At 36.5% G+C, this 576716-nt stretch overlaps 3 protein-coding genes and 2 long non-coding RNA genes across 9 annotated transcripts; 2 read left to right on the forward strand and 3 right to left on the reverse strand.

Moving 5' to 3' along the window:
- Positions 1 to 58797: 58797 nt before the first annotated feature.
- LOC149774835 (immunoglobulin superfamily member 10-like) lies at positions 58798 to 169935 on the forward strand. 2 transcript variants are annotated; one of them, XM_089944685.1, is made up of 9 exons: positions 58798 to 59022; positions 115843 to 116157; positions 125840 to 125976; positions 128732 to 128960; positions 143573 to 143902; positions 156846 to 157127; positions 165287 to 165541; positions 166893 to 167192; positions 169111 to 169935. In XM_089944685.1, the coding sequence occupies exons 1-9, from the start codon at positions 58995 to 58997 to the stop codon at positions 169506 to 169508; spliced, it is 2274 nt and encodes a 757-aa protein (XP_089800811.1). In that variant the 5' UTR covers positions 58798 to 58994; the 3' UTR covers positions 169509 to 169935. The 2 variants fall into 2 exon arrangements, with proteins under 2 accessions (XP_089800811.1, XP_089800812.1); XM_089944686.1 differs by having other exon boundaries at positions 115846 to 116157.
- LOC149774836 (uncharacterized) lies at positions 169814 to 225024 on the forward strand. The gene is made up of 8 exons (XM_089944652.1): positions 169814 to 169835; positions 171724 to 172035; positions 179788 to 179928; positions 180528 to 180558; positions 187435 to 187574; positions 220108 to 220144; positions 220565 to 220659; positions 223191 to 225024. The coding sequence occupies exons 1-8, from the start codon at positions 169814 to 169816 to the stop codon at positions 223226 to 223228; spliced, it is 816 nt and encodes a 271-aa protein (XP_089800778.1). The 3' UTR covers positions 223229 to 225024.
- An 8521-nt stretch (positions 225025 to 233545) lies between these two features.
- Positions 233546 to 236062, reverse strand: LOC149774837 (uncharacterized). The gene is made up of 2 exons (XR_016416706.1): positions 236029 to 236062; positions 233546 to 234564 (listed from the first exon to the last, which is right to left on the reverse strand). It is a non-coding gene; the product is annotated as an uncharacterized LOC149774837 (long non-coding RNA).
- A 1775-nt stretch (positions 236063 to 237837) lies between these two features.
- Positions 237838 to 243744, reverse strand: LOC149774838 (uncharacterized). Of its 2 annotated transcripts, none has more exons than XR_016416708.1 (3): positions 243655 to 243744; positions 242927 to 242957; positions 237838 to 238147 (listed from the first exon to the last, which is right to left on the reverse strand). It is a non-coding gene; the product is annotated as an uncharacterized LOC149774838 (long non-coding RNA). The 2 variants fall into 2 exon arrangements; XR_016416709.1 differs by having other exon boundaries at positions 237838 to 238144; positions 243655 to 243700.
- Positions 243745 to 269158: 25414 nt separating this feature from the next.
- On the reverse strand, positions 269159 to 430182 carry LOC149774839 (uncharacterized). 3 transcript variants are annotated; one of them, XM_089944687.1, is made up of 15 exons: positions 430102 to 430182; positions 418655 to 418754; positions 413821 to 414153; positions 395321 to 395451; positions 390815 to 391046; positions 370011 to 370325; positions 364530 to 364829; positions 348574 to 348903; positions 345878 to 346204; positions 291472 to 291612; positions 287636 to 287666; positions 277910 to 278025; positions 274445 to 274481; positions 273782 to 273876; positions 269159 to 272271 (listed from the first exon to the last, which is right to left on the reverse strand). In XM_089944687.1, exons 2-15 carry the CDS (start codon positions 418710 to 418712, stop codon positions 272231 to 272233), a joined length of 2487 nt encoding a protein of 828 aa, XP_089800813.1. In that variant the 5' UTR covers positions 418713 to 418754; positions 430102 to 430182; the 3' UTR covers positions 269159 to 272230. The 3 variants fall into 3 exon arrangements, with proteins under 3 accessions (XP_089800813.1, XP_089800814.1, XP_089800815.1); XM_089944688.1 differs by lacking the exon at positions 430102 to 430182 and adding an exon at positions 429101 to 429340; XM_089944689.1 differs by lacking the exons at positions 269159 to 272271; positions 273782 to 273876; positions 274445 to 274481; ... (1 more) ...; positions 287636 to 287666; positions 291472 to 291612 and having other exon boundaries at positions 343793 to 346204.
- Between the last annotated feature and the right edge of the window lie 146534 nt (positions 430183 to 576716).

Raw genomic sequence — 576716 nt, forward strand, 5'->3', positions numbered from 1 at the left:
CAACAGTTTGAGAAAAGTCATTCTAGATTACTAGAAGCTATGGAAGACTGTTATCCCTCTTTACCTAGTGGAGAAGCTTTGAAGATGGAATGTGAGGAGACCGTGGAAGGAGAATCTCAACACAAAGACGAAAAGGACATCGTGATCAAGCCGAGATGTCCAGAACAAGAACAGCAATTGGTCTCCTACTGTGCTACATACCTGGCAGACACAATTACGACATGGATGAAGCATGATTACTATGGATGTCAAAACATCAGTCAAGAAGAAAAATTCAACGAATATCTGGACCAAGCTTGGAGTCTGTTTAAAAAAGACGTGTTACGTTGGTGGTATAAAAACTTGCGTGAGCATTTCTGTCCTCCATTAACGACTCGAGACATCCATTACATCAAAACCCTCTTTGACAAATTCAAAGAGAAAGTCGAGATCGAAATTGATCACTTATTATCAGCAAAAGAACATTTAGTGACTTATTTTGATCGTGATTTTTCTAGAAACGATGAGAAAGTAAATCGTTGATTTTGTGACTAGTATGCTTATTTTGTTGTCTTAAGCTAGGAAACGTAGTGTCCATTCATGACTCAATGACTTGCAACAATGGAAATCACAATTTCATTCACAACGTTGCCAGCCCTGTTTACAGTAGAGTGTAAATTGAAAAAAATGTTTGATGTTATATTGTTGGATTATTGTTAAAAATGTTAGAGTTGTTGGTTAGTGTTAAGTGATTTTGAATAATAAAAAAAATGTTGTGTTTTGAAAAAAATGCCTTTGTGGTTTGTTTGGCTACAAGAATTTTGATTCAAGCTCTTTGACTTCTTACTATCCCTCTCATGACACTCATTGAACGTTCCGGCTCGAAAACCGTAGAGGGATGGTTTCCTTCACGTCCGCGCTTTGACTTTAAGAACCGGGGTAGTTTCCAGTCTAACCATCCATTGTCGACTCATCCTCCTACGAAGATGTGCTCCAAACTAGCTAAGCTAAACGAAGCCTACGTGAATTTGCATAGGGTCAGACACAGTCTGATACCGAAGCCAGAAGAGATAGAGAATGTGAGAATGTTAAAAGTCACTGAAACCTGATAGTAGAGCTCTTCAGAGAAGAAGTGAACAGGGAGAAAGAAGAATGGACATAGAAGTACAGACTTCAGAGACAGCAGCAACAGCAACAACAACAACAGCAGCAGCAGCAGCAGCAGCAGCAGCAGCAGCAGTAATCTGAACCTGACAGAGGCTTTGTCGATTGTCGTATCGACACCAAAGAGTTCTTCTTCTCTTTCCGAAGAAGCAGACCAATCGTCAGAAAGTCTGTCCTCAGAGGACGTCGCATTCTTAGAAACTAAAAGATTGTCATAGCAAACAAAAAAAAACAGCCCTTTTCAGGGCAACCCAATAGTCTAGAAAAGAAATAACAATCGATTTGCCAATGTGTGTGTGTAGGTAGAGTAGTGTGAATATAAACACTGACTCTTTTGTGGTGTGAGTGTATGTGTTTGTGTAGATAGTAGATGATGATCATATTTTTTTTGCTGTTTGACGTGCGTGGAGAGCAGATTTGGGGTTTGACTGAATTGCTTTTGCGTATGTGAATAGTATATTGAAGTGATCAATGAAAATTTTTAAATTAGTAATGGGTAGTATAAAAAAGTGAGCGAGTGTTTCTTTTAGGTCCGCGCGTTGTTTGGTCATGATCTAGGTAATATCAATTTTGTTTTAGGGGATGTTTTCCTTCACGTCCGCGCTTTCACTATAAATTGAAAATCGCTTGTCAGTCTAGCTACCCTGTTCATTCGTTAACAAGACAATGAATACCAGAATTGTAAAGCTTCTAGAACTCCAGATGCACCTGGAATATGCCAGGCGCATACTAAATGAACTAGCCGCGGAGGCCATTGTCGAAGAGGGAAGGATGAAAGAGGAGGAAAGAAGAAAAAAAGAAGAGGTGGAAAAGGAGAGAGGAAATTTCAGAATCCCAGAGACAGAAAATTGGGATTCTGAAGCCACTTAGCCCGCCTCTGCACCCCCAAGAATAAAGGTAAAAGGAGACTGGGGAAGAAGATGTGTGAGTGGTGCCAGGCCTGGAAGGTGCCATCATTAACCAGGTGTCACTGGAGTTCAAAAAACAAACAACCCTTTTCAGGGCTACCCAAACCTTTAGAAAAGAAACAACAATCGATTTGCCAATGTGTGTATGTAGAGTAGTGTGAATATAAACACTGACTCTCTTTTTATAGTGTTTGTGTTTGTAAGCGCTCACGTACGTTTGTGTAAATAGTAGATTTGGGGTTTAATTTTAATGCTTTGCGTGTGTGAATAGTAGATTTTGGGTTTGTTTATTGCTGCTTCACGTATGTGAATAGTAGATCATATGAAATGAGAAAAGTAGGGGATGTTTTCCTTCACGTCTGCGCGTTTTAAGTGATAATCTAGGTAACATCAATTTTGTTTTAGGGGATGTTTTCCATCACGTCCGCGCTTTTCTTATAAGAACCCACAGTGTTCGTCGTTCGCACCATTCTAAGGAATAAAGAAAGAAGATGGAGGTGACAAAATTATTTAACGATTTGAGACATAGCTATTTTTGGATCATGGATGGGACTTATGTAGTAGAAAGATTGAATAAGGAAGGAAGATTTGAAGGTAGCCTGAACAATGTGAAGAGTCTTGGAGTAGCAAAAGATCTAATAGGGGGAATGATTGAGGAAGAAGTAGAAAGAATCAGAGGATTCATTGACCCACCTTACGTGAGAGTAGGTACTTTAAAGGAAGCCTTGGATCATGTCATAGAAGTCAGGAGCTTCCTAGAAAATAGCTTTTATTGGACTGACTGGTGGTACATAAAGTGGGGTTTTAACCAGTTGATAAAAGCAGAAGAACTAATTAGAGATGTAATGAAAGTAGAAGTGATGAAGATAAAAGAAAATGGAGCAAAGAGAGAAAGGAAGAAGAGAATAAGAAGAATAAATTAGAGTTTGAAAGATTGAATAACAACTGGATGAAGATCCAACAGAAATTTAGAGAGATGGGTCATCCTGACTGGATAACAGAAACTGAAAAGAGGGAGAAGAAAGGAATAAAGGAAAAAGTGAGAAGATGGTGGAAGAAGTGGAGGTGTTAGAAGAAGAAGAAGAAAACCAAAGGCCCTTTTCAGGGCCACCCACATCTCTCGAAAAGAGATCGACTTTCAATTGCCTACCCCCATTTTTTATTTTTTTTATTTGTTAAAAAAATAGAGACCCATCAGGTCGGGACCCTATTAAAATAGGGTCCCGACCCTGTTCCATTTCCCCTAGTCCCTAGACAGACCCAAACTCTATTCCCATGTTCAATTCCCCTTGTCCCTAGAATTGCTTTTTTCTCCCATGTTAAATTTCCCTTGTCCCTAGACAGTCCCACGATTTATTCCCCATGTTAATACCCTTTGTCCCTATATTGTCCCACGATTTTTCCCCATGTTAAATTTACATAGTCCCTATATTGTCCCAGGGGTGTTTTTAATGATAAGTCCCATTGTCCCTATAGTATCCCCCTTAACTACTCTCCCAACTGAAATAGCTGCAGCTCAACCTCCACCTGCCCATGAAGAAATACTTGAAGGTATTGGAAAAATTCGTGCTGAAGTCGCCGACGTGAAAAAAGAACTTGCACCTAAACCCAAACCAGTAAAAGAAAATATTTAACTGATTGCAAAATGAAACGAAGGTGTTATTGAACAGCTTAAAGAAATTAAAGAAGGGTATTTACCCGCTGTAACATTAAAAAGACAAAATTTTAAAACCAAAATATGTTATCGTAAACGATGATACTTTCATCAGATGGATGTATCGTGTGTATTTCAACAAAAAACAGGCTAGAAATGATAATCCAAAATTTACGAATTTTGTAAAGAAAATACAAAGACTTTATAATGAATTAAAACAATAAAAAACACAACCTCAACAGCCACCACCTCCTTATTCACCACGCGAGCAAGAGTCTTCTTATCAACTTCCTCCACCTCTGCAACAAATAAAACAATCCAAATATCAACCAAAATCTTCTAAATCGCCGTTTTGACCTACAGTAATGTTTACCGACGAAGCTCTTGATACTTTTACTGACTGAGATAAATAATTAATAGTGCTGCGCATCAGTATGATTCTAGAGAAAATTATCTGAAACCTGAATATTTTTAAAAAAATACATCCTAGAAATTGGCTTATTGTATTATATTTTGCCTCTAAAAATTCGAGTATTAATATAGTAGATTCAGATTTAAAATTTAAACAGGATGTAAACAAAGCGAAGAAACAACAAACTCCAGAAGAAGAATTTTATGATGCACCGGGTGCTACTGGTAGTGGTTTGGGAAATAAGTTTGCTTGTCCTGATTGTATTCTTAATGACTAGAAGTTCTCATGCGGGGAAACGTGCCGGAAATAACTCACCAGAAATAATTAATGAAGCAGCTGATATTTGTCAACGATTATTTCACGGTGGTCATGGATATCGGAGTTAACCGAGAACTTATCGATGAACTTGTTGAAGGCTAGTTGTCACAGTGATTAGTCGTCACCATGAATAGATAAATAACAAATAAAATAAGATGATCATACACAATGGTCAGCGTAGACCCGTAATGGTCAGAGTAGTAAACTCACGACTACCAACCTACAGAGCGATTCACGGAGATGGACTTGGTGATGTTGTTCAGGGATTATTTACAAGGACAGCTCCAAAAGCAGCACCTGTTGAACAACAATTATCAATGAAAGCTATTGATGTTGCTCGTGAAAAAGTTCCTGGTGCAATCGTCAATGTTGCTGGTAATGCGTTTTCGGCAATCAATGAAAGACTAGCACGATTAATACGACGAAAATAACCAACAATAAAATTACCAAGAACTGAAAATATGCCTGCAGACATCAGCAAAGTAATAAATCAAGCCACAAATAAAAAACTAGCATCCTTGATGGATCAAGGATCTGATGAAGTACAAAGAAATATTACTGCAAATTTGATAGCAGGAAGTAGACTTCGTACTCGTTGATAGTTGATTTAAATCGAAAGTATATAATAAAATGTTTAAACGCGCATCTGACACAGCATTTGACATGGACGCACCGGTCCTCAGAGATGAATCAGTGCGTGATTATCAATTTTATTCCTATGACGCAAGACAACCAAATCAGCGGGCGAGAATCGAATTACAAGTTCAAGATACAAGCATATATTTCTTGCCCGCTGAGGCGTTTATTGAAGTAGAAGGTGAACTTGTAACAATGGATGATACGCCATATGATGCCAATTTGCGAGTTGGTTTTGTCAACAATTGGATTATAGCACTGTTTGATAGCTCTATATATATGATTGATGGAAAAAAATATCGAATCAATTCAGAAGGATTTCGATGTTGCTACAACAATAATTGGTCTAGCAAGATATTCTGATGGTTACACAAGATCAGACGGTCCATCAATGATGTTTGCTAAAGATGTTACCGACAACGCCGATCATATTCAGTATACTAAAAAGCGGACCCCACAAAATACTGCAGCCGATCCACAACCAGTTGATTTTCAACATGAAGCTAGACCAGCTGCTGCTTTTTATATTATGGGAAAAGTTAAACAACTAACAACTTAGGATTTGCAACACGCCGAGCAATGTTGTCAGGAAACAATTGAAATTTTTCATGTGCAATTCCAATGTGTCACATCCTTGGATTTTGCAGAAATGTTAGAAAGGTCATCTTTGGAGCTAAACACACAGTTGTGCTCGTAAGAAAAGGTGATGATAATGATGCAATCTGGCGAGGTGCTGTTGATGCTGATGCTGGCAAAGTAAACATAACAAAACTCTCGTTGTGGATGCTGTAATGACTCCATCAATCGCAAAAGAACAGGAATTATTGTCATTTATGGATCAAGGCGGTAAATCATTGCTATCATGGTTAACAGTAGCCACATATGCTACTCAAAGTATTCTTCGAGATGTATTTACTTGGCATATAGCATCACAACAGGGTGTTTCTGCGCCACGACATATTTTTGTTGCGCTGCAAAATAATAATCGGACGGGTAGTCAGGAACGTTCACATATGATATTTGACAACTTCGGCGTTACCGAGGTTTCGTTGAGAATAAACGGACAACAAGAACCATCAGAAAATATATTATTAAATTACACACATAATAGTGTAGCACGCCCATATCATCATTTGATGACATTTATGGGACGTGATCAAAACATAGATACTGGTTTGCAAATATCACAGATTTTACAAATCTGTATCCCATTTATTACTTTTCTCTGGAGCATCTTGATTTATCCAAGCAATTTGTCGTTGATATACACTTCCGAACTCATGTTAATAATCCGCCAGGTGGTGGTGACGCCTACAGAGCAATCGCGATTATACTCAGTGACAAAACAATGTTACTTGAAGGTGGTAGTTGTCGAATGAGAATCGTTGATGCACCAGTGGAAAATCTTTAATCGTGTTATTTAAAAACACAATTATTATCATAAACAGGCATATCATCACGTTAGTGTTAGCCTGCCTCCTGGTCAGATTAAAAAACTTATATTCAGCAAAGAATTGTGGAACAAAATTATCACTAAAATATGATAAGATCAAAATAAACTGTCGTTGACAGAACGGCATCTTAAACATTTCAACAGCCCTAAACAATCAAAAATAGGCGTCAAACTTAATCTCTCTGCGGGTGCGAATATAGACTTAATTAGAACAGGTGGTATTTTTCCACTTCTCGCGGATATTCCAGCATTAATTGCCGCAGCCGCACCTGCCGTAGTGAAAGCAGCCGCATTAGGTGCTGTTGGAACCGCTGATGGAATGGCATTAAAGAAAGCAACAGGAAAATTATTTTAAAAAAGAGGATTGGGTCTAAGGTTACCAAGATCGCATCGAGGAAGAGGTCTGGGGCTTCCAGGAACACTTCATTGATTATTCCAGCATCAAATTTTGCTTTACTTGATGCTGCTAAACAACTTAAAAATAAAAAAAAAAACACTTCAGAGGTGTTTTTTTATGCGTGATCAATTACCACAACGACCAAACAATATTGAAACCATTATTATTAATCTTGATGATAATTCAGGACCCGGTACTCATTGGGTATCATAAGCAATTGATCCACGTGGAATCGTTTATTTCAATTCGTACGGGTTAGCTCCACCTCGTGAGTTTATCAAGTATGTCGCTCCGCTTCAAGAAAAAGTTTGGTATTCAACGCTACCAACACAAACAATGACAGATCCGCCAATATGCGGCTGTGAAGCAATTAATATACTTAACGCTATATCAAAGTCTTCTAATGCACCTCATAAAGTCGTGCATGATTATACAAGTAACCGCTTCGTTTTAAACAGATCTTAAATTATAATGGTTGATATTTACGGAAGATCTTCTTCTACCAGTGTTAAGAAAAAATCCGACGATACTGATCTGTCGAAGTACGCGACTAAAGATGAACTTACTGATATTATCAACCTTTCTGGAGTTGACCGAGATGAGGCTGTTGTTTTTTTTCAGGATAAATACGGTGTTTTAAAAACGAGCAACATCAAATGGAACGATATAATTCGACGAGTGCTCGGTGCGGTCACGGATATCATCCCTGTATTTACCGACAGCGGAAAAATCAGAGACTCAAGTATATCATTTACAACCATTAGAGATGAAATTGCAAGAATTGTTGCTAATCGTTAAAATAATACCGGTGACACGATAATAGGCGAACTTAGCATGAACGGAAACAAAATAGTGGTTTTAAGAGATCCAACATCTGACGAAGACGCGGAAACAAACAAATATGTTGACGTTAACTACAGCACCGTTGATAGTAAATTATCCACGTTGCGGGCCGAGTATGACGTTCACTTAAACGCGTTTACGAATCTCCGTAGAAACTTTAGAAAAATTAATGAAACCGCCCACCGATGACATGAAACTCTCTGATATCAAAACTAACATTGATACAATTAAAAAAAACACAAGAATATGTCGTAAGTGGAATTCCTGAGATCGTTAACAAAATTATTCTGATTAAAATCCCACCCGGAGTAACTCCCGGGTATATTACTAACATAGTATACACAGTATCGTCTGGATTTGCAACATGGTCACAGCAAAATAAAACACTCAAACATACCGCAACAGTCACTGGTTTGTACAGGCTGTCTGTGCTCAGTGCTGTAAAATTCGAGATATTTACAACGTATCCATGGCGTCATTCAACCGATAAGTTTTCTGGAGTTGTGTCTTTCATATTAAACAAGGGAAACGAAGAAATATTTATTCTGGAAGCAGCTGATTAGAAATTAACAGCAACATATGTCTGGTGGCGTCTAGAATTTGTAGCTGAAACACCTCAATTGGTCACTGTATAAAATATAATTAGTAACTCAATCGACGTTCAAAATGATGTTGTGTCGCAACATTACAGGTACAATCAAGCATGTGTATGACTAACAAAATTAAAAGATCGAGTCCAACAATTCACAATAAAAGTAAAGAAATATCGTAGACGATTAGGTATCGTCGACGTAATCGTTTATTCAGCATCCACTTTTTTGCTGGAACCGGCGTATTATTATCAACGATAACAATGATGGCGCCAGTAGCTGTAACAATCTGTATTTCAGCTACAACAATAATTGCAGGTGTTCTTAATATCATTGTAAAAACAAATATGCACCTGCACGAATGAAAAATTGCATGAATATATGATAAAGATGCACACAGCGACAACAGCATACTCCAAATTAATTTCGTTGTTGTCAGCAAGTCTTAATGATGGAAAGATTTCTGATTTTGAGTTTTCAGAAATGATTAAAATATATCACGATGGTGCTGGTATTAAAGGTACAAATATATTAAATAATGACAATGTCAGGAGAGCTACTTCAACAAATTGTAACGAACACAACTCCGTTGAAAACCACGATGATCTCAGTAAGTTCGACTAATCCTGAATTTAGTGTCAACTTTTCAACTGCGATTCCAGTAAAAGAAATCGCGCTAGCACAATTACGAGTATATTACAGTTGGACAAACATCAGATCGAAATCATTTAATGGATTGAGAGCAAATAATTCGCTTGTATTTGTTAATAAGAACAAACTGGATGGAACACCTGACAGGCAAGTTGTTGGGATACCCACTGGCAGTTATGAGATTGAACAAATCAAAGATCAATTTCAGCGCAGAATAAAATCAATAACCGGAAAAGGAGCAAAAATATCAATTAAAGTTCATGAGCCGACTTTATCTTCTACGGTTGAGATACATTCTCCTGATTATGCCGTTGATATTTATAATTCTTCAATCAGAACTGTTTTAGGTTGGCCTGATATTGCGCCAGAATATCATGGACCACCAGAACCGAAGTTAAATGAATTTCTCTCGGACAAAAAGAAATTCATGACGGATCCAGAATATCGAAAAACTCATCCGTGGAACATAACTAATATCACTTATTACATTACTAAGTTTGATAACATAAACCATTCTGGATTATTAGCTGTCACCGATTTAACGGATATAAGCGATAAGGCTGGACATTTCATCGATGAAAAAAGCAATCAGATCATTTTCCGACATCATTAAATCTGAACATACAAAAATAATCATTAAATTACAAAATGTATTTTTCAGTGTTATTCACAATATTACAACAATGATACAAAGCTACAGATTATTGAACCAATACAACATCTAAACCAGGTTGCATCAGACCTCGAGTCTATCAATAAACAGATCATTGTGTATGTATTTCATTTTGGTAATGATATAACGTATCATTTTCCTCCATACCCAGACACAAAGACATTTAAACAGCTGTTTCTAAGACACTACGCGATCGCAGAAAAATAATTACCAACATTTGTAATACCAGAATTTTCCACCGAAGACTTGGTAAAATCACTCAATGATCTTATCAACGAAAACTTTCCTAAAATATCGAATCATGGAAAAAAATAGCTCTACTTCAGCTATCCTTGGATACAATAACGATCCATACGGCGGCGGCACACATATTTCACAAGGAATCGTCAATATAACATCAACGATCGCGGTTAATCTTGTATGTGATGTGATTGATGGCAGCTATCAAAAAGATCTTGGAAAGTCAAATCAGGCTCAACAAGAATACATTTTATATACGATCACTCCGCAAGTATCTCCCGGAAATTTGACCGTGCAAGAACCAACCAATCATGTTTATCTACGGTGTCATAAAAATATATTATCACGAATAAATTTCAAACTCACTGATCAGCTGGGACGTATTAGTGACCTGCATGGAGAGGAACTGATTATAAATCTGTATGTGAAATCGTAAGCTTTTTATCATCAGAAATATTTTATTGTCATTCAGAATATTTTATTATCAATCAGAAATATTCTGAAATATTTTTTACTGTTTATTCTGAAAATCATGAAATTTAGTCAAATTTGTCATTTTTTCGGTTATTTTCGTCGATTTTGTCAAAGAAAACTCATCAGATTTCCAAACTTATAAGGGTCAAACCTCAAGCGATTCTCTAATTAATTTATCGATAAATCCCTAAAATTCAGTAAAATTAGCTCAAAAAACGAAGATTTTTATGCGATTTTTGTTAATTTTTCTGGTGATTTTCGAAAAAAGGGAGATTTTAGCGATTTATCGATAAATCAATTAGAGAATCACTTGAGGTTTGACCCAACGAAAATCTCTAATTTGATGAATTTTTTGTGACAAAATCGACTAAAATAACCGAAAAATGACTAAAAATATAGGATTATCGAAGAAAATTCACATTTTAAGAAAAAATTCTGATAATAAAATAAATCTGATGATAAATATTACAGAATATCTCTACTCAGCGCTGACAAGAGACAAACATTCATTTCCACTTTCACCAGGGTTACTTGGTACCGATTCATGATTTGACATAATTTTTCTTAATTATCTTATAGGAGTATTAATTGTTTTATTTGCTTCGTATTCACGGGATAACTGTGATCTAATTTATTCTACTGCGGTAGAGAGAGGAACGAATTTCTTTACTTGATCATCTTTTACTGTAGCTAGTGACTGAAACATTGCCGTCTGAATTCGTTTTATGAACTTGTATTCAGATGGTAGTTTGTACCCAGATAATTTGTACATTCTTCTAAAATTTCAAAATCAAAAATAATTTTTTCAGGATTCAGTTCATCAGATATATCAATTCCGTTTTTTTTCTAGTTTTTTAATAGCACAAATAATATCATTCATATTTTCATGGTTCATTATACAGTATATATATATATATATATATATATATATATATATATATATATATATATATATATATATATATATATATATATATATATATATATATATATATATATATATGGGGTCATTGTTGACCCTTTTTGTTTTGAAACATATTTACAGCATTGTTTTTACAATATTTACAGCACATACAAACATCACATACAAACATAATTCTAAGGACAGCACAACATATAAATCTTAATTAACTTCATTCTAGGGTTCTTAATTAACTTAATTCTAACGACGACACAGTACATATAGCATTGTATTTACAATATTTACAGTATAAACAAACTTAATTCTATAGATGGCACAACATACAATCTTAATTAACTTAATTCTATGGACGCCACAGTACATATAGTATTCACAGCATCTACAAACTTCATTCTATGGAGGGCTACATACAATCTTAGTTAACTTAATTATATGGACGGCACAGTACATATACGGGGCCATTCTCTACGCTCAACAGATTTGTTCACACCACCCATAATCAACCCGCAGGTGATGCAAAAACGAGCACCCACCAAGTGGTGAGTGTGAGGAAGGTGTTTTTTATATTGAGCTTCGAGGCTAGAAGGAGCCCCAATTATATATATATATATATATATATATATATATATATATCGCAAAATATGCGCATCCACCGACAGTTGTCAGTCATGGGACTCGATCGCAAGACCTCCAGTATCATAGTTCTATGCTTTAGCAATGAGCTACTGAAGCATCTGAGAGATATACGTTTTAGAAATCATTATAAAGTTAGCTGTGTATTTCACACACTGTTTTCACTGAAGACATCATTATAAATATATTTTTACCAGTTGGATCGCAAGATACAACATGAATTTAATTCAGATATGAACGTATTTCTACTTAACATGTCAGACTTGGATAATATACGTGCCTGAAAATAATTTGGGAAACAATGTGGTTACTAGTTGTTTTTGGTTTGTTAATTATAATCACAGAAAAAATACAGATGAACCAGGAAATCGAACGGATTTAATAAAACAAAAATAATGTTTCTTAAAATCATCTTTTTTGCCCTTAATAAACGATTACACGTACCGTACTAACATTTCTTGATATATGTGATGTGATGTGATTTTGATTTTTGACGTAGCTTTAACAATTTTTCAGTCATATCGCTACAATGTCTGCAATGTGGCAGTTTATAGTGACGTCTAACACTGGGGCATCATGCCGCAGACATGTAGCATGATGTCCCACCCAGTCACATTATCCTGACACCAGGCCGACCAGTCCTAACACTAACCTCTTAATGCTGAACGCCAAGCGAGGCAGCTCTTAGTACCATTTTTTAAGTCTCTGGTATGACTCGGCCGGGGATCGAACCCACGACCTCCCGCATCCGAGGCGGACGCTCTAACCACTTAGGCCACCGGAGTGGTCTTTCTTGATATAAGTACAAGGGAAATAACTGATACTCTTCCCGCAAGCCACTATCGACAAACACAGAATCAATGTCGAATTAACGTTATAATATTACGGAATCTTTTTTTTCTCAACTGACCGACAAGAGAGAATAAACCACAAAAAAATATTTATTTACGAGTCTGTACTATTGTAAAATACTCGTAAACTCCTACAAGTCTGTATTAGTATTTCTGACATGGTCAAAGGGAGGTAACTGATCGCATGACGTAACCTCAACGGAGTAATCTCCCTTCAATAACGCTGAAATTTATTTAGCGATGTAGAATACAAAACAAAAAAAAAAGAAATTAAATTAATATAAGCGGCATACTTATTTATTATAAGTATTATACCCACCGAGATAATTATCTCTAACAATAATGGAATGTAATTTTTTTATTTAATTTTTGAAAGAGCGGATTTGTATATATTTTCTGCAACTTTTCGTACTGAAGGCATGCAGATATCAAACTATTGTGCAACAGCATTCATTGATTGAAAAATTCTCTCTTCACCAGTCTCTCAGTTAATGGATACAACTGCTTTGGCACTCTTATCATTACTACCAGTGTTTCCAAATCTACAATTCTGACTTTGTGTGACAACTCTCAGATTGGATAAAGAATTATCGGTTTTTATGCCGTTGGTGTGATCGATTGTGCATCCTCGGGAATCACCTGTAATTGTTCACGTGTAAATCCACGTTGAGGAGCAGTTGAATTCAGTCTGTAGATTGCGGGTCAACCAGTAGATCTTGTTATACTAGATATCTTGTGCGTCGTAATACTCCAGATAGGATCAGTCGCTCTTCTTTTACCACCTTCAAGCTCACTAGGTTCATATTACTGTTTTACAGTAACATTACCCAGTGCTGGCTGCGCTGAAAAATCACGTCGTTGTATGGGTATATGTTTGTTTTTTTGTTTTTTTTTGTAATTACATTGATGTGTTTCATGACAGTTGTTCGAGTTATTTCGTTATTTAATGCAGCTATCACACTTGGTAATCTTGCAACCCATTTGCGAGATCTCGTATTTTGGATAAATTCCTTCGCGTATTGATTTTTTAAATAACCGCTCAGCAAGTGTTCGATTGAATCGTTCAACAATTTCCTGATCACGATGAATTGCAGTGTCCTCGTCTGATTTTAACATTATGTCGCTTCATCAACGGTGATACTGGACCAAGAAATTCTTTGCCAGGGTCATCTTGTAACAGCTGTGGCCATCGTAGACCACCTCGTTGATAAATTCGTTCAAAAATAGAAGCTACTTCAGATGATGTTTTAGTTGATAATGGTTCTGCCTCTTTATATCTACTTGCAACGTCAATGACAGTTAACGTGTATTTGTACGTTATTTGATGTCTTCGTATTTTGATATTGTCGTGTCGTAAAAACAAAATAACTGCTTGAAAAACTTCATTAGGAACACTAAGATCGAAATGTGCGTACTGAATTCGTGTCGGTGGTGGTAGATACATTTGCCATATTGCCTGTTTGGTTAACCACGCTTCAGCAGTAGAACGCGTGATATTTGCTGCATCAGCGAGCATACTAATTGCTGCTTTACCCCTCCAGTATCCTTTGGACTATACTAAACTGATTCAATTTTAATAAATGATTAATTAATTACCAGCACCTAACGCCAGTTTACATTTCATCTCGGATCATACCAACCAGTTGGCGAGTGATTCTCTGATATTTTTATTTTTTATGGAACTTAACGAATGAATCAACTTCACAGCTGCAATATGTCTACGCTGTAGGTTTTTATTTTTATAAGCCACATCATGAACGTGACATGTCTTATCAATATCATTTATGGGATATTCACCTGGTTTTGGTTGATCTTGATTGTCAAGCCTGATAACAAGTCGAGTACCAGGACCACAATAATTATATCCCGGTAAATGTTTTTCTCCAGGGTATTTAGCTCAGGGAGTGCCCGGGAATTTTGACATTAATGTAGCAATATCACCACCGTCTTTACGTTGAGTTAAACCGAAAACTTCTTCCTGTTACATATTGTACCGTATGCTATTTATACATACATAGCTAATCACAATCATTCCACATTGTTGCATGTCAATCATTACCACGTAAGTTTTTAAGTTTAACCTATCCTCGCAATTACTCTGACCTATATCCGATAACAATAACAAGTCGATGTCTAGTCATAGGTGCTAGACGCGAGTTTAATGTTACAACAAACTAATAACCTGAAGGAAAAAATTGTAATCACACCTAGTGACAAAATTACCTCAGATAACCCTGTGACAAGTGACTCTATTTTCAAAATGGGTAAATGATGCGGCAGGCACGTCATCACCAAAATGCGATTCAGTTTTGCAGTCTTTTTATGGCGTTCATATAGAAGAGTTTATTTTATAATTCTTACTTGTGTACTCGCAGACCTTGGAGTAGTTTTCTTTTTGAATGCTGCATAAATCTACATGTTTCTTTATTAAAGTTAAACATATAAAGGCGGTTAGAGTGACATTGGTATTTTTTATACCAGTAAGTAAAAACAGCTGCTTAATTAGTTATTTTGAGCAAAACCACTGCCATGAAAGACCAGATGTTATGACAGACCATATCTGCAATGAAATATTAATCAATTATATTGTGTTCTGGCCTGCAGTGAAACTCCACCTGCCATGAGGGATATCTTTTTGTTGGCAGAAGTGTGGCCTGTTGACATGGTCTACTGTTAAAGTACTATGGATTTGTCACAATTACTGAAGACATTATGTTTCAATATAATTGATGGCTAACAACTCTTTGAACTTTAACAAGTTAAATTGATTTCAGTTCCTATAGAGGGCACAAATTTTTACTGCAAATTTTGTAAATCATCAATCCCCTTGTTCAGCTTATGGTAATTATGAAAACAATCACACAGGTACTGCTTTATAAATTTCACCAGCAATTCATTACCAAGCCAGCATGAGAAAGGAGCAGCTTATCATTATTCATGAAGTACTGGTGAGCACTAATTTCAGGAAACAAATTAAATATGGATAACATATATAGTACTGTTCCCAAGTCATAGGTAATATGCATCGTGTTATGCACATAATTGTTATCATTTGATCCAATCAAGCAGATAATCTTCATAAGGATCTACTAATGGAGACAGCGAGTAGAGTATGACTAATTTATAATTTTCTGTCAAGAACATCAGAGTGCTGGAAAGCTCAAGCTTTCGTTCAGGCAAATGCGAAAACAACTTTTAGCATACAGGCCCAGTGGGTAATTCACTTATAACACGGATGGGTCCCCAGTCTAGATTTAGAGGAGATTTGGACTTTGGGATATCTGATATTTTGAGTTCTGCTCAGCTTTATGAGTGATAGCTGGTCATGCAAGTATCTGGAAATGTGACCAAATTTTGTTGTGCCTTAATGAATTTAGCTTAGTGTTTATTAACAAACAGAGCAAAAGTCATTCAGCACATCATGAAGAGAGTGGTTTGTTTATATGTGATCCACCATCTTGATCCTTGAGTTACAAGAGAGTCCATTTCTGACACAGGACTAAGCAGTTATCTGAGGTGCAATTGTGCACCACAGGCAAACAAACATCTTCTCATTAAACAAATCGGACATGAATTAGAAATTAATTTAATGTTATATATAGAATTCATCACAACGCTTTTCTTTCATATTTGTTTCTTCTGATTGTGTCTTTTGACCTTTATTTCTTGTCATTTTGCAAATTGAATAAGATCATTGTTTTCTACCTGCAACGTGTTTGGTTCGTGCTAAACCCATGCATTGGAGTGACCTTAGTTAGACTAACTGCAAAATGTAACAAATAATGATTTTCCCTAGAATACAAAGTGAAAAAAAATGAGAAGAAAGAACATACGATATTGCCAATTAAATCCAAATTCAGTTCAAGTCCCGATTAAAATTGAAGATGATGTGTATGTTATGGCCTGCGAAGTGCTGATGTGTCAACAGTCTCTTGTTGAATCACAGAAATATTATTCTAGGATTAAATTCAGTATACATTCGAATGAATGTCTTTATCTTAGAATTTTATCAGAGCACTTTTGTATTTCCAGAGAAATAATCACTTGAATTCAATAATATAAAGAAAATAAAATTCAGTCCAAACTGGTCACAGCATAATACAACTTAAAATGCTAGGTGTTAAAGCATGACTGATCAAATCTTCAGAAAGTTATAACTCAAAGAAAAAATAGTGTTGTTACAGAATAACCTCTGGTCTAGAGGCAGTTCCTGATCAAACTTTCTGTGAATTGCTTGTACTTAATAGGATAGCAAAGGAACCTATAGATTGTCTAAAGGTCAGATTTCAAGCTCACGGTGAGTTTAATAGAAAATAATGGATTATGCACATACATTTAATTCAAGAGTGCATATGTTGACACAAGGTTGCAATCGTCGGCATTAATCTCCTGAGTCAACTATTCCATATTAGTGCCTTTTAAAAGGACAATTAAACATGCGTGGGCATATACGTCATTTACAACTAAAGAGGCGTCCATTTTTGTTACAGAGGTCTCTAATTCTATTACAGACATCTTTAAGGCCAAACAATTCAATTGGCCGACCATCCATGTATCTTATTGCCAAGTTGTTTTCCCCATGGTTAAAAAATCACAATAAAATGACCTGTCAAGAATAATTTGAAAACCAGTCCAACAGGAATCTTGTATGTTTTCTTTTTGGCCTACTTATTTAATATCAGTCTACACATCTGAAAAAAATATTGTGTGATTTAATTGAATTAGAGGGGTGTCTAATTGATATAGAGTGGTCTCTGGATTATATTGGAGATCTCTAATTTGGTTGTAGAGCTCTCTAATTCAGGTGTAGAGCTCTTTAATTTATTTGGAACGTTCAAAACCATCAGAGAGCTCCATGTTGAATTGAATATAATGTATAAAGGCAGCCATTTTAACATATATTAAATGTAATGTAACTAAAACCCACAACATTTTTTCCTTCTCGTTTATGGATTGATATAATTGAATTAGAGACCTCTGCAACTGGAATGGAGCTGCATAGCTCTTACTTGACATAGTAATTTGGCAATCAGTGTTTTTGGTGTATGACAGTTTCTTTCTCACCATCACCAGAAAATTACCAATCTTCAAACTGATGTTACAACTGTCATTAAATGGATTTGGATGAGATATTAATTTCATTTCTAGTTGAAATATAGACTTTTACTTAGATAAACATTCTATTTATAAATGTACATGGCCTTGTCGTTAGAGCGTCTACCTCAGAAGCTGGAGATCGTGGGTTCGAACCCGGCCGAGTCATACCAAAGACTTACAAAAATGGTACTAACAGCTGCCTCATTTGGCGCTCAGCATTACGAAGTTAGTGTTAGGACTGGTCGGCCTGATGTCAGGATAACGTGACTGGGTGGGACATCATGCTACATGTCTGCGGCATGATGCCCCATTGCTAGACATCACTATAAACTGCCACACTGCAGACATCGTAGCGATATGACTGAAACATTGTTAAAGCTACGTTACAAATCCTAATCACACACAGACACAAAATTATGCATAGAATCAAATATGATATAGTCACATACTAAAATTCAATTTTCCTGACTTTGATGATTTGCTAGTTATCTGGACTGAAACACTGACCAAACCCAACAGTCTTGATTAATATGAAATAACATTTACTAAATATATATTAATTTGGTCATTTATTTTCAGTACTGGTAATTACTGCCCTTAGATGATCGATAGACACATTGCTGCAACACATGGCATGACTTTCATTCTTCATTATATTCTTGTCTCTTAGTGTTCTTGACGAGTACGTACTACACAAATGGATTACAGTTATATAAAAATTTGCTTTAGATGTGCACGGTTACATGTAATTCACCAGTCACAGCTACATGTAACTCATCAGTCACAGCTACATGTAACTAACTAGGCAAAACTACATGTAACTCACCAGGCACAGCTACTTGTAACTAACCAGGCTAAACTACAAGTTAGTCACAGCTACATGTTGCTAGTCACATGTAACTCACCAGGAACAGCTACATGTAACTGACCAGGCACAGGTACATGCTAATCACCAGGTACAGCTACATGTAGCAGGCACAGCTATATGAAACTCACTAGGCACCGCTACATGTAACTACATGTTACCAGTCACAGCTACATGTAACTCACATTTTATATCAACCTTTGCTGCTGTCAAGCATATTCTGTGAAGTATTCTAATGTTTTGTTGCCACATGGATGATTCCAGCAGTACATTTTTCTGTTCTTCATCTAAAAAACCAAACCTTTTTGGTGAAATAACTTTATTAGAGTCTGTCTTTTCAAATTAAAGGTGAAGCTCACTTTGCCTAACATTGATTTTAAAAACATTTTTTTAAAACTTTGTTTATACAGAATTTTTTTTCTTTAAACTGAGCTCCCCCTCTCTCTCTTGGCTTTAGCATAGGATGATAAAACAAATGGGTGTGATTTGTCCTGTTCCGGAAAGATCACTTGCATTAAGACTTCCCGTCATTTAATTCATTTTTGTAACTATTTCTGCAAATATAATCTAATATATGCTGATTTTGTGTCCACAATATTGCCAAACAAATGTAAGATAGTCTTGGTGCATATTAGCTTTTAATTCAACTGATTAATCAAAAAAGGGAAAAAGAAGGAAATATATCAGCCACTTACTTAGTGCAGTTAAATCCATGGCTAGCGCATTTTCTTTCATTAGTAAGCAGCCTATGTACCTTTATGGTGAATCGTTTTCAGAATGTAATGGAATTAAGCAGACAAATCAATGAATTTTGGTTGCATAGAGTGTGACCCTGCTATAGTATGCTTCGTTATAAAACAAATTCGGATATAACATGGTCGTGGCGTGGCTCCCAAAATTTCATGTACACACATATTCTCGTACACAAAAAAAAAAAAATTCTTTCTTAAAAGTACGAGAAAACGGTAAAAAGTTTATTATCATCTTGGGGAAGAGGTCGCATATGAATAATACAAGACGATTATGGCATGGCTCCTGAAATTTTATTTGTGTTTTTCTCGTACATGAAAAAGTAGTTTTTTCTTCTTAAAAGTACGAAAAATAACATATAAAACATTTATTCTGGGATCGCCATGGGCTTTGCCAATGTCGCAAACTTGGATTATTTTCCTTTTTTTTAAACTGGGGACATTGTTGGCTGTTTTATTTTGTATATGTATATACACCCACTGGCTTGGAGTGGAGAAATTCAGATGCCCCATAAAAATGAAGCCGCAAACTGGATATAAAACTGGACACACTCAGACTAATTAGTAATACAATTATTAATGTTGTCCAAAGTTTTAGTCATACTGCCATGAGAAGAGGACTCGTGGAAGATATTGCTGATTTTCGACCGTAAGCTACATGTATCTTCGAGGTTGTTATGCAACCGATATCGTGAAGCAAAACATCAGTACCTCATTTACTAATTCCATTTGTGTCACTAGTGCTTGTATTATATAGTGTGTACTTGACTTTTGTTTATTCTGCTGCATATATTATAGACCTTTAACTTTGCAGATACTTTATGTTTATAGAAAGCTAGAATTTTTTTCGCAGTGTCCACCTTGCTAAGTTATGTTCGACATTGAAAATATATCTCCTTTATAAACTTCAGCTTGTGTTAGGATACATACGGGTATGTTTTCTATAGATGGTGTATATTCAAACAGCATCCATTTCAATAGTTATACTAGTCAAGTGACTTTATATATACAGGTCATCACTTGGGCTTTGCATTATTAGTATTGTTGATAAAATTCAATAGTTACAGTCCAGTAGCTTCATTTAGAAAGCATTATTGTTCATTTCGCAGAGTAAGCTACTTGCATATAATCTGATTGTGAAACAAATTTAATTCTGACTACATTTATCTTGCCACGGGAGGATCAATAATCTTGTATGTTACATTTTATTCCCAACAGTAATTTTAACAAGTGTGAAGAAGGTTAATGATAGGGATCCATTTTCTAGACTGTCCTGCATACTGATATTCCCCTCCAATTCCAAAGCTAGTTTGACTATTCAGTCAACTTGAACCTCAAGCAGATCTCCCTAGTGGCCAGAATCAGATGCAAAAGATCACTCTTGATGAAAAGATTCCTTTGCTGAATCAATGGTTTTTAATACATGAGATAAGTCACAGACAGTGAGTCTAGAAACATTTTTTTATGCAATCAGTTATACAAAATTACATTTGGATCTTATATTTGACAAAAGAATAACTTTAATAATGAGTTCATATTTTGTTAATTTTCAGAAGTGACATGTACATATAATTTTACATTACTAAATTCACAGAATGGGACCAAGGATGATACATTATTATTTATTTACATTAAAATATTTAAGGAAAGTTTTATGCATTATATTGTATTGATGGTGACCACCTGACCTGAGAGGTCCAGTTTTCCTTGAAGCACAAAATAGGTATAATCAGCAAGAATGATTTGTATTACGTGAAGGCTTGTTTGTACAAGGTCAAGGCTTGCAAGATCTGTCTGTCAAAACTAACTTATAGGCAGCCATTGGTCAATCTGTCCAAACTAACGTATAATAATAATAATAATAATGACCTTATTTAAAGAGGGTAACACAATTAGCTAAAAACTAATCTACCTTGAGGCCCTCATACAAAGGAATTTATTTATTTAAGCTGCATCTCTGAAGCCACTGGATATATTGGGTTTGGAAGAAGGAAATAGAGTGGGCATTTCTAATCTCAGCTGGAATACTATTCCAGAGCAGAGTTCCAGAGTATTGGAAACTTTTTTTAAATAACTCCTTATTTGGTTTGGGAATTTTATACTGTTTGGTAGACATGGATCGCAGGTGGGGAGTATTACCAGGTAGCCTATACTGGAATAGTGATTGTAAATATTCAGGAGCACTATTCTGAGATATCCTGTACATTAATTTGGCTTTTCTCAAACAGATTCGGTCTTTAATAGGTAATATTTTTAACCTACCAGCTAAACTTTCCTTGCTTTCTTTCTGGATTGATATTAGCCCAAATGCTCTTTTTTGAAGATGTGCCAGCTTTGCTATGTTTTTATCATTTGAATTACCCCATACTGTACTACAGTAGTCCAAATAGGGTTGTATGTAACTGTTATAAAATAGTTTCCTGTGCATTTCAGGGAGAAAATGTCTTATCCTACTGAGAAGCCATAAACTTGAATTGACTTTTTTACTGGTATGTTTGATATGTTCAGTCCATGATAGGTTATTATCTACCAGAACACCAAGTAGCCTATCATGACAGACTAGTTGCAGATTTGTATCCCTCCATGTCAGACATAGTTCATCACTATCAAGATTTGTCCTTCTTTGCCATGTTGAGATAAGTAATATTTTAGTTTTACCAGTATTTACCACCATGCCATTACATGTGCACCAGTTTTCCAGTTTGTTTAGGGCATTCTGTAAAGAAATTTCGAGCTCATGCTTTGTGTTTTGGATGTCTGACAATGTTGTGTCATCTACATAGAGATCTGTAGATGATATTGAGTCTTTTAGTAAAAGTGGTAGGTCATTAATAAATAAAATGAATAGTAGTGGACCTAGAATTGAGCCTTGTGGTACTCCATATCTAATTGTTTCAGGTTCAGACAGAACATTATTTATGTAAACATGTTGTGTTCTCTCATTTAAGTATGAAGTAAACCATCTAATTGTTCTTTCATCACACTGGTAGATTTTCAGTTTCTTCAAAAGGATTTCATGATCCACCATGTCAAAAGCTTTCTTGAAATCTACAAATACAGTTCCTATTATTCTACCTTGGTCAAGTGCTTGAAGCCATTTATCAGTTAGGGAGATCAGGGCAGTCTCACAGGAATGGTTCTGTCTAAAGCCTGATTGATTAGGGTGTAACAGCAAGTGTTTGGTTAAATATGACATGAATGAGTCATGGACATGTTTTTCAATCAATTTTGACAAGTTTGGTAGTATTGAAATTGGTCGGTAGTTATCAGCATCATCCTTAGAACCAGATTTGTGAATAGGAGTTACTTTTGCAGTTTTCCATATTTTGGGGACAGATGAGGTTGCAATACTTAAATTAATTATGAATGTTATGCTATCTACAATAGCAAAGGCAGAAGATTTAATGAGTCGTGGACCAATCTGATCAAGTAGATATATGATAGTCTGTCAAAACGTACTTATGTGCAGCCATATGATGATCTGTCAAACACCAGGCATGCATTGGAATCTGTCTCATGAATGGCACAAGTTTGTTTGCATAGTATCAACGAACAGGCTAGCCAATGCCATTCTCCCATGATATAAGGTCATATTTCAGTTAGGGGGAGCCTAGCCTTGCGTACACCATATATTGTCTTGCAGCTAATACTAAAATCATTTCATTGGTGAAAGGAGAAGTTTTATGGAAAGGGCATGTTCATTATATCTAACACTTCTACTGTAGTTTTTTATTTCTTCAGTTGGCAAGGGCGAACCAATACCCAAGACCTCACAATTGCCATTATGGATTTTCTAGGGCATAATGATGGACCTACACACGCTTCCAATAATTCCAGTATGGTGAATCATCTCCGAAGGCATGGGAAAACTAAACTGCTAGACCATGCATGGCTTTCAGGGATTCCATACGTTGGTTTCATTAGTGACAAATCCATATGGAAATTCAGTATATTCCAGGCTGACTAAATTTATTAACAAAGGAAGAAAGCTGTTTATATTAGGATAAAGAGTTTTAAAAAAGTCATCGTAAGTGTAACTGAAAGAAGACAAATATGTTTTTGCATATAATTATAGACCATATACCTTGACCAAAGTTTATGGATGGCTTGTATGATATGTCCTAAAGCATGTTTTTTGATCAAATATTGTGTTTGGCTTTTATTTAAGATAATAACAAAATGTATAAATATCTGTGGTGGAAAGGGCAGGTTTGGTCATATTTCATAACTTCAAGCTAACATTGATGAGTTGATTATGTCTGTTGCCCCCCACCCCCCCACATGTACCTTGACAAAAAAACCTTCCGCTACAGTGTCTTCATCAAGTATTTGTCAACTAAACATTTGTATGGTATTTTATAAGTACTATGTGTGATTTTGTTTACTATACACACCACAATAAGAATTATTCTTAAGTTTATAAACGGTTAATTATAGTAATGAAGGATAAAGTTTTGTCCTTGAAAAGCCATTTAAATGTTTTTGAATTTTCAGATGAAATGTGTTTATGAAATATGTTGAGCTTGGGTTACATTAAAATTAATTTGCTGAAAAAACATCATGGAGTTGAATTAAATATGATAGCAACAAGAGTATCTTATGCAAATAAGTATAGGTAAGGCGATAAGTAAATATTCGAATCATTAGTTGTTTGGATTTCACATGGGTCAGGCTATGGGTAAATATTGGTACCATTAGTTGTTGGAATTTCACATAGGTCATTAAATCCATTAGTTGTTTCCTAACTGCCATTTGTTTGGATTTCACATTTGGTTATTACTGCATTTGTATACTATCAAAACAACAGTGTATGTTGCATTGTTTCAGATGCACATCCAGTGATATTTGAAAAGAACAGCACAGTACCTGTGAAAGGTTCAAGCCTGGCCTTATCTTGCAGATCATCTGTACCATTTACAAATTCAGTGATTGGATTAAAGATCAAAGACAGCTATGTCTCATGTGCTGCTTATAATTACAGGCATGATTTTTACAATTTTGGATACAATTTTAAATTCAACATGACAGGTGCATTTGCCATCATCAGCAGCCTGAATAGGGCATCAGATGAATCGACATGGGCATATGAATATGACAGTCAGCCATCAACCAGGAGATTATTAAATATTACTGTCTACAGTAAGTTGTTTCTTCTTGTCATTTTAATTATTTTTGTTTTTGTTTGTGTACATTAGCATAGACAAGAGGATGCTATCACTCCATACAGCATCAAGCTTATCTTTATTCATACAAGTCAAGTCCTCTGGGACCAGATGAGAGAGATCAGTGTTCACAAAGAGGGAGATTTGGTCCCAATCAGGGTGATTAGGATAATGACAGTTTTTGTCTTACATTTAAGCGTGAAAATGAACATCATACCAAAACATAGTAAATTAACTAGAGTGAACAATAATTACAACTATATTTTATTAATCCCACAAAATTAATTTAAGAACCTTCACAAGAATCACTGTGTATTTGTTTTTCAACATGTGATTCTTTCAGCATTGTAGTGCGGTTACTTGTTGCTGCAGTACACAATTCATCTGAAGGTCTGAGTTGTAAACAGACACACTTTGCCTTATCTTACATGCTGTTAAAGATGACAGAATATTTCCACATAAATTCCCATGGTGGTCTGTCTCAGTCTTCCTCAACTTACTGAACCAGCACTCAGGGTCTACATTACATTGTTGCAGTCTGAGTACAGCCAAGGAGAGTTTTGCTAGATGTGGAAATCTGGGTTTCTTCACTGGTGTGAACATTCTACTCATGTCGTACCCAGAAAACATCCAATGGTGCTTCTCCCTGAGTGAAACTTTGCAGGTCTGAGGTAAGGGAGATATGTCCATGAACTCATCCTTAAGTCAACACTGTTTCTCAGTTGCCATACCATGTGTGTCACTCAGTTGAATTACAGAATCTATAGAAATCTCAGATCTCCTCTCAGAATTCAGGTAGGCAATTGCTCTTATGGTCTAGTCATAAAAGTGAAACATGGCTATCAGCTTTGATGTAATTCCACACAGAAAGAATTCACACTCCTGATGAAGCAGCTCAGCTGGGTTGGAGAAATGTCTCAGTTCCTGTCAGTGAAACATATGGCTTATATACCTATTGCAGCAAAAAGAAGTGTCATGCTGGTTTTCTGGTGACATAAAGTTGTCCTTCGCAATGCTGGCTGATACAGTGATAACACTAGTCTTCATGAACTTTCCCATGAATTTTCGTAGAATTTGTTACATCTCCACATTAAGGTATCCCACCATTGCATCACAAGCCTGGAACTTGTTGTTAAAGTCATTCAGTGGTTTCATGGTTCATAGAAAAAACTGGTGCAACAGTTTCATCTCTGGGCTTTTAGGTTCACAGAGCATCTGTTCACTCAGCCACATGTCTTCTCAGCATATTCTTGACTTTAGAAATATGACTGAAGTGCTGGCCACTGTTAAATGAATCCATTTCTGGAGTGACAGACACCTTGTGCTACAATACTTAACCAGCTAGTACTTCTCGGTATGGTAAGCTCCGTGAATTCCTTATACAACTTGCAACACTTGGAAGTGTAATTGAAGAGATAGTAGGTGTCTACCAGAATTTCCTATGCCAATTTCTTAAAACAATACTGCATGCAGTTAATAGCCAAATGGCACATACACACAAGGTTAATTACATTAGGTTGCTGTTCACGAACTCGGGAGATAATGGAATTTTTCTTGACAGCCATTACATTTGCATTGTCACTGCTAAGCACAAGGTTCTTTCATGGCACCTATCTGTTTCTTAAGACTTCCTGAAGATAGCTGAAAAAGTTTTCACCTTTACCAATACTGCAAATGGGCATAGTCAGGAATTTGGTTATTACCCTGCCAATGTAAGTCAGAACACCCTTACAAGAATTGCTACACACTTTTCATAAACACTGTCATTAGTCTCATCTTTCATCATTGAGAGAGGATTTTCTGTGCATTTTTCCCCTGCATGCAATATTCAGATGTGTCTTGCAAGTTGTGCATTATAAGAAGCTTTCCCCCTTTTCATTATGCTTCATGTTTGAATTCCTCTATCCATACAGTTATGCTTGCAACCACATTTTTTGAAAGCATATTTCCATAGATTCCAGTACCAAACATTTCATTTCCAAATAGCTGACTGTAATCAGTTATACACAACACATAGCATAATATGAAATGGTTGTTGATTGGGGTTTAATGACAATTTTCTACAAATGATTGGCAATACATGGTGACCAGTTTAGCTGGTGCAGGAAAAACCCATCATAACCAACTATTCAAGCAGCAGAGGGGCTGTACAGACCGAAACTTTTTGCACAATAAACCCCTCCAGGAAACTATTCCTCGATAGAGGGCTTATTTCGACGAAATAAACCCTTCTATTCAGAATACAGGACAAAAAAAAATGTCCCCCGAAAACTCGAAGAGTTTCCAGGGACAAACTCGTTGAGTTTGCACTGACAACTTGGGTTACTTCAATAAATCTGAAACAGTTTCCGTGGCGGGGTCGTTATTGAAAAATCCATGGGTCGGGTCCATCCCCTCTGCTGCTCTGGGAAATGAGTTTCCAAGGAAAAACATTTTTATGTTAGCGGAATTAAATCATTGACAAATAAATAATGGCAAATATTGGAGAAGCACATACGACTAGATTAGCTCGAGAACGTCTCGAAGCAATTCAGAAATTTCTTCCTGTCCGTGATAGTGTCAGACAAAAATTACAACTAAGACAGCAAGCACGGGAAGGCTTTGCAGAGACTACGGAGGAATTATTTAAACCCGTGACCAAAGCTACTGAAAAATCCGCAGCTGTTACCAAAGAGGCTTTAATAGAGCAAAGGAAAATTTTACAGGATATTTCAGCTGGACTTAAACCCCCGCCTCCACCCGATGAAGTTGTTGTGTCAGTACCTGCTGGTAAGCGAGTAACAGGGAGAATTACTGACCCCGCCAAAAGATTTACGCCGGATTATATTGAACTTCTTAAAAATGTACCAGAAGAGAAATTACCTGAGACAATACTGTTAGGATTGATTAGAAGAGATGTGTCTTTAAACCCAGAACACGGTTCTATGACAGATGATAATTTTATCAAATATTCGTATCGTATACGTGAAAATAAAAAACAAATCAGCAGGGACGATACAAAATACGATAGACTTGTAGATGCTATACGTAAACTTGAAATTCCACCATCGCAACCTCAAGAAGAAAAATCACCGTTGCAACACACAGAACGACAACAATATCCTTCACGGCGAAGAGCAATAGATCCTGACCTAACTCCGTTAAGTGAATACGAGGCTGCATCTGAAGGAAGTCCGCGGGGCCAAAAATTCAAACAAACTAGGTCGCCGATAATTAGCTTAACAACATCTTCTGAAAGTTTGCCTCAAGACATTTTATCCCCAAGAATTGTACCATCAACAGGGGAGGGTTTAGGATCCGGTTTTATTGTCTGCCCTAATAATATCATCGATGATGTATCACGGTTGGAAGTTCTCATCGGAGGAAGACGTGCCGGAAACAATTCTCCGGAAATTATAAATGAAGCCGCAGATATCTGTCAGAGACTATTTCAGCGTGGCATCATGGATATCAGCATCTACCGGGGGCTCATTGATGAACTCGCAGACGGTTACCACAGCGACTAATAATTAAATTTGCTAGCAAATTCAGTTAGATAAACAATAATTAAATAAAATGATACTACACGATTCTTTTCGCAGACCAAGAAGTGTCAGAGTAGTAAACTCACGATTACCAGTATACGAGGTTGTTTACGGAGATGGAGTCGGTGATGTTGTTAGGGATTTAGTCACAAGAATCGCTCCGAAAGCTGGACCGTTAGCAAAACAATTCGCGATGAAAGCCGCTGATGTTGTCAAGGATAAAGCCATTGGCACTGTTGGTAGTCTTGCCGGGAAAGCATTTCAATCAATCAAGGATCGACTAGCACAGCTGATACGAAAAAAAAACCCAGTCGAGAGGTTGGTGCCAGTAAAACTACCATCCACTGAAGCTATGCCGGCAAATGTTAGTAGCGTAGTAAATAAGGCCGTAAATCAGAAATTAGCTGAGATCGCAACAGCAGGAATTACCTCCAAAGCGTTGTAAGATAGTGTAACTGCTAATTTGATAGCTGGTAGTGGTTTCCGGTGACGATAACATTTTAATTAGATCATCACAAATAATAATAATGTTTGCACGAAAATCCAATGACGCGTTTGATATGTCCAAACCAGTACTTAAAGATGATTCTGTACGTGATTTTCAATATTATTCTTATGAAGCACGTGATCCTAACCAACGCGGAAGAATTGAACTACAGGTCCAGGATACAAGTAGATACTTCTTGCCCGCTGAGGCCTTCATCGAAGTTGAAGGTAGGCTTTTAAAGAATGATAACACTAACTACGGAATCGGCGACCGAGTTGGATTTGTTAACAACGGCATCATGGCGTTATTTAAATCCGCTATTTACATGATAGATGGAAAAGAAATTGAAACAATTCATGATAACGTCGACGTTGCCACAACAATTCTCGGGTTGGCGAGATACTCGGATGATTACACCAGATCAGCCGGACCATCAATGATGTTTGCAAAGGATATAACCGACAGCCCCGAGAACAGGAATGTAACAATGAATAATGCCGGTGACGCAGTTGCATCGATGAACGAAAATTTTAATTTGGGTTTTGCAACACGTAGATCGATGTTAAGTGGAGATGAAGAGTTCTCAGGTGTGATTCCATTGTCTCACATCTTTGGATTCTGCAGAGATGTCCACAAGGTCATATTCGGTGCCAAACACACAGTTGTACTTGTGCGAAAACCTGATGATAATGACGCTATCTGGCGAGATGCTGCTGTTGCCCCTGGTCAGGTAATACTAACTAAACTGTGGTTGTGGATGCCAGTGTTGTCTCCGTCAATCACCGAAGAACAACGACTGTTGTCTTTCATGGACACGGGCGGTAAATCACTGCTATCCTGGAAAACAACAACCACAGACGTTATTCAGGGTGATAATGGTGGGTTGTTTACATGGCATATATCATCGCAACAAGGAGTATCAGCACCACGACATATTTTCATTGCATTTCAATACCGTGCTAGAACAGATAGCCAGGAAAGAAATCCAATGGTATTTGATACACTTGGAGTTTCTGAAGTTTCGTTGAGAATAAATGGGCATCAGGAGCCATCTGAGGATATATTAATAGATTTCGAACATCATCGTGTCGCACGCGCGTATCATCGTCTGATGTCATTTATGGGGCGCGACCTTAATGTAGACACTGGCCTGCAAATATCACAGCGAGACTTTATGAGTTTATATCCGATTTATTACTTTTCGCTGGAACATCTTGATCTGGTTAAACAATCTGTTGTCGACCTACATTTCCGAGCTCGTGTAGGTGTTCCTGCTGGTGGTTACAGAGCGATTGCTGTCATACTCTCCGATAAAGCAATGCTGCTTGAAGGTGTTGGCGGACGAATGAGGGTCATCGACGCTCCAATCGAGAATATGTAACGCAATTAAAATCAAACTTAGGATATAATGTCATACAGTCATGTTAATGTCACCTTGACTTCCGGTCAAACGAAGAAATTGCAATCAAAGAACGCAAGCACGTGCGGGACATCAATAACACTAAAACGAGATCAGATTACTGGTGGTCCAAACAAATTGTCGTTGACTAATACTCAGCTTAAACATTTTAATAAGGCACTAACAGCAAAAACCGGTGTCCGACTTGATTTCTCTGCTGCAGCTATCAAGGACATGACTAAAACCGGTGGAATATTTCCTCTTCTCGCAGCAATACCGGCGTTGATTGCCGCGGCAGCACCAGCCGTAGCAAAAGCCGCAGCACTCGGTGCAGTTGGAACTGCAGCTGGAATGGCACTAAAAAAGGCAACGGGAAAAGGATACAAGAAAAAAAAGGGACGCGGTCTAAGACTACCAGGAACTCCACCATCATGGTATCCAAAAAAATTCTAACGCCGTTGAGCAATTTTGATTTACTCGATGCTGTTAAAAAATTGCGTGTAAAACATTTCAGAGGCGTATTTATGCGAGATCAATTACCGCAACGACCGAATAATCCAGAAACTGGCATTATCAATCTCGACAACAAAGATGGTCCGGGAACTCACTGGGTTGCTTACGCGATCGATCCACGTGGAATTATCTATTTTGATTCGTACGGTTTAGCACCGCCAGTTGAGTTTCTCAAGTATGTCAGCAGATTTTCTAATGTTCCAGTGTGGCAGTCGACGTTACCAACACAAACATTAATTGATCCGCCCATTTGTGGGAGGGAGGTTTTAAATGTTCTTGATGCAATCTCAAGAAATCCAGCAACTCCTCCTCATAAAGTAGTGTATGAATATACCGCATCGAGAAATGCTAGCATTTGAAAAACAGCAATAAGAATAATGGTGGATATTTACGGAAGACCTTTCACACGAGGAGGTAAACCAAGCACAGATGCTGATCTCTCAAAATATGCGACCAAAGATGAAGTCGATAATCTTTTGAATATAGCTGGAGTTGACCCAGATGAAGTTGCTATTTTCCAAGACAGGCAAGGAAAACTAAGAACGAGCAACATTAAGTGGAATGATATAATTCGCAGAGTTCTTGGAGCTACCAAGGATAACTTCGTTGCATTTAGTGATGGCGGCCGGATCAAGGACTCGAATATATCAATCGCAAGCATCAAAGACAGTATTGATAAAGGTGTTGATAAATGTGTGAAAAAAGCCGGTGACACGATGACAGGCGAACTCAGCATGAGCGGCAACAAAATAACCGCGTTAGCGAATCCCGAATCCGACCAGGATGCGTCAAACAAACAATACGTGGACATCGTCAACGGTAAACTAAATACGCTGCGTGCAGAGCATGATGTTCACGTGGGCGCGTTTACAAGATTTCGAAGAAACTTCGTAAAAACTGATGAGGTCGTGGATAAGTTCTTTGGGACTCCTCCAGTCGTCGATGTAAAACTCGCTGATGTAAAGACCGACATTAACACGATCAAACAAACACAGCAGGATATCGTATCGGGTATTCCTGATATCGTTAACAAAACCAGTTTGATTAAAGTTCCCACTGGAGTTACTCCGGGGCATATCACCAACATTGTATTCACGGTATCATCGGGATTCGCAACATGGTCACGACAAAATAACACTATCAAATATACAGCAACAGCCACCGGTGTTTACAGGTTGTCTGTGTTTTCAGCCGCTAAATTTGAAATCTTCACAACATATCCTTGGAGACATTCCACCGATAAGTATTCCGGGGTTTGCACTGTAATACTAAACAGCGGAACCGAGGAAACATTTATGCTTGAAGCCGAGGACGATAGTTTAACAGCAACATCTTACTGGTTTTGTTTGGAATTCGTCGCTGCAACGCCTCAATTGGTTACCGCGTAATTGAATAATGTCAACGACGCCAGATGCTCAACAATATCGATACAATCAAGTCCGTGAGTGGCAATCTGAGTTAAAAACTGTCATCGAAGTAACTAGTCAAAAAGTAAAAAAATACAAGCGCCGCATAACAGTGCTGGATATTATGGTTTATTCAGTATCTGCCGTTGTTGCATCTGCCGGAGCAATACTATCAGCGGTCACTCCGGTAACTGCAGCAGTCGCCGCCACGATCTGTGTTTCCGCGGCCACAACAACAGCTGGAGTTTTCGGCATCATAGCAAAAAAAATATCATCATGTGCTAACACAAAATTACACGATTACACGACAAAATTAAATACAGCCACGACCGCATATCAGAAATTATCATCGCTGATATCATCATCGTTAGACGTGCAAAGTAGCGACGCTACGATATCAGATTCTGAATTCAAACTAATGTCAGATGCGTACAATGACTATTTGAAAACTAAACAAATAAATAATGTCAATAGAACTGCTTCAACAAATAGTCACAAACACAACACCGGTAAGGACCACAATGATCTCAGTGTCCTCGACGACACCAGAATTCGGTATTAATTTTCGAACTCCAATTCCAGTGAGTGAAATCGCGTTAGCAAAGCTCAGTGTGTATCACAGCTGGCCCAATGTTAGGTCGGCATCATTTGGTGGTCTGCAGCCAAATAATTCATTCGTGTTCGGGAAAAGCAAAGCCGACTCCGGCGAACAGGGTGAACTTGACTGGAATACAATTACACTTCCCACTGGGAGTTATCAGATCGAAGAAATCAATAATGAGATACAACGCCAAATAAAACGAATCACCGGCAAGGAAGCCAAAATATCTATAACAGCTCATGAACCAACGCTGTCTGCGGTCATTGAAATCTCAACGCCAGGATACGCCGTGGATATTTATAACAGCTCAATCCGAACATTATTAGGATGGCCAAAGGCCCCCGAGGTTAAACCTCGTCCACCAAAACCTGAAAAATCGGATTTTATGACCTATAAAGAAGCACTACACGACCTCGAGTACAATTATTATTTACTCCTTGCAGATCAATTACTAGCAAGAAAAAGTACTTTAATGCCCGATACTTGGAGTATAGAAGCTCCACGTGTTAAGGGGGGGCAGGAGCTCCGTGTTTACCGTCTAGATGATATAGAATCTGAATTATTTATTCCGATCAATCTAGTACATAAACAACAGCTACAACTCCTGCGAGTATATTTCCAAGATTATATTTCTGATTTAACAAGTCCGCGTGATAATATTATCACAACCATAGAAAAACTAAACAAACTCGCATCGGCCATGGAAACTATAAATCTAAGAATAATTCAGGCTTTACTGGATCTTAAAGACTATATCGATGATAATTATAGACAGATAGCCAGAGCAGATTTTGCAATTAAATATGGTATTCAAGTGAATGATATTTCAGATTTTAAATTTCCTGGATATAACGTGCCCGAGCTGAGAAAATCAGTCTCTGATCTCATCGATCAATCTTTCGAAGATATTCTTGCCGCGTACGAACGAATAAAACCACAACCTGTTATTCTCAAGCACGACAACAGTACAGCATCCGATGGCAGACACATCTCACCCGGGATCGTAAATATCACAGATGTTATTGCGGTCAATCTTGTATGTGACGTCATCGATGGCAGTTACAGCGCATCAGATACTACGACGGCACAACAGGGGTTTATCCTGTATACGTTCACACCAAGAGACCCCCCTGGTTTTCTGATTGTGCAAGAACCAATCAATCCGGTCTATCTACGGTGTCATAACCCGTGGTTGTCAACGATAAATTTCAAACTCACCGACCAGAGGGGGAATTTGTTGGACCTGCGTGACGAGACTGTTAGTATAAACTTACTGGTGAAGTCCTAAGTCAAGGGATCCATAATATTTATAATAGTTTTTTTTTCTGCACTGATCCATTTTCGTCATTTTATCGTGCAAATACCCTATCAAAACCAGCATAAGTTATCGTTGAAAGTGCTAGCACGCATTTAAAAAAAAACGGTTGTGTATAATGTATCAACCCGAGTACATTCATGCACGAGTTCATATTCATGATAAGCAAATTCTTTACGAGGCAATAAAAACCGCATTTCAAATACAGACATTCCCAGAACAGTATTTCCCCGTTAAAATAGTTATTGACGTGTATGGTGACGAAGACTTCTTGTTAACTCCGTCACAATTAACAGAGCTACAGCAAAATCATATGATCATAGTTTGGTGTCAACGAGAACAGATTATGAACTATTCTCATTCCTGTATTGATGTTGAAACGCTTAAGCAAATCCTGAAAATCTGAAAGCGCCCTTCACTTGAAAAACTCTTTGAGTTTCCAAGGGCAAAAAAAATAATACACTTTTTTTTTTACCCGTGGAAATGTGCTTTACACTCCAAGCGGGGGGGGGGGGGGGCGCTAGCGTTCTCAGGTTCTACTTTCACTTTGTGCTGTGAGTCACACGCTATGCGGTTTATACTTCCTTGTCGGCCTCGTAGTCAGAAACACTAGTATTTTTGTCAGAAATGCAAGGCATTTCCGTGTCTAGATTCTTTATATAACCTTTTAACCGTCTCACCCTGGTGCTAATTAATTTTCGAGTCTCATACTCTTGTGACAATCCAAGACGAATCTTCTCAACTGCACGGCACAGTGGAATAAATTCAGATACCTGATTTTCAGTTATCCCGGCAAGTGATCTGTAAACACGATCTTGCAAACCCTTAATGAACCTATAACGAGCAGGGAGATTGTTCTTCCCCAAGCGTGATAGCTCATTCAAGGATTCAAAATCTGACATAATTGTTTCAGTGTCTAGTAAAATATTAAAACCTCGCTGTTGTAATTCTTTAATTTCAACAAGTATGGTATTTATATTTTCGTGATTCATATTATTATATATTTTTATATTTTTAATAGAAACACTTTGCATGAGAAACGCTAGCTTTCCAAAACAAAACGAGACAGTCGGAAACATTTATCCCCTGCAAGGGCCTAGATCGTCAAATAACGTTCTAGAACCCCACGAGGACTGCTTCCGACATGACAATACAACATGTAACACGAAACACTTTATCCCCTGCAAGAGCCTCTAGATCGTCAAATAACGTTCTATAGGCTCAAGAGGACGTGTTTAGTGAATTGACAAGGACAAACATATAACACGTAACTTATCCTAAGGACGGACCCCTCTGACTGCCAAGTGACTCAGAGGCACATTTATTTACAAGACGAGACAGCCCTGGCTTCTAGGATCGAGTTCTCTAGCAGGCCCGGCAAACATTTATTTGACAACACAAACAACCTTTACCTCTGATTCGAGTATCACAGCAAGCAAAGGTACAATGAACATGTAATCTTATCCTAAGAGACGGTACAGAACAGACAACCTTTACCTCTGATTCGAGTATCACAGCAAGCAAAGGTACAATGAACATGTAATCTTATCCTAAGAGACGGTACAGAACAGACAACCTTTAACCTCTGATTCGAGTATGACAGCAAGTAAAGGCACAATGAACATGTAATCTTATCCTAACTTATCCTAAGACCTTATCCTATGACGACACAAACATACACAGGTGGGTCATTTTCTACGGTCAGCAGCAGAGCAAAACCATCCATTGAATCGACCATTGGATGGTGCACAAAAGACACCCGCCATTGGCGGATTAAATTTATGGTTTTGCTTGCGCGTGCTGACTTTCGATCGACCCAAAGGTCTTAGGGAGCGATTTCGTATATAACCCAACTGTTACTTGCGAGTTGGAAATTCGCTCTAGCAGTGGGCGGGACTTGTTTAAAATATTTTAATTGTATGTTTTCTTAAGCGCGGTCATATAACAAGCACAGAAGAGCAAAACAGTCGGATATATTCAGTAAAACGAGGATATTGTTTGTAAAAAAATATATATTCTACGGTAAATAAATGATTACATGTTATGAACTCGATAAAATATTTTATCAAGGTGGCTTTCTTAGGGGGAGCAAATCCTCTGACCAGCAACGACAACTCTGCAAAGCGTTACACACTCTCGGAGGAGTTATCGTCGTTTGTGTCAACGATAAGAGTTATATAACAGAATGAAATCTTCTGTTTGAGCTTCTTTGAAAATGCTGTTTTGTAGATCCCATCTGCGACATGCTGTACAGAAGGTGGACAAATACCGAAATACCTACCGGCTGCGCTCATTGATTGAAATATTATTTCTTCACGAGTCTCAACATTCACAGATTTCACTGCTCTTCTTATAGCTGTTTTACATTTAACTCTTCCTCGTATGGTATTCTTGCTCTGAGTGATCGCTTGAAGGTTTTCAATACTGTTATCAAGTCTGTTCCCGTTAATATGATCAATGACAAGGCCTTTAGGGATCTCTCCGTTAAAAACCTCATAGACGAAACGATGACATAAATACCTCCCTTTCCTAACAGTAAATCTTAAATAACCAGCATTATCAACTGTACCAACTTGTTTCCTCAGCCTGTAGTTTCTCACTATGCCATCTCGGTTTGCCTCATAATTTGGAATAGTTGGATGTCGGACGAATTCTTGATTCATTATACTATAAGCAAATCATTGTCTAATTCATAATTTGTCTGAAAACTTATTTATGTAATCACGCTCGCATTTGAGAGCGTTATCACAGTCTGGATTTTTTTTATCATAATACCGTTTTAGTTCTCGATAGCGTTTTCCACCACACGCTGAACATAATTGCGTTTTTCCTCGTACTCCAATGCCGCATCTGATACACGGTATCGGTCCTAGACTCCCACCGCGGACCTGTTGAGCATGTTGTCCACAGTATTCGCCTCTGCAGGGTTTGCTACACGGCGCTGATGAATTTAGTTTGATCCACTTGCATTGGTTCATCATATAATATATTTGTCTATTTAAATATTTGTCTTAATTATAATAATGGGTTTTGAAAGACTATCCAGAATAAAACCCATATCAGGTTCTAGATTCGATCTTGACCGGTTAACCGCTGATCCACGACGAAGAGAGTTAGCAGAGGTAATTGGTGTTATCAAGAATGCCAAAGAAGAGTTTCGTCGTGATGGTGCCGCACACACGTGGTCTTCGTATAAAATTATCCTCGGAAACGCGAGCGTTTCTCGGGAAATGCAAAGCATTTCTCGTGACCGTATCATTGATGCTACCATGAACGATACAATCGCGCGTAACATAATTGGGTATCTCGACGATAGAAGATATTTCGTACAGATAAAATTTATTGTTGGAGTCGGCGAGGGAACGTGGATTATCAGAGACAAACTAGACCCTGTTCTTGATGCCAGAGGCGTTCGTGGAAAAACCGTTCTGTTAAGTAAAGACTCAAAACCGGGAGTACTTGTTGGGATTGATATACCATATTATGCCAGAGCGTATCCTGTGACCGCAGTTGTTTATGGAATTTATCCGATGAAGAAACCACGCGTTGATAAACTCAAACCGATGAAGGTGTCGGTGTTGAATTGTGTAGCTGAGCGAGTAATGGAACATTTTAAAAATGCAATGCGAGGAAACGGCCTAACACCGCTAAGACAAACTAAAATAACAGCGTGGGCGACACGAGTAGCGGATAAAGGAGCGTCAATAAATGATGTTGCTGAGCTAGAGCGATTACTAAAATTTCCTATAACGGTTTCATCGTTAACCGGTGAGGTATTGTATGAGTGTAAATACAATTCCCGTGGAACACTAATAACTATTATCGATCATAACAGTCACGCCTGGACTGACTCGGTTAGGATATTTCCGCAAGACCGTGTTGTGAAGTATTATCCGGAATTGCAAAGCAATTCTGGGAGCATGTTTGATTTTATTTATCAGATAAGTAAAACCGATCCAGTGTCTGTGTGGTTATTCAGAAGTAGCGAAGATGGAGAATATGATCAGTTTGTGAGACCCAACGGGGAAATATACAGAACAATGGCGTTACAGCAGGAAATGAAAAAACTCGCAGAAAAATATCATGCTGGCAACACTGATACGTTACTGACACACTGTTTTACTGTCCCGGGTGTTGTCGCGCATGTAGCCCGGGAACGAAATTCATGGAGACCAACTCCGAAAAGTTTTCTTGCTGATATCCAGCAGAGCTGTGTCGAATACGGACACGGCGGTTTGTGGAATACTCAGTATGATCACCGCGGTATGATATCCGTGGACATGACGGCGTGTTATCCAGGAAGTTTCCTTGGGCGTGGAGAATGCAGCGAATATTTTAAACGGTTTGGCCACGCTGGCAATACCATGACAAGAGTAGCTGTCAACGGTGTTTTACCCGATTTTGACTTGACCGGATTTGCTTGTGTGTCGTCGTTTAAATTCGCTAAGGATTTACATCCTGTGTGTTATGTTTGGTTTGGCAGACATTTCGTTGAGAAGCGATGGGCACCGATAGTGTTATTGCGATACATGCTTGACAGTCGAATACTGTTGTCGCTGACGGTCAGCGAAGCGATTATATGTTATTGTCGTCAAACCGAAGTTTGGTTGCCAACTCCAACGCCGGTTACGTTAGAAGAAGTCATCGAAGATTGGTCACGAGAATATCCAGAAACTTCTATCGACGCTATCATCAAGAAAGCTCCTGAAGTACTTAAAAGCAAACTCAGAAATGATGAAAGCACAGCAAAAGATCTAGGACGAAGAATAATAAGGAAATTCACTCAAGGTGGAGCGTATGATCATAAACAACATCACAGTCGATTAATCATGGACAAGACTGAATTGGATCTTATTGTCGCTGATGCAGCCACGAACAACATGTTCTGTAACCGCAAAGATGTGTTTCTGTCAAACGGGGAAAAACTAGGGACTGTTTTTAGTTATATTGACGGAGAATCATCTCAGTACATACATTTGAGATCTTCGATGCTGGCTTATGTATCCATAAATTTGTTGTCGATGATCAATAGATTCCCTGTTGCCGCAGTGAGAGTTGCAACGGATTCATTTTATATTGATAAAAAACACTCAGCGCTGTTGGATAATGTTATATCGGATGATCCATCGTGGGGCTCGTGGAGAATAAAGAATGAAATGTTACACGGATATTGTAAATCGGCTGATGTTGAAATCGAGGATGAGTATCGCAGCGCAGAAATATCTTCGATGGTTTCGTCCGGGGCAACTTCGTTGTTGCCGCCGGTGCACGATCCTGTTACAAGACACAAAACAGTTTATCTGAACGGTCCTGGTGGTTCTGGTAAAACAACTCGAGCGATTGAATTATTTAGAAACTCTGACATGATTGTGCTAACACCCACACACAGACTTGCCAGGGAGATGAGACAACGGGATGTTAACGCGTGCACGTATCACAGTTTTTTCAAATACAGCGGCGGCACGTGGACACCTGAACGAATGGGAACGAAATATATTCCCGAGAAAATCATCTGGGATGAGATAGACACTGTGCCGTTGGATACATTAAAACAGTTTCTGGATTGGCTGCTAAAGAAAAATACCGCAGTGGTGATGTGCGGCGATCATGGTCAACCACCCCCATTTACAGGTGAATCTCCACACGAGTGGCTGAAAACTTTTGTAGATTATTATGAGGAAATAACTAACGATGTTAGAGCACTCGATGAAACGCTGAAAGAGTTTAAGGCACTGATCAGGCTACAAACCAATAAAGTCCAGTGTGAGATAATGCGTGAAATAATTCCAGAGACTTCGCTGAGCGACTTTTGGGAAACGTGGAAACCAGGTGATTTAATTGTGGCAAGTAGAAAGATAGTCAGGGACACACTTCAGCAGCGGTTATTTCAGTTACATCAGAAGAAATTTCCCATGTTGCCAGTGCCGTTGTGTTATAGACCAGCTGATACGCGATTGCAGAATATTGATGTTGATATTCCAGGGCGCCTGACTGCGTCGGGTCCGGAGAAACAGAATTTAGTATTAAATGATATTGTCACAGTTGATGTTGATGCTGTTGAACAGGCACTGAAAATGAGCAAATCCCCGTGGACGCTAGGATACGCTATGACCATCCACAGTTCGCAGGGACTAACTATTTCAGATACAACAGTTTGGATTGTTGATGATCGCATCGAGTGGTCAAATTTAGTTTATTTAGCCGTGTCAAGAGTAAGAAGGATAGGTCAGTTACGAAGAATTGTATTAGATGATGTTGTCAACGACAGCTCAATCGCTGATGACACAATAAGAAAGAAATTAGCCGGTTACAAACAGAGCGACAAAAAAAATGGTAGAGAGTTTGATCCCAAACAAAGTTTGGATGTTGAATTTGTAATACAATTACAACAACAGCAGAATAATCACTGTGCGAGTTGTAATTGTTTATTGCTGTGGCAGTATTCGAAAAACGACCCAAGGCAATTCACCGTAGATAGAATAGATAGCAGTCGCGGTCATACACGTGAAAATGTGATGTTGACCTGTCTTGAGTGTAACCGACGCAGAGGTGTTGCTGCAGTTATTTAAATGATTGAATCACTTCAGTGCGGATCACTTTAGTGATCGGGGTGGTAATTGTGTATCCTCGGGAATCACCTGAAGTTGCTCGCGTTTAAATCCGCGTTGAGGAGCAGTCGAATCTAATCTGTAGATTGTGTTTCTCCCAGTTGATCTGGTTATGCTGGATATCTTATGTGTAGTAACACTCCATGTGGGATCGGTTGCTCTTTTTTTTCCTCCTTCTAGTTCGCCTGGTTCGTATAAATACCTAACGGTGACATTACCCAGCAGTGGGGACGCTAGCGTCCCTGGCTGCGTTGAAACATTTTGTTGCTGTTGTCCGCGTTCACTGACGCGGGGTATATATTTTTTTGTGATTGCATTTACAGGTCTCATGTTTGTTGTTCTGGTAATTTCATTATTCAGTGCGGCTATCACGTTTGGCAGTCTTGCAACCCATTCACGAGATCTCGTATCGTAAATGAATTCCCTCGCGTACTGGTATCCGAATAATCTCTCAGCGAGTGTTCTATTAAATCGCTCAACAATTGCCTGATCCCGATGAATTTCAGTATGTCCTCGTCGTATGGTAACGTTATGCTGCTTTGTCAGTGATGACACCGCGCCCTGAAATTCCTTGCCAGGATCAACTTGTAATAATCGTGGCCAGTTTAGAGGTCCTCGTTGATAAATTCGTTTAAACGCAGAGGCGACTTCGGACGCTGTTTTAGTCGCTAACGGTTCTGCTTCTTTGTATCTACTGGCAACATCAACTACTGTTAGCGCGTATTTGTATATTTTTCTACGGACAGTATCATGAGGCAGGAATAGTATGTCAGCCTGATGAACTTCATTGGGCACACTAACATCAAAATGTGCAAAGTTGATTTGTCGAGGTGGTGGTAAGTAGATTTGCCATATTGCTTGTTTTGATAGCCAATTTTTGGCAACCTCGCGTGTTACTGATGCCGCGTTGGCGAGTTTATTAATTGCTGAGTTACCTCTCCAGTATCCGATTGGGGAATAATAAATCGCTTGCATTTTTATTTAATTATCCAGCGCCTAATACTAATTTAGATTTCATCGCTGATCTTACTAACCAATTAGCGAGTGACTCCTTAAATGATTTATTTTTTATGGCGCTTAGTGCATGAATTAATTTCACATCCGCGATATGCCTGTCTTGTAGATCTTTACTTCGATAAGCAACATCATGTATGTGACACGCTGCGTCGATAGCGTTTATCGGATACTCTCCCGGTTTTGGTTTAGATTGTTCATCAAGTCTGATATCTAGTCGGGTCCCTGGACCGCAGTAATTGTATCCTGGGAGATGTTTTTCTCCGGGATACTTTGCCCAGGGAGTTCCGGGGAGCTTTCCAAGTTTGGCTGCAATGTCACCTCCGCTAAATTCTCGCTTTTTTTTTGAAATCTAAATTTTTTTGTGCCACATCGCGTACACGTACCAGAAAGTGCTTGTCTGTTATTTTTTGTTGTAATGGTTGTTAGATCATTCGTAGGGGTTCGTGCCTTACACTTCACACAATATAGATCCATAATTATTATTCTTTATATACAAATGGAAATTACAGATTTTTCTGCGACAAAAAAGAAAGAGCCAGTTAAGCATAATTCAGTGCTACCAAACTCTATCCGCGCGATTATAATTGGGCCATCCGGTTCAGGTAAAACACAGCTGTTGCTGAACTTGATAATGAAGTGGATGAAATGGGATAAACTGTATTTGATAGCTCCATCTGTAGATGATCAACGATGCTATAACGTTATAAAATATTTTAATGAGAGTGCAAGCGCGCTGAGTAAAGACGGTGAGGATGTTGTTGAATTTATCACTGATATCGAAGAAGCCCCCAGCGTCGAGGATCTTGATGAATCAATTAACAACCTAGTAGTGTATGATGATGTTATGTTGGACAAGCAAAAAAATCCCGCAAGAATATTTTCCCGGGGACGTCACAAAAACACTGATGTGATTTATGTTACTCAGCGTTATACACAAATTCCTAAAGTAATCAGGGATAATTGTAATCTTCTTGCGATATTCAATGGAGTTGATACACATACACTGAGAAATATTCATCAAACCTGGTGTGGTGGCGATATGGATTTAAATAAATTTAAAAATTTCTTCAGTCATGCTCAAAGAAAACCTCACGGATTTGTGACAATAAATTTACACGATCCCAGAACAAGATACCGTATTGGACTTGATACACTATTTGCAACATAAAAATGTTTTTCCTTGGAAACTCATTTCCCAGAGCAGCAGAGGGGATGGACCCGACCCATGGATTTTTCAATAACGACCCCGCCACGGAAACTGTTTCAGATTTATTGAAGTAACCCAAGTTGTCAGTGCAAACTCAACGAGTTTGTCCCTGGAAACTCTTCGAGTTTTCGGGGGACATTTTTTTTTGTCCTGTATTCTGAATAGAAGGGTTTATTTCGTCGAAATAAGCCCTCTATCGAGGAATAGTTTCCTGGAGGGGTTTATTGTGCAAAAAGTTTCGGTCTGTACAGCCCCTCTGCTGCTATTCATGAGAAGTCACTGGCAAGCCATAGATGGTACTGAATGTTTACTTGTTGTTGTTGTTGTTCTAGGGTTTAACGCCATTTTTCAGCACATTTACATGGCGGCCAGTATCAATGGTGGAGGAAGAACCCTGGAAAACCCAGGGAAGAACCACCAACCAACGAGAAGCTACTGGCAGGCTTTCCCACGTACCCATGCTAGCCGAGCCTTGGACTCGAACCCACGCAGACAGAGGTGAGATGGCAGTGATCTGTAACGGTGAGCGCTTTGGACCACTCGGCCACTCGGGGCCCCCCTGAATGTTTACTAATGACCTCTGTGACTTGTAGTAAAGTTGTTACTAAATGTAAATGGTTTTCATCTTACAACCAATCATGGCTTAATCAACATGGCAGTTTTCACTAAATGTCTCCTTATCATGTATTGTTGGTCCTCATTGAAAATGGTACCAATATAACTTTTAACAGTATCTTGGTATTGGTCCTCAATAAAAATGGCATAACTTCAAAGAGTATCTTGGTATTGGTCCTCAGTGAAAGTAGTGTACCTTCTAACAGTATCTTGGCATTAGTCATCAATGAAAATGGTGCCAATGTAACTTCAAACAGTATCTTGGCATTAGACCTCAGTGAAAATGTTGTAACTTCAAACAATGTTGGTATTGGTCCTCAATTAAAATGGTGTAACTTCAAATGGTATCTTGGTATTGGTCCTCAATGAAAATAGTGTAACTTCAAATAGTATGTTGGTATTGGTCCTCAGTGAAAATGGTGTAACTTCAAATAGTATCATGGTATTGCTTTCACCTATAGAACTCACAAAAAAGAGAAAAACTTACTATCATGACTTACTGGTGTTAGTTAAAATGTCCCCTATAACATCAAACATGGCCAGTATTGTTGTTCTTCTAAAAACTTATGGTTGTGTTAATCACATTTTCAAAAGTGACTTGTGATATCTAGTTGTTGTTGAATGAAAATGGTGTCATATAATTACCAAGTCTTGCAATAGCTATTTTATCTAACGAGATCACTATAGACTCATGGGATGTTTACAAAAATATCTGTCGTTCAAGATGTCCATCATGATATCCATCTTATATATTTAGTTATGGAAGTTTCTAAATGGATGTCCATAGCCACATGTGTTTTTTGTTGAAAGGCTTCTTATGATGTCTATTTAATGCTAAATGAAACTGTGTCCCACATATATCCAGTATTAGACTGCTTCAGTTGTCATCTTGAAGTTCTTGTTTCTACTGCTCATGAATGTATGGTTGTATAAACGTGGGGTTCGAATTTTCATACTCTTTATTATACATGTATATAGCTGATCATTACTGAAAATGGAACCAATGAAACAACCAAAATGGCTGCTATGGTTGCCTATTTAGAAAATCATGTTTTGAACAATAGTTAGTCTATATTTGTCCTGGCTATTAACAGTCTTTTGTACACACCAACCATCATAAATACAACATGATAAATATACACTTTTAATGTGCACACACCAACCATCATAAACACTAAATGATAAATATACACTTTTAATATACACACACTGACCATCATAAACACAACATGAAAAATATACACTTTTAATGTGCACACACCAACCATCATAAACACAGCATGAATAATATACAATTTTAATGTGCACACACCAACTATCATAAACCCAACATAAATGTACACTTTTAATGTGCACACACCAACCATCATACACACTAAATGATAAATATACACTTTTAATGTGCACACACCAACCATCATAAACACTAAATGATAAATATACACTTTTAATGTGCGCACACCAACCATCATAAACACAGCATGAATAATATACAATTTTAATGTGCACACACCAACTATCATAAACCCAACATAAATGTACACTTTTAATGTGCAAACACCAACCATCATAAACACTAAATGATAAATATACACTTTTAATGTGCACACACCAACCATCATAAACACTAAATGATAAATATACACTTTTAATATACACACACTAACCATCATAAACACAACATGAAAAATATACACTTTTAATGCGCACACATCAACCATCATAAACACAGCATGAATAATATACAATTTTAATGTGCACACACCAACTATCATAAACCCAACATAAATGTACACTTTTAATGTGCACACACCAACCATCATACACACTAAATGATAAATATACACTTTTAATGTGCACACACCAACCATCATAAACACTAAATGATAAATATACACTTTTAATGTGCGCACACCAACCATCATAAACACAGCATGAATAATATACAATTTTAATGTGCACACACCAACTATCATAAACCCAACATAAATGTACACTTTTAATGTGCACACACCAACCATCATAAACACTAAATGATAAATATACACTTTTAATATACACACACTAACCATCATAAACACAACATGAAAAATATACACTTTTAATGTGCACACACCAACCATCATAAACACAGCATGAATAATATACAATTTTAATGTGCACACACCAACTATCATAAACCCAACATAAATGTACACTTTTAATGTGCACACACCAACCATCATACACACTAAATGATAAATATACACTTTTAATGTGCACACACCAACCATCATAAACACTAAATGATAAATATACACTTTTAATGTGCGCACACCAACCATCATAAACACAGCATGAATAATATACAATTTTAATGTGCACACACCAACTATCATAAACCCAACATAAATGTACACTTTTAATGTGCAAACACCAACCATCATAAACACTAAATGATAAATATACACTTTTAATGTGCACACACCAACCATCATAAACACTGAATGATAAATATACACTTTTAATGTGCACACACCAACCATCATAAACACTAAATGATAAATATACACTTTTAACGTGCACACACCAACCATCATAAACACAACATGATAAATATACAATCTTAATGTGCAGACACCAAACATCATAAATCCAACATGATAAATATACGCTGTTAAGGTGCACACACCAAGCATAATAAACCTGACATGATAAATATACACTTTTAATGTGCACACACCAACCATCATCAACACAACATGATTAATATACACTTTTAATGTGCACACACCAACCATCATAAACACAACATGATAAATATACACCTTTAATGTGCACACACCAACCATCATAAACCAAGCGTGATAAATATACACTTTTAATGTGCACACACCAACCATCATAAACCCAACATGATAAATATACACTTTTAATGTGCACACACCAACCATCATAAACACAACATGATAAATATACACTTTTAATGTGCACACACCAACCATCATAAACCCAACATGATTAATATACACTTTTAATGTGCACACACCAACCATCATAAACACAACATGATTAATATACACTTTTAATGTCACACACTAACCATCATAAACCCAACATGATAAATATACACTTTTAGTGTGCAGACACCAATCTTCATAAACACAACATGATAAATATACACTTTTAATGTGCACACACCAAAACCATCATTATGCACAACATGATAAATATACACTTTTAATGTGCACACACCAAAACCATCATTATGCACAACATGATAAATATACACTTTTAATGTACACACACCAAAACCATCATTATGTACAGCATGATAAATATACACTTTTAATGTACACACACCAAAACCATCATTATGTACAGCATGATAAATATACACTTTTAATGTGCACACATCAACCTCTAAAGGATTTAATGTGAAATATTCAAAAACATTTTTGGAACTTATAATTTAATGAATCTACTAAGAAACATTTATTTAAAGATACCTTTGGAATTTTAAAATATAGTGATTACTTGTGTAATTTTGGTACATAAGCAATACTGACCATAGTTGTCATTCGAAATACCTTTGTATGTATCCGGATACCTTGAAAATAAAAGACCAGTTTAGGATTCATGGATTTCATTAACCACTTTAAGTTATAATTTTAATTATTTGTCTTGTTGTATTTTAGAGATATACATTTATATTTTACATTATAGAATACCTGGTGGTTTTGCTCTTTCCTGTTACATAATTTAAGCTCCTTAGGATATAAGAACACACACACACACACACACACACACACACATCTATATGAGAAATATGATTTTCTTTAGGAAAATGTGATTTGAAAGAAATGATTCTAACTCTGCTTTGTACCCTGAAACAGTATGTAAAATCCATGAAACCAGTCCATATAGCTTTAACTTCCAAATAGAGCTTGTCCTCAAATGGTTTTAAAGTGAAGTATTGTTGGTGTGCTGACATTGTCTTTCTTCTCCCTATTATAGAATTCTGATACTTTGATACATTCTGGTGCTTCAACACTGTAACTGCTTTGGGTATTGCAGGGTTGAGGGTTGATACCTTGCTTTCTGGTTGGAACCTTCATCATCCATACGCCCACTGTCCCTAGCACAAACAGCTTCTACCAAAACCCATTTATAACTGGCCTTTCTTTCTTTTGCAAGAGTAAAACTAGTCTCACATCTTTTAACTTCTCTAGCTACATAATCTCATAAAGTATATGTGATATGGGATATTTATATTGCAAAGATTATGATAGTTCTGTTAAAAGTGTAGATGAATCATTTACCTACTTCTAAGAGACAAATATTATTGCAACGGTCCCATTCAAGTAAATGAAGCTTTCTCTCTGCAGCAATTTATGACTGTAATAATTGGCATAATGCCAGCAACCACAATACATATGTGCCGTATTCTCAGCGTTCTGTTAAAAGTGCAGATGAATCATTTACCTCCTTCTAAGGGACAGATAGCATTGTAATAGCCCCATGAAAGTATATTAAGCTTTCTTTCCTATCATTTGCAGCAATTCATGACTTTAAAATGTCCACCCATTTAATAATGGCATAATTCTAGCAACCACAAGATATACGTGCCATATTCCCAGTGTAATGAAGCCAAGCTTGTAGCACTTTGAACAGAAATAGGTTCAAAGAAAAACACAACACCTGTATATTCAATTATGTGAAATGTATTAAAGTCTACGTGTCTATTCTCTCATTCTGACACCATTGACAATGAATGATTTGAGCACACCAGTGAAATATTCAATGTGATACGTAACAGTCAGTACTACAATGATTTTTGCTTCTGTAATCATATATTACTGTGTCAAATTGTAGTAGTCACATACTACCGAGTAGTCAGCTACTACCATGATAAATTAGCATGTAGTCAAACACTTCTGTACTAAACTCCAGTAGTCAAACATAATCTTTGCTATTTTCCATATCACTAAGTATCACATAAAATTCACTATTAATGTTGTTATGTTGCCATGAAGATAAGGGTCCATTGCCAGGGTCCAGCTGGTGATGCATATCTCTCTTTTACAACAGTACTGCTGCCAAAAAAGCTGGATGGTAAAACTGGTAACCACACACTCATCTTAACCTCAAGACCATATAGCTACATCGCCAGCTTTAGTGCAAATTATTGCACTCCTTGACATTCCTATTAGCTCCTCATTGCTGCTCTCAGCTTAGATACTCCTGGTCCAATCTAGTTAGTAAACATAAAAATACTTGACAAATAATCCCTGTTTCACAACTACTACTTAAATTAGTAAATACATATGCATTCTATTACATACTACAAGTACTTCCACACACATGTAAATTTCAATAATGTATGAATAACACAGATCTGCTATTGATAAAGCCTAAAACATGCTATGTCAAAATCTAATAACAATATCCCATTAATTATTAGTTAAGATTACAACAAACAAAACTATATTCAGCTGCATGGCTTATGTGCACATATCCATATTTAAGATTAATAGAATTATACATATCACCGATAACCACGCTACATAAACCATATATACTCAGTGAACTATGTTAAAAATATGTAATGCTGTTGAGAATAAAACACCAGTGCAAACCTACAGTACAACTTTGCTGCATAGCATGAAACGGAACACGCATATTCCAATTTATAATATAATATGAAACATAACTCACAAACTTGTTGGCTTGAACTAGAAAAAAGTCTTCCACCCCAATGACAACCACACTCTGATAGCTTGGTGGAGAAATGACCCTTAACTATATCTGCAGCAGTTATACTTTTGCCTAAACGTGAAGCCGGGTACTTTACTTCGCTCATGCTACACAGATGACGCAAGCATCTTCATTCCATGTGCGCATCATTCGAAAAGTAAACTTAAGAAATAAAATCCTATGGCTTACCAAATGTGTCACCTTGATTATATTGTAGTCTACGGCATATCAGATGCATCATATTAGGTATTTCATAACGCCCAGACAGTGTTAGGGGAAATACATGATATAGTTCAACAAGATACGTTTGCGTGACAAACTATAATTAAGATTTAAGGATTTGGTTTGTTGATCAAGATATATGACATAATGGATGATGGACCAATTTTATAAAAGTCCTATTTAGTTCTGTTCAGTAACATAATAAAAAATATTTCAATCATTTTACAGAAGCTGATTATTACACTGACTAAGAGCATTGGAAATATTTGAAACAGAAAAAAATGATGTGCTAGCTGAATATCTTGAGCAGGATGGCACAGATATCATCGATGTTCTGCCATGGCCGTATCATAAAGAATTTACTTATGAGGAAACAAAAGCTGTTAAAATAAAACCAAATTATCTACTGTTCTGGATAAATGAAACAAAAGTTTTAAAAAATTATCAATTCAGTGAGTAAAAGATTTAATGTTGAACACAGCGTCCATGTAGCTGATGAGAAACTCTTTGCTCGAATAGTTGCTGATGAAGAGCCCATTAATGATAGTAAAATAGATGAATATGGCTGACCACTAACTGCAGAATCAGCATCATTTGCTGGTGCTTTCATTATTGTCATCAGACATATAAACGTTATGCCAGTCGTTTATTTTATTGTAAAATTTGCAGTCAGTTTAATTTATAAACATATTAACACACCAGTCATAGCTCGAATGTCAGACAAAACTGAGCAAATAAATCAACATGATTTAAATTTTGATGTTGTTTACTAAGAAGAAGAAAATTTAGCTAATCCAAAATCATCACAATTTGATACATTTAAAGCATTTTTGAACAAACACCTTGAGTTTAGAGCACTCCTACACATTTATGATTTGACAAAAATGATGAGATAAAAAGAAATGGAGATACATGTATTATTCAAGAAGGTTTTAAATATGATTCTGATGTGTACGCCACATTTTTAATGCATACCCACTTTTGTATCATTATTATCTTATTGATTGTAGGCCACTTGCAACATCTGGGATACAAAATAATTGAAATGATTAAAAATATAAAGACTATCATAAAATAGAAAATGCAAGGTCATATATCGGGTCAAAAATATTTGGAGTTAAATACCGTTACCAAGAATAATTGGTATCAAGTGTGATACTCAGAGATAATCCATTGTTTGATGAGTTTAAGATTTTTCTCAATGATCCTTAAAATGCTAATTCTATTAATGCTTTAAAGTGTTGTTGATGATCCAAATGTCATTGATTACAGCCGAAAATACGCAACAGCTTATGTCGTTTTAGAAAAGTACTTTACAATAAGAACTCAATATTTTATATTACAGAGGCAATCAGTTTGATTGATAGTGTAGAAGCACTTTAACTTATAAATGACATCACAAAGGAAGAAATAGTTCCTAATTTGGGTAACGCTGTTCCGCTAAAGTTTACAGCTGATGAAGAAGAGCAGATGAAGGATAAAAACTCAGCGCTATTTGACAAGTACAAATCATTTTTCAATCAACCTGAGAACGTTGAGTTTGCTGAGAGAGGCTGCCCCAGGATTTGTTATTTGGCTTAGAGAACAGTAATGTTGTTGACAACGGTTAATAATGAAAAAGCTTTTAGATTTAAATCACATATCAGAGCACATTCCATTTGAGGACAAAAACAGGTGATTGCCTATTATTAACGCTATCATAAAAAATGTTATTGTGCAAAAAAAATCATCTGCTAATTATGGCAGAATAATAAAGGTAAGTGATTATTTAACAGTAGTAACAACAACAACAACAACTGCATTAGCAGCAACTGGAGCATTGATTAACCTATTTTTGTTAATTGTGTCTATAGTTGGCGTTGCATTGGACATGGTAGGAGCAAAGGTTAATCCAATGATCAGATAAAAAAAAATCATCGTGCAAAATAGCTTTTATTGTTTTCAATAGAGTGTTAAATTAGATCAAATCTTATTTGAGAGGTGTTAGCTAAAACTTAGGCGACTTGATCAAAGAGTTTAAAACAACAGATAATTTGCTGGATGAAATTCTTCCTTGTTGAATAATGAATTATGAGAAGATGCATGAAAAGGAATATGAAACGAATTTTATCTAAACTTAAGTATAATGAACGTGAGAGATATGCTAGATGAAATATTCAACAAGGCTTGTACGATAGTTTGTTATCATTGACGAGAAAAACTACAGTACAGTGGTAAACCTTTTGTTGTTTACATCAGCAATGAAGTAACAGGTCTAAATTTAAAAAAAAAAGACGCGAGCAAAGTAAAATTGACTCTGGTTAATGTTAATAGTAGTAGTCTTTACTTTTATTTGCTTGATACACTTGATTGTGTGATACTTGATGAGATAAGTTCATTTTACTGGGGGGAGGGGCGAGGGAGAAGCATTTGGATATTTTAAAATTTATTTAATACTAATCGATTTTTTAAAACCATATAATAGGTTTAAGATACAACTACAACATCAACAATGCCTTAATACATTACATATGTATGCCCCGTAACCAAGACATTTACCTTACTGTGGCGACCGGCAATTGCAACGCTGCGTCATTGATAATATAAACACTTCAGATAACTTCCAAGGGGAGTGTACACATGCCGTTATGATGAATGATATTCTTGTACAATTGTAAACTTAGTACAATTTCAATGGGGTTTTTTCTTCTTTTTTTATCCAGCCCAATTTATGTTTCTCTCTCTCGGGATTGTGATCGTCTTTTTAGATGAAATATCTTCTTTTTTCTTTTTCTCAAGATAAGTATTGTATTTTTTTCTCCAAATAATAGCAAGGATATAATATTTTGTTTTGGTGTACCTATTTACAAAGGTTTTGGCGGTTAGCACCTCTAATTATAATCGCGTTGATTCTTGGACTACTAGCAGTGTCGCCCCCAATAAATTTCGTCTCCAAGTCGTATCGGTCCTACTAAACACATCAAAAACGCGCAAAGACATATAACACTATCGTGAATTACGTGAAATATTAAATCATGCATTTTCTCAAACATTTTTTCTTATCATTATTTGTACAATATTGTAATATTCTAAAATATTTAATCACCGTTAGTGTAACTTTAAACAATTATCTTCCCATATGGAGGTCGAATTTTCTTATTTGTTAATTCTACTATTTATCCTTTTGTTTGACAGTGAAACATCATCGTGTCAATTTAAAAAAGAAATATTTAATTATCTTAAGTGTTGGAAAAAAAACAAATGAAAGGATCACAACGGGCAGATACCTAGCAATTACTTACAATATTCGAAATTATTAAGTTTTGATCAATAAATTTAATAAAATTAGAAAATGTCTGTTTTGTCTATGATCATCATTTTAAAAAAAATATATTTAGCTCAGTACAAGGATGGAAACGTTTTTTAAACTTACAAAACTGGAAATTATTTATTATTGATATAAAATTTACGGCATATGGTAGTGAAGTTCAACTGTATTTCATTAACACGCGTCAACGCCTGTTACAATTACAGGTAGGTGAGTAGGACCGTGCTACCCGTAACTCATTTAACACATTTATATTATGCCATGTTATGACATTGTATTCCTGTGTGACGAATAACAATTTCTGTCGATGGTTTATCATATGCAGACATTTTAAAATAATAAACTTCCAGTTAAGACTTTTTCAGGCTATGTATGCCTATTTTTGAAATGCTGTGAATTTGGAATTTGTCTCCCAGTTACCAATCATTCATTATGGTGTGCGTAGTAAATCCAATATTTTTCTCTTGTAATTTATGCGGCACAAACACCATACAACAACAGGACACATTTGTATTATCACTTTGTATGACTTTATCAGGCTGTGTATGCCTTCTTATGAAACATCGAAAGGTTTGAGTTTGTCAACCTATGTTTCGATAATCAGTCAAATGAACAGTTTATAAAATAACAAACATTTCAAATATTATTTTCTCAGACTTTATTAGTGCTTTATCATTATTTATAATATGTTGAACTTAGTCCTTCCGTTTGGTAAATTTATTCGTCAATATAATTTACAAAATACATTTGTTTAATATGACTTTACACGACTCTCAGGCTTTGTGAGGTGGTGTGGGGCTTTGTCGGGATTTGTATGACTTTGTCAGACTTTGTATAATTAGGACATATCTAAATATTGCATTTCCTTTTGATAATCATTCAAATGAACAACATATCAATTAATAACCATTTTACATACGATTTTCTTATTATTCCAATTTAGAACTTTGCCGCCAAATTTTATTCGGTTATTTAATTCGACATACTTCTGTTGAAAACTAATCCTTCAATTTGGTTAATTTACTCGTCAATATAATTTACAATGTAAACACAATTGTCTAATATGACTTTTATGTCTCTCTCGGGCTTTGTGAGGTTTTGTTAGAATTTTGTCAGGCTTTGTGTGACTTTTCCTCTTTTTGTGTGATTAGGATATATTGAAAAATTGTATTTTCTTTCAATATTAAGTTAAATGAACAATTTATAAAGTAAAAAACAGTTTATATATGATTTTGTCAACTTTGTTGTTACTTTGTCATTATTCTATTTCGAGTTTGAACTCTGTCGCCCAATTTTCGGTCATTTAGTTCTTCATAGTTCTATTAAAAACTGTGTCTTTCGATTTTGTTCATTTATTCATCGATATAATTAACAATATAAATACACGTTTTTAATTTAACTTGCATGGCTTTGTAAGACTTTGTCGGGCTTTGTCAGACTTACCAGTATTTAGTAGGAACCGACTATCTAGCAAGCCCGATACGTATAGTATCAACATCAACGTTATCGAGGCATGCCTCCATTTATCTCCCATCATTGATATATCTGGCACTGTTAAGCAATGCCATAAAACCATTGTTAACGAATACACGTTGATCATCTGCTGCATGTGCGGTATCATCATTTATCAAAGTTTACCTTGTACTTCTATGAATGCGTCAGCGGGCAAGAAATACCTGGATGTCTCATGAACTTGCATCGATTCGTCCACGCTGGTTTGATTTTTGTGCTTCATAAGAATAATAGTGATAATCATGCACTGACTCATCTTGGAGCATTGGTACGTCCATGTCGAATGCAGGATCAGATACACGCTTGATCATTTTATTTATATTCGTTGTTGTCTAATACGATGTTCTATCAATAAGTGGTTGATCAGCGACGACGTCGTGCCGGACCACTACCCGCGATTACGTGTGCGGTTGTTTTTACAATATCTGCATGAGTCATATCGTATATACAAGATAATAACCTAATTTAATTGTCGATTAGGATATTTACTTAAGCGAATTGATACATGGATTATAATTGAAATTATGCGCCCCTATATCACGAAAATAAAACTAAAACTGTAAGTTACCTGGCTTATATCGAGACGGAAGATTGAAGTTCAAAACTGGAATCAAGCATAGTGCTATCAAATATAAATGCAGTTATTTTGAATACAAACAAAACTGTCTTTTAAAAAAATATTTTTTGTGATGTCCCTAGGCTTGTCACCTTAAAAGAGTATTTCTGGACAATGATCTTCGGGATACAATAACAGTTACGGAATTAAAGTTGCATATCATATGTATTATGCAAGAATTGTTATGTACAAATGCTTTTCGCAAACACGTGCATGTTCCAAAGACAGCTGTCAAACCAGTTTTAATAAGTAGGGTCAGATATTGTATTTGTGGTGGAGATTATGGACGTAGGATGGATGATATTAAATATAAGCGATAACCGTTCAAAGAAATGTTGTCTTCAGTGTATTAAAACGAAACATTTGCCTAACGGATCATGAATGTAATGTTATATTATATCATTGCGCACAAAATGAGACATGGCTTCATAATTATGTGGGATGAACAATGTTGTGAGGTGCCGGTTTGTATTGCTATAGAATTACAATAGCGGATATGGAAGTGCACACGTGTTGTGACGTCACGTGAAAACAACTGACAGTAATACGGTTAAGGCGGACGGACACACTTTCAAAACCTTGCGGACATATCCTTCAAGTTCGAGTTCAGTACGCGATAGATAATACTTGTCGGCGTTAGTTTTAAAACAATATTATAAGTTGGGGGACGGCCACGAGTGACTGAAAAAGATAGTTAGGTATCAATTAACGGGTAATTGTAAAACTTGACCCAGGTGCACTTGCCCCCGCCCCCAACCCATTAAGGGTGTTGTTTTTTATTTACCCGGGGTGGGTGGGTGTGTACTTGATTACAAATTAACAAATTAAAATTCAGCCTGAACAGACCCCTGAATCTCTAAAATTTCGTTTCGCACTTAGCAATTCACCAGCCAGAGGGTGTGTTCAAGCACAATAAAAAAAAAAAAAAAAATAAAAAAAAAAAAAGATGAAAAAATTGCAAACTTAATAATTACCCGTTCATTGATACTTAAACATCACTCACTTGGGCCTGGTCATCTCCTTTTGCTATTTTGTTTTCGTTGCTCCAATCAGGCATACATGCAAGGCTCGGATTTTAAAATGGGGCCTTGATGGGGGTCGGTTGTTGTCGACCCCCAAAAAGAAAAAGGCCGATCCCACTCCCCCCTTGCTGCTACAGTCCAGCCTCTCAAAGAAATGTCGATGAACCTATGGCAAAAGCTTCACTGTAAGTTCACCTTTGAAGGTACTTTAGAATGAGCTATGGTTTATTATCATTTGGGCACAACGGAAAGTTTAGTACTTAGAACACAAATGCAGAGAATATATAGTAAAATTAATTGTGTTCTGATTCCAAATGGACCAACTATCGTTGTGGCTGTCAGGTAATTGAAACGCTACCGGTTCCGGAACCAGGGTTTATATAGAAGAAGCTTCAACTAATCGAACCGTCCATATTGTGGGGTACTTTCGATACTGCAGGTTGATTAAATATAATATCGACACAGCATATCAGCGGAAGAAGATGATTGTTCTAGTTATATTATTCATATTAGCGTTTTTATGTCAATTTCTAGATGGTAAGTGATCAATATATATATATATATATATATATATATATATATATATATATATATATATATATATGTTTTTACCTTTATCACATGAATCGGTAACAAGCTGATTCGAATCAGTTTATTAGGCGCAGATTACGGGCTGATTCGGCCAAAAGGCCGGGCTGATTCGTACCATGTGAAATATTATTAAGTTTTGTCCTGGATTTAAATGGGACATTTACATATTTTAAAATATTAAATTTCTCATTATTTTCCATGTACGTTGACAGGGGCTTGTATCATTGCTTACAATTTACCTGTCATACATGTACTATATAATAACTACAGTACATGTATGACAGGTAAGTAAGCAAAGATACGATCCCTTGTGTGTACGTTGAGTAGTTCAGATATGCATTCAAGGAAACAAAACCCCGAGAAAGGGGTTGTAATATATAATGAAATGAAATAACGTAACACATGTTAAATTTATCTCAGAGGTTTTTCTCTTGGGTGTTTTGCACAAGGAATGTCCCCATTAAATTTCAAGGGGAGGGGGGGGGGTTAGAACTATAAATTTCCAGCTTTCTAATAGTTTTTAAAGTACTTGCTCTAATTTGTGGATAAAAGAACATATTATATCCAGTTATATTGAAAATAATTAACTATAATGAGATAATACAGAAATAATATTTCGGGCTTGAAAACAACTCTAAGGATCCCTCTCACCCTCTGACAATATAAAATGGGCAGACCGTTTTTTTTTAAATGGCTTTTTCTTATAAATGAACATTTAATGTAAATAAGTAGTATATGAAGGTATTTTTTTCAGAAAGGCGTGAACTTTAATTTTAAAAAGTAGTTTAATAGAACCAAGAACTAAATAACTAGTAAATAGGTTTGCTTCATGTAGAAATGTTCATTGTATTAAATTGATAGTGCTTAGACCAAAGCACAGGCCAGAGAGCCCATGTACATACTTGAATAAATGTTTTGTACCCATACAATATATTTTTCTTTTTCGAGTCTCTATTGTATCTGTGAGTCTTTCTTTAGAACATTTCTGTCCTCTTTTCTGTGTGTTTGGATGTGTATTTGTTTGTTTCTGTATGTCTATGTTTGTCCATAGCAACCCTTTGTCCCAGCAAATACGTTTCACCCTATAAAGAGTGTTGACCCTATTAACCCCATAACGCCACCCAATGTTCAGTTTCCATTGATCTCCAGGTGACATTCCCATGTTAAATTCCCACTGACGTCAAAGTGCAAACAACCTCTTTTATCATGGAAGTCTACGTGAGGCTATACATTTTGAGGCTATAATGCAAACGACCAAATTTAACCTCGAAGTCTACGTGAGGCTATAAATCTTGAGGCTATAGTGCCGGGACCCTTTTTAACATAGTCTACGGGAGGCCATATCGCCCCCATATACTACTAAACAATATATATATTGCTTACAGTTTGTGAGAACGTGGTTATTTATGCACATATACTAAATTTAAATTAAATATTGTTATTCTAAATTTTAATTCTAATAAAGTCTAGCCTACGTCTATTAAATCCTGATTGTTAAATATTTTGCACCTTAAATGTCATTAAAATAAAACTTCCAGACGAAAATTATCCGTCGCTATGGTGTTTAACAATGGTGCCTAGCTACTAAACTGGGTCTAGAAAAGAGGATATCGGATCTATCATACTAAATGGCAAGCTCGTACTAAATTTGGTCAGCACGCACAGCTTTCCAAACTGTGACATCACAGCGCGCGAGATTCAATCCAGTTTATTCTGGATCACACATTTAGGTTGCTGTCGTCCTAAAATATCTACGTAGTTTATTTATAACCACGGTTTTTTACTGTATGCATTTCTCAGAGTGTGTAAATAATAACCTTACAAAATGAATATTCCTGTATGACGATCTAAATAAAGTGAATGATCGATACTTCAAAGTAGCTTGAATCAAATTCTGAAGAATGACACCCATTAATTAATGTATTTGTAGTGAAAACCTACCTTATCTACATGACTTGTATTGGCACAGTGGAATGTTAATCTAATGTTGGGGTGAATTTTATAACTTTGCAGTATGTATTGCTGAGTAGCGGGTTGTCGTTTGATTCTTGTTACGGATAATTTATTGGATGTTGGTTATTATAATATTCAGACTGCAGAAGAAAGCAAATTTGGCGTTGACCGTTATTAAAACCTACCATATAATGTTTTTATGTAAGTGAGAATCGTACTGCTGGCTATTTAATATTATTTTTTTTAAATATGTCAATCCCTGTGAAAGAGCCGAGACTGTAATAGAATGCAGAAACCGTTATTCGAACCATTTTATTGAATTATTATATTCTATTAAATATAGAGAAATAATAACCTCACTTGCGAAGGACGTCATCTTTATTACTTCTGGAACAAAACATTCCAACAGGATTCAGCCTGTATGATGTGTCTCGTGAATCAAGTGCGTATTGAACATTGTATAGAAATTCTCCAATGGCATTGTCAACAAACCAAAAGAACATGACACTTTTGTGGTGACGGGATGGGAACCATCCCAGGCTTCTGGGTGGAGATAGGGACGGAGAAATTATGTGTCGTGAACTGTGAATAAAGTATACGTATCTACATCGGCTGGGCATATAGTTGGCGTCCTACATATGTGAGTTGGAACACTTTAACACTGTCATCTTGATGTTTTCACTATTATCCATAGAAAGTGGTGAGTTTTATTTCAGGTTAATCAGTAACAACAAAGATTGGGGGGGGGGGGGCTGATTTATCTGACTAGGCTAATTACATATTGATGTTGAATGGGTAAATAGTACATCAAGCTTTCGATCCTTAACTTCACTTTGAAGATTCATTTAATATTAGTGGTTACCAATTCCAATCTTTGATTTCTCCACCATGTTTATAAGATTTATGACACTGTAGCAGGGCATGTTTGCTTTTATTTTTAAATGTTTATAGAAGGTATTAATGGTTTTTCCTTCATTTTAATAGTTTCCAAAGAGAACTTAGTAAACACTGAAGTCATACTTCTTCCCAGGTAATCCTAAAGCAGGTAGCATTCGGAACATTCAGTAAACTAGTACGAAATCACATTGTCTGTACTGTAAACAGTAAATAGCACAGATAGTGTGTTTTATTTTGCCAGAGATTTCGTTGTACTTTATTGATAACACGTCAGACTCTTGTGACTATTGTACCCCTCCTGTTCGTGGATGGGTTTAGGATGCGACATCGTAGCTATTAGTAAACCTATAAATGATTTTCCATATTGACCTGCCTCGGTGCTGATGGTTAGTGAAATAAATATACTTTCATTGATACTTCAGCTTGTGTGCCACACGCTGTCATGGAGAGCAATGGTAGATTGTCAGATTAACAAGGACAGAACCAGATACGCCATTGTGTTAAAGAGAGATAACTCTGCTGGAACTAAACCGGGATAAGAGTTATCTAGTCAGAATAGGTACATTTTTTATGACGAGTATCACTTAAAAAATAACCTAAAAAACATAAAAAATAAAAATAAAACAAAACTTCCAGCCAACCAAACAAAACAGCAAATCACAACACTACAAAATATTTATCTAGATTTAAATTATCATGATCTCACATTTTGCCAAGAGAATCAACTTCTTTCAAGCCTGATAGAAACCACAATTCTTGCCTAATTGTTAGGAGATAGTGATTGTTGTTATATAATGATTTGTGATTTTTGTATTATAATCACTATGCTTAATGTGAAACTTTCTCACACCATGTGATATTGTGTATATTTGAGAGAGGTATGGGATTGAATGTTATAATCGTGAAAATATGCATCAGGAACACCATCTTTACATCACTGAAGACTCTTTCTCACAAGAGATGATTTGATAGCATACTTCAGTTAACGTTGACTTGATACCGAATCACTAGTTCATGATACTGTATTTCTGGTGATGTTCAGACTGGAGATTAGCAAGTCTTTGGGTAATAACAAATAATGAGCATTGACTTCTTGCTAGAAATTAGTGCCTTGCAGTGCAGTTTTCACTGACTGCTTACATACTACTTTTTCACAGTTTCTCCGACTCACACACACAGACATTGCAAGAATGCTTATACATCTATCTAGTCTCACATCAGAATTGTGTAATAAGTCTGCAGTTTTTCAAATATGGGTTATGCCAGCTTTTGCATGTAAAGATTTTTTGAAACATATAATTTAATTATTTGCATTTTAATAATCAGAGAATTGTGTTTATAACTTGTAATTATTGATCATAAACATTGTTTATTATTCCAAGATTGAAAAAAAAAACCACCTGAAATTTGGATGGTTTAGAGAATGTATAATATTAATATAATTTGCTTCAAATGCATTATCTTAATATTATCAAAACATGGATAAGGATGAATAAAAAAACACTGATTTACAAGGGCAATGAGGTAGATAACTTAGGTAGCAAAAATCAGCTCTTGCTTGCTGGTCCAAAAATAGTAAACCATTTCCATTGTTTGACACCTAACCAACTCCAGTCTGATTGATGGATGTGACTTCATGAGAAAGCTTGGATATTCTGAATGTAAAGCTGTGGCATCTCTGTTACAACATGAGGAGATCGGTTGGAAAGACTCATTCCTGTGTTCTCAAGATTCATGGAAAAATGAAAAATTGCTCTGAGCTGTATTGTATTAGCATTAACTGGGTATTGAAATATATTAGATCTGAGGTCATGTCATGCAGGAATTGCCCAAGTTTGTGAGGACATTGTATCCTACATAAATAACGGTCCAATATTTTTCAAACAAACATAGTAATCATTCTGTTATGTTATAGGAAAAACACAGTTGAAACAACAAATCTTTTAAATATTTCATTAAACATTTTACATGTTGCTCATTTAATGAATGAAACCTAACTTATAATTTGTGATACATCAAGACTATTTAAAAATTAGCATATTCAAGGCTACTGACACATCAGCACATTCCATACTGGAATTCATTTGGAATGCTCTGTAAGATTTTTCTTGTGATAGAACTTTCAGGATCATTTGGGATTTATTTCATAATACACTGTTCTGTAAGTTACTTTTAAATTTTCACTTTGCATTTCTATTCTAGGGAAATACATTATTTGTTGAATTTTACAAAACTTGTTGGTAAAGCATTTTTCTTGTTACTTAGTTTAGGACCACATCATCTTAACATGTTAAAGGGGATGGAATTTAATGTAGCCAATGAAACACAATGAAATATCGATAGTCAGAAAAATTATGCTATATGTGAATGAAAATAGAAGATATCAATAATATGCATGAAGGATTCAGTTTAATGTTATTTTTGGGATTGTCTCAATACTGCCCTGGTGGCAGGTAAATTTGAAAGTGCAGTTTGCACCATGATTGTTGTGAGGGTATCAATTTGTTCTTCGATAATACATGTACATCAAAGGATAAAAAAATCAATAAAAGTGTATTGTCTGTCTGAAAGATAATTAGTTGAGTGATATATAGTGTATCACAAGTCAATCGGCCAATGTCATTCTCTCTGTCATACTAATAGAAACAACTAGCCATCATTAGCCATCCAATTTCATTGTTTGTATTAGCAATTTATCTCTCCATGCAATAAAACTGTTTTTGGATTTGTGCAGATTCTTTTTAATTTTATGACAGTTTTATTTGGATGAGAGGTAGATCTACTGATTATCCAGTACTGCATGGTGTCAGGTTGAAAGGGTTCCAGTCATTGCTGGCATCTGGTGGCCATCAAATTTATGACATCTGTGTTGGTATTTTTATTTAGCTCTAGCCAGAAGTTTACCAATAAGGAAGCATTGTATATGTTTACTTATCTATGGTCAATACAACTTGATATTGACTGGTGGCAACAACATTAAACTAACGCAGATATGCCACTAGGGTACAAAAATTTTACCAATACTTTGTACCATCATGGACAGAATGAGTCAGTACAGTACTTTGTACCATCATGGATATAACAAGTCAGTACATTACTTTGTACCAGCATGGATAGAACAAGTCAGTACAATACTTTGTGCCATCATGGATAGAACAAGTCAGTACAATACTTTGTACCATCATGGATAGAACAAGTCAGTACAATACTTTGTACCATCATGGATAGAACAAGTCAGTACAGTACTTTGTACCATCATGGATAGAAAAAGTCAGTACAATACTTTGTACCATCATGGATATAACAAGTCAGTACAACACTTTGTACCCTCATGGATAGAACAAGGCAGTACAGTACTTTTACCAGTATCGATAAAATAAGTCAGTACAATACTTTGTACCCTCATGGATAGAACAAGTCAGTACAATACTTTTACCAGTATCGATAAAACAAGTCAGTACAATACTTTGTACCAGCATGGATAGAACAAGTCAGTACAATACTTTGTACCATCATGGATAGAACAAGTCAGTACAATACTTTGTACCCTCATGGATAGAACAAGGCAGTACAATACTTTTACCAGTATCGATAAAACAAGTCAGTACAATACTTTGTACCCTCATGGATAGAACAAGTCAGTACAATACTTTTACCAGTATCGATAAAACAAGTCAGTACAATACTTTGTACCAGCATGGATAGAACAAGTCAGTACAGTACTTTGTACCATCATGGATATAACAAGTCAGTACAATACTTTGTACCATCATGGATAGAACAAGTCAGTACAGTACTTTGTACCAGCATGGATAGAACAAGTCAGTACAATACTTTGTACCATCATGGATAGAAAAAGTCAGTACAATACTTTGTACCATCATGGATATAACAAGTCAGTACAACACTTTGTACCCTCATGGATAGAACAAGGCAGTACAATACTTTTACCAGTATCGATAAAATAAGTCAGTACAATACTTTGTACCCTCATGGATAGAACAAGTCAGTACAATACTTTTACCAGTATCGATAAAACAAGTCAGTACAATACTTTGTACCAGCATGGATAGAACAAGTCAGTACAATACTTTGTACCATCATGGATAGAACAAGTCAGTACAATACTTTGTACCCTCATGGATAGAACAAGGCAGTACAATACTTTTACCAGTATCGATAAAACAAGTCAGTACAATACTTTGTACCCTCATGGATAGAACAAGTCAGTACAATACTTTTACCAGTATCGATAAAACAAGTCAGTACAATACTTTGTACCAGCATGGATAGAACAAGTCAGTACAGTACTTTGTACCATCATGGATAGAAAAAGTCAGTATAATACTTTGTACCATCATGGATATAACAAGTCAGTACAATACTTTGTACCATCATGGATAGAACAAGTCAGTACAATACTTTGTACCCTCATGGATAGAACAAGTCAGTACAATACTTTTACCAGTATCGATGAAACAAGTCAGTACAATACTTTGTACCAGCATCGATAGAACAAGTCAGTACAATACTTTGTAACAGCATGGATAGAACAAGTCAGTACAAGGCCAAATTTTAGTAGTACAGATGCTAATCAAACAATATCATCAGTGCATATTTTATCATATGATGGTACACTAGTGGAAATAATGTTGTAAGCGTTACTTTAGAGAAAGAAAATGAAAGGGATGCATTTCTGACCTTTACATGAGTATCAGTGATAATATACATCACAAGCAGCGGGGTGGGGGAGGTCGGTGGGGGGGGTCAATCAACCAGGGGTTGACCAGACACTGGTGAAAAAATGATGCAGACAGAATTACATGGAACTGTTGGAGTGACCAACAAACAGACACATAACTACACGTGACACATCATGATGTTTTTTATGTGCTATAAAATGTGAATACTTTTATTTGATATGAACAACATAGGAATTGGTGAAAATAATGCAAAGGGTTTATTTTATTAACCAATCATTGAATATAGTTAATTATTATAGTATTTTAAGCAGCAAAAAGCAAAAATAGATTAGATGATGAGCTTTTTGTCTGTGCCAGTTTGGTTGCCAATTCATTGCCAGTTACTTTTGTCTGTGCCAGCTTAGTTGCCAATTCATTGCCAGTTACTTTTGTCTGTGCCAGTTTATATAAATTCATGGGGTACACTTCACTGAGGTTCTCTCACTTTTCCAAATTCTGCCTCATGGGGTTCCTCCGTGGGGTATCCTTCATTGAGGTCTATTTTTACTTTTGATTTTTCATATGTATTTCTGACTATATGTTTAATTTATTTCTGGCTATATCATTCATGTATTTCTGGCTATATTTATTTCTGGTTATTTTTGGGAAATTTACCTCTATGGTCTGTTTTTACCATAAAGGGTGGGAGGAAGGTGTTACTTCTTTATGGTCACATGGACATCCCCCCCCCCCAGTGAATTCCTAGATACAAAACAAAATAAAAAAAGTTCAGAAGGTTGTCCACAAAATTTGTGCAGGCTATGGTGGAATTATCAGCAGGATATGCACTGATTTCTAACAATTAATTTGCATACCCACCCCCAGGTGAACCTGAGGTGGTGCAAAAGCTCACCACCACCAGTTTTGACTGGTGTTGGATATGTACAAATTGTCATCTGTCAGTATGTTTTCCGGTTGACTTTCGAATGCTTAACTTGTGGCCCCCACTAAATAACTTCAGTTTAAAACCCACCAGCAATACGCCGATTCTGGGGCTCGACCCCACAAATATACCAGTAATGGTTTGGAAATCCAATGACATTACTACTAAATTACAGCAGATTCGAAAGATATCTGTTAAAACCCAATATAAAATCCTGCTGTTGACAATAAATCAAAAACATTTCAGATAATTTATAATTATCCCATGCTGCAGAATATTCAGTTGAAATAAAATACATAGTGTTATTTATAATATATAAATAATATATCTAAATTCATACAATGTACATTGCTGAGTGGGGAGAAATCCGTTTATGTATATTGATAATGGGCAATGTAATAAATCAAATACAATGACAGTCCACAGGTAGAGTACTGTCAAGCGAAACAGGTCTACTATCACAATACTCAATAATGTTTCTAAACAACCTGTAGGTGGTTTTCACAGAGAAATATATCAATATGAACATGAATGGTCTTATTTTTCAAAAATAAATAAGGGGCCCAGAGTGGCCGAGTGGTCTAAAATGCTCACCGTTCCGGATCCCTGCCATCTCACCTGTCTGCATGGGTTCAAGTCCAAGGCTCATCTAGCGTGGGTATGAGGGAAAGCCTGCCAGTAGCTTCTCATGGGTCGGTGGTTCTTCCCTGGGTTTTCCAAGGTTCTTCCTCCACCAGTTATACTGGCCACCATATTTAGCATATCCTGTGCTGAAAAATGACGTTAAAGCCTAGAACAACAACAACAACAAAAATAAATAATGTATCAAAATTCTCTATCTGTAGTCCACAGGTAGTGTTAGTCAAGCGAAACAGGTCTGCTATCAACATATTAGTGAATGTCCTAAATAGCCTGTGGCAAAATAGGTCTCTACAGAGTGTACAATAATCAATTTTTCCTGTAAATTCCAGCCAGTTAGTGTATTGAACCTCAATTTGGAATTGCAGCAAGTTATTAACATGACTACGCCAATGTCAAATCTGAGATTATAATTGTGATTTTGGTAAATTATTGTTTTATTGTATTTAAAAAAAATATATTACATTGCTGTAATACTGTAAGTAAACCCTTGTATATCTGCTGATTTAGTGATCCATAATTAAATCGTTGTAATAATAATAATGAGTGATTCTGTGCTTACTGTGGAATCTCCTATGGCAAAACTAGCTCGGCAATGACTAGATGCAATCAAGAGGTATCTTTCAGTCCATGAGTCTGTAAAACAACAGCTGCAACAATGCCAGGATGCTCAAGTGGAATTTACAGAGGGAACAGAACAGTTATCTAAACCAGTCACAAAAGTCACTAAACATCTTCCATCAGTGGAACAAACTGCTAAATCAACCCTAACAATAGCAAAAGGAACCAAAAACAGTCGTATAGGGCTTCAGCTGAAATAGATGCAGCTCTCTCTCTGATGTGCGCTCTGAAGCATCTGTTGCGAAGGAACAGTTCGATAGTCTCAACTATCCAGCACTGCAATACTCTGGAAATTTTCAAAAACAGCCCTGCATGCTAGACCGTGTCATATGCCACTGTTAGATCCAGAAAAACAACTCAAGTTTTAAGGTTGCTCTGAAACCCATTTTCAGCAAATGTAGTCAGGGCAAGGATTTGATCGCAAGTGCTATGGCCATGCCTAAAGCCTGCCTGCTCAACAGTTATGATATTCACTTATAAAATGATCAGTGGAGATGGACTTGGCAATATTGTTTAAAGTATATTTAGAAGGATAACCCCAAAAGCTATTCTGATTGTAAAACAATTAGGTATGAAAGCCATTGAAGTTGTTCGGGATAAGGTTATTGACACTATTGGCAATCTTGCTGGTACGGCGTTCTCGGCAGTCAAAGACAGATTTGCACAATTAGTATGAGCAAAACCACAGCAGAATGTGGAGCAAGCAGCAACAAATATGTGGACAACAGTAAAGTCATGATAAGGACCTTGTTAGCAGGTGATAGACTAACTGTATTTCAGTCTTAGTATGAATTTCATGCAACTACATTGACAATACATCTCAGAAACTATCAGATTCTTCTTCAGGTCGCTTGTGATTCTTTTGCAAACCCAATAGTTCTCAGCACTAAAACCTCAATCAAATTGATTTTCATATCTCTCTCAAATATCAAAATTAGTTAGAGAACTTCGAAAACAGATCACAAGGATAAATGATAATATTACGAATACAGGTACTGATATTGATAACCTGAACACAAAAATGAATGATGTACAAGACATTATGAAGATACCAATTGTACATGATTCATTTACCGTCTTTCCCAGGGAGAGCAACATTAATTTGAGAAACCCATACGCTGGGAATTTGCTGTCAAAAGAATATTTCATAATATCTGTTGCACATATTTCTCGCAAAGAAGATGATGGCATTAGTGTTAATAGAGCAGATATAAACGTCATTGAAGTAAATTTTAGAGAGGGTAATCATGGAGTGATTATTTCATCACCAAAAGACTTGATCATTTTCAAGACATTACCAGAATTTACAAAGGGATCTGAGACTGTTAAATCATTGCTTTTGCTGAGAAACTGTTATTGATTTTGACACAGTAGGTCACACACAACAGTCATTTTAAAGAGGTTAATGGTTTAAAATTTTTCATATATATGGAAGATCTGCGATGTACAAAGGTCCCAGTGTATGCCAGTGTAATGCATCTCGCCGATATTGACCCAAATTAGGTTGTTGTTTTTCAGGATCAGCATTAATGGTTAAAGATTAGCATTATCCCGTGAACAGATATGATTCCGCGAGTTCCAGGCATGACCGAAGACAAAACCAGGAAAATAAAAAACTCAGAGGAATCAATTCTAACAATCATAGGAGAGATTGCTAGACGTATTTGAAGAATCGGAGACATTATGTATGGCGTTCTCAACATGAGCAGAAATACAATTATCAGTGTGAGAGAACCTATATCAGACGATGATGTGGCAAAAAAAACCAAACATACTTGGACAACAACTCCACAATTAGAACTGAGATCACTAAATTATGTTGCAAAACTGGCAATGCAATGACTGGTGATCTCAACATGAGCGGAGGTAGCATTGCTAATTTTTATTGAACCAACATCAAACAACGACGCTGCAGTGAAAACATACATGACAACAGCAACATCCCAATGATGACCTCGTTAATGACAAACAATGATGAATTGACCACATTTAGATCTGAATACACTAATCATGTAACCGCGTTTGCAAATTTGCGTAAACGGAACCCTAGACAATTTCTTTGGAAATCCAATGGTCATTGATATTAAGTTCGTTAAAATTCACATATGCCTAGTTGACAGTGCTGAAAAAAATCAAAGCAAATCAAGATCGCGTTGTTCATACAACTCTGCTCGTAAGCTCGGTATGCACATTATCGTCTTGATCAGCAATGTGGTCAATAGAAAATAATTTCATCAAACATACCGCTCAGGTTACTGGGGTGTACAGTCTCTCCCTGTTTAGTGCCACTAAATTTAGGATATTACAACATATCTATGGCATCATTCCACAGACAGATTTTCCGGAACCGTCTCAGTCATGTTAAAACAAAATGAAGAGGAAATATTCATACTGGATCCAGAAGACAAAACCCTAAATGCAACAACATATTGGTGGTGTCTGGAATTTGTTGTGGCATTGCACATCAGTTGGCAACTTAGTATAAGACATAATGAATCCCAGCCAATCTTTTTGGTATAATTAAGCAATTTATGGAAGGCAGCGCTGGAAGAAAGTATCGATTAGCACATGATAAAGCAAAAAGAATATCACAAACAAATCTTCGTCATCAACAATATTGTAAATGCAGTTTCCATGCTGGTCGCTGGAACAATGACATTAATCAGTACGTTATCAGCGATGTGTGTGATACCACCAGTTGTTGGATTTGGCATCGTTGTTGTTGATGCAGCTGGTGTACTCAATATTATTGCAAAAAAATATCTACATGTACCAGCAAAAACATTGCACGATCACACAGAAATGACTTACGCTGTGACGTGTGTATAAATATATCATCGATACTGTCAGCAGGGTTAAATGATGGTGCTATATCAGACAATGAATTTTACACAATTAGGGATATATTTTATTGGTATCACAAGAATGCCATCACACAGTTGCCAATGCCACATTTAGAATCTGCCATATAGATAATAGTTACAGCGGAAATAACCACATGACCGGAACAGTTCATTGCTAACACAACACCTCTGACTACCACAATGATATCAGCAACGTCAGCACAGCCAGAATTCGATATTGGTTTTCCAACTCCGATAAAAGCTCATAATGTTCGGTCACTTGAAATCCCACTGGCACAATTACGACTTTATTATAGTTGGCCAATTATCAAAGAAAAATCATTAGGTGGATTAGATGCTGAAAACTCACTGGTATTTTCACATAAAACCACCACTGAAGGAACTGCGAAGCCAGTCCCAATCTGGGAGGTCATTACCATCCCAACAGGATCATATCAAATCAATGATGAACTTCAACACAGAATCAAATCAATAACAGGAAAATAATCAGAAATTTCGTAGGGGGATTTTGTGGCAACCAGTTGCACTGTTGAAATATATAAGTTGTGGATCAGAACCATGTTGGGATGGCTGCTGCCAGCGCTGATTTGTAATGGACCACCACAACTAATGCAATCTGATTATTCAGTGAAAGCGTTTAGTTTTATGAGAGAACCAGATTGTCAGTTCTAGATAGCAGCACATCAGTTCCTCAAGTAGAAGAAATCACCAGCGTATTTGCGAAAGAACATGAAAATACACAATATAATCTATGAGCGCTACTTGTGCAGAATGTGATTTAATATCCAAATAATGATCTTAACCAAAACATTATTAGTGCAATATTACATCTAACCATGTAATGCAGATGCCTTAAATTTAACAGGAAAATTATCAGAACAGTCCATAACGAACCCAATTATAAACAGAAATTTCTTGATCATTATAGGATAACTGAAGATCAATTACATGCATTCAAACTACCCGGGTTAGAAATAGATAAAATGAGGAAGGGTCATGATGACATAATTGACTAAAGTAGTGAATGGGGGCACTTTACGGACAATGGGAATTAGCATTAAAAACACCCCTGGGTCAGATTACGGACAATGGAAATTTAACATGGCGAAAAATCGTGGGTCAGATTACGGACAAGGGGAATTAACATGGCAAAAAATCGTGGGTTACTTTACGGACAAGGGGAATTAACATGGCAAAAAATCGTGGGTCACTTTACGGACAAGGGGAATTTAACATGGCGATAAATCGTGGGTCACTCTACGGACAAGGGGAATTTAACATGGGATTTTTTTTTTTAAATTTTAAAAAAATTTTTTTTAAAAAAAGGGGTAGGCAATGGAAAGGCTATCTCTTTTCGAGAAATATGGCTGGCCCTGAAAAGGGCCTTTGGGTTTTCTTCTTCTTCTTCTAATTTCTTCTTTTCCTCCACCAACTTCTTATTTTATCTCCAACACTCTTTCTCTTCTTTTTTTCTCCTTCTCTTCCTCCTCTTCTTCTTTCTTCCTCTTCTCATTTTCCTCTTCTTTTTCAATTTTTTCGTTCCATGTTCTTATTCTTATCTTTTCCTCTTCATCCTCCTTCTCCTCCTTTATTTCCTTCGTCACACCACTAATCTTGTCCTTTGCTTTTCTTAAATTGTTAATTTCCATCTTTACACGATGGGGACTATAGGAATAATGGTCTTCAACGAGTCTTATTAGCATCTGTTCCATTATTCCTAAGTTGTCTAAAACGTCTTGCAAGGTTTGTATTTTGTCCATTTGGTTTGACGCCATCTTCTTTTTATTCTTTGCAGAATGGTTTGAACGACGAACACTGTGGGTTCTTATACGAAAAGCGCGTACGTGAAGGAAAACATCCCCCTAATAACATTAATTTGATCTTACCTAGATCATGACTAACATCGCGCGAACGTGAAGGAAAACATCCCCCTACTTTCTCATTTCATATAATATAACCCTAACTATACTCTCTACATACGCTAAGAATCAATAAAGAAACCCATAATCTACTATTCACGCAAACTTACTTTATTAGTTACTAACACAAACACACAATCACATACACTTCCACTATTAATAAAGAGTTAGTGTTTATATTCACACTACTCTACCTACACACATTGGCTAATCGATCGTTATTTCTTTTCTTGAGTATTGGGTAGCCCTGAAAAGGGCTGTTTTTTAACTTCAGAGGCCCTGGTTAATGGTGGCACCTTCCGGGTCTGGCACCACAGACACAACGTCTACTCCAATCATTAGTCCAATTCACATGACTTGTTTGAAGAGCAGACGGTGGGTGAGTGGCTTCACTATCCCACTCCTCCGTTTGCGGAATAGTGAACACTTCTTCTTCCCTCTGTCTTCTTTGTCTTTGTCTTCGTTGTGATTGTGGTTCAGCTACAGGCTGGCAAGATGTCCTTGCCTCAGGTATCACCTTGCACACAGGGTTCATCATAGGGTGACACCTGATCTCTCTCTTTCTTTCATTCTCTTCTTTCATTTTTCTCTCCTCCTCCTCCTGTTCTATTCTCACTTCTTCCACAAGGGCCTCCGCAGTCAGCTCGTTCAGTAGGTATCTGGCATACTCCAGATGCATCTGAAGTTCCATCAATTTAGTCAGTCTGTTGCTCATTTTTTACTGCTGATCAATCAACAAGGGTAGCTAGACTGCCCAGCGAGTTTCAATTTATAGTGAAAGCGCGGACGTGATGGAAAACATCCCCCTAATAACATAAAATTGATCTTACCTAGATCATGACCAAAATCAACAACAACGCGCGGACCTAAAAGAAACACTCACTCACTTTTTTATGTTACCCATCACTTCAATAGACTATCCACATACGCAAGGCAATCCAATCTAACCCCAAATATACACCTCAAACACCAAAAAAACAAACATCATTTTAATCTACTATCCATACCAACTTACTTAACCACTTACAAACACACAAACACATACCCTCTCATTTTTTAAAAAGACTTAGTGTTTATTTTCACACTACTCTACCTACACACATTGGCAAATCGATCGTTATTTCTTTTCTAGAGTATTGGGTAGCCCTGAAAAGGGCTGTTTTTTTTTGTTTTGCTATGGCATTCTTTTTTAGTTTCTAAGAATGCGATGTCCTCTGAGGATAGACTTTCTGGCAATAGGTCTGCTTCTTTGGAAAGAGAAGAAGAATTCTTTGGTGTCGATACGACAATCGACAAAGCCTCTGTCAGCTTCAGGTTGCTGCTGCTGCTGTTGCTGTTGTTGCTGCTGTTGCTGCTGTCTCTGAAGTCTGTACTTCTCTGTCCATTCTTCTTTCTCCCTGTTCATTTCTTCTCTGAAGAGCTCTTCTATCAGGTCTTCAGTGATTTTTAACATTCTCACATTCTCTATTTCTTCTGGCTTCGGTATCAGACTGTGTCTGACCCTATGCAAATTCACGTAGGCTTCGTTGAGCTTAGCTAGTTTGGAGCACATCTTCTTAGGAGGATGAGTCGACAATGGATGGCTAGACTGGGAACAACCTGGTTCTTAAAGTTAAAGCGCGGACGTGAAGGAAAACATCCCCCACACGGTTTTCGAGCCGCAACGTTCATGAGAGGGATAGTAAGAAATGAAAGAGCATCAATCCAACATTCTTCTAGCTAAACAAAAGACAAAGGCATTTTTTTCTAAACACAACATTTTTTTTTCAAAAATCACTTAACACTAAACAACAACTCTAACATTTTTAACAATAATCCAACACTATAACATCAAACATTTTTTTCTTCAGATACAATCTACTTTAAACAAGGCTGACAACGTTGTGAATGAAATTGTGATTTCCACTGTTGGAAATCATTAGGCCATTGATGGACACTACGTTTCCTAGCTTGAGACAAAAGATAAGCATAATGGTCACAAAACCATCGATCTACTTTCACATCATTTCTAGCAGAAGAACGAGGATCAAAATGAGTCACTAAATGTTCTAAGGAATAGCCCAGGCTGCGATGATGCAGAAAATACACACAGTACTGTCCACACACCAAGGAATCTGTGCCTTGTAATTTCACATTATTGAATCGGGTGGTTTGAGCATTTCTTCTCATAAAGTCGATGATATCGTCTTCCAAAGGGGGCAATCCATACGAATCGAAATATTCCACACAGCCTTCTTGAGGAAAGTAGACGGCTACCCAGTGGGTTCCTGGGAGATGACTGTCGTCCGTGTTGATCACGTAAGCTTGATGGTCTTTAGGTTTGCGATGAGGGAGTTCATCTTTAGCACAGACGACGGGATTCCAAGAAGACGTATACGAACTGTGGTTCAAAAGGTAATAAAGTTCCCAGGTATCCATTTGTGTTTGTTTTCTTCTTCACAGGTAATAATAAGTCGTCAATTCGATCCTGACTTTTTGCTTGAAAATGTCTGACGAATAAACGGTTATTCGTTCTGTTTCCTCACTCTGATTCAGGAGAGCTTCGATACGATGGATCTCTTGAGTGGTTAATGGTGGACAAGAATGTTCACGCAAGTCTTTATACCACTGGTGCAACACGTCTTTGTTCGAGATGAGACTCCAAGCTTCGTCCAGATACTCGTCCAATTTTTCTTCTTGACTTAACATCAGGCATTTATCGTGTTGAATTTGACTGGGATGATCGTTTTGACATCCATAACAATTTTTCTTGATCAATTCCGTCATTTTCTCGACCAAGTGTTTGGCAAAACAGCAGACTAAATGGGCTTCTTGTTCTGGCCATCTCGACTTCATCATGATATCTTCTCCTTCCACGGTCTCCTCACATTTCATCTCCAAAGTTTCTCCACTAGGTAAAGAGGGATAACAGTCTTCCATGGTTTCTAGTAATCTAGGATGACTTCTCTCAAACTGTTGATTTCTATGGTATTATCGAATTCTGCATACAGGATGACGTTCACCGTGTCTGGTAGACTAGCCGCAAACTGAAGTTCCACACGAATCTGGCCGGATTTTATAGGGTGGAAATGTCCCTCGTCGCTGCCCTGGTCAGGAGTGAAATCAAAAGCCCACAAAGCATAGCCTCCGTCATATTCGTCGTACGTAATGCCGTGACTGGTGTTGGTTCCTAACTGTCCGGTGGCTTCGTACAGGGACAAGTACGATCTCAAGTAATTCGACTTAGTCCTATCGACGATATTAAAGACTGGTTCGAAAGGTCGGGTACACAAGGTCTTGCCATCGCGACTGACTTCGATCTTGGACACTCTGTAATGTTGAAACTCAAAAGGATTTTCTTTATAGTCACCATTGAAAGCTGAATTCTTGACGATGCCAACAATCAAACGTTTGGGTAACTGTCCTTGGAAAAGATGATCTTCGATCTTGGATCGGAGTCCAGAGGCAATGGTGAACGTTTTCACTTCTACGCGTCGTATGGGATACTTGGCGGTTGTTCTGCTCAATGTCTGACTGATGTCGTTACCTACTTTAGGTAACACTTCCACACGACGCACGTAAAGTTTGGCTTCTTCGATGAAGGTTTTGTAAGTGGCATCAGCAGTACTAGTCATCAAATGGAAAGCGGCACTGCTACGATTCAGTCTCAGGCGGACATCCACCCCGTTCAGCAAATACTTTTCTTGTAACCACATGTCCAAATGCAAGCGATCCATCAGTTCTAAACTACGACTTAGATGAATTTTCTTTCGTCGTTCTACAAATCCCGTTGTATTTGGATCCTCCCCAGCAACAATTGTATTTTTGTTGAACCTAGTCGCTTGGTCAGGTTTCCATACCACGCAAGCATCCAGATGAGTGTTCTTGGCTTCTTTTCCGTACGTCAAGAGATTCTCCAGGTAGGCTCGGTAAGGGTAAGTATCCATGCTGCTGCTGACCAGTTTGTTATTCAAGTACAAGTCCACTTCGCTAAACAAGGAATGCATGAAATTGTTGACTGGAGCTACTACATCATCATTGTCTATGGCACCGTTGTTCGCTTCGGTTACTTTTACTTTCAAGTACAGGTAACTGCTATTCAGATCGATGTAATCTTCGGGCTGTCCTTTGATTTCAAACTCGATGGGAGCGGAATCCGTCAAAGAGGAGATGGGATTAAATTCCACCCACTGGGATTCTTGCATGGTCATCATGGTGGGGGGCATGGCAAACAGATCCAGTTCCGTCTTGGAACAGGCGCAAGACTCTCGGTGCATCATTTTTTCTGTGTTTCAATAATCGAAAACGTCTAAGTCTCGAACGGTTTTTCTTTTCTTGGCCTTTCTAGCTTGAAGTCTGGTGAAAGGGTGTTTTCTTCGTCGTCTCTTTCTGCCTTGTCCTTGCTGAATGCCTGACTCGGTAGCGTGCAGGGCATTTATAGGTGTGTCTCGTCGGCCCAAAATGTCTTTGCCCGTTTGCAGCAAGACATTTTTGCCAGCCCTCATGAAGGCTTCTTTAGGGTTTTGTTTGTCGATGATGACATTTTGGAGAAATTCTTTGCCTTGCGTCAGTGCCGCATCTTTCAAGGCGTGCAATCCGCGTGTCACCATCGGTTTCAACACCGGAGCCACCGAACGAAAGGCCGATTTTAACATGTCTCCTAAACCGTGTCCTCGCTGTCGAGCAACCCCTCGGTACACTGGATACATGACTTACTTACTTACGAGTCGTGAGAGAACCGTTTTCGAAAATGGAGTTTCACCGTGACTTTTCCTTTGGTGAATGGAATATTTTGTCCCAAATCTCCTTTTATAGTAATGTTGACCGTGTCCAAATACGACTTGCTGACCGGCAAATAGTGAGGATGGACAAATTCGCGGTGGACGTGGTAAGTGTTTCCACCTTCCTCGTCAGCGATTGTGGCAGAATCCACTTTGAAAGGAATGACACGCAGTAACGGCACGGAGGTGTGTCCCACCACGTTGTATTCCACCACATCGGATTTCGCAAAGATCAAATTCAGTCCTTGGTTCAGTTCTACCGGGGTATGAAAATACTGGCCAAAAGTCTCGTTGCTGTAAATGACGGTTTTTTCTTTTAGTGTTTGTTCTACTTTCTTCCTCATCTTTACGTTACCACCCAACATGTCAAACAATTCATCACAGAAATAGAAACCCAAGATTTTTTCATCAGGAAATTTCATCAGGAAGCGACGAGCTGTTTTGTGGTATTCCAGGGTGACAGCTTTGGATTTGAAAGTCTTAAAAGCTTCCCCAAACACGCCATTAAACTTGGAGGCTATGGCGCTGACCAAATGTTGACCACTAAAATAATAGCCTGAGGGAATGAACAACTCATAGTCGGTCCACTTTGGATTGACTTTGTTTTGTTTTTTATGGGGATATTTGTTATTCTCATTCATCCACTTTTGCAATGGTTCGTCATAAACTTCCACCGTAAATTTACTTTGATCGTCAGTGACATTCAGGACTTGGGTTGGGTGAATCATTTCCACTAAAGCCACTTCCCAATGGGCTTCGTGATCTAAGGGGATGGCCTCAGGTAATTTGGCCGTGTAACAGCACAACGTGTTGTTGGGAAACACCTCCATGGAACTGTCACTGGGTAAGGTTAAGTAAAATTGGTTTTGGTGACTCATAATTCCAGAGTTCTGTGGCTGTCCGAGGGGATATTACTGGACGTCAGAGGCGTGTCTCCGCCCAAAATGGGGTTCTGGTTGTGGTTGTTGGAGTGGTAACTGGCACTGGCACTGGACACAACGTTCCCGTTCGAGGAGAATTTCAGGGAGGGATTGGGAAGCAGGTAACCGATGCAACTGCTCAATAAAATGGTCCACAATTGTTTGTCTCCTTGTTGCAAACTCAAATTGGCGATGGCTGCCCCGATGACACAATACACCACGAAGATTTGGCAGAAAAAGACGATTTGCGTTTTAGGCACACGTTCTCCACACCACACCCACAAGGGTTGTTTTTGTAAATCTTGCACAGAAGAACTAGGGGAAGAAGGACTGGTCGACGTAGCTGCGTCTGATGTGTGAAAGGGCATGATGGTCACTTCTTCTTTTTATAGTCGATGACTTGCGAAGCGTCGATCCAAGAATCGAAACTGGGTGGATATCCTTTCCAACGTACTTTGACTTCTTTGACACGTCGTTTGCCCACTTTACGGGTTCTGCGTTCGAGAATGCTTTCGATGTCGTACACGTCGTCTTCTTTTTTGGTGACACGTTGTAACTCGGGCAAATAAAACGTTCCTTTGAGTACTTCTCCGTTCATGTCTTCCAATTTATAGACGGCAGGATGACGGCCATGCACTCGTCCAGTGACGCGAAACAATTCGGTCGTCCAGTTAGGTAAGTAACCTTTGTCGAAAGTGCGTTTGGTTTTGCCAATGCGCACCCAATCTCCTACGGCCAACTCTCCACTTTTCTTGGGGACAGCCCTCGTCGGGGACGTACCGAACAGGCGCTCAAACACCAGCACTTCGTTGTCGGGAGTCACGTCTTGCGGGGCACGTCCGATGCTTCGATGGTAAGATTGGTTGTACGCTTGCACCAGGTGCGGTAAGATGTCGATGTACTTCAGAGTGTGGTGATGCGTAAAATATTTCCACATGCGTTCTTTCAAAGTGCGTTAAAAACGTTCCACGATGCTGGCTTTGGTTTCGGGATTCTCGGTGTTAAAAAAATGAATGTCACGTTTCTTTAATTCTTTTTGGAAAGCTTGGTTCAGAAATTCGGTGCCTTTGTCCGTTTGCCATCGAAGAGGGTGACGACCGCTTTGTTTCAACACCCGTTGCAGGGCTCGTACTAACTCGCTGCTCGATTTGGAAGTCAAGGGCACGACCCAGGCAAATTTGGAAAAGACGTCGATGACACAAAACAAATATTTGTAGCCACGATTGTAGCTGGCCAAATGAGAGACATCGGCTAAATCGGCTTGCCATTGATGATCGATGCCTTCCACTCGGGTGCGACTTCTGGCAAACTTGCGTCGAATGGGTTTGTGTAAAGTGTAGGTAGCTTGTTCTTGTAACCATCGTTGCACTTGAGGTAAACGGAGACTTTTCAGTCGCGTTTTGGCAGCACGATACAATTTTTGAACTCCTGCGTAACCTGCAGGATGCGAGGGATCGTAGTAAATGCTGGCTAAGACTTTTTCCATTTTTTTTGTGTTGATTGGTGTGTTAATAAGTCACCCACTCTTCGGTGATGCTACTTTGGGTGGGACGAAAGGGTGGTTTGGAAACAGATTTACGTGTCCGATGGGCTACGGGAGTAGAAGTCGAAGGTAGTGGTGGAGGTGGAGGTGGTAATGGAATGGCTTTGGTTTTCTTTTCTTTTTTCGCTTCTGGTTTCCCTTCTTTCTTTTTCACTTCTGTCGAAGGAGGCGTGGACATCATCTTTTTAACCCAAGCTTTCATTTCTTCTCGTTGGGGTGTGGGGGACGGGGTCAATAAGGATGCTGCAATCTTACTCGAAATGGGAGCTGCTGACGGTGTTTGAAACACTTCGCGCGTCTCTTCTTCCTCAGGTCTTTGTGGGGTAGCATCTCTGGTGACGGTTGGGGATGACAGTAGTGGTGCTGGTGGTGGTAATGATGATGATGGTGCTGGACTTTTAATCAAGGTCTTAAAATCTTTCAGAGTGGGTAAAGCTGTTTCGTCTAAAGCTTTCTGGTGAAAGAGTTGCAGTCTTTGCAAGAGTTGACCGTACTTTTGCGATTTTTCTGTTTCGGACAAATCTTGGCGATCCATCAAGGATTGCAATTCGTGTTGTAACTGGGACATCTCGCTCAAATTGGGATTGGGAGGTAAATGCGGGGTGCGTTGTTCTTGCCACCGATGGTATTCCATCCATCGTTTGTAAGGCACTAAAGCTAGTTTTCGTCCTTCCATGGGGTTGTCAGGGGTGAATTCTGAGATCTTGGGACTTCCGAAGGCCTTTTTATCTTGCTCCCATCAGTCCTCCCAACATGGTTCCCAAGACTCCTTTTAGTATGGGGCCTAACAAGAGAGGTAAAATGCCTCCACGTTGGACCAACATCTTCTTTTTTTGACGAATGGGAATTTTCTTTTGAACCATTTTCCGAAGAACGTGACGATGTTTGCCTAAGCATTGTTTCTGGTGTTTGGACAAAGGGATCGTGCCTTTCAAAACGTTCAAACAACATTCGCACACGGTATCGATGACCTCTTTGGAGGCCGTTTGAATGAGTTTTTTTCGTAGGGGTGGAGAAGCTTTGGACAGGACAGATAACATGTCCCCATGTTTGGCTAAACGTGGTGGCAGTCCTTTCCTTTTTTTTCCTTGGGGTTTTCTGGAGGGTGACATTTTTGCTTGTGGGTTCCGGGACATTCACCGAACAGACACTAACGTCGATGACTTAACGCACACCCTTTTATCTTTTTTTGGGACTATCGCTTTGTCATAAAGGTGACAATGTTTTTCCGAAAATCGCCAAGGAATCCTCCCCTTTGTTGGCGCCTCTTTTTCTTGGAACGACTGTGTCTTTTTTTAGGGTAACGTCGATGCTTGGCTAAGCGCTTTGTCGGATGACGCGTCTGCCTTTGTCTCTTTCTTTTGTGGCTTCTTGGAGGTGACATCTTTTACAAGTTCACTGATACCCCCGACTTGGTCACAGGTCTTTTTATACTGGAACGCGTCGCCACTGATTGTCTTTACGTTTTATCAGTTTGAGGACAGGCATGACACGTCGTGCAGGGGTACGTAACGGACTAAATCGAGCCAGTTCTTGTTTGGACAAATCCAGTAAACTTTGTAACATGCCCGATCTTTCTTGGACTTTGATTTTGGGAGAAGGTACTTTGTGAGCAGCAGCCACTGCCGCTAAATTGGAAGGTCCTGCCACTGGGGAAGTTCTTTTGGGGGTCATCAACGGAGAAGTTCTTGGTGTAATCAACGTCTCCAAGTACTCTTCAGTTCCTGGTGACATCAACGGAGAAGTGGACAAACGTGAGGCTGCCGGAGACGCTGTGGCAGGTCGTGGCTTGCGAGTGTAAGGTTGCGTCCTGGCCGAAGTGCCTCTCTTGCGACTAGTTTTCTTCTTCTTCTGTGGACTTTTCTTTTTCTGGGGACTTTTTCTCTGTTTCTTTTTCTGGGGGCTTCTTTTCTTTTTCCGGGGTGATGGTGGTGGTGTCTGGTAAGAGGAGGGTCCCGCCACTGGAGAAGTTATTCTTCTTGGGGACCTGGTCTTTTTCTTTTTCTTCTTGGGGCTTCGTTGGACTTTTGTCTTGGGGATAACTTTGGGGGCATTAGGATCCCATCTTAAGAGTGAGCGAATGATGACCCCTCCTAGAGTACCGCTCCCTCCAGGTTTCAAAATGATTTGTTTTTTGGTTTGAGTGTCGATGCGGGGATCGGCCAGTTGGACCAAAGCGACTTTGTTTCGATCGAAAAAGCGTTGGGTTTGATGAGGAATCTGAATGATTCCTTGGAGTAATTGACGTGCCGTCACCGTGAACCATCGTAAGACTTCTTTGAGACTAGCTTCTAAGACACGGGCTCGTGTTTGTGGATCTTTTTCTCGACTGATGCCATACAAGGCACGAATCAATTTGACGGGAAGATGCGACTGAAGGGACGTCATGTTCGCACTGTGTGAGACAGACGAAAAAGGGTCTGAGGTTTTTATAGATTTTTTTCATGGGGAGTGAAATGAAGTCGAGGACGGAGACGTGTACAGGACAGGCCCTCCGTCTTGGCACCAGTGGTGAAACAAGTGGGTACGAAATCGCAAATCCTCGGGGGTCGTAGGTTTCAAATCGACGAGTAAATAGGCGTGTGGCGTTTGAGTGGCATCGTCGTACGCCTGAGTCAGCCAAGGCGTTCCTAACTGTTTGGCTAAGACTTGCACTTGCGATTTATCTCGAGGGCTTTTAAACAAGACCACGTAATGCGCATTGAGACTGATGGTGTGATGGGCTTTACTTTGTTGAAACAAATTTTGGGTGATGTAAACGACACTGGCATTACGGTGATGCCCTTTGCGCGTGAACCACAGTTTAATTTCTTCTTCGTCTTCTCCTAACATGTCGTCGAAAATGACCAAATGGGTTAGACGGGAGTCAGAGACGATGCCGTCGTCTTCTTTAGGAATGCCTTCCACAAACACGATGGAATCGCCTTGACTTTCTCGCAAGAGGCTGTACGCCGATTGCCACTCTTTGTAACACCACACGATCCGTTGAGGGGGCCGATCGATCAAATGATGTTTATGTTCGATCAAACGTTTGACGAATTCGGTTTTGCCAGAACCGCTAGGTCCAGCAATGAGCATGTTAAAGGGATGGCGAAGATACAAAGCCTCCCAACTGGCACGATCTAAGTGTTCGTCGATGACTTTGACAGTAGAGGAAGAGGGAGCAGAGACAGCAGAGGTAGCCATGGTGTGAGAAATGTCACTTGTGACACGAAAACAAACAAGACAAGAGTTTATATACTTTTTTTCAGAACACGTTTATTGAGTGTTTCAAATATGAACACGAAAGAGAAAAATACATACAACCCAAATAGTGATGTACAGGAATAAAAAACACATCATAACAATCAAAGTGGAATATAAACAAGTGTCTGTACAACATGTTTTGGGTAACGAAGATGCCCTAGGGACAGTGTGTAATGTTCTTACAGTCTCTACATGAGGTATTGTCACACAAGTGTTCTCCTGGAATGACCTTTCAGGCATGTCCATGACAGTCCTGTCCTGAAGCGAGTGGTTGTTCTCGGTGACGGGTTCTTCTGGCACTGTCACTAACACAGGTTGAAAAGTAACTTTTTTCCTTGAACAACTCTTGTGCATACTGGGCCACTTCTTGGGTCCAAGCTTCAAAACCCCCTTTTTTCCAATCACGAACATCTGTCCAATGTGGATGTAAGTCACAAGCTACACACACATCGTCATACACGTCTTGGGTAGCTAAAAGTTGACGAATCTTTTTTTCCTGTTGAGGTCGAGAAGTATCCAAATGAAAACGCAAGGCTTTGAGCAAAAGGAGTCTTTCGTGACCATTTAAGGCCATGGAGGTGGTAAGTACTGATCGTAAAGAGTCCACAAAGAATCGGCTGGTAAACGAAATCCCAGAAAACAAGTCACTAAGACACACACCACTTGTCGTCCCAAATTGAATGGATACAGTTCTTGTAATAATCGATGGTAATGATCCACGGTTTGAATATGGTCATTGAGTTCCTTCCACGGAATCTGTTGGATGACATGTGACATAAACCGTGGCATGGCAGCCTGTTTTTATATTCTCTTTTTTTCGGATGCAATAGACGTACTTTCTAGCCAGAGATCTTCGTTCTCCAGTAGGGAATCTAAATCTTGCATACTGTAACCGAAACGTCAGAGTTCGTTTAGGTGTTTCCTCTTCCTCTAAGTAGATTCCACGTAAAATATGTTGGTAATCCTTTAACTTGTCTTCCTCAATGTATTGCTGTAGGTGAATCTCGAAGTAACCATAATCATGAACATGTCGATCATTAGCGACCTCAAAGTTTTGAACAAGGTCTGACCATTGAAAGAATTTCTGACGAATCAGTTCTCTTATACCATTCAGGTACCAGTGGTTAAAGATCTGGTGACGTATCGGATGCAATTGTTCTTTACGTTTCACTTGTATTTTCACCAGCTCTCGGTAAATGCGTTCTCTCAACTCCACAGGCAAGCCCAAAATGTACTCTTGTAAAGTATCCATAAGTATATACACTGTTTTTGGAATCGTTGGGTGGTAGCCAATAGCCTCGTTTAACTTTGTGCCTAATGTAATATCCACTCATAATCAGTCTTCTTGTACTTTGGAACAGAGCATAATTTAAAAACGGATGAATCACTTTGAGTTTACGTTTCACTTGTATTTTGACCAACTCTCGGTAAATGCGTTCTCTCAACTCCACAGGCAAAGCACGAATGTTCTCTTGTAAAGTATCCATGAATAGGTCATACTAAATCCTCTTTGGTCTGACACAAGAAATGTACTCTTTGCACAAACATGGTTTCACTTCAGTGTCGAATTTAAATCGTTGAGTCACTAATCTACACATTACAATTCGTTCAGAAGTTTCCTCTTTCACCAAGTTGACATTGTGTGAAAGATGTTGGTAATTCGTTAACTCTTCCTCTGGAATTCGATGCAGTACGTTTACAATGATGTAACTACAATCGTCCATACCAAACCAATCCTTTTTAAAACTAGAGGATCGTTGATCAATGTCTGTCCAATGGAACACTTTCAATTGAATCAGTCCTTGTATAGCCTTCAGGTACCAGTGGTTCAAACACCGGTGACGTAACGGATGCAATTGTTCTTTACGTTTCACTTGTATTTTGACCAGCTCTCGATAAATGCGTTCTCTCAACTCCACAGGCAAAGCACGAATGTTCTCTTGTAAAGTATCCATGAACAGATTATTATGGTAAAAAAGTTACTTCAATGTCTCGGTCCCACTAAAGGTAAGTAATGACAATTCGGTGACCATCGAGCATGTTCAACGTAGGCCGAATCTTGCGGTTCCCAGTGGTGAAGTGACACACCACAACTGAAGCACTTGACTTTATCTCCTTCGCCCAAGTAGAAAAATCCGGCTCTGGCTAATTCTTCGGGGGTCGGTCCTCCCAGATACTTTGGCCATTTTCCTTTGGACGATTGAAGACGATTTTCAAAGTCGCAGTATTCCGACAAACGCACAGGGAACGAATATTCGTTTTTCACAGGTTCGTTTCGATGAGGGTTGGGTGACAGGAACAGGAGTTTGCTCAGGGCTGGATGACATCCGTAGGGGGGTAGACGTGAAGGTGAACATTCCCCTTTAAACCCGGTAAAATGTCTAAAAGGACGAGCGGCATCGCTTTCGCATCCCTCAGGTTTGACACGCACAGCATCACTTTCCATGACAGGGGCAGTGAGAACAAAGTTCCCATGATGCTTTACGACGTCGCTCAGGTCACAAGGTACAGCATCGTATCCATCGCAAGGCTCACAATCGCACTCATCTGCAAACTCCGTTACGCAATTACAATGGTAACCACATGGACAATCGCAGTTTCCTTCCGGACATTTTCCGTCGCAATGCATGGGTCTTATCCATCCAGTATTAGTCACACTAGAGGAAGATACAACTTTTTTACAATCCCCAAACTGGAACGATGTCTCTTTCAAAGTATTCATCTTGTTCGCTCGGTCTTGGTAGTCACAATGAACTATCGATCTTGCCTAGGGTTCCTTTTTTATATACAGACCAATACCGACGTGACCGTACGGTAAGGTGAAATGATTGGGAAGTCTCACTCGCTTCTGGTACACGATTTGATAGACTTTTTCCAAGGGTCGACTGACGATGTGGTGAGTGGGTAAACGTACAATCTTGTTCGGTTGATAGGTGGTCACTTTAAAGTTTCCATCCTCTCCCGATTGCAAGGCTTCTTTCAATACCCCAAAGTTGACCACACGACTGGTACGATAATTCAGAGTCAGTCCTTTCACTTTGCACTTCGTGTGCACTTCTCCTTGTTTGTCACGGTATTCGTAGCCGTAATTTTTGGGACCGCCACTGACGAAACTTAGAATCTTGTCGTCGGGATGCTCGTCTGTCCAGGCTCCTAAACGGTCTCCTTCGATGTTAGGGTGATGTTGAATCGGGTGATGGATGTAAATGCAACTGTCCGTGTCAAAGTACAGGACGCGTTCTTCTAACAGTTCTAAAGCTTCGTACAATTTTAAGCGAGCATGGGCTGTCACGTAAGCCGCAATGATGACATTTCCAAAAGGGTCGTCTTGTACAAAGTCCAGATCTTCTTCGTAATTGACCAAGATCAAATTCTCTCGAACGACGTCCACGTGTTTCATGTATTTGGTTTTGTCGTGAATCATTTGGAAGTAGCGGGAAGGTTCTGTCAAATATTCCGTCTTGGGTAAACACGGTCGTTGTGCCATTTTACCCCACAAGCAATTTAACATCACTTTGGCAAACGATCGCCTGCCTTCGTTTTTCTCGATGTGGTCTAAAGTGATGCCTTCTTGTTCGTAGTATTTCTCTTTGAATTGTATTTGGTCTTCGGGAGTGTGACACCAGGAAGGATAGCCGCTGGCTTCTTGCTTCAGTTTCAAAAAGGCGTCCACGTAGTCGGCGAAAATGCCTTTCTGCGTGGGGTCACCCTTGCGGTATTGTTGTGTCTTGGGAAAGTGGCAAATTTCGTACACTTCTAACAGTTGGTATCCCATGTCCAGAGCTTTGAACAATTCTACGCTGACCCAGGTTCCCGTCAAGGCCCGTTCTTCCTGGCTGTGATGACAAGGCTGGTCTTGGTTGCACGTTTCGGCACAAGTACGGCACAAGGGAAACATCAGTTTGCCTTGACAATGGTGAGGTAAGACGGGATGGTATAGGTTCGTGGGAGGCAAAACTTTGCACTTGATCAAGCCTTCGTATTGTCGAATGTTGACCAGGTCGATGTGTTCCGTCAGCAATTGCGGGTGCCCTACAGGAAAGCGACAATATTTGCACACGTAAGGATACAGCGAACACACGTCCAAGTATTTGATTTCTTCTCCTTTCTCTTCGTCGGCTTGGTACAGCAAACAGGTGGCATTGGTCCTTCCTCCGTACAAACTATCCCTCGGGTTCAGCGGGTCCATGAACTGGTAACTTTCCACGAGGCGTTTAAACTCGGGATCGGTTTTCATACGGTGATCGTATTCGTGTTCCCACATTTCCACCACTTGGTATCCTTGCTGTTCTAACTTTAGGCGTCGCTGACAAGTGTCCTGGTACAAGTCTTCCATGGTTCGTTGCAAAAACTGATTTTTAGTGTCACGGTCAGGGTAACAGACGGGACATCCGTGAAATAAGCAACCGTTAAACTCGTACACGATCTTGGGGTTTTCTAAGTCCCAGCCATCGACCGAATACGTTCCGATGGTCTTTTCGCCCCCTCCGTTGCGAGCATGCTGAATCCACTTGTCTTCCTTGTCGCACAAGTAATGTAACCAACGTAGGGCTTTGACCGAGTATTGACGTTTGACAAAGTGGGTCGTTTGAGGACTGATGACAGCCACGGTGTTTTCAGGCATGAATCGTTGTCGATACACTAAGGAACACGCTTTGGCAATGGTGCAAGCTTCTTTCAAAGGATCGACCCCTCCGTGTTCCATGAACAGTTCTCGAAATTTTCCACAGCAACGTCGTAAAATGTCCACGTCGGAACGACAATACTTTAGCATTTCTTCCTGAAAGTCGAAGGGGTCCGAGGCGTGAGCCTGGTACCAAGCGTAGAAAGCTTCTCGTTGTTCGGTACGCATGTTGTCGGGGTCGTAATAGTGAGCCTCAGGTAAATGGGGTAGAACGACGTGTTGATTGGCTTCCGTATTGAAAAAGTGTGGAAAGTACCCTTTAGCCATTTCTGTCATTCCAAACGTTTTAGGCATTCGACTCAAAGGCATGGCCAAGTAACTCATCGAATCTTTAAACTGTACTTGTCCCACTTGCATGAAAATGATTTTGGCTCCGTTCAAAGTCACTTTAGGACGCTCGGTGCCTTGTTCCGTATAGTACCTCAAAAGAAACTGTCCATCGTATCCGGAGAAATTGTGAGCCATCACCGTGGCATGACGATGACAATCTCCGTAACGTTCGATGTCCTCTTGGCTCCACGTCTTGTCGACGGGGTCTAAGACCCATTGGGCAAATCGGCTAACGTGTTGGGTCCCCGAAAGATTTTTTCACGCCCTCCGGGAATCTTGCTGCAGTGAGGGCAATGACTGAAGATAGGTTCTTGAATGCACTTCTCGCACGCTCGATGAGCCACGCAGAAATTAGGAATGTGAATGCCGGTCTCTTGCATGCATTCGAAATCGAAAAAGATGAAATTGCCTTTCTTCTTGTGACCATCCTCTTTCTCTGGTGGGGGTTGGTATTTTTGCACGTAACATTCGTGTTTCAAGTCCACGATGTGATGACAAATGTGACATTTCTTTTTTCCTGAACATACGTGTGCCTTGGCACTATTGGTACGTATGCCTTGTCCACACGTAGGGCACAATCTCAGGAGTTGACAAGCGCATTTCTTCTGTGAACCTTGCGTCTTCAAATGTTGTTGGTAACAGGTAGGGCTGACAAACGTGCGCAGACAAGTGGAACAAGGCACTGGTTCTTCGCTCAGACAGGGTGGAGAGGCCAAACATCCTGAGCATTTCCATCCACAATGTTTGTGTTGCTCTCGATTATTATAACCATAGTCACATTTCTCACAATAATAAACATATCCCAGGAATCCAGTGATACTGGTAATGGTATCGAAATGGTCATCGTGATGATAAAGGTGAATGTATTTTCCGTCCTTAAAGTCTTGGCCTCGAAACAACAGAGGTCCGCGCACTTCTTGAGGGTGCACTTTCAAGGTGTAGCGTGGAGCTAGGGCATCTTGCAATTTTTGCATCTCAGGAATGCCACAGGGTGTGTCTTTGGGCAGTCCGGCTTGTTGCAACAGGAGTTCTGCTTCGTTTCGTTGTTTGGCTCGGTCGGAACGTTGAATAGTGTCCCAGGTTCTTTTCCATTCTACCGTGTCGTTCTTGTTGGCATAGGTTCGTCCCACCACGATGGCACGGGCTAAACACATCTGGTCATGAGGGTTGTTAATTCGGACGAGACTCTTTTTGGTGTTGCGAAGGTCGTCCACCAATAACATCTTTTTGCGTCCTGTCCCTTGAGGAGGAGAGACGTGGGTCATGTCCAGTGTGGCTTTACCATCGGTGATGTCAAACTGATCATTAGATTGTTGTACGTGTTGAATCTTGTCCATGACTTTGGAAGCAGTTAATTCTGCAGGGGTGCTAAACTCGATCCAAACAGGGGATTTCAAACCGTCGTGTTGTATGGAAAGTCTCAAGCGATCGTCTTCTTTGGGTTGACATTGTCGCTTGAGTGCAGTGAGCAAAGAATCCCACACCTCAGTGATGAACCCTTCTGCTTTCTCTAACGGCACTTCAGCCTTGAAATCTTTAAACTTCACCGTGTATTTGTAAGCCGTGGTTCTAAATTTTCTAGAGGAGCGCTTTTCCGTCTCTCGAATGGAATAGTACTTTTCAGGGTTGACTAAGGGTGGTGAACTTGGTTTAGAGGGTTCGGATTCTGGTTCACTCATGTCCTCTTCAAAATCACTGGCATGAATTTGTGCCAAGATTTCAGCCCTGGTACGAGGCGATAGATCACGTTTCTGCCTCTTACTTCTTTCTTCTTCTTTCTTCTCGAATGAATGGGATCGTTTCATCTTGAAAGCAAAAAGTCAAATGACTCAAGTTCAAACACCATAAACTACTTTATAGTCATAGCAGACCAGCGTATATAAAAGGGTGTGTGTCTTGTCCTTTCACTATTCATTTCACTCTCAAGCCGAGCACAACGATGGAAGAGACTAACCAGATGGAACGTTTCGTCAGAGCTTTGCGAGGGGTCATTAGAAAATTCTCTTCAGACCAGCCTACGGACTACTCTCCTTCCTTTAGAGATAAAAGTCAAGATACTTGCTATATCTGTCAGAAGAAAGGGCATTGGTCTTCAGAGTGTCCAGACCGTCAAAAAAGAAAAAAAACAGGGGATAAAAAAGACAAAAGTCAAGATACCTGTTATTATTGTAAAGAAAAAGGACATTGGTCTCCAGATTGCCCAAAAAAGAAACAAGAGGAGTCAGAAGAAAAGAGGAATTCTTCAGAAGAAGAGAGGGATTCTTCAGAGGAAGAGAGGGATTCTTCTGAGGAAGAAAGAAGACAGGTGAAGAAAAAGAAACAGGAGAAAAAAAGAAGAAGGGAAGAAAGCGAGGAGGAAGAAGAAGAGGAAAAGAGTGTGACGGTGAAGAAATTCAAAAAACAGAGAGACTAAACAAGGAGAAAAGAAGAAATCAATGAACTTTTTATTAAAGTGTTGTGTTGTGAATTGTGAATTGGATTGTAAAAAATGGAGAAAAGAATACATGAATGATATAAGGTAAGAGTCTTTGAGTTTTGATTTTAAAATAAGAAGCTACACTCACGCACTCATACACAGACACGTAATATAAGGGTAAAATGGGTGAGTTTTTTTGAGTTATTGGCAAATTGAAATTGTATTTCTTTTCGAGAAATGTGAGTGGCCCTGAAAAGGGCCTTTTTTGGTGTAGGGGTGAGTTTAACCAATCAATTTTAACTGCCTTAAGCCTTTGCCACGGCCAAGGCCTACTTCTGGACTGCGTAATGATGATAATGATTGGGTTGAAATCACTAAGGGTGGTACGGTAGGCTTAGTCACAGGGTTGACATGTTTGGCTCGGGAAGGTCGTATTCTCTTCGGTCGTGATAAAGAAGTCTGATACATTTGTTTCAGACTTCTTAACTCCGCTAAAATGTCCAACAGTACCGTGACCGTTTGATTTTCACCCTCTTGTTTCTTTGCTGCTACTTCTTCTTGCTGTTGTTTTTTTCTTACCTCTTCTTCTTGTTGCTGTTGCTGTAGGAGAAAAGCCTGTTCCGCTTCCTTTTGTCGTTGTATAAATTTCTCCAATTCTTCTTTCTGTCTCTGTCTAAAATTCTCCACTTGCGGTAATGAAGAAGGTAACGAAGGTTCCGGAACAAATTCTTGCGAGGAGAGAAAATCCACAAAATCCCAATTCACCTCTTCTGAAAGTAAGTCCGGGTTCCCTTGGGCGGTCTCCCCTGCTGGTGCACCCCACTGGATCGTTTTCTGAGTTTCCGTCATGTTGAATCACTATCGCATAGATTGACTGCACACAAGCGCTAGCGAATCTATATTGACTACGTGACGTCACAGACTGCTGTCTTCGGATTGGATGCGGGCTAACTGAATTCTGTAACGCGTGTTCGGATTGGTGAATGAACTCAATCCGTTTCAATCCTTTCTGTCCCTATAAATAAGCGCAGTTCACTGCATTGATTCACCTATTCTCGGAGCCTCAACATGTGGACCGACGTTGAATCTTCAACCCTTGTGTCAACAATGATGTTCAGGACGGACATGCTCATGTATGTCCGATCCAAGTGGACCGTTGTCTACAGGACCAACAGCAGTCTGTGGATAAGAAGAGTCTATATAGAGAGACAAGGCTGCCTCAAGAGGACTCTGATGTATGGCCCTGCTGTAAGACGAAGTTTGAGGAAAAGAAGATGTCGCAAATGCCCTTTATGTTAAGGGCATATTAACATAAACCAAAGGCCCTTTTCAGGGCCAGCCATATTTCTCGAAAAGAGATAGCCTTTCCATTGCCTACCCCTTTTGTTAAAAATTTTTTTTTTAAAATTTAAAAAAAAAAAATCCCATGTTAAATTCCCCTTGTCCGTAGAGTGACCCACGATTTATCGCCATGTTAAATTCCCCTTGTCCGTAAAGTGACCCACGATTTTTTGCCATGTTAATTCCCCTTGTCAGTAAAGTAACCCACGATTTTTTGCCATGTTAATTCCCCTTGTCCGTAATCTGACCCACGATTTTTCGCCATGTTAAATTTCCATTGTCCGTAATCTGACCCAGGGGTGTTTTTAATGCTAATTCCCATTGTCCGTAAAGTGCCCCCATTCACTACTGACTAATATTTTCCAAAGATCTGTGCTGCATGGGGGAAGTTACAACCCCCTCCAAGTATTCTCCGACGTAACAATGCTCCAGCAGATGGTGGTTGTCATGTATCTTCGGGTGTTGTCAATATCATGTCAATGATTTCTGTAAATCTAGTATTAGACACAGTCGATGGTAGCTATATTGCATCTGGGCAAGCATTCGGGCAGGCCTAGCAGAGATTTGTTCTTTACACTTTTCTCCGGATGTCCTGGTGGGTAATTTGGTTGTGTTGGTGCCAACTAATCATGTTTATTTACGGTGTCATAATCCATTGCTGTCACAAATATGTTTTCGTCTAACCAACCAAGATAAACCCCTTTCCATGTTGCTTTACACAAAATAAGAAAATGTTAACTGAAAATCACATAATGTTTGTAAATAGAAATAATGCATATTTAACTCTCAGCATACTTATTCTAAGAAACGAGCCACTGTTGCAGCAACCTTGAGAAAACCAGATTGATTAATCAGAGAGCACAATGCTAGTACGGTGGTAAATTATACCAAGACAAATATTGCTGACAGTTGCTTTATGCTTTATGAATCCAGCTTTCTCCAGGTGGTGGCAAATTCCAACTTTCTGATAGCTAACTGCGTTTGAGTCTACACCCCAACATAGATGTCAAAAATGTATAAAATTGGTCAGAGATAGGCATAAGAAAATCAGGCTACATAATCCCATTCCACTATTGCTATCTCCAAGGCAAAAACATAACTTGGTCATACCTTGAATGATTCTGTGTAATTGATTTTGTTGACATGTTACCAAGAGTAGTTTTCTTTTTTTGTAATTTTTTTTCTTATGCTGACTACGTAATAAATGCATCTTATTGTAGGTCACTTGCAGTGAGATGCCCCTATATCATGATGTTCATGGGTACTTGACCCCTGGTTCTTGCCTATGTCTTTTTCAAAGTATTTATATTAGGCATATTGCTATATGCAGCATGGTGATTGCATAGGTCTTGTTAGGGAGCGTCTATAATAGATGACTTAAGCAGCAGAGAGGGTGAACAGACCATAGAATTCCGACAAAACAAATAAAACAAACAAATAAAATCATCTCGTAGAAAGGTCAAGATTTTTACAAATGAACTTTTCCTTGAGATGTTTTATTTCTGTAATGACCGATTGTACTAATAAAACCTCAGTTCGAAATAGTAGCTGAAAAAATAAAGTACTCTACGTGTTTATTTATTTTTGTTTATTTTTTTGACGACCAACTTTGGTAGGTACCCTCTCTGCTGCTATTAATTTACCACCATACCAAGTTTGATGAATATTTCTCAACTCGTTCTCGCTGTCGTTTTTCCTCATCTGTTTCATCTTTATTTGTTTCATCTTTATTTGTTCTATGTTTCAAGTAATATTCAAGTTCTGATGGTGGTTTTTCTATTTTTGAATTTATGTTCTTTCTGTGTTTATAATATATCATCAAACTTCTGTATCGATCTCCACCGCAATTTTTGCAAATCTGATATAATCCTCTAACGCCGTTGTTACATCCAACACAACTTCGTGGACCAGCATGAAGGTTTTTCTTTATAAGATAATTATGTTTCTTGCAATATTCTCCACGGCATTTTTTATTACATTTGTTAGTGGTTCCTTGACGCAGCCACGCACAGTTGTTCATTATCTGTTTAATTAAATTTAATTTTATCATCATCCCTGTTACCCAGATATTTTATCAAGACCCACACGATATCTTGTTCTTGGATCATGTAAATTTATTGTTATAAATCCATGCGGAGTAGCTTGCGCTCGTGAGAAGAAATTTTTGAATTTAATTATATCCATGTCACCACCACACCAAGTTTGATGAATATTTCTAAGTGTGTGTGTGTCTACGCCATTAAACACAACTAAAATGTTGCAGTTGTCTCTGATCACCTTCGGAATTTGTGTATATCGTTGAGTAACATAGATCACATCTGTATTTTTATGTCTACCTCGGGAAAATATTCTGGCTGGATTTGATTGTTTATCTAGCATCACATCGTCGTATACAACTAAATTATTAATAAATCCGTCTATGGAATCTACGGATGGTGCTTCATCAATATCGGTTATAAACTCTATAACATCATTACCTTCATCCAGTAGTCGCGGGAAAATATTCTGGCTGGATTTGATTGTTTATCTAGCATCACATCGTCGTATACAACTAAATTATTAATAAATCCGTCTATGGAATCTACGGATGGTGCTTCATCAATATCGGTTATAAACTCTATAACATCATTACCTTCATCCAGTAGTCGCGCGTTTTCATTGAAATCTTTAAGTACATCATAACATCGCTGATCATCAGCGGATGGTGCTACTAAATACAATTTATCCCATTTCAACCATCTCATTATCAGATTAAGTAATAATTGCGTCTTACCCGATCCAGATGGTCCTATGATAATCATTCTGATGGAGTTCGGTAGCGCAGGATGGTGTTTAACTGGCTCTCGCTGCCGAGTTGCTGAGAAATCAATTATATCCATATATTTTATAACATGAATTTATATTGCTTACGCTGTAAAGTTAAAACTCCAACTACTGATTTAGCTACGGTTACAACGAAAAATAAAAAAATAGCGTACGGTGGAAAATGTTCTATATGCGGTAGAAAGAAATTTTCGTTTTTACCTAATAAGCGCGGTGGTGATATTGCTAATTTGATGTCAAAGTTTCCAGGTACTCCATGGGCTAAATACAGTGGAGAAAAACATCTACCGGGATATAATTATTGCGGTCCTGGTACCAGACTTGATATCAGGCTCGATAATCAGGATCAACCAAAACCAGGCGAGGAACCAATAAATGCTATTGATCGAGCTTGTCTTGTTCATGATGTAGCTTATAAAAGTCAAAATCTACAAGATAGGCATATTGCAGATGTGAAATTAATTCATGCATTAAATTCTATAAAAAATAAAAATATTAGAGAATCATTAGCTAATTGGTTAGTAAGATCCTCGATGAAAGGTAAATTAGCGCTTGGGGCTGGTAATTAATAAGGGAATTAATTTATTATTCACCAAGAGGATACTGGAGAGGCAAAGCAGCAATTGGTAAACTCGCTGATGCAGCAGCGGTTAAACATTCTACTGCTAAAGCGTGGTTATCCAAACAAGCAATATGGCAAATTTATCTACCATCACCGAAACGAATTCAATACGTGTATTTCGATGTCAGTGTTCCTAATGAAGTTCATCAAGCTGATATTCTGTTTTTACCGCATGATATTGTGCGTAGGAAAACGTACAAATACGCGTTAACCGTAGTTGATGTTGCAAGTAGATATAAAGAAGCAGAGCCGCTATCAGCGAAAACATCATCTGAAGTAGCCGATGCGTTTGAACGAATTTATCAACGAGGACACGGACCACAAGGTGGTCTGCGATGGCCACAGCTACTACAGGTTGATCCTGGTAAGGAATTTCTTGGTCCAGTATCATCGCTGATGAAACAACATAATACCAAAATACGACGAGGTCATACTGCAATTCATCGTGATCAAGCAATTGTTGAGCGATTTAATCGAACACTTGCTGAGCAGTTATTTGGATATCAATACGCGAGGGAATTTATTCAGGATAAAAGATCTCGCGAATGGGTTGCAAGATTACCAAGCGTGATAGCTGCATTAAATAATGAGATTACACGAACAACCAACATGAAACCCATTTGCAATTACAAAAAAAAATATACCAACACAACGAAAAGATGTTAAAAAACAAAAAATATTAGGTGATGTTACAGTTAGATATTTATATGAGCCTGGTGAACTTGAAGGTGGTAAACGAAGAGCAACTGATCCTATTTGGAGTGTTACCACACACAAAATATCTACCGTGACAAGATCCACTGGGAGAAACGCAGGCGTTTCCAGACCTGCAATCTACAGATTAGATTCAGCTGCTCCTCAGCGTGGATTTACACGTGAACAACTACAAATAATTCTCGCGGATACACAACTACCACCGCGATCACTTCAGTGATTTCGATCACTTAACTAGCACCCAAGGCGCTAGCGCCTCTACGTCGATTACACTCAAGACAGGTTAACATGGTATTTTCTCGTGTATGACCGCGACTATTATCTTTTCTATCTACGGTAAATTGTCTTCAATCATTACTCGAATATCGCCATAACATTATACAATTGCAACTTGTGCAATGATTATTCTGCTGCTGTTTTAACTCAATAATAAATTCAACATCAAGATCAAAGTCGCGTTTATTTTTTTTTATCAGATTGTTTGTATCCGATTAATTTTTTTCTTATTATATCATCATCAATGATGTTAAATTTATCAACGATTTCAGGAATTATAATTCTACGTAATTGAGATATCTTTCTCACCCTCGATACAGCTAAATAAACTAAATTTGACCACTCGATGCAATCGTCTACAATCCAGACTCGTGTATCAGAAATAGTTAATCCCTGAGACGAGTGGATTGTCATAGCGTATCCCAACACCCATGGAGATTTGTCAGCGTGTATTGCATCTTCGACCACACTGATATCAACAGCGACAATATCATTTAATACGAGATTCTGTTTCCTTGACTCTGTCAAGGGTCCTGGAATATCAACATTAATATTCTGTTTTCGTGTATCTGATGGTCTATAACACAACGGTACGGGTAATTCTGAATATTTTTCTTTATGCAGCTGAAATAACTGCTGTTGTAAAGCGTCTCTGATTATTTTTCTACTTGCTACTATCAAATCGGTGGGTCTCCATAATTTCAAAAAATCACTCATTGAGGTCTCTGAGATCACTCCACGTATTATTTCACACTGAATTTTGTTTGATTGTAATCTGATTAATTTTTTAAACTCCCTCAAATTTGCATCAAGAGCTCTATGATCATCATCTATTTCTTCGTAATAATCAACGAAATTTTTTAACCAATCATGTGGAGATGGTCCAACAAAAGGCGGCGGTTGACCATGATCGCCACACATTATTATAGCGGTATTTTTCGTCAACAACCAATCAAGAAACTTTTTTAATGTATCTAATGACACCGTGCATATCTCATCCCAAATAATTATTTTAGGTATATATTTTTCTCCCATCCGTTCAGGAGTCCATGTATCTCCGCGCCACCGAAAGAAACTATGATACGTACACGATTGTACTTGCCGCTGTTTCATCTCACGTGCAAGTCTATGTGTGGGTGTCAGCACGATTATATCTGAATTTCTAAAAACATTAATCGTTCGAGTTGTTTTGCCGCATCCACCAGGTCCATTGAGATATACTGTCTTATATCTGGTTATTGGATCACTGAACGATGGTGCTTTCGACATTTCTGATATTTTATTACCCTTACGATAAAAATCTCTCATTGGAACATCTGCTGATTCTGCATAATTGTGTAATAGTTCCTTTTTTATTCTCCACGAACCCCATCGTTCATCATTACTTGTAAATTTCATAACAAGTTCTAAATATTTACTTGAAATATAAAACGAATCTGTTGCGACTCTGACTGCGGTCTCAGGAAATCTATTAATCATCGATAATAAATTTATAGAAACATAAGCCAACATGGAAGATCTTAGATGAGTATATTGTGGGGAGACGTCATTTATGTAACTAACGATCGTACCTAATTTTGTTCCGTTGGATAAATAAACACTTTCTCGATTTACAAATATATTTTTCGTTGTTGTGTCAGCGATTCTAAAATCGTACTCGGCATCATCTAGAATTAATCGTGCGTGATGTCTTTTATAATCATATGCACCACCTTGAGTAAATTTACCTATAATTTTTCTACCGAGATCTTTTGCGGTTTTGAGTTTATTAGGAATATCATCTTCGGAAACATCAGGATATTTTTCCTTAAACTCGCTAATAACTTCAGAATCTGACATGGGCAACCAAACTTTGGTCTGTGCATGATATGATATAATTGCCTCACTGACCACCAACGATGTCAGTATCGCACAATCTAGCATATATCGTAACAAAACTATAGGTGCCCAACGTTTTTCACAAAAATGTCTACCAAACCAAACATAACAAATCTTGTGAAGATTTTCGTTAAACTCGAATGATTCAATACAGGCGAATCCAGTCAGATCAAAATCAGGTAATGGTCCATTAATTGCCACTCGCGTCATCTCGTTTGTAGGGTGACCAAATCTTTCAAAGTATGCAGAACAATCTCCGTATCCCAGAAAACTTCCTGGATAACATGCAACCATATCAACCGAAATAACATCATTGTAATTATATTTGGTATTCCATAATCCGCCATGTCCATATTCGACGCAACTTGCGCGTACGTCCTCGAGTAAATCAAATCGTGTTGGTTTCCATGAATTTCGTTCTCTAGCGAAATGAGCCGCAACAGATGGAACGGTAAAACAATTAGTTAGTAATTTTTCAGCATTTTCCGCGAAAAACTTGTCCGCGAGATTTTTCATCTCGTCATGGAGAGATTCTGTTCGATATATTTCACCGTTTGGTCTAACAAACAGCAGCAGAGAGGGTGAACAGACCATAAAATTCCAACAAAACAAATAAAACAAACAAATAAAATCATCTCGTAGAAAGGTCCAAATTTTTACAAATGAACTTTTCCTTGAGATGTTTTATTTCTGTAATGGCTGATTATACTAACTAAACCTCAGTTCGAAATAGTAGCTGAAAAAATAAAGTACTCTACGTGTTTATTTATTTCTTGTTTATTTTTTTGACGACCAACGTTGGTAGGTACCCTCTCTGCTGCTATTAATTTACCACCATACCAAGTTTGATGAATATTTTTCAACGCGTTCTCGCTGTCGTTTTTCCTCATCTGTTTCATCTTTATTTGTTTCATCTTTATTTGTTCTATGTTTCAAGTAATATTCAAGTTCTGATGGTGGTTTTTCTATTTTTGGATTTATGTTCTTTCTTTTTCTGTAATATATCATCAAACTTCTGTATCGATCTACACCGCAATTTTTACAAATCTGATATAATCCTCTAACGCCGTTGTTACAACCAACACAACCTCGTGGACCAGCATGAGGGTTTTTCTTTATAAGATAATTATGTTTCTTGCAATATTCTCCACGGCATTTTTTATTACAATTGTTAGTGGTTCCTTGACGTAACCACGCACAGTTGTTCATTATATTAATGATATCTGTTTAATTCAATTTAATTTTATCATCACCCCTGTTACCCAAATATTTTATCAATACCCACACGATATCTTGTTCTTGGATCATGTAAATTTATTGTTATAAATCCATGCGGGGTAGCTTACGCTCGTGAGAAGAAATTTTTGAATTTAATTATATCCATGTCACCACCACACCAAGTTTGATGAATATTTCGCAACGTGTGTGTGTCTACGCCATTAAACACAACTAAAATGTTGCAGTTGTCTCTGATCACCTTCGGAATTTGTGTATATCGTTGAGTAACATAGATCACGTCTGTATTTTTATGTCTCCCTCGGGAAAATATTCTGGCTGGATTTGATTGTTTATCTAGCATCACATCGTCGTATACAACTAAATTATTAATAAATCCGTCTATGGAATCTACGGATGGTGCTTCATCAATATCGGTTATAAACTCTATAACATCATTATCTTCATCCAGTAATCGCGCGTTTTCATTGAAATCTTTAAGTACATCATAACATCGTTGATCATCAACGGATGGTGCTACTAAATACAATTTATCCCATTTCAACCATCTCATTATCAGATTAAGTAATAATTGCGTCTTACCCGATCCAGATGGTCCTATGATAATCATTCTGATGGAGTTCGGTAGCGCAGGATGATGCTTAACTGGCTCTCGTTGCCGAGTTGCTGAGAAATCAATTATATCCATATATATTATAACATGAATTTATATTGTTTACGCTGTAGAGTTAAAACTCCAACTACTGATTTAGCCACAGTTATAACAAAAAATAAAAAAATAGCGTACGGTGGAAAATGTTCTGTGTGCGGTAGAAAGAAACTTTCATTTTTACCTAATAAGCGCGGTGGTGATATTGCTAATTTGATGTCAAAGTTTCCAGGTGCTCCATGGGCTAAATACAGTGGAGAAAAACATCTACCGGGATATAATTATTGCGGTCCTGGTACCAGACTTGATATCAGGCTCGATAATCAGGATCAACCAAAACCAGGCGAGGAACCAATAAATGCTATTGATCGAGCTTGTCATGCTCATGATGTAGCTTATAAAAGTCAAAATCTACAAGATAGGCATATTGCAGATGTAAAATTAATTCATTCATTAAATTCTATAAAAAATAAAAATATTAGAGAATCATTAGCTAATTGGTTAGTAAGATCCTCGATGAAAGGTAAATTAGCGCTTGGGGCTGGTAATTAATAATGGAATCAATTTATTATTCACCGAGGGGATACTGGAGAGGCAAAGCAGCAATTGGTAAACTCGCTGATACAGCGGCGGTTAAACATTCTACTGCTAAAACGTGGTTATCTAAACAAGCAATATGGCAAATTTATCTACCACGTCCTAAACAAATTCAGTACGCGTATTTCGATGTCAGTGTTCCTAATGAAGTTCATCAAGCTGATATTCTGTTTTTACCGCATGATACTGTGCGTGGAAAAACGTACAAATACGCGCTAACCGTAGTTGATGTTGCAAGTAGATATAAAGAAGCAGAGCCGCTATCAGCGAAAACATCATCTGAAGTAGCCGATGCGTTTGAACGAATTTATCAACGAGGTGGTGGACCACAAGGTGGTCTGCGATGGCCACAGCTACTACAGGTTGATCCTGGCAAGGAATTTCTTGGTCCAGTATCATCGCTGATGAAACGACATAATACCAAAATACGACGAGGTCATACTGCAATTCATCGTGATCAAGCAATTGTTGAGCGATTTAATCGAACACTTGCTGAACGGTTATTTGGATATCAATACGCGAGGGAATTTATTCAGGATAAAAGATCTCGCGAATGGGTTGCAAGATTACCAAGCGTGATACCTGCATTAAATAATGAGATCACACGAACAACCAACATGAAACCCATTAGCGCGGTCACAAAAAAAAATATACCAACACAACGAAAAGATGCTGGAAAACAAAAAATATTAGGTGATGTCACAGTCAGATATTTATATGAGCCTGGTGAACTTGAAGGTGGTAAACGAAGAGCAACTGATCCTATTTGGAGTGTTACCACACACAAAATATCTACCGTGACAAGATCCACTGGAAGAAACGTAGGCGTTTCCAGACCCGCAATCTACAGATTAGATTCGGCCGCTCCTCAACGTGGATTTACACGTGAACAACTACAAATAATTCTCGCGGATACACAACTACCACCGCGATCACTTCAGTGATTTCGATCACTTAACTAGCGCCTCTACGTCGATTACACTCAAGACAGGTTAACATGGTATTTTCTCGTGTATGACCGCGACTATTATCTTTTCTATCTACGGTAAATTGTCTTGAATCATTACTCGAATACCGCCATAACATTATACAATTACAACTGGTGCAATGATTATTCTGCTGCTGTTTTAACACAATAATAAATTCAACATCAAGATCAAAGTCACGTTTATTTTTTTTATCAGATTGTTTGTATCCGATTAATTTTTTTCTTATTATATCATCATCAATGACGTTAAATTTATTAACGATTTCAGGAATTATAATTCTACGTAATTGAGATATATTTCTCACCCTCGATACCGCTAAATAAACTAAATTTGACCACTCGATGTGATCGTCTACAATCCAGACTCGTGTATCAGACATAGTTAATCCCTGAGACGAGTGGATTGTCATAGCGTATCCCAACACCCATGGAGATTTGTCAGCGTGTAATGCATCTTCGACTACACTGATATCAACGGCGACAATATCATTTAATACGAGATTCTGTTTCCTTGACTCTGTCAAGGGTCCTGGAATATCAACATTAATATTCTGTTTTCGTGTATCTGATGGTCTATAACATAACGGAACGGGTAGTTCTGAATATTGTTCTTTATGTAGTTGAAATAACTGTTGTTGTAAAGCGTCTCTGATTATTTTTCTACTTGCTACGATCAAATCGTTGGGTCTCCATGAGTTCAAAAAATCACTCATTGATGTCTCTGAGATCACTCCACGTATTATTTCACACTGAATTTTGTTTGATTGTAATCTGATTAATTTTTTAAACTCCCTCAAATTTGCATCAAGAGCTCTATGATCATCATCTATTTCTTCATAATAATCAACGAAATTTTTTAACCAATCATGTGGAGATGGTCCAACAAGGGGCGGCGGTTGACCATGATCGCCACACATTATTATGGCGGTATTTTTTGTCAACAACCAATCAAGAAACATTTTTAATGTATCCAATGACACCGTGCATATCTCATCCCAAATAATTATTTTAGGTATATATTTTTCTCCCATCCGTTCAGGAGTCCATGTATCCCCGCGCCACCGAAAGAAACTATGATACGTGCACGATTGTACTTGCCGCTGTTTCATCTCACGTGCAAGTCTATGTGTGGGTGTCAGCACGACTATATCTGAATTTTTAAAAACATTAATCGTTCGAGTTGTTTTGCCGCATCCACCAGGTCCATTGAGATATACTGTCTTATATCTGGTTATTGGATCACTCAACGATGGTGCCTTCGACATTTCTGATATTTTATTACCCTCACGATTAAAATCTCTCATTGGAACATCTGCTGATTCTGTGTAATTGTGTAATAGTTCCTTTTTTATTCTCCACGAACCCCATCGTTCATCATTACTTGTAAATTTCATAACAGGTTCTAAATATTTACTTGAAATATAAAACGAATCTGTTGCGACTCTGACTGCGGTCTCAGGAAATCTATTAATCATCGATAATAAATTTATAGAAACATAAGCCAACATGGAAGATCTTAGATGAGTATATTGCGGGGATACGTCATTTATGTAACTAACGATCGTACCTAATTTTGTTCCGTCGGATAAATAAACACTCTCTCGATTTACAAACGTATTTTTCGCTGTTGTATCAGCGATTATAAAATCGTACTCGGCATCATCTAGAATTAATCGTGCGTGATGTCTTTTATAATCATATGCACCACCTTGAGTAAATTTACCTATAATTTTTCTACCGAGATCTTTTGCGGTTTTGAGTTTATTAGGAATATCATCTTCGGAAATATCAGGATATTTTTCCTTAAACTCGCTAATAACTTCAGAATCTGACATGGGCAACCAAACTTTGGTCTGTGCATGATATGATATAATTGCCTCACTGACCACCAACGATGTCAGTATCGCACAATCTAGCATATATCGCAACAAAACTATAGGTGCCCAACGTTTTTCACAAAAATGTCTGCCAAACCAAACATAACAAATCTTGTGAAGATTTTCGTTAAGCTCGAATGATTCAATACAGGCGAATCCAGTCAGATCAAAATCAGGTAATGGTCCATTAATTGCCACTCGCGTCATCTCGTTTGTAGGGTGACCAAATCTTTCAAAGTACGTAGAACAATCTCCGTATCCCAGAAAACTTCCTGGATAACATGCAACCATATCAACCGAAATAACATCATTGTAATTGTATTTGGTATTCCATAATCCGCCATGTCCATATTCGACGCAACTTGCGCGTACGTCCTCGAGTAAATCAAATCGTGTTGGTTTCCATGAATTTCGTTCTCTGGCGAAATGAGCCGCAACAGATGGAACGGTAAAACAATTAGTTAGTAATTTGTCAGTATTTTCCGCGTGCTTGTACTTGAAAAACGTCGCAAGATTTTTCATCTCGTCATGGAGGGATTCTGTGCGATATATTTCACCGTTCGGTTTGATAAACTGATCAAATTCACCCTCCTCATTACTTTTAAATAACCATACCGATACAGGATCGGTTTTACTTATTTCGTTGATAAAATCAAACATACTATCTGCCCCAGAATTATCTGTGGGGTAAAATCTAACAGTTCGATCACGTGGAAATATTGTTACCGCGTTAGTCCATGCGTGCGCGTTATGATCGATACTATTTATTGGAGCTCCTTTCGATTTATATTTCGACTGGTACAGTACTTCTCCCGTTATTGTCGCTACGGTTATTGGAAATTTTAATATTTTTCCTAACTCAGCAACATCTTTTATTGTAGCACCAGTATCCTTAACTGAATCGGCCCACGAGTTTATTTTTTCACGCCTTAAATCAGTTAATCCATTTCCACGCATCGCGTTTGTAAAGTGTTCTATTACTCGCTCGGCTACACAATTTAACCTTGAAAATTTCATCGGCGCTAGTTTATCAACGTTGGGTTTTTTATTTATCTCATAGATTCCATAAATAACCGCTGTTACAGGATATGCTCGCTCATAATACGGTTTGTCAATACCCGTCAGTAGACCCGGTCTGGAATTTTTACTTAATATGATAGTTTTATTATTACCAAGGACAGGATCATATTTGTCACGGATAATCCAACTATCTGTTTCTGTTAATACAATAAATTTTACTCTGAAGAAATATTTTTGATTGCCCTCGTATTCAGCGATGTAGTTAATGATAGTTGCCGCTCGCTTGTCGTTCATTGTGGCGTCCGTGACAGCTTCCTTGACTTTGTCGACACTGACTTTGCCAGTGTTGCGTATAATCTTGAACGTTGACCATGTATGAGATGCACCATCCGTGTAAAATTCTTTCTTGGCGTCGTGAATTTTCGAGATCAAACTTTTATTTTTCGGATCAACCAGATCTCGCACTGGCAAGTCAGAAGATAATCTGTCAAGGTTGAATTTATATTTAACAGGCCTAGTTTGGGATAATCTCTCAAACTCGTTCATATAATTAAAACAAATATTTAAATAAAGAAAATTATATATATATATATACAATGTCCCAATGCAGATGGTTGATGATCGGCTCGGTAAATCGATGCAACAAATCCTGTAGAAAGGAATTTTGTTGGATGCACTCACAAAACATACGACGAGGAAGTCTAGGACCAATACCATGTCTACGGTGTGGTATTGGAGTGCGAGGAAAGACAGAATTATGTGGAAAGTGCGGCGGGAAACGGTTCAGAGAACTTAAAAGATATTATGACAAAAGAAATAATAGCGGTGAAAACGCTATAAAATCCGTGAGGGATTATATATCAAGATTTCAGACAAACAATGATTTAAACGTATAATATTATTATAATCGAGCAAAATATATTTGTCCCACATCCTGTCATAACAAACTATGAATCAAATATTAATGGTATCATCAGACACTGCAAGTTGAAGAGACCAGTTGGCGTTGTTTCTAATACTGGCTATCTAATGTTTACTGTTGGGAAGAAACATTATCTGTGTCATAGATTTACCTATGAGTGTCATAATGGGATGATCAATGACGGTCTTGTTATTGATCATATTGATGGAAATCCTCAAAACAATAATTTATCCAACCTTCGTGTTGTCACACGAAGCGTGAACTCTGCATGTGGTAATACGGGAAGATGTAAGACAGTTTCTAGAAGGGCGGTAATTTCCACAAACATAGAAACCGGCAAAGAAATTATGTTTCAGTCTATGAACGCGGCTGCGACATATTTTGATATTGACTCGCGTGTGTTAAAATACGTCGCAGAAAATATAACCAGATCTACTTTATCGAAAAAATATAAACAGAAAATTATCTTTAAGTATCAATAACTATCATCACCACATTATTAACTATCATCACCACATTGAATTAATTTTTTTAATTTATGTCACAGTAGGTCCTCCATACACTACTGAATTTTTGATTATATAAAAGGGAGATTACTTTGTAATATATAGTTTTCTTCGTAGATTTTTGATTTTTTATGATCGTAATTAGTCAGTTTAACTAATTACATCATAATTAATTACTCGTAGAAGTATTATTTATGGTTTTTAAATATTTCCCATCATACAACATTACGAGAAATCATGATAATGTTATTGATCCGCAAGGAAGCTGTAATACAGGTACAGAACAGAAACCGTTGTCATGGTAATCGATCTGCAGGTGTGTTCATGCCACTTATTATTGATTCGCAGTCTGCTTAGGAAAAACGCTGTTTTATATTCAGAAACTGTTGTTATAAATACAGAAACTGTTATTATTCAGAAACTGTTGTTATAAATACAGAAACTGTTATTATTCAGAAACCGCTGTTTTATATTCAGAAACTGTTGTTATAAATACAGAAACTGTTATTATTCAGAAACCGCTGTTTTAGTGTAAATATTGGTTCCTTAGCTATATAGCTTAGCTATATATTAACTTCCGAAACATATGTTCGTAACAAGGTTTGATAGCTCAATCAGTATGGTATTGGACTGTGACGCTCGCGGTCCAGGATCGAATCCCCATGACTGACAATTTGTCGGTGGTGTGCGCATAATTGCGATTTTTATAATAATGGGGGAACCGCAAAACCCCTCGCTCAGCAAAATTCAACCACAATATTGACTTGTGGTTGATACATATTTTCGTATCACCCACTGGATTAATTATTGTGGGTGGGATTTTTGCTGAGCGTATATGTTTGTACTGTCCTTAGTTATATGTTATGTGTATATCCTCTAAACTTGGTAGATTGCGGTGGCAAGCTACGAGTTTAATGAGGATTGTACTGTCCTTAGTTATATGTTATGTGTATATCCTCTAAACTTGGTAGATTGCGGTGGCAAGCTACGAGTTTAATGAGGATTGTGCCGTCCTTAGTTAAGTTATATGTTATGTGTATATCCTCTAAACTTGGTAGATTGCGGTGGCAAGCTACGAGTTTAATGAGGATTGTGCCGTCCTCCAACTTGGGCCTTCTAGACCGTTGTTTGGCGGGTTAGGGGCTCTCGTAGAGGGAATATTTGCCTAATGAACTTGGTAGATTGCGGTGGCAAGCTACGAGTTCTTGATTGTGCTGTCCTTGAAACATCCCGACGAACTCGCTAATACACTCGATAGGGGTTCTAGGGATATTTTTTTTTATTTTAAAGATTTATATATTATATAATGAACCATGAAAATATCAATGATGTAATTGTTGCTATTAAAAAATTGAAAAAAGATGGAATTAATATATCTGATGAACTAAATCCTGAAAAAGTAGTTTCTGACTTTGAGATTTTACAAGAACGTAAAAACCAGGGAACACACACACTATCATCTGAATACAAGCTCATGAAACGGATTCAGGCGGCAATGTTTCAGTCGCTAGCTACCATAGAAGATGATCATGTGAAGGAGTTCGTTCCTCTCTCTGCCGCCGTAGAAAGAATTAAATCGTTATTATCCCACGAGTATGAGGCAAAGAAAACGATTAGTACTCGCATAAGACAATTAAGAAAAATTATGTCAGAAAGTAACTTCGTTACTGGTGAAACGATCCAGAGTAACCACGTCCAAAGTAGTAATTCCGATGAAGATGACTGAGATCTTTGATCAGAAATATTATTTCTGAATTTGATGGGTTAGTTGGTACTTAGATTTATGCAATTTATAACTCAGATTGGCTAGTTGGTACTCAGATTTATTTATTCATAATTTTGATGGGCTACTTGGTACTCAGATTTATTATTTATTTATTTATTTATTTATTTACTGAATTAATTTGTTTTTTTTTTTACTGAAATTTAACAAAATTGTACAAATTTCTTAATTTTGACTACCATTTACCCTATCAAAAACATAAAATTGTACAAATTTCTTAATTTGAGTACCATTTACCCCATCAAAAACATAAAATTGTACAAATTTCTTAATTTGAGTACCATTTACCCCATCAAAAACATAAATTGTACAAATTTCTTAATTTTACAAATTATTTATTTCTGAAGTAATTTATTTATTTACTGAATTAATTTATTTATTTACTGAATTAATTTGTTTTTTTTACTGAAATTTAACAAAATTGTACAAATTTCTTAATTTTGACTACCATTTACCGCATCAAATTTACAAAATTATACAAATTTCTTAATTTTGACTACCATTTACCCCATCAAATTTACAACATTGTACAAATTTCTTAATTTTGACTACCATTTACCCCATCAAATTTACAAAATTGTACAAATTTCTTAATTTTACAAATTATTTATTTCTGAATTATTATTTTATTTCTGAATTATTATTTATTTATAACTCTGATGGGTGAGTTGGTACTTAGATTTATGCAATTAATAACTCTGATTGGCTAGTTGGTACTCAGATTTATTTATTCATAATTTTGATGGGTGAGTTGGTACTCAGATTTATGTAAAATGATCAAATTTTCAGAAAAAAATAAAACATTTTAAAAAAGATGAATTACCTCATCAGATATATTTATTCGACTTTGATGCATGAGTGTACCGGAGTTCATCTAACTGTTCTTGTGTTAATAAGAAATCCTTTTCTCCGTGTTCATCAATGGCTAAATTGTTCTGTTTTGTGAAAACGCGCGTTTTCAAGTGTATAAAAACCCTCACGTGCTGGTACATTACTGGATCTTTAAAATCAAAGATCTACGATAAAAGTCTTACGACTTTACATACAGATTTATCACAAGTTCTTCTTCACGTATGTCAATTAAGCGATTAAGGTGGTCTGTGAGCTTAAAATTTATTCGTGTTAACATATTATTGTGACACCGCAAATACACAGGATTAGTTGGTTCTTGCACGATTAAACTTCCAGGGGGAACTTGTGGTGTGAACGTGTATAGGATGTATCCTTGTTGAGCCTGATTTGATCTTCCGAGATCTATTTGATAGCTGCCATCGACTACGTCACAAACCAGATTGATCGCGAGCGTCGGTGTTATATTAACGATTCCCGGAGATACGTGTCTTCCGCCGCCATGTGGATCATTATCATATCTGAGAACAAACTCCGGTGGAGTTATTTTTTCCATGCATCGGTTATTTTAGGAAAGTTTTCATTGATAAGATCCTTGAGTGATTTTGTCAAGTCGTTGGTGGCAAATCCTGGTAGTATAAAATCTAATAAATCCGCTTCAGTTATTTTATAATGATCAAGATAGGTTTGTCTAGTACTTTTACCCGTCTTAAGCGGAAGAACACCTTCATTTATGACATCAATAAAATATCGATTAACGTATTTAAGATCTAATATAATTTGATTCAGATGTTGTATTGTTTCAATAATTTTTTCTTTCAGATTGTTATTAGGATACTCCAGGATATAATTTTTAAACAACTGTGTTAATGTCGTTAATGTATTTGTAAACTCGGCCTTAATTTCCTCGGATATAATCCTGATATATTCCTCACCAACAGATGTGGTTGAAGCTGTCACATCAACAACAACAAAATGAGGAAATACTGGTGTGATAAGTTTTCCACCAGCAGCAGCAACAGAATCTCTCCATGCTGGATACTGGCGAGAAAATCGATATCCTGGAACTGTTATAAGTTTTGCTTCATCTGTGAGAAATTCACCTAACTTCGGTTCTGATGGTCCATGATATTCTGGCATGATATCAGGCCAGCCTAGTACGGATCTTATCGTGGACTGATAAATATCAACGACGTAATCGGGAGAATGTATTTCAACCGTCGAGGACAGGGTGGGTTCATGAACATTAATTGATATTTTTGCTTCTTTTCCCGTTATTGATTTTATTCTACGTTGAAATTCCTCATTAATTTGTTTGACCTCATAACTGCCAGTTGGTATTCCAACAACAACCCAGTTAGGTGTTCCATCGGGTTTGTTCTTGTTAGCAAATACAAGCGAATTATTTGCTGGTGTACCATTAAATGATTTTGATCTGATATTTGGCCAGCTGTAATATACCCGTAATTGCGCTAGTGCAATTTCTTTTACTGGAATTGCAGTTGGAAAATTGATATTAAATTCAGGATTAATTGAACTTACCGAGATCATCGTTATCTTGGGCGGAGTTGTGTTGGTCACAATCTGCTGGAGTAATTCTGTCATTATTGATACTTGTATCTTTAATACCGATACATTCGTCGTATATTTTAGTTATCATTGAAAATTCGAAATCAGATATAATTCCATCACTGAGACTCGCTGATAACAACGAGGATAATTTCGAGTATGCTACCGTCGCTGTATGTAATTTTATTATGTAATCGGATAATTTTTCGTTCGTGCAAGTACATATTTTTTTTTGTGATGATATTAAGCACACCTGCAATAGTTGTTGCTGCTGAAATACAAATAGTTACAGCTACTGGTGCCATCGTTGTCAACGCTGATAATATTACACCGGTTCCAGCAACAACAGCGGATACTAAATAAACAATCACATCAACGATCATACCAATCGTCGTCGATATTTTTTTACTTTTACTGTATATTGATCAACTTGATCTTTTAGCGCCACCTGCCATTCACGCGCTTGATTGTATCTGTATTGTGCACCGTCCATATATATTTTTATGCAGTAACCAATTGAGGTGTTTCAGCTACAAATTCCAAACACCACCAGTAAGATGTTGTGATTAATTTCTCATCAGCTGCTTCCAGGATAAATATTTCTTCGGTTCCGTTATTTAATACAACAGATACAACCCTGGAAAACCTGTCGGTGGAATGACGCCATGGAAACGTTGTAAATATTTCAAATTTTGCAGCACTAAACACAGACAGCCTGTACACGCCAGTGACTGTTGCGGTATATTTGATAGTATTATTTTGCTGCGACCATGTTGCAAATCCCGATGATACCGTGCATACGATGTTTGTGATGTGCCCGGGAGTTATTCCAGCTGGAATTTTAATCAAATTGGTTTTATTGATAATCTCAGGAATTCCCGCTACGATGTCTTGCTGTGTTCGTTTGATCGTGTCAATGTTGGTCTTGATATCCTGCTGTGTTTGTTTGATCGTGTCAATGTTGGTTTTGATATCAACGAGTTTTATGTTGACGACAAGCGGAGTGCCGAAGAATTCTTCTGTGGTTTTTTGATGGTTTCTGCGAAATCTTGCAAAAGCGCCCGCGTGAACGTCATACTCAGCCCGTAACGTGGATAATTTACCATCTACGGTGTCGACGTATTTTTTTGTTGTTGCGTCTTCGTCAGATGTTGGATCTCTTAAAACTACTATTTTATTTCCGTTCATGCTGAGTTCACCAGTCATTGTGTCGCCGGTGTTTTTCACGCGATTAGCAACGCTTCTTGCAATTTCATCTCTAATTGTTGCAAACGATATACTTGAATCTCTGATTTTGCCGCTGTCAGTAAATACGGGAATATTATCCCTAACTGCACCAAGTACTCGCCGAACTATATCATCCCATTTGATATTGCTGGTTTTTAGTTTACCATGTTGTTCCTGAAAAATAACAACCTCATCTTGGTCAACTCCAGCCAGGTTCATAATATCAGCGAGGTCATCTTTAGTCGCATACTTCGACAGATCAACGTCGCCGGATGCTCTCTTAACACGTGAAGAAGATCTTCCGTAAATATCAACCATTATATAAAAATCTAAGATCTGTTTAAAACGCTTTACGCGCAACATATCGGTTGCTTGTATAATCGTGCACGACTTTATGTGGCGGCCTGGATGATTTTGATATAGCGTCGAGTACATTAATTACTTCACGGCCGCATATTGGCGGATCTGTCATTGTTTGTGTGGGTAGCGTTGAATACCAAACTCTACAACCAGAGGTTGTTGCGTGAAGTGGTGTGATATACTTGATAAATTCAACAGGTGGAGCTAACCCGTACGAATCAAAATAAATGATTCCACGTGGATCAACCGCGTATGATACCCAATGAGTACCGGGTCTGGAACGTTCGTCGAAATTAATAATACCTGTTTCAACACTGTTTGGTTGTTTCGGTAATTGATCTCGCATAAAAACACCTCTAAAGGCTTTTATTTTTAATTTTTTAGCAGCATCAAGTAAATCAAAATTTGATGCTGGAACGTCTAACGAAGTGATCCTGGAAGCCTTAGGCCTCTCCCCCAACGAGATCCTGGCAATCTTAAGCAGCGTCCCTTTTTTTTGTATCCTTGCCCTGTTGCTTTCTTTAGTGCCATTCCAGCAGCTGTTTCAACAGCACCTAACGCGGCTGCTTTTGCTACGGCTGGAGCAGCTGCAGCTATTAATGCCGGAATGGCCGCGAGAAGTGGAAATATACCACCTGCTTTAAACATGTCTTTGATGGCGCTCGGGGAGAGATGAAATTGAACTCCAGTTTTTGATTCCAGGGCTTTATTGAAATGTTTAATCTGATTATTTGTCAACGATAATTTGTTTGGACCACCACTAATCTGATCTCGTTTTAGTGATATTTTAGTTCCGCATTTGTTGGCGGTTTTTGATTGAAGATTTTTTACCTGACCGGGAGTCAGAGTAACATTAACATGACTGTACGACATTTTTATATAAATAATATTTGTTCTGAATAATTAAAGATTTTCCACTGGTGCATCAACAACTCTCATTCGACCACTACCACCTTCAAGTAACATGGCTTTATCGCTAAGTATGACCGCGATCGCTCTGTAGAAGGCACCAGCACCTGGTGGGTTAGTAACATGAGCTCGAAAGTGTATATCAACAACAGATTGTTTGGATAAATCAAGATGTTCTAGTGAAAAATAATAAATCGGATATAGACCTGTAAAATCTAATTGTGATATTAGCAAACCGGTATCTATATTTTGATCACGTCCTATAAATGACATTAAACGATGATATGCGCGCGCTACATGATTTTGATCAAAATTTAACAATATATCCTCGGCTGGTTCTTGATGTCCATTTATCCGTAAGGAAACTTCATTAACTCCAAGGTTATCAAATATCATATGTGAAAGTTCTTGATCATTTATCCGGTTAATATTTTGCATTGCAATAAAAATATGTCGTGGTGCAGAAACACCCTGTTGTGATGCTATATGCCATGTAAATAAACCATTAATATTGCTTTGAGCAGCATCTGTGGTTACTGTTAACCATGATAGCAATGATTTACCGCCTTGATCCATAAAAGATAGTAATTTTTGTTCCTCAGTAATAGATGGAGTCATTACTGGCATCCACAGTGAAAGTTTTGATATATTTACTTTACCATCAGCAACACCAGCACCTCGCCAGATTGCATCATTATCATCACCTTTTCTTACGAGCACAATTGTGTGTTTAGCTCCAAAGATTACCTTTCTAACATTTCTGCAAAATCCAAAGATGTGAGATAATGGAATTGCACATGAAAAATTTCTATTATCTTCTGACAGCGCTGCTTGGCGTGTTGCAAATCCTAAGTTGAAAGTCGCGCTATCACCTTTTACAATATCAAAAGCAGCGGCTGGTCTGGCTGCGTATTCAGGACCATCAGCAACCGGTTGTGGATCAGATGCAGTATTTTGTGGTGTCCGTATTTTAGCATACCTGATATGATCAGCGTTGTTGGTAATATCCTTAGCAAACATCATTGTTGGACCAGCTGATCTTGTAAAGTCGTCAGAATATCTCGCTAGACCAATTATTGTTGTAGCAACATCAACATCCTTCTGAACTGATTCAATATTTTTTCCATCAATCATGTATGTGGCACTATCAAACAACGCCATAATCCCGTTGTTGACAAAACCAACACGTAAATTAGCAGCATATGGCGTATTAGCTACAACGTTCGTTACAAGTCTACCTTCTACTTCAATAAATGCCTCAGCGGGTAAAAAATATCTACTTGTATCCTGAACCTGTAATTCGATTCTCCCCCGCTGATTTGGTTGTCTTGCGTCATAAGAATAAAACTGATAATCACGTATAGATTCATACTTAAGGACAGGTGCCTCCATATCAAATGCTGGGTCTGATTCGCGCCTGAACATTTTTTATTATAGTTACCATTTTTCAAATGATGATCATCGTCGACGAAGACCGCTTCCTGCTATTAAATTTGCTGTTATATTTTTTTCTGCTTCTTCAGATATCGCCGCTAGTTTTTGATTTGCAGCTTGATTTATTATTTTACTAACATCTGCAGGCATCACCTCAGTACTTGCCAGTTTCACAGGTTGTTGTTTTCGTCGCAATAATCGTGCTAATCTTTCTTTGATCGCCGAGAACGCCTTACCAGCAACATTGACAATTTCTCCAGGAGCTTTATCACGAACAATATCAATAGCTTTCATCGATAATTGTTTTGCAACAGGTGCTACTTTGGGAGCTATCCTCGTGAATAATCCCCGAATGACATCACCAAGTCCATCTCCGTAAATAACACTATAGATTGGTAATCGTGAGTTTACCACTCTGACCTGTACAGGTTTGCGATGATTATTATGTATTATCATCTTATTTTTATTTACCATTTATCTAACAACTAGTCATCAGCAAGTTCATCGATAAGTTCTCGGTAAACGCCGATATCCATGATGCCGCCGCGAAATAATCGCTGGCAAATATCAGCTGCTTCATTGGTTATTTCTGGTGAATTATTTCCGGCACGTTTTCCTCCCATGAGAACTTCTAACCGTGACACGTCATTGATGATATTATCAGGACAAACAAAATTATTTCCCAGACCACTTCCCGTTGCTCCTTCTTCTTCTTCTTCACTTATTGTTCTGAGAGATTGTGATACTTTTGGTTCTTTTTGTGCAAGATACATGTCTATTTTTCTGCGATAATCATTATATACCTCATCATTGTAATATATACGATATATCCATTTATACCAGGTTTCAGTACTAATACTAGTGGAACTATGTTCAGGTCTTAAAAGTTTTTTTTTTATATTTAAACTGTCTATTGCAAGTTTTGATAACGTATCAATATCCTCAATTTCTCTTATGAATTTGATACCCGCACTAGTAAATTTATTGCTCAGCGTAATCGTTTCCCCCTCATCATCTTTCATATCACCTATTTCAGCACGAAGTTGTCCAATTTCTTCAAGTATTTCCTCACCAACAGATGGAGGTTGAGCTGCAGCTATTTCCCTGGCTATGCCAGGTGGAAGATCTCGTAAAATCTTCTTTGCCTGTTTAGTTCTTCTTGCTATTTTTTCAGTCTGCGCCACAGTTTGTTTTGATACCGGAAGAAGATCTTCTTTGATGACTGTCGTAACTTTCTCAGTAGCTGCAGTGACGGGCTTAAATAGTTTTTTAGTTTCTTCTTCGTACTCAACTTGTGCTTCTTGCTGCGCTTGCAGATTTTTTCTGAATGAGTCTCTGACAGGAAGAAATTTTTTAATTGCTTCTAATCGTTCTCGAGCTGTTCTTGCAGTATGAGATTCTGGATGTATCATTTTATTATAACATAATGATTTAATTAATATCAGCAGAAGGGCTGTAAATTAAATTAAAAAAATAATGAACAACTGTGCGTGGCTGCGTCAAGGAACCACTAACAAATGTAATAAAAAATGCCGTGTAGAATATTGCAAGAAACATAATTATCTTATAAAGAAAAACCTTCATGCTGGTCCACGAAGTTGTGTTGGATGTAACAACGGCGTTAGAGGATTATATCAGATTTGCAAAAATTGCGGTGGAGATTGATACAGAAGTTTGATGATATATTATAAACACTGAAAGAACATAAATTCAAAAATAGAAAAACCACCATCAGAACTTGAATATTACTTGAAACATAGAACAAATAAAGATGAAACAAATAAAGATGAAACAGATGAGGAAAAACGACAGCGAGAACGAGTTGAGAAATATTCATCAAACTTGGTATGGTGGTAAATTAATAGCAGCAGAGAGGGTACCTACCAATGTTGGTCGTCAAAAAAATAAACAAAAATAAATAAACACGTAGAGTACTTTATTTTTTCAGCTACTATTTCGAACTGAGGTTTTATTAGTACAATCGGTCATTACAGAAATAAAACATCTCAAGGAAAAGTTCATTTGTAAAAATCTTGACCTTTCTACGAGATGATTTTATTTGTTTGTTTTATTTGTTTTGTCGGAATTCTATGGTCTGTTCACCCTCTCTGCTGCTACTTATCTACACACATTTGTATCTGTATTTTAAATGTGTTGCAATTCTATGCTCTTAAAAAAGATAACAGAAAAGAGTGAAGACAAGAATCTTTGTAAAATTTAACAAATAACTTGTTTTCCTAGACTGCAAGGTGAAAAATGAGAAAAAAGAACTTACAGTTTTATGAATTAAATCCAAAAGTAATCCAAGAATTAAGCACAAGTCCTATCAATGAAAAGTCCTAATTGAATAACAGTTCAAATCCTAATGAAATTCAAGATGGAAGGCAATGTCTGTAATAGTCAGCATTGTACTGATGTGTCAACAGTCTCTTGTTGAATCACAGAAAATATTTCTTCCAGTTTTTAAATTCCCTATAAATTCCAGTAAATATCTTTGTTCAAGAATTATTAGAGCACTTTTGTAATTCCATGGAAAATAATCACTTAAAATTCATTAATTTGAAGAAAATAAAAACTCAGCCCAGATTGGACACAACATAAAACAACTTGACGTCTCAGGTGTTAAAGCATGACTGATAGAATTCTTATCATAACATCAGTTATGAGACTAACTAAAATGCAAAACAGATTCCTAGATGATGGTCAAGAGTTGATCCTTCAAGTAAAAATAGAAGTTTGTTTATCAGTTGAAATGTGCTTGATGTCACATAGTCCAAGTATGACCTTGACTCAATTTAATGATTCTTACTTTGAGACAGATAACTATATAAAATAAACGAAAGTTATTTACTAAAACTGTCACTGATTTGGAAACAATGTCAGCAACTAGATACAATGTTTCTGTATTGAGTTATTTAGATCGAAAATTAAAAAAGGAAAAAGACATCAGTCAGGTCAAACAGAACTGAACCCTCTTTTTGACAATATCAAATCCAGTAAGAAATAATACATTACAACAGCAGGTAATGGAATAATTTTTTTAAAAAACTTACAAACAAACAATTATATTACATATACATATCAAATGCCTTATATCAATATACCCTTTTGATCATGCATCTTTTTGGTTTAAAATTCTAGAAAGTTATACATTTTTTGGGTATACAGATTTTTGGGTTTGATATAATTCACCATTGAGGTCTTTATATTAACATATAATTTTGATGGTATTATGTATTTTACGGCAGGGGTGGGTTTGCTTTAGTATATTTCTATATGAACGTTATGATTTGGGATATATATATATATATATATATATATATGTATTGTAAATAACATTTATTCAATTCCTTTAAAGGCTTTTGTATTTTTTTAAGACTATTTCGACTTGTGAACCAGTTGAGTAATTCCAAACATTCTAAGGCCTTTTCTTTGAATATGATGTTTTTCAGTTCATGTTCTCTTTTCTGTTTCAGCAGTGGTCATCCCAATATTGGAAACTAATAAGCCATTTCCAGTTGGAGAAGAAAGCCTGATACTCTCATGTTTCCCAGCCACAGTATTTAACACTAATAGCATCCGATGGTATCATCCCATTGGTACAGAACTTTCCCGATGTTATCCTATTGGAGGGGGAATTTGTAATTTAAATTCCACCAGTTATGCATTTACAGCCAACAGTACTGGATCATATGCTTTCATACACAGGTTGAACAGGACAAGGGACAGTGGAGTATGGCAATGTGCAAATCCATATATAGGATGGTTAAATCAAACCGTTGTTGTTTTTGGTAAGTTCAGTAGATTAAGACTGATTTCATCTGAACATTTTTATTCTCAACCATCTGACCATTTTACAAGTTTATGATTGCTTTTTGCCGAAACAAATCTTCAGAGCTTTCAGATTCTTTTCTTAATTTGCTGTCATCATAAATGTGCATGAAATACTGGCAGGGGTAGGGAGTGTAATGAGAGAAATTAGATTAATTTGTTAGATTGACTGAAAAAATGGTCTGACATGTTGATCATATTCATTTTAAATAATCCAAATTAGGAATATGGAGTTCATGTTTAAATAGATTTATCAGAATTGATGTTATAAAAAATAAGCAGATAAGGCAGAAATAAATTTGCAACAAATACCTGAAAAAAAATGATCTGTCACACAAAAATACATTGTTGAAGTGTGGTCTCAGATGTTGCTGCCAAATTATTTATGTAGGCCAGGACACAATAGACTATGAGACCTATTGCTTCCCTCAGTTGTATGATGAGGAGGAAGTCTGGTTCTTTGAAAAGCATTAAACAAGTAAAATCAGTGCATTCCTCATATGGACATATGCCCGATATCATATGGTGCTCAGTCCTAGAAGATCCTTTCCATTTTGGAATAGATTACAGGGGCCCAAATCTAACCAGGGCTTGTGTTTTTCCCCCATTTCTCCATGACTGAGGAAAATTCTGAGGTTTTCTACAGACAAGAGATCACTCACTAGCATAACGGGTAGTCTGTTCCTCCCTCTACCATGAAACATATGATCGCTGCTTCAAGTTACAAGGTATATACTTAAAGTGACCTATTAAACATCTCTATTTTGACACAGGGTTCTACCAAGTGCATATCTGAACAGAAGCCCTGGCATGCTTTCAAAGAGAGTAACTATAAGGCTGTTAAACAGAGAGCCCAATTATTAGTCATCGTCTCTGCTATTTCATTTAGTATGCTGAAGGTGGCCGCAATGATTCTCTTCTCCTTCCACTGGAAACTGTAAAGGGATCCTCTGAATACTGGTGCTCAGATTTCTTTGGATCTGGTTTTCCAGTTTTGATGAACCTATTTCTGCAAATAGTCACTATGCCTGCCTCTAATTCTTACTCCTGTTTGTTTGCTATCTGGAGTTGGAACAACTTATTTTTGTGGTTTTGTGGTCCTGGGTTGAATCTGTACTCCACATCCACAGTTTGGAAATTAGGGCATTCATCATAGTATATTAAGGTTATGTCAGCAAAATGAGAGTTTACTGCATGATGGTCTCCTCTGACAGCACATCACTGGTAGTGTACCTAAAGAGATAAGGAGACCTGCATGTAACTTTTCCCTGTTTGTAGGTTTGTAACCTCCATCTTTGGGCAACATAGGAAGGTATTACTCTCCAAGTTTCTTGGCATATGGGATATGGGTTTTCATAATTCTCAGAGGTTATGCCCTCATAGTCCAGTACCTTTTTGTTTATTAAGTTAAACTGGATTTTTCCAGGCAAATTCAGGCGATGCTCTGTTTAATTTCGTGCCCTCTGCCCTCATGTGTCTGTAACTATTATCATGTTTTATTAAATGATTAAACATTTTCATTACTTTCAGTTATAAATTTAGTATCTTACATTTCACATTTCTAAACCACCAGTGAGATTTGGAGCTGTTAAGAAAGAGATGCAGTAGCATGTGTTTAGTATTATTCTTCTTCTGCTTTGGTTGTCCATTGTGCCCAATGATGATGCTGGTTGTGTTGACCATGGTGTCTTTGCATATACCTCCTGAGTCAAATATGAAAGAACACAGGATGATACAGGTCGGGCCTGCAATGTCTGCAGGGGTAATTGTCTGGGATGCTGCGATGTGCCATTTTTCTCTCATGGCTGTGAGTCATTGGTGATGGTCTCCTCCACTACTTTAACAGCCTTTGTGATGGGTATGTGTCATGTAGACCTTTTGCTGTCTGAGGCTTCCAGCTGGCTGAATTATATTCCACACCATTTCAGGTTACACTTAAGGTTGTCATTGTACCTTTTCGTGGGGCACCCTCGTTTCCACTTTCCCTGCTTGAGCTCACCATAGAAGAGCTGTCTCATTATTCTGGTCTTCATCTGAATGACTTGACCAGACCATCAGAGCTGGGTTTTCAGCAGCAGGACGTCTTAGTTGGATACCCTGTCTTGCCATCAAATGTACTTGATTGACCATAGTGGGTGCATGTGGAATTGCTTGAGCATCATGTGCCTGCAATATAAAGTCCAGGTTTCACAGCCAAAGTAAATTTCCTTTATAATATATGTAATATGCAGGTTGCAGATATATACATTGCTAGTAATACAGTACGTTTGTTTTATATGATATGTAATATGCAGGTTATATTAACATACTAGTAGGTGAGGACAACAGCTTTAAAGACCTTAATCTTGGTGTGTATCCGAATGTGTTTTTACTGCAGGAACCTGACATGAAGGGCTTGGTTTGCTTTCTGGATATAATTTTATTGTCCGGTATCCGATCTGAGGACATTGTGTTTCTCAGGTATGTAAAACTCTCCACTCTCTTCAACTGTCTCCCCTCAATTTTGATAGTGGGTTTGTCGTGGTTTTGTGTAAGAAGCTGTATAAGAAGCTGGCTGAAGGAGATTTATCTAGGTTTATCGTCAGACTTACAGCCTGGATGCCTCCGAGAACTTATTTCCAATGATTTGTAGGTGGTTTTCCTAGTGTGCCTCAAGTCATTTGCAAAAAAGAGCTTTGAGAAGTAGTTTTTCCAGTGACTTTGTCCTTGCAGAGAACCAACACAAATCAAATGGGGATCCATCAAAGGGATACTTGATGTAGACTCCAATATCTAGGTCCTTCATTGCATGAAGTTGGATTTGGGTGAAGAAGAGGTTGAACAGCACAGGTGTGGGTGCAAAGCCCAGCTTCAAACCTTTGGAGACATCAGAGTGCTCTGTGTACTCCCCATTGGCAAAAACTTCTCCTGTCATACCATCATGGAACAACTTGACAAGGATGGTGAGCTTTCTTATAAATAATATATCTACAGTCAATCCAGACAAATATCTTTTAGTCTGGTTTCGCAGATATGGGAATATAAGTCACATGTACATTTGATACAGAAGTGCTCTGCAGACGCAGGGTTAAAACATGGACATGGTATGTGTAAAGTCTGGATGAACATGTTAAGCAAACAAGTGGCTGATTGAATGATACAGAGATCACCATATTTGCATATTGTTTCTTTAATTGAATATCTCATTTTTGTTCTCATATCATCCCGCTATTATTTGTCATTCATATTCTGTTTAAAGGCAGAATCTCCCTCTTTATTAAAATCATTGTACCATTAAATAATTTATATTTTGTGCAGGACCTAATTTTTTTTAATGATACTTTGTATTTTACATTTCAAGCAATTCTACATGTCCATTGAATGTTAATGTGTTTTGGCGGATAAGTCTTTGGTACAGCTTTAAAAGAGCATTCTGCGCTCTCTGCTTTAGCAAAGTAGACAGGTAAGTTCCATATGATGCAGTGGACATTCATTGTTAGATAATTATATTTCTGTAATATTTCAGTGGTGGCAATACTGTACACTTAATTCTTTCACTCTGAACCATGACATTGACATCCCTGATGACCCTTAAAGTAAGTCCATGATGGTGAACAGTATAGATAGATTAATTTCCATTATGGAAACATGGATTTACCACAATCTATGATATTTGTTCTATAGAAAAACTTTGCAATATTGGTTTATCTCAACAATTTTTTTTAAAACTAGCTCTGAGATCTTCTCTACATGATAAACTTATTAGGTTAAGTGCAAAGGTCATGACACTTTTTTTTTTATTGGACTTGTATGGTGAATATGATATGGAACTATGTTGTTGCAAATTTGGTAAATTTGAGTTTCTCCCTAATATATGAGAAAGCTTCAGAACTCAGCTGTTAAAAAGAAAGGGACAGAAGAAAATGAATTAATCATTGTTATGCATATTTCTGTTGAGCGGGGCCTCGAGTGGCCGAGTGGTCTAAAGCGCTCACCGTTACGGATCACTGCCATCTCACCTCTGTCTGCGTCGGTTCGAGTCTTGGATTCGGCTAATGTGGTTATGTGAGAAAGCTTGCCAGTAGCTTCTCGTGGGTCAGTGGTTCTTTCCGGGGCTTTTCTGGGTTCTTCCTCCACCATTAATACTGGCCGCCATGTATAGCCTATCTTGTGCTGAAAAATGGTGTTAAGCCCTACAACAACAACAACATTTCTGTTGAGTGCTTAATTTTTGTCCATGCTTGTGGATTATACTCTCTGAGCTAATGCTCCTTTGTGGATAACATGTTTATAAAGTAAACTTTCATCCATGATTGTAAGTTGTAAAAATAAATATTGATATGACTATTTGAGTTTAGAATATTCTACAAACAATTTGATTGAATTTTCCAATTAGTAATGACTATCGAGGGAATTCAATAACATTTTCTTGTTTCTGTATATTGACAGAGTCTTTCTAAACACCTATTCATTCATGTTTCATTCCTATTTTATATAATTCATTGTTGATCTTTCACATGAGTTTTTGCTGTTTTGTTCAGATTTGATTTGAGAGGAATTATTTATTTAAATATTAACTTGAATTATTTAAGTGCTCATTTACTACTTAGATTTATACACTACTAAATATGTTTATTGAGGACTCATTCGAAGACATTTTGGATCACTATTACATCAGTATGGCACATTAGGACAATCAGAACTACTGAAATACATTTGGAACATTCTGTGCTTTTGAGGTTTGTACATTTAGGGTTTTTTGCGAATTTAATTCACATTGCTTTTAAGTTTTTCATAAAGTATACTTTTAACTAAAAATAAATAGCTTTGTCACAAATTGATAGTAAAGTTCATATTTGTTAAACTCCATCTACCTAAAATGCTTATCAAACAGTATAGCTGGCAGATGAATGCACATTTGTATAGGTATCATAGTTAAATTATGCAGTATAGATAATGTCCTGTAAATAGTTGTCAAATTACTCAGGTACACAGTACGTGATACGTTGTGCTGCACATGTTGCATGAACGAGCGTTAGCACAAACTTCTCATATAAAGATCTTAATTTGTACAACCAGGCATTTTGCTGCAGAATTGCCAGTGGTAAAAGCATAGGCATTTACCAGATTTTCTAAACATGTAACGATGAACAATGGGCAAACTGTGGCTTCCTTGCTTGGTTAACCAGGTACCAGGATGCCACTCATGTAAACCCGGACAGCCTAGCTGTTATGCTACACCATGTTAAACTGGATTAGCAAGTAAGATGAATGACCTAGTCCTGTGTGGACAAGTATTTATTTTTCATGTGTGCAAGTCTATGTTGTGTGGGCAGGCATATTCCTTACTTGAGTGGACATGCATTTGTTCCTTGTGTGGGCACAGATATTTAATCTCGTTTTGGCTCGCATAATTTTGTTCTGTGTGGACCAGTAATGTTCTGTGTGAGAACATACATCCCTCCAGTGTAGACCTGTCATATTCCCTGTCTGTGTGAAGACTAGAATCTGTGATAAATGTTTATGAGCATAGGACTCCCATCATATTTTCATATTAATTTAGCTTAAATCTAGTGATGGTTTCATGTCCTATTTATTGAATGAAATGTTAATTGTGAATTCAAATGTTTTGATATAGATTAAATGATAGTTTTAATATCATGTATCCTAGACCTCCAAATGCTGAAAGGAAGAGGGAATAATGTCATTGGACTGGGGGATAGTGAAATTCATTTAATGTTTCGGATATCAAAGAGATACATAATGAAGAAGAAAAAAATACTCATTGTTACCTTAAATAACATGGCACACTCAAAATAGTAAATGAAGTGTTTCCATTGAGATTTGCCACTCAACTTTCAATATGTTCTATTCATGTTCTACTCTGCCTCACTCCGCTATGTCATCGCTTCCTCAGTTGTACTTCCCAGTCCCACCTTATATTTTCTATTGGATAGTCCCTGGAGGGACCATCCAATAGAAAATAACGGCGGGACTGGTCCGCAAATTTTGTATGCTCTTCCTCGCTACGCTCGTCCGTTTCGCACACTCTTGTCACATATTGAAAGTATGCCACTTATAGTTGATTAAAAATTCTGTCCCGCCAGCAAAAACAAAATTTATAGTTTATGACTCACTTAAGCAGGAACTTGGTCAACTTAAGAATCATACTTTCAAATATGTCTATACTCACGAACAATTGATTAGTCTATTCTATAAAAAATACATACTTACATAAATATCTATACATAATAATAATATATTCTACTCTATATTTATACCTATATATTTCTTATAAAATACTAGCCAATGGGCTGCGCCCATCGGGCTCATCTTATAATATATATATATAAATAACTCTATATCATATAAATATTTGGGTCTTCGGCCCCATATACACTATATACATATATAAACCATTATAATACTAGCCAAGGGGCTATGCCCCTTGGGCTTTATTATAAATTTTATTAAAATTTACAAGTCTCACTTTACTAACATTGCGCATGCCTTAAAATGAATGGTAGCTTTATTTGGTCAATAATGCCTTGCTTGCAATGCATTTTGGGTACCAAGTACGTACAGTAATATTTAAGGCTTTGCGCATATCAAATCTTTATTTAATTCTATTCTTTTATATACATATAAAAAAAATTAATACTAAATTATCTCCCTTTAAATCTACTTCGTCTTTTATAGTCATAAAAAACTCATTCTAAAATCGTCAAGCATCATAACTGTGTTTAATTTTTTCATTGTTATTTCAAAAATATATCCAGAGTTATTGCCCTTTCCTTCATCCCCAGCTTCTGCAAGTTAGGCTTTTAAAATTCCAACTTGCAATTTCTGTCATAACCTCTAGTGCGGGAAATCTCATCCCCGCATCCGTGGGGCGGGATTTACGAGTAATAAAAAGGATTGTAACCATTACAGGTAAATCTAATGTAAATCTATTCTATTCTATTCTATGCTATAAGTAGCAAAGTCTAATTTCATAGTTAGCCATTATAAAAATCTAATAGGCTTGGTTAACGGGTAGGTGTACATACGGATTATAAGAGGTAACATAGTTGTAAACTTTACCCTTAATAATCAAACTGTACACCACTCCGTTAAACAAAACTCCGTTAAACTTTAATAACTAACAAACTCTTATTTCAAGTTCAAAACATTTATTCAATATGTACATAAGGCCACTGGTCTGTGGCGCGTGCCAATCGAGCCGCCTACTTAATTATATTTGTTCTTTAACTCTAAGTAAAAATATAAAGTTCTATACATTAATTCTTCATCTTCACAGTCGCCATATTGCTCCAATACGAATTCTCTTACTTCATCTGTACTGCATTGTCCCAGCAATACTTTCATTACAATCTTCCTTAATGGCAAATCTCTATAAAATCCAAGGCCATCCAACTCTGTTGTCATTGTTAGTCTTACTTCCTTTGGCACTTTAGTTTTCCATTCTCCATCTTTATCGGCCATCTTTAATGCCACATCTAACATGGTCACGTGTTGTTCCACTTTATCCACGTACCCCGTAGCTCAGCAGTCGCAATCGGTCCCCTTAGAAACCATCTTCGTAAGTCTCCGCACAGCCTTTAATTTCTTTCTTACAGGCTCTTCTTCATTAGTTTCCGTCTGCGTACTCATTTCCGCAAAAGTTCGCTTTCTGCTCTCTGTTACCGGTGCTACATCAGTTATCTCTTTTCTAGTATCCGCCAGGGTAGTATCTTCCATAATCTTCTGAAGTATAACTTCATCCCTGTCTTCAAAGGCCTTTAGCACCGTCTCGGGTACCTCCATCAAGTACAATTCAATGTTACGTTCTAAAATCTTCTCGTAGGTACTTTGTAGCTGGACTCGTGCTAATTCTTCCAAATGTCCCATCGGCAATTCTTGCAGCTTGTATAAAGTATCCAGTATCAAATATTGTCGAATCAATACGTTCTGGTCCACTTGTGGCGTCATCGCTTTAAGCGTATTTAGCTGCTCTGTAAATCTTAGTGCCACATATCTCCTTAGCAGCGGTGCTCGTGTAGTCTCCCAATCCAAACTGCACATATCTTTTACGTCTTCTCGTTCTGTAACGACGTCAGCAGGATTCTCGCATGTCCAATAAGGCTGCTCGTTCATGGTAGTTAGGAAATAGGCTCTAGCACTCAGAGTGCCTCCAAAAAGTCTTAGTCTCGAATCTTCCGCCATGTGCACCCTGTCGGAATACTGCCTGGTTAGTTTTCTTCATAAGATCGTCGTTCTTCCAATCGCTGCATAATTTCAGCGTTTCTCTATCTCTGGGTGCAAATCGGCACACTCCATTCGCATCGTTAACCACCATTTTTACTCGGTTGTTCAAGTCCGCAAAACAACTTTTTCCTGTATTGGCTTTTCCCCAAAATACAAGTTCCGGGTAGTTATCCACGTACTTCCGTTCATGAATGAATGGCAAGTTCTGTAGCACCCTTATAAAGGTCGCTCTTTGTTTCTTGTCCAAACTTCGGAATAGCCGTTGGTAGTAGTCACATTATCTTCCATACGGCATACTGTCTTAATCTTCTTAGTCTCATTGTTACAAATCTCTACAAAAGTCTTGAAGTCTCGCTCCGGTCCTTCTTTCTGTTCTCGTTGAAGTATCTCCATGTACATGCGTACTAAATGCATCTCGTCTTTCATAGGCTTAATGTCTTTCCTATCGTCAAAGCCCAGTTCTTTAGCTTCACTCATCAAGTTCTCCAAGGTTACTGGCAGCGTCTTCTTCCATAGGCTAGTAATCAGCGTCCTGTACATACTATCCTTACTTATCTCCTTGTGCAGGCCAGTCTTGGGATCGGCTTTAAAGCAGTAGGCAATGGCGTTCTTCTTCGTAGAAACCATAGGTTGTACATAGCTCAATACTTTCTCTATCTCATCATCTTTAAGCCTCAATGTCTCTGCTATAAGCTTCCGGGCACGGCTGCGCACAATAGGAGTTCCTCTCTTCTCTTCTGCAGTCTCAATAAATAATGCTCCATGTCGATGTACGTAACAAACTTGCTCGTCGGCCACTTCTTGATAGCCCAAGTAAAGATGAAATACCATACGGTCGTTGTCTTTCTCTGTAGCTCTCAATGGCAAATTCTTGTTATTCCAACTAGAACCCATAGCTAATTCCACTTCTTCCATAGTGCTGCATAGCTCTTGCACAAAGGTAAAGCAGTAATTCCTGCTAAGTTTCCTCTTAGTCTCGGACATCATAGAATTCTCCATCTTCTGTAGCTTAGATCTGTTAGGCACAACAGTCAGGCATAGAATGCTGTTACTTTCAAAATCTGCCTTATATAGGCCTGGCGGCCATCTTGAAAACCAGCCAAAACCTTCTAAAAAATTCGAAGCGGGGTGGGATAGCTGAGGCTGATGGCTGATGTAATCAGCGGGAGAGGGAAGCGGGAATAAAAAATCGGATCGGCTCGGCTGGCTGAAACGGGAATGCTAAAACGGGAATAATGGCTGAAGCTGATAAAAAAGTGCACTGTAAAAGTGCATAAGGTAGTGCATAAAATAGTGCAATCTAGAAAGAAGTTTTATTGCAATGTGACAGACACACAGTATCAGAGATTACATTTAATTCAGTGGCATTAAGGAGAGTATAATAAAAAATTCTTTATGTTTTCCTTTATATTTCAGCATCACCGGTTGGTGTGAAGTTGGTTCCTTCATCACCACCTGTCACAGATCTTGGCATAGAATCTCTCACCCTGAAGTGTCAGACATTTAACTGCACCTTTCCAGCTCCCAATATAACATGGTACATATACAACATGGTAAGCTGTCATAGAGTTTGCAAGAAACAAAGGTCAGTTTCAGGAGTAATAGATTTCAAAATAACATGAATCTTGTATGAAGAAATTTGACAGTGCATAGAAGCTTGAAACCTTTTCATAAAATTCCAACAATGACAACGGTTATTATTTTTAAGTTTGTAAATTTTTAAAATTTTACCAGATTGTATTTTGCTAAATATATGATATTCAGCAGTACCTTACTTAGAAAAGAGGCAACTGTTGGCTTTCCTCTGCCTTTGGCATCATTTTTGAAACTCTTTAGATACCCCTCTTTTTTCCATTGACACTCATAGATATGATCAGTTCAGAAAACAAAAGAACAAAACAAATGATTTCCTTCAACCATTGAGTAGATTGGTCTAAATAGCAGAATCTAGCTATTCAGGTGTGCTTTATTTTTGGACCTGTCACAGAGTTCAATGTGCCGTACAGCTTTCCTTTACATGCTTGTTTGTGGTATACTCTGTATCATGATGTAATGTGTCCAATACAGTTTGTAACAGCGATATGTATCAAGCAGTTAGGTGGAATAAAGGACTAAAGAAACAGTTTTATCTTGGATTCTTAAATACATTTTGGTCATAAGAGCACCAGTCCCTTCTAGGGACTTTTGTTATTGTATATGGTGGTGCTGTCTGCTTCTCAAGATGTTTCCTCATATCCAATTTGATGATATTACAAGCAGAAGGGTTCAAGAAAGTGACATGCATGTTTCAGACTTATGCTAGTTGGCATTTATATCCAATTTTGTTGAGTTTATATATCGATCTCTCAACTGTTTTGCATTGAAGTGCTAATACTATCAAGATTGTGATGTGCATGGTATTGAATAAGACATTGATTGCATGCAAGAGTAAAGATTATATCTGTCGTACTACGACACAAACTGTTCTTCATCCAGTAACTTTAATGTTTAGCTATTAATCCAGGATATTTATGTATTTAGATATTGTTTTGTATAATAATCAAAATAAACATTATGTTTACATGTTTGATTGTACTGGTAAGCAGATACATGTAACTCGGTGAATTTCAAAATGAAGACCTAACGAGTGTGAATCAGAATATGTTGACAAAGGCAGAGGTACACATTTTAATTTGACAATCCACCATAAAATCGGCAACATGAGAGAGATTTGTGGGCATATTATAGGAAACAAACAAGACTATCTTTACATTATTTGAGGTATCAAAGAAACCAGTTATCGATACTTTGGTTTTTATTTATTTTTGTGGGTTTTGGTTTTTTCATGGATTTGCTTCTGTCAGTTTCTGCATATATGTGAATATATATATATAATTTCATGGAACATCTGCTAGAAAAAATACCTATTATATAAGATGCAAAAAATATGTTAACAGCAGACAATGGTCACTTAATTGGTTTAAAAAATATTGTAACCAGTATGATTGCTATTAAAGCACCTTTCAAAATCAGTTTCTAACACAATATTTTTGTCCGAGTTCTCAACACCAAACTAATCTGGTACAGCATAGCAACACTACATCAGCCTGTAATTGAATCACGTCTTTATGATCTTTTACTTAAACCACAATCCATAATGTTACACCATTAGTGTTATTTGACATCATGCTATGTGGTAATGTCATTATCCCATATGTACACCAAATAAGAGACCTTAATCAATGCAGTGAGAAGACCGTGGAATCCTTCGATGTGTCATGAACGAAAGCAGTAGCTCAGGATAATATGTATAAGAGATTTGTCCTAATTATCTGTTGCTCTGAGAAAGCCAGACCTGTGATGTAATTTTGAAATTTTGTGATTATTTACATTACAAACATTTGTTTTTTCCAGAATTGATTGACACAATATATATTCATAATTTTGTCAGAAAGTCAGTCATATGTGAGCTTAACTATTGTCCTGTATTTAGTGTATGTGTGCTACTGTATATATTAATTTGGATTTGTGATTCAAGCAATATTTGAATATTCTATTGTTCCTTTTCTATTGAAATGCATCAATTAAATATCATGTTTTCAGCTGTTCAGGAGGATTTGAATTTTAAAATTTATTGCCTGCAGTTATAAATATATGCTTTGTATAGATCATTCATTCCGATGTCTCATGATTGTTCAGGTTTGTAATTACTGCTTGTACTTGCAGTATTGTTTAGATTAAAATTTATTGCCTGCAGTTATAAATATATGCTTTGTATAGATCATTCATTCCAATGTCTCATGATTGTTCAGGTTTGTAATTACTGCTTGTACTTGCAGTATTGTTTAGATTAGTTTCAGATAAAAAAGGATTACAACTTTTCATTATTCTCTCTTTCCTCATCAATAATACTAGTAATAATTAGTTCATGAGTGTCCTTTTTTTTCTCTATCCATACTGATCTAATAACATTAATTTAAGGCAGTGAATGGAAAAGACTGCTGCTAGATACTGTATACATGCATGTTTATTGAAATGATGTAGACTGCTTTTAAATTAAAGGATTTTTTTGTGGTATTAAATTAGGTTCAAATTAAACATGTAAAGTATAGAATTTGATAACAGTAATGAAGTTGAATTATTAAATAGCTGAATTTTGTTCATTTCATTAACAAAACAGCAGTGGAATATTAGCACCATATTTGTTCTTGCGTCTTTAGTTATACAGGTTGCTGCAATCACAAATTCCATAATAAATGTTACCCCCAAAAATAATGAAACCAAAGTAGTTCATATTGCATGCTCTAATCACATGTTGTGTTTATGCAGACGTCTACACAGATATCTCCTTATACTGGGTCATCCAGCACCTTGGAGTCCGATACCAGTCTATGTACTGAACAGGAAGCTGTCTACACCAGCATTCTACAGCTGCCACGTGGAACAACCTTTCAGGGAAACTTTCCTGTAACTACAAACTTACTTTGTGGTTTGGAACATCCTACACTACGACAGAAAGTCGAGTACTCTCAACATTCCAATAATGTTACATTTGCAGGTATTGGGAAAATATATGTATGTATGTGGTAAGATAAAGACAAATTAAATTGTGTTAATATTCTATAAGAAACCATCATTCATTTTGGGTGGCATGTGGATTATTTAAATGTTTTTTAAAATATATATTTGTCTTTTTATTTGTGATTCTTGCCTGTGCAATTTAACAAATAGTAGATACATTGTGATTGCCCTCTTCCATCAGTCTGTCAATCCCAGTCTCTCTCTCTGACAGGGTATATCATAGCTTTGTCAAACGTTGTGTCTGTTTCTGACAGGATATGTCATAGCTTTGTCCATCTGTGTGTCTCTCTCTGACAGGGTATGTCATAGCTTTGTCCATCTGTGTGTCTCACTCTGACAGGGTATGTCATAGCTTTGTCAGTCTGTGTGTCTCTCTTTGACATGGTATGTCATAGCTTTGTCCATCTGTGTGTCTGTGTCTGACAGGGTATGTCATCCCTTTGTCAATCTGTGTGTCTCTATCTGACAGGGTATGTCATAGCGTTGTCAATATATGTGTCTCTGACAGGGTATGTTATCCCTTTGTCAATCTGTGTGTCTCTATCTGACAGGGTATGTCATAGCTTTGTCAATATGTGTGTCTCTATCTGACAGGGTATGTCATTGCTTTGTCAATCTATGTCTCTCTCTGACATAGTATATCATAGCTTTGTCTATCTGTGTGTCTCTATCTGACAGGGCATGCCATAGCTTTGTCTGTCTGTGTGTCTCTCTCTGACAGGTATGTCATCGCTTTACCAATCAGTGTGTCTCTCTCTGACAGGGTATATCATCACTTTGTCAGTCTGTGTGTCTACCTGACAGGGTTTGTCATAGCTTTGTCAGTCAGTGTGTCGCTCACTGACAGGGTGTCATAGTTTGTATATATGTGTTCTCTTTCTGACAGAGTATATCATCGCTTTGTCAATCTGTGTGTCTCTCTCTGACAGGGTATGTCATCGCTTTGTCAATTTGTGTGTCTCTTTCTGACAAGGTATGTCATAGCTTTGTCAATCCTTGTGTCTATCTGACAGGGTATGTCATAGCTTTGTCTATCTGTGTGTCTCTCTCTGACAGGGTATGTCATAGCATTGTCAATATGTGTCTCTCTCTCTCTGTCAGTGTATATCATTGGTTTGTCAATCTGTGTGTCTCTATCTGACAGGGTGTGTCATAGCTTTGCCAAAATAGTTTGCAGGATATTATTAAAACTTTGTACTGTAGGTCTGGTATATTGATGGGTAAGATGTACAGCAAATTGTAATCATTTTTCCTCGTTTCCATTTTTTGAAGAATTTTTAAAAAATTATTATTAACATAAAAAATTGATCATTGAGATTGCTATTTCTAAACTGCTAGAAGGGTTTTATTAAAACGTTTTAACCTAGATAAGTATTTGACACAATAAAGTTTAGCTTATTTTCCTCTGCTTCATTCTTAACTCTCATGACCATAAAGTAAAAGCAAATGTTTAATGAAAATTAGCATACTGATATATATTGTAATTATTCTGGAAACTCTAAATTTTGGGGCTGAAATTTTTAAATTGTTATGTATATTTTATTTAATTGTGTCTTTGTTAGTTATGAAATAATTGCATTTCATTATGTGCTATTGTAATGTAACATTGTATGCTAGACTTGACCATGTCGAAAATTGAGTTCATTTCTGCATGACCTGATTGACTTTTTAAAAACTTTTTGTTTCAATTTATGTAAATAACTAATGCGTAGCTAAATTATTCTTTATGTTTATGAGCTTAATATCAGAATTATTATTAATAGAAGAAGTATATATGTTTATTTTAGTTAGATTTTTAAATTTTCCTAAGCAAATTTTTCAGGTTATGGTTTTTATTTTTTCTAAACATCAGGATCGTTCTAGAAGGTTATTTTTAATTAGGTAATGTTTTTTGTTAGAAAATGTTATTGTGACCTGAGGTCAAGTAGAGTACTATAAAATCTTGTAATTGTGAGGACTTGGTTATTCGCACTTTAACATCTAGCACTTTTAAGTTGTATTATACGTTGGGACCAGGAGTTTGGGGATGGAATCTTTTTTGTTCAGTTATTGAATTCAAGTGATTATTTTCTCTGGAAATACAAAAGTGCTCTGATAAATTTCTTGGATATGAACATTCACTGGAATTTATAGTATATTCAAACCTGGAATTATATTACTGTGATTCAACAAAAGACTGTTGACAAATCAGCATTCCATAAGCTATACCAGACACATCATCTTCTTCAGTTTTGGATCTCTTCAGGACTTGTACTAAGTTTTATTCAGGACTTTAAATTACTAGGACTTGTATCTGTAATTATTGGATTATTTTGTGATTTAATCCCAATACCATAAGTTCTTATTTCTCATTTTCAATTTGTATTCTAGGGAAATACATTATTTGTTAAATTTTACAAGCTTGTTGTCTTTCACTCTTTTCTGTTACTTATTTTAAAAGCATAGACTCGTAACATAATTTCAGTTTTCCATGCATATAGGAAGACAGATTCTCAAGCACTCATATGATTGACTGGTGTATATAATGCAGTTTCTCAGTGTGCAGAAAACAGTATTATATACCAAGAAACCAGGCTAAATAGGTGCAAAATGTAACAGAAATGAAGACAAACTGAAGATGAAGATAATTTAGAGGATAATTTATTGATTTGGACCAGAAATTTGGAAGATTTTTCATTGAACCTCAATTATCACTGACAATAAAATAGTTCTTATACGTTCATAGGAATATGGTTTGATTTTATACTTTGTTACTTTTAAATGAATTTGCTATCCATTCTGAATTCCAAAACAGTTGATGCTAGGATTCCTGATAGACATACACATAGGTTAACATTTCAGAAATTAATTTTTTTAAAAAGTGACTTGCTTTCATCAATTGCAGAACTGAATTTGACCAAATTTGAAAGAAAGCATCCAGACATGGAAGCCTTTCAATTTTTATAGATGTTGCTGATCTTCAGTTAAATATAGTCACCTTTACAACAAGGAGAAAGCATTTAACAGTTTTTTTTAAATACAAAGCTACATAAGAAAATTTAATCAAAGGAGGATTTTGAATAAGGGTCAGTTTCTGCCCCAACTCCAGTTTTCTTCCTTTGATGTATATTACAAGTACACCTCTCTCTCAATAACTTGCGCACATCAGGGTCCACAAACATATAATGCACTATAAGCGAGAGTGTAAGTTACCGAGGGACCTCCAAAAAGTGAAAAAAATCCACTTATACATAGAGATAAACATGGAGGGGTAGGGAACTGGACCGTTTAATGACTTGTTTAACAATCATGTCGATAATAGTTGTTAATAACATGATTTTTCTAATGAAGTTGTTTGTTATTCTGTGTAAATAACATTTATTTTCAAAATGTCCAACATGTGAATGATTGTTCCAACTGGTTTCAACAACCATCATGTGTGAGTGAAAACATCTCTGTATTACATCACTGCATTTTGTTTTCTTGATTAGTCTGGTTACAGGAGTGGTATTTAATAGTATACTAGTTACTACCAAGTCGGGAGTCCAAGTAGCTGGGACCTAGAATATCTGTTGATAAACCAAACAAATAAGATTTCTTTTTTCAAAAACTAGCGACATTTAGTTTGTGACATTTTTTATTGTTCAGTTAGTACAATATTGATGTCATGATTTCATTAAAGTAATAGTGAAACTTCTTATCATCTTGAGGATATCTCTAAGCGCCATTTCAGGAATTCTCTGAAAATCGCTTGCCCACAATGGTCCATATCTGTGAAACCAAGCGCTTTATTTTATGAAGTATTCATTTTGCTTGGTTGCCTTGCTATCTTTGATGACAATTATGAATTTGTTAGTTCATTTAAGGTAGTTTATGTTGCAAAAACAATGACATTTGTAACAGTGTTTGAGTGATCAACCGAAGTGAGTTCACCTGACATACGACAGGGGTCACTAGATTTTTAGTGTAGGCTTTGTGTGCCTTTTAACTTTTCTTTATTCCACCTCCTTTATTTGATTCAAAAGACATAATGAACCTGATAATACAAAAGAGACCAGCTTTTAATTCAGTATAACAATAAAACAAAACTTCCATAAGTTAATTATCAAAACACGGTCGACACTTAATTAGGTTCTCAGAGAAATGCTTGTGGACATAGCTGTTAAGGTAAATTGACACATTTTACGTTTAAATACTCATTGCCTTTATGATGATTACACTCAAAGAGGAACTAAAAGATAGAATTAAAACACAAATTTCACTTAATAAAGATTATTTAATTGGCATTTAAATATTAATGGATTGCCTACACTAGGCGTAAGTGACATTTTCATTGTTCAAAATTTCGTTGAATGAATATCTTTAATTACACTGTACTAAGAATGTCATTTCAAAAGAGAATGTAACCAATTATGACTGCTTATTAAAAGTTGATAATTTCAAAATGTTTATTAAAATTTTCTTGTCATATCTACCACTTTCAACCATAAAATGAACAACATATCAATGTTTCAGTTACCAATTTTGATTGCGATTTTTTTCAAGCTTAGGAAATAGGGATCAATTTTTGGGGGATATTTTCTGGTTTAAAAAAATTGGATCCACACCTGATCCCGCATTATAAGTGGGTTTGCTGAGTTGTCAGGGCACAAGTTATCAAGGGAGTGGTGTATTAGGTAATTTGCTGGTTGCAGTGATGACAATATAAAAAAGTACAGGGACATGTTTCATCTTTTCCACGTATTTCACCTCGATAATGTACTGTCTATCAAAACCCATTCACCAAATTTAAATTGAAACTATGCATTTTATTATTTTTCTTGTATAAAGTTGCACCAGGTTTGAATTTAAGAGAAATGATCTGAAATATGTTAATTATCCAAAATGAAACTTTTTAAGACAGTCACTGCGACACTGATAAAAGCAACAATTGTGTGTGTGTGAAATATTATTAATATTGCTTGGTCATATAAATGAATATGAGGCCTTTCTAGGGACTTTGGAGTTCTCTCTTGTTCACTGAGCATATTGGTAATTGTCCCCTTGCTCTGGGAGATGAAAGATAATTCTTTTATACTATTTTTAATACATATTTTTCATAACACACACACACACATGTATGTGTACATTTATGAAAAATATTCATTGATGCCAAGTCTCCTCGATCTTGAAAGTGAATGCCAGTCTTAGTGTGATTTAAAAAGTCCCCTGGCTGGTCTCGAGTTTTAAACAAGTTTTTCTAAAGTTTCAAGAAAGTATTTTCAGTCAGTACATGAATGTCATACCAAACCAGATGTAATGGCACATGAGTCACAAAATTATTAGTAAAATGCATATAAAGGAAATGTCAAGGTCAAGATTTAAATTACCCAAGCCATAATGTTTGTTAGCTTTATAAAGTAATTGAACAAAACTAAATTCATGGAAATAGCCTGTCACTGGTATATGAACCTTCAGAGTCTGTACACTTGATTAAAACAATTCCTTTCATAATTCATCCACATAGTTTATATATCACAAGTTAGTTTTTTATCTATATTTATTCGGTGTTCAGTTTCTTTTGTATTCAACTTTTTTGTTCTTGTCTTTTTGTAAATGGTTCTGTCATGTATGTTATCACCACATTTACTCAGCTGTTGCTATGATCACACATACACAGATGCACTTGCCGTTGCAAATGTAATGCCACATCTGACAAATATACATATGCCACTGAAATGGTGTATGTACTTTAAAACTCCATATTTATGTCAAAGTAATACTCACTCTGATTGGAGATACATAATACCACAGCAAAACATTTAATAACACTTTCAAAAGCTACAACATCTATGTGAACTTTAAAACATCTAAATTATGTGAACTTACAAATCTTAAATTTTCGTTAGCTTAGTGAATTCACATCTTCTGGCTGATGATTCTCTACAGTTTTTTCCATATATATTTGATATTGAACTTTATGTACATTGAGAAACTTAAACAGTTCAATTTAGTTCGTAATCTGTAAAAAATTTAGTTGTTCCTGCAGTTAGATATGGTTGTAAGATTGTTTCAGTACTCTGCAGTTAAAATTAAGGTATGAAGTTATCTTCCATTCCCTTACATTCTTTTTAACCAGTTGAGCATCAGTACATTCATGGGACTCTTGTTCAAAGTATATAATTTGCCAGAGGTTTTCAAAAGAAACATTAACTAAAGATGGTGTTCACAAAGGCTTTGCATTACAATGTAATTACTTCCAGTATATCTGTTGCCCAAAAATTACCATCTTAAAACCTAATTCAGTGAAAAATGTATATTCTGCAACTGGATAAAAGAAGAAATATTTTAATAATCTAGTTTGACCAAATACTAACAAAACAGGATGGCATTATGACAGGCCAGGAGATACATGATCATGTTGGTCAGATAATCATGTTTTGACTAGTCTCTACTGTATGCAGAGCAGGATGTCCTGTTTCAGGGTTTGTCCACAGTGTTTGTTTGTGTCTGAATCCTCAATCATGTTCCAAGTTTGCAATTTATACACATACAAATACAAGTGTCTTTATTCTAGCTTTGATACTTGATGTCCAGTCGAATAAAACATGCTGAATTCATTTTTTTATATGATTCTAATTGAAATTGAGAAGAAAAAAAATTCATAGTAGAAGCTGTTTTTTTTACTTGCAGTAAACTTTGGACATGAGACTATGTTTTATGGTAAATAGTTGAGTTCACTTGTTTGCCACTGATGAATGACTTGTATGATACATGTAGTATTTATTTCCCTTGTTTGCCACTGATGAATGACTTGTATGATACATGTAGTATTTATTTCCCTTGTATGCCACTGATGGATGACTTGTATGATACATGTAGTTTTTATTTCCCTTGTATGCCACTGATGAATGACTTGTATGATACATGTAGTATTTATTTTCCTTGTATGCCACTGATGGATGACTTGTATGATACATGTAGTATTTATTTCCCTTGTATGCCACTGATGAATGACTTGTATGATACATGTAGTATTTATTTCCCTTGTATGCCACTGATGAATGACTTGTATGATACATGTAGTATTTATTTCCCTTGTATGCCACTGATGAATGACTTGTATGATACATGTAGTATTTATTTCCCTTGTTTGCCACTGATGGATGACTTGTATGATACATGTAGTATTTATTTCCCTTGTATGCCACTGACGAATGACTTGTATGATACATGTAGTATTTATTTTCCTTGTATGCCACTGATGAATGACTTGTATGATACATGTAGTTTTTATTTCCCTTGTATGCCACTGATGAATGACTTGTGATACTTGTTTTTATTTCACTTGTATGTTACCAATGAATGACTTGTATGATGCATGCAGTATTTTTTACACTTGTATGCCACTGATGAATGATTTGTATGATACATGTAGTATTTTTTTCACTTTCAAAAATCTGACATTTCACTTCATTACATATGCAGATTAGAAGTAACTTACAACTGACCTATAAATCCCCTATTGGTTAAACATATATGACTTGTAAGTTAGTAAATGGTTTTTGGTTCCTGTCTGCTTAAAAGGATTGATATTTGTTCTTAAATAATGTAATACATGTACTTACAAATTGGTCCATTCAGTCTGCACTAACTTTAACACAGACATAGTATGGATCTGATATAAGACACAGAAAACTGAATGGATGACAAGCATGTTAATCACAGATTTGATTTATAAATTCTCTTAAACTGTGCCTTTGGTACATTCACAAAATCAAGCAGGAAACACTGAGCAAGTTAAAATTGTGTACTGTTTTATAAGGTAAGAGAAATTACCGATTTGTTTGAACTTTAAATTGATGTACTTATGCATACCATCCAATTAGTCGCTTGATCATAAAATTCTTTCTAAGATATGTTTTTTGTTTTCATTTATTCCTTTTATTACTTTGAATAGGTTTGGTTTGGCAGTAGGTCAGAAAATGGATAAGTATTATATATAATAGCAATAATACATTACCTGATAAAATTGTATTGCCTTTAATGGCACTCGCCCCCAGTCCAATGACATTATTCCCTCTTCCTATTGGTATTTGGAGGTCTAGGATCAAAACAAAATGATCCCAGTCTGATATCTTAATCCACTTATGTACATGTAATTGGAATATCTTTCTTGAAAGTCATGCATTTATACAAATTTTGGTCACTTATCGCTCCATCAGTTTAGTCATCTGTTGGATTTCTTCTTTCAGTTGTATCCTTTTCTTGTGTTGCATTTGTTATTTTATATCAGTTTTCATTGATATTGATGACTTTAAGTAAGTCACCTGCAAGTGTGGCTTCTTGTGTATCATCTCTCTAAAATGAATTGTTGTCAGAGTTTTTCCTATCCTTTTCTTGTATTTGTATATTTTCTTTCAGCCTTAAATGATGCTTTGAGATGTTGACAAATATTGGCATAACAAGATAACATGGGACACATCACTTATCTTAGCCCATACATGCATAACATGTGTATGTACTGTCTGTTCAGTTTATTTTATGTGACTTGATGAAGTTTGAGACTTGGTGAAAAGTCGTTAAGCCTATAGGGCAGGAAGATGTGTCTTGCCTCGTAGTATTCTTTTCTGGAAGACCTGTTCCATTCCCAGGAGCTACAACACTTCACTTTGTATCAAAGCCACCTGTTTGAATGTGAGATTGCCCAAAGTTATGAAGTCACCTACTTCCAGTAAAAAGGTGTATCCGATCAGTGATTCGAAATTAAATTTGAAGATCAGCACCATACACCATACAGAACAATGCCATCTGAGCAGTTCCTCATTATCGCTGCATAGTATCCTTTGACAAAACCATGATGAATGCCACATGGTACAGGTATCCATTGTTCAAATCCCTGAGCTTGGTAATCAGTAACAAACCTTTTATGTCTGTTCCTAGATGCATCATATCTGGCAATCATATCCTGGTGCTTGGTACCCTGTTGAAGGAAAAACATTTGTCTCCAGTGGTCTTGCAGGGACTGTTACAGACTATGGTAAATATGTTGAGACAGGAGACCACATTGTATGTAGTGCTCACTGCAGAGATTATTTTTTTTGCCTATGGATGTGGCCATGAAGACTTTTAAGGTTTTTGCTGGCTCAAAGTAAAAGCATTTTATGAGCTGACCATCTTAATGCATAGATGCTGTTCAAAGATCTAATCCCTACAGTGGCATCTCAGATTTGAAGAAATCAGCAACACTGGTCCCTGACCATGATACCAGGTCTGACCGGTGTTTTAAATAGGGAAACAATTAAAACCAATAAAGTCCCATTGTACAATATCATTTGATTGCTCTTATGACATGGTTGGTGGAGGGTTCAGGTGAAGAATAATTGGAAACTGAGCCACTTCTCTAAAGAGGAAGGCAATTGTCCCAAGGAAGTACACCCTCTCCTCTAATGTTCTTCTCTTTCTAATGTCCCAGTTGGTAACATATAAGGCCTTTCTTTTGAGGCATGGTCAGATATCACAGACAAGGAGTGTTACTGGCTTCACTAATGGGACTATCCACTTCTTTCAAAGACCCCTATTTGTTCATCAGTTTAAACTGGTATCTCTGCAGGAAGAGTTGTACACCCTTATAAGAAGGGTATAAGAAGTCCTGCATTTTATTTCCAGAGCGAGGTCTTGGGTCATCATCAGTATTTTTCCTTTGAACAAATTCCTTCTGGAACTGTGGTTCCTGATTGGAGACAATTACCTCAACTATCTTAAACTAAGCAGTCTCTATAAATCTCCAGAATACTTATCTTCACATCCCCAGCTTCCCAGCCCAGGTAAGTTTTGCAATAGTTTCTGGGACAGGAAAACTTTCTTGTTTTGCTCTTCTTTTGTCCTAACATATGCTCCCAGGACCTACCTGGTTGATGGGTGTAATAATTACTTATTTAACGTCATTAGGGGTTTCCATTCTTTGGCACTTTGATGAAAGGATGATACATGACATACTCAAATCTTAGGGATCTGTCTCTTTGTTGGGAGGCAGTGACTCATGCAAGTAGGCCTGATCCCAATCGAGAGAATTTGGATCTTAAACCTTCTTAGAAGTTAGTTTTGCTCTTTTCACAACACTGGATAAGAAAACATTGTTTGTTTGTCTTTGTCTCTCTCTTAACTGTGGATTCTGAATGCAGCAGCAGACTAGTTCCCCAAGGCAGCCTGTACATGCAGTCCACATATTCCCTGCTTCTAGCAAACTGGAGATTTCACAAGAACCCCATGTATGCCTGGATTCTATTAGGATCCAAGTTCCCCATGGCAGCCTGTACATGCAGTCCACATATTCCCTGCTTCTAGCAAACTGGAGATTTCACAAGAACCCCATGTATGCCTGGATTCTATTAGGATCCAAGTTCCCCAAGGCAGCCTTTACATGCAGTCCACATATTCCCTGCTTCTAGCAAACTGGAGATCTCACAAGAACCCCATGTATACCTGGATTCCATAAGGATCCAAGTTCCCCATGGCAGCCTGTACATGCAGTCCACATATTCCCTGCTTCTAGCAAACTGGAGATTTCACAAGAACCCCATGTATGCCTGGATTCTATTAGGATCCAAGTTCCCCAAGGCAGCCAGTACATGCAGTCCACATATTCCCTGCTTCTAGCAAACTGGAGATTTCACAAGAACCCCATGTATGCCTGGATTCTATTAGGATCCAAGTTCCCCATGGCAGCCTGTACATGCAGTCCACATATTCCTTGCTTCTAGCAAACTGGAGATTTCACAAGAACCCCATGTATACCTGGATTCTATTAGGATCCAAGTTCCCCATGGCAGCCTTTACATGCAGTCCACGTATTCCCTGCTTCTAGAAAACTGGAGATCTCACAAGAACCCCATGTATACCTGGATTCCATAAGGATCCAAGTTCCCCATGGCAGCCTGTACATGCAGTCCACATATTCCCTGTTTCTAGCAAACTGGAGATTTCACAAGAACCCCATGTATACCTGGATTCTATTAGGATCCAAGTTCCCCATGGCAGCCTGTACATGCAGTCCACATATTCCCTGCTTCTAGCAAACTGGAGATTTCACAAGAACCCCATGTATGCCTGGATTCTATTAGGATCCAAGTTCCCCAAGGCAGCCTGTACATGCAGTCCACATATTCCTTGCTTCTAGCAAACTGGAGATTTCACAAGAACCCCATGTATACCTGGATTCTATTAGGATCCAAGTTCCCCATGGCAGCCTTTACATGCAGTCCACGTATTCCCTGCTTCTAGAAAACTGGAGATCTCACAAGAACCCCATGTATACCTGGATTCCATAAGGATCCAAGTTCCCCATGGCAGCCTGTACATGCAGTCCACATATTCCCTGCTTCTAGCAAACTGGAGATTTCACAAGAACCCCATGTATGCCTGGATTCTATTAGGATCCAAGTTCCCCATGGCAGCCTTTACATGCAGTCCACATATTCCCTGCTTCTAGCAAACTGGAGATCTCACAAGAACCCCATGTATACCTGGATTTCATTAGGTTCCAAGTTATATCACCATCCGAGTTGTTGAAAAATAAGGACAGGTTTCTAACTGAAGTTCCAATTTATACTCACTCCTTCCATTACACTGATGCCTGAGATTCAGTCGATGAGACTAACATGATGGAGTAATCCTGCATGATCTTGAGAAGAAGCTCCCTCCAAATAGAATATCTAGAAATCCATGCTATTTTTGTCACACTTCTTTCCTGCATCACCTGTAGAAACCATTGCTTCATCACTAGATACAAGTTATATATCGTATGCCAATGGGACACTCATGCCCCTTTTCTGTTTGAAAGTATGGTACCTCCACCACTGGGCAGCCTCTGAGGAAATCACTCTTAGACCTCCACATTCCAGGCAAGAGGATTGCTCTGGCAGATAGTTTGTCCACAAAAGGGTTAGCTGTCCTCAAAGAATGGTTCCCACACCAGTTGTCAGCAGGGACAAAATTTTATCTGAGGGAAAAGCCATTGGTAGACATGTTTGCAATAGACATGAACAGCCAATTTCCTCTTTATATCTCTTCAGTGCCAGACCAGTAGGCATGTGTGGTGGATGCATTGAATCTGAAGTAGAATCATTTGCAATCTACACATTTCCACCTTTCAGAATAATCTCTCAAGTTGATGATCCTTGGGAATTTCCACTGAGGAAGGATGTGCTGTCACAGCATATTGTCATGCATGCACAGCACTTTTAAAATCTTCCACCTTCGTCCCTATCTTTTTATCAAACAATGTGTCTGCTAGCACCAGTTTTCAAGCAAGCAAGTTTGTGGGATGCATTGGCTAAAACACCATTAACTTAAAGTCTATGATGCCATGTTGAGAATTTTACATAATTGGTGCTGTAGGAAATGCACTGAGTATATCTGTGCCTACCTTAACTGTGTTGCAGATTGTCTTCTTTTCTCTTTGAAGTAAAATATTGCTTAGTATCGACCATAAATGGTTATAGCACAGCTTTCTCTAACAACATTAAGTTCCCTGTACCATATTTGACCTTAGGATTGGACCTGTATTTTGTAGAAATTGTCAGTTAATGTGAGCACAAAAGACCAGTCTCTCACATGTTAATGCAGAGGTGGAATTGATCTTGTGTTCTTTGGACACTAGCTAAACCTTCATATGAACCTTTAACTGAAGTTTCCCTGAAGAATGTTACCCATAAAATTGTCTTTCTCATCAGCAGCCTCATTCCTTGCTTATATCAAATGATCTATCTGCCAAGAACAGTTCTTTTTAGCAAGGTTGCCAGATGCATTGCATAGACTAGAAGGCATTTGATATCCAATGTCTAAGATGTCAGGTTCAGCTTAGGCTGTAACTATTGCAGTAGGAAATGTGTTGAACCTACCCCCCCACCCCATAAAACTGCAGTTGCAGATTTTCTTCCTTTTGTCTCAATATCCACTATTAAGGGCTATAGGCAAGCCACTCTGTTATACACTCATAAGATTTCCATGGCCTCCACTGGAATCTAAACCTCCTTATAAACGTTTGAATGAAGCTTCCTTCAAGAACCCAACCTTTTAAAAACTCTTGTCATCCTAGCATTATCAAGGAGGAGTGAAATTCATGAATTGTTAGTGGAAAATAGTTATTTACATTTAAAAGGCAACAATGCTTCTGTCTGTCTTTGCCAACATAGGTTTAGAATCAGTTACCTTCTATACATCCCATTCATATTGCATCACCAGTGTCTGTTGCATCTGAGCTGCAGATGATCATGATAAATTTCTTTGCCCATTTAGAGATTTAAAGTGATCTGTCTGTATCAGTGAAGAGGAAAAAGAAAGGGCCATAACCATTTTTTTTATCTCCCTTTAAAAGGCACTTCTGATATGAAACTATTATTGCTATTACTGCTGTAAGATATTGTGATATAGGATTTGCACTAGAAGACTTTTTATAATTTTTAGTTAGTCCTAGACAAAAATGGTGTCTTTAAGTCATAAAATATGTCCAAAATGGTGACCATGTTGAAAATCTTGTTATTGTAATCATCTTGTGACATCATATCAGCATGAGGTTTTCACCAAAAGGCTTTATACAATATCTACTTTGTCCTAAATGAAATCTGAGTTGCTCTGTATGACCACCATGGTAACCTTATTGAAAAGCTTGTTATTGCTGCCTGTGTATGGAAAGTCATATGAACAAAGCAGTTGAAACAACATGAGTATTTTTGAAATGAATAATAGTTTTATCTTCATTACTTGTAATTGTTGTAGGCAATAGTCCCATTGCTGACAAGCATTACATTATTAAATTTAGTTTTATCCTCCAAAACAACACATATTACAGTAGTTTTATCATTTTCATCTATCAATACTTTTACTGTTAATGACCATTTTCCCATTCATCTATCCATTATCTACATGTCATTTCTTGGTCATGTCAAAATCTTTAAATACATCTCTTTGAAATTTGGTACACTTATATGACTTGTGATTTATGCCTGTCTTTTTGCTGTTACAGGTGATCAGTTTAAGTATTTTTTATGTTGTTTTATTTGCTTTTTTTTGTTTGTCTTTTCCTTGCCATTTTGTTTCTTAAGCAAAACTCACAATATCCTGAATTATAATGTTACAAATTAATTGCAGCATCTACACTGAAAGGAATGCATCTCTACAGGCATCCCAGTTGCTATATAAATGATGCCCTAACTGACACAATGTTTGATCACATGCTTCAACTCAGTCATCTGATTGGTTCCACATGACAGTGTATCTAAATTTAGTTACTAGCTGATTAACATATACTGGCTGCAGTTACATCTTGTCTGGGCAGAGAAACCATGGTAGACAAAGAAGGGCTCAGCAAGGGGCCAGAGAAGGATGCACTGTGTATTACTTAAACTACACTAAGTGCTCAATTAAATTATAATTTATATATACATTTATACACTCTCATACACACACACGTACACACATACATATCTATCAACACACATGCGCACATTAATTTAATTAAATTAATTTATTAATTTAGACCAATATCCTAGTAATCTGCGATTGCATATCTGCTATATCATAATTATTGTTTCTGAATGCGCCTTGCTGGTTTACATCTATTTCCTATAGTTTCAGTGACAGCAATTACCCTTGAAAATTCAACAACCGGGACATTTGTGTTCTATGATGGATTTTCACAAAAGTTGAAATGTACTAGTAGTCCATCACATCCATTGCCTACAGTTAGATGGATGCTAGAATCACAAACAGGAAGTGTCCAACTTGCAGGCAACATCACTAATACTGATGTCACTGATGTTGATAGCCTGTATGTACGGACTAGTGAGATAACCCTCATCCTAAAAAGAGAAAACAGAAATCAGAAAATATTCTGCAGTGGAAATATTGATGCTCAGCAGATTGCTGCTGTGTCCAGCAAAGTTACAATAGATGTATGGTGTAAGTAATCATGACATTTTAGTTAATTGCAAAGTTACAATAGATGTCTGGTGTAAGTAATCATTACATTGTAGTTAATTGCAAAGTTACAATAGATGTATGGTGTAAGTAATCATGACATTGAGGTTAATTGCAAAGTTACAATAGATGTATGGTGTAAGTAATCATGGGTAAAGAAAAGGGCTTTTTGATGTATGATTCCTTTCTCTATTAGGGTATGGGATATGTGATCAAAACAGAAAAATTTGAACAAAACTTTAACCAAAGCTGATGCCACCACCTTTTTTTGAATGAGTAATTCCTACGTTTTGCCAAAGTTAAATTAGTTAAAACAAAAACTTCTATCTTTAACACTGCTTTCAAGAGGATTAGGTGAATTGTGCTCTGTTCATTTCTAACCATAATTTTCCTTTTCCAAATGTACATGTTAAAAATACAGATTTAACTTCAGTTTGTATAACCTTCTGACCCACATCTTGTTACCTTATCAAAGTCTGTCAGCAGTAATCCAAATCATCATTGCTGTGTAATCTCACCAGTCTTCAAAAACAAGCCTGATGACATGAATTCAACAAATTTCTTGTAAAATCTTATTGTCTGTTGAAATCATTATGTGTCATATATTTCTTCTTCAATTCCAAAACTAATGAAACAGAAATAGAGTATTGATCCATATTGATGTGTTATTTGGTTTTACAATAATTTGTTTTCTTTGGAATATGAAGTTTGTTACTGTAGAGTATATAATTTATGAAATGTTTCTTTTTTCGATGCATTGCCTGCTCATAATACACTACCTAACAACAAATCGAGCCCTTCTTCATTGTTGGTTGTTATTTGCACACACTTGCCTATATTTTTTCAGTAACAAGTATTATTATTGTTAGTTGCAAACAAATATATGTTGTTTTCTTCTGTAATTTTGGTTAATTTTCTCATTTTTCAGTGAAATGATGACAAAGAAATGTACAAGGTTGAAGTGATCTAAATTCATTGAGGATGCACAAAATATGTCCTGCCAACTTTTAGTGTTTATCTTCTTCATGCCAACTCTTAGTGTTTATATTCTTCTTGCCAACTCTTCATGTTTATCTTCTTCATGTCAACTCTTAGCGTTTATCTTCTCCATGTCAACTCTTAGTGTTTATCTTCTTCATGCCAACTCTTAGTGTTTATTTTCTTCATGTTTATCTTCTTCATGCCAACTCTTAGTGTATATATTCTTCCTGCCAACTCTTCATGTTTATCTTCTTCATGTCAACTCTTAGCATTTATCTTCTCCATGTCAACTTTTAGTGTTTATCTTCTTCTTGCCAACTCTTAGTGTTTATCTTCTTCTTGCCAACTCTTAGTATTTATCTTCTTCTTGCCAACTCTTAGTGTTATCTTCTCCATGTCAACTCTTAGTGTTTATCTTCTTCATGCCAACTTCTAGTCTTTATCTTCTTCATGCCAACTCTTAGTGTTTATCTTCTTCTTGCCAACTCTTAGTGTTTATCTTCTTCATGTCAACTCTTAGTGTTTATCTTCTTCTTGCCAGCTCTTAGTGTTTATCTTCTTCATGTCAACTCTTCATATTTATCTTCTTCATGTCAACTCTTAGCGTTTATCTTCTCCATGTCAACTCTTAGTGTTTATCGTCTTCTTGCCAACTCTTAGTGTTTATCTTCTTCATGCCAACTCTTAGTGTTTATCTTCTTCTTGCCAACTCTTAGTGTTATCTTCTCCATGTCAACTCTTAGTGTTTATCTTCTTCTTGCCAACTCTTAGTGTTTATCTTCTCCATGTCAACTCTTAGTGTTTATCTTCTTCTTGCCAACTCTTAGTGTTATCTTCTCCATGTCAACTCTTAGTGTTTATCTTCTTGCCAACTCTTAGTGTTTATCTTCTTCATGTCAACTCTTCGTGTTTATCTTCTTCTTGCCAACTCTTAGTGTTATCTTCTCCATGTCAACTCTTAGTGTTTATCTTCTCCATGTCAACTCTTAGTGTTTATCTTCTCCATGTCAACTCTTAGTGTTTATCTTCTTCATGCCAACTCTTAGTGTTTATTTTCTTCATGTTTATCTTCTTCATGCCAACTCTTAGTGTTTATATTCTTCTTGCCAACTCTTCATGTTTATCTTCTTCATGTCAGCTCTTAGCATTTATCTTCTCCATGTCAACTCTTAGTGTTTATCTTCTTCTTGCCAACTCTTAGTGTTTATATTCTTCATGTCAACTCTTAGTGTTTATCTTCTTCTTGCCAACTCTTAGTGTTTATCTTCTTCTTGCCAGCTCTTAGTGTTTATCTTCTTCATGTCAACTCTTCATATTTATCTTCTTCATGTCAACTCTTAGCGTTTATCTTCTCCATGTCAACTCTTAGTGTTTATTGTCTTCTTGCCAACTCTTAGTGTTTATCTTCTTCATGCCAACTCTTAGTGTTTATCTTCTTCTTGCCAGCTCTTAGTGTTTATCTTCTTCATGTCAACTCTTCATATTTATCTTCTTCATGTCAACTCTTAGCGTTTATCTTCTCCATGTCAACTCTTAGTGTTTATCGTCTTCTTGCCAACTCTTAGTGTTTATCTTCTTCATGCCAACTCTTAGTGTTTATCTTCTTCTTGCCAACTCTTAGTGTTATCTTCTCCATGTCAACTCTTAGTGTTTATCTTCTTCTTGCCAACTCTTAGTGTTTATCTTCTCCATGTCAACTCTTAGTGTTTATCTTCTTCTTGCCAACTCTTAGTGTTATCTTCTCCATGTCAACTCTTAGTGTTTATCTTCTTGCCAACTCTTAGTGTTTATCTTCTTCATGTCAACTCTTAGTGTTTATCTTCTTCTTGCCAACTCTTAGTGTTATCTTCTCCATGTCAACTCTTAGTGTTTATCTTCTCCATGTCAACTCTTAGTGTTTATCTTCTCCATGTCAACTCTTAGTGTTTATCTTCTTCATGCCAACTCTTAGTGTTTATTTTCTTCATGTTTATCTTCTTCATGCCAACTCTTAGTGTTTATATTCTTCTTGCCAACTCTTCATCTTTATCTTCTTCATGTCAGCTCTTAGCATTTATCTTCTCCATGTCAACTCTTAGTGTTTATCTTCTTCTTGCCAACTCTTAGTGTTTATATTCTTCATGTCAACTCTTAGTGTTTATCTTCTTCTTGCCAACTCTTAGTGTTATCTTCTCCATGTCAACTCTTAGTGTTTATCTTCTTCATGCCAACTTCTAGTGTTTATCTTCTTCATGCCAACTCTTAGTGTTTATCTTCTTCTTGCCAACTCTTAGTGTTTATCTTCTTCATGTCAACTCTTAGTGTTTATCTTCTTCTTGCCAACTCTTAGTGTTATCTTCTCCATGTCAACTCTTAGTGTTTATCTTCTTCTTGCCAACTCTTAGTGTTTATCTTCTCCATGTCAACTCTTAGTGTTTATCTTCTTCTTGCCAACTCTTAGTGTTATCTTCTCCATGTCAACTCCTAGTGTTTATCTTCTTGCCAACTCTTAGTGTTTATCTTCTTCATGTCAACTCTTAGTGTTTATCTTCTTCTTGCCAACTCTTAGTGTTTATCTTCTTCTTGCCAACTCTTAGTGTTTATCTTCTTCATGTTTATCTTCTTCATGCCAACTCTTAGTGTTTATATTCTTCTTGCCAACTCTTCATGTTTATCTTCTTCATGTCAACTCTTAGCGTTTATCTTCTCCATGTCAACTCTTAGTGTTTATCTTCTTCTTGCCAACTCTTAGTGTTTATCTTCTTCATGTCAACTCTTAGTGTTTATCTTCTTCTTGCCAACTCTTAGTGTTATCTTCTCCATGTCAACTCTTAGTGTTTATCTTCTCCATGTCAACTCTTAGTGTTTATCTTCTCCATGTCAACTCTTAGTGTTTATCTTCTTCTTGCCAACTCTTAGTGTTTATTTTCTTCATGTTTATCTTCTTCATGCCAACTCTTAGTGTTTATATTCTTCTTGCCAACTGTTCATGTTTATCTTCTTCATGTCAACTCTTAGCGTTTATCTTCTCCATGTCAACTCTTAGTGTTTATCTTCTTCTTGCCAACTCTTAGTGTTTATCTTCTTCATGTCAACTCTTAGTGTTTATGTTCTTCTTGCCAACTCTTAGTGTTATCTTCTCCATGTCAACTCTTAGTGTTTATCTTCTTCATGCCAACTTCTAGTGTTTATCTTCTTCATGCCAACTCTTAGTGTTTATCTTCTTCTTGCCAACTCTTAGTGTTTATCTTCTTCATGTCAACTCTTAGTGTTTATCTTCTTCTTGCCAACTCTTAGGGTTATCTTCTCCATGTCAACTCTTAGTGTTTATCTTCTTCTTGCCAACTCTTAGTGTTTATCTTCTCCATGTCAACTCTTAGTGTTTATCTTCTTCTTGCCAACTCTTAGTGTTATCTTCTCCATGTCAACTCTTAGTGTTTATCTTCTTCTTGCCAACTCTTAGTGTTTATCTTCTTCATGTCAACTCTTAGTGTTTATCTTCTTCTTGCCAACTCTTAGTGTTATCTTCTCCATGTCAACTCTTAGTGTTTATCCTCTTCATGCCAACTTCTAGTGTTTATCTTCTTCATGCCAACTCTTAGTGTTTATCTTCTTCTTGCCAACTCTTAGTGTTTATCTTCTTCATGTCAACTCTTAGTGTTTATCTTCTTCTTGCCAACTCTTAGTGTTATCTTCTCCATGTCAACTCTTAGTCTTTATCTTCTTCTTGCCAACTCTTAGTGTTTATCTTCTTCATGCCAACTCTTAGTGTTTATCTTGTTCTTGCCAACTCTTAGTGTTATCTTCTCCATGTCAACTCTTAGTGTTTATCTTCTTCTTGCCAACTCTTAGTGTTTATCTTCTCCATGTCAACTCTTAGTGTTTATCTTCTTCTTGCCAACTCTTAGTGTTATCTTCTCCATGTCAACTCTTAGTGTTTATCTTCTCCATGTCAATTCTTAGTGTTATCTTCTCCATGTCAACTCTTAGTGTTTATCTTCTTGCCAACTCTTAGTGTTTATCTTCTTCATGTCAACTCTTAGTGTTTATCTTCTTCTTGCCAACTCTTAGTGTTATCTTCTCCATGTCAACTCTTAGTGTTTATCTCCTCCATGTCAACTCTTAGTGTTTATCTTCTCCATGTCAACTCTTAGTGTTTATCTTCTTCTTGCCAACTCTTAGTGTTTATTTTCTTCATGTTTATCTTCTTCATGTCAACTCTTCGTGTTTATATTCTTCTTGCCAACTCTTCATGTTTATCTTCTTCATGTCAACTCTTAGCATTTATCTTCTCCATGTCAACTCTTAGTGTTTATCTTCTTCTTGCCAACTCTTAGTGTTTATCTTCTTCATGTCAACTCTTAGTGTTTATGTTCTTCTTGCCAACTCTTAGTGTTATATTCTCCATGTCAACTCTTAGTGTTTATCTTCTTGCCAACTCTTAGTGTTTATCTTCTCCATGTCAACTCTTAGTGTTTATCTTCTTCTTGCCAACTCTTAGTGTTATCTTCTCCATGTCAACTCTTAGTGTTTATCTTCTTCTTGTCAACTCTTAGGGTTATCTTCTTCATGCCAACTTCTAGTGTTTATCTTCTTCATGCCAACTCTTAGTGTTTATCTTCTTCATGTCAACTCTTAGTGTTTATCTTCTTCTTGCCAACTCTTAGGGTTATCTTCTCCATGTCAACTCTTAGTGTTTATCTTCTTCTTGCCAACTCTTAGTGTTTATCTTCTTCATGCCAACTCTTAGTGTTTATCTTCTTCTTGCCAACTCTTAGTGTTATCTTCTCCATGTCAACTCTTAGTGTTTATCTTCTTGCCAACTCTTAGTGTTTATCTTCTCCATGTCAACTCTTAGTGTTTATCTTCTTCTTGCCAACTCTTAGTGTTATCTTCTCCATGTCAACTCTTAGTGTTTATCTTCTTCTTGCCAACTCTTAGTGTTTATCTTCTTCATGTCAACTCTTAGTGTTTATCTTCTTCTTGCCAACTCTTAGTGTTATCTTCTCCATGTCAACTCTTAGTGTTTATCTTCTTCTTGCCAACTCTTAGTGTTATCTTCTCCATGTCAACTCTTAGTGTTTATCTTCTTCATGCCACCTTCTAGTGTTTATCTTCTTCATGCCAACTCTTAGTGTTTATCTTCTTCTTGCCAACTCTTAGTGTTTATCTTCTTCATGTCAGCTCTTAGTGTTTATCTTCTTCTTGCCAACTCTTAGGGTTATCTTCTCCATGTCAACTCTTAGTGTTTATCTTCTTCTTGCCAACTCCTAGTGTTTATCTTCTTCATGCCAACTCTTAGTGTTTATCTTCTTCTTGCCAACTCTTAGTGTTATCTTCTCCATGTCAACTCTTAGTGTTTATCTTCTTGCCAACTCTTAGTGTTTATCTTCTCCATGTCAACTCTTAGTGTTTATCTTCTTCTTGCCAACTCTTAGTGTTATCTTCTCCATGTCAACTCTTAGTGTTTATCTTCTTCTTGCCAATTTTAGTGTTTATCTTCTTCATGTCAACTCTTAGTGTTTATCTTCTTCTTGCCAACTCTTAGTGTTATCTTCTCCATGTCAACTCTTAGTGTTTATCTTCTTCTTGCCAACTCTTAGTGTTATCTTCTCCATGTCAACTCTTAGTGTTTATCTTCTTCATGCCACCTTCTAGTGTTTATCTTCTTCATGCCAACTCTTAGTGTTTATCTTCTTCTTGCCAACTCTTAGTGTTATCTTCTCCATGTCAACTCTTAGTGTTTATCTTCTTCTTGCCAACTCTTAGTGTTTATCTTCTTCATGTCAACTCTTAGTGTTTATCTTCTTCTTGCCAACTCTTAGTGTTATCTTCTCCATGTCAACTCTTATTGTTTATCTTCTTCTTGCCAACTCTTAGTGTTATCTTCTCCATGTCAACTCTTAGTGTTTATCTTCTTCTTGCCAACTCTTAGTGTTTATCTTCTTCATGCCAACTCTTAGTGTTTATCTTCTTCTTGCCAACTCTTAGTGTTTATCTTCTTCATGTCAACTCTTGGTGTTTATCTTCTTCTTGCCAACTCTTAGTGTTATCTTCTCCATGTCAACTCTTAGTGTTTATCTTCTTGCCAACTCTTAGTGTTTATCTTCTTCATGCCAACTCTTAGTGTTTATCTTCTTCTTGCCAACTCTTAGTGTTATCTTCTCCATGTCAACTCTTAGTGTTTATCTTCTTGCCAACTCTTAGTGTTTATCTTCTCCATGTCAACTCTTAGTGTTTATCTTCTTCTTGCCAACTCTTAGTGTTATCTTCTCCATGTCAACTCTTAGTGTTTTTCTTCTTCTTGCCAACTCTTAGTGTTTATCTTCTTCATGCCAACTCTTAGTGTTTATCTTCTTCTTGCCAACTCTTAGTGTTATCTTCTCCATGTCAACTCTTAGTGTTTGTCTTCTTCTTGCCAACTCTTAGTGTTTATCTTCTTCATGTCAACTCTTGGTGTTTATCTTCTTCTTGCCAACTCTTAGTGTTTATCTTCTCCATGTCAACTCTTAGTGTTTATCTTCTTCTTGCCAACTCTTAGTGTTATCTTCTCCATGTCAACTCTTAGTGTTTATCTTCTTCTTGCCAGCTCTTAGTGTTTATCTTCTTCATGTCAACTCTTAGTGTTTATCTTCTTCTTGCCAACTATTAGTGTTTTTCTTCTTTATCATGCAGTGACTGTAAAGAGTGTTCTGAAGTTGACTGGTCAACAATTCTTGAAAACAACTTAAAAAGTAGAGTTAGGTTACATTGAAATCAGCAGAAAGTCACATTATGACTGTCTTCACCCAAAGACATTATCAGTAGCCAGCATAATGAGAGATGCCATGATGAGTCCCCCACCACAGTGAAGATAATGCATGCAGTACCTACTGCAACTGTTGTATCAGGCCAGATCTGAAAGAACAGTGCACTTCAGAGTTGCCAGTGTCGCAAATGCACAAGCTTGTGCAAGAAGTGACAATGTAATTGGTGGCTTTGGTGGAGATTTTTTATTTTCTTTCATATCATCAGTACTGATTTGGAGTGGTTAGTATAGTGTCCCTCAGCAGCTCAGTGGGAGTATAGATCCCCACATTTCCGATCAAATCTAGGTGACCTGAATAATCTGTACTTGCAGCTAGCCATACTATATTCTGCTATTCCAGCTGCTGAGCTACTAGGCCAGCTACACCTTTTGAATGAGAAAACCACAGTCTTTTATGTGGCGTCTTCAGTCTGTCCATTTTGCCACCCATTCCATGTGGAAAATTGTGCTATCCAGTCAGCCAGCACACTTTCTAGTTGCCTTTGTTTAATGAATTTAATTTGAAGACTCTCATCAGTAATGTAGAATGTACCCTACTGTCTCTGATTTCATGGCTAAGAGCTCTTGCATTGGCTATTAGTCAAATGTGAACTAGATGACCCGTTACAGGTCCACTTATGCCTCTTGTTTAAGAAACCTAAAATTATCTGTCTTATTACAGAAGTGTTGGCATGGCTAATAGATAGTTAAGTAGTTAGATAATTTTTAAATAGATTGTATTACAAGGATGTAATTTTGTTGTGTTCATTTTTGTTACAAGGCTTTTCCATATAAGAATATTTTTGCCTGCATAGACATGTGAATCAAACTACTTCTAAACTATTTCAAAGAATGTCATGAAACTTTGCACAGTAATTTATATCATGGTCTGCTTGATTCTAGCTTGGCCTCCACAGCCCCATCTTGAATACAAGAAAGTCTTTTCAGTTGGTTTTCAATGTAAATTGTGCTGATCTTGTGTCAAATATGGCCACCATCTTGAACATTTTGGGACATAAATTAAATTTTCTTAAATCCTTAATCAGTATGATGTCATCTTAAGAATCTTATTATTGCTACTAATCCTGAATGAATCATCATAGCAACATCAGCTATACATACAGTCTTCTTATGATATGTCTGGTTGGTTTTAAATGATTATGATGCTTCTCATTCTGTGTCACCACCACAGTGGCCATCTTGACAGTCTTGTTAGAACTTCTCCTAAATGAATGATCATATTTGCATGAGGTTTTCAATTAAAGACTTCTTATAATGTCTAGTGGATCATAATTGAAAATGATGCCAAACCAACCTTCAATATGGCAAACAAAAATACCAGCTGGAAAATCTTACAATTGCTACTTCTAGATAGCTGATCGTACTGACAGTGTCCTTTCACAAGAACTTTTTTATGTATAGTTGATTATGAATGAAATAGTCCAAATGTGCTATCCATGATAACTACAATGGCATTCACCACTAGAATCTTGTTACAGTTATGTCTCCAAAATAGAGTCTTATCAACATGGAGTTTTCTCCAGAAGAAATTCAGTGTTTTGTTTGTCCTAAATGAAAATAGTTACAGTTTGATATCCAGTGTGGCAAACACAGAAGCATATTTGAAAATCATACCAATGCTGAAGAATATAAGTGATGATTTCAACTCTCTGCATTAAAATGAAATGATCTTACTTTCAGTAATTCTTTGATATTCATTTTGCCCAGTATAACATCAGTTTCTTCAGTGGATATTTGTTGATTTTTTGTTGTGTTTTATTAATTTGGTAATTTTTTTAAGCCTTTTAGCATGCCACAAGATACTGGCAAATGTAAACCTCAACAGACTTATTTGATACCCATTATACCTATTTAGTGTGTGCTAATTGTATATAGACAATGTCAGATATTCTTGCTGCACATTGCTGACAGAAGAGGTGTTTGACCTACCAGGGAGCTGATGCTTTTAAAGTAATAAGTCATCTCCTCCTCTTCTCCAGTTGACCACCTCAATTCCAGGGAGGAAAGGACAGATGACATGTTTTGGTGTAAGCTATCACCAAAAAGTTGATCCTGGGAGGGTGCAGTGGCACTTTCCCAGTTCAAGAAAGTTAACAGATTGTTGATCCAGGAATGTATTACTGGAATTTGCTAGTTCAAGGTTTTACCAACATGCCAATCCCAAGAGTTGTCATGGGCACTTTCTGATGAGTTATCATGGGCACTTTCTGAAGAGTTATCATGGGTACTTTCTGCAGTGAGGAAGTTGCTGGCACCTCCAAGCCAATCTGAACATTCCCATATCAGAAAACATGATCTTTCCTTACTCTCTGATATCTAGCATGAATCACGGAGCAGGACAATAAATACCAGTCCATGGGCATTTGTTACCATTCTTGGTCGATCTTTCTCCCCAACCAGTACTAAGAATCAGCTTGCCCCTAGATGGGTAGTCTGGGTTTATATCCTTGCTTTTCTGTTTCTGTTAAGTTCCTACAGTGCTTAGGACTCCCACCACCAGGTAGAGTGTCTGAAATCTTTCCTTTGTGTCCAGTGGTGATGATCTTACATCTAATATTTCCACCATGGTGGAAATCTTGAAAATGTTTCCAGTATGGATGGTAATTGCCACATAGGATTTTCATTAGAAGATTTCCTATAATGTCATTACTATTATGTTGGCCACCATGGAGTTTGTTTATCTCAATTGATGGTCATATTGACATCAGGTTTTCACTGAAAGACTTCTTTGAATGTCTACTTGATTTAAATGGAATGGCGCTAATAAGACTTCTTTGAATGTCTACTTGATTTAAATGGAATGGCGCTAATCTGACGTCCAGCTTCATGGTTATGGTGACCAGCTTATTACTTTTGAATTGATTACACCAAAAACTTTGGACATCTTGTTGGCCCTGAAATAAAGTAAGAGTTTACCAATGCTAATCACTATCAGCCATGTTGAACATTTTGTTTTTGTCAATACTCCTACTGACCGTTCTGGTGGCCTAGTAGTTAGAGTGTCTGCCTCGGATGCAGGAGGTTGTGGGTTCGATCCTCAGCCAAGTCATACCAAAGAGTTACAAAAATGGTACTAACAGCTACCTCGCTTGGCTCTCAGCATTAAGAGTTAGTGTTAGGACTGGTCAACTTGGTGTCAGAATAATGTGACTGGGTGGGACATCATGCTACATGTCTGCAGCATGATGCCACAGTGCTAGACATCACTATAAACTGCCACACTGCAGACATCATAGCAATATGACTGAAATTTTTTTAAAGCTACATTAAAAAATCCAAATCACACACACACACACACATACACACTCAATACTCTTATTGAAGGGATGGTCATATCAATATAAAGTATCTTCTAAAACATTTATCAGTATGTCTAGATGGTTCTAAATGAAAATGATGCCAACATAAACTCTCATGATGTGAAAAATCTTGTATCTGCTACTTCACTAATAGGATGGTCATGTTGGCCTATACAGTAGTTTATAAAAATGCAGTATTCATACCGTGTATCGTTGTTTAATTGGATGGTCATGTTGGCCTATACAATAGTTTATAAAGGATGCAGTATTCATACCGTGTATCATTGTTTAATTGGATGGTCATGTTGGATTATACAATAGTTTATAACAATGCAGTATTCATACCGTGTATCGTTGTTTAATTGGATGGTCATGTTGGCCTATACAATAGTTTATAAAGGATGCAGTATTCATACCGTGTATCATTGTTTAATTGGATGGTCATGTTGGCCTATACAATAGTTTATAAAAATGCAGTATTCATACCGTGTATCGTTGTTTAATTGGATGGTCATGTTGGCCTATACAATAGTTTATAAAAATGCAGTATTCATACCGTGTATCGTTGTTTAATTGGATGGTCATGTTGGCTTATACAATAGTTTATAAAGGATGCAGTAATCATACCGTGTATCATTGTTTAATTGGATGGTCATGTTGGCCTATACAATAGTTTATAAAAATGCAGTATTCATACCGTGTATCGTTGTTTAATTGGATGGTCATGTTGGCCTATACAATAGTTTATAAAAATGCAGTATTCATACCGTGTATCGTTGTTTAATTGGATGGTCATGTTGGCCTATACAATAGTTTATAAAGGATGCAGTATTCATACTGTGTATATTCATACAGTGTATAGTTGTTTAATAGGATGGTCATGTTGATCTATACAATAGTTTATAAAGGATGCAGTATTCATACAGTGTATATTCATACAGTGTATAGTTGTTTAATAGGATGGTCATGTTGACCTTTACAATAGTTTATAAAAAATGCAGTATTCATACAATGTATATTCATACAGCGTATAGTCATTTTGATAGATTTGAAGAATACCTTGAATTATGCTATTTAAAAAAGTTATTTTCCCCAAACACAATTAAAGATTTATCCAAACTTTATAGTTTATAAAAATGCAGTATTCATACAGCGTATAGTTGTTTAATAGGATGGTCATGTTGATCTATACAATAGTTTATAAAGGATGCAGTATTCATACAGTGTATATTCATACAGTGTATAGTTGTTTAATAGGATGGTCATGTTGACCTATACAATAGTTTAAAAAAAAATGCAGTATTCATACAGTGTATAGTTTAATTGGATGGTCATGTTAGCCTATACAATAGTTTATAAAAATGCAGTATTCATACAGTGTATAGTTGTTTTGATAGATTTGAAGAATACCTTGAATTCTGCGATTTAAAAAAAGTTATTTTCCCCCCAATACTATTACAGATTTATCCAAACTTAGTATAATGATATTTTTTATTGACATTGTCTGAGACAAGTTCAAATGCTATGACAAAGAATTTTGTAGTGCACTTAGAGGTATGTTTCAAGCATGCACCCTTAGACATTTTATAAGAACAATATTTTTGTTGTTATATTTGGTACGTTGAAGTTTGTCAAGAATAATTACAGTTCTGAGTAGGTAAAAAGAATTACAAATGGAGAAACTGACTTGTGTTCCTGGAAATTCTTCTTGGCCCATAAAGCATCAATCCTGTGAAAACAGCTATAATTTACAGATAATAATTGATAGATAATAGAAACGACAATTAGATGGATGTAAAAAATGTGATGAATAAAGTATGATGATTTTATATTATGTTGATTGTTTAATCTTTGTCAGACCAGCCAACCATGCCAGAAGTCCAGGAATATGGAGTTTATTTTCCATGGCTTGAGAATGAGAATGGAACATTGAAATGTATCAGCAGTGACTATGGTAATCCAACTTCTAATGTCAACTGGATCAGTGACAGAGGAATCACAGATGCCAATGGATATCTAGTTATAATGGGACTTATATGGAGTGACAATAGAAAAATGATATCCTGTGAGCTGGTCAACAGGTACACCATAGACAAGGATTTGCATGCTGTGTCAGTGCCAATCAATCTTAATGTTGAATGTAAGTCCATAAAGGTCTGTAGAGTAAACAATGAACTCACTTTGGAAGTCTGCAGTTCCCATTAGCTTCAAGACCACATAACAAATAGCTAATTGTAATGAATTCTTTAATTATAATTTGGCATGAGATATGCATCATCAAAGTTGCCTTTGGACATTCTTCATCTTGAAAGTGAATAGCATAACATAGGTGTTGCATTTCTAACCAGCGATTATTAGCAGTTTATTTTCAATATTTGTATTAACAGAGTTGTTTTGTTCTTGCAGCTTAATGTTTTTGGACGTATTTATATTTACTTAATTTGGATGATAGCTGTTTATTTTCTTAAATATGGATGAGACTTAAATCTGTTGTATATAAAGTGTAATAGCAAAATCACTTGACCTGATTTTCATATGGCCATGATAGTGCACAAAATTCACCAAAAAGTCCTGCAAATTGACAAAACCACTAACCTGAAAGTGTTGCTGGTCCTGTCAATAATTAACTGGTCCTACCTTTTATCATCCTAGAATACATGAATGTCAATGACTTAATGGTAAATTCATTAACTAGTCCTACTTGTATCATCCTAGAAGACATGAATGTCAATGACTTAATGGTAAATTCATTAACTAGTCCTACTTTGTATTATTTAAGAAGACATGAATGTCAATGACTTACTGGTAAATTCATTAACTGGTCCTACTTTTTATCATCCTAGAAGACATGAATGTCAATGACTTAATGGTAAATTCATTAACTAGTCCTACTTTTTATCATCCTAGAAGACATGAATGTCAATGACTTAATGGTAAATTCATTAACTGGTCCTACTTTTTATCATCCTAGAAGACATGAATGTCAGTGACTTACTGGTAAATTCATTAACTAGTCCTACTTTTTATCATCCTAGAAGACATGAATGTCAGTGACTTAATGGTAAATTCATTAACTAGTCCTACTTTTTATCATCCTAGAAGACATGAATGTCAATGACTTAATGGTAAATTCATTAACTGGTCCTACTTTTTATCATCCTGGAAGACATGAATGTCAATGACTTAATGGTAAATTCATTAACTGGTCCTACTTTTTATCATCCTAGAAGACATGAATGTCAATGACTTAATGGTAAATTCATTAACTAGTCCTACTTTGTATTATTTAAGATGACATGAATGTCAATGACTTAATGGTAAATTCATTAACTAGTCCTACTTTTTGTCATCCTAGAAGACATGAATGTCAAAGACTTAATGGTAAATTCAGATAGACATATATATCACCCCTTAGTAAGGTTATTTATACAATGAAAATGGAACATACATTAAAACACAAAAAAGATATTTGTATGATATGTAAAATTTATGAAACTGTATTAAATTGAGCATAAATGGCTACTATTTACGGAAAGTGATGCTCACTGTCCAGCTGATCCAGATCCAGACGTAACTCATACAGAGGCTGGACATCATAATCCAACCATTGATGACTAGTCTGAATTATTGTCTGAATAGTCATAATCCAACCATTGATAACCAGTCTGAATTATAGTCTGAATAATCATAATCCAACCATTGATGACCCGTCTGAATTACAGTCTGAATAGTCATAATCCAACCACTGATGACCAGTCTGAATTATAGTCTGAATAGTCATAATCCAACCATTGATGACCTGTCTGAATTACAGTCTGAATAATCATAATCCAGCCATTGATGACCCGTCTGAATTATAGTCTGAATAGTCATAATCCAACCATTGATGACCAGTCTGAATTATATTCTGAATAGTCATAATCCAACCACTGATGACCAGTCTGAATTATAGTCTGAATAGTCATAATCCAACCACTGATGACCAGTCTAAATTATAGTCTGAATAGTCATAATCCAACCATTGATGACCAGTCTGAATAATCATGATCCAACCATTGATGACCAGTCTGAATTATAGTCTGAATAGTCATAATCCAACCATTGATGACCAGTCTGAATTATAGTCAGAATAGTCATAATCCAACCATTGATGACCCGTCTGAATTACAGTCTGAATAATTATAATCCAACCATTGATGACCAGTCTGAATTATAGTCTGAATAATCATAATCCAACCACTGATGACCAGTCTGAATTATAGTCTGAATAGTCATAATCCAACCATTGATGACCCATCTGAATTACAGTCTGAATAATCATAATCCAACCACTGATGACCAGTCTGAATTATAGTCTGAATAGTCATAATCCAACCACTGATGACCAGTCTAAATTATAGTCTGAATAGTCATAATCCAACCATTGACGACCAGTCTGAATAATCATGATCCAACCATTGATGACCAGTCTGAATTATAGTCTGAATAGTCATAATCCAACCATTGATGACCAGTCTGAATTATAGTCAGAAATAGTCATAATCCAACCATTGATGACCCGTCTGAATTACAGTCTGAATAATTATAATCCAACCATTGATGACCAGTCTGAATTATAGTCTGAATAATCATAATCCAACCACTGATGACCAGTCTGAATTATAGTCTGAATAGTCATAATCCAACCATTGATGACCCATCTGAATTGCAGTCTGAATAATCATAATCCAACCACTGATGACCAGTCTGAATTATAGTCTGAATAGTCATAATCCAGCCACTGATGACCAGTCTGAATTATAGTTTGAATAGTCATAATCCAACCATTGATGACCAGTCTGAATAATCATAATCCAACCATTGATGACCAGTCTGAATTATAGTCTGAATAATCATAATCCAACTATTGATGACGAGTCTGAATTAATGTCTGAATAATCATATTCCAGCCATTGATGACCCATCTGAATTACAATCTGAATTACAGTCTGAATAATCATAATCCAACCATTGATGACCAGTCTGAATAACAGTCTGAATTACAGTCTGAATAATTATAATCCAACTATTGATGACCAGTCTGAATAACAGTCTGAATAATCATAATCCAACCATTGATGACCAGTCTGAATTACAGTCTGAATAATCCTAATCCAACCATTGATGACCAGTCTGAATAATCATTATCCAACCATTGATGACCCATCTGAATTACAGTCTGAATAATCATTATCCAACCATTGATGACCCATCTGAATTGCAGTCTGAATAATCATAATCCAACCATTGATGATCCGTCTGAATTATAGTCTGAATAATCATAATCTGACCATTGATAGCCAGTCTGAATTACAGTCTGACTAGTCATAATCCAACCATTGATGACCAGTCTGAATTACAGTCTGAATACTCAGAATCCAGCCACTGATAACCAGTCTAAATTATAGTCTGAATAATCATAATCCAACCACTGATAACCAGTCTGAATTATAGTCTGAATAAGAATCAGGATCCTCATCCATTGACTTTCATCAATGACAGTATCAGAACTAGACCAAACCTCGGAATATGTGTCTGTGGTATCCAACACTGTAATTGAGTCTGTGGAAACATGAATTCGCAGTGGATTGCCACCACTGGATCAGATACATTCATATCAGCAGAATAAAGCTGAACAGTTACAATTCATTCAGCTCAGTTCATGTCTGTAGCTTAGAAAATTTTCACCTGAGCATCTTGAAGTGTGATGTATTAATCTAGTTACAACATCTGCATCTTGTGGTTTTCCTTAAACTGATTTACAGTTTTAGTTATTGTATTTTTGTGATATGATTTTTCTAACGACTTGACCATGTTTGTTTACTTGTGGCATATAACTGCTTTCTCATGTATCACAAATGAAATATTCCACAACTTCGGGCTACCATGTTTGAAAGTTAAAAAAGTGGATACTTTGGAGTGTGGGTGTGTCAGTGTCTAGCAGTTCATACTATATCACATTAATCCATCATCAGCATATACAACTTAAGTATTTATTACATAATATACTGTGACCTGTGTACTACACAATGCCTATCTCATGGGCCTGTACAATGTCTACCTGACATTGACCTGTACAATGCCTACATCATGGGCCTGTACAATGTCTATCTGACATTGACCTGTACAATGCCTATCTCATGGGCCTGTACAATCTCTGACATTGACTTGTACAAAGCCTATCTCATGGGTCTGTACAATGTCTACCTGACATTGACCTGTACAATGCCTACATCATGGGCATGTACAATGTCTATCTGACATTGACCTGTACAATGCCTATATCATGGGCCTGTACAATGTCTATCTGAGATTGACCTGTACAATGCCTATCTCATGGGCCTGTACAATGTCTATCTGAGATTGACCTGTACAATGCCTATCTCATGGGCCTGTACAATGTCTCTCTGACATTGACCTGTACAATGCCTATCTCATGGGCCTGTACAATGTCTGACATTGACCTGTACAATGCCTATTTCATGGGCCTGTACAATGTCTATATGACATTGACCTGTACAATGCCTATGTCATGGGCCTGTACAATGTCTGACATTGATCTGTACAATGCCTATCTCATGGGCCTGTACAATGTCTATCTGACATTGACCTGTACAATGCCTATATCATGGGCCTGTACAATGTCTATCTGAGATTGACCTGTACAATGCCTATCTTATGGGCCTGTACAATGTCTAAATGACATTGACCTGTACCATGCCTATCTCTTGGGCCTGTACAATGTCTGACATTGACCTGTACAATGCCTATGTCATGGACCTGTACAATGTCTATCTGATATTGACCTGTACAATGCCTATCTCATGGCCTGTACAATGTCTATCTGACATTGACCTGTACAATGCCTATTTCATGGGCCTGTACAATGTCTATATGACATTGACCTGTACAATGCCTATCTCATGGGCCTGTACAATGTCTCTCTGACATTGACCTGTACAATGCCTATCTTATAGCTTGTATATTAGCAACCATGTCTGTCTAATGAGATTGTTTGTATTGCATGCAATGATTCATGATACTGTATGCACTACATTCCTGAGTGCATATTGAATGTTACATCATACACACTACATTTCTTATCAGCAACTTAATTCTTTTATCACATTGTATCACCTTGATTAGCATATATAGAATTGGACACACTGTATAGTCATCCAGTATTGGTTTGTTATTTAGTAATTTATTACTCTCTTCTTCAGATATGTTACCCAATCAAAATGTATTAGGATTATTACCATTACCTTATAAATTCAGCCCTCCTAACATAAACTTTAGTTATAAAATGTTAAATTGTCAACTCCCAAAGGTTTGAACCAGACAAGAGTGATCTCCACTTGGATACTCTATTTTTCTAGTGATTTCTTGCTCTTTCTCTCCAGGTCAGAGTTTTCTAACATAATTTGAAGAAAAAAATACATGTCAGCACCATTTAGTCCTACCTGTCCTGGTCACTAATATGTGTACTCAGTGTGTACATGACCTATTATATGTTTCTTGTCCCTTGCTGTATTCTATTACAGAACAGAAAGGTCACACAGATATTTATTTCGTTCACTAGCTTCCACTTAATGGTAAGTTCTTGTGATACTTGATGATTTCATCTGTATGTACTAGCTATTAGCTGTAGTTACACTTGACAACACCATGGGCAGGACATTTATTTGTTCACTAATCTCCACTTCTGGCAGGTTTATACAATGCATTTCAGTAACTAAGTACTTAATATTATAGACCAGGAGAGTCATGCAGGTAATTTCTACAGACATTCATATTTTTCACTAGCAACCACTTCCTGATAAGCTTATGTAATGCTTGACTGATTTCACTCTGGTAGCTGTGTTACACACTAGAAAACATGACATGCAGTCTTTTCTGGCATTTACATAATTCATTTTTGTTCACATTTCAACAAGTTTATATGTAGTGTACCTGGCTGATTTCAACTTTACAGATTATCATTTTGCTATGCTGACCATTTGCTTTTACTGACCTGGGTCAGTCCTGGCTATGAATTAGTCCATGTTTGTTACATAATTATCTCAGTCCAGTACCATCACTGATCATCTGTTCCGTTCAGTTGCCATCATGGATCACTTTTGAATAGTTATATGACCTGTGTTGCATGCTAACTTAGTACCAGCTTTAGTGACATTGCAATCCAATACTCCTACATCATACCTGGATTATTCAGTGTACTGTCTACAGTCACAGTATACAATGCCTCTAGTGACATTGTAATCCCATATTCCAAATCATACCTGGATTATTCAGTGTACTGTCTACAGTCACAGTATACAATGCCTCTAGTGACATTGCAATCCCATATTCCAACATCATACCTGGATTATTAAGTGTACTGTCTACAGTCACAGTATACAATGCCTCTAGTGACATTGCAATCCCATATTCCTACATCATACCTGGATTATTCAGTGTACTTTCTACAGTCACAGTATACAATGCCTCTAGTGACATTGCAATCCCATATTCCAACACCATACCTGGATTATTCAGTGTACTGTCTACAGTCACAGTATACAATGCCTCTAGTGACATTGCAATTCCATGTTCCAACATCATACCTGGATTATTCAGTGTACTGTCTACAGTCACAGTATATAGTGCCTCTAGTGATATTGCAATCCCATATTCCTACATCATAACTGGATTATTCAGTGTACTGTCTACAGTCACAGTATGCAATGCCTCTAGTGACATTGCAATTCCATGTTCCAACATATACCTGGATTATTCAGGGTACTGTCTACAGTCACAGTATGCAGTGCCTCTAGTGACATTACAATCCCATATTCCAACATCATACCTGGATTATTCAGTGTAATGTCTACAGTCACAGTATGCAATGCCTTGCATTCTCAAGCACCATTGTCACACCTTGACTCATTGACACCAGGGGAAGAATCAGAGTATGATGGAGTTGCAGACCTATGTTATGACACCAGATCTTAAAATATGTAACAGAAAGGAAGTAAAACTAACAATTTATTTAACATCTATAAGCATTTTATTTCCCTACAATACAAATTAAGAATTCAAAAGAAATATAATCCTGTGAATTAAATTTTAAATAATCCTATGTGTAATATCTCAAGTTCAAAATTATAGAATGTTCTTAATCAATTCCAAAAGTCTTGAATGTCCTAATATAACACAATTATGCAATCAACAATGCCTTTTAAAGAGTTCACAAAAATCCAAAATAATGTATTAATCCAAAAGTCAATGAGCACTTTAGTAATTTTAATGAATATTTTAAGTAGATGAGTCACCATGAATTATATGTGATATAAAAAATACAGCTGTAAACTCTGATCAAAGGTCAATTCCCACATATTGATCTTAAGCAGGAATACTTTGTTTGTTTATCAAATCCCTATTTATACACATTTTCAATTGTCTTTCCTATTGATCCAGCATGTATGAAGAAGAGTAATTAAAAAATTATAATATTTATCTGATGATAACACAGATGACCCTCCCAACATGTTGTAATCTACTGGCATTCTGCTCCAGTAGTAACTGATGTATGGACATGTTGTGGTACCAATCACTTGTGTCTGACATATATGGGCAGAGAGTGTTGCTTTTTTTATAGCTAAGATTTAACTTGGGACAGGTGATTGTGTGAGATATTGGTCATATTTCCAAGTTTGTGAGATAGTGGTCGCATTAATGAGTTTTTGAGATCATGGTCATTTTAGCATGTTTGTGAGATCGTGGTCATTTTACCATGTTTGTGAGAGGTAAAGAATAGTTATAAATGATATATAACCTGAAAAATATCATTTGAAGTGGTGCAAAAAGGCATTTCACAAACTCCTGAATAATTTGGGGGTTTTGATTTTGAAAATAGCACATAAAGAGTTGTTAACATTGAGATCATCATCATTGTTGTTATTTTTGTTGTAGGGTTTAGCACCATTTTTCAGCACACAATAGGCTATACATGGCAGCCAGTATTAATGGTGGAAGAAGAACCTGAGAAAACCCTGGAAAGAACCACCAACATCATCTGTGATTATCAAATCCCTATTTATACACATTTTCACTTGTTTTTCTTATTGATCCAGCATGTTTGAAGAAGAGTAATTAAAAAATAATAATATTTATCTTATGATAAAACATTATTGGCATATAAGTTTATGTTAATGGCCCTTGAGTATGATATGCAGATCGTTGGTATTCTGATACAATTCTTTTTTAATTTCATCACAGATTTACCTCGAATCCAATTCAACACACAGACTCCTCTGACAGTGAATGAGACTCAGTTCCTGAGTGTGTCATGCAATGCAACGGGGAACCCAAACCCTGACCAGATCTTTTGGTCAGAGAGACCAAATGGTAGCTTGCTGAGATTTCAAAACATCAGCAGAAATGACAATGGCACATACACCTGCAAGGCCACAGCCAATTCATCCAAGTACGGGTCACTGAGGAACCAGATGGAATTTAATATTATTGTCCAGTGTAGGTTGTATTTTAGCCTGAGATGTACACCGCACATAGATTGCAACTGGCCACTGCTTTTATTATAAGGTGTGGCTGTCTTTTCAGGAAAAATGTAGTTACATATGTGGGGAATAGCCAGTCTGTGCTTTCATGTAGACAAAATGAACAACTGAAATGTTTTTGAGAAAATAAGGTGGTAATGACTTAAATGCCTATAAACACACATGCAACATAAAATATTTTGATGTGCAATAACAATTGAAACAGAAAAGTGACTAAACTTTAGTTCTAAGATATGCAGATTGAATGCAATACTTTAGTTTATTTAATTTACTTTCCAAATGTTTTAAAATTTCAATTTTGATATCATATGGTTGATTGGATACTATTTCAGTATACATACATAAACTGTAATCAACTATGCCTAATAATTAGGATATGAAAGCCTTTAAAATGGAAGAATATGCATACTTACCTCACAATACTGTTGATTATCTGCTTAAACGTTAATTAATATTATGCTGAAAACTGTAAGTTAATAGCAAGGTATATTTTTGCATATTTTTAAGATAGATAAGTCCAGATGTCAGAGCTTAGTCAACAAGGGTTGTGACAAACACATAGTAGAGAGATGAGTGCATTATGACTATCAGATGGCTTGTGTTCTAATTAGTTATTTAGTTACTGTGATCCCAAATAAAGTGTAATTAATTAATGGATGTCAGTAGGTAATTTATTCTGACAGAATTATAGTCTTCTGGTGAACAGGAAATAGATGATCTCCATTTCCAGATACCCCAGATGTGAGTGTGACAGTCAGTGGTCCATCCCTTCAGAATATCATCTCTTTTTCCAGATGCAACAGATGTGAGTGTGACAGTCAATGGTCCAACCCTTCAGAATATGATCTCTTTTTCCAGATGCCCCAGGTGTGAGTGTGACAGTCAATGGTCCAACCCTTCAGAATATGATCTCTTTTTCCAGATGTCCCATATGTGAGTGTGACAGTCAATGGTCCAACCCTTCAGAATATGATCTCTTTTTTCCAGAAGTCCCATATGTGAGTGTGATGGTCAATGGTCCAACCCTTCAGAATATGATCTCTGTTTCCAGATGCCCCAGATGTGAGTGTGACAGTCAATGGTCCAACCCTTCAGAATATGATCTCTGTTTCCAGATGCCCCAGATGTGAGTGTGACAGTCAAATGTCCAACCCTTCAAAATATGATCTCTTTTTCCAGATGCCCCAGATGTGAGTGTGACAGTCAATGGTCCACCCCTTCAGAATATGATCTCTTTTTCCAGATGCCCCAGATGTGAGTGTGACAGTCAGTGGTCCAATCCTTCAGAATATGATCTCTTTTTCCAGATGCCCCAGATGTGAGTGTGACAGTCAGTGGTCCAACCCTTCAGAATATGACTCAGACAGTCTTATGTGAAGCAAGAGGACATCCAGCTGAGTATATGTTTCATCCCTGGAAGCAGAGGTGGGGAGATAAGATTATCAGGTTGGATCTTCAGGGAACTCCAAACTCAAATCACAATACATTGAAATTAGAGAGGTTATCCCTTCAGGATATGGGGACTTACATCTGCTCCGTTGACAATAATATTACAGGAATTGATGGGAAGCTTGAACAGACTGGTGCTGTAGACATCAAGGTCACAGGTAAACAAGCATGTATATTTAGAGATCAAGGAATCATGGGAAGTTTGCTTGATGGGATGAATTACCTTCATAACAGCTTGCTTGATAATAGTCATTGGATCCCTTTTTCATTATGCTCTCTTTATTATTTCTCACGAAATAATATATTTTCATCTTTATTTTTATGCTGTTATTTGTATGATTTCAAGGTTAAATGGTCATGGTCTAGGTCAACATTTTCCTTAATTGGATATATTGTAGGTATATTCTATACTTAGTCCAAATTTTTATTTCTGATGATATTGTTTACCTGAATGCCTGATGTAAATGTATGTATGTATGTATGTATGTATGTATGTATGTATGTATATCTGTATGTATGTATGTATGAGTGTGTGAGTGTGTGTGTGCATGTGTGTGTGCATGCATGCATGTATGCATGTATGTATGTATGTATGTATGTATGCATGCATGTATTTATGTATGTATGTATGCTCATAAATTTTGGACATCATAATGTGCATACAAGGTGATATTCAAGTTATTCAGCATGATGTCCGTCAATACTTCCCAGTCAACATCCATATATACTGTATCAGGTTCAGATAGGAACCATTTCATGAAAGATACAGGTTCAATAAAAAATTATACATTTTTCTACCATTAATACGAGGGGCCCGAGGGGCCAGGTGGTCTAAAGTGCTCTCCATTACGGATCACTGCCGTCTCACCTCTGTCTGCGTGGGTTCGAGTCTCAGATTCAGCCAATGTGGGTATGTGAGAAAGCTTGACAGTAGCTTCTCGTGGGTTGGTGGTTCTTCCCGGGTTTTTCTCAGGTTCTTCTCCACCAATAATACTGGCCACCATGTATTGCCTATCGAGTGCTGAAAATTGGCGTTAAACCCCACATCAACAACAACAACAACAACAACCATTAATACGACAGCTGCTGCTGTTGTTACTAAATATCTACCAACCCTTCACACATTGGAGGGAGAGTTTTGAGACTAAAAGCGAGTTTGGGGTTCTAAAAGGGGTCATTGTACATGATCAAATTAAGAAATGTTGTACAGATGATATTAAATTGTATAGTTCTACAAGCTCATAGAAAAAACTCTACTTTTCAAACTTTACAGCTTCATAAATAAATATATAACCCAAAAAATAAAATAAAAATAGTCATACATACAACATTAAGACAATAGTGAGCACTAGTCTGACAAAAAATGTATGTCTGCAACAAAATGGCTATAAATAGTATCACAAGAGTCTGATAGGAAAATTACATTCCAGGATGTAGTTTAGCAGTTGTGTCAGTATACCTCCATTTTTGGGGAAGGCAGTAACAAGAAATATGCAATAATATGTTACCACATCACAAGTCTGTCAATAAAATGGCATGGGAAAACTTGAAAATTGTATAACTTGACAATAAATTTATGCAGCTGACATTACACTGATTTCATTTATTTTGAAAATTTATATTTGTAACAACTAAGCATAGACTGGCGGCCATGAATTTTAGCAGTTTGAGTCATTTTCTTTATTCAGGGCCTTAAAACCTACTAACAGTGATCAAATTCTATTTTTATTTGTCAATGGGTGCATTAGCTGAACATAAACTGTTTGCATTGTATAGAGATATGGTTACGTATGATAAGTCACTGAGCAGTTGATCCTGGGAGTGGGGAAAGCAGTGATTTTTTTTGAGCTGGGATATTGTTTCCTCTTTGCCTTAAACCAATTAAATTTGTTGAACTAATATAATGTGATATTAATAGGTTCTTTTCCCAGAATTAGAGGAATATTTTTTTCCAGCTATTAATAAGCCAAAAATATGTTTTTAAAGAAGTCGCAGGCCCCTACCAGAAAATTAAATGGTCTTTCCCTAAACTGTATAAACTGTTCACAGTAGTCTTTTTTTCTCTTTTTCATGTAGGAACACCAGTTGTATTGAAAGAAGAGGAATTTCATTTTGCTGAGTTAACTGGCCATTCTGTCAACATATCCATACCCTTTTATAGCAACCCAGCAATTGGGAGTTTCATCTTTCAGAAAAATGGGACTGGACTACAAAACAGTAGCAGGATCACTATGAGTCTCTCAACTAGAGTTACTGATTCAAAATTTTATGGCATACCAGTTAAACTTGAGGCTGCAATGGCAAATCTTTTCATTCAGAATCTAACAGAGGATGATTTTGATAACTACACCCTGGTGTTGAGGAATTTCCTGGGAACAAAGGAGTTCATATTGCAGCTGGATGCAGCAGGCAAGCCTCCTCCCTACAGTGTATTTTTTTGTAAAGGAGTCCAATTAACTTTTCTTAATATATAAAGTTTATGATAGTTCATTTTCATACCTTCCAGTTGATTTTTCATTACAAACTTGTATTCATAGCCTGTGTATTCTACAATCAATAACATAAAGAACTGGCATATATGGCATGCACACAAGCTAACATTGTACGATAAATACAGGTTGGAACACTGTATGTTAAATAGTGGGGGTTTATTTTACATGTATGAAAAAGAAATGTAGAAGCTAGTGAATAGTAATGCAACTGTTACATTTGGGTGGAAGCTACAATGGTTTCCAGGGAGGGTTTTTATCATCTTGTAAATGTGGCAGTACATTCAACAATGGTGGCCATTTTAAGGAGATGTAGTGACTCCATGGTTAGCATGCAAGATTTGTGACCAAAAATGTGCTGTTTCATGTCCTAGAATTGGATCAGCCTGGTTGTCTACAGTTATGTGTCCTTGGCAAGGCACTTGAGTACTAAACAATCTATGATGGTTATGGTTATAATTTTTTCTTCATCAGGCCATGGGCCAATTAAGCTAATTATGATATCGTTCTACATCAGGCCATGGGTCAATTAAGCTAATTATGATATTGTCCTACATCAGGCCATGGGCCAGTTAAGCTATGATATTATCCTACATCAGGCCATGGACCAATTAAGCTAATTATGATATTGTCCTACATCAGGTCATGGGCCACTTAAGCTAATTATGATATTGTCCTACATCAGGTCATGGGCCAATTAAGCTAATTATGATATTGTCCTACATTAGGTCATGGGCCAATTAAGCTAATTATGATATTGTCCTACATCAGGCCATGATACAATTAAGCTAATTATGATATTGTCCTACATTAGGCCATGATCCAATTAAGCTAATTATGATATTGTCCTACATCAGGCCATGGGCCAATTAAGCTAATTATTTATTGTCCCTCATATGTTGTGCATTGCATGTCCTCTCTTGCTATTTTCTGTTTTGTGATTACCAATGAACTAATTTCAACTAAAATAGGTAATATTCTGGTGTAGAGACCATCATCCTTTGTACTATGTGCCGTCAGATATGACCCTCATAGTTTAAAATACAGAAATCTATGCAATACTTCTCACAGGCTGCTGAACAGACTTCAACAACGTTTGACAGGACATCATGAAATCAACTTACACTGTCTCAGTATCACAACTTGGAAACTATTGACATCCCCATCTTGCCGCAGACATGTAGCATCATGTCCCACTGAGTCACATCATGCTGACAGCAGACCAACCAATCCTAGCACTAACCTCTTAATGCTGAGTGCCAAGCAAGGCAGCTGCTAGTACCATTTTTTATAAGTCTTTGGTATGACTCACCTGGGGTTTGAACCCTCGACCTTCCACATCCAAAGCAGATGCTCTAACCACACCAGTAAAATGAAGTGTATGTTCTTTTGATCTGTGATTCAAAGATTGAGTCTCTGTCAAGTATACTCTGATAAATAACTACATTTCTTACTGAAGCCTTACTTATCTGATGGACTTATTTCATAATAAATTAAATTGTAAGTTACAGACCCATCTTGGACTTTGCTTGACTGCCCCTAGTTAGATTATAGTGGTCACTTGTGATCACCCCCACTGTCTAGTTCATAATTCCCTTGTTCATACATCCATTATTGCTGCTCTGTCTATACATTCATTCATTCTTCCCTGTTTATACATCCATTCATCCTTGTGGTCTTCCATCAGTTATTGATTGTAGTACAATACATTATGGTACATTATTGGGAAATAATAGTCTATATTGTTTGCAGTTGGTTTTGACTTAGGCAGGAATTATTATTATATTTCTACCACACTATGGTTGCCGCTTGATATTAGCTAGATCTCAACTGAGTTCTGTTGCTGTCAGTCTGTGTCATTATTTACAGGTGTTATGACTGGTTCGCAATTTAAGATACACTTTAATTAATTATTTTCCTGCAAAATGGATAAAGTTACATTATGCAAATGAGTATCTGGATAGAGATATTATCTAGAAGTAATATATGCTAAAGTTGACAGACATGACCATGTTATAATTTACATACAGGCTGCATTGATTCTGAAAAAGGTTGAAGCTAGGACTGAGGGGTTGGCATGCCAGCATTTGCATTAACAACTTTAGAGAGAGAGACAGACAGACAGTCTATTCCTAGATATTATAAACATTCATTCAAATTTTATGAAGCAATTTTAAACTTAATTTTCTAATTTTTGCAGGTCCTCCCTGGATAGTTGACGAATTTCACTTCAACAGATTTTTAGAGAAAGAGGTTGAATTTAACTTTAAGCCAGGGTTTAATGGTGGTCGTAACCAGACATTTACCATAGAATACAGGTCCACAGCCAGCCCTGACTCGTTCTGGATGAACTCAAGTATTACAGATCTAAAAGAAACACAAACCTATAATGGAACTTATTTTGTTAATGTCACTCAGCCTCCCCCAGGAACTTATGAGTATAGGATGTACTCCTGGAATGAGATTGGCAGAAGTCCCTACTCATTTATAATTACAATATTCATTCCTGAAGGTAATACACCTATTATTCATTTATGTATGGAATATTTTACTTTGTCTCCAAAACACCATACCAATTTTTAAATTTTGATCAGATTTGGTATGAGACTTCCTGTGTCATTGATTAATTTGCAATCTGTAACAAGGTCATATATGTTGGCATGAGACTTCCTGTGTCATTGATTAATTTGCAATCTGTAACAAGGTCATATATGTTGGCATGAGACTTCCTGTGTCATTGATTAATTTGCAATCTGTAACAAGGTCATATATGTTGGCATGAGACTTCCTATGTCAGGGATTAATTTGCAATCTGTAACAAGGTCATATATGTTGAAAATGTCTGTAAGGACTGACATTTGACTGACTTTAAAGTTTCTTACTTTCAGATTATTATCTGATAAGATATAGTTACCTGATCTCTTATATAGGTAGTGAACTCATTATGTGCATTAAAATTATAAGACAATTCATGTCAAGCATTACACTGTAATCAGGAACTAGTTATCTGCTTTGACGAAGTTTGTGAGTAGAGCATTTGATTTGATAGGTATAGATGACAGTTATACTATTTTAAACAATATGTACAGTGGATTCAAATGATAGTGTAGTTTGATAACTATTACTTTATACTTTTTTTTTCCTTTTCCACATTTTCCTGTCATGAAAGATAAATCACATACTTGTACACATATTGATTAAAAATTGGTCCAGTTGTATAACGTTTTTATCACCCAAGGCATTGAAGCTAGAGAAACAATGTATATTAACATTAAATAATGTATAAATTTCCCATAACTATCACTACTTATATACAGTTTGAGTGAATTTGCTCATGCTCATTTTGATGGCACACTGTTGTAAATTTGACTGAATATTTGCCAGTCAGAAAAATACAAAATAGTCACTTTAATCACAAGCTACGAATATATGAGGAATAGAAGCAAGATGGGGAAAAAAATGAGTGTGAAATAAATGTACTGTCCACAATGAATAAGACATGATGTTTGCATAGATTGTGTTGACTACATACCATTTCATTCCATCAGACTAAATAAAGGACTATTTCACTATTCATTAAGTTATTGAATATATATTTTGTCACACAAAAGGTTGTTATGATTCATTGGCTGGTACATGTATATCTATGTTGACACTTTCATTGGACAGTAAAACTTATTGCTTTATCTTTTTTTTTCATGTTAAGATGTATTTATCCGTATGTATCTTGTTTGAAAATTATGTTCCCATTACATTCAAGTTCTAAGTGTGCCAGTATAAATTGTTTACTATATGTCCAACGTTGTCAACATGGAGGAGTACATAAGCATTTTTGAAAATTAATTAAGAAATCTGGATCTAACTTTTCTCAGTTAAAACATGAAAATCCCAGTCCCCTGTGAAACATTAGAAAAAATATTTAAAAGTAGTTTATGTTTCTGGTTCATATCTACTAAGGCACAATACTTTATGACTTACAATTCTGGTGAAATTTTGATGAAATAAATAAAGTGATTTGCTTATGATGTTCCTTTTGATTGAATTTATGTGGCATTCAGCACATTCTTGAAAATTCAGGGAACTTGTTTGCTTGAGTAATGTTAATCATGTTTTTCTTGGGACAGTCACGGAAGTCATTGAGACTTTATGCCATCTTTCATCATATAGACTTTATGCCATCCTTCAAGTCATTGAGACTTTATGTCATCCATCAAATTATCGAGACTTTATGCCATCCTTCAAGTCATTGAGACTTTATGCCATCCTTCAGGTCATTGACTTTATACCATCCTTCAAGTCATTGACTTTATACCATCCTTCAGGTCATTGATTTTATACCATCCTTCAAGTCATTGAGACTTTATGTCATCCTTCAAGTCATTGAGACTTTATACCATCCTTCAAGTCATTGAGACTTTATACCATCCTTCAAGTCATAGAGACTTTTGTTTCTTGGGTTTTTATTTAATCTTGTTTACTAGAAAAATTATTTATTCTTGCAATATCACTACTCCGGTGGCCTAGTGGTTAGAGCGTCTGCCTCGGATGCGGGAGGTCGTGGGTCCGATCCCTGGCTGAGTCATACCAAAGACTTACAAAAAAAGTACTAACAGCTGCCTCACTTGGCGCTCAGCATTAAGAAGTTAGTGTTAGGACTGGTCAGCCCGGTGTCAGGATAATGTGACTGGGTGGGACATCATGCTACATGTCTGCGGCATGATGCCTCAGTGCTAGACATCACTATAAACTGCCACATTGCAGACATCATAGTGATATGACTGAAAAATTGTTAAAGCTACATTAAAAATCCAAATCACATCACATCACACATTCTTGCAATATCATTTGAAGCAGGATAATTTGTATTGTTGTGTTCTGCTTTTGAGTTTGATTTATTCAAAATGTTATTTACTAACACTACTGGAATTTAATTAGAACTTTATTGATTAGGACTCTTGATATAACTTTTTGGAATATATGGGACTTAATTCACAATACTTTAGGTTCTTTTTTAATCTTCACTTTTAATTTTATGGAAATCAATTATTGAATTTACAAAATTTTCTGATACACTGTTTTCTATTACTTTAAGATCAAAGTGTTGTAACAAGTTAAAGGCTTAGTGTGTGACAGAGAAGATCAAAGAGTTGTAACAAGTTAAAGATATAGTGTGTGACAGAGAAGATCAAAGAGTTGTAACAAGTTAAAGATATAGTGTGTGACAGAGAAGATCAAAGTGTTGTAACAAGTTAAAGGCTTAGTGTGTGACAGAGAAGATCAAAGTGTTGTAACAAGTTAAAGGCTTAGTGTGTGACAGAGAAGATTAAAGTGTTGTAACAAGATAAAGGCTTAGTGTGTGACAGAGAAGATCAAAGTGTTGTAACAAGTTAAAGGCTTAGTGTGTGACAGAGAAGATCAAAGAGTTGTAACAAGTTAAAGGCTTAGTGTGTGACATAAAAGCTCATGTATTATACTTTCTTAGATCATGATCAATAATAGAAATTCTTACAGAATATACATATTTAACCATTTACAGCATCAAAACTATTTGATTCCAGGGCCACTTGACCACTGGTTCTGATCCTTTTATTGTTGACCTCAGTTGTAGTCCACTGGTTCTAACAGATTTGGTATGGCACCTAGACTTCTGGTCTCAGCAGTTTTATTCAAAGCTGAGCTCATCTATTTACAAAATAGTTCCTGCAACTTTACAAGTGTATTTGATAAAATGGATTTTTGTGAATGTCAAAACATTGTTTTTTCCCATTGCAGCATGTGTGCCTGGAAAATCAGTAAAAGTTTAGTTGATCATAAAGCATAAGCTTTGAGTTCATCTATTATATCCTTTACACTGTGTGGTGAGGCTGAAATCAATTTCCTTTTGTTGTATTTTGATAAATACAGTTAGACAAGTCAATACTGCATGCTAATGTTGATGTACTTCAAGAAATTAGCTTGAAGGAGTCCAGCCAATTCCATGGGAATAAACCTATCCAACCCAGATGGTCCAAAATGAACCTTTTGTTAAATTAGAATTTTATGCCAAACAAAAGGTACTTGCCTTTAATATCAGCTTTGAATGACCCTTAGAGGAAGAAAACTATGATGCATATCAAAAGCTATATACAGAAATTAGATGGCAAGGTTTTACACTAAACTGAGACAAAGCCAAGTGGCTCTTATTTATAAAATAGAATAGTAGCATAATCACAATGTGGTACTAAACTCCTATTTATAAAATAGAATAGTAGCATTATCACAGTGTGGTACTAAACTCCTATTTATAAAATAGAATAGTAGCATTATCACAGTTTATAAAATAGAATAGTAGCATTATCACAGTGTGGTACTAAACTCCTATTTATAAAATAGAATAGTAGCATAATCACAATGTGGTACTAAACTCCTATTTATAAAATAGAATAGTAGCATTATCACAGTGTGGTACTAAACTCCTATTTATAAAATCGAATAGTAGCATTATCACAGTGTGGTACTAAACTCCTATTTATACAATAGAATAGTAGCATAATCACAATGTGGTACTAAACTCCTATTTATAAAATAGAATAGTAGCATAATCACAGTGTGGTACTAAACTCCTATTTATAAAATAGAATAGTAGCATAATCACAGTGTGGTACTAAACTCCTATTTATAAAATAGAATAGTAGCATAATCACAGTGTGGTACTAAACTCCTATTTATAAAATCGAATAGTAGCATAATCACAGTGTGGTACTAAACTCCTATTTATAAAATCGAATAGTAGCATTATCACAGTGTGGTACTAAACTCCTATTTATAAAATAGAATAGTAGCATAATCACAATGTGGTACTAAACTCCTATTTATAAAATAGAATAGTAGCATTATCACAATGTGGCACTAAACTCCTATTTATAAAATAGAATAGTAGCATAATCACAATGTGGCACTAAACTCCTATTTATAAAATAGAATAGTAGCATTATCACAATGTGGTACTAAACTCCTATTTATAAAATAGAATAGTAGCATTATCACAATGTGGTACTAAACTCCTATTTATAAAATAGAATAGTAGCATTATCACAATGTGGTACTAAACTCCTATTTATAAAATAGAATAGTAGCATTATCACAATGTGGTACTAAACTCCTATTTATAAAATAGAATAGTAGCATTATCACAATGTGGTACTAAACTCCTATTTATAAAATAGAATAGTAGCATAATCACAATGTGGTACTAAACTCCTATTTATAAAATAGAATAGTAGCATTATCACAATGTGGTACTAGACTCCTATTTATAAAATAGAATAGTAGCATAATCACAATGTGGTACTAAACCCCTATTTATAAAATAGAATAGTAGCATTATCACAATGTGGTACTAAACCCCTATTTATAAAATAGAATAGTAGCATAATCACAATGTGGTACTAAACCCCTATTTATAAAATAGAATAGTAGCATAATCACAATGTGGTACTAAACTCCTATTTATAAAATAGAATAGTAGCATTATCACAATGTGGTACTAAACTCCTATTTATAAAATAGAATAGTAGCATTATCACAATGTGGTACTAAACTCCTATTTATAAAATAGAATAGTAGCATAATCACAATGTGGTACTAAACTCCTATTTATAAAATAGAATAGTAGCATAATCACAATGTGGTACTAAACCCCTATTTATAAAATAGAATAGTAGCATTATCACAATGTGGTACTAAACTCCTATTTATAAAATAGAATAGTAGCATTATCACAATGTGGTACTAAACTCCTATTTATAAAATAGAATAGTAGCATTATCACAATGTGGTACTAAACCCCTATTTATAAAATAGAATAGTAGCATTATCACAATGTGGTACTAAACCCCTATTTATAAAATAGAATAGTAGCATTATCACAATGTGGTACTAAACTCCTATTTATAAAATAGAATAGTAGCATAATCACAATGTGGTACTAAACTCCTATTTATAAAATAGAATAGTAGCATTATCACAATGTGGTACTAAACCCCTATTTATAAAATAGAATAGTAGCATTATCACAATGTGGTACTAAACTCCTATTTATAAAATAGAATAGTAGCATAATCACAATGTGGTACTAAACTCCTATTTATAAAATAGAATAGTAGCATTATCACAATGTGGTACTAAACTCCTATTTATAAAATAGAATAGTAGCATTATCACAATGTGGTACTAAACTCCTATTTATAAAATAGAATAGTAGCATTATCACAATGTGGTACTAAACTCCTATTTATAAAATAGAATAGTAGCATAATCACAATGTGGTACTAAACTCCTATTTATAAAATAGAATAGTAGCATTATCACAGTGTGGTACTAAACTCCTATTTATAAAATAGAATAGTAGCATTATCACAATGTGGTACCAAACTCCTATTTATAAAATAGAATAGTAGCATTATCACAATGTGGTACCAAACTCCTATTTATAAAATTGAATAGTAGCATAATCACAATGTGGTACTAAATTGGAGGCAAGCAAGAGTAGTTTAAAATTCTGAGCAATTACCAAAAAGACAATGAAAAGAACCTTGATAAAATTAGACTTGATGACTTTCATATTTAAAATATTATTACTATATGTGATGTGCTAATTGAAAACACAATCTCTGAAAACAGTCATAAATAATTACAGGCTTGTGTGTATGTGTGTGTTTTGGATTTGTAACATAGCTTTAATAATCTGAGTCATATCACTATGATGTCAGCAGTGTGGCAGTTTATGGTAATTCTTGCACTGGGGCATGATGTTACAGACATATGGCATCATGTCCAACCCATTGACATTATCCTGACACCAGGCCAGTCAGTCCTAACACTAACCTCTTAATGCTGAGTGCCAACCAAAGCAGTTGATGGTACCACTTATCCAAGGCATATGCTCTAACCACTTAGGCCACCGGAGCATTAGAATGATTACAAGAAAATTGTTATATACCTGTAAGGTCAAAAAGATTAACAGATGACATTTTGTCTGTTTTGTAAAATACTGGCTCCATCAGCAGATGGCTTGGAATAAAACCCAACCTGCCTTAATGTGGTGGCTCAGTGACCCTAACGACTCCATGTTTCCCCATTGTTATTCATACAGACATGGTTGACTCCAGTTTGACCATGGTCATGGCAAAATGGCTGATCTCAAATGTTCCCCAGACATCCAAATTCTGGTGAACTACACACACCTCAACTGCACAGTGAGAAGTAAAGCAATTGAACTTCTTGCACATTTATACCAACCCCATATCTTGCTGTAAGATTTCAGTACAATCCTCTGACCAATGTGGGAGATGAAGTGATGATGAATCATGATTAAGAAATACAAGTTTCAAGAAATTTCCCACAAGATGAATCGGTAAAGCCTTAATTCTATATCACTATATATATTGCCAATGAAGCTTCAATAAATCCTTTCAAGAAGTGTATGAAGAGATGTGACGATGAATTGTATACCTCCATTTTGTTTTAAAGTTTCAAGAAATTCTCACCAAAATAAGCCAAACAGAAGGTAATTTTAATCCACATCTGCACCAGGTACATATTTAGCTGAGAAAGTTTAATTAAAGTCCTCTAAGTTGTGTGGAAAAGAAGTATTGACAAGCTTTGTTACAAATAGATGGACAGACAAATAGATAAAAAGGGAGTATAGCTGTTAATAATAAATCCATTCCTTCCTTAAATGCCAGGATAATAAATGCAGATTAAATACAGTTTACCACAAAATTTACCCATCTATGCTTTGGTTATTTCAGATCTTACTAAAGGAATCAAATTACTTGGCAGTAGTTTTTAATTGTGAACACTTGCCTGAATTTCTTCAAAGTTTTGGACCATTTTCTATAATATGAATTTTCATGTGCTTTTATTTACAGCAGGAACAGGTATATGACTAATTAGATGAACTCTTTGCTACAAGCATATGACTAATTAGATGAACTCTTTGCTACAAGTATATGACTAATTAGATGAACTCTTTGCTACAAGCATATGACTAATTAGATGAACTCTTTGCTACAAGTATATGACTAATTAGATGAACTCTTTGCTACAAGTATATGACTAATTAGATGAACTCTTTGCTACAAGTATATGACTAACTAGATGAACTCTTTGCTACAAGTATATGACTAACTAGATGAACTCTTTGCTACAGGTATATGACTAATTAGATGAACTCTTTGCTACAATTAGATATAATTTAAATGACTGTTGTTCATATTTGTAGTAGAAAGTACCTCTGCAAGTCATGGAACATCAGTTGCTGGCATAGCTGGCGGCATAATTGCCGGATTTGTCGTCATTTTATGTGTGGTAATAGGCATACTTCTTTGGAGAAGATATCAGCATAGAAAGAAAACTGAACATGGTAAGAAAGACTACAATCATCAGCTCAAAAAATTAAAGCAAATGTCATCTTAAATGTGTGTGTCAGGAATGGAGGAAAATAAATACACAAGTTATATCAATTATTTTTATAGCCTTTCTTGTTAACATTTTATCATTATTTTGGCACAGTGCAATCAATGCTACACCCACATACTGTACCTAACAGAATTTGAATTGTTATTGTGATGGGTTTAAGGCCATTTTTGAGCACTTAATAGGAATACATGGTGGCCAGGAAATATGGTTGAGAGAGAACCCAGGAAAACTCTAGTAAGAACCACTGACCCATAGGAAACTTCTGGTAAGCTCTTTTGCATTTCCACATTGGTCATCCTGGAGACTCAAACCCATGTACTAGATAGAGGCCATATGTATGTGATCTGTAAAGGCAAGCATTTAGACCACTCGGCCACCCATGGCCCCTAGGATTTAAATACCTGTGTTTCTAAGATTATGTTAATGGCTTTCTAAATCTGGTGATACTCGCTGGTCACATTGCTACTTTATCAAAGTTAGTAAACGATATGACAACTTTTTTTGTTTCATTATGCCTGAAATTATTATTCATTGAAATTACAGATAATGATGTAGCAAAGGAGCATGAAGAAAGGTAAGTGTTAATCTCACTTCATGTTATTATATTACACAAATACAAAATGACATAAAAGGTATAAAGAAGCTAATGATCTTTTTCTTTGTGAAATACATTACCTGATTACTTTAAGGTTAAGGATATAGGCCTACTACCTCCCAAATCCAGCACTACTTAAAAGACGAAAAATCATCTTACATAATATGTCATAGAGACAAAGGGAAATAACTCTTGCCTTCTTACATTCCCCTCCCACCGCCAGGTGTTGCCAGTTTTTAAGCTTGGCTGTCATGTTGAAATACGCATAGAATTACCTTCTAAATATTACAAGATTTAAGAAAGAAATTATTGGCAGTCACTGAAGTTATTGTGTAGTTTGGTCATTACTACACAGTTGTTACACATTAATTTTATACTTTTTCCATAATTTTGGACAATTGTGTAATTGCATAATAAAATGGCAAATATGCTGTCATTTAACAAGTATTTATTCATGACTTAGTGTTTTCCTTTATTATATCAGTAATGGGTGTGTATTAGCATCTTATTTGCATGCTAATTTTTATTTATGCTACATTGTATTAATAATTATCTTTATTTTGTATTATTTCAGTGTTAATGGTAACCAAGTATACAATGTTTTTATGAAGTTCAAGGCTAGAAAAGACACTTGTGACTTGTACACCAAAGAGACTTCCTCTCTACCATGCATCATACATAAGTCTTAGTCTTAGGAGGTCTGGTTGGTAGTTATGCACAAAATGCAAAAATGCAATCCTTGTGTGAGACCCCTCTCCACCTAAACTACGATGGAAAACAGCTACAATGACATCAGCATAAATGGAGGAAATTGCTCTGAAGATTTACAAGCATCTGCTTTGAAACAAATAACATTTTCTGGTGCAAGAGATGACAATGCAATCAGTTACACTTTACATGGATCTTTGTGATAGATCCATCCATCTTGCATCACCTTCAGTAACATTTCCATATTGTGGTGGGCATTTTACTGCAAAATTATTTCATCCTGCCAATTGGTGGACTTGACTGATTGACCAGACCAGCCTACTGTGGTATTTGGGAATCATAGTGATAGATCCACCTGTCTTGCCACACCTTCAGTGACAGTTCCCTTATTATGATGGAGAATTTACTGAAAATTCCATCTGTCCAGCCAAGCCTTTAGCGATGGCAGTAGAGTTGAAGATTGGGCCAGATTTTATATAGCTGGCATCCAGGCTGACTTTTTGCCTGGTAAACCAGCCATCCATCGAAGCACAACACATTCAGCCAGCAGAACAGATTGTCAAAATGTTCCCAGCATATTTGCAAGAAAGAGCTAGTGAACTTAAAGTGTGAGATGATGGGATATTGTCATCTTTGCCACCTGGGATGTTTGAATTGTACATGCAGACTGACCAATACTAGGACTTGCAGTCCATGCAGTAACAATGATGAGGCTACTCCAAACCAACCATACTCTGATCCTACCATGGAAAAGACAGAGTTTACTTTCCAGGCAGCTGTCATAGAGATTTATAGGTTGGTGACAGCTTTAGAATGCTTCCCACCCACCACCACCAAACCAGACTATGAGGTAAAGGTGTCAGTACATTCAGCATTGAGGAAGAAACACTGTCTGTCCATATACTTTCTCAGTCTACCAAGATAAAGGGATTAATGACCTCATATCTGGTCACATTTGTAATCCAGGTAATGCCAAGTACCAGTGATGTTTTCATACCACTGATAAAAGACACATTCAGATGCCTTTTGTACTTGTATCCCAGCCCTAGATACAAATCTGGTGGCAGTACATAATGTCCCAGCCACTGTTCTTTAAAGTGGACAGACTAGTTAGGAATCTGGTTATCACTTTCTCTATGTTTGACTTGGCATCATTGTTCCACATCTCATAAGGTGCACCATAGTCTAGATTTAAGATGTTTGACTTGACATCATTGTTCCACATCTCATAAGGTGCACCATAGTCTAGATTTAAGGACTCCCCTTGTTTCGGTCTCCTCTACTCTTGGGAGTGAAGACTGAAGATGTTTGGAGGCAAGTATCTCAGGAACTGCCAATCCCACACCGTCATTTTGGAATGATCTATCAGGACCACACAAGAGGGAATATGGTTGGAACAGGGATAAGGGATCTTTATAGTCAAGTACTCATTGTCGATATAACCCCAGTGACAGAAGACAGCCTTCAAAATAGACTATGGTCCCGAATGTTCTTACTGTATCACCCTTCATCCATCCAGAAGATTGGGTGATCCATGTAATTTCCAACCGCTCCTCTTCACCCCATCTTATGCAAGTACTGTCAGACCAGGTGAATTTTTACTGCTGGAGATATGGTCTGTCATCACCAGACTGGTTACTGCTGGTGATGGAGATCATGCAAAGAAGAAAATAAATAAAACTATAATTTTCAGGAGGTTGAGACTGAACCTGAGTTGCCTCAAACAATATGTCCCACCAAGAAGATTAAAGATGGAGATGGTAAGAGCCTTCCATTTCTCCATTAGAAAGGATGAGTATGCCATCATCTCAATTGGTTTGATGCATACTTTTATGTCCCTATCCACTCATTTGGTTTGATGCATACTTTTATGTCCCTATCCACTCAGTTGGTTAGATGCATACTTTTATGTCCCTATCCACTCAATTGGTTTGATGCATACTTTTATGTCCCTATCCACTCAGTTGGTTTGATGCATACTTTTATGTCCCTATCCACTCAGTTGGTTTGATGCATACTTTTATGTCCCTATCCACTTAATTGGTTTGATGCATACTTTTATGTCCCTATCCACTCAATTAGTTTGATGCATACTTTTATGTCCCTATCCACTCAATTGGTTTGATGCATACTTTTATGTCCCTATCCACTCAGTTGGTTTGATGCATACCTTTATGCCCCTATCCACTCAATTGGTCCGATGCATACTTTTATGCCCCTATCCACTCAATTGGTTTGATGCATACTTTTATGCCCCTATCCACTCAGCATCACAAAAATTTTGTCTGTTTGCTGACAGTGACATGGTTTATCAGTTCAAAGTCCTACCATTTGATTTCATTATAAATCATGGGGCTTTTACCAGTATTGGTTGTAATTGTGTCATCACCTTGTTGAATTCATCTACAGTAATAGCAGTATACTTGGATGACATTCTCCAACATATACGGTAAGACTGATTCTACTCCAAAACAGGATTTTCTTTCACTTTGATATCACATAGGCATTCTTATGAACTGGAACCAATCGAACCATCGTTCATTCCAGTGTTTTGTCCACCCGGGTATGGAATTTCTCATCATCAATTGGCCACAGCTTCCCCATGATTGCATAATATGAATCATAGATCTGGTCAAGTCTGTTTCTATCAAGACTTAGATTTCAGTGAGAAAGTTATTTCACCTCCTCAGATTATTCATTGCAGCAGTGGACTTGATTAAGGTAGTCTAGCTTATTATGCTCCCATTACTGATGACATTGGTAGTCAGTGGCACCCATTATCAGGTCCCCTTGATCAACAAGTCATTATCATGCCCGACATGATCATTCCTAGGTCAGTGGTGCAGTCAGGGTTGGCTGATGTCAGAGGTTTGAATGCAATGTTTTAATCCAAGACATACTATAAGTGTATGATGGCATGCATTGCCCACCTTCTCAAGCATTTATCTCAGAGATTAAGCTTCACAGAGACAAACTCTGGATATGGTGGCCCAGAAAGTAAGATTTCACTGCCCATCTTAACTGGTTAGAAGTCACAATCATGTGGCCCTGGACCATGTTGGTTATCAGGAGAATGGATTATTATTCAATAGAGATTCCATGCATATTTCCCTAGAATGATACCAGAGGTAGACATTGGATGCTGTTACCTAATCTCCTATTGTTAATGTGATTGGGGAACATATTTGAAGGAGAAAACAAATATTTAAAGCAAATTATGTTTTCTTGATCACAATACTTACCCCCCCACCCAGCACCCCACCATGTGAGCGTCTATTTGCACATATATCTCAACTCAAAAACTGACAATGCATGGTGATGGCAATCAATGGTAATGGGCTTCAGTTACTGCACTTTGGCTCTATGAGAAAAAAAGAATAGATGGTAAAAGACAATTTTTCATCTTTTTTAGCAGGGCTGGATTCAAAAGGCAGTAGGCTTATATACATAATGTTAATATAATTTAGTAAATATTCCATGAGAAACATAATTTACTCTAATGTTTTGCTGTTTCAGAGATTGTAATTTTTGTTTTTCAATTAGAGCATAATTACAAAAATAATACAGGACCTACCTACATGTGTCTAACATAATGATGCAGCATGTTATATTTACATATGCTGGTAATACAAATTCATGCCATTCAGGATATGGGTCTCATAAAGATTCAAATAAAAGAACAAAAAAGTCAGAGAGTGCTAATATTATCATTCATAAAGGGGTATATTTATTTGCTTTTCTTACATTGAAATAACTACCTATTATGAACCTTATCTACATAATTCTGAAGCAAAAACACAACTCAGGGATTGATTATGCATTATAGATGAAAGCATCAAAACCAGGTCAGTATCTTAAAAATGTTAGTTTGTGGATACACTTTAGTTGAATCTTGAATAATGTGTTTGATTCTTATTCTAACAGACACAGTTAATAATAATAAAAATAATAATAATATTGAGGACTTTGTATAGCGCCTATTCTTTAGAAGCTGTAAGCGCTTTACAACATTAGACAACACCTATAGGATAAAAAAACATATAATTATATGATTACAAAAACAAACACCATGAAATTAGAAAACATTAAAAACATGCTGAGAATATTTAAGGTAGGAAACATTATTAGGTCTTTAAGTTTGTTCTTGCAGTCAAAATAAGTGAGTTTTGAGAGCATTCTTGAATGTGATCACTGTGTCTTTGTGTCTAAGTTCAGTGGGCAATTCATTCCATGTTGCTGGGCCCTAGTATGCAAAAGAACGCTGTCCATATGAATTTGTTTTCATGGTGGGAATAATGAGTATGTGATTGTCAGAAAAAGAGTGTATGTAACTTGCTGGTATGTACACATAGGTGAGGTCGGATAGGTATATTGGACTAGAGTCAGACAGTGAAACATAGCACAGAGAACAAATTTTGTGTTTGATTCTGGATCAAATGGATAGCCAGTGTATGGCACAGAGCAGTGGAGAGGTGTACTCTGATCATGTTACTCTAAGTATGATCCAAGCAGCTGTGTTTTGAACTTTTTGAAGTTTCTGGAGCAGATATTGAGATGAACCAGACAGAACTGAGTTACAATACTCCAGTCTTGAAAGTACTAATGAACACACAAGTGTTTTAGTGGCATCAACTGAAAGATATTTGCAAATTGAGCTGTTATTGGTGCAATGTGAGAGTAGTGTCCAGAGTAACACCTAGGTTTTGTACTGATTGTGTGAATTTAATGTTGGACCTGCTGCTATTTATTGCTTGAAGTAAAGGATGTGAATGAGAAAGTCTTTGTGTTGTGATCAGAATGGCTTCAGTTTTGACATCATTCATCTGCAGCTTGTTACATATCATCCATGATTTCACATCAGAAATGCACCTCTCTACACCTTGGATGGTAGCATCAACTTCGGTTGGGTGGCTAGATTTGTATATTTGGGTGTCATCAGCGTACAATTGGTGAGACACTGGATGATGATCTATGACACTTGAGAGTGACTGAGTGTACAGAATGAAGAGAACAGGTTCAAGAACAGACCCCTGTGGAACACCACAATATAGATCAACTGGGCTGGAGTGAATTCCATTTGCAGATACAATTTGTGTCCTGTTGACCAAGTAGGACTTGAACCACAGTAAGGCTGTATCATGAATGCCAAATAAATGCTGGAGATGGTGAAGTAATATATCATGGTCTGTTGTGTCAAATGCTGCAGACAAATCAAGGAGGGTGAGGACTGTAATCTTTCCGCTATCCAATGCAGAGAGAATGTCATTAACTACTTTTAGAAGAGTAGTTTCAGTACTGTGGCAAGGGCAATATTCAGATTGTACATTGCTAAAAAGACTTTGAAATTAGATGAAATACAAGCTGGAATAGAGCAACCTTTTCTAAGATTTTTTTATGAATAGGAGATTAGAAACTTGGCAGTAGTTCTTTAAATCGTTATGGTCTAGTGTTGGTTTCTTCAGCAGAGGCTTACAATGGCAGTTTTGAAAAATGATGGGAATTCCCCAGATGAGAGAGAGGTATTAATAACATCAGTTAGTGAAGGCAATATTGGATCTAAGCACTCAAGCAGCAGTGATGTTGGAATTGGATCAAGTTCACATGACTTTAGTGCACTTTTCATCAGTATTGTATGTACGAAATCCATAGGGACAGGTTCAGATGCTGCTAATGGTTGCCGCTCAAATTCTGTATCCCAACTGTATGGTGACGAAGAGTCAATTGAAATTGTGGTGTCAAGCTTATCACTAATGGTTTGTACTTTGTCATGGAAGAAATTTGCAAACATGTCTGGAAGGTCGACTGGTGTAGATTTGTTCCTTGACATTAGCTTGTTAGTAATCTCGAAGAGCTCTTTGCAGCTGGAACTTTCCATGATATTAGTAATGTAGTGGGCTGATTTTGCTGCATGGACTATATTTGTGACATTCTTCTTAGCTGTTTCATTATTTAATTGGTTAATTATTAATAAGAACTTAATTGCAGGTTCAATATCAAGGATAAGAAGGAATTGGATAAATGCCAATTATGTCACTATCTTATATATATTAGTTTGAAGATACTCTTTAGTCAAAGCTTGATTTATGGTTTTAATTAATATTGTAACAAATGCATTTATTAAAACATTATCTTATGTTCCATATCAAGCACAAGAAGAAATCAAATAAAGGCCAGCTGTGTCAAACAAGATGTGGCCAGCTGTGTCAAACAAGATGTGGCCAGTGGCAAGGAGTATGAGGGACTCCACTTCACAAAAGCTGAAGCCACCCAATACCTACAGCTTAATGGTAAATAATATCTACAACTTAATGGTAAATAATACCTACAACTTAATGGTAAATAATATCTACAACTTAATGGTAAATAATAAATACAACTTAATGGTAAATAATACCTACAACTTAATGGTAAATAATATCTACAACTTAATGGTAAATAATAAATACAACTTAATGGTAAATAATACCTACAACTTAATGGTAAATAATACCTACAACTTAATGGTAAATAATACCTACAGCTTCATGGTAAATAATAAATACAACTTAATGGTAAATAATACCTACAACTTAATGGTAAATAATACCTACAACTTAATGGTAAATAATATCTACAACTTAATGGTAAATAATACCTACAACTTAATGGTAAATAATACCTACAACTTAATGGTAAATAATACCTACAGCTTCATGGTAAATAATAAATACAACTTAATGGTAAATAATACCTACAACTTAATGGTAAATAATACCTACAACTTAATGGTAAATAATACCTACAGCTTCATGGTAAATAATAAATACAACTTAATGGTAAATAATACCTACAACTTAATGGTAAATAATAAATACAACTTAATGGTAAATAATAAATACAACTTAATGGTAAATAATACCTACAACTTAATGGTAAATAATACCTATAACTTAATGGTAAATAATAAATACAACTTAATGGTAAATAATACCTACAACTTAATGGTAAATAATAAATACAACTTAATGGTAAATAATACCTACAACTTGATGGTAAATAATACCTATAACTTAATGGTAAATAATACCTACAACTTAATGGTAAATAATACCTACAACTTAATGGTAAATAATAAATACAACTTAATGGTAAATAATACCTACAACTTAATGGTAAATAATAAATACAACTTAATGGTAAATAATACCTACAGCTTAATGGTAAATAATAAATACAACTTAATGGTAAATAATACCTACAACTTAATGGTAAATAATATCTACAACTTAATGGTAAATTAACTTCTGTTTAATTATTGCCATAAATTTGTTAAGTCTGTGTAGTTAAGTCATCTTGCATATTTTAAATAATATCTTAATAAGATGGCTCACAAATCTGAATGATTCACAGCTATTTTCATCAATTCTTTATAGACAAAAAGCATATTTATAGTTATGCTTTCATTCTCATAAATTCTAAATTATATAGAGGGTCCTGTGCCACAGAATTCTGGTGCTAACTCTTTTTACATCCATGACTAATCTCCATTTATTCCAGACTCTTTCCTCCACTGTTTCAATAAGAATTTTAAAACATTTGTAAACATTTAGGGACCACATTCATAATTTATTGCAATTATTGCTAGGTATCACTAATGAATTAACTGTGGACATGAAAGAGAAGGTCATACCTATGATGTACACAGGTACCATTGTCATGGAAATGGTGATTACTTTAAGTGATGACTATGGGTTATACATTTTATTAATTCTATGATGTAGACAGGTACCATTGTCATGGAAATGGTGATTACTTTAAGTGATGACTATGGGTTATACATTTTATTAATTTTATGATGTAGACAGGTACCATTGTCATGGAAATGGTGATTACTTTAAGTGATGACTATGGGTTATACATTTTATTAATTTTATGATGTAGACAGGTACCATTGTCATGGAAATGGTGATTACTTTAAGTGATGACTATGGGTTATACATTTTATTAATTCTATGATGTAGACAGGTACCATTGTCATGGAAATGGTGATTACTTTAAGTGATGACTTAGGGTTGTACATTTTATTAATTCTATGATGTACACAGGTACCATTGTCATGGAAATGGTGATTACTTTAAGTGATGACTATGGGTTATACATTTTATTAATTTTATGATGTAGACAGGTACCATTGTCATGGAAATGGTGATTACTTTAAGTGATGACTATGGGTTATACATTTTATTAATTCTATGATGTAGACAGGTACCATTGTCATGGAAATGGTGATTACTTTAAGTGATGACTTAGGGTTGTACATTTTATGAATTCTATGATGTACACAGGTACCATTGTCATGGAAATGGTGATTACTTTAAGTGATGACTTAGGGTTATACATTTGATTAATTCTATGATTTACACAGGTACCATTGTCATGGAAATGGTGATTACTTTAAGTGATGACTTAGGGTTATACATTTTATTAATTCTATGATGTACACAGGTAGCATTGTCATGGAAATGGTGATTACTTTAAGTGATGACTATGGGTTATACATTTTATTAATTCTATGATGTACACAGGTAACATTGTCATGGAAATGGTGATTACTTTAAGTGATGACTTAGGGTTATACATTTGATTAATTCTATGATGTACACAGGTAACATTGTCATGGAAATGGTGATTACTTTAAGTGATGACTTAGGGTGATACATTTTATTAATTCTATGATGTACACAGGTACCATTGTCATGGAAATGGTGATTACTTTAAGTGATGACTTAGGGTGATACATTTTATTAATTCTATGATGTAAACAGGTAACATTGTCATGGAAATGGTGATTACTTTAAGTGATGACTTAGGGTGATACATTTTATTAATTCTATGATGTAAACAGGTAACATTGTCATGGAAATGGTGATTACTTTAAGTGATGACTTAGGGTGATACATTTTATTAATTCTATGATGTACACAGGTACCATTGTCATGGAAATGGTGATTACTTTAAGTGATGACTTAGGGTGATACATTTTATTAATTCTATGATGTAAACAGGTAACATTGTCATGGAAATGGTGATTACTTTAAGTGATGACTTAGGGTGATACATTTTATTAATTCTATGATGTACACAGGTACCATTGTCATGGAAATGGTGATTACTTTAAGTGATGACTTAGGGTGATACATTTTATTAATTCTATGATGTAAACAGGTAACATTGTCATGGAAATGGTGATTACTTTAAGTGATGACTATGGGTTATACATTTTATTAATTCTATGATGTACACAGGTACCATTGTCATGGAAATGGTGATTACTTTAAGTGATGACTGGGTTATACATTTTATTAATTCAGTGAATATTACAAAGGTGGAGGAAGACTAAAAATTAAAGACAAGGACATAATGCATGTCTAGAAAAAAGATCTGGCAACAAGTTTACCAAATTAGGTTCATCCTTTCCCCTACTTGAACACACCTTGCGTATTATGTGCGAGGCAGGGAAGGAATGAGAGAGAGGACCAAGAGTGAATACTTGAATATGCATGATGCATATAAATATACACATGATACATTTAACAATATATACATTGATATTGTAAGTTAACATTTACAGAAATAAATTAAAAAATGGTAAAATCCTTTCGTTCATTGAAAAAAAAAATCAAGAACAACTGAAAGCACTTCACAATTTGGATCATTAGTTTGTTCAAGTAAACAGTGAATTTTGAGGTAGTAAGTCAGTCATTTCCAACAAAATTAGGTGATACAAATCTATATTCTGTCAATCATGGGGCATGTCTTACCAGGAAACTGTTACACACTAATATGTTTTTCAAGATTTCTTTAAGTGAAATCTTATAATATTCAATAGCTGCCAAAAATATAACACTGATTTTTGCATGTGCATTCTGACAATGTATGTATTTGTCAGAGTTAGATATTACATACAGTAAGAAGAATTGAACTTTGTTAATAACATCATATGCTCACTCTGGCCATTACTAATGACAATACTCACTCTGGCCAGTACTACTGACAGTACTCACTCTGGCCAGTACTAATGACAGTACTCAATCTGGCCAGTACTAATGACAGCACTTGCTCTGGCCAGTACTAATGACAGTACTCACTCTGGCCAGTACTAATGACAATACTCACTCTGGCCAGTACTACTGACAGTACTCACTCTGGCCAGTACTAATGACAGTACTCAATCTGGCCAGTACTAATGACAGCACTTGCTCTGGCCAGTACTAATGACAGTACTCACTCTGGCCAGTACTAATGACAATACTCACTCTGGCCAGTACTAATGACAGTACTCACTCTGGCCATTACTAATGACAATACTCACTCTGGCCAGTACTACTGACAGTACTCACTCTGGCCAGTACTAATGACAGTACTCAATCTGGCCAGTACTAATGACAGTACTCACTCTGGCCAGTACTAATGACAGTACTCACTCTGGCCATTACTAATGACAATACTCACTCTGGCCAGTACTACTGACAGTACTCACTCTGGCCAGTACTAATGACAGTACTCACTCTGGCCAGTACTAATGACAGTACTCACTCTTACCAGTACTAATGACAGTACTCACTCTGGCCAGTACTAATGACAGTACTCAATCTGGCCAGTACTAATGACAGCACTTGCTCTGGCCAGTACTAATGACAGTACTCACTCTGGCCAGTACTAATGACAGTACTCACTCTTACCAGTACTAATGACAGTACTCACTCTGGCCAGTACTAATGACAGTACTCAATCTGGCCAGTACTAATGACAGCACTTGCTCTGGCCAGTACTAATGACAGTACTCACTCTGGCCAGTACTAATGACAGTACTCACTCTTACCAGTACTAATGACAGTACTCACTCTGACCAGTATTAATGACAGTACTTACTCTTACCAGTACTAATGACAGTACTCAATCTGGCCAGTACTAATGACAGCACTTGCTCTGGCCAGTACTAATGACAGTACTCACTCTGGCCAGTACTAATGACAGTACTCACTCTTACCAGTACTAATGACAGTACTCAATCTGGCCAGTACTAATGACAGTAAGCATTGGTAAATGCATGTATTATGTAAGAATGAAACAGAACAGAACAAAACATTTATTAATAAAGTAAATCTCAGGCCACACATAGGTGACCTATAAGAATTTCACAAATGCTAAAATATAAGGCAGCGTCAGGAATATATGGAGATACAAATCACTTCACAGGTAAACAGTTTAGAGTCAGAGCAAGAATAAACATTCGGACATGATGTGTGATCTTTTGGGTACATAAATGTGACATTGTTATAGTAGAATACAATGACCTTCCTGGAGTGTACAAAGATTGCAAAGGAGAAAAAGTATATTGTTGTTAAGTATGGAAAATTTCCTGCATTTTGGGTTTTATTTGATATTGATGTGAAATTGTCTCCAAACACTCAGTATGCTCTAAAAGGTAACTTATGCATGCCAGTCTAGTCACTGTCTGAATTCTCTGATAGTTTATTGGAAGGTTTAGCTGCAGGGATTTTCTCTGGCAGTTTATTTCCAACTTATACAGGTTCTTTCAGCAATATCATTCCAAGACCCTTTTCTACAGTATCAGTGATAGTTAGTGGTTTCATCTGTTTCATGTCAGCATCACCTTCTACAATGCTGTCTTCAGATTGGACATCTGTGGCTAAAACTGTCCTAGTTGCAACAACTTGTTGTTTGTCATCATCATCATCATCATCATTATCATTGTCATCATCATCATCATCATCATCATCTCTAAAGTAGCATGCTGCTAGTGTTGCTCACTCTGCTGCATCTGATAATTTGGTGCCAACTTGGAAAATGATCTTTGACCATTGTACCATACTTGGTTAAGTTTGCAGGGAACTGAATAGTAACTTTTGATTGTGGATACATGGTTTTCAGAAATTTTAGCTCAAAAAGCATTGATTTCTGAGCATCTGTGATGTTCTGCAGATAATTGTGACTAATGCCAAATTTGGTGGCTTTCAGTTTGAAAGAACTTGATAATATTAAATCAACATCATGCTAATCATGCAAGGCTGCTATCATTGTTTTCATTTCTCACTTTAACAGAATAGCTGTTACCAATTTTGTTGCCATCATTGTTCATACGTCTCTGAAGTTTTCAAATGTGGTGAGCTCTATGTATACATATAGCATCTTGGTCAAGTTCTAATTTGTCGTTGAAAAGTTATGCACTGTGTTCAAACAATCCTCATTGATGACATCTTATAACCCCCTAAATATCAGGTTGTTCCTTCTCTGTTGTGATTCAAGGTCAATTCATTTATCAGATTGTTTTACAAGCCAATGTAAAGATTGTTTTACAAGCCAGTGTGTTGATTCTGTTTGAGTTTATGTTAGCCATATCACTAGCAGCACATGTAACATGCTTCAAAGTAGAAATGGGTAGACAGATCTGGCAGTTCATGGAAATGAATTCCTTTATGGCTGCCTTTCTCTCTCTATAATAATTTGTTCTTATCAATATGTATCATGGAAAGATACGGATTATTCATCTGTTTAGATGCATCGTATTTCAAGATACAGATTATTCATATGTTTAGTTGCATCATATTTCAAGATACGGATTATTCATCTGCTAGGTTGCATCATATTTTAAGATACGGATTATTCATCTGTTTAGTTGCATACTATTTCAAGATACGGATTATTCATATGTTTAGTTGCATCGTATTTCAAGATATGGATTATTCATATGTTTAGTTGCATCGTATTTCAAGATATGGATTATTCATGTTTAGTTGCATCGTATTTCAAGATACGGATTATTCATCTGCTAGGTTGCATCATATTTTAAGATACGGATTATTCATCTGTTTAGTTGCATACTATTTCAAGATACGGATTATTCATATGTTTAGTTGCATCGTATTTCAAGATACGGATTATTCATCTGTTTAGTTGCATCGTATTTCAAGATATGGATTATTCATGTTTAGTTGCATCGTATTTCAAGATACGGATTATTCATCTGCTAGGTTGCATCATATTTTAAGATACGGATTATTCATCTGTTTAGTTGCATACTATTTCAAGATACGGATTATTCATATGTTTAGTTGCATCGTATTTCAAGATACGGATTATTCATATGTTTAGTTGCATCGTATTTCAAGATATGGATTATTCATATGTTTAGTTGCATCGTATTTCAAGATAAGGGATTATTCATCTGCTAGGTTGCATCATATTTTAAGATACGGATTATTCATCTGTTTAGTTGCATACTATTTCAAGATACGGATTATTCATATGTTTAGTTGCATCGTATTTCAAGATACGGATTATTCATATGTTTAGTTGCATCGTATTTCAAGATATGGATTATTCATGTTTAGTTGCATCGTATTTCAAGATACGGATTATTCATCTGCTAGGTTGCATCATATTTTAAGATACGGATTATTCATCTGTTTAGTTGCATACTATTTCAAGATACGGATTATTCATATGTTTAGTTGCATCGTATTTCAAGATACGGATTATTCATCAGTTTAGTTGCATCGTATTTCAAGATATGGATTATTCATGTTTAGTTGCATCGTATTTCAAGATACGGATTATTCATCTGCTAGGTTGCATCATATTTTAAGATACGGATTATTCATCTGTTTAGTTGCATACTATTTCAAGATACGGATTATTCATATGTTTAGTTGCATCGTATTTCAAGATACGGATTATTCATCTGTTTAGTTGCATCGTATTTCAAGATATGGATTATTCATGTTTAGTTGCATCGTATTTCAAGATACGGATTATTCATCTGCTAGGTTGCATCATATTTTAAGATACGGATTATTCATCTGTTTAGTTGCATACTATTTCAAGATACGGATTATTCATATGTTTAGTTGCATCGTATTTCAAGATACGGATTATTCATCAGTTTAGTTGCATCGTATTTCAAGATATGGATTATTCATCTGTTTAGTTGCATCATATTTCAAGATACGGATTATTCATCTGTTTAGTTGCATCGTATTTCAAGATACGGATTATTCATCTGTTTAGTTGCATCGTATTTCAAGATACGGATTATTCATCAGTTTAGTTGCATCGTATTTCAAGACATGGATTATTCATCTGTTTAGTTGCATCATATTTTAAGATACGGATTATTCATCTGTTTAGTTGCATCGTATTTCAAGATACGGATTATTCATCTGTTTAGTTGCATCGTATTTCAAGATAGTGATTATTCATCTGTTTAGTTGCATCATATTTTAAGATACTGATTATTCATATGTTTAGTTGCATCGTATTTCAAGATATGGATTATTCATCTGTTTAGTTGCATCGTATTTCAAGATACGGATTATTCATCTGTTTAGTTGCATCGTATTTCAAGATAGTGATTATTCATCTGTTTAGTTGCATCATATTTCAAGATACTGATTATTCATCTGTTTAGTTGCATCGTATTTCAAGATACGGATTATTCATCAGTTTAGTTGCATCGTATTTCAAGATATGGATTATTCATCTGTTTAGTTGCATCGTATTTCAAGATACGGATTATTCATATGTTTAGTTGCATCATATTTCAAGATACGGATTATTCATCAGTTTGGTTGCATCGTATTTGTAGATACGGATTATTCATCTGTTTAGTTGCATCGTATTTCAAGATACGGATTATTCATCTGCTAGGCTGCATCATATTTCAAGATATGGATTATTCATCTGTTTAGTAATGCATCGTATTTCAAGATATGGATTATTCATCTGTTTAGTTGCATCGTATTTCAAGATACGGATTATTTATCTGTTTAGTTGCATCGTATTTCAAGATATGGATTATTCATCTGTTTAGTTGCATCATATTTCAAGATACGGATTATTCATCTGTTTAGTTACATCATATTTCAAGATATGGATTAATCATCTGTTTAGTTGCATCGTATTTCAAGATACTGATTATTCATCTGTTTAGTTGCATCGTATTTCAAGATATGGATTATTCATCTGTTTAGTTGCATCATATTTCAAGATACTGATTATTCATCTGTTTAGTTGCATCGTATTTCAAGATACGGATTATTCATCAGTTTAGTTGCATCGTATTTCAAGATATGGATTATTCATCTGTTTAGTTGCATCGTATTTCAAGATACGGATTATTCATATGTTTAGTTGCATCATATTTCAAGATACGGATTATTCATCAGTTTGGTTGCATCGTATTTGTAGATACGGATTATTCATCTGTTTAGTTGCATCGTATTTCAAGATACGGATTATTCATCTGCTAGGCTGCATCATATTTCAAGATATGGATTATTCATCTGTTTAGTAATGCATCGTATTTCAAGATATGGATTATTCATCTGTTTAGTTGCATCGTATTTCAAGATACGGATTATTTATCTGTTTAGTTGCATCGTATTTCAAGATATGGATTATTCATCTGTTTAGTTACATCATATTTCAAGATATGGATTAATCATCTGTTTAGTTGCATCGTATTTCAAGATACTGATTATTCATCTGTTTAGTTGCATCGTATTTCAAGATATGGATTATTCATCTGTTTAGTTGCATCATATTTCAAGATACGGATTATTCATCTGTTTAGTTACATCATATTTCAAGATATGGATTAATCATCTGTTTAGTTGCATCGTATTTCAAGATATGGATTAATTATCTGTTTAGTTGCATCGTATTTCAAGATACAGATTATTCATCTGTTTAGTTGCATCATATTTCAAGATACGGATTATTCATCTGTTTAGTTGCATCTTATTTCAAGATACGGATTATTCGTCAGTTTGGTTGCATCGTATTTCAAGATATGGATTATTCGTCTGTTTAGTTGCATCATATTTCAAGATATGGATTGTTCATCTGTTTAGTTGCATCGTATTTCAAGATACGGATTATTCATCTGTTTAGTTGCATCATATTTCAAGATACGGATTATTCATCTGTTTAGTTGCATCTTATTTCAAGATATGGATTATTCGTCAGTTTGGTTGCATCGTATTTCAAGATATGGATTATTCGTCTGTTTAGTTGCATCATATTTCAAGATATGGATTGTTCATCTGTTTAGTTGCATCGTATTTCAAGATACGGATTATTCATCAGTTTAGTTGCATCGTATTTCAAGATATGGATTATTCGTCTGTTTAGTTGCATCATATTTCAAGATACGGATTATTCATCTGTTTAGTTGCATCGTATTTCAAGATACGGATTATTCATCTGTTTAGTTGCATCATATTTTATGATTTACTGCAAGGAGAATGCAAAATTACTTTTTTTTAGCATTAAGAGGTTAGTGTTAGGACTAGTTGGCCAGGTGTCAGGGTAATGTGACTGGGTGGGACATCATGTTACATGTCTGTGGCATGATGCCCCAGTGCTAGACATAACTATAAACTGCCACACTGCAGACATCATAGGAATATGACTGAATTTTGTTTAAAGCTATGTTGCAGATCCAAATCACACACACACACACACACACTTTATTTTCAGTTATTAACTTTCTGGTTTCAGATATGATAAAAATGTTTTAAAAGTTGTGACCTATTAACAATTTAACACTATTTTGTATATTTTTTAGAAAACAAACAAGTAGAAATATAACTTGTATGTTAGAAAGAATAATGGGCTTTCATCACTAAATAGTTTAAATTATCAGGGACTCATTCCATTTCAGTTTTATTAAAATTCTTGCAGGTTATGCTTTCATAAGATATATAGGAAGAATGACTGTATCAATTGCACACAGCTGAAGTGGGTCTAGTAAGCTAAAAATGAAGGTTAGAATGGGCATGACAATGTGTTCTATGTAAATGAAGGCTGGAATGGGCATGAGAATGTTTTCTATGTAAATGAAGGCTGGAATGGGCATGACAATGTGTTCTATGAAAATGAAGGTTGGAATGGGCATGAAAATGTGTTCTGTGTAAATGAAGGTTGGAATGGACATGACAATGTGTTCTATGTAAATGAAGGTTGGAATGGGCATGACAATGTGTTCTATGTAAATGAAGGCTGGAATGGGCATGACAATGTGTTCTATGTAAATGAAGGTTGGAATGGGCATGACAATGTGTTTTGTAAAAATGAAGGTTGGAATGGGCATGACAATTTGTTTTGTGTAAATGAACGTTGGAATGGGCATGACAATGTATTCTATGTAAATGAAGGTTGGAATGGGCATGACAATGTGTTCTGTGTAAATGAAGGTTGGAATGGGCATGACAATGTGTTCTGTGTAAATAAAGGCTGGAATGGGCATGACAATGTTTTCTGTGTAAATGAAGGTTAGAATGGGCATGACAGTGTGTTCTATGTAAATGAAGGTTGGAATGGCCATGACAATGTGTTCTATGTAAACGAAGGATGGAATGGGCATGACAATGTGTTCTATGTAAATGAAGGTTGGAATGGGCATGACAATGTGTTCTGTGTAAATGAAGGTTGGAATGGGCATGACAATGTGTTCTGTGTAAATGAAGGATGGAATGGGCATGACAATGTATTCTATGTAAATGAAGGTTGGAATGGGCATGACAATGTGTTCTGTGTAAATGAAGATTCGAATGGGCATGACAGTGTGTTCTATGTAAATGAAGGATGGAATGGGCATGACAATGTGTTCTGTGTAAATGAAGATTGGAATGGGCATGACAATGTGTTCTGTGTAAATGAAGGATGGAATGGGCATGACAATGTATTCTATGTAAATGAAGGTTGGAATGGGCATGACAATGTGTTCTGTGTAAATGAATATTGGAATGGGCATGACAGTATGTTCTATGTAAATGAAGGATGGAATGGGCATGACAATGTGTTCTGTGTAAATGAAGATTGGAATGGGCATGACAGTGTGTTCTATGTAAATGAAGGATGGAATGGGCATGACAATGTGTTCTATGTAAATGAAGGTTGGAATGGGCATGACAATGTGTTCTGTGTAAATGAAGGTTGGAATGGGCATGACAATGTATTCTATGTAAATGAAGGTTGGAATGGGCATGACAATGTGTTCTGTGTAAATGAAGGTTGGAATGGGCATGACAATGTGTTCTGTGTAAATGAAGGCTGGAATGGGCATGACAATGTTTTCTGTGTAAATGAAGGTTAGAATGGGCATGACAGTGTGTTCTATGTAAATGAAGGTTGGAATGGCCATGACAATGTGTTCTATGTAAATGAAGGATGGAATGGGCATGACAATGTGTTCTATGTAAATGAAGGTTGGAATGGGCATGACAATGTGTTCTGTGTAAATGAAGGTTGGAATGGGCATGACAATGTGTTCTGTGTAAATGAAGGATGGAATGGGCATGACAATGTATTCTATGTAAATGAAGGTAGGAATGGGCATGACAATGTGTTCTGTGTAAATGAAGATTGGAATGGGCATGACAGTGTGTTCTATGTAAATGAAGGATGGAATGGGCATGACAATGTGTTCTGTGTAAATGAAGATTGGAATGGGCATGACAATGTGTTCTGTGTAAATGAAGGATGGAATGGGCATGACAATGTATTCTATGTAAATGAAGGTTGGAATGGGCATGACAATGTGTTCTGTGTAAATGAATATTGGAATGGGCATGACAGTATGTTCTATGTAAATGAAGGATGGAATGGGCATGACAATGTGTTCTGTGTAAATGAAGATTGGAATGGGCATGACAGTGTGTTCTATGTAAATGAAGGATGGAATGGGCATGACAATGTGTTCTATGTAAATGAAGGTTGGAATGGGCATGACAATGTGTTCTGTGTAAATGAAGATTGGAATGGGCATGACAGTATGTTCTGTGTAAATGAAGGATCGAATGGGAATGACAATGTGTTATATGTAAATGAAGGTTGGAATGGGCATGACAATGTGTTCTGTGTAAATGAAGATTGAAATGAGCATGACAGTATGTTCCGTGTAAATGAATATTGGAACGGGCATGACAGTATGTTCTATGTAAATGAAGGCTGGAATGGGCATGACAATGTGTTCTGTGTAAATGAAGATTGGAATGAGCATGACAGTATGTTCTGTGTAAATGAAGGATGGAATGGGCATGACAATGTGTTCTATGTAAATGAAGGTTGGAATGGGCATGACAATGTGTTCTGTGTAAATGAAGATTGGAATGGGCATGACAGTATGTTCTGTCTAAATGAAGGATGGAATGGGCATGACAATGTGTTCTATGTAAATGAAGGTTGGAATGGACATGACAATGTGTTCTGTGTAAATGAAGGTTAGAATGGGCATGACAGTATGTTCTGTGTAAATGAAGGATGGAATGGGCATGACAATGTGTTCTATGTAAATGAAGGTTGGAATGGGCATGACAATGTGTTCTGTGTAAATGAAGATTGGAATGGGCATGACAGTATGTTCTGTGTAAATGAAGGATGGAATGGGCATGACAATGTGTTCTGTGTAAATGAAGATTGGAATGGGCATGACAGTATGTTCTGTGTAAATGAAGGATGTTCTGTGTAAATGAAGATTGGAACAGGCATGACAGTATGTTCTGTGTAAATGAAGGATGGAATGGGCATGACAATGTGTTATATGTAAATGAAGGTTGGAATGGACATGACAATGTGTTCTATGTAAATGAAGGTTAGAATGGGCATGACAATGTGTTCTATGTAAATGAAGGTTGGAATGGGCATGACAATGTGTTCTATGTAAATGAAGGTTGGAATCGGCATGACAATGTGTTCTGTGTAAATGAAGATTGGAATGGGCATGACAGTATGTTCTGTGTAAATAAAGGATGGAATGGGCATGACAATGTGTTCTATGTAAATGAAGGTTGGAATGGGCATAACAATATGTTCTGTGTAAATGAAGATTGGAATGTGCATGACAGTATGTTCTGTGTAAATAAAGATTGGAATGGGCATTACAGTATGTTCTATGTAAATGAAGGCTGGAATGCGCATGACAATGTGTTCTATGTAAATGAAGGTTGGAATGGGCATGACAATGTGTTCTGTGTAAATGAAGGTTGGAATGGGCATGACAATGTGTTCTGTGTAAATGAAGGATGGAATGGGCATGACAATGTATTCTATGTAAATGAAGGTTGGAATGGGCATGACAATGTGTTCTGTGTAAATGAAGATTGGAATTGGCATGACAGTGTGTTCTATGTAAATGAAGGATGGAATGGGCATGACACTGTGTTCTGTGTAAATGAAGGTTGGAATGGGCATGACAATGTGTTCTGTGTAAATGAAGGTTGGAATGGGCATGACAATGTGTTCTGTGTAAATGAAGGATGGAATGGGCATGACAATGTATTCTATGTAAATGAAGGTTGGAATGGGCATGACAATGTGTTCTGTGTAAATGAAGGCTGGAATGGGCATGACAATGTTTTCTGTGTAAATGAAGGTTAGAACGGGCATGACAGTGTGTTCTATGTAAATGAAGGTTGGAATGGCCATGACAATGTGTTCTATGTAAATGAAGGCTGGAATGGGCATGACAATGTGTTCTGTGTAAATGAAGGTTGGAATGGGCATGACAATGTGTTCTGTGTAAATGAAGGATGGAATGGGCATGACAATGTATTCTATGTAAATGAAGGTTGGAATGGGCATGACAATGTGTTCTGTGTAAATGAAGATTGGAATGGGCATGACAGTATGTTCTATGTAAATGAAGGATGGAATGGGCATGACAATGTGTTCTGTGTAAATGAAGATTGGAATGGGCATGACAGTGTGTTCTGTGTAAATGAAGGTTAGAATGGGCATGACAGTATGTTCTGTGTAAATGAAGGATGGAATGGGCATGACAATGTGTTCTATGTAAATGAAGGTTGGAATGGGCATGACAATGTGTTCTGCGTAAATGAAGATTGGAATGGGCATGACAGTATGTTCTGTGTAAATGAAGGATGGAATGGGCATGACAATGTGTTCTGTGTAAATGAAGATTGGAATGGGCATGACAGTATGTTCTGTGTAAATGAAGGATGTTCTGTGTAAATGAAGATTGGAACAGGCATGACAGTATGCTCTGTGTAAATGAAGGATGGAAAAGGCATGACAATGTGTTATATGTAAATGAAGGTTGGAATGGACATGACAATGTGTTCTATGTAAATGAAGGTTAGAATGGGCATGACAATGTGTTCTATGTAAATCAAGGTTGGAATGGACATGACAATGTGTTCTGTGTAAATGAAGGTTACAATGGGCATGACAGTATGTTCTGTGTAAATGAAGGATGGAATGGGCATGACAATGTGTTCTATGTAAATGAAGGTTGGAATGGGCATGACAATGTGTTCTGTGTAAATGAAGATTGGAATGGGAATGACAGTATGTTCTGTGTAAATGAAGGATGGAATGGGCATGACAATGTGTTCTGTGTAAATGAAGATTGGAATGAGCATGACAGTATGTTCTGTGTAAATGAAGAATGGAATGGGCATGACAATGTGTTCTATGTAAATGAAGGTTGGAATGGGCATGACAATGTGTTCTGTGTAAATGAAGATTGGAATGGGCATGACAGTATGTTCTGTCTAAATGAAGGATGGAATGGGCATGACAATGTGTTCTATGTAAATGAAGGTTGGAATGGACATGACAATGTGTTCTGTGTAAATGAACGTTACAATGGGCATGACAGTATGTTCTGTGTAAATGAAGGATGGAATGGGCATGACAATGTGTTCTATGTAAATGAAGGTTGGAATGGGCATGACAATGTGTTCTGTGTAAATGAAGATTGGAATGGGCATGACAGTATGTCTTGTGTAAATGAAGGATGGAATGGGCATGACAATGTGTTCTGTGTAAATGAAGATTGGAATGTGCATGACAGTATGTTCTGTGTAAATGAAGGATGGAATGGGCATGACAATGTGTTCTGTGCAAATGAAGATTGGAATGGGCATGACAGTATGTTCTGTGTAAATGAAGGATGTTCTGTGTAAATGAAGATTGGAACAGGCATGACAGTATGTTCTGTGTAAATGAAGGATGGAATGGGCATGACAATGTGTTATATGTAAATGAAGGTTGGAATGGACATGACAATGTGTTCTATGTAAATGAAGGTTAGAATGGGCATGACAATGTGTTCTATGTAAATGAAGGTTGGAATGGGCATGACAATGTGTTCTATATAAATGAAGGTTGGAATCGGCATGACAATATGTTCTGTGTAAATGAAGATTGGAATGGGCATGACAGTATGTTCTGTGTAAATGAAGGATGGAATGGGCATGACAATGTGTTCTATGTAAATGAAGGTTGGAATGGGCATGACAATATGTTCTGTGTAAATGAAGATTGGAATGTGCATGACAGTATGCTCTGTGTAAATAAAGATTGGAATGGGCATTACAGTATGTTCTATGTAAATGAAGGTTGGAATGGGCATGACAATGTGTTCTATGTAAATGAAGGTTGGAATGGGCATGACAATGTGTTCTGTGTAAATGAAGGTTGGAATGGGCATGACAATGTGTTCTGTGTAAATGAAGGATGGAATGGGCATGACAATGTATTCTATGTAAATGAAGGTTGGAATGGGCATGACAATGTGTTCTGTGTAAATGAAGGCTGGAATGGGCATGACAATGTTTTCTGTGTAAATGAAGGTTAGAACGGGCATGACAGTGTGTTCTATGTAAATGAAGGTTGGAATGGCCATGACAATGTGTTCTATGTAAATGAAGGCTGGAATGGGCATGACAATGTGTTCTATGTAAATGAAGGTTGGAATGGGCATGACAATGTGTTCTGTGTAAATGAAGGTTGGAATGTGCATGACAGTATGTTCTGTGTAAATAAAGATTGGAATGGGCATTACAGTATGTTCTATGTAAATGAAGGCTGGAATGGGCATGACAATGTGTTCTATGTAAATGAAGGTTGGAATGGGCATGACAATGTGTTCTGTGTAAATGAAGGTTGGAATGGGCATGACAATGTGTTCTGTGTAAATGAAGGTTGGAATGGGCATGACAATGTATTCTATGTAAATGAAGGTTGGAATGGGCATGACAATGTGTTCTGTGAAAATGAACCCTGGAATGGGCATGACAATGTTTTCTGTGTAAATGAAGGTTAGAATGGGCATGACAGTGTGTTCTATGTAAATGAAGTTTGGAATGGCTATGACAATGTGTTCTATGTAAATGAAGGCTGGAATGGGCATGACAATGTGTTCTATGTAAATGAAGGTTGGTATGGGCATGACAATGTGTTCTGTGTAAATGAAGGTTGGAATGGGCATGACAATGTGTTCTGTGTAAATGAAGGATGGAATGGGCATGACAATGTATTCTGTGTAAATGAAGGATGGAATGGGCATGACAATGTATTCTATGTAAATGAAGGTTGGAATGGGCATGACAATGTGTTCTGTGTAAATGAAGATTGGAATGGGCATGACAGTGTGTTCTATGTAAATGAAGGATGGAATGGGCATGACAATGTGTTCTGTGTAAATGAAGGTTGGAATGGGCATGACAATGTGTTCTGTGTAAATGAAGGTTGGAATGGGCATGACAATGTATTCTGTGCAAATGAAGGATGGAATGGGCATGACAATGTATTCTATGTAAATGAAGGTTGGAATGGGCATGACAATGTGTTCTGTGTAAATGAAGATTGGAATGTGCAAGACAGTATGTTCTATGTAAATGAAGGATGGAAAGGGCATGACAATGTGTTCTGTGTAAATGAAGATTGGAATGGGCATGACAGTATGTTCTATGTAAATGAAGGATGGAATGGGGATGACAATGTGTTCTATGTAAATGAAGGTTGGAATGGGCATGACAATGTGTTCTGTGTAAATGAAGATTGGAATGGGCATGACAGTATGTTCTGTGTAAATGAAGGATGGAATGGGCATGACAATGTGTTCTGTGTAAATGAAGGTTGGAATGGGCATGACAATGTGTGCTGTGTAAATGAAGATTGAAATGAGCATGACAGTATGTTCTGTGTAAATGAAGATTGGAATGGGCATGACAGAATGTTCTATGTAAATGAAGGCTGGAATGGGCATGCCAATGTGTTCTATGTAAATGAAGGTTGGAATGGGCATGACAATGTGTTCTGTGTAAATGAAGGTTGGAATGGGCATGACAATGTGTTCTGTGTAAATGAAGGTTGGAATTGCCATGACAATGTGTTCTGTGTAAATGAAGATTGAAATGAGCATGACAGTATGTTCTGTGTAAATGAAGATTGGAATGGGCATGACAGAATGTTCTATGTAAATGAAGGCTGGAATGGGCATGCCAATGTGTTCTATGTAAATGAAGGTTGGAATGGGCATGCCAATGTGTTCTATGTAAATGAAGGTTGGAATGGGCATGACAATGTGTTCTGTGTAAATGAAGATTGGAATGGGCATGACAGTATGTTCTGTCTAAATGAAGGATGGAATGGGCATGACAATGTGTTCCATGTAAATGAAGGTTGGAATGGACATGACAATGTGTTCTGTGCAAATGAAGGTTACAATGGGCATGACAGTATGTTCTGTGTAAATGAAGGATGGAATGGGCATGACAATGTGTTCTATGTAAATGAAGGTTGGAATCGGCATGACAATGTGTTCTGTGTAAATGAAGATTGGAATGGGCATCACAGTATGTTCTGTGTAAATGAAGGATGGAATGGGCATGACAATGTGTTCTGTGTAAATGAAGATTGGAATGGGCATCACAGTATGTTCTGTGTAAATGAAGGATGTTCTGTGTAAATGAAGATTGAAACGGGCATGACAGTATGTTCTGTGTAAATGAAGGATGGAATGGGCATGACAATGTGTTATATGTAAATGAAGGTTGGAATGGACATGACAATGTGTTCTATGTAAATGAAGGTTAGAATGGGCATGACGATGTGTTCTATGTAAATGAAGGTTGGAATGGGCATGAAAATATGTTCTATGTAAATGAAGGTTGGAATCGGCATGACAATGTGTTCTGTGTAAATGAAGATTGGAATGGGCATGACAGTATGTTCTGTGTAAATGAAGGATGGAATGGGCATGACAATGTGTTCTATGTAAATGAAGGTTGGAATGGGCATGACAATGTGTTCTGTGTAAATGAAGATTGGCATGTGCATGACAGTATGTTCTGTGTAAATAAAGATTAGAATGGGCATTACAGTATGTTCTATGTAAATGAAGGCTGGAATGGGTATGACAATGTGTTCTATGTAAATGAAGGTTGGAATGGGCATGACCATGTGTTCTGTGTAAATGAAGATTGGAATGAGCATGACAATGTGTTCTGTGTAAATGAAGATTGGAATGGGCATGACAGTGTGTTCTATGTAAATGAAGGCTGGAATGGGCATGACAATGTGTTCTATGTAAATGAAGGTTGGAATGGGCATGACAATGTGTTCTGTGTAAATGAAGGTTGGAATGGCATTGACAATGTGTTCTGTATAAATGAAGGTTGGAATGGGCATGACAATGTATTCTATGTAAATGAAGGTTGGAATGGGCATGACCATGTGTTCTGTGTAAATGAAGATTGGAATGAGCATGACAGTATGTTCTGTGTAAATGAAGGATGGAATGGGCATGACAATGTGTTCTATGTAAATGAAGGTTGGAATGGGCATGACAATGTGTTCTGTGTAAATGAAGATTGGAATGGGCATGACAGTATGTTCTGTCTAAATGAAGGATGGAATGGGCATGACAATGTGTTCTATGTAAATGAAGGTTGGAATGGACATGACAATGTGTTCTGTGTAAATGAAGGTTAGAATGGGCATGACAGTATGTTCTGTGTAAATGAAGGATGGAATGGGCATGACAATGTGTTCTATGTAAATGAAGGTTGGAATGGGCATGATAATGTGTTCTGTGTAAATGAAGATTGGAATGGGCATGACAGTATGTTCTGTGTAAATGAAGGATGGAAGGGCATGACAATGTGTTCTGTGTAAATGAAGATTGGAATGGGCATGACAGTATGTTCTGTGTAAATGAAGGATGTTCTGTGTAAATGAAGATTGGAACAGGCATGACAGTATGTTCTGTGTAAATGAAGGATGGAAAAGGCATGACAATGTGTTATATGTAAATGAAGGTTGGAATGGACATGACAATGTGTTCTATGTAAATGAAGGTTAGAATGGGCATGACAATGTGTTCTATGTAAATGAAGGTTGGAATGGACATGACAATGTGTTCTGTGTAAATGAAGGTTACAATGGGCATGACAGTATGTTCTGTGTAAATGAAGGATGGAATGGGCATGACAATGTGTTCTGTGTAAATGAAGATTGGAATGGGCATGACAGTATGTTCTGTGTAAATGAAGGATAGAATGGGCATGACAATGTGTTCTGTGTAAATGAAGATTGGAATGAGCATGACAGTATGTTCTGTGTAAATGAAGGATGGAATGGGCATGACAATGTGTTCTATGTAAATGAAGGTTGGAATGGGCATGACAATGTGTTCTGTGTAAATGAAGATTGGAATGGGCATGACAGTATGTTCTTTCTAAATGAAGGATGGAATGGGCATGACAATGTGTTCTATGTAAATGAAGGTTGGAATGGACATGACAATGTGTTCTGTGTAAATGAAGGTTAGAATGGGCATGACAGTATGTTCTGTGTAAATGAAGGATGGAATGGGCATGACAATGTGTTCTATGTAAATGAAGGTTGGAATGGGCATGACAATGTGTTCTGTGTAAATGAAGATTGGAATGGGCATGACAATGTGTTCTGTGTAAATGAAGATTGGAATGGGCATGACAGTATGTTCTGTGTAAATGAAGGATGTTCTGTGTAAATGAAGATTGGAACAGGCATGACAGTATGTTCTGTGTAAATGAAGGATGGAAAAGGCATGACAATGTGTTATATGTAAATGAAGGTTGGAATGGACATGACAATGTGTTCTATGTAAATGAAGGTTAGAATGGGCATGACAATGTGTTCTGTGTAAATGAAGGTTGGAATGGACATGACAATGTGTTCTGTGTAAATGAAGGTTACAATGGGCATGACAGTATGTTCTGTGTAAATGAAGGATGGAATGGGCATGACAATGTGTTCTATGTAAATGAAGGTTGGAATGGGCATGACAATGTGTTCTGTGTAAATGAAGATTGGAATGGGCATGACAGTATGTTCTGTGTAAATGAAGGATGGAATGGGCATGACAATGTGTTCTGTGTAAATGAAGATTGGAATGAGCATGACAGTATGTTCTGTGTAAAGGAAGGATGGAATGGGCATGACAATGTGTTCTATGTAAATGAAGGTTGGAATGGGCATGACAATGTGTTCTGTGTAGATGAAGATTGGAATGGGCATGACAGTATGTTCTGTCTAAATGAAGGATGGAATGGGCATGACAATGTGTTCTATGTAAATGAAGGTTGGAATGGACATGACAATCTGTTCTGTGTAAATGAAGGTTACAATGGGCATGACAGTATGTTCTTTGTAAATGAAGGATGGAATGGGCATGACAATGTGTTCTATGTAAATGAAGGTTGGAATGGGCATGACAATGTGTTCTGTGTAAATGTAGATTGGAATGGGCATGACAGTATGTCTTGTGTAAATGAAGGATGGAATGGGCATTACAATGTGTTCTGTGTAAATGAAGATTGGAATGGGCATGACAGTATGTTCTGTGTAAATGAAGGATGGAATGGGCATGACAATGTGTTCTGTGTAAATGAAGATTGGAATGGGCATGACAGTATGTTCTGTGTAAATGAAGGATGTTCTGTGTAAATGAAGATTGGAACAGGCATGACAGTATGTTCTGTGTAAATGAAGGATGGAATGGGCATGACAATGTGTTATATGTAAATGAAGGTTGGAATGGACATGACAATGTGTTCTATGTAAATGGAGGTTAGAATGGGCATGACAATGTGTTCTATGTAAATGAAGGTTGGAATGGGCATGACAATGTGTTCTATGTAAATGAAGGTTGGAATCGGCATGACAATGTGTTCTGTGTAAATGAAGATTGGAATGGGCATGACAATGTGTTCTATGTAAATGAAGGTCGGAATGGGCATGGCAATGTGTTCTGTGTAAATGAAGATTGAAATTGGCATGACAGTATGTTCTGTGTAAATGAAGGCTGGGATGGGCATGACAATGTGTTCTATGTAAATGAAGGTTGGAATGGGCAAGACAATGTGTTCTGTGTAAATGAAGATTGGAATGAGCATGACAGTATGTTCTGTGTAAATGAAGGATGGAATGGGCATGACAATGTGTTCTATGTAAATGAAGGTTGGAATGGGCATGACAATGTGTTCTGTGTAAATGAAGATTGGAATGGGTATGACAGTATGTTCTGTGTAAATGAAGGATGGAATGGGCATGACAATGTGTTCTATGTCAATGAAGGTTGGAATGGACATGACAATGTGTTCTGTGCAAATGAAGGTTAGAATGGGCATGACAGTATGTTCTGTGTAAATGAAGGATGGAATGGGCATGACAATGTGTTCCATGTAAATGAAGGTTGGAATGGGCATGACAATGTGTTCTGTGCAAAGGAAGATTGGAATGGGCATGACAGTATGTTCTGTGTAAATGAAGGTTGGAATGGGCATGACAATGTGTTCTATGTAAATGAAGGTTGGAATGGGCATGACAATGTGTTCTATGTAAATGAAGGCTGGAATGGGCATGACAATGTGTTCTATGTAAATGAAGGTTGGAATGGGCATGATAATGTGTTCTATGTAAATGAAGGTTGGAATCGGCATGACGATGTGTTCTGTGTAAATGAAGATTGGAATGGGCATGACAATGTATTCTATGTAAATGAAGGTTGGAATCGGCATGACGATGTGTTCTGTGTAAATGAAGATTGGAATGGGCATGACAATGTATTCTATGTAAAAGAAGGTTGGAATGGGCATGACAATTTGTTTTGTGTTAATGAAGAATGGAATGGGCATGACAGTGTGTTCTATGTAAATGAAGGATGGAATGGGCATGACAATGTGTTCTATGTCAATGAAGGTTGGAATTGACATGACAATGTGTTCTGTGCAAATGAAGGTTAGAATGGGCATGACGATGTGTTCTGTGTAAATGAAGGTTGGAATGGGCATGACAATGTGTTCTATGTAAATGAAGGTTGGAATGGGCATGACAATGTGTTCTATGTAAATGAAGGTTGGAATCGGCATGACAGTGTGTTCTATGTAAATGAAGGATGGAATGGGCATGACAATGTGTTCTATGTCAATGAAGGTTGGAATGGGCATGATAATGTGTTCTATGTAAATGAAGGTTGGAATCGGCATGACGATGTGTTCTGTGTAAATGAAGGTTGGAATGGGCATGACAATGTGTTCTATGTAAATGAAGGTTGGAATGGGCATGACAATGTGTTCTATGTAAATGAAGGTTGGAATCGGCATGACAATGTGTTCTGTGTAAATGAAGGTTGGAATGGGCATGACAATGTATTCTGTGTAAATGAAGATTGGAATGAGCATGACAGTATGTTCTGTGTAAATGAAGGCTGGAATGGGCATGACAATGTGTTCTATGTAAATGAAGGTTGGAATGGGCATGACAATGTGTTCTATGTAAATGATGGTTGGAATGGGCATGACAATGTGTTCTGTGTAAATGAAGGTTGGAATGGGCATGACAATGTATTCTATGTAAAAGAAGGTTGGAATGGGCATGACAATTTGTTTTGTGTTAATGAAGAATGGAATGGGCATGACAGTGTGTTCTATGTAAATGAAGGATGGAATGGGCATGACAATGTGTTCTATGTAAATGAAGGTTGGAATGGGCATGACAATGTGTTCTGTGTAAATGAAGATTGGAATGGGCATGACAGTATGTTCTGTGTAAATGAAGGATGTTCTGTGTAAATGAAGATTGGAACAGGCATGACAGTGTGTTCTGTGTAAATGAAGGATGGAAAAGGCATGACAATCTGTTATATGTAAATGAAGGTTGGAATGGACATGACAATGTGTTCTATGTAAATGAAGGTTAGAATGGGCATGGCAATGTGTTCTATGTAAATGAAGGTTGGAATGGACATGACAATGTGTTCTGTGTAAATGAAGGTTACAATGGGCATGACAGTATGTTCTGTGTAAATGAAGGATGGAATGGGCATGACAATGTGTTCTATGTAAATGAAGGTTGGAATGGGCATGACAATGTGTTCTGTGTAAATGAAGATTGGAATGGGCATGACAGTATGTTCTGTGTAAATGAAGGATGGAATGGGCATGACAATGTGTTCTGTGTAAATGAAGATTGGAATGAGCATGACAGTATGTTCTGTGTAAATGAAGGATGGAATGGGCATGACAATGTGTTCTATGTAAATGAAGGTTGGAATGGGCATGACAATGTGTTCTGTGTAAATGAAGATTGGAATGGGCATGACAGTATGTTCTGTCTAAATGAAGGATGGAATGGGCATGACAATGTGTTCTATGTAAATGAAGGTTGGAATGGACATGACAATGTGTTCTGTGTAAATGAAGGTTACAATGGGCATGACAGTATGTTCTTTGTAAATGAAGGATGGAATGGGCATGACAATGTGTTCTATGTAAATGAAGGTTGGAATGGGCATGACAATGTGTTCTGTGTAAATGAAGATTGGAATGGGCATGACAGTATGTCTTGTGTAAATGAAGGATGGAATGGGCATGACAATGTGTTCTGTGTAAATGAAGATTGGAATGGGCATGACAGTATGTTCTGTGTAAATGAAGGATGGAATGGGCATGACAATGTGTTCTGTGTAAATGAAGATTGGAATGGGCATGACAGTATGTTCTGTGTAAATGAAGGATGGAATGGGCATGACAATGTGTTATATGTAAATGAAGGTTGGAATGGACATGACAATGTGTTCTATGTAAATGAAGGTTAGAATGGGCATGACAATGTGTTCTATGTAAATGAAGGTTGGAATGGGCATGACAATGTGTTCTATGTAAATGAAGGTTGGAATCGGCATGACGATGTGTTCTGTGTCAATGAAGATTGGAATGGGCATGACAATGTGTTCTATGTAAATGAAGGTCGGAATGGGCATGACAATGTGTTCTGTGTAAATGAAGATTGAAATCGGCATGACAGTATGTTCTGTGTAAATGAAGGCTGGGATGGGCATGACAATGTGTTCTATGTAAATGAAGGTTGGAATGGGCAAGACAATGTGTTCTGTGTAAATGAAGATTGGAATGAGCATGACAGTATGTTCTGTGTAAATGAAGGATGGAATGGGCATGACAATGTGTTCTGTGTAAATGAAGATTGGAATGGGTATGACAGTATGTTCTGTGTAAATGAAGGATGGAATGGGCATGACAATGTGTTCTATGTCAATGAAGGTTGGAATGGACATGACAATGTGTTCTGTGCAAATGAAGGTTAGAATGGGCATGACAGTATGTTCTGTGTAAATGAAGGATGGAATGGGCATGACAATGTGTTCCATGTAAATGAAGGTTGGAATGGGCATGACAATGTGTTCTGTGCAAAGGAAGATTGGAATGGGCATGACAGTATGTTCTGTGTAAATGAAGGTTGGAATGGGCATGACAATGTGTTCTATGTAAATGAAGGTTGGAATGGGCATGACAATGTGTTCTATGTAAATGAAGGCTGGAATGGGCATGACAATGTGTTCTATGTAAATGAAGGTTGGAATGGGCATGACAATGTGTTCTATGTAAATGAAGGTTGGAATCGGCATGACGATGTGTTCTGTGTAAATGAAGATTGGAATGGGCATGACAATGTGTTCTATGTAAATGAAGGTCGGAATGGGCATGACAATGTGTTCTGTGTAAATGAAGATTGAAATCGGCATGACAGTATGTTCTGTGTAAATGAAGGCTGGGATGGGCATGACAATGTGTTCTATGTAAATGAAGGTTGGAATGGGCAAGACAATGTGTTCTGTGTAAATGAAGATTGGAATGAGCATGACAGTATGTTCTGTGTAAATGAAGGATGGAATGGGCATGACAATGTGTTCTGTGTAAATGAAGATTGGAATGGGTATGACAGTATGTTCTGTGTAAATGAAGGACGGAATGGGTATGACAATGTGTTATATGTAAATGAAGGTTGGAATGGACATGACAATGTGTTCTATGTAAATGAAGGTTAGAATGGGCATGACAATGTGTTCTATGTAAATGAACTTTGGAATGGGCATGACAATGTGTTCTATGTAAATGAAGGTTGGAATGGGTATGACAATGTCTTCTATGTAAATGATTGTTGGAATGGGCATGACAATGTGTTCTATGTAAATGAAGGTTAGAATGGGCATGACAATGTGTTCTATGTAAATGAAGGTTGGAATGGGCATGACAATGTGTTCTATGTAGGTGAAGGTTGGAATGGGCATGACAGTATGTTCTGTGTAAATGAAGGATGGAATGGGCATGACAATGTGTTCTATGTAAATGAAGGTTGGAATGGGCATGACAATGTATTCTGTGTAAATGAAGATTGGAATCAGCATGACAGTATGTTCTGTGTAAATGAGGATTAGAATGGGCTTGACAGTATGTTCTATGTAAATGAAGGCTGGAATGGGCATGACAATGTGTTCTGTGTAAATGAAGGTTGGAATGAGCATGACAATGTATTCTATGTAAATGAAGGTTGGAATGGGCATGACAATTTGTTCTGTGTAAATGAAGGATGGAATGGGCATGACAGTGTGTTCTATGTAAATGAAGGATGGAATGGGCATGACAATGTATTCTATGTAAATGAAGGTTGGAATGGGCATGACAATGTGTTCCGTGTAAATGAAGATTGAAATGGGCATGACAGTGTGTTCTGTGTAAATGAAGGATGGAATGGGCATGACAATGTGTTCTATGTAAATGAAGGTTGGAATGGGCATGACAATGTGTTCTGTGTAAATGAAGATTGGAATGGGCATGACAGTATGTTCTGTGTAAATGAAGGATGGAATGGGCATGACAATGTGTTCTATGTAAATGAAGGTTGGAATGGACATGACAATGTGTTCTGTGTAAATGAAGGTTAGAATGGGCATGACAGTATGTTCTTTGTAAATGAAGGATGGAATGGGCATGACAATGTGTTCTATGTAAATGAAGGTTGGAATGGGCATGACAATGTGTTCTGTGTAAATGAAGATTGGAATGGGCATGACAGTATGTTCTGTGTAAATGAAGGATGGAATGGGCATGACAATGTGTTCTGTGTAAATGAAGATTGGAATGGGCATGACAGTATGTTCTGTGTAAATGATGGATGTTCTGTGTAAATGAAGATTGGAATGGGCATGACAGTATGTTCTGTGTAAATGAAGGATGGAATGGGCATGACAATGTGTTATATGTAAATGAAGGTTGGAATGGACATGACAATGTGTTCTATGTAAATGAAGGTTAGAATGGGCATGACAATGTGTTCTATGTAAATGAAGGTTGGGATGGGCATGACAATGTTTTCTATGTAAATGAAGGTTGGAATGGGCATGACAATGTGTTCTATGTAAATGAACGTTAGAATGGGCATGACAATGTGTTCTATGTAAATGAAGGTTGGAATGGGCATGACAATGTGTTCTATGTAAATGAAGGTTGGAATCGGCATGACGATGTGTTCTGTGTAAATGAAGATTGGAATGGGCATGACAATGTATTCTATGTAAATGAAGGTTGGAATCGGCATGACGATGTGTTCTGTGTAAATGAAGATTGGAATGGGCATGACAATGTATTCTATGTAAAAGAAGGTTGGAATGGGCATGACAATTTGTTTTGTGTTAATGAAGAATGGAATGGGCATGACAGTGTGTTCTATGTAAATGAAGGATGGAATGGGCATGACAATGTGTTCTATGTCAATGAAGGTTGGAATGGACATGACAATGTGTTCTGTGCAAATGAAGGTTAGAATGGGCATGACAGTATGTTCTGTGTAAATGAAGGTTGGAATGGGCATGACAATGTGTTCTATGTAAATGAAGGTTGGAATGGGCATGACAATGTGTTCTATGTAAATGAAGGTTGGAATCGGCATGACAATGTGTTCTGTGTAAATGAAGGTTGGAATGGGCATGACAATGTATTCTGTGTAAATGAAGATTGGAATGAGCATGACAGTATGTTCTGTGTAAATGAAGGCTGGAATGGGCATGACAATGTGTTCTATGTAAATGAAGGTTGGAATGGGCATGACAATGTGTTCTATGTAAATGATGGTTGGAATGGGCATGACAATGTGTTCTGTGTAAATGAAGGTTGGAATGGGCATGACAATGTATTCTATGTAAAAGAAGGTTGGAATGGGCATGACAATTTGTTTTGTGTTAATGAAGAATGGAATGGGCATGACATTGTGTTCTATGTAAATGAAGGATGGAATGGGCATGACAATGTGTTCTATGTAAATGAAGGTTGGAATGGGCATGACAATGTGTTCTGTGTAAATGAAGATTGGAATGGGCATGACAGTATGTTCTGTCTAAATGAAGGATGGAATGGGCATGACAATGTGTTCTATGTAAATGAAGGTTGGAATGGACATGACAATGTGTTCTGTGTAAATGAAGGTTAAAATGGGCATGACAGTATGTTCTGTGTAAATGAAGGATGGAATGGGCATGACAATGTGTTCTATGTAAATGAAGGTTGGAATGGGCATGACAATGTGTTCTGTGTAAATGAAGATTGGAATGGGCATGACAGTATGTTCTGTGTAAATGAAGGATGTTCTGTGTAAATGAAGATTGGAACAGGCATGACAGTGTGTTCTGTGTAAATGAAGGATGGAAAAGGCATGACAATGTGTTATATGTAAATGAAGGTTGGAATGGACATGACAATGTGTTCTATGTAAATGAAGGTTAGAATGGGCATGGCAATGTGTTCTATGTAAATGAAGGTTGGAATGGACATGACAATGTGTTCTGTGTAAATGAAGGTTACAATGGGCATGACAGTATGTTCTGTGTAAATGAAGGATGGAATGGGCATGACAATGTGTTCTATGTAAATGAAGGTTGGAATGGGCATGACAATGTGTTCTGTGTAAATGAAGATTGGAATGGGCATGACAGTATGTTCTGTGTAAATGAAGGATGGAATGGGCATGACAATGTGTTCTGTGTAAATGAAGATTGGAATGAGCATGACAGTATGTTCTGTGTAAATGAAGGATGGAATGGGCATGACAATGTGTTCTATGTAAATGAAGGTTGGAATGGGCATGACAATGTGTTCTGTGTAAATGAAGATTGGAATGGGCATGACAGTATGTTCTGTCTAAATGAAGGATGGAATGGGCATGACAATGTGTTCTATGTAAATGAAGGTTGGAATGGACATGACAATGTGTTCTGTGTAAATGAAGGTTACAATGGGCATGACAGTATGTTCTTTGTAAATGAAGGATGGAATGGGCATGACAATGTGTTCTATGTAAATGAAGGTTGGAATGGGCATGACAATGTGTTCTGTGTAAATGAAGATTGGAATGGGCATGACAGTATGTCTTGTGTAAATGAAGGATGGAATGGGCATGACAATGTGTTCTGTGTAAATGAAGATTGGAATGGGCATGACAGTATGTTCTGTGTAAATGAAGGATGGAATGGGCATGACAGTGTGTTCTGTGTAAATGAAGATTGGAATGGGCATGACAGTATGTTCTGTGTAAATGAAGGATGTTCTGTGTAAATGGAGATTGGAACAGGCATGACAGTATGTTCTGTGTAAATGAAGGATGGAATGGGCATGACAATGTGTTATATGTAAATGAAGGTTGGAATGGACATGACAATGTGTTCTATGTAAATGAAGGTTAGAATGGGCATGACAATGTGTTCTATGTAAATGAAGGTTGGAATGGGCATGACAATGTGTTCTATGTAAATGAAGGTTGGAATCGGCATGACGATGTGTTCTGTGTAAATGAAGATTGGAATGGGCATGACAATGTGTTCTATGTAAATGAAGGTCGGAATGGGCATGACAATGTGTTCTGTGTAAATGAAGATTGAAATCGGCATGACAGTATGTTCTGTGTAAATGAAGGCTGGGATGGGCATGACAATGTGTTCTATGTAAATGAAGGTTGTAATGGGCAAGACAATGTGTTCTGTGTAAATGAAGATTGGAATGAGCATGACAGTATGTTCTGTGTAAATGAAGGATGGAATGGGCATGACAATGTGTTCTGTGTAAATGAAGATTGGAATGGGTATGACAGTATGTTCTGTGTAAATGAAGGATGGAATGGGCATGACAATGTGTTCTATGTCAATGAAGGTTGGAATGGACATGACAATGTGTTCTGTGCAAATGAAGGTTAGAATGGGCATGACAGTATGTTCTGTGTAAATGAAGGATGGAATGGGCATGACAATGTGTTCCATGTAAATGAAGGTTGGAATGGGCATGACAATGTGTTCTGTGCAAAGGAAGATTGGAATGGGCATGACAGTATGTTCTGTGTAAATGAAGGTTGGAATGGGCATGACAATGTGTTCTATGTAAATGAAGGTTGGAATGGGCATGACAATGTGTTCTATGTAAATGAAGGCTGGAATGGGCATGACAATGTGTTCTATGTAAATGAAGGTTGGAATGGGCATGACAATGTGTTCTATGTAAATGAAGGTTGGAATCGGCATGACGATGTGTTCTGTGTAAATGAAGATTGGAATGGGCATGACAATGTGTTCTATGTAAATGAAGGTCGGAATGGGCATGACAATGTGTTCTGTGTAAATGAAGATTGAAATCGGCATGACAGTATGTTCTGTGTAAATGAAGGCTGGGATGGGCATGACAATGTGTTCTATGTAAATGAAGGTTGGAATGGGCAAGACAATGTGTTCTGTGTAAATGAAGATTGGAATGAGCATGACAGTTTGTTCTGTGTAAATGAAGGATGGAATGGGCATGACAATGTGTTCTGTGTAAATGAAGATTGGAATGGGTATGACAGTATGTTCTGTGTAAATGAAGGATGGAATGGGTATGACAATGTGTTATATGTAAATGAAGGTTGGAATGGACATGACAATGTGTTCTATGTAAATGAAGGTTAGAATGGGCATGACAATGTGTTCTATGTAAATGAACTTTGGAATGGGCATGACAATGTGTTCTATGTAAATGAAGGTTGGAATGGGTATGACAATGTCTTCTATGTAAATGATTGTTGGAATGGGCATGACAATGTGTTCTATGTAAATGAAGGTTAGAATGGGCATGACAATGTGTTCTATGTAAATGAAGGTTGGAATGGGCATGACAATGTGTTCTATGTAGGTGAAGGTTGGAATGGGCATGACAGTATGTTCTGTGTAAATGAAGGATGGAATGGGCATGACAATGTGTTCTATGTAAATGAAGGTTGGAATGGGCATGACAATGTATTCTGTGTAAATGAAGATTGGAATCAGCATGACAGTATGTTCTGTGTAAATGAGGATTGGAATGGGCTTGACAGTATGTTCTATGTAAATGAAGGCTGGAATGGGCATGACAATGTGTTCTGTGTAAATGAAGGTTGGAATGAGCATGACAATGTATTCTATGTAAATGAAGGTTGGAATGGGCATGACAATTTGTTCTGTGTAAATGAAGGATGGAATGGGCATGACAGTGTGTTCTATGTAAATGAAGGATGGAATGGGCATGACAATGTATTCTATGTAAATGAAGGTTGGAATGGGCATGACAATGTGTTCCGTGTAAATGAAGATTGAAATGGGCATGACAGTATGTTCTGTGTAAATGAAGGATGGAATGGGCATGACAATGTGTTCTATGTAAATGAAGGTTGGAATGGGCATGACAATGTGTTCTGTGTAAATGAAGATTGGAATGGGCATGACAGTATGTTCTGTGTAAATGAAGGATGGAATGGGCATGACAATGTGTTCTATGTAAATGAAGGTTGGAATGGACATGACAATGTGTTCTGTGTAAATGAAGGTTAGAATGGGCATGACAGTATGTTCTTTGTAAATGAAGGATGGAATGGGCATGACAATGTGTTCTATGTAAATGAAGGTTGGAATGGGCATGACAATGTGTTCTGTGTAAATGAAGATTGGAATGGGCATGACAGTATGTTCTGTGTAAATGAAGGATGGAATGGGCATGACAATGTGTTCTGTGTAAATGAAGATTGGAATGGGCATGACAGTATGTTCTGTGTAAATGATGGATGTTCTGTGTAAATGAAGATTGGAATGGGCATGACAGTATGTTCTGTGTAAATGAAGGATGGAATGGGCATGACAATGTGTTATATGTAAATGAAGGTTGGAATGGACATGACAATGTGTTCTATGTAAATGAAGGTTAGAATGGGCATGACAATGTGTTCTATGTAAATGAAGGTTGGGATGGGCATGACAATGTTTTCTATGTAAATGAAGGTTGGAATGGGCATGACAATGTGTTCTATGTAAATGAACGTTAGAATGGGCATGACAATGTGTTCTATGTAAATGAAGGTTGGAATGGGCATGACAATGTGTTCTATGTAAATGAAGGTTGGAATGGGCATGACAATGTGTTCTATGTAGGTGAAGGTTGGGATGGGCATGACAATATGTACTACATAAATGAAGGTTCATGCAATTAAACTATCGTCTTTTACTTCTCATTTCCACTTTTTAACTTGTAGTTTCAATACACTGAAATATCAGACTGTGATACAATGTAGTGTTTTAATTATTTTATGATGCTGTATTTTGCACTTTTCATTTTTCCCCAGATATCACATTGCAAGAGAATAGAAATCCCAATATAAGGTACAGGCACATGATGTCAATATTGAATGAATCATGATAATTGATTTTTACCAATATAAGGTACAGGCACATGATGTCAACATTGAATGAATCGTGATAATTGATTTTTACATGTATATAATTGTTATCTACAAGTACATTATTGACAAATAAAACAGATCAAATTTCCAATCAAGAAATCAATTAAGCAGTTTAATTTAACTTTATTTAATGTTGTCTTTAAATCTAGACGTATGCATAAGCTACTGGAGTGTAAACACTGACTTGAAAGACGTAATGAGTTGCTGAACCTATTTCTAACAAAATGTATGTACAAGTAGTGAACATTTTATTACAAATAGATAGTTGAGTACTTCTTTTTAAACATTCATTTTCAGCAGTATTTATATATCTAGTGATTATTCCAATTTCTAATTTTAGGCATCCAGAAAATGATTCCTATGAAAAATTGCACCCATATACAAACAATGACATCCAGATGTATAGCTCGCTGAAGATCCCTGAAACATCCAAAGGTAACTTCATTCGAAATGTATTTAAATTTGTTTAACTGTACTACCACAGAAATAAAATTTATTAGATCATATTCATATAATTGTCTGTTTTCTGATTGCCTTCTGTAGACCTAAGGTATATAGTAACTCACAGATGACATGCATTCTTAATTATCTACATATTGGTCATTTTTTGTCAGTCTGTCCTACTATATAGTTTTCTGTTTCCCTTTAAGTTAAACATTTCATGGAAGTTGATCTAATATTCATTTCATTTGGGCTGAACAACTGATTTGTATGGCAGAGTACAATTTTGTGTTGATCTGTTTCACTAAATTTATATGTAGTAACTATGTTCATGTATACAAGGTTATTTTAATCAGAAGTATTTGGAAACAATTTTGTCCCAGCTGCATATCTAGGAATAATGTCTGCATTAGTAAGATGAATTTTTGCTTCCATCACCATGGTACATTTCCTTGTTGAGTCATATTTTTGGCAGTTCAATTTTCCATACTTTGAGAAAACTAAAATGAATGGTTCCTAAAGCCTGATGTAGACATCTTCAATGTCAGATTTATACCTTAGTGCTTTATGATGCTTAATATAACATCAATGTCCAATTCATACCTTAGGGGTTTCTAAAGCTCAATTTAGCAATCATCAATGTCAAATTCCTTGTTGTTATCAAAACAGCAACTTGCTGGACCGGTGTTAAGTAGAAATTACTCCTTTAATTTACACAGGGGCAAATTGTGGGCCTCAGGTGGCCGAGGGGTCTAAAGAACTCAGTTATGGATCACTGCCTTGTAACCTCTGTTTGTGTGGGTTCAATTCTTGGGCTTCACCAATGTGAGTACATGAGAAAGCTTGCCAGTAGCTTCCCATGGGTCAGTGTTTCTTTCTGAGGTTTCCCTGGGTTCCTCCACCAGTTATACTGGCCACCATGTATGGCCTATCATATGCTGAAAAATGGTATTAAACTCCACAATAACGCAGGCAAATTAATATTGAATGTTAATATATCTTCAAAGTTAAGCAAAATAGCTTAATGTATTCAGACATAATTTTTCTCCATTTTAAAGCGGAAATCCCTTTTCTCCTGACTTGAATCAGATTTTTTTATATAGTCCATTTTATCATCTCGAATCCAGGTTTTTTAAAATGGTCTGTCCACTCCCATTCCACAACAACCCTTGTAAATTATTTGTTCCATACATTGGTTAGCATACGACTCTTGTAAAGATTATTCTGATTGGTCAAGGGTTTAAATTCATCCAATGAATCTTCTTGTAATGGAAACTGATGGCAATGGAAAGAAAAAGAATGCTTGCAAAACATGGAGTTGTTGAGAGAGACCCCGACACAAAACGTTTAGATAAAATTTTAAAAACCTGATGGAAATGGGAATGGCTGGAGAGAAAAGTTGACGGAAATTTAGTTGGTCAGTTTATAAGAAAACTAAACACTAGATTGCTGGCATTTTGTGACCTCTGCAATAAAGATGGGAATTACAGTAATCACCGGTGGAAGAGTTTGGAACAGCACCTACAAAAGAAGCTGCATATGTAAAAATTGAAGCTCAGAAGACATCTGGAAAAAGTGCAGTTAATTATTAATTACTATAAGAAGAAAGATTTCTTGCATGAGATAACAGATGTAGCCCCTTGTCAGAATATGTGTACTGCTTGTCGCCAATACAAGCAACAGCTTGAAAGGGAGAAGTGAAATAAACAATTGCGCATTGAGCCAAAAAAGTCAGTGGTGACAAAAAGGTAGGCTAAAGAAATCTTTGCCAAAGCTGCAAAAACAGCTTGACTGGCATATCAACAGGTTGTGTCCAATGGAGAAAAAGACAAGTGAATGTATGGGATTATTTGTATATAGTTGATTTACTTGGTTGTTTATTTTACAGATTTGTTATGAGAAGAGAGAAGTATAATATATTTGCTGCAAAAACTGAGAAATTATTGTGACTTAATTATGATGTGAACACTGACATGCACATGAAATAAATTCAGCATCAATAGTATTGGAGAACGAATTTATGTGACTATAAATATTGTGAAATTATTCAAGTCAAGTTGAATATTTTTGGCAAGTTTATTAGTTTTTCAGATGATTATTTTGGTTATTTTATGAGCAAAAGTTGCACTAGAAGCAGTTTTTTTATGAGTGTTAAATGCTTTTTTGGCAGGGGGCCTTTAGCCACCTGGACCCCCAAATCAGGGGCACTGCCCCTCACAACCCCGTTGGATGAAGACCCCCAAATTCCCCTTAACATTTTTTCAGCTTTTTTTTATGGAAGACCAGTATCATGTCTGTGTATTTGTGTGCCTCTTTGTTATATGTTATGAGGTTTATCACTATTTATTATTATTTAGAAATAATTATTATCAAAACTTTAGTTGGTTTTTTTGAACGTTTATTCATTGTTTAACTATAAACACTTATCTTCTTATCATAAATTATTTGCTCAAGTACATACACTTATGTTTATTGAAGTTTAGAAATATGATTCTGTAGTTATATTCATTTTCTCTTCTTTTTAGATGCTGAACCAAAATATGAAAATACAGTGATAAAATAGCCTGACACAATTAGGGGATGAACTTCTGTCAACATAGTCTCTACGATATTTGTGTTAGATCTACCTAATTATAATTGTTAATTTTGACCCATAATGGGATCTCGATAAAACTTATATAGATAGAATATATGTTGTTAAATTGCCTATAATTGTCTTCTCTCTTGTAGTACCTATATACATTTATTTTATATAGTGTTGGTTAAGAGGCTCCTATCATACATATTGCTGATAATGTATATTATCCTATACTGTGTAGTTGCATGGGATAATATGTATTATAAATTGTGTAGTTGCATGCAATGTGCATAAAAGTCAGTGATAAAATCTGTAAAACTTGATGGTTTGTCAGACACCTGTTCAGCATATATTGTACAATGTTATTAGTTTACCAACCAAATATATCAATTTTGATTCATTTATTGTCAGAATGATGAAAGAACATACACTAGTTTCTTATATGTCAAATGGGTCTCCAGAATGAATGAATGAAAACAAAAGGACAGATTTATACAAATGTATTATCCTCCCCCTACCTATGATCTTGCCATCAATATGTGGCATAACAATTATCTCATTTTTGATTCTTCTAAATACATGGTATTTATCCCTTACACTCAAGTATATTCGGTGGTAGATGTAATTTTAAATTTACTCTTTGGAGAAAATCATGCAGAATTATTGTATTTATTTCCCCAAGTTTTCATAATTTAATTTAATTGACCTGGAGATTAAGGATGGTCCTTTATATTATCAAGATATACACAATTTCTCTTTAGGAAACTTGTATGACTAAATCTTTCTACTGCAAGTAGACAAGTTCATATGGCATTGAATTCAAAGTTGACAATGATGACATTTGTCTTCTTATAATGATGTGAACATAGAACTTAACCTTAGAAAGATGTACACCACTTTCATATCCGATTCGATAGTTTGGATTATCAACTAACCAGGAAATTGGGCAAAAATTCTGGTGTGAAAATGTCCAAAATGTTTTACATTTGCATCAGTTTGGAGTTCATTCATATTCATGAGAGACTGTACCCAGCCAGATACATTCAAACACAAAGTCCAGGGAAATCAAGACTCTTTCAAATAGGCTGTTTACTCAAGGATAAGGAGAGTTTTCTACCAGTGCTGAGGCCCACAACCCAACTGCACATTTATATTTTGATGTAGAAATGGAGCAGCTTTCTCAGTATGGCCATTTTTAGTGCCTCTCTCTCTCTCTCTCTCTCTCTCTCTCATGAATGGTCTTGAATAAAAGATGTGTACTAGCCAGCATTGGGATCTAGTGATATAAACAAGAGACAATTTAAGTAATCAGATAAAATAGCAGTAACTAAAAACAAATTTCCTTAAGAGTTATTTTTAAGCCAGTTCAAATCTTGGGTTGATGACACGCAAAAGAAGAATGGAAAGAAAGAAATACCATAAGAGGAACAAACCTAAATCAGTGAAAGCAAAATAATACATACATATAATTGCACTTCCTATTATGCTTCAGTGAACAGCTTGAACAGCTGATTTACAATTCAGTTGTAGTTGTACACAGAAACAACATTTAGGTCTAGACAACTTGCAGTCCTTAAAATCATTACAAATTATTATATACAGATAACTTGTTGCCATGTAGTAGTCTTTTGGATAGTATGAATTCTGACTGAAAAGAATTCTGTTCCCATTATTAAAATAAAAAGTAATATTTTATACATGTCTTTAAATTACAAGTAGAGTAAAATTTGTAACACTGTAATATAATCCCTTCTTCAATAAAGACTTATTTTATAACTACAGCATTCAGTTTTTATTTTGTTGTCTGTTTTATTGTCAGCTGGAGACAAAAAGCAAGTCTTCAGCAGATGATGTTTTAAAGTTGTAATTACTAAAATGGAAACAATAATAATAATGCTTACACATCATATTTTAAATCTGTTCAAAAAGTGGTGAAAAAAGGCATTCTTTAAAATTTGTATTTTTTAATTATGTGGCCCATATGGCAAGGGAGATAATGCATGTCTTGTTCTTTTTGTTGAGGAGGAGCACCAACAAAAACAATTTTAAAATCTGCACGTGTTAGATGGTTTTAAAAATCTCAGATACATGTACTCCTAAATATTCTATCACAAATAGAAAAGTTTAGAATGTTTCAAATTAATTCCTAGTCTTAAATGTGCTTATGTACCAGTAGAACTGAATGAGTTGATGTCTCAATTAATATTATTGACATATCACAACGATATTATCCAGAATAACTTTGAAGGAATTGGCAATAATTCCAAAATATTGCATTTGTCCAAAAAAGTCAACAAGCACTTTGTACTTCATAGAATAATTTAAGTAAATAATTCCTCTCAAATCATATCTGAACACAACAGTCAATAATTCTAAAGACTGAACTTGAAGGAGAATGAAAAATTTAGTTTCCCACATAACTTTATACCAATATCACATAATCTAAGATACAATATAAAATGCCCAGGATGTGGGTCACAAGTTTGCTTCAGGGACACACACTAAGTTTTTAAATTAGGTCCATCTAGAATTACCAACTCACTTGAACCATTCCATCAAGGTCTATCCATTGGGAAACTTTAGCTTTATACAGAAAAGTAATTAGTTAGCATTAAATCTAATGGAAATGTTCATATAAGACTCTGTCATTGAGTGGTAAATGTAATGTTGAAACTGTCCCCATAGCTTTAGCATTAGGGGACTGTCTGACCTTGAAAGGGAAATGTAATCTTATAAATGTCAATAGGATTAACATGATGGGTGGTTATAGGGAAACTTAAGGTCAGGCCTCTTAGTTTAGGCATTATAGGAACAACGGGAAATGTAATGTTAAAAGTTTACTTAGGATATGCATGTGTGGGAATCTGAACACAAATGTGAAAACCTATGTTAAAATAATGTATATAACCTTCATGTAATGGGTCTATATATCAATAAGAGAAAATGTAGGGTAGGATGGAAAAAGGAATGGGTATAACAGGAATTTATAATACTTAAAAGAAAACTAACTTTCTTATCATTCTTCCTCCATTTATACTAGATGCCATATCTAGCCTATCTTGTGTTGAGAAATTGTATTAAACCCCCCAAAAAACAACAATGGTCCTATCCCACTACAACTTCATTAATATTCCCTTGTAATCAATGTTAAACCCACATCCTCCAATACTTCCCTAATGAAGAGTTAATGAAAAGAGAAAAGTAATAATGCCTATGCACATAAATATACACATACACTTTCATATATGGAGTTAAAGAAGACAAATATTAGCAGTACACACACACACCTATCTATAGATAGGAAAAATGATGGAGAAAAGAACAAAATCACACTTAACAAAAGGCATTGACCAGCTTTTACAATTCAAGAAGTGTCTTAAAACATTTTGTAAATTTTGTTCTGAGCCAAGATGGGTTTAGAATTTGTAATGCTGTAATTTTTCTTTATTTGCCTTCCTATATTTATATTTCAAGAACAAACATGCACTTCAGTACATACATTGGTTTGCTTTTGTAATGCAAACACAAATATCCTTATACATTATCATGCAAAGAGAGAGCAAGGTGGGAAAAAGGGTAGGAATATGTACACATATTCACAAACGTAGCCTTAAAGTAAAGGAGTTTAAAATTTGTAATATGGGATTTTGCTGTCCTAAATTATATTCTGTCACTAGTTGGTTACCCATTTGTCACTTGATAAGCACCAATAAAAAGAGTGTTGCAATACCATGCTTCATCATGCAGAATTGGGTCTTGAATATGTTTGCTAAAAATCTATGGTTTTTCAATCCAGATTTTAATACACTTCAATGACCTTCTTTAATATCAGTTAATTTCTTTACACTTTTTTTCTAATCGATATTTTTTAAATACATCTTGGTCTTAATCTTAGATTAAACTTTGGAATTTTAGGACCATACCAAACATTGACAAGGGAAGTAACATTTTCTGTTTGAGTTCCAACAGCTTACCTAGTTACCCACTACCCAATACTCAGTAATCTACTATCAAACACTCCACACTAAACTCTCAATATGCAGTCTACTTATCAATCACCCATCATCTACGATTGTAGAACTAGTTAGGTGACCAATACCTTGTGATCTATTATCCAGCACCGGGTTATGTACTATCCAATGCCACCTATTCACTACATAGTATGCTGTTTGCAGGCCTGGCCCTAGGGCAAGGCAAACAAGGCCTTGGGTCCCACGCTTTCATCAATGCAGTTGTTTTGCTTGGGGTCCCGCGCTCATCACTTGCTGTCTTTGGCCTAGCCAAGCGATTTGTAGTGACCAATGCCCCATTTTGTATTGTCCATTACCACAGACTATACAATCCAACACTCAATTTGTAATGACCAATAAACAGTCAACATGTACTTACCTCATACTATACATCCAGAATGCCATTTGTATATGAATCAAAATAGGACCATATTTTACACTGTAATAAGCACAACTTGATAACTGGTACATTCTATTAACAGTTCGATTGACACAGTAAGTAAATAAAAAATCATCAATACTAAAATCATTAATATTAAATCTATTAGGAGAAAATAAATGCACTTATCAAACTACCATATCACTGTTCTAAGCAGGTGATCATGGACATTAAAGTTCGGCCCACACTGATACAAACTTTATCACAAATGTGCAGGAAACAAAAGAAATTTTGCCAGAGTTACATGTTTGGATGTGTCTTTATAATTTCGATCCCTCAGACATTTGTGCCAATGATTTCTAGTTCCTATCGTTTATATTAATGTATGCTTGAATTTAATGTGCCACTCCAATTTAAGTGATCAACTGAAAGACATTTGGCCTAAATACAAATATTGACAATGCTAGTACGCTGGTGTAAGTGTACATTGATTGTTCTTTTAGAAGGTTGATATTGCATAGTCAAGATATAGTTGTAAATAGTTTATAATATACCTCATGGTAAAAGAATTCCATTTCCTGTGCAAGGCTACAACACTTAAGAAAGTGATAAACATAAATGATGATAGGCTTGCATCAGACAGTAATTATAATTCGTATGCTACACCTTGTTCAACTTGAGATTTATCTAGAAAGGATTAGTCAAGGTTTTTTTTGTCTTCAGAAGTCTTGTTAGAAGTCTATTTTTGATTGACAATTTTTAAATCTTTGATCATATATGCCATTCCTTCCAACGATTGAAATAACAATTGTATTCTCTTATCAGGAGATGTAGAAGATTTGGCATGGCAAGCCATATTACACATTTGCAAAATAGACCTGTCACTAAGCACAAGATAAATACTTCGTGTTCAGACATGTTGAATTTATGTTTTCTTTCATTCATAATTATCAGCCAGAATTGTGAAATTGTTGCTTGTTCGAAATGTAAATTTGTTGTACCTTGAAGGAAGGAATACAAATATATTTAACATGCTTCCTTTCGTACTCAGTGCAACAAATGTTAATTATTGAAATCAAACCAAAAAAATAAATAAACAAAATGCGAAAGGCCAAAAGAAAACTACAAAAAGCAGACACCAAAGCAGACAACAACAGAACATCTTCTGTTCTTTATCTTTAATGTTGGGCAGCACACATTTTAGGAAACAAAGTTTTTTCTTTATTCTGTGATTCCTAGACTGGATCTGAAAAGAGATGCTTGTGGCTACAGTGTGTATAGTTACTCATACCCTTTGCAATTTTAATTACAAATTATTCTTTGGTCAAGTACAAACACTTCATGTACAAATTCATAATTTCTTTGTAATTCATCCTGTTTAATTTTTGTTATCGAAGGTTATGTTACTTTAGTTAGGTTCAAGTACTTTTAATCAATTATCACATATAAGGGGTCCAAACCAGAGCTACTTTGCAGGATTGCCCAGACAACACCAGCAGTAACAAGGTTGTGACCAATATGGAAGGATACCACATTACTCTTGCTTCTAAAATAAGGCTGATGTTACTCCATTATAATATCCATTTTTCTGTATGATTGTGAAACATGGACGCTCAGATATGATTTACAAAGAAGGATTCAAATCTTCAAAATGAGATGCTAATGCAAGATCTTGGGCATTGCATACACGGACCATGTAACCAACAAATAGGTACAAAAACAGCATCAAACAAGACATTGGAACCTTCAAAGATCACTTGACCACGTTGAAAGAAAAAATCTATAGTAGCACGGTCATGTCTCAAGATCATTGGGATTGGCAAAAACAGTCTTGCAATGCATAGTGAGAAGGTGCATAAGAAGCAGACACAATAAGCAGTGGAAGAAAACATTAAAGAATGGACAGGCATGGGGTTCGGAGATTCACAGAAGGAAGTGGAAAACTGGGAAGAATGGAGAGAATTAGTGGTGAAGCCATGTGTGGTTCTACAGTCTCTTGAGCTATCGTTCTGATTATAATGATGATGCTGTTATTGTTACTTAAGTTTTGCTTTGCTTGGTCTCTAACAAAATATTTCCTTTTCTGTAAATCAAAATAAAATTGAAAAACCATAAATGGAATTAAAAATTGAAAATCAAATTTATAAAATAAGAAATGAAAAACTTTTGGAACAAGAACATTAAAATAAAAAGGAAGCAAATAAAAAATCTATATAAAAAACTGACAAATGGTAAAAAAGATTAAAATGATAAATATTAAAATTAAAAATGAAAATATGTGGATCAAAAAGTGAATACTGAAAAATGTAATTAAATACTGAAAATTGCAAGACAAAAGTTTGAAAGGAAATTTAAAATATTCAACATGGAATCGAGAATTCAAAATGAGATGTGAAAAAGCTAAGTTTTATGACTAGAAATTAAAAATAGAAAACCACATAAAATAGAAATAGAAAACGGAAAATGAAAATGAACGTTAATAAGAACTAAAATCTTGAAATTTAATAAATGGTAAATCAGTGAAATCTATAAACCGAATTGAAAATGAAAACTGAAACTAAAATATTTACTACAAATTGACAACATGAAAATAAAAATAGAAAACATATATTTGAAAATAAAAAGCAAATACGAAAATATAAAATGTTACAGAAAATAACATACCGGTAGCATCATTCTATCATTCTGTGAACATCGAAAAATTGATATTATTTCCGTCCTGTCCTACCACAACAAAGACAATTACAATACACAGACAAACATAAGATCTAACAAAACCATCAAATTTACAAAGGTGCACTTAACCAGGTCCCAAGGAAGCATCGTTTTAAAAATGTGGATGTCGCTCGTTACTGGAATGAACGATGTAAAATGGTCACTCAAACTGCATGTTGACTGCATAGTATTGGTACTGCATTGTACATCACTGTGTATTAGTCACTAAAAAGGAGTGTTGGGCAGTGTGTTAAGTTTGGATACTAGATCTGTAGGTATTAGTCCTTCCAGGGGGATGTTGATTATATACTGTTGATTTTGTTAGCAGATTACTGGCAAATGGTTACTACAAATGACTAATATTGGGTAATAAATACATAGGTGTTAGAATATCACTGGGTGGTGGATACTAGATAACAGGGTACTAGACAATAGATGGGTGATGGTTACATTATCTAGTTTATATTATAAGCATGCACTTTGTCTATTATTGAGAGTCGATTTTTGGTCAGGAACACAGTTAACTTGATTTTGGACAAGGTCAAGTACAAAACACCATTATCCATGGCATATAATGAATTTTATAAAAAAGCTAACAAACCATGCAAATTAATCATACATAAAACAAACTCATTGACATGTTGGAGTATCAATACTTAGTGATTATTGTCATAACATTCAAAGAAATTCTGGATTATATCATTATCTCATTGGGATGCATCAATAATGTTGGTACATCAGCACATTCAAGATGAGTTCAAATTCTGGATTATATCAATATCTCATTGGGATGCATCAATAGTATTGGTACATCAGCACATTCAAGATTAGATCAAATTCTGGATTATATTAATATCTCATTGGGATGCATCAATAATATTGGTACATCAGCACATTCAAGATGAGTTCATTCAGAACATTCTACACTGTTGGACACGTGATAGAACTTTCGGGATTATTTGGGATCTAATTCACAATACAGTAAATGCTTTTGAATTTTAATTTTGCATTATAGGGAAATAAACTGTTCTTTAAATTTTAACAAATGAACTTGTTTTGCTTCTTTTTGTTACTTAGTTTAAGACTAGAATCTAACAATACTTTAATGCCGTTTGAACCTGTTAAGATGGAAGAGCCACAGGAAAGGACATGGCTGATCACTTATTTGCAAAGAATTATTAAAAAAAATACACTTTAAAAAGGTTATAGACAAATTCCAGACCACTTCAAGATAAAGGTCAAGATACTTGTTAATGTATGTTTAAATAAATGCCTGGGATCCAAAATGGCCAGAACGCAATAACAAAATTTGGCGAAGAAACTGTCTGGAACCGTTCAAGTAGGGTGCATATATCTGATGAAGAAATTCCCCAAAATATCAGTGATGACCCAACACCCTGCAGTTAGAAAGAATTTTTAAAAAAGGATAAAATGGGATATGTCAGGGTTTCTTTGTGTTTATTTTGGTCAGTACAACATCATTTACCTTTGAGAGATTCTTTCAAACTATTTGATGGCTTTCTCTATTTATTATGGCCAGTTACATCTAGCCTTCATCAAAATGTATTATGAATTATATATGGCTAACTGAATATGTATACATAGGGATGGGAATAAAATCTGTCTTCAATTATATAAACATATGTCACTAAAGAGGATCTTTGAGGAATAATGGCAAAGGAAATATATATATAAACACTAAAGAGCATGTTTAATGACCAAGGAGAAAGATATATATAATATATATATATATATATAAGCTATAGAACATTTAAATATCCTACTGAAACAAATAATGAATACGTCTCTTGTGTACAGTCTCAACCTCGCTCTCTCTCTCTCTACTGAGAGAAGAAAGATGTTTTTTTTGTGTGTGTTAAATTTTAATTTGTCTATGTATTTATGAGTAAATGACACATTATTTGTCTCCAGTATTTTCGTCCTCTTCCTATGACTGGCATGAGGCATATCTCACACTTGTGACTAACAGATGTCTTAATATTAAATTGTACAAATAAAAGTAATCTGTTTGCCATGGTTACAGTAAACAATTATTGGTAAGAAAAATTTACTCTGCAGCCAGTTGTTAAGTTATTTAGTGTTGAACATCTTGTGATAGGGTTGAAGCTATTTATGTAAAAAAAAACTTGCTTATGCTGTTGTGAAGGGTCAAATTTTGAATTGCAGTGAACTTTAAAGTTGAATGCACTGAGCATTACAATTTTATCACATTTAAGCCAGAAAAGTCTTTGTGAGGCATCACTTCAACCTTTCTTCTTTCATCTCCCCCATGCCAGTGTATATTTCAAAGTGACAGCATTCCGACGCAGTGAAATTGACTGGGGTATCTTAAAATGGTGAATAGAAAGTAAACATTTGAGCTAACGACCCTAACCGCTTAGTAGGAACCTATGTTAAAAGAAAATTGTCATGCACTGTGGTTCACATATTCCGATCTGTCTAAACCTGATGAAAGGAATTATTTCTTTGGGACAAATTAGGGACCACTGCCTACGATTGGGCAGAACAAATTAGGGCGTACACTTTAGAGCAATCAGACTTTAATGTGACGACCTTAGTCAAAATTCTTTAGTCTGAAAATTTCCTAGAAGAGGAAAATTAGTCTCGACTCAGTGGGAAGCAAAAAGAGATTAGTGCTTTCCTCCTGAAACAGGAAAGGGACCAGGTGGTCTTCTTGTAAAAAGAAAGACATGTTTAGTGCTAGGGCACACAAGTTCTGGAAGAGAACAGCAATAAGGAACAGCTTTCTTAGAGAAAGAGGAGACAGTCTGGAGACTGGAGTCTGGAGAAGAAAAGAAGGATGAGGTCAGAATAAAAGGATCAGAAAGTCCATGAAGCGGCAAAGCATAGAGCTTAGGAAGGATGAACTAGGAGACATTGATATAAGTCCAGACAGGAAGGTGATGCAAATCGGTCGTGGACATTGTGCTCTTTTCACCTCTTGTTATGATGATGAAATAAATCCAAATTAGATACCTGTTAAACTCTATTGTGATAATGTAACCTGAATTAAAATTTCAAAATTCTGTTTGACAGTTTAAGACATGTATATGTAAAACAACATTTAAATGTTACAGAAAAATAAGTACAAAGAGATGAAACATAAACTTTGCATTTCAAACAAATTCTTGTTGAGACTGTAGATAAAAGTTCAAAAAACAATGCAATCCTATCAGCATCTTTTATATTATGTTTATTAGAATCCATCATCACTTGAATAACCTGAATTAAAAGTTAAAACAAAATTCTTGTGGAGGCTATGTAGATAAAAGTTATATAAAAAAATGAACAAATCTAATCTTATCAGCATCTTTTATTTTATGTTTATTAAAATAACTTATCACTTGTTTATTCTTGTATTTAACTTCAAATCTCTTTTAGGTGGGTTAACATTAGCAGAAAAAATATAGTCCTGAATGAACGAGTTTATATTTTAAGTGATTTTGCATCAATGATTTTGTTATTATGACAATGACCTGATTGTGTCAATGATGGGATTATTATGACAATGACCTGATTGTGTCAATGATGGGTTTATTATGACAATGACCTGATTGTGTCAATGATGGGTTTATTATGACAATGACCTGATTGTGTCAATGATGGGTTTATTATGACAATCACCTGATTGTGTCAATGATGGGTTTATTATGACAATGACCTGATTGTGTCAATGATGGGTTTATTATGACAATGACCTGATTGTGTCAATGATGGGTTTATCATGACAATGACCTGGTTGTGTCAATGATGGGTTTATTATGGCACTATAATGGTCCGGACTGTATATACAAGTCTACTATGCTAAGTAATTTGAATGTTAATATATGCACAGATTACAATTATCTTCCATCAGTGATAATTCATTTGATAAAATGTTTAGTAATGTATGAGAAATTTGGAACCAATATAAAATGAGACAAATATTGCAATAGATCTGTCAATTAACATCTACTGTCATCATCATCTGTACACCTGCCAGACCCACTACATTAACATCCACTGTGTGCTATTGTCATCATCATCTGTATACCTGCCACACCCACTACATTTGTTTTATAGAATTTGATGTTCCAACAACACTGATTAGGCCATCAACTTCAAATGTCTTCTACAAATCTGTCCAGAATTTTATTGGACTATGCAGTTGTGTCAGGCCTTTTCTATCCATGTATTTTCATATTTTTGTTCTGCATCTGTAAACATGAGAAAATACATATAACCCTGGATGTATATTACAAAGCAACTATACAAGTCAAATTATGTACCTACTGAAACAAATTGTTTATGATAAGAATATAAGTGTTGACAGGAACACAACGAATAAAAGAGGATGAAATGAAACAAGTCTTGATACTAATTGTTATTAATAAATATCAAATTGTGATGGACCTCATAAAAATGTTATCAGTAGACATGCAAAAACATACCAGCATCTGTTTTCTGTAAAGGAAATATGGGGCTAATACCAAACTTGCCTCTATGTAAATTAAAGTAACAATATCTAACACTGGACTAAAATTCTCTGTCTCTTTATTTAACAAGCAAAATATTAACTTTCAGTCTGAATATTCATGATTACTACATGATTTAGAAAGATAGTTTGCAATGAATGCAGAATACTTACTGTACATATATCATTTCATCTGTGCTGATATGCAACATGTGCAAGCTTATTTGTGCACTGACTAGATATGTGCAACTATAATATTTACATAACTGAGGAAACATTAATGATAGTCAACATTATGTTGGAAGTATACACAGATCATAGTAATATGGACACCATCAGTAGATATACATTTAGTATAACACTGTTTATTGATATTTCCGATTAAAATAACCATGTACACTATAAATCTATTTCACACGCACAATTACTGAAATAAATTGGCATGAAATTTAACATTGCTGTAGAAGTTGGTAGATCAACCTAAAATGAAATGCATTTCTATTTAATATCTGTCTTAATGGGAAAAAGAAAACTATATTACATTGACAATCGGGCAGATTGACAAAATAGTGATAACTATTCCTACTGTAATTTATAAGAGAAAGTATGACAACTGTGATTCAAATATTACTGTGTATTTTAGGTCTACAGCAGGGAAACTTATAAGACTCCACAAGCATATTAATGGGATCTAGTTTTGATTTCTGGGGCAATACAGTTGAATAAAATTGAAATAAATTGCTGCTGAAGATACTGTTTGATGTTTTAGGGATGTTCAGTGAGCTATACATCTGGATGTCGTTGTTTACATAGGCGTGCAATTTCTCATATGAATCATTGTCTGGCGACCTTAAGAAATTGAAATAGTAAAAGATATGTCATATCCAACATTGCTGAAAGTACAATGTTAAAAGTAAGTGATAAAATGTTTATTGTTACAAAAGATTAAGTGTCTTTGACATCATTTTTGTTACTCATATGTTCAACAACTGATTGCTTATTTCTGGTTAATGATCACTCCCGTGACATTTTTATATATCAAATTGCAAAGACAACATTAATCAAAATAAACTAAATTGCTTTATTGATTTTATAAAATAATAATTTATATTATTTGTCATTGATACACTTCTTACATGAAGATTATATACATATAAATATCAATGAAACAGGCTTTTAAGTGATTGCCAAAATATAACTAATATACCTTATATTGGTGTTTCTGTTTTCTTCCAATGTGATTCCTGGGGAGAAATGGGAAGTTCAAGATACAGCATCTTAAAATAGTAAAGTGAAAACAGTCCGAATATTCAGCATATTGATTTAAACAAAGTGACAAAATAAATAATGGAAATAAGATGTAAAAGACCTCATCAAATAGTATTAACTTTTGTTTACACTGAATATCTTGTCATGCCCATTTCAAATAAATAATAACAATATTCAGCAGATAATGCTTAATATATATACACACTTTAGCTTTGTCCTATGGACACAAATCACCCTGCCTACCAATATATGTAATAAGATAACTGTGTGGGATTTCAGATTTAACAATATTCAACAGATAATGCTTAATATATATGTACACTTTAGCTTTGTCCTATGGACACAAATCACCCTGCCTACCGATATATGTAATAAGATAACTGGGTGGATGTCGGATTTAACAATATTCAACAGATAATGCTTACTATATATGCACACTTTAGCTTTGTACTATGGACATAAATCACCCTGCCTATATATCTCCTTAAGAACACACAACCTGCAAGAGTTCTAATAATTACATTTTTCTTAATGGTAGTTGGAAAGATGAAAAGTAATGTGGACCTAAGAACAGAAATTAAATGATGATGGCATTAATGTACATTTTAAAAGCACACATGTATTGTAGTTTTACTATAATTTTAAAAGCTGCTTTATTGAAACAAAATCTTTCATGTTTTAGTAGTTTGCAAATTCTAGTACATCTGTATTATATCTGAAAACAATGAGTAAATAATGGAAAATGAAACAGTCAAATGAAATTAATTCTATCCTCCTTGTTGAGAATCTTACAATTATCCTGGTTCTGAACAGATGACAAAGACATACCATATATCTCCATGATACATGTCAATATCATCAAATTACTACAAGGATACGCACTATAATTAAACTATGATATAGGATCTTTAGTGATCACCAAAAATATTTTTGTAATATTTTCCATTTTTCTAGAACTACTATATATAACATTTTACACTTATCTACTCCTTAATTAATTTATATCCATGTCTGACAGCCCTAGAAACCAGCACATGATCCCACAATTACTGGTACATGAGTTTTCAGAAAGGTTTACGTCACATATTTATTTCCAAGTACCCAGCAATATTTTTATTTACTTTACATTATGTTACATAATCCCTGGAACTCTCAATACTATTCATTTTCTGTTTCTGACATTAATTTGATGTTGATCTTTTTCCAAAACCTGTTTACATGATGAATGTATCCCTCACTGAAATACTTGAACTGTTATTTGCTTTTCAAAAAGATAAATCACTATCTCTCAAAAACTCAAGAGAAAAATATGGAGGAAGACTGATGAATTGTGCTCCACATTCTAGCAATGAAGGCATCATAGTTTACATTATCTCAGTTTGGAGAAGCAAGGGTTATCTCCCATAAAAGTGCAGATTTACATATACTATGCAGTGAAGTCAATGTACCCAAGTGAGTACATGCTGTTATTAGTACTGGCCCTAGTGAATACACCAATTTAACCAGTGTGAGTACATGCTGTTATTAGCACTGGTCCGTAACTGAATACACCAATTTATCCAGAGTGAGTACATGCTGTTATTAGTACTGGCCCTAGTGAATACACCAATTTATCCAGTGTGAGTACATGCTTACTGTTAATACTGGATCTACTGAATACATCAATTTATCCAGAGTGAGTACATGCTCAAAGCTATTAGTGCTGGATCTAGTGAATATACCAATTCTTCCAGTGTGAGTTCACACTTACTGTTATTAGTATCGGTACTACTAATATACCAATTTACCAGAGTATGTGCTTATTGCTATTAAAATGTGTAAGCCTTCTCATAGCTGATTTTTTTCTCAGTATAAATGCCTCCTTGTAATAAGGGGATACAGAATGGTGAAAACACTTGTCACATTTTGTCTATATGCATAATAATAATAACACAGAAGTTAATTTACCATTAAGCTGTAGGTACTGGTTGGCTTCAGTTTCTTTGAAATGAAGTCCCTCATACTCTTTTCCGCTGGCTTCATCTTTTTTGACAGAACTGCTTTTCATCTGACTTCTTCTTGTGATTGATATAACATTTGTCTTAATAAATATCATTGAAAGTGAATAAGAATGCCCATGTCAGGCTTTGACTAAAATTGTCTCCTTAAAATAAACATTTCATTATACTGACCTGGTTTCAGATCATGTACTTTTAATGCATTCTCTTTATGACTATGACTCAATGTAAACTATAATTACATACCCGTTTATAAATTGTAATGTTAACTCTTTTTTAGTGTTGTGTCATTTCTTCATGTTAAAACATGTATGTGATCTGTGCTCTGTGTGACCCAAATTCCAAGTAAAGGCATACATAATGCTGTGTATCTACTTTAGAGATATAGTTAAATCTTCTATTACTTTTTACATTTACCTCAGATGTGATATTTTAATCAGTTTGACTAGTTCTGATTCACTGTAAAATGTGAATATCTGTTGTGTATATATTTTAGAATTCTAGTTCTGATTCACTGTGACACATGAATATCCGTTCTGTATATATTTTAGAATTCTCTGAGGAAGAATGTTTTCAGCTCACTGCTCAGGAAACATTTGGTATTATCCCGCTGTGCTTTTAACATGAAATACCCCATTATAAAATGAAAAATTTGGTTGAATGAAGATTTTTCTCATCTAATAAAAGGGAATGTGGTCACAACAAACTTTCCAAACACAGTGTTCCCCTTTACCCTCATTTGTGCTTCAGAGACATCCAAATTTTTAATCTGAGCCCTAGATTTGATACTAAAGTTTGCTTTTACTCCATTTGACCCACAGTTTTGACACCAAGGAGATCTTTTACTCTCAGTCTTGCACCCTTAGCAGATACACTGCAGTATTTCTGCTTTTGTCATGTCCGATACCCTTTCATCTGTTTAAAAGGTGAGACTGCAATATTTCATTCAACTGTCACACCATATATTATATGATAAAAACATTACATCATATTCTAACATATATCCAATACATTGCATCATATTCTAACACATATCCAATACATTACATCATATTCTAACACATATCCAATACATTACATCATATTCTAACACATATCCAATACATTACATCATATTCTAACACATATCCAATACATTACATCATATTCTAACACATATCCAATACATTGCATCATATTCTAACACATATCCAATACATTGCATCATATTCTAACACATATCCAATACATTACATCATATTCTAACACATATCCAATACATTACATCATATTCTAACACATATCCAATACATTACATCATATTTTAACACATATCCAATACATTACATCATATTCTAACACATATCCAATACATTACATCATATTCTAACATATATCCAATACATTACATCATATTTTAACATATATCCAATACATTACATCATATTCTAACACATATCCAATACATTACATCATATTTTAACATATATCCAATATATTACATCATATTTTAACATATGTCCAATACATTACATCATATTCTAACACATATCCAATACATTGCATCATATTCTAACACATATCCAATACATTACATCATATTCTAACACATATCCAATACATTACATCATATTCTAACACATATCCAATACATTACATCATATTCTAACACATATCCAATACATTACATCATATTTTAACACATATCCAATACATTACATCATATTCTAACACATATCCAATACATTGCATCATATTCTAACACATATCCAAAACATTACATCATATTCTAACACATATCCAATACATTACATCATATTTTAACATATGTCCAATACATTACATCATATTCTAACACATATCCAAAACATTACATCATATTTTAACATATGTCCAATACATTACATCATATTTTAACACATATCCAATACATTACATCATATTTTAACACATATCCAATACATTACATCATATTTTAACATATGTCCAATACATTACATCATATTCTAACACATATCCAATACATTACATCATATTCTAACACATATCCAAAACATTACATCATATTTTAACATATGTCCAATACATTGCATCATATTTTAACACATATCCAATACATTACATCATATTTTAACACATATCCAATACATTACATCATATTCTAACACATATCCAATACATTACATCATATTCTAACACATATCCAATACATTACATCATATTTTAACACATATCCAATACATTACATCATATTCTAACACATATCCAATACATTACATCATATTTTAACACATATCCAATACATTACATCATATTTTAACATATATCCAATACATTACATCATATTTTAACATATGTCCAATACATTACATCATATTCTAACACATATCCAATACATTACATCATATTCTAACACATATCCAAAACATTACATCATATTTTAACATATGTCCAATACATTACATCATATTCTAACACATATCCAATACATTACATCATATTTTAACATATGTCCAATACATTACATCATATTCTAACACATATCCAATACATTACATCATATTCTAACACATATCCAATACATTACATCATATTTTAACATATGTCCAATACATTACATCATATTCTAACACATATCCAATACATTACATCATATTCTAACACATATCCAATACATTACATCATATTCTAACACATATCCAATACATTACATCATATTCTAACATATATCCAATACATTACATCATATTTTAACACATATCCAATACATTACATCATATTCTAACACATATCCAATACATTACATCATATTCTAACATATATCCACTACATTACATCATATTCTAACATATATCCACTACATTACATCATATTCTAACATATATCCAATACATTACATCATATTCTAACACATATCCAATACATTACATCATATTCTAACACATATCCAATACATTACATCATATTCTAACATATATCCAATACATTACATCATATTTTAACACATATCCAATACATTACATCATATTCTAACACATATCCAATACATTACATCATATTCTAACACATATCCAATACATTACATCATATTCTAACATATATCCAATACATTACATCATATTCTAACACATATCCAATACATTACATCATATTCTAACATATATCCACTACATTACATCATATTCTAACATATATCCAATACATTACATCATATTCTAACACATATCCAATACATTACATCATATTCTAACACATATCCAATACATTACATCATATTCTAACACATATCCAATACATTACATCATATTCTAACACATATCCAATACATTACATCATATTCTAACATATATCCACTACATTACATCATATTCTAACATATATCCAATACATTACATCATATTCTAACACATATCCAATACATTACATCATATTCTAACACATATCCAATACATTACATCATATTCTAACATATATCCACTACATTACATCATATTCTAACATATATCCAATACATTACATCATATTCTAACATATATCCAATACATTACATCATATTCTAACATATATCCAATACATTACATCATATTCTAACACATATCCAATACATTACATCATATTCTAACACATATCCAATACATTACATCATATTCTAACATATATCCACTACATTACATCATATTCTAACATATATCCAATACATTACATCATATTCTAACACATATCCAATACATTACATCATATTCTAACATATATCCACTACATTACATCATATTCTAACATATATCCAATACATTACATCATATTCTAACACATATCCAATACATTACATCATATTCTAACATATATCCACTACATTACATCATATTCTAACACATATCCAATACATTACATCATATTCTAACACTTATCCACTATAGTTTGTGCCCCTAACTACTCTACGCCACCATTCCACCTTTCTGCAGCCTACAATGTGGACAACCAGTTTAAGATGAAATTAACATGTAGAAAATTGGCACTTGTGCTGCATAAGAAAACCTGACCTTTGTTACTTAAGTTTTATGTTTTATGCTTGGATCAACCATTTTCAGCTGTTATTACATTGGTTATTATTAATAAAGATACAATTATCCAGGACATAATTTATAGCTACATCCCTATTTATAAATAAAACGACAGTACTCATGTTCCTGAATTCATGGTTCAATACCAATTGTGTTCACATTTTAGCAACATAGTTCAAAAACCAGTATGGTGCAAAATCGACAATGAACTAGTTTTGCACTTATCTGTGATGTGATGTGATGTGATTTTGATTTTTAACATAGCTTTAACAATTTTTCAGTCATATCGCTACGACGTCTGCAATGTGGCAGTTTATAGTAGTGTCTAGCACTGGGGCATCATGCCGCAGACATGTAGCATGATGTCCCACCCAGTCACATTATCCTGACACCGGGCCAACCAGTCCTAACACTAACCTCTTAATGCTGAGCGCCAAGCGAGGCAGTTGTTAGTACCATTTTTGTAAGTCTTTGGTATGACTTGGCTGGGCATTGAACCCACGACCTCCCGCATCCGAGGCGGATGCTCTAACTACTAGGCCACTGGAGCGGTTTTGCACTTATATATGAAAGACTTGCATATATATGAGACATTGAACTTTACATATTACAATGTCATAAACTTTTCTGGTTTAATGAGAGAAATTATAATTTAACAAAAATTACATTTCCAAGATATATTAACAACATTGCCTAAAATAATTTAAACTTTAACTGCATAATGATTAAAATTAAAAGGTGAAATAATAACTAACAATTTGTGGAATGTAATGTAAAGTGAGATTAACACCAGTCATACCTTTCTTCATGCTCCATCGATACATCACTATCTGCAATTGAAATGGGGAATACTTTCAGAAAAAATAAACAAAATTAGTTGACATATACTTTTTAACGATCAATACAGTTACAATGAGACGTTATGTTATTAGTGACTATTGCTACATTTAGTAATCGAACATCATAATCCTTAAAATGTAAGTATTCAGATTGTGTCATGTACATTGAGTGCATATTAGCATTTTGTACATTATTTTATGGCTTAAAACTTTCCAAATGAAATCTAACATTAATTATAATACAGATGTTATTTTCGTGGAGTCACAATGCAGTTCTTCTAACATTAGGAAAATTGTTTATAATAATGGGCATTAAAGGATGTTAGTATTATAGTCTAAACAGTTATACTAATATATGTAAGTTACAATTGAAAGACAGAAGACTTAAAGAAGACAGATTGAATGAAAAAAACTGACATATTTATTTATGGTATAAAGTATGAGAAAATGCCATATATCCTAAACTGACATACATTTGACAGTGACAAGACCATATTACAAACAGATAATATAATGATAATGAGGACATTTGGAATGTACATCTGAGTTCAAAGCTTAATACTAGTTAAACAAATTTCAAATAACAAGGATGAAAAAAGCCAATGAGATAACTTCCCTCTTGTTTTTGTAATTTCTTTACATGTGCATTTAAAATGGTTATATATTTAGGTGCTGATGACATTCTTACCATGTTCATTTTGCTTTTTGTACTGATATCTTCTCCAAAGAACAATTATGCCTATTCCCATAAAGAAAATGACCACAAGTCCAGCGCTTATGCCCCCAGCTATCCCATAAACTGGTAATCTCGGATTTTCAGATATACTAGGCACTGCAATATGAACAACAGTAATTATTTATATTTATTCACATTTAGACTTTGTCCAGTATTTCACTGACATGTTTTTTTTAATGTAATTAAAGGTATGAAAAAATTCATATTTTTATTAGTATAGGACAAGAACAGAATATTTATGAAATTCAGGTTAAAATATCAGCTTAAAATTGTTAATAAATAATGTGGATCCTTTAGTAAGATTAAAATGATCACAGCACTGTTAAGTTGATTTTCAGTAGATCGTATCTACTTTGTGTCACTTTATTCCATCCTATGAATTAAGTAATTGTTGATTCTTCAAAAGGTCACTGATATTTGTATCATTCACCTTGACCAAACACTAATTTCATTATAAATTTACCACTAACATTGGATCATGAAACCGGATAGACTCTTGGAATGGCCAGTTTGTATAATAATGTTTTGGAACAAGTTTGCACAGTTCAGAATGATAGCCTGATTAAAAAGCTGCTGATTGGCTTGTTGATCAAAAGCTGACCTACATAAGTGACCTATGATGAAACTGGAATGAAAATAGCTTAATAAATTCACCATTACCTTTTCGGCGGGTGGGGTGAATTTGGAATGGTTTTCAAGTTGGTATGTTTTTTTTTTTTTAACCTAAGGATCATTTATTGTTTTCACTAATCAACATTAGGCACATCAAGGGAAAACATAATCTTATTGCAGATACACCTTCCTGTATATAGAAGTACTATATTGCTTTATTGTTTATCATTCATAAGACATCTTCATTTGTAATTTTAATGATATGTATATATTATTAATATGCAATAATGCAATATAAAGCTTTAATGTCAAAAGCTTTGGCTTTGGCTTTCCTTATCAGGGGAAGAGTTGTTTTAGATCTATGTTGTGTTTAACATTTGCTGATAATTGCAGGTTGTAAAGATCATTTGTATACAACCTATTACACAGGAAACTTTTGTTGATGATTATAGATTTTACTTCAAACATAATGATCATTTGTAAACAACAGAGTTACTTGGAAATGAGTTCAAGGCCTTGATTTCTACCTTGAAACAGCTCTTTTCTACCTTATGTTTGTCACGATGTTTGCCTGACACGACATGACTTTGCTTACCAGTTTGATATTATCTGGAATCAAACATTTTTTATCAATTTGATGGGAAAGTGACCAACATCCTGGACATTTTGTTGTGCCATAGATTAGGTGCCAGTCCATGTACAGTGTATAAGGGACAGAGTGGTCAGTTATTTATTCCTATCTTAATATTAGCATGCAAATCACTTTTAGTTGTGTTTAATGTGTGAGTAATTATTTATCTCAATTGTTCAAAGGAATTGAAAAGTCCTCATTAACGTTTGGACTATAACACTACATTAGGATCATTGACGACTCATTCAAAGACATTCTGGATTATATCATTGTGATAAAGCAAGACTATTGGTACATTAACACATTCAAGTTTCTTATAATTTTTTTCAGAAGATTCTATAATTTTGAACTTGTGAAAGAACATTGGGAAGCTTTGAATTTAATTCACAATACTGTAAGTTCCTTTTAAATTTTTACTTTGCCTTCAAGGGAAATAAATTGCTTGTAGAATGTTACAAAATTTGGTGGTTTTGCATCTTTCTGTTACTTAATTTAAGACCATGGAGTCAGACAGATTGAAAAACTGGCCATCATTCGAGTTATAAAAAAAATCAGTTAACTAATATTCTACATTTAGTATCAGCCACCATATTAGCCCTTAGCATTATTTACATAAATTTTACAAGCATTTAAGCCATGATGTTGTCTGTGAAATGTATCTATTATTGCTCGGCACTTTAAAACAAAATTAAGTCATTTCAAGGCTTTATAATGTTTAGCAGCAACAGCCATCTTTAGTTGCAGGTTGGCAATAATTATTCAGATCTGAAAGACCTTTAGCTGTTTATGGAGGGATGCTTTCTGTCAAGTTTGGCCAATTCTACGGTCAGCGTTTCTTTTGAAACATCTACTTAATGGCTTATAGGTGTTATGTGACCTTATGGGACTGGCACATTTTCTATAAACTTCAAAGCCATTCTTGCCAGAATGTGTGAGATCAAACCTAATGGAATGTGTCAAGTGAGCTATAACTTTACTGAAATAAAACATGTGAAGGATCATACTAGCTTTCGTGGCATAATACTAAGTTGATAACTAAAATCTGAAATGGAGTAATGAAGTAAACCTATCAGGAACATCAAAAGATGATCCACTTTTCATTATGTAACCAACTCATCAAAAACAATTCGTAGATTTAGCCAATGAAAATAAGGTTCAAATTAAGCATTATAAATCTGCGTACTAAATTAATAATCCATAGGACTCAGATCAATTGAAGATTTCTCATTCTGGATTTAATGAAATACATGATTTTACAAGGATGTGCTACTTTGGGATTTACAGTAACTTTTCCAAAATCATACCAAAAATCCATGAAAATTGCATACTACATTTTCCAGCCAAACTTTTATTTCTTTCTTCAGTTTCTTCAATTCTTAGAAAATCATTCCTTTTATCAAATGGAGAGGAATATCTCCCCATAGCCAATTTCCCCATTGGATATGCTAGTTTTCTTACAATGAAATATTTGGAGCAGACACTCTAACATGAAGAGATCATTGGATTGTTTAAATGGAATTGCATCCAGGTGGACTTCAATAGCAAAGCCTAATATTTTAATATACGTACACAACAAATTTACAACTGCACCAAGCCCTTTCAAACATAAGGTCGACTCCCCACTGCAGGCACTCACCCGCCCCCCCCCCCCCCCGCCTTGGGATAGCTAGTTTGCCCATGGGTTAAATTGCAGAAAATCACTTTCTTTGAAAGGCAAGAGACAAAACTTTACAAATAAAGCAGGGAAATAAAACCTGTCTTGGTTGTTTCATTGATTGTTGAAGATACCTGTGACCGATTAAAAATATTCTCTGAGTAAATCCTAAATTCATATTTAGTTCCATCCTTGAGATCAGCGATGGTTGTATTTAGGATGACATACAGCATAAGTCCTCATGGTTCTTTTTTGTTCAGCCAATTGGTCTTTCCAACTTCCTTGTACTCAATGACAAATGTTTGTGAGGTTCCACCATGAAATCCTGCTTGCCAGGTCAACTGTAGACTATGAGTGGTGACACTGTCAGGAACAACACTAAGGTTGACCGGTGTCTCTGGAGGACCTTGTAATAAAGAAAACTTAGTCATCCCCACACATTTTAAAGTGCCAGTGATATTGAAATTGACATCGAGAGGTCTAATATGTGTCTGTCATTACACTAAATCCTCCTAAATTAAAAAAGTGAAAAAACCTGGTGCAATAATTTCCATATATTGTAAACTTGCAAGAACCATTTTGCTTCTAACCCTAACAAATCCCTTGTCCCACAATCCCCTGGGCCATAGGTATAGGTCAAAAAGGTACAAAATGTAATACCTGCCACAATATGTTTTAAAAAAATGTTATGTAAGCTGACAAGTTACCGAACACAATTTTTCAGATTTTTCCGTACTCCAAGAACATAACTTGCAACAATTTACATCGACACTGATTACAAAACATGACCTAACTGAGCAGGATAGATGATTCCAGATTTGTTATGCATTAATGTTATAAGAGACAGCTTGTGTGAATACAAGAAATATAACCTTTAGCTTTATGGCATAAGAGGTGACAAGAAAGGGAAAATATGCATCATGCTGTTTGTAAACAAGAATACTGTTGGGTATCCATTCAAAATTAAAATGAAAGGTACACCAATGCAATAAATTTGTGGTCTCAGAAGCCCTGTTCTTTAGAACTAAACATGATTGAATGATTATATGTGTAGGTATTAAGAAATGTGACATAAAAAAATACTTACCAAAGACGATCAAGGATAATAAACGAATGACATTTGTAATGTAATTCAATGTGATTACAAAGAGAAAATAACAAAGATGGTCCATAATAGACATACTAATCTAAATGGATAAAACAAGATTTCAGTATGGAATTTACATAGACTCTAAAGATCTGAGATTAAATATATCTGAAATTAACAGTCCATGTTTTTGCTGTTGTGTTTTGTCTTCTTTCCAAAGTAATAGTGAATTGTGTGTCATAATGTCTTTTCCTAGGATTATACTTATAATTTTCATAACTAAATTCAAACTGAACATAAGAATGTTACCTTAAACAGAGTTTAATGGTCTGAGCACGGTTTTATTCCTGATACAATGATATACACATTCTTTTTGTAGCATTAAATGGCAATTATATGCAGAGGTCATAGTAGAGTATAATTACCCCTGGACTTCAATTCTAGGGTTATGAATACTGGTTCTGCAAAACTGTTGTTAATTTCCACTTTGTATGAAGTGAACTGTTCCTCATGAACATCAAACACTTCAAGACTTGCGTTGTAACCAAGAAGTCGTACTCTCTTTTGGTAATACTGAATTTCCAATGTCACAGCTGATAAATATATCCCAAAGCCACTGGAATTCTGCAGCAACTCCACTGTTCCATTTTTCACAAGATACCATGTAACAACAGGTTGAATTACTCCAGAGTAGAATTCAATGTGAATGTAACCAGTTTTTGCTTTCTCAGCATCAAAATATTTCGCATTAGATGTAATTATTGGTTGATCTGAAAATATTTTTCTTTGTAATTTTAATTTACCAATGAAGCATTAAAGTATAATGACAGATTCATTCTGCTCCTTTAATATATCATCAGTAATTTATTCCATATTACTCAATGTATCCCTAACAATAAGTCTAATTACAATTGCATGCAATGGTTTATACAAGTGTCATTGAATGTGCAATTTACCATGCTTTTTGGGGGCCCCGAGTGGCCAAGTGGTCTAAAGCGCTCTCCGTCAAGGATCACTGCCATCTCACCTGTGTCTGCGTAGTTTCGAGTCTCAGGCTCAGCCAATGTGGATATGAAAGAAAGCTTGCCGGTAACTTCTCATGGGTCAGTGGTTCTTTCCGGGGGTTTTCCCGGGTTCTTCCTCCACCATTAATACTGGCCGCCACGTAGAGTCTATCGTGTGCTGAAAAATGGTGTTAAACCCTATCACAAGCCCAACCACAACCATGCTCTTTTAATTTACCATTTTTTAAAGTCATAATATAAAGACCCTCTACCCCAAACTCAGTTTTAAATCATTCTAATAATATTTCCAACAACAGCCCAGCTGAGTTGTTACCACTTGTTCCAGGGACTGAGATGTCATTAACATTCATGAGTCCCCTTGTTAATCATTCTAATTGTCATATTAGACAAGGAACTGAACATTGAGAACATAAAAAAGACCTAAATTCTATCAAAGATTATATATTAACACTAACAAATACTTCCAAAGTAATCGTTAGCCATTATAATGATCAGAGTACAAATGTATAGACTCAAATGACCTTGACATATGCCAGGCCAGCAGGTTAAAATAATACATACATGCAGTCTCTTGAATTATCTGCGAGCCTTCGTTGAAACATTTGATACTGAGCAGACACAATGATCACAAAAAAAAAATTCTCTTTACTGTGGTCAAGAACTCAGACACATGCTGTTTATCTGATTCAATTTTAGAAGATGTTCCTCTAAACTGTTCTGATTTGAAAAGCTTCAGCCATTTTTGATGGCAGCTTGTTATTATTCATACAAACTGAAAGGCCCTGAGTTGATTTATCTCACGATTCATCAAAATCAGTTGAATGACTTTTGCGAATTCATTCAAAGGAATTTCTACTTTTAGGAATGGTAGCAATACTTAATGACACATTTTCTTCGCTTACATAAATATGCAATCATTTTATGCCAAAATGTTTTTTGTCAAATTTGGTAAAATTCTGATCAGTGGTTTCATAGAAATCATTTATAAACCTTATGTTTTAGTATTGGTGGACAATGTTGACAGCTAATTGGCACCACTTGTAAAAAAATTATTTTAAGAAGTAATATAGAATTTAAAATTATGCAGATAAACAAACATTAGTTTCCCCAAACTTTGAAAAGTTGTTAAAGGTTTTAATTGTAAATGTTTTACACAAACAAATAGCGTTTAAATCTCTAGATTCTAAAATCGCTGGTTAAACATGTTAAAGATATTAAATATTATAACTGCAATAACTGATACTACAAATACAATTTTTTTTCAAAAGGCCTCTTAGGCGTAAGATACGAATACACGTAACACTTACCTGTAATCCATACAGATACCATGTAACACCTACCTGTAATCCATACAGATACCATGTAACACCTACCTGTAATCCATACAGATACCACGTAACACTTACCTGTAATCCATACAGATACCACGTCTTCCACGATTAATTGCCCTGTGTTGTAGTGCGTAATCCCATTACTGGCTTTACATACACAAAATCCAGTATCCTGGTAAGTCGCTCCTTCTATGGTCAATGATACCTCATTGCCTGAAACTCTTGCTAGATTCAGTTCCCTGACTATAGTTCTGCTTTAAATGTGTAGTTTTTGGGTACTCTACTAGCAGTACAGTTAATAACCACTTTGCCTCCTTTTGAAGAATTTGTTGCCTTTAGTTTCAAAACTGTGGGGTCTGTAAGGGACAAGACAGATGTATGTGTTTGGAATTTAAGGCAGCTTTAACAATGTGAGTCTTATCACTATGATATCTGCAGTGCGGCAGTTTATAGTGATGTCCAGCACTGGGGCATCATGACGCAGACATGTGGCATCATGTTTGCCCATGTCACATTATTCTGACACTAGTCCGATTTGTCCTAACACTAACCTCTTAACGCTGAGCGCTAGTTTGTACCTGGACAAGATAGATTACATTATATCTATTATGTACATGATGCTGAGACAATTAATAAAATGCATATAATCCAAAGTAGATGTACTCTTTGTAAATGTATACACAGTGAACTGTGTGTGCACACTACCAGTACAGTAAACCGCCCCCCCCATTAAAACCTTTCACCATAAAAGTCTGCTACAATCTTAAGCGAACCCATATGTCTCAAATTAAAATTATTGTGCAAAGAATATTGTTCTTGTTTGTCCTAGTGACCATGACCTTTTGACAGGGATGCTAAAATGCACATCGTGAAAATGACAAATATGGACAAGGGCAGGCAGAGAACAAAGAATGGATTGGACAATTTTGTTGTGGTTGAGGTGTGTGTGATTTTCCAGTCCAAGGATTTTTTATTGTTTTACTCATCTTTCATTTTCCAGTGTGTGCATTTTCTAGTGTGATTCCTATCTGCCATTTTCCAGTTTCTCGCTTTAGCAATTTCTCCATCACTGGCTGTGAGAAAGCTTTTGTTCTTTATGCTTTATTTAAAATGATCCAGATGTGTGGGTTCAGTAACTCTATGTTGGGATGAGACACCTTCTCTCATGGATGCTGCTGCCAGATTCATGAGGTCATTGATTAATGATTTTCCCATTTGAGTGGGTCAATCAGGATGAGTTGGCACACTGATTCACTTGCTTTCTATAACACCTTCAGAACCAGAGGTGTAGGAGTAGAGGTCCTGCCACCAATGAAAAGCTTTTGAGATGTCTTTCATCAGTTTGGTCTTGCCCAAGGTGACAGTAATGTTCCTAGTATTAATTTTTATGTCAGGTGACCTTACTTACCACTAATGTAACCTCTTTACAACAACAAAGACATATCTAACTCTTTGCTTATTGCTTGGCTTTACACATATAAACACTGATCATAATGTTCATTGCAATCTGTTGTTTTGTTGTGTTTTTTTTCTCTTTTTTTTTTGGGGGGGGGGGTGAATATGTATCCCAGCACAGAGCACCTGGCCGACATTTTCACAGCTTTAGTGGCACCGTCAACACACAGTACATTACTTATGATGCTCACTGCCATATTGGAGATTTAATCAACAAAATCCCATGTCAATCTAATCATTTTTTCTGAAGTAGCAGTATTGACAAGATTTTAAAAAGGCCACCATAACAGACATAATGAGAAATCTGATCAATTATTATTAATGATCATAAGGAGTCTTCAAATGACAACCCCATGTCGATGTGACCATCTTGTGTACTCATTAGGCAAATTCAAAAATTAAACATAGGTCAGTGTACACATTAGTTACCGTATTCTATGTTACTAATAATGACGCATTCAGTTATACTGTTTATTGATTCTAGAATGAACAGAACTTGAAAACAAAGAGCAAAAGAGGTGACAAAAGTCAAGTTGCACCAGAATATGCTGCAGTGGAGATTTAAAAGTGATTCAGCCAAAGGCAGTAGTTCTAAATCAGACCAGAGAAGGCGAATTCTTTGAAAATGCGCATTTAATATAATGGGAATTCAATGACCAAATGACATCGAATTAAGTGTAAGCGTTGTAGAGCTATGAAGAAACAGACATATGGAAAAGGTGATTAATATAGGGCTCCTACATCTAAAAGTAGGGCCCTAACAATAGAATAAAATGAAAATGTGTTACAGAATAAAATGCACAATGATGTACATCTGCTTTTGACCTGTTAGTGTTCCATACTTGATAGACAAAGTTGTCGCCTCACACGTATATGTTCCTTTGTCCATTCTGCTCATGTTATCAAATTTCAGCATCCTGCCATCCAGTCGATTCTTTCATAGGACAGACTGTGGATTCGGATTGCCTACTGCTTCACTCACCACTGATATAGACTGAGTTTCATTTACAAGGAAGTGGTCACTGTCATTGTACTGTAATAATGGGTGATCTGCAATTGGATATGTCCATTAAGTAAAAACATACAAATATTCATAACTATTTTAAATAATATCGGATGTATTACGTTGTTTTCATGAAGTGCGTGTTTTCTATATGAAAATATTGTTGTTTTCTTTTGCTAAATTAGTTCTATCTTTAATACTTAATATTCAAGTGTGTTTCACATCTTTATGATTTTCTCTCCACCCCACCCCTCCGATGGTCACCCGTCTTGTAAGACCCCTTTCCTGCTTAAGAATGGATCACCGGTGTTAAATAGTGTATCCTTGAGTCATTGGCTTTAACGCACTTTGGCACTTACTTTCAACTTTTCAGGAATGTACTTGATCTATAATGATATCTTTCATGTCATTGGAAACAATAGTTATTTTAATAAACCCTTTTATTAAGTGTCAGTGATATATTCAGTTGTTTTCTTTCTGGCTTACAACAGATTTTCAGAAAGTTGATGATGTATTATGTCATTTGTTTTCATGTACTTCACCTGAATGCACATCTGCTTGTTACACTGTTGTACATGTAATCCATGACAAAACTTTACTGGAAAAAGAACATGTATATAGCGAATCACATAAAGATGCTTAACTTTCCATTCCTTAAGATTTTCTTATCTTTATCATAATTTTGGTTTTAGAAGATATTTGTTTTCAGGAGGTAAAATAACCGAATTGGAATAAATCATGATGGTTAACTTGTAAGCAAAAATTATAAGGTTTAGCCTGCTATATTATTATTTTAAAAAATGCCAATGTGTATATGCAGAACTATAATCTTTGAGTGTTTTGAAATTTCTAAATTGTGTTGCTTTCTTCAAAACACATTTCTCAATCAGTGAAAATAATCAGGTACATAGAGGAAAAAATGTTGCATTTCAATTTCGTATCATTCCCACTATTTTCTACAAATTTTAACAAATTAGTAACGTAAGTAAAATGTCGATATCAAATTTTTGCTGATTCTTCCAGTAAAATTTCTTTATTTACCATGAGAGAGAAAAGACTAACATTTTGATAAAAACAAGAAAAAGGGTAGAAGGTGCCAATTTAACTATAAAATGTATGGAAAAAATATGTGTTACATGTAAATTATGATAACAAACTATCAACCTACTAACATGAGTGATGATAGCACTACGTGAAGTGTTATAACTGGTATAATTCAGCACACCGATATAAACAGCTGTATCCATTGTAAGTCAGATTGCTATCACATCTTAATTAGCTAACTGCATGTTGATGTTTCCCATCGGACGATTCAGTATTTTTGTTTTCTGTACTTGTGATAATGTAACTACCCAGACTGCGTGCAATTGTTCTGAATTATATATTTAAATCTGGTGGAAGGTTTTACTTTTTATTTAATAATTTTTCTAAAGCTTTTGATCGTGTACAAATAATAAACGGGTTTTCTCTTGTACAGAAAGGTACTGATGGAAATATTTTACAAGTATTAAATTTTTTACTTATTCTTGTTTGAAAAGCCGTGTACTAACACCAAATGAACTAACCTGATATTTCAAATGCAATGTAGGAACATGACAAGGATGTGTTCTAAGCCCTATTCTTTTTTTGTCATTTTGTTGATAATTCAGTTCAAAACAACAACTTTCTTTTAAAATGGTGGATTTATGAGAAATTATGAGTGTTAGTATTATAGCGGCAAACCTATTGAAACAGTATATACATATATGGAGTTGCTTTACACATCGAAACTGAGCTGAATAAAACCAAAACATGTTGGCAACAAAAACATTGAAAACATTATCTAGAACACTTAGATAACAACATTTATTTGGAAAATTACATATATTGAATATAGTTAAAATATTTGATGATATGGTGAAACCAATGGCATGTTATGGTTCAGAAATATGTGGGTATGAATATTCACCCGAAATAGAAGCAGTTAAATACAGAGTTTGTACAAGATGTCTTAACATACCAAATACTGTGAATAATTATGTTAGTTTTGGGGAATGTGGATGATACCCTTTGAGTACAACGTATATGTTCAGATGTGCAAAGTACTGGATGAAAATCATACATATGCCAACAAGAACATATCTTTTCCAATGTTTTATTATATTAAAAATAACTAGATGATACTGGCAAAAACACATGAGTCAGTAAAGTCAATTCTTTTCTTCGCTCAATTATTTCATGAGATACCTAGCGTAATAAATGGGTTACAAAAACAGTTTTCTAACTATGTTCTGATAACTTCTATTTGATTCCTCGTTACCGATCTGGTCAAGTAAGATAGGCGATTCAATAAAATATGTTTAATATAGTCAGTACAAGTCATTATTGGAAATTGAGAAATATTTAACATAGAACCACCTTTAATTTTCAGAACAGCATTTGCATTTCTTTTATCTTTTAATCATAATTTAATGACTGACTACACTCTACAATTGAAAGAAATTAAAGACTTAACAAACTGTGTCTTAAGCAATATCAAGTGTGCAGAAGGTTAATATTATTTTATATGTTTATGTACTTTTTATACCAATTTAAGATGGAAATATCTTGATGAGATGTATTATATTAACTCTTTAGTAGATGAACTTTAAATTTAATATCCACTTAGAAAGAAAACCTTATTATAAATGTTTAAAAAAAATTTGTAATTTGCTTTTAAACTAAAAGATGAGGTGTTAAATAAAATCAATATCACCAAATACACAAGTGTTATTTACTAAACTGGTGATGGTTCAATGTGTATTAAACTCTGTTTATTATATTATGTATTCTGGGGCCGGAGGCCTATATCATGGGCCAGAGGCCTGAAGTATTGAATACACTTTCTATGTTCAGTAAGGATTTTTGTGCGGAATGGCCAATACGATAGAAAAAATAGATAATAAAATAATAATAATAGGATATTTGACAAATTTTTCTGTCTATATGAACCAGTGCTGACTAGTTTCAAATGTTATGGTCATGATGTCATTCACGCTCGTGAAATCATTGAGAAAGATGTTTTGTCGAGAACTGGGAGTTTTTACATTGCAGTGTATGGTAAAACAATTAATCAATATATCACTGTATTAATAATGTGTCCATATCAATAATCATATCGACGCAAGAGGTGAAGAAACAACACAAAACAATAGTTACCCTGTGCAAATTACATCAATCCTCTTTGCGTGTGGACGCTTATTAATTTACCTTTTTTTTCCATTAGATGCACATGCATTTATTTATGTCATTAACATAGAAACACTATTGACATCACCAACTGGTCTTCTTTAAATTAGTGAGCACAATGTGACTAACTCAAATAGTTTTAAGTCATGCTGATAAATTTATCCCATCGTTATGCTCAGCTACTAATAACATATTTCAGTGCAAAGAGACTTTTTCCCCATTTATGATTTAATACTCTACTAATTGTTTGTATCGTGCACAGTGTGTGCTTATCAGTTTAACAGTGTCGTTATCAGCAAAGTGCAGAGCCTGCAGTCCAGCGGGGAACTTTTGTTGTGGACGGTTGGTCATAATGTGTGACATGGTCTGTAGAGCATCACAGCAACAAGAAGAGCCAGCGGCCTGGCCACATCGGACAATGTTGACTGCACAATGACACTGTCCGTTCCGGAAGCAGTTCAGTGTGCACCACATATGTAGTGGAAGGTTGAAGCCAGGAGGGCAGAAAGATGGCTCACCTATACGGGAGTGTTTCACAGCATCTGCTGGAGACCACTTGACACTCCATGCCAATATAGCAGGCATATCCTCCTGCAATGGGCCTAACCGGATCAGATGTCGCAAAGCCATGTGGACTCATGGATGTGAAGTGATGTCCATGTACAATGGAAGTTTCTCACTAGTAAAGATCTTAGCCAGCAGTTTTATGGTTGCTTCCTGGCGAGGGAGATATGGAGGAGGAATGTTACTGAGTACCGGCAGCCACGGTAAAGGAGTAGAATGTAGTTTTCCAGAGATTATGGGCATTGTTTTGTTGAGCTGGATGTCAATTACCTTAGTGCGGGACTATCGAGCCCAGACAGGAGCGCAAAACTCAGAGGGCCAGTGCTGATGTCTTGAGTGTCTGGGCACTAGCACCTCAGGCTGACCAAGCCCGTTTTGTGGAGTAGGTAGTTTCAAGTGCTCATTTTTGCTGCAGTTTTCTTCAGGTGATTGTATAATATCAGTGATCTGTCCAGAGTAACACCTAGGAATGTTGGTGTCGGTTCGTGTTTGTGTGCTGCCCATTGAGGAGGATGCAAAGCTTATGGTTCGAACTTGCATTGTTAAGGTGGAAGATGCTGGAGACTGTCTTTGTTGTGCTTGGTTGTAGGCACCATTTCTGGAAGAAGTTTGTCCTTTGCTCCAGATCCTTGTTCATTATCTCCTCAAGCTCAGTAAATGAGCGACTTTGGGTCCTGAGAGCGATGTCATCCGCAGACAAGAACTTTCTCAACAGCGTTTCGGGCAAGTTATTGATATAGACATCTAACAAACTTGACGAAAGAACAGACCTATGTGGGATTCCATTAGCCTTATCCCTCCACGAGCTGCAGCTGTCTCAGATATGCACTCTGAAGTGCCTGTCGTGAAGGAACAGTTTTATAGTCTCAACTATCCAGCAGGGCAATACTCTGGAAATTTTCAACAACAACCCTGCATGACCGTGTCATATGCCGCTGTTAGATCAAGGAAAACAACTCCAGGTTTAAGGTTCCTCTGAAACCATTTTCGACAAACATATTTAGTGCAAGGACTTGCTCTCGAGTACTAACCATGCCCGAAGCCTGCGTGCTCAACATTTATGATGTTTTCCAAGTCTGGAATTATTCTTTGGAGAATCAGGCGCTCCAGTACCTTAAAACAAACTGAAAGCATTGAGATCGGCCGATAGCTCGCCGCATTGTAGGGATGTTTGCCAGACTTAGAGATCACAATAATCTACAAATTCAGCATGCAGTTTTCCCTAACTAACCATCTAATAACCACTTCGACGTTATTACTCAACATCTTGTCTACTTGTACTGAAGATGAAAGCTACACTTCATGTGTGTCATGCAGTGAAATTTGTTATATTCAGTTCTGAATGGTGGTTATTGTTTGTTCAAGTCCAGAGTATCACCAGTCAGAGCTAACTGCAGATTATTCACGTTGTGACACACCGGACGTATTGGCCTCATAATTCAATAGAGATGGAACAATGCAGACAAATGTCATGCTAAAGTGGATCTTACATGATCTGTAAAGTACTTACATTTTGCATGGATATATGTAATCTATGACTGAATGTACTGAAAGGATTAAAAAATAACACAGAACTGGCAAGGAAACCGATTCTTAACCCAACGAGTTATGCACACTCTATTAATTTGTAAAAAGGGAATAATTTCCTTTTCAAATCAGAAATAATTGCATGTGTCTACAGCAGATGTTTTGAATCTACAGGATGTACACTGTGACGGATTTGTTAGTTATATCTGCTTCTATATATGGATTTGTCCTGGATAACATTTCTTTACATGAAGTGATTGCATTATTTCATCTGTTCTCAAGATAACACAGTTATGTATTACAACTTTAAGAGAAGAAATAAAATTGATAACAAATTCTTGTAGCAGCATTTATGCAGTACCAAAAAAAGGGGCAATGTGACCAGGATTAGCCTTGCATCTGATCAAATGGAGCAGCTGGAAATGGCCTAAAAGGTTAAATAAAACTCATTAACACAAACTGTTTGAAAGTATTATTTTTTATCTTTTAAGGATTGAGAATGTCTGTAATATGCAGACTATAAATGCAACCAATTTATCAACACATATAAAACAGTACCATGTGACGAATGAGAAACCTTCTAAAGATGAAAAGCCATCAACTTGATGTGCGTATCAATACTCTGAATCATAAGCATTAGATAGAATGACCTACAATGTACATATTATAGTAGATTATATTGACTGGAGAAGGCATAACCTGAAAATAAGTTCTAGAACTGAGTTATCTTTTATAAATGAAGTATTAATAATAATAATAATAATAATAATAATCATTGTTATTATTATTATTATTATTATTATTATTATTATTATAAAGAAACCTAAGAACCCTGCATTAGACTGCTCAGATTGCTATGTATATTTATATTGTGCCTTTTACATTTGGTGCATGACTGTAGACTGCATTGGAGCAAATAGATGTTTGAAATTCTTAGTTTCAATCTTAATAATGAACATCTTGACAAATTTACAGTAATTTCCCATTGGATTATTCAGTCAGGTGGGTTCTTTTCTGACATGGGGGATGTATTGTGAAATATGTCACATGGGAGGTATTGTGACATTGTTTGAAAAGTAAAATATTGCATTATAAAGCTGTAAAGTGTGCATAAGTGGAAGAAGAGGGTAATTAATTAATTCCTATTTCATATGTTTTTGTTTTAATATCAGTCTGAAGATGTGTTTAATATTGTGTTTGGATTTAGTTTGAGAGGGACTAGTTCATTTAAACTATTTCTTGGAATTACATATAATGGTCTGGTGAAACTCGATATTTTGGAACTATTATGAATTTATTCAAAAGTACTTTGGACAGTGTCATATTGATACATGAAGTCTTTTGGTATGTTAACACATTTAAGATCTGGAATTAATTCGGAACACTTTATTTTATATTCTTTTCTCTAGGACTTGTGATTGAACAATTTTGATAATTTTGGATTTATTTCATACTGTAAATCCTGTAAAGGTTTCATTGTTATAACTTAGAGAATTAAATTATTTGTTATATTTTACATAAATTGATGGTTTTTCTTTTTCTGTTACTTAGTTCAGGACTATAGAGTTGCAACAAGATGAAACAACTAATGAGAAACACTTTATATGAAAACGATGATTATTCATTCTCTTAGAAACTTGTTAAAGTGTTTTTCCAACATATTGCATGCTACATTTTTACAGTTTATCAAATAAATCGCTTGGAGGGATAAGGCTAATGGACTCCCACATAGGTTTGTAAATTATGGTCAGGATTTTTATGAGTTTTGGGTAATATGTACAATTGAGGTGTACGTATGTTAAGTGGGAAAGTATCAAATTCCTCATATACGGAATTATTATTTTTAGCGATATCATTAATGCATGTTGACATTTTTTATTTCATTTCTATTGACGGGTCTTCATTAATATGTTTGTAGTAATGTTCATCATTTAATTAACGTTCAACTTCTTTAACATAATCTTCTTGATTCATAATAATAGTGTTTATTTTATCAGCCTTTCTAATCACTATACTGTCGTCATTCATTAGATTATATAAAGACTTAATTTCGTCCTTAGAAATATTAATATGATATTGCCTTTGATGATTACCTGCAATATATATTTTGTGATCGCGTCAATATAAAAATCTAAATATGAATCACGTCCACTGTGTAGTATAAAAGATGATTTTAATTGCGTTAAAATAACCCATTCTTTTTGAATGAAAACAATTCGATTTGCTCTCTGAATTGTTTTATGTTTTATCATAAACAAATTCTTATAATTTTAGGCGTCTAGAAAATTTACAAATTTCTTCAGCTAATTTAATTTTATTGAGACATTTTGGTTTGGGACAAAAGTTTAGCCCTTTGCCTAACGGTACATAGTCATTATCAGTTAATCTTCTACGTGAGAGGTTTAACACAGTTTCATTACCTCACTTATTTGTAGTCTTCGGGGTTTTTTTTTTCTTTTTTTCCACTCTATTCTGCTTTTGAATCTGTGGAACCTCCTATTATTTTGTCTTGTGATGTCGTCTCTATTAGCCCTTGTAAAGTCTTTACCCGGTTTTTCAGTGTTTTTGATTATTGTAAAAAGTCTTGATATGAGAAACTAGCGACAGAAATGGTTATTTTTCACACAGCCACACAATGTCATAAAATGGCATAATAAAAATATGTTAATTGAGTTTAATGTTGCACGGTCCTACGCACCTACTTCTGATTGTAATAGGCGCTGACACGTATTAATGGAATACAGTAGCTCTTCACTACCATATGCCATAAATATTGTATCAGCAGTAGATAATTTCCAGTATTGTAAGTTTAGAAACGTTTCTGTCCCTGTACTGAGTTAAATAGATAATAAAAATAATGATTATAGACACAGCAAACATTTTCTATTTCTGCTGTTTATTGATATCAAAGTTGTATCAATGCTACATACATTCGAATATTGTAAATAATTTTCATGTATTTGTCAGTCGTGATCCTGTCATTATTTTCTCCCATCACTTAACGTAGTTAAATATTTTTATCAATTGACACGAGGATGTTTCACTGTCAAACAAAAGTAGAAAGAGTAGAATAAACAAATAAGAAAATTCAACCTCCTTTTGGGAAGATATTTATATAAACTTACACTAACCATAATTAAATATTTGTATAAAGTTATAATATTGTAGAAATAGTGATAAGAAGAAAATGTTTGAGAAAATGCATGATTTAATATTTAACGTAATTCACTATGGTTGTCTTCGTGCATCTTTGCGGTGTTTAGTAGGACCAATACGTCTTGGGTACGAAACTTATTGTGGGCGACACTGCCCCTCGTCAAGGAAACAACGCGGTAATAATTAGAGCTGGTAACCGAGAAAAAATTTGTAAAGGGGTATACCAAAACAAGATATTATATCTTTGGTATTATCTGGAGAAAAAAAATAATTATCTTGAGAAAAAGAAAAGGAAATATTTCAGCCAAAAAGACGGTCACGTTCCGGAGAGATAAAACGAAATTGGGCTGGATAAAAAAAACAAAAAAAACATTGAAGTTGAAATTGCACCAAGTAACCTACAAGAATGTCGTTCGTCATAACGGTATGTGTATACACTTCCCTTGGGACCTATCTAAAGTGTATATATAATCAATGACACAAAGCTGCGATTTAAGGCTTTGTTGATGCTCTTGTTGTATCTTATAACTATTAGAAGGTTTTAAAAATTGATTATTGTTAATTAAATATGAAAATATCCAAAGGCTTCTCTCTCTCTCTCTCTCTCTCTCTCTCTCTCTCTCTCTCTGTGTTGACCATTGTATCAAGATAAGGGCGAACATCCATGAAAAGACGAGAATAGAGGATTTTTGCTTGTGGAATACCACAATGTCTCTGGACCTATGAAGGATGATGGAAAATGTTCAGTCAAACCAACCAAATCCAAAGGGGGGGGGGGGCTTTTATAGTCGGTTGTAATGTAAATAAAGCAGAATAATGACTTAGATTAACTTTAAATATAATACAGTATGCTAATTACCTAGTGCTAACATGGCTTCTATTCCATGCTAATTTCCATGAGCCTTCAGGTCAATGCATTGATTAGCTTTCATTGTTCAAGAATCTGTGTTTGTAGAGCCCAAATTTCTTCATAAAACCCATCTTTCATGTATAAATCATACGTGTGACTTATATTGATTTAATCAATGTCAATAAAAATAGAAACTCAAAACTCTTAACAATCAATTTATCAATATGCAAAGGTGTTTTGTGAATAGGCACAAAAGGACATTACGTTATATAGTGGACACACTCGGCTGGGATGTGATTTCATTGTCTTAGTCAATTCAAATTTGCCTGTAGTCAGTCTAAACTCCATGCAAAAGGCAAATATGTGTATTTGTATGTGATATAAATAAAATATATGTATAGTTTGTAATCGTTTTCTTTTAATGAAAAACATTATACATATCCTGGTATATCATTGATACAGATTACATACTGTACATAAATTTGTTAATACACCGTTATTCTGGTCTTTAAATCGTTTTTAAATAATCAAAATAAAATATGTGATAAAACACAAACTTGCCTTACCTCGGCTGGCCAGTTAACTATTTCTATCAAACTATTTGTTATTTTCACACAACCATTTCACATTTGCATATATGGGTTTTGGTATAATAAGCATTTTACAGCTATTGTCATCTACTAATTTATGATAAAGTGAGTTTCTGTCATGTCAATACGACAAACACTTCTCGATAATTAAAATAATAATAATAATAATAATAATAATAATAACCATGTTTGGACTGTTCATCTAACTTTCATAGTTGTACGCTCCACTGTCGGCTGTACGATTGCACACACAACACTTATAAGAGTATTGTCCAAATTTTGTTTTAAAATCATCAGATGTCAGCCCATCACACTTTGCATGCATCCAACACTTGCGCTTATCACAAATAGAGGAACCAACACCACAACTAAGTCCATATACAACAAAAGGCCCGTTCGTTTTTGTCTATTTTTAGCAGAAGCACTAGGCATTCTGTAATTTAAACTTAAATAATGTTTTTTTAAATATAAACAAGAAATATAATTTAAAGAAATGCAAAAGATATCCGATGAAGCTAACACGGAGTAACTTTTTATTGATATACCAATATTTACGTGTCCCCTAGTATTAATAGGCATCCTTTGGCACGCTGCATGCTTTTAACTGGTAATTATACAAAGATAGGCAGGTGTTACATTTTGGGTTTTACTTTAAAGTTAGGAATGATAATAATACTTTCTGTGATGATTTTGTCTGCAATTTCATTACATTGTGTGCCTGTGTGAAAAATAGCCATTATTGTTGATAATATTTTGAATATATATTTTTTAAATAAACATTTTAGTAACGATTGTGTCAGGATCTGTGTGCCTTTGTTATGCTTTGTCAAACAACGACACACTTGTTGAGTTTGCCAACATATGTTTGATAACTCAATAAGACGCACTTAAAGATACGGCATTTTGTTTACATAGTTTATCCAGGTAACTCATAAAAATACATTTCAAAAATGATTTCGTCTGACTTTGTTATTATCCAAATTAATTAATCTCCCTATTCGCGGTTTATTAATGGAGTACGTGTATGACCATAGTCTTTCGGTTTGGTTGATTTACTCATCAATCTGATATTTCAACATCAGTACATCTTCCTAATATGACTTTTTGTGGCTTTGTGTACCTTTGTTATGTTGTGTTGAATATAGACAGAAGTAGATAAAATTTGATAACTCGTTATAACATGTATTGGAAAATAACATTTTCTGTCCATGATCAGTCAAAAGAACAATTTATACAATAATAACAAACATTTCAAATATGATTGCGTCAAGAGTTCGAATTTGAACTCTGTCGCCCAGTTTTCGGTTATTATTTTGGCATAATTATGTTTAAAACTAGTCTTTCGGTTTGGTTAACTGATTCATCAATATAAATAACAATATAAATACACTGTTTTAGTTTGACTTTGCATGGTTTTGTGATGCTTTGTGTGGTTTTGTCAGGATTTATGTGGCTTTGCCAGGTTTACTAGTATTTAGTAGGACTGTTGTACACGTCATCATATCACTTCCTGCTGCCTTGTTCGGCTGTTCTCTTCTTCTCCTTCCAGGAATAGTGGGTGCACGGACCGATACAACCGTCCACATCATACGGGCAATTCACTTCACATGGGTTCATTGAAGGTATGACCATCTTGCAACACAGTCTTTTAGTCACGTTCTGTGACATGTAATACACCCTTTTCGCGATATGGGATGCACAATTCGGCATTATCTCATTATGCTTTCTTTTCCTTCCATGTTTGTTTGCTTTGCTTGATTGCTGGAGGTGTTCCACCCTTTTTTTTTTTCCATTTTGGGCTACACAGAGAGCGCTGGTTGTGTCTGGCCCTCTCTGTGTGGTGGCAGTCGGAGCCCAAAATTTCAAGCACTTGAGGTTCATTATTTATGTAAAGTAAGGCTAAAGAATGTATGAATTGTGCATAGAGAAGCTATGCCATTATAGCAGTAACTTTGATATGTATTCGTATACCTTTTGACTTGAATTATATTTTATTTCTATATGTAATCTATACTGAAGTCACTAAAAGTGGTCTGCAGCAACATTCATGAAGTATGTTATTTTTTCTTTCATAATGCTGGACTCTAACAACCGTCACTTTGCAGTGTCATTCTTGATTCAAGTATGTCCCCTCAGTCCTGCTGTCCTTCGGGCTATAAACAAACATCTTACCATAAAAAACACATACACGGACAAATGAGAAAATATATAGTGGACTTGAGAAATTAAGTAAAGTTCAAACAGAAAACAACCACTCTTGTGAAAATCGTAGAATGATTAGCAGCCTTACAAATGGATATATGCGCTTGAAACATTCACATACATGAGTAAGTAAAACATGAATTGTTTATTTTTGTTTTCTTTGTTTTATTTAATCCAATGTTGTATTTTTCACAAATGTTAGAATTTGCCCGAATATCCTTTACAACATTTCACATGACATGTATCTAACATAAGATCAAAGGATCATAAATATAATACCATTTTGTGACGGATTACATCCGTTTTGTTTAAAAAATATTCTTTAATTATTTTGTCATGAATGTTGAAAACAATATCTTCGTAACAAGATTACTCGAGAATTTAAGTACATTCTCTACTGACGGAAACTACCGAAGTACAAGTACAGTGAAAAAGTACTATGGTACATGTATCTACAACAGCAAAGAAAACCACCGCGGTAAACCAGTATACCAGTATTACTGCGCACCCCTTGCCTCTGCCTGACTGTAGTTGATCCATGTCCTCAGTATAAAGAACTTTGAAGCTATTTTGACGTATAAATCTTTTCATAACACCGCTAAACAATAATGATGTTCTTATTCCAGCTTCCCATTACTTTTATAAACAAATAGTATTTTGTTTAAACACACTATTATTTCGTTTCAAGAGTATATCGTTTAACTAAGATATGATACAAAAAGGTTGTATATTACTGATATATTGGTGGGTATGAAAATATTTTTGGTTTCGGGATGATAGTTTCGTCTTAGTAACAAGTCAGAGCAATCAATGAATAGAGACCTAGTGGAACAACTGTAACATTCTCAATTATAGATTCCATTTTCAGTGAAAATCCTTTTGGTCAGAAGCTTGCAACAGTTCTCCTTCACTGAAATTGGAAGGGTATTAAGCAGTTCAATAATGCATTCATCATACTATATTTTGATCTCTAGATGTCAACCTCTCTAGTTATGTATTCTTGTACTGTAAGATTGTAACATTTTATATTAGATTTTGGAAATAGCAAAACTTACTCATAATGGAGTGTCTGTACTTTATAAGAAATGTTTTATTGTTTTATTTTCTGTAAAAGTCGGTTTGAGTATCTATTCAATGCTGGACCACAATTTGAAGACACACACACACACACACACACACATATATATATATATATATATATATATATATATATATATATATATATATATATATGTGTGTGTGTGTGTGTGTGTGTGTGTGTATGTGTGTGTGTGTGTTTTATATTTCATGGTGCTAAATACTTACATTTACAAAAAAATAAAGATCATGCTTTCTTTCATCAGTCACACACAATGTCTTTTCGGATCGAGGGTAAGCAAGGTTGAACAAATTAATATATTGGGAAAATTTGACAGTTCGCCTGCATGAAAGTGTAGATCAGTATCTTACATAATCCTGGTATTGATTCATCAGCATCAGCTTTGCCACTGATATTAAAAATGTACAATGTACAATTTTGATGTTAAAGATGAAGTGACAAGGTATATGACTTTGTGAACACATTTTCTCGTTAAGACACATAAACAATACATTGATCACTTTTTTGATGGTGTTAAAAATGAGTTCTTGCATGTAGCTCATTTTCTCTGACCATATTGTTTGTACAGTCATAATGAGGGTTGTATTTATCTTGGAATGTACTACAGAATGTGAGCAAGTTTTAGCGACAGTGAAGTAAATTTAACACTCCAGCAGTTATGAAATTATTTGCATTTATCTGAAACTGTTTATCTGAAACTGTTGCAGGTACAGGTACCTAGATTATCTGACACCATTGTAGGAACAGGTTCCTAGTTCTTCTGACTGTTGTTTGTATCAGTACCTAGTTTATAGAATACTGTTATTGGTAGAGGCACCTAATTTATCTGACACGGTTGTAGGTATAGTTATCTAGTTTATATGGCACTGTTGCAGATACAAGTAATTAATTTATCTGACACTGTAGTAGGTACAGGTACCAATTTTATATGAAACTGTTCCGGATACAGGTACCTAGTTCATCTTACACTGTATAGGTACTGGTGCCTAGATTAACCCACACCGTTGTACTTACGGGTACCTAGTTTATCCGACACTGTTGTAGGTGCAAATACCTAGTTTACCAGACACTACTGTAGGTACAGGTACCTAATTTATCTGACCGTTTATCTGACACAGTTGTAGGTACATATACCTAGTTTACGTCATACTCTCTCTGTCTGTGTGATTTTGATTTTTAATTTAGCTTTGGCAATTTTTCGTTCATATCGACACGATGTAGCCAATAAGGCAGATTATAGTGATATTTGCGGCATGATGCCCCACCCAGTCACATTATCCTGACACCAGGCCGACCATTCTTAACACTAACCTCTTAATGCTGAATGCCTAGCGAGGCAGCTATTAGTACTATTTTTATAAGTCTTTGGTATGACTCGGCTGGGGTTCGAACCCGCAACATTCTGCATCCAAAACGGACACTTGAACCACTAGGCCACCGAAGCGGTTCCTGAAACTGTTGTAAGTACATGTATATAGTTTATCTGACACTATTGTAGGTAGGGAAACATAGTTCATATGAAACTATTGTAGGAACAGGTAAATGGTTTACCTGACATAGCTGTAGGTACAGGTACCTAGTTTACCTGACGTTGCTTTTGGTACATGTAATTTACCTCACACTGCATTATGGTAGGTACAGGTACTTAGTTCATCACTGTATAGGTACATGCACATAACTTACCTCACATTGATTTTGGTACAGGTAGATACATAGTTCATCTGACACTGAATATGTACAGATACCTAGTTTATTTGACACTGCAGTAGGTACAGGAACCAAATTCATCTGAAACTATTGTAGGCACAGGTACTTAGTTCATGTGACATTGAATAGGTCTTACAGTGTTGTAGGCACAGGTACTTAGCTCGAGTGACATTGAATAGACACAGTTACCTACTTCGTCTGTCAGTGTTGTAGGTACAGGTACCTAATTTATCTCACACTATTGTAGCTACAGGTAGGTACATAGTTCATCTGCTACTCCACGGGTACAGATACCTAATTTGTTGGACATTATTGTAGGTATAAGTACTTAGTTTATCTGACACCGTTGAAGGTACAAAAACCTAGTTTATCTTGCACTGTATAAAATTATGTATATGTACCTAGTTTATCTGACACTGTCACAAGTACAAGATGGAACAACTCATGGATTTGCATTCAGAGACCAGCCATGAATGTTTTTGTTATTGTGGTGCATTGATGTTATTTTCAACAGGATATTTCTTATTTAATCTGATGATAAATTTTATAAGATAATAGTATGGATGTAGTTAGTGGGTTTGTTTTCTATAAGTTGGAGAAAGAATGTTTTCTTCAATTATTCGTGTGCATGCATTTTTTTAAAAAGCCCTCACAGAAAAAATATAAAAATATAATGGTGGTCCCGTAGATTCTGTTGCATACACAGTCATGAAATGTGATGGCTTTCTTGTATTAGGGATATTATGAACTTATGCTATGATCTCAAACATCTTGTTCTACTGTTGTGACCATGCAATGATTTGAGATGATGTTTTGGCTGAGTGGAATAAACATCGTATTTAGAAGATAAGGAAACATTGCTTTTATGAGTTTTATAAAGATGTCAAACCAGTGAAAGTGTTGTATGTGGGCAGTTTAAAACTAGGTTAGTGGAAATGTACATTTATTTAAAAACTGTTTTATGCAAGGTATATTCATTAAGAGGTATGTTCCTTATGATGTACATCTTACTCAACTTATATTGATTATGATGCAATGAATTATGAATGAATAACTATCAAATGTGCATTTCATAGATAAATCTAATATAAATGAGGATATTCATCCCTGTAATTGTAGCACCAACTCTTTAGTATATGCCAATTACATAATCACATGTTGATAGATAAATTACAAATATTCTAATTATTCCAACAAAATTTAACATCTTCTGAAGGGAAGTAAAATATGTCAACATATTTAAAAATAGCAAATTTGAAATTTAATTTGAATTTAAAAATAATGAGACACTAGAAGGTACATATTCGAACCACATTTAATACCTTTTAATGGAAACATAATGATGTGGAAATATTTACCAAGAAAATAACAAATTTCATTCTTCATAAATGAAATGGGAAAATTAAAATTTTTAGATAATGAAATGCTATAAACTACCTTGAGACTACCATTTATTTTACCATGTCCATACACTATCGATGGTTTAAAATTATGTTTCCACATAGATTTCTCGAAAGATACGTCTGACCAATATTGGTGTATCAGACTTGATACACCTATTGTTTTCCTTTTTGCAGTTCTGACTTCCTTTTAAAAAGGTATTTAGTGGTGGATAGAAACCAAGTGTAAACATACATACTCTAAATGTGATCTGTTATGTAATATTACTTGGAATAATACATTTAAGAAAAGCAGAGAACTTTCAATCTTTCTATACAAAGATATACATACTTAGGAATAAAACAAAACAATAGGATTGATATATTTATGATTTTAATCTCTGGCTGTCTTTGAGCAGTTGTTCATTGATAAAACAAAATATTTATTGCTTTACACAAATGGTAAGTTTTTTTAAAATTCAAAGGAAACTTGATCTTGTACTTCAATATCAAGATTATGTTTTAAGTATATCTATGCATTTCTTGAACAATACATCTCTCTCTCATTATCCCTGTAAAAAGCACGTTACATTTTCTCTTTTTCATGTATTTATATAGATGACACAATATATGATACAACGGGTGGGTGGGTGGGGGTGGCTACAAAGAAAGAAATTGACCGTAAAATGTGTCATTGGAAATTGACTTGAATTTTTTGTCAATATTTGCATCAGCTATTGAACAATACTGATAAAATTATTATTCAAAAACAGTAAAATTAATAATTTATTAAGTAATTTAATGTCATCAACGTCAGAAAATAAGACTGAGTCTTCCAACTTCCAGAATAAACAACCTGAAGTAACATGTGTAAAGTGCATCAGAAACACCAAATTATACTTTAAATCAATGAAAGGTCGACTTTATTTTGAAATATGGTTAATAACGCAATACTCTGCACACGTTCAGATGTGGGGCTCTGAGCAGCCAAGTAGTCTAAAGCGCTCTACGTTATGGATCACTGCCATCTCACCTCTGTCTGCGTGGGTTCGAGTCTCGGATTCGGCTAATGTGGGTATGTGAGAAAGCTTGCCAGTAGCTTCTCGTGGGTCGGTGGTTCTTTCCGGGGTTCTCCCGGGTTCTTCCTCCACCATTAATACTGGCCGCCATGTATAGCCTATTGTGTGCTGAAAAATGGCGTTAAACCCTACAACAACAACTACAACGTTCAGATCTGTTAACAAGTTGTATTCGAAAATATCTGAATAACGATACCACAAATACTGAATACAATTCAAATATGGGATATTTTCGATTCACAAAATATTAGATTGTACCAATACACATCTAATAAATGAATAAATAAATTATATATATATATATATATATATATATATATATATATATATATATATATATAGTGCTGGCATCTGTTATATAACATTTTAAAAAGTGATCATTCATTTATTTGTGTTGTTTTTATTTTAGGAATAATCATTTGCTGAACAAAAATAATTATGACACACGTTAGGTGATGAGTTTATTTTGTTCAAGTTAGTTTTTGGAAATTATGAAGTTATTATGAAATATATCGATTGATCAAAATTATAGATACGATTCAACTCCTTGAATGTTACTATGTCACAGAATTGTATAAATCCCTTTATTTATTAAATACATGCATTTGGGTTTCATTTTCTTGTGTACAACGATACCCGGGGGTGATTTATGTATATTGAACAACATTTCGAAACAGTGAGTTCAGTTCATCCTATGCCGCACATGCAAAGTGCTTTTGATGGGGAAAAAATGAATGCTTCCAGTGTATTCAATTTATGGGTGCACCAAATGTGTATAAATGCCTCACGATAAGACTAAATATTCACATTACGGAACATCTTGTCAGTGAGCAGCCTACTTGAATGTCTTCAGCTGTAGAGGTATGTGAGTAATTTATTAATTCCGTGTGTATAAGTCTTAACTATTGTACTACCACGTTTATTTTTGTATATTTTCTATATAGCTTCGGCTGACGTAGTATAATGCAAATATTTTCTATTTTTGTTTGTGGCTTAGCAAGAGATTTTTATTAGCAATTTAAAATTGCATTTTATTAAGATTCTTATCGGACACAGCCAGGTTCACTTCTGAGACTGTTTACTGCTTTATAATGTCATGCTGATAATGTAATTTGTATTGCTTACCGTATATAACATCATTACGTGTTATCACATATTCCTGTGTTATTATTAGTACACAGTGTTAGATTTAATTTCAGCTGATTGGAGTCAACGTGGTACCAGCTGTAGAGCTAACCATATAAGTTGACCAAAGCAGCTGTAAAGCTGAACCATAGCAGCCGTAGAGCTGACTGAAAAGTGTTGCTGGTCGAGTAGCAGGTGATCGGGCATTGCTGACTGATTGGTGGGCACCAATTGCTTGATTGACCAAGGAATTGGATGGTTGTCAGTGACTACCTGGAATACTGACTGCTTGATTGAGCAGTGTGACTGGTAACCAAGTGTGCTGGTGGTGGAGTGTGCAACTCCATACATGTTTGTTTTGGGATTGTAAAGATATTCTGTATGATATCTGTCCATTTGTTTTCATCATTTTGCTATTTGAATATAATATCTCATTTTGTACTATTTGAGTGAATTCATATTTACTATTTGAGTAAAACAATTATTTTCATCATGTGAAATTACTGTGAATCATTCACCTTTATCATTGTACTGTGTAAGGACATTCATTTGTATTTTCATTTGTTTCATTATTAGGCTTGTGCGGATTGTGTTAATTTGTCCAATATTTGGATCTTATACATGCATGTATTAAACGTATTTCTTTTCTCATTCAAGTCATTCATCATTAAACATTGTATTTGTATCACCATCAAAAGTGTTCTGTTATAAATTCAAAATTTCAACCAGTTTATCTTGTTAGAATATGCATAGAGGACACGCAATAATTATGCAATGTATTAATTAATCAGAATTATAGATATAAGTCAGTTATTACAAGTAATTTGAATGTCATCATGTGCTTTGTGGACAAGCAATAAGTATGTGTTGTATTGATGAATCAGAATTATATATGCTATAGAGTCAATTATATTTAAGTAATTTGAATGTTGTTATGTGCATAGAGGGCAAACACTAATTAGGCACTTAAAACTATATGCTGTCAGCTATAACTTATGTCAGAAAAGGTTTGATAATGTACCAGCAAATCAGAGGAAAAAAAAGAAACAAAATGTAAAACATGTGAAATATGGACAATGTATTGGAAGTGAATATTAATGGTGTTCTGTTTTCTTCATCTTCTCAGTATTGTAACAACCCACTATATTTTTTTATAGGAATTTATATTCCAACATCAGTTCAGACCATAAGCTGGAATTAACATCTTCTCAGTTCCTCTGAACTTTGTTGGTTTTAGTGGTTATATTAGGCTTTTATCCATGTATTTTCATAATCTTTCTGGGAATCTGTATAAAGAAAAAATGTATAACCCTCAGATTCATGTTACTAAAAAACAATTAAAGTCAATGCATGCATCTGACCAGATAAGTTCATGACAAGTTAGATGTTTATAGGAAATTTTAAAAAAAATTAAATACAGGGTGCTACACATAGGACATGACTTTTGATAATGATCATCAGGCAGTCATAATTAAACCTCATCAAACACGAGTCCACTGAAGAATTGGATGCTTTGCCAGCGAAAAAATGTATATGAATCCATAATAAGACAGTGTCTTTTATTAATCTGCCAAGTTTTGAAACCATATTTGATATTCTTGAACAATAGCAAGGTTCAAATTGGCTACCATGGTGGCCATATTGTATGTTAAATGTTAAATTTTGTTCGGATCAATGAGACATTATTGGACATTTTTTGCTGAAATCCAAAGTTATTATTCCCATACATTCAGGATGGTTAGTGGCGAAAGAATTCTCAAGATAACTCTCATGGTGATCAAATTTTGATGTCCAGTCGGCATCAATTTCCTGTAAGGTCAACTAGATAGCATCATATGTCATTTGGTGAAAGCCCTTTGTTAATAAGGCCTACATTAAGGAATAGCGATAGCATTTAAAACATTATGACATTGTCAGATCAGCACCATTTGCATTTAGGACCAACTAGACACATTAAAGTCTTTTGGTGAAAACTGCATATGGATATGCCATACATGTAGGAGGAGTTGTGAGAAATAAGATCCACAAGATGTCTGAAATGTTGGCCATGCTAGAGGTCAGATCAGTACCATTTTTCGTTTAGGACCTACCAGAAAACAACACATTATTTTGGGTGAAACTAATGTTAATGTGATTATTCACATTAATGTATGATAGACAACAGGCCATCCCATATTCTAACTCTTAAAGCTAGAATATCAATATATTAAGGCATTTATTCTCAAAGTTATCAAGAGAATATAATTTTGTCTCAGTATTGATTAAATCTTGAATTGCAGTCATTTCAGTTATGTTATAGAATATAAGACAATTTAAATTTTAATCGATTGGCCCTGTATAACTCCAAAATTACTTGACTTAGTTAATGTTAATGACATGCAAAACCAAGTTTGAATAAAAGTCTCATCTTATTCATCATGTATATTTCAAATTTTATATACACATCTATAAAAAAAAAATGTGCATGAAATTGAGCAAAGTCACTGGAATAACTTTTTTCCCTCCAAAATATTAGTGAAAGGGAAACAGAATGCCATGCGACTGATAACTGGATAATTAATGTAAAGGTGATCAATATGCTTTCTGTAGATAATTAGATACTGTTTGTCAAATACTATATTTATTTAAAACAAATTGCAGAGAATACAGAAGGCAACCTAGGAATTAGGGATTATATATATATATATATATATATATATATATATATATATATATATATATATGTTATGGTTTGTATTTATTTCTTAAGTAGTATACTTTACAAAACTGAAATACATTATTTTTAGATGAAGTTACCTTTGGTTGCTTCAGGGATCTTCAGTGAGCTGTACATCTGGGTGTCACTGTTTGCATAGGGGTGCAATTTTTCATATGAATCACCTTCTGGAGACCTTAAAAATGAAATTGATATGTATCAGATGTACCATATCCAACATTATTTCAAAACTGTCAAAGCAGAAATTTAATTTGGCTATATTACAATGTCTTTTAACAAATTTTTTTAAAAATACTATCAGCTGTGGCTTGTTTTTGTCTGTCTTATCAGGGAATTTAGCCCTGACCTGTTTGCATGCTGGATTTTTAAATAATATGTAGTAAATGAAATTATACTATTTACATTTTTTCAAAGCAATTTTCATTCATTTTTCAATAACACACTTAATAGAGGAAGACTCTTAGTTGATGAAGACTTAACAGAGGAAGACTATCTTAGTTGATGAAGACATTCATAAATATAAATGTAGAGGAAGTTGTACATTTAAATATAAATTTTAAGGAAGTCATACATGTAAATATAAATGTAGTGGAAGGCATGTGTAAATATAAATATAGTGGAAGTCACATATATAATACAAATATAGAAGAATGCATATCTGTAAATAGAAGTGTAGAAGAAGGTATACATGTAAATACAAACTGTATTATGTTTTATTTAAGCTTCCTAACAACTGCATGTACCTTTTATCAGCATGTCCTTTGTTGTCTGATGTAAGAACTGAAGAAAAAAATTAGAATTGCAAGATAAAGTTTCTTGAAATAACTGAAAACATATACTGTGTGACGAACCATACAGTCAGTATACTGTCATGACCCAAAATAAAAACAAGCAAATGATGTACAAGACCTGATGAAAGAGTATAAAATGCATTTACACAGAACACAGTCGTGTCCAATCAAAATTAGTAATGACTTAAGTACATTTGAAGATAAAATTTATTAAAATAGGTACGATTCAGTTTAGCTTGAGGCTACAAAATATTAATTTACTATGTGCATAGGTCTTATAAAAAAATAGCCTAAGATATTTCTTTAAGATATATATATATATATATATATATATTTGCATAAAGGTAGTTGTGAAGTCATATGCATGACATTCCCAAACTTTTGAATTAAGTTGTGAAAGTCTTAAATTTTTTCAGAACACATAAAAGATGTATGTTTGGTGTTTTGAAAGTTGCTTCTTTTAAGCAAATAATCACTGAAATTAAAAAAAATGAAGAAACAAATTCACTTTTGATTAGCTTGCCCTGTATAAAAATTGCCTCATCTCTGACACAAATGAAAATAATCAATAATGCAGCTAATAAAATACAAATAACTGACATCTTTAGGACACGATCTTAATTTTTCTTTTATGTAAGAGAACATTTATCAATTGAAAAAAAATGACAACTTTAGATTTTTTAAAATGGAAATAGATAAAAACAAAGGGCTACTATATATCGCAATGCTACACATCAACGCTGGCAAATCATACTATATAATGACTGCCTGGGTTTGAGTCTCGGATTCGGCTAATGTGGGTATGTGAGAAAGCTTGCCAGTAGGTTCTCGTTTCTTGTGAGTTGGTGGTTCTTTCTGGGGTTTCCTGGGTTCTTCCTCCACCATTTATACTGGCTGCCACGTATAGCCTATCTTGTGCTGAAAACTGGCGTTAAACTCTACAACAACAACAACTATATAATGACATGGATCAAATAATCCAGTATGTTCTTCGGTATCTTTATCATCAATAAAGATTACTTCCCATTAACTGCAATGCTCATTCTAACTTTTGTATGTCCAGACATACATTACAAATTGTGTTTGGACATCATCCAGTCTAATTTTTTCAGACTATTTAAAGGTGCAGGTTAATCCATATGCTTCCGCTGTTTGAAATTCAAAACAAACTGTTATTATGAAAGTTTGATTCAAGGTATAAAAAATATATATGTGCTGATGTCAAAGAATGCATATAAGTAGATAAAATTTCTTTGTGTGATACTGGGATATGGACTGAACAGCTTATTAGCTTGCCCTGTATAAAAATTGCCTCATCTCTGACACAAATGTAGGAACATCAAGCTGTGATAGTTGTATACCAAACAATGATAATGAAAGACATACTTTGTCAGAAAGCATACGCCAAACTAATAATAAATTTACATTTCTGTTGTGATCTTCAAACAATTTCAATTTTGGGAATTGGAGTAGGGAGCTTCAGGTGATGTAAAGAAGTTTTTTATTATAAATAAAAATCAATATAATAATATAATTTAAAATAATAGAAGAAACAAATGTAAAGTTCAAAATAAATCAGTTCACCAAAAAGTAGCTTTTCAAGAGATATAATAATTTTATTTCTCTATTCTTGGGGATTTTCCATCTTTTCTGAGCATTTCATTAGTTTTTAATATCTCTTCTCCTTTGACATCAATGAAAGAAGTCAGTGTTTTTGTGACAATTACACCTTTGTGAATCACATAGAGGAATCAAAATTTGATTGACAATTAGACTTTTGCCAATGTTGAATAAGGATCTTATGTTTCATGCCCACATGTAATTCTTGAGTAACAAAAAACCCTGACTATGATAGATCGTGAACTTGGTTCTTAAATATTCATAAAAGAAATTAAGTTTTTGTTTCATCTTTTTAGAAAAATCAAGACAAAATCTGGAGTAGCTGAAATTGATCATATTTGTGTATGGCAGAAAAGCCAGTTTGAGATTGAAACTTGTATATTTGCCATTAACAAATATTCTTCAGTCCATCTAAAGCATTTTGCATGTATTTTGTGGGGAATAGGAAATACTACTGTGTAGAATAATCATGTAATGATTTTTGAACTTCCTCTCAGAGGAAGCACTTGACAAGAATGGCCATGAATTTACCCATCAATGAGTGCCTACAGGTATTCAAATGTATTAATGCTGTGTCTTGGAGACCGTCATACCCCATTCTACAACTATATACCAGTTTACAATACTACACCAATTCACATCCCTACACCATTTAGAAAGCTTCAATCCATGTGTTTTGGTATTGCCATGTTATAAAAAGGTAACAAAAGGTTATATGCTGCAAATCTAATATGTTCTTCAGTACAGGGTTGGTGGAACTGTAATGTACATTTTCCAATTTTATGACAATTGATTAAAGCACATATACAAATGTATAATCTATTAAGATTTAGCTCTTAAAACAATGAAAAAAAAAGTTGAACAACAATTTAAGTAAAAATCAAAAGCAATTTATTCCACTATTATACAAAGTGAAACTGAAAAGACACACACAGTATTGTGAAAAAAATTCTGATTAATCCTAAATATCCTATCACAAGTTTAAGAATATAGAATTTTCCAAATGAATTCCAATAGTCTTGATTGTAAAGATATGACACAATGACAGAATCTATAACGTCTTTGTACGTGTTCCCAAATATTCAAAGTAACGTTAGCAACATCAATGAATATTTTTAAATAAATAATTCCTCTCAAATTATTTCTGATTTTAACGCTGCAAATTTTGATGACAAATGGATTCACACAGACTGATATCAAGCAGGAATTAATAATTTATTTATCAAATCCTTATTTTTATCAGTTTTCTCTTGATCTTTATCATGAAGTAATCCAATGGAAAGTCCCAGATTAATTGTGAAAAAATAGACTGGCCTTGAATTCAAATGTTTTCAAGCTACAGGCATGGATAAAAGTTAAGAGTAAAATATACATAACAAACATAGCATGTAAAGAATAAAAATGAACATGACAATGAATTGTGAAAGGTTTCAAACTTCAAAATTTTTCATATGTGCCTTATTAAGAAATAAATTTAAGAATATAATTCAAATGACTATGAGTAGTAGCAGGCTTATGTAGAATTTTAGATTTTGCAATCTTGCAGACTTAATGAGAAAAATTCTTTCTGCAAGCTTGAATTTTAGATTTTGCAAGCTTGCAGATTTGGAAAAATTCCTTTTGCAAGCTTGCGCAAGCTTGAACTTTAGATTTTGCAAGCTCGCAGACTTGGATTAATTCCTTTTGCAAGCTTGTGCAAGCTCCTTTACTAGCTTGCACAACTTCAATTAGCTTGCTGCAAGCTTGTGGTAAGCATGCATTTTGGTTTGGGAATTCAGTTGCAAGTAAAATATTTACCATTAAGTTGTAGGTACTGGTTCACTTCAGCATCTCTGACATGCAGACCCTCATACTCTAATCCACTGGCCACATCTTGTTTGAGAGAATTGGTGCTTGTTTGATTTTTTCTTGTGCTTGATACAAAAAATAATTTTTTTACTAAAATGTGTTTGGAAGAGCAAAAGCACATTTCAAGACTCGACCAATGTGTATATTCAAATATCATTTTTTAAGATAATCACCTATTTTCTGAGCATGTACATTTGACGCATAAGCAATCTTCAAATTGTGTATTTGCTTCAGAATTTTGTTTATAAACTTTATCACACCTAGTAATTAAAGGTTTGAAAATTATGATTATTTTTTTGTTATATATTCCATTGTTTGCACTCTCCCAATTGTTCTTTTTTCATACTGAAATCATTTTTTGAAGCCACATCTTGTGTGACCTGAATTCGTGATAATGCCATAGCAAATATGTCATACTTAGAGAGTGTATTAGAAAATTTTCACATTATATGTTAGATGTTTAGTTTGTTCTTCAATTAATTTGTTCTTTTACATCAAAATTTGAACTTTCAGTTAGTTTAAATAGCATTGCAACAATGCAAAATCTAAATATTTCTTGTGAATATAACACTCTATATATGTGTGCCTTGTATACATCATTTTTCGTGCATGCCTTTTGTGTATCACTCTTTGTTGGTATTTACCTTGTATATATCACTCTTTGTGTGTGCCTAAAGAATCACTCTTTGCATATATGTGCCTTGCATATACTACTATGTATGTGCCTTGTATGCATTACACTTTGAACATGTATATGTTTATTTATGTATCCCTCTTTCTGTGTACCTTTTAACTATACCCTTGGTATGTGTAAGACTTGAATGTATGCCTCATAAGTATCACTTTGTATGCATGTACCCTGTGTGCATGACTGTGTTTGTATGCCTAATATACATCACACTTTGTATGTGTGTATCTTTTATGTATGTCTCTTTGCATGTGTGCCTTGTATGTATCACACTTTGTCTGCCTTTTCAAGTCCACTAAGGACAATCTGTTTAGATCATTGTATAAGGAAACATTTTTCCCTTCATGTTTTCTGGATTGTGCTTTTCTAGGATTTTTGTTTTGCATTCCTAATAGATTTCGTTCAATATCAGGCACATATCAAGGCTTAGATAGATGGGTATATACCAGAAGGAAATTTGTTCCTTCCTGTTCCTTGCTATTGTTGTAAAACCAATGGCTCAAGTCCTCATATATATATACTCTTATGAACATTAATGAAATCTCTGTTGAGGTGGCTATCAATGACAAATTAAAAACAAAATCCTGGCTGTTACTTTATTAGAAACAAAATTATAAGAAGAGAGGACATTATCTATTAATATTGCCAAAACAATGAACTTTGATATCTAAATTGATCATGATCATCGATAATTAGGTTGACTAAGAGAGGATAAACCAAACTTGGAAACAGTAGATGTTTTTGTTGGTAGGTAAAAATATCTTATTGTTCACAAGCCAGAGTCTATGGGGTTGTCCTATTTACTGCGTATGTTCATCCTTAGAAAATGTAAGGTCTAAGAATGAACATACACAGTAAATAGGACAACCCCATCAACTTCGCTAAAAGTAATTACTTTTATCAGAGTATAAAGAAAAGCCAAGAGTTAACAAATGCATTGAATTTTTTTTCTATCTATAGGATGTATCGTCTTACTTGTACTATCTATTAGTAGTGATCTTCAGCTAACAGTCATTTTATAAAACACAGTTTAATTTATTGAACAAAAAAGAAGGTATATATCTGTGTCAAAGAAAACTGTTTTCATGTTCTAAGACATTCAAAATTCTTTGATATTCTGATCCAATATACATATTCTTAATGCTATTCTTATTCTAACATGAAAAGGGAAAGGGGGATACTTAAGTTCCTCAATTTATATTCCTAGTGGGGTAGTTAAGATAACCAAACCAAGTGTTGAATAAAAAATTGCTTGATTTAAGGGATGGAGTCACATGACATGTGTACCACAAGATCCCTAGTGAATCAGTCACTATGTCTAAATGACACCATTGCTATGCGCACATCACCAATACAAAAAATATAAAAATAACATAAAGATAATCATAAAATAATATACAAATGTAAACACCTTCTTCACTCTCAACATCTTTGTGGAAGTGTTGTGGGTGTGTATTTTGTTTGTGGAGGGGAGGGGAGGGAGCAGGAATATTTAGAATCCTAACATGGGACATAAAAGAAATGAAACAAATGCTAAATAAAATAATTGTTACATGCACATCAACATACAAAAAAGAAAGACAACAGCAAAAATAGTGCAAACATAATCATAATCTCAACCTTCTAAGGAAGCATGCTCTTGTTAACATAATTGTACGGATGATTTAAACAGAGTGAGCATGGTATTTCATTGGACCATCATATATTTATTGTCATAGGTTATTATCTGCCAGTAATTCTTTCATAATTTATACTGATATGCTATTTTCAAGTCTGCATAATTTATTCTAATATCATGCTATTTTCAAGTCTGCATAATTTATACTAATATCATGATTTGTATAAGTCTGCAAAATTTAATCAGATATCATGCAATAGCCAAGTCTTCAGAATTTATAGTTAGGCTGTAGTGAATGACAGTTTAACTGACAAGTGGAATAAACCTCTTTTTATTACCACAGTTATAATTAGTAACTGAGATTTAGCTGTGGATGGTTACACTCATACAGATCAAGTCCAAATTAGTACTTGCTTGACCTTTATGACACTTGTGAAATGTTAATTTCAACAAAACATTATCATAATCAGCTCTTTCTGTTGTTGTAAACTTAAGACATTTTATGAAATGCTGTCCTGGCTTGTGATGAAAAATTACTTTGTGCAAAGAATGAGGTAAGAAATCAAACTGCATGCTGTTCAATTTCTCCTTGTAATTTTGGTAACTGATAAGTGTTTATGAGGTGAGATTCAATTTTTCATTATTTCACCTTTTCCATACTGCTATTTTGTCATACTCTTCTGGGTCAGCTACTTGAATATATCCTTGAGACAGGCACTTCTATGGGATGATATAGTCATTCATGGGTGAAAAATTACTTTAATTAAGAAAACCCCAAAATAAAAATATGCAGCATTGGTGTGGGGTACAAATACTTACCTGTCACTATTGTTTCGCCCTTTCTGCAATGGAAAAACACTCCTCCATATATGTAACATCCTCCTGTTCTAGAAATTCATATATGTGCACACATGTGATAGTAAAGACTTGCCAGTTTAGGACAGATCAGATTTCCAAACTTTGGTCAGGAGTTTTGACCTTAAAAGAGGGAGATACTGAACCAAGTTTTAGCATGCAAATGAACAAAAGTTACTGCATGTACTATTGAACAAATTTACATTCCTTTAATATTTGGATGTACACATCATCTCATCAAGTCAGATTTTTCACATTAACTAATTGCCATTCATAAATGCACCACAAGCATTTTTAGTATTTGTTAGGAGATCATTGCTGGATCGTATAGGTGACATTCTTGTTGTTGATCGAAGACTTAGGGGATGATGTACTGTTACTGGATCCAGATTACCTCTAGAGTGAAACTGATCTGTCCTCAGAATGGACAATTTTCTTTCTAGGGTCTGCATGGGAATGTGACAATGTCAGTAAAACTCTACTGATTCCACCAAAAAGATGAAATTGTTTCCAAAATTTAGATATATTAAAATTGCTGACTACGCATGATTGTTACTGTCTGGGTCTAATTCTAATACTGTTTTAATGTTCATAAAATTTTTCACATTAAGCACACGCACATACATAACACCATCACAACCTTGTGAATGTATGCCTTATCTGCAGACAGCTTTCTTGTAAACATCATCATTGCTATCATTGCTGTTTAATAATGACAATACAATCCAGACAAAATGATTATCTCTTACCAGTAATAGCATTACAAAACTAAGACAAAGACCATATTCATCCCATGAATTACAGATTCCAATGGCAGTTAGTAACATACATTTTAATTTGGTTTACCATCATGTTTACAAAATATTAAATCAAGGACAGTGGTGTTTATTTCAGTCTTTGCAACGTGGTCATTCATAGTAGTGTAAAACATATATTTTGCCTAAATCTAGTGATCACTGCTTGCATTTTCGTGATGGTCTCTCACAAGTAATTATGTTCAGCTATAAAGCTAGCATACAGGAATGCTGCATGACTAATTTTGTTTTTACATTAAAATTGTAATGCATATTTCGTGAATAAGGATTGTAGCAATGTCACATATGTTGTCATAATCAATATGTTTTTATGAACACAGAATTCTGCATCATGCAAAATGTAACTCTTGAGACTGCAACAAACTATAAAATCAGCTTTACAGGAATGTCCCTTTGAATGTGATTGCAATCAGTGAAATTCCTGTAACCAATCTTGATTGGATTTTGTGATATTTTGGTTGCTTGGATTTTGGTGATTTGACTTTGGCATGCTTAGACATCTTGAAAAAACTTTAAACACTTAAGTCAAACCAACCCAGTTTTATGCCACTTGAGCTCTCAAGTATTCCAACAAGAATTAATTGCCAATTTTCATCCTGATAAAATTACTTTTAATAAGACATAATATCGACTCTATAGTAAAAGTCATAAAAGCCATTATGCACCTTTACCCGTGTTCAATTAAATACAAATTGTTGTTTGAAAATAGCTTAAGTAAAGTCTATTCAATCCCAATTATTGAATGAACTTTCATGGTAGCCAGGTACTAAAATTAGTGAAGAAAAGATCATGTTGAATGTAATTGTTATAATATAGGGTACAAAGAATTTGTTTATCAACATTCATAGCTTTCATTGTGATATCACAGCACTTGAAATTACCACAAACAATTTTGCATACTTAAGGGATTCAGCTGAGTGATAGATCAAATACACCACTAAATTTGACAGGAAAAAATCCCATGCAGTAGGTTCAAATGTATGCATTTGTATTGACCTAATCTGACTTCCCATCATGGTCCATGTGCAATAATGCTTTTCTAAGACCTTGCATGACTTTAGAAGGACATGAGATGGGTGGGAGGAGGGCATGAAGCAGTGATAAGTTAATATTATTAGTACACAATTAAAATTAGTTCCAACCCCCTTAAATAATCACATTTTAGTATCAGAAATATGTAGTTGTTGCTATTGTTTAGCTGAATTAGTCAGTAAGGAGAGATAGTGAAAAGTGAAATGCTATTCAACCACTCAACTGCTGTTACACAGCATCTGTCCAGGTCAATGTGCAGGAACCAAGAGGGAAAAAACCACATTGGCTTTGATTTGCTAAGGACTGAGGTCAAGTGAAAGAAAATGTGTTGTGATCACCAGAATGCAGACTTCATAATACCCTCCAAAGATGAGTGAACAAGAGTAGCAAAAGTAGCAAATGACCCCTTCAGAGCTTTAATCCAGATAAGCTTTCTTCATAGTAAGAAAATCTGCCTAGAGATGATGGGTACTGAAATATCAGTTGAGTCCCTATTGGGAGAAAAAATAAGAACTTTACCAACTTTTCCTTCATCCTTTAGAAACTGCTTCATTATCCACAGCACTGGTCCTTCTGAGACAGGAGATTTCTATTGGGAAAAATGTACTGATGGAAGATGGTTGTATGCATCAAGAACAGGATGACATAACAAGGAAAGAGAATCATAATTCCCACTGAACCATAAACATACCTCCACAATTGATAAGGAATGTGGTTCACTTATTATCTGCGCTGATGCTACAGATATTTGAAAGAATACCTAAAATTTTAGAATCATAATTTGAATCCTCACCCAAAGGTTTGTAAAGGTTTTTTTCAAAAATCTACAAACACATTAAGGATTGTGTTTTGCAACAAAGAATGAGATGAGTGAGACACCCAATAGCTCTTAGTCCTTATTAACATCCTCTAAGGAGGACTGAACTTTGAAAAATTTAAGAGTGTTTGAATTGACATGTATTCTGGAGGAGAATTAAGATCTATCATATAACAAAAGTATAGAAAGTCCACTACAGCAGTAAGGATTAACATGTTTCATAACAGAAGCAGAGTCCCTTTGTGATGCAAAAACAAATTCTGCCAAATAGTTAACAGTTTGGTTTGGTCTATCAATTGTTACAACTCTATGGTCTTAAACTAAATAACAGTATCCAAGCAAACATGTGTATCTCCAAGTAATAATGATCTTAAAATATAATCTAAACTCATAATACAAGAATTAGCCATGTAATGTAACAATACAAGCAAAAGAGTGAGACTATTCAGGTAGGCTTATACCCTCGATTATTGACCAAGGTCAACTAGACAATATAGGTATATGTATAACACAAATGGTTGAAGAGGTTGTGGAACAAGGTAATTTGTGGCCACATAAGTTCTCTAAGGACATTCAGAACTATGCATGTTCTTACCTTGTGAAGTACCTGTATAATTGAAGGGAGAGGAAGTGTAAGCAAATAGGCTGATGCCATCTACTGCCCAAGCTCTTTGGTCTGGAACTGGGCAAACTTATATGGAAGCTTTTTGCTGACTTTTGTCAGAAACAGATCTACTACAAATTTCTCCCAAAGGATGTTTTCTTGACATAGAGACCATTCCTTGTCTGTTCTGGGAGTAGAATGCTGGTGACTGGATGTTTTGAATTATCTCGTCTGCACCTTTCTGAAGAAGAATGTGCATCTCCAACTTGATTACATTTGACATAAACAGAAACTCTCCTCTGTCATGGAATTAACTCAGGCCCTGATGAAATCCCCACTTGTGAAGCTGCAGTAAGGGTAGGAGGGGAGCCACTGAGCTAGGAGGGGGATTGAACCCTACTTCTGAAGGCTGAGACTAAATTTCTCAGACCAGAAATGGGACTGATAGTGAGGAACCAAGGGTAGATCTAGTTTAGGTACTGCCCCTAGAATTCTTTTTAGGCTTGAAAGAATCTTTATGTCATCAGATTATGAAGCCTTAGAGTACATTATCAGGGAATGCAGGTGGTATAGTTTATTCATAGCCTCTCCTCCTTATCTTTGACTACCTGAGTGTTTGATAGAGAGGGTCTGGAGATCCTAGGAGGGCAACTATGTTAACCATGATTCTGATATGTTAACCTATCTACACCTTAGCAAATTGATGAGATATTTTGGAGCTTTAAGTCTGTGAATTTTGCCACTGCATCCAATCAAAATTAAGCTCAAATTTCAACAAGGTTCCTACATCACGGAGACAAGCAGAGCACACAACTGGAATGGACTCATAAAAAGCAATATTCCACTTTCTGGTATGTAATCATACATTCAATATTAAACTTACAAAATATCTTGCTAAAGTAAATAGCTTCAAACAATTTTTGAGCTGTGTATAATGCACCGCTGCTATTGGTAAGTTGGCATTACATACTAAAGGAAGAAACTCATGAAATCCAATCCAACTGATGTAGCTAGGACAAAGCACCAAAGTATTTAATCAATCCACCAACGTGAGATAGGTTACTATATCGGAATCTAGAAAAGATGCTAGATGGGGAGAGTGAATCTTTCCCTCCTAATTATCAGTAAATTCCTAAGAATCTACCATGACAGAAAAAGCATTATAATCATCCTGTTCCAATCTTCAGGGGGATACTGGCGAATTAGACACAGACAGATCCCACTTTGGGGAAGGCCAGGAAGTAGGAACATAGGAGGGATAAGAAAAGTACTTGTCTTTCTGAAAGGTGCTAATTAAGGACAGTTTTGAAGATGCAGTCAGACTTCATAATATGGCTCAGTTCCACCACCTCTGTGTGCAAGATTGTGTTGTGGAATTTACTTTCCTTACCTCCTAAAGACAAGTGGATGGGGGGAACTTGATGCCAACAACACCTGAGTAATGGCCTCTGCCTCCTCAAAGGTGATCAAAGAAGTTTATTTCTGGGAATGTCTCTCACTCTTTTATTGGGAAAGTCAGTCAATATCCATTATAATATGAGCATTATGAGATTTTAGGGATTAAAATGAATAGGAAGAAGAAGACTTCCTAACTCCTTTTGTATGTATGCCTGCTTGGTCCCAAGTATTGCTGGATCAGAGACAACAGAATTGACATATATTGGTGTACACTCTGCACATGAAACACCTGTGGTGTGTTTGTGTGTGTATGTGTGTGTGTTCAATATGGCTTTTTATAACCCCACTCACCCACACTTTGTGAGATCTAAAGGGAAATGTCTGAAACAAGATATTTTTTTATATGAAAAGACAACCAATGTATAATAAAAGCAAAGGCTGCAATATCCTCATTGATATTCTTACTAAATGTAAATAAGCAATGTGAGAATCTATTCCTAAACAAGTTGTAAACAGCGTAGCATCATAAATGAAATATATCAATGTAACAAGATATAAATAATGAATGGAGGAACAAGTAATCTCTAGTAATCAGTTAGGAGATTAATTTGATTTTAATAACTCACATTCATTTTAATGAAAATAATATACAAACCACATGCAACATGTAAATGCACCAGATGAAAACATATGAAAGAATTTTGATGGCCTGTTATAAATTTTACAAGTCCAGACCCACAAGGAACTGGGAAGGTAGGTGGCTCATGCATAGAATACTGCCAAATTATCAACAGACTATCATAACAGACTTTCTGATAAATAAAGTCTAAGGAATAATGTTTTGCTAATAAAGAAATATGAATATCAGGTGCTCATACAACATAACCAGCACTGTAAGTACTTTTTCTTTAAGCAAGCATTTATTCCACATCTTGACTTACAATACCATCTGTAAAAGAATGAAGATGCACTATTGCATATGAGCCTATAAGTTAGTCTGGACTGCTGCATGTATTCTAAACATTTCTATAACAGGAAGATGGTGCAACTTGCATAGACAAGGATTTCTCCATTATTGAATGGTAAACAATAATGAGAAGTACCATATTGCTAATATTAAATTCTTTATTGTTTTATTTCTTGTTTGTGTATACTATCTTTATCTGAGAGTGCACAGGTGGATAATCAAACACACTGCAGTAAAAATAGAAGCTGTCATTGCAGTTTGAAGCAAATCAGATAACTATTTTATTTACCCTTGGATTAAAAAAAACAAGCAGCTGATTTACCACATCTGATGCAGAACTTCATGGGCATTATGTGCAGAAATTAACTAAACCATGCTCAGAAATGAAGTTCAGGGGTATTTTATTTAAACCATTTCTGAACACAGCATAAACAGTATACAATTGTTCTATCCAATTCAGTATTTTTATGGTTTTGTAAGGTTGGAGCTTTCAAGTAGCTGTGAACATCAGAGGATGCCTTTTAAACATTAAGGATTAGTGTCTTTTTAACCATTAATGTACAGCTGAGCTCTTCTATAAAGATTTATACTCAAATTCAATCAACTAATGCAATTTCATGGCCGATTTTAGAACGTTTCATTTCAGTTAGAACAAATTATAATTGTTCTGAAATTACATTTTCAACATGCACAGAGAATGACCCGATAATGTACACAAGATAATTTTAGTTTAATTTCACTTAATTATAATTAGAGAATAAATAAAATATTCCTAAATTTTTCATTGCTCTTTTGAAAGACCATCTGCAAACTCACACCTAACATGACACTTGTGAATTGGTTAAAAAAATATTGAAATATTTGAATAACACAAGTCATACCTTTCTTTGTGTTCCTTGTTTATGTCTTTATCTGTAATTGAAGTGTAGAATACTTTCAAATGCAATGCCAAACAAAGTCTGTTATATCCTTTTCTCAACTTCAATAAAGCTACAATGGGGCTTTATCAGATTATGACTTTACTATATATTATACACAAGTTAGTATCTGTGAAGTATGTCCATATTAGTATCTGTATAGTATGTACATATTAGTATATACACATTATCTACATATTAGTATCTGTATATTGTTCACATAGTATCCTCATAACATGTGCATACTAGTATCTGTATACTAATATACCTATTAGTATCTGTACAGTATGTACATATCAGAACCTGCATATTATGTGCATATTAGTATATGTATAGCATGTACATATTATTATCTATACAATATGTATATATTAGTATGTGTACATTATGTATTGGTATCTATATAGCATGCACATATTATTATCTGAATAGCAAATTATCTGTATAGCATATACATATTCATATCTGTACAGTATGTACATATTAAAATATGTACATTATATAAATATTAGTATCTGTAAATTGTGTGCTTATTAATATCTGTACATATTAGTAATTGTACATAGTGTACATATTATTATCTGTATATTATCTGTATAGCATATACATATTATTATCTGTACACTATGTAGACATTATTATCTGTAAAGTATGTACATATTGGTACTTGTGCATTATCTAAATAAAGTTATCTGTAAATGTTGTGCATAATAATATCTGTACATATTAGTATTTATACATTATCTACATATTATAATCTGTATAGTATGTAAATATTAATATCTTTGTAGTATGCACATATTAGCATCTGTACAATATGTATATATTAGTATTTATACATTATCTACATATTATAATCTGTATAGAATGTACATATTAGTATATTACAGTATGTACATATTAGTATATTACAGTATGTACATATTAGTATATTACAGTATGTACATATTAGTAATTATACATTATCTACATAGTACAATCTGTATAAGTACATATTAATATAATACAGTATGCACATATTAGTATATTACAGCATGTACATATTAGTATATTACAGTATGTACATATTAGTTTCTGTACAGTATGTACATATCAGTTGTAGAATACAATTTATATATTAGCATTTATACATTATCTACAAATTATAATCTGTATGGTATGTATATATTAATATCTTTGTAGTATGTACATAGTAGTATCTGAACAATATGTATATATTAGTATATTATCTACATATTATAATCTGTATAGTAGGTACATATTAGTATATTACGGCATGAACATATTAGCATCTGTGCAATATGTGTATATTAGTATTTTTGCATTATCTACATATTATAATCTGTATAGTGTGTATATATTAATATATTAGTATGTACATATTAGTATCCATACAATATGTATATATTAGTATCTATACATTACACACATATTATAATCTGTTTAGTATGTACATATTAGTATATTACAGTATGTCCATATTAGTATCCATACAATATGTATATATTAGTATTTATACATTATCTGCTTATTATAATCTGTATAGTATGTACATATTAGTATATTACAGTATGTACATATTAGTATCTGTACAATATGTATATATTAGTATTTATACATATCTACACATTATAATCTGAATAGCATGTACATATTAATATATTACAGTATGTACATATTAGTATATTACAGTATGTACATATTAGTACATTACAATATGTACATATTAATATATTACAGTGTGTACACATTAGTATCCATACAATATGTATATGTAAGTATTTATACATTATATACATATTATAATCTGTATAGTATGCATATATTAGTATATTATAGTATGTACATATTGGTATCCATACAATATTTGTATATTAGTATTTATACATTACCTACATATTATAATCTGTATAGTATGCACAAATTAGTATATTACAGTATGTATATATTACTATATTACAGTATGTACATATTAGTATCCATACCATATGTATATATAATATTTATACATTATCTACATATCATAATCTGAATAGTATGTACATATTAGTATATTAAGTATGTACATATTAGTATATGTACAGTATGTACATATTAGTATCTGTACAATATGAATATATTAGTATTTATACATTATCTACATATTATAATCTGTAAAATATGTACATGTTAATATCTTTGTAGTATGTACATATTAGTATCTGTGCAATATGTATATATTAGTATTTATACATTATCTACATATTATAATCTGTATAGTATGTACATATTAGTATATTACAGTATGCACATATTAGTATCTGTACAGTAGGTATATATTAGTAATTATACATTATCTACATATTATAATCTGTATAGTATGTACATATTAATATATTACAGCATGTACATAATAGTATATTACAGGATGTACATATTAGTATATTACAGGATGTACATATTAGTATATTACAGTATGTACATATTAGTATATTACAGCATGTACATATTAGTTTCTGTACAGTATGTATATATTAGTATTTATACATTATCTACATATTATAATCTGTATAGTATGTACATATTAGTATATTACAGTATGTACATATTAGTATATTAAAGTATGTATATATTAGTATATTACGGGATGCACATATTAGTATATTACAGTGTGTACATATTTGTATCCGTACAATATGTATATATTAGTATTTATACATTATCTACATATTATAATCTGTATAGTGTGTACCTATTAGTATATTACAGTATGTACACATTAGTATCCATATAATATGTATATATTAGTATTTATACATTTGTATGGTGTGCACATATTAATATCAGTACATTATCTAAATATCACTATCTGTAAGTGCATATTAATATTTGTACATATTATTATCTGTATATTGTGTACATATTAGTATCTGTATATTATATACATATTGCTATACATATAGTATGTACATATTAGAATCCGTAAATTATGTGCATATTAATATATGTACATTTTGTACATATTAGCACCATTTGTCCATCCATGAATGTAATCCACACCAATGAAATGATATATCAAAGTAAAATTTTACAAAATATACTATTTTCTTTCTGTAAAAGTGAAGATCTCTAAAAATGTTAAAAAAAGAAACTAATTTACATGTATTTTCATTAAGGAACATCAATTTAATAGTTACATACACTTTATTAATCTATGCAAGATGCAATTGAAAGGATGGCAGGATATAGACAGAATGAAAGACATATATATTTGCATACCATCAGGAGTGCAGTTGGACAGTTGGATCTAATGTTCCTTGCATCAGCATTTTGGAACTAAGCATATCATGCAATTATATTTTGTTAAACTTGTGAAGGATTTATTAGGTTATAACAGACATATATATATATATATATATATATATATATATATATCTATATATATATATATATATATATCTATATATATATATATATATATATATATATATATATATATATAGACATACATATAGAAATAAAGGTCAGAAAGTATTACGAAAATAAACAAAATTAATAAAATTGATATTTTTATATAAAACCTTGAGTCATTAGTATATGACTAAAAATGTCCCACACAGATTCATTCCCAGTATAAAAACAGGAAGTCAAGCTCAAATAGATAATGACTAAATGTTGTACGGTTGTCTTAGCTATACTAATAAGGACAATCACAAAATATAAATGACATAACATGTCTGTTTATTTTCTACCATTCCTTTTAACAATCATATAAAATGGCAAATTATTTTTTCTGCTATGACTATGTTAATCCTTCTTACCATTTTCATTTTTCTTTGTATGTTGATATCGTCTCCAAAAAAATATGCCTATTATTGCACCTAAAATGATGACAATTCCACCAGTGATGCCTCCAGCAATCCCAGCCACTGATGTTTCAGGACTGTCAAATACAGGTGGTACTGAAATATAAACAATAGTTAGTCATAATTCATTATGTGTATAGATTGCATTGTTGGACTCAGACCAGTTCTTGTCAAATGGATCACTATATGAAAATTGATTTTATCAGATGGGGTCATACAATGTTAGAAATTCAGGGTAAATTGTTTGCCTGATGTAAACATAATTAAGGATTTTAATTCTTTAAGTAAGATTTCAAATAAATAAAGAATATTTAAGTTCGTATTCTGTGTTCTGTTCCTAATTTTGTGTTTATTAATTTCCACATTCTGCAAAGAATGGAAATATCATCATTGCTCCCACATGCCACCTATTGGTCTATCCATCAAGCCATGACAAAGTTTGTCATTGCTACTAATTTTGCACCAGTTATCTGTCCATCCACCTATTACAAAGTTTTTCATTGTTACTCATTACACACCAGTTATCTGTCCATCCATATATTGCAAAGTTTTACTTTTTTTCTTCTGGCCCAATTTTGCACAAATGCTTTGACAATTTGATAAAAGTGGTCTGTTGATAATTAACTTGTGAACGTTTCTCCCATACACTGCTTAGAAAGTTTTCATGAAGCTTGTGGGTTATATGTGTGGTTGGTGCAGATGTGCATTAACACTTAATATTTCTTCTCATGTTAATTTTTGTGGGAATTTCTTAAAAAATGTCATGAAGTGGTATTTTTTAGAATTCATTTAATACTCTCTTCCTTCAAATGGTTGGAGGATTATACTGAAATTGTGAAGACTTAACATGTGATTGGCCTAAATGTGCAACCTGGTTTTGTTTCTTCCCTATCATCCAAATTTTGGGAACTTTCATCGAAAACATCAGCAAGGGATATTTTGTTGAATTTAATTAATTTTCACTTCTTCACTTATTCTGGCTGGATGATTTTATTAAAATGTTGCAGAATATATGTTTTGCATAGATGTATAGGAAGATTTTACTTTTTCCTCTGGTTCATTTTTGAGAACATTTGTTGAAAAAAGTATAAAAGACAGCAGGTAATTCAGGAAATTAGATAATCATTGCTTCTTATCCCACATTATTATTAGAACATTGTACATGCACACACACACACACACACACACACAAACACACACATGACACACACATATATATATATATGTGTGTGTGTGCATGGTTTGTGTAAATAAGCAGTATGACTATCTATTCCAAGCCATCTCTCTAAGAATATGGTGACTGTCTTCATGTGTCAGAATGCCCATCTGTTCCCATAAATCTAAGAATAGATGTCATTGTTCCCATGTATCAGTTTGTTTCCATCTATCTTTCTAAGCATTTTGTAATTGTCCACATTACCAGTATGTCTATCGGTTCCTATCTATCTCTCTAAGAACATTGTGATTGTCCCTATGTGTCATTATGTCCATCCATTCCCATCTACCTGTCTAAGCATATTGTCATTGTCCCCATGTGTCCATATGTCCATCTGTTCCTATCCAAGACTACTGTCATTGTTCCCTAGTGTTAGTCTGTTCCCATCTGTCTAAGCATAATGATAATGTCCCCATGTGGCAGTGTATTTATCTGTTCCCATATGTCTAAGCATACTGTGATTGTCCCCATGTGTATGTCCATCTATTCCCATCCATCTGTCTAAGCATACTGTGATTGTCCCCATGTGTATGTCCATCTATTCCCATCCATCTGTCTAAGCATACTGTGATTGTCCCCATGTGTATGTCCATCTATTCCCATCGATCTGTCTAAGCATATTGTGATTGTCCCCATGTGTCAGTATGTCAATCTGTTCCCATGAGTCTGTCAAAGCATATTGCCATTTTTCCCATGAGTCAGGATGTCCATTTGTTTCATATACTTTCATTGCCACTATGTGTCAGTATGTTCATCTGCACCCATCAAAGCATATTGTCATTGTTCCCATATGTCAGTAGGTACACCTCTTTCCATCCATCTAAGCATGCATATTGTCATTGTCCCCATCTGCCAGTACATCATATATCTAGTCCCATCTATCTCTCAAAGCATCAGACTATCCATTTATGACAAACCTTGACATTGCTTCTCCTGTTATATAGCCTGGATGATCTTGATGAAACTTCATAGACTAGATAGTTAGTGCAGATCTGTAATAAGATTTTTTATCCTCTAGCTCAAGTTTGAAAAAAAAGTTTGCAATTGAGGGCTTTACGACATCACCTCTTCACCCTCACTGTTCTGAGTATTTTAAGAAAAAATTTATAGGATACACATGTTGTTGGTTTTAATGTGCAGTAGGGTCTTACCTATTTTCAGTGAGGATAATTGCTGAAGACATTTCTCTAAAACAATGTAAAAATTGGACATTTATAGAATCAGCTTGTGTATTTAGTATTTATGAAATTCTATTAATTTAGGACACTTACATTATAATCTTTAGCATCAAAGGGGGCGAATCCCACAACTTTTAGAAGCCTCCAAACGCCGAAATAAGCCCTTTATAAAACGCGTTGACGTTGTAAACGTAATTGTCGCCGTTTTGTTGTCGTTTCCCCCAGAAGGGGCGCCGCCTACAACTTCCAAACGCCGAAATAAAACCGCGAGGGTGCTTCGTTGTAAACACAATTGTTGCCGTTGTTGCTGCGTTTTGTTGTCGTCGCCCCCTCTGCTGCTCTGAATTAAAAATTTAAGTTAACAATAATGGCCAACACTGGAGAAGCACATTCCGCTAGACTAGCTCGAGAGCGACTAGAAGCAATAAAAAAAATTCTTCCTGTGAGAGATTCTGTAAGACAAAAACTTCACGAACGTCAGCAAGCACAAGTTGAATTTGCAACAGGTGCAGAACACTTATTTAAACCCGTCATGACAGCTACTGAGAAAGCTGCGGCGGTCACAGAAAGAGCTTTACTGGGAGATCCTAGCGACGAAACAAAAGGTATTCTTCCAGTGCTAAAACAAACTGTCGCGCAGACTGAAAAAATAGCAGCGAGAACTAAAAAACAAAACAACCTTTACGAGACCTTCCAACTGACATAGCTGCAGCTCAGCCTCCGTTCGCCGGTGAAGAAATACTTGAAGGCATTGAACAAATTCGTACTTGAACTCGCGTCTAAACCAATAAAGGAAAATATTGGACTGATTGCAAAATTATGGGGGGGGGGGATTTTATTGAAGATATTAGAAATACTAAAAGAGAAGAATTGCCTGAAAAAAAATATTAATTAGTATATTTAATAAACCTAATATCTTAAAATCCGGTTTTGAAGGAGTAACCGACGACAATCTTATTAAGTGGATATATTGCATATATGAAAACAAAAGACTGGCCAGAGATGATGATTTAAGTTACAGAATTCTTGATGAAAAAATAAAGAGCCTTTAGTAGTGAAAGGGGTGAGATTAGCGACAATGGGAATTAGCATTAAAAACACCCCCTGGGTAAGATTAGCGACAATGGAAATTTAACATTAACCACCCTGGGTAAGATTAGCGACAATGGAAATTTAACATGGGCAAAAAACCCTGGGTAAGATTAGCGACAATGGAATTTAACATTGGAGAAAGGAAAAAAAAAAGGAAATATCCATTTTAGCGACAAAGGCATTCGAACAATGGAAAAAAAAATATCGATTCTAGGGACAAAGGCAATTGAACATGGGGAATAGAGTTTGGGTCTGTCTAGGGACAAGGGGAATTGAACATGGGAATAGAGTTTGGGTTTGTCTAGGGACAAAGGGGAATTGAACATGTTAGAAAAAAAAAACTACTTTAGGGACAAGAGGAATTGAACATGGGATTTTTTTTTTTTAAATTTTTTTTATAAAGGGGTAGGCAATCGAAAGGCTATCTCTTTTCGAGAAATGTGGGTGGCCCTGAAAAGGGCCTTTGGGTTTCTTCTTCTTCTAACTTCTCCACTTCTTCCACCAAGTCCTCACTTTTTCCATTATTCCTTTCTTCTTCTTTTTCTCCTCTGGCATCCAGTCTGGATGGCCCAAGGCTCTAAACTTTTCCTGGACTTTGATCCAATTCTGATTTAGCCTTTCAAAATCAGCCTGTTTCTTTTTGTTTTCCTGATCTTTTCTTTCTTTATTCCATCTCTCTTTAATCTTCTTTACCTCTACCTCCATCACTTTTCTCATCAACTCCTCTCCTCTCCTCAGTCTTTCCTGACCTCTCTCCACAAAAGAGCACTCTGTCCCATGTGACATATTTTCAAGAAAGCACCTGACTTTGCTTGCATTGTCAAGTGCTTCCTTTAGGCTTCCCACTCTGACATAGGTGGGATTTATCATACCTCTCAATCTCTTTTCCTCCTCTTCTATCATTTCTGCTATCACTTCTTTTGCTACGTTTAGGCATTTAGCGTAGTCCAGATACTCTGCTATCTTCCATTCTTTTTTCTAGTCTCTCCACTACATCCATTATCCAACTGTATATATGTACCAAATTGTTGAACAACTCACTTGCAACCACCATCTTCGTTTTTATTATTCCGTAGAATGGTTCGAACATCAAACCTTGTGGGTTCTTATAGTTAAAGTACGGACGTGATGGAAAACATCCCCTAAAAACATAAAATTGATCTAACCTAGATCATGACCAAACAACGCGCGGACGTGAAGGAAAACATCCCCCTACTTTTCTCAATTCATATAATATACTATCCACATAAGTGAAGCAACAATAAACTAACCCCAAATCTACTATTTACACACACAAATCATTAAAACAAAATCCATAATCTACTATCCACACAATCGTACGTGAGCGGTTACAAAACCCAAACTATACTCTCCACATACGCTAAGAAACAATAAACAAACCCATAATCTAATATTCACACAAACTTACGTGAGCGGTTACAAACACAAACACACAAACACATACACTCGCACTATGAAAAAAGAGTCAGTGTTTATATTCACACTACTCTACCTACACACATTGGCAAATTGATGGTTATTTCTTTTCTAGAGTATTGGGTAGCCCTGAAAAGGGCTGTTTTTTGGAACTTCATGGACACCTGGTTAATGGTGGCACCTTCCAGGCCTGGCGCCACATACACATCTAGTTCTCCAGTTGCTTTTTACTTTTTTGGGGAGAGAGCAGAGGGAGGATAAATAGCTTCAGAATCCCAATTTTCTGTCTCTGGGATTCTGAAATTTCTTCTCTCCTTTTCCTCCTCTTCTTTGTATCTTCTCTCCGCCTCTTCTTTGTATCTTCTCTCCGCCTCTTCTTTGTATCTTCTCTCCTCCTCTTCTTTGTTTCTTCTCTCCTCCTCTTTCATCCTTCCCTCTTCCACAATGGCTTCCGCGCCAGTTCGTTCAACAGGCGCTTGGCATAATCCAGATGCACATGAAGTTCCAACAGTTTCGCTATTGTGGTGTTCATTCTGGTGTTGATCAATCAGCAAGGGTAGCTGGACTGCCGAACGAGTTTCAATTTATACTAAAAGTGCGGACGTGAAGGAAAACATCCCCCTAAAAACATAAAATTGATCTTACCTAGATCATGACCAAACAACGCGCGGACCTAAAAGAAACACTCACTCACTTTTTAATACTACCCATTCCTATTCTAAAAATTGTTTTCATTAATCACTTCAATATACTATTCACATACGCAAAGCAATCCAATCAAACCCCCCCAAATCTACTCTCCCCACACCTCAAACAGCCATAAAAAAAAAATCTACTATCCACACCAACGTACGTGAGATGTTACAAACACAAACACACAAACACATACACTCGCACTATAAAAAAAAGAGTTAGTGTTTATGTTCACACTACTCTACCTAAACACATTGGCAAATTGATGGTTATTTCTTTTCTAGAGTATTGGGTAGCCCTGAAAAGGGCTGTTTTTTGGGGTTTTTTTGTTTGCTATGGCAATCTTTTAGTTTCTAAGAATGCGATGTCCTCTGAGGATAGACTTTCTGGCGATAGGTCTGCTTCTTCGGAAAGAGAAGAAGAACTCTTTGGTGTCCATACGACAATCGACAAAGCCTCTGTCAGGTTCAGGTTGCTGCTGCTGCTGCTGCTGTTGCTGTTGTTGTTGCTGTTGCTGCTGCTGTCTCTGAAGTCTGTACTTCTCTGTCCATTCTTCTTTCTCCCTGTTCACTTCTTCTCTGAAGAGCTCTTCTATCAGGTCTTCAGTAACTTTTAACATTCTCACATTCTCTATCTCTTCTGGCTTCGGTATCAGACTGTGTCTGACCCTATGCAAATTCACGTAGGCTTCGTTTAGCTTAGCTAGTTTGGAGCATATCTTCGTAGGAGGATGAGTCGACAATGGATGGTTAGACTGGAAACAACCCGGTTCTTAAAGTCAAAGCGCGGACGTGAAGGAAAACATCCCTCTACGGTTTTCGAGCCGCAACGTTCAATGAGTGTCATGAGAGGGATAGTAAGAAGTCAAAGAGCATAAATCAACATTCTTTTAGCCAAACAAACCACAAAGGCATTTTTTTTCAAAACACAACATTTTTTATTCAAAATCACTTAATATTAACCAACAACTCTAACATTTTTTAACAATAATCCAACAATATAACATCAAACATTTTTTTCAATTTACAGTCTACTTTAAACAGGGTTGGCAAAGTTGTGAATGAAATTGTGATTTCCACTGTTGCAAGTCATTGAGTCATGGATGGACACTACGTTTCCTAGCTGAAGTCAACAAAATAAGCATACTAGTCAAAAAATCAACGATTTACTTTCTCATCGTTTCTAGAAAAATCACGATCAAAATAAGTCACTAAATGTTCTTTTGCTGATAATAAGTGATCAATTTTGATCTCGACTTTCTCTTTGAATTTGTCAAAGAGGGTTTTGATGTAATGGATGTCTCGAGTCGTTAATGGAGGACAGAAATGTTCACGCAAGTCTTTATACCACCAACGTAACACGTCTTTTTTAAACAGACTCCAAGCTTCGTCCAGATATTCGTTGAATTTTTCTTCTTGACTGATGTTTTGACATTCATAGTAATCATGCTTCATCCATATCGTAATTGTGTCTGCCATGTATGTAGCACAGTAGGAGACCAATTGCTGTTCTTATTCTGGACATCTCGACTTGATCACGATGTCCTTTTCGTCTTTGTGTTGAGATTCTCCTTCCACGGTCTCCTCACATTCCATCTTCAAAGCTTCTCCACTAGGTAAAGAGGGAGAACAGTCTTCCATGGCTTCTAATAATCTAGAATGACTTCTCTCAAATGGTTGATTTCTATCGTATTATCGAATTCTGCATACAGGATGACGTTCACTGTCTTGTCCAGTGGTTCTGCAAACTGAAGTTCCACACGAATCTGGCCGGATTTTATAGGGTGGAAATGTCCCTCGTCGCTGCCCTGGTCTGGAGTGAAATCGAAAGCCCACAAAGCATAGCCTCCTGCGTAATCTTCGTACGTAATGCCGTGACTGGTGTTGGTTCCTAACTGTCCGGTGGCTTCGTACAAGGACAAGTACGATCTCAAGTAATTCATTTTATTGGGAGAAAAGTTAGGTTCGAAAGGTCGGGTACACAAGGTCTTGCCATCGCGACTGACTTCGATTTTCTTCACGTTGAAGTGTTGAAAGTTGAAAGGATTTTGATGGAAGGCTCCGTTGAAGGCTGAATTCAGGACCATACCAAGGATTAAACGCTTGGGTAACTGTCCTTGAAACAGATGATCTTCGATCATGGAATGATGGCTAGCGGGAATGGTGAACGTTTTCACTTCCACGCGTCGTATGGGATACTTGGCGGTCGTTCTGCTCAACGTTTGACTGATGTCATTTCCCACTTTGGGTAACACTTCCACGCGTCGTACGTAGAGTTTGACGTCCTCGATTTGGCTTTTAGGATTGCCAGCAGCAGTATCAGCCAACAAATGGAAAGCGGTATTGCTGCGATTCAGTCTCAAGCGAACATTTACCCGGTTCATCAAATATTTCTCTTGCAACCACATGTCCAAATGCAAACGATCCATCAGTTGTAAACTCTTCTTATTTAAGATTTTGCTTCGTCTTTCCTCAAAGCCGTCATTGTCTTTATCTATTTCGTCAAACTTGCCCGCTTCGTCAGGTTCCCATAGCACACAAGCATTGAGATGAGTATTCTTGGCATCTATTCCGTACGTCAAGAGATTTTCCAGGTAGGCACGGTAAGGGTAAGTATCCATGCTGCTGCTGACCAGTTTGTTATTCAAGTACAAGTCCACTGAACTGAACAAGGAATGCATGAAATTGTTGACGGGAGCTATATTCTCAGTGTCTTCTACTGCACCATCATCCTTATCTAGAACTTTGATTTTCAAGTACAAGTAACTGCTATTCAGATCGATGTAATCTTCGGGCTGTCCCTTGATTTCAAACTCGATGGGCGCGGAATCGGTCAGTGAGGAGACGGGATGAAATTCCACCCATTGGGATTCTTGCATGGTCATCATGGTGGGCGGCATGGCAAACAGATCCAGTTCCGACTTGGAACAGGCGCATGACTCTCGGTGCATCATTTATTTGTTGCTGTGTCTCAATAATCGAAAGCGTCTAAGTCTCGAACGGTTCTTCTTTTCTTGGCCTTTCTAGTTTTAGAAGTGTGAAGTCTGGTGAAAGGGTGTTTTCTTCGTCGTCTCTTTCTGCCTTGTCCTTGCTGAATGCCTGACTCGGTAGCGTGCAGGGCATTTATAGGTGTGTCTCGTTGGCCCAAAAGGTCTTTACACGTTTACAGCAAGACATTTTTGCCTGCCCTCATGAAAGCTTCTTTAGGGTTTTGTTTGTCGATGATGACATTTTGGAGAAATTCTTTGCCTTGCGTCAGTGCCGCATCTTTCAAGGCGTGCAATCCTCGTGTCACCATCGGTTTCAACACCGGAGCCACCGAACGAAAGGCCGATTTTAACATATCTCCTAAACCGTGTCCTCGCTGTCGAGCAACCCATCGGTACACTGGATACATGACTTACGAGTCGTGAGAGAACCGTTTTCGAAAATGGAGTTTCACCGTGACTTTTCCTTTGGTGAATGAAATATTTTGTCCCAAATCTCCTTTTATGGCAATGTTGACCGTGTCCAAATACGACTTGCTGACAGGCAAATAGTGAGGATGAACAAATTCGCGGTGGACGTGATAAGTGTTTCCACCTTCCTCGTCAGTGGCCGTGGCAGAATTTACTTTGAAAGGAATGACACGCAGTAACGGCACGGAGGTGTGTCCCACCACGTTGTACTCCACCACATCGGAGTACACGAAGATCAAATTCAGTCCCTGGTTCAGTTCTACCGGGAAAGGAAAATACCTCGCAAAATGCCCGTTGTTGTCAATGTCTGCTATGTGAATCTTTTTGGTCTGCTTATCCGTGACCATATTGAGGTCTCCACCCAAAATGTCATACAATTCAGGGCAAAATTTAATACGTATACTTTTTTCCTCACTTTCAAATCTGATGAGTAGACGGTGAGACAGTTTGTGGTACTCCATGGTGACACGTTTATTTAGTTTGGTCAGAACTTTGTCAAATGCTGCATAGAATTTGTCAGCGATGGCCTCCACCAGATGTTGACCACTAAAATAATGGCCTGAGTTAATTTTAAAGTGATAAACGTAAAAAGGAGGAGAAGTGTCACTGTTGAGTATTGGGGTCTTTGGAAGTGATTTATGTTGAGAAGTGGTCGTCATGGTTTGCTGCACTGTTGGGTCCAGAATTTCGACGTCAAAAGTGTTTTGAGTTTCAGTGATGTTTTTGATTTGTGTTGGGTGAATCATTTCTACCAAAGCCACTTCCCAATGGGCTTCGTGATCTAAGGGGATGGCCTGAGGTAATTTGGCCGTGTAACAGCACAACGTGTTGTGGGGAAACACCTCCATGGAACTGTCACTGGGTAAGGTTAAGTAAAATTGGTTTTGGTGACTCATAATTCCAGAGTTCTGTGGCTGTCCAAGGGGTTACTGGACGTCAGAGGCGTGTCTCCGCTCAAAATAGGGTTCTGGTTGTGGTTGGAGTGGTGACTGGCACTGGTACTGGACACAAGGTTCCCGTGGTTCCCGTTGGAAGAGAATTTCAGGGAGGGATTGGGAAGCAGGCAACCGATACAACTGCTCAATAAAATGGTCCACAATTGTTTGTCTCCTTGTTGCAAACTCAAACTGGCAATGGCTGCCCCGATGACACAATACACCACGAAGATTTGGCAGAAAAAGACGATTTGCGTTTTAGGCACACGTTCTCCGCACCACACCCACAAGGGTTGTTTTTGTAAATCTTGCACAGAAGAACTAGGTTAAGGAGTGGTCGACGTAGCTGCGTCTGTGTGAAAGGGCATGATGGTCACTTCTTTTTATAGTCGATGACTTGCGAAGCGTCGATCCAAGAATCAAAACTGGGTGGATATCCTTTCCAACGTACTTTGACTTCTTTGACACGTTGTTTGCCCACTTTACGGGTTCTGCGTTCGAGAATGCTTTCGATGTCGTACACGTCGTCTTCTTTTTTGGTGACACGTTGTAACTCGGGCAAATAAAACGTTCCTTTGAGCACTTCTCCGTTCATGTCTTCCAATTTATAGACGGCAGGATGACGGCCATGCACTCGTCCAGTGACACGAAACAATTCGGTCGTCCAGTTAGGTATGTAACCTTTGTCGAAAGTGCGTTTGGTTTTGCCAATGCGCACCCAATCTCCTACGGCCAACTCTCCACTTTTCTTGGGGACAGCCCTCGTCGGGGACGTACCAAACAGGCGCTCAAACACCAACACTTCGTTCTCGGGAGTCACTTCTTGCGGGGCACGTCCGATGCTTCGATGGTAAGATTGGTTGTACGCTTGCACCAGGTGCGGTAAGATGTCGATGTACTTCAGAGTGTGGTGATGCGTAAAATATTTCCACATGCGTTCTTTCAAAGTGCGTTGAAAACGTTCCACGATGCTGGCTTTGGTTTCGGGATTCTCGGTGGTAAAAAAATGAATGTCACGTTTCTTTAATTCTTTTTGGAAAGCTTGGTTCAGAAATTCGGTGCCTTTGTCCGTTTGCCATCGAAGAGGGTGATGGCCGCTTTGTTTCAACACTCGTTGCAGGGCTCGCACTAACTCGCTGCTCGATTTGGAAGTCAAGGGCACGACCCAGGCAAATTTGGAAAAGACGTCGATGACACAAAACAAATATTTGTAGCCACGATTGTAGCTGGCCAAATGAGAGACATCGGCTAAATCGGCTTGCCATTGATGATCGATGCCTTCCACTCGGGTGCGACTTCTGGCAAACTTGCGTCGAATGGGTTTGTGTAAAGTGTAGGTAGCTTGTTCTTGTAACCATCGTTGCACTTGAGGTAAACGGAGACTTTTCAGTCGCGTTTTGGCAGCACGATACAATTTTTGAACTCCTGCGTAACCTGCAGGATGGGAGGGATCGTAGTAAATGCTGGCTAAGACTTTTTCCATTTTTTGTGTTGGTTGGTGTGTTAATAAGACACCCACTCTTGGAGGATGCTACTCTTTTTCTCTTGGGGTATTTTCTTGGATTGCAATGCTTTGCGTGTGCGACCGGCAATAGGTGTTGAAGAGGAGGATGTCTGAGCGGGGGATATCGGTTCTTGTTTCACTTCTGTCTTCACTTTCTTTTTCTCTTGTGATGAAGAAGGGGTGGCCATCATCTTTTTAATCCATCCAATTCTGGAGGTAGGTGGTGTTGTTAACTTGCGTACTTTTTCTGGTGGAGTTTGAAACCCTTCTTCTTCTTCTTCTTCTCCTTTTTCTGTCTTGGTCACGGGTACTGGTGGTACTGGTACTGGTACTGGTACTGGTGATGGTGCTGGACTTTTCATCAAGGTCTTAAAATCTTTCAGAGTGGGTAGAGCTGTTTCGTCTAAAGCTTTCTGGTGAAAGAGTTGCAGTCGTTGCAAGAGTTGACCGTACTTTTGCGATTTTTCTGTTTCGGACAAATCTTGGCGATCCATCAAGGACTGCAATTCGTGTTGTAACTGGGACATCTCGCTCAAATGGGGATTGGGAGGTAAATGCGGGGTGCGTTGTTCTTGCCACCGATGGTATTCCATCCATCGTTTGTAAGGCACTAAAGCTAGTTTTCGTCCTTCCATGGGGTTGTCAGGGGTCGATTCTGAAATCTTGGGACTTCCGAGGGCCTTTTTATCTTGCTCCCACCAGTCCTCCCAACATGGTTCCCAAGACTCCTTTCAATAAGGGGCCTAACAAGAGAGGTAAAATGCCTCCACGTTGGACCAACATCTTTTTTTGACGAATCGGAATTTTCTTTTGAACTATTTGGCGAAGAACGTGACGATGTTTGCTTAAGCATTGTTTCTGGTGTTTGGACAAAGGATCGTGCCTTTCAAGACGTTCAAACAACATTCGCACACGGTATCGATGACCTCTTTGGAGGCCGATTGAATGAGTTTTTTTCGTAGAGGTGGAGAAGCTTTGGACAGGACAGATAACATGTCCCCATGTTTGGCTAAACGTGGTGGTAGTCCTTTCCTTTTCTTTCCTTGGGGTTTTCTGGAGGGTGACATCTTTGAGTCTTCAGGAGCACCAAAAAAACACTGATACCCTACTTGGTCACACACCTTTTTTATACTGGAACGCGTCGCCACTGATTGTCTTTACGTCGTATCAATTTAAGGACAGGCATGACACGTCGTGCAGGGGTACGTAACGGACTAAATCGAGCCAGTTCTTGCTTGGACAAATCCAGTAAACTTTGTAACATGCCCGATCTTTCTTGAACTTTGATTTTGGGAGAAGGTACTTTGTGAGCAGCAGCCACTGCCACTAAATTGGAGGGTCCTGCCACTGGGGAAGTAATTTTTGGGGTGATTAACGGAGAAGTTCTTGGTGTGATCAACGTCTCCAAGTACTCTTCAGTTCTTGGTGTCATCAACGGAGAAGTGGATGAACGTGAGGCTGCCGGAGATGCGGTCACCGCCGTGGCAGGTCATGGTTTGCGAGTGTAAGGTTGCGTCCTGGCCGAAGTGCCTCTCTTGCGACTAGTTTTCTTCTGTGGACTTTTCTTTTTCTGGGGACCTTTTCTCTGTTTCTTTTTCTGGGGGCTTCTTTTCTTTTTCTGGGGTAGTGCCTGGTAAGAGGAGGGTCCCGCCACTGGAGAAGTTCTTCTTGGGGACCTGGTCTTTTTCTTCTTCCTGGGGGTTCGTTGGACTTTTTTCTTGGGGAGAAGTTTGGGGGCATTAGGATCCCATCTTAAGAGAGAGCGAATGATGACCCCTCCTAGAGTACCGCTCCCTCCAGGTTTCAAAATGATTTGTTTTTTGGTTTGAGTGTCGATGCGGGGATCGGCCAGTTGGACCAAAGCGACTTTGTTTCGATCGAAAAAGCGTTTGGTTTGATGAGGAATCTGAATGATTCCTTGGAGTAATTGACGTGCCGTCACCGTGAACCATCGTAAGACTTCTTTGAGACTAGCTTCTAAGACACGAGCTCGTATTTGTGGATTTTTTTCTCGACTGATGCCATACAAGGCACGAATCAATTTGACGGGAAGATGCGACTGAAGGGACGTCATGTTGACGCTCTGTGAGACAGGCGAAAAGGGTCTGAGGTTTTTATAGATTTTTTTGTGGAGTGAAATTAAGTCGAGGACGGAGACGTGTACAGGACAGGCCCTCCGTCTTGGCACCAGTGGTGAAACAAGTGGGTACGAAATCGCAAATCCTCGGGGGTCGTAGGTTTCAAATCGACGAGTAAATAGGCGTGTGGAGTTTGAATGGCATCGTCGTACGCCTGAGTCAGCCAAGGCGTTCCTAACTGTTTGGCTAAGACTTGCACTTGCGATTTATCTCGAGGGCTTTTAAACAAGACCACGTAATGCGCATTGAGACTGATGGTGCGATGGGCTTTACTTTGTTGAAACAAATTTTGGGTGATGTAAACGACACTGGCATTACGGTGACGCCCTTTGCGCGTGAACCACAGTTTAATTTCTTCTTCGTCTTCTCCTAACATGTCTTCAAAAATGACCAAATGGGGTAGACGGGAGTCAGAGACGATGCCGTCGTCTTCTTTAGGAATGCCTTCCACAAACACGATGGAATCGCCTTGACTTTCTCGCAAGAGGCTGTACGCCGATTGCCACTCTTTGTAACACCACACGATCCGCTGAGGTGGCCGATCGATCAAATGATGTTTATGTTCGATCAAACGTTTGACGAATTCGGTTTTGCCTGAACCGCTAGGTCCAGCAATGAGCATGTTAAAGGGATGGCGAAGATACAAAGCCTCCCAACTGGCACGATCTAAGTGTTCGTCGATGACTTTGACAGTAGAGGAAGAGGGAGCAGAGACAGCAGAGGTAGCCATAGTGTGAGAAATGTCACTTGTGACACGAAAACAAACAAGACGAGTTTATATACTTTTTTTTAGAACACGTTTATTGAATGTTTCAAACATGAATACGAAAGACAAAAATACATAAAAGCCAAAGGCTTAAGTATAAGGATAAAAGGCACATGATAACCATTAACGTGGAATAAACACAAGTGTCTGCACAACATGTTTTGGGTAATGTTCTAACCAGTTCTATAGGAGGGGGTAAGGTCACACAAGTGTCCTCCCGAAAGGGTCTTTCAGGCCTGTCCACGACAGTCCCGTCCTGGGTGACGGGTTCTTCTGGCACCGTCACTAACACAGGTTGAAAAGTCGCAAGGCTCACAATCGCACTCCACTTCAGAAGCCCCACACTTGAATTGTGCCTGTCTAAACTTGTTTTGTGTTTCTCTGAAAGTATTCATCTTGTTCGCTCGGTCTTGGTAGTCACAATGAACTATCGATCTTGCCTAGGGTTCCTTTTTATATACAGACCAATACCGACGTGTCCATACGGTAAGGTGAAATGATTGGGAAGTCGCACTCGCTTCTGGTACACGATTTGATAGACTTTTTCCAAGGGTCGACTGACGATGTGGTGAGTGGGTAAACGTACAATTGTGTTCGGTTGATAGGTGGTCACTTTAAAGTTTCCATCCTCTCCCGATTGCAAGGCTTCTTTCAATACCCCAAAGTTCACCACACGACTGGTACGATAATACAGAGTCAATCCTTTCACTTTACACGTCGTGTGCAATTCTCCTTGTGGGTCCCGGTATTCGTAGCCGTAATTTTTGGGACCACCACTGACGAAACTTAGAATCTTGTCGTCGGGATGTTCGTCTGTCCAGGCTCCTAAACGGTCTCCTTCGATGTCAGGGTGCTGTTGACTCGGGTGATGGATGTAAATGCAACTGTCCGTGTCAAAGTACAGGACACGTTCCCCTAACAGTTCTAAAGCTTCGTACAATTTTAAGCGAGCATGAGCTGTCACGTAAGCCGCAATGATGACATTTCCAAAGGGGTCGTCTTGTACAAAGTCCAGATCTTCTTCGTAATTGACAAAGATCAAATCCTCGCGAACGACGTCCACGTGTTTCATGTATTTGGTTTTGTCGTGAATCATCTGAAAGTAGCGGGAAGGTTCTGTCAAATATTCCGTCTTGGGTAAACACGGTCGTTGTGCCATTTTACCCCACAAGCAATTTAACATCACTTTGGCAAACGACCGCCTGCCTTCGTTTTTCTCGATGTGGTCTAAAGAGATGCCTTCTTGTTCATAGTATTTCTCTTTGAATGTCTTTTCGTCTTCGGAAGTGTGACACCAGGAAGGATAGCCTCTGGCTTCTGGCTTCAGTTTCAAAAAGGCATCCACCCTTGTGGTATTCTTGTGTCTTGGGAAAGTGGCAAATTTCGTACACTTCTAACAGTTGGTATCCCATGTCCAGAGCTTTGAACAATTCTACGCTGACCCAGGTTCCCGTCAAGGCCCGTTCTTCCTGGGTGTGCTGACAAGGTTGGTCTTGGTTGCACGTTTCGGCACAAGTACGGCACGATGGAAACATCAGTTTGCCTTGACAATGGTGAGGTAAGACGGGATGGTATAGGTTCGTGGGAGGCAAAACTTTACACTTGATCAAGCCTTCGTATTGTCGAATGTTTTTCAGGTCGATGTGTTCCGTGAACAATTGTGGGTGCCCTGCAGGAAAGGGACAATATTTGCACACGTAAGGATACAGCGAACACACGTCCAAGTATTTGATTTCTTCTCCTTTCTCTTCGTCGGCTTGATACAGCAAACAGTTGGCATTGGTCCTTCCTCCGTACAAACTATCCCTCGGGTTTAGGGGGTCCATCAGCTTGTAACTTTCCACGGCACGTTTAAACTCGGGATCGGTTTTCATACGGTGATCGTACTCGTGTTCCCACATTTCCACCACTTGGTATCCTTGCTGTTCTAACTTTAGGCGTCGATGACAAGTGGCCTGGTACAAGCCTTCCATGGTTCGTTGTAAAAACTGATTTTTAGTGCTACGATCAGGGTAACAGACGGGACATCCGTGAAATAAGCAACCGTTAAACTCGTACACGATCTTGGGGTTTTCTAAGTCCCAGCCATCGACCGAATACGTTCCGATGGTCTTTTCGCCTCCTCCGTTGCGGGCATGCTGAATCCATTTGTCTTCCTTGTCGCACAAGTAATGTAACCAACGTAGGGCTTTGACCGAGTATTGACGTTTGACATAGTGGGTCGTTTGAGGACTGATGACAGCCACGGTGTTTTCAGGCATGAATCGTTGTCGATACACTAAGGAACACGCTTTGGCAATGGTGCAAGCTTCTTTCAAAGGATCGACCCCTCCGTGTTCCATGAACAGTCCTCGAAATTTTCCACAGCAACGCCATAAAATGTCCACGTCGGAACGACAATACTTTAGCATTTCTTCCTGAAAGTTGAAAGGGTCGGAGGCGTGAGTCTGGTACCAAGCGTAGAAAGCTTCTCGGTGTTCGGTACGCATGTTGTCGGGGTCGTAATAGTGAGCCTCAGGTAAATGGGGTAGAACGGCGTGTTGATTGGCTTCCGTATTGAAAAAGTGTGGAAAGTACCCTTTAGCCATTTCTGTCATTCCAAACGTTTTAGGCATTCGACTCAAAGGCATGGCCAAATAGCTCATCGAATCTTTAAACTGTACTTGTCCCACTTGCATGAAAATGATTTTGGCTCCGTTCAAAGTCACTTTAGGACGTTCGGTGCATTGTTCCGTATAGTATCTGAGAAGAAACTGTCCATCGTATCCGGAGAAATTGTGAGCCATCACCGTGGCATGACGATGACAATCTCCGTAACGTTCGATGTCCTCTTGGCTCCACGTCTTGTCGATGGGGTCTAAGACCCATTGGGCAAAATCTGTTAACGTGTTCGGTCCTCGAAAGATTTTTTCACGCCCTCCGGGAATCTTGCTGCAGTGAGGGCAATGACTGAAGATAGGTTCTTGAATGCACTTTTCGCACGCTCCATGAGCCACGCAGAAATTAGGAATGTGAATGCCGGTCTCTTGCATGCATTCGAAATCGAAAAAGATGAAATTGCCTTTCTTCTTGTGACCGTCCTCTTTCTCTGGTGGAGGTTGGTATTTTTGCACGTAGCATTGGTGTTTCAAGTCCACGATGTGGTGACAAATGTGACATTTTTTCTTTCCTGAACATACGTGTGCCTTGGCATTATTGGTACGTGGGCCTTGTCGACACGTAGGGCACAATCTCAGCAGTTGACAAGCACATTTCTGTTGTGAACCTTGCGTCTTCAGATGTTGTTGGTAACAGGCAGGGCTGACAAACGTGCGCAGACAAGCAGGACAATGTACTCCTTCTTGTCCTTCGCTCAGACAGGGTGGAGAGGCCAAACATCCTGGGCATTTCCATCCGCAATGATTGTGTTGCTCTCGATTGTTATAGCCATAGTCACATTTCTCACAGTAATAACTGTATCCCAGGAATCCAGTGATAGTGGTAATGGTATCGAAATGGTCATCGTGATAATAGGCATGCATGTATTTTCCGTCCTTAAAGTCTTTCCCTCGAAACAACAGAGGTCCGCGCATTTCTTGAGGGTGCACTTTCAAGGTGTAGAGTGGAGCTAGGACATCTTGCAATTTCTGCATCTCAGGAATGCCACAGGGTGTGTCTTTGGACAGGCCGGCTTGTTTCAACAGGAGTTCTGCTTCGTTTCGTTGTTTGGCCCGGTCCGATTGTTGAATAGTTTTCCAGGTTCTTTTCCATTCTACCGTGTCGTTCTTGTTGGCATAGGTTCGTCCCACCACGATGGCTCGGGCTAAGCACATCTGGTCTTGAGGGTTGTTAATTTGGACGAGACTCTTTTTGGTGCTGCGAAGGTCGTTCACCAATAACACCTTATTGCGTTGTCCGGTCCCTTGAGGAGGAGAGACGTGGGCCATTTTCAGTGTGGCTTTACCATCGGTGATGTCAAACTGGTCATTAGATTGTTGTACGTGTTGAATCTTGTCCATGACTTTGGAAGGGGTTAGTTCTGCGGGTTTGCTAAACTCGATCCAAACAGGGGATTTCAAGCTGTCGTGATCTATGGATAGTGTCAAGCGATCGTCTTCTTTGGGTTGACATTGTCGCTTGAGTGCGGTGAGCAAAGAATCCCACATCTCGGTGATAAACCCTTCTGCTTTCTCCAACGGTACGTCGGACTTGAAATCTTTAAACTTCACTGTGTAGGTGTAAGCCGTGGTTCTAAATTTCCTAGAGGAGCGCTTTTCCGTCTCTCGAATGGAATAGTACTTTTCAGGGTTGACTAAGGGTGGTGAACTTTGTTTAGAGGGTTCGGATTCTGGTTCACTCATGTCCTCTTCAAAATCACTGGCATGAATTTGTGCCAAGACTTCAGCTCTGGTACGAGGCGACAGATCACGTTTCTGCCTCTTACTTTCTTCTTTTTTCTTCTCGAATGAATAGGATCGTTTCATCTTGAGTGCAAAACGTCAAATGACTCAAGTGTAAACACCATAAACTAATTTATAGTCATAGCAGACCGGCGTATATAAAAGGGTGTGTGTCTTGTCCTTTCACTATTCATTTCACTCTCAAGCCGAGCACAACGATGGAAGAGACTACCCAGATGGAACGTTTCATCAGAGCTTTGCGAGGGGTCATTAGAAAATTCTCTTCAGACCAGCCGACGTACTACTCTCCTTCCTTTCGAGAGAAAAGTCAAGATACTTGCTATATCTGTCAGAAGAAAGGGCATTGGTCTTCAGAGTGTCCAGACCGTCAAAAAAGAACAAAAACAGGGGCTAGAAGAGACAAAAGTCAAGCTACCTGTTATTATTGTCAAGAAAAAGGACATTGGTCTCCAGATTGCCCAAAAAAGAAACAAGAGGAGTCGGAAGAAAAGAGGGATTCTTCAGAAGAAGAGAGAGATTCTTCAGAGGAAGAAAGCAGCCAGGTGAAGAAAAAGAAACAGGAGAAGAAAAGAAGAAGGGAAGAAAGTGAGGAGCAAGAGGAGGAAAAGACTGTGACGGTGAAGAAATTGAAAAAAGAGAGTAAAAAAAGAAACAGAAGAAGTGAATGTAATTTATAAAGTGTTCTGTTGTGAATTGTGAATTGGATTGTAACTATGGAGAAAAGAATACATTAATTATATAAGGTAAGTGTCTTTGAGTTTTGATTTTAAAATAAGAAGCTACACTCACGCACTCATACACAGACATGTACTATAACGGTAAAATGGTTCTTTTGTTGATTTTTGAGTTATTGGCAAATTGAAAGGCTATCTCTTTTCGAGAGAAGTGGGTGGCCCTGAAAAGGGCCTTTTTTGGTGTGGGGGTGAGTTTAAGCAATCAACTTTAACTGCCTTAAGCCTTTGCCACGGCCGAGACCTACTTCTGATGATGATGATTGGGTTGAAATCACTAAGGGTGTACGATAGGCTTAGTCACAGTGTTGGCGTGTTTAGCTCGGGAAGGTCGTATTCTCTTCGGTCGTGATAAAGAAGTCTGATACATTTGTTTCAGACTTCTTAACTCCGCTAAAATGTCCAACAGTACCGTAGCCGTTTGATTTTCACCCTCTTGTTTCTTTGCTGCTACTTCTTGTTGTTGTTGTTTTTTTTTCTTACCTCTTCTTGTTGCTGTTGCTGTTGCTGTAGGAGAAAAGCTTGTTCCGCTTCCTTTTGTCGTTGCATAAATTTCTCCAATTCTTCTTTCTGTCTCTGTCTAAAATTCTCCACTTGCGGTAATGAAGAATGAGACGAAGGTTCCGGAACAAATTCTTGCGAGGTAAGAAAATCCACAAAATCCCAATGTACCTCTTCTGAAAGTAAGTCCGGGTTCCCTTGGGCGGTCTCCACTGCTGGTGCACCCCAATGGATCGTTTTCTGAGTTTCCGTCATGTTGAATCACTGTCGCATAGATTGACAGCACACAGGCGCTAGCGAATCTATATAGACCACATGACGTCACAGACTGCTCTCTTCGGATTGGATGCGGACTGACTGAATTTTGTAACGCGTGTTCGGATTGGTGAATGAACTCAATCCGTTGCATTGATTCACCTGTTCTCGTCGCCTCACGATGTGGACCACAGTTAGCAGCAGGGAAGTTGAACAGACCAGAGTTTCCAGCCAAAATAAACCTTCCTACGAGAACTTTCTCCGTAGAAGCCTCGGAAAGCAGAAATAACGCCTTCTACGGAAGCTAATTTTCGTGCATTTCAGACCGGATGCATCGGGTGGTCTCGCCGTGTGTGTTAGTAAATATAGCGTTCGAGACAGGAAAATAAATTATCGGGAATAATTTTTTGTGTTATTATTTTTTGTTGCATGGTGGGGCTGCTTTTTCATGAATAAATTTGATCAAGACCAATTCGATACCGACTTCGTGGATCATGAAGATTGATCGTGATGAAACCATGTGGCGTTGACTGAGCGCGGCTGAACAAATTTTTAAATTTATTTATATCCATGTCGCCGTTGCACCAGGTCTGATGGATATTTCTCAGCGTGTGTGTATCTACGCCATTGAACACAGATAAAATGTTGCAATTGTCCCTGATCACCTTTGGAATCTGCGTGTATCTCTCTGTCACGTAAATAACATCGGTGTTTTTGTGTCTGCCACGCGAGAATATCCTAGACGGGTTGGTTTGCTTGTCCAGCATAACATCGTCGAAAACAACAAGATTATTAATATCGCCGTCCAAATTATCTACGGTTGGAGCTTCATTGATGTCTGTGATAAATTCGATTGTGCCTTCGTCGGTATTGTCACTGAATTCTTTTAACACTTGATAACAACGTTGATCGTCCACTGATGGTGCAACCAAATACAACTTATCCCATTTCAGCCATCGCATGATCAAATTCAATAACAATTGCGTCTTACCAGATCCAGATGGACCAATGATTATCATTCTAATCGAATTCGGTAATACCGCATGATGTTTCACCTGCTCGCGTCGTTTCGTGGCTGAAAAATCAATTACATTCATGTTACTAAAATACATGGATCTATATTGTGTTAAGTGTCGCACGCACACAGCTACGATAAATCCAACCGAAATTGTCACACGCAACAACAGGAACGCAATTGCAGGAGAATGCGAAGTTTGTAAGACACGCAAGTTCAGATTTGTAAAAAAAAAAATAGAAGAACCGGAGGAGATATCGCAGCCTCCTTGACAAATCTACCTGGGACCCCCTGGGCGAAATATCCCGGAGAGAAGCATCTATCAGGGTACAATTATTGTGGACCCGGAACGAGACTCGATATCAGACTTGACGATAATGACCAACCAAAGCAAGGTGAAGATCCGGTAAACGCAATCGATAAAGCTTGTTACTATCACGATCTCGCATATCGCAGCGGAGATTTACAACAGAGACATCTTGCTGATATCAAGCTAATTCACGCATTAGACGCGATTCCTAATAAAAATTTCAAAGAAAAATTGGCAACTTGGCTGGTAAAAGGCGCAATGAAAGGCAAATTAGTATTCGGCGCTGGTAAATAATATGGAGCAGATATATTATTCTCCGCGAGGATTTTGGCGAGGAAAATCAGCGATTGCCAAACTCGCTAAAGCCGCTAAAGTAAAACAATCCGTCGCAGAATCGTGGTTATCAAAACAGGCAATTTGGCAAATATATCTTCCTCCACCTAAGAAAATACCAAACGCGAGTTTTACCGTCAGTGTCCCTAATGAGGTCCATCAAGCGGATCTGATGTTTCTTCCTCACGATACCGTCGACGGAGTCACATACAAATATGTTTTGACCATCGTTGATATCGCTAGCAGGTATAAAGAAGCAGAGCCATTATCGAATAAAACAGCAACGGAGATCGCTAAGGCATTTAGCGAAATTTATTCCCGATCCCCGTTAACATGGCCGAATCTTCTCCAGGTTGATCCAGGTCGAGAATTTCTTGGCGCGGTTACTTCACTGATGAAAAAAAATAACGTTAAAATCCGTCGCGGTATTGTAGGTGTTCATCACAATCAAGCTATCGTCGAAAGATTCAACAAAACGCTCGCAGAACGATTATTTGGATACCAATACGCGCGTGAATTTATTCAAGATAATCGATCTCACGATTGGGTATCAAGATTGCCTCATGTAATTAACGCGCTAAATAACTAGACGACTCGAACAATATCAATGAAGCCTGCAATTGCAATTACAAAATCGAATATACCCCTAAAACGAGATTCCACAATTCAACCTGTACTAGGTAGCGTCACGGTCAGGTATTTATATAAGGAAGGTGAGGCCGAAGGAGGCAGAAAAAGAGCAACCGACCCAACCTGGAGCGTTACAACACATAAAATATCCGCCGTAACAAGATCGTCAGGAAGACCGGCAATTTATATCCTAGATTCGTTAGCGCCACAACGCGGATTTACCAAAGAAGAATTACAAATAGTACCCGAAGATACTCAACTACCGCCAGCGTCACTAATGTAATTTACTCGAATTCGCCCTAGCTGAGATAGTTTTCTTACTCTCGACACGGCCAAATATACCAAATTTGACCAAGATATTCTGTCATCGACGATCCAAACTTGGCCATCTACGGTTAATCCCTGCGATGAGTGTATCGTTGTTGCGTAGCCTAATTTCCATGGCGATTTTTCTGCATTTAGCGCGTCATTAACAAGATTAATATCAACGAAGATAATATCATTCAGGACCGAGTTCCTTTCTTCTCCGCATGGCAAAGTAACATTAATATTTTGTCGCCTAGTATCAGTGGGCCTGTAGCATAATGGTACCTGCAGTGTTGGAAATTTCTCACAATGCAGTTTGAATAACATTTCCTGAATAATATCACGAATAATTTTCCTACTAGCGACGATTAGATGATCAGGACGCCACAAATTTAGGAAATCGCTCATCGGAGTTTCGTCGATTATTTTCCTCATGACGTCACACTGAATCTTATTTGGTTGCAATCGAATCAATTTTTTAAATTCGGTCAATAAATTATCCGTCGATCTATAATCAGCGTCAATTTCCTCATAATAATCAACGAAGTTTCTGAGCCATTCATGAGGCGATTCTCCATCAATAGGATTAGGTTGGCCACGATCGCCGCACATTATCACAGCGGTATTTTTCTCCCCCAGCCAAGCTAATATCGATTTTAATATAGCTAAATTTACCGTGCAAATCTCATCAAATATTATGATCTTGTTGATATATTTGTCTCCCATTCGCACTGAGTCCCATGATCCACCGCTGTATTTGAAATAACTGTGATACGTGCAAGAATTAACGCCACGCTGCTTTATTTCTCGCGCTAATCTGTGAGTCGGAGTCAACACGATCATGTCGGCGTTCGCAAATAAATTTATTACTCGCGTTGTTTTACCGCTACCACCAGGTCCATTTAGGTAAACGAATTTGCTGCGCGAAATTGGATCGAACGCAGATGCGGCTGTCGAAGATTCCAAAATCGAAGATTTTTCAAATTTACCTCGGTAGAATTCATCGCGATCTTCAACATCGGCGTCTTCACAATAATCTAGGATATCCTCGTTTTTTATCCTCCAGGTTCCCCATGAGCCACCATCGGTGATTAAATTTTCCAGCCTGTATTGATATTTTTTATCGATATAGAACGAATCCGTCGCGACCCTTACTGCGATATCAGAAAATTTGTTTATCATCGATAGCAAATTTATACTTACATAGGCGAGCATCGATGATCGTAAATGTGTATATTGCGCTGATTCTCCGTCAAGGTAGCTAATCACGGTACCTAACTTTGTTCCATCAATGATAATATTCTCTCTGTTGCAGAATATTCCTCGTTATACTGTATCGGCGATTATAAAATCCATCTCGGCGTCGTTGATAAACAATCTAGCGTGTCGATGCTTGTGATCAACAGATCCACCTTGAGTAAATTTACCGATTATTTTTCTTCCGATATCTTTCGCGTTGTCACAGTCCGTCGGCAACCACACATCGATCTGTTTTTTATAAGATATAATCGCCTCGCTCACCGTCAACGACACTAACATCGATGAATCTAGCATATATCTCAATAACACTGTAGGAACCCAACGACGCTGAGATAAATGCCTGCCGAACCAAATGTAGCAAATTTTATGTAAATTTTCAGCAAACTCGAACGAGGTAACACAAGCGAATCCGGTCATGACAAAATCAGGCAACGGTCCGTTAATTGCTACTCTTGTCATCTCGCTGGTAGGATGGCCGAATTTAGCAAAATAATCTGCACAATCGCCATATCCAAGAAAACTTCCAGGATAACACGCGCTCATGTCAACGGAAATCATATCTTCGAAATCGTACTTGGTATTCCACAATCCGCCATGGCCATACTCGATACAGCTAAGTTGAATATCAGCGAGAAACTCGTTTCTTGTAGGCTTCCATGAGTTTTTCTCTCTAGCGGCGTGAGCGGCCACAGACGGAATTGTAAAGCAATTTGTCAGTAACTGATCGGGATTCGACGAATATTTCATCGCGAGTTTTCTCATCGATTCGTGTAATATTTCGCCCCTGTAAATATCGCCACATGGCAGGATGAATTGATCATATCTTTCCTCGCTCGAGAATAACCATATCGATATTGGATCAGATGCGCTTAATTTTTTGATAAATCTGAACATATAATCGGAATTATTCTCCGCGAAATTCTCAACATCTACGGGATAAAATTTAACCACACGATCCCGCGGAAATATCATTACCGAATGCGACCACGCGTGGGAGTTATGATCGATAATCTCGATTGGCGCTCCTCGGGATCTGTACGGCGACGAGTATAATATTTCTCCCGATAACGTTTTCACCGTGATTGGAAATTTTAGTTTTTTACTCAACACAGCTACGTCGTCCACCGATGCACCATCAGCGACGGTCTTCGCCCACGCATTAATTTTATCCAGCCTCAATTGTGTCAAACCAGATCCACGTCGAGCGTTTTTCATGTGCTCGATAACACGTTCAGCCACGCAGTTTATCATCGGTGATTCTTTCATCGCAGGTAGGTTTTTCACATCCGGGTTGTTATTTAGCCGATAAATTCCATAAACAACAGCGCTGGCTGGATAAGATCTAGCATAATAAGGGCCATCGATTCCCAGTAACAATCCTGGCTTAGAATTCTTATCGAGAATAACGTTTTTCTTACCACCGCGCACAGGATCTCGTTTATCACGAATAATCCAAGTATCATCGGGCATTTGTGCGATAAATTTTATTCCAAAGATAAATCGCTCTTCTTTGTGTTCGATTTTTATATGCTCGATTATTTTCTTAGCTCGCTCCAGATTCATCGTAGCGTCGATAGAATTCGTTTTCCATGTCGACCAGGTGTGAACTGCTCCATCATCGAAGAATTCCTTCTTCGCTCGATCAACCTCAGGAATAATATATTCTGCCTCATCAAGATCAAATGCATCCATCGATTATATTTTAGACAAATGTTTAAATTATAATGCATTGCAAATGGATATTAACCGGTTCAACAAATAATTGTGATAAATCCTGCAGAGGCGATTATTGCGGCGCTCACATACATGCGATTCGGCGTGGTAGTAAAGGACCACAGCGATGTTTGGTTTGCCAAGTTGGCACGCGAGGGAAAACTCGATTGTGTTTGGCTTGTGGAGGGAAAAATTATCGGGAATTGCGGCGATATTACGAAAAAAAATCTTCCTCGGTCATAACATGTGAAGAAGATTATATTAATCGATTCAAAGCAAATAACGATTTAAACAAATAGATTATCATATATGAACCTGAAATCAGAGATTCCTGAATCAACAATGACACACGAGTTTAAATCTCACCCAACGATCACTGGATACGAGGCGTCGTCCGATGGTATCGTTAGAAATATTAGAACAAAGAATCGTGTTGGTCATGTTTGTAATTCGGGTTATCTGTTATTTACCATTAGCAAAAGCAAAAAACAAAGATGCGAAGGTTATTTTTGTCATAAGTTTGTATTTGAATGTTTTCACGGACCAATAAAAGTCGGTCTTGTTATCGACCACATCGACGGAGATAAACTTAACAACAAACTGTTAAATCTTCGGGCGGTAACTCCGAGTGAAAATTCCAAATTTGGTAATACCGGTGGCGTACGGCGACCATCTAAGGCAGTTAAATCAATAAATCGAGAAACAAACGAGGAAATTATATTCACATCGATGAGTGCCGCTGCAAAATATTTTGATATTAATCCAGCATCGGTGCAACGTGCGACAGAAAAAATAATAAACGCGACATTCTCCTACCGATTTGGTGCATGGTTCGAATTTTATTATATTCCAATAATATCAGATTAAAAATTAATTAAATATTACAAAATACAAACATAAATGAACGAGGAAAACGTAAACAATATCATCGAAGCCATCGAGGATCTGAAAAAAAATGTAAATTTGTCTTCGGATTTGGACGCAGGTAAAATCCGGTCCGAATTTGAGACTTTCGTCCAAGGAAAACTCGAATACAGGTACACGCTACCATCCGAATACAAGTTCATAAAGAAAATCCAGATTGCGATGTATCAATCGCTTGCGTCTGTCAGCGATGATCAAATCGAGGATTTCGTTAAATTATCGACGCTGGTAGAAAAAGTTAGATCGAGTTTATCAGACGAGTATGAGTCGAGAAAAATTACCAGCTCGCGCGTCAGGCAGCTAAAAAAGCTGGTCGATGAGAGTAAAATTAAAATCGAAGATTCTTAAAAATTTCTATCAACAAAAAAAACCAACAAAATTTCCTGATTTTTATTATTTTTTTTTTCATTATTTACTGAAATTGTGCAATTTTCTTGTTTCTGACTACCATTTACCCCATCAAATTTACGAAATGATATAAATTACTCAATTTGACGGGTATTTACCCCAGCAGATTCATGAAATTATATAAATTACACAATTTGTTGGGTATTTACCCCATCAAAAACATAAAATTACACAAATTTCTTAATTTCCCTGATTTTTATTATTTTTTTTTATTATTTACTAAATTAATTTATTTACTGAAATTGTACAATTTTCTGAATTTTGACGGGTATTTACCCCAACAAAAACATAAAATTACACAAATTACTCAATTTGTCGGGTATTTACCCCAACAGATTTACGAAATTATATAAATTACTCAATTTGACGGGTATTTACCCCATCAAAATTAAGAAATTTACTAATTTTGAAAAATTTCCTGGTTTTTATTTATTTTTTTTGGCCATTTTTCTTTGGCGGAAAGATTACGATCTCACCAGCGAGTTGATACTTAATGTTTCCTCGCGTATATCAAGCAAATTTCCATTTTGATCCGTCAGTTTGAAATTTATCTTCGACAATAATCGATTGTGACATCGCAGATAAAACGGATTTACTGGCTCTTTTATTATCAAAAAACCTGGAGAGGCGCTAGGTGAAAACGAATACAAGATAAATCCCTGTTGTGCCTGCTCTGACACAGACGCATCTGCGTTGTAGCTACCTTCAACGACATCCGCGTGAAGATAAATCGCGATAACCTCCGTTATATTAACGATACCAGGCGAGATATGCCGTCCCTGCCCGGTAGGATCATTATTGTGTTTGAGAATCGATTCTGATTGTATTTTTTTAGTCCACGCGGCATGTAATTTCGGAAATAAATCATCGATGGTATCAGTGACGGATTTTCTCATTTCATCAACGTCATAATCAGGAAATTTGAAATTTGGTAGCGTTTCCTCGGTTAATCCGAATACTGTCATGAATTTTTGTTTTTCTCCTGAATTTTTGATCAACTTGAATTTGCTAATAGGAAGAACATAATCGGCAATTGATATATCATCAATTATCGCCCGAATGAACATATTGTGATAATATTCAACATCATTCGCGAGTTGATTTAAAAACTTCACGTGATAGATAATTTCGCTGCATGAGCCTGATTTATTTAAGATACATTCATGAAATAATGCTCGCAATTGAGATAAACAAAATTTATGTTCTTGATTAAAATCGTCGATGGTTCTTCTTATCAAGATACCGTCTATGGGGGCTATTATCCTGTTAATGTTGGTAGCGTCGAAGATTTCCACGCCGGGGGGAATTTTAGGAAGAGGCAACCATGAGAGAATTTTGTTGTCCCTGAAAGTAAAAGCGAAAGTTACCAGGTTAAATTTGTGGTTATTCATGAGGTTGATGGCATTGTGGATCGTAATCCTGTGTCCAACATCTCCGTACCATCCTTCGTCGGTGGTAAAATCTGATTTTTTTGGCTCCGGTAGCCCTGGAGGAGCTTCTTCGTGCCAACCTGGAATAATAAAATCTGGTTTTTCTGGTTTTACCAGAGGTGTGATTTCGGGCCAACCTAGAACTGTCCTAATCGATGATTGGTAAATATCGACGATATATGGCGATTTTACCTCGATTATCGATGACAACGTTGGTTCGTGTGCTAATATTTTTATTCCTGGCTTAGCATCGCCGGTTATATTCGATATTCTACTGGTTATTTCCTTATCGATTTGCTCAATTTCGTAACTGCCTGTTGGTATGCCAACGACGATCCAATCGGGAGTTCCATCGGGACGGTTTTTATTGGCAAAAACAAGCGAATTATTCGATAATAATCTACCGAATGATTTCGATCTAACATTGGGCCAACTGTTATAGACGCGTAATTGTGACAGCGCAATTTCTTTAACGCTAATTGGTGTTGGAAAATCGATACTAAATTCTGGCCTGGTTGAGCTTGCCGATATCAGCGTTGTTATCGGCGGCGTTGTGTTTGTCACGATTTGAGCTAGTTCCGACATTATTGATATTCATTTGTTCAATCTCAGAGTAGATATTTACCATCATGGAAAATTCGAGATCGGATATAACCCCGTCGTTGAGACTTTCAGAAAGCAGCGATGATAATTTCGAATACGCCTCGTTGACCTGGGATAGTTTACTCGTGTACAGGTATAATTTCTCACTCGTGCATGATGATATTTTTTTTGCGATAATATTAAGAACACCCGCGATTGTCGTTGTTGATGAGATTATTATCGTTGCTATGATCGGCGCGATTGTTGTCACCGCGGATAAGATTATACCTGCGCCGGCAATTATTGCGCTTACCGCGTACACAGCAACATCGATGGCAACTAATCTGCGCTGACATTTTTTTATTTTTGTTTGATATTCGTCGAGGAGTTTTTTTAACGAATCCTGCCATGAACGCGCCTGATTGTATCGGTAATCCGATGCGGTCATTTATTGATTAGGTTATCCAATCAAATGAGAATGTCCTAACAATATATTCGAAAATTATGAAATACTTGGTTGGTTTCATCATGGATCTGTCTGGCGGTTCTAACGTAAATGTTTCTTCGATATTTTCATCCAGTAAAATATTTAAAAATCCGGAAAAATCATCGGAGGCATGGCGCCATTTGTATAATCTTGGTATTATCTTGAATATTATCGTGGAAAAAACATATACTCGATACGCACCTGTGATTGGCGCGGTGTAAGCAAATGTATTATTTTCAGGTGTCCATGTAGTTGGTATTGTTTTTGTCACAAATGGTACATGACAAAAGATTTGTTTTTTTATCACAGGAACTGGGATTGAAATCCATCTTAATTTTTCGATTCCTACGACATTTATTCTTATGTCAATATCGTCAATTTTTGTAGTTGCGTCAAGAAGTTTCGCATTTAAATCTCGAATTTCTCCGTCATACGACGATACATCTATCTTTTGACGCGCCAAATCACGCGTCTTGGAAATTTCATCGTTGATTTTGGTAATATCCTCGTTGATTTTTCTCACACTTTCGCTGAAATCGCCGTGTAATGTCTTATCGACTTTTTCATTTGTGATTTGGTATATCTTGGAAATTTCATCGTTGATTTTAGTAATATCCTCGTTGATTTTTTTCGTTTTCTCGCTGAGATCGTCGTGTGATGTTTTATCGCTTTTCTGATTCATTACGGTTTTTATCTCGGTAATATCGGTGAAAACGTTAGTAATATCCTTGCTGATTTTTCCTACCTTTTCGCTAAGATCGTCGTGCGATGCTTGATCGACTTTTTTCTTTGCTAGCTCGTTTGCGGTGGTGGAGATATTATCGACGGATGTTTTTATATCCTCGTCAATTTTTTTACTAAGTTTACCTAAGGTATCGTCGAGTTTTTTAAGATCGTTATTTAGCCTGCTAAGTCTCTTTGTCAATCTGTCCTGAAGATCGTCGTATAATGTTTTATCGGCCTTCAGAAGCAACGTTGCTGATAACTCGTTGTCTTTTTTTTCCACATCTGCGATATCGGCCTTCAGGGGCAACTTCGCTACAAAATCGGCGATATCAGCGATGGATTTTGATACCGATTCTGATAGGTGAGTAAATTGATCAATACGATCGTTATATTCGTCCCGCTTGATTATATCAGTTATTTTGACGTTACTTGTTTGTAATCTTCCTTCGCTGTTCTGAAAAATGGCAACTTCGCCAGGATCTACTTCTGACAGCGATAGAAGATTATTAATATCATCCCTGGTGGCGAATTTTGATAGATCGACGTCGGCTACTTCCTTCTTCCTGTAGAGGAATCTTCCGTAAATATCAACCATGATATTTATCTACGGCGTATTTAAATACGATCCTATGATACGGACCGGATGATTTTGAAATTGCATCGAGAACGTTAATTGATTCAGGACCGCATATCGGTGGATCCATTAACGTCTGCGTTGGAAGTGTCGAATACCAAATTGGAATATTTAACTTTGATACGTAATCGATAAATTCTTTTGGTGGCGCTAGTCCGTACGAGTCAAAGTAAACAACTTCGCGAGGATTAATCGCGTAGGCGACCCAGTGTGTGCCAGGGCCAGTATTTGAATCGAGATTTATTATTCCTGTCTCGGTGGGGTTTGGTTTTTCTGGTAGTTGATCCCGCATAAATACGTCTCTGAAAAACTTTATTTTTTTTTTCTTTGCTTCGCTGAATAAATCTAAATTTGAATAGGGCGCGTTAATCTTAGGCCGGATCCGTACGGGGGGCGTCTTAGATAAAGGCCGCTTCCCTTTTTTTTACCGTATCGCCCTCCCATTACTCTTTGTACTAGTTTGTCGCCTACAGCTCCGGCCGCACCTAATCCTATCGCTTTTGCAATTGCCGGAAGAGCCCCGGATAATAATCCAGGAATGGCAGCTAAAAACGGCAAAAATCCGCCCGTTTTGACCATGTCTCTGATGGCACCTATACTAAGATTCACATGAACGCCAGAATTCGCTGATTTGGCTTTGGTGAAACGTTCACGTTGACTCTTAGTTAGCGACAGTTTGTTAGGCCCGCCCTGAATTTGATCATTTTTCAGAGTCAATTTCACACCGCATCGCTTTGCTATCGCTGACTGGAGTTTTTTCATCTGACCCGGGGTCAGAGTTACGCTGACGTGTTCGTATGGCATATTAATATCGTTTTAATCTAAATTTAGAAAATCTAGATTTTCAATCTTCGATGTTACATTTTTTCGACAGGCGCGTCGATGACTCTCATTCTGCCGCTGATTCCTTCCAAGATCATTGTTGTATCGCTGAGAATTACCGCGACTGCTTTATATAAATTATTTCCCGTGCGAATTCTGGCTTTGAAATGGATATCAACGACGGATTGCTTTACCAGATCGAGATGCTCCAGGGAAAAGTAGTAGATAGGATAGTGAGTATTAAAATCCAGTTGTGATATTTGCAATCCAGTATCGATATTTTGATCGCGACCCATGAAACACAACAAGCGATGATATGCGCGAGCTGTCGAATAATTTTCAAAATTAATTGATATTTCCTCCGATGGTTCTTGTTGGCCATTTACTCTCAGCGACACATTTGTTGCGTGGATACTATCAAATATCATGTGGCTGTACAATTGACTATACCTTCGGGTGTGCAAAAAAGCGATAAAGATATGCCTGGGTGCAGAGGTACCTTGCTACGATGCAATACGCCAGGTAAAATCACCATCAATATCGGTATTTGTGGAATCTGTTGTTGTTGTCAGCCATGACATGACAGATTTACCGCCTTGGTTCATGAACGATAATAATTTTTCTTCCTCGATTATTGATGGAGTTATCGCTGGCATCCACAAAGTAAATTTAGTTAATTTTACCATACCGACATTTGCGGCATCGCCAGCAGCATCTATCACGTTAGTAACGTAATTGATAGCACCTTCTCGCCAGATAGCATCGTCGTTATTTCCTTTTCTGACGAATGTTACGGTATGTTTTGCTCCGTAGATGGCTTTCCTGAAATGTCTGCAAAATCCAAATATATGGGATAACGGAATAGCACAAGAGAATCTTCTGCGACCTCCTTCTAGCATGAGTTTTCGCGTGGTAAATCCGAGATTATAATCAGGATTAGTATTAATAATCATATCTTCGACATTTACTTGACCAGGATTAGGAGCGGCGCGATCGTTGGGTTGTCTGATGATAAACGGCCTGCTATCGGGACGATCAGAATTATCTTTGGCAAACATCATGCTAGGGCCAGCTGATCTAGTAAAATCATCCGAGTATCTAGCTAGGCCTATTATCGTCGTCGCTAAATCAACATCATTGGTAATTGACTCAATTTCTCTTCCGTCGATCATGTAAGTAGCGTTCTTGAATAATGCCATAATGCCGTTGTTAACAAATCCGACTCTAAAATTTGCTCCATAAGCGGTATTATCCGCTTTAACAACTTCCCCGATAACTTCGATATATGCCTCAGATGGAAGAAAATATCTTGTTGTATCGTGGACTTGAATTTCCAAGCGATTAGGTGTATTTGGTTCAACTGCGTCGTACGAGAAATACTGGAAATCACGCACGGATGTGTCCTTGCCTACAGGTTCGTCCATGTCGAATACCTCATTTGACACTTGTGCGAACATTTATTATTAAAATTATCGTCTAAAACGAAGACCGCTACCCGATATGAAACTTGTATTTGCAACTTCCTGTGCTAGGTCATTTATTTTTTTATTTGCTGCGTCGTTTATAGCTTTACTGACATCAGCGGACATTTCGCTGGTACTAGGTAATTTGACAGGCTGATTTTTTTTGCGCATTAAATTTGATATTTTGCTTTTGACAACATTGAAGCCTTTACTGGCTAAATTACCAATACCAGAGATGACAGTCTCGCCAATTTTTCCTATTGCTTTTGATGCAATTTGTTTAGCTGCGGGTCCGATTTTAGGGACTACTCGCGTGACGAGACTTCCAACGATGTCGCCGAATCCGTTGCCGTGAATATATTTGTATACGGGCAATCGAGAATTAGCTATGCGGACCTGTCTAGGTCTGCGTTGATGTTTGTGAACTATCATGTTATTTTAAGTGTGATTGTTTTAATCGATAAGTTCGTCAACGAACTCTTTGTAAATGTGGGAGTTAATAACACCGCCGCGGAATAATCGCTGACAAATATCGGAAGCCTCGTTGATTATTTCAGAAGAGTTATTTCCGGCTCGTTTTCCTCCTATTAATATTTCGAGGCGAGATACGTCGTTGACGACGCTGTCAGGGCAAACGGTATATCCGCTTCCTGTTTTAGGTACTGGTGATCTGTTTGCAATTATTTTTTTATATTCATCGACCTCCTTTAAAAATTTTAAATATTCGTGATCGAAGTAATCTATCGGCTTTCCTAAACTACCAAAATAAATTATCGCCGGCCAATCTCCTGATCTGATTATATCAACGAAATTTTCTCGCAAGAATAATTTTCTATTTTCTGGAGTATAATTCGCAGCAATTAACAATCTTGTAAAATTACTTTTGAGCTTATCGATATTGTCTTCACTCAAATATTGATCGGCAGATTTACTATAATCAATTGTTCTTGAACGAGATGCAATTTCTTCCTCAGTTAATGCTCGAACTCTCTCGTCCGCAGGTGGTTTGTAGTCGCTTGGTTGAACTTTTTCTTCTGGTATTGGTTCCTGGTCGCTCTTATCTTTTTTACTTTTTGGTATTTTCTTTTTTTTCTGAGGCTGACTTCTTTCCTTTGGTTTGGCCCCTAATTCCTGTGGTTGAATATCTTCTTCCAATTCCTGTGGTTGAATTTCTTCTTCAAACTCCTGTGGTTGAACTTTTTCTTTTGGTTTTGTTTTTCTTCTTCGTGAGGATTTAGGTGTTGTTCTTAGTAATTCCGCCTGTTCCATATTATAATTATACGTTTCCTGTGCAGCCCTAAGAAATTTTCTGTAATATGGATCCGTTTCTCTCACCTGTGATCTTCCCGAGTAAACTTTATATAACATATTATACCAAATTTTACGATTTGCGTATCTTTTTTTCCCTTCATTAGTCAGATATTCTCCTCGACCACTAAAATAATCTTCCGCAAATTTACCAAATTGATCTATATTATACAACGTCGAGAACGGCTGTGATATTATTTGCCATCCCTCCTCGGTAAAATTTCCTCTTATGTCATCGGGATCAAACGGTTTTCCTCCTCCAGGTTTTCTTCCTCCAGGTTTTCCTTTTTTTATTTTAAAACCAATTGCTTTTGTTGGTTGTGCTTGATCGTGTTGTTGTGCTAGTATTGCTAGTCGTTCCGGTAATACTCGTGAATGTTCCTCAATACCTCTCAACACGGGAAGAATGCCGCGTTTCCTGATATCCGGATCTTTTATGTCACCAAAAAAGACTCTTTCGGTTGTTTCGGTAACTGGCTTTAATAATTTTGACGATAACTCGGTAAATCCATGCTCTGCGTCTTCGCGCTCTCGAACTTTTATCTTAAATAATTTTTTTGTTGGAATAAGTTTCCTTACTGCCGCCAATTGTTCTCGCGCTAATCTGGCAGAATGCGGCTCTCCAACTGTACTAGTTTTTGAACTCATATTATTTTTAATTATATCATTTTAATGCGACGTAAAATGGACCAAAGCAGCCCACACGTTGCAACAAAAAATATAACACAAAAAATTATTCCCGACAATTTATTTTTCTGTCTCGGACGCTATATTTACTAACACACACGGCGAGACCACCCGATGCATCCGGTCTGAAATGCACGAAAATTAGCTTCCGTAGAAGGCGTTATTTCTGCTTTCCGAGGCTTCTACGGAGAAAGTTCTCGTAGGAAGGTTTATTTTGGCTGGAAACTCTGGTCTGTTCAACTTCCCTGCTGCTACAGTTGAATCATTCACCCTTGTGTCTTCAATGATGTTTAGGACGGACATGCTCATGTATGTCCGGTCCAAGTGGACTGTTGTTGATAGGACAGATACTAGTCTATGGATGAGAAGAGTTTACATAGAAAGACAAGGATGCCTCAAGAGGGTACTTGTGTATGGACCTGCAGTTAGAAGGAGTTTAAGAAGAAGAAGATGTGACAGATGCCGTCTATGTTAATATTAATATTAACATAAACCCAAAGGCCCTTTTCAGGGCCATCCACATTTCTCGAAAAGAGATAGCCTTTCGACTGCCTACCGCTTTATAAAAAATTTAAAAAAAAAAAAAAAAAAATCCCATGTTCAACTCCCCTTGTCCCTAAAGTAGTTTTTTTTTCTAACATGTTCAATTCCCCTTTGTCCCTAGACAAACCCAAACTCTATTCCCATGTTCAATTCCCTTTGTCCCTAGACAGACCCAAACTCTATTCCCCATGTTCAATTGCCTTTGTCCCTAGAATCGATATTTTTTTTTCCATTGTTCGAATGCCTTTGTCGCTAAAATGGATATTTCCTTTTTTTTCCTTTCTCCAATGTTAAATTCCATTGTCGCTAATCTTACCCAGGGTTTTTTGCCCATGTTAAATTTCCATTGTCGCTAATCTTACCCAGGGTGGTTAATGTTAAATTTCCATTGTCGCTAATCTTACCCAGGGGGTGTTTTTAATGCTAATTCCCATTGTCGCTAATCTCACCCCTTTGACTACTGCCTTTATAAAAAGAAAATGGAACAACTACAATCCCAGCCACCTCTGCAACAAATAGAATAACAACAGTCTTCTTCGTCGGAACTTAAAAAAGAGAAGTATCTTAAAAAGCAAGATCTTTATCTAAGAAAGACACAATAGAAGAAGGAGCAACTGGCAGTGGTTTGGGAATTACTTGTCCTGATAATATCATCAATGATGTATCACGGTTAGAAGTTCTCATAGGAGAAGCGCGGGCTGGAAATAACTCGCCAGAAATAATTAATGAAGCAGCTGATATATGTCAGCGATTATATCAAGGTGGTATCATGGATGCTCACATTTATCGAGAACTTATTGACGAACTTGTTGACAGCGATTAGTTAGACAAATAACTAATTAAATAAAAATGATCGTACACAATTCTCATCGTAGACCAGTTATGGTCAGGGTTGTAAACTCACGACTACCAGAATACAGGATGACTTATGGAAATGGATTCGGCGATGTTGTTCGGGGTTTATTCGCGGGGATGGCACCTAAAGCAATACCAATCGCAAAACAATTATCAATGAAAGCTAAGGATATTATCAGGGATAAAGCTACTGGCGCTGTTGGTAGCGCTGCCGGTAAAGCATTCGTGGCAATCAAGGACAGACTAGCATGATTAATACGCAGAAAACCTCCACCGGTAAAATTACCAGCCACCGCAGACATGCCTACAAATGTTAGTAAAGTAATAAACGAAGCCGCAAATCAAAAACTGGCAGCGCTGATAAATCCTGAACAAATAAACACAAGTTTGGTGGCGGGAAGTGGTCTTCGTTTTAGACGATAACTTCTAAAATAAAATGTTTAAACGGGAATCCGACCCAGCATTCGACATGGACGAGCCAGTTCTTAAACATGAATCAGTGCGTGATTATCAGTATTATTCTTATGACGCACGAGAACCAAATAAACGAGGACGAATTGAATTACAGGTTCAGGATACAAGACGATATTTCTTGCCCGCTGAAGCATTTATTGAAGTAGAAGGTGAAATTATAAGAACAGATGATACCGTATACGGGGATGCGGTTAAAATCGGTTTTGTCAATAACGGAATTATGGCTTTGTTTGATAGTGCTATCTACATGATTGATGGAAAAAATATTGAATCAATTCAGAAGGATGTCGATGTTGCTACAGCAATAATTTGTCTAGCAAGATATTCTGATGATAATGCAAGATCAGCTGGTCCATCAATGATGTATGCCAAGGACACTTCTAATTATCCTAACAGTGATCAATACAATATTAGACGACCAAAAAACCGTGCTGCCCCTAATCCTGCTGATATCGATGTGGAAGACATGATTATTAGCGCTAATGCAGAATTTAATTTAGGTTTCGCTGCACGTAGACAAATGTTGAAAGGTAATCTTAGAAATTTTTCATGTGCCATTCCGCTGTCGCATATCTTTGGATTTTGCAAAAATGTCAGAAAGGTAATTTTTGGAGCAAAACATATGGTCGTGCTTATTAGAAGAAATAACGATAATGATGCTTTATGGCAACCTATAGGTGACCCTGGTAAGGTAGAAATACCAAAACTATCACTGTGGATGCCGGTAATGACTCCTGCAATTACTGAAGAACAGCGACTGCTTTCTTTTATGGATCAAGGCGGTAAAATGTTGTTATCGTGGCTTACAACAACCACAGATAGTATTCAAAGTACCAATAACGGCTTATTTACATGGCATATAGCATCACAGCAGGGGGTTTCCGGGCCGCGACATATTTTTATTGCTCTTCAGGATGCTGCACCAATAAGGTAATGAAACACGTTCGCATATGATATTTGATCAACTTGGTATCACTGACGTTTCTCTGAGAATAAACGGACATCAAGAACCGTCTGAGAACATACTGTTAAATTTTGGTAATAATCAGGTTGCACGTGTATATCAACGATTGGCGAAATATCTAGCGCGTGATTTAAATATTGACACTGGTCTGCAAATATCATAATTGGATTTTATATCTCATTATCCAATCTATTACTTCTCGTTGGAGCATCTTGATTTGGTTAAACAGTCTGTCGTTGATATGCATTTCAGAGCCGCCGTAAATAGAGATGTGGGGGCTATAGCTAATTACAGAGCAATCGCAGTTATACTTTCCGACAAGGCAATGTTGCTTGAAGGTATTAGTGGTCGAATGAGAGTCGTTCATGCGCCAGTAGAAAACTTGTAACAATTAGATCAATCGCAAAGTTATAAGAAATGTCATACAGTCACGTTAATGTCACTCTGACTCCTGGTCAGACTAAGAAATTGCAATCGAAAAACGCGAGCACATGCGGGACAAAAATAACACTAAAACATGATCAAATCGCTAATGGTGGTCCAAACAAACTGTCATTGACTAAAACACAACTTAATCATTTCAATAAGGCGAAGCAAGCGAAAACTGGGACTCAGCTTAATTTCTCTCCTGCAGCTGTCAAGAACATGGTTAAGACTGGCGGTATCTTTCCTCTTCTCGTAGCAATACCAGAATTGATTGCCGCCGCTGCCCCAGCAGTTGACAAAGCCGCCGCGTTAGGAGCTGTTGGAACAGCTGCTGAAATGGCACTGAAAAAGGCCACAGGGAAAGGATACAAAAAAAAAGGGACGCGGGCTAAGATTTTCAGGAACTCCGCCTTCATGGTACCCAAAACGGTTCTGAAAACCACTCCGATGTCCAATTTTGATTTGCTCGATGCTGTTAGACAATTAAATATAAAAAAAAATTTCAGAGGCGTCTTTATGAGAGATCAACTACCACGGCAACCGAATAATCCAGAAACCGGAATTATTAATCTTGATAACAGCGATGGTCCAGGAACTCACTGGGTTGCTTACGCGATCGATCCACGTGGAATTATCTATTTTGATTCGTATGGGTTAGCACCGCCAGTTGAATTTCTCAAATATACAAAAGACATCCCCGCGACGAAAGTGTGGCATTCAACTCTACCAACACAAACATTAACCGATCCTCCGATATGTGGCCAACAAGTATTGAATGTTCTTGATGCGATATCAGCGTCAACCAAACCACCTCACAAAGTCGTGCACGAGTATACCACGGGTAGATTTAAACAGTTTCCTATCAAATAAAAGTTGATATTTACGGAAGATCTCTTCTCAACAGAAAAGTAAAGCGCACCGACGTGGATTTATCAAAATATGCAACCAAGGATGAAATCGATAATCTTTTAAGTCTGACCGGGATCGACCCAGATAAGGTTGTTAATTTTCAGGACCGACACGGAAAACTAAAAACCAGTGATGTCAAATGGCATGAAATAATTCGTAGGGTTATTGGAGCTACTCCGGGTAACATCCCTGTGTTCACTGACAGCGGAAAAATCAGAGATTCGCTGATATCAATTGCGGCGCTGCGAGATGATTTGCAGAAAGTTGCAGTAAAAAAGACCGGTGATACAATGACAGGTGAACTCAGCATGAACGGTAACAAAATAACCATTTTAAGAGATCCAACATCCCCGGAAGATGTCGCAAACAAGCAATATGTTGACGCCATTGACGGTAAATTATCCACGTTGCGAGTCGAGTATGATGTTCATGCAAACGCGTTTGCAAATCTTCGCAGAAACTTTAGAAAAACCGATGATGCCACGGATAAGTTCTTTGGAACTCCTCCCGTCATCGATATGAAGCTTTCTGATATCAAGACTAACATTGACACGATCAAACAAATACAGTAAGATATCGTAACGGGGATTCCTGAGATCGTTAACAAAACCTGTTTGATTAAAGTCCCCACTAGAGTTACTCCCGGGCATAATACCAACATAGTATACACGGTATCATCTGGATTTGCAACATGGTCTCGACAAACAACACCATCAAATATACAGCAACAGTCACTGGAGTGTATAGACTGTCTGTGTTCAGTGCCGCTAAATTTGAAATCTTCACAACATATCCCTGGAGACATTCCACCGACAAGCATTCCGGGGTTGTAACTATCATATTACATAGCAAAACCGAAGAAACACTTATTCTGGAATCCGCCGACAAGAAATTAACCGCAACATCTTACTGGTGGTGTTTGGAATTTGTAGCTGAAACGCCTCAATTGGTTACTGCGTAAAATAATAAAATGGCATCGGATGCGCAACAATACAGATATGATCAGGTACGCGAATGGCAGTTAGAGTTAAAAAATACCATCAACGAATACACAGCAAAAGTACAAAAATACAAGCGACGTGTAACCATGTGACACAATAGTGTATTCAGTGTCTGCGATAGTTGCATCTACGGGAGTATTATTATCAGCGTTAACACCAGTGACACCTGCAATCGCGGTCACAATTACAGTTTGAACATCAACGACAATTGCAGGAGTTGCTAATATTATCGCGAAAAAAAAATATCCTCATGCGCGCTAACAAAAATGCATGAATATGAAAAGTTAAACAGCGCGGCCACAAGCACCTACTCGAAATTGTCGTCGTTGATATCATCCAGTCTTGACGATACAACAATATCAGATTGCGAATTCGCGCAAATGGCAAAGATGTATGAAGACTACACTCAGCGTATAAAGTACTTCGATTTGAAACGACAGCAGATAAATAATGACGGAATTACTTCAACAGATAGTCGCAAATACAAGCCCAGCGCGAACATCTTTGTTAACAGTAATCTCGACTGAACCAGAATTCAGTATTAATTTTCCAACTGCGATTCCAGTAAACGAGATCGCGTTAGCACAATTACGAGTATATCACAGTTGGCCCAATATCAGATCAAAATCGTTTGGTGGATTACCAGCAAATAATTCGTTTGTGTTTGCATATACAAATAAACCCGATGGCACACCAGACTGGAACGTCATTGGGTTACCAACCGGGTCTTATCAAATCGAAGAAATCAATGAGAAATTACAACGTCGAATAAAAATTATTACAACAAAGGAATCCAAATTAGCAATAACTGTTCATGAGCCAACGCTGTCTTCTGCCATTGAAATAAACACCCCAGACTACGCCGTGAATATATATCAGAGTTCGATCAGAACAGTGTTATGATGGCCCGTAGTCGCTCCACCGGCACCACCAACGCAACCAACGCCTAAAAAGTCTGACTATGTCACAGACACGCAGTCATATCATGAAATTACACCATCATACAAACAACTTCTGGATGGTATAAAAAAATCAAAGTTGGATAGTAAGCTTATCTTCGACAACAAGGACCGTATTCACTGGTATTTTACTTATGAACGACCCCCCAATGAGGTAGCTTTTGGTTTCTGTATTGGCCTAAAAGACATCATTGAATATTTTAGAGAAATTAAGAAGTTACATAAAACACAACTACAGAGGCTACGGCAACTTTTCCAAGAACATCTTTTTGATACATCGCTACGCAGCGAAATCATCACGCGGACTGAGATATTAAATCAGCTTGCATTCGACATGGCATATATTAACCAGCGAGTAATCGAAGCAACAATTGATTACACTGATGACATAGATCGCCATAAACAAAAATTTCTAACTGCATATTTACTGACAGAAGCCACGCTGCCGAATTTTAAATTTCCCGGATATAGCGCACCCGAGCTAAGAAAATCTGTCAATAATATATAGACGAGTTCTTTCCTGATATACTTGCACGGCACGCGCGGACACTACCGGAGCCAACTATCCTCAGACATAACAATAGTCCAACCGGAGAAGGCAGGCATGTATCCCCGGGCATCGTAAATATGACCAAAGTGTTCGCGGTCAATCTTGTGTGTGATGTCATTGATGGCAGTTACAGCACGGACACAACAGTATCAAATTAAGCCCAGCAAGGATTTATTCTTTATTCATTTACTCCGAAAGATGTACCACCTGGATTTCTGATTGTGCAAGAGCCGATCAATCCGGTCTATCTACGATGTCATAATCCGTGGCTGACCAGAATAAATTTCGCGCTGACAGACCAGCGTGGTCATCTTCTTGATTTTCGAGGTGAAACACTACATATTAGTCTGCTAGTGAAATCGTAAAACGATTTTCAGTGAAAAATTAATTTTATTTTATATTTTCTGCAACGCTGGCAAATTCACTGAAATTTATAGGGTAATTACTAGTAAAAATCACAGAAATCGACCAAATTTGCTAATTTGGAAAGGTAATTTACTAGTACAAATCACAGAAATCGTCCAATTTCTCAATTTTGATAGGGTGTTTACTAGTAAAAATCATGCGAATTTAGTAAAAAGCAAAAAAAAAATGTATTTTTTACTGAAAAATCGTTTACGATTTCACAATTAATCAAGCAAGTATTATATAATGTATCACCGCGTGAAATGTTTCATACACAACAAAGAACTTCTTGATGAAGCTGTCAGAAAGGTTACCCCGGAAAAAATAATTGTTGATGAATACGGCAATGACGATTTTATACTGACTGATACGGAGCTACAGCAACTAGCAAAAGATCATATTGTGATCGCGCATTGCGGTATACATCAAATCCTCGAATATATACGCGTATTTAGATCTTAGATTTATGAATATGTATCACCACATAAATGTTTTCCTCTATGACAGACAAGCGCTAGAAAAAGCATTAAGACTTCCCATAACCGTAACAACGATAACAGAAGAAGTATTATACAAATCGAAATATAATCGATACGGAGCTCCAATAAATATCACTGATCATAACGCTCACGCTTGGACTAACGCAGTTACGATATTTCCGCGGGATCGTGTTGTGAAATATTATTCGGGAAATATATTTGATTTTATTTATCAAATAAGTAAAAACGACCCTGTGTCGATGTGGTTGTTTAAACGTTCTGAAGATGGCGAGTATGATCAATTTGTAAGACCCAGCGGCGAATTATACCGGACGGAATCTCTGCAACAACAAATGAAAAAACTCGCAGAGAAATATATGAAAATCGAAGATTTTAAAAACACAGAGCAGTTATTAACTAATTGTTTTACAGTTCCAAGTGTTACCGCTCACACCGCCAGAGAAAGAAATTTGTGGAGGCCAACCCGAAGTGAGTTTCTCGAAGACATATAATTGAGTTGTGTCGAGTATGGACACGGCGGTTTGTGGAATACCGAGTATAACCACAGCGAGATGATTTCCGTGGATATGATTGCGTGTCATCCGGGAAGCTTTCTCGGAATGGGCGAGTGTAACGAATACTTTAAAAGATTTGGACATCCCAAGAACTTGATGACACGAGTTGCTATAAACGGTCTTTTACCCGTTTTCCCCTGACAGGATTTGCTCGTGTGACGTCGTTTGAATTTGCTAAAGAGCTTCATACGTGCTGTTATGTTTGGTTTGGGAGACACTTTAGTGAAAAGCGTTGGGCACCATTAGTGTTATTGCGATATATGCTTGACAGCCGAATACTGGTATCGTTGACTGTCAGTGAAACAATTATATCATATCGACCGCAGACTTTAGTTTGGTTACCAACACCCTAGCGTATCAGTCTCAATGAAGTCATTGAAGAGTATGCATGAGAGAGCCCAAATACTCCCATGGATGTCATTGTCGGTGAGGCTCCTAAAGTTATTAAGATTAAACTCAGAAATAGTGAAGAAACAGTAAAAGATCTTGGTAGAAGAATAATCGGTAAATTTACTCAAGGTTGCGCATATGATCATAAACGATATCACTCACGACTGATTATCGATGACGCTGAATTAAATTTATAATTGCTGATGCCACTGCGAGAAATATATTTTGTAATCGGGAGGATGCGCTCTTGTCCGACGGGAAAAAGTTAGGCACAATTGTAAGTTATATTAATGGAGAATCACTCAATACACACATTTAAGATGTTCGATGCTGGCCTATGTTTCTATAAACTTGCTATCAATGATAAATCAACTTCCTGACACTGCAGTTAGAGTTGCAACGGATTCATTTTATATCAATAAAAGATATTCAGAATCACTGGTTCGTTTTACAAGCAATGATGAATCATGGAGTTCGTGGAGAATAAAAAAGGAAATGTTACATGGATATTGTGAATCCACTGATGTTGAAATTAAGGATGATTATTGCAAATCAGAATTATCAGAAATGTCTTCTGCACTATCTGTAAATGATCCAATCAATAGACACAAAACTGTTTATTTGAACGGACTGGGTGGGTCTGGTAAGACAACTCGAGCGATTGAATTATTTCGAAATTCAGATATGATTGTGCTAACACCAACACACAGACTTGCCAGGGAGATGAAACAACGAGGAGTTAATTCTTGTAGTTATCACAGCTTTTTCAAATACAGCGGTGGTGTATGGACTTCAGATCGAATGGGAACAAAATATATTCCTGGGAAAATAATTTGGGATGAAATAGACACAGTGTCGTTAGATATATTAAAATTGTTTCTGGATTGGCTGCTAACAAAAAATACAGCTGTGATAATGTGAGGCGATCACGGTCAGCCACCACCTTTTGTTGGTCCATCTCCGCATTTGTGGTTAAAAGATTTTGTTGATTATTATGAAGAAGTGTCTGATGATCATAGAGCACTTGATGCAACGCTGAAGGAATTTAAAACATTAATCAGATTACAACCGAATAAAATTCAATGTGAAATCATGCGCGAGATGATTCCTGAAACTTCAATGAACGACTTTTGGAAAACATGGAAACCAGACGATATGATAGTGGCAAGTAGAAAGATAGTCAGAGACACACTTCAACAGCAGTTATTTCAATTACAGCGGAAGAAATTTGTAATGTTGCCAATGCCGCTGTGTTATAGACCAGCTGATACATGGTTACAGAATATAGATGTTGATATACCAGGACCGACCGAGAAACAGAATTTAGTATTGAATGATATTGTGCTAGTTGACATTGATACTGCTAAAGACGCACTGCGCATGAGTAAATCCCCGTGGACGCTAGGATACGCAATGACGATACATTCATCTCAAGGACTGACTATCAGTGATACAACTGTCTGGATCGTTGATGATAGAATCGAATGGTCAAACTTAGTTTACTTATCTGTGTCCAGAGTCAGAAGAACATCTCAACTGCGAAGAATTGTCTTGGATGAGTCAATGGCTGATGAAATTAATAATGAAAACAACAATGATATAATAAGAAAAAAATTAACCAGTTACAAACAGAGTGATAAAAAATAATAGAGAATTTGACCTCGATGTTGAATTTATCATGACACTGAAACAACAGCAGAATAATCACTGTGCGAGTTGTAAATGTATAATGTTATGGCGGTATCTGAAAAATAATCCAAGACAATTTACCGTAGACAGAAAAGATAATCATCTTGGTGATACAGGCGATAATGTGATGCTGACCTGTCTTGAGTGCAATCGAAGTAGAGGAGCTGGTGCCTTGGGTGCTAGTTAAGTGATCGGGGTGGTAATTGTGTGTCCTCGGGAATTACCTGTAGTTGTTCACGTGTGAATCCACGTTAAGGAGCAGTTGAATCCAGCCTGTAGATTGCTGGTCTACCAGTGGATCTAGTTATGTTAGATATCTTGTGTGCGGTAATACTCCAGATAGGATCAGTCATTCTTTTTTTTTACCACCTTCAAGTTCACCTGGTTCATATAAATATCTCACAGTGACATCACCCAGTATTGGCTGTGCTGAAAACCCACGTCGTTGTACAGGTAAATGTTTTTTAGTGACCGCGATGGCAGGTTTCATGTTGGTTGTTCGAGTAATTTCATTATTTAATGCAGCTATCACGCTTGGTAATCTTGCAACCCATTCGCGCGATCTCGTGTCCTGAATGAATTCCGTCGCGTATTGATATCCAAATAACCGTTCAGCAAGTGTTCGATTAAATCGCTCAACAATTGCCTGATCACGATGAATTGCAGTATGTCCTCGCCTGATGGCGACATTATGTTGCTTCATCAGTGATGATACTGCGCCTTGAAATGCTTTACCAGGATCAACTTGTAGCAGCTGTGGCCATCGTAGAGGTCCTCGTTGATAAATTCGTTCAAACGCAGAAGCAGCCTCAGATGCTGTTTTAGTCGCTGACGGTTCTGCATCTTTGTATCTACTTGCAACATCAATTACAGTTAACGCGTACTTGTATGTTCGACGACGAATGGTATCATGTGGCAGAAATAATATATCAGCCTGATGAACTTCATTTGGCACACTAACATCGAAATGTGCAAAGTGAATTTGTTTATGCGGTGGTTAGTAAATTTGCCATATTGCCTGTTTGGATAACCAATTCTTAGCAGTATCACGTGTAACCGCTGATGCGTTGGCAAGGTTGCCGATTGCTGCGCTACCTCTCCAGTATCCTCTTGGGGAATAATAAATTGACTCCATTATAATTAATTACCAGTGCCTAATACAAGCTTAGATTTCATCGCAGATTTTATTAACCAGCTAGCTAACTTTTCTTTGAAAGATATATCAGTGATGGCATTTAACGCGTGAATTAATTTCACATCCGCGAGATGGCGCTGTTGCAAATCCTTACTTCGGTAAGCTACATCATGGACATGGCATGCGCTATCGATAGCATTTATCGGATACTCGCCTGGATTGGGCTGATCTAAGGCATCAAGTCTGATATCAAGTCGGGTTCCAGGACCACAGTAATTATATCCTGGAAGATGTTTTTCTCCTGGGATTTAGCCCTCGGAGTTCCTGGTAATTTTCCTAACTTGGCTGCGATATCACATCCTTGTTTTTTTACTTGACTTTGATTTTGGCTTTGGTTTTGGCGCTGACTTCGGTTTCGGCTTTGGTTTCGGTGCTGAACCTGACGGAATAAATTTAAACTTTTTTTGTGCCGCATCGTTCACACTTGCCTGTAAGCGCTTGTCGATTATTTTTTGTTGTAGTGGTTGTTATGTCTGCAGTTGGGGTACGTGTTTTACATTTCACACAATATAAATCCATATTCTTTTATACTATATCTAATGGAGATCACTGACTTTTCTGCTACAAAACGACGAGAGCCAATTAAGCATAACTCGTTGCTACCAAATTCAATTCGAATGATAATTATAGGCCCATCTGGGAGTGGTAACACGCAGTTGTTACTTAATTTAATAATGAAGTGGATGAAATGGTTTAAGTTGTATTTGGTGGCTCCATCTGTGGACGATCAACGATGCTACAGCGTGTTAAAAGATTTTAACGAGAATGCAAAATCGATAAGCGGCGGCGATGATGTTGTTGAATTTATTACTGACATCGATGAATCACCAAGTATTGATGATATCGATGGGAGAATTAAAAATTTAGTCGGGTACGACAATGTGATGTTGGACAAACAATCAAATACTGCTAGGATATTTTCACGCGGCAGACATAAAAACGTGGATATCATTTATGTAACTCAACGATATACACAAATCCCGAAAGTGATCACGGACAACTGTAACATTCTTGCGCTATTCAACGGCGTTGACACACACACGTTACGAAATATACATTAGACTTGGTGCAGCGGCGATATGGATATAAATAAGTTTAAACATTTCCTTAGTCGTGCTCAGGCAAAACCACATGGGTTTGTAACGATAAATTTACATGATCCTCGAACACGGTATCGAGTTGGGTTAGATACGATTTTTAGCTAGAGAGCAGCGGGGGGGGGGGGGGGGAACGACAACAAAACGCAGCAACAACGGCAACAATTGTGTTTACAACGAAGCACCCTCGCGGTTTTATTTCGGCGTTTGGAAGTTGTAGGCGGCGCCCCTTCTGGGGGAAACAACACAACGGCGACAATTACGTTTACAACGTCAACGCGTTTTATAAAGGGCTTATTTCGGCGTTTGGAGGCTTCTAAAAGTTGTGGGATTCGCCCCCTCTGCTGCTTCTTTCATATCTTCAAAAGACTTGAGAGAAAGTAACATATTTGCCTTATATATTAAAAAGAAACATATTAGAAGGAACATACCTGAAGTGTACACATGTCTGTCACTACACGATGACTTTCCATTTTAAATGAGTAGTGAAAATAAAATTTACAAGATAGCCACGCAAGGAATGTCAGATAACCACCAACTAAATTTAGGATTCTCTTGGCATCCATTCTTCTACGGGAGACGATGGCGTAGCTCCAAAGTAAACTTTTGTTTATCCTTTTTCTAGCTCTCTTTTCAGCTTGTTTTATTTTTCTCTCTTCCTCTGCGTTCTGAACTCCCTGCCTAACAGCTAGAAGCCAGCTGGAACGTTTGTTTGCACAGCTCTCCCAGTCGTTGACATTGATGTTCGCCATCTTCATATCCTTCTTGCAGACATCTTTGTAGCGCAGATGTGGTCGTCCAGTTGGTTGAGCACCTTCTGCTAACTCCCCATATAACAGGTCCTTGGGAATGTGGCCTGGGTCCATTATCTTGACATGGCCAAGCCAGCGAAGGCACCTCTCACTGAGAATGGAGAACATGCTGTTCATGTTGGCGCGTTCTAGAACCTCCGTGTTGGGTACTTTGTCCTGCCACTGGATGTGCAGAATGCGCCACAGACATCTCAGGTGGAAGCTGTTGAATTTTCTCTCATGTCTTGCATAGGTGGTCCATGTATCGCTGCTGTAGAGGAGTGAGCTGAGCACACAGGCTTGGTAGACATGCAGTTTGGTCTTCTCGGTGAGATTGGGGTTGTTCCAGACTCTCTGGTTAAGTCTGGCCATCACTGCTGTTGCCTTGGCAATCCTGCCATTCACCTCAGAATCAATGGAGAGTGAGCTGGAGATGTTAGACCCGAGGTATGTGAAGTTCCCGACAACTTCCAAGTTGTACCCATCGATGGTGACAGAGGGAGGGGAGTCTGCGTCCTGCGCCATGACGTTCGTTTTCTTCAAACAGATGGTCAGTCCAAATTCCTTACAAGCATGGGAGAGGTGGCATACCAGCTGCTGGAGTCCATCTTCCATGTGTGATGTCAAGGCTGCATCGTCGGCGATCAGCAATTCACGGATGAGTACCTCTGTGACTTTAGTCTTAGCACAGAGACGGGCGATGTTGAACAGCTTGCCGTCAGCCCTGGTATGGATGCACACTCCCTCACTGCAGTCCTTGAATGCGTACTGGAGAAGCATGGAGAAGAAGATGGCAAAGAGCGTCGGCGCAAGGACACAGCCTTGTTTGACTCCGCTGATGACTGGGAAGGCTTCACATGTTGCACCATTGAAGCACACTGTGCTGTGCATGTTCTCGTGGAATGACATAATGACAGCAAGCAGACGTGGGGGGGGGCAGCCGATCTTCTGCAGGAGTCGGATGAGTCCACTTCGACTAACCAGGTCAAACGCCTTCATCAGGTCTATGAAGGCAATGTAGAGGGGCATCTGCTGTTCGCGACACTTCTCCAGCAGCTGACGTAGTGAGAAGACCATGTCTACAGTTGACCTGCCAGCTCGAAATCCACACTGGGACTCTGGGTAGACACGGAATGCTAGGATCTGCAAGCGCGCCAAGGCAACACGGGCAAAGGCCTTTCCGACGATGCTGAGGTGGGAGATGCCCCGGTAGTTGTTGCAGTTGCTACGGTCTCCTTTGTTTTTGTACAAAGTGATTATGTTGTCCTGTGGGATGTATCCCTGTTCCCAGCAAAGGCAGAGGAGTGTGTTTAGGGGCTGGAGCAGTGCTGGTTTTCTGCTCTTGAGGACTTCAGGCGGAATGCCGTCGCTTCCAGGAGCCTTCCCACAGGAAAGGCAATCGATGGCTTTTCCGAGCTCTTCCAGAGTGGGCTGTGTGTCTAGCTCCTCCATGACAGACAGGTCTGGAATGGCATCCAGGGAAGTTCCAGTGACATTTTTTTGGGTTGCATATAGCTCAAGATAGTGCTCAACCCATCGCTGCAGTTGTTTCTCCTGGTCTGTGATGACTTCGCCCATCTTGGACTTGAGGGGGGCAGTCTTGTAGCTGGGAGTGCCTATCGCCTTCTTGATACCCTCATACATTCCTCTTGCATCCCCGGTGTCAGCAACTGTCTGTATACTGTTGCAAAGGTTCAGCCAATAGGTATTGGCACAGCGGCTGGCAGTCTTCTGGGCATTGTTCCTTGCAATCCTGAGGGCTTGTAATGTTCTGGTGCTAGGCTCAGCCTTGTATGCCAGGAGGGCTTTCCTCTTTGCCTCCGTCACGGATTCCATCTCCTCTCAGTTTGGTGAGGAGGACACTGGCTAGTTCTGCACGTCTGGTGATGACGAGGTCTAGCTGGTGCCAGTGATGCGAACGTGGGTGTCTCCACGACACCTGGTGAATCACCTTGCATTTGAAGAGAGTGCTGGTCACACATAGGCTGTGGGAGCAGCACATCTGCAGCAATCATTGACCATTCTCGTTGATCTTGCCCTTCTGTAAAAGCCGAGACAGGTGGACCAGGCCTCAGGGACAGCTCCCACTCTAGCATTGAAGTCTCCTAGTAAGTAAAGGCCTTCATTGTTGGGGATACTGGATATTGCCTGATCCAGAGCCTCATAAAACTTGTTTTTCCCTCCTGGGTGGAGCAGAGGGTTGGTGCGTACACGCTGAAGATGTTGACCGGGCCTAAGGATGTTGACAGTCGGAGGGCAAGGATTCTCTCAGTACCTGATGATGGAGGTTCAATGAAGGTGATTAGCGTGTTCTTTACGGCAAAGCCTACACCATGCTGCCTAGGTTCATCTAAGGGCTTCCCTTGCCAAAAGAACATGTAATTGGCTTCCCTGATGGTGTCGCTGTCAGCCAGTTGGGTCTCCTGGAAGCAGGCATGTCGATGTTCAGTCAGGATAGTTCTCTGTCAATGACGGCAGTCTTCCGTGCATCGTCGATCTGCTGTAGGTCAGTGGTCAATCCAGGACACATGGTCCTGATGTTCCAGGCTGCAAAACGAAGAGTTGGAGTCTTTTTATTTCTTCTTTTAGTCTTTCCTGGTGCAAAGTTTTGTGGCCCACTTGTCGAGATGGTTCTCTAAGCTCCATGCACCCAGTGAAGCTGGCAGGCCATGGCGGGCAGCAATTTACTGACTGGGGTCTGCCCAGCTTGAGGCGGGCGGTAGCTGTCCAGTGAGACCTGGTGACCCCTGGCGCCAAGCTCTGTGCAACTGAGCTTTGACTTAGAACCAGTAAACTGCTACTTCTCGTGTTGTGCTGATGCCGTAAGATGATGCTGGAGTGTCCTCTCCAGTGGAGCTATGAAGCCTGGGCAGGGTGGTATGGAGAATCAGCTGTTGTCCATGCAGCAGATCCCCCCTCTCCATGCAGCTGGTGGGCCCAAGGGAACGACGAATGCCGATACAACTTGGCACAACAGCGTCGCAGGAGTTGCCGGAGTGACGTTGAAGCCAATGTCAGACCACCTTTGGGACTCCGTCTCCGGATTTTCTGTCGGGATTTAGTCCCTTAGCCTTTCCCATGAGTGGATATAGCCACAAGGCAGCAGAGGTTTGGAATCAGAGTTTTCCTTCTCCTAGATGAGCTACTATCCAAGGTTTATGAGTTCCATCTACCAGAAGCAACTGGTTTTAAGGAGCCAGTGGCCCGCCTTCACCCCTTCTCCTGTTAGTGTAAAACGTGGTCTGCCGGACTTCAAATCTAAGCCACTCGTGAAGGCCAGGAGCTGAATTTTAGCTGACAGAGGCAATCAGAGACGCAAGCCGTATGGGGCATTTTTGGAGGATTGGGGTGCTTGTCTCCCACTCCCACCCCAGGCAATGTCAACCTTAGACCACCAGGATTAATGAAACATTATAATAAGTCTACTAGTGGAAACCACTTTAGACCATGGTATGAATGTGTGTGCAAAGTTTCAAGGGAATCCTCCATGCAGTGTAGGAGAATTAATGATAAGTAACTTGTGCTAATGGATGGACAACAAACAACGGAAGGACAACAGGTGAAAGACCATCTGTTATGTCTATTTTATTTGTATTGTTTGTTGTTTATATTTCCCCATAATTGTGTGTTATGTATGATTTCACTTTGTAACTGATCTTAGTCCAAAATCAAGTTCAGTGTACCTGACTAGGAACATTGGCTTGTAAACATCATAATACATTTTTCTGTGAGACTGTATATTAAAAATTAGGATCGTTATCAATGGAGATAAACATGAAATCTTAATCTTAATCTTTCCCTATGGAAAGATCTCATCAATCTGATGTTTGCCATTTTCTTTATTAAAATTTTAGCAATAGACCTTGTCTTTTGAAAACTCATAATGTTTCGGAAATTAGCTTTTGACCCTCATCCTGGATCTGTTTTAGTGTCTTTTTTATAAAATGTTGTTTACTTGAGAAATTAACATTGAAGTCTTTAGCAGATTAAGTCTTATGTTGTTTTCAGATTTTCATTTGCCTTGGATGGAACTATTTATTCAAATTAGTATTCATTGGAACTTCCAAGTGCATAAACATAAAAAACATATATAATGATATGATTACAAAAATCAAACACCATGAAATTAGAAAACATAAAAAACATGCTGAAAATAGTTGTGAAGTATAAGTGAAGTAGTGAACCTATTTATCTTATACAATATTACATAATTCTTTAACTGTTTACATCTTCCAATTAATACACAATAGGGCCATTAAAGGTACTTTCATGATTGTAAATATTTCTTCCATAATAACATTCTGAAAAAAACCTATTATTTGCCTTTTTATATTTGCGCATTTCATATGTATCAGTTGCCAGACACCCAATTTGATTAATCCACAATTTAGATCTATTTTCAGAGTCAATGGCTTTGCCTGGTGATGAAGTTGGGTTAACCATTATCATCTCTTTATACATTTATGCAATAAATCTATCCATGATTCATTTCATTTTTGGTTTCAAGTTCTAGTCTTTAAAGGTTAATTAAACCTTCCACTATAGATGATCTTTTAATGTACGTTTTCTTTTACCAATAATTCCTTGACCTTTCACTTGCAAAATTCTTTTACTTCATGGAAATGTACCATTTTTCTGGTCTCTGCCCATTAAAATATATTTGAAATCATCATGTATGTCAACTTTTCTTTGCTGACTTTTTAAGCCCAAGGCTCATTTGCATATATTTGTATCTTTTTGGTTTTTTTTATACGCTTGCATACCAACAATATATGTCTGGAATTGGTTTTTCTGTGTGTCTAATACAAACCTTCTGTATGGAAATCTTTTCTTGCCTGCTTATATAATGTGTAGATTTGTTTATTCACCCAAGCTTTCAATTCAGGACATGAGAACTGAATTTAAAGTTAAATGAGTATGATCTTGTTAATTCTATTGATTTGTCACTCAACATTTTTTTTTATAATTCTGGAACCTGTTTACAATAGGGACATATTAAATGCTGACCTAAGACCTGCTGTCGACATGCAACATGTTATTTTAATTAGAACATATAGATGAATATGATTAAAAAGTTGAATTTAATTGCATTAAGTTATTTGGTATTAAAAATAAACTGCCATAATGGAATCTTCACACCCATTATAAAAAAACCCTTTATGTAATAGCCGACCCCTTCCAATATAAGATGCATCATATAATGTATTTTCTAATTCTTTTGAAGAAATGGTTTTGGCAAATCTTCACATTTACATAAGCTTTCAGATAGCAAGAAAAGATAGTTAACTGGTCAAATCACATTCTTTGATATTTTCAAATGAATGCAAAGCATGAGAAAATACAATTGTAACTGAACAAAGTACTGTGTTGTCTGCATTCTTGACTCTTCTTATGCGTACCATGAAAGGTCTTTCTCATCATTTCATCAAGGTAGCATCAAATATAATTGAAATTGTTGAGGGTGTGTTTGTGTAGCTTTTGAGCTAACTAGCAGCAATGTCTGTTTTGGTGGATGCTTTCATCTAAAGCGAGTGGTTGCTTTGTGTGATCAGGCAGTACCTAGACAAACTGCACATGAAATGCAGAAACACTCGTAGTGTAGATGCAACTCTGAATATGCATGCTATATAAACTGAAAATATAGATGCATTTTACAGCAATAGGAAAAGTATACAGAAAATATTGGTGGTGTGTCCATGAATTTCACTGTACTCTTACCTCCTGGAACAGTCACTGTTATGCTTTCTGAAAATTCACTTTTGCCTTTGATATTCCATGAATACATTCTATACTGGTAAATTCCAGGGAGTACAGGCTTGATAATGATGACAAAGAAAGTTCCATTTCTAAATTGGTTTTTCCGTTCAGTTTCCTGCAGGTTGGTAACACTGGTATTTTGCCAGACACCATTTGATTCTGTTACAGACTTCTCTTCGATGATAAAAGTCTGAGAGGGTCCTCTGTTGAAACCAGGATCAAAGTGCAACTCAATCTGGTTGCCAACAAATTTGTTGAAGTAAAATCGAAGCACTGCAAAGGGAGGACCTGTTTTAGAAATAAAAGAATGAAAAGCACTTCACATTATATAACCCATGATATGCATAGTATCCACATAGCTGATATTTATATGAATATTAATGTTCATATTTTATTAAATATATATATTAAGCTTGGTGTTTGTGGCGGATAATAATGATCCTTGCTAAAACAATGTATTTTTAGGCATACTGTGCCTGACTTACATAGGACCAACAGGGTCACTTAATAATTACTCATAACTTGCATTTGTAGTGAGTTGTCAGTGTGCAAGGATAAGTAAAATATAAGACAAAACAATAAGTTGGAGGTTTACTGCAAAATATAATCTAACTCCAACAAATTTTATTTACTAACATCACTTCAAGTACTATTAAACTTTAGTAATCACAGACCAATCTACTTGTAAAGTTTAGTTTTCCAAAGTTAAGACCTCCAAGGCAGCCATAACAGCAGAATTTTACTAAGTTGGAAACAAGTAGTAGAAGATGGCAGAAAGTTAAGTTTTAGATAAAACTAATTAAAAAGTAATTAAATAAAATGGATGTTGAAAATTAGGCTATATTTACTAGCCTAATAATACAGATTTGTCTGACGGAACTGCCAAAATGTGTCATTAGCTTCAACCTTAAACCATTTAAAGTCACTAATTACAGTTTCCTAAATAATCAGTCTTCATGCATGTATTGCCTGCCTCAAGGGCCATGTTGATCTTTTTTGTTTTAATATTAATTTATTGTAATAAGGGCTAAGCCATAATGACACTTAAGGAAGTAAAACTGACAGTAATTTAACAAATAAATTTTCTGTATTTGTCTCCATGACCAGATTTTGCCAAATCTGTAGCATTAAATGACGTTGATTCCATGAGTGATGTGTTAAAACTATCTCTTTAAATGTAAGCAGGACTAGTCACATTTGATAATGGTGATTTAATGTACAGACTGGAAGTCTCACAACTGAAAGAGATTATGTTACAAAATAAACTGCATCTGCTGCATGTTTAAACACAAAACCTGATATGTACTTATAATTATAAAATGCCCATGTCATTTTTATGATTATGAAGGTCTCTAAAGGGTGATTAGTTTGCTACTTTCACTCATTAAAATTAAAGAATATTTATAAAACAAACACCATAAGGCTATTTTTAATAGCATACCTTAATTTATCATCCCAAACTGTTGACCATCTTTACTTACTAATCCTGACATTTTAGTTCTAAATATGACAATTTAAATTAAAACAAGAAGTACTATACTAGGAAATTTTGTTTTGAAATGTTTCTAAATCCCACCATGATTATAGATTTTGACAAAAATATCAAAATAAAGTGAAATTTTCAGCATGCTTTATTTAAAGTACTTGAAGATAATAATTAAAACAATGACTAGCTAGCAAAGGGATTGCTAATAGTTCAGTAATAAATAAAGCAAAAGTATTGAAGATACTATCTTGAAATAAGTTTTCTTTTGCAAAGCTTTTACAATAGATATATTTAAAAATAGTTGCATTTAATTCGATTAGACTTGAATGCATTACATTTGAAAAAGTTTTGCAAACAATGACTTCAATACATCATAATAAGACGTTACAAACCTTAGAGCAACTAAGACCCAGACAAAAGCATAGTATTCAAGAAGTTAGCATAAGACATGAAAATTATAAATATATCTCCATCAATTCATTGTGATTAAATTCATGTTACTATAGAAGCTGACTGGGAGCAGATAAGCACCAAAAATTTGTCCTAAAGAATATTAAAACAAAATGTACATATATTTTCTAAAAGTGTAATGAACAAACGTAAACAAATGCTAAATGATATTTTGTGATTTGGGGATTGATATGAGGAATATATATTATGCTATATATGAATATAATTTTAAATAAATAAATAAATAAATAACATAAGCAAATATCAGAATCATTAATTCAAATAAAACTAAAAGTGACATGAGCTACTGAAGTATATGCTATACCATGGTAGAATTATTTGTGCCTTCTAGTTAGTTTTCAAAAAATAAAATGTCACAGCATACCTTTATCCTTTTGAATAATATTGCTGCAAATGAGTTATAGCATAGAGATGGATATGCAAACATGTAGACCAAGTTCTTTTCAGCGTTACATATCCAGGAAAAATGCTGTATCAAAAGTTAGGCTCCGGAACATTTTCACCCATTTCTAGGGAATTTTAAGCAAATGGGAGTTCAAGATGCTGCATTCAGTGCTCAATTCCCTAACTGAAGTGCTTATTTATTGGATTTAAGTGGGAGTGAATTAGACTGGAAAAGAAGATTTTTAGTTTACACATACTGGTCTTAAAACAAAAATATGCTAATTATTGTTTCTAATGGCAATATGAGTTTTCTTACCAAATGCATCGAGCTGGAACCTAAAGTCAGTTTTGCCTATACTGTTCCTCAGCTCCAATGTGTAGTTGTCAAAATCCCCATGTGTCACGTTCTGGATTATAAGATGTGCCTTTTGAGCTTTCAATTTAACAATGCTGCCATAGAATGTATAATTTACTAAATCCCAAGTAAGACGAGTCATGATTCTGCTGTTGTTAATTATTTCTGTTCCATTTCTCTGAATGACAAAGCTCTCTATAAGTGGATAGCTGTAGAGTCGTATGGAAATATTGACAGACATACCAATTTCTCCAACAAAGAGAGTACTTTTATCCAATATGTTTGGCATTCCTGGAAATAAATACAGCAGCTGCAAAATAACAAGGGAAAATAAACCTTCCCTATGTCTTGGATCTAAAGTTAGGTCTTGTTTGGGCAAAAATGAAATACATTACTGTACATAAAGACAAACACAAAAACATAATATATGCAGAATAATACATATCTACATTTTCTTGTTAAAAAAAAAGAAAATCAAAATAATAAAAAAGGTATAAATTCAACTAAAAGAACAAAATAACTAAGACTTATTATTGTAGAAATGCCAAAATTTCTTTTGCTTTTTCCATGTGTGTCATTTGCCAGAATCTTTTATTAGGACCAACCTGGTGACATATTCTGCACTCACTTCCCATTTTGTCAATGCACTTATCTATGCTTGGCACTGGAAATGAATCTGTTTTGGTGTCACTGTTCACATTTCTATAGTCATACACATATGGAATCTATTACCTGGTTAAGGTACAAGAATACATGGTGAACTCTAGTTACTTTCACTTGGTTTTATAGAATGATTCTCCAGTAAATATTGTATTTCTTTATCAAATATTCATACTTGAGATTGATCCTGTAAGGATTCTATTTCACACGTGTAAAATCAGTAATCTTAATGTCATGATAGATTACATTTGTTTTTGTAGGAAGCTAAGGAGACATGTGCCCATATTCATATAATAGCTGTTTCAATTCATCTCCTTCTTTTTGTAGATGTGAAACTTTCTAGTCCAGATTGTTTAATATTTCTAAATTTGGAAGATTGGTTAAAGCATAGTCACCACAATCAGACTTCATTCCATCATTTCCATCCTTATTGGTTGTGTGACAGGTACAAATACATCAAATGAACTGTGTTATCTGTATCAACAGGAACAAATAAATCAACTGAATAACTAACTGTGCTACCTTTATCAACTTACTACTTTTACATATTTAAATGTCAAAGATGATTCTGTTTCCACCTCCCTGGAGTGATAGTAATATAAATTAAGTCATTTACATCCATTTCAACTGTATCAGTTCAAAGGGAATTTTGAGGTATGGGCAATAGAGCCATGTTCTTCAAAGTCTGCTGAAATCCTTCTAAACAATAAATCAGACTGGACAGATATGGAAATGCCAGCAAGTGTTAAAATTGTTATCAAAAGTGTAACCAGTGATTTTGGCTTTACTATTTACCTGATTAGGTCTTACAATGATTTTAGTTTTAATATTTACCTGACTTGGACTAATACATTCTACCTTTATTGTGCCAAATGCAGGAATAGGTTGCAGATGACCATTAAGTATCTTCTGATTAGATTTTCCTACCATTTGACAACTGTCAAACTATCTGCAGTATTTAAAAACATCACTATTACTTTTTGGTCCATAAAAATGAGTTAAAGATTTTGTGATAAGTCTTACCGACTCCTAAATGACAAGCCAAGATGTTTCATGGGCTAGACTAAGAATTTTCCATCTATAAGGCTTCCAAAAAGGTAGTTTGATAGCTTATTGACCATTCGTCACTAGTTGGTACTACATGTAGTCTCCATTGTCTCATAAGGACCCCATTTTTCATAAAATAACAAACTGGGGATTGCATGTCTTCCATTTCGTTAATAGCCATCTCATGGTCTGAAAGAAACAGAATACCTCGGGATCTTGTTCCTGTTCACCAATGAGTGATTGCAGTTTGTCACTCTGATTAGAATAGAGAGAATGAGCAGTAAATTGAGGATCACTATGATGAATAACTATTACTGGATCAATACTTGACCAAAGAATATGTCATCAAATAACTGTCCAAAAATGTATGAGCTAAAGGAGTAATTTCCTGATCAACATCTTTCTCAAGAGCTTCCTTAGACACAGCTCTGGTGATTGCACAACAAAAGTATAAATCTGGTATTCCACTCCCAAAAGGATCAACTTTTTGATCCATACAAGGCTTGTACATTACAAGTGGGTTAACTATCATGTTATCTCCAGCTAGGTCATTACCTAGTAATAAATGAATACCCTCTTTGGGAAAAGAAGTCACTGTTCCAACATTCATGGGTTGTTATGTATATGTAATTTAATTATTTGTCTGTTAGTTTTAAATTCTTTTTCTTCCATTACATCCAATTGTAATGTAATATTGTTTACTGGACCTGATATTGTCCAGAATCAAGTTCAGTTCTGCTTGACTTGACTGATTTTTTTAAAACTTTTAATTCTCAATGTCAACAACCAATAATAGAAACATTGTATCTAGTTGCTGACTTTGTTTCAAAATAAGTGACAGTTTCAGCAAACGTTTTTTTTTTATTTTTTTTTAATCTATCTCAGAGTAAGAATCATTAAGTTTGGTCAAGGTCATACCTGGACTATATGATAATTATCATGTAACAAACTTCTATTTTTTCCAGAAGGATGAACTATTGACTCTCATCTGGGAATCTGTTTTGCATTTTAGTTAGTCATATAACCAATGTTATGATAAGAATTCTCTCAGTCGTGCTTTAAAACTTGAGACATCAAGTTGTTCTATGTTGTGTTCAGTTTGGGATGAATTGTTTCTTCAAATTATTGAATTCAATTGATTTGTTTTCCCTGGAAATACAAAAAAGCTATGATAATTCTTTGACAAAGACATATACTGGAATTTATACAGAATTCAAAAACTGGAATAATATTTTCTGTGATTCAACAAGAGACTGTTGACACATCAGTACAACGCTGACCGTTAGAGATGTCATCACCTTTCATCTTGAATTTTATCGGGATTTGAACTGTGTTTCACTTAGAACATTTCCTTGATAGGACTTGTTTTAATTCTTGGATTAAAATTTGGATTTAATTTGCAATACCATAAGTTCTTTTCTCTTATTTTTTTTGTTGTTGCTGTGTAGTCTAGGGAAATAAATATTTGTTAAAGTTTACAAAACTTATTGTCTTCATTCTTTGCTGTTACTTATTTTAAGAGCATAGACTCGTACCATAGGTCTTGAGAATAAGTCATGAGGAACATTAACAAAGCCTCACTCTACTCTCTTAATAAAAACACATTCACCAGATTTTCTCAGATAATGCAAAGTACCTGTTAAGAAAGACTCTGAAAAGCTAAAGTGTCCCTTAATATTTAATAGGGTTGGCTTGGCAGAATCACCAATAAATTATATAGAACCATTCAACATGAATGATTCAAATTCAGACCAGGGTTTGTTTGATCCATCACATATATTGCTCTCAATACATGACTTTTTCTACAATAAGGGCATATACAAAGAGATAATTATTTCTGATCAGTCGTAACAGATGTTTGGTTTCTAAAAGCTGTTCCAGCTTGAGCTCTGGAAATACTCATATTAGAATGAGATGATTAGTCTCAATAAAAAAAAAAAAACGTCTACTAAGAAGGCTTATTGACAAACGAAACTTTGTGAGTCACACCATCTGTATGAGAAGCATCTTCCAAAGTGTCCAACTTTTGTTCACCAATATAGGTAACTGTCTGATGCAATTTTTATAAACCTTCTTGGTTGAGTACCACCTATCAAATAGTTCCTTTTCCCTTCCAAATTCAACATGGGTTTGTCCAAGTTATTTTCTACAATTCCTATGCTGTCTTATAACTCTGCAAGATATCTTCCTTAACCATATCATTCCCTGTATTCAGGGCTTTGTTGTACTGACAATTAGAGGCTAATATCACCAGGTCTGCACACTCTGTAACACACTCTGTAATAACAGGGTCAAATGCTCTCTTGGCCATTTAAAGTGTACAGGAATTTTCTTAAAGTGAAGAAAGTATTTGCCTATTTCTTTTTACTGAAAATGGGGTACCAGCCTAATATTTGGTACATCAAATCCTGAATTTGTGTGTAAACAGGGGAAGGGGCTGTAGTATACTACACATGCCTTTCTACTCTCTGAATCTGTATTTTCTCTCCATTCTCTCTCTCTTACCCTGCATCTGCCTCTACCTTTCCTCTCTCTAAATTTGCATTTGTTTCTCTTCTCTCTTTGCATTTGCTTGTTTTTTCTGAAATGCTTTTTTTAAAAATTATAATCCTGGATGAGCCCCAGTTTCTGTTACATCTCTGGGTCTTAAAGTATGTTACAGAAAAAAGTTAAAGCAACAATTTAAGTAAAGTCAACATACTATTTTTCTAAGTAACAAAGTGAAAATATAAGAAACAGTATTCTGTACTAAACTCCACCTAATGCTAAATTTCATAGTCCAAAAGTACAGAATATTCCAAATGAATTCCAATAGTCCTCAATGTCCTGATCTACCATGATGATGCAATCGAAAATGTCTTTGAATGAGTTCTCAATAATTCAAAATAATATGTAAATCTAAAATCAGTGAGCACTTAGTCATTCCAATTAATATTTTAAATAAATAATTCAAGTTATATCTGAACTCAACAATAAACATTGATAACAACTGGATTACAGAGACTGATTTTAAGATAGAATAAATTATTTGTTGAACGTCTCCTTTATATATACACGTCCTCAACTATCCTACAATGATGGACAAAACCTAGCTATGCAAACATATTTACAAATGACCATTATTATAACAATCACTAATCATGGGCAAAACATAAGCACACACTATAAATATACATAGCACACTGAAGACTTAATCAAATTCTCCCAAAACCATGATGTTGTAAGAATATATAACAAGATTGATCAGAATTATGACCTATGTCTTGGTAACAAACATACACAATCAAATGATTCTACTAATAATTAGGCATGCTTATGAGACTTTATGCAAAGTTTGATCAAAATATTACTGTCAACACAGCCCTTGAAGTAATCTCTATGAGTAAAATGCAAGATCATAACTATAAAAAGCATTAATATTACCTATTATCAAGCTATTTCATTGACCTAATAATATAAGCCAAGCTATATACCACAAACTGTGTTCAAGCATAAAGCCTCAGTATTATAACAGACCAGATACATGATCATATCATTATCATGTGGATACCATATTACTGCCATGTTGTATTGAATTTTATGTCATTTGAAGTATCTTGCCTTTTCTTTTTACCTTGATCTGTCCCACTTTGGCTTTTGAAGAATTTTAACATATTTACATTTTAGCTTTTATTTTGTAAGAATATATATATATATATATATATATATATATATATATATATATATATATATATATATATATATATATATATATACTTTTAATTCATAAAATTTTGTTTCCTAGGGATGTTAGCAAGTTTTAAACTCAGAAAGTTTAACATTTTAATTTTACTCAGTACTATATAACATAGTCATGTTTGTGCTCATGTGCTGTTAAACCCTATGTATACTTTCTAACTGTATATCAAATTTATTAATGATCGATCAGAATGTATGACCAAAGCCAGATGCAACACCTACTCTGTAATATGCATACATATTCCTCATCACTCAACATGGCCAACATCTAAATTTAATCAAGCTATCACAAGAATTTAATAAAACTTGTAGACAAGTTCAGTCCATCAGATGCCAGTTTACTTAATTAATATACATGAATTTGGCAGTTAAATAACATGACGTTTTGATAATAAAAGAGTACATTTTCAAGTTTGATCAATGCTTGCCTATGCATTTTCTAGCACTTGAGCTATTTAGTTGGCTATATTATGCCAAGGAAATGGGTGCTTCTGGATAGCATTATTCCTCAAGGACATAATAAGGAAGCTGACATGGGCTAGCCTGGGTGAACATCAAAACTGTAGCCGTTTGACTTTTAATAAAAATGTTCTTGTAGTCAGAAGGACTAATATATTGAAAATTTACTACTCATACTGTATATTCATCAGACCTTCCCACAAAACAATAACATACATGCATCTAGATTAACAACACTTTCATTTATTAAATGCCTCAATTAATCCTAACTCAGGAAGAACAAATCCTGCTTTAGAAAACCAACAAGGTGAAGTAAAACTTTCACTGCAAGATAAAAAGAGAAACAGTAAAAGTAGATGACTCATTAAACAGTTCCAAAACCTCTTCATCTGAAAAATTAAAATAAAAACAAATAATTTAACAAGAAAAGAAACAAAGAATTTATTCACACCAGAAATTTTGTATCATAATTCCACAAACATATGATTTACTGCTCCAGTACTCTGAGTAGAGCATCTGCTTTAGATGCAAAAGATTGTAGGTTTGAACCCCGGACAAGTCATAATGATAATAATAATAATAATAATAATGAGGACTTTGTATAGCACCTAATCTTTAGAAGCTCTAAGCGCTTTACAACTTACATTAGATAACACCTATAAGATAAAAAACATATATAATGATATAATTACAAAAACGAACACCATGAAATTAGAAAACATAAAAAAAACATGCTGAGAATATTTAAGGTAGGAAACATTATTAGGTCTTTAAGTTTGTTCTTGCAGTCGAAATAAGTGAGTTTTGAGAGCACTCTTGAATGGGATCACTGTGTCTTTGTGTCTAAGTTCAGTAGGCAATTAATTCCACATTGCTGGGCCCTGGTATGCAAAAGAATGCTGTCTATATAACCTCGTTTTCATAGTGTGAATAATGAGTATATGATTGTCAGATGAGGAGTGTACATATCTTGCTGGTGTGTACACATGGGTGAGGTCAGATAGGTATGTTGGACTAGAGTCCATCAGTGAAACGTAGCACAGAGAACAATTTTTGTGTTTGATTCTGGATCGAATGGATAGCCAGTGTAGGGTACAGAGCAGCGGGGAGGTGTGCTCTGATCGTGGTACTCTAAGTATGACCCAAGCAGCTGTGTTTTTGAAGTTTCTGAAGTAGATATTGAGATGAACCAGACAGAATTGAGTTACAGTAGTCCAGTCTTGAAAGTACTAATGAACACACAAGCGTTTTAGTGGCATCAACTGAAAGATATTTGCTAATGGAGCTGATGCGTCTCAGCTCAAGATATCCAGCCTTACATATGTTCATGACATGTTAGTGCAGTGTGAGAGTACTGTCCAGAGTAACACCTAGGTTTCAAACTGATTGTGTGAATTTAATGTTGGTGTTGCTGATATTTATTGTTTGAGGTAAAGGATGTGAATGAGAAAGTCTTTGTGTTGTGATCAGAATAGCCTCAGTTTTATCATCATTCATCTGCAGTTTGTTACATGTCATCCATGATTTCACATCAGAAATGCACCTCTCTACACCTTGGATGGTAGCATCAACATCAGTTGGGTGGCTAGATTTGTATATTTTGGGTGTCATCAGCATACAATTGGTGAGACAACGGATGATGATCTAAGACACTTGAGAGCGGCTGAGTGTATCGAATGAAGAGAACAGGTCCAAGAACAGACCCCTGTAGAACACCACAACATAGATCAACTGGGCTGGAGTGTATTCCATTTGCAGACACAATATGTGTCCTGTTGACCAAGTAGGACTTGAACCACAGTAAGGCTGTATCAGGAATGCCAAATACATGCTGGAGACAGTGAAGTAATGTATCATGGTCTATTGTGTCAAATGTTGCAGACAAATCAAGGAGGGTGAGGACTGTAATCTTTCTGCTATCCAAAGCAGGGAGAATGTCATTAACTACTTTTTGAAGAGTAGTTTCAGCACTGTGGCAAGTGCGATATGCAGATTGTACACTGCTAAAAAGACTGTTTGAATTCAGATGAGATACAAGCTGGGATAGAACAACCTTTTCTAAGTTTTTGATATGAATGGGAGATTAGAAACTGGGTGGTAGTTCTTTAAATCATTATGGTCTAGTGTTGGTTTCTTCAGCAGAGGCTTTACAATGGCAGTTTTGAAAAATGATGGGAATTGCCCAGATGAGAGAGAGGTATTAATAACATCAGTGAGTGAAGGCAATACTGGATCTATGCATTCAAGGAGCAGTGATGTTGGAACTGGATCAAGTTCACATGACTTTGGTGTACTCTTCATCAGGATTGTACGTACAAAATCCATAGAGACAGGTTCAAATGCTGCTAATGGTTGCTGCTCAAATTCTGTATCCCAACTGTATGGTGATGACGAGTCAGTTGCAATTGTGGTGTCAAGCTTATCTCTAATGGTTTCTACTTTATCACAGAAGAAATTTGCAAACATGTCCGGAAGGTCAACTGGAGAGAAGCTAGTTGGAAGTGGTGTAGATTTGTTCCTTGACATTAGCTGGTTAGTAATCTCAAAGAGCTCTTTGCAGCTGAAACTTTCCATGATCTTTGTAGTGTAGTGGGCTGATTTTACTGCATGGACTATATTTGTGACATTCTTCTTTGCGGCTTCATAGATTTACGTATAAATAGTGACTCTGGTGGAACGTCAAAGCCTCTCAGCTTTACGGTGGTCTCTTTTAGCAGTGCGAAGCTGGTCCCTATTATTGCTATACCATGGAGAACACTTTTGAATTGATACTCTGCACTTGGTAGCTGGGACATGTTTGTCGAGCAATGAACGCAGGCAGTTATCAAGTTGTTATGCTGTAGGAAGTAAGCAAGTTGTTAGGTTTGCTTGGATGTCATGCACTAGTTTGGTTCTATTTATTATATGGAGGTTTCTCTTAGTAGCAGATAAAGGTGGAGGGTTAGGGACTGATACGTCAAGATGGCATATAATGCAGAGGTGATCTGATGCAAGCTCATAGGTCATACCAAAGATGGTACTAACAGCTGCATCACTAGGCGATCGGCATTAAGTGGGCAGTGTTCATCTTGGTCAGCTCACTGTCAGGATAATGTCACTGGGTGGGACATGATACTACATGTCATTGGCATGATGACCCAGTACTAGACATCACTATAAGCTGCCAGATGCAGGCAACATTGCGATACAAATAAAAACATTTAAAGCCACATTAAAAAATCCAAATCACACAGACACATATGATTTGAGGCAATACCCATCATGCTACCGTGGGGGGTCCCAAGTTGCCGAGTGGTCTAAAACACTCACCGTTATGGATCATTGGCATCTCTCTGTCTGCCTGGGTTCAAGTCTCACGTTTGGTCAATGTGGGTATGAGAACGCTTGCCAGTAGCTTCTTATGGGTTGGTGGTTCTTTCCGGGGTTTTCCCGGGTTCTTCCTAAAACAATTTATACTGGCTGCATTGTATAACCTATCTTGTACTGAATAATGCCATAGTGACAGGTTTGTGGTGGTTGTTTGCTGAACAAATATATCAAAAATTACTATTATATGATTTTGTTTAATATTTTTTATATTGTTTTTGTACAAAACACTAAGGTTTCTTTGCTGTTGTAGGTATCATGTGTCTATTGAACATTTGACATCATGGATACATTGTCTCCAAGATTGTGGGTCCTCATGTGACTAGCAATGCAAATGGAGAGAACCAAGTCACATTTCATCAATGTAAATCTTTTGGTTTGTCTGTTAATGAATTAAAGACATCTTCCTATCAATTTTATGTGAGAAGGTCTCAATGTAAGGTTGCTGTAGTTTGATAGGCCCAGTATTAAGTGGCTACCTTGCACCCACCTTTTCAACAGGCAATGCACTCTGACCTCACACTACAAATTAAACGTCAATAAATCTAAAATGGAGAAGGAAAGGTCAGAGGAAACTCATACAAACAGTTTTTGATGCACAACTGTACTTTATAAATCTAATAAAACTAGTAAATATTTACACAGCCTCATTCTGAAATAAGATTTATAAACTCCACATTTGTTCCACATTCCAGTGGAGCAAATGAATCTTGGGGTTTTGTGTGATTAGCTTCAAGATAACCTAAACATCATCTGACCATTCCGATTTTCGTAGAATATGTCATTGTTTGGTTGTTTTTGTTTTTAATGCTATTTTTCAGTGCATGATATGTTTATACATGTTAGTCAGTATAACTCACAGAGGAAAAATCCAGGAAAATCCTATTATGTACCATCAACCCTCATGAAACTACTGGCAAGCTTTCTCACATAACCAAATTGGTCAAGTACAAGACTCAAACCCACACAGACTGGAGGATGGCAGTGATTGGTACAGGTTAGCGCTTTAACAATTTAACCAGCCAGGGCCCCTCAAAGATTTATTGGACTTGGACCAGAAGACAAATACTAATTTTGAGCCTTTGAATTCTTCCATATCAGTACTTTATCATTAGCTTCATAAAGTATTAGATATACTGGTGGTGAAAATAGCATTATGTTTACAAAACTTAATATAAAAGGAAGGACCTTTGTCATAACAATTCAAAGGTTTGTCTTAGTACGGTTGATAATCAATAATTAGTGCATCTAGATCTTGTGACTAGTAAGTGGTCAAAGAGTGATCTCTGAAATCTCTCAGGAATCATTTTTGTTTTAAACTTAACTATGCAGAATTGTTAAAGTGTTCATTCACTGTCAGCATGCTGGAGTGCTTTGAAAGTGTAAATTATTCTGGAGGGAATGCTAGTATCATAATTCATAAATTTCACCACCATCCATCTGTGAATATTGGCCACAGTTCATCTGCTATGGATATCCAGTTTGCCTGCTGTGTCAAAAACACCGTAACACCACGTGTGTTATATATCGAAAAGACCAGAGTTCAAAACTTAAGAATGCTTTTTATATATAATAAAGTTTAGATAGAACATGTCTTTCAATATCGCATAGTGACTTTAATCAACAGTGTTTGTTACAACAATATCTATAGAGCAGTCTTGTGTGTCTATAACTGCCAAAAGACAACGTTGTAATATACCATATTATCATGAAATTAATTATATTATTAACGTCATGCATATATTAACAGCTAAATTTATTAGACTGACTGTAACACATTGTGACATAATAGCGTGATCTCAAACAAAAAAATAATTTTAGTACTAGTGTACTTGAGCAGCATCATGGGTGGAATATAGCAGTGGCTTTTATAAAGAATTATATAATAATTGTATAGCATTTAAGTTCAATAGCAATCACGTAATAAATCTATTTAAAATTTCTCATAATGATTTGAATCAGTTTTTGCTATTTTAAAGTGCCCAAATTAGTATCCATTGTTTAAAAATATACAATTGATGGTTTTAGAATGCAAGGCAGACATTCTTTTCTACTTAAATGTTCATATTTTGCTGCTCTGACAGGAATCTGCCAGTGCACTGTCTGCACTCACATTTATAGACTCATATTCACATCACATGACCTTAGTTAACCAATCAACATTTGTCCTTTTCAGGGCTAGCCATGGCGGTAACCAAGTCAACTGTTCAAACTGCATGGAAAATCCCTCTGAACACAAAATTTTGACAGAATTAAGATGTTAATGGTGTGCGTTTTTACTTTTAATCTTATTTGAATATTCATACATACGATTACATAGAAATGAATGAAATGGACAAGTGAATTTTGATGCGAATTGAGTGAGAGTACAATGTACCACTGATGCAGTCATAATATGGTTAGAAACAGTCGCTATCAAATGCATACTATTTTGCTCATTAAAGTTAAAAAAACAAGTTCTACATAACCAGAAACTTACAATAATGAACAGTAACATTAGTCCTAACTTATTGTTCACCAAAAGTCCGACAAGAGAAATGTGATTCTTTAGCTGGGCACATTGATTGGTAACAAAACTCCACCAGATGGATGAAGTCACTAATTTATGGACTAACATCATATTTCTGGCTTTGATATTCCAAAATCATGGAAGGTAAGTTAATTTGTTTCCTAAACTATTCATGTGAAATTCCAGCACGACAGACACATGGTCCAACATGGAAATGAATAGGGCACAATAATGTGAACTTCTTTCCACCTAATGTTGATGTCCCAGGGTTTGTAGAACTGTTGATATCTTTAAATTAATTCCTTGACAAATTCATTAATACTCATGACAACAGCTTGACATTACGTGGACCAGAGCAAGGTTTTATGCTAACATTTAGTATAAAACACAGAGTACACATTTATAAGAGATGCAGATGGCAATCTAAACAATGGGGGTGGTGGCATATGTTCAGGAATGGAAGAAGTAATTCACATGTGGCAGATGTTTTCAGTGACAAATAAAAATGACATGATCAAATTTGCCAAGACTCGTAGGTCAAACATCACCTCACATTTCAACGTTAACATCAAATAATCTTCACACATTAAATGGACAATGTTTATGCATGCAAAACTCCATTCACAATACCATTAGGGTATTACAACACAGGGAACTGTCTTGTGTTTTTCTGACTTTGTTTGATGGTTTTGCATTATCGTTATTAGTATTACTGTTGAAAAAAGAATGTAATTCTTAATAGTGCCAAGTATTTTGGTCTGTTGAGTTAGTGTATTACAATACTCTCAAAGAATCAGTTTGCAATCTAATCATCAGCTAACAGTACATCAAGCCTGTCAATCTTTGGGGGCAAATTTAATTTTATTTGCTAATTTCAAATCCCTTTTTTCCATTCCTCATTCATCTGCAGACTTTCTTTTCTTACATAAATATAAGCAAAATCCTTCTCATTTTTGGGGGGAAATTAAGGAAAAATACAGCTAGTAGCACATAGTGTATATTATTGTAATAAATGTATAGACTAGGCAAATCTATTTGACAGTTGATATTAGGATATGGGTTTTAAAATTGTAGTACTAATAGCAATATGTACCAATACAAATTGCTATACAATCAGCTTCATCAAAATATATTGCAATATTATTTCTGCTGTCAACACTCATGACTAATTATAATTTACTTCATTGGAGATATTGGCTATTGTTATGTATATTTGATTTAATTTATATTTGATTTGATTTAATTGTTTGTTTATATTTTTTTATTCCATTACATGCAATCTAAATGGTGAAGGGATTCATGTTTATAACACAAGGTGTTTACAGAGCAGGTAGTTTAAAAGCCATGCATCTTGCACACTGACATCATGATGGAGTTGTCATGAACAAATATTGTGTTCATAGTTTGTTGGCTAACTTTACAGGATCTCAGATTACACTTGGTTAGACATATTCTTGACAAACTTGAAATTTTTTAAAAGTTAAGTTTGGACAATTTATTATCTTTATCCTGTTAACATTTTAACAATGATGTAAGAAATCATTTTGGCAATATATTTTGAAATACAGATATTACATTGAATGTTGTTTTTTTGAAGTGTTATGCAGAATCCTTCCCATCTATAATGCATACAGAACCATGCATAATTTAGTAGAAATATTGTAGATAATGTATAGCTCATTATATGGTGACCTTGTCTGTCTTTTTCATCTCCTATAAACAGGAAAAAGAGGAGATACAACATAGAATGTCCACCTTGTAGCAATCCTGTATGCATGTCATGGTTTAACAATATACACCTAGGCAAGTTAAATACTCTTTTATCTGCATCTCTGTCCAGACATCACTCAAATGTACAAGATTTTGACTCAGCAAGAAATGCTCACACATAACAAAGCTTACTGTTGCAATGAAATTTCCAATTAACATGCTGACATGAAATGGTAACTCAGTCTGACAGCCAGATTTAGGTTTGTATTTTATATTGGAACACAATCATGATGACCCAACTAGTGTTGTTCTGCTAGACAAATATATATCTACCACTTCTCCATTCATTAAAATGTCGTGTTTTGGTGCCACACAATGAAATTTATCTGGTATTAACATAGTAAAAGAAAATGTTCTCTTTATTGTGAACCAAACTTGCTCCAGAGTCGAAGTTTAGAAGATTAACCTCACTCTTCGACACAACATCCCACCCCACCCACTTTTCATAAATTGACGTCGCTTTCATAGGCTGATTAAATAAACATGAAACCTAAGTAAGTAGTAGGATCTTTTTAACCTAATATGTTACACTAAATTCCATTTATGTCATTTTGTAAACTATCTGACCCCATCTACAAACAATCTGAGTCTCATTCAGCAATGCATTTCAGCAGGTTTATTAAAATTGTCAAGGAAAGAAAACCTCTGTGAAATGTGAATGGCATCTGGTGATGTTTCTTTATAACAGATTAATTTCCATGTCTGTATTGTATGGCAGTTTCCATTTATTTGCTGCAGCTCACAAAGTACTAACTTTTGTTGCTGCAGGTACAAATTGTATGGGCACACACAAATCAGCATTGCATGGCATTATGGGAAATTGTATATTTTCACATATCATTTTCAGATGTCAAAATATAGGAATGAACAAAATGAAAATTATTTTGCCAGTAAGTCTCTATATTTGACCCTTAAATGTATAAAAAAACATGGTTTTTCATGATTACAGCTTGTACTGACACATCAGATTTTTGCTATGAACTTCTGCATGCTAAAAAAAAAATCTCAGAATAATATATAAAAAAATGACTATTGACAGTTTTGGTCCATGCAATATAATAAAGTATATAATTTACTTGTTACTGAACAGAGGCACTTCTATGATTCACCAGCTATTTCCTGACTGAAAGTTGCTGGTTTATTGTTTTTTGTCTTCATAATAACATATTATTATACAAATGTCTGTGTACAATTTCATACAGTTTGAAATAAATTTTTCTCGGAATAAACATACCAGTATATATTGTGTCATAAAACATTTGAAAAATAATTTCAGTGTTTTTGAAATTGTAATATTGTAAAAATCCCAATTTCCTGTTAAATTTTTATAAATTATATATATATATATATATATATATATATACACAATTTTTGTGGAAGGTTCTACCCCCTCCCCCAAAGAAAAATAATCTATCAGTGGGTAATTTTAACAATAAATATATCCTATTGTTGGGGCCGTAATGACCTTAACAATATCTTATGGTGGTTACCCAAATTCAAAACTACTTTCACCTTCTCTCATTTACATTTTAACGGAACAGCCCTGGCAGAATGCAAAGCAGATTGACATTAAATCATGAAAGGGTAAAATCAGCTGTCCAGATGGAAAAACAACTTCTGGCTATCAACATACATTAACAAATCACTAGTGACAAACCCATTTCTCATAGTGAAAATATGCAGACTCCTTAAGTGTTGCATAAAAAAAATACTGTTTTCTAATTCTTCCATACTTATACCTAACTAGTTTTTACCTTTTTGATCCCAAAATCAACAGGGTTCTTACTAAACCCCAGCATAAGCCATCCACTAAGTTTGCTAACAGTAGACTGCAGATAACTCAAGTTACTGTGGAAATTAAATTGGAAACACATGAATAGATGAACAGAAAATTGTAAGGATAGATGAATGTATAGTGTGAATGACAAGTTCAAAATATAATGCACTCCAACTTATTACTGGTATAAAAAACTTATCAATATTGTTGTTGGTAAAACCATCCATCATAGTTTAAGAAAATGAAACTACAGCACAATAAAACTAACATATACTAGGGATAATTTGATTTGACACATTCTGTATATATCATAACAAAGTACTGATGGCAGTATCATAGTTTGTGCATGGGTGGCTTTGAATTTTGTACCATGAACAATGAGGTACATGTTTATAAGTTAGGGATGAAAGTTCAACAACTGAAAAATACTGAAACTGTTAGTTTTGTTTGTATCTCTCTGTTGGAATTTTTTGTTTTATTGTTGCTCCAAACTATAATAATTAGTCATTGGTTAATTTTTCAGTAGTTTGAGCACTGCACAAGGTATCCCCCAGATTGCTTTGCATTGCTTGTATGTAATGTCATTTATACCTGTAACAGTTAGGTTTCCAGACCCAGTTTGGTTAACATGCCCATTTATCCCAGTAATTCCATTGTTTGCAGTGCACATGTAGGTACCCATGCTCTCCAAGGACAATCTGTCTATAGTTAGTATGCTCTGACTGGCACTGGTTACTCCCTGTAACCCAGTCCTGATCACCATGTCTTCCCACATGTGGACCCATGCATTAAAAGTGTACTGGGCAGGAAAGCCTTCAGCCTCACAAATCAGAATACCTGCCTGATTCTGCTGGTTGGATCCAGTGAGTTTTACATTGACATCAGGAGCATCTGCAAATAAAATGTACAAAACATAATTTAATTCTTCCGAGCACAAGACTGAGTTATTACAAAATATTTTTTGAGATCAGATTTGTGTCAGAGATCACCCATCTAAACCAACACAACATTCAAATATTCCTATGATTCACTTTTACTTAACATTGATAATCTTATTAATGGAGTGTACAATCGTGACTCATGATCTATATTTAGACTTTTCATGATGTTTCATGTCCAAGGATATGCTATTTAATATAGCTTGTTGAAAACCACTGGAAAGGAAATATTACAGCTTGATTTAAGCACACCAAACATGCTCTTTGCAGCTGGAACTTTCCATGAGCTTAGTAGTGTAGTGGGCTGATTTCGCTGCATGGACTATGTTTGTGACATTCTTCTTTGCGGCTTCATAGATTTGCTTATGAATAGTGACTCTGGTGGAACGTCAAAGCCTCTCAGCTTTACAGTGGTCTCTTTTAGCAGTGCGAAGCTGGTCCCTATTATTGCTATACCATGGAGAACACTTTTGAATTGATACTCTGCACTTGGTAGCTGGGACATGTTTGTCGAGCAATGAATGCAGGCAGTTATCAAGTTGTTCTGCTGTAGGAAGTAAGCAAGTTGTTAGGTTTGCTTGGATGTCATGCACTAGTTTGGTTCTATTTATCATACGGAGGTTTCTCTCAGTAGCAGATAAAGGTGGAGGGTTAGGGACTGATACATCAGGATGGCATATAAAATGCAGAGGTGATCTGATGCAAGGTCATGGGATACCAGGGAGGACCGCAGAATGTTATCATCAGGTCTATGAAGAATCCAATCTAAAATGTGACCATGCTTATGGGTGGGTTGGTTAACTGACTGTTTAAGGTTGAAAACTTAATGGAATCTATGAGTTTTGATGTGTTTGGGTTTCCGGGACAGTCAAAATGAAAGTTGAAATCTCCAAGAATAATCAGGCTGCCACCTATTGAATTTCCATACTCCAGGAGATTCGGAAACTGCTCCAAAAAGAGAGATTCAGTCAGCTTGTTTTTTCTATTAGCAGGAGGGCGGTTATAGGCAGAAAAAATGGACTGACCTTTGCTCCCGTGTGAGTGTGGTTTGGACTAGTTCAAATGATGTGTGGTCGAAATTGAATGTTGTGGTGTGTTTAAGGTGTTTGATCATGGAGTTCTTTGTGATGACAGCAATTCCACTTCCATGAGAGTTACGGGGGAATGACTTGATGGAGTAACCAGTGGGTGTTAGATTCGCACACTTGGGTTCATCGCCTGATGTTTTTAGCCATGTTTCTGTCAGGAAAAACACATCAATATTCTGGTCGTTGATAAAATTAACTATTTCTGTATCGTTTTCCGGTGGTCCTGCTGACTGGGCATTGAATAATGCAATACGCAGAGGTATCTCTTGGATAGTTGACACAAAGGTTGACGAATGAATAGGGATTTGAATTAGGTTATCTAAATGAAAGGTCAAATTTTTTTTTTTAAATTGTTGAGCTGAAATAAGGGAGATAACTGGAATTCTTCTTCCTGTTCTACGCCGGCCAGCTTTGAAATAACGTTTCTTTTTTCGCTTTTGTTTACATTTAGGTAATGATGAATGTAGTCCCAGTTCGTTTAGTTTAGAGCATAATGTAGTGTGGAAAGCCAAGTAGTGATCATTTAAAGCAATTAATGAGGGTCCATCATAGCATAAACAGGTTGACCGGCAAGTATCATGTGATGGTGGCTTGTTCAAAAACAGTGGAGCAAGACAGCTGAGAAAAAGTCTAATTGTTCTTATTACCAAAACAAGGAGATGAAGAAACACATATGAACTGAACAGCCAATACATAATGAACACAATAACGTAGATGAAGTCAGGCAACAAGCACAAATATCATGAAAACTGCACTAAAAAACGGAACTGCTACTTCAAGATGGTTAAGCGATAGCGGCCATCTTGTTTTCTCTTCAATGATATTATAATAGAAATGAGTATGTAAAACCAGAATATGTTAGAACTTTAAAAGCTGCTGATTGGGGAAGATATGGATACCACATCGCTACTGATACTCCAAAAATCAGATCTGAAGAAGATGTTAATACTTTTGAGATTTTTAACCAGGCAGTAGAAGACTGTATTAAACAAACAATACTGGAAAGGAGACAAAAAGAAGAAGAAACGAAGCAGCAATTTAAAGAAGCAAAAGTAGAAAGATCACCATTAAGATTATGGAAGAAAAAAGCATCATGCTCAACAATCATGGTCAGAGTAGTAAATTTGTGATTACCAACCTATAAAATAACTTACGGAGATGGACTGGGTGATGTTGTTCAGGGTCTATTTAGAAGGATAGCCCCAAAAGTAATACTGATTGCAAAACAACTAAGAATGAAAGCTGTTGATTTTGTTTGTGATAAGGGCATCAGTGCTATTGGTAATCTTGCCGGTAAAGCATTCTCGACAATCAAGGATAGACTAGCACGAAAACCACAACCAGTAAAATTACTCAGTACTGAAGTTATGCCTGGAAATATCAGTAAAATCATGAATCAGGCTGCAAATCGAAAACTAGCAGAGTTGGCTAGTGTTCCCATATCAGAAAAAGAGAAGATAAAATATAACGGCAAGTTTAATAGTAGGAAGTGGTCTTTGTGTTAGACGATAACAATTATAATAAAAATATTCAAGTGTAAATTCGACCCATGTTCAATATGGATGCACCGGTTTTTAAAGATGAATCTATACGCGATAATCAATTTTATTCTTATGATGCATGTGTACCAAATCAGCGTGGTTGAACTGAATTACAAGTTTAAGATACAAGCAGATATTTCTTACCTTCTGAAGCATTTATCAAAGTAGAAGGTAGACTTTTAAAAGCACATGATACAGCATACGAACTTTTAGATCAGCCTGGTTTTGTTAATAATGGTATTATGGCATTATGTAACAGTGCTATATACATGATTGGTGGAAAAAATATTGAATCGTTTCTCGAAAATGTTGATATTGCTATGACGATACTTGGTCTGGCAAGATATTCAGATGATTATTCAAGGTCAGCTGGTCCATCAATGATGTTTGCAAACGATACCACTGATCAGCCAGAGGATAGAAACATAACGCTAAATGCAGCTGGGGATGCAGTTGCATCGATGCACGAAAATTACAACCTTGAATTTGCAGAATGCAGATCAATGTTAAATGATGATGAAAATTTTTCATGTGTGATTCCATTATTTCTAACATTTCTACAAAATCCAAAGATAATGTTATTAGCAATATCTTTGGATTTTGTAGAAATGTTAGAAAAGTTATATTTGGAGCTAAATACACTGTGGTACTTGTAAGAAAAGCCACTAAAAATGATGCAATCTGGCGACCTAACGCAGTTGATGCTGGTAAAGTAATACTAACAGAACTGTCATGATTGTGGATGCCGGTAATGACTCCATCACTTGCGGAAGAGGAAAAATTACTTGCTTTTATGAATTCAGGTGGTAAATCATTGTTGTCATGGTTGACAATGACTACAGATAGCATTCAAAGCAATGTAGCTGGGTTATTCACATGGCAAATAGCATCACAGCAAAGAGTTTCTGTGCCATGACATTATATTCATCGCATGTCAGGAAAATGCTAGAATAGATTCACAGGAATGAAATCTAATGGTATTTGACACACATGGAGTTTCTGAAGTTGCTTTGAGGATAAATGTACATCAAAAACCATTTGAAGAAGTTTTGTTAAATTTTGAATTAAGTCATGTAGCATGTGTTTATCATTGGTTATGACATTTATGGGGCGTGATCAAAATGTTGACACTGGTTTGCAGTGGGATTTCACAACACTATATCTGATCTATTACTTTTCATTGGAACATTTAGATTTATTCAGGCAATCTGTCCTTGATATACACTTCTGAGTTCGTGTAGCTCGACTGCCTGCTGATGGTTACAGAGCAATCACTGTTATACTCAGTGACATCCTTGTATATATGAATGATGGTCATATGCCAAAAGATGAAAAATATCCAGCTACACATGATACCTATATAAAGTGCATGTACAAGGAAAATAATGATATTCCAGATGATGTGAATAACTAAGGCACTAGAACTGGTCATGTTTTCATTCTATATAAAAATTACTAACTGGTGGTGGGTATTCATTATGAGCTGGATACCAGCACCAGAAAAAAAGATAGCGATATATTAAAACTGTATTTCTTCTCTGAGGGATAGATTTTTGTATTTTATTATTTTAAAAGAATGTAATAACCAAATATATTATCCATTTTGTAAAGTAATATAGTGACTAAAATAACTTCAGTCATCCAATTAGTCTTAATTTTCTTCTTCCTGTAACTAATGACAATTCAAATATTCTATTATCATTCATTGTGTGGTCATGAAACATGCTTTATCAGTGTTAAACTTGTAAACTTTTCTTGTCACTAGTATAAAAATGCCATGTGAACTTCTTACTATGTTACGTAACTTACACCATAGATTTACTTATGGCTTTTCTATGGACATTACAGCTTACTTACACCACACATTTACAGATGGCTTTTCCAATGACATCAATGCTTACTTACACCAGACATTTACTGATGGCTTTCCGATGGACAGCACTTACTCAACCACACACTTACAGATGGCTTTTTCCAATAACATCACAGCTTACTTACACCACACATTTACTGATAACTTTTCCATTGGCACCACTTCCTTTCACCACATACTTATAGACAGATTTTCCAATGACCTCACTGCTTACTTGCATCAAGCATATACTGATGGCTTTTCCATGGACACCACTAACCTACACCACATTTACAGATGGCTTTTCCAATGATATCACTTCTTACTTACATCACACATTTACTGATGGCTTTTCCATGGACACCACTAACCTACACCACATTTACAGATGGCTTTTCCAATAACATCACAGCTTACTTACACCACACATTTACTGATAACTTTTCCATTGGCACCACTTCCTTTCACCACATACTTATAGACAGATTTTCCAATGACCTCACTGCTTACTTGCATCAAGCATATACTGATGGCTTTTCCATGGACACCACTAACCTACACCACATTTACAGATGGCTTTTCCAATGATACCACTTCTTACTTACACCACACACTTACAGATGGCATTTCCAAGAACATGACTGCTTACTTACACCACACATTTACTGAAGGCTTTTCGATGGATGTCACTGCCTGCTGACCATCAATAAATCCTTCACATTTAATCTGTTGGTTCCTGGCATTCCTCATCAGTGTCAAGAAGATCTGACTGGTAAGTATGTACAGCCCTGTGGCATCTGTGGTGTTAGTGGTGGTAATGTTATCAGTCAGTAGTCTTGAGCCCAGGAACCATCTGATAGTTGAAATTGGTCGTGATGGACTGCTGATACAGGTCAGCATTTGAGGATATCCTTCATAGAATACCACTTCTGATGTAGAAATGCTTAAAGTAACAGATGTCACAGCAACTACAAAGAAATCAGAGTTGACATAAAAAAATAAATTTGTTCAATGTACACTCAATTTGATCATCACTAAAGAAATAACAAAATATTACTGATTTGAAAAATGTGAATATATAGCAATACCTCAGCTCAATTGTTGAGTCCACTTGTAGATGAAAGAACAATTAGATGGTTTACTTCTTACTTAAGTGAGAGAACGCAACATGTTTACATAAATAATGTTCTGTCTGAACCAGGAACAGTTAGATATGGAGTACCACAAGGCTCAATTCTAGGTCCATTACTATTCATTTTATTTATTAATGACACTGGTCAACAGTGAAATCATTACTGACTTGAAAAGGCCCTAATCTGTAGTATTTTGGTGTGCCGAACACGAATATAACCGTGAAAAATTTGTATTGGCTCTCGTTTTGAAGATATTCATATACCTCATTTTCTATGTTTCACTGTGTAAATTTCTCCAGTAGGACTGCAGCAACATCCGGAATAATGATGTAACATTGCATAATACCATCATGCTCACATCATCCACAGTTGATTGCATCATTTTCTGATGCAATGCAATACTAATGCCATGCGGCTGCTGAAGTAAGTTGACGTCAGCAGTGTACTATACATGTGTAGGCCTATTATACTAATGCCAGGCGGCTGCTGAAGCTGACGTAAGCAGTGTACTATATAAAGCCCAATCAGATAGGTTCAGCATTTAAAATATTTTAGACGTTGTGCGAGACAGTTCAAGCTACTGTTACATAAAACTTATTATTTTATCCATTTACATACAATAAAGAACAGTAATGCCTCGAAAGTGTGTTAATACCGCGGACAATTTTTGCTATATTTGTGGGGAAGTGACATTTGCCAACCAGAAGAAAAGTATCAATTCTCAAGTGAAGAAGGCATATCATCTTTACTTCGGATGCAAGGTTGGTGACCAAGACAAGCCTTGGGCTCCGCATATATGCTGTGCTACATGTACAACACAGCTTTCACAGTGGTTGAATTGCAAAAGGTCATCAATGCCGTTTGCAGTCCCAATGGTGTGGAGAGAGCCAAGCAACCACCTAAATGACTGTTACTTCTGCTTGGTTCCTCCTCTTTCCGGCGGAATAACGAAGCGAAAGAAGTCGAGAATAGTCTACCCAAACATTCCGTCTGCATTGAGACCAGTTCCACATGGTGAGGGACTTCCTATTCCAGAACCTCCAGCAGAATATTCTCTTGATTCATCTGACGAAGACAAAGGTGAGTCGACCTGTTCTTCTCCTGGTCCATCAGCATGCAGTGATCCAGATTTTCACTGTGGTGCATCATCAACCCCACACAGAATAACACAGGAAGAACTAAATGACCTGATTCGTGATTTGGACTTATCAAAGAACAAGGCAGAATTGCTAGGATCAAGACTCCAACAATGGAATCTTCTAGAAGAAGATGTCACAATTACTGCATATCGAAAGCGCCACCAGCAATTGGAGCCTTTCTTCAGAAAGGAAAGTAATCTGATATTCTGTTCCGATATTGAGGGCCTCATGAATGCTTTAAAAATCACTCATGACCCACAAGAATGGAGACTACTTGTGGACTCTTCGAAACTGAGTCTCAAGGCTGTGCTTTTGCACAATGGAAACATTCTTCCATCTATTCCAGTAGCGTATGCTGTCCACATGAAAGAGACATACGATAACTTAAGGCAGCTACTGAATTCCATTAAGTATAACAAGTACAGCTGGCACCTCTGTGGTGATTTGAAGGTAGTTGCCCTTTTAATGGGACTGCAGCAAGGATATACAAAATACATGTGTTTCTTATGCGAGTGGGATAGCCGAGCAAGGGAAATGCACTACATGAGGAAGGAATGGACTCACAGGCAGAATGTAGCCATTGGAGAGAAGAATATCCAACACCCAGCTCTGGTTGAGGCTCAGAAAATCTTGCTACCACCCCTTCACATCAAACTAGGTTTGATGAAGAACTTCGTGAAAGCCATTGACCGGATTTTGCCAGCATTCCAATACCTGCATGAAAAATTCCCTCGACTCAGCGAAGCAAAGATTAAAGAGGGAGTTTTTGTGGGTCCTCAGATTCGAGAGCTTTTCAAAGATGACCGGTTCAACAACTTGCTGGAAGGTGACGCGAAACAAGCATGGAATGCTTTTCGCCTAGTTTCTACAAACTTCCTCGGAAATGTTAGGGCAGAAAACTATAAGGAACTAGTAGAAGACATGTTGATGAAGTATAAGAAACTTGGCTGCAATATGTCTCTAAAGATTCACTTCCTTCATTCCCATTTGGATTTCTTTCCTAGCAACTGTGGTATTGTTAGTGATGAACACGGCGAACGTTTTCATCAAGATATCGCAACAATGGAACAAAGATACCAGGGAAAATGGTCCACTACAATGCTGGCTGACTACTGCTGGACACTCCTCAGAGATGCTCCCGAACAGCTGTACAAGAGACAGGCGAAGAAATCTAAGATGTAGTCAATGACTTGATTTTTTATAGGTAGGCTATTACAGTTGACCTTTTACTATTGGAATGCATTTCGTTATGTAAACATTAATTTCTTGCAGATTACAAAAAAACTAGAGCCAATTTTGCAATTTGACTGTCATATTCGTGTTCAGCACATAAAAATTGATAAGAATTGACTAATTTTATTTCAGTAACATGACTTTTGTAAAAATTTGTTGTCCAGTGTGACCTACCACTTTTACTAAAACACTCAATATCATCTACAGATCTCTATGCAGATGACACAACATTGTCAGACATCCAAAGCACAAAGCACGAACTCAAAATTTCTTTACAGAATGCTCTAAACAAACTGGAAAACTGGTGCACATGCAATGGCATGGTGGTAAATACTGGTAAAACTAAAATATTACTTATCTCAACATGGCAAAGAAGGACAAACCTTGATAGTGATGAACTATGACATGGAAGGATACAAATCAGCAAATGGCCTGTCATGAAAGACTACTTGGTGTTCTGGCAGATAATAACCTATCATGGACTGAACATATCAAACATATCAGTAAAAAAGTCAATTCAAGTTTATGGCTTCTCAGTAGGATACAACATTTTCTCCCTAAAAGGCACAGAAAACTATTTTATAACAGTTACATAAACCCAATTTAGACTACTGTAATACAGTATGGGGTAATTCAAATGATAAAAACATAGCAAAGCTAGCACATCTTCAAAAAAGAGCATTTTGGCTAATATCAATCCAGAAAGAAAGCAAGGAAAATTTAGCTGTTAGGTTAAAAATATTACCTATTAAAGACCGACTCTGTTTGAGAAAAGCCAAATTAATGTACAGGATATCTTATAATAGTGCTCCTGAATATTTATGATCACTATTCCAGTATAGGTTACCTGGTAACTCCCCACCTGTGATCCATGTCTACCAAACAGTATACAATTCCCAAACCAAATAAGGTGTTATTTAAATAAAGTTTCCAATACTCTGGAACTCTGCTCTGAAATAGTATTCCAGTTGAGATTAGAAATGCCCACTCTATTTCCTTCTTCCAAAACCAATATATCCAGTGGCTTCAGAGATGCAGCTAAAATAATTAAATTCCTTTGTGTGAGGGCTTCATGGTAGATTAGTTCATGGCTAATTGTGTTACCCTCTTTAAATAAGGTCATTATTAAGTCCACCTCAACAGCTATGATAACCCAAGCTCTGTATTAGAGCAGTCAGCAGACAGAAGAGTGCAAAATTAACGCATTTTCTCCATTGGCTACATATTATATACTAAGTACAACATAGGCTTCATTAAATAATTTATGACTTTTTGTGGCTCAGATCAGAAAACTCTTAACAAATACCATCAGCCACCAGTGAAACTTTAAATTTGAGCTCATTTCTAATATTCCCATATTTTCTTTCACACAGTTCTTTGTTTGAACATCCACCATGTAAATTAAAAATTCTTTTCTTACCAATCAGGATACAATGTTAAGAAAACATGTTTCTTCCCCGCATTTCTTCCCCTTCTTATCGAATATCCTTTATAATAATTATACATTTTGTACCATTTTAATTTTGCTTTTACAGGTCTCCATCAAGTTAAGATCTGAAAATATGCTTCATAATAATCTCAGAATACAATCTTGTTTGAAAGAATAATCTCACATTCAGGAGTAAAACAATTTCTAGATCTATCATGAACAGCTGTCTAAATGTGAAATTGGTTGACACTTTCCACTTGCAGGGTTTTACAAGACAGATGGACTGAGGACCAGAAGAATATCATACACAAAGCAAGAATTCTAGTGGGCAAAATCAGGGAGTGGGAAAGCATTACCAAAATCACTCTACCTTTGACAACTGACATAAGGAGCAACATAAATGTCCTTCATACAGATTTGTTGGAAACAAATAGTCCAAGTACCATGGAGATAATTAGGTTTATGGACAAGAAGTCAAATACACTACTTTTTTCATAAAATTTTCAGTCATGATTAATATATGTGACAATTGCAATTCCATGATGAATAACTGTGCATGACTAAACACCTTCTTGAAAATGAAATCTTGTTAAATTCTCACTGCAACAGCTATCCACATGATAGATCCACAGTTCTTGATGTAAGCAGAAATGACAACATGAGAAAGGAATATACAAAATGTAAAAATTAAAAGTTTACCACAATGCAATAAATTCATTTAAGAAGGAAGAGATTCAATCATATTATATTTCAATGACATTCATTACCTACCCCAACACACACAGACAGACACACACACACACACACACACACACACCACCCAAGGTCTGATATCTTGAAAATATACATCCTACACTGAATCACTGAGAGATAATACTGAATTCTGGGTGAAGACACTAGAACGGGCACCAACTTGTGTGTCAAACAATATCCATTACAAGGGAAGTGTAAAAGGCATTGAGAACAGTTTTCATCGGTCGTAACTTAAGCATTAGTTTTTCACACAAAAGACCCACAAATAAATCTGCAAAGCAGAAATCATAAGTAATTAATTTAAACATTAAGAAGCTTCCTTCTTATGATTCAATCACAGTGTATTTTACATGCAGGCTACAGTTAGCGTATTGATAAATCTGACAGTATATAAATGTCTGGTATATACCAATAGTTTATATACTGTACTGGTCAGTGCAAAAAGAAATTCTTTTTTTGGCACAGGCCCCAGGCTGGTGACTTAAAAAAAAAACCTCACTAGCCCTGACTCAAATTCCACAAGCTCTGACAGCTCATACCTGTCAACTATCAAGCTGGGAGAAAATCCTCCCAACTGATTTACTCTCTACCTCCAAAAAAACCCAGTCCCAACTCATAAAGGAAAATTTCATAGAGGTTAGAGGAAACAGGGCAGAGGTTTCATGAAGTGAACAACAGTACATGAGGTTGAGGCAAAAATGATAGACCTTCACATATCTGCCCCCCCCCCCATGAAATTAGCACTAAAGAAATCGTAGAGAAAATAGAAGAATAGTTCCAAGTAATAGTGAGGAACAGTAAAATGGCTACCATATATGGTTTCAATAGTGTAAAAACAGGAGGCAGGATTATAACAGTCATGAGACAAGATACAAAGAGAATTTCTATATTCTTCTACATCTTTGGTTTCCGCCTCAAATCCTGGTACAGGGGAAGTGAAAAAGAAAGAAAAACCCTGTACTAGATGTAGACAGATTAGCCATGAGGCAAGAGACAGTAAGGGTCTATATGCAAATGAAAGAGTTACAACATACACAGGAGTCGTGATCAATCCAAATGGAAATGCACAAGAGGCTGACATAGACCAACAAGCACAAGAGCAAGGAGAAATGCAATAGGATATTGAAAGACTCCTAAAACAGATAAGAAAAGGAGGTAAAACAAACACAGAAATTCCTCCTCATCTGCCAGATTTTAATGTGACAGAAATAAGGGAAGAACAACAATCAATTCACGAATGGGCAAACTTCTTAACACCATACAAAACAAGCAAAGAAACTTCCATAACTAGCAACCCAATAAAACTGACAAACAGATTCCAAGCACTTATGGAAGAAAAAGGGAAAACAAATGAGGGGGGAGAGTGATTGGAGGAGGGACCAATAGACCTACTTGGTCTGAAGCCCCTAACCTCCACCCCAATACCTGCCACAAGAATGAAAAGGAAATTAAGGAAATCTATGTCAGCATCACCACAAAGTGGAAATATGATGCTGAATGAGATTTCCCCGGGGGTGGGGTGGGGGATAGGAGTCACTGCTCCCAAAAAAAAGAAAGAAAAATGCCTAAGTGACACGAGCAACAAAAACCAGGAGAAAGATGACGAAGATGGAAATGAATACAATGACAAAGACATTAACTCTCATATTAGACATAAGACACAAATAATATAAACGGACACGGAAATGGAAATGGATACTAGGACAAGAAACCGAAGTGACAGACAAAACCGAAAATACTATCAAAACAGTAGAAAACTCTGAATGCAAGGCCAATGGGGGGGGGGGGGGGGCCTGAGGCCTACAGCAATGAAACCACACAAATCAATTAACAGAAAAATAAATAATGAAATAATGAATAATGAATTAACAGTAAGTCTCGAAGAATGCGGCCACCTGAAGGATTTAAAAATGGAAGGAACAAACTTCCGTACTGCCTCAATAAATACAAATGGTTTAGATAAGGATAAAATAGACAAACTAATTAAGTTAACACATTTTGTCATCATTCTACTACAGAAAACTCATAACAATTTTACGAGCGAGTGAAAATGTATAGTGGAAGATAAAATGAACACAGTAGTTATTATTAATGACTCCAAAATGATGACATAAGAGGGGGAGTTGCAATAATTATTAAAAATAATAAAGGGACTAACTGGGAGAGAGTAAATGAAATGGCAACATCTACTGCCCCGCTACCCGATACAAGAGACAGGAATTTATCCAAAACCTGAGCAAATATTTAAATGATTATACTATGGATTCACTAACAATAGGAGGGGATATCAACTGGATAGGGGAAAGTGTTGATAGAATAGGAGGTTTATCAAAACCAACGATTACAGTTCAAAAGGAACAATGGACAAATTACTGGGGGACCATAAGTTAATAGATATATATAGAAGACTCAATCTAATTAAGACAGAATACACACATGAATACGAAAATGGAACAAGCAGATTAGACAAATTTTATGTGACAAAATTTCAAAATAATACATACAAAAAAGCAGAAATATGGGATTCTAAAATTTCAGATCTGGAAATGAAGAAAAATAATTTAAAGAAATGGGGGAAAGTGGTTTTGAAATTAAATAATGCAATATTAGTGATAGAAGACTTTGTTAAAGAAATTAAAAGGGAAATAGAAAAATTCAATAACCTAGGGAGGGACAAAATAATGAATGTTATATCTGATTGGGATAATCTGAAAATTAAAGTTAAGGATATAGCAATTTATCATTCAAACAGAAGGAAAAATATGCAAAACATGGAGAAGGATGAAATTAAAGCACAATTAAAAAAACATCTAACCAATGATATTAGGAAAAATTATTACGAAAGACTAAAAGCAATTCCAGAAGAGGAAAATAAGAGAATAAAAATAAGAGCAGGGAAATATAATAACAATTACAAAAAGGCTGAGGGATTACATAAAAGGGAGGAACTGAGAAGAGGGGGTGAAAATGACTTGAAAAGCTACTAGACAATGGCAAGGAAATAAGTGATAAGAAAGAAATGCTAAGAGTAATAAGAGACAACTATGAAAACCTATATACTAAACAGGATATAGAACCAAATACGATTATAGAATATTTAAATAAAATACAAAAATGTGATATAATATCATCAGAACACAAGGACCTGTGTGATGATCTCGTTTATAGCAAAGAGATAAATAATACCATAAAACAATTAGAGAATGGCAAATCACCAGGGAGAGATGGACTCACTACAGAATTCTATCAAAAAATTACAAAGTGAGTTAGCACTGATTCTTGAAGGATTATACAATAATATACTTTTACACAATAAAACAATGTCTAATTCCATGCGGGAAGGGCTAATAACCATAATCTACAAGAGGAAAGGAAATAGAGAGGAACTTAAAAACTCCCTCCTAAATATGGATTACAAAATTATAAGCAAAATTTTAGCTAAGAGAATGAAAAAATGTATGGATGACATTATAAACATCAACCAAACATGTGGAGGGAAAGGGAGCAACATTTCAAATAACATTTTAAACATAAGAACAATAATCAACTTCATAAATGAAACAGGGCAAAAATGTGCTATGGGACTTTTTGATCAAGAAAAAGCTTTTGACAGATTGGAATACAACTTTATACAAAATATATTATAAAATTTGGATTTGGATTGATTTTCCAAAAATGGACCAAAAATCCTGTATAACATAATAAATGCAAGAATACAGGTTAACAGTGCTGTTACGGACAAAACTGAAATACAGAGGTCAGTAAGGCAAGGATGCCCACTGTCAATGCTATTATATGTAATGGCAATTTAAACTCTAAGTATAAAAATATGAACTAACAAAACGATTGAAGGAATAAAGATTCCCAATCTAAAAGAAGAATTCAAGATGCTCCAATGGGCTAATGATTGCATGAGCTTCATTAAAGACCCCTTTTCCTTTAAACACTTAGTGAAGGAATATGAATTATTTGGAAAGCCTCAGGGTCCAAAATTAACCATGATAAAACGGAAATTCTGAAAATAGGAAACTGGAGGGGTAATCACCCGGGACTACTCCATCTAATTACAGAAAAGGTCAAAGTGTTAGGAGTCTTCTTTGGAAAGAATGAAGAGAAAGAAAACTACGAAAAGGTATATACAATGATAAAAGAAAATATACAGATCTGGGCACTAACATCACTATGCATGTTGCAAAAAACATATATGTACTCCAACCTGAATTACCTTTTAAATTCGATTGACATAGGAAATGTTTTAGATAAAATAGAGAATGAAATCATTGATTATATTTGGAATTTTAAAACCCACTATGTGAAAAAATCAACATTATATAGGGCCAAAACAAAAGGGGGTCTAGCACTGCCGAGCCCCATTATAAGAAAAGATGCAAATACCATAACCAGATTTAAACATTTGAATGCTCAACCCAACACATTGTGGGCGGTCCATATAAATTGCATTTGGTTTTTCAGTTAGAAACAGCCAAGATATATACAAAAACAACAATCTCAGTAAGAAACTAGAAGTACCGAGGAAGTTTCGATATATAAAAGAATTACTATGTAAATACAGGGATCAAGAAGAGTTATGAAAAATGGAACAAAGCAATACCTACAGCTGGATTTGAGAAAATTTAGCAAAGAAAATCAAGAATAAATTAGAAGAGGAAAACATAAGTGTAAAGTGGGACAGAGTGTGGAGGCACTGGGCCAACATTGGCGCACCCAAAGTTCAGAGTTTAATTTTTAATTATCTCCACAACAAATGGTTAACGGGAGAAGTAGCTATGAGAAGAAAAATAACCAGAACAATTGTCAAATGCCAATTATGTAAAATTGCAACTTTACTAAATACTATGCAATTGCACAGTGCGAGAAAAGAAAAGAGGAAAGAATAAGTTTAATCATGGAAATATGCAAAAAAGAACAATACCAAAGAAATAACATTTTATACCTAGATGGCAACTTTGAAAAAAAATTAGTAACTAAAATAACAGACTACATAGTTAAAACAATGATGGTTTGTGGCCAAGTTATTGCAATAAAACAATAAACAATTGCAACATAAAAGATATCCAATAACTTTGAATGCATAAATTACTTAATTGGGGCGCTTTTTACCTTTTTTAAATTTTATTTTTTGTCCCCTAAAATGAAGTATAAATATATACAAGAAGGAATAAGCTACCAACCAGGGAACAGAGGTGGGAATGGGACCTCGGTAAAGCACTCATTAGGGGTGTTAACATAAAAACAGGTTCAAACCTTGGTCCCACCTTTTTCCCTGGGAGGTGGTAACTCTATAAATTTATATTTTAACCTATTTGGAAATTTATTTAAGTAGTCTCGAGTAGTCAGGTTTTCAAATCTTAAAATAAATACTTTACTAACATCTGTAGTAAAAAGCATTCTCCTTCCTTCTCCAATTTAAAGTGGGATGGGACAGGTTACCCTTATGGGGAAAGTAAGAGGCAAAGACGTCATTAGGTTATGTGACATGGTGCCACACGAAGTGGACAGGACCATAAAAGAGATTAAGAAAAACACCCCATATGGAACACTAGCAGACACGTAAACATAAACACAAACACAGGGTTTAGGTATCAAATCTAGTACTCCTTCTATTTCTCTCTAACATCTATACAGCTCCAATACTGTATAGTCAAATTTAAACCCTTTTGGAGATTTTGGCCAATAATCTAAATAAAAAGAGGGTGTCAAACTCGAGTCAGGAGAAATACAAATAAATAAAGTATGGACCCTCACTTGAGTACAGCCCACCTCATTTTAAGAAATAAATTAAGCGAGGAGCAACACACATAACCATGCACATAAAACAATGTGCTTTCTTTTTTTAAACATACATAGTACACCCCTCACTCGTCAAAATTCAAAATTACAAATAAAGTAAATTATCTAACAATATAAAAGAAATGATACTAAGAAAACGGGGGAAATTTGACAAGCATTGCTGTCCCAGCATGAAAACTATATATAATGCTCACACAATATAGCAAATACACACACAGCAAACATGGGACTTAGGAGACCTCTAGCAAAGGTCACAAAAAAGATCTTGGGGAGGGAATTCGAGTAAGGTGAAGGAAACCTGGCTCGGATGAATAACGCTATAGAAAACATAAGTGAAATTATAAATACCCCATCAAAAATTTTATTAAATAATTTTTCAATCAAAATCCTTTTATAAAAACAAACAAACAAGACACCTTTGGGGGACACACATACAAATAAAACAAATTATTTTTTTTCGGCAATGGGGGGTGCATCTATCTGGTGCCCCCCCCCAAATCCTCCTGATTTTGGAGGTATTTCCACACTTACCTCTCGATCTCGTAATATCTTCCAAGTTTTTGCAGAGAACTCCCTATTATTACATTATGTCTGTCAATTTTCATTTCTTAGAAGAATAAAAAGAAAACCATACATGAATAGATATAGCGTATGCAATCCACAGATGCCATATTCTATTTTATTAATTGTGAATATTGTAGTGACGAAATAATTAATATCACAAGATTTTTTCTTCAGTAAATAGAATGTTAAGATTAAACATTATTCATGTAACTTTCAGATTTTATAAACCATTACAACAGTATTGTAGTAAAAAAAACAATTAAAAAAATAAAACTGTCACTAATTAGCTTAAATCCCATGAATGATGACTGATTGCTGCATAATTTTCTCTGCAAAAGAAATATCGCATCTCCATTTCCACCAAAGAAACTCAGCCAGTTAACACCTGACATTTCTCTACCGTATATGTAAAGTTTAATTACCATGATTAAATTAAAAGAAGGAATAAAACAAAATATACCAATCAGTATATGTTCTCCCACAAAACTAATTTAGGATAAATATTTTATTCAGTAAACAGTGTTACATGCCTTAATACTTAAACCTAAGGAAATAAGGTGGGATATTAAATGTGGGAAAATCAGTTGCTACATGTACAGAAACTTGTGACTGCAGATTTTAACTGTTAAAATGAAGTCCTAGGCATAAGTAAGTTACAACAAAAAAGGCATCGTTTATTTGATAATCAACTGCAGATGTTTACATATACACACTGTAGAACATGGTTTCTTTTTTTTGAAGTATGTCCGAAGGGCAGTCCTTTTCACAAGATAAATGTATTGATAAGGATTAACTGTTAATTAGTCACACTGGCCTTATGCTTGTGTACTTAAGTCTAATCTTTTGCCATTGTACAGTTTAGCCACAGCTGAACTGAATATGAACAAAGGGTCTTGTCCTTGGGGATAATAAGGCGAGTCACTGGGAGAAATGGCACATCCCATGGGCGCTCGCACACTGAGGCAAGAGGGTGGGGTCAGTAGTTGCCTCCCCCCATTTCTATTTTCAGCCAGTTAATTTGAAAGTTTGATTTTATACCTCAGGCCCTCTTTTCTTTTAGTCACTGCTATTTAAACATCCCAAGGGATAGTTTATATCAGTTCCAACCGTTACAGATTACTGTTTATACATACTACGTATAACATGCATATACCGAAAATAATTGTTATTTTTAAGATTACTGAAAATTGTGTTTTCTCAAAACACGACCATGTCAGGGGTTAATAATCTTGTTTTAGCAAAGCTTCCATTTGATTAAAGTCAGATCTCAATTTCACCTAAGACAGTGGTGATTTTATTTAGATTGTGCCGTGTTTAAGGCATGTATGTCAACATCTTGAAAATATATTTATTCATTTTATCAGCACGATCAAAGTTTTCTCAGGCAAACAATTTCGTTTTCGACAAGCCCGACAGGCACCTCACTTTGAATAAAGGATGGGCCCGAAATAAATTTAGAGGGGCCCCAGGTCTCAGGCTATCATATTTGTTTTAGCACTGCTGGTGTAGATAAAATATCTGTGAACTGATTGTTGCATTTTGTGGTCATTAACTCGGCCTTCTGCCTTTTTTCGTAACTCACGCGTTTAACACTTTTCCCAGGATTTAAAATATTCAGTGGTATGTCTGGAACAGTGTCAACTTTTAGTCTAGGCCTAGCATTTGCGTATCCAAGAGCAGCCATTTTTTCATCATCCCTCTCATAACATTTTTTTGAGAAATGTAATGAGCACAGAGTGCTGTATGGTGTTGCTTTGAAATTGACTTGCTTGTAATAATGTATTCATACTATCTTTATGTCTTTAACTTTTGGAAAAGAAAAAAATGTTGTCCACAGCCTTTTCTTAATGTGCTAGTACATCCATAAGCAATGCAAAATGGCATTGTCTTTTACTCTGGCAACTGCCAGTTGGGATGCTGGAGTAGCTAATATGACAGCACATCAAGAAAGTAAACAAAAAGACGTGGAAATTTTGCATACAAGGTCATGGAAATTCAGTTCCTAGAGGATATGCCAGTATTTAAAGATTTAAGTATTTAAATATTTAAATATTTAAGTATTTAAATATTGGCATTACGGTCGCACATGATACTTCAGAATAAAGGTGTTCTTCTATAGTGCTTTTATTATTATTCTATATTTCCATTGGTTTCTGGTCTCCTTTAATGATTCATTCATCGTCGACGAAAAACTCAGGCACTGTTTTGTCTGCAACAATGAAATTAAGCATCAAAGTTTTGACGTTATTTTTAGTACTTTACGTGTGACTAATGTTCTAGATTTTTCAAGCGCAATTCAATAGCCTTCACAAAAGCATTTTGTATAAAGTTATTAATTCAACTGGCCTGCTTTCCATACATGGACTTATTTAAGGGTTATTAAAAAATATTTCATAGTGAGTTCTTGTTACTTGTCATTAGTGATGTGGTTATGGATATGTAAGTCTATATGGTAAGGCCTATACATTTGAGAGGAAAAAAGATCTTACCTAATGATATTTCATTTCATTGAAGAGCTGATCTCAAATATAAATATCAACTATTTAGCAAATCACTTGTTCTCAGACTTTCATGTTGAGGAACGAACAAATGAACATGACAATAAGAAAAAAAACCTATCTACAGTTGTATTGGAGCACATCACAGCTACTCCTCTACCATGAAACATGCTTTGATGAAACAGGCTGTGACATTCTATGTAACATAGATGGACATTGCAAATGACACAACCAAAATTGGTTTCTTTTTACGTTTCTGTTCTCCATGCTTGGTAGAGTATTTGCAGGTGGATTTTTTTCTTCTAAATGTCTGCAGTCTGTGTGTCTCAATATTGTCCAGTGTCACTGGGGCTTCAGATTTTTGATGCATCGCAACATTCCTGCACTTGAAACTTCCTATGAGCTGCTTCGCCAAATTAATTAAAAAGTCTAACTGTCTGAAACGTTTTCTTTTTTCCTGACTCTCAGGATGACTCTCCACCATTGCTATAAAACCATTGATTATGCATATATTTATAATCAAATGAAATATATCAGCACCATTTCTTTGATGATCATCCAACTGGATATTTGGCCCTGAGTTGGTCACATATGTCAACCCCTCAGTAGTACTGTTGGCAATTTGTGATGGCCTTTGGACAGTTAACAGTCGCACTGTCTCATCTTTCTGTTTCTGGTTATGCAATATCAATGATGGTTGGATCTGCTGCTGTGGATAGGACTGTCACTGGTTTCTTGTCCTTCCACAGTGTGGCTGTCAGGTTTCTATCCTGTCTGATTAAATGGTGTGCTTGCTCCACATAAGGTAAATATTTAAATTCCTCTTTGAAGCCCTTACGGTTTTTCCTCATGGTGCCACAGGCATATATACCATGTCTCAATAAACCTCGTACCAATCAAATGAATGTAAAAAAATTATCAAAATAAACATGATAAAATTTTCCTCTCAAAGGCATAGTAAGCTTTTGCACAACTCGATAGCCAATCCCCTTCATGTTCTCATTCACTTCATCTGTATCTTCCTTTCCCTGGTAAAACTCAAACTGGTAACAGAAACCAGACAAACTATCACAGCCCATCCATACTTTCAGGCCCCACTTGATTGGCTTTGAAGAAAGATACTGCTTGGCCTTGTGTCGTCCCTTGAATGTAATCCTGTAAAGTGCATTATCTTCTTGATAAATCATTTAATGAAGTATGAAGTATTGTATGAAATTTTAATCAAAACTTAAAACAGAATCAGGGAAAAAAAAATTTTTATTTTTTTGATTATTATGAAAAGGCATGGAATAAAATATCAGATATTCATGAGTCTAATTTTTAGATACATGTATGGAGACGTGATAGATTGGAGTTGTGTGGTTATGGATATCTAATGTACATTTGTGTGTGTATATGATATGCACACATGAGTGGTTCATATTGGACATACAATTTGACATGAATATATTTTGGTCTTTTTAAAAAAAAATTATTTTTAAAATTATCACATTAATGTAAAGATGAAAGACAATACAATATATATGTATGCATGTATGTATGTGTATTTCTTTTATGATCTCCATATGTGAGAGTGTGTCTGCTGTGCAATTTACTGTTGGAAATAAATAAATTATTTGTAATGAATGTAGAAATGTATAAAACAACCTTCATGAATGGTTTGATGTTGGCGAGACTTGTACGTTTTCTCAATGTTTGCCAGAACTTCATCTTGTAAGTATTGTTTATATATGCATATTATTGTGTATTTGTGAAGTTTGTCATGTTTCGGGTGATCTGCTGGAAAATCGGTGATGTCATCGTTTAGGTGAAGGTACTGGAGAAGTTTTTCAAACCTTCTGCATGGCATTACATTTTTGATTCCTTCATTTGACCAATAAAACCTATAGTCAGGAGCTTTGATTATCCCCACGAAAATCAACATGCCAAGAAAGGCAGACATCTCAGGCACACTGGTCTCTGTCTAGTTTGCATCGCTGTTTTCAAGATCCACATGGTGTTCAATTGCAAATGTATTTGTTTCAGTTACAATCTCTTCAAAAAGTCCACCTGGAAAATATAATTGGAAATAGTCTTGTTCTGGTGCTGTTTCCTGCAAATTATGTGATGGTACTGACTGCTGAGTAAATGGACTTCTGTCAATATCTTGCACATCTGCAAACCAATTTGGCTGATCATCATGTGTCACTTGAGTCTGATGACATTTCAATGTCGATATCTGATGACAGAATTTCAGATCCTTCTTCATTAAAGGCACCATTGTTTATAAAATCTGGTATATCATTGGAACTGAATCCAGAAAAATCAATTTCACTTCCAGACAAATCAACATTAATCAACAGACGAGGACAACATTGCCATGATGAGATCCGGAATTCCTTTTGTAAATAAACAATTTCACTTCGGTATTGTCTGTAATACAATTTGATTGAAACTCTGCATACTGAAATGAATTGAAGAAATGAACAAGACAAACATTCTTAATTTTATTACTTTATTTTATATGTCCCACAATTATTTAAGAGTTTAGCATTATTTTTTTCTGAGTTTATTGTGGTATAAACTGTCAGTTGCCGACTCACACAGCAAAAAATGCCTGAAATAATAATTGAAATTTCAATTATTCATTATGCTTTTTTGTTTGCATCATTCAAAAACAAACATATTAAATGAGCCTAGTAAAACATGTTTGGGGTTTTATGTAACGTAGCTATTTATAGCACTTGGGATTGTCCTGCTTGATCGTAATAAGGTCATCATAATACCAGTCCTTCAAACAATGGAAGCCAAATTTATTCAATTTTTTTTAAAATTGTTAGAATGTTCTTTTCTTTTAATGCTTACTTTGTGTGTGCCTTCACTGGCAATGTTTATCTTATGCTGTACATGTGACTCTATTTATAGAAGTGGGTATTCTTAGAAAAGTAGTTCTCCTTACAGTTCATAAAGAAATAAACGCAAGTCATTTTGATCACGAGGTAACATTCTGACCAATGGAAATGTTATTTTCCTTTACCAGATACTGGCCTTGCAATTATGGCAGATTTCATGTTTTAAACACGTTAAAGATACATTATACATTAAAATGTATGGAAGAAGACTTGCCGTATTTGCCGCGCATTCTAAGAATGTGATTTTCCACAAAAGAACATGATAACATAATGAATTTATACTAGTAAAGTAAACTTCAGCATTATATTTGGAAAAATTACAATTATGAGTAACTTAACATATGTTGAAAAGGCCATAATATTTACATCAAACTGAGGTAATACAATCGGCCAACAAAGCCATTTTGGATGCGGCCATGGACCCCCCCCCCCACGTATAATTTGTCAGTTAAATTTAGATTTATATGTTCTAGTGTTAGGAAATGCATCATTAAAATCAAATGTAAGTAAGATGATTCATTTTTTTGACAAGCGTTCGGTTACTTCATGGCTAATAAACATTTAAATGGAAGATGCAACATATTTATAGTAGATACTGTGTAATGCGTTGAAATGTGTAGATGGGGGGCAAAGGTAAAAATTAGGTTTGCATAGAAAGGGAGCAAAGGTAAAGGCATAGAAAAATCTACCAAGGGAGTAAAGGGTTACAGCTAAATATGGTCTCAATACCAATTTCCTTACAATTCAAGGTATAATTCAATGTGTAAAGTCCTTGTGTAATAAGGTACAATTAAATATAATGCCACTGGTCAGACCAACTGTCCCTTTCCATTTAGAAATTTTATTTTATAACAATAAAGGATGTAAAGACTAGTACGAATCACTTTTAGAAATGGATGCTAAACAAACTAGCAAAAATAAATGGAATGAAATCTTCAATTTGAATATTGCTATATGACCTGTATGCTAGTGTTTAAAATAGCCATAATACAAATTACAATAGTTTCAAGTTCATGTTACTCATATAATTCTACCAATAAATCTATTTCTGTATAAATTCAACTATGATACTGATAAATGTACTATTTCTAAAAAATGTCCCCAAAATAATACTGAATTTGTTTTGGGAATGTAGTATGATAATTAGGATGTGTAATGCTATTATGCTGGAAATGTAATAAAGTGAACATATATATCTAGCCAAATAATTTGTTTAATTCTGAAAACAACTAATAAATAACTAAAATATTCTTTATATGTGCAGGTTTAATATCAGGATCATTATAAATAGAGGTAAACATATTTAGTTGGGACTGGCTGTTGGTGTTTGGAATTCCTCTTCAACTTACCTGGTGCATTTGACACTGTCCAGGTTCTATATTATAAATTTATTAATAGAATTCTAATTATAATTTTTACGATTATATCCTGTAAACATCATGAACGTTCTAGAAGGTTATTTTCCATTACATAGGTTTTGTTTCAGAAATGTTACTTGTAACTTGAGATCAAGTAGAAGACTATATAATCTTGTTAATGGAAAATATATTAATTCGTGTTTTAAGATCTAGCAGAATCATTTGTATTATTATTGTGTCCAGGACTAAATATGGACTGGACTTTATTTCTCCAATTTATTCAATTTATGTGCTTTTTCTCTGGAAATACAAAAGTGCACTGACAGCATTCTTGGAAATAGACTTGGATTTATAGTGAAATATATACAAAAGGATATATTCTTGGATTATATTATTGTGGTAAAACAAAAGCCGGTTGGCACATCAGCATTTTACACGTTATGACAGGCATATCAACACTTTCAACGGTGGATTAAATTTGGATTTCTACTAAAGATTATTCAGAACTTTTATATTCCAGACTTGTGTCTGTAATTTTATAATTATTTTGTGATTTAATTTGCAATACCGTAAGTTTGTATTTTTATTTCCACTTTTTATTTAGAGAAATAAATTATTTGTTGAAATTTAAAAGGCTTGTTGCTTTTAACTCTTTTGTGTTACTTATTTTAAGAGCATATATTCAGAACACTGATTAAAATCAGATCTCCACTGTCCTATGTGAAGATCTGACACTTATGGGTCATGTTCTGGTGACCTTTGAATTAGCCAGTGGAAGTGCAACTTTTAGAAATTTCCAAGTGAGTTAATTAGTTTGGCACACATTGATGCTCTTCAGCCATACTGATCAGATGAAGACTTCATCTGATTGGCTGATACAATTAGCAATTATTTAATATCAATGGTCAAGAGAAAATAATCCGTTATCGGTTGGTGTCAGAGCTTCGCATAGGACAGTGGAGATCTGATTTGAATTTACTAGCAGTGCAGTGTACATTGGCCAAAAAGACTATTTACTTCAAAACGATACTTTGTGAGTTTACATCAAATATCTTACTACATACCAGAGAGAAGCCATTACATGTGTATTTGAGGGAAAGGCTGTATTTGTGCAAAAACAGATCAGCAGCCATATTGGAAACTCCGTTTTCAACCAAACCTTGAGATGAATGTGTGGTTTATGGCTTTTCTTCAATTAGTTTAAAAGAAGCAGCATTAACAAACCTGTGCTAACAGATGGAAGGAATTAATATGAATTACAGACAATAAATAATGGACTACATGTTATCCGATAAAAGTTTCCCATCTATAACTATCAGAGTTTAATTTGACAGCATCCAGGCCTTCCAACTTATATTCTGATGTTAAATCTAGGCCTTATACAGTGTAGATAATAAAACAAAAATACCTACGAGATCCAGAGCCACATCATTAAGACATGGATGCCTATAGGAATTGAAACGTTCGATGATAAAAGCTTAGATACCAGGTCTATCAAAATCTGATCCAAAATGTAGCCACTACAGGGTTCACATGCTTAGCATATCATCTGTAAAATCACCCCATTAACATGTACATAAATGTAACACATAATCGACTTATCTGAGACTGTGATAATATAACGTTACATACCATATCTGAAAAAAGTTTAATTAGAACAAATGTTTCTAGAGTGTTCACAAGCTCAACCAATCAGATGGAAGATCAACTCATTAATATATGTGGCTGTCACTCATAACTTAACTCATCCAAAATATTAATTATATAAATTTACATACCAAAGATGATCAGAATGATGACTCCTAAGCATTCAAAAGCATGTGTTGTTGGACGAATGACATGTGATGGATGCAGGTCTACACCATAAAAATTAAGCACATTCCAGTAGTTTTTCATTTAGTGACTTTTATTTTAAATGACCAACTTTCTCTGTTTATCAGACAAGAACCCTCTAGAAATCTACTGCACTTGCTGGATACTATGTCTCCCACAGCAAAAGTTGCTCCTGTTATGGTTTTTCTTTACGTAAACCTGTCCTACAAGCTACCCTGGCTCCATTCCCTATCAGTTTTTGATTAGTGACAGAAATATTTTGCTCTCTTGCTTGAATAGTCCTATATTTCACTGACAGCAAATCTAGTTAAATATCTTTCTTCAGATGACATTGAATTTTTTCTACCATGATATATATCTTTACCAGTAAACCAAATTACCAAGTTACCAAATTTGTTTGTTAAGAACTAGAATGCATTGCAAGGAAAGCAATGCTCTCAAAACCCTTTGAATGGCTTCCGCAGCTGTGCATATTTCCCTTGGTACACCTAATCCAGATAAAACTTGATTTCTCACATCCTTTAACTAACAGAGTTTGTTTTACTATCAACAACAATGGGACTCTGCAATTTTCTTTGACTTCCAACATTGCTGAATCGAGATCAAAAACATCTGCAACCATACAAGCTTACCCTTTTACTATTCAAACTTTATTATACAATGTGAAGTCAAAGTCATTGTTTTGTTTACATATACTGAGAAGGTTACTGATTACAAGAGCAAAAATGGCCTTACACAATGTCCACTTTACATTGCAGGGAACATATAGACAAAATACTGTAATATTATGATCAGATAATTATAATTATACTGACCTGCAAACCGAACTGTCCCTGAATCTGCAGACTGAATAGTCTTGGAAGGATCTGGATACTCAATTCCACAGTAGAATGTTACATTCTTGTCAGTGTTGTCAGACCATGTTGTGTACAGAGGGATCTGAAGTGTACTTGTGTAGATTTTGTCCTGTGATGGACATGAATCAACTAATGATGTCATACCAATGCCTACAGGGTACACACCACTAACAGGTGGACTGGTTTGGGTCTGTAAAGACGTGATAAGAAAAGATTGAATACAACAAGAGCTGATTCAAGTAATTTAAATGAGATAATAAAAATGAGGAGGGAATCATATCAACTCTTATTTTACAGCTTATCTGAAGGCACTGTTAAATTCAGTTTATTTTGTATTGGAGATTTAGAACCAAAATAAGTGCTCTAAACTTCAGCTTTGTACAGTGCTAGAAAGAAAATGGGATGACCATCTTAAAATTATTTCAAAAGGGCTCTGGTACTTTATAGAATGTGTGGTGGTCACAATGCACCATGGTACTGACATTAAAGGATGGTTAGCTAGTACAACATGGGTCTTATATAATATTAGCAAACTAAATGAATAAGAATACAAGTAACATGAATCCATTTCCAGCATGGCAGGAGGTAACCAGTGACAATATCTTACAATTAAATGCAACACTTTCATAACAGCTGAGAACAAAAACAGATTAACCATTATTCTCAAAATAAATCCTGGAGTTTAACAATTCATCTGATGGTGCTTGTCAGCTCAAAAAGATATTAAAAGGTTTCTTCCAAGCTTTCTCTTTTTTTCATATTTACTAAAAATTTACTACAGAATTTAAACTGTCCACATACATGTTTTACTTTGTATTAAGTCCAATTGCTGTGAACCCAATTATTTTCTCTAAAATTGGTCAAAATAAGCATGCCCCCTTTGTATGCATAATTTTCATAAATCTTCAGAAACCAAGCATTTGTGACATCAGAGGCAGGAGACTGACAGAAGCACTTTACCCTTGGAGATCAAGATAGGAAGGTTGTAGATGAATGGGTGATGATAAAACTGTGCATTAGAGATGGTCCTAATATTTAAATATAATAATGACAGTCGTACATGGACACATGAGACCTCAGCAAGTTATTACATTTTGACACAAGATATTATGGAAATGACCTCGAAAGCACTGTTTGTGGATTATTCACAGGTGTACCAAAGGTGCTCATGGGATTCTTTACGCACTGTACCATTCACTAAACATGTTGCTATGCATGTTATTGTTTGTTATCAAAAACATTAAATAATCTGTGATCATCAGCAATTCACTATATTTGAGCTCAATTGCAATGATTAGTTATTCAAGCACCATCAAAATGGTGACTTCACCATCGACAGAAACAATGGCAGCTGCAGCTGGCAAAATTATTAATAAAGCCACTCAACAGAAACTTCGGATTCTGTGATTGCAAATCTGGCAATGGGGAGTGGACTGCAGTTGAAGACATGAGTGGTGAAACCACCATAAAGCCATCAGGCGAAGGTATTAGACAAAACCAATAATATTGAACAATGGCTCAATCCAAAGATTATAATCCCATATTTGACATGGTGCACCAGTGTTGGTAGATCGAACCAAAACAGATTTTCAATATCATCCATACCCATTCAGGGATAGTAATACATTAAAAATAGAATTGTAAGTGCAGGATAAGTCTAGGTTTTGTCTTCTAATTCAGGCATTTTTGGAAATTGTGGGAAAACAATTACAAAATGATGCTGATTGCATTGTTTACCATGCCAATACTCACAGTTGTTAAAAACAGAATTAGAGCAATTTTCAATAGTGCATGTTATTCCATCAATGGAAACAAAATCAAATCAAATCTGGACAATGTTGATGTTTCCATGATGTTTATTGGATCTGTCCAATACAGTGATAATTACATGAGAGCATCTGGACTGACTATTAAGGACACATCTGCTAATGCAGAGTCTGAATAGTATTCAATTAGGGTCCTCAACTCAAAATCATGCACGTAATGTTGATGCTGATGTTGTAGCATTAACAGTACTTATAACAATGGATTTGCACAGCATTAGGGACAACTTCATATAATCTCATTACAATTTTGGTATGCACTTTCCCTCTGTCACATATCTGGATTTTGCAGAGAAATTCACAAGGTTATTTTTGGGGTGAAATACATAATCACATTAACCCACATAACAACACCAATGATGCAGTATGGCATGGTGCAGGTGCTGCTGATCATGGAGTTTCATTGTAAACATTAGCATTGTGGATACCTGTGCTAACCCTTTGACTAACTTCAGAATCACATTTATTGGAACTTGTTTATAAAGTCAGGAACTGCGTTAATGATGTCATTTCTCACACATACCAGAGATGTGCACCAGCCAAGTAATATTATGATATAGTTTACATGGCAAATAAGTATTTAACATGGTCTTTCTAAATAAAAATGTGTTAATGGTGTTTCAACTTAGATATTAAGACAATGACCAAAATACAGAAGATGATGTTAGACAACTTAGAAGTGATTGAAGTTTCACTGTAGTTAAGCAGTCATCAGGAAGCCTCTGAAAAATTCAGATTAACTACAAAACCAATAAAAATGCACATGCATATCACAATATGTGGTCGTACATGAATCAGCATCAAAACATCGACACTGGTCAGAAAATTTCTCAACATCACTTAATGACATACTCTATTTATTACATTTCACTGGAACACTGAAGTTGTTTGGGCATTTTAATGTTGACATTTATTTTCATGCATGGTGATGCTGGTGGTGGTTACCAATGTTATGCCATGAGTCTTTCTGACAAGGCCTTATTGCTAGAAGCATAGAAGGTCGATAGATAGATAGACAGATAGACAGAAAGACAGATAGATAGATAGATAGATAGATAGATAGATAGATAGATAGATAGATAGATAGACAGCCAGAGAGATAGATAGATAGACAGATAGATAGATTATAAGATATATAGATATAGATAGATAGATAGATATATAGATAAACAGATAGATAGATTGATAGTATGCATGTGCCCATTAAACTGTTTTAAAATTATAGGATGGAGATCTTAAAAATTGACATGTTATGAGATCAACTTCCTATCCACTGTATTACAATCAAGGGTATGTGCTGAACATAAATAATTTATTTTCCTAGAATACAAAATGAAAATGAAATAGAAAATCATAGTATTACAAAAGAAATCCCAAAATAATCTGGTAATTACAGACACAAGTCCTAATATATTAAAGTCCTGAATAAAATTTAGTAGAAGTCCAAATTAACTCCAAAGCTGAAGGTGTTGACGTGTCTGTTGTAGCTTGTATAATGCTGATGTGCCAATAGTCTTTTGTTGAATTACAGTAATATAATTCGAGGTTTGAATTCACTATAAATTCCAGCAAATGTCTCTGTCCAGGAATTTTATCAAAAAAAATAATAACTTGAATTCAATTATTTGAAAAAATTAATTCCAGCCCAAAACTAATTATAGGAAGAACATATAATACAGCTTGAGTTTGCTAGATCTTGAAGCACCAATGAATTTTCCCTTCTGTGAGAAGATTATATAGTCTTCTGCCTGACCTCAGGTCAGTACTAGCACTTCTAAAAAAGAACAAACTATTACCTAATGTTTACAAAATAAAACATTATTTATCATAAGAAACATATTACTAAAATTAACAATAGAGAACCTAGATTAGGTCATGTAGACCATGTAAATTCCAATATTCTTGACCTAAACCCAAATAAACATATTTACTTCAGTCAATAATTATCTTTATATTAAACCTTACAAATATATAATATTTTTGCTATGTATTAGTTGTTGACAGAATAAAATATTTTTAAAAATTCAGGTCAAGTAGAAAATGAAGTCCAACATACAATGATATATTACAGCAGCATGTAATGAAATAAAAGAAATTAAAAATCTAACAAATAATGAAAATTAAATATAAATATACATAATTTTAAATTTCATATTCTAATCTTACTTAAATTATTGGTTTAATTCCCTTACTCTTACATATTTTAAGACCTAGATTTGTAACAATAAGCACAAGTCTAGGCATCCATTGTGATCAAAAAAGGTAATCAAATGAAGCAACACACTGATGTCTCTGTTGTGGACATTATAGCATCAATTATATGCCTCTCCATCAGATGCCTCTATCTGCAAAATACATGCTGAAAACCAAAATCTCATCATGATATAGATGGTAGAAAGACTTGTTTCCATTAGTTATTGATGTGATTTAGTTTAATCTCAATCTATCCCAATGCTGACTGCACCAGTTGCACTTAGCGCATTTCATGATGCTGATGATGATATAGTCATGTTTTCTATTGTGGTGGAAACAGGAAAACTCTGAAAAACCATGACCTTTGATACACAACCACTCTACCCTTGTACAGACCTGTAAATAACTGAGATGATTTCATTAAGAAAAGTAACACAGTAAGTCATACCTTGTAGTACCATTTGATGAATGGAGGAGGGTATGTACAGCCTGCGGTCTTGCACTGGAGTGAGAGATTGGACACAATCAGGTCTGTGGGTGCCTGCACATCTTTTGTGTATACTAGCTGTGAAGGCAAGGCTGAAAAAGAACACTGATGATAAGTAACCAGAGGAAAGAAATAAAGAAACATGTTAAAGGAAATACATGTACAATATTCCATCACGTTCATCCATACCCAACAGAAGATGCAAGACTTTACTATCTGTAAGTCATTATACATAGACTTTTAGGCACAACTTATAGAAAATTGGCCTGTGATATATAAAGACAAGTATAAGACTTGTGAGTGTGACTGGGCTACATAAAGACATGGGTATTAGGCTCATGACCAGGAGTAGGACTGGGATATATACAGACATGGGTAAAGCTTATGATTTGGGGTGGAACTGGGCATTGCTTATTGTCGCAAACCATTCCTCTTCTTTCAGTTATTACAGCCTTAACCTTTGACCTTTTCAACCAAAACCAATAGGGTTCTTCTTTCTCACTAGTGCAAGCCATCCACAAAGTTTGGTAGCCACAAGTAAGGAAAATCCCAAGTAATTCTATTTTTCTTCTTTGAGTTTCCTTGATTTTAGACTTCTTGAGGCAGAAATTGGTAGGCTTCTAGTATAACACAACCAGTTTTGCAAGCTGGAGGGAGCGTGCAGATTTAAAGGTGTAGGGAACATTGCATTCAGAAATAAATAACAAAGCTTGGTGTGACTGGTGATTTATGTAAGAAATGTAGTTTCATGCAATTTCAAGCAAAATCATCTTTTATACCATCAACAGTGGCCTTGCGGAACAATCTTATCCAAATATCATATCAGTAAAATGCCTAGTAGTCATTGAATGCTAGATATTATCCACACTAGATTGCAACGCAATTAAAAGCTGATCTTTACCATATTCAACTTGCTGACACTCAGTTTTGTTCCTGTGGTAGGATTGAAACCACCATGCATTTCTTCGTATTCTGTCCTGAGTAAGTAAAGTCAGCAAAGATCCAAGCTGATGAGAAAATTACTCTCAGTGCCATATCCTGCTGTTAGCTAAGATTTATTGCTTTGGGGAAAGGATGATGCAAATGAAAAGTATAGAATTCTACAATCTGTATAAAAATATATAACTGATACCAATAGCTTCCTGATAGTGAATGCTGTCATTGTGCCACTTTTCTCTCTTGCTCTCTCTCTCTCTAATCATTTTTCACTGTTAGTCACTCACAGGCGGCATTAGAAGCACGCGGGGCGAAGGGCCGACCATGACCACGCGGGGCCAAATTATTGTTATCTCGATTGGTATGCTACTGCAAATACTGATTATGTTTCAAGAAGCAGACTGAACTAAGTCGTTGTGGTATCTACAGGCTATCTGGGTACCTGGACAGGAATGACCATAAACTAGAGATAGACGGGACATCGCCCGCCTAGCCCAATGGCTCCTGCGCAACCCTGCAAATATTTGAAAAAATAATATCCAAGTTATCGGACAGCCATTACCTGCTAGTGGCATTGAGAAAATGGCTGCATCTGTCTGCATCTGTGCTACCACCTATTAATTGTGTGACTAAGTTGACTTTGCAACTTTGTGTGCATTGCATGCGACCTGTATCAGCGTTTCCAATTTACTGGAGAATATAGCTTGACAAACTCAGAAGGATGACCTTAGGCCTGAAGCACGGTCGCCCCACTTGCCACCCCAAAATTCCGTTTATGTAGTTACTGTTATGTTGAAATATATTGCAATACTTGTATTAGGTATGGAGACGGCTAATTAAAGTTGTCCAGGAGGAGTTACAATAACAAGATTTTCAAGATGATGGTCAAACTAGATGTCAGCACCAACTAGACATCACTAGAAGTCATTAAGTGAAAACTATTTGCTGACATGATGACCCATTCAGATCGAGTAGCAATAACAAGATTTAAAAGATGGCTGCTGTGGTGAAGATATTAGATATCAGATAAATACCATTTTCATTTAGAACCAATTCAACATCATAAGAAATCATCTAATGAAAACCAATGTCAAATGACTTCCTGTTCAGGAGGAGTGGCAATAACATGGTTTTCATGATAGTTACTGTTACAGCCATAGTGGCTGTTGGAACGTGACCATTTTCATTCAGAACCAACTAGGCCATGAGGAGGATGCGTGTAGTTTTATTGCAATCCGCAAAGTAGTTTAGGAGGAGTAGTTATAACAAACTTAATACATGTAATAATAATAATAAATAAATGCTTTATTTATAGAGGGTGACTCATTAGTCAAGGACTATTCTCCCTTGAGGCCCTCTAAGGAAAATATAACAACGCACATTATATGAAGATAGCAATAATTACTGTTTATTTTAAGTAGCTTAGTATTAAAATAGTAAATTCCATTATCTATTAGAGAAACACATCAATGGTCATGATATCTCTTCTTAAATACTTTAATATTTTCAGCAGATTTTACATGTAGTGGAAACCTGTTTCACATTATAAGCTGTACCAGATTATTGGGAGTTCTTTTTAAATTGCTCTGTTCATGGATCTGGTGCTAGAAGGTTTCCATCTGATATTGATCTCAACTGGTATTGTGTTGAAAAAGGCCTGAATAAGTCCTGAAGATACTCTGGTGCAGTTCCATGTAGACCTTTATATAAAAGCACTGCCTTGTGAAAATCTATCCTGTCATATATTGTGAACCATTTGAGTTCTGTAAATAATGCTTTTGAGGGATGATCAATAGATGCATCTAAAATTACACGTGCTGCTCACTTCTGAAGTTTATAAATCCTGTCAAGCACAGATTTAGCACAGTTTCCCCATACATTTGAACAATAATCCTTTGTTGGAAGAATATATGACTTGTAGTATAGACTGCAAGTTTCCATTGGTAAATATTTCTTGATTCTGCTCAGTAGGGCAATTTTGGATGACAGTGTTTTACAAAACTTGTCAATATGGTCATTCTATAATAAATTATTATCTATGGTCACACCTACAAGTTTTTCATGTTTGACATTTTCTAATGGATGATTATTTATTGCAAGAGATAGTTCTGGGTACCCTGACTTGTGTAGCTTTTGTGATGTCCCCAAAATCATACATTTTGTTTTAGCTTCATTAATCACCATCCTATTTTGTTGTGCCCAGTTTTGGACTCTAATAAGGTCTGAGTTTAATCTCATTGGGATAACTTCAGTATCAGAACTAGATGTATACAAGGTTGCATCATCTGCAAACAAATCTGTATCTGTGGATTCATTATTTAATGGTAGATCACTGAGAAAGAGGACAGAGCCCAAAACTGAGCCTTGAGGGACTCCTGAATGAATAGTGTGAGTTTGAGAGCTAATATTGCCAATGCTTACTTGTTGAGACCTTTGGCTTAGGTATGATCTAAACCAGTTTAAACAAGGATTGTCAAACCTGTAACAGTTCAACTTTTGCAGCAGAATTTCATGATCAACAAGATCAAAAGCTTTCTTGAAATCAAGGAAAACAATCCCATTCGTATGTCCATTATCCATTTCCTTCAGCCGAAGATCAATTAATTTGGTAAGTTCTGTTTGGCATGAGTGGTACTTTCTAAATCCTGATTGCGCTTTATGAAATAGAGAGTATCCTTATAGACCTGAATAGCTACATGCTTTTCAAATAATTTTGACAATACAGGTAGAATTGATATTGGTCTGTAATTTCCTGGATCCTCCTTTTCTCCTTTCTTAAAGATAGGTGTAACCTTTGCATATTTCAGTGTTTCTGGAAAATTACCACTCATTATACTTAAGTTTATGATATGTGTTAGTGACTTTGTTATTACTGGTGCAGCAATTTTAAGAATTTGTGGACCAATACCATCCAATCCAGAGGATATATTAATATTCACCTTAGTTAGCATATCAAAAACATCAGCTTCACTAACATTAGCTATTGAAAAATAATTATCATCAGGAATATTTGATCTTATAAATAACAGAAGAGCATCAAGTTCAATTGGTCTGTTAGTCTGGTTCTGAATACTGTTACTGGAGAATGCTTATGCAGAAACTGTTTAAAGTCCCTGTATTGTATTTCAATGTGGCAAACATTTCTAGATGATTTCGGAACATGTCTAGTTATACAGACTGGGTAGTGGTCACTCAGTGCATACACTGGCACATTAATTTCACTTATGTTTTCAGGTTTATTACATGAATTCCCTATATTTTCTTTCAAAGTTGAACCCTTGTATTTGGAGAGCCAAATTACCAGTATCATCGGAAAGAAAGGTTTCACATAGACCTAGAATATTGACTGATCTAGTTTGCTGTAATATTAACTTTATCTCATTCAGTTTAGGGAGGATTGTTGAATATTTAGGTTGATTACTTGCAGACCTCTTTTGAGAAGGCCAACGACATGATAATTTCAATCAGAGGATTGATTTTCAGACAAGGTAGTATGCAATGTATTGTTTTTAGACTTGACAGATTTATTTTCATCGCCTTAATTATTTACATAAATACATGAAGAAGATAACATACAAGATCCATCTGTTGTACTATGACCATATGTAGTGGACACATGAGAATGTTCAATATGGCCACTTATGCTAATGGACGGACATATAATAGACATTGGATTAGGGACAAAAACCATCCTTCAATCTCTTCTGATTTATGACTAGCAGAGTTGAAAAAAGTGCACAACTCTTCAGGAAATATTGATTAAAGTAATCCACTATAAACTGCAAGAAAAGCTGGATTATCAAAATTCTATCATACCATGGATGCACAGAGATTTTTCAATAAGTGCATCTTCAGATGATGACTATAATGTCAGTGTTACAAAATATGAAATGTCTGATTCCATTTTTGGGTGGTGGCTGAGAAAGGTGAAGTCACTTTTCAAGTACTTATCCAATGTCATGTGTCCTTGTAATCATAAAAATTGATGCAGGACAAGTAAAAGTTTCAAGTCACTTGCTCGGCAGGACAAGTAACAATTTGAAAATTATTCTTGTGCCATTTATATTTATCAAGTTCACAGCAACCAACTGAAAATGCTACAAGATTCTGTAGTGCTCTTTATTCAGCGGCAGGGTACAAAACGCAATTAGTTAACTCTAACAAAAGTGATTACTCAAAATAAATTTTCATATAACGACCACAAGATGTATACAATTTCAAGATCAAATGAAAACTTTGAGACTGTCAGTTTCTATCAATTGTACCATACTATTTTCTGGATTGCTTTAAATCTGGGACAATATTCCAGAAAATTAACCTGGGTCTTGTGTGAACCAGTTTGCTTGTTGTTGGTTTAATGACATTTTTGAGCACCTGATGGACTGTACATTCTGGCCAGTATATACGGTGGAGGAATAACCTAGGAAGATCCCAACAGGAACCACACATCCATGGGAAGGTAATGACAATCTTTATCTCATCCCATCAATGGCCAAGCCAAGACTAGAACCCACATAGACAGGGGAGATGTGAGTGCTCTGTAATGCATGTGCCTTTGACCACTCAGAAACACTTACACCCTTTGATAAAACATTATGTATATATTATTGTATATTTACACACATACCATTATTACTGCCAGACAGTTTCTTCTTCTTGCTCCATCATTTACTGTCTCTTCCTTCTATTTAGAACATAATAACAAAAGACTGAGTCCTTGAAACCGGCTTGTGTTCATGAATATAGGTAGCGGTCATTCTTATTTTCATTATGGTATATTTAATGATGCAATATTGCATCATAGAACTGTAACATGATCCGATTTCTTGGAAATGTTTAAAATGAAGATGATGTAATCATAATGCCATAACAACTTTACAAATATTATAATAATTTTAAAATCAGAAAATACTAACCCATGAAGTTTGATACACTTATTCTACTAACACTTCTTAGTGTCCAGAACCAGTTTTTTTACTAATGAATTGTATTTTTGTAGAATATTTTTCAAAAGATTTTGTGTCATTCCCCCCTTTGACCCGACACATATGTCAAAATAATAGAAAAGTTGTCAGTATCACAAAAGTTTTTTTAAAAAATGGTTATGGATGCTACAGAATTTTCTAAAGTTCCTTTTTAATGTTTGTGTGATTTAGATTTTTAACGCAGCTTTAACATTTTTTTAGTCATATCGCTATGATGCCTGCAGTGTGGCATTTTACAGTGATGTCTAGCACTGGGGCATCATCCCACAGACATGTAGTATGATGTCCCACCCAGTCACATTATCCTGACACCAGGACGACCATTCCTAAACTAACCTCTCAATGATGAGTGCCTATCGAGGCAGCTGTAAGTACCATTTGTATAAGTCATTGGTATGACGCAGCTAGGTATTGAACCCATGACTTCCCACATCTGAGGCAAACGTTCTAACCACTAGGCCACCAGAGCAGTTCCTTTTTTAATGAAATAAGAGCACAGATATTTTTTTATAGGTTTTGTGTGTTAAAAATGTTGGTTTACTTGATATATACAATCACAAATTAGTATCCAATGATGCTAATTAAATGGTAAATATTTTTTCCCATAGATATGTGCATGCCATATAACAAAAAGGGTATATTAGAATGTTAAAAATAAAAAGAAAGTACATATCTCATTCTTCATTCTATATTTTATATGAATTTTCAATTTTTTTATTAATTTTGGCATGAAATTTTTTATACATTTTCCTTTCAGATGCAAAAAATCTTGAAGATTGTTTTTTATCATAGAATAGACTAATACACTGTTGAAAAATTGGAATTTTCAGACTGCACAATACCCCAAAATGGCCATTTTTTGTGGAATATTTTTGGATTACAACAAAAACTTTAATCGCTACCTATTAAACTTAAGATACAGTTAGGTGACATATTTTCACATGTTTGAAATCATAAACTTGAAACTAGTTCATAAAAATGTGTCTGCAAGAGGGACATAATACACAACAATTACAAAGAGCCAAACACGGTTTTTGCCATATAGTTTTTTTTACACCACTGTATGTAAAATAAAAATGCAATATAATGTAATAATTTTTTATTTTATCACACCCTTATTCATAACTGATATCCACTTTGTGCATTCATCAGATACAAGACCTTATTAATAGTTATTTTATGCTAAAGTAATGGGGAAAAAGTGCCTTTCCCAATGAAACACTAGGATAACCTAAGCACCTGTGATGTGTGGATTACATGTTTGTTCATCAAACAACTGATCTACCACAGTTGCTAAGGAATGGTAAGAAGGCACATGTGATCTTGATGTAAGATAAGAACTGTGTGTTTCTAGGTTTGGTACTATTTGAATGCTATTTATCTGAAATTATATAATATGTTTGTGTCTCCTAATGATGTTTATATATGGACTAAAATATCTTTCACTTTTGCACCCCATGTATCAGCAAATAGCAAAACTCAGATCAGATACATGACCTACAGAGTGGTAACAAACAATTTCTGACAAATGAACTGACATACAACTGACAGGCACAGGGATGTGCTGTATCTCAACTTCACTGTCAGATGAATTAAACATTGTAAAAGACATGGTCAAGTGATGTTTTTATTATACTACTCATGGACTTTTTAAAAATAACTCAATATGCTTATGGAGATTATTTAAGCAGGGTGACTTCAATTTTTTTTTCAAATTGTGGTACCTGTCAGTAGATATATCAGTCTCTCAACGGGCAAGGGAAAACTAACATGGAAAAAAGTGCTGCTCGGTGGACAAGGGAAAATAAGCATGCATGGGGATTTGAAGAGCAAAAGTGCCACTTAGGGGACAAAAAGGTTTCTAGGGACAAAAGGGTTTATATGGACAAATGGGAAGGGTAATGATAAAAGGTTTTAAATTAGAAATGAAAACACAGAACAAGCAGACATGTACATACAACATTGAGACAAACACACATTTTGTGACAATAGTGAAATGGTTATCTTTTCAAGGGAGTTGAGTGGACTTGAAAACGGCCATTGAGGTTTGTTAACCAACATATGCCACATCTCATCGATCTTCTTTTCCTCAGACATCATCTCACAGGAGGTCTACACAGCAAGACTTTCTTGAAGCAACCCTATCTATCCAAATAAATCCTTCTCTTCTAAATAGCTGTTTCCAGACTCTTGGTGATGGTGAATTTCATGTACATCAGCCAGTTTAAATTGAACGGCATCCCCATTCCAAGTGTGGATGCTTCCACACTTGCTAACATGGTATAGGCCTTAATTGGACTTTTGAAAGGTCAACATTCTAGGCAACTTGATCATGGTTCAGAACAAGTGAAACCATGATATAAGTGGCTTGTATTTATAGTCTAAGGTAAGATCAAAACAGATTGAAATGTTTCACCAATCTAAAGTTGCGTTATAAAATTCAGACAGACCAGGGAGTCTGTCTCTCTTCCAATCAGAAGAAAGCGCCAAGTGACATCACATGTAGTACATAAATGCATAAACTTTTTAAACAGCAGAAAGAAGCATAACAAGCATTTGTGATTCAACATCAGCAATATGAAGAGGAAAAAAAGAAAATGTGAAGAAGAGAAGAGAAAGTGTGATGGAGTAGGACAGAAAAATGACAGTGAAAACAAAACATTGTGTGTGCTACAATACATTCTGACATAGTTAAGATATCTAAGACAAATGTATTCAACTTCTTTAACTCGACCCAAGATAAAAATACCTTTATATGCCAAGCACTCCACCCTAACCATCACTTTCACTGAGGAACCATCAGCAGCAGTGACTACCAAAGCATCCACAGTAGTGGGAGAAGAAGTAGGACTTAGACATGGTACTGAAAGGGCTTAAGAAAATTAAAGCTCATAATGTCAAGTCCATAAGTTTGTCACAAACAAACACCGAATGGTCCTTTTCAGGGCCACCCACATCTTTGGAAAGATATACTACCCAAAGATTCCAAATCAAGTAAATCTTACATACCTTTTCCACACGTTGTTTGAAAGGTGTGTATGAGCGTGAGTGCATGCGTGTTTAACCATAATATACAAAAATAAAAATACAGAAACACATATATTTTCTTTTGGATATATTCTCTATTTTGAATCTAGTGAAAATTTCACAACACATCATGAAAGTCCATTTTCATCTTTCACTCTCTGTCTCTCCTGAATTTCTTCTGAATTTCTTCACCAGCACAGGTTCTTTCACATCTTCACTTTCTTCTCATCTTCTTTTCTTGTATTTCTTGATGGGAATGGGTTCTTCATTTTCTAAAGACCTCTCCTCATCTTCTTCTTATTTTTGTTTGCTTCTTCTCTTTTTTCTTATAGCACCCTGAAGAACAATGTCCTTTCTCCTTACAATAACAGGTATCTTGACTTTTTTCTCCCTTTTCTCCCTTTTCTCTGTTGTTCCTTTGCTTTCATGATGTGGAGGCTCTGAAGCCGAATGTCCTTTCTCCTGAAAGATATAGATGTATCTTGATTTTTATTGTGAGGAGGAGTGTTCTTTCATCTTCCCTGAAATATAATTTTGTATAATGTTCCTGAAAGCTTTGACCAGATGGGTAAACTGTGCTGACTCTTCCATCTTGACTGTTTGAGAGCTGATTGAATATTCTGACTCTAAGACAATAACCCACTAACAAATGCACCATTTCAGTGAAAAATGAGAAGAAAGTAAGAGGCAATAGCGTGAAGTATTGCCCCACACACAAGATGAAGTACTGGCTCAAATCCATGTGAGCAATTTTGAAGACAACATGAGTGAGGCTAAATCAGCACCCTCGATGTATCCCCATGACCAGAGAGTCCACCATGAATGAACACCAGTCAGTAGCTGCTGAAACTTACCACATTCAAGAGACAAAAAAAACATCTGAACAAAGCCACAAAATCAAAAATAGTCTTGGCAAAAGCTCAAAAATCGGTCAAGGCCAAAGAACAAAAAGAAGAACTCCTGTCGCAGTAGGCAGGCATATCAAAGAGACTGCCTGTTGCATTCCTGAAATTAATAAACTTCAAGATGTCTTGGCTCCATGCTACACAATAAAAGTGTACCCACAAGTAGTTTGCAGATATCTGGTGTTTCCATGGCTCAATTTCCCAGACAGAAAATATATTCAGGCATGTCATCATCAAGAAAATTTTGATGCCATTAACAAATTTCTTGGCTACCAACAATACTGTGAGAAAGGTGACCAATGATTTAATACTTGGGATCAAAACATTAACTACAGCGAGAGAGAGAGAGAGAGATGTGGGGATGTTTAGAGTCTAAACCCTGCATTACTGAAGGAAATGAACGAATTCATTGCACAGGGTTCCAAGCTATCCTTTTGCAGTCCTATGTGCAATGAAAAACACAATATGACATAAGGTAAACAATAAAAAAGTGCCCTGCACAAATATTGACACTATACCCAGCAAAGTCCTCAATGCAGCATGGCATGGCCTTCTCTACTACTGTACTACTACCATGGAAAGTGATGCAGTGGATATACCATCCTACGGATGTGAAAGTAATGCACTGCATACACCATCCTATGGATGTGAAAGTGATGCACTGCATACACCATCCTATGGATGTGAAAGTGATGCACTGCATATACCATCCAATGGATGTGAAAGTGATGCACTGCATACACCATTATATGGATGTGAAAGTGATGCAGTGCATATACCATCCTATGGATGTGAAAGTCATGCTGTGCATACACCATCCTATGGATGTGAAAGTGATGCACTGCATACACCATCCTATGGATGTGAAAGTGATGCACTGCATACACCATCCAATGGATGTGAAAGTGATGCACTGCATACACCATTATATGGATGTGAAAGTGATGCAGTGCATATACCATCCTATGGATGTGAAAGTGATGCACTGCATACACAATTCTATGGATGTGAAAGTGATGCAGTACATACACCATCCTATGGATGTGAAAGTGATGCAGTGCATACACCATTCCAAAGATGTGAAAGTGATGAAGTGCATACACCATACTATGGATGTGAAAGTGATGAAGTGCATACACCATACTATGGATGTGAAAGTAATGAAGTGCATACACCATCCTATGGATGTGAAAGTGATGCACTGCATATACCATCCTATAGATGTGAAAGTGATGCACTGCATACACCATTCTATGGATGTGAAAGTGATGCACTGCATACACCATTCTTTGGATGTGAAAGTGATGAAGTGCATACACCATCCTATGGATGTGAAAGTCATGCACTGCATAAACCATCCTATGGATGTGAAAGTGATGCAGTGCATACACCATCCTATGGATGTGAAAGTGATGTTGTGCATACACCATCCAAAGGATGTGAAAGTGATGCACTGCATACACCATTTTATGGATGTGAAAGTGATGCTGTGCATACACCATCCTATGGATGTGAAAGTGATGCAGTGCATATACCATCCTATGGATGTGAAAGTGATGCACTGCATACACCATTCTATGGATGTAACAGTGATGCAGTACATACACCATCCTATGGATGTGAAAGTCATGCTGTGCATACACCATAGAATTGTGTATGCAGTGCATCACTTTCACATGGATCTGAAAGTCATGCACTGCATAAACCATCCTATGGATGTGAAAGTGATGCAGTGCATACACCATTCTATGGATGTGACAGTGATGCTGTGCATACACTATCCTATGGATGTGAAATTCATACAGTGCATATACCAGTGCATACACCATCCTATGGATGTGAAAGTGATGCAGTGCATACACCATCCAATGGATGTGAAAGTGATGCACTGCATACACCATTCTATGGATGTGAAAGTGATGAAGTGCATACACCATCCTATGGATGTGAAATTCATACAGTGCATATACCAGTGCATACACCATCCAATGGATGTGAAAGTGATGCAGTGCATACACCATCCTATGGATGTGAAAGTGATGCAGTGCATACACCATCCTATGGATGTGAAAGTGATGCACTGCATATACCATCCTATGGATGTGAAAGTGATGCACTGCATACACCATCCTATGGATGTGAAAGTGATGCTGTGCATACACCATCCTATGGATGTGAAAGTGATGTTGTGCAGACACCATCCAATGGATGTGAAAGTTATGCAGTACATACACCATCCTATGGATGTGAAAGTGATGCAGTGCATATACCATCCAATGGATGTGAAAGTCATGCTGTGCATACACCATAGAATTGTGTATGCAGTGCATCACTTTCACATGGATCTGAAAGTGATGCAGTGCATACACCAACCTATGGATGTGAAAGTGATGCACTGCATACACCATTCTATGGATGTGAAAGTGATGAAGTGCATACACCATCCTATGGATGTGAAAGTGATGCACTGCATACACCATTCTATGGATGTGAAAGTGATGAAGTGCATACACCATCCTATGGATGTGAAAGTGATGCACTGCATACACCATTCTATGGATGTGAAAGTGATGAAGTGCATACACCATCCTATGGATGTGAAATTCATACAGTGCATATACCAGTGCATACACCATCCAATGGATGTGAAAGTGATGCAGTACATACACCATCCAATGGATGTGAAAGTGATGCCGTGTATCCACCATTCTATGGATGTGAAAGTTATGCACTGCATACACCATCCTATGGATGTGAAAGTGATGCACTGCATACACCATTATATGGATGTGAAAGTGATGCACTGCATACACCATTATATGGATGTGACAGTGATGCACTGCATATACCATCCAATGGATGTGAAAGTGATGCACTGCATACACCATCCTATGGATGTGAAAGTGATGCAGTGCATACACCATCCTATGGATGTGAAATTCATGCAGTGCATACACCATCTGATGGATGTGAAATTCATGCAGTGCATACACCATCCTATGGATGTGAAATTCATGCAGTGCATACAGCATCTGATGGATGTGAAATTCATGCAGTGCATACACCAGTGCATATACCAGTGCATACACCATCCAATGGATGTGAAAGTGATGCAGTTCATTGCTAACATATAACATAGAATTGGATTTTTAACATAGCTTTAATAATTTTTCAGTCATATCACATACATATAACATGACAATTAACTGCTTTTCATGGTCATGAGATGCCATGTACATACCACCCCATGGATATCATTTATGACTGTGCAAACTACCCAGATACCTTCATGACTGACGGTACTAATTCAGTTCCCATTGTAAACCTATTGAAGCACCACAATATTCAAACTTCAGTAACTTTAAATTTCTGAGCGCTCATGATCAAACCTATATATATCAGTATAGATGAAATCTGGATGACAGCTTCTGTGTAGAGAAAAGGATATGAGCTTTGGCATATTCTGGACCTACATGTGTTTGAAACATGTGCTTTCAATTCTGCACCAAAGAGTCAGGTGCTAATTTCAGTAATGAGTGATCAAAACTCAAGACTATTAAAGGTCTGAAATTCCATCAATAAAACAACGTTGCTATCTTTTTAAGTTATTACTAGGATAAGCTCTCAAAAGATTCTTTTAACTACAAAATAACTTTCATTATCAACCAATCCTAGCCACCCAAACCCATACATATTTTATGTTCACCCATTTCCAGGCTGGTTCCCATTTTTCATACAATTAGTACCATGTGTCCTTCAACCGTCAAAGAAGAATACATGTTACCTGTGGCTTTGCCTAAAGTCGGTTCCAAATATTCAAATGGAAATGGCCTAAATATCTGAATGAACCTACATCCAAACAACTAGCCAAAGTTGGATTTGTCAACTTGGGAGAAAAGAGATAAAATCAAGTGCTTCTCTTCTGGTGTGTCATTTCATGAATGGAAGCAGAAAGACTTGGCATACATGGACAATGCTAGATGGTCTTGCAATTTCTCTACCTTCCTCTGGTCAGACCCAAAAAGTAATAACATCTTAATGAACAGTATACATGAGAACATTCGTTGTTTGCCTTTGGAGCTAATAATTTGTATTTACAGAGAGTTTCTCAAGATACAAGTGAAACGCAAAGACCAATTGTATTCTTTACAATACTTTTAACCACTGGTATCTGAGTGCTATATGAGATTTGGTTCCTTTGAATATGTGATTCAAATGGTCAGACACTGATCAAGCATATAAAGATCAGACTTTGAATGTCATGATGTCTGCTTACAAGGTGAAAGTGGTACACAGAATTCCAAGGGACATACCAAACTTGGAGGATATGCAAAAAAAAAATTGTATCGCTTCAAGAACAGACTTCTTCATGGCATGTACACTTGGATCAATAATACTGTACATTGACTTGTTTGTATTCCGCTTTGGGTCTTCTGATTTGCATCTTATTGACATGCTTAGTCATTTATCTCTTAGCTGTGTCTAGGTATTTGAAGTCTATTTGGAAACATTAAATATGTCTTAAAAGTATCAAACCTCTTGTGATATCAGTGTTATTCTCAGAATGCTTAACACTACATCTCCTCTAACTCTCCTCTCAAAGTTAAAAAGTTAGTGAGGCACTGTATCTTTGTCATCATGTTGACTGCTTCACCTAAGGTTCAGGTAAAACCAAATTTGTCAAAGGCATAATTTAACACAAAGACCATTTGATGGATCATCCACCCAATGTACCGCGGTGTTACAAAGAGTGTCAATTGGCTTACACCCTACTTCAAGAAAGTCAAGGTGAATCCATTGTCTTTGCTGAAGGCATTCCTCACAGAGATGATGGGATCATGTCTGACTCATGTCAAACAAATCTGGTCATCTTTGATGACATGTTAGGACAAGCCAAGGAAGAAATTAAACTTTGGTTTACAGGCAAAGTGCATCAACATAGTGCCAGTATAATTTACAAAACACAACATTTGTTTTGACAAAATAAAGCCCATCGTACCATCAGTCTCAATGCCCACTACATGGTCTTGTTTAAAAGTCCCTGAGATAAATCTCAAGTGCAGGTGTTAGCTAAACAGTTAAAAATTTCTTGGCTGACTTATGCACACAACAATGCCACTCAAAATCTCAAACCTTCTTACCTGCCAATTCAAAGCCCACCATTCCAAGTATTTGAACTTTTGTACTCATTTGTGTCACAGTTGGTGCCAAGAAGGAGGACCTGTCATTTACATGTCCCCACTGGCATTAAAAAATTCTATATAAACATCCCACACTTCTTTTTAGATTCACACTGTCATCAACATGACTTCCTTTCAATCTCATCTTCCAGCTAAACTGATTCATGCCCTGTAGTTCAGTCTAATTTGTTAGATGCCAGTATCAGCGAAGTCTTACAGTGGTTTATGCTCACAGCACATCAATTATTTCAAGGCATCATCAACATCCCTCATCAAACCAAATGCATTTTTGAAAAACATAAAGCAATCATGTCATAAGAGGCAAATCCATGAATCGATACCCAAACCAAAAAACCAAATCATTTTGAAACCTGTGGGTATCAGATCTCTAGGCAGTGTCATCATTTGTTCACTCTTGAAATGGATCCTAATTTCCAAGCAGCCACCCAGAAAATATCTTCTCCTGAAAGATGTTCCAAGAATAAGAGCAGTGGTGCCATGAACAGGGCACACACCAAAAATACGAAAAGCCCCAAGAAAATAAATACCTGAAAGGGTGTTAAGGGATGAATTTAATGTTTGTGTACTCTGATGTGGTGGAGTAGATGTGGGAAAAATATTCCATTTTCAAAAGAAAAAATCATGGTGAAACAATATTTTCGAAAAAAATTCTCTAGCAACTTGTTAGTTCTCCTGTGTACCAATGAGTCACCTCACAACAAGGACATGTTTTAGAAGATATGCTCAAATCCACTTTTTGTACAGTCACTCCCATCTTAAAACCAATGGTGACATGAGAACTGCACACTTCAAAAGATGCCGCTTTGATGCAAGGAAAAGATTTTCTCCAAAATGTCATTATCAACATACAAAGTCCCAAAAAAGCCTTCATGATATCAAGCAAAAATACATTGCTTCAAAATGGAAGAACCTTTTGGCTTGCCGAGAGACCCCTATAAATGCACCGCACGCTGCTTGCCAAGGCATTCCTTTCTCTTCCATGCCACAGCAAGGACAAGGCAGAAAGAGACATCAAAATCCTTCAAAGGTCATAAACACACTGGAAGAAAGACTAAGTGAAAAACAGCTATAGAATTAGTCGCTTTAGTTATTAAAGAAAAAAAATGATGCATCAAGAATGTTCCAAGTCATAACTGGATCCCTTTGCCAAGCCACCTACCATGATGATGATGCAAGAATCCCAATATATAGAATTTCATCCCATCTCCTCTTTCATTGCATGTCATCTCTGACTACCTTAGCCCCTATCAAATATGAAATCAAAGCTCAGACCAAAATTTTGCATCGATCTGAATAATAGTTACTGGTACCTGAAAGTCAAAGTTCTCAAAATGGACAAAAGCACTCCAGCTGTCAATACCAGAACAGCTCTCATCAACATGAATAATTACCCCGTACCGAGCATACCTAGAAAATTTCCTGACATCTGGAAAAGAAGCACAAATCTGTTTGCTTATATTGTATGGAAACTTGACACAATGGAGAAGTTCAATGGCACCGACTTGATAAAAGAGAAAGATAATGGCCACAATGTTGGATTTAATGATCATCAAACAAAATCAAAAAAGGGTGCAGTTTAAAACTGATGGATAATTTGCATTTGGACAAATAGTTGCAAGTCAAGTATTTGTTGAATGGAGCAGATGTCTTCCTGTGACTTAATCAAAGTACCAGATTTCCATTTGATGGCTAAGTCTGATGAGTACCAAACAATAAAAAACAGACTCTACATGTGCTATGTCAAAAGTCACACTTTCAGCAGAATGACAGCTAGGTAACTGATATGATGAATGGAAGTGAAAACCTCTACCACTGCCTCATAACTTCAATCTAATATGAAAGATTATCTTTTCCAAGGACAGTTATCCGAACATTTACTCATCAACATCATCAACAATGCAGTCCTCAGTGGAGTCATCAATACAAATCCTTTTGAGTTTCAACACTACAAAGTGTCCAAGATAGAAGTCAGTCGAGAGGATCAGAACTTGTGTGCCTGAGGTCATACTTGTCCCTGTATGAAACCAAACAGCAGCCACATATGACAATTATGCATGAGGGTATGCTTTGTGGGCCTTTGATTTCACTCCTGACCAAGGCAGCAATGAGGGACATTTCCACCCTATAAAATCAGACTAACTTTGCAGAGCCGCATGAAGATATGGTGAACATCATCTTGTATGCAGAATTTCACATCATACTATGGAAATCAACAGCTTAAGAGAAGTGATTCTAGACTATTAGCATATGAGTAATCAATGAAATAGAATATGAAGATGTGGGTGACAACCCTGAACAAGATGAGAAAAAGAAACTGCAGAAGAAAAAGCAAAAGAGACTGTCATGGTGTCGATATGGAAAGAATAAGAACAACATTTAGTCTAGTGTTTTGCAATAAACCTGGCTGAAAGAATTTATGGGTCTTACCACAGAATATTGTTATGGCTGTCAAATCAATCATCCTAGTCAGAAACAACAAGACAAGTGTTTGATGATGAGTCAAGACGAAAAGTTGGAAGAGTATCTGGACAAGGCTTGAAGTCTCATCTCCAAAAAGAAAGTGTTTAAGAAGTGGTATAAAGACAATATGCATGTCTCTTCCTTTCATCCAATGACTTTTCTTGAGATGCAACAGTCTGAAGCTCTCTTGTCACAGAGTAAGGTACGAACTGTGGAGCAACTTCAAGACATTTTCAAGGTTTAAACTGATGACTTGTCATTGCCTGTAAAAACATAAAAAATGGATACCCGAGAACTTCAATATCTTCTGATGTGCAGTTCATACATGGCTTCTTGGAAAGTGTGCTAAAGATGAATTTCATCCAAAACCTCACAACATTCAATCCTATGTCACCAACACAGATGATATTCATCAACCAAGAACCCACTGAGTCACAATCTACTTTCCCAACAATCACTGTGTAGACTATTTTGATTCTTATGGATTGCTGCCTTGGAAGAAAACATCACTGCTTTATGAGAAGAAATACAGTACCGACTCGATTCAATAATATTAGATTACAAGGAACCGAGTCCATGGTGTGTGGACAATATTATGTGTAACGAAGGCTCTGACACTTACAAGTGAGGTCATGTTTGGGGCTTCCGACATTGACCGTTGACAGTAACTACCTTTAATTATAAAGTTATACTCATGCACCTGCCACCTGGTCCTTAATCCTGCTATGTTTTGTTTAATCCAACCACAATGTGATTCAAGTTTGAAAAACTTCAAAAATATCCAATTTAACTAACGAGGCATGTGGCAAATAACATACAAAGATTGTAACTTTGCAATTCAAGATAGCCAAGGAGTACACTGAAAGAGACAGCACAGTGGGAGTATTGGGTAGTACACCCATCCATTTTGAGATGCTTAGTGAGATGAGGCAGCGAATAACACTTACTGTACACTGTGACGTTAATTGCCCTGGTGGTGTCCATTCCATCTGACCCACGATATGAACATTTCCATGTCCCTTCATCTTGATCCCTATTGATACTTGTGATGTCCAGGTATGCTCCTGACTGATTAGCAGTGCAGGCATATCCAGGTGGAACATTAAAACAGTATCCAGATTGTCTCAAGCAAACTGTATTGGTACTTATGTCATTCTTTGGTGTATACCATGTAATGATGTTATCATTGACAACATCTTGTATCAGGCAGGAAAGAGTAACACTATTCCCTGGTGTTGGCATCACATTGTTACTTTGTAGGGAGACTAGGGCATTCACATCTGAAAATATTTATGATTAGTTTCGAGTTAGGCAATGAAATCTGAAAATAGTTTTAATACAGTTTCTAATTATGCAACGGTTACTATGGTTAGGTGTTTTGGTGAACAATATGTACAAAATGTCATGATCAGAACTGACCAAAGTAAATAATTAATACTGGTGTTATGTGATGTGCAGATATTTTACAGAAATAAATTAATGTAATCAATAGGAGTACAAAAAACAAAGATGTTAAGCATATGGCCCACCATACCAAATATACCTGGGTTGCTCTCTGGTAAATAACTTGTTCATTTATTTGTAATCAACTCCATCCTGTACAAGGCAGGCTCAGGTAAAACTATTCCCTGCTGTTGGTATCATATTGCTATTTGGAACAGTGATGGCAATGCTGCCATCTTCAGACCCTTGTCAGAGGAAAATCAACTGTTATCAAGAATTACTCGGTGAATTACAAATGAAAAAGATCAACAAGAGTACCATAACCAGTACATTGTACACTCAGCCCAATTTAATATTTATTGAAACAGGCACTAGCAATACCTGGCTGACTTTGGACAACTAAGAAATTAGTTGTATTGGATTCTAGTGTTGGTTACCTTGACCTTTAAGCTGTCTAGTGCAGTATATTCATCTTATTTTCTTCCCATAACATAAATCAATATACTAGAGTTTGGTACCATTATGTTTTAATAAAGAGAGTTATTTAGCGGAAACTTTTCCCAGTATCTTCATATTTGAATTATAACTCCAAAAGATCAGTAAGTTTCTTTCATGCCAAAAGTGCAAGCCACCCATTTAGCTTGATCAAGGTTCATAGTCCACTAATACATTTACTGGCTTTGAACCTTTTTTTTTAACTGACTCACTGTGACCTTGACCTTTCACATACTGAACCAAAGCTCAATACATGTCTCTCTACTTCCAAGTACAAGTCAGCCACAGAATTTGGTGAAGCTATATAGTCTAAAACTAAAATTACTGTCTGTAATTCATTTCTATTTGTATCACTGACACCCTGACCTTTAATCTTGTACTAAAAATCTATAAGGTTTCTTCCTTACACACAATGCAAACCATCAAAAATTTTGTTTCTCTGTGATACAAGGACTTAAGCTATTAACTCAAGTTGCAGTGTCAAATTTATCTCTTTTCGTCACAAAACCAATGCAAACCATCAAAAACAATTTGCATCTGTGATACAAGGGCTGAAACTATTAATTCAAGTTGCAGTGTCAATAAATTTATCACTTTTGATCACAAAACAGAAAAAAATTTCCCAATACCTACAGTGTAAGATATTGACAAAGATAGGTCAATCTAAGGTGTTGGTACCAAAACAATTTTTCTTCCTTCAGTCAGTGATCCTGGCCTTAGATCTTTTGATATAAAATCAACAGGTTTCCTTTTTACCATAATAACAAAATTGTTAACTTAAAGGGTAAATAACCTCAAAACAAGTTCCCATGTAGCAATCAAAAACAAGTGGATGGCCAAATGCACAGATGAAAAAGGTGTACATGTATTTAAAGGTTTGAACAAAAACAGAAGTCTCATAAACAAGGGACAAATACAGTAATGGGCAACAAATATTTTCAGGGCTTGAAGATTAGACAATTTCTTCCTCTTATCTGCTGAGCGTTGAAACCATCTCTGATATTATTCAGCAAATTAGCCCCTGTATTAGAATGTGTTATTTCAATCTAAGTAGATATCATTATAAGTCTTTTGCTGAACTACTTGACCTTAATTCAGATGTACACTTATCACAAAAATGCTTGCTCTTCTTGGTCATTTTCACTTCCTGTACATCAGGTGTAAATTGTTAAAAATAGAGCACATAATGTTTTTTTTTTTAAATTTGATATATTTTTTAATCTGATACATTTGTTAAATCATTCATTTCACTTTCATAAGCTGTCAAGTCTAGCCAAATTCCTTTTCCCTATTTTAATAATTGCTAAAGATCATGTATTTTAGACCAATTCAGGCTGATTTTTTTAGCATTTGGTAGCAGTTATTTTAGTTAGATGTGTGCTTAGATCATGCACAATTTCCACAAGCACAATATCCAAATAAATTTCAACCACAGAACATGAAAGTAACAAAGAAGTATGCCAACATTCTCTCCACTGTGTATGTTGCAAGTATAAACAACTTCACCTTACACCCATCATTCTATAAGAAGTTTATAATATCTGTACAATGCCCCCATAAAGACCATATATGTACTATTATTGTATTATTTAATCTTGGTTGTACAGTTGAAACATTTAAGTCACAAGTATCAAAACAATCCTTTTAAAAAATCTGCATAGTTTTTTCTCACCCACAGTGGAATATTTTTTAGTAGCAAAGTCCCAAACTATTTCCCCACCACCAAAAGTGAGCTATTTCAAAAAGCTCATTGTAATTTCTGAACATAGTAACCAGTGTATCGCCTAGGTGTGCAAGAGTGAGAGTACAAAATCTTCTTGGTGTCAAAACTTGGGATCAAACGGAGCAAAAACAAACACTGGTAACAAAACTGGAAGTCAAATAAACAATGTGGGGGTCTCTCAAGCGCAAATGAGGGTAAAGGGAAACACTGGTTATGCTGAAAGGCGGAAACATAAAAGTTGCCACAATTATTCCAAAGATGTCATTTTTATGGTCTGAAGAGGGATGCAACAGATCAGGTTCATGGAGGTTACAGGTCAAAGGGTAAAATGCTTGAATGTTTTTCTAAAACTGAAATAAGGAAGGAAGTAAATTTACTTTCATATTATATTTCTTTCACTTAATGCAACAGTTTTAAACTGAATTTAACTTCACTCTGTGTTCCAAACATTTATATTTTCCCATAATTTAATGTCACTGCACATATAATACTGCTACAAAGCAAAATAAGCATAATTAGCTTATTTTCATGCATAACATCAATGTAATGCTGAGAACATCCTACAAGATTATATGAGAATAAGAAAATCAATTGCACAATTTTTCATATTTGTTTTAAGGTGTCACTCTACAGTTTCATATTTTGCATAGGTTAAAATTTTGAAGGAAAAGAATTTCCCAGGCTTTCCTTACTACTTAAACTGGCTTTTTAAAAGCAACCCTGTGTTATCTTATGTATTGTTAAAAGAGCTTTTAATGCTTCTTATTTTGGTGTATGATTGATGGGTGTAATTTGGGTTATAGAGAACACACCATGGCTTTGCTTCAAAAACCCACTACTGTAGCTTGCCATGTCATTTTCATTTCCTGGACTTCAGGGGTAAATTATTCCAAAAAAATGAAGCTTATAATGTTTTTTTTTTTTACAACTATTTTTGGAGTAATTTGTTCACTACACTTTCAGAAACTGGTACTGTCTAGTCTGGCAAAATTCATTTGGAAGGCATACTTTTGGAAAGAATACATTGTGAGACGTACATGAGAGGGAAATTTCAGCCACAGTATATGAAAGTAACATTGAGGTATGCCAACAGTCTGAAAATGTGCATGCTGCAAATGCAAACATTACTTCACCTTATACCTGACACTCTGTCAGAAGTTCATAATATCTGAAGAGTAATCCCTTAACAGCTACCAATAGTTTTAAACATCGACGTCAATGTGATGCTTATCAATGTACTATGCAAATAAAGCATGACAATTCAATAAGAGCAAGCTGCCTTGTTATGGCAGTCTGGTTCCAAGATATTGCATCACTTTCACTTACTTTTACATCCCAAGTCAAGCTCTTATGTATGCAAGATTAGTCATCAAAAATGAAACTAAGATAAAATCTGAAGATTTTTTCACCAGAAAAGTAGCCAGACCATCTTGAAATTTGCCATAATATTGTAATATTGGTAACACAGAAGAAATACCATCAAAATGTGGCAGCATTCTTGAACCAGTTAGCACTGAATCTGTTGAATATCAGTCAAAATCTTGAGTGAAAAATTGCACACAATCATCATGACTTCATAATTAATACCCACAAGTGAGAAAAATGCTCAACAGTATTCAAAGTAAATAACTGTAATGACTTTTTGTAATACTTACACGTGTGATAAATTAATGTACATTTCCAAAGACAATGTTCTTTCTCCGGTAACAAAAGTACTTTTTCCATAATTAATCCATGAATTTGTATTTTTTAAAAATGACATTTTCATTAAAACAAGATTACACAGTAATTAAAGTTAGGATATTATAATAAAGCATTTCATGTGATCAAAGTAGAAGTTTACACAAACAGGAAGGATGGAATCTGACCATTCAAGTCACGTTATATAACAATTGTGTTTAATACAAGTTTAACTACTTTTTAATACAAATGCATGCAATATACTTATATTTTCCTTGAATTCCCACAGTTGGAGTTGGTTTTGTTGCTGTGTGTGATGCTTTAATGTTTATTTTATTTTAATTATTGGTGGGAAGGCTTTATCCTAATAAAGAGAAACTTTCAATCAACCAGCATTTCTCACCAAAAACCCCGTTTTTTAAAAACAAATTGAAACTCACCTGCTATATGATTATATGAAACAAGACCAATATACAGCATATAAATGTATGAGAACATCAGAACACTGGCAAGTGGCTGGAATATGGTCTGTAATCAATCCTGCAAGAAAATAATGAACAGAAAGACCAAAATAAATTCCATGAAATCTTCATTTTTGTATTTACATAAAAGCTCTAAAACTTCATTAGATGTATAATACTTTTTTAAAGATAGATTACAGGTTCATCTATTCTCAAAACATGTTATGATCCATACAAGCTGGTATTATCTACATGTACTGTACTTACTTTAACAGAACAATTAACATATAGTTTGAATCTAGCAAGCACAATCTAAAATGTTCAGACCTACTATCTCACTGAAATTAAATAATTAGGTAAAGTGTAAAGAAATTCCCAGATATTTAATAATAACTAGAAATCTGTTGTTTATAAAACACGTGATCTAAAGTTTTGTCACACAAACACCCAAAACTGGGTACCCTCGGAAATAACTACAGGTCTAGAAGCCAATTTTACTTCTGAATGACAGTATATATTAGTTACTGTTTTCATACCCAAAATAGATGGTAACAGATAGGGGATCTCAAAAGTTTCAACGTAACAACCTAGGAGTTAAGAAAGTCATTTGCATACCTAGAATAAATCTTTTCATGTCAAATAAGCATACAGCAGAACCTGTCTTGAAACACCACCCTTTCTGCCAAAAAGTATAGTCTCTCAAGGCAGGTGGTCTTTCATAAAAGGTCACAATGCTATATAATCAATAAATTTGTACACTGAGAATATGGTTAAGACAGGTGGTCTCACAAAGCATTGGTCTTTCAAGACAGGTTTCACTATATCATAATTACAGGGGAAGGAATTTAATTAGTTTCCTGGGTGATGCATGGGGTCTAGTTCAAACCCTCTGTGAAATGTTGACACTTGATTGCACATACCAATACTCAGACATTTTTGTCTTATAACCTGAGAATGGGAATTCAAATTTATATGAGACATCCCAACTCATTCATTTCAAATAGCCACATTGCACATATATAGACCATCTCCAAATCTTTGCAAAACAGGTTTTAAGTCTCTGCAATAACTATTGCAAGTATCACTCACTCACACATGCCAATCGGTAAGGTAACATTATCCATGCACTGATTTTTTTCTGCAATCCACTGCTGTGGTCATGCTGTTCAAATTTTGAAAGAATAAACTATTAATAGCTATAAAGATGATTACAATCACTGTTTTCTCCAAGACTTCCAGACCGAAGTCCTAAACTTTTGTCATTTTCGTTGGATATAAGATTTTCAATTTTTAAAAGGACTGTTTTATCAAAATATTCATATACTGATATCAAACTTAAATTAAAAGGCAAGAAGAAAGAGGAAAAAGTGCAAGTTTAATAATTTTTACTCAACCAGAGGTAATATCAAGGCTTTTATTTCTCACCATTGACCTCATATTAAATAGGTGGCAGGTCTGACATGAGTGCAGTTCACTGATTATATTTGATAAGAACTGACTGTAAATAAATTCCAATTTATTATAAAGAAATGAAACTTATATCTTTATCTACATTGACCATGATGTCTGGTTGACTCCATAACATCGGACCCTTTCCCTACATGATGCATCAGACCTATTAAGTGTTCAGGATGCCAAAATACACACATGCAAATCTACTAATTATTCATTTGTGATATAAGAAAATTTATCATTATGCATGTACTTTATCAGCAAACTTCTCTTTCATTAATTTTCAATAATTGTTATGTATATTTAATTTGCATTGTTTGTTAGGTTTTTCTTAATACTTTTTTATTTCATTATATGCTACTGTAATGTAACATTATATGTTGGACTTAACCGTGTACAAAATTAAGTTTATTTTCTACCTGACCTGAATTATTGACCCTTTTATTTTATTTTGTAAGCAACTAATACATAGATAAAATATTTTCTGTGTGTATGGGTTTAATATAAGGATCATCATTAACAAAAGTCTGACACTGTCCCTGCATGATGCAGCCCACCTATTAACAGTGTTCAGGATGCCAAAATACATACATGCAAATCTACTAATTGTTCATTTGTGATACATGAATATTTTCATTATTCATGTTCTTTATCTGCAAACTTCTCTTTCATCACATTTCAATAATTGCAAAATAAATTTAATGTGCATTGTAAATACTGTAGATCTTGTCATACTTGTCAAATGGTAGGAAAACCCAATCAGATGTTTCCTAAGACTCATATGCAACCTATTCCAGCATCTGAACAATTTAGCAGAATAATGCCAGACTGTCATTCCCTTACTTAAGACCAAGTCAGGCAACCAGTACTTGTTGACCATATTGTTTGCATCTACAAAATTTCTTTGAGGAATAATAAAAATGAAACAACAGTAAAAGCTTTGATACAACTTTTTATTCAATTTGGCCTTCCCAAATCAGACCAATCTGACCAAGGATCAAATTGTATGTCTGCAAAGTTATGCATGAATTAGGCATCCAACAATTCAAGTCTCCTGCCTTTCACCCTTAAAAGCCAGGGGATTTTAGACAGATTTCATAAAACTCTGAAAAATATGATTCTGTCATATTCTTTGATACTGGAAATGATAGGAATGAAGGTGTTCATTACTGTTGTTCGCTGTTAGGAAATGAGTTCAAGAATCTTTAGCATTCAGTCTCTTTGAACTAGTTTTTGGATAAACTGTGCATGGACCACTGAAGTTGTTAAAAGAGTCAAACTACTTTGAATTGAAAATATATAAATTAATCTTCTTGATTATGTTTCCAATTTTAAGTACAAGTTATCAAAGGCTTGTGAGGTTGCATGAACTAATCCTCACTCGACTCAGTCAAAAGTAAAATTAGGATATGACAAAAATAAAAGGGAAAGGAATTTTCAACCTGGTGATAGCATTATGGCTCTCTTGCCCATACCACAAAATCCTCTTCAGGTTAAGTATTATAGTAAGTGATATAAATTATATCATCCATACTCCTAGCAAAGAAAAAACAACTTTGCCATACACTGATAGAGATAGCCAGGTTAATCATGCAAAAAATTTAGCTGTACTTGTCACACACAGTGAGGGTTAAACGATGGAATGCAATCTGACTATAGACACATTCGAGTAACCAATCTTTGGAATTCAGCAATTATGAATAATCTGGACTAAAAACTTTCACATCTGAAGAAACAAGAAAAGAACAACTAAAACAGCTATTACTTGAATATGAGCACTTGTTTCCAGATGTTCCTACACAAACAAAAAGAATCTACAAGGATGCCATATCATGGGATATTGACATGTTAAACCGACAGATGCTAAGGTCAAGGCTATCTCTGAATTCCCTGTGCCTATCAATAAAAAGCATGGGTATGGCTAGATACTATCAGAAATTTTGTTCCAATTTTTCCATAATTGCTGAACCCCTGAAACATTTGTTCAGGAAGAAAACTCCGCTTCATAGGTTTGAAAAATGTCAGAAGGCTTTGATAAGTTAAAGGCCATACTTAAGAGTGCACCAGTTCTTTCAGCTCCAAATTTCAGTTGATGATTTAAAATGCTTGTTGATGCACGTGATGCTGTAGTTGGTGCAGTATTGATTCAAGAAGACAAAAATGATGTATATCATCCAGTGTGTTATTTTTCTAAGAAACTAAATAAGCACCAAAGAAATTATTCCACAATTGAGAAGGATGTATGGCTTTGATACTGACCTTGCAACACTCTTAAGTCTACATAAGTTCAACTCCGATTGTTGTGTATAGTGATCACAACCCCCTTACTTTCATTGGCAAGATGAAAAACAAAAATCAGAGATTATTAAGATGGAGTTTGATGTTGTAGGAATACAATATTAGCATTATGCATGTTAAGGGAAAAGACAATTTAATAGCAGATGCATTTTCACATGTACATAATACTGAACTGTTTTGTGTATATTTTGTGTCATTCATAAGATCTCATTTTATGTAACAAAAAATTATCACATGTATATTTCTCTAATAGTTGAAAAAAAGCGTTCTCTTTCTTTATGAGGGGAATTGTTATCTATATTCAATTTGCATTTGTTTGTTAGTTATTTTTTTATATTGTTTTTATTTCATTATATGCTACTGTAATGTAACACTGATAATGTTGGACTTATCCAAAACCAAGTTTATTTTCAACTTGACATGATTAGTGATCTTTTTTATTTTTATTTTATTTTATTCTGTAAACAACTAATATACAGTATATATATATATATATATATATATATATATATATATATAAAATATTCTCTACATGTATGGGTTTAATATATGGATCATTATTAAGAGAAGTAAATACATTTGGATCTGGCTCTAGGATACTGGAATTCCCCTACCTGGTGTACCTGACATTGTCCAGGTTTATACATTATAATTTTAGCAATAGACTTTCTAATAATAACTAACATTTTATTTTGTAAATATTAAGAACTTCCTAGAATGTTATTTGCCATTAGATAATGTTTATTTCTATAAAATGTTGATTGTGACCTGAGGTCAAGTAGAAAACTATATAATCTTGTCAATGGAAAGATTATTCATTCATGCTTAAGATCACAGATTTATAGTGAATTCAAACCTGTAATTATATTACCGTGTTTCAACTGTTTGTACAACAAAACAACACAGGTTGCCACAGGCACATCAACATCTTCAACACTGGACTTAATTTGGATTTCTACTCAAGTTTATACAGAACTTTAAATTATTAGAACTTGTGTTGATAATTCTAGGATTATTTGGGGATTTAATTAGCAATACCATAAGTTCTGTTTTTCATTTTCACTCTGTATGCAGGGAAAATAAATTTTGTTGAATTTTACAAAGCTTGTTGCTTTTCACTCTTTTTTGTTACATCTTTTATGAGCAAATTAACTCATAACAATAATACAGAATCCAGTGTACATAGAAATTGTCCAAGTGATTTTCAGTGGATTAAATGAAGTCATATAGATTAGATCTTTGTAGATTAGTTGATTATGATAACTGTTAACTGAATGTTAGTGCCTCTTTATCACTCTTACCAATACTGTAAGACCCCTCAAACAAAATGTTTTACAATAAGGCCCTGCCACTCCACAACTATAAAATGACCTAACTGGTGGTAATGTGCCTTTCAAACTTTTTTTGAGCCTTTCTCATTAAGAAGTATTTACTGATTTTGATGTTGCCCTCTCTCCCTTTCAACATTAAATCAGGCCTTGTTTATATTGCTTTTAATGGAGTTTTCTCAAGATCTTGTGGCCTAGGAAAAAAAATGGATGGATTTGCAAGCACGTACATGGTAACAGGTTTTCAAAGCTCCAACTTTGCTAATATGGGCTCACCTATCCACTCTTCCTGAACAGCAATACATGTATGGAATTACTTTGGCATGATATGAGTAATAAAACCCATAAAAAGACAAGTGAATACTAGTTTCTAGTTTACTTAAAAAAATAAGGATAATTCACAGATCACTACAGTTTGACTAACCTCTGTAGTTTCAAGGCTGTTTTATAGTGTGTGTGTGTCTGAGCATGGTTTGGATTTTTAACGTAGCTTTAACAATTTTTCAGTCATATTGATATGATGTCTGCAGTGTGACTTTTGCGGCATCATGTCCCACCCAGTCACTTTATCCTGACACCAGGCTGACTATGCAGTCCTAGCACTAACCTCTTAATGCTAGCACCAAGCGAGGCAGCTGCTAGTACCATTTTTTTAAGTCTTTGGTATGACCTCCCGCATCTGAGGCAGATGCTCTAACCACTAGGCCACTGGAGTGATTTGGCTGTTTAATGTTTAATGGATTCTCCAGTAAGGAATATAGTCAACTGTGTATGTTTCAGTAAATTGAAACATCACATTACCCAATGATTTCACAAAGCAATGCTGATCCTTCAGGAGTACAGTCAGTGTATCCAAATACTTAGGCTGGTTGTCTTCTAGATGGATAAGGTTAAGTGTGGGTTGAGTGGCTTTTGCAAAAGATTTTAATAATTAGTAGAAAGCTAAATTAGCAGCAATTATTGCATAACAGCAACTAAATGAGAACAGTGTTCATGAATATTATTCATTTATGGAGCAAACGATAATTAATTAACTTAAAACAACAATTTTGAGAAGCTGTAATATGCCAATTTGTTGCTTTCTTACTGATGCAATCATGCCTCGGATAACTGACTGGCCAGCCTTTTTTGTGATTGGGTTGTGTATTTATGAATCAAAGCCAGTTCATCAAAATGAAAATCTTAACAATGGTGTCAGTAATTCATAGCTTTCTACAGTAAACTACGATCCTTAAACAAAATGTAAACTTTACCGTTATCTATTAGAAAAATAAAAACAATTTTGCTCTGTGACTTCTTATATGTACACCATGGGACAATAGTTTATGCTTTCAGAGATGCTCCCTCAACCCAGGCGAGAAGATACAGTGCCACAGCCCCTGGCAAAATGTACTGCATGTAACTTTTGCAGGTGTTGATACCAACTACACAAACAAAATAATCTCTTGCACATTCAAAGACATGTTTTATTAGATGACTTCAAGTTATCATTTAATGATGAAAACATAAAAACTTGAGTCTCAAAACTTAAAATATCAAATGCTACTCATCGGATGCTACTGACATCATTGTGGGACACCATAGGGAATACCAAGCCTGCGATCATGGTCAGGTATGAAAGTTACTTACCTTATCTCTTGAATAGTACATTAGCAAGGTCCCATGTCAGAATAGGTCAATCTGGGGATAATCTGAGTTAGTCTGTCATTCACTATATGTTTTACCTTCAAGCTAATGCTGATTTTTTTTCTTTTTCTTCTTGATTTTTGTATAACATTAAGCTTGCATTCATCACTTACATCTATTGAGATGAAAATTTCTCAGCCTCAAAAATACTGTAAAATAGAGGATTCTTTTTAAGGACCACTAGAGTAAACTGAATCATCAGATGCTACTGACAGCACTGCAGGATAATGAAACAATTCAGCCCAAACAATTCGTTTTCTTTATTTTTCACATGACCTAAACATGTACACCTTACTGTAAATCTGTTTTTAAAATTAATAATTTGTTTAAAATAAACTATTTCTCTTCCAATTATTTTTTCCCTTTCAAGAAACTACAATAATCAAATTGACAAGGTATCAATTTCATTTCAAGTTAAAAATATAATACTACTTAACAAATATTTATATAAAGTTAATAAACAAATTATCACATATTTTTTAATCAATAACTGTATCGACAATAAAAAAAACACTAAAAAGGGTATTTGTCTTATTGCCATACATCTGCTGGTTTTATCTTTCAGTTGTATTGCCATGTCATTCATTGTCTTGCTTTTGCCATGTGACTCACAAGAACTTTGCCTACTTTCTTTTGCTGGTGAATGCTTTTTCTTTTCTATATTTTTCATTACTTGCAACCCTTTCACATATATTACCTTTATTATTATTATTATTATTATTATTAAATTAGTACTGTATATTGTTTGCATGCTTCATGCTTTGTATAATTCTTTGCTTGCTTTCTTTGCTGCAAAGGTGTTGTTGACAGCTTTCTCTTTTTGTTTTTCTTATTTTTTTAAAAACCAGTTTTCAATTTATTTTCTACAAGAGACACATTTCCTGCAAAAAGAAGAGTATTATATATATATATATATATATATATATATATATATATATATATATTGTCAGTAGGGATACGAAAGCTTTTTAAGCAATCTGTCAAGTCAACCTAGAGGAGTAGCAATTCTTTTAACAACAATTTTGAATTTAAAATAAAGCAAATACACAAAGACACAAAGTGAAACATATTATTATAGATATGCAAACAGAAAAGAAGAATGTAACATTATTAAATATTTATGGTCCAAATAAAGACTCTCCAAATTTGTAGACCAGCAAATTGTTCTCCACCTTTTTTTTTGTTTGACTGGCAGCGGAGTCGTACTAGTAGTAGTAGTAGTATTGTTGTTGCTGTCGTAGCAGTAGCAAATTTCTTTCTTTTCATAATTAATCATTGTCCTTTTCATAGACATAGTAGTCGCAGCAGTATGCTTTAGGAGCATGTATTACCCCACGTTTGTCAGTAGCTCAGTCTGATATATTCAGCAAGTTTTGATATGTTGTTCCTAAAAACTGTCCATTTTCTTTGTGTATTTCATGGCTCTCTGTGTCACCATTGTGAATGTGTGTGTGTGTGTGTGCTTTAATGGTCCTTTAAAAACATCAATAACTATTTCATGATGAGGGAGCGAAATGTCTTTCGCAATGACACATTGAGGCAGTCGATACGTGCTGGTCTGCTATATCGAATTAGCTACCCTTGAATTACGAGTCTGACCCTCTAACAACTGAGATATCACGGCTCTGGTCAAAAACACATCAATGACAATGTGTGTGTGTGTGTGTGTTCGGCTTGTTTCGCAAGGGATTAAAATATAAAGGAGAAAGTTTATATTTGCAGTCAAAACAGGAGATAGGGACGTGAGTCGGATGTACATGGTGTGATACCAGCAGTACGGGGGAATATTTCATATGAAAAGGATCATTATTATTATTATTATTATTATCTGTTCAAAACATACAGTGCTGTATTTAATGTCTGGTCCTGGTTGGTTGAAGAAATGGGAGACCAAGTATACAGAGGCGAAAAATCAGCAAAGACACATTTGATTGAAATGCATCATTCTTCCACAGATAAAGAGACACAGGACAGAATTATCAAGGAATTTCGAAAACCCGAAAGCATAATTCGCTGTCTCGTTGCTACGGTAGCATTCGGAATGGGGATCCAAATCAGCGATGTAGATATCATTATTCTTTGGGGATGCCCAAAGGGCATTCTGAGCTATTGGCAAGAGATTGGGAGATGTGCCAGAGATGGGAGAAAAGGTTATACTTGTCTCCTACCTTACAGGACAAGCATGATGAAGACAACAGATGAAAACATGACAGAAGTTGTGAAAAATCGTCAAGTCTGTTTAAGAAGAAAAATTCTTGAGGCATTGTGGATCCCCGAAATGGATAAACTTCCCACTGGCCTAAAAGAATGTTCTGCAGGAAGTTGCAATATATGCTCTTGCGACAAATGTAATTGTTGTGCAAATTGTTGCAACACTTGTCAATGCTGTGGTCAGAAGGGAAGAAGAAACTATTGCTTTTGATTAAAATATACATTATCCATATGTTATAAGTGATGCTGTAAAATTATAACAGACGTATATATGTATGTATGCATGTATATATGTATGTAAGTTTGTATTCATAAATACCATTGTAAATGTTATTAATAAAGTTCATCATGCTAATCATGTTATAAGTAAGGTATGTATGTATGTATGTGTTGTGATGTGATTTGGATTTTTAACGTAGCTTTAACAATTTTTCAGTCATATCTCTACGATGTCTGCAATGTGGCAGTTTATAGTGATGTCTAGCACTGGGGCATCATGCCGCAGACATGTAGCATGATGTCCCACCCAGCCACATTATCCTGACACCGGGCCGACCAGTCCTAACACTAACCTCTTAATGCTGAGCGCCAAGCGAGGCAGCTGTTAGTACCGTTTTTGTAAGTCTTTGGTATGACTCGGCCAGGTATTGAACCCACGACCTCCCGCATCCGAGGCGGACACTCTAACCACTAGGCCACCGAAGCGATATGTATGTATGTATTCATTAATACCATTGCAAATGTTATTAATAATATTCATCATAATAATCATGGTAATGTAAAGTATTAATATGTAGATACGCATGTAGTATGTCATAAAATCCATTTATACCATTGTAAATGTTATTAAATATGATTGAAGATACTACCACTAGTAATAATAATAAATTATTATTATTATTATTGTTATTATTATTATTGTGTAGCATATTTTCACATCTGAATACAGTTTGTGGTCTTTTGACAATTTATTTATCATTCACTCTAACATTTCTGACATGACATCTCTCTTTCTGTCTACCTCCTAAATTTCTGCCGTAACGACACAGTTGCCACCCAAGCGTCAGTAAATTCCCAGTGAAATATGCCTCGCTAGACGGTTTTCACGCGTTACTCTTGCATTGTGGTGATGCTGCTTTACACGCATGCGTGGGTGATTCAAATCTGAGGTCAACAGCCGATGAATACACAGGTGTTCTGTTCTGACAGGGATTTATACTAAAAAAAGTGTGTTCTAAAGGATTTAACGGTGTGGATCATTAGAAGAGGGATTATACTTACCGTCTGGATATAAAGGTTAGTCTAAATAAATTTATTAATTAATAGCGCGCGGTCCGATCATCCGAGGTGACATAGCTCGGACGTCTCAGCACGAGTGGTGCAGAACAACGTTGGTCTCCGCCGCCACAGGGGCTCGTTACAAAGAAAATCAAGGGATGGGGGTTCTAACCTGTAATAATATAACACAAGGGAAGACACCGGTCCGCACCCCTCGGCAGTTCCAACACTACTATTTTATCCTAATTGCGTCTGCTAATTTCCAACTTAGGCCAGTCGTAATCAAGAATAGTTCAATTTTCAAAACAGCTCGACACACTTCGTTCAATTTGTGATATAATGGAGAAAATGCAATAATTGTTCGCCGATCTTGACGTCTGGACATTAACCCTACTCACAGTGCAATTTTGCATTCGGACAATCTTGGATTTCACCATTGACCGAAAGGTAAGCTTGTTCGGACAAGCTTACCTTTCGGTTAATGGTGAAATCCAAGATTCTCCGAATGCAAAATTGCACTGTGAGTAGGGTTAATGTCCAGACGTCAAGATCGGCGAACAATTATTGCATTTTCTCCATTATATCACAAATTGAACGAAGTGTGTCGAGCTGTTTTGAAAATTGAACTATTCTTGATTACGACTGGCCTAAGTTGGAAATTAGCAGACACAATTAGGATAAAATAGTAGTGTTGGAACTGCCGAGGGGTGCGGACCGGTTTTCTTCCCTTGTGTTATATTATTCCAGGTTAGAACCCCCATCCCTTGATTTTCTTTGTAACGAGCCCCTGTGTCCGCCGCCAGTCAAACAAAAGAAAAAGGGGGAGAACAACTTGCTGGTCTACCAAATTTGTAGCTCAACAGTTAAAAACTGACTTGAATGACTATAATGATAACTTGATAACATAGGAGGAGATTTTAATTCAGTTATAAATCAATAAAAATATACATATACTATGTCAGAATGACTAGGGCCGAATGTAGTCCTACAATGTAAGACATAGCACATGTTGGTTTTGGTTTTCTTGACGCCCAAAACATAAATATCACTCGGGCCAAATGGTCATATTTTCGGTCCAACTCGGACCGATTTGCTCATGGCCAAATTGTCTATAAACCTATTATCGGACCAAAATAGAACTACTCATTTAATCACCAGAAACTTAGCCACTACCTTGTTTAAAGACGTGTTCAACCATTCGACCACGTTCATCTCCCACCAGGAAGAAAATCGATCTCTTCATAAAGTGTAAATAATCGGAACATCGCTCTCATTTCCGTTTCCGTTCAATCCAGATCGACCCAGAACATAATTATTTTTACTAACTGTAAGTTATACTTTCTGTACTTTTGTTTCTCATTACTGAACTTAACACTGTGTGACAATCAATACAGCTCATATGTTAATCTAAAATACATTCAAAGATGACTTAACGGTGAAGTTCTTGTCATAGGTTCACCTAGTCCTAGATGCAAGACCTTGACGCTGATATTTATGTTGAACAAAAACATGTACTGTGTCTTACATTGTAGGACTAAGGTTCACGGGCATTTTAGTCCTACATGTAAGACATAGCACATGTTGATTTTGTTTAGGTCACGCCCACAACTCTTTGAGAGGCTGGAACTAGCATGCACCAATGAATTTTTTTTTTATTAGAAAGGTTGTTGTTGTTATTGTTGTAGAGTTTAAAGTCATTTTTCAGCACACGATAGGCTACACCAGTATTAATGCTGGAGGAAGAACCCGGGAAAACACCCGGAAAGAACCACCAGCCCACGAGAAGCTTCTGGCAAGCTTTCTCACATACCCACATTGGCTGAATCCGAGACTCGAACCCACGCAGACAGAAGTGAGATGACAGGGATTCGTAATGGAGAGCGCTTTAGACCACTCGGCAACTTGGGACCTATTAGAATGGTAACTCAGAAACAAATTAGCACACATGTAATGCTATTTGAGAGAAACATATAAAATTGCGGTCTCGCAGCACTTGTTGCAACATCGAGTTTCAGGAAGGCAAGCTTTAAAATAGTTGGATACTTCAGTTCGACATGAATGGCTGTTAAACTAAATTTGATTGGTTCATTTGGCCCTGAAACAAGCATTTTATGGTAGTTTTAACCTTACTTCCATCATGGAAGTTTTACAGATGCATGTTTCAAATAAGGGCCACACAGGAAACTAAAATAATAATAATAATAATGAGGACTTTGTATAGTGCCTAATCTTTAGAAGCTCTAAGCACTTTACAACTTTAGACAACACCTATAAGATAAGAAACATAATAATATTATTACAAAAACAAACAACATGAAATTAGAAAAACATTAAAAAAATAAAAAAAAACATGCTGAGAATATTTCAGGTAGGAAACATTATTAGGTCTTTAAGTTTGCTCTTGCTGTCGAAATAAGTGAGTTTTGAGAGCCCTCTTGAATGTGATCACTGTGTCCTTCTGTCTAAGTTCAGTAGGCAATTCATTCCATGTTGCTGGGCCCTGGTATGCAAAAGAACGCTGTCTATATGACTTTGTTTTCATACTTGGAATAATGAGTATACGATTGTCAGAAGAGGAGCATACTTATCTTGCTGGTGTGTACACATGAGTGAGGTATGATAGGTATGCTGGACTAATGTCCGACAATGAAATGTAGCACAGAGAACAAATTTTGTGTTTGATTCTGGATCGAATGGATAGTCAGTGTAGGGTACAGAGCAGCGGGGAGGTGTGCTCTGATTGTGGTACTCTAAGTATGATCCAAGCAGCTGTGTTTTGAACTTTTTGAAGTTTCTGGAGTAGATATTGAGATGAAACAGACAGAATTGAGTTACAATAGTCCAGTCTTGAAAGTACTAATGAACACACAAGTGTTTTAGTGGCATCAGCTGAAAGATATTTGCGAATTGAGCTGATGCGTCTCAGCTCAAGATATGCAGCCTTGCATACGTTCATGACATGTTGGTGCAATGTGAGAATACTGTCCAGAGTAACACCTAGGTTTCAAACTGATTGTGTGAATTTAATGTTGGCGTTGCTGATATTTATTGTTTGAGGTAAAGGATGTGAATGAGAAAGTCTTTGTGTTGTGATCAGAATGGCCTCAGTTTTATCATCATTCATCTGCAGCTTGTTACAAGTCATCCTTGATTTCACATCAGAAATGCACCTCTCTACACCTTGGATGGTAGCATCAACATCAGTTGGGTGGCTAGTTTTGTATATTTGCGTGTCATCAGCATACAATTGATGAGACACTGGATGATGATCTATGACACTTGAGAGCGACTGAGTGTACAGAATGAAGAGAACGTGTTCAAGAACAGACCCCTGTGGAACACCACAACATAGATCAACTGGGTTGGAGTGTATTCCATTTGCAGATACAATTTGTGTCCTGTTGACCAAGTAGGACTTGAACCACAGTAAGGCTGTATCATGAATGCCAAATACATGCTGGAGACGGTGAAGTAATATATCATGGACTATTGTGTCAAATGCTGCAGACAAATCAAAGAGGCTGAGGACTGTAATCTTTCAACCATCCAATGCAGAGAGAATGTCATTAACTACTTTTAAAGGAGTAGTTTCAGTACTGTGGCAAGGGCGATATGCAGATTGTACATTGCTAAAAAGACTGTTTGAATTTAGATGAGATACAAGCTGAGATAGAACAACCTTTTCTAAGATTTTTTAAATGAATGGGAGATTAGAAATTGGTTGTAGTTCTTTAAATCGTTATCGTCTAGTGCTGGTTTCTTCAGCAGAGGCTTTACAATGTCAGTTTTGAAAAATGATGGGAATTCCCCAGACGAGAGAGAGGTATTAATAACATCAGTTAGTGAAGGCAATACTGGATCTAAGCGCTCAAGCAGCAGTGATGTTGGAATTGGATCAAGTTCACATGACTTTGGTGCACTCTTCAACACGACTGTACGTATGAAATCCATAGAGACAGGTTCAAATGCTGCTAATGGTTGCCGTTCAAATTCTGTATCCCAACTGTATGGTGATGACGAGTCAGTTGAAATTGTGGTGTCAAGCTTATCTCTAATGGTTTGTACTTTGTCACGGAAAAAATTTGCAAACATGTCCAGAAGGTCGACTGGAGAGAAGGTAGTTGGAAGTGGTGAAAATGGCTGAATCACAAAAGCGTTTGTCTTAATACAACATTTTCAGTTGGCAAATACTGGCTGATGATAGCTATGATTATAATGAATTTCTTGTATATCAGTTTGTTGGACATTGAGAAAATGTCACTTAAAATACCAGTGCTTGATTTGGAGCCCAAATTTAATGTGGAGTGCGATTCCAATGTATGTGTTGGATGGACAGGATTCTGGTTATAGACCTAACGTACGATGCAGCGTTATTTTCAAGTTACCAGTCCTAAATACAATCAATTTAAAAGTTAAGTGCAATTTTGCTTTCTTTTCTCCAGACATTCAGCACTGAGAGATTTTGTGCTAATTTAAGATGAGTGTTCAGATAAACTGAATAAATAAGGATTTAACCAATTAAAAAGAGCATATTATTCCAGATACCCATGTCTGAACAAGCAGACTAGGGGAATAAGGGAATATTGGACTTAAAACCCTAATACAGCATTATGGAAGAGAAAAATTCTGGCATAAGGGGCAGCAGTGCACTGATTCGAGGAAGTGAATCTTTGCCAGAGTTCATGTTAGTTATAAATTTTCTTTTTGGAACAGGGATATCCAAGAGAGAATACCTGTTGGGCCATACCTGTGAGATGTTGAAAATTGCACTAACATAAAGAACAATAACTTGTTCAAGCTAGAATAATATTATACACAGAGGAGGAGGATCATACTAAATTCAGAAACAATCAACACATTAATGCTCATAGGATTCATCAGAGGGTTCCGGGTCAAAACGGACCGGTACCAAAAAGACCCATGACCAAAACGGACTTGTCATTAAAAGGCCCGACTCAAAAAGACCCACATATGTATTAATTACCAGCTACTAGTATCATGTCTAATAAAAGTAACTAATATATAATATCAAATCCTTGATTTACTGGTAAATGTTTATAAATAATGTGCAGTAGAGAATCATTGTGCCATATGCCACAATCCGACGTCATGTGATGATGAAAATAATTGCGACACGCTACTACATGTTTTATGTAAAATGAACAAAGAAGGCAAATAATAATTATGTTAGAAAACATTGTATGTAAAGCAAATCAGTGATATCTTTGTTATAAGATATCAAGACTGAATATGATTTAGTGTCACCAACGTGTGGGTTGTGCATGCCAGCTTTGTCATGGTAATGTCTTAATTAAGTAATGACAGTTTCATTTATGATAGATGAATATTTTCATTTGCGAAGACTATTTACTTTTCCTGTTTCACATACATTCAATATCGTTAATACATGTGTATGCGTATTTTATTTGCGTTGATTATAATTTATGTTTTCAAAAGACATCTGTTATATTCTGTGCCTTGCAGGCACTGTCATTGCGTTGTGGTTGCAATGAAAGTCGAGTCACAATTGGGAAAGAATTAAGAGGTTATTTATAAAAAAATTAAGAACATAAATTTGTATCATAGGTTAGAAAGAGAAAAAGAAGAAAAGATATCATGTCTAACTAGTATAAGCACAGCCAAAGAAAAGACAAACGCTAATGGCATTTCAGATTTATAAATATGTTAATAACAACAATCATTATTGCTAATACATGAATGTTAAAATCTAATATCAAATACTACAACAATATTTCTCATAATGTCTATCAAAGAAATTTAACAGCAAAATATAGTAAACAATTCTACGATAACAGCAACAAATAATCATCGAACTATAAAAACATGTATACATAGATACTCATTTCTCAACCCAAAAACTTTTTACAAATTGCACAACAGTGGCTGCCGACGTTAATATTACGATATAGGATGCAATCCTGGAATAACAGAGATATAGTAATGTTTTTCACGGTTATTAAGCTTTTCTAAAGATAAATTTCCACGTCATTTCCGGGGATTTTCCAGGACGAAATTACTTTTTCAACGTTCACATATGGCCATTACTGAATAGAATTTAAGAACATTTTAGATTATAAAACATGCATTTTATAAATCTAAATCTGTTTCTCTTTCAAGGCTCTCCAAAACATCAAAGTCAGAAAAAGATGATCCATGCACAAAACCACAAAATGTATCACATGAAACAAGTTCAATTATATTCCTATAAATTGGCATGTAAAGTCATTTCAATATACAGAATAAAAATTCTAACTTTATTTTGATTCATTATGCTGCTAAGTGGGAAAAACATAATGAACATTGTTTTGTTCCTTTCAAACCTTTAACTCTAAAGGATTATATATATATATATATATATATATATATATATATATACAGGGGCGTATTAACCATACCATTAAGCAGACTAAGCACATACTTAAGGCACCAGGGCCAGTGGGGGCACCACAAACTTGAGAAAAGGGTGAAAAGAAAAAAAACGAATGAAGATTTGTAAAAAAAATTGATAAAACTAGTACAAATTGATCATAATGTTCTGTTTCTTGATCATGGTGCACCCTATGGTTATCTTCCCAAGTGTACAAGGAGTACTGCTGGCGCAATGCACTCTGACCTCTGTCGATCAGCGTGGAAAGGAGGGGGGCACCAAGATTTGTCAGTGCTTAGGGCACCAGTGAGCCTTAATCCGCCCCTATATATATATATATATATATATATATAGACAGTGGGACCCCGCTATAACGCGCTCCGTTATAACGCGAATTCGGATATAACGCGGTCGTGGCGTGGCTCCCGAAATTTTATGTACATGTATTTTTCTTGTGGGGGAAAAAAAAAATTCTTAAAAAGTACGAAAAAAAACCTAACAAGTTGCTTATCATTTTGGGATAGAGATCGCTATGAATAAAAAATGCAAGACGATCGTGGCATGGCTCCTGAAATTTTATATATATTTTTCTCGTACACAAAAAAGTATTTTTCTCGTACACAAAAAAGTATTTTTCTCGTACACGAAAAAGTACTTTTTCTTTCCTCTTAAAAGTAAGAAGAAAAAAACGCATAGAAAGTTTATTCTGGGATCGCGTAGGTCTTCGCCAATGTCGCAAACTTGGATTGTTTTTCCTTATTGGCTGCAAAACATACCATGTGGCTTTTTTTTATTTGTTGGCGATATTGTTGGCTGTTTAAACTTTTATATACAACCATTGGTTTGGAGTGCAGAAATTCAGAGGCCCCATGAAAGGAAGCCGCAAACTGGATATAGAATGCACTGAAATTTATCTATTGTTACATAAACAAATTCTTTGTCTATACTGACAAACCATCTAAACAGTGCATTGTTATATCATAATCCGCTTATCCTGACATCTAGCATGAGTTCTGTATGTTGTGAAATATCCGCTTTTTTGTTGTTGACATTTCTGGTAACGGAGATAAACTGGACGAGGCATTCTTTCGTAATCTGTCTTTCAATGGATTTTCGGCCGCTCGCTAGTAATTAATATATTTACAAGTATGCATTTGCATGTGGATGGTAAGTAAAATTCCTCTTCTTTTCACTCAGAATTAAATCCTTCAGAACATTCACGTTTTCTGTAATAATCCATTTCGTCAGAACACCTGCGTCTCTATCTTCCGTTGACCCTTTCTTAATTTTCAGACGCATGCGTAGAAGGCAGCATCACGCTGCTACCACAAATATTTGAAGAAAAAAAAAATCTTGTTGGTTTATTCAGTAGGCATGGAGGGACAGTAACTAGAATAGTCTAAATGACGGCTAATTCCTTTTAAAAATGTATCCAGATAAAACAGTTTGCTAAAATTTCAAGGGAAACAGATTATCTTTGAAGCACCGACTGTTATGAAAACGTATTCAGCAAATGGAAAAAAAATCCCCGTCTCAATCATACAATACAATTATTTGATGTTGCCGCCACAATAAGAAATGGGCATTCGTTTGGTTCTCCAAAGCTGTTCTTTGGCGGCGACTTCAAAAGCGCATGCAGCCTTCATCAAAGAAAGCCGACTACAATCTCTCAATAACAGCAAAGAAGTTTTCTTCAAAGAAAGTCAGTACCAAACTTAAATAAAAGTGATGGAATCTGATGGATTTTTGCATTTTCCAACGCGACTGGAACACTTTAACTGTGCTGTGAAAGTTTCCTTTTGGTAGAGAAAAAGTTTATGCTAACGGCGGCTTAAAACGCAAACTAACTTTTACCGACTTCGAACGTACTTCAAAGTAAAAGTGCTTTGTCATTCGTTACGTGATTGTGCTATGTTTTTCCACTGAATTCAGACCAATATGACCTGTTACAAAATTAATGAATATTTTAAAGCTGTGTATGCATATTGGAATCACTTGTATTGTGGATTCAATGTATACGATGAGGTTCGCAGGTGAGTACACTGCGTTGACACTCTGATCATGCTATACATTAGACATTTGTATATAAACAGTATTCATGTACCAATTCATGGTTCTCTAAATAAAGTATGATGTCTTCTCTCTTTTCACTACCGGTGTATTTCTCATTTGATATGCATTAATTCAAGATAGCAACTGTGCCGACGAAGCACGTATTTTACTGCCTGCATGTAGTACCCCCCCCCCATTTTTTTTTTTGGGGGGGGGAGGGTACATTTTCTTCAGCTAACTGAGTTGGTTGCATATAACACAGTTCGGTTCATAACACGGTTGGATTCTATGGTTCCCAACTACCGTGTTATAGCGGGGTCCCACTGTGTATATATATATATATATATATATATATATATATATATATATATATATATGTATAGTATGTACGCTGTATCAATGAAATACCACGAGATGAAAAATTTATACAACGAGTGGTATATCATTGAAACAGCGTACATACTATACATATATTTTATTTATACCACATCAAAGTTTTCATTTTATATGGGAGATAAAACTGACGGCGACAAACAGTGCACTTTAGGGGAGTGAACTCTTCACAACCCCTCCCATGTACGTATGCTCAAAAAAGAAGTTCTGTAGTGATTCATAATTTCCTGTACACTTCATTCATATTAATTCCTATATGTTTCCTTTAGCAATATTAAATGAAATGAAAACACAAGGCTGATAGTTAGCATTCAAAATATTTTTAATAATAGGCATGCAAACATTGAATCTGCAGTGTTCGTTGTCATGAACAGTAATAGGACAGCCATTTGCATGTATATTAAGAGTACGATTCGAGCCAGAAACATCAAAATAATGAAGTAACAATAGGTAATTAAACAATTTAACCTTAACCACATTTCATTGATATCGTTTATGTCCATATTTCGCTATTCCTACTGACTGTCAGTGTCACTTTCAATAATTTTCCTATGTTTCTGCTGTGTGTGCCCTGTTTGAGAATTCGCCTGTTGAAAGAAGTAGACCCAGTTAGGGATCTCGTTCATGTTTTCTGTTAGGTTCATAACAAACATATTTTGTACGGTGATGTTTGGTCAGTAGAGTGGGTTGTTGATAATCTGATTCTGTTGAATATTACACGTTTGACAACTTGATATACTACAGTCTCTTGCTGTGCAGTTGGAAATTTCTTTGTTGTGGGGGTGGGGGTTGAGAGCATCATTACTTGGGTGGCCGGTGTTGCTCAGGTTATTGGAGTACGTCTTTTGTTGTTTTTCACTAATGTTTGAGTAGCTGTTTATAGACTGTACGTTTTTGTGGCCTGAAATTTGCATGATATAAGTTGGGGGAATGTTTTTGTCTCTTAACTTCTGAATTAAATACTTTCGGCTACTTGTGTTTGTTAATTTTTTTCTTTCTGTAATATTTGCCTTTTCTTTCATTTTTTTCATGATGATCCAAGTTTGTTAATTCCAATGACTTGTATCCTAAACCATTTTGGGTTTGTCGCTGAGATTGGCATAGTGTTGGGCGCTATATAGAAAGGATCTTCACGTTGACAAAATTCTGCTGGTCTTAGCTCAGCATACCGTTTGTAGATAGCAAGTGGATTTCTCTCTTTGTTGTTTTTGTTTTCATACATCGTAGGATTAATATGCCCGATGTCCTTGACATTGTCTCCTGTTCTTGTTTTTGTCTGCCTTTCATTGAGTTCAAGATACTCAAGGCCATTCACATCTTTCTTTAGTGTAACATGCCCCCATTTCAGATTGTAATGTTCAGTCACTCCCCTCAAACCAAAATGCACAGAGTTGTTAAACCACAATGTGTTAACAATGGCTTCAGGTGTTTCAATCCCCATTAGTTTTTTTACTATACAGGGCATTTATTTCTTCATCTGTGATTGGTTGACTCCGATTGGGTTTATTTCCTTTTCCTTTAGACTTTAAATCTTTTTGCTTCGCCCGAAGAGCTTCCCTTGCTAATGCAAAATTTGTGTCTGTTCCTCTCATGATTGTACTTGCATATTTCTTGATAGTAGTAAGGTGGGATAGATTAGCGTCAATGGGAATTAGCATTACAGAGACCCCTGGGACAGATTAGCGTCAAGGGAAATTTAACATGGAGAAAAATCGTGGGTCAGATTAGCGTCAAGGGAAATTAAGATGGAGAAAAATCGTGGGACGGTTTAGCGTCAAAGGAATTTAAACAGGGTGGGACTTTATAGCGTCAAGGGAAATTGAACATGGGATTTTTTTTTTTTTTAAAAAGTTTTTTTAAATTTAAATTTAAATTTAAATTTTAAAAAAGGGTAGGCAATGGAAAGGCTATTTCTTTTCGAGAAATATGGCTGGCCCTGAAAAGGGCCTTTGGGTTTTCTTCTTCTTCTTCTTCTGCTTCTAATTTCTTCTTTTTCTCCACCAAGTTCTTATTTTATCTCCTACACTCTTTCTCTTCTTCTCTTTCTTTTTTTTCTCCTGCTCTTCTTTCTTCTTCTCTTCCTCCTCTTCTTTCTTCCTCTTCTCATTTTCTTCTTCTTTTTCAATTTTTTCGTTCCATTTGCTTATTCTTATTCTTTCCTCTTCATCCTCCTTCTCCTCCTTTATCTCTTTCATGACACCACTAATCTTGTCCTTTACCTTTTTTAAGTTATTAATTTCCATCTTTACACGATGGGGACTATAGGAATAATGGTCTTCAACGAGTCTTATTAACATCTGTTCCATCATTCCTAAGTTGTCTAAAACGTCTTGCAATGTTTGTATTTTGTCCATTTGGTTAGAAGCCATCTTCTTTGTAGAATGGTTTGAACGACGAATACTGTGGGTTCTTATAGTGAAAGCGCGGACGTGAAGGAAAACATCCCCTACTTTTCTCATTTCATATAATAAAACCCAAACTATACTCTCCACATACGCTAAGAAACAATAAACAAAATCCATAATCTACTATCCACACAATCGTACGTGAGCGGTTACAAAACCCAAACTATACTCTCCACATACGCTAAGAAACAATAAACAAAATCCATAATCTACTATCCACACAATCGTACGTGAGCCGTTACAAAACCCTAACTATACTCTTCACATACGCTAAGAAACAATAAAGAAACCCATAATCTACTATTCACACAAACATACCTTAGCTCTTACAAGCACCAACACACAAACACATACCCTCACACTATCTTAGAAAAGAGTTAGTGTTTATATTCACACTACTCTACCTACACATTGGCAAATTGATGGTTATTTCTTTTCTAGAGTATTGGGTAGCCCTGAAAAGGGCTGTTTTTTTGGAACTTCATGGACACCTGGTTAATGGTGGCACCTTCCAGGCCTGGCGCCGCATACACATCTTATCCCCCAGTTACTTTTTACCTTTTGGGGGGAGAGAGCAGAGGCAGGATATGTGGCTTCAGAATCCCAATTTTCGGTTTCTGGGATTCTGAAATTTCTTCTTCTTCTCTCCTTTTCCTCCTCCTCCTCCTCTTCTTTGTATCTTCTCTCCTCCTCTTTGTATCTTCTTTCCTCTTCTTCTTTATATCTTCTCTCCTCCTCTTCTTTGTTTCTTCTTTCCTCCTCCTCTCTTATCCTTCCCTCCTCCACAATGGCTTCCGCGGCCAGTTCATTTAATATGCGCCTGGCATATTCCAGATGCACATGAAGTTCCAACAGTTTCTCCAGTTTCGTGTTCATTTTTGGTGTTGATCAATCAACAAGGGTAGTTGGACTGCCGAACGAGTTTCAATTTATAGTGAAAGCGCGGACGTGAAGGAAAACATCCCCTAAAAACATAAAATTGATCTTACCTACATCATGACCAAAAAACAACAACGCGCGGACCTAAAAGAAACACTCACTTTTTATGCTACCCATCACTATTTTAAAATTTTTTATAAATCACTTCAATAGACTATCCACATACGCAAAGCAATCCAATCTAACCCCAAATTTACACCTCAAACACCAAAAAAAAGACATCATTTTAATCTACTATCCATACCAACTTACTTAACCACTTACAAACACAAATACACAAACACATACCCTCACATTTTAAAAAAAAAGAGTTAGTGTTTATTTTCACACTACTCTACCTACACACATTGGCAAATGGATTGTTGTTTCTTTTCTAGAGTATTGGGTAGCCCTGAAAAGGGCTGTTTTTTTGTTTGCTATGGCATTCTTTTTTAGTTTCTAAGAATGCGATGTCCTCTGAGGATAGACTTTCTGGCGATAGGTCTGCTTCTTCGAAAAGAGAAGAAGAACTCTTTGGTGTCGATACGACAATCGACAAAGCCTCTGTCAGCTTCAGGTTGCTGCTGCTGTTGTTGTTGCTGCTGTTGCTGCTGTCTCTGAAGTCTGTACTTCTCTGTCCATTCTTCTTTTTCCCTGTTCATTTCTTCTCTGAGGAGCTCTTCTGTCAGGTCTTCAGTGGTTTTTAACATTCTCACATTCTCTATTTCTTCTGGTTTCGGTATCAGACTGTGTCTGACCCTATGCAAATTCACGTAGGCTTCGTTGAGCTTAGCTAGTTTGGAACACATCTTCGTAGGAGGATGAGTCGACAATGGATGGTTAGACTGGAAACAACCCCGGTTCTTAAAGTCAAAGCGCGGACGTGAAGGAAAACATCCCCCACACGGTTTTTGAGTCGCAACGTTTAGTGAGTGTCATGAGAGGGATAGTAAGAAATGAAAGAGCATCAATCCAACATTCTTATAGCTAAACAAAAGACAAAGGCATTTTTTTCAAAACACAACATTTTTTATTCAAAAATCACTTAACACTAAACAACAACTCTAACATTTTTAACAATAATCCAACAATATAACATCAAACAATTTTTTCAAAACACAACATTTTTTTATTCAAAAATCACTTAACACTAAACAACAACAACTCTAACATTTTTTAACAATAATCCAACACTAAAAGTTTCTTCACTAGGTAAAGGGGGATAACAGTCTTCCATGGTTTCTAGTAATCTAGGATGACTTCTCTCTAACTGTTGATTTCTATGGCATTATCGAATTCTGCATACAGGATGACGTTCACCGTTTCATCAGGGTCTCGGTCTTTAAACTGAATTTCCACACGAATCTGGCCGGATATTATAGGGTGATAATGTCCCTCGTCGCTGCCTTGGTCTGGAGTGAAATCGAAAGCCCACAAAGCGTAGCCTCCTGCATAATCCTCGTACGTAATACCGTGACTGGTATTGGTTCCTAACTGTCCGGTGGCTTCGTACAAGGACAAGTACGATCTCAAGTAATTCTTCTTTTTAAAGTCAGGTTCGAAAGGTCGGGTACACAAGGTCTTGCCATCGCGACTGACTTCGATTTTGGACACGCCAAAGTGTTGAAAGTAGAAAGGATTTTTTTCGGCAGCTCCGTTGAAGGCTGTATTCTCGACGATACCAGCGATCAAACGTTTGGGTAACTGTCCTTGGAACAGATGATCTTCGATCATGGATCGCTGTCCCTTGGGAATGGTGAAGGTTTTCACTTCCACGCGTCGTATGGGATACTTGGCGGTCGTTCTGCTCAACGTCTGACTGATGTCGTTTCCCACTTTAGGTAACACTTCCACACGGCGTACGTAGAGTCTGGCTTCTAGGATTTTGGTTTTGTAACCGTCACTATCAGCCATCAAATGGAAAGCGGCACTGCTACGATTCCATCTCAGGCGGACATCCACCCCGTTCGGCAAATACTTTTCTTGCAACCACATGTCCAAATGCAAACGATCCATCAGTTCTAAACTTGTGTCGGCTCCCGTGATTCTCTTTCTTCGTTCTACAAATCCATCATTGTTGTCTTTCTTTTCATCAGTTTCCAATATTTCAAACTTGGTAGGTTCGTCAGCTTCCCATACCACACAGGCATTGAGATGAGTGTTCTTGGCATCTATTCCGTACGTCAAGAGATTTTCCAGGTAGGCACGATAAGGGTAAGTATCCATGCTGCTACTGACCAGTTTGTTATTCAAGTACAAGTCCACTCCACTGAACAAGGAATGCATGAAATTGTTGACGGGAGCTACTGCTTCATCGTCTATAGCACCTCCAGTCTTATCTAGAATTTTGACTTTCAGGTACAAGTAACTGCTATTCAGATCGATGTAATCTTCGGGCTGTCCTTTGATTTCAAACTCGATGGGAGCGGAATCGGTCAGTGAGGAGACGGGGTGAAATTCCACACACTGGGATTCTTGCATCGTCATCATGGTGGGGGGCATGGCAAACAGATCCAATTCCGTCTTGGAACAAGCGCAAGATTCTCGGTGCATCATTTTTTTTGTCTCTTTTCTCAATAATCGAAAACGTCTAAGTCTCGAACGGTTCTTCTTTTCTTGGCCTTTCTCGCTTGAAGTCTGGTGAAAGGGTGTTTTCTTCGTCGTCTCTTTCTGCCTTGTCCTTGCTGAATGCCTGACTCGGTAGCGTGCAGGGCATTTATAGGTGTTTCTCGTTGGCCTAAAATGTCTTTGCCCGTTTGCAGCAAGACATTTTTGCCTGCCCTCATGAAGGCTTCTTTAGGGTTTTGTTTGTCGATGATGACATTTTGGAGAAATTCTTTGCCTTGCGTCAGTGCCGCATCATTCAAGGCGTGCAATCCGCGTGTCACCATCGGTTTCAACAACGGGGCCACCGAACGAAAGGCCGATTTTAACATATCTCCTAAGCCCTGTCCTCGCTGTCGAGCAACCCCTCGGTACACTGGATACATGACTTACTTACGAGTCGTGAGAGAACCGTTTTCGAAAATGGAGTTTCACCGTGACTTTTCCTTTGGTGAATGGAATATTTTGTCCCAGATCTCCTTTTATAGCAATGTTGACCGTGTCCAAATACGACTTACTGACAGGCAAATAGTGAGGATGTACAAATTCACGGTGGACGTGGTAAGTGTTTCCACCTTCCTCGTCAGCGTCCGTGGCAGAATCTACTTTCAAAGGAATGACACGCAGTAACGGTACGGAGGTGTGTCCCACCACGTTGTACTCCACCACATCGGAATACACGAACATCAAATTCAGTCCTTGGTTCAGTTCTACCGGGGCACGAAATAACTTGCTAAAAGACTCGTTGTCGTAAACGATGGGTAATTCGTTTTTCTTGAGCATGGCCTTTCTCATGTCCATGTCTCCGCCCAACATGTCAAACAATTCAGGACAAAATAAAATGGACACGATTTTACTTCGTTCAAATTTCATCAAGAAGCGACGAGCTGCTTTGTGGTACTCCATGGTGACACTTTTGTTGACATGCTCCAAAGCTTTCAGAAACACGACATTAAACCTGGAGGCTATGGTGCTGACCAAATGTTGACCACTAAAATAATAGCCTGGGGGAATGAACAAGTGATAGGTGGTGTACTTTTGTGTACGGGTTTTCTTGTCATATTTGACATTGCTATCCATCCACTGTTGCATTTGCTCGTCATGAACTTCCACATCAAAAAAAATTTGATTGGGAAGGACATTGAGGACTTGGGTCGGGTGAATCATTTCTACTAAAGCCACTTCCCAATGGGCTTCGTGATCTAACTGGATGGCTTGAGGTAATTTGGCCGTGTAACAGCACAACGTGTTCTTGGGAAACACCTCCATGGAACTGTCACTGGGTAAAGTTAAGTAAAATTGGTTTTGGTGACTCATAATTCCAGAGTTCTGTGGCTGTCCGAGGGGTTAGTGGACGTCAGAGGCGTGTCTCCGTCTAAAATGGGGTTCTGATTGTGGTTAAAGTGGTGACTGGGACTGGCACTGGATACAAGGTTCCCGGGGTTCCCGTTCGAGGAGAATTTCAGGGAGGGATTAGGAAGCAGGTAACCGATGCAACTGCTCAATAAAATGGTCCACAATTGTTTGTCTCCTTGTTGCAAACTCAAATTGGCAATGGCTGCCCCGATGACACAATACACCACGAAGATTTGGCAGAAAAAGACGATTTGCGTTTTAGGCACACGTTCTCCACACCACACCCACAAGGGTTGTTTTTGTAAATCTTGCACAGAAGAACTAGGTGAAGGAGGAGTGGTCGACGTAGCTGCGTCTGCTGTGTGAAAGGGCATGATGGTCACTTCTTTTTATAGTCGATGACTTGCGAAGCGTCGATCCAAGAATCAAAACTGGGTGGATATCCTTTCCAACGTACTTTGACTTCTTTGACACGTCGTTTGCCCACTTTACGGGTTCTGCGTTCGAGAATGCTTTCGATGTCGTACACGTCGTCTTCTTTTTTGGTGACACGTTGTAACTCGGGCAAATAAAACGTTCCTTTGAGCACTTCTCCGTTCATGTCTTCCAATTTATAGACGGCAGGATGACGGCCATGCACTCGTCCAGTGACGCGAAACAATTCGGTCGTCCAGTTAGGTAAGTAACCTTTGTCGAAAGTGCGTTTGGTTTTGCCAATGCGCACCCAATCTCCTACGGCCAACATTCCACTTTTCTCGGGGACAGCCCTCGTCGGGGACGTACCAAACAGACGCTCAAACACCAACACTTCGTTGTCGGGAGTCACGTCTTGCGGGGCACGTCCGATGCTTCGATGGTAAGATTGGTTGTACGCTTGCACCAGGTGTGGTAAGATGTCGATGTACTTCAGAGTGTGGTGATGCGTAAAATATTTCCACATGCGTTCTTTCAAAGTGCGTTGAAAACGTTCCACGATGCTGGCTTTGGTTTCGGGATTCTCGGTGGTAAAAAAATGAATGTCACGTTTCTTTAATTCTTTTTGGAAAGCTTGGTTCAGAAATTTGGTGTCTTTCTCCGTTTGCCATCGAAGAGGGTGACGACCGCTTTGTTTTAACACCCGTTGCAGGGCTCGCACTAACTCGCTGCTCGATTTGGAAGTCAAGGGCACGACCCAGGCAAATTTGGAAAAGACGTCGATGACACAAAACAAATATTTGTAGCCACGATTGTAGCTGGCCAAATGAGAGACATCGGCTAAATCGGCTTGCCATTGATGATCGATGTCTTCCACTCGGGTGCGACTTCTGGCAAACTTGCGTCGAATGGGTTTGTGTAAAGTGTAGGTAGTTTGTTCTTGTAACCATCGTTGCACTTGAGGTAAACGGAGACTTTTCAGTCGCGTTTTGGCAGCACGATACAATTTTTGAACTCCTGCGTAACCTGCAGGATGGGAGGGATCGTAGTAAATGCTGGCTAAGACTTTTTCCATTTTTTTGTGTTGGTTGGTGTGTTAATAAGACACCCACTCTTGGAGGATGCTACTCTTTTTCTCTTGGGGTATTTTCTTGGATTGCAATGCTTTGCGTGTGCGGCCAGCAATAGGTGTCGAAGAGGAGAAGGATGTCTGAGCGGGGGATATCGGTTCTTGTTTCACTTCTGTCTTCACTTCTGTCTTCACTTTCTTTTTCTCTTGTGAGGAAGAAGGGGTGGCCATCATCTTTTTAATCCATCCAATTCTGGAGGTAGGTGGTGTTGTTAACTTGCGTACTTTTTCTGGTGGAGTTTGAAACCCTTCCTCTTCTTCTCCATTTTCTGTCTTGGTCACGGGTACTGGTGGTACTGGTACTGGTACTGGTACTGGTGATGGTGCTGGACTTTTCATCAAGGTCTTAAAATCTTTCAGAGTGGGTAGAGCTGTTTCGTCTAAAGCATTCTGGTGAAAGAGTTGCAGTCGTTGCAAGAGTTGACCGTACTTTTGCAATTTTTCTGTTTCGGACAAATCTTGGCGATCCATCAAGGATTGCAATTCGTGTTGTAACTGGGACATCTCGCTCAAATGGGGATTGGGAGGTAAATGCGGGGTGTGTTGTTTTTGCCACCGATGGTATTCCATCCATCGTTTGTAAGGCACTAAAGCTAGTTTTCGTCCTTCCATGGGGTTGTCAGGGGTCGATTCTGAGATCTTGGAACTTCCGAGGCCTTTTTATCTTGCTCCCACCAGTCCTCCCAACATGGTTCCCAAGACTCCTTTCAGTATGGGGCCTAACAAGAGAGGTAAAATACCTCCACGTTGCACTAACATCTTTTTTTGACGAATGGGAATTTTCTTTTGAACCATTTGGCGAAGAACGTGACGATGTTTGCCTAAGCATTGTTTCTGGTGTTTGGGCAAAGGGATCGTGCCTTTCAAAACGTTCAAACAACATTCGCACACGGTATCGATGACCTCTTTGGAGGCTGTTTGAATGAGTTTTTTTCGTAGGGGTGGAGAAGCTTTGGACAGGACAGATAACATGTCCCCATGTTTGGCTAAACGTGGTGGCAGTCCTTTCCTTTTCTTTCCTTGGGGTTTTCTGGAGGGTGACATCTTTGAGTCTTCAGGAGCACCAAAAAACACTGATACCCGACTTGGTCACAGGCCTTTTTTATACTGGAACGCGTCGCCACTGATTGTCTTTACGTCGTATTAGTTTGAGGACAGGCATAACACGTCGTGCAGGGGTACGTAACGGACTAAATCGAGCCAGTTCTTGCTTGGACAAATCCAGTAAACTTTGTAACATGCCCGATCTTTCTTGAACTTTGATTTTGGGAGAAGGTACTTTGTGAGCAGCAGCCCCTGCCACTAAATTGGAAGGTCCTGCCACTGGGGAAGTAATTTTTGGGGTGATTAACGGAGAAGTTCTTGGTGTGATCAACGTCTCCAAGTACTCTTCAGTTCTGGGTGTCATTAACGGAGAAGTGGACAAACGTGAAGCTGCCGGAGACGCAGTCACCGCTGTGGCAGGTCGTGGTTTGCGAGTGTAAGGTTGCGTCCTAGCCGAAGTGCCTCTCTTGCGACTAGTTTTCTGTGGACTTTTCTTTTTCTGGGGGCTTCTTTTCTTTTTCCGGGGTGGTGGTGTCTGGTCAGAGGAGGGTCCTGCCACTGGAGAAGTTCTCCTTGGGGACCTGGTCTTTTTCTTCTTGGGGCTTCGTTGGACTTTTGTCTTGGGTATAACTTTGCGGGCATTAGGATCCCATCTTAAGAGTGAGCGAATGATGACCCCTCCTAGAGTACCGCTCCCTCCAGGTCTCAAAATGATTTGTTTTTTGGTTTGAGTGTCGATGCGGGGATCGGCCAGTTGGACCAAAGCGACTTTGTTTCGATCGAAAAAGCGTTTGGTTTGATGAGGAATCTGAATGATTCCTTGGAGTAATTGACGTGTCGTCACCGTGAACCATCGTAAGACTTCTTTGAGACTAGCTTCTAAGACACGAGCTCGTGTTTGTGGATCTTTTTCTCGACTGATGCCATACAAGGCACGAATCAATTTGACGGGAAGATGCGACTGAAGGGACGTCATGTTCGCACTGAGTGAGACAGACGAAAAAGGGTCTGAGGTTTTTATAGATTTTTTTATGGGGAGTGAAATGAAGTCGAGGACGGAGACGTGTACAGGACAGGCCCTCCGTCTTGGCACCAGTGGTGAAACAAGTGGGTACGAAATCGCAAATCCTCGGGAGTCGTAGGTTTCAAATCGACGAGTAAATAGGCGTGTGGAGTTTGAGTGGCATCGTCGTACGCCTTAGTCAGCCAAGGCGTTCCTAACTGTTTGGCTAAGACTTGCACTTGCGATTTATCTCGAGGGCTTTTAAACAAAACCACGTAATGCGCATTAAGACTGATGGTGCGATGGGCTTTACTTTGTTGAAACAAATTTTGGGTGATGTAAACGACACTGGCATTACGGTGATGCCCTTTGCGCGTGAACCACAGTTTAATTTCTTCTTCGTCTTCTCCTAACATGGCGTCAAAAATGACCAAATGGGTTTGACGGGAGTCAGAGACGATGCCGTCGTCTTCTTTAGGAATGCCTTCCACAAACACGATGGAATCGCCTTGACTTTCTCGCAAGAGGCTGTACGCCGATTGCCACTCTTTGTAACACCACACGATTCGTTGAGGTGGTCGATCGATCAAATGATATTTATGTTCGATCAAACGTTTGACGAATTCGGTTTTGCCAGAACCGCTAGGTCCAGCACGTTTCGGCACAAGTACGACACAAGGGAAACATCAGTTTGCCTTGACATTGGTGAGGTAAGACGGGATGGTGTAGGTTCGTGGGAGGCAAAACTTTGCACTTGATCAAGCCTTCGTATTGTCGAATGTTTTTCAGGTCGATGTGTTCCGTCAGCAATCGCGGGTGCCCTGTAGGAAAGCGACAATATTTGCAGACGTAGGGATACAGCGAACACACATCCAAGTATTTGATTTCTTCTCCTTTCTCTTCGTCGGCTTGGTACAGCAAACAGGTGGCATTGGTCCTTCCTCCGTACAAACTATCCCTCGGGTTCAGCGGGTCCATGAACTGGTAACTTTCCACGAGGCGTTTAAACTCGGGATCGGTTTTCATACGGTGATCGTACTCGTGTTCCCACATTTCCACCACTTGGTATCCTTGCTGTTCTAACTTTAGGCGTCGCTGACAAGTGTCCTGGTACAAGTCTTCCATGGTTCGTTGCAAAAACTGATTTTTAGTGTCACGGTCAGGGTAACAGACGGGACATCCGTGAAATAAGCAACCGTTAAACTCGTACACGATCTTGGGGTTTTCTAAGTCCCAGCCATCTACCGAATACGTTCCGATGGTCTTTTCGCCTCCTCCGTTGCGGGCATGCTGAATCCATTTGTCTTCCTTGTCGCACAAGTAATGTAACCAGCGTAGGGCTTTGACCGAGTATTGACGTTTGACAAAGTGGGTCGTTTGAGGACTGATGACAGCCACGGTGTTTTCAGGCATGAATCGTTGGCGGTACACTAAGGAACACGCTTTGGCAATGGTGCAAGCTTCTTTCAAAGGATCGACCCCTCCGTGTTCCATGAACAGTTCTCGAAATTTTCCACAGCAACGTCGTAAAATGTCCACGTCGGAACGACAATACTTTAGCATTTCTTCCTGAAAGTCGAAGGGGTCAGAGGCATGAGCCTGGTACCAAGCGTAGAAAGCTTCTCGTTGTTCGGTACGCATGTTGTCGGGGTCGTAATAGTGAGCCTCAGGCAAATGGGGTAGAACGGCATGTTGATTGGCTTCCGTATTGAAAAAGTGTGGAAAGTACCCTTTAGCCATTTCTGTCATTCCAAACGTTTTAGGCATTCGGCTCAAAGGCATGGCCAAGTAACTCATCGAATCTTTAAACTGCACTTGTCCCACTTGCATGAAAATGATTTTGGCTCCGTTCAAAGTCACTTTAGGATGTTCGGTGCCTTGTTCCGTATAGTATCTCAAAAGAAACTGTCCATCGTATCCGGAGAAATTGTGAGCCATCACCGTGGCATGACGATGACAATCTCCGTAACGTTCGATGTCCTCTTGGCTCCACGTCTTGTCGATGGGGTCTAAGACCCATTGGGCAAAATCGGCTAACGTGTTCGGTCCCCGAAAGATTTTTTCACGTCCTCCAGGAATCTTGCTGCAGTGAGGGCAATGACTGAAGATAGGTTCTTGAATGCACTTCTCGCACGCTCGATGAACCACGCAGAAATTAGGAATGTGAATGCCGGTCTCTTTCATGCATTCGAAATCGAAAAAGATGAAATTGCCTTTCTTCTTGTGACCGTCCTCTTTCTCTGGTGGGGGTTGGTATTTTTGCACGTAGCATTGGTGTTCCAAGTCCACGATGTGGTGACAAATGTGACATTTTTCTTTCCTCGACATACGTGTGCCTTGGCATTATTGGTAAGTATGCCTTGTCCACAGGTAGGGCACAATCTCAGGAGTTGACAAGCACATTTCTTCTGTGAACCTTGTGTTTTCAAATGTTGTTGGTAACAGGTAGGACTGACAAACGTGCGCAAACAAGTCGAACAAGGCACTGGTCCTTCGCTCAGACAGGGTGGAGAGGCCAAACATCCTGGGCATTTCATTCCACAATGCTTGTGTTGCTCTCGATTGTTATAACCATAGTCACATTTCTCACAATAATAACCGTATCCCAGGAATCCAGTGATACTGGTAATGGTATCGAAATGATCATCGTGATAATAGACATGAATGTATTTTCCGTCCTTAAAATCTTGGCCTCGAAACAACAGAGTTCCACGCATTTCTTGAGGGTGCACTTTCAAGGTGTAGCGTGGAGCTAGGGCATCTTGCAATTTTTGCATCTCAGGAATGCCACAGGGTGTGTCTTTGGACAGTCCGGCTTGTTGTAACAGGAGTTCTGGTTCATTTCGTTGTTTGGCTCGGTCGGATTGTTGAATAGTTTTCCAGGTTCTTTTCCATTCTACCGTGTCGTTCTTGTTGGCATAGGTTCGTCCCACCACGATGGCACGGGCTAAACACATCTGGTCTTGAGGGTTCTACTTCGGACGAGACTCTTTTTGGTGTTGCGAAGATCGTCCACCAATAACATCTTTTTGCATCCAGTTCCTTGAGGAGGAGAGACGTGGGCCATTTTCAGTGTGGCTTTACCATCGGTGATGTCAAACTGGTCATCAGATTGTTGCACCTGTTGTATCTTGTCCATGACTTTGGAAGGGGTCAGTTCTGCGGGTCTGCTAAACTCGATCCAAACAGGGGATTTCAAACCGTCGTGATCTATGGATAGTGTCAAGCGATCGTCTTCTTTGGGTTGACATTGTCGCTTGAGTGCGGTGAGCAAAGAATCCCACATCTCGGTGATAAACCCTTCTGCTTTCTCCAAGGGTACGTCGGCCTTGAAATCTTTAAACTTCACCTTGTAGGTGTAAGCCGTGGTTCTAAATTTTCTAGAGGAGCGCTTTTCCGTCTCTCGAATGGAATAGTACTTTTCAGGGTTTACTAAGGGTGGTGAACTTGGTTTAGAGGGTTCGGATTCTGGTTCACTCACGTCCTCTTCAAAATCACTGGCATGAATTTGTGCCAAGATTTCAGCCCTGGTACGAGGCGATAGATCACGTTTCTGCCTCTTACTTTCTTCTTCTTCTTCTTTCTTCTCGAATGAATGGGATCGTTTCATCTTGAGTGCAAAACGTCAAATGACTCAAGTTTAAACACCATAGACTAATTTATAGTCTTGGCAAACCAGCGTACATAAAAAGGGTGTGTGTCTTGTCCTTTCACTATTCATTTCACTCTCAAGCCGAGCACAACGATGGAAGAGACTACCCAGATGGAACGTTTCGTCAGAGCTTTGCGAGGGGTCATTAGAAAATTCTCTTCAGACCAGCCGACGGACTACTCTCCTTCCTTTCGAGATTAAAGTCAAGATACTTGCTATATCTGTCAGAAGAAAGGGCATTGGTCTTCAGAGTGTCCAGACCGTCAAAAAAGAAAAAAAACAGGGGCTAAAAAAGACAAAAGTCAAGATACCTGTTATTATTGTAAAGAAAAAGGACATTGGTCTCCAGATTGCCCAAGAAAGAAACAAGAGGAGGCAGAAGAAAAGAAGGATTCTTCAGAAGAAGAGAGGGATTCTTCGGAAGAAGAGAGGGATTCTTCGAAAGAAGAGAGGGATTCTTCAGAGGAAGAAGAGGAAGAAAGAAGAGAATTCTATTTAAAAGAGGCAAAGAAACAGGAGAAGAAAAGAAGGGAAGAAAATGAGGAAAAAACGGTGAAGAAATTCAAAAAACAGAGAGACTAAATAATGAGAAAGAAGAAGTGTACGAACTTTTTAAAGTGTTCCGTGGTGAATTGTGAATTGGATTGTAAAAAATGGATAAAAGAATACATGAATGATATAAGGTAAGTGTCTTTGAGTTTTGATTTTAAAATAAGAAGCTAAACTCAAGCACTCATACACAGACACGTACTATAAGGGTAAAATGGGTGGGGTTTATTTTTGAGTTATTGGCAAATTGAAATTGTATTTCTTTTCGAGAAATGTGGGTGGCCCTGAAAAGGGCCTTTTTTTCTTCATGGTGTAGGAGTGAGTTTAACCAATCAACTTTAACTGCCTTAAGCCTTTGCCACGGCCAAGGCCTACTTCTGATGATTGGGTTGAAATCACTAAGGGTGGTACGACAGGCTTAGTCACAGGGTTGGCGTGTTTAGCTCGGGAAGGTCGTATTCTCTTCGGTCGTGATAAAGAAGTCTGATACATTTGTTTCAGACTTCTTAACTCCGCTAAAATGTCCAACAGTACCGTAGCCGTTTGATTTTCACCCTCTTGTTTCTTTGCTGCTACTTCTTCTTGCTGTTGTTGCTGTTTTTTTTTCTTACCTCTTCTTGTTGCTGTTGCTGTTGCTGTAGGAGAAAAGCTTGTTCCGCTTCCTTTTGTCGTTGCATAAATTTCTCCAATTCTTCTTTCTGTCTCTGTCTAAAATTCTCCACTTGCGGTAATGAAGAAGGTAACGAAGGTTCCGGAACAAATTCTTGCGAGGTAAGAAAATCCACAAAATCCCAATGTACCTCTTCTGAAAGTAAGTCCGGGTTCCCTTGGGCAGTCTCCCCTGCTGGTGCACTCCAATGGATCGTTTTCTGAGTTTCCGTCATGTTGAATCACTGTCGCATAGATTGACTGCACACAAGCGCTAACGAATCTATATAGACCACGTGACGTCACAGACTGCTCTCTTCGGATTGGATGCGAGCTGACTGAATTTTGTAACGCGTGTTCGGATTGGTGAATGAATTCAATCCGTTTCAATCCTTCCTGTACCTATAAATAAGCGCAGTTCACTGCATTGATTCACCTATTCTCGTCGCTTCAAGATGTAGACCACAGTTGAGTCATCCACCCTTGTGTCTTCCATGATGTTTAGGACGGACATGCTCATGTATGTCAGGTCCAAGTGGACTGTTGTTGATAGGACAGATACTAGTCAATGGATGAGGAGAGTTTACATAGAAAGACAAGGATGTCTCAAGAGGATACTTGTGTATGGACCGGCAGTTAGAAGGAGTTTAAGAAGAAGAAGAAGAAGATGTGACAGATGCCATCTATGTTAATATTAATATTAACATAAACCCAAAGGCCCTTTTCAGGGCCAGCCATATTTCTCGAAAAGAGATAGCCTTTCCATTGCCTACCCCTTTTTTAAAAAAATTAAAAAAAAAAATCCCATGTTCAATTTCCCTTGACGCTATAAAGTCCCACCCTGTTTAAATTCCTTTGACGCTAAACCGTCCCACGATTTTTCTCCATGTTAATTTCCCTTGACGCTAATCTGACCCACGATTTTTCTCCATGTTAAATTTCCCTTGACGCTAATCTGTCCCAGGGGTCTCTGTAATGCTAATTCCCATTGACGCTAATCTATCCCACCTTACTACTCTTGATTTTAAGGTGGCGATCAATGGAGCTGATGGTACTTCTTAAGCTGTTCGGTTCAAACTCAGATCCATCTTTTCTCCTAACACTGAGTATAAAACCAGCCAGGTGCTGATCCTATTCAGATGGGTGTACCTTGTGTAAATTTCGGAATTCATTTTTTGACTGCAAGAATTCTGTCACTAGCCTTACATGATTCTGCTTACTTTCTGTAAATTTCAGTATATCATCAGGCTCATGTACAAATCTGTCTTCCCTAACACAATGATCATTTTCATTTACAAATGTCTCAGCCATGTCTCTATCAAACTCTCCAATTAACTCACAGTTTAGTAGATTAAATGTTGCTTCATCATCTTGCTCCTTATCTGATGTCATTGTTTTCTTTTTTCCACAGAGTTCCAGTTTTTTATTTTTGCCAGAGGGAGAGACTGGAAACAGCAGTGTTGACAGAGATGACACAGGGTGGAGCAAAATAATACTTATTTCCTGGATTTAGTATGGCTGTTTGGTTTCTTTTGGTCTAAAAATGTTAGTTTCTATAAAAAATATTTTACAAGAAAATCATTTTCTTGTTATTTTTTCCTTTTTTAAATGTAATATTACAAGAAATTCATATCCATGTTTAGAGAGTATAATAGCTATAATAACATGTTCATTATGCGTATTCATACACCATGGGCAAATCACAATTTGATATACCAATACTATTGATATATCAAGTTGCTTTATACCAACACTTCAAAGGCCATGTTATTTTTAATGTATGTGGTATATATATATATATATATATATATATATATATATATATATATATATATATATATGCATCTCATAGAAAGTAACATTTCCTATTGCAGTATTAAAAAAAAAACCACAATAAACGCAAAAATGATTAATCTTGTCTTGTAACGAAAAGAGTTTAACCCTGAATTTATATGTCCCAAACAAGGCTTTCAAACAACCTAAACTCTATAAGATGATCTGGTTAAAAATCCGTCATTAAATTTTTTTCAAAAGGGTTGATTTAAATTTTGACAAATGACCTTCAAAATTATATACTGTTGTATAACCAGTGACTGAATTTTCTGTAAAATCAACTTGTCTTCTTGTAATTAGTTAAACCAGTCCCCAAACCTATATTGATACAGGGCTCGTATCGTTTTTTAGTATATAATACAAGGGATGACAAGTTCTCATTTCAAATCCTAGATTCAACAATTAGGACTACAAATTTGGCTTAAAACGAATAGCAGTCTGTTTTCTAGTTATGTCAAAGGAGGTAAACACATGTGTATAATTAAACACTAAACATATATGGAAATTTCTTGCCTTTACCACGAAAGCCACTAACATTATGAAAAGCACTTAGAAATTCATTCCATGAGTATTGCCGTTAGTATCACCACTGTGTCAGGATTAAATATTTCAAGAATTTTCATTACATGTAATTTTTGTTCTTATAATTCAAATGTGCGTTGATCTTGTACAAATTGTACAATTAGCTGCCAATGTAACATGCTATGTTGACAAAAAGTTAACTTGGTGTACACCTGTGCCTTTAGCTGACGGTCAGGGACATCGGGGTGTGTGTGCTGAGCATAGCTTTGAACAAACAAGTTCCCTTGTTGGCGTATTGTCAATGGACACTTCACATTGAGACTTCTAGAAGTGCAGCGCCACAGAGTAGAGTTTACGTTATCTCGCTGCAAGGACAAAAATGCATGCATGTATGTCCTTGAACAGTCTTGTCCAATGAGAAAATGTAATAGAATTAAGGATTTGATATGACACACACATTCTTGTAAAACCTACAAAACGGGAACATATGATTTTTTCCATCAAAATGGGACCAATTTTATTGTAACAAATTAAGGTCGAGAAAGATGTATTTTACAACGCATTTTATATACACATGTCATTTTTAATTGATTTCTGGTTGATTTCCAAGAAACACCGTATCACAGTTGTTGCCATCAGAACAGGGACACACAAATATTCTGTGTTAGAAATTATACAATCAATTAGGGGACATTCAGTAAGTATGTATTTTGATTCTAAATAAGGATCAATTCAATCTAAATACTGCAGTAATCTCACCGCATGCACATAAGTTAACATCCATATCAACAAACTAAATTGAAATTATCACATGGAATTGTTATATTATGTTTGTCCAGGATTTTGAAGAAACTGAATTGTCAGAATTGAAAATAAATCATATATATTTGTTTACATTTACATAAATGATTTAAATACTGATAGTTTTACTGTATGCCGTCATCGGTGAGTAATTCGGAAGCAAAGTGCGCAAGCCGACAGCAAAACAGGTTGAATTTTAACCGCGTAAACGGGGACGCAGTTTTCCGACTGATACACACGAGGTTTTGAGTCAAGTGGGACATGTGTATTGTTGTATATATCATGATCTGAAAAAATACCAACAAAAGGGGCGATGCTCAGATACGCTTATTTAAGGTTTGTATCATTAAGTAAGGTCTTGGCATTCCATTTAAGCTGGCGTTACAAATCAGGGACGTCAAGGTGTGTCCCTGATCTGTTGGTGTATATTTTACAAACGCAGACACACACATACTTTTTCGACAAGACATACACAATATTATTTATAATTTTGCATTTTCACACACCTTTACCCCATATGAATAACCAAGACTGGACACCAATTGCCGGGCATGTTTCTTTGAAGGTCCTCTTGGATTGTATACGTTATACCATGGTATTCGACTATCGTCTCAGTCCAAACATCGTGCACTGACCTGAAATAAACAATTTTATGCAAGCAATCATACAATATTGATGCATTTATGTTTTAAGGAAGTATAGCGGTTGCACATGTTTCGTGTTTGTATATGATTACCAAGGAATTCAAAATCAAGTTTATAATAAAGTTTCTCATACTCTTTGCAAATATTACTAGTATTACTTGCATATACAGTAATACCTCGAACATTCGCGAGGTTAGGTTCCAAAACCAGTTGCGGATCAGGAGGAATCGCGAATGTTTGGTACGAGTCACTAAAAATGCTAATAAATGCTTATTTCTAGGGTTTGAACCCTAAATATGACCCAAATCATGCTCCCAAAGCACTTTAATTTCATTTAAAAGTTAGCTTAATACATTACCCTTAAAAAGAGAAATAAATGGTTGACGTAAAAATAGAGTACAGTATCGCCTAATGGGTATTTGCCACACTAGCGCATTTACAGTACGGTACATGTATACATGTACTAATATTACCCCTTTACTAATTCATTGACTGCCGTTTTCTTTTGCACTCACAGTAAGGTAAAACCAAGTAACGAATGGGACTGTAAACTTAATGACTGACGTTTTCTTTGTCATTGTCAGGAAGGTAAACTTGGTAAACTTCATATGTCACAGAAGTCATATAACGAAGGTACAATTCAATAAAATAAAGAAAACATGTACGTAGAGGGTACCAATGAAAATTTCGCGAATCCAGAAATGCGAATGCACGAGGTATTACTGTACGTGCTCTTCTTCAGTAAGATTCACTGGACCAATGTTTCTGTCGCTGATATCGAATGAAATGTCTATGTTGGGGATGTGGACAATCGTACTTGCCCTGTATGGATCCACTTCAAATTTTCGTTGACTCGGCCACAGGAATATCATTCGGCAACTCGCCAATACTAGGTATATGAAATAAATAAAACAATATAAATCATTCATTTTCTATTATTCTTCGCACCAAATAATGTTTATTATTTTTTATTTTTGTCATATCTATAACGGCAGTTTGTGACTTATGGAAATATAAATATTAAGGCAGTCGATAACCAAGTGGTTTAATTCATCGCCTTACAAATCTGTCCAGCTCACCGCCGCAGGTTCGATTCCAATGTCAGACATGTTGAAACTTTGCATGTGAGAAAACAAGAAAACTTGCACTCGCTTAAGGTAGGTTGATGATTGTTGCTGGATGTATTCGTACTCTCCCTCCTCTCCCCCTCAAATACTGCCAGTAGGCAAATCAGGGCACTTTTAGATTAAAGATGTCAGCAGCATTTCTGGATAACCGCTGTGAATTGTATGAGAAATTAATCAACTGTATTTTTACTTGTTTATATATACGACATAAATACGCCTTGAACACAAATGTACTGCTATTTGCCTTATTACAAGTGTTCTTAAAATTCCTCGTGTCGCCTTATGAAGTTTAAACACTTACACTTAACTTCAAAAAAGGCGGGTCTACTGGCTTGTCTTGGGCTTCATCTGACACATCTATGGTCACTGGAACTTGTTGTAAATGGTTAAGGTATATTAAATGCAAAATTTGCCTCGATAAATGCTCATCATGAACAAAATAGTGTTAGGACTTGTCAGCAGCATTTTTGGATAAATACCGTGAATTTTATGAGACAGTAATCAACTATATTTTAATTGTTTGCATAGACAACAAAATTGGGTTCATCGGCTCATCTTTATCTTCACCTACAGCAGCAGAGGGGGCGAATCCGACATTTTGTCCAATCGTCATTTGGCTTAATTAATACCTTCTGCACTCAGCGGATCCGGTGTCGTCAGCGCCTGGTAAAAAAAAACGACGTCGTCGTCGGGGGGATCGTCCAATCGTCATTTGGTTTAATTAATACCTTCTGCGCGCCGATCCCCAGCGTCGTCAGCGTCCGGTAAACATAACGACGACCGCGTCGATGTCATCGCCCCCTCTGCTGCTAAGGAGTTATTTACAATAAAAGTCTTTATGATCTTACAAACAGAGTGATCACTAACTCCTCCTCCTGTAGATCAATTAGGTTATTTGACTGATCGGTAAGTTTAAAATTAATTCTCGTTAAAAACCGATCATGGCATCGCATATAGACCGGATTAATCGGACTCTCAACGATTAAAAATCCCGGAGGGGCTGTTGGTGAAAATGAATAAAGGATATACCCCTGTTGAGCCTGATTTGATTGCTTGGTATCCACCTGGTAACTTCCTTCGATAGCATCACACACTAGATTAATTGCTATCACCGATGCGATATTTACGTTGTACGGGGCAATATGCCTACCATCATCTCCGTTATCGTGTCTGAGGATATAAGTTGATGAATTGAGAAAATCATTAAGAGACTTTCTTAGTTCTGGTGCGTTGTATCCTGGAAACTCGAGATTGGGTAAATCGTCTTCTATGATATTATACTCGGTTAGGAATTTTTGCTTATTATCATCGCTGTTAGCAGATATTGTCTCAACGATTCGTTTATTAATATATTCCATGTCTGATATAAGTTGATTGAACACCTCAACGTGTTTTTGTGCTTTTGTTTTCCGTAGCTGTTCTAGTTGTGATTGGCAAATATAATTAATCTCGGCAAAATACTCATTAATATTACTTAATTTAACTGTGGCCTCGCCGGACAATTTAGGAGTTTCCTTATACGGAAATATCCATTGCATGGTATTCCTGTCTTGAAATATAAACCTACTGGGTAATAACGCGTTTTTCATAATAGACAAATCAATTTGATAAGCGGGATTAATCTCATGATACGATCGCGTATTCGTGTGCAAGTCCGCGGGGATTTTATGAGGTGTATTCTCAGGCCATCCTAGTATGGTTCTTAATGAACTGTTATAGATATCAACCATATACCCCGGTGTGCTTATTTCAATCGTCGACGATAACGTCGGTTCATGAACCGTAATAGCGATTTTTGATTCCTTTCCTGTGATCGATTTTATCCTGCGTTGAAATTCTTTATTGATTTGTTCTATTTGGTATGACCCAGTTGGTATTGTAACCTCCTCCCAGTCTGGGGTCCCATCGGGTTTATTTGTCCGTGCAAAAACCAGCGAGTTATTAGGTTGTTGTCCGTTAAATGCGTTCGCTCGAATATTAGGCCAACTGTGATATATTCGCAATTTTGCCAGCGCTATTTCCTTCACTGGAACCGGCGATGGGAAGTTCACACTGAATTCGGGTTTCGTTGACGTTATTGATATCATATTTGTTTGTACCGGAGTGGTGTTCTCCGCGATCCGCTGAAGTAATTGAAACCCTTCGGGGTTCAGCGACATTATTATTATTCGTTGTCTTTAGTGTCTAATTTCAACAACCAGAGCCCATTGAAGTGGTTCCGGCTTCCAGTTGAAAATCCTCGATTTTTGACATCGCGGAGCTATACAACTGGACCATCGTGGAGAATTCAACATCGGATACGAACAAATTATCAATTGACAACGAGATCAACCCGGATAATTTCGAGTACGCGTCGGATACTATTTGATGTTTTACTGTATACTCGTTGAGTTTTTTCTGAAAACACGATGATATCTTCCTAGTGATTGCGTTGGCAACTCCAGCAACTGTTGTCATTGCGGAGATAGCGATTGGAACAGCGATCGGGGATGTCGTGGTCACCGTGGATAAAATAACACCGGTACCGGCTACTATACCCGACACCGAGTACACGACCGCGTCAATGGCGGTTATTTTTCGGCGGTATTTTTTTATTTTTGCACGGTATTGTTCGGAAAGCGTTTTCAAATTCGCGGAGAATTCTTTTGCGGTATCGAATCGATATTGATGTGACGTCGGTGATACCTCTGATTCAATTACCCCGGTGGTCATTTTTATTTTAAAAGAGCTAGTGTTTTTAATTACTTAGATTCGCTACAAATTCCACATACCATGTGATGTTTGCCCCGGCTAGATTTCCATCAACGGCATAAATTGTAAACAGTTCAGTTGCGTTCTTGTCTATAATTGTTGATATTGTATTGTTAAACCCGGATGAACTCGACGATAATATATTAAACTGCATCATTGAAACCAGTGTCAGTCGATAAATGCCCTTAACAGTTGCGGTGATATTTACTGTATTCTGTGTAGAAGTCCAATCGAATGATCCATGCCGAATTGTGTATACTGTGTTGATGATGTTCTCATGAGGGGTTTTTATTTTTTCGAATTGCTCTGCTACTCTCGGTAGCCCGTCTTTAATCGCTTCAACATCAGTTCTGATTATTTCTATTCTCCGCAAATTCGCGTCTATATTATTCTTGTTCGCTGCAACATTAGTTTTGATTGTTTCTATTTCCCGTGTAGTCTCGGTCATACTTTTTTTGTTCGCTGCAACATCAAGTTTGATTGTTTCTATTTCATATGTATGCACGTCTATACCTTTTTTGTTCGCTGCAACATCAGTTTTAATTAATCCTATTCCCCGCCAATACGCGTCTACATTTTTTTTGTTCGCTTCAATATCGGTTTTGATTGTTCCTATTTCCTGTGTATGCGCGTCCGCACCCTTTTTGTTCGCTTCAATATCAGTTTTGATTGTTCCTATTTCCTGTGTATGCGCGTCCATATTATTTATGATCGTTGTAACATCAGTTTTGATTGTTTCTATTTTCCGTCCATGCGAGTCTACATTATTTATGATCGTTGCAACATTAGCGCCGATTATTTCTATTTCCCGTTCATGCGCGTCTACACTCCTTTTGTTTGTTGCAACATCAGTTTTGATTGTTTTTATTTCCTGTCCATACGCAGTGATATCATTTATAGTTATTGTAATCTCATCCGGCTTGGTATTTTTTTACCAAAGAATTTATCAAAGTTGTCATCGATCCTGTTAACATTTTTTCGCAACGGGGGTAAATTGGCTGACAGCGCCATAAGCTCCGAAATAGCATTTTTTATTATTACAAGATTCGGTTCGGTTGCCGTCGGGGGTCCCCGAAAAAAACTGTCGACAGTGGTTTGCACATCGGTGAAATGCGTTAGCATCGCCTTGAAATGAATTTCCTGCAAGTTAAATTCACCACGTAAACTTTTTAACGAATTCGACATGGTTATATAATTGTCGCCAAGTGTACTTATTTTTCCATTTATCGTCAAGATGGATTCACCCGGTTTGAGTCGTCCGTCGCTGGTATACAACGCGATAGTGCCCTCGGCGGCATCACGCTGTCGTATTAAAACGTCATTCAGTGACACATTACCGGATTTCAATTTACCCTGGCGGTCTTGAAATACAACTATTTCACTTGGGTCAACACTGGTTAAATTCAACGTATCAGCGATTTCATCCTCGATTAGTTTTTTTATGTCATCGGTGGCGGGCGTTTCCGTGGATTTTTTCAGCGCCGAAACCGGTCGTCCCCAAATATCAATCATCGTTATTGTAAAAAAAAACGGCGTTTCTAATTAACCCGCCGGGCCTCTACGACCCCACTAGTGTATTCGTTTACAACCACATGAGGTGGTTTCCGCGATGATGAAATCGCCGCGAGTACGTTCAATACCTCACGGCCGCATATCGGCAGGTCGCTTAACTGCTGTGTTGGCAGCGTGGAATAAAAAACCCGGGCTGAACACGCCCGGGCTGAACACGCCCGGATATACCGCATGAACTCTTTCGGCGGGGCTAACCCGTATGAATCAAAATAGACGATCGCACGCGGATCAATCGCGTATGCAACCCAATGAGTTCCCGCTCCAGAGGACCCATCGAGGTTAATTATGCCGGTTTCAATATTCCTTGGTGCCGCCGGTAATTGATCTCTCATAAAAACACCCCTGAAGTTTTTTATCGCTAGCGCGTTTGCGGCGTCTATTAAATCAAAATTAGACATTGGAGTCATAGACTCCTGCGTTAATAAACGGTTCCCGGTAGTCTTAGACCCTTTCCCGAGTACCATGAATACGGGGTCCCCGGTAGTCTTAGACCCTTTCCGGCTACGGGTCGTTTTTTTTTTTGTAGCCTTTCCCGGTTGCCTTCTTCAATGCCATCCCCGCCGCGGTATCAACGGCCCCCAACGCAGCCGCCTTAGCCACTGCTGGGGCCGCCGCGGCAATCAACGCTGGAATCGCAGCTAACAGCGGAAATATCCCACCGGTCTTTTCCATGTTTTTAATTGCTGCGGCTGAAAAATCTATTTGAACACCCTTTTTATTCTTCATCGCATCATTGAAATGTTTTATTTGACGCGCCGTCAACGATATCTTATGATTACCACCCGCCATCTGCGACGGCTTCAGCGTTATTGTGGTCCCGCATTGTTTAGCCGACTTTGATCTTAATTTCTTGACTTGACCATCAGTTAACTCTACACTGACGACACTATACGACATTTTATTGTACACGCGTTTTGTGCTTTCAATTACATGTTTTCCACTGGCGCATCAACGATTCTCATTCGTCCACCAACGCCTTCTAGCAGCATTGATTTATCGCTGAGAATGACAGCAACCGCTCTGTAATTAACACCACCCGGGGCTATACGAGCTCGGAAGTGTATATCAACGACGGATTGTCTCGTTAAATCAAGATGCTCCAACGAAAAATAATAAATCGGATACAGGTTTTTAAAATCGAGTTGCGATATTTGCAAACCAGTGTCGACGTTTTGATCACGACCCATATATGACAGCAATCGATGATACACACGTGCGATATGGTTGTCGCCGTAATTAAGCTGTATATCCTCGGATGGTTCCTGTTGTCCGTTTATTCTCAGCGAAACATCCCTGACTCCTAATTGATCAAATATCATATGGCTGCGTTCTTGACTGCCCAATCGTTCCCTATTCTGTAGCGCTATGAATATATGACGCGGGGCTGAAACACCCTGTTTTGATGCCAAGTGCCATGTAAACGTATCGGCGACGTTATCCTCTTTAGCATCAGTTGTTACCGCTAGCCAACTCAACAACGATTTCCCTCCCTGTTCCATAAATGCTAACAATCGTGCTTCCGTGGTAACTGATGGAGTCAGCACAGGCATCCACAATGCCATTTTAGTTAAAATGACTTTACCGGCAGCGACGCCAGCAGCACGCCATATTGCATTGTTATCATCGCCCCTTCGCGTCAGCGCGATTGTATGCTTAGCCCCATAGATAACCTTCCTGACATTTCTGCAGAATCCAAATATGTGATGGAGTGGAATCGCGCATGAAAACTGTCGGCGTGGTCTTTTCAACATTATTATTCGTGCTGCGAATCCCGTATTTTAATCATTGTTGGTGCTTTTTATAATATTGAAATTAGCGCCTGGTCTTGCTCTGCGGTCTGGGTTATTTGCTTCAGCCTGTGGGTCAACTGCGGTATCTCTTTCCGCCAGCACGTTGATGTACTGAAGATGATCAGCGTTATCGGTGGAGTCCTTTGCAAACATCATAGATGGGCCCGCCGATTTTGTATAATCATCCGAGTATCTCGCTAACCCAATTATCGTCGTTGCAACATCAACCTCGCGTTCTATTGATTCAATTTCTCGCCCGTCAATAAGATATCTGGCACTCTCAAATAACGCCATGATACCGTTGTTGACAAAACCAACTCGAACACGATCGTCATCTGCGTACGGTGCATTATCGGCAGCATTTGTCACGAGTTCTCCCTCGATTTCGATAAACGCTTCACACGGCAAAAAGTACTTGCTGGTATCTTGGACTTGAAGTTCAATTCGCGATCGTAGGTCGGGTTGCGCTGCATAATAAGAATAATATTGATAATCACGGACAGAATCATCCCTGCGCACTGGGGCATCCATATCAAACGCGGGATCAGCGGTTCGCGCAAACATTTTATTATTTATCATGTTGATGTTTTCAATTGCGATTTTTTCGTCGTAAATTCTTTGAATTCTGTTTAAGACCACTTCCCGCTATCGCGTTAATGATCGCGTTGGTTGACGCATCGGCGGATGACTGAGCCGCCAACGACTCTAATTTTTCTTCCACGGCGTTATTTATCACTTTACTGACATTCGCAGGCATCACTGTCGTTGATGGCATCACCGGTGGTTTCTGTTTTTTTCTCCTCACCAACGACATTAGTTTGTCCCGCGCGGCTGAAAGCGCCTTTCCGGCAACATCTCCAATAGCACTAATACCCTTATCACGAATAACATCAATAGCCTTCATTCCTAATTGTTTGGCTAACGGCGCTACTTTTGGAGCCATTCTTGTAAATAACTCCGCAATGGTGCTACCGAGACCATCTCCATAGTACGCGCGGTAAACAGGCAATCGCGAGTTTACCACGTAGACGAGTACTGGTTTATCGTGGTTGTAGTGTATGATCATCCTTATTAAAAACACCAGTTTTCCAATTAATCATCCACTAACTCGTCTATGAGCGTTCGATATGCATTAATGTCCATAATACCGCCTGCAAATAACCGCTTGCAAATATCAGCAGCCTCATTGATTATTTCCGGAGAGTTATTTCCGGCTCGTTTTCCTCCAATTAGTACCTCTAGCCGTGATATATCACTGAGAACACTACCAGGACAGGTAACGCCGTAGGATTCTTTACCAACAGAGTATCCTTTTCCTTTTTTTAGTCTTCTGTCTTCAACTTTCTTGTGGAATGCATCGTAATCGGGATCACCACGATGTGGTAATGCATCTTTATGTTTACTCGCTAAATACACTATTCTTGTCCAATCCTTTAACGACTTTATATTTTTCTCGTAACCGCTATTGATATGCTTATTATCTCGTATTTTCTTAGTAAAATTGTTGGCAGCAAAATTAATTAATTCTTCATCGTCGAGGGCTCCAATTTGATCTATTGTGCTCTTCTTGAGTACATTACGGGGTATATTCCCCTCTTTCTCTTTTTCTTCTGGTATTTCTTCTGGTATTTCTTCCGGTATTTCTTCTTCTGGTTCTCTTGCGGTGGCGCCTAGTTCTTCTTCATCGGCCATTGTAACATAAGGTTCTTGTGGTTCGGTTATAGCGAGTGGTGGTGGCCTCCGTGTTGTAGCAGCCGCTATTTTCGCAGGGAGTGTTTCTAAAGACCTTTTTGTTTGTTTTGTCTCTGCCGCTATCTTTTCAAGCGCATCGAGGACGGGCACAGTTGCCGCCGTAACATCTTTGGTCGCTTTAGTTACCGGGGCAAAGAGTTGTTCGCTTCCAACAGCAAAATCAGTTTGTAGTTGTTGCCGCGTTTGAAGTTGTTTTCGGACCCTGTCTCGTAACGGTATGAACTTTTTAAGCGCCGCTAGCCGCTCTCTGGCTAGCCGAGTAGTGAGTGATTCGCCTACCATTATTGCAATTGCTCCGCAATTTCTAATTTCCCGCCCAGTGTGTCATCGGAGGCTCCGTCTATAATCCTTCTAATGTTTTTGATCTTACTAGAAATCTCCCGACGTCGTTCATAAACACGTCCGAGTTTTTTTCGTATTATTTCAACGGCGGTAAATAGTCCAATGAATGCATTTGCGTCATTGTGGTACAAGTTTTCATTAATCGTATGTTGCAATCGTTTTATAAAAAAGTACTCGCGGGCCAGGGTAAAACGCCCCCGTTTCGATTGTTCGTTAATAATCTCATAATCGGATAATATTTTTTCACTGTCGAGACCATCAGATAATTCAATTCCTTGATTTTTTAATTTTGAAATCTCGGCTAATATATTATTGATGTCTTCGATATTCATTATTCTTATAAAACATCTTGTTTTTAAATATAAAAAAAAATGAAACCCCGCGTATCAATCCCGAGGTGTTTAACAACACTGAATACTTTGTTTTCTTCCGGAACAGACGATTTGTTGTAGCGTTCGCACTGTCATGGCGACTTCGTCAGCGCCATAGGCGCCGGTGGCCTTGTCACGGTGACTTCGTCACTCGCTAATTTCTGTTATATATGAAAATCGAATTCTGTGCCCAGTCTTTTTTGAGATCGCTGAATTCTGTATTCCTTCTGCAACAAATCGTACTGAGGTTATACAAATGTCGAAATATTTTCCTGCCGCATTCATGGAGTGAAATGTTTTTTCTTCGTGCGTTGTTGTATCAAACGATTTGACACCCCTTGCTTTCTTTGGGTATTTACCAGTTTGGCCTTTTTTGGCATTCTGACTTTGCGAGATAGCTTGCAAGTTTATAAGAGAATTATCAGTCTTATTATTATTAATATGATCAAAAACAAGTCCATTCTCGATTAATCCGTTGAATACCTCAAATACCGCCCTATGAACATAGTACTTCTTCTTTCCGGCACCAAACATCAAATACCCCTGATTATTTTTCCATCCAACCGGCTTCTTCAGTCTACAATTTCTAACAACACCGTCGCGAGATGCCTCGTAATTAACGAGCACAGGATGCGGCTGAAATTCTTGGTCCATTTGTATAATAATACTATTTGTCTAATTTATTATTTGGTTTAATTATAAATCTTTCAACGTAGTCTTGGGGGGTTTTAATGACGAAGTCGGCGGTGGGGTCAATGACGGCGTTTTTAATTCGCTTGTCATAATAGCGTTTTAACTCTCTGTATCGCTTTCCGCCACAATTAATACACAACTGCGATTTTCCTCTTACACCGACGTGGCAAACCAAGCACGGGAGGGGGCCAAGAGAACCATTACGAACGCTTTGTAAATGATACCCGCAGAATTCACCTCTACATGATTTATTGCACGAGATTTATCGACCCAATCATCAACCATTTGCAGTGATTCATTATACTATATTCTTTCATTTAAATACTGGTTTTAATTATATGGATGAGTTCGAGAGATTAGCAGCAATTAAGCCCTGGAAAAATATTAGGTTTAATATCGATAGAGTCCTCAAGGACGTTCCAAAAGCGTTAATAAACGATAGAACCCTGTTAAATAAAATACGCGATTGTATCAATGAATTCAAGCGTGATGGTGCATCTCATAGTTGGTCAACATTTCGAATTGATGGCGTTGTTGATGCTACCATGAACGACAACCGCGCAGCAACGATAATATCACAACTTGACGGTAAAAGGTATTTCTTCAGAGTAAAATTCATTGTCCGGGTGGAATCAGGTGATTGGATCATACGTGATAAATTTGAACCAGTTCTCAGCGACAAGAAAACAGTCATTGTTAGCCGCGACTCCAAGCCGGGGTTGTTAACCGGAATTGACAGACCATACTATGAACGAGCGTATCCTGAAACAGCAGTTGTTTATGGAATATACCCGCTAAATAAGAAACCTGATATCCGAAAACTGAAACCAATGAAACAGTCAACTGGGATAAATTGTGTAGCAGAACGAATAATAGAGCATTTTACAAATGCATGTCGAGGAAACAAATTGACTGATTTACGACGTAGCAAAATCAACCAGTGGGAACTAACCGTAAAAGAGCGTGGAGCAACCATCAGCGACATAGCGAGATTAGAAACATCGCTGAGATTTCCAATAACCGTTACAACGATAACCGGTGAAGTATTATACGAATCGAAGTATAAATCAAATGGGGCCCCAATCAAAATTATTGATCATAACGAACACGCATGGACGCCCGCGATCACAATATTTCCACGGGATAGAACAGTAAAGTATATCCCGGGGGAACTTTTGGGAGAGGACGGTTTTCTCGCGGAGAGGAAACTATTTGATGCTATTGCTTGTTTGTGTAAAAACGACCCTGTATCAATGTGGTTACTTCGCAGCGCTGAAAACCATGCGAATACCTTTGATCAGTTTGTAAGACCAAACGGTGAATTATATCGCACTGAAGCATTTCACAACAGGATGAAAAAAACCGCCATGGAATTTGAAGAGCATAATGAACAACTGCTAACAAATTGTTTTACGATTCCATCGGTTGTAGCTCATGTTGCAGCAAGGAAAAATGCGTGGAGACCAACGCGCAAGGAATTTCTGCCGGATGTACAATCCAGTTGTTTGGAGTATTATCACGGTGGACTATGGAACACTGAATACAACCGCGACGCTATGATCTCGGTTGATATGGTTGCCTGTTATCCAGCGAGTTTTCTCGGGTATGGATCCGCCGCTAAGTACTTTAGACGATTTGGACACCCCAGACATGAAATGACTCGTGTTGCTATTAATGGACCACTGCCTGATTTTGATTTAACCGGATTCGCTCGCGTAGTATCATTTGAGTTCGCGGCAGGACTTCATCGCTGTTGCTATATTTGGATCGGTAGACACATGACTGAAAAGAAGTGGCTGCCAATAGCGCTGCTACGGTATATGATTGATTGTAAAATGCTAATTTCGTTGATTGTCAGTGACACGATTATATCATACCGGGTGCAGACTGAAGTCTGGTTACCAGAACCAGAGCGTCTAGATAGCATAATTGACGAGTCCAAAAAACACATTGATGCCGACGAGGAATATATCATCGAATGGTCCAGGAGGATATTCAACCAACGAAACCGCGAGGCAAAAGATCTCGGTAGAAGAATAATTGGTAAGTTCACACAAGGTGGAAAAAACTGCGATTACAAACGATATTGCTCACGGCTGATTATAGATGACGCGGAATATGATTTCATAATCAAGGACGCAGTGGCGAAAAATAGATACGTGAACTGCAAAACAGCTTTCTTGTCCAATGGAACGAGGTTGGGTACAGTTGTTACCTACAGCGATGGAGACAGCCCGGCATATCCACATTTGAGGGCGTCTATGCTGGGTTATGCCGCTATCAATTTATTCTCGATGATAAATAGATTTCCCGATACCGCGGTTAGAGTAGCCGTTGATTCATTTTATATAGACGCGAAGTATAAGAAAAACATAGCCGAGTTTACTAGTCCGGACGAGAGTTGGGGTACATGGAGAATTAAAAATGAAATACGACGCGATTATTCCCCGTCAGCAGATGTCACCGTTGAGAACGACTACTTACGCGGTGATAAATTATCAGAATGGTCTGATGCACCACCGTGTTCTGATCCAATTTGTAGACACAAAACAGTTTATTTAAGCGGCTGTGGCGGGTCAGGAAAGACGACTCGGGCAATTGAATTATTCCGAACGCGGGCAAGTATGATCGTGCTTACACCGACCCATAGACTAGCGCGAGAGATAAAACAACGAAATGTTGACGCCGTTACTTATCACAGCTTTTTTCGATACAGCGGCGGTGAGTGGACTCCTGATCGAATGGGTGAAAAATTTATTCCTGAGGTTATCATCTGGGATGAGATATGTACTGTTTCGTTAGATGTTTTACAAATGTTTCTTGATTGGTTGCTGCTCGCGAATACAGCGGTAATCATGTGTGGCGACCATGGTCAACCACCACCATTTGTCGGCGAGGGCCCACATGATTGGTTAAAGGGTTTTGTGGACTATTATGAAGAAACCGATACTGATTACCGAGCACTTGATGAACAACTGCGCGAGGTTAAAAAATTAATCAGATTACAGCCGGATAGAATTCAATGTGAAATAATCCGCGAGGTGATTCCGGAAACGCCGTTAAATGAATTCTGGGAAACATGGAAACCAAACGATTTGATTGTAGCGAGTAGAAAGATAGTCAGAGACACACTTCAGCGGAGGTTGTTTACGTTGCATAAGGAAAAGTTTCCAACGTGTCCAGTGCCGTTATGTTATAGACCCGCGGATACACGGCGGCAGAACATTGAAGTTGAAATTCCAGGCCGGACAGAAAAACAAATTCTCATGCTGAATGATATTGTGCTCGTTGATATCAGCGTCGTCGAGGACGCGCTACGTGCTGATAAATCCCCGTGGACGCTAGGATACGCAACAACAATACATTCCTCGCAGGGACTAACCATCACGGACACAATTGTTTGGATGGTTGATAATCGCATCGAATGGTCAAATCTAGTTTATCTTGCAGTGTCCCGAGTACGGAGGATAAATCAGCTTCGAAGAATTGTTATTGACGGAGTCAGTGACGGAGTCACCAACGACAACGACATCATCGATGCAAGCGTCATTGATAGAAAACTCTCGGGTTACCGCCAACAGGATAAAAAAAAACAGCGGCGTTTTGATATTGATGCCGAATTAATAATTGCGTTACGACAACAACAGAATAATCACTGCGCGAGTTGTAATTGTATAACGAGTTGTCGTTATTCGGATAAAGACACTCGCCAATTTACCGTGGACAGGATCGATAACAGTCTCGGTCATGTCAAAACCAATGTGAGGTTGACATGTCTTTAGTGTAACAGACGCAACGGCGCTAGTTAAGACCACGCGGGGGTAATTGAGTATCGTTAGGTATCACTTGTAGTTGCTCGCGTGTAAACCCGCGCTGAGGAGCAGTTGAATCCAGTCTATAGATCGGTGGTCTACCAGTTGATCGTGTTATCGTTGATATGTTATGTGTGGTAACACTCCAAATAGGATCAGTAGCCCTTTTTTTACCGCCTTCAAGCTCTCCTGGTTCATACAGATACCTAACAGTGACATCGCCAAGAATCGGCTTGGAAACGCTATTTATTTTTGATCTTCCGGGTATATACTCGTATTTAATCGCGTCGCTGGGCTTCATGTTGATTGCTCGGGTAATCTCGTTATTTAACGCTGCAATTACGCCTGGCAACCTTTTGACCCATTCACGAGATCGTTTTTCTTGGATGAATTCCTTCGCGTATTGATATCCAAATAACCGTTCAGCAAGAGTCCGATTGAATCGTTCAACAATTGCCTGATCACGATGTAGCGCAGTATGACCTCGTCGTATCGCGACGCTATGATGTTTCAGCGTTGATAAAACAGCTCCGCGAAATTCACTACCAGGATCAACTTGTAATAGATTTGGCCAGCGCAGAGGACCTCTTCGATAAATTCTTTTAAACGCATCGGCTACTTCAGTTGCTGACTTTGTTTTTAACGGCTCCGCTTGTTTGTATCGACTCGCAACATCAACTACGGTTAGCGCGTATTTGTAACCGTTGTCATGCGGCAAAAATAGTATATCAGCCTGATGAACTTCATTAGGTACGCTGACATCAAAGCGCGAGAAGTTGATTTGTTTAGGCGGTGGTAGATAAATTTGCCATATAGCCTGTTTGGATAACCAATTAGCCGCAGTGGCCTTTGTTACCTTTGCAGCGCTTGCAAGCTTACCAATTGCGGCCTTCCCCTTCCAGTATCCTCTCGGAGAATAATAGATGGATTCCATGTTGTTATTAATTACCAGCGCCCACCATTAATTTACCTTTCATAGCCGATTTTACCAACCATGAGGCTAATTTTTCTTTGACGGATTTATCAGGAATAGCATTTAACGCGTGAATTAATTTTACATCCGCGATATGACGCTGTTGCAGATCGCTACTTTTGTAAGCAACATCATGAGCATGACACGCCTTATCGATAGCATTTATTGGGTACTCACCGGGTTTGGGTTGATTTTGATCATCGAGTCTGATATCTAATCGTGTTCCGGGGCCACAGTAGCTATATCCTGGGAGGTGTTTTTCTCCTGGATACTTTGCCCACGGTGTTCCGGGGAGTTTTGATAACCTGGCTGCGATGTCACCTCCTCGCTTTTTTTTAAAACATCCCCGGGTTTAATAGAAATAAATCTAAATTTCTTTGTACCGCATTGTACACACTTGCCAGTAAGCGCCGATCTGTTATTTCTTGTTGTAGCGGTTGTCATATCATTTGTGCCAGTACGTACTCTACACTTCACACAATATAGATCCATAATTTATGTATAGAGATATGAATATAATTGATTTTTCGGCAACTAAAACGAGAGAACCAGTTAAGCATGTTGCAGCGTTACCAAACTCGATCCGGATGATTATCATCGGACCATCTGGATCCGGCAAGACGCAATTGTTACTCAATTTAATAATGAGATGGATGAAGTGGGATAAGTTGTATTTGGTTGCTCCTAGCGTAGATGATCAACGATGCTACGAGGTGTTGAAAGATTTCAACGAGAATGCATCAGCGATCGCTAAAAAAAATGTTATTGAGTTTATTACAGATATCAATGATGCACCAGGTATTGATGATATTGATGGCGACGTTAACAATCTAGTCGTGTACGATGATGTTATGTTAGACAATCAAAAAAAACCAGCTAGGATATTTTCCAGAGGCAGGCATAAAAACACTGACGTGATATATGTCACTCAACGATACACTCAAATTCCAAAAGTAATCAGAGATAACTGTAATATTCTTGCTGTATTCAACGGCGTTGATACACACACGCTACGAAATATTTGGCAGACATGGTGCGGCGGTGACATGGACTTTAATGGTTTTCGAAACTTTTTTAGTCATGCTCAGTCGACCCCACATGGATTTGTAACGATAAATTTACATGATCCTCGGACACGATATCGTATCGGACTTGACCAAATATTCGGTTAGTTGTAAATAATTTTCATTGTAAATAGCCCCTTAGCAGCAGAGGGGGCGATGACATCAACGCGGTCGTCGATGTGTTTACCGGACGCTGACGACGCTGGGGATCGACGCGCAGAAGGCATTAATTAAACCAAATGACGATTGGACGATCCCCCAACGACGACGTCGTTTTTTTTTTACCAGGCGCTGACGACACTAGATCGTTGAGTTGCAGAAAGTATTAATTAAGCCAAATGACGATTGGACAAAATGTCGGATTCGCCCCCTCTGCTGCTCCTACCACCACCATGGTAATACATGGTAAAAATGATTTCTTATATTTTATTTGCTTTATATCATACCTGATTCAATTTTCTGCATGGCCTGCATGTAAATCCGATTTCCCCTGTTATTTACAGCCTCCATGTACGTCAGCAAGGGTATTCCTAGAATGAATAATATATTATATAATCGTCTTAGATAAATGTTTTCGATTCATACTCTGTAGGATGTACAAGTAAAACATGCAGATGACAAAACATTCATACGAGATTTAATTGAACACATGAAGCTAAATATTGCCATCATTAGCAGAGAATTGTCTTAATTGTCTTAAATAAAGAGAATTTTCTTAAAGAACTGTTTCTTATTTGTTGTGCCCTGTGCTGTAAAAGTCAGCAATAGGCAAAAGTCTCATTGATAATTGTATTATCAATGGCCTGCTCCGCCAATTTTATATGTTTCTTTGTAGTTTTTGTGATTTCAAGAAAAGGTCGAGTACGTAAGAATAATAAATGTGTTTGCTAGTGCTCCCCTATTTCCAATTGAAGTTATGCTACATAGAAGTGAATATGAAGATTTTCACACATGTAAATTATATATATATATATATATATATATATATATATATATATATATATATATATATATATATATATATATATATATATATATTTAAAGTTAGTGCATAAGCGTGTGTTTTAAGCATTACGATTGTTTCACATACTATGGCTAACTGTAACCAATTCTAAAGGTAAAACACATATATGTTATCAATATGGTTGATACTGGTGGCAATATTGTATATTACCTTTACAGCTTAAGCATTGTCTTATTAATATGGAACTTTATGAATATATTTAAAAGTGTACTTACCAGTGCTGCATGTGCGATGTTGCCAAAACCTGCACACGTCACAAGCAATCGCATGCTGTCATGGCCTAACTTCCAGAGTACAATGAATACAGTGAACATACGCCATTAGACTAATTGCTTATCTTTTTTATAAGTCATAATAAATTGATAGACGGGTATGGAAAACAGATTATGGTGAAACAAGATGAAACAATAAGTATCAAAAACTTAATTGTGTGTCGTTGAGATACATTGTACACAGCAGGTCATTTTAGCTAAAATTAAAATAAATAGATTGTAATAAAATTAGCATACAAATAAATCCCTAAGCACCTGAATCAGTGATCACCCGTAAAGACTTTGCCATTTATATTGGCATTACATTTTGTAATTATCTTATTATTTGTTGCAGCGCATGCACATGTACCTTATGGGAGTATATGTTTTCTGGTCCCATAGGAAGTTTACAGATAATTGCCTGGGGTAGTTCAGTAAGGAGTGTCTCAGTAATCGTTACAAAAACTTAAAATAGTATGATACATCAAGCGCTGTTGAGACTGGAGGCATGGGAAAGAGTTGTCATTGTAGAGACTTGTATTTGCGTCTTAATTGTGATTATCAAAGTTTTCTAACATATTAAATAAATCTGAGACAGAAAACAGGTAAAGGAAGTGTGAAAAGTACAAGGCGATTGCTGATTCTTTCATTATATCGGTACTACAGTCTGCGTAATCGGTAAACATCTGCTGTTTGCTATCCGTGCTTTATTTTTTTCTAGGTGTCAATCATCACTAACCAGTGTCTCAGTTTTGCAGCTCAGTGTTTATGCAACATATGTAAAAATGTCATTGACTTAAAAGTGAATAGATATGGGTATTGTAGAAAAGCTGTTTTATTATTATTATTATTATTATTGATAACATTAATCAATCTTGTAAATGGTCCTTTTTAACCCAGGCCTTTTCCATCCAGGTCCTTTCTGACCCGTTCGTGGGTTTTCTGGACCGGGCCTTTTTGGTACCGGTCTGACCCATTACCCATCAGAGAATCCCCATACAACATAATTATGTGTGTGTAGATCTCTAGTTGGCAGAACCATTATGGCAACAAGGAATGATGAGACTAACTTTCATATCATGCAGATGTTTTACCAAATGAAGTACATGCCTTCTGTGTGCATGCAAAAGTTGTTGTTTTTGTGGGGTTTAACGGCATTTTTCAGAACACGATAGGCTATACATGGCGGCCAGTATTAATGGTGGAAGAAGAACCCAGGAAAACCCCAGAAAGAACCACCGACCCACGAGAAGCTACTGGCAAGCTTTCTCACATACTCACATAGGTTGAACTCAAGACTCGAACCCATGCAGACAGAGGTGAGATGGCAGTGATCTGTAATGGTGAGCGCTTTAGACCACTCAGCCACTCGGGGCTCCCGTGCATGCAAAAGTTAAATGACATTAAACATAAAAAGATTGACCCGATCTGTGTAAACTCAAAGTAAAATGGATAAAATTTGTCCAGTTTGTGTTTAGTTATTCCTATGTATATTTTGAGCATGGTGATATTTTCTGCTGACTTTTTGGCACGTTCCAAGCAATCATTTGGTTTTTGTATTACAAATTGGATTACTGTTATCTAGTTCACAACATTTTGAAGCAGTGTCATTAACTAATGATGAAATTGATGAAAAAAGACTTGATGTCATTCTGATATTTGGATTTTTTACTACACTACTAATCTGTTCATCCTGATTCTTTTTTCCAATCTCCTTTAGTTTTACTGGCACAAATACTTTTAATAAAATTGTAATTTCTATTTTCTTGCAATCTCAATATTTGTGATCATGTATTATTGTCAACAGGTAAAATATGCTTAGTTTTGTTGTAGAATCTAAAACCATTAATTAACAAGGGACTAATGTAAAAAATGAGTCAACTTCATGTGTGCAGAAACAACATAATAGTTATATGAAATGTATTTCGCAAAGTTGTAGAACCAGCACTCATATTGTCACCACATATTCCATTAAAATAATAATATTTTTCCTATCAGTATTTTCCCTGTGGTAATAATTTCCTGATCTGATGTTGCTTGATTCTTGTGCAGTTTTTACACATCAAGAATTCTCACACTATCATCAAAAAACAATGTAACCTGCACCAAACTGAGTTGCTTGAGAAGAAATGCATTATAAACCAAAAATCCCTTGGTATTTCTGTTATCTGAACATTAGGGGGCGCTCACCAGTTATTATGTACTTTTGAGAGAGTGACGTTGTTTGCATTTAAAACATGCACAATGGAGAGAATGTTGGCATACCTCTATGCTACATTAATGTAATGTGGATGATATTTATTTGGATATTGTACTTTTGGAAATTGTACATGATTTAAACACACTGCTAACTAAAATGACTGCTCCTTTGTGCTAAAACATCAGCCTGAATTAGTCTAAAATACACTATCCATAGCAGCTATTAAAACAGGGAAAATGAATTTATCCAGACTAGACAATACCAGCTTCTGAAAGTGCAATGAATGAATTACCAAATATATAAAATGTAAAAAAATGTTATCGGCTCTTTGTTATACAGTTTACCTCTGAAGTTCAGGAAGTGAAAATGACCAAGTGGAGCTAACAGTTTTCTGAAAGGTGCACATCTGGAATAAGGCCAAGCTGTATACTCTATAACCCATATTACACCCATCAATCATACACCAAAATAATGGGAATTAAAGGTTCTTTGAATTGTACCTAAGATATACAAGGTTTTTTTTTAAATAGCCAGTATAACCAGTAAGGAAAGCCGGGGAAATTCTTTTTCTTTAAAATCATAACCCTATGCAAAATACAAAACTGTAGAGCGCCACCTTATCTTACAATATGTCCAGTCAGCATGGTCCAAAAAGGCATACAACAGTTGAGAGTTGTTGAAGGACTCACATGACTATAGATATGAGAGAATGAGAACCATACTATAAATCAGTAAAGATAAAATAGAGTATATACAGGTTTAACTGGCCCAGATTGGTTGATAATGAAAGTAAGATTCTAGTAAAAAGACTCTTTTGAGAGCTTGTCCTACTTGTAACTGAAAAAGTCAGGGACATTGTTTTATTAACATAATTTCCAACCCTTTGCAGAACTGAGTTTGAAAGACTGATTACTGAAATCAGCACCCGACTCTTTGGCTTAGTATTGAAAGCACACATTTCAAACTTGTGTAGATCCAGAAAATGGCACAACTGTCATGGTTTTCTTTTCACAAAAGCTGATTCATAGATGTGCCTATACTGTTACAAATTTGATCATGAGCATGCAGATAGTTAAGTTATTGAATTTTAATATCATGGTGTTTGCACAGGTTTACAGTGGAAACTGAATTAGTACAGTGAGTCCTGAACTCTTGAGTTTTGTGTAGAAACATGGAATCCAGTGAGAATACATCCAGAAATGTAGAAGTTTTTTGTCTTGGATTTAGTCTCCCCAATTCATTTCACATTGATATGCATATTCACAAACAATTAGCTTAGTAAACAAGACAAATAGTTGGGGGGGGGGACAATGTCATAAGAACAGGCTTTAATGGAGAAGTATAATAACAACAATAAAGAGTAAAAGTGTTCCTCTTTTAGATGTGTCCAACATTATTTTCTCAGCTTCAGTAAGTAAATACATCAAAGGGAAGACAGTAATGGGTGTACAGTTAACTAAACCAATGTGAATTTATTTAAAAGATGTATCAAATCGATTTTAACCTTCTGGTTATATCTGTTCTTGCCTGTTTCTGTCCATTCTGGTGATTATGTCCACTGAATCAGTATGGTTGGAAAATCTTTTGGCAGATTATGATTATACACTGTACTTATGCCTGAGAGATGTGTCACTGAATAATTTCTTGGTTTGTTGATTCTGGTTGTTGCTTAATTCAAATGCATCATTCATAAACATTGATTCATTCTCATACTTTATTAAAAATATGTATTACTTATACACATCAAATGATATTGGTGAATATAGCTTGAATAAGTTATAACAGTTCTGGTTGGAAAAATAGACATTGTTAGAGAAAGTTGAAGTGAGCTAAAATGTAAACTTTTCAGTATCTTATACCACTCTGCCATGAAAGCCCCTCAGCCCATAGGTATAAGTCTCATTTGAAAGACTAGAAGTGGGAGATAGAACCTGTGACTAGATTGAAATTAAGTGCAGAATGTTACTGCATGGCCATCAGTGATGATGATGATGATGCTGTTGACAATACAGTTAACTGCAATGACATTGATTTTACTAGTACTCGGGGAAAAATGATTCCTTGACTATCATCCATTTTAAAAAATCTAATTTATGATATAAAATTGTTTGATTTGCTATATTTTTTTTTTAGAACTTAATATTAGTCTTGCAATAAGGCATAAAAATAAGATGTTGGTAACTGAAACATGTGCTCTTACAAGAAACAATATAGTGTAAAAGTAGGCTGAAATAACGTGGCATCACTTCCACAGGTATTAACGTTTTTGTGACAAATCATGCATTATAAGTTTACCAAAACATTTATTGAAAAAAATAATAACAAGGAATTGTAGCATCTGATCACACATGGAAAGCAATATAAGATTTAACTATTATTCAAACCAAAAGCAGCATGCCTGAGAACAAAGAAAAATAGCAAAACATAGTGACTTTAGTAAACACACAGTTTAGTAAGGATACAAATTCATGATTTCTGTTTTAGAAAAGAAATCCCTATTATAAGATCTATACTCATGGACATAAAATTTTAATTTAGTATGATATCTTCAAATAATAAGCAACCAAGAAAATTTGTGATTTCACAGTATCTGAGACATACATGGCTGACAGACATACAAACAAAAGGACCAAAGATTGATTATAATGAAAGAATACAAATAGAAATATGCAGTAGATTATATGATTTTTAAGAATTCAGTAGATTACTTCCAGTCAGCTGTCATTTATATCGCTTCTGTCCCCAACCCAATATTAAAATTGCTTCTACCACCCACTAATCCATAGTCAGAAATTCTGTAGGGGGCAGTGTTTTTGATTGAAACATATCTGACACTGTGGATCATATTTTGTTTATATTGCTTCTGTTGTGGGTTGGTTGAATGTGAAAGTTCCCTCCCCCTGGGGGTATATGTTTTACTGGAACAGCCCTTAATAAGAAAAGGTGCAGTTGCATTATTAGTGTTTCATGCACTCAGTAGAAGCGTAATCTGCCTGAGAGGTGTGTACACATGTAAATAGTGAAGGGGGATACCCTACGGACAATGGGAAAATACATTACAGACACCTCTGGGACACTCTAAGGACAAAATTTTTCAGATCACCCTGGGGCACACTACGGACAATGGGAAATTAACATGTGGAATATTGGGACTGTATACGGACAAGGGAAAGTGGGATTGTTGTATAGGGACAACAGGAATAGAACAGGTAAGGTTATGTCACAGTTCTGAAGATTGGTAACAATGTAGCAAGGGGCTGACCTCATTCGGGACCAAAGAGCCTGAAAAAAGACCTAGAACGTTTGGCAAGACATAACATACAACATACAAACACAAACAACTATACAACCAACTAAAAATAATTTTAGGCAAGAAAGCAAATCGTTTTGAGGCATATGAATGGCCCTGAAAAGGGCCTTTGGGTTTATGTTAACATCATTCCATTAACATAGAGGGCTTCGCATAGGTCTTCTTCTCTTCCTCAAACTTCTGACTTCTGGACCATAGATGAGAACTCGCTTCAAACAGCCTTGTCTCTCCAGGTAAATTCTTCTTTTCTAAATGCTGGTACTGGTGATCCGGATAATTGTCCATGATGATTTCACATACTTGGGTAAGTCCGTATGGAACAGCATTGATGATACGAGAGCAGATAATTCTACATTTGTCCACATCTTGTGATGAGAACAGGTGAAAGGAATGAAATGAACTGCGATTATTTATAGTGGAAATCCACAAATACGAGCTCGATTGCCTTAGAAGCCAGTCTCAAAGAAGTCTTACGATGGTTTAAAGTGACTGTACGTCAATTACTGCAAGGCATCATTCACATTCCTCATCAAACCAAACACTTTTTTCAGAGAAACAAAGTAGCCTCGATGCAACTGGCCAATCCCTGCGTCGACACTCAAACCAAAATGTGAATCATTTTGAAACCTGGAGGTAGCAGTTCTCTAGGAGGTGTCATCATTCGCTCCCTCTTAAAACGGGATCCTAATGCCCCCAAAGTTCTCACCAAAAAAAAAAAAAAACACTCCCAAAAAAGCGAAACAAACCCCAAAGAAGAAAAAGAGCAAAGGTGTCAAGACCAGGTCACAACCCCAGAAAAAGAAAAGCCTACAGAAGAAGAAAAAGAAAAGTCCCCCAAAAAAGAAAAACCCCAGAAAACAGCTTCTACCCACAAGAGAGACACTAAATTTGGCCAGGATGCAACCTTACATTTGCAAACCACGACCTGCAGCAACGGGGACCGCGTCTCCAGTAGTCTCATGTTCTTCCACTTCTGCATTGCTGGTGATGCCTGCCAAACCCAATTTGACACCCATTCTACCTCAGTTGATGCAACAATGGAAACTCACATCTCCAAGAACTTCTCCTCCAGCAGCGACACCCTCCTCCTCTTTAACTGCAGTGGCAGCCGCTCACAAAGTACCTGCTCCCAAAATCATAGTCTAAGAAAGATTGGGCATGTTACAGAGTTTACTGGATTTGTCCAAGCAAGATCTATCCCGATTTAGTCCATTGCAAACCCAACACAATGTGTGATGCCTGTCATCGAGTTGATACAATGTAAAGACAATCAGTGGTGACGTGTTTCATTATAAAAAAAGACCTGAGGCAAAGAATGGGAATCAGTGTTTCTTGTGCTCTGAACACCCAAAGATTTCACCCAGCCACCCAGAAGTCATCTCTCTTCTAACCCCAAAGGAAAGAACAGGAAAGGACTACCTCATTTTTAGTCAAACATGGGACAGCATTGTCAGCAAAAGGGGTCTCCTGAAGTCATAAAGAGTATCTTTTAATTAACAAAAAGGGATCTCTTGAAGTCATAGAAAAGGGGTCTTTTGTAGTCAACAAAAAGGTGTCTATTGTAATCAACAAATAGGGGTATCTTGTAGTTGACAAAAAGGGGTCTCTTTAGTTGACATAAAAGGGTCTCTTGTAGTTAATAAAAAAGGGTTTCTTGTTAACTAAAAGGGTCTTATTGTCTGCAAAAAGGGGTCTTTTATAGTAAAAAAAGGGATATCTTGTAGTCAATATAAAGGTTTAATTCTAGTCAACATAAAGTTGTAAGTGGAAGAAAAAAAAACAACAGAGACATTGTTTTATTGATTCAGTTTCAGTCCTTTAGCAGTCTTGAGTTTGGAACACTCATTACTACCTGACTATTTGGTTCGGAAATGAAAGCACATGCTTCAAACATATTCAAGTCCAGAAAATGCAGCGGCTCATATCCTTTCCTATACACAGAAGCTGACATCCAGGTTCCATCTAATCTTATACAAATATAGGTTTGATCATAAGCACTCAAAACATTTAAGTTATTGAATGTTTAATATCATGGTGTTTGCGTAGGTTTACTATGGAAACTAAATTAGTACCTTGAGTCCTAATAACTCGCTGAGATCTCCAGCTATTTTTACATTGCCCGGTCACGTGGTTCAACAAGCTTAGTCAGTGAGATTTACAGGTAAGTTTGATTACTGTATATTCGCTGGAGAAACATACTTATTCACGTTAAATAGAAATACTTGAGAAATAAACTATACGATTTAAATGCATGTCTGTCTGTCTATTCAGAAAGTGTATGATCGTATACATTATTTCATTGTATTTTCTTGCGCGACACAGTGGCCAAAGTGATAAGAGCGTTAGTGAAAAAGATTCCAGAAAACGAAAAAGGTGATAGACATATTGTTAACGTCTGCGGCATATGCTATTATAGTTGGGGCGCCAGCCAAGCCTCAAAAGTTAACCGGAGATTCACTGATAATTGATAGTTGCTCACAACCCTGAGTGGTTGGAATTTTGTACCCTCGGGATATCGTAGGGGAGGGGGTAATTATCAATTATTAGTGAATGTCCTGATCGTAGAGTGCATGGAGGACAAGTTTCGATTTTTTTTTCTTCAAAAAATACTAATAAAATCATTAAATAAAAAATGCTAATAAAGGGGGTCCACCCTGCTATGTAGTTTATCGTGTGACTAAAAAAATCAAATATAATAGCGCATAAAATGCTATGTGTGAAATATAGTCTATGTTGCTGTTCGATGGTCATTCCAACGGTTCCATGTATTTCGTTTGCGCCATTTTTGCACCTACTTTGGCCGCAGTTTGGTCGGATCATTCCCTCCTTTCTTTTGCTATTTGTTTTAGGTCAGATTACAGTATTGGTGGCTCTGTGATTCTCGTATAAATTTAGACCAGTCGCAATTTTTTTGTTGTTGTTGATTCTTCGTCATAGAAGGAAGCGTCTGATTCCACAATGGTGGTTTTATAGATCGGTAACAAAAATTTGTCAGCTGACATTTGTCTGGTCGGTCCACCACCTCCTGCTGATCCTTTATAGAAGAGATAGCATTTTGGTCTCCATCTTTGGCAAGCGAAAGCTGTCATCTGTCGCCTTAAATCAATTCTGATGTAAAAGGTATCGAGGAATTTATTTCAAATGTAATCTTTTACAAGTTACATGATGCAGTCAAAATGTACAATATTTGACCAAATATCGTCACATTCACCCCCTCGTGGAATAGGGTTGTTATATAGATTGTAATATTTGGCAAAGTTTGAGGTGTCATGTACAACGAGATAATAATATCGATGTAAAATTGATCAAGGAATTTATTGCATCTAGAATATTATAGATGACGTGGTTCAAAGTGTGCAATATTTGCAAAATAATCGTTACCCGCACCCGACAAATGTATCAAGGAATTGACTGGAGAAGGAATTTTTGAGATGACGCTTTGTAAATTGTGCAATATTAACAAAATGTCGTTATGTGTACCCTTTTTCTTCATCTTCGCTTACTAGTAAAAATATTTGTAACAATAATTATATGACCGAATTTGTTGGTTAAGCTTGAACACAAGATAACTATTGCTACAGATCAAATCGAAAGTATTAGTGAAGTTCACATACTGTCATTAAGAAACAGAATATTAAAGGAATACATTTGCCGCGGTTCGGTTAACTAGATCTCTCCACATGGTTTCACGGTGCCAGTTTTATTCCATAGACCTCATTGCCAATATTTTGTGAAATGAATTTTCTTTCTATCCTACATCAGCATGCATGTCGCACACTGTCATAGAGAACACTGTTAGATTGTCAATTTGGCAAATGCAGAACCAGGTACTCCATAGCATTTAAGTGAGATAACTCTGCTGTAACTAGACAGGGGTAATAGTTATCTAGTCACACCAGACAAAAATCATAAAAAATACAAAAAGTGATCTAGATATGAATTAACATAATCTCATATGTTGCCAAAAGGCTCAAATGTGTAAGCCTAACATAAAGTACAACTCTTACATAATGCACCAATCACAGCTAGTTTTGTTTGTTATTTATGAATACAGTGTTCCTACTCCTTAAGCTCCGCCCACCTGGGGTTGTACAATTGGTACCGTTATACCTAGAGCCAATCTTTTTTCAATAATATGCGATATAGCTTGGGACTGTACAAATAACAAGTATACTTAGCCTCGCTTGTCAAAACCAATTTTATGAGGTACCAAGATGTGTCTTATATTAATGTGTATGTAACGGTATTTCAACTATTTTAGCTGCTGTTTTTATAATGTGCTTTACTACCAAACTAAATTTTGGGGAAAAAATGAATTGTTTTTATCTATGAGTTGTCTTTTATTCATCTCAGCACATATTGAACTTCACATAGGTGATATGGGATAAATCACATGTTGTCATATTATGTCATAGTATGTAACAACTAGGACAAAGGTCAATGTACCAAACAATATGTACCTCTTCGACTTCAAAAAGTACAATTCACCTAAAATAAAAGTCTTCATATTTGTTTGGCAGATGCAGAACAGAAAGTACAACTCTTACATATGCACTAATCACAGCTAGTTTTGTTGTTTATTTCTGAATACATTGTTCCCTACACTTTAAGCTCCATCCACCTGGGGTTGTACGATTGGTACTGTTAAACCATATTTGGTCAGTTGTTTTATCACGTTACAATACTAAATCGGCGTTCACCTGACTTCGTATAGGTGCCTCTTTACAATTTCATATTTTGCACAAGGTTAGAGTTTTAAAGAAATAGAATTTCCCCGAGTTTCCTCATTGGTTATATTGGATATTTAAAGAAAGACCTTGTATATATTAGCCACTGTTCAAAGAACCTTTATTTCCCTTATTTTGGTGAATCACTGATGATTGTAATTTGGGTTATAAAGTGTACAGCTTGGCCTTACTTGATTTGAACCTTTCAAAAACTGCTAGTACCACTTGGTCATTTTCACTTCCTAGACTTCAAAGGCAAATTGTAAAACCAAGAGCCGAAAAAAAAACTCTTTTACGTTTGATATATTTGGCAATTCATTCATTGCACTTTCCGAAGATGATTTTGAGCAAAATTAATTTTCCCTATTTTAATAGGTGTTAAATATAGTGTACATTAGATAAATTTAGGCTGAGTTTTTTTAGCACAAGGGAGCAGACATTTTATTTAGCAGTGTGCTTGGATCATGTACAAGTTCCATAGGTACAATATCCAAAGAAATGTCAGCCAAATTGCATCAAATTAACATAGAGGTATACCAACATTCTCTCTACTGTGCATGTTGTAAGTCCAAACAACTTCACTTTACATACATCACTCTCTCAAAAGTACATAATAACTGGTGTGTGCCCCCTTAAAGAGCACATAGATATTATTATTGTATGATTTAATTCTGATTGTATGGCTGAACAATTTAAATAGCAAGGATCAAAACAAACTTTGGACTAATTCTCCTGTATACCCCCCCCCACTGCTGGAAGGTTTATTTTTGAAAACTAAGGCTTCCTACGAAACCGAAGATCAATAACGTCAAACTGTCGTTTACCCGTTTGGACACTTATTTTAGGTCGCGCCTCTTCTGCTGCTATAATTAGATCAGTATTATATATCAATAATATGACACCTGATGCTAAATCTTACATAGCTAGATTATCTAGGGAAAGATTAGAAGCGATCAAAACGGTTTTGCCTGTTCGTGATTCTCGTAGACAGAGACTTCAGGAATGTCAAGAAGCATAAGTTGAATATGCAGAAGGTACATAAAAATTATTTAAACCTATTACAAAAGTTACTGAAAGAGTTGCAGAAGCTACTGAAGGTCTTCTTCCAACTTTAGAGCAAACTGCTGCATATACTAGAAAAATAGCAGAAAAAACTCAGAAAACAAAAAAGATTTTGAAACAAACTTCTAACTGATATAGCTGCTGCTCAACCTCCTTCTACTGATGTAGGTGGTGCTGAAGGTGGAGAACCAACAGAAAAGATTAAAATATTTGATAAATTTCATAAAGAAATTGTTGGTATAATAGGAAAAATGAAAACACCAGGAGAATTAGCTGAATTTGCTATTGCGAGTTTTAGTAATAGAGGTACATTTTTAAAGCTTGAATATGCTGATAAGCTGGCTTCAAGAGACATTTGGGAAAATTAGATATTTTGATTAAATAAGGGAAGTAAGCAAGCTAGAAGGATGATATTGATTTTATAGCATATAAGGATGAAGAAAGAAAAATATTACTTTAGCAACAATTAAAAGAACAACCACTTATACTTCGTATTAGTCTTCAAGATAAATATACGAAAAGGGGCCTTAAAGAAATCACGAATGCAGATCCGGAAGAAGTTTATGATATTGCTAAAAATATGAAAGATGGGGTAAATATGTGAGAGCAAAATATGTTGATTATTTTGCAGAAGATGATTGGATTAGAGATATAGAATCTATGTTGGGATTTGGACCGAGACAAGGAAATCCCAGTCAAGGCTTATATTATTTTGTCTCCCCATGAGGCTTGACCAAGTGGGGAGACATAATATAACTCTGCGATTGGGATGTTCTTGCCTCGGTCCAAACCCCAACGTAGATTATTTTTCTCACCCAATATTTTCCTTTAAAGTAAAAATAATTCTTCACTTGTATTTACGTCCAATGTTTACATGCGGCGCATGCATATAAATATGTTAATGAGGGCTGTGGTGTGACCGTTGCATCCGAATTACACAGCTTATACGCGTGAGCAAAGAAAAATAACAACATAAAACGACGCATAGTATTATCACATTTATTATATGGATGTTATATGAAATTGACAATAAATAATTAATATTTATTACAAGAAATTGTTTTATTTTCATCAGTTCCAATTTTGAAATGTTATGTTGTAAATAATAAAAGGATATTGGCTACTCAGCTCCACTGTAGTTATACTTAATACAAGCTGTAATGAAGAGTAACATCTTGCTTTAGATTATTCATGGGTAATTAGAGATGTCACTGTCGTAGATAAATATTCTTTTCTTTGGAAGAGGTGAAACTGTTTGTGACATACTTGTGTTGTCCTTAATATTGATTGCAAAATTACTCCTTGTATAATAGACCCTCCAAAACGGACTCTAGCAGATAACCACGTGCTAAACTTTCAAGTTCATGGATTCTTTGAACATTATTTTTTTTCTGTCCTGGAAATATGGCTGGTGCTACAGTGACATTTGCTTATAGACTAAGGTGTTGACAGATAAATGATTCCTTCTGGTTGGCAAGTGCATTATTTGTCTTTAAATATTGTAGTTATATTTTTGATTCAGCCGAGGCACAATGGAAATGATTAACAAAATTATAATAAAGCATGTTTTATATAACATATTTCTGGCTGATAAAAAGTGTTCCGCAGTTGTTAAGAGCGTTGGGAGGCCATGGAATGTATATGTCTATAGTATATGTGCATGGATCAGTGTTTCTGTTATTGTTCATTCCACACAGCATTGAGAGTTTTATCCTATCTGTAGCACAGTCATTTTTCAGGTCAGCGTCATTAAATGTAGCTAACAGTATATAATTTGTTTCACACGAAGTATTTAAAACTAGTTAGGTAGTTTTAGCTACATTTAATGACACTGACCTGAAAATGTACTGAGATAGGCCTGCATATAGGATAAAATTGACGATGCTATGTGGAACGAACTAGCATTATATCAAAAAGCTCAGCATCGTATGCATTTGTGTTTTGTCTCTCTCGAAATGTTTTTGTATGGCGTGTTCCTAAAGATGGATTTACCTTAAGTTTCTATGTTTCTGTTATATATTTGTTGATGTTGTTATTGTTGTTTGATTTTAGTACAACTACGTCAGGCACAGCAGAAGACAACAAGGGTTTCTTTTTTAAAAGTAGTTCTGAGCGCATGGACACCTAGACTGAGACGTGCTGTCTGATATGACTAGAATACAATAAGAAAAGTAAGGTTAGCAAAGCAACCAGATTTCTCTGTCGCATGGGTGAGAAAGGTGTATCTTACCTCTACTAGGCAAACTTTTTTCAAGACTAATGATTCTGATTTTCGAATATTTAAAAGAGAATTGAAAAAATTAAAACAACAAGAAATTGTGACTAAAGTTCAACCACAATCTCCCCAGCAAGAACCTTCCTATCAGCTTCCTCCACCGCAGCAACAAATAAAACGAAAACAAAAACAACTGCAATCTTCCGAATCACAATTTACTTTCTCACAAGAACTAGAATCCATTCAGCAAAACGAACCCAGTGCTTATTGAAATATATTTAATGAGAAAAAATATCCATTACTTAATAATCGAATATCAGCAACAAGTATTGCTGCTTTGTTTTAGAAATAGAGAAGATTATTTGAATGAAGATTTTGTTGAATGGATAGATACTGAAAAATGAATGGCTCCATTATATGTCGCCCATAAAAATCGAGATTCGCTAGTCAGGATTTTATTGACTTTAAACAAGAAGCAATGAGACATTGAGAAGCGAGATATAAAACAATAGCAAGGGAAAATAATATAACCGTTGAAGAAGCTAAACAGCAACATAATGATCCTGATGAAATTTACGAACCTAAGTCAGGCGCTACTGGAAGTGGTTTTTACTTAACTACTCAAGGAAGCGGTCTTATTGTCCTGACAGTGTTCTTACCTACGTTGATAGATTAGAAGTTCTGATTGGAGTAAAACATGCTGGAAATAATTCGCCCGAAACTATTAATGAAATATTTAATATATGTCGAAGATTATTTACTGGCGGTATTATGGATCGCAACATTTAACGTTCTCTCATGGATAAAATTGCTGATGATTATCACAGCGACTAAACAATTAATTAATCAGTATGTAACAAAAAAAATTAATTATACACAATGTACAGGGTAGTAAACCCACGATTAGCAACTTGCAAAGCGAATTACGGAGATGGACTTGGTGATACTGTTATGGGTTTATTCACAAGGATGGCTCCAAAAGCAATACTGATTGCAAAATAGTTAGGGATGAAAGCTATTGAGGCTATTCGTGATAAAGGTATTAATGCTATTGGTAATCTTGCCGGTAAAGCGTTCTCGACAGTAAAATTACCTAGCACTGAAGTTATGGCTGCAAAATTTAGTAAATTAATAAATCAAGCTTCAAATGAAAAACTAGCAGAATTGGCTGCAAATGAAGTTGTTTCTACAAAGTTAACTAATGAAATTATACCGACAAATATAAGTTTTATTTCAGGAAGTGTTCTTCTTGTTAGACGATAACAATTATAATAAAATATTCAAACGTGTCTCCGATCCAGCGTTCGATATAGACGCACCAGTTCTCAAAGATGAAGCGATACGTGATTATCAATTTTATTCTTACGACGCAAGACAACCAAATCAACGTCGACGAATCGAATTACAAGTTCGGGATACAAGTAGATATTTCTTACCTGCTGAGCATTTACTGAAGTAGAAGGAAATCTTAATACAGCATACGGAGATGATGTTATAGTTGGTTTTGTTAATAATGGAATTATGGCTTTGTTTGATAGCGTCATATACCTGATTGACGGAAGAAATATTGAAAGAATTCAAAAGGACGTTGATGTTGCTACCACGATAATAGGTCTAGCAAGATACTCAGATGATTATACAAGATCATCTGGACCGTCATTGATGTTCGCCAAAGATAACACTAATCATCCTGATCCTAGACCACATTTAAAAGTACAAGTACCACGAAATACTTCGACTGATCCACAACCAGCTGGTGCAATAGCCAGGCCATGTGGTAATTTTTTGATGTTACAGGATATCAAAAACAATTACATTTTAGGATTTGCAACACGTAAATCAATGTTGAAAGATGGTCGTAGAAGATTTTCATGCGCAATTCCACTGTCACACATCTTTGGATTTTGAAGAAATGTCAGAAAAGTTGTACTTGTAAGAAAGGGTAACGATCATGATGCTATTTGGCGACCAGCCGCTGTTGATGATGGTAAAGTAATACTATTTAAACTTTCACTGTGGATGCCAGTAATAACTCCATCGCTTACTGAAGAACAGAAATTAATTTATTTTATGGACCAAGATGGTAAATCATTGTTATCATCGTTGACAATGACCACAGATAGCATTCAGAGTAATATTGATGAGTTATTTACATGGCATATAGCATTTCAGCAAGGTGTTTCTGCGCCAAGACATATATTTATCACTTTACAAAATGCTGAACGATTAAATAATCAAGGACATAGTCATATGATATTTGACAATTTTGGTGTTAGTGAGGTTTCTTTACAGATAAATGGACATCAAGAACCATCTGAAGATATAACTTTAAATTTTGAAAACAACTACGTAGCACGTGCATATCATCCTTTAATGACATTTTTAGGACGTAATCAAAATATAGATACCGGCTTACAAATATCGCAGTTAGATTTTAGAAATATATATCCGACCCATTACTTTTCACTGGAACATCTTGATTTATCTAGACAATCTGTCTTTGATATATATTTTCGAGCTCGTGTAAACCCAGCTGGTGCTAATTACAGAGCAATTGCAGTTATTCTTTCAGATAAATCAATGTTACTTGAAGGTGCTGGTGGAAGAATGCGAGTTTCCAGTGGAAAACATGTAATTAAATCACTTATCCTATTATAAAGATGTCGTATAGTCACGTTAGAGTCACTCTGACGTCCGGTCAGGTGAAAACATTACAATCAAAACTCGCGAGTAAATGCGGAAGAAACGTCATTAACCAAGACTCATCTTAAACATTTTAATAGGGCCTCAGAATAAAAAATTGGAGTTCAACTTCATCTTTCTCCGAGAGCTATTAAGGATATGGTTAAAGTTGGTGGTATATTTCCACTTCTTGCAGCTATACCAGCATTAATAGCCGCTGCAGCCCCAGCTGTAGCGAAAGCAGCCGCATTAGGTGCTGTTGGTACCGCCGCTAGAATAACATTAAAGAAAACAACAGGTCAAGGATATAAAAAGGGAAGGGGTCTAAGATTACCGTGAACCCCTTATCGATACGGGAAAGGTCTGAGACTTCAAGGAACAATTCGTTAATCCGTCCAATGTCTAACTTTGATTTACTTGATGATGCTAAAATAACAAATTAAATATAAAAAATGCCAGAGGTGTTTTTATGCGTGAACAATTATCAAAACAACCAAACAATTTTGAGACAGGCATTATTAATCTTGATGATAAATCAGGGCCTGGTACTCATTGGGTGGCATACGCAATTGATCCACGCGGAATCGTTTATCTTGATTCGTATGGGCTTCCTCCACCAGTTGAATTTTTAAATAAATATATATATATATATATATATATATATATATATATATATATATATATATATATATATACAGTAAAAACTCCAGTCTGGTATTCAACATTACCAACGCAAACAATGACAGATCCGCCAATATGTGGTCGTGAAATAATTAATGTACTTGACGCTATATAACAGTCTTTCAATGCACCTTATAAAGTCATGCATGATTATGATTATGCAAGTAACCGCGTCATTTTAAACAGATCTTAAAGTATAATGGTTGATATTTATGAAAGATCTATCAAGGGCAAGAACAAAAAAAGATGATATTGATTGTCAAATTACACGACTAAAGATGAACTCGCCGATATTATGGACCTCTCTGGAATTGACCGAGATGAAGTTGTTATTTTTCAGGATAAATACGGTGTTTTAAAGACGAGCGACATCAAACGGAATGATATAGTTCGTAGAGTTCTTGGTGCTACCACGGATAACATTTCAGTATTTACTGATGGTGGAAAAATCAGAGACTCAAATATATCGTTCGCAACTATTAGAAATGAAATTGCAAGAAGCGTTGATAATCGTTTGCGGAACACTGGTGATACAGTGACATGTGAACTTAGCATGAACGGAAATAAGATAGATATTTTAAGAGATCCAACATCTGATGAAGATGCCGCGACAGAAAATACATAGACACAGTAGATACTAAATTATCTAAAGTAGAAACTCAATAAAATCGCAGTGATTTCTTTGGCACCACGTTGAATGTTGATGTGAAACCAGGCGATATTCAAACAGCTATATCAGATTTTGAAACGATTAGAAAAAAAAATAGAAGATGTCATAAGTGAAATTCCTGATATCGTTAAAAAATAATCTAATTAAAATCCCCCACGGGCAGATTACCAACATAGTATACATAGTATCATCAGGATTCTCAACATGGTCACAGCAAAATAAAACCATCAAAACTCTCAAACACACTACAGAAGTCACTGGTGTGTATTGACTGTCTGCGTTCAGTGCTGAAAAATTTGAGATATTTACTACGTATCCCGAACGGCATTCAACCGATAAGTGTTCTGGAGTTGTGTCTATCATATTAAATAAAGGAAACGAATAAACATTTATTCTGGAAGCAGATGACAAGAAATTAACTGCAACTTCTTACTGGTGGTGTCGGGAATTGTGGCTGAAACACCTCAGTTGGTTACTGCATAAAGTATAATGAGCACTTCAATCGACGTTCAAACATTTAGATACAAACTAGCACGGGAATGGCAAACAAAATTGAAAGATACTGTCGAACAGTATACAGTTTAAAAAAATATCGCAGACGTGTAGTTATTGTTGATATAATTGTTTATTCAGTGTCTGCTGTTATTGCTAGAACCGACGTGTTATTTTCAACAATAACAATGATGGCACCAGTAGTTGTAAAAATTTGTGTTTCAACTACAACAACGATTGCCGGTATTTTCAATATCATTGCAAAAAAATATGTACTTTCACAAATGCAAAATTGCTTGATTATATAATAAAATTACATACAGCGACGTTACCATACTCCAAATTATCCTTGTTACTATCAACGAGACTTAGTGATGGAAAAATATCAGATTTTGAATTCACGGAGATGATCAAAATTGACAATGAAGCAATGACAGTGATTGATTTAGAAAATCAGGATCTAAATAGCAATGACATCGCCAAGCGAACTACTACAACAAATCGTAACGAATACAACTCCAACAAAAGCAACAATGATATCAGTAAATTTAATTAATCCAGAATTCAGCGTTAACGAATCAACTGCAATTCCAGTGAAAGAAATCACACTAGCACAATTAGGAGTACATTATAGTTGGCCAAATATCAGATCAAAATCATTTGGTGGATTACAGGCGAAACATTCACTTGTATTTGCAAATAAAAATACAGATGATGGAACTCCCGATCGGTTAGTTGTTTTTATTCCTATAGGAAGTCATCAGATCGAACAAATCAATGATGAATTTCAACAGAGAATCAAATCAGTAACCGGAAGAGAGGCGAAAAAAGATATAACAGTCCACGAACCAACATTGTCATCCGCGATAGAGATAAATTCTCCAGATTACGTTGTAGATATTTATCATTTGTCAATCAGATCTGTTTTAGGTTGGCTTGGAATCCCGCCAGAGTATCATGGACCACCAGAACCACCGTTGGATATATTTCCACCGACGAAAAGAAATACATAACGGAACCAGAATATCGGAGAAAATATCCGTGGGATTATTTCTATTTCTATTATGAAAGGAGTAAGTTTCCTGAAATAATAGGTGATTTATATACACATGATGATAAATTAAATCCGATTGTCCATGAACAATTTATCAAATCATTTTAGATCCCGTTAGCGTTGAATTTAGACGATTATTTAACCAATTACAAAATATATTTTCTGGCGTTACACAACACTATAATGATATAAAACAACAGATTATTACAACCATACAATATCTGAATCAGATTATATCAGATTTATATTATATGTATAAAACTATCATTTAGAATATGAATCTCCTCGGCGGTGAATTTGTTGATTACCATGGAAAACCCCGTACAATAAACCTTAAACAGCTGTTTGTAAGACACTATGCGATCAGAGAAGAACAATTACCAACGTTTGTAATACCAGAATTGAGAACTGAAGAGCTAAAGAAATCACTCATCGATCTTATCAACGAAAACGTTCTTAAAATACTCGAATCATGGAGAAACATATCGCAACCACATCCCTTCTCAAATACAATAATAATCCGTACTTTGAAAGTCGTCATATTTCACCAGGAATCGTTAATATAACCTCGGCGATTGCAGTCAGTCTTGTATGCGACGTAATTGACGGCAGCTATCAAATAGATCTTGAACAATCAAATCAAGCTCAACAAGGATACATTTTATATACATTCACTCCGCAATACCTCCTGGATACTTGATTGTATAAGAACATATTAATCCTGTTTATTTACGATATCATAATCCGTTATTATCAAGAATAAATTTCAGACTTACTGACCAGAGCGGACACTTAATTGACTTACGTGGAGAATTTCTAAATTGAGATATGTATGTCAAATCTTAACGATTTTACAATTAATCAAGAGGTACTTATATAATGTACCAACATGGGAAGGTTTTCATACAGGACAGGGAGGTACTTGAAAACGCCATCAGAACAATAATGACACCGTCTCCAGTAAACACAGAACAATTTAGTGTTGACATAGTTATTGATGAATACGGTAACGAAGACTTTTTATTGACACAGGAACAATTAAATCAGCTCCGGCGAAAACATATTTCCATGATCATGTGTGATAGAGATCAGATTATGTACACTCCTGCATTAAACCCGATCCACTTTAAAATATAATGTCTAGTTCTGAATTTTAAAAAATTAAAAAAATGTATATAACAATATTTTTTACTGATTTTTGCTAATCACTCTCACTAGTGACGTTGTTACAACAATCGCTGTCATTTTCATAAGCGAGAGTGTTTTCGCTTTCAATATCTGATATATTTTGTTCCAGTTGTCTCACGCGTGTGTTTACAATCTCTTTTGTCTCGTATTCGCTAGATAATTTTGATGTAATACTATCCATTGCGATAGAAAGTGGGACGAATAACTCCATTTCTGTATCTTTCACAGTTGATAAAGATTGTAAGATGATCTTTTGTATCGTTTTTATCAGTCGATATTCAGTCGCTAATGTGTATCCACCTTCAAACATACGATTTTGTAATGATTCAAAATCAGACAATTATTTCAAGATCAAGTTTGATCTTTTTAAATGTTTTTATTGCAGAAATAATAGCATTAACATTTTCAAGTTCATTTTGTTATATATATTTTATATATTTAAATTATATTCCTCAACCAAACGATAAAGTACATACGTAATATAGCGCAAACACAACATCTAGACTACTATATAAATGTTTTACTCACCGGTCTCCTCTTTCGAATTCAGCTGTAGTCCGACTAGGGTGATAGAGAAATACTGGCTTCTTATATAGTCAGGTATTTTGGGAAAACCTACAAGCATCGAAAATCTTTTATAGAATCATGTGATCAGTTATTTTGGAAAAACCGTGTGGGAGAAACCTATGATCAATATAGAACAGTCTAGAGAATCATGTGATCAAGCCATCTGGAACGTTCCAGACGTTACGGTTTTTTCCAAAATATCTGACTATAAAAGACAATGAATCGCTCTTTCAGTCAGTCTGGAAATTCGCATTTTGAAGTGGACAGCGAGTTAAGCAAAATATTTTCTTAAACCATGTGTATCAATTGTTACGCAGGTAGCTAAACTTACATGTACGCGTGACCTTCTGTCTTGATTTCACTTGCAAGTTAGAAACCATAAATATCCCTTTACTAATTTAAACTATCATATAATCATGTTACTTCACAGATATTAATTATGACATAGATAGTTATAATTAATATGGCAACATGAATTACAATCTACGCAGACATATACACTACAACATTATCTCCCTTCCCTGATGTCACTGACCTTAAGAAAGGGAGTAAACCGCTAAATTACTATGTCAAGGAGAGAGGAGTTATCTCCCTTCACTAATACTAAAATTTGATTAAGATATCAGAACAAGATAATTATTCTATCTCGCATATTTTGTGAGTGGAGAAACTACCGGTATTTTATATATAGTGACTCCGGTACTTTCGCAAAAATGTTAGAGACCTCAGAATGATAGGAAAAATAAATAAATTAAATAGTTATTAAATATAATCGAGGTAAATGCATAATTACTCTAGGTTATAGCTTAGCTTGACAGCTACCTGCCTCAACGATATTGGAAAATGATTTTTTGTTTATATTTCTTAGAGGGAGCAGATCTAGTGATATTATATGTGACAAATGTATTGAAGCAAAACAAATATCAAAATATTTGCCAGCTACATATGTCAATTGAAATAGTATTTCTCACCAGTCTCTGTATTTATAGATTTAAGCCACCTTTTTGTAATTGTTCTACATTTACCGGTATTACCGGATTTATAATTTTGGCTTTGTGTGATAGCTCGTAAATTTGATAAAGAATTATTTTTGGGGTTTCTGTCAATATCACCGATCACAAGACCGTCTTTGCGCACTCCCTTCAAACACTCGCAAATGAATTTATTGCAAAGATATGTTTTGTTTTGTACGGTAGTAACTATGATATAACAAGTATTAACGAAACGACCGACTGGTTTTTGTCGTCGACAGTCCCTGATTACACCATCGCGATTTGCGTCGTAATCCTTGACGATAGGATGTTTCATGCATTAGGCTTTGGGGGCTAGCAATAGTTTACTTCATATATATATATATATATATATATATATATATATATATATATATATATATATATATATATATATATACTATTATCTGTTAAAATAATAGTTTGTTTAAAACATTACTTTGAGAATCCTATTAGATAATTTTCTACACTTTTTATAACATTGTAATTATAGCATCTTTTTAGTTCTCTGCATTTTTTACCACCACATTGCATACATAACTGCGTTTTCCTCTGACTCCAACACCGCATTTCAAACACGGGTTTGGTCCTAGACATCCGTTACGAACGCTTTGCAAATGATGTCCGCATAATTCGTTTATGTAAGCTTTGTTACAAAGAGTCGTAGAACCTATCATTATCCATCTGCATTTATCCTTTGTTTGAATCATTATATATATATATATATATAATATTTCAATTTAAATGTTTGTCTTAATTCTAATATGAACGAATTTGAGAGATTATCCAAGATCAAGCCTTCTAAAAATAAATTTAATCTTGATATAATATCCTCTGACTTACCGATAAAAGTTCTGGTTGATCCGAAGAATAAAACCTTGATTAATAAATTTCACGATGCCAAGAAGGCATTTCGCAAAGATGGCGCATCTCATGTCTGGTCAACGTTCAAAATCACTGATGGTTTCGATGCTACGATGAACGACAAACGAGCGGCAGTGATCATTAATTATCTCGACAATCGAAAATATCTTTTTAAAGTAAAAATTTTTGTACTAGTTTGTACTAGCAGAAACAGACAATTGTATCATCCGTAACAAATATGAACCTGTCTTTCATAATGAAAAACTTGCCATACTGAGTAAAAATTCCAAACCAGGAATGTTGATTGGTACTGACAAACCTTATTATGAAAGAGCGTATCCTGTAACCGCAGTTATTTATGTAATTTATCCGATAAATGAAAAACCCTGCTTTGGTAATCTAAACCCGATGAAATTTTCAAAATAAATTTTGTAGCCGAACGAGTAACAGAACATTTTACCGTTTCGACTCTTGAAAGCGGTCTGACAGATAAAAGACGTAAAATAATAAACGAGTGGGGAGAAATAGTTAAAGACACAGGAGCGTCTATCAAAGACGTCGCTGAGCTAGAAAAGAAACTAAAATTTCCAATATCAGTAAAAGCGATAACCGGAGAGATTTTGTACGAATCAAAATATAAATCAAAAGGAGCTTCGATCGAAATTATTGATCATAATGCGCATGCATGGACTAATGCAGTAACAATCTTTCCACGAAATCAAGCTGTCAAATTTTATCAAGGAAATAATTTTGATTTTATTAACGAAATAATTAAAAAGGATCCTACATCAGTATGGTTATTTCAAAGTTCTGAAAACGACGATGAAGTGAATACACCAGATGGAAATATCTGTATTTGATCAATTTGAACGACCTAATGGTGAGATTTATCGAACAGATTCTCTTCATACAAAAATGAAAAATCTTGCATTAAAATATACCGATGATTCTGAACAATTACTCAGTAATTGTTTTACTGTTACGCCAGTTGCGGTTCGTTTCGCAAGAGAGAAAAATTCGTGGAAAGCAAGTCGGTTTGATTTTTTCAATGATATAATATCGAGTTGTGTCGAATACGGACACGTTGGATTCTGGAATAGTGAATACGATCACAGAGATGTTATCTCGTTTGATATGGCTGCATGTTATCCGGGAAGTGTTTTTAGAATGCGATAGTGTTCTGCATATTTTAAAATATTCGGTCATTCGACACACGAAATGACCAGAGTATCAATAAACGGACCATTGCCAGATTTTGACCTGTCTGGGTTCGCTTGTATTGATTCATTCGAGTTTGCTAAAGGTCTTCATCTTATTTGTTATGCTTGGTTTGGCAAAAATGTTTAGAAAAAATGTGGGCACCAACAGCATTATTACGATATATGCTTGACGTAAAAATACTGATATTTTTGACATTAATTGAAGCAATTATATCATATCTTCATCAGAAAGAAGTTTGGTTACCACAACTGAAGAAATATTCTGATGACGATGAAAACCATGATACAACCGATTACGAAAATAAAATCGCAAAAGATCTCGGCAGAAAAATAATCGTAAATTTACCCAAGGAGGATCATATGCCCATAAACGACATTGTACAAGATGGATTTTGGACGATGCTGAGTTAGATTTTATAATCTCTGATACAACAACCACAATTTACTGATTTAAGATCTTCGATGTTGGCTTATGCTTCAATAAATCTAGTATCGATGATAAACAGAGCTTCTAAGTTTGCTACGCAACGGATTCGTTTTATATCAACAAACAATATTCGGGATTGTTGGAAAAATGAAATATCAGCGCTTGAGCATCTTGGGGCGAATGGAGAATAAAACAGAAAAATATACTCGAATATTCTGAATCCGCTGATGTTGAAATCAGAGATATTTATTGCAGAAAATATCAGGCATTAAAGCTATCATCTGCATCGTCTGTGGATGATCCCGTAGCTAGACATAAAACAGTTTATCTCAATGGGCCTGTGTTCTGGTAAAACAACTCGAGTGATTGAACTATTTCGGAATTTTGATATGATCGATTTAACCCCTACACACAGACTCGCAAGAGAAAAGAGAAAGAAATATTAAATCGTGCACTTATCACAGTTATTTGGGATGGAAAGGAGAAGCATGGACTCCTGATCGAACGGGAGAGAAATATATTTCAAGGATAATTGTTTGGGATGAAATATGTACAGCATCTAAAGATACAATAAAAACAATCTTGAAAACTTGATTGGTTATTAACAAAAAATACTGCTGTGATAATTTGCGGTGATCACGGTCAATAACCACCTTTTGTTGCATTGTCTCCACACGAAAGGCTAAAGAATTTCGTGGATTATTATGAAGAAATAACCGATGATCATATAGCACTTGATTCAGAATTAAGGGAGTTTAGGAAATTAATCAGCATACAACCGAATGAAGTTCAGTGTAAAATAATGCGTGATATAATTTCAGAAATTCCTATTAATAAATTTTGGAATTTGTGGAGATCAAATGATCTGATAGTTGCAAGTAGAAAGATAGTTCATGATACACTTCAACAGCAATTATTTATGTTACATAAAGAAAAAATTTCAAATCTTCCCGTACCATTATGTTATCAACCGGTTGTTACGCGACGCCAGAATATCGATGATGATATCCCAGGATCGTCAGAAAGAAAAATCTTGTGTTAAATAATATTGTTTTAGTTAATGTCAGTGTTGTTGAGAACGCGTTATCTATCGACAAATCTCCGTGGACGCAAGGATACGCGATGACAATTCACTCATCTCAAGGGTTAACTATTTATGATACACAAGTTTGGATCGTCAATGATTGTATCGAATGGTCAAATTTTGTTTATCTCGTAATGTCTAGAGTTAAACAAATATTTCAGTTGCGGAGGGTTATTATAGACGTTACAGAAACCATTGGAGATGTTACTGACAATGCTATAATAAGAAAAAAAAAATGAGTTAGCTTATAAACAGTGTGACAAAAAAGATAAGCGAGACTTTGACCTTGATACTGAATTTATAATGATGCTGAAACAACAGTAAAATAATCATTGTGCGAGCTGTAATACAGTAATGTCGTGGCGATACTTGAGTAATGATCCAAGTCAATTTACCGTAGACAGAATTCATAGTAAGTTTGGTCATATACGCGAAAATGTAATGCTGACCTGTCTTGAATGTAACAGACGTCGAGGTGCTAGTTAAGTGAACGCGGTGGTAATTGTGTGTCTTCTGGAATTACCTGTAATTGTTCGCATACGAATCCACGTTGAGGAGCAGTTGAATCTAATCTGTAGATTGCAGGTCTACCAGTATATCTTACCACGCTAGAAATTTTATGTGTCGTTACGCTCCAAATAGGATCAGTCGCTCCTTTTTTACCGCCTTCAAGTTCACCGGGTTCATATAAATATCTTGCAGTCACATTACCTAATACTGGTTGATTTGAAAAATCATTTCATTTTATTGGTATGTGCTTATTTGTAATTGCATTAATAGGTTTCAAAAAAGTTTTTCGATTAATTTAATTATTTAATGCAGCTACCACACTTGGAAATCTTGCAACCCATTCGCTAAAACTTTTGTTTTGAATTATTTCCTTCGCATACTGATATCTAAAAAACCGCTCAGCAAGTGTTCAATTAAATCGTTCAACAATTGCCTGATCACGACGTATTGCAGTATGTCCTCGTCTAATTTCGACATTGTTTTTTTCATCAGAGATGATACTGCACCAAGAAATTCCATGCCAGGATCACCTTTTAATGGTTGTGGCTATCGTAAAGGTTCTCGTTGATAAATTCGCTCAAAAGCAGATATGACTTCAGCAGCTGTTTTAGATGATAATGGCTCTGCTTCTTTATACCTACTTGCAACATCAACAACAGTCAACACGTATTTGCATGTTATTTGACGTCTACCAGTTTTAATAGTATCATGTGGTAAAAAAAAAAAATATCTGCTTGGTGAACTTCATTAGGAGTGCTAACATCAAAACGTGCATGCTGAATTCCTTTAGGCGATGGTAGATAATTTTGCCATATTGCCTGTCGTGCTAACCAATTTGCGGCGGCATAACGTTCGACACCTGCTGTATCAGCATGTTTACTAATTACTGCTCTACCTCTCCAGCATCCCCTTGGATTATAATAAATTGATTCCATTATTTCAATAATTAGTTGATTAATTACCAGCCCCTAATGCTAGTTTACCATTCATCGCAAATCTTACCAACCAATTAGCTAATGATTCTCTGATATTTTTATTTTTTATAAAATTTAACGAGTGAATCAACGTTACATCTGCAATATATCTGTCTTGCAGGTTTTTACTTTTATAAGCGACATCATGAGCTTGACATGCTTTATCAATATCATTTATAGGATATTCACCAGGTTTTGGTTGATCTTGGTTATCAAGTCGGATATCAAGTTGGGTACTAGGACCACAATAATTATATCCTGGAAGATGTTTTTCTCCTGGGTATTTAGCCCATGGTGTTCCTGGAAATTTTGACATTAATGTAGCAATATCGCTACCATCTTTACCTTGAATTCTTGATAAAATCGAAAAAATCTTCTGTTACTTATTGCACATCTTCCACCATATGCTATTTTTCTATTTTTGTTGTAACCGTGACTAAATCAGCGGTTGGAGTTTTAACTCTACAACGTAAACAATATAGATTCATGTATATTTATAGTATGGATGTAACTGATTTCTCAGCGACACGAAAGCAAGAGCCAGTAAAACATATTTCAGCATTACCAAATTCCATTAGAATGATTATAATAGGTCTGTCTGGAAATACACAGTTACTGCTTAATTTGATGATGAGATGGTTAAAGTGGGATAAATTATATTTAGTTGCACCATCAGTTGATGATCAGAGATGCTACGATGTACTTAAAGATTTTAATGAAAATGAAAAACTGTTAAATGAAGATGGTGACGAAATTATTAATTTTATAACCGATATTGATGAAGCACCGTTCGTAGATGAATTAGATGGATTTATTATTAATTTTGTTGAATATGATGATGTAATGCTGGACAAGCAATCAAATCCAGCTAGAATATTTTCTCGAGGCAGACATAAAAAATACTGATATAATTTACGTCACTCAACCACATACACACATACCAAAAGTGATCAGAGATAACTACAATATTTTAGTTGTATTCATCAGACTTGGTTTTCAGGAGATATGGATGCAAATAAATTTAAAACCTTCTTTTCAAAAGCACAAACTACCCCACACGGATTTATAACAATATATTTACATGATCCTCGATCGCGATATCGTATAGGCCTTGATAATTTTTTGGAATAAAAATACAGCAGCACAGGAGGCGCGACCTCAGATAAGTGTCCAGACTGGTAAACGACAGCTTGACGTTACTGTCCTTCGCTTTCGTAGTAAGCCTTAGTTTTTAAAAATAATCCTTCCAGCAGTGATATCTCCCCCCCCCCATTTTTTTTTTTTCGTTTTTCGTAGGAAGCCTTAGTTTTCAAAAATGGACCTTCCAACAAGTGGTCTGTTCGAATCCTCTGCTGCTTATGCCAACATTCTCTCCACTGTGCATGTTTCAAAAGCAAACAGTTTATATATATATATATATATATATATATATATATATATATATATATATATATATATATATATATATATATATATATATATATATATACATACATATACATATACACATGGGTTGGTTGGTCAGAATTGGTTTATTATATAAGTTTGACTCTAGTAAAACTAATCTTTTGAGATCGTATCCTATTTGTTGCAGAAAAAATAGTAACATCGTTTAATTGATTGAATTTCATTCCTTTACCAGCCTTGAGTTTGTAACATTCATTACTAAAATTAGCACATGCCTATTCGATTCGGAATCGAAAGCACATGATTCCTTCACATCTAGATCCAGTAAGTATCACGGCTAATATGATCTTCTCTATACAAAAGTTATTATCAAGGATATGACATACTGGCAAATATAGGTTTGATCATGAACAATCAGAAAAAATAAGTCATTGATAAAGTTATTAATGTCATAGTGTTTGCATAGGTGTACTATGGGAACTGAATTATGAGGTGCGCATGCTCAGATTTAAGAAGCAGATTTGACGTCACTGTTGTGTGCGTTCCGTTCCAAGACAATTTTTGTCCAGTAATATACCTCGAGGTAACTTCGAGGGAATTATTAGAGAGAGAAAGAGAAAAGGAGGATAGGGTACCAGTCTAAACATTTTTTTTAGTCAGTTAGACTGGTCCCCTATCACACTTAACATTTACTGCGAACCAGCCTAATTCTTTCGCAAAATTAGAAGAGGTGCTCCGAATGAGTATCGTCCTTAGCAATCACGTTACGGTAACTGCATATGTTCACAACATAAAAATGCAGCGATTATTTCAGCAATATTTAGACTGGTGGAGTGATCCTTTGAGGGAACTTTTCTCCTTCCCTTTTTTGTACTGAATTTGTTTGGAAGATAAGTTTGTTTGTAACGATTGACTGGTGTATACATCACCATAATAAGATACTGTTTCCTGATAGCTGAGAGCCGAGATATCACCTGCGACTGAAGTACAAGAACTTGAAGTAGGCCCGTGGTGTCACAATGAAGATCTATTTGGTTTGCCTCCTGTCGGTCATCCTCTTGTTCTTTTGTTATGGTAGGTTGAATATGATTTTATTTGTGTCACATGCTGAGCAACAATGAAGTAAGCGTGTATTCTTTGTAAGGCTGACATGTATTGAATTTACCTTGTAAATTATATTTACAAATGACGGGTGATATCCAATATAAAGGCATTGGTAGGCCTATTTAATTTAAAATTGTGATGTTTATTATAAGCGAAAAGGATGTAAAATTTAAATTAATTTGAAGAGAAGAAAACAAATTAGTGCCACTTTTGTGAATATGAATCTTTTATGAATATTGACATTATGAAGAACAACAATCGATGTGTACCATTTCACATTATTAAAAAAGTATAATAATCGTCAGTACCAGTACCTTCTCTTGCACTCAGAAACCTGTACACCATGAAAAAGTGAACGAGGCATTTGTCATGAATTGTTTCCATATGACCTGACTACCTTTGTAGAATTGTGGAAGTATTCAATGCAAGTTATTTTTCAATTTACTTTTTTCATTAATTTTAAAAGATATGAAAAGTGACCAAATCTATCTCAACATAATTAAATTCTAAATTGGCCTTATTGTTTTCTAAACTGTGATTGCAGATCAATAAATAATATATATATATATATATATATATATATATATATATATATATATATATATATATATATATATATATATATATATATATGTATGTATGTATGTATGTATGTATGTGTGTTTTGTGTGTTTTGTGTGTTTTGTGTGTTTGTGTGTGTGTGTGTGTGTAGAAGAACAATGTAATGGTTACGCACTATTTTAAGAGTAAGATATAATTTTAATTTTGTATGACTCGTCATGATGGCATTATGGTATTTCATTCAAACGTGATTGGGGAAGGGTGCGCTTAAAGATGGCTGAAGTAGAACCCTTGACAATGAAAATGTTAATTTATTATCAAAGATGAAAGTTCGCAAAATATTTATATGTTACCATATGTAAGAAATGGACATGTTTTCAGTATGAAACAACCATAGATATCATAAAGATGAATTTAATTTTAAATTCTGCACACACAAGTCATGCACAAATCATTACATTGTCTCAGTAACATATATAATTTCAGTATGTGTACGACTCGAGAAAAAGTATTTCATACTTACATATTGGAAGGGGGCACTTGATAAAAAGGCACAGAAATGCTTCAGAGGTACCTGTAACATAGAAAAAGTCTAGTTATACTTATAGCTAAATGTTCACCCAACGTTTCTCTATAACCACATGCAAGAAATTTGCAAATTCCAGCTTGAAATAACGAAAGGTAAAAGTGTTGCAAATATTGACCAAGACCAATATTAAATATGGTGATGGTACATGTGTTTGAATGTTTCCTGTGATTTATCTGAAAAGATATCTTGAAGATGAGTTCATTTTTTAAGTCAGCACACTTGAATAATTCAGAGAATATTCCATTTTTATTTGTTAAAAATTCTGAAAAAAATATCCCCTCTTGCTAACTTTAGAGTTATACAAAAAATACGCTGAAGGAACAAGGTAACGTTACATCATCCATTGATAACAAGCACAGGTAAACAAATATTGTCAATTGAGTTAAAGGTTTTGGATTCCTAGCGCTCTTTGCATTAACTGATAAATGCTTTCGTAACAAATGGCTATGTAATTAAAGAGCAAGGAGTCCGAGACTTGAACACACGCGAGCAAAGGTGAGATGGCAATGATCCGTAGCGGTGAGCACTTTAGACCACTCGGCTACTCAGGGCCCCCAAATTACAAAGCATTCACAGCAATCATTCATGGGATTGAAACTAATTGTTTTTAATTTATACTACTTTTTTTAGGGGTTTAAAAAATCTGAAATTTACGTGAATAATGTTCAATTTTAACAAAATGGTGATAGCCAATTGTGAGGAGGTTTATATTAGTAGCAACTATTTTAAGGACATAATTTGTGTGTATACATTGTTCTGAATAGACGTGTACTGGCTTTTTAGAATTTAAATGTGAACCATTTCTGACACATGGCAATACCTTTTTGTGTTTTTATGATGAACAATGATTCACCTCTGGCATAATTTCCTACTAAGCACACACTCTCAGTAACAAATTACCGTTTGCTATCGGCTACTGTTAAACCTTATTGGCCAGTAGCATCCCACCTATGCAAAATTAATATGAACTGGACACAGATAACAGGTCAATGATGTCAATTTTAGGAGGGCATACTTAAAGGTTAGATTGTTTTGAGATTATCTTTGAGATTTTGATAGAGGACGAGACTTGATTGAATTAACTTTTGATCCAATATCACCATTTGTTTGGTTGCCCATCATTATGTGATTCTACCAGTGGTATGCCAAAAATACTGTTTTAAAAGCCATCCACTGCACTTACTCTTTGTAGTTTAAATATATCCTTTCTCTTGTGAAATTATTATTATTATTTTAAAACAAAATATTGCAATCTTTGTGCATATTATCCCCACCTTATATAAACCAGTGGGAACTAGTTTACAAAGTACTGGAAATCTTAAATTGTTGCATTTATTGTGGCTGAATAATGAGACTACGGTGCATAAACAGCAAGCTGCTAATTGATTATGTTGTAATCTTTAGAGTTAAGGAATGCTTCATAAGATAATAAATGTGGTAATGGTTTTAAGGTCTTTTTAATAAAACTAGAATAATCTTTTGCAAGGGTGAGATAAAAATGATCGACCAAAAATGATTTTGGCAAAATCACATGGTATTTGCATACGGTTTGATTGTTATTATATTGTTTAAAGTAATTTTAAAGGAATATTAAAAGGCAAATGGTTTTTCATGTCAAATGCCGAAACAAAAGCATTGACCTTGTACTTAATAGTTACTGACTATTACAGATGAAACTCGGGATTATATTCCAACTCAGAAACATTCCCCAAATTATTTTTAAACTGAATTTGAAGTAGCAACGGAGAGATGTCAAAAACAAAAATAACCCAGCCATAGGAAAACTTAAATTTGTACATCTTGTGGTTGTTTTTGCATAGAAACGTCATTCTACATTGTTTTGAAAAATAAATTGATTCAGCGGAATCAGGACTAGCTAAATGTTAAGAGCCTGTTAAGTGTGAACTTAATATTCACTGTTAATGTCATCAGTATTGACAAATCAGTGATCTTGTAAAGGAAACTGAAAATGCTTGTGGCTTTTATTTTAACAAATCTCTGCAATGAACAGTGAAATAGATACTGTATCTAGCAAACTTAGAAAAATCAGAGCTCAATCAGAGCTCAATCCATCTCAAGACTGTACATACATGGGGATGAATTTCCACACAGACAGGGTTGAACTATGTCTTTCTGGTCAGAGTAGGCAAGATTTTGTCACTGTTGAAGATGCTGAAAGATAGACCACGGTGTCAGCTCATCTTTCTCTCTCTCCTGGGGACCTTGAACTTTGCAATGGACTTGGTTCTCGTAGGCAGACTGTTATTGTGTCCATTCTAGTTTCTCATTTTAGCAGTTTTGAATCTGCTTCTCACGGTTTGGATTTCCACCTTCATCTGAATTGGCAGACAAATGGGGACCAGTTTCTAGCCCAAGTCCCCATACACACTTCCCAAACCCAACTCTTACTTGTTAACAGATGGACTAATACTTCAGAGTTCATGGTGTCCCAAAGAATCTACCCTCCACATCAAAAATTGGGAAAGAGGTCAGTTTTCTTAGAAGTCACTGCATAATGGTCTATTACAACATGTCAGTGGTAGCATAACTCAAGAGACAAGTGGCACAGATGCACCTTCTCACTGCATGGATACGTTGAACACCCTTCACTGGATACCCTGGAAAGGAATATTCTTTCAAGTTGTGCTGATGGAATGGTCACTCCACTAATGTGTACCAGACTCCCTTTTGTGTTTCCCCATTATGCTTTCCTACCATTCAGGATGATCACAGGTTCGTCACAAAAGCCCGGCCGAGTCATACCAAAGACTTACAAAAATTGTACTAACAGCTGCCTCGCTTGGTCCTCAGCATTAAGAGGTTAGTATTAGAACTGGTCGGGCTGGTGTCAGGATACTGTGACTGGGTGGGACATCATGCTACATGTCTGCGACATGATGCCTCACTGCTAGGCATCACTATAAACTTCCACAATTCAAACGTTGTAGCGATATGAATGATTTTTAAATAAAAGCTACGTTAAAAAACCAAATCACACACACCTTCACAAAAGTAGGCAGGCCTTGCCTCAGCTAATTCTGATAGCACTGCTGTGGCACCATTGATCATGGTTAATTGATCTTTTCTGTCTCTTGGTGGACCATCCCAAGACTTTACCTCAGAGAAAGGACCTCTTGTAACAAAACCGAGGCTGTCTCGTACACAACTGTCCAAAGATTCACCACATTCATACAGGCTCTCCAAAAAGAAAACAATTGATCCTGGTTCCCAAATGTCTCATCCAGTCCAGAAGAAGTTTGGTATTTAAGGTGTATGATGTCTAAATGGAGAATGTTTTGAGATTGGTGTAGCAGAAAATGTATGAATCCTAGCGGTCCCTCTGTGAGCGCAATTGATAATTTTTCTACTCTTCTTTTTCAAAGAGAAAGAGTGCTTCGTTTCTACTATTAACGGGAATCAAGCAGCCCTTTTCACCACTAATGTTTTGATAGGTCCTGACTGCAGGACCAATTCTCATTTAGCATACCTGATTAGGTCTTTCAGAAGGTTAAAACCTGGTCTAGTTCTCTAACGACTAACTGTAATCACTTTCAGATTGTGCTCATTAAATACCGTTGGCTGAAGCATCCTTGAGTATCTTACTCTCAAGATGGTTTTGTTCCTTGCGTTAGTGTCATGGGATGAAAACGTGAGTTATATGTCCTTTCTAGTGATAAGGGATGTATGGATGTATCGGATTCAATGAGAATTATGAATCTGTTTCTCTCCCTTGTCAACCAGGTTCCTTTTTAAAAACCACAAAAAACAGCTTCCTTCAAGGGGTGCACTCCCGTTTAGATTCTTTCTCAGTTATATCATGTACTATGGATGACCAAGATAGATGTTTATGCTCAGTTATGTTTTCTCATTTTTACTTGTCAGCCTCAACAGAGAGAAGGAAGGGTAGGAAGTGTTTTATTCGTCATCTACTGACATGATCACCTGACTGCCACAGATAGTAAAAACAGTTATAAGTGGACCGACTCTATTATACAACGAAAATTTAAAGATTTACTTTATAAAAATTTGACGGCATCAACTTATGCTAGACCGTAAAAATTTGCGCCACTTTCAAAATTCTTTCACACTTGGTGACAAATGTGAAGCCTAGGAGAGGCCCTGCTGTCATAGCATATCAATGCCTTCTCTTTTCTTGGAGGTATGGAGCCTCCCCTGCTGGATCGACTCAGAGAATATGGCTCTCCGAGTCCACCAAATTCCAGGAAGAAGAATGTATTAAATGCCAGTCTGTCTACGAATGGCAGAACCGTCCACATGGGATGTTCTCTAAATCATTCCTTAACAGTCCCTTTTCAGAAGACCCCTTGGCTCCTGTTTTCGTTCAAGCTCAGCATGATTTTCCAATTTTTTTTTCTCTTACCCTGATCAGGAATCCTGGGCAGTGGATGCATTCAGCCTCAAGTTGGATCAGCTATTTACCTGCACCATCCTATAATTCCATCTGCTACTTTAAGTTCTGCAAAACGTTGGAACTTTAAATGATGAGATCCTCATTGCTACAAACGTGGCTGCAGCAATCATGGTTCATTAATCTTCCAGACATGTTGACCCTTGCTTCTACCTCAGAGAGGCATCTTCTGTCACAACACTAGGGATCCTTCCTCAACAACAGCCCACAGACGGGAGTTAATGCGTGGCTCATCTCAGACGATGAACAAGTGTATGGATCATGTAAATTCCTAGATGCACCATTCAGGCCAAGGGAGCTTCTACATCAAATGTCTATAATGCCAAGCGAAGGATTATTTGAAATTGGTGCAGTAGCACATATACTGATAATAGCTGGCCATCTGTAACGTCTGCTGCTGATTTCTCTTCGTTCCTGTTCCTATCAAGGGCTGCATATCTACTATTTCCAACACAATGAAATTCTTTCCAGGGGCAGTAATAAATTATTCTGAACTGCGGAGACTAGTCTACTGCTATTTCATGCCTAGATGGAATCTTTCTTGTGTTATGTGGTCTGTAACCAAAACCCCTATGAACCATTAAATGAGGCCTTCTTTCAGGATATTACACCTAAGACTGTGTTTTTACTTGTTCAAGCATTTTTTATGTCTTGTGTATTGATATTGACTGTCTTCGATATGATGGAAAATACGATTACATTTCTCTCCTTTATCAACCAGACTTTTTAGAGCCATGCTGTTCCAACTGTTGCTGCCCCATGGGCTTTACGTAATCACTCCTCCTAAAAGGATGTCATTATGTTAGCATTTTGGCAATCCCATACTGCTTTTTCCTTTATCTAAACTCTTTAGCACATGTATTTTTTATGTGACCTATCATTACAACACAACATTATGTCATCTATTCCTCAGTATGCATTTGACATAGTTTTAATGAGTATTTTATTTTCGAGTTGAAAAATCCATGTTATATGTTCATTATCAACACATTTTATACGTGTATAAAAATAGTATGTTGTCTAATATGTATATTTTGATTAACATAAATGCAGTGCATTTTGGGGTTAAGACTTATAAAAAGCAAAGCCCAAACTATTGATTATAATTAATATTAACTGATAGGAGTAACAATATTAGAATCTTGCAAGTGAAATTCGGTATAAATGCTTTATAAAATACCGCTTAATTGTTTTCTTTGTTTTATTTTCAAAACGTTTTGTGTAAAATATTGCCGTCTAAAGGATTTCTAACGTAATTTGAAACAACCCCTACAAGATGTACACAGGAGCAAAATGCACAAGTGACTTCAATCCATAATCTTCGTCCTGATTTAATTGTTCTCGAGAACACACCTAAGCATTAAAGTCGGTATGATTAAACTAGACCATTGTTTCAACCCGACACATTCAAAAACATGTATTGCGCCATGTGAGTCCATCTATTTTTAGAATCAGGTATGTTCTTAATATTAACTAAAACCTTTCTAGCTTCATTACAAACATCCATTAACATGATTGCATACGCATGGTTTCATTATTTGCCTACTTACTGATAGAAACAACATGCATTGGTTAAATAGTATTTGCTTTACTAAATCGTTCATATTTCCACGAAAACGAATGATATCAGAAAACAACATTGACCTCTAGCATTTTCTCGAATTCCAGAACATATTGTCCCATGTTTCTGACCTACATGATTACATATTTAGGATAAATCTAGTAATTAAATAACATTTGAACTTTGTTTTCATTGAATTAATCTATTAGCCCAGTTATTTACGAATGCAGACAATCTGATGAAGTGGTATTTCATAGACGCAGCGATGTCCGCTATTACATATTCACTTGCGGTTTCAAACTGATTTTATAAAAAAATAACGCAACCACGGCAGTTATAATCTCCACTTTTTAAAAACTAATAAATTAGGAAATGCTCCGTCACCAGTTTATATTTAAAAAAAACAAAACACAAATGACTATTTACATAGTGGTGTTTAAACTTCCCAAACAATGTGGGTGTATGTTTGTCATAGTACAGTGAGCACAAAGTCAGGAAATCGAGCAGTGATATCTTGCTCCGGAAAGGGTTAATGATCACTTAGCTATTAAAACACGCCTGTGAATGTGCAGGAGTTTGTCGGCGCAAGGGAGCCTGACGTTTTATCAATAATATTCGAGAAAATCTCTGACAACACGAAATCAACCTACGGTTCTAAAAATTAACTGTAATTTATAGGAAGTCCTACTGACAAGGTGATTTCGAGTTGTCAAAGATTTCATCGTGTTGTATTGATAAAACACCAGCCTGTGGTCGGTGTAGGCTAACTTGTATCAACACTCCATAAACATATTTCACATTGGGTTACGATTACAGCTAGTCATTTTACGTTTGAAAAGTCAGAGGGTAAAGTCGTTTTCGCTTTCCTAACAAATGAAGGCAAAGTTTACATTTTTTCAGGCGACTTAGTCGCACACTTCGTCTGTTAGCGTAAACCCTGAGTTATAATGAGAGCATCAACCTGCCCACTTAACAAATTCAGTTTGACAATAGCAATAGGTAAGATATTGTTGTTAAAATGTATTATTTTTTAAGGAGTAAAACTAATGTTAATTAGACAATACTTACATGTCGCTATTGTCAAATGGCCTCCTTTCTCATCATGGAATAATCCTCTATAAAAAGATGACTTCTTCGCATGCCCCAGGCCAGGTGCATGATGCATGAGCTGATCGTGTTATAATTATCCACTCTATGTGAGGACGTATTCACACTGAACACTGTTAAATGAACATATGTTTTTTCTTTCTTTTTCTGGCGTGAAAAGAATTAAGCAATTCATTAGTGACCTGTAAGTGTCGTATTGTTGAAATTAGTTCCCCGACACACATTCTGTGTTCACATAAGTAAATGTGAAAGCTCAACTAAGCAATGCCTGGCTCATTAGGGATCTTGTTTATTTAGCTTGCTCTTAGTCATGGGATCAGATTCTGTGTATGAATAGGTAAAAAATATCTCTTGTACAACTTTCAGATAATTTCACTTCATGAAGCTTTTTGCATGAACTCCTGGCATTATGTGCTTGATATACAGAGCCCTCTTCGTGACGTTGTATAACGTCAGTCAGTAAAGAAAGCATTTTGCATTACACTGTGCATATGACCAAATCAACCTATATGTACCCATGATTTTTTACTGCTTTAAGTAATGCTTGAATAGACGGTGTGCATTTTTTATGACGTTTTGATTTGTATTTTCCACCATTTCTCATTATATTTTCAGATTGTCAGGATCTGCGGATTGATCCACTCCCAGTAGCTGAAGCGACGATAGGAAAACCCCTGACTCTTACTTGTATTTACACTGGAAACAACACTCCTTTTGTATATGGTTGGTTTTTAGGTAATGATACAATTGGAATGATCGTCTCAAAAGCAACGTGTATGATAATTGGAACACCAGGAGCAGCCTACGAAGTTTCTCGCTATGCCATTAACTGCTCCCAGTTGACAATTAAAAATATTACTGAAATGGATATTGATGATGAGTGGGGATGTAATGTTTATTTTATCTCTGTGACGTCTCCTCGTGTTAGTAGAACCGTGATAATAAAAGGTGAGTATTGTTTTATGTAATTGTTCTTCCTTCATCATGTACAATACTGTACTTTATGCATTAATAAATACCATGACGAACATTTCCATTTTAGAACTCCATGGAATTGTACATATTACACCATCAATAGTTGATAATAAATATTAAAATGCTCACAGGATGATACAGTTGGGATTAGATTTAAAATACACTGAAGCTATGTCATGAATGATATGTTTATTTATAATGTTATTGAATGAAAAATGAATCTGACACCAAACTTGTGAACATTAAGTCCAACAGTAGATGTTACAGATTGATGTGCAGTGAGTTAAACAACTGATGCAAGGAAATTATGTAGTTTCCAAACTGGAACTAATCAGAACATGTAGCTTAAATGAGAAATGAAAAAAAAATCAATGGATTAAACTTACAAAAAAATATGAATGTTTAATATATGGATATATCACCATTGATTATCAAGGCATAGAATTTAAAGCTAAACATGAACAATGACATGAAAGGTATAAAAGTAGTGGAATTATACAACTATGAATAAGTTGATATATAGATGAAGCATGCACACGAACTCCCTAAATTGTGATCATTATTACATCTATAGGGAATCAAAAGGCAGTTAAGTATCAATCTGCACCTTGAAGAGTACTATTTCAACCTTACCATGTCACCACTCATCAGATGATTTATACTGTTATTTCAGTTTATTAAATCAAATTTTACTCAGTCAGTCTGATTTCTTAAAGCCTGTATTTTTTTAAATCTTGTCTAATAATTTATATCTCTTTCTTTTCATCTGTTCCGACCACCACACCTACACCCAGTAAGTCAGCATTACTGTACATTCTCTACTCAGCAGACTAGTCAGGGTCACATGTTTTTTATGTTGTGTGTTCTGTCCAGTTTTGTTTCCCCATCCCTCGTGGATGGGAGGAATGGACAGACTAGTTGGATTCATGCTGTACATGATCTATCAGTCTGTTCATCATACTTTGATGTGAGATGTCTCAAACAATATTAAACCAATCAGACCAAATTGGAAAATTGTTTCATAATTTTTAATCTTTTCAGGCATTTAAAAAAAATAAACTTTCATGTCATTTGCAAAAAGTCTTCATGAACACAAAAGTTTATAAGCATCAATAAGCAACAATCACTTGAGGTAGACAAATGAAATTTGCATTAATTTGTAGATTTATGTAGAATTTTGTCTCATTTGGCACACATTTTGAACTTTCTAAAGCGCACAACAACACAAGGCGCTTCAGGGAGAAAATTAAATTTGCTTGAAATATTTTCATTTATTATTTATATGTAGACAATCTGATTACAGTGTTAGAACATTTTAATCTTTTACAAAATCCATCAGACGTGGACTTTTACCATTATTAAAGCCTTGTTAGCAAGATTAAGTAAACTTAATGTAGCAAATACTTCTATATACAAAACACCTACTCCTACAGAACAACATTTCTGAGTGCGATTTCTTATATATATATATATATATATATATATATATATATATATACATACATACATACATACATATATATATATATACATATATATATATATACATATATATATATATATATATATATATATATATATATATATATATATATATATATATATATATATATATAGATATATATAACACGGTCATGGTGTGGCTCCCAAAATTTCATACACATATTTTTCTCGTACATGAAAAAATCTTTCTAAAAGGTAATAAAAATATGTAAAATGTTTATTATCATTTTGGGGAAGTGATCACGTATGCATAATACAAGATGATCATGACATGGCTCCTTAAATTTTATATGTAATTTTATTGTACACGAAAATATAGTTTTTTCTTCTTAAAATTACGAAAAATAATGTGTAAAACGTTTATTCAGGAATAACACAGGTCTTTGCCAGTTTCGCACATTGCAATTTTGTTTCCTTGTTGGCAGCAAAATCAACCAGCTGGCAATTGTTTTTAATTGACGATAATGTTGACTGTTTATACTTGTATATACAACCATTGGTTCTGAGTGGAACTATTCAGAGGCCCCATGAATAAAGCCTCAAACTTTAAGTTAATACAAAATGCACTGAAATTTATCTATTGTTATATAAACACATTCTTTGTCCATATTGACATACCATCTTAAGAGTGCATTGGTATATCATAATCCGCTTATGTTGACATCTAGCATGATTACCGTACGTTGTGAGATATCCGCTTTTTTGTTGACATTTCTGGAGTAAGAGATCTTTCATTAGATTTTCGGCCGCTCACTAGTAATTAATATATTTATAACTGACTGACATTCATATGTGAATGGTAAGTAAAATTCTTCTTTTCACTCAGAATTAAATCCTTCAGAAAACTCACATTTTTTGGAGTAGTCCCTGTTATCAGACCAGAACACCTGTGTCTATATCGTCCGTTGACCCTTTTTTACAATTTCTGACACATGCATGGAAGGCAGCATCACTCTGCTACTACAGCTGTACAATAGAAAAAAAACAAAAACATAAAAGAGCTTTCTTTTTGGTCTATTCAATAGGCAGGAAGGAACAGTAACTACAATCGACCGAACGACAGCCAATTCCTTTTTTTTTTTTTTTATAAATGTTCCCAGATAAAATAGTCTGCTGAAATTTCAAAGAAAACAGATTATGTTTGAAGCACCAATTGTTCCAGAGTAATACCTCATATTTCTTTTTTAAAATCCTTTTGAGTTCATATTGGTTGTAGTAATGCTAAATAAAGAGTTTGATCAAAGTCTACACTCTGCATGTTCAAAAAGTATTATGATTATTTTAAACATTAATATTTTACATGTGCAGTAACATTACTGTACTGTAATCCTTTTTTGATATATTTTACTTGCGCTCTTTCTATCCTCATCTCATATGCACCATAGTTTCCTATGGCATTTAGGAGGATTTAGGACTTTCCCAACCCTCACCCTATTCGATCCCACAGATTCAATCCATTTTGTTTTGTGGTAAACAGGGTCTTCTGGAAAGAGAAAGAACCCCTTTCTCCCATCATCACTCTTTTGGTTACATCCATATGCAACACAGTGCACCATATTTGCTGTACAAAAGCACAATCATAAGATATATCACATAGACGTTTACATGGGGAAATTAAACACTTGAATGGCTAGGGTGAATACAAGGGATAAATGTATGTCATATCCGGTTTTAGCATGCGTAAACTGTCGATTGTTTCCGGAGATGGCCGAATATTTTATTTCATTTAAAAAAGCGGATTTGTAAGTCTTAATTAAACATTTTTATGGTGTGCATACATAGCAAATGTCTTTTTTTATGATTGTAATATCACACGTTTGTACAATATAGGTCGCCAGGCAGCTCTAAAATCTACATAGTAAAGTGCATGCAATTATTTGCCAGTTTATTTAAATCTGTTTTCTCTTTATTATGTATTAATAAAGGAAAAAGTAAAGAAATCAGTGTTTGGATTCAAAATTTGGGGTATGCAAAGATCTTCCCATGCATAAAATATTTTTAAAACAACAGTTAAGATAAATAATTTTAAGTACCAGAAGCATAAAGTTTGGTAGAAGAAGATATTAAATATAACAATACAAAACTCTTTCTGGATTAAACTTATTGATGTGTACTGTAAATTGAAGAAAATTATGAAATGACAATAAACAAGTGAAGCTCATTAGTTAATAATAACTTCATAATACTGCTATAATGATAGTTTATTGACTATCAGTGAATTATCAGTCTTGTGGATGAAAAAGAGGCTTTTACTAGTGTTGGGATTGCTCACAATGTTATATACAGTAGGCTTGCAATTCTTGTACATGATATGAATTTGATCAGTTGATCATTTAGAAATTATAAGTACACTAATTTCTCAATCACTTATCCTTGAATAGACCTTGGTGTTTACTATCTTAAGGAAATCACTTGGATAGGAAGCACATTTCTAATACTGTTCTCATTCATATTTAATAGATAATTAGGCTAAGAAATCAAACCTATATTATACCATCCAATACTGAAAATGGAATCAGATCTTCTTTGATATTCATATTTCAGTACCTGTAAACTAAAGCTATGTAAGTGAATAGTGAAGTCTTTGATTTATAAATTAGATTAATGAATTTATTCTTCCAAGTGAACTATTTTCATTTGCCAACAACTGCCATTTAACTGGGTACTCATAGGATCTACTGTGAAATATTAATACTAAATCTTATCTCTCAGTGCAGATCAGGTACTGATGACTCCTTGATGGGAACAAAATCTCTGCTGAGCGCCTAAGGCAGTTAAGATAGGGCTTTGTGTCATGCAATGATGGCTGTTGTGGAAATCATCCCCTTGAGTACCCAGTATAGATAACAAAGGGTTTCTCGAATTTAAAACTAAACAGTCTATTTGTTTTGCTTTTATAACACTAAATATGTTATGCATCCTTAATCCTAATTTAACTTCTTTGAAACAATTACTAAAACAATTTCAACCATATTTATACACATTATGCAAATCTGCCATCAGATGCTGCCACAAGCTTTTTAAAAATTGAAGCACTTGCAAAAGTTTTCCTTTAGATTGTCCAACAGAATTAGACCAAAGTTTACAGAAAGCATTGCAACGTCAAGGTCTTTCAATTTATATGGAAGATCGAGACCGGGGAATTAATATGACATGCTATAAAATATGTATGTATTTACTGAAAACCCCCAAAATATGAAACTTCTCAAAGAATGCTTACAAAATGACATGATCATTTGCAGAATTGGATTAAAACCACTTTTTATTTTGTACAGATGATGTTGATCTGTCAGTTATTATGGTCACCATTATTAAAAAAATAGAAAATATTGTAAATGACCTCATCAAAAAATAACTCCAAAATGTTACCAGATTTCCTTCTGGAAAATTACTTATGCAACCGCAACATGTAGGTATTATGTCATTAAAATTAGTTTACTCCCATTATAGCTAGATGCTCGCATATACAATATGGCCATCACAACAGCTATTATGACAATCTTGTTATTACTTCTCTTGAAAGGATGGTCATATCATCATGAGGTTTCCACTTAAAGACTTCGTATGATGTGTACTTGATCCTAAATGAAACTACTGTCAGTCTGACATCGAATATAACTGCCAAAACAGCAATCTTTAAAATCTTGTTATCTTTTCTTCCAAATGAAAAGTCATGTAGACAAATGCTATTTTGCCAGAAGATTTATTATGATGTCTAGTTAATCCTAAGTGTAAATGGTTCTGCTTGGACATCTATTATGAATATCACACAATGAGCATCTTGAGAATGCTATTAGCAGTACTTCACATGAATGAATGGTCATATCTACATGAAAATTTCAGTAAAAGTGTTCCTATGATGTCTAGTTAGCCCTAAATAAAAAGATATAATATGACTACCATTCCATCTCTCTTCATATCAGCATGGGGTTTTCACCCAAGAATTTCTTATGCTGTCTAGTTGGACTTGAATAAAACTTGTGCAGAACTAGCATCCAATATAGCCACCACACTGACCATCTTGAAGAATTTGTATGTCAAGTTGGAAATGAACAAAAATGGTGCTATTCTTGCATACACTATAGCCACCAAATGGCACCCATCCTGAAAATCTTGTTATTGCCACTCTTCCTAAGCGGAAATTTATATTAACATACGGTTTTCACCAGAATATTTAGTTGTGCCATCTTGATGGTCCTGAATGAAAATGGTGCTGATCTGACCTTAAATATACTCATCACAATGAGCATACTCACAAACGAGTCATTAAAAGTCCTGAATGGAAGGTCATAATAAAATAGTGTTTTCACCAAAAATGTTTTAATGGTGTATAGTGTATCGTTAATGAAAACGCTGCCCATGTTTTGTCCAGTATAACTGCCACTATGGCTAATATGAAAATGTTATCGCTCAAGAATATCATAGATGGTTTAAAACAGTCATCAGTTAAAAAGAAGAAATAGTTTAATCTTGATTTCTTGGAAATTATTTTCAGACAGTAATGCTTTGATCCATTTGTGGGACTGGATTATTTTTCTATTATTTTAAAAGATTTTAATACACATGATAATTTTTTCTTTATTTTCATATAGCTTTTTTTTGAAGTTCATAATCTGACTTGAAGTTATGAATATTTTTACAGTTTGCTTATTTACAACTGAAAAGGCTTATACCACCCACTGATGACTTGTATGTACAGTAACTGGTGAAATTCTTTCTTTACAGAGTTTATCAATTTCTAACGGGTTGATCTACCATGGTGTTATAACCCATATCAAGTGAATATTAAAATATTAAATTAATGTATGAAATTCATGGAGCTCAGACTGACTGCAGGATGCATTTCTGTCAAAAATAAATACTGATCTGGTTGCTGGCCAGTCCACAGAATCAACTTAGCTTGCCAGTTGGAATCGAGGCCCATAGCAACACTCTTATTCCATCTGCTTATCCAATCTTAATTTGGGTTCTTTAATATTGGACATAGAACCCATACAATCAGATATGGAATTTTTTACTATTAGACTTGAAATATATTTTCTTCATAAATAAAATAAATGCAGACTAATATATTGCTCTACATAATTTACTGAAATGAAATAACATTCCATCTCTGTTACACATTTATAATATCATATCAAATTATGCAACATATATTTCACTGCTAATTGGCCTCTGGTTTTAAGCTTGCATTCAATACAATAATGCTGTATTAACTCAAGCTTGTCTTTTCCATAGTCAAGTAACATCACTAATTGATCAGTATCATAGCCTTCTCTCACTTAATGCCAATTAAATTAATCCCCTGTATTGTGAACTGTTAATCCCTATCTTGACAAATATTAATCCAATGTGAATACACCCAATTCATAAGTTAAAAGAATTTACGTCCTAGTTAATTAGATCAAGCAAAATTTACTTAGCTTTCTTACTTACACTATTGCCATCTAATATTCATTGGTACAAATCATCATACAAATCTAACACTTATCAATTTTTAACATGCACAATTCATAAATCATTAAAGATAAATAAATTCAAACAAGTAACTTATAACTGATATCAGAGAAAAAGTATGCGTGAAATTAAGACACAGTACCAAAGACTCCAAACTACAAATCTCTTGGATAACTTTTAAGAGGGTTGTTTCACCTATCCCCAGAGCCACGAACTTTTGCCTTGTGCAAAAACGTAGACTGCCTACTTTTGTGGTGCAAGACATTTATAAAACATAGACTTTTGCCTGGGAAACACACCCCAGATGGTTAACATAGCTTACCCAGTCAGAATCCAGGTTTATCTGTCATTATTAACATGTGCCCCTCCTGGGTTTGGAAACTTTTACATTTGTTTTCAGCTTTTATAAATATACTAATCTTTACAAAGTTCCAACTTATAACAAATATTTCAACAAGTACGAATGCTGTTTCTGCTACATTTCTACCTTTGGCATTTCGATTTAGGTCGGTGCAGAGTTACAGATATCAACTGAAAATCGCAATGTTACAATGACATCTGCAAAATTCACACTTTTATGTATTGACATCTGCAAAAATTCACACAGTTACAGTAACTGGTATTAAAATGTAGGTGAAACATGGATTGAAAATTCTTTTATTTATACTGTACTTGTTCAGCCTGAGATTTTACTTTATTGCATACAAAAAGTACATATATAAGTAACTTAAGTTCCCTAAGTCATGTAATTTGTCATTTGTAAGTTGTTCTTGTTGCTGTTGATGTAGGGTTTGATGCCATTTTTCAGCACAATATAGGCTATACATGGCGGCCAGCATAACTAGTGGAGGAAGAACCCTGGAAAACCCCGGGAAGAACCACCGAGCCAGGAGAAGCTACAGGCAGACTTTCTCACGTACCCACATTAGCCGAGCTGAGACTCGAGCCCACGCAAACAGAGGTGAGATGGAAGTGATTGTTAACGGTGAGCGCTTTAGACCATTCGGCCACTCGGGGACCCTCATTTGTAAGTCATAATAAGGGCAGTTTCTCTATTTCAAAATGACAAAGTAACAGCTGTTAATTCACATATAATAGTGAGATCATTGGATTCAGCATCATAATAAAATGTACACAAAAAGCTATCATATACTTTAGATGGCAAATATTGCAACTGGTCACAGGTCTCAAATTTGTATTTATAAATTTTGGTTTAATTGCAAATGAAATTGTAAAATAGTGTTCATATTAAAAGCCAAACCCAAAGTTATTCATTACTGTGGAAAGTAATGGTTTAAAGATGAATCTTTTAGACATTTTTGTATTTTAACCTGCAGCAGCAAAATATTTTGTTTAATACAGAGGAGATGACCATAAAAGCATGTCCATGGCTCCTGTTTCCCACATTTGTATCGTAAAAAGTAAATGTAAATGTCTTTGCTGGTGCGCTGGGATTGTTACTAGTACGTTATAATTGCCTAGTACAACCGCACCACCTCACAAGTTCAGATTATTAATTTGTATATTTTGAGATGCTTTAATCAATATTCACATAAGCAAGAATGATGGCTTGTAATATATATTTAATCTAATAATAAATGGAATGCATATTGATGAGATGACCGTGCATATAATTGGTTGAGCTTGTTACATGTACCATTCTAGAAGTCTTATTTCTGATCATATTTGGTATCATCAAGATCTCAGCTGAATAAGTGTATTGTTTATAGCACCTATAGAATATCAAGAGATTAAATTATAGTAATTTTATATTGAAACCATGTATACATGGTACTGGGGGTTTCAGTGGTAGGGGTGTACAAGGCATTAATCCCATACAAGTTCAAATGGTATCAATTGTTTTACATGTATCAAATCAAGGTAGATTGACTTTCCTTGATGGAAAAGATGTGATATGTTTATGAAATATTTATTTTGTTCTATAGAAGTAGTACATGTCTTTGTTTATTTTCCCCCATCTCTTCCTATTAATACGAAAAAACATGACCATGCAGAATTCATCAAGTTCATTTATATTCATATTGAACCACAGCATTATGTCCATGGTTCTTTTAATGAAGTACATATCTTTTAATTACTTAGCAGATTAAAAAAAAGTCTGTTTTAGAAAGTTGAAAAGATGCAAGAAAGATACAAGTTGCCGAACAATTAAAAAGCAAGAAAAATATGAAAAATTTAGGCATAATGAAACTACACAGACAAAACCAGCAATAGGAATATCAACTTAAGAAGAGGATGTTTTGTGGTATGTGCTTTATTTATGCTGTATATGCTGAAAATGTTATATAAGGTAAATAATTTGTTTCTAAAGGAACTGAGGGAAATATATTCACTTTCAATAAATGTTTCATATATGTCATGCGTTTTATGTATGTTATAATTTTCATGTAAGTTCATCATGTGCCTTTGTATGTTGTATTTGGGTAAAACTATAAGCAGAATGTATCACATATCAGTTGTCACTTTCGTTTGTATCTTTTATAGTAAGTGTCCCCATCGAATCTTATTACATCTCTTTGACGATGTCTCTTTCCTACTACATAATTTATACAACTCTTTAATAATTTGTTACATACCACGTTTTGATTTGTTATTGAGAAACAAGTGTCTTTCTTGCATCATTATTAGCACAGAACTGAGCATTTATGGTTCTTTTGACATAAATTGAGTCATGTGTCCGCCACGTGCATTCTGCGGTATTGGAACAGTCAGACTAGGCTAATCTTAATTGGATGAATCCTGTCTGGTGGAATACAGCAATAAATTATAAAACTTTTTAAATGAACTTTGTAAACTGGAATTCTAGGCTGTTATTCCTTTACAAATATACAGCAAAACATATCCATTTACTGGCTTCTAATCAGAGCCCTGATGGATTTATGCATCTTCTTGCTTGTACCAGTATTTATTAGAGGAAAGTAAGGAACGTTCTTATGATAAAGATAATTTCAGAAGCAACATTCAGAAGAAAACCAAAAATATTAATTTTATAGAATAGAAGATGGATACATTTCAGCGGAACACGTTTTATAAAAGTAACAAAGTAATGCACATTAAGGATTGTAATGAATGATTTGCAATTTAAACTGAGTACAATTATATAATATTAATATAGTAGGTAACATTCTATGTTAATCATAATTTGGTGATATACTTGAAAGATCAGTTTGTAAAATACATACGAATTGTTATATGGATGTTTACTGAATGTCTGACTTCAGCAGTGCATTTTAGACAAGTAATATTTTTCTGCTTGATACCCAGTTTCATTTGCCATTTTTTAATTATCACATACAATTACTTACAAATTATTTTAAATCTATATTTTATTTGTTTAGCTTTTTAAAACAAAAAGTGAAGCAAAACATTTTCAAATTGAAATTGAGAAAGATAAAGCTGATAGATCGTGGGAATCAATCCCACAACCTTCGGGCAAAAAGTCCAGTAACTTTGGTTGGGACCACATGGGAATAATGACAGACCCATGATTCCATGCTGACTGCACAAATTAACTCCCCTTGTAATGACATGCTGCACAGTTCAAAAGCAGATGTGTGATCTGTTTATTTCTTTTGTTTTGTTATATAAAGCAAATTGTAAAAATATTAAATACATTAAATCCTTATTTGTAGTCAAAATTAATGACCATTACTCTTTGAAAATAGGCTACAGTTCTTTGAAATGGTCCATGGCAACCCCAATTCCATTAACTGCAAACTCTTAACTATTTTGCCTCCTTTAAAGCAACATTTAATAAAGATATATACTGTGCAAATTTCCTGGCTCAGTGAAAGAAGACAACTATTATACCTCTGCCTCTGCAGACTGGATATGTAGTAATCTTGGTGTCCATACGTCATTTCATGGATTGCTGTAAAACTTGGTGATTATTATTGTTATTACCTGAAGATACACATATGCTTGTGTCATCAGATTACTGTTGAGTTTTGCCCAGTATGACTTGCAGCTGAATGCAATCTATTGCAGAATTTTCTGAACACATCTGTCCTCAAAGATTTAAATAGATTGCCATGAAACTTGGGAAATGTTACAATCATCATCAGAAAATATGCATAAGGCTATACACCTAAGATACTGGTTGCAATTATCAGTTATTTTTCTTTTTGACTTTGAGCTTGATATAGTGTCTGATAGAATTTTGAACACCACTTTACTGTTTTCAGTGGTTCACTATAAAACCTATACGTGTTACATGTACAATCATTTAAATTTCCACCTTTCGAAAGATCAGATTGCTCTTGCAGGTTTTGTTAGAGTTATTTCCTTTTATGTCCCACAGATAAAGGTTATGGTTAGTGAACATGCCATGTTAAATAAAGGTTTATTTTTATTTTGGGAGTGCTGTACAGATAGCACACACTTCGGCGAAATTGACAGGTGTAAGGTGAAAAAATGGGTATTCAGAAAAGCTTTTGGGATAATTTGAAAACAAGCTTTGTAAGAGTTACTACATTCATCAATAACTATTGTTAGAACTGTATTGTCTTACACTAAGCAACAAAAGGAAGCACAACCAACAAGTTTAGTAGGACCGGTCTAGTAGCCTAGTGGTTGGACTGTCCGCCTCAGTTGCGGGAGATTAAAGGTTCCAATCCTTGGCCGAGTCGTACCAAAGACTTATAAATCTGATACTAGTAGCTGCCTCACTAGACGCTCTGCATGAAAAGGTTAGTGTTAGGACTGGTTGGCCTGGTGTCAGGATAATGTGACTGGGTGGAACATGATGCTACATATCTGCAGTATAATGCCCCAGTGTTAGGCATCACTATAAACTCTCTCATTGCAGACATCGTAGTAGTATGACTGAATTTGTTTTTAAAGCTTCATTAAAAATCCAAATTACACACATACACACACACGCATTAGTAAAATCAACAAATAATATAATTATCTTAGTCAATAATACTACAGTTTTTGTCCAAGACCTTATTGATTACTTTGTAATTGCAATGAATACTTTAAAATAAATGATTCCTCTCAAGTTTTATTTGAATACAACTAAAACTAATTCCACAGAATGTTATTAAATAAGGAATGAATAAGTGTTTACATGGTCTTCATTATATATACTGTCACTTGTCCTATGATGCAACAAAATGCCTTCGATGTGACTCCCTTTTTCAATGGAAAATTCTATTTCATCTATAAACAAGGTCACTTCCAGAATTTCTAACTTGATAAACAAAGTCAGGTCTTAAACTCAGATTCAAGTAAACATATTGCTAACAACTTATAACTATGACAAAACTCAGGTAGACATTACATGACAGTTGTAAAGCACACGATATAAATTAAATATACATAACACTATTAATATCCCAGTCTGAATCCTCCATTGAATTAGGTATATAGTTGATTTCAAAATATAGGACTGTATAAACTTGTCAAACAAATTTAGCATATATAAGATAAGTTTAGCGAAGTTGTAACAGATTCAGCCCCTTTCTGAACATTTTATAAGTTTGTGGAATAAAATTCACATAGATCCTATGATCCATTTTAGTAAAGTTAGAGGACTCGGGAGTGTTGGAGTCATATTGCGAGGGTTGTAGTTTCAGTACCTCCACATGCCAACCTGGGTTGGCTACCTTGGTGTGTCCTTAACACCAATTTCCAATCATGATATAACCAATAATGTGTTAAAAGTGACATGAAAATGAAGCACAGGAAAAATCACATATCTGAATAGTAAAACAAATTGCACCTGGAGATTATTTTATTGTTTCATTTGAAATGGGTGTGGGAGACAAAGTTTGCTTGTTAATTCCAACTATATCTTGTTTCCTTTTGCTTAAGTTAAACCAAACATTTCTATTCTGCTACTTTTTTTATCCATATCTCAAACTTGCCCTACAATTTATGTGTTGTCTGAACAAGTCAGTTTAAGTCCCAAATCTGGACACACTGTTATTATTTTGGCTATGATAGGGTCCAGTCTCAAAAATTCCATAACTCCGGTAGTACCTGATGACACAAAAATGCAGCCCATGGCGATAATGAATTTTAAAAAATAAACTTACAGGGTATGTTTTTCTTATGTACAAAATCTCACCTATTCTTCACTGCATCATGCATTATTCAGGTTGATACAAACTAAATAAAAATGTTTGCATGCTTTTAGCAACTTTTAAGTTTTCAAACTTTTGAAGAAAATGTTTTCTAAAGTAGTTGCGTAACTTAGAGGTATCAATACCACTTAAATGAAACACTTGTGGAAATCACAACTCATACAGATTCTCCAATGATGAATTAAATGAGCATATTCCCACAAAACTTAACAAAGAAGAGTGCTTTAAAATAAATCTTGAATCCATTTGAAATGATCTAGACAAACTCAGTGTCGGAACAGCTACTGGTCTAGATATAAGTGCCAAATTTCTTAAAACTCTCAACTCGATTGTACTATCACTTATGTATATCTTCAATCTAAGCATTTCCACTGCTATTTTTCCAAATAGGCTAAAACTGGCAGAACTAACTCCAGTACCGAAGAATGGAGACCTTTCTGATATGAATTAATATATAGAGACCTATATCAGTTTTATTATCACTTTAAAAGATGTTAGAAAGACATGTTTGTAATGAATTTAGAAACTCCCTGGAATCTTTATATTTATTTCATTCATGGCAATCAGGCTTCTGTGAAGGACATTCATGCCAGACTACACCAACTAGAACTGTGAATGATAGAAAACAACAATAAATCAAGGTAACCTTGTAGACATATTGTTTCTTGACCTTACAAAGTCATTTGACCCTCTGAATCACAAAATCCTATTGGTAAAGCTCAGCATATATCAAGTTAACATTTAAAACTTAACTTGGATTCAAACCTATCTTGAAGGCAGACAACAACAGGTTTATATTTTAAATAAAATATAAAATACGACACTGATAAAGTCAGGTGTTCAACACTGATAAAATCGGGTGTTTTACAAAGATCAGTTCTTGGACCATTACTCTTTATGCTGTGCATCAGGGATTTACCATATTACATTGGGCTATCTATCACCACCACCATGGTTGCAGATTATAGGATCAATAGGTCATGAGATTAGCATTAAATGTAGAAAAAAAGATTTGGTGAAAATAAGGCCCCCCATGTGTTTTCTATTGCACTGGTTTGAAAATTAAGGTTGGTACGTAAATATATATATATATATATATATATATATATATATATATATATATATATATATATATATATATATATATATATATATATATATATGTACCAAGCTCTTCAGGTCACAGGCACATTCCAAGTTAGGTAATTTTTAAAATTTTAAAAGCAATATTTTAGCCAGGGGTAAAGAGTAAAAAAGTACTAGGTTGGCAACCAAAAATAGGGACTGTCTGCCAACCGGAAACACACATGGGGTTGAGGAGGGATGTAAATAACTGGTGTGAGTATAGTGGTATGAAGATAAATACAACCATATCAAAAACCATGATTATAGGTAGTCAGGCACGTGTAAAAGCTGAGAAAACTGATTTCAGAGTAATTATAAAAAGAACGGATATAGTCCGAGAATGGGAGAACTACTTGGCATCATGATACACAATACAAGCTGATAAGGTCATCAAAACAGTTAATTCACTGCTTTATATCTTGAACAGAATAACATTTTACATCCATCAAGAACATAGAAAGATATTCTATAATGCATATATCATGCCACACATAGACTATATCTGCCTTATCGGGAATAGTAGCGGTACAAAAAATCAAAAAATGTTTTGAAATTTCAAATGAGAGCAGCTAGAATTATTCTTGATGCAGTTTTACTAGTCTCATTATCCTAAATTCAGCTTTAAATTTGCTGAAAATGTATATATGTATGAACTAAGATACTTCTCAAACAATAATTTATATTTACCTAGATCTGTTTTATACGAAGAGCTTTATTTTTTCTGGAGCCAAACTATGGAATTCGAATTTTTAACAGCAATTACTTATCCTGCCTCTGTTGTGTAGCTACCCTTTATAATGCCAAAATCTCGCTGTCTGTTCAATGAGAATACATTCTCTCTCAGAGTGGAGAACAGTCAGAATGTGTGCCACATGGCCATGCGCAGAAGGTAGATACTGTATTACCCATCATCTTATTCATGGATGCCATACTGTGTAGATGTCTGCCGAAACTATCACCAGAGAAATTATGCCTTTGCCTACTTAATGCAATTTATGCAGTTTTTAATTAGTCTGTGTTATAACTGTCTGTTCTTTTTTTATAACAAACCATATCCTTCACAGCTTGGTTCTTTAAATGGCTTCCAAGGCTAACCCGTGTTCCATCTTTTAGGTAGACACATGTTCCTTAAATATAAAAGAAATGTTACAGGTAATTCCTTGTGTCCTAAGGAAAATAGCAATAGGCCCTGCCTAATGTTGAGGACATTGTTTCCTCTATCTTCAATTTCACATTTTTTTTAATTTTTGTTTGGCCATGCATTGACATTACATATGCATCTGAATGTTGTCTTATTAAACAAAATCCACGGGTGAATTATCTTATTTTTCAATTGGAAAAACTACATGTGATTTTCACAAGGTCATTTGTATTGTTTACTTCATACATATAGTGTTCCTTGTGCATAAACAGATGTGTACGTGGTACAGCACTGCATACAATCAGGTGACTTTCAAAGCAACATTATACAGTGTTCTTGGGGCATAGACAGGGGTGTACGTTGTATGACACTGCATACAACCAGGTGACTTTCAAAGCAACAGGAAGTGATTTCAGATGACATTCATTATTTCTTTGTTACACAATAATGTGAGAACAGTCTCTGGGGCAGTGTGGCTACAAAAAGGCCCTTGGGATACTCACACAGGCTGCATAAGTGCTCAAAGTGCTCATGGAAAAAAAGTTGCACTTTTTGTGAATTATGGTCTTGTCTGTAGCGGGCCTTGAAAAGCCTTGAAAAATGAATTTGTTCCTCAAGGCCTTGAAAACATCTTGAAAATTCAAAATACCTTGAAAAGCATTGATTTTCTTGAATTGATAAACATTTTTCGTTTTACATATTTCAATAAAAAAGAAAACTATTTAAACAAATAATAAAATGAACCCAATCTCACTATGTTTGTTCCAGATCAGAAATTTCCATGGCATGTCACCGCGCAGTCATACATTTTGAAATTCTGTTTGATCGAAGCCCGGATGTGGTCACTGTTTAAATTTGGATCATTTGTATGCTTCGAAATGTCTGGCTTCCTACTTCGGTGACTAGGCAAAGCAAAATTTAAATTTTGGAAATGCAACCTGTCTAAGACAGCTTTGCACAAAGCAAATTATGTCAGAAAGATGTTGATTTGCATGCTATGGAAAAGAGTGCTTTACGATCTCATGCAGCTGGAGAAAAAAAAAAACAACAGCAAGCTCACATAGCGGCTATTAATATGGGTAAACAACAAACCATCAGCATGAAATCGTTTTTGACAAAAGAGGTATGACAGAGTTTTAAAAATGAAAACTGCATATCTTTTTTATGAAAGTAGTTCGAACCGTTTCTTTTTTGGGTCTGAATGGAAATAGACAGTAATTGCAATGAACAAGATAAATCTAAAAATAAAGAAACCTGCCAAGCTGAGAGAAATATTAATATATCTAATATGAAATAGCTTAATATACCCATACACATTTGAACATAAAAAACAAACAAATGTCTTTGGGGTTTTTAATGGTTGAGGATGGAGATTTAAATAACGATGTCACTACACAGGACCACATTAATTTAATTTTTTTCATGAATTTAATATTCATAGGTGGGTTTCAGACGGGTTTATTGCAGGGATTCATTTTAAAAATCTATATCGATATCAGGATCATTTTTATAGTTGGAATAATTGAAAGAGGGTTCGGTAAAGTCTAACCCCCGCCCCCAAACAATATTAGCAAGAGCTATAACACTAAAAATGCTTATAAATGCCGGCAGTGTATACAACAGGTATAGCATGTACTTAGAAGAGCAGAGCAAAAAACCTTAAACACGAGAGAAGAAGCCAGAAAAGAAAAGCACTGGACGAGGAACTAGCAGAGTCAGGCAATGACAGCTGCTGCTAATGATTATGCTTTGAAAGCAGAGACACACAGGACAATTTTCTTCATCACAGCATCAAATAGTTTGAGGAAACGTGTGAAGAACAAAATCTCTGAACTTGGAGCGCTTGAAAAACAGGTTGAAGACAAGCTACAAGAATTAAAAAAGTCACTATAAATTCACTATAAAATAATGTGGACTTTGTAAATAGTGTACTGTAGTGTAGACATTGTAAAATAAAAATTGTTCAGTGACTGTACAGATGTAGGATGTGTAGTTTAATGGGAACATATCAGTGATCATACTCTTGACCGTCTTTTAATAAAGCCAGATGAACATTCCCTCCCCTTTTTCAGAAATTTCAGGAATCTCTGCGAGGTCTCAGATGTTGGGACACACATCTCTGACGGTCAGTGAAACCCTTTCAGAAGGGTGATATCGATGTTCGAGAAGTCAATCAACTTCCCTTTGCAGGGAGATGACAATCACTCTTAATGTCTCTAACAGCATGCACACATTAAGTAATTGATTGTTCTATCTTGTTGGGGAGGTAGAGCACTGTGACAGTGGGTTGCACCGTCCCGTTAGGTAGAACACAATAATAGCGCCTTGTACCCTCCCGTTAGGGAGGTAGAGCAATACGATAGCAGGTTGCACCATCCCGTGACGGAGGTAGAGCTCCAGAATCATGTCATGGGTTGCGCCATCCCTTTAGGGAGATTGAGGACCACATCAGTGGTCTGGGAGGTAGAGCACCATAATACGTATTGAGCTTCTGGCAACATGTTGTCCTCTTTTGTTAAGGAGGCAAAACACCGCACCCATGATGCACACAGTGATAAATCAGTTGAAAATGAGGTCTTCTCTATCACTTATTCGCCTCACGATACAGGGACAAGGCAATGATCGAGATTCCCCCGCCCCTACCATCATATGTAGTGCAGGATTTGCAATCCATACACAGGCTAGGGATGGGGACAGCATCAGTGTTCTCTTGTTCCAATTACACCTATAAAACCTTATGAGATGTGGGGACTTCCGCCTCAAGGTCCTTGGTCCATTATGCACCCATGGGCTAATGGACCTTGCCCTCACAAATGAACTGATGCTGCAGTGCATGTCTCACCATCATCGCCTCACCAAATGGCTTCTTCTCAGAAAGCTAAAGATTTCAATCGTGCAACCAAGCCCCTTGTGAACCACTGAGTGAAGCTTCCTTTCAAAACCTCACACTCAAACTGTCTTCCTACTCGCTCTAGCATCTGCAAAACGAAGAAGAGAGATTCATGCCTTATTGACACTGGCTGTCCATGGTTTCCAGTGAGTTGCACACTACCATTAGGGAGGTTGAGCATGGCAACAGAGGTTTGCACCCTCCCATTAAGGAGGTGGAGCTCTGCAAGCACAGGTTGTGCCCTCCCATTTTGGAGGTAAGGAACTGCAACACATCTCACGTTCTTGTTTCTCTTAGGTCCCATTGTTATGGCACAGACAGCAACCTTCTATAGATTGACCTCTCCCTGTAGAGTGCAACTTAATTTTTAAGTTTGTTGATCAGCTTGGGGAAATCATCAGCCCATCCGCTTGACAAATGCAGCAACTAGTGGCAGAATAGGGATACAATTTTAATTATGCAATATTTACCTACCACTATTGCTGAACGCCTTCCTCCCTGCTATGTCTGGCATAATCATAATAACCTTCTGTGCATGACTATGTGACAGAGTGGTATGCAAAAATAATCATTCTGACTTTTCTTCACTCTGTGGGAGGATGTATTTAAATCAAACATATGGTAAGTTTGCAGAATGAAAATAGGTTAGCTTCGCAATAGTGGTAGGTAAGTATTGCTTAATTAAAATCGGTTTTATCCCTAATGAAAACTACATACCACCTTACATAATGTGAGCTGTCTCATGCCAAGCTTTCAAAAACTTGATAATCAACATCTACACAATTATTTGTATGATTTGGTATAATTTAGTACTTCTACTGTACATGCATCATGTTTTACGGATCGTCCACTCAATCCGTTGGACATGGACAAAGACTCAGCTGATTAAGTGCTAGTGCTCACTATGAGTTGTGGAAGTCCACTTGGTCTGGTGGATTTTCCACCCATTCTAGTGTGGAAATCCATTCAATCGAATGGAAGTCCGTCATGGATTTTATTTCTGCTATAGTGGGTTTTATGGCACCCCATGGTGATTCTATTGTATTCTTTCCACAAAACGAAACACTAAACAATGAGAGAGACCCCAACAACATTAGCCCAACCATGGCATATATGAATTTCATACCTACACCGGTAGAAACCCTACGGTAGTAACAGTTCTTGTTATATGTATAAGTAACCTCGCTTGGGGTACATAAAGACGAATGCATGTAATGTAGAAATAATGAAGTTCTAAATTTCATCAATATCTCCCCACCCTGTCCATAATCTAGCGCACATTAGAAGAAATTGCCTAGCTACAGTTTACATTTATATACTGTTCTGTATCAAGCGGTGACTTCTTTGGCCATTCTCAATAAATGATATTTCATAAATGTGTTTTGTGCGCTTTTTAATAATTTGTTATAGTTTCCCTTTCATTTCCATATTATTTACAATACCCACTTTGAAGAAATTAATACAGTAATACCTTTATCAATCAACTTTGAATATGGCTGATTATTTGAGAGTATGAACATGTTTAGTAATGAGCCCAATTCATCTATACAGTATTGAAGTTTGCTCTAACAGTGACTGTTCATGCAATAAATGATGTGATTTTGATGAAAAAGGTAACCGTATTAATCACTTTTTTCATGAGTCTATCAAGCAACAGCCAAGAAGTGACATATTTACTTTGAAGTCTGTGCTATGCTTGTTAACAATAGCCATACAGGAAGGTGTTGAGCTTCAGTGTAGTTTTCATAGTTTCAATGTTTCAAAGGAACATTAACTTCATAATGCAAATGTTTTATGTCAATTTGTGCAAGAATGAATTTTGACTTATAATATGGACTGAGAGATGTGCTTCAGTTGTGATATATTTGCGTGTTAGTGTCGGTTTCTTATTTTCTTATTATCTGTGGTCGAATCTGGTCATAAGTAACATGTGTGAACTTGAAGCTTCTGAAATGTAATAGAACAAAAGACGAATGAGTGATCATTACTACAATAATCAAAGTGAATACAGAGACAATATTCACAACGAGATATAATGCATACGAACAGTTTAAAATAAGCAGGAAATTATAGAGTTTTAATGATTGAAGCCAAAACCTCTTCCATCGACAGCTCAGACTACATGTAGTTCACAATGTTCTACCAGGGATATCTGTTTAAAGCGATGAAAAATAAGAGCTCCCATTTTAATAGGAATCTGTGCAATTAGAGATTTTATAGTCTTGTATTTACCATTTCGGGCAATCTACAGAGCATTTTTGATAGATATGATGTGTTCACCTGATGCCTACAAGTTAAACAACAGGGTAGAAAGCTACGGGTGGCAAGAAGTATGAACGAGAAAATTTCATTTTGATAAATCAAACCAACTTACAAAATTGGGGGTTATGTTTAACTGTATATCAAATACAATCTTATCTACTGTAGATACCCATTCCACAACTAATTTGGATCTCAACTGGAATGCTACTCCAGAGCAAAGTTCCAGAGTATTGATAACTTTTTTAAAATTATTCCTTATTTGGTTTGGGAATATTATACTGTTTGGTAGACATGGATTGCCAGGGAGCCTATACAGGAATAGTGATTGTAAATATTCAGGAGCACTATTATTGGATATCCTGTACATTAATTTGGCTTTTTTCCAAACAGATTCGGTCTTTCATAGGTAATATTTTTAACTTACCAGCTAAATTGTCTTTGCTTTCTTTATGAATTGATAATATCCCAAATGCTCTTTTTTGAACATGTGCCAGCTTTGCTATGTTTCTATCATTTGAATTACCCCCATATTGTATTACTGTAGTCTAATTTGGGTTGTATGTAACTGTTATAAAACAGTTTTCTGTGCCTTTCTGGGAGAAAATGTCTACTTAGTAGCCATACAATGGGATTGACTTATTTACTGATATGTTTGATATGTTCAGTCCATGATAGGTTATTGCCTACCAAAATACCAAGTAGTCTATCATGACAGACCATTCGCAAATTTGTATTCTTCCATGTCAAACATAGTTCATCTTTGTCAAGATGTTTCCTTTTTTGCCGTATTGAGATAAGTAATATTTTAGCTTTACCAGTGTTTGCCACCATGCCATTGCATGTACACCAGTTGTCCAGTTTGTTTATGGCATTCTGCAAAGAAATTTCGAGTTCATGCTTTGTGGTTTGGATGTCTGACAATGTTGTGTCATCTGCATAGAGATCTGTAGATGATGTTGAGTTGCAATACTTAAATTTATTATGAATGTTATGTTATCTAAAATAGCATATGCACAAGATTTAATGAGTCGTGGATCAATCTGATCCAGTCCTGTAGCTTTCGTGGTATCAAGTTCACTGAGACATTTTTTTAACAAAGTCTTTTGATACTGGCGGGATAGGGAAACATACCTCCTTATATATTGTGCAGCTGCATAACTTTTTCATTAGTTCATTAAAGTTGTTTTCTGCCACTGGTTCTTTTAATTTTGTGGTAATGTTGATGAAAATATCATTGAAAACATTTGCAATGTCAGTGTCCTCAGTGACTATGGTGTCATTTACCATAAGTGAGTGAATTTTATTTGTCTGATCTTTGTGTGTTCCTCCAGTGAGTACATTTAAGACGTTTCAAATGGAGTTTTTGTTGCTCCTTTTGTTTTCAAGCAATGATTGATAATAAGTTTTTTATAGCTTTTTTAATCATACTTTGTATTTTATTTTCCATACTTTATATTGTGCATGGTTTCCCATAGCCTTGAATTGGTCTCGTGTTTTCACAGCATCTATGATTTCAGTAGTAATCCAATTAGGTTGAATTTCATTCTTTACTTGATGTACTTTCAGTGGTGCATGCTTAGAGACTACATCCATATATAGGTCAGTCCACACCCTCAGAGCTTCATCTATGGAATGCAAATTTTGGATCATATTCCATGGATCTTTAGATAGGTCATTGAGAAATTGTTCTTCATTACAATTTTTGAACAATCTGTAAGTGATCGTTTTGTGTGTATTTTTCTTATTCCTCTTGCATTTAACCTTTCTCATAAAAAAGTAGGATAATGGTCACTAAGACCAACATTCTTTACATTAACACAAGCCACATTGTCTGGTAGGTTGGTATAAATGTGATCAATAAGAGTGCTTGATTTTTATGTTACCCTTGTGGGCCCATTTACCAGCTGGACTAGACCTAATGCTTCAATAAATTCCATCTAGTTGTTAGTTATTTGAGCATTAAGAAGGTCCTTATTTATATCACTGAGTATATATGACAGTGAAATAGATTATCATTGTGGTTAGCATTTAATTTGGTTTCAGTGAGTCCTATTTAAACATGTATACTGGTTTCCTTGGAAGACAACATTAACTTAATCTGGTCTATTTTTCCAACTATACGTTGTACATTTACATGACCTATGTTAAAACATTTTGTATTTAGTTTCGTATCAATTATATATATGTCATCGTGCAATGGGGTACTCACCGATATTGTCTCCATACTACTTTTATCATTCTGGCATCCTATTTCTATATTTAAATGTTTATATATATATTAGCATCTTCAGAGTCACATACAGACGCTGAAAATATGTTAACCTTTACATTTACAGTAATGTCCATTGAATAGTTAGAGTCAAAGGTCTCACTAGGTACATTTAGATTTGTCATTAACGAAGCACTGGCATTCTCCTCCAGTATGCATAATACATTGATTGACAGAGCCTTTGTGTCCAAAATTAATGTCATCTGAAGCACTCAATCTATTTGACATGATGGCATACCTGTGTCACATGCTCAGTTTCCCCACAGTAGAGATATTACTCTTTATTATCATGTTTGAAAATGGGGGCATACATGTTAATATTTATCAGTAGTTGAGAGCTTCCTTTTCTACTTAAAAAAATTTTGTCTCTGTGGTAGAGGCTTAGGTTGACATCCTGGTTCTGAATAATAGGTAAATTATCAGATCATTGATTTCTTTCACCCTGATGTCCACATGAGGAGGTAGTCCTGATATCATTATTTCCTTATCACTTCTCCAGAATGAATAATCATATTAGCATTGGTTTTTTTTCTTATGATGCCTAGTTGGTCGTAATTGAAAATGGTACCAGTTTGACTTCCAACTTGAAAATATTGTTTTAGATACTTATTCTAGATGGTTGGTAATATTTATATTGTGCTTTCATTAGCAAACTTTGTATGATTGTCATAAATGGAGGTGGTGCTATAAATTGTGTATAAATTCCTCTTAATCTAGTGTTTCAAAATTAAGTAACATGGCAGCTTAAAATAAGTATGAAACCTTTGGAAAACCTTTTCTGAGATGTAACACTTACTTAATGACATCAAATTCTGTACCATTTTGATCTGCAGTATACAAAAGCTTGTTTTAATGATTCTTTGTTCTCCGTCACAAACACATGCGTATATTACCATTAAATCACGACAAAATTCCTGTAAATAATCCATGAATGATAAACGTAGATATTAAGCATGCAGTTAGAATCTTCATATATTGTGGTATATTAGAATTAAAAGATAATCTGCAGTTTACATCATGGCACCCCATGTGTGAGATAATATATTCTTTTTATTGGACAAAAGCCCAACATTTTCGTAAGAAAAGTTATGTATTTTGACAGGTAAATAATTTTTCTCAGTATTTCAATTAAGAGGATAACAATGAGTTGACATTTTTAGTGTTTGCTGTAAAGATATGGGTGGTTAATCCTTAAAAATTGATATTGCAGTAAAGTATTTATTAAAATCATACAAATTATCATGAAATTTAGAGTCCACCCATCTGCTTATTAATTATTACAATAGTAATCATTTACTTTAGAATTGATAGGATATATTAAGTACAGTGAAGGTGTGACTCTCACACTATCAGTTTATTCCAAATTATTTAACCCACGGCCATAAGCAATGCAAAAATAGCTTCAGTTTGTCATTTGTGGCAGGCTTCCAGTTTCTCATGCAGTTGTTGTCAATATAGTCTGCCTTCATTACTCTCTGATCTCCATATAGATTCATTTGATCTATGATAAAATGTTAGAAATCCTCATAGGAATAGCCATAAACATAATACAGGTTAGGATTATGCATCTAATTTTGAAATATCACTGAATTAATGGTTGACCAACATGCCCTCTGTTTTTGTCCATCTAGTATGTACTTCAGAGTCTTATTCAGAGGGGCCCGAGTGGCCAAGTGGTCTGAAGTGCTCACCGTTACGGATCATTGCCATCTCACCTCTGTCTGCGTAGGTTCAAGTCTCAGGTTCGGCTAATGTGGGCATTGTTAAAGCTTGCCAGTAGCTTCTCATTGGTCGGTGGTTCTTTCCAGTGTTTTCCTGGGTTCTTCCTCCACCATTATTACTGGCCACCATGTATAGCCTATCTTGTGATGAAAAATGGTGTTAAACCCTACAACAACAACAACTTCTATTCAGTTCCAGATCAATAATTGCTATTTCCAGTATCCGTTTTCTATAATCTGATACATTTCAGAGCTTTCAAAAATCATTGTCGTCATCGCTATCATCAAGCAATATTTGTCAACTGAAATTATCATCTGAAGATGAACTATGTTGAGAGTAAAACATTTGGAGTTCTTTCAGTTAGTGCGTATTTTAATATGTGCTTTTGTAGAACTTCTTGATGAATGCCAGGTTATTATTACTGCAGAATGCTTGTCCCAATTAATTTAATAACCAAATTATGAAGATGTATACAGTTTCCTACCTGAAAAACATTTGTTACTACGAGCATTGCGAGACCTCTAGTGGTGACTCAGCTTTTTAATGTTGTTTTGAGCAGTAGGGTTAAGTGTTTTACATTTAGCTGATAACCACATTTGTGTTTTATCTGCTGTATAATACTACTATACCAAGAATTACAGAACAGGAGGATGTATATTGACGAGTACTGCACCCTTATCTTAAAAGTAGGTCACAGCGACACGTATTTTGCATTTCATTGAATTGGTTCAGTATGTTGTTGTTTTTTTTCTCTTATTGCTGTGATCATTAAATAAGGTGATTGTATCAATCACTCTTAGTATTACAAATGATCACAGTTACCTATATTTCACATTTGACATGCTTCGGTAAAGTTATTGCTTTTAAGCTCATGACCACGCAGGTTTTTGGCATGTGCTATACATACTATCCTTTATAGAACGATGGCTTGGAGATGCTATTCTGTGAGCATTATTCTCTCATTTCAGAAGCAGGTCAATATCAGCCATACTTTATGCTTCACTGACGTGTGTTAAATTTTGCGTTTGATGTTCATTTCTATGGCACTTTTCATGCTATAATCATGAAACTCAAAATATTTTGCACAGCTATTGCTACCTTACTCTTACAACAAAACAGACTCTTTGTAACTTTCATTCTTCCTTATACTGGCTTTGGTAAAATTTCTGCATTTAGCTCGTGACCCCACAAGTGTTTTGGATGTTACATGCGTTCTATCCTATCCAGAAATATGAAACTTGGTGATTAAATGCATCTTGAAAAGTTTGACATTCACTGTGCCGAATGAGTTACTGTGACCTATATTTTATGGTCTGTGACTTTCTTAAAAATATTTTCTTAACTGTTCAATTCTTGGATGCTGTTCATGTTTCCATTACAAAACGTGATTAACTGGATGTATCTCTGTTACTCATTCACTTAAGTATTTGTGTTATTGATCACATCCATTCAGCCATGCCAGTAGTGAAAGGGGTCACCCTACGGACAATGGGAATTAGCATTACAGGGACCCCTGGGCCACTCTACGGACAATGGAAATTTAACATGGCGAAAAATCGTGGGCCACTCTACGGACAAGGGGAATTTAACATGGCAATAAGTCGTGGGCCACTCTACGGACAAGGGGAATTTAACATGGGGAATAGAGTTTGGGGTTGTTTAGGGACAAAGGGAATGGAACATGGGATTTTTTTTTTTAAATTTAAAAATTTAAAAAAAGTGGTAGGCAATGGAAAGGCTATCTCTTTTCGAGAAATATGGCTGGCCCTGAAAAGGGCCTTTGGTTTATGTTAATATGCCCTTAGCATAAAGGGCATTTGCGACATCTTCTTTTCCTCAAACTTCGTCTTACAGCAGGGCCATATATCAGAGTCCTCTTGAGGCAACCTTGTCTCTCTATATAGACTCTTCTTATCCACAGGCTGCTGTTGGTCCTGTGGACAACGGTCCACTTGGATCGGACATACATGAGCATGTCCGTCCTGAACATCATTGTTGACACAAGGGTTGAAGATTCAACGTCGGTCCACATGTTGAGGCTCCGAGAATAGGTGAATCAATGCAGTGAACTGCGCTTATTTATAGGGACAGAAAGGATTGAAACGGATTGAGTTCATTCACCAATCCGAACACGCGTTACAGAATTCAGTCAGCCCACATCCAATCCGAAGAGAGCAGTCTGTGACGTCACGTAGTCAATATAGATTCGCTAGCGCTTGTGTGCAGTCAATCTATGCGACAGTGATTCAACATGACGGAAACTCAGAAAACGATCCAGTGGGGTGCACCAGCAGGGGAGACCGCCCAAGGGAACCCGGACTTACTTTCAGAAGAGGTGAATTGGGATTTTGTGGATTTTCTCTCCTCGCAAGAATTTGTTCCGGAACCTTCGTTACCTTCTTCATTACCGCAAGTGGAGAATTTTAGACAGAGACAGAAAGAAGAATTGGAGAAATTTATACAACGACAAAAGGAAGCGGAACAGGCTTTTCTCCTACAGCAACAGCAACAAGAAGAAGAGGTAAGAAAAAAACAACAGCAAGAAGAAGTAGCAGCAAAGAAACAAGAGGGTGAAAATCAAACGGTCACGGTACTGTTGGACATTTTAGCGGAGTTAAGAAGTCTGAAACAAATGTATCAGACTTCTTTATCACGACCGAAGAGAATACGACCTTCCCGAGCCAAACATGTCAACCCTGTGACTAAGCCTACCGTACCACCCTTAGTGATTTCAACCCAATCATTATCATCATTACGCAGTCCAGAAGTAGGCCTTGGCCGTGGCAAAGGCTTAAGGCAGTTAAAATTGATTGCTTAAACTCACCCCTGCACCATAAAGAAAAAAGGCCCTTTTCAGGGCTACCCACATTTCTCGAAAAGAAATACAATTTCAATTTGCCAATAACTCAAAAAAAATAACTCACCCATTTTACCCTTATAGTACGTGTCTGTGTATGAGTGCGTGAGTGTAGCTTCTTATTTTAAAATCAAAACTCAAAGACTCTTACCTTATATCATTCATTTATTCTTTTCTCCATTTTTTTACAATCCAATTCACAATTCACATCACAACACTTTAATCAAAAGTTCATTGATTTCTTCTTTTCTCCTTGTTTAGTCTCTCTGTTTTTTGAATTTCTTCACCGTCACACTCTTTTCCTCTTCTTCTTCCTCCTCGCTTTCTTCCCTTCTTCTTTTTTTCTCCTGTTTCTTTTTCTTCACCTGTCTTCTTTCTTCCTCAGAAGAATCCCTCTCTTCCTCCGAAGAATCCCTCTCTTCTTCTGAAGAATTCCTCTTTTCTTCTGACTCCTCTTGTTTCTTTTTTGGGCAATCTGGAGACCAATGTCCTTTTTCTTTACAATAATAACAGGTATCTTGACTTTTGTCTTTTTTATCCCCTGTTTTTTTTCTTTTTTGACGGTCTGGACACTCTGAAGACCAATGCCCTTCCTTCTGACAGATATAGCAAGTATCTTGACTTTTATCTCTAAAGGAAGGAGAGTAGTCCGTAGGCTGGTCTGAAGAGAATTTTCTAATGACCCCTCGCAAAGCTCTGACGAAACGTTCCATCTGGTTAGTCTCTTCCATCGTTGTGCTCGGCTTGAGAGTGAAATGAATAGTGAAAGGACAAGACACACACCCTTTTATATACGCTGGTCTGCCATGACTATAAAGTAGTTTATGGTGTTTGAACTTGAGTCATTTGACTTTTTGCTTTCAAGATGAAACGATCCCATTCATTCGAGAAGAAAGAAGAAGAAAGTAAGAGGCAGAAACGTGATCTATCGCCTCGTACCAGGGCTGAAATCTTGGCACAAATTCATGCCAGTGATTTTGAAGAGGACATGAGTGAACCAGAATCCGAACCCTCTAAACCAAGTTCATCACCCTTAGTTAATCCTGAAAATTACTGTTCCATTCGAGAGACGGAAAAGCGCTCCTCTAGAAAATTTAGAACCACGGCTTACAAATACACGGTGAAGTTTAAAGATTTCAAGGCTGAAGTGCCGTTAGAGAAAGCAGAAGTGTTCATCACTGAGGTGTGGGATTCTTTGCTCACTGCACTCAAGCGACAATGTCAACCCAAAGAAGACGATCGCTTGAGACTTTCCATACAACACGACGGTTTGAAATCCCCTGTTTGGATCGAGTTTAGCACCCCTGCAGAATTAACTGCTTCCAAAGTCATGGACAAGATTCAACACGTACAACAATCTAATGATCAGTTTGACATCACCGATGGTAAAGCCACACTGGACATGACCCACGTCTCTCCTCCTCAAGGGACAGGACGCAAAAAGATGTTATTGGTGGACGACCTTCGCAACACCAAAACGAGTCTCGTCCGAATTAACAACCCTCATGACCAGATGTGTTTAGCCCGTGCCATCGTGGTGGGACGAACCTATGCCAACAAGAACGACACGGTAGAATGGAAAAGAACCTGGGACACTATTCAACGTTCCGACCGAGCCAAACAACGAAACGAAGCAGAACTCCTGTTACAACAAGCCGGACTGTCCAAAGACACACCCTGTGGCATTCCCGAGATGCAAAAATTGCAAGATGTCCTAGCTCCACGATACACCTTGAAAGTGCACCCTCAAGAAATGCGCGGGCCTCTATTGTTTCGAGGCCAAGATTTTAAGGACGGAAAATACATTCACCTTTATCATCACGATGACCATTTCGATACCATTACCAGTATCACTGGATTCCTGGGATACAGATATTACTGTGAAAAATGTGACTATGGTTATAATAATCGAGAGCAACACAAACATTGTGGATGGAAATGCTCAGGATGTTTGGCCTCTCCACCCTGTCTGAGCGAAGAACCAGTGCCTTGTTCCACTTGTCTGCGCACGTTTGTCAGCCCTACCTGTTACCAACAACATTTGAAGACGCAAGGTTCACAGAAGAAATGCGCTTGTCAACTCCTGAGATTGTGCCCCGCGTGTGGACAAGGCATACGTACCAATAATACCAAGGCACACGTATGTTCAGGAAAGAAAAAATGTCACATTTGTCACCACATCGTGGACTTGGAACACGAATGTTACGTGCAGAAATACCAACCCCCACCAGAGAAAGCAGACGGTCACAAGAAGAAAGGCAATTTCATCTTTTTCGATTTCGAATGCATGCAAGAGACCGGCATTCACATTCCTAATTTTTGCGTGGCTCATCGAGCGTGCGAGAAGTGCATTCAAGAACCTATCTTCAGTCATTGCCCTCACTGCAGCAAGATTCCCGGAGGGCGTGAAAAAATCTTTCGGGGACCGAACACGTTAGCCGATTTTGCCCAATGGGTCTTAGACCCCGTCGACAAGACGTGGAGCCAAGAGGACATCGAATGTTACGGAGATTGTCATCGTCATGCCACGGTGATGGCTCACAATTTCTCCGGATACGATGGACAGTTTCTTCTCAGATACTATACGGAACAAGGCACCGAGCGTCCTAAAGTGACTTTAAACGGAGCCAAAATCATTTTCATGCAAGTGGGACAAGTACAGTTTAAAGATTCGATGAGCTATTTGGCCATGCCTTTGAGTCGAATGCCTAAAACGTTTGGAATGACAGAAATGGCTAAAGGGTACTTTCCACACTTTTTCAATACGGAAGCCAATCAACACGCCGTTCTACCCCATTTACCCGAGGCTCACTATTACGACCCCGACAACATGCGTACCGAACAACGAGAAGCTTTCTACGCTTGGTACCAGATTCACGCCTCGGACCCCTTCGACTTTCAGGAAGAAATGCTAAAGTATTGTCTTTCCGACGTGGACATTTTACGGCGTTGCTGTGGAAAATTTAGAGAACTGTTCATGGAACACGGAGGGGTCGATCCTTTGAAAGAAGCTTGCACCATTGCCAAAGCGTGTTCCTTAGTGTATCGACAACGATTCATGCCTGAAAAGACCGTGGCTGTCATCAGTCCTCAAACGACCAACTTTGTCAAACGTCAATACTCGGTCAAAGCCCTACGTTGGTTACATTACTTGTGCGACAAGGAAGACAAATGGATTCAGCATGCCCGCAACGGAGGGGGCGAAAAGACCATCGGAACGTATTCGGTCGATGGCTGGGACTTAGAAAACCCCAAGATCGTGTACGAGTTTAACGGTTGCTTATTTCACGGATGTCCCGTCTGTTACCCTGACCGTGGTACTAAAAATCAGTTTTTGCAACGAACCATGGAAGACTTGTACCAGGACACTTGTCAGCGACGCCTAAAGTTAGAACAGCAAGGATACCAAGTGGTGGAAATGTGGGAACACGAGTACGATCACCGTATGAAAACCGATCCCGAGTTTAAACGTCTCGTGGAAAGTTACCAGTTCATGGACCCGCTGAACCCGAGGGATAGTTTGTACGGAGGAAGGACCAATGCCACCTGTTTGCTGTACCAAGCCGACGAAGAGAAAGGAGAAGAAATCAAATACTTGGACGTGTGTTCGCTGTATCCCTACGTGTGTAAATATTGTCGCTTTCCTGTAGGGCACCCGCAATTGCTGACGGAACACATCGACCTGAGAAACATTCGACAATACGAAGGCTTGATCAAGTGCAAAGTTTTGCCTCCCACGAACCTATACCATCCCGTCTTACCTCACCATTGTCAAGGCAAACTGATGTTTCCCTTGTGCCGTACTTGTGCCGAAACGTGCAACCAAGACCAGCCTTGTCATCACAGCCAGGAAGAACGGGCCTTGACGGGAACCTGGGTCAGCGTGGAATTGTTCAATGCTCTGGACATGGGATACCAACTGTTAGAAGTGTACGAAATTTGCCACTTTCCCAAGACACAACAGTACCGCAAGGGTGACCCCACGCAGAAAGGCATTTTCGCAGATTACGTGGATGCCTTTTTGAAACTGAAGCAAGAAGCCAGCGGTTATCCTTCCTGGTGTCACACTCCCGAAGACCAAATACAATTCAAAGAGAAATACTACGAACAAGAAGGCATCACTTTAGACCAAATCGAGAAAAACGAAGGCAGGCGATCGTTTGCCAAAGTGATGTTAAATTGCTTGTGGGGTAAAATGGCACAACGACCGTGTTTACCCAAGACAGAATATTTGACAGAACCTTCCCGCTACTTCCAGATGATTCACGACAAAACCAAATACATGAAACACGTGGACGTCGTTCGAGAGAATTTGATCTTGGTCAATTACGAAGAAGATCTGGACTTTGTACAAGACGACCCTTTTGGAAATGTCATCATTGCAGCTTACGTGACAGCCCATGCTCGCTTAAAATTGTACGAAGCTTTAGAACTGTTAGAAGAACGCGTCCTGTACTTTGACACGGACAGTTGCATTTACATCCATCACCCGATTCAACATCACCCTAACATCGAAGGAGACCGTTTAGGAGCCTGGACAGACGAGCATCCCGACGACAAGATTCTAAGTTTTGTCAGTGGCGGTCCCAAAAATTACGGCTACGAATACCGTGACAAACAAGGAGAAGTGCACACGACGTGCAAAGTGAAAGGACTGACTCTGAATTATCGTACCAGTCGAGTGGTCAACTTTGGGGTATTGAAAGAAGCCTTGCAATCGGGAGAGGATGGAAACTTTAAAGTGACCACTTACCAACCGAACAAGATTGTACGTTTACCCACTCACCACATCGTCAGTCGACCCTTGGAAAAAGTCTATCAAATCGTGTACCAGAAGCGAGTGAGACTTCCCAATCATTTCACCTTACCGTACGGTCACGTCGGTATTGGTCTGTATATAAAAAAGGAACCCCAGGCAAGATCGATAGTTCATTGTGACTACCAAGACCGAGCGAACAAGATGAATACTTTGAAAGAGGCATCGTTCCAGTTTGGGGATTGTAAAAAAGTTGTATCTTCCTCTAGTGTGACTAATATTGGATGGATAAGACCCAGGCATTGCGACGGAAAATGTCCGGAAGGAAACTGCGATTGTCCATGTGGTTACCATTGTAATTGCGTAACGGAGTTTGCAGACGAGTGCGATTGTGAGCCTTGCGATGGGACCGATGCTGTACGTTGTGACCTGAGCGATGCCGTAAAGCATCATGGGAACTTTGTTCTCACTGCCCCTGTCATGGAAAGTGATGCTGTGCGTGTCAAACCTGAGGGATGCGAAAGCGATGCCGCTCGTCCTCTTAGACATTTTACCGGGTTTAAAGGGGAATGTCGACCTTCACGTCTACCCCCCTACGGATGTCATCCAGCCGTGAGCAAACTCCTGTTCCTGTCACCCAACCCTCATCGAAACGAACCTGTGAAAAACGAATATTCGTTTCCTGTGCGTTTGTCGGAATACTGCGACTTTGAAAATCGTCTTCAATCGTTCAAAGGAAAATGGCCAAAGTATCTGGGAGGACCGACCCCCGAAGAATTAGCCAGAGCCGGATTTTTCTACTTGGGCGAAGGAGATAAAGTCAAGTGCTTCAGTTGCGGTGTGTCACTTCACCACTGGGAACCGCAAGATTCGGCCTACGTAGAACATGCTCGATGGTCACCGAATTGTCATTACTTACCTTTAGTGGGACCGAGACATTGAAGTAACTTCTTACCATAATAATCTGTTCATGGATACTTTACAAGAGAACATTCGTGCTTTGCCTGTGGAATTGAGAGAACGCATTTACCGAGAGCTGGTCAAAATACAAGTGAAACGTAAAGAACAATTGCATCCGTTACGTCACCGGTGTTTGAACCACTGGTACCTGAAGGCTATACAAGGACTGATTCAATTGAAAGTGTTCCATTGGACAGACATTGATCAACGATCCTCTAGTTTTAAAAAGGATTGGTTTGGTATGGACGATTGTAGTTACATCATTGTAAACGTACTGCATCGAATTCCAGAGGAAGAGTTAACGAATTACCAACATCTTTCACACAATGTCAACTTGGTGAAAGAGGAAACTTCTGAACGAATTGTAACGTGTAGATTAGTGACTCAACGATTTAAATTCGACACTGAAGTGAAACCATGTTTGTGCAAAGAGTACATTTCTTGTGTCAGACCAAAGAGGATTTAGTATGACCTATTCATGGATACTTTACAAGAGAACATTCGTGCTTTGCCTGTGGAGTTGAGAGAACGCATTTACCGAGAGCTGGTCAAAATACAAGTGAAACGTAAACTCAAAGTGATTCATCCGTTTTTAAATTATGCTCTGTTCCAAAGTACAAGAAGACTGATTATGAGTGGATATTACATTAGGCACAAAGTTAAACGAGGCTATTGGCTACCACCCAACGATTCCAAAGACAGTGTATATACTTATGGATACTTTACAAGAGTACATTTTGGGCTTGCCTGTGGAGTTGAGAGAACGCATTTACCGAGAGCTGGTGAAAATACAAGTGAAACGTAAAGAACAATTGCATCCGTTACGTCACCAGATTTTTAACCACTGGTACCTGAATGGTATAAGAGAACTGATTCGTCAGAAATTGTTTCAGTGGTCAGACCTTGTTCAATACTTCCAGGCCCCCGATGATTCACGTGTTGATCATTTTGGTTACTTCGAGATTCACCTAGAGCAACCCATTGAGGAAGACGAGGTAAAGGATTACCAACATATTTTACGTGGAATCTACTTAGCGGAAGAGGAAACTTCTAATCGAACTCTGACGTTTCGGTTACAGTATGCAAGATTTACATTCCCAACTGGAGAACGAAGATCACTGGCTAGAAAGTACGTGTATTCTTTTCGAAACAAAGAGACTATAAAAACAGGCTGCTATGCCACGACTTATGTCGTATGTCATCCAACAGATTCCGTGGAAGGAACTCAATGACCATATTCAAACTGTGGATCATTACCATCGATTATTACAACAACTGTATCCATTCAATTTGGGACGACAAGTGGTGTGTGTCTTAGTGACTTGTTTTCTGGGATTTCGTTTACCAGCCGATTCTTTGTGGACTCTTTACGATCAGTACTTACCACCTCCATGGCCTTAAATGGTCACGAAAAACTCCTTTTGCTCAAAGCCTTGCGTTTTCATCTGGATACTTCTCGACCTCTACGGGAAAAAAAGATTCGTCAACTTTTAGCTACCCAAGACGTGTATGACGATGTGTGTGTAGCTTGTGACTTACATCCCCATTGGACAGATGTCCGTGCCTGGAAAGAATGGGGTTTTGAGGCTTGGACCCAAGAAGTGGCCCAGTATGCACGAGAGTTGTTCAAGGAAAAAAGTTACTTTTCATCCCGTGTTAGTGACGGTGCCAGAAGAACCCGTCACCCAAGACAGGACTGTCGTGGACAGGCCTGAAAGACCCTTTCGGGAGGACACTTGTGTGACCTTACCCCCTGTTGAACTGGTTAGAACATTACCCAAAACATGTGGTTGTTGTACAGACACTTGTGTTTATTCCACATTCATCGTTATCATGTGCCTTTTATTCTTGTACTTAAGCCTTTGGCTTTTATGTATTTTTGTCTTTCGCATTCATGTTTGAAAAAAACATTCAATAAACGTGTTCTGAAAAAGTATATAAACTCTTGTCTTGTTTGTTTTTCGTGTCACAAGTGACATTTCTCATACCATGGCTACCTCTGCTGTCTCTGCTCCCTCTTCCTCTACTGTCAAAGTCATCGACGAACACTTAGATCGTGCCAGTTGGGAGGCTTTGTATCTTCGCCATCCCTTTAACATGCTCATTGCTGGACCTAGCGGTTCAGGCAAAACCGAATTCGTCAAACGTTTGATCGAACATAAACATCATTTGATCGATCGGCCCCGTCAACGGATCGTGTGGTGTTACAAAGAGTGGCAATCGGCGTACAGCCTCTTGCGAGAAAGTCAAGGCGATTCCATCGTGTTTGTGGAAGGCATTCCTAAAGAAGACGATGGCATCGTCTCTGACTCCCGTCTAACCCATTTGGTCATTTTCGACGACATGTTAGGAGAAGACGAAGAAGAAATTAAATTGTGGTTTACGCGCAAAGGGCATCACCGTAATGCCAGTGTCGTTTACATCACCCAAAATTTGTTTCAACAAAGTAAAGCCCATCGCACCATCAGTCTCAATGCGCATTACGTGGTCTTGTTTAAAAGCCCTCGAGATAAATCGCAAGTGCAAGTCTTAGCCAAACAGTTAGGAACGCCTTGGCTGACTCAGGCGTACGACGATGCCACTCAAACGCCACACGCCTATTTACTCGTCGATTTGAAACCTACGACCCCCGAGGATTTGCGATTTCGTACCCACTTGTTTCACCACTGGTGCCAAGACGGAGGGCCTGTCCTGTACACGTCTCCGTCCTCGACTTCATTTCACTCCCCATGAAAAAAATCTATAAAAACCTCAGACCCTTTTTCGTCTGTCTCACACAGTGTGAACATGACGTCCCTTCAGTCGCATCTTCCCGTCAAATTGATTCGTGTCTTGTATGGCATCAGTCGAGAAAAAGATCCACAAACACGAGCCCGTGTCTTAGAAGCTAGTCTCAAAGAAGTCTTACGATGGTTCACGGTGACGGCACGTCAATTACTCCAAGGAATCATTCAGATTCCTCATCAAACCCAACGCTTTTTCGATCGAAACAAAGTCGCTTTGGTCCAACTGGCCGATCCCCGCATCGACACTCAAACCAAAAAACAAATCATTTTGAAACCTGGAGGGAGCGGTACTCTAGGAGGGGTCATCATTCGCTCACTCTTAAGATGGGATCCTAATGCCCCCAAAGTTATCCCCAAGACAAAAGTCCAACGAAGCCCCAAGAAGAAAAAGAAAAAGACCAGGTCCCCAAGAAGAATAACTTCTCCAGTGGCAGGACCCTCCTCTTACCAGACAACACCACCATCACCCCGGAAAAAGAAAAGAAGCCCCCAGAAAAAGAAACAGAGAAAAAGTCCCCAGAAAAAGAAAAGTCCACAGAAGAAGAAAACTAGTCGCAAGAGAGGCACTTCGGCCAGGACGCAACCTTACACTCGCAAGCCACGACCTGCCACAGCGTCTCCGGCAGCCTCACGTTTGTCCACTTCTCCGTTGATGTCACCAGGAACTGAAGAGTACTTGGAGACGTTGATCACACCAAGAACTTCTCCGTTGATGACCCCCAAAAGAACTTCCCCAGTGGCAGGACCTTCCATTTTAGCGGCAGTGGCTGCTGCTCACAAAGTACCTTCTCCCAAAATCAAAGTCCATGAAAGATCGGGCATGTTACAAAGTTTACTGGATTTGTCCAAGCAAGAACTGGCTCGATTTAGTCCGTTACGTACCCCTGCACGACGTGTCATGCCTGTCCTCAAACTGATAAAACGTAAAGACAATCAGTGGCGACGCGTTCCAGTATAAAAAAGGCCTGTGACCGAGTTGGGTATCAGTGTTTTTAGGTGCTCCTAAAGACTCAAAGATGTCACCCTCCAGAAAACCCCAAGGAAAGAAAAGGAAAGGACTACCACCACGTTTAGCCAAACATGGGGACCTGTTATCTGTCCTGTCCAAAGCTTCTCCACCCCTACGAAAAAAACTCATTCAAACGGCCTCCAAAGAGGTCATCGATACCGTGTGCGAATGTTGTTTGAACGTTTTGAAAGGCACGATCCCTTTGTCCAAACACCAGAAACAATGCTTAGGCAAACATCGTCACGTTCTTCGGAAAATGGTTCAAAAGAAAATTCCCATTCGTCAAAAAAGAAGATGTTGGTCCAACGTGGAGGCATTTTACCTCTCTTGTTAGGCCCCATACTGAAAGGAGTCTTGGGAACCATGTTGGGAGGACTGGTGGGAGCAAGATAAAAAGGCCTTCGGAAGTCCCAAGTTCTCAGAATTCACCCCTGACAACCCCATGGAAGGACGAAAACTAGCTTTAGTGCCTTACAAACGATGGATGGAATACCATCGGTGGCAAGAACAACGCACCCCGCATTTACCTCCCAATCCCAATTTGAGCGAGATGTCCCAGTTACAACACGAATTGCAATCCTTGATGGATCGCCAAGATTTGTCCGAAACAGAAAAATCGCAAAAGTACGGTCAACTCTTGCAACGACTACAACTCTTTCACCAGAAAGCTTTAGACGAAACAGCTCTACCCACTTTGAAAGATTTTAAGACCTTGATGAAATGTCCAGCACCATCACCAGTACCAGTACCAGTACCAGTACCACCAGTACCCGTGACCAAGACAGAAAAAGGAAAAGAAGAAGAAGAAGAAGGGTTTCAAACTCCACCAGAAAAAGTACGCAAGTTAACAACACCACCTACCTCCAGAATTGGATGGATTAAAAAGATGATGGCCACCCCTTCTTCCTCACAAGAGAAAAAGAAGGTGAAGACAGAAGTGAAGACAGAAGTGAAACAAGAACCGATATCCCCCGCTCAGACATCCTCCTCCTCCTCTTCGACACCTATTGCTGGCCGCACACGCAAAGCCTTGCAATCCAAGAAAATACCCCAAGAGAAAAAGAGTAGCCTCTTCCAAGAGTGGGTACCTTATTAACACACCAACACAAAAAATGGAAAAAGTGTTAGCCAGCATTTACTACGATCCCTCTCATCCTGCAGGTTACGCAGGAGTTCAAAAATTGTATCGTGCTGCCAAAACTCGATTGAAAAGTCTCCGTTTACCTCAAGTGCAACGATGGTTACAAGAACAAGCTACCTACACTTTACACAAACCCATTCGACGCAAGTTTGCCAGAAGTCGCACCCGAGTGGAAGGCATCGATCATCAATGGCAAGCCGATTTAGCCGATGTCTCTCATTTGGCCAGCTACAATCGTGGTTACAAATATTTGTTTTGTGTCATCGACGTCTTTTCCAAATTTGCCTGGGTCGTGCCCTTGACTTCCAAATCGAGCAGCGAGTTAGTGCGAGCCCTGCAACGAGTGTTGAAACAAAGCGGTCGTCGCCCTCTTCGATGGCAAACGGACAAAGGCACCGAATTTCTGAACCAAGCTTTCCAAAAAGAATTAAAGAAACGTGACATTCATTTTTTTACCACCGAGAATCCCGAAACCAAAGCCAGCATCGTGGAACGTTTTCAACGCACTTTGAAAGAACGCATGGTGGAAATATTTTACGCATCACCACACTCTGAAGTACATCGACATCTTACCGCACCTGGTGCAAGCGTACAACCAATCTTACCATCGAAGCATCGGACGTGCCCCGCAAGACGTGACTCCCGACAACGAAGTGTTGGTGTTCGAGCGTCTGTTCGGTACGTCCCCGACGAGGGCTGTCCCCAAGAAAAGTGGAGAGTTGACCGTAGGAGATTGGGTGCGCATTGGCAAAACCAAACGCACGTTCGACAAAGGTTACTTACCTAACTGGACGACCGAATTGTTTCGCGTCACTGGACGAGTACATGGCCGTCATCCTGCCGTCTATAAATTGGAAGACATGAACGGAGAAGTACTCAAAGGAACGTTTTATTTGCCCGAGTTACAACGTGTCACCAAAAAAGAAGACGACGTGTACGACATCGAAAGCATTCTCGAACGCAGAACCCGTAAAGTGGGCAAACGACGTGTCAAAGAAGTCAAAGTACGTTGGAAAGGATATCCACCCAGTTTCGATTCTTGGATCGACGCTTCGCAAGTCATCGACTATAAAAAGAAGAAGTGACCATCATGCCCTTTCACACAGCAGACGCAGCTACGTCGACCACTCCTCCTTCACCTAGTTCTTCTGTGCAAGATTTACAAAAACAACCCTTGTGGGTGTGGTGTGGAGAACGTGTGCCTAAAACACAAATCGTCTTTTTCTGCCAAATCTTCGTGGTGTATTGTGTCATCGGGGCAGCCATCGCCAATTTGAGTTTGCAACAAGGAGACAAACAATTGTGGACCATTTTATTGAGCAGTTGCATCGGTTACCTGCTTCCCAACCCCTCCCTGAAATTCTCCTCGAACGGGAACGTTGTGTCCAGTGCCAGTGCCAGTCACCACTCCAACATCCACAACCAAAACCCCATTTTGGGCGGAGACACGCCTCTGACATCCACTAACCCCTCGGACAGCCACAGAACTCTGGAATTATGAGTCACCAAAACCAATTTTACTTAACCTTACCCAGTGACAGTTCCATGGAGGTGTTTCCCAACAACACGTTGTGCTGTTACACGGCCAAATTACCACAGGCCATCCCCTTAGATCACGAAGCCCATTGGGAAGTGGCTTTGGTAGAAATGATTCACCCGACCCAAGTCCTCAATGTCATTGACGATCAAAGTAAATTTACGGTGGAAGTTTATGACGAACCATTGCAAAAGTGGATGAATGACAATAACAAATATCCCCATAAAACAAAAAACAAAGTCAAACCAAATTGGACCGACTATGAGTTGTTCATTCCCTCAGGCTATTATTTTAGTGGTCAACATTTGGTCAGCGCTTCAGCCTCCAAGTTTAATGGCGTGTTTGGGGAAGCTTTTAAGACTTTCAAGTCCAAAGCTGTCACCCTGGAATACCACAAAACAGCTCGTCGCTTCCTGATGAAATTTCCTGATGAAAAAATCTTGGGTTTCTATTTCTGTGATGAATTGTTTGACATGTTGGGTGGTAACGTAAAGATGAGGAAGAAAGTAGAACAAACACTAAAACAAAAAACCGTCATTTACAGCAACGAGTCTTTTAGCCAGTATTTTCATACCCCGGTAGAACTGAACCAAGGACTGAATTTGATCTTTGTGTATTCCGATGTGGTGGAATACAACGTGGTGGGACACACCTCCGTGCCGTTACTGCGTGTCATTCCTTTCAAAGTGGACTCTGCCACAATCGCTGACGAGGAAGGTGGAAACACTTACCACGTTCACCGCGAATTTGTCCATCCTCACTATTTGCCGGTCAGCAAGTCGTATTTGGACACGGTCAACATTACTATAAAAGGAGATTTGGGACAAGATATTCCATTCACCAAAGGAAAAGTCACGGTGAAACTCCATTTTCGAAAACGGTTCTCTCACGACTCGTAAGTAAGTAAGTCATGTATCCAGTGTACCGAGGGGTTGCTCGACAGCGAGGACACGGTTTAGGAGACATGTTAAAATCGGCCTTTCGTTCGGTGGCTCCAGTCTTGAAACCGATGGTGACACGAGGATTGCACGCCTTGAAAGATGCGGCACTGACACAAGGCAAAGAATTTCTCCAAAATGTCATCATCGACAAACAAAACCCTAAAGAAGCCTTCATGAGGGCAGGCAAAAATGTCTTGCTGCAAACGGGCAAAGACATTTTAGGCCGACGAGACACACCTATAAATGCCCTGCAAGCTACCGAGTCAAGCATTCAGCAAGGACAAGGCAGAAAGAGACGACGAAGAAGAAAACACCCTTTCACCAGACTTCAAGCGAGAAAGGCCAAGAAAAGAAGAACGGTTCGAGACTTAGACGTTTTCGATTATTGAAACACAGAACAAAATGATGCACCGAGAGTCTTGCGCCTGTTCCAAGACGGAACTGGATCTGTTTGCCATGCCCCCCACCATGATGACGATGCAAGAATCCCAATGGGTGGAATTTCATCCCGTCTCCTCATTGATAGCCTCAGCTCCCATCGAGTTTGAAATCAAAGGACAGCCCGAAGATTACATCGATCTGAATAGCAGTTACTTGTACTTGAAAGTCAAAGTTCTAGATAAGGATGATGGTGCAGTAGACGACACTGAGATTATAGCTCCCGTCAACAATTTCATGCATTCCTTGTTCAGCTCAGTGGACTTGTACTTGAATAACAAACTAGTCAGCAGCAGCATGGATACTTACCCTTACCGTGCCTACCTGGAAAATCTCTTGACGTACGGACCAGATGCCAAGACAAGTCATCTCAATGCCTGTGTGCTGTGGGTAGATGACGAAGCGGGCAAGTTTAAGATAGCTGACGCAGGTGACAATGACGGCTTTGTGGCAAGACGAGACAGAATCACAGGCAAAAAGAGTTTAGAACTGATGGATCGTTTGCATTTGGACATGTGGTTGCAAGATAAATATTTGCTGAACGGTGTCAATGTTCGCCTGAGACTGAATCGCAGCAGTGCCACTTTCCATTTGTTGGCTGATGAAACTGCTACTAAGGGTGGCAATCCTAAAAGCCAAATCGAAGTGGCCAGACTCTACGTACGGCGCGTGGAAGTGTTACCTAAAGTGGGAAACGAAATCAGTCAGACGTTGAGCAGAACGACCGCCAAGTATCCCATACGACGTGTGGAAGTGAAAACGTTCACCATTTCTGCTGGACTGCAATCCATAACCGAAGATCATCTGTTCCAAGGACAGTTACCCAAACGTTTGATCCTTGGTATGGTCTCGAATGCAGCCTTCAACGGAGCCTTCCCTGAAAATCCTTTCAACTTTCAACACTTCGACGTGAAGAAAATCGAAGTCAGTCGCGATGGCAAGACCTTGTGTACCCGACCTTTCGAAACTGACTTTACCAACAACAATTACTTGAGATCGTACTTGTCCCTGTACGAAGCCACCGGCCAGTTAGGAACCAACACCAGTCACGGCATTGATTACAAAGAATATGCAGAAGGCTATACTTTGTGGGCGTTTGATTTTACTCCAGACCAAGGCAGCGACGAGGGACATTTCCACCCTATAAAATCTGGCCAGATTCGTGTGGAACTTCAGTTTGCAGCACAACTGAAACAGACAGTGAACGTCATCCTGTATGCCGAATTCGATAATACCATAGAAATCAACAGTTTGAGAGAAGTCATTCTAGATTATTAGAAAGCCATGGAAGACTGTTATCCCTCTTTACCTAGTGGAGAAACTTTGGAGATGAAATGTGAGGAGACTGTGGAAGAAGAAGTGATCATGATGAAATCGAGATGGCCAGAACAAGAAGCCCATTTAGTCTCCTGTTTTGCCAAACACTTGGTCGACAAAATAACGGAATTGATCAAGAAAAATTGCTATGGATGTCAAAACGATCATCCCAGTCAAATTCAACACGATAAATGCCTAATGTTAAGTCAAGAAGAAAAATTGGACGAGTATCTGGACGAAGCTTGGAGTCTCATCTCGAACAAAGACGTGTTGCACCAGTGGTATAAAGACTTGCGTGAACATTCTTGTCCAGCATTAACCACTCAATAGATCCATCGTATCGAAGCTCTCCTGAATCAGAGTGAGGAAACAGAACGAATAACCGTTTATTCGTCAGACATTTTCAAGCAAAAAGTCAGGATCGAATTGACGACTTATTATTACCTGTGAAGAAAAAACACAAAACAATGGATACCTGGGAACTTTATTACCTTTTGAACCACAGTTCGTATACGTCTTCTTGGAATCCTGTCGTCTGTGCTAAAGATGAACTCCCTCATCGCAAACCTAAAGACCATCAAGCTTACGTGATCAACACGGACGACAGTCATCTCCCAGGAACCCACTGGGTAGCCGTCTACTTTCCTCAAGAAGGATGTGTGGAATATTTCCATTCGTATGGATTGCCCCCTTTGGAAGACGATATCATTGACTTTATGAGAAGAAATGCTCAAACCACCCGATTCAATAATGTGAAATTACAAGGCACAGATTCCTTGGTGTGTGGACAGTACTGTGTGTATTTTCTGCATCATCGCAGCCTGGGCTATTCCTTAGAACATTTAGTGACTCATTTCGATCCTCGTTCTTCTGCTAGAAACGATGTGAAAGTAGATCGATGGTTTTGTGACCATTATGCTTATCTTTTGTCTCAAGCTAGGAAACGTAGTGTCCATCAATGGCCTAATGATTTCCAACAGTGGAAATCACAATTTCATTCACAACGTTGTCAGCCCTGTTCAAAGTAGTTAGTAATTGAAGAAAAAAATGTTTGTGATTTGAAAAAATTGTTTGATGTTATCATGTTGGATTATTGTTAGAGTTGTTGTTAGTTAGTGTTAAGTGATTTTTGAATAAAAAATGTTGTGTTTTGAAAAAAAAATGCCTTTGTGGTTTGTTTAGCTATAAGAATGTTGGATTGATGCTCTTTCATTTCTTACTATCCCTCTCATGAACGTTGCGGCTCGAAAACCGTGTGGGGGATGTTTTCCTTCACGTCCGCGCTTTAACTTTAATAACCGGGTTGTTCCCAGTCTGCCATCCATTGTCGACTCATCCTCCTAAGAAGATGTGCTCCAAACTAGCTAAGCTCAACGAAGCCTACGTGAATTTGCATAGGGTCAGACACAGTCTGATACCGAAGCCAGAAGAAATAGAGAATGTGAGAATGTTAAAAATCACTGAAGACCTGATAGAAGAGCTCTTCAGAGAAGAAATGAACAGGGAGAAAGAAGAATGGACAGAGAAGTACAGACTTCAGAGACAGCAGCAACAGCAGCAACAACAGCAACAGCAGCAGCAGCAACCTGAAGCTGACAGAGGCTTTGTCGATTGTCGTATCGACACCAAAGAATTCTTCTTCTCTTTCCGAAGAAGCAGACCTATCGCCAGAAAGTCTATCCTCAGAGGACATCGCATTCTTAGAAACTAAAAAAGAATGCCATAGCAAAACAAAAAAAAAACAGCCCTTTTCAGGGCTATCCAATACTCTAGAAAAGAAATAACGATCGATTTGCCAGTGTGTGTAGGTAGTGTGAAAATAAACACTAAATCTTTCTTAAAAAATGTGAGGGTATATGTTTGTGTGTTTGTGTGATTGTGTTTGTAAGTGATAAAATAGGTTGATGTGGATAGTAGATTAAAATGATGTTAGTTTTTTTGGCTGTTAGAGGTATATATTTTGGGTTAGATTGCTTTGCGTATGTGGATAGTCTATTGAAGTGATTTATAAAAATTTTAGAATAGTGATGGGTAGCATAAAAAAGTGAGTGAGTGTTTCTTTTAGGTCCGCGCGTTGTTGTTTGGTCATGATCTAGGTAAGATGAATTTTATGTTTTTAGGGGATGTTTTCCTTCACGTTCGCGCTTTCAGTATAAATTGAAACTCGTTCGGCAGTCCAGCTACCCTTGTTGATTGATCAACACCAAAAATGAACACGAGACTGGAGAAACTGTTGGAACTTCATGTGCATCTGGAATATGCCAGGCGCATATTAAATGAACTGGCCGCTGAAGCCATTGTCGAGGAGGGAAGGATAAGAGAGGAGGAAAGAAGAAAAAAAGAAGAGGAGGAGAGAAGATATAAAGAAGAGGAGGAGGAAAAGGAGAGAAGAAAAAATTTCAGAATCCCAGAGAGTGAAAATTGGGATTCTGAAGCGACATATCCTGCCTCTGCTCTCTCCCCCCAAAAGGTAAAAAGTAACTGGGGGATAAGATGTGTATGTGGCGCCAGGCCTGGAAGGTGCCACCATTAACCAGGTGTCCATGAAGTTCCAAACAAAACAGCCCTTTTCAGGGCTACCCAATACTCTAGAAAAGAAATAACTATTAATTTGCCAATGTGTGTAGGTAGAGTAGTGTGAATATAAACACTAACTCTTTATTAATAGTGGAAGTGTGTGTGTTTGTGTGTTTGTGTTTGTAAATGGTGAAGTAAGTTTGTGTGAATAGTAGATTATGGGTTTCTTAGCGTATGTGAAGAGTATAGTTAGGGTTATATTATATGAAAAAAGTAGGGGGATGTTTTCCTTCACGTCCGCGCGTTGTTGGGTCATGATCTAGGTAAGATCCATTTTATGTTTTAGGGGGATGTTTTCCTTCACGTTCGCGCTTTTCGTATAAGAACCCACAGTATTAGTTGTTCAAACCATTCTGCAAAGAATACAAAGAAGATGGCGTCAAACCAAATGGACAAAATACAAACCTTGCAAGACGTTTTAGACAACTTAGGAATAATGGAACAGATGCTAATAAGACTCGTTGAAGACCATTATTCCTATAGTCCCCATCGTGTAAAGATGGAAATTAACAATTTAAGAAAAGCAAAGGACAAGATTAGTGGTGTGATGAAGGAAATAAAGGAGGAGAAGGAGGATGAAGAGGAAAAGATAAGAATAAGAACATGGAACGAAAAAATTGAAAAAGAAGAGGAAAATGAGAAGAGGAAGAAAGAAGAAGAGGAGGAAGAGAAGAAAGAAGAGAAGGAGAAAAAAAAGAAGAGAAAGAGTGTTGGAGATAAAATAAGAAGTTGGTGGAGGAAAAGAAGAAATTAGAAGCAGAAGAAAACCCAAAGGCCCTTTTCAGGGCCAGCCATATTTCTCGAAAAGAGATAGCCTTTCCATTGCCTACCCCTTTTTTTAAATTTTTAAATTTAAAAAAAAAATCCCATGTTCCATTCCCTTTGTCCCTAAACAACCCCAAACTCTATTCCCCATGTTAAATTCCCCTTGTCCGTAGAGTGGCCCACGATTTATTGCCATGTTAAATTCCCCTTGTCCGTAGAGTGGCCCACGATTTTTCGCCATGTTAAATTTCCATTGTCCGTAGAGTGGCCCAGGGGTCCCTGTAATGCTAATTCCCATTGTCCGTAGGGTGGCCCCTTTCACTACTCATGCCATACTAAATATATATCCTACCCTACTCCAAGGCTTTCCTGACCAGTGTTAACTGTGTATTGGTAATGTGTTTATTTAGTGGCAAGGTGTCCATATTAATGACTGCACATTGTGATATGTTACAGCAGCATATTAACTGTGCTTAGTACAGTAAAATGAGTATGATAATTAGATAAGTAGATTTCATGCTTCATGCTTTTCATGTGAGGGCTTGTCTGTAGTGGTTAACTTAATTAGTGATGTATGAACTATGCTGACTGTCAATATAGAGCTCTCAAAGCCTGTGGCCTAGTGGTTAGAGCGTCCGACTCGGGACTGGGAGGTCGTGGGTTTGAACCCCAGCCGAGTCATACCAAAGACTTACAAAAATGGTACTAACAGCTGCCTCGCTTGGCACTCAGCATTAAGAGATTAGTGTTAGGACTGGTCGGCCTGGTGTCAGGATAATGTGACTGGGTGGGACATCATGCTACGTGTTTGCGGCATAATGCCCCAGTGCTAGACATCACTATAAACTGGCACACTGCAGACATCGTAGCGATATGACTGAAAATTTTGTAAAAGCTACGTTAAAAATCCTAATCACACACACTCAAAGCCTGTGACTTTTACTGTTAAATTCTTGCTTCAGTGAGAGGGAATTAATAATAGATTTCACGCAGGTTTTAAGAGGAGTTATTGTAAAAGAAAAAATATAAAAATAATACCAACATTAAATAGTTACAATGTCTACATTTTGCCATCTTGTATTAACTAGTGTTTGACAAATTTGGAACTGCCTGAAGAGTCTCATATAAATAATATACAAGATACACAAGAGAGTAGCTCGTTGAATTGATGACAGAATACATTTTCTGATGGCAGTGTCTCAATATACATTATCTCTTAATACCATGACGGTTGCTTTTTATATTAAATCCATGAAATATTTATATCATCTCTCTGAAAACTGTTTAGTTTATCAATGTAGCTTTGCTCCATCATTTATGTTTTGCAAAGAATTTTAAATTATTTTTTACCAACATTGTAGCTTTTATTTCCGATGTAAGGTTTCAAAAGTACAGAGTCCATTTATTTCTTTCTTTTAAGATTATATATTTGGGATCGGGGAGAGGTTACATTTTAATTTATAAATGAGTGGTCTAATAGTAAGGTGTACAAAACAACATTTATTTTTCATTACCATACACATAAGGGGAAGTTTTGTAGTGTGGACATATGTTAATTTGGAATCTAGTCATGTTATTGTTGACTGATTTATGTGTGTAGTGATGTATTTTTAAAAAAAATAACTTGATTCATTCTATTCACACATAATAAACCCCACCCATTTTATTATTACTTTTGTACCATGAATCATTTAACAATTTGTTCAAGTGTGCGTGTCTGTGGGAATTGGACTTTTAACGTAGCATAAAGTTCAAAAAATGTAATTATAAAGAACTGCAAACATAAATGTTCATGAAGATAAATACTACTACATGAACATAAAGTACTACAAGATAATATTTCAGTGATAGGGAATGATCTGATAACTTAAATATGTTCATTTGAACTTAATACTACTGTTACATGTATATGGTTAATATTATGTGAACACAGCACACTGCTCATGCATACATATTTAGTTTTTCTGTAATTTCGCTTTTCTTTCAAACAAGATATGCAGGCACCACATGTAGCGTTTTGATTGATCCACAACATATATTACATTCATTCATTTTTGAAGAGTGTGATAATGTTCTGTAATGGTATTCAAGGACTATTTGGTTAACATTATCAATAGCTGTGCTGGTTGTCATTTTCATGGTTACCAGTGTTTTAGCAGGGATTATCTGTCTTTGCTGGAAAGAAAAGAAGCAAGAATCACAGTCCTAAGTGTGCAGCTCGAAATAATGAATTGACTAATAATTAATATTGATGAACATCAGGATATTTATTATACTTGGAAAGAAACTTTAGACCATTGCATAAACATGTCATCATAATTAATCATGTTGCAGGAAAAGAAACGAAAGTAAAAGAACTTATGATCAATGAATACAATACAATAAGTGATAAATGCAGCAAGGATTTCCATTGGTCAGATCCAGTTAAGCTGTTTACATTTATATGTTATTGTTGACCAATTTATGTGTGTAGTGATCTATTTAGTTTTTAAAAATAACTGCATTCATTCTATTCACACATTGTATTATTACTTTTGTACCATGAATCATTTAACAATTTGTTCAAGTGTGTGTGTGTGTGTGAATTGGATTTGTAATGTAGCTTTAACAATTTTCCAGTCATATCGTTACAAAGTCTGCTGTGAGACAGTTTATAGTGATATCTGCTAGACACCATGTCGCAGACGTAGCATCATGTCCAAGTCAGTCACATTATCCTGACACGAGGCTGACCAGTCCTAACACTAACCTCTTAATGCTAAGCATCTAGTAAGGCAGCTGCTACCTACCATTTTTATAAGTCTTTGATATGACTCAGCTGGGTTCGAACCCATGACCTCCTGCATCCAAGGCAGATACTCTAACCACTTAGGCCACCAGAGCGGTCTGTGTATGCAAAAGTTCCTTAAGCATGTGGCCATGCATGGTACCAGAAGATTGCGTTTTATAAAAATAAAAACAAGAACATTAAAAAGAAAACCTATCGCTTTCTCAAGCCAAGTTAAATAAAGTGATTGAATGTCATAAATATAAGTTTCTATTTACTAACCATTATCCATGTGTTTGTGACAGAACTAATAATCACCTGATACTTGGATGGTTTGACATATATATATATATATATATATATATATATATATATATATATATATATATATATATATATATATATTGGGTTTAAAAACATGCCACCACAACACTGGCTATATTGTGGCAATTAAAAGTAAAGTTCTAAAAATGTAACTGTAAAGAACTGCAAAAGTAAACTTTCATGAAGAGAAATACTTCCCAAATAAACATGAACATGAAGTATTACGATATAAAAATTTCAGTGATAGGGAATGATTTGAAAGCTTAAATATGTTCATTTGAACTTAATACTACTGTTACATGTATGGTTAATTTTATGTAAACAGAACACACTTCTCCTGACATACACATTTAGTTTTTCTGTACTTTTCCTTTTCTTTCAGACATGATATTCAGGTACTACAGGTGGTGTTTTGATATATCCACAGCATATATTACATTCATTCATCTTTGAAGAGTGTGATAATGTTCTGTAAATGTATTAAGGTTAACATTAGAAAGGAATTGTAGTTCATGTTTTGGTTAACGTTAGAAAGGAATTGAAGTTCATATTTTGGTTAACGTTAGAAAGGAATTGAAGTTCATATTTTGGTTAACATTAGAAAGGAATTGCAGTTCATGTTTTGGTTAACGTTAGAAAGGAATTGAAGTTCATATTTTGGTTAACATTAGAAGGAATTGAAGTTCATATTTTGGTTAACATTAGAAAGGAATTGAAGTTCGTATTTTGGTTAACATTAGAAAGGAATTGAAGTTCATATTTTTGAAGACGTAATGACTACACAACAGTAATTTGCAATTAGATTTATTCACACTTTTACATACACAGTTTGTCACAAACTGTATGCAAAAACAGTATTCTTACGTCTTCAAAATTTTTGAAAAGTACTTCAGTTTCTTTTCAGATCTTCCACAATGGTGATGTACGTGTGGCTGGTCCATAGGGCTAGTTGTTGCTTCTGATGGACTCTTGTCCTTTCTGTTATTGTTGGAATCATCATCTTCTTTAACAAGAGGAAAGATATTGAAAACCATAAATGCTGCCAGATATCAACGATATCCATAGCTGTGCCGGTTGTCATTGTTATAGTTGTTGCTGGTGTTTTAGTGGGGATTGTCTGTCTTTGCTGGAAAGAAAAGAAACAAGAATCACAGTCCTAATTATGCAACTCGAAATAATGAATAAATTTGATAATTAATATCGATGAAGAATCAAGACATTTATTATACTTGGAAAAAAACTTTGGACTGTTGCATAATAATAATAATAATAATAATGATTTATTTATAGAGGGTGACTCATTAGTCAAGGACTATTCTCCATTGAGTCCCTCTTAAGGAGAGTACTGGTATAACAATGTCATCATAATTAATCATGGAAAAGAAACAAAAGTAAAAGAACTTATGATCAGTAAATACATCTGCATTACAATCATTCTGGTAAATGAAGCTAGGATTTCCATTGGCCAGATCCAGTTTAAGCTGTATGTATTTACATATAACATTACTGTATGGGGAACTATTTTTACTTGACCATTTATGTAAACACAGAATAAGAACTTTATAAATGAGTAAAATTAATAATGATTGAAATTATAAGAGTTTTATGTAAAACATTTTTAGCATTTATCATGGTATAGACTGTCAGTTGCCAAATCACATGGCAAGTCATTCTCTTTGGGTGTATTTGCTGTGCGATTTTTCCACTGTCAGTTCATACCTCAATTGAAATGCAGAAAAACAGCATCAAACTCTCAAAAAAGAACATCCATTGATTTAAGAAATATTTTTTTGCCAGTCTCTACTCAAATGCACACCTTTGCATTCTTGACTATTGTCAGAAACCTATACGTGTGATCGTTATGATGACTAGATTGCTAACCAAAACACCCAGTGATTTCCAATTATGTAAATAGCAAGACCAACAAGAGAGTGTTATTTTGATTCATTACATTCTTATTAGACTCTCTTGTGATGCTGTATTTATTGTCATTTTATCCTTTTCATGTTTCATTATTTATTATATGTACATTTTCTATTGACGCATTGGGCATTGAAATGATTTACTTTAAATAATAGTCTTTAAATATGTCTCAGCTCATACAATTTTGACATGCATACTTTAAATTTGTTCGTACTTTTGACTATCTTATTTGGGGGTTTTATTGACCTAGCCTTGAATAAGTGATACATGACTGAAGTTAAATAGCAATACATTGAATTTTCATTATATTTTGTCTTTATAGTGGTGGGTTTATTTTAAAGGAAATTTGGATGTTTCAGATTTTAACGGATGGATGAAAAACGATTCTTGTCTTAGTATCAAATATTGATCGAAATTTTGATTTTGTGGGTAAATATTCCCATTTTCTTGTAGTCATTTGTATTGCTGTTGTTGCTATGTAGTGGGGAGATTGCCCAGTGTCTAGCAACATTAGGTTTGAGGTTTATATTTTTCAACACTGTTTATGTCAATTGGTAATTTATTCAGATTTGATTTGACTTTGAATAACGTACTTGAAACATATTGGCTGTTTCTACTAGATTTGTATTTGTGATCAGTTCAAAACAACTATTTTGTTCATTCTATTCATTTATCATCAAATCTGTTCTTGACCAGATCTACAGAACTGCTCAGCTGACAACCAATTCCTGTTTATTGTAAAGGAATAATAATAATAATAATAATAATAATAATAATAATAATAATATTAACTTGGTATGAAGAGGGCAACACAGTTGCTTTTTGAATATCTAGTCTACATTGTGGGAATCAAACAAAGGAACACGCACATGTATATCTTTCCTTTGTATGACCCACACATACCTATAAAAACACATACTGTCAATATGCATGCAATATGCAATTAGTACACAACAGATTAGTAATATCTTGATTAAAGGCAATCTTGAATGCAAATAATATCGCTTTCATGCACATCATTATCATGCAGCTAAAATAAATAAATTCCTTTGTATGATGGCCTCAAGGTAGAATAGTTCATAGCAAATTGTGTTACCCTCTTTAAATAAAGTCATTATTATTATTATTATTATTATTATTATCCACACATTATTGATATGTAAATACATTCATATATTTTTCATTTTTAACTATATCTCTTAAGCCACTGAATATATTTATTTAAAAAAAGGAATGAGAGGAGGTATTTCTGAATTATATTGGCATACTGTTCCAGAGCAAAGTTTAGAAGTATTGGAATTTTTAAAAAAAATAGTGTTCTTTATTTTGGTTTGGGAATTTTCTGTGGTTTAGTAGACATGGATCTCGTGTGGGAAGTGTAACGAAATTGCCTGTACTGGAATAGTGACTGTAAATAGAAGCACAGCTATTGCATATGATATTCAGTAATAAGCTTTGCTCAGATGCTTTTGGACCGCTCCGGTGGTCTAAGTGGTTAGGACAGAGGATGTGGGAGGTCACAGGTTCAAAACCCCTGCCGAGCAATACCAAAAGACATATGGTACTAGCAGCTTCCTTGCCTGGTGCTCAGCATTAACAGGTTAGTGTTAGGACTGGTAGGCCTGGTGTCAGGATAATGCGACTGGGTGGGACATGTTGCTACATGTTTGTGACATAATGTCCCAATGCTAGACATTACTATAAACTGTCACATTGCATAAATTGGAGCAATATGACTGAAATTGTTAAAGATACATTAAAAATCCCAAAACACACAAAACATTGTTTCAGTCTTTAATGAGTAATATCTCTTATGTTTTATTCTGATTCATTGCGGGTCTCATATTAGCCTGAATGCATTGTATTGTAACTACGCAAGTTTTGTTATGATATATTTGTATCCTTTGAATTATCCCTTACTGTATTGAACCAATCTCAGTAGTGTTGTATTTAAATGTTGTAAAATAGTTTTCTGTACTTTCTGTGGAAAAATATATCATCCTAATGAGAAGCGATAAACTTCCAGAATTAACTTTATTATGGATATATTTGATATGTTCCATCCATGATCTACAGAAATGTCATGTACTCTATCATGACAGATCATTTACAAGTTTTTATAATTCCATTTGAAACATAGTTCATCACTCTCAAAATTTATTCATATTTGCCAAATTGACATGAGTAGTATTTTAGTTTTAATATCTTCAAGTACCATGCCCATATGCTGATGTACCAGTTAAGTTTGTTTTGGGGGCAGGCTGTTGGAAAATTTCCAGTTGATGCTTTGTGTTTGGGGGCAGGCTGTATGTAAATTTCCAGTTGATGCTTTGTGTTTGGGGGCAGCCTGTAGCGGAATTTCCAGATGATGCTTTGTGTTTTACATGCCTGTTGATTTTGTGGCATCAGGCAGAGAAATCTATTGATGGAATTGATTAATGGACATAGAATTGAGCATTGTGAGATTCCATACCTAATTGTTTCCATTTCTTGCATTCTTTCATTTAAGTAGGAAGTAAACCATTTATTTAACTGTGCTGCTAATACACTGGTAAATTTTTGCTTTGCTATAATGATTTCATAATCCACCATGTCAAAAGCGTTCCTAACATTTTACAAGTACAGATCCTAAATTATACCTTAATAATGTGTATGATGTAATTTTTCAGTTATGGACATCAAAGCAGGCTGCTATCAATACATTTGTTGACATCCTGTTTGGGGTATATCAATGTGTTTGTTTAAATAGGACATGAATGTGTGCCATGGACATGTTTATAAGTAAATTTTGGTAGTATCGAAACTGGTTGGAAGTTATTTAGATTTTCCTTAGAGTGTGATTTATTAATTGACATTACCTTTGCAGTTTTCCAGATTTTGGTGTCAGATGAGACTGCAATTCTTACTTATAAGTATGAATGCTATTCCTTCTCAAACATATACTTTCAAGAGTTATCACCCAATTTCATCTAGTCCCATCTAAGCTTTCTCAGCATCAAGTTTAGTGATAAATAATTGGAAAAGTTCTTTCATACTGTTGAGATAGAAAAAGCAAAATTGTTTCAAATCACTGGTTCCTATTAAGTTTGTTGTAATGTTCATGAATAATATCACTGAACATATTTACAACATCATTGTCATCATTGACAAAAGTGTCATTTCCCACAAATAAGTGGATTTTATTGTTCTCATTTTTTGTGTCTTTCCCTAGTGAGTTTATTGCAAACGTTCCAGCTTTCCAAATAGATTTTAAATTGTTCTTTTTGCTTTGAAGCTTTAATTGGTATTAAGTTGCTTTAGCTTATTTAAGCATGTTTGATGTTTTTATTCTCCATACTTCTATTAATTGTGCACAATTTCCAATAGCCTTGTTTTCATGGTAGCTAACAGTACATTGGTGAGGTTCATTGAAAACTTGGATTCAGTTCTTTGGAACTTTATTTAGGTCCTCACAAAATTGTTCTTCATTAAAGGCTTTGCAGGACATCTAAGTATTAATATTTGTTTATATTTTTCCATATGCTTTGATTTTTGACTTTCTTATCAGGTTTGACTAATCTGAATCAGTGTTCCTGCTACTCCTGATACATTGTGCTGACCAATGGTTAATGTTTTAATTCCTTGACATTTACAACGTTGTATTAGCCCATATATATAATAAAAAAATTGTAAACACAAACACAAAGGCATCAAACTTCCAGTTCATATTTGTAGACCTACATAAATGAAATTTAGTATGCTGATAGAGAAACAAAGGTTAATAGTTCTTGTTCAAAATGTTAAACTTGAATTCCATTTAATTTGTGTAAAACTTGGTAATTAATATTAAATATAGTCCATTAAATATGCAACTGTGGTACATATTCAATACAGGACAGTATTGGTGTTAAAAAGTTTGTTCTTTTATTGTTGATGAAAAAACAGATTCGGAGCTATATCTTGAATTTTGTGCTCAAAAAGTGTTTTGATGAAGGGACAGGTGTTTGCATGCTGGGTGAGGTGTTTGGATGCAGGATATGGTGTTTGGATACAAGGTGAGATGTTTTGGATGCAGGGCATGGTGTTTGGATACAAGGTGGGATGTTTGGATGCAGTTCATGGTGTTTAGAGACAAGGTGAGAAGTTTGGATACCGGGTATGGTGTTTGGATACAAGGTGAGATGTTTGGATGCAGTGCATGGTGTATTGATACAAGGTGAGATGTTTGGATGCAGGGTATGGTGTTCTAAAACAGAGAGCTTTTATTACTGCCATGACTGCTTTAATGTTTGCTGTATGAATTCCACGAATCTCTTTTGCCTTGGATGCAATCAATTATTAAATTCATTTAGCTAGTGATGTACATTACATTTACTCCTAGATTAAATATCAACCCTAATATTCCGTGCTTTTTGTTTTTTTTTATTTAAGGAAATAGTCTGGTGCTAAAGTCATAAAATCATTCTTAAGATCAGCTCAAGATGTTGTTTTTCTTATTAAAATTAACCAACAAGTTATGTGTCAGACTTTTAAGCCGAGTTGAAATATGAGCTTGAAAATATCTTTATAAGCAAGGGATCTGGATGAAAAAAATTTTCAAAAAATATTTGAAGAAATCCAATGCCAGATAATGCCATTCAGATTCCAAAGTAGTTGGATAAATAGGTTTTGTATCAATGAGACATGTTTACATGCAACTTGCTTATCAGATAGATCTCTTATGTAGTGGTCAGGTTATAAGACCACATACCAACCTGGCTGGTCAAGATTTATTAGTCTAGTTGTATGTGTGTCTGATTGCAAGACAGATGAACCAGGTTCTGTTCCTGACAGTGACATGTTTACTGATGCTTTTGCTCAATTGGTTAGGTATTGGGTTATAATCCATGGTTTAAGTATGTCCTCGGTACCAGCCCAGACCAGTAGGTTTATTGAGTCCTTGGAAAGAGCTCTGGCTCACGTTTGTATGGCCTGTAAGGTGTTGAAGGTGCTGTTGCAAAATACCCAACCAACCAACTCAACCAATTACATTCTGGTGTACATCCAACACTCATTAGCTGGTTGAAAGGTAGAGGATGAGTTTCAGCTGCTCAGCATGAAGTCAGTAGTCAAAAGGGGGAAACTAGCATTTTTGGTGTACAAGACCCTTAATAACCAACGTCTTATCTGGTCTAGGCCATTTTAGCTAGTGGTAGGAGAGCCTGAATGTACAACACAAGATGGTTTCATTCCTGGAGGTTGCTACATTTAACATTTTTAACCTTTAACTTTTATCATTTAGTACTTAATGTTTTAGGGACGTTTTCTCAGGGAAGGTTTTATCTTCCCAGCATGATTTTTTCTTCTTTCAGTTCTTTAAATTTATATTCTTTCAACTTTTAAGCAGTACGGTAAAGCCAGTATTGTGTTGATTTGCTGTTAAACCTTACAAGTGCTAATAATTGTTTTAGTAATGTAACCATTATATCAGTTAACAAAGTTGTACCATATCTGTGTTTTATTTCTTATTTAACCATATGTGTCAGTTAACAAAGTTGTACCATATCTGTGTTTTATTTCTTATTTAACTGTAGGTATCAGTTAACCAAAAATAACATGAACAGAAATCATTTTAGTTGACCTTAGTTTTCCTTTTAAAACAAACACACAAAAAACATATGCAAATACTTAGTTGATTTTATACATTGTTTATCATGAACATTTGTTTCATATATAATCAGTATAAAGTGATCGTGGTTGTATTTCACAGATATTGATTATAATCTTGTTGTCAAGCTGTGTGTTTTATATTTAATTACATTATTTTCATAAACATTTTATATTTACATTATATCTATATTATTTTGATATGCTTTCTGTATTTTAGTTGAACTGTATTGACCTCATAGGTAAATCAACTACTGTTAGTGCTCATCGCCATCATCATCATTAGCCAAGGGTTATTGATCCACCATGACTAATCAAAACAGAGAAAATTCCCAGTGATGTTTTTCTGGTCTTTCTTCTAAACTTATTCCTTTTAAAGTGGAAAAAATTGGAGTATAAGAAACATTCAAAAGGAGATACCATGCATAAGTGATATACTGTCACTCCACCCACTTGACTGCCACACTTAAGAACTGAAAATTAACATGTCAACAGTGACTGCTGATAAAACCAAATGAACTGTGCACATTTAATAAGACCATGAACATGGAGACAACTGACCATATAAAATTAAATTGTATTAGTATTTTGAGCATCAGCATCTAAATGAATTAAGGGCCAAATTTAAACTCAATAGTACTTTCAACTCATTGTCAATAGTATAAGTATTTTGAACATCGGTATCTAAATGAATTAAGGGCCAAATTTTAAACTCATTGTCAATAGCACTTACGTATTTGAAAATTTTCATTAGTACTTGTTAACAAATATAAAAATGAACATGCTTGTAATACAGAAGGAAATATTGGTATACTGAAGTAGGTTAATTATCCCTATTTCCATGTAAAACTTACATTCCAAGTATTTCATGTGTTGCTTGTTGTAATGATTAGATGTCACATACAACAGGTGTGTTAGTTATTTTGTCTTCTAGCTTGTATTATAATCTGATGGAGAACTAAACCTGGTCATATTTGCAAATATTCAAAAGGGTACAATGATAGGTTTTGGATCAGAAACTGTCCTATATAAAAACCCATGTTTTTAACTCGGTTCAGAGACTCCCTAATCCTAACCGTAGATAAGCTTTAAAATGATGAATATATCTGGATCAAAAGTAAATGATATTGACTGTGGATATTATTATCATACTTTTATTTTAAAATCATTCCTTGCCAGCTATCAAATATAACTGTCTATGCATCACAATGAAGATATTGTTCTGTTAACATGTGACTATTAGACTAAAGTTTAAAAATAAAATAGTTTATAATTATTTGACCATAGAAATCCAGAATCATGACCATTTAATTGTTTCTAACAATTTTGAAATTATAACATATAATATAGGACTGTACTTGTTAATTACATATGTTGTGACTTGTAATATAGATTTATTCTGAACAGTATATTATTTTTAGTGTTAATTAAGACAGAAGAATGCATATTCTCACTCCTTCTTTCTCTTTCTTGTTGTTTCCTGTTATCAGATGTTTTTATTCCTAATTCTTATTCGTCATGTCAGTTTGCATATTCATAGTGCCAATATTCACCTAGTTATTGCACAGAATAAGAAAGCAAATATTTACTGCAAAATATATTTTTGTAAATCAGTGCTGTTGAAACGAAGAGATAATAAACCCTGGGGAGAAATTTAAAAATTAAAACGTTTATTTTTCTACAAAGTTTTATGGGAAAGGAAATATAAAAATTTCCATAAATAATAATTACAAAAGATATTAAAAATTAACAGACATGTACTAATAAATTAAATGTATAAAAATAAAGGATCTTACAGGAATGATTGTATCAAATTAAATGTATGCAGTGAGTCATGATTTCTATCGTTTGCAAGCCTAATTGAACAAAATTGAAATGATTACTTATAATTTAATTTTTTTCTCCAAATACAAAATTTTATTTGGTAAACAACATGATTTTATTGTGCTCTTAGATTTTCAATATTATGGAAATATTTTCTCCAAACAACAATAGCAGTAATAATAATAATAATAATAATAATAATAATAATCTTCATTCCAATTACAGTAAACATGGTTAGGATTATTTCAGGCATGTAGTATACATGTGATGTATATGTGTCTTGTATTAAGTAAATACATTATAGTAAGCTTGACACTATTCATTAACACCAGCATGACAACAATAAGTTTAATCGAACCGCCATTATCAGACTATTGCCTCAGTTCAAAACATATCCAATTCTTCATAACAGACATACATGCCTACATAGCTTGTAGGACAATTGCTAATGATGCATTTACATTTTTAAATTGGGAATTTTTTCTGATCACATTAAATATTTCCTGATACATTAGATAGTTGTATTGATGTCTTTATCTAAAGGATTCAAATTGTGTAAATATGCCCTTCTCATCAGTCAAATCACAAATATAAATCACATTTCGATATTTGCATCATGTACAAAATGTGGGTTTACTATTCACCCATACATCTCTATTCATCTTCATATTTAAGAAGCACTTCTTCTTCACTGGACTTGTATTTTGTTTATTTTCCAGATAAGAAATTTTATAAAAAAAAGCAAACATCATTATTTTCAGAATCAATAATCATAAAATGTCTATGAAATTACATTAGATTGACTAACAAACTAAATGGACATGAAATGTCTATGAGATTACCTTAGACTAAAAAACTAAATGGACATGAAATGTTTATGAGATTACTTGAGACTGACTAACAAATTAAATGGACATGAAATGTCTATGAAATTACCTTAGACTGACCAACAAACTAAATGGACATGAAATGTCTATGAGATTACCTTAGATTGATAACAAACTAAATGGACATGAATTGTCTATGAGATTACTTTAGACTGACTAACACACTAAATGGACATGAAATGTCTATGAGATAACCTTAGAATGACTAACAAACTAAATGGACATGAAATGTCTATGAGATTACCTTAGACTAAAAAACTAAATGGACATGAATTGTCTATGAGATTACCTTAGACTGACTAACAAACTAAATGGACATGAAATGTCTATGAGATTACCTTAGACTGACTAACAAATAAAATGGACATGAAATGTCTATGAGATTTCCTTAGACTGACTAACAAATAAAATGGACATGAAATGTCTATGAGATCACCTTAGAATGACTAAAAAACTAAATGGACATGAAATGTCTATGAGATTACCTTAGACTGACTAACAAATAAAATGGACATGAAATGTATGTGACATTACCTTAGATTGACTAACAAACTAAATGGACATGAAATGTATGTGACATTACCTTAGATTGACTAACAAAATAAATGGACATAAAATGTGTATGAGATTACCTTAAACTAACAAACTAAATGGACATGAATTGTCTATGAGATTACCTTAGATTGATAACAAACTAAATGGACATGAAATGTCTATGAGATTACCTTAGATTGACTAATACACTAAAGGGACATGAAATGTCTATGAGATTACCTTAGACTGACTAACAAACTAAATGGACATGAAATGTCTATGAGATTACCTTAGACTGACTAACAAACTAAATGGACATGAAATGTCTATGAGATTACCTTAGACTAAAAAACTAAATGGACCTGAAATGTCTATGAGATTACCTTAGACTAAAAAACTAAATGGACATGAATTGTCTATGAGATTACCTTAGACTGACTAACAAACTAAATGGACATGAAATGTCTATGAGATTACCTTAGACTAAAAAACTAAATGGACATGAAATGTCTATGAGATTACCTTAGACTGACTAACAAACTAAATGGACATGAAATGTCTATGAGATTACCTTAGATTGACTAATACACTAAAGGGACATGAAATGTCTATGAGATTACCTTAGACTGACTAACAAACTAAATGGACATGAAATGTCTATGAGATTACCTTAGATTGACTAATACACTAAAGGGACATGAAATTTCTATGAGATTACCTTAGACTGACTAACAAACTAAATGGACATGAAATGTCTATGAGATCACCTTAGAATGATTGAAAAACTAAATGGACATGAAATGTCTATGAGATCACCTTAGATTGACTGACAAACTAAATGGACATGAAATGTATGTGACATTACCTTAGATTGACTAATACACTAAAGGGACATGAAATGTCTATGAGATTACCTTAGACTGACTAACAAACTAAATGGACATAAAATGTCTATGTGATTACCTTAGATTGACTAATACACTAAATGGACATGAAATGTCTATGAGATTACCTTAGACTAAAAAACTAAATGGACATGAAATGTCTATGAGATTACCTTAGACTGACTAACAAACTAAATGGACATGAAATGTCTATGAGATTACCTTAGATTGACTAATACACTAAAGGGACATGAAATGTCTATGAGATTACCTTAGACTGACAAACTAAATGGACATGAAATGTCTATGAGATCACCTTAGAATGACTAAAAAACTAAATGGACATGAAATGTCTATGAGATTACCTTAGACTAAAAAACTAAATGGACATGAATTGTCTATGAGATTACCTTAGACTGACTAACAAACTAAATGGACATGAAATGTCTATGAGATCACCTTAGATTGACTGACAAACTAAATGGACATGAAATGTATGTGACATTACCTTAGATTGACTAATACACTAAAGGGACATGAAATGTCTATGAGATTACCTTAGACTGACTAACAAACTAAATGGACATGAAATGTCTATGTGATTACCTTAGATTGACTAATACACTAAATGGACATGAAATGTCTATGAGATTACCTTAGACTAAAAAACTAAATGGACATGAAATGTATGTGACATTACCTTAGATTGACTAACAAACTAAATGGATATAAAATGCCTATGAGATTACCTTAGACTGACTAACAAACTAAATGGACATGAAATGTCTATGAGATTACTTTAGACTAACAAACTAAATGGACATGAAATGTCTATGAGATTACCTTAGACTGACTAACAAATAAAATGGACATGAAATGTCTATGAGATTACCTTAGACTGACTAACAAATAAAATGGACATGAAATGTATGTGACATTACCTTAGATTGACTAACAAACTAAATGGACATGAAATGCCTATGAGATTACCGTAGACTAAGAACCTAATGGACATAAATATAGGATATTACAAGAGTGCTCATGTTTGAAATGGATTTTTTGCAGAGTCAGATAATTTCTATCCTGGTAAGCTGTGGTAATAAAAAATTTCAATTATTAAATATCTTTTATAAATTTCATTGGAATGATCACATGTATGGTTCAAATTATCACACAATGAAAAATATCTGATCTGAATTAACAAAATTGCATAACAGTGTTGTCATGACTTTGAAAAATATTTGAAGTTCACCATTTCCTTACATCGAATTAATGACATTTTTTAAGTTTGTGGTGTTATTACTGGTAAATCGGTATATGTATAAAAATAATGTGTTCTGTTCATCCAAAATAGCATTAGTATATATATATATATATATATATATATATATATATATATATATATATATATATATATATATATATATATATATATATATAATTATGTGTTTGTGTGTGTGTGTATTTAGTGATGAATAATTGAAATAATGAAAGACAGCAACTCATAATGTACTTCATAGCATGACTGTGACTAAATTGAAACTGTTTACTTTCAGCGAATGGTACCCTAGTTATGATATTTGTAATACCTTCCTGGCTAAATATATAACAGTGCTAGATTCCTGTTATACAGGTGCATTCCAACCAGTAAAATTCTTAGATAGCCCGACAAGAAATTGTCTGCATCCTGCCAAAAAGATTCTGCTTCAGACATGTCACAATCTTTCTTTCCAATTTGCTGAATTCTACAACTGCGAATTAACTATCATCCTCAGCTTGTAATGGCATAAACAATGATTTTAAGAAACTCGCTGAACAACAATCATTATAAAGATAAATATGACCTCTTCCCAGTCTAGTAACTTATGTTTTGCAAAGCAACAAAGAATGTCTTAATATTAATTAATTAGTTTATACTCCTGCTTTAAATAGTTCCAACTAAAACAATACTTGAAACCTGCTTATTTATGTCCATAAACTTGACCACCCAAAGTCACTTCTAAAACCAATCTTGAAACCTGCTTATTTATGCCCATAAACTTGACCACCCAAAGTCACATCTAAAACCATACTTGAAACCTGCTTATTAATTTCCATAAACTTGACCACCCAAAGTCACTTCTAAAACCATACTTGAAACCTGCTTATTTATTTCCATAAACTTGAACACCCAAAGTCACTTCTAAAACCATAATTGAAACCTCCTTATTTATGTCCATAAACTTGACCACCCAAAGTCACTTCCAAAACCATACTTGAAACCTGCTTATTTATTTCCATCAACTTGAACACCTAAAGTCACTTCTAAAACCACACTTGAAACCTGCTTATTTATTTCCATAAACTTGACCAACCAAAAGTCACCTCTAAAACCATACTTGAAACCTGCTTATTTATTTCCATAAACTTGACCACCCAAAGTCACTTCTAAAACCATGCTTAAAACCTGCTTATTTATGTCCATAAACTTGACCACCCAAAGTCACTTCTAAAACTATACTTGAAACATGCTTATTTATGTCCATAAACTTGACCACCCAAAGTCACTTCTAAAACCATACTTGAAACCTGCTTATTTATTTCCATAAACTTGACCACCCAAAGTCACTTCTAAAACCATACTTGAAACCTGCTTATTTATTTCCATAAACTTGACCACCCAAAGTCACTTCTAAAACCATGCTTAAAACCTGCTTATTTATGTCCATAAACTTGACCACCCAAAGTCACTTCTAAAACCATACTTGAAACCTGCTTATTTATTTCCATAAACTTGACCACCCAAAGTCACTTCTAAAACCATACTTGAAACATGCTTGTTCATGTCAATCAACTTGACCACTCAAAGTCACTTTTAAAACCATGCTTGAAACCTGCTTATTTATGTCCATAAACTTGACCACCCAAAGT

This window comes from Sinohyriopsis cumingii, unplaced genomic scaffold (assembly GCF_028554795.1).
Source record: "Sinohyriopsis cumingii isolate HCF-2022 unplaced genomic scaffold, ASM2855479v2 utg000127l, whole genome shotgun sequence".
NCBI classification, from domain to species: domain Eukaryota; kingdom Metazoa; phylum Mollusca; class Bivalvia; order Unionida; family Unionidae; genus Sinohyriopsis; species Sinohyriopsis cumingii.

What these genes read in the sequence shown, in the direction of transcription:
- LOC149774835 (XM_089944685.1), top strand. Translation starts at nt 58,995, where the DNA reads ATGTTTTCACTATTATCCATAGAAAGTG. An exon ending in TCAAACCGTTGTTGTTTTTG is followed by an intron (nt 116,158 to 125,839) that starts GTAAGTTCAGTA and finishes TTTATATTTCAG; the next exon opens with CATCACCGGTTGGTGTGAAG. An exon ending in CATGGTACATATACAACATG is followed by an intron (nt 125,977 to 128,731) that starts GTAAGCTGTCAT and finishes GTGTTTATGCAG; the next exon opens with ACGTCTACACAGATATCTCC.
- LOC149774836 (XM_089944652.1), top strand. Translation starts at nt 169,814, where the DNA reads ATGGTGGCCATTTTAAGGAGAT. An exon ending in TACAATATTCATTCCTGAAG is followed by an intron (nt 172,036 to 179,787) that starts GTAATACACCTA and finishes TCATATTTGTAG; the next exon opens with TAGAAAGTACCTCTGCAAGT. An exon ending in GATCCCTGAAACATCCAAAG is followed by an intron (nt 220,660 to 223,190) that starts GTAACTTCATTC and finishes TCTTCTTTTTAG; the next exon opens with ATGCTGAACCAAAATATGAA.
- LOC149774839 (XM_089944687.1), bottom strand. Translation starts at nt 418,712, where the DNA reads ATGTTCTCATACATTTATATGCTGTATATTGGTCTTGTTTCATATAAT. An exon ending in TGGAAACCTAACTGTTACAG is followed by an intron (nt 348,904 to 364,529) that starts GTATAAATGACA and finishes ATTTATTTCCAG; the next exon opens with GAATGCCAAACATATTGGAT. An exon ending in AACAGTGACTGTTCCAGGAG is followed by an intron (nt 291,613 to 345,877) that starts GTAAGAGTACAG and finishes TTTATATTTCAG; the next exon opens with TACCACCTGTATTTGACAGT.